The sequence below is a fragment of the Microcaecilia unicolor genome, chromosome 11 (genome assembly GCF_901765095.1).
Source record: "Microcaecilia unicolor chromosome 11, aMicUni1.1, whole genome shotgun sequence".
NCBI lineage: Eukaryota > Metazoa > Chordata > Amphibia > Gymnophiona > Siphonopidae > Microcaecilia > Microcaecilia unicolor.
In genome coordinates, this window is record NC_044041.1 from 42,807,551 (window position 1) to 43,384,266 (window position 576,716).

Sequence of the window (576,716 nt, forward strand, 5' to 3'; positions counted from 1 at the left end):
CCGTATAAGTCTGCCCAGCACTATCCCCGCCTCCCAACCACCAGCCCCGCCTCCCACCACCGGCTCTGGCACAGACCGTATAAGTCTGCCCAGCACTATCCCCGCCTCCCAACCACCAGCCCCGCTTCCCACCACCGGCTCTGGCACAGACCATATAAGTCTGCCCAGCACTATCCCTGCCTCCCAACCACCAGTCCCGCTTCCCACCACCGGCTCTGGCACAGACCGTATAAGTCTGCCCAGCACTATCCCCGCCTCCCAACCACCAGTCCCGCTTCCCACCACCGGCTCTGGCACAGACCATATAAGTCTGCCCAGCACTATCCCCGCCTCCCAACCACCAGTCCCGCTTCCCACCACCGGCTCTGGCACAGACCGTATAAGTCTGCCCAGCACTATCCCCGCCTCCCAACCACCAGTCCCGCTTCCCACCACCGGCTCTGGCACAGACCGTATAAGTCTGCCCAGCACTATCCCTGCCTCCCAACCACCAGCCCCGCCTCCCACCACCGGCTCTGGCACAGACCGTATAAGTCTGCCCAGCACTATCCCCGCCTCCCAACCACCAGCCCCGCCTCCCACCACCGGCTCTGGCACAGACCGTATAAGTCTGCCCAGCACTATCCCTGCCTCCCAACCACCAGCCCCGCCTCCCAATCTTGACTAAGCTCCTGAGGTTCAATTCCTTCTGCACAGGATTCCTTTATGCTTATCCCACGCATGTTTGAATTCCGTTACCATTTTCATTTCCACCACCTCTGATCTGCCTTTCCAAACGGAGCTGAGGCGCTGCCGATTGTAATGCAGGGGCCCCGGTGGCGGACGAAGCCGAGAGCAGGCAGGTGAGACCGGGGACTACAGCACCGGCGGCCTGACCCCCCTTGGAGGTCCTGGCCCGGGGAATTTTGTCCCCCCTGCCCCCCCCCCTCTCGGCGGCCCTAACTAGCAGCAGGTTTCCATCTATTGGGAACTAATTACCATTTAAAGGGAGGAAAGAGATGGACACTGGGGAGAGACCATAGGCATTCCTGTTAGTCTAAAGATTCTTTGAGAACTGGATCCTGACCTTTTAAAGTGAGATAAGGGTTTGTTTGTTTTTTTTACAGAGGATGTGTTTAACAAAAGGACTGAAATGTATCTTTTAAGGAAATGTAATTTTTTTATGTACTTCTTGCAAATATGCCAAACGAGTGACATATCCTAGATGATGTATTCTTGAAAAAACAGTTCTTTGTGCTTTGGGCTGAGAAACTCTCTATATAAGTGCCTGGTCTGAAAGGCAAAGGAGAATGCTGAAAGTCTCCGTCAGTTTGTCTCAACTTGCTGAGGCCTAGGCGTCCATTTTGCTGCAATTCACTTTTTGTTTATGTTCCCATATTACCCTGCTTTCATTTGCTGATACTAATTCCTATTGTACATAGTCTTGGATAAGAATAAAACTTTATTAACGTGAAAAGCTTCTTTTTTGTTGTTGTTTTTTTTGGTACTTATGAGGCAGCTGGTCACAAGAAATGCAGTTGGGGAATTTGTTTGGGTGAGCTATTGGGTTTTTGGTACCAAGGCCCAGCAACAACAAAACAGGTTCCCAAATAAACTCCGCCCAACCAAGGGATTTGACAAGAAACTTTGTTTTAGATATTTATTAAGTAGTAATAAGTAGAAACACTCGGTTATGCTTCTTTAAGTTGGAAACAATTATAAAAGTTTGATGATATTAAAGAAAAATGGTACAAGGTGTTAAATACTTTGCAATAAATTACAAAGGCAATAAGATGTTCACGTTTGCAATTAAAAAGTTGCCACAATTTCAATTTAACTTCTGTAATAACACAAAATATCCCAAATGTTTGCATTAAAGTTAGTTATTACTTTGTTCCCTCAGAACCTTAGCTATTGGAACTCAGAAACAAACAGCTTTCAAGGACCACAGCATCAGATAAGTACACAAAGCTATTCTTTCGCCTTAATGTAATTCCAATTCTATCTACTAGGAACCTGATTCTTTGTTCTCAAATATTCTTAAACTTCCTTTACAGGTTTCAGCGGATTCATACACACCCAGACTTCCCTCAGCTAAGTATTTTATGGTGTCTGTGTACTGCTAATTAGTATACTCAAATCTGAGATGATCTTATTGAAATAAAGTCATGTGCATACCAGTGGTGTAGCAAGGGGGGCTGCACCTGGGGCGGTTCGCCATTGCTCCCCCCCCCCCACCGGGTGCAGGACGATGACATCCCCCCCCCCGACCCAGTGCCTACCCTGAACTCCGTCTAAGCTCCTGCACCCTACCTTTAAAAATGCTCAGAAACTGAGGCGAGGCGCAGCGCCTCGCGCCTGCAAGTAAAAAAAGTATGGATGGATCGTCTCATCGTCGATCGGGCCTTCCCTCCCTCTGTCTGTCCCGCCCTTGCGGAAATAGGAAGTTGCGTCAGCGGAGGGCGGGACAGACAGAGCGAGGGAAGGCCCGATCGACGATGAGACGATCCATCCATATTTCTTTTACTTGCAGGCGCGAGGCGCTGCGCCTCGCCTCGGTTTCTGAGCTTTTTTAAAGGTGGGGTGCGGGAGCTTAGATGGAGTTCAGGGTAGGCACTGGGTCTGGGGGGGGTGTCATCGTGGTGCACCCGGGGGGGTGGACCTGGCAAGAAGCACCCCCCTTGAGCTGACACCTGGGGCGGACCGCCCCTCCCACCCCCCCCTTGCTACGCCAGTGGTGCATACAATGATATTACTGTTATATTCGCTACCATTGCAGCTGTTTTGATACCGTAGGCATCTCCGTATCCACATCTCCTCAGGTGTCAGTGTCAGCTCACTGGCTCAGGAACTTCAGGGTACCTACTATCCTGAGTCAAAAAAAAAAAAACTCAAAAAGGGAAAACCCTAACTCCCTGGCCTTAGTGCATACTTCCTAACCTCAGTCAGTATCTTCTTTGACAACAGAGCCCTGTGAACTAACTTAAATTAAATAAGTGAGGGAAATTCCTATCTAACTCTGCCAGTACCTACTCCCTTTTCTTGTTTTCTTTCTCCACCTATTCTATACCCATTACTTGAAGTGGCAGACATTTAAACTAAACTTCCTAGAAGCAGGCCCCTAGTTGAAAGCATTCGCAGTGGGAGGCTTTCTGCCAAGGGCATGTACTTAAAGCGATAAGCTGTCTCCTTCACAGGACAGGCACTTCGCTGGCAGACACTCCATTGCAGGCTTTGTTTGGGTGTGGGCGCTCGGTTCAGGCAGGGCTCTCTTCTTAGTGGTGCTTCTTCCTCTTCAGGACAGGCTTCTTCTTCACAGGGCAGGCACTCATGCTGGCAGACACTCAGACTGTGGTTCTTTCATGGGTTTGGTGCTCAAATCATTCAGCTCCCCCCCCAACACACACACTTTCACTTCCTAGCCCAGCCATAAAGGAAATGCTGCTCTTCTTAGCCCTGCTCCCAGTACAGCTTCCCAACACAGTCCTGCTCTCTGCACCTCTTCTCTCTTCCTCCCCAGTCCCCACACTGTCCAGGCTGGTCTTAGCTGTTGTTGCTTCTCTTCCCAGCCTGGGTCTCGCCTGAAGCCTTCCTTCTGGCTCTCCTCAGCTGTGTCCTCTTCCTGCCCAGGCTTATCTGCCATTAGACTCCCTCTTCTGGCCCAGGTTCACTTCCATCTTTCCTGCTTTCTTCTCTTGCTCTCTGCCCCTCCAGCACTGTCCAGCGCTTCTCTGCACTGCTGCACTTCCACGGGGCTCACCTTGGCTCAGGAGGGGTCTCTCACTCTCTTCCTAGGGAATGCAGCCTGCAGCTCTCCTACGGGAAAAGGTAAAAGTTGGATCCTTTCAGCAGTACCTTAAAACAAGAGTGCTGTTCTATATCAACTGCCGCTGCTACTTTCGGTATGATGCGAGCTCCTACACTGATGTGCTCTATTTTTCTCTGCTGGATCAGGGTAGATGCTGCCCTTCTGCTAGGAAAGAGTGATGGATCCGGGTGGATCCAGCTCTTTTGGAGAGATTGGGTGCTGGATCCAGCCCTTCTTGTGGGAATAAGAGCTGGATTCAGATGGATTCTGTCCGTTGGAGGGGGGGGGGGGGGGTAATGAGTGCTGGTTCTTGGTGGATCCAGTCCTTCTGGCAGAGCCGAGTGCTGGATCTAGTCCTTTTGGTGGTATTGGGTGGAGGATTAGGGTGGATCCAGTCCTTTTGGTAGGACAGAGTGCTGGATATGGGTAGATGCTGTTCAGGTGGAAATAGGTGCTGGATACAGGTGGATCCAGCCCTCTTGAAGCGGATACAGCCATTCAGAGGAGAATGAGTACTGGATCCAGGTGGATGGAGCCCTTCTGAGAGAAAAAAACTGTGCTGGAGCCAGGGGGATGCAGACCTTTGGGGGGGGGGGGGAATTAGTACTGGATCCAGGGGTATAGGGCCCTTCAAGGAGAGAATGAGTGCTGGATCCAGAAGAATGCAGCCATTCTAAACAGAATCATTGCTGGATCCAGAAGGATGCAGCCATTCTAAACAGAATCATTGCTGGATCCAGGAGGATGGAGCCCTTCTGAGAGAAAAAAACTGTGCTGGAGCCAGGGGGATGCAGACCTTTGGGGGGGGGGGGGGGAATTAGTACTGGATCCAGGGGTATAGGGCCCTTCAAGGAGAGAATGAGTGCTGGATCCAGAAGAATGCAGCCCTTCTAAACAGAATCATTGCTGGATCCAGAAGGATGCAGCCATTCTGAGAGAAAACAGTGCTGGATCTAGGTGGATCCAGCCCTTTTGAGGAGAATGTATGCTGGATGCAGCACTTTCAGAGGGTTAAAAGTATGAGTGCTGGAGTGGGAAGGATTCCTCCATTCTTTGGAGACGTACTGCTGCACGCTAAACGCAATAGCGATGCCTTTTTAAGGTGGTACTCTCAGGATCCAGGTTTTACTCAGACCCAGCTCCTGCTTTCCTCTCTCCTAATTCTCTTTCTCTGGGAGCCTGCCTGATGCTCTTCTTTGACCAAGATTGCCTGCCTGCCTGCCTGCCTCCCACCCCAAGCCAGCAACCTGAATAATGAGGTTCCATGTCCCTCTTCTTCCTCTTGGACCCCCCCCCCCCCCCCCCCCCCCCCCCAGGACTTCCCTGCTGCTGGCAACCACCCCCCTCCCTCTTGCCAGAGAGCAGAATGCAAGGTAAATTCTGTGTGTTTGTTTTTAATTTACGTTACCGACTTCAAGATTAGAAGCAAACTGTTGTCATTAATGTCAGTGGGTTCTTTCAAAAATAAAAAAGAGGGATTTTAAACACAAACTCAAGCAGATCTGTACAACATAAACAGATTCCCTGAGCAGATCTGTAAAACTGAAATCCAAGCCAACTGTCAGCAGCTCCCTCCAAGGTTTTGTTGCTCTGGTGTCAGCAGATGGTTGATGGAAAAGCAGTGCTGTTGCTAGGCCATAGAACATGGAACGACCACTAGCTCAGATAATGTGGTATGAGCACCCTCTGCTGCTTGAGGGGAGCAATGCAGTTTTCTGCTTTCTGAGGACAGGTCTGACTCCTCTGCCACAACGCCCTCTGTAGGATAGCAGCTGTAATACTGACTGCCTAAATTCCAGATCTGGAGGGATAGTCTTCAACAGCAGCTATCTAGGGTGCTAAATGCAGAAGTCAGCAGCACGGTCCCAAACCTAAACAAGAGCCTGATTACATTATAACCATGCTGTCTGTCTTTAGAGAAGTGTCCCCTTTGTACTGTTCTCTGGTTCTGCCTACAGGCCCAAATCTGACCCCAAGCCCCCTCCTTCACATAGGTGAACCAGTTCAAGGAAAAATTTCTGCCTGCAGTCTCATGCATGCCTTGATTTTTTTTCATAGATTACTGTAAGTTTCATTCAGTGGCACCCGAGACATAGCTGCAGGCTGGCCTGGACCCATCCATGTTTGCCTCAGGCCCACCCAACAGCCAGTTGCACCTTGCTGTAGGAACCCCACCAACTGTTGCTATCTAGAGTCTACCCTAATCCTCCTAAAGCATGGAGGTCAGTGGCTCAAAATGCTGCTGCTGCTGACTACTGCTATCACCTGTATGTTCCACTCCACTCATGAACTAATTCATACTCAGAACAGAACAATGTGCACAAATCTAGTGGCAGCTGTGCTTTAGGGGATCAGGGCCAGCTTGAGGATTTCTACAGACGGATGAGGTTGGAGATCCCTGCAAATTAACCCCTATTTACAAAGCCACACTAGCGTCTGCCAGTGCGCTAGTGCTGACACCAGCCCATTCACTTTGCCGGGGCTATGACGGCATTGCCGCGCAGCTTTGTAAACGGGGGGCGGGGGTGAGATTAAGGTAATTTTAATGTGGGGAGAAAGGTGAAAGAAGAAGGGGAGGAAGAGCAGTGGAGTGCCTAGTGACCACCCATGCCCACTGTAGTCCCCCCCAAAATGGTGTTCTGGGTACACCACTGCTCACCATAAGGGAGGCTCCTGTTGGCATGCTGTCAATCATTACAGCCACATTGGACATCTGAAGCAACATCAGTCCTGATATGAACCACATCTGAAGTTTAATTTAAATAAAGACAAAATGAATATTCCACAGGGTAAAGCTGGGGTATTGTGAGTTTGACCCAGCCATTGGAGACAACGCATTTAAGACCAGCCTTCAAAGCTATGGTCCTGTCAACGGGCATGTGAAGGAAGAAAGCGCTCAAAAGCTAATCCCACATTTTTTTTGTCTAATTAACATAAGAATTAGTCACCAGGTGATACTATCCATGTGAACTCCCACACCAGCCACCACACTAGTTTAAGATGACCGTAAAGACACATAGACAAGAAGCCCAATTTTGCTTAGATAGAAAAAAAAAGGGATGTCCAAAATGTGCAAAGTATTTTACCAAAGGTTTGCTGAATGCAGAGCCTTTTATGCTCTAGTTTGTTTATTTATTGCATTTGTACCCCACATTTTCACACCTATGCAGGCTCAATGTGGCTTACATAGTACCGTCAAAGGCGTTTGCCCAGTCGGTGGTTAACAAATACAAAGTTGTATAGTGAAGGTATAAGAGAAGGGTCAGAATGCAATGTGATTGTAGTTGTATTATATTGTAAGCCACATTGAGCCTGCAAATAGTTGGGGAAATGTGGGATATAAATGCAGCAAAATAAATAAAAGATGAAGATTGCATGATCTCCTGTTCGATCATAGTCGTGCCGTGTTGGTAAGTGAAGAGGGTTACGTGGGGTCGTTGGTTTTTAGTGATTTCCTGAAGTTCAAGTGGTCGTGGATTGTTTTCATAGCTTTTGGGAGCCCATTCCATAGTTATGCGCATATGTAGGAGAAGCCAGCTGCGTAAGTTGTTTTGTATTTCAGGCCTTTATATAAAGTCCACCATCAGCACGTAAAATACTCTGCTGGAAACTCTTGTTAACTTTGAGGAAAAGACTTCAGGCACTCGGTTCCAGCTGATTCTAATCTCATTCGAGCAGCTGACCGACTTGCTTAGCGTATATATTAAACTCTGTCGTGCAGTATATCCTCACTAGTCAGAAAAACCTCAATTGTGTTAACTGTATAGGGATCTTAAACCACTTTTATATCTATTTACTACGCTACATGCAAGGCACTACTAAAACAGTACAGATATTGGAAAATTATGATGCAACTTCACCCGGTTTTTCAAAACCAGCAGCTTAGAATAGCATATTCCCGAAGTCAGAATTTAATGGAAATTCTGCAGGACAAAATATCCAAACCCATAGTAGGAACCTCTCCAGGACATAAACCGTGCACAAAATGCATACTCTGCACGATGATGCTGGAGATTAAAACCTTCAGAAATCCTACAGACAGTAAAGAATATCTTTTACGATTCGATACAAATTGTGAATCCTCATATGTAGTGTATAACCTATAAATGTATTCACTCTGCTGCTCCCCAGTATCTCTCCACACTCGTCCTTCCCTACACCCCTTCCCGTGCACTCCACTCCATGGATAAATCCTTCTTATCTGTTCCCTTCTCCACTACTGCCAACTCCAGACTTCGCGCCTTCTGTCTCGCTGCACCCTACGCCTGGAATAAACTTCCTGAGCCCCTACGTCTTGCCCCATCCTTGACCACCTTTAAATCTAGACTGAAAGCCCACCTCTTTAACATTGCTTTTGACTCGTAACCACTTGTAACCACTCGCCTCCACCTACCCTCCTCTCTTCCTTCCCGTTCACATTAATTGATTTGATTTGCTTACTTTATTTATTTTTTGTCTATTAGATTGTAAGCTCTTTGAGCAGGGACTGTCTTTCTTCTATGTTTGTGCAGCGCTGCGTACGCCTTGTAGCGCTATAGAAATGCTAAATAGTAGTAGTAGTAGTAGTAATAGTGTGTCCCTGTTCTAAGTTGTAAGTAGGTAAGACAATAAGTTCCTTAAAAAACAGACTGAGTGACCACAATGTAAAATACTCCAAAATAGAAGCACCCTTGGTCACTCACAGTTTGGAAAAAGCACATAAATTTGAAGATTTTAAGTGTGTGGTGATTGATCATATCCCTAAATCAGTGAGAGGAGGTGATAGAGACCATTGTCTCACACAAAAAGAACAACGATGAATCTATAAAGTCATTAATACCTAACGGTTTAAATAATAGAGTTGAATGGAAAGCTTTCCTATAGGTTCTTGTCTAAATTGCAAATGGCCCAGCCTGCTGGTATTGATTAAAGGAGGTCCCTCGAATTAATATAGTCCCCTGATTGGCTAAGGTAAGCTAGAGAGACCTTTAAATTCCTACCACCATTTTGAAAAGTCTTTCCATATGGAAATCATTGGGTACTAAAAGGTAGGATAACAGCACGATAGATTGTTCCCGGAATTTTCAACTCTTGCATGAAACTATATATATATTCTTTATTACAGTTAGCTGTGAGTAGACGTGGAGTCCAGCTCCTTATGAAGCGTTGAGCGAAGCAGGAGCTCGTTGTTGGGCGTGGACGTACGGTATAGTCTTGGAATAGAACACAGCTAAGTACCAGTTTCTTAAAACTTTATTAAATAGATATAAAAGTGGTTTAAGATCCCTATACAGTTAACAAAATTGAATTTTTTCTGACTAATGAGGCTACTCGCTAGCGTATATACTGCACGACAGAGTTTAATATATACGCTAAGCAAGTCGGTCAGCAGCTCGAATGAGATTAGAATCAGCTGGAACCGAGTGTCTGAAGTCTTTTCCTCAAAGTTAACAAGAGTTTCCAGCAGAGTATTTTACTTGCCTATGGTGGACTTTATATATTACTAATAGTGGCAAGTACCAAGTAAGTACCAAGTATTTAGTTAAGTATAACATATTTCAGTCCTTTGCAATTTGGGTAGTGTAGGTTTAGGTAGGATCTTGACAATCTGACTTTGTTTCTTATTGGTAAGTCTATAAGGTCTGTCATGTATCCTGGGACTACGCCGTACATGATTTTGTGGACTAAGGTGCAGATTTTGAAGATGATCCGTTCTTTGATTGGGAGCCAATGCAACTTTTCTCGGAGGGGTTTGGCACTTTTGAAACGTGTTTTGCTGAATATCAGCCTGGCTGCTGTATTTTGGGCGGTCTGGAGTTTTTTTTACGAGTTGTTCTTTGTAGCCCGCATCGATTCTGTTGCAATAATCTGCATGGCTTAGGACCATTGATTGTATTAGGTATCGAAAATTTGCTCTTGGGAAGAAAGACTTTAATCGTTTGAGCTTCCACATTGAATAGAACATTTTCTTTGTTACAGAGTTTACTTGGCTCTCAAGGGTAAGGTTGCAATCGAGTGTGACATCAAGTATTTTCAAACTGTCCAAGGTAGGGATGGTAGGTCCTGGAGTATTTATGGTTGTGGGTTTGTATTTGTTATATGGAGAGGAGAGGATGAGGCAATGTGTTTTTTCGGTGTTCAGTTTCAGTTGGAATGAGTTTGCCCAGGAGTCCATGATGTTCAGACTATCGTTGATTTTGTTGGTTATTTCTGTCAGATCATGTCTGAAGGGGATGTAACATCATCTGCATAAATGAATGGGTTAAGGCCTCGGTTGGATAAGGACTGTGCCAGTGGAATCATCATCATGTTGAAGAGTATTGGTGATAATTGTGATCCTTGAGGTACTCCGCAGACTGATTTCCACAGTGGTGATACTGTATGTTTGACTTTGATTTTACTTGATAAGTTCTGGTGGTTAGAAAGCCTTTCCTTCAATCCCGAAGTGGCCTAGTATTCTTAATAGTATGTTGTGGTTTACCATGTCGAATGCGCTCGACATGTCGAACTGGAGGAGGAGTATGCTTTTGCCTGTGGCAATCTCCTGTTTGAATTTGGCCAGGAGGGTGACTAGGACAGTTTCGGTGCTATGGTGGGATCGGAATCCTGATTGTGAATTATGTAGTACTGAGAACTTGTCCAGGTATTCTGTAAGCTGTTTAGTCATGAAGCTCTCTGCCATTTTTACTACTAATGGGATAGACGCAACTGGGCAGTAATTGGTGATATCGTTTGTGCTTTTCTTGGCGTCTTTTGGTATTGGGGTGAGTAGGATGTTGCTGTGTTCCTCAGGGAACAGACCTTGTTGTAACATGAAGTTTAGATGGGATGTAAGGTCTGCTATGAAGCAGTCTGGGACAGACTTGAGTAGATGACTGGGACATGTATCCAGTTTGCAGTGGGTCTTGGCGAACCTGTGAGTCGCTTGTGTAACTGATTCGGCGATGAGGAGATTAAATGTTGTCCAAATGCGGTCAGCTGGGTATCCTTCAGAGGATGGGTCCAGATCGTTGAAGAAGATTTCGATGTCAGTATTGTGATGAGGAAGTTTATAGGCATGGTGCAAACATGTTTTTTTGGCAGTATGTACAGATATTAATATACAAACACATTTTTTCCCCAGAGACAGGGACGTGGTAGAACTAGAGAACATGAACTGAGGTTGCAGAGTTGTATTCTTAGGTGTAACATCAGGGAATACTTTCAGGGGGAAGGGAGGGGAAGGAGGTAGATGCCTGGCATTTTTTCCGGGGGAGGTGATGTGGCCTAAAACAGTGGCAGATTTTTTTTTTTTAAGTGGGATAAACAGAGAGGATCCTTAGAGAAAGGGGAGGGAATCAAAGCAAACCTTAAATGATCTTCATGGCATAGAGAGGTATACCCTGCACAGACCAACAGCTACAATCCTTCCTAAACTAAGGTATAGAAGAGTGTAACCTGCATGCATAACTCTACCCAATAAGGTGGTTAGACTTTTATACAACTCTTATATATTTCTTAAATACTTCTTAATATGTTTGTTTGTTAATATACTATCATGTTTTATCATTATCATGCTACCCAAAATCCTTCAGTTATAACTAAATGTATACTTTTTCATGTATTTCTGTTACTCATGATGTATTGTAAGCCACATTGAGCCTGCAAAGAGGTGGGAAAACGTGGGATACAAATGCAACAAATAAATAAATAAATATTGGTCTTTATCTGTCTTCATTTACTATGTAATAATTTTACAAAGAATTTTTTTTTTTTTAGGTGGCATCTCTCAGGGCTGTATCTGGGGTATTTATATGGGTTTTATCCGAATTTACCAAACTGCATTTCCAAGAGGAGACAGTTAAAGAACCTGAGTTACTACAACACTCAAAATATCTTTGCTTTGTGAGATGATTTTACAAACCAGACAGCTAAGCCCTACCGTCCCATTAATCACTCCTTCAAACTGCAGCTGGCCTCACAGCATGGGTAAATGCTGCTGGTGTACATGTATTTTTATTGCAAAATAAGAAATACACGTCAGGCCTCTACAAACCTTCCCCAAAACACATCCCCTTCAAATTGGGTGCCACAGGTATAGGGTTACCATATATATATTTTTGTTACATTTGTACCCCGAGCTTTCCCACTCATGGCAGGCTCAATGCGGCTTACATGGGGCAATGGAGGGTTAAGTGACTTGCCCAGAGTCATAAGGAGCTGCCTGTGCCTGAAGTGGGAATCGAACTCAGTTCCTCAGTTCCCCAGGACCAAAGTCCACCACCCTAAAATAAAGAAAAAATAAAAATGGTTGCTACTTTTGCTAAAGAAATATTTAATCTGAGCCTTTAGCTAATGAACCACACATCAAACTATCTACTGCTGTACTGTAACTCAGACACTATCTACTTTTCAAGAACTTCCAGATTGAACTTGACCAAGTCTGAGCCCGAGCGTACTTATCGGAAGAGCAAATCTCTCAACAAACTTTGCTGCACAAACAAAATTCATTTGACATATGCAACCAGCAGGCAAACAGCAATCAGCAATGCCCCTCTCTCTGTCTCTCTAGCACCCCCATGTGTCCAGACTAATACGTTTCTCTCAGTATGTGGGTAGGTGTGTTGGTCATAGGCACATTTATTTTATTTGTTACATTTGTATCCCACATTTTCCCACCTATTTGCAGGCTCAATGTGGCTTACATAGTACCGTGGAGGCGTTCGCCATCTCCAGGAGAGAAACAATACAAAGAGTTATTGCGGTCAAACAAGGTTCACATGTTATAGACACATTGTGGATTCGTAGAGAGGAAGAGTTATGCAATGTCTGTTTCAGGCTTTGGTTTTGTTGTGTTGCAAGATTTAGGCATTTAGGTTGGGTTGATGGGGTATGCCTTTTTGAACAAGTTGGTTTTTAGTGATTTCCGGAAGTTTAGGTGGTCGTACGTTGTTTTCATGGCTTTTGGTAGTGCGTTCTACAGTTGTGTGCTGATGTAGAGAAGCTGGATGCATAAGTTAATTTGTATTTGAGTCCTTTGCAGCTTGGGTAATAGAGACTTAGGTATGTTCGTGCTGATCTGATTGTGTTTCTTGATGGTAGGTCTGAGGTCTGTCATATAGCCCGGGGCTGCTCCGTAGATAATTTTATGGACCAGGGTGCAGATTTTGAAAGCAATGCAATTTTTGATTGGTAGCCAGTAGTTTTTCTCGGAGGGGTTTGGCGCTTTCGAATCGCGTTTTCCCAAATATAAGCCTGGCTGCTGAGTTTTGAGCGGTTTGAAGTTTCTTTATGAGTTGTTCTTTGCATCCCGCATATATTCCATTGCAATAGTCTGCATGGCTTAGTACCATTGATTGTATGAACTTGCGAAATGTTTCCCTCGGGAAGAATGGTTTCACACGTTTGAGTTTCCACATTGAGTGGAAATTTTCTTTGTTATAGAGTTAACTTGGCCCTCAAGTGTGAGGTTACGGTCGATAATAACGCCAAGGATTTTCAGGCTGTCTGAGATAGGGAGGGTGTAGGTGTAGTCTGGGGTGTTTATGTTTGTGAGCTTGTTCGTATTGTGTTGGGATGAGAGGATGAGACAGTGTGTTTTATCTGTACGTCAGGCTCAGTCTCTGGCTGTCTTCAAGTCTAGGCTTAAAGCCCACCTCTTTGCTACTGCTTTCGACTCCTAACCATGACTCTCTTACTCAGCACCCTCACTTATCACCCCTATCACTGCAATTTCCCCACCCCTAGCTGTCTGTTCGTCTGTCCAATTTAGATTGTAAGCTCTGTTGAGCAGGGACTGTCTTTTCATGTTAATTTGTACAGCGCTGCGTAAGTCTAGTAGCGCTATAGAAATGTTTAATAGTAGTAGTATTGAGTTTTAGTTGAAATTTGCCCATGAATCCATGATGTTTAGGCTGAGCTTGATTTCATTGGAGATTTGTCAGGTCATGTTTGTAAGGTATGTATATTGTGACGTAGTCTGCATAGATGAATGGGCTGAGGCCTTGGTTGGCTAAGGACTTGACTAGTGGTGTCATTAGATTGAAGAGGGTCGGTAATAGTGGTGATCCTTGAGATACTCCGCATTTGGCTTTCCATGGTGATTTTGATTTTTGAATTTGATTTCACTTGGTATGTGCTAGTGGTTAGGAAACCCTTGATCCAACTAAGTATGTTTCCACCAATGCCGAAGTGATCTAGGAGTCTTAGCAATATATTATGGTTTACCATGTCGAATGCACTAGACATGTCGAATTGAAGGAGAAAAATGCTTTTGCCTGTTGCTATTTCTTGCTTGAATTTGGCCAGGAGAGTTATGAGTACTGTTTCAGTGCTATGGAGGGGGCAAAATCCGGATTGTGATTCATGTAAGATTGAGAATTTGTTTGGTTACCATGCTTTCCAACAGTTTGACTGCCAGTGGGATAGATGCTACTGGGCGGTAATTGCTGAGTTCACTTGTCTTTTTCTTGGTATCTTTTGGAATCGGGGTGAGTAGGATGTTGCCATTTTCCTTAGGGAAGAGACCTTGTTGGAGCAAGTAGTTTAGGTGGGATGTGAGGTCTGCTATGAAGCGGTCGGGGGCGGATTTTATTAGGTAGCTGGGACATGTATCGAATGTGCAGTGGGTGTTAGAGAACTTTTAGATCGCATGGGTTACTGTTTTGGTGGTGAGGAGGGCGAAGTTTGACCAGATTCGGTCCACTGGGTATTCTCCAGGGGTTGGGTTCTGGCTGTTGATGAAGTTTTCAATATCAGTGTTGGCAAGGGGAAGTGTTTTGCGTAGATTTACAATTTTCCCGTTGAACTATTTAGCAAGTTTGTCTGCAGATGGGATGTCTGTGTTGGTTGAGGTGACCAAGGTGGTGTCTAGTAGTTTGTTTACGAGTTGGTATAGTTTCTTCGTGTCTTTGTAGTCTGGTCCTATTTTAGTTCTGTAATATGACCTTTTGGCCTGTCTTATTGCGTATTTGTATTTTCTTTGTGCTTGTTTCCAAGCGTTGAGGGTGTATTAGTCTTTTATTTTTTTCCATGCTCTTTCAAGTTTCCTGGATTGTGTTTTTAGTTTTTCAGTTCGTCGTTGAACCATGGTATCAAGATGTGTCTTCGTGTTTGTAAGGGTGCTATTAAATCTAGTATGTTTCTGCATCTTTTGTCCCAGTTAGAGGTAGTGTATGGAGTCAGTTTGTGTTGTCCATTCGCTATTATATATTTGTTGCCAGAATGTTTTCGAGTCTATTTGGCCTCTTGTGCTGTAGGTTTTGTGTTCTTGTGTACGGTGTGAGCCCTTCTTCCGCCAATTTAGTGAAAGGTTTAGTTTGTAGTGGTCGGTCCATGGTATTTCTGTCCATTTAGTATGTTATCATTAGGTTTTGGTCTGTGGGCAATTTATATGAGATGAGGTCAAGTGTGTGCCCTTTGATGTGGATTGCTTGCAAGTGTGGCCATTTAAGATCCCATAAGTGGAGGAATTCCTGGTTCTCATGCGTTGGCGGAGTTTGGGTCTTCTAGGTGGAGGCTGATGTCTCCAAGTAGCAGTATGTTAGAGTTGGTTGCACAAGTGTTAGAGATGAAGTCCATGAAATTTGACTGGCTTTCGTTCCAGTTGCCTGGTGGTCTGTAAAACAGGATACAATTCAGGTGATCAAGCAGGGATTTATTATGAATTCTGATTGAGGCAATTTCAAGTTGGGGTGTTATGGACACGGCAGTGGTTTCAGTTGTAAAGTGGTATCGGTAGATTAGTGCTATGCCTCCATCTCTCTTTTCCTTTCTGGTTCAATGAGTGATTTTGTATCCTGGAGGGCACAGGTCAAGGATTATGAGGTCCTTTTGATCATGGATCCAGGTTTCATTGATGAACATTAGATCAAGGTTTTCTGACGGGATCCAGTCACTGTTGTTGTTTTGTTTATGACAGATCTGGCGTTGATGTAACCCACTTGGATTTTTTGGTATGGGGCTTCTCTGTTTGGGGTAGTGTGGATTTTTGTTAGTTGTTGATTCTTTGTGTGTGTTTGGTTTGACCTGTTCTGTTGTCTGCATGTTGGTATTCTTCCTTTGTTATGGTTATTGTCAGTTTGTTGAGGTGAGGAGTATCTGGTCAGTCTTTGGTAATTGTGTAGTATGGGTATGATGTTATTTTCTGCGAGTGGGATGGATAGTGTTAGATGGATCTGTGATAAGGAATAGATAGCTAAGAGTATTTTGACGATGTTCATTTTGGATCAGTTTGCTTTGGCCGCTAGTAAGCCATGTTCGAATGGGAGGGGGGATAGTTCCGGGTGAGATTCGTTCTTTGAGTTGTCTCCGTCAGCTAATTGCTACCACTGTAGGGAGTCACATCAGAACACTCCTGAGTTTTTTCTTAGCTATGGTTTATTTTAGTGGGTAGACACATATAGTTTTACTCACAGTTAGATGTTCAAGAGTTGCCCTAGGGTGCAGAGGCTCCATGGTTCGGAGTGCTGTGTCATTGATTGGAGGTAGGTATCTGGACAGGTAGTGTAGTGCAGGCGGGTAATGTGCCTGCGGTTTGAGGTAGCTCATAGTTGTGTGGCTAGAGAGTGCAATATCACACCTGGGGGTGCAGAACGCATGGATTCCACAGATGCTAGCACTAAACCAGTGTCGGAGGGCAGTTTGCAGCCCCAGATCGCCATCACTCGTTTGTGCCGGGTTCCATTGGCCCAACTCTGGGCCACCTTCGCCGCTCCGCTGCTGTTGATCTCAACTGAAGATGTCTCCAAGAGAACATGTGGTAACCCTACACAGGTATATACACCTGTAACTTCTCTAGAATTTTGCACAGCTACTTGCATGTGTGAATGGTGCCTACTCTTTCTAAAATGACTAGAAAGTCACAGGAGTGACTATGGAGGAGACAAGCCAAGAGTTCAAGGCAGGGGCATAACCAGAATAGTTGGGGGGGGTCGGGGGCCTACGCATTTCCTCTGTTCTCCCCCAACCTTGCCAATCACATCATACCTTTTGCGGGCAAGGCTACCCAAGCGCCACCAAAGTGAATCTCTGCCAGCTCACCACCCCTGGTGCCTGAGCAAGGAAGTCTGTGGGGGCTGTAGGATGTTCCAGCCACCAACACTTCTGCACATGGCAGAAATGCCAGCACCAGCAGCATACCACCGACTTCCTGCTCCTCAGTCAGCATGGACAGGGGCTCAGGCTGCAAAGCTGTTTGGCTGATGGGGCTTGAGTGTCTCCAGCCATGCATTCACTGCCACAGTTTTGGAAGGGGCTTGAGCCCCAAGTCCACAGTAGGGGGGGGCCTATTCTTCCCCATCCCACCCCCGGCTACACTCCTAGTTCAGGGGGGCCTATTCTTACCCACCCCACCCCAGCTACACTCCTAGTTCAGGCTTTTGCACTCTGCAACATACACGCATTTAACGAGAAAAAAAAAACAACTCCAAGCCCTTTGTGTTGTTTTAGTACAAATTTATCAAGATCAATTTTTCAAACAGTTGAAAATCTTGTAGACATATAAAATTTCACATTTGGTATGAAATTACAACTCAGAAGAGGGAGGGAGGGAGAGATTAAGGGATTGAGGGGAGAAGAGAAAAGTTTTGCACAAACCCACGTTCAAGTGAAATGCATAGAAGTAGCCAGAGGAGTCCAGGCAGACTCTTTGCTCTTTCACAGTGGCTAGTACACGTTGCCTAAACTTCCATGCAGATCATCTATACCTCACCACATGCAAGCGGTTAAGTCAGTTCTGAACACTAGTATTGGAGTCAGTGCTAGTTATAAATGAATTAATACTTGAAAATAAATTTTCAGGAAGCAAAAATTTCACCATGCTGAAGGTACACAATATTATGTAAACCAAATGACAATTGGATCTAATATTATTGCTCCACCCTGTTCCCCCCGCCCCACGCTCGCTGTGGATCTGAAATAAGTTCTGCTGCTGGACAGCACCCAAACACTTATGAATGGCCTTGAGAAGTATCCAGTGGACACATGACAGAAGAAGGCCAGACCCCTGGTGGATCCATTGGAATACATGGAGAAAACATTTAATAAGTCTTCCAGAAACAGATGTGATTTGGACATACCACTTAAAAAGTGGGAGGGAGGAAGGAAAGTTTGAAAGAGTTGACTACCAGCAAAGACAGTGATAATTAAAGCTGTGCTAGGCATTATAAACATGCTTGGGGCAGATTCAATGTGCAATAGTAAGGTTAGGTGAAGAGATTCAGGTGAGAGAATTAATGGTTTAGGTTCAAGTGTATACTCAGTCATATGAAACATTACAGGGCCAAAGTGGAGAAAAAGTCAGCAAGCAGAAAGTTTAGAATTAACCTCTAAATATGAAACCAGAAACTGCATTCTTGCACTTTTATGTGAGTAGTGAGGTGTTCTTAGGTTTACTTACTCCCCCCCCCCTTTTACAAAGCCACACTAGCAGCTACCGGTGTGGTAATGCCGGGGTTAACATTACCATGCAGCTTTGTAAAAAAAAAAAAAGGGGGGGGGATTAATTTTCACTCAAAAATGCAAGGTTTAACATAAGAAATATATCTTCTAGGTTTAGGAGGTAATTCTTATCATGGCAATATGGCTGCTTTAGGTTGCCATGGTTACAATCCCACCAGCACTGGGGTAATCTACACCAGTGGTTTTCAACCTAGTCCTCAGGAACCACCTGGCCAGTTGAGTTTTCAGGATAGTCACAATGAATATGCATGAGAGATTTGTATACTGAGGCAACCGTGCATGCAAATCTCTTACATATTCATTGTGGATATCCCATAAATTTGGCTGGCCTGGGTTAAAAACCACTGATCTACACAGAATTGCATTTTGAACTCTTAACAGCAAAAGTATTGACTGCATTAAGCTTCCAAGGCTGTTGGGCATAACTGAATGGGAGTTAAAAGAGGCTGAGGTAACCTGCACGGCAATAAAAACACTGCTTCATTGGACTTCCAACAAAGCTATAATAACCTACATGGAGTGACCACAGGTAAAGCCGAACAGTGATTAGCCATTAATTATGGTGGCTGCGAGGATCATTACAAAATTTGATGATAAAAACATGAACGAGGGCAAGGGTGTTGGATTAAGTACAGCCTGAAAAAGAATTGAACGGGGACATGATGGTGCCTGGAATGGCCTGTCTGCAGAATTGGATGCTAGTACAGAAAGAGAAATCTGGGAATGTCTGGAAAGTGGCAGGAACAGGAATCAATGGTGAAATCCAATGCAAACTGGGGTGGAGGGAGCTGGCATTGGTTTACATATGAAACATATATGGTCACCTGAGTAGTGGTGAGACCCAGATAAGAATCTACCACTACCAACCATCCTCCTATGATGTTACTATCTCTCCTGTCCTGACCTTGCATTTCAAAAAGGAAGAGTAGCCTAGTGAATGAGTATCAAACTGAGTTCCCTGGGTTTCAGTTTGAAGTCTATCTTCAACTTCTCCCACTGCCACTCCACATCAGGTCCAGGTCACTTAACCTTCCATTGCCTGAGGTACAAGCAACTAAGTCCTAACTGTTCCTGAATGTTCCAAAGCTGAGGTCAAGACCAGGTACATTATCTAAAATCCAAATCCCATCCCTCCCTTCAGGCCAGCTCTGAACCTTTAATATTATGTAATATTGCAACCGGCCAATGTTGTTCTAACATCTGTCCTGGCCCACTCGAATCATGTCCAGCAGCTCAGGTTATTTATCATTACCTCTTGAAGTCATTTTTGTAAAATGTTTGGGATAAATTAAAAAGGATTTTTGGGTTCCAAGAATCTTTTTTTTTTACCAAAATATATAATATGGAAGTCCATTTGTATTTCATTTTTTCTTTTAGATGATAAAATTGTTTGATTTTTTTAGTATCCTTCACATTAAACTTAATACTATCACATTGGAAAGATAATTCTCAAGTTATGTTTGATCATATTTTTTGTATAGTAAAATCCAGTTCCACCAAAGATAAGTCTGCTACTTATTACTTGTCTGGTCCCAAAACTGGTCTTAAGAAATAGAAAACTTTAGACCTTTTTCTCTCTTCTAAGGCTTAGCCATATAGCATTGTCTTTAAAACTCAGCTTTGCCTATTTCGTTATATATTGTATTACAGTACCTGTTTCTTTTCTTCTGTTTTGAAAATACTTGTTGTATTTTTGTATTTAAAAAATTTAATACAAATACTTGAAAATAAAAATGTTTTTCAAAGCCTTCAGATCACCACCCTTTGTCCTCAATTTTCCTTTTCAATGGCAAGTTCCACTGTCATACTCTTCAGTAGATCTCAACCTCGTTACAAAAGGTCTTTCTCCCTACGCCGTTTCAAAAGGAAAAGTGGAACTTTTGGAATTTTTTTTTTGAAAGACAGGGGCTACACATTCTGTTCACTAGTGTACCTAAACACATTTGCACGTACTGTAGTGCTTTACTGTATTTTAACCTACAAATTTACATGTATGGCTGGAGCTTGATTAGTATATGTTGCATGTTAGATTTGTTCACTCATTGCTTCAGTAAAAAAAAAATATATATATATATTTTAAAAAAGCATTTTGCCTTGTGCACATCCCAAATGAAAATGTTAAGATCCTCCCATGAGGGGTCTTTCCTGGGATAAAGCTACGTGATACACTTTCAGATTGTGTTGTGCATTCAGTATGAAAGTTGGGAGGTTGCTAAACACAAGTCAAAGTCAGGTGTACATCTTTGGAAAAAAAAGCCTTTGATCGCTTTAAAGAAGACAGAAGATATTAAAACGGAAAAAAAAATGTTTTCCTTTAAAGCAGAAAGGGGGCTTGTGAAAGTTAAAATGTACATAATAGCCTGAAATGTAGAAACATACCAGTGTTGGAACTTGTACATTTTTGTCAGGTGTAGAGCATTTATGGAAAATATGTGCATAGTGACCCCATTTGCACGTAGTAAACTTTTGTATAACACTGGATTGCAAACAGTGCCCCGAACAGATACAACAGCTTTAGCTTTTCAAAAGCTTACTTACAAAAACAATGTACCTAAAGCTAGTTTTTTTTTTTCAGTGGCCCTGGGGGCTCACATTCAAGATGACCAAGATCAGCCTCAACATGAAGGCTTCTAGAAGGTTAAGTTACTAGTGTACTTGAAAAAGAATTCCTGCTATAGAACTGAAAATCCAGTAGCAGGATGCTGGTGCTGAGTGATCATTGTTTAACAGATCAGGTCTGTCTTTCACAATTGAACGGAAAAAATATGAACCAAAACAATGTTCAACACCTTCTCTTTCTCTATAGCGGTATTTTTCAAGCCAGTCCCTCAGGCCCCACCCAGCCAGTCAGGTTTTCAGGACAGCCACCATGAGGATGCAGGAGAGAAATTTGCAGGCATTGCCTTCCTTATATGCAAAGCTCTAGAATGCTGGGGTAGACAGCAGGGGTTCTTCAGTCACTTCTCAGGACACACAAAGCCCAGTCAGGTTTTCAGGATATCCACAATGGATACACACCAGATGTATCTGCATAGAATGAAGGCAATGCATCAACTTTCTCTCATGCATATTTATTGTAAGTATCCTGAAAACCCGACTGGCTGTGTCCCGAGGACTGGGTTGAGAGCCTGTACTCCATACCCCACAATTTGAAATTTGAAGCCCAATTTTCTACAGAACAAGAGATTGGAATGGAGACCTATTCAATTCCAGTGGTATTTTAGAAAATTATCTGCTGCAGTAGAGCCCTTTTCAAAATACCTGCAGGACTGCACATGTACAAAAAGACACATGCAATGGGAGAATCCATTTTACAAACATCCAAGTTGAAAAAATTAACACCATGGACACAGACGTTGCCACGTGGGAGGTGCCAGTGTGACAGGTGGAAGTGGCAATTTTCACAGCTTCCACCTGTATCGGCCCAATTTTAGAAACCCACACTTCTAAGTAAGGCCGATTCAACTGTAAGCGAGGGCACAATGTTAATGTGGTTTCATTTCAGAGGTAGACAAACAATCGAACGAAGGCAGTAGTTCCCAAACCTGATCCTGAAGGCACCCCAACCACTCAGGTTTTTAGGATAATGAATATTCATGAGGGAGAGTTGCATGCAATACCTCCACTGCATGCAAATTTCTCTCATGAATATTCACTGTGGATATCCTGAAAACCTGACTGGCTGGGGTGGCTCCAGGACCAGGTTTGGGAACCACTGAACTACGGAATCCCTGCATATGAGCATTTTAAAAACCGAACAGGTAGAACGTCAACCTTGAACTTTTTCCCCATAAACTACTTACTACTACTTATCATTTCTAAAGCGCTACTAGACGTACGCAGCGCTGTACACTTAAACATGAAGAGACAGTACCTGCTCGACAGAGCTTACAATCTAATTAGGACAGACAAACAGAACAAACAAGAGATAAGGGAATATTAAAGTGAGGATGATAAAATAAGGGTTATGAACAAGTGAATAAGGGTTAAGAGTTAAAAGCTGCATCAAAAAGGTAGGCTTTTAGCTTAGATTTGAAGACGACCAGAGATGGAGCTTGACATACCGGCTCAGGAAGTCTATTCCAGGCACATGGTGCAGCAAGATAAAAGGAATGGAGTCTGGAGTTAGCAGTGGAGGAGAAGGGTGCAGATAAGAGATTTACCCAGTGAATGGAGTTCCTGGGGAGGAATGTAGGGAGAGATGAGAGTGGCGAGATACTGAGGAGCTGCAGAGTGAATGCACTTATAAGTCAATAAGATGAGTTTGAACTGTATGCGGAAATGGATAGGAAGCCAGTGAAGTGACTTGAGGAGAGGGCTAATATGAGCATAACGACACTGGCGGAATATTAGTCGTGCAGCAGAATTTTGAACAGATTGAAGAGGAGAGAGATGGCTAAGTGGGAGACCTGTGAGAAGCAAGTTGCAATAGTCTAATCGAGAGGTGATGAGAGTGTGGATGACGGTTCTGGTAGTGTGCTCAGAAAGGAAAGGGTTTATTTTGCTGATATTATAGAGAAAGAAACCACAGGTTTTAGCAGTCTGCTGAATATGTGCAGAGAAGGAGAGGGAGGAGTCGAAGATGACCCCAAGGTTACAAGCTGATGTGACAGAAAGGATGAGATTGTTATCCACAGAAATAGAGAATGGGGGAGGAGGAGAGGTTGGTTTAGGGGGAAAGATGAGAAGCTCAGTCTTGGTCATGTTTAGTTTAATTTGGGGCTGAGACATCCAGGCAGCAATGTCAGACAGGCAGGCTGATACTTTGGCCTGGATTTCAGCTGTGAAATGGGGAACACATGTTGGTTTTAGTCCTGTGTACATCATTGAAAAGGTTATAGTTTCTTACTATAGAAGAATGACATTGGAATGAGATTACAGAATCTGTAATTGCCCTGTCCTTTATCCTCTTTATTCCCTTACCCTCCTTAATTGTTCTGTTTACCTGTCTTATCTAGATTGTAAGCTCTTTGAGCAGGGACTGTCTTTTGTGTATGGTGTACAGCACTGTGTATGCCTTGTAGCGCTATAGAAATGATATGTAGTAGTGATTTTAGTCCTGTCCAAAACACACCCCATTGAAATCTCTCTCTACGGCGATCTCCATGTGTAAATAGTGGCTTTTTGAAATCCATATTTGTATGCAATATACGTGTGTAAATTGTGAATAAGGACTTCTAAAATAGTTAAATCAGAAGGAATTGTGGCGGTTCTTTTCATGTTAATTTCTAAAACTTCCTTGGCTGATACTGGGTCAATTCAACCTAAATTTGAGAAAGTTCGAGTGCTCATAATATTGAGATGAAAACAGTGCCACCAGTGTCACAAAATATCATCTCAGCATTTTTAGTCATTGCACAAAAAGTAATGAAAGTCCATACAAATCCTTAAAACAAAAAACATTTTAAAAATAGGAGTTATAATAAAAGCATCCACATTAAAGAGTAAGGGAAAAAGCATTTTGGGCCCCGTTTACTAAGCCATGCTAGTGTTTCTGGCGCACACTACGCTACATAGGAATATATGGGTGTGTCTAGTGTATGCGAATTTTTAGCATGTGCTAAAAACGCTAGCGCACCTTAGTGAACAGGGTCCTTTAACTTTACTGGTGATCCAGTTGCTATTAATTTTCTTTAACCCACATCAGTTAGAAAAACTTCAAAAAACATAGTTAAAGCATCCTCTTAAAGAGTGAGTGAAAACAAAACACTTTTTTCTTGTTATTTTCTTTATGGACACTTTCAAAATACTTTTGGACAATGATTAAAAATGCTCAGATGCTACTCTGACACAGTGTTGCTGTTTTCATCTTAATATCAGCATGCAAAAAAAAAATTCTCAAAATTTTTAAAAGCTGGTAAAAATCATTAACCATATCCAACTCAAAATAAATCAATTCTGAACGCACCAACTACATAAGCCACTAAAGGAGAATTAGGCCAGCTAAAATTTTTACTGAAAATGTTATCAGCAGTAGGAAAACACACATTTGATTTCACTGGCTGAATTCATGTGCATCTGTACTAAAAAAAAACAAACAAGACAGCTGGCAAAATCTTTGGTCAATAGTAAGCAAAACTGGAAATGTTACGACTGGTGCCCTGGCAGCCAAATACCAGTGGAATTCGGAATTTGTTTCCACATTAAGCAGAATAAATAAATAAACTCTGGGAATAATGAAACTATCAAGTGAAGATCTATGACGGAGGCATTGGTACAGTAACATACCAGGTTCTAGACTGGACACAAGGGATCCCATGGTCATTTAATTAAACAAGCTGGTAAACACTGAAACCACAAAGTGCAAACGCACGCCTTCATTTATGCATGAACCCTACGTTTTTTTCTTCCTTTTGGCAAGTCGTATATTACTTAAGCATTTCATACTTAGCATTTGTATCATAGATTTGCGAGACACATTTATGCCAAATTTCAGTTACCATACAGTTTGCAGGTTTGTTTTATATTGACGATTTAGGGCCCATATACTAAGCTCTCCTCTCACCCCCTCCCCCCCCCCATAGACATCTTTGGTACACAGGCCCCAAGGCACACAAAATAGGGAATAGGAGATCTTATGTGCAAGCAACAGATGCAACCATGACCTTTCCGATACGTCTCCCCTTGCCCACCATCTTCAAAGAGAGTCAGTAACTTCAGACACATGATAGCATCCCTCGAAACTGCACTATGCACTAAACCAACATATTTGGCTGAATAGCATTGAAAAACAAAGGCCTACAGCTCTAAATGTTGCTTTGACCCATCAAAAACTGGGTCAGCTGAGTGCTGCATATGCAAATATGTCTAATGGTGTGTCACAGTAGCACCTGACAAATCCTTACTCTTATTCCTTAGTTATACAAGCGTTAAAATTATTTTTCACACCTTCTTAGCACACAGTTTTTGAAATGCTTGGTAGGAATGCTAGGTCCTCCATTCTCTTTTGAAGTCTTGTAGGTACAGAGTTCTATACTACCATCTCCTTGTTCATTATCTCCCCTTCTTTGGTGGTCCTTACATAGCTTAATTCCCTGAGCCTCCCTGGTTGTCTTGGAAACCTATGATGGGCTGTACCGATGAACTAATTGGGAAAATCAGAACATCAAGATTTAGGGAGTTCAACAATCGGTGATAAATTGGTCACAATCTTTGAGAAGTGGTGTTCTCTCCGAACACAGGAAGGATTTGTTCTGTGGCACGTTGCTTTTTTGGATGGTCTTGCAGCATCTCTGCATAATAAAAAAAAAAAATTGCAACAAGGTTATGGACAAACCTAAATAAAAAAAAAAATACAAACACTACATGAAACCTGATTGTTGTGTGCACACAACTGTGCATGTGTGTGTTTTTTTAAATATTAAATCTCCTTTTTCTACTGATTTTTATGCAATGTGCTCCGCAGTTATATTAATGTAGAATACATGCACAGTAAATCACTCCAAAAATTTAGTCAGTCTACATAACCCCGTCCTGAATTTAGTTGTGACAACATTCAAATCGATTCTTGAGAAAAGCTTCACAGATCCAGGGTCCAGCTTGCGTGGTCAGAGGATGTTGAATTTCCTAGCCAGTCACTGCTTTCAGCATCACCCAGTGTTCTTCTGGGGAGGGAAGGTCTTCATTTTTAGTTTTAACCCCATTTCGTCTAAAGTCTCAAGGCAACAGAAGCCAAGATACTGCAGCTAGAAGCTTTTTCTGTAAAGCGAATGCTACATACCTGTAGAAGGTATTCTCCGAGGACAGCAGGCTGATTGTTCTCACTGATGGGTGACGTCCACGGCAGCCCCTCCAATCGGAAACTTCACTAGCAAAGGCCTTTGCTAGCTCTCGCGCGCCCATGCGCACCCGCATGCGTGGCCATCTTCCCGCCCGAACCGGCTCGTGTTCGTCAGTCCCGTATGTAGCAAGACAAAGACAAGGGAAGACACAACTCCAAAGGGGAGGCGGGCGGGTTTGTGAGAACAATCAGCCTGCTGTCCTCAGAGAATACCTTCTACAGGTATGTAGTATTCACTTTCTCCGAGGACAAGCATGCTGCTTGTTCTCACTGATGGGGTATCCCTACCCCCAGGCTCACTCAAAACAACAAACGTGGTCAATTGGGCCTCGCAACGGCGAGGACATAACTGAGATTGACCTAACAACTTATCCAACTAACTGAGAGTGTAGCCTGGAACAGAATAAATCATGGGCCTAGGGGGGGTGGAGTTGGATTCTAAACCCCGAACAGATTCTGAAGCACTGACTGCACAACAGACTGTCGCGTCGGGTATCCTGCTGCAGGCAGTAATGAGATGTGAATGTGTGGACAGATGACCACGTCGCAGCTTTGCAGATCTCTTCAATAGTGGCTGACTTCAAGTGGGCCACTGACGCAGCCATGGCTCTGACATTGTGAGCCGTGACATGACCCTCAAGAGCCAGCCCAGCCTGGGCGTAAGTGAAGGAAATGCAATCTGCTAGCCAATTGGATATGGTGCATTTCCCCACAGCCACTCCCCTCCTGTTGGGATCAAAAGAAACAATTGGGCGGACTGTCTGTTGGGCTGTGTCCGCTCCAGATAGAAGGCCAATGCTCTTTTGCAGTCCAATGTGTGCAGCTGACGTTCAGCAGGGCAGGAATGAGGACGGGGAAAAAAATGTTGGCAAGACAATTGACTGGTTCAGATGGAACTCCGACACTACCTTCGGCAAGAACTTAGGGTGAGTGTGGAGGACTACTCTATTATGATGACATTTGGTGTAAGGGGCCTGGGCTACCAGGGCCTGAAGCTCACTGACTCTACGAGCTGAAGTAACTGCCACCAAGAAAATGACCTTCCAGGTCAAGTACTTCAGATGGTAGGAGTTCAGTGGCTCAAAAGGAGGTTTCATCAGCTGGGTGAGAACGACATTGAGATCCCATGACACTGTAGGAAGTTTGACGGGGGGGCTTTGACAAAAGCAAACCTCTCATAAAGTGAACAACTAAAGGCTGTCCTGAGATCGGCTTACCTTCCACACGGTAATGGTATGCACTGATTGCGCTAAGGTGAACCCTTACAGAGTTGGTCTTGAGACCAGACTCAGACAAGTGCAGAAGGTAGTCAAGCAGGGTCTGTGTAGGACAAGAGCGAGGATCTAAGAAGGCCTTGCTGTCACACCAGACGGCAAACCTCCTCCATAAAAAGAAGTAACTCCTCTTAGTGGAATCTTTTCTGGAAGCAAGCAAGACACGGGAGACACCCTCTGACAGACCCAAAGAGGCAAAGTCTACGCTCTCAACATCTAGGCCGTGAGAGCCAGAGACTGGAGGTTGGGATGCAGAAGCGCCCCTTCGTCCTGTGTGATGAGGGTCGGAAAACACTCCAATCTCCACGGTTCTTCGGAGGACAACTCCAGAAGAAGAGGGAACCAGATCTGACGCGGCCAAAAGGGAGCAATCAGAATCATGGTGCCCCGGTCTTGTTTGATTTTCAACAAAGTCTTCCCCACCAGAGGTATGGGAGGATAAGCATACAGGAGACCTTCCCCCCAATCCAGGAGGAAGGCTTCCGATGCCAGTCGACCGTGGGCCTGAAGTCTGGAACAGAACTGAGGGACCTTGTGGTTGGCTCGAGATGCGAAGAGATCTACCAAGGGGGTGCCCCACACTTGGAAGATCTGGCGCACTACTCCGGAATTAAGCGACCACTCATGAGGTTGCATAATCCTGCTCAACCTGTCGGCCAAACTGTTTACGCCTCCCAGATATGTGGCTTGGAGCCACATGCCGTAACGGCGAGCCCAGAGCCACATGCTGACGGCTTCCTGACACAGGGGGCGAGATCCGGTGCCCCCCTGCTTGTTGATGTAATACATGGCAACCTGGTTGTCTGTCTGAATTTGGATAATTTGGTGGGACAGCCGATCTCTGAAAGCCTTCAGAGCGTTCCAGACCGCTCATAACTCCAGGAGATTGATCTGTAGATCATGTTCCTGGAGGGACCAGCTTCCTTGGGTGTGTAGTCCATCGACATGAGCTCCCCACCCCAGGAGAGACGCATCCGTAGTCAGCACCTTTTGAGGCTGAGGAATTTGGAAGGGGCGTCCCAGAGTCAAATTGGCCCAAATCGTCCACCAGCAAAGGGATTTGAGAAAACTCGTGGACAGGTGGATCACGTCCTCTAGACCCCCAGCAGCCTGAAACCACTGGGAAGCTAGGGTCCATTGAGCAGATCGTATTTGAAGACGAGCCATGGGAGTCACATGGACTGTGGAGGCCATGTGGCCAAGCAATCTCAACATCTGCCGAGCTGTGATCTGCTGGGACGCTCGTACCCGGGAGACGAGGGACAGCAGATTGTTGGCCCTTGTCTCCGGGAGATAGGCACGAGCCGTCCGAGAATCCAGCAGAGCTCCTATGAATTCGAGTCTCTGTACTGGGAGAAGATGGGACTTTGGGTAATTTATCACAAACCCTAGTAGCTCCAGGAGTCGAATAGTCATCTGCATGGATTGTAGAGCACCTGCCTCGGAAGTGTTCTTCACCAGCCAATCGTCGAGATAAGGGAACACGTGCACTCCGAGCCTGCGAAGCGCTGCTGCTACCACAGCTAGGCACTTCGTGAACACTCTGGGCGCAGAGGCGAGCCCAAAGGGTAGCACATAGTACTGGAAGTGACGTGATCCCAGACGAAATCGAAGATACTGTCTGTGAGCTGGCAGTATCGGGATGTGTTTATAAGCCTCCTTTAAGTCCAGAGAGCATAGCCAATCGTTTTGCTGAATCATGGGAAGAAGGGTGCCCAGGGAAAGCATCCTGAACTTTTCCTTGACCAGATATTTGTTCAGGGCCCTTAGGTCTAGGATGGGACGCATCCCCCGTTTTCTTTTCCACAAAAAAATACCTGGAATAGAATCCCAGCCCTTCTTGCCCCGGTGGCACGGGCTCGACCGTATTGGCGCTGAGAAGGGCGGAGAGTTCCTCTGCAAGTACCTGCTTGTGCTGGAAGCTGAAGGACTGAGCTCCCGGTGGACAATTTGGAGGCATGGCGGCCAAATTGAGGGTGTATCCTTGCCGGACTATTTGGAGAACCCACTGGTCGGAGGTTATGAGAGGCCACCTTTGGTGAAAAACTTTCAACCTCCCCCCGACCGGCAGATCGTCCGGCACGGACACTTTGACCTCGGCTATGCTCTGCTGGAGCCAGTCAAAAGCTCGCCCCCTGCTTTTGCTGGGGAGCTGTGGGGCCTTGCTGAGGCGCACGCTGCTGACGAGAGCGCGCGCGCTGGGGCTTAGCCTGGGCCGCAGGCTGTCGGGAGGGAGGATTGTACCTACGCTTACCAGAAGAGTAGGGAACAGTCCTCCTTCCCCCTTAAAAACGTCTACCTGAAGAGGTAGATGCTGAAGGCTGCCGACGGGAGAATTTGTCGAAAGCGTTATCCTGCTGGTGGAGCTGTTCTACCACCTGTTCGACTTTTTCTCCAAAAATGTTGTCCGCTCGGCAAGGGGAGTCCGCAATCCGCTGCTGGATCCTATTCTCCAGGTCGGAGGCACGCAGCCATGAGAGTCTGCGCATCACCACACCTTGAGCAGCGGCCCTGGACGCAACATCAAAGGTATCATATACCCCTCTGGCCAGGAATTTTCTGCACGCCTTCAGCTGCCTGACCACCTCCTGAAATGGCTTGGCTTGCTCAGGAGGGAGCTTGTCCACCAAGTCCGCCAACTGTCGCACATTGTTCCGCATGTGGATGCTCTTGTAGAGCTGGTAGGACTGAATCTTGGCCACGAGCATAGAAGAATGGTAGGCCTTCCTCCCAAAGGAGTCTAAGGTTCTATCCTTGCCCGGGGGCGCCGAAGCATGCTCCCTAGAACTCTTAGCCTTCTTTAGGGCCAGATCCACCTCACCAGAGTCGTGAGGCAACTGAGTGCGCATCAGCTCTGGGTCCCCATGGATCCGGTACTGGGATTCAATCTTCTTGGGAATGTGGGGATTAGTTAGAGACTTGGTCCAGTTCGCCAGCAATGTCTTTTTTAGGACATGATGCATGGGTACTGTGGACGCTTCCTTAGGTGGAGAAGGATATTCCAAGAGCTCAAACATTTCAGCCCTGGGCTCATACTCCACAACCACCGGGAAGGGGATGGCCGTAGACATCTCCCGGACAAAGGCCGCGAAAGACAGACTCTCGGGAGGAGAAAGCTGCCTTTCAGGGGAGGGAGTGGGATCAGAAAGAAGGCCATCAGACTCCTCGTCAGAGAAATATCTGATGTCCTCCTCCTCCTCCCACGAGGCCTCACCATCGGTGTCAGACACAAGTTCATGAACCTGTGTCTGAAGCCGTGCCCGACTCGACTCCGTGGAAACACGGCCACGGTGAGAGCGCCGAGAGGTAGACTCCCTCACCAGCACCGGCGAAGCTCCCTCCACCGACGTCGTCGGGGAGTCTTCCTGGGAGGCGGCCGCAGCTGGTACCGCAAGCAGTACCGATGTCGGAGACCTCACCCCGGGCAAAGGGCCAGCCGGCGCCTTGCTCGACGGTACCGGTGGCGCAAGCACCCCCGGTACCGGAGAAGGGTGCAACAGCTCTCCCAGAATCTCTGGAAGAACGGCCCGGAGACTCTCGTGCAGAGCGGCTGTGGAGAAAGACTGGGAAGCCGATGCAGGCGTCGAGGTCAAAGTCTGTTCCGGGCGTGGAGGCAGTTCCGGCCTGTCCAAGGGGGAGCGCATCGACACCTCCTGAACAGAGGGTGAGCGGTCCTCCCGGTGCCGATGCCTACTGGGTGCCGACTCCCTCGGCGACCCAGAGCTCTCGGTACCGAGGCGGGAAGGAGACCGGTGTCGATGCTTCTTCGATTTCTTCAAACAAAGCATGTCACCGGAGCTTCCCGGTACCGACGAGGAGGACGTAGAATCCAACAGTCTCTTCCTCGGGGCCGAGGTCGAAGGAGGTCGGTCTCGGGGGGGCTGTACCGCAGGAGCCCTCAGGGCAAGAGGAGACCCACCCGAAGGCTCACCGCCACCAGCAGGGGAACGGACAGCCCTCACCTGCACTCCAATCGAAGAACCACCGTCCGACAACATCAGCAACAGCGGAGGTCCCGGTACCACCGACGTCGACGCAGCCTTCCGATGTCTCGGTACCGACGATGCAGAGGGTCAAAGCCTCGATGCCATCGATGCCGAGGTCGAAGACTTTGATGCTGTCGATGTCGATGCACTCGATACGTCCCGTGCTGTTGTCGACGAAGAGCCCGACAACAACACGGTGCCCAGCCCCCAGACACTGAAGACACGAAGCGTGCCTATCAGTGAGCGAGATTACCCGGGCACACTGGGTGCACTTTTTGAAGCCGCTGGGAGACTTCGATGACATGGGCGGAAAAATCACGCCGGCGAAATCAAAATCCGCGATGATGACGAAAGGCACCAAAAATAAGGGAGAGAAAACCCGTACCGAGGCCAAAAAAAGGCCGATCCCGAAAGCCGCTGGGGGAAAAACTGGACACACGGGAAGGGACAAGACCGAAAGGTCTCACTTTTTTTTTTTAGCAAAATCGCGAAGACGCGCGAGGGTCAACTTGAGGGGCACGAAACGGCGGCAAAACACGACCGTCCCGAGCGTGGACAAAAGAAGACTGACGAACATGAGCCAGTTCGGGCGGGAAGACGGCCACGCATGCGCGGTGCGCATGGGCGCGCGAGAGCTAGCAAAGGCCTTTGAAGTTTCCGATTGGAGGGGCTGCCGTGGACATCACCCATCAGTGAGAACAAGCAGCCTGCTTGTCCTCGGAGAAAAATATTTTACAGCCCGAGGCTAATGTTATAACCAAGGGCCTAGGTGTAGGTGGCAAGTACACCTAGTTCAAGCCTATTTTATAAAAGCTAGACACCTACACTAGTGTTTTTTTTTAAGTGGTTGAAAACATGCTTTCACTGAAGGCACAATCACTTAAGCCAGTCCTATGGTTGATGTAAATGATCACGACTCCATTTAGAAAGAGTATGCATAAATTAGAGCATTCTATTATCCATGCATGCGCTTGCTTGCACTGTTCATGGTCATCCCAACCCCCCCCCCCCCCCCCCCACCAATGTGCATCTCCACAATGAAAAGTACAATACAATCGAACTATACTAGCTGTTTTATGAGGCCATTTACACATATAAATGACAAATACCGACACCTTATAGAATTACCCCCCTAAATATGAACCCTAAAGCTGCATGCTTGCATTTTTAGCTGTGTCATGGAATGTGCTTAGAAATTCATTTAATTTTCACTCAACACAAGGTTTGATACTTCTAGGTTTAGGGGGTAAGCACACCTAGACTGTTAGGTGTCAGCGTTTATACCAGCCATAGAGTGGGGTGTAAGTGCATACAGCTCAATTCCAGAGATAAGTGCATAACATCATGCATAGCATTCCTGCCCAGGCTTCTCCTATACCGTCTTGCAGTTGCCAATCTGCAACCATAGCAGAAAAGGAAAAGTTTTCCTAAGAACATGCAGAGGTCAGAAGAATGCTGGATTTGCCAGAGCAATAAGTTGATAAGAGATAACGAAAGCTCTCATGAACACAGTGAAGAAATTTTGATACTACTCGGCTCCTAGGTTTCATTAAAAAAAAAAAAAAAAAGATGATTACTGGTGCTTTAGATTATAATAAATATTTTTCAGTAGGAAACACACTGCAACCAAAGCAAGAATTACTGTACCCAAAATTATCAGCTCAGGTTTTAAAGATTTCTTATTCTTTGCCATTCTAGCTTAGGGCTTATGGCAAACTCCATTGCCCCAAGTAAGCCGCATTGAGCCTGCCATGAGTGGGAAAGCGCGGGGTACAAATGTAACAAATAACAATAACAACAAACACCTCACAAGGTACATTAAATCAATAATAGTAAACAAATCTGAGATAAACCAGGAGGAGCTCCAGGATTATAGCCAGCAGACCAAAGTACCAAAACCATTAGGTGTATTGACATTGTGAGCACAATACCCAATAGCTTTCGGTTCTTGGCTACAAAGCACAAGATTAGCACCCATTAAAGAGTCTAGATAGAAGCTCTGCATGTTACATTCATAGCCCTGGGGCATCTGGAGCTGCTGTGACTAAGGGCAAGATGCACTAAAGACTCATTAAAGCCCTTTCCTTACCGATTCCCTTAGCGAATCGGTAAGGAATGGGCATGCATCAAGGAAAAGGAATGCAAATGAGCTGCTCGTTGTAGCTCACTTGCATTCTCTATTCCATCGTTAAACAGCTGGATAGTTGACCCTGTCGAGCATGCGCAGAGCAGCCAAGCGTTATGCTGGCTGCTCTGCGCATGCCAAATATGCCTCCCTGTGCCACCCAAAGACACCATGCTGCTCACCCCCTCCAATGCAGCTCGATCCAGGACAGTGCAGTTGAGGACGCCCATCCGAAAAACAAACGTCCATTTTGGCCCCCTAATAATAAAAACGTCTTTTTTTGGCAGTGCTTCAACCAGCTGAGAGACCTGGAAATCTCTGAGCCAATTACAGCGTGTTTAGCTTGGCTGAACACGTTGTGATTGGCTCAGGGACTTCCAGGTCTCAGCTGAGTGAAGCAGTGCCAAAAAAGACTTTTTTTTATTAAGGGGGCCAAAATGGACGTTTTTGGTTTTTTTTTGAATGGGGGCCCATTTTGGCCGCCTTCCCCCTTTGCAATAATAAAAACGTCTTTTTTGGCAGTGCTTCACTCAGCTGAGAGACCAGGAAGTCTCTGAGCCAATCACAGTGAGTTTAACTCGACCACTTTTAGCAAGGTAGTAAAATGGCAGCATTTGTATTTTGTTCCCAAAATGGCCGTGTGCTAATTTCCCTTATGCACATACATCAACCAAACTGCAGGTGAAGGGGGTAATTCTAAAAACACAGGCGCTACCATTTACATACGTACAGAGGAGGGATTTTGGTAGTTGTGTGTAAATTGCTGTTTTTATCTTCTTTTTTGGGAGGGGGCAAGAAATGGGAATGGAAGCGATAACCAGTTAGCGCGTGCACATTAGCATATGCTAACTGGTTAACATGGGGTTCACGCAGGAGCCCTTACTGCCTCGTCAACAGAATGTGGTAAGGGCTCCCGCAATCATTATTTTAAGTAGCTGCATACTAAACGGTAACATTAGCGCAGGGTCACAAATGGAACCACTAAAAATGGGCTTAGCACGTGGGAAATAACTACATAACGACCCCTTGAGGAAACTAGGCACATATGCATATACATATTTATATTATATTTTTTTTAATATAAAATGGGCACCTAGCTATAGAATTACCCTCTACATGCCCTGCTGGGTGCAAGACACTCCTGCCTAAAAATAGAAATGAATAGCAAAATGGCATGCAATAACAAAGAAAAGCTTACACAGATGCTTTATACTAACCAAAACTATATTAAGGGGTCCTTTTACAAAGCCACGGTAAAGAGTGACCTGCAGTAGCATGGGCGCATCTTTAGGTGCACGGATTTACAGCAGCTGGGACAGAGACCATTTTTTAATGGGGTCTTTTGGTTTTACCCCAGAAAAGTATTAAAAAAAACCTCTGAACACGTTTTGTTATTCTACATCCAACTCGTCACATAACAAAACGTGCTCAGAGGTTTTTTTTTTTTAAATACTTTTATGGGGTAAAACCAAAAACCTTTTTTTTCAGTTGTACCTGATGCAGCCTGAGGGCGAAACGTGGCCACGCCGGGTATTGTTTTAATAAACTTGTTACATTTATTATTTGCTAGTAAAAGAGGCCCATTTCGAACAGAAAGGAAACGGGCGCTAGCAAGGCTCCAGGGCCCCCTCCCCCCTCCTGTTTCCTCCTCCCCTCCCCCCCTCCTCTTCCCCTCCCATCTCAGGACCCCCCTCCCCCCTCTCTCTCATCTCAGGACCCCGCCCTCTATCCGTGCCCCCCTCTCCTCCGATTTCCACCGCCCAGTGCCTCCCTCCCTCTGTGTCTGTGGCCTGCGAGTGCAAGGAGGACGTGTGCCATTTAAAAAGTTTTACCTCCTGCTCGGCCGCCAACACTGAAGTGCAGCAACTACAGACGCTGCTTCAGACAGGCTGTGGTTTCAGCTGTTCCTCTGGTCCCGCTCTCATTTCCTGTTTGCGGAAACAGAGCGATTGCCTGTAGTTGGTCCCTTCTCCTTCTGACGTTGCGTTTCTTTCCCTGGCACTATACAGAGTTCCCTTGAGGGCGGGGCAGTGATCGGGAGTGCAATTACGAACCCTACGAACACTACACGGCTTGACTGCCCCGGAGTCAGCTTCAGAATGCGAATTATATTAGATTTTTATATATTTTTATCAGCCTGCTTTCATTGTTTGTATTTATCATTTTTTAATGGGCCAGGAAATGCCTGTATGGCCTGAGCCCTTACCGCAAAGCCACTGACTTAGCTTAAGAGCTCATATGTTACCCATGCAGTAACCATGCAACACACACCAATGTGGCTGCACTGCCGATTACCGCCGGAACACCCCTGGGTTAGAAAATAGAAAAATATATTTTCTACCACGGGATTTAGCATGCGCCAAACTCGAAATTACCAACCCCTCCCCGCAGCTTTGTAAAAGGGCCCTTAAGTGACAAAGTAAAATGAATAGCACCAAAAGAATTAGTGTAAACTAGAAACAGTATGATTCAGTTTGGCAGACTAGAACATTTAAGACTTCAGCGAGATTTTTAGTTAGAATATATTTCTAAAGAATTGAGTGCTTATAGAAAATTCTAGTTTTACCTTGTACCCACCTACAAACTGGCTTCTTGCAGCACTGTCCCATTGGATGCAGGAATCAGATTTTCTGAATGGGCTAGCATGGCCTCTTTATTGTCTTTGGGTTTTTTATTACTACTCCAAAATAAAAATCCTCTGCCCTAGAAGATAATCAGGCTAATTTATATCAGATGAAATTGTACTCCAAACACACACTTTACCTTACGAAGCTGCCATTAGGAAGGCTTCACTTCTTACCACTTAGAATTTGACATTTTCAATTTATCATCAATAGCAGCTCAGAATTGTAGAATTTACAGATTAAAATGCAGGTCCTAATCTATAGCACTTTAGCATTGATTATTTCGTGCCAGAGGCAGTTTTCCCATTTTTTAACAATAAGCCACACTTCAAATTGTTGATTTGCATGGTCTAGAACAGTGTTTCCCCAAATCCAGTCCTGGAATACCCCTTGCCAGTCAGGTTTTCAGGATATCCACAATACACATGAACTTGATTGGCATACACTGCCTCCATTATATGCAAATCGCTTTCACACATTCATTGTGGCTAGCCTAAAAAGCTGACTGGCAAGGGGTACTCCAGGACTGGACTTGGGAAACACTGGTCTAGAACGTTCTGCACATTCAATTCAATCAAGCAGCAATCTGTTATAAAATGTATCAATTTTCTTTTGCACGCAAGCGCTTGTGTCCAGGGCCGGTCTTAGCAAGTGTGGGGCCCTATGCAGACCAATTTGAGGGAGCCCATCCTAGCCCCACCCCACCCCCTGAGCTCCAGGGCGGCCACCCCTCCCTCCGGGCCATCCCCTCCGAACTCAAAGGCCCCCTCCCCCCCAGGGCCCCACAGCTCCAGGGCTCCCCCCTCCCTCCCTCCCAGCTCCAAGGCCCCCCACCCAGCTCCAAGGCCTGCCCCCCCCCCCCCCCCAATTTTAAGAGTTTACCTCGTCGACGTCGGGTTACAGCAGCCGGCAGGTAGCAGCAGCAGTGAAAAGCGTGCGAGCTGCTCGGTGCTTCGGGAGCCTTCCTTTCCCTCTCTCAGCTCTGGTCCCACTAACCTCGAGGGCGGGACCAGAGTTGAGAGAGGGAAAGGAAGGCTCCCGAAGCACCGAGCAGCTCACATGCTTTTCACTGCTGCTGCTACTTGCCGGCCGCTGTAACCCGACGTCGACGAGGTAAACTTTTAAAATTCAGAGGGAGGGGGAACTGGAGATCGGGCGGTCGGGGCGAGTTCAGGTGCGCTGCGCGAGGCCCTATGCGGTCGCCTCGCCCTAAGACCGGCCCTGCTTGTGTCAGTGCTCAAGGGTTTAGCCAGTCCAAGGTTCTGTGGGTTATGAATGACCCACTACAGACTGGAATCTCAAAGGCTCTATGTGTAGGAAGGGCATACAGAAAGCTCCACCGCTTCCTTCCACAGAACCGTACTTTATCTATGTGATCACAGCGCTTCTGCCCAAAGCAGATGAAATACAACATGACAGTCTGAAAAACAAAAATTCAAAACAGAAGTAGTGTTGCTAACAGTTTACTTAACATATTTTTTTTTTTTAGTTCTAAGGGGCCCTTTTACAAAGCGTCGGTAAGCCCAACACGGGATTACGCAAGCTAACCTGGAACTACTGCCAGTCCAATGCAGCAATCGGCGATAGTTCCACCTCGAGCGTGCGCCATTTCTGGTTAGCCATTTCTGGTTAGCGTGGTGCTAACCCAGTAGTAATTGGGCATCACCATGTGCTTCCTGGTTACTGCCAGGTTACCACAGGAACCTTTAACACCACCTCAATGGGTGTCGGTAAGTGCTCGACCCTGCATGGCCACGCGGTAAGAGCAATCTTACTGCACTGCCATTTTTAGGGGCTTTTTACCCTACCACTATCGCAGGGCACTTTTTCTCATAGCTTTGTACATGGGCCCCTAAAAGATTTTGAAGGTTTGCTGTTCTAATCAATATATGTAACTGAATAAAAATGAGACCCACTGTACCCACAAATGCCAAATCCAATGTCCTTTGGCTGGCTTCATCATTTGCACCATATTTTATAACAAAGCCTGTGTAATCCAACATGTATCACAATGTCCCCAAAGAAAACCTTTTAAAAATCTCACTTAAAAATGCAATTTCGAAAACAGATTGATCACAATACCCAGTTTAGGAGCATGATTACTAAAGCGTGGAGGTTTTTGCACTCAGCCCAAGATTCTAGATATGGCAAGTAAGTTGCGTGCACAAATTTGACAGTGCAGCCAAACTGTGGGTGAAACTCAGGCCAATCGGCGCTAATTGGCAAGCAATTATTGCCCCTAATTGGAATTTATGCATGCAACATTATTCTGTAAAGGGGTGCAAGTAAATTCTAATGCACAGATCTCAAAGGGGGTGTGGACACGGGAGGGGCATGGACGGGTCACAGGTGTTTCTAGAAACTACATGCACTCTTAATGCGCCCGAACCGAACCTAAGTGAGGCTCGGGCATTTACACTTGGCATAAATGGCCACGCCTAAATTTAGTTGCAGGTCCAGGCACTATGTGTATTCTATAAGCCATGCCCAACATTAGGCGTGGGTTTTAGAATAGTGCTAAGCGTGTTTTCTTCCATGCTGAATTTTCCAGCGCCATTTATAATCTATTCTTTAGTGCTGGTTAACAATTAACATTATCGTGCCTTAGGTGCAAAGGCTCTGCTGGAACTGTTGGGTGTGCATCCAGCATTCCCCTTGCAGTTTCCAAACAGACGTACGCTAACATGCTTAGCTTGCGCTACCTACCACACGCTAACATCACCTGTTCATATTACCCGACAAGCCCAAAAGTAACTTTTACAAGCTCGGGCCTTTTCTGAAATGACTCGGTTGACAGTTCTAGTTAACAATGATGGTTTCCTCGCTATAAACCATTTAGGGCACGTGTTACAACTGTGTAACCCTTACCCAATTAGAGCTGAAGTCCTATCATCCCATTCCACTAGGTCACTCTGATAATTCTGTAAACTTATAGGGGGCAATTCTATAAAGGGTTCTAAAAACTAGGCACCCAAAATTGGTTCGCTAGGATAGTATTCTGTAACGGCACCTAAGTACCGACATTCTGTTATAGAATCAAGCCTAAGTTGGCATTTGGGCATCAACAATGAGACACCAATACTTATACCATGTAAATGTTGGCATCTAGGTTTGGTACTTAAGTGTGACTTGCCCATATAGGCCCAACCCCTCTGCAATTGCATGGTAAAGCACTTTAGGTGCTAACTTATAGAATTGCGTCCAAGTGCATTCAGGTGTCTGTCATTTGGGCACCTAACTTATAGTGCACTATACAGAATTAGGAGGTTAGTGCTTTACCCTATTTACTAAACCATGTTTAACAAAACCTCATGTTAAATGCACATCGATTCATATTTGAGGGGTGTGAAACAGGGAGGAACTGCACCATGCACTTAATACAGAGGTTATCACAAGCTACTGTGCTATACCACGTTAACTGCAAACTGCAGTCCATGTTGCTGGCTATACCATTAATGTACATTAACTAGATATTTATTTCCATTAAGGAGATCATTCTCTCTGTGCTCAAGTCCTCCTCCACCTACAGTCCTGCCAGTGGGTGGCGCTGTTTCAGTAGCACATGTTCAATAGCAAGGGATAGGCAAGCTGTGCAGGACTCCAGGGAACCTGCTTGTCCTTAATGATTGAAAACACCACATTGATGCAATATATTTGTATCATTCGTCTCACTGGCAGCAATGCAGTTGGAGGATTCCCGCTCAGCTTAGAGGTGATGCCTTACATGTGAAGTGCCAAGAACACATGCAAATGACCAGAATACTTCTTATCTGCAAGTACATGCATAAATGCCAATATTCCAGTTACACACTGTTCTACACAATGGCACCTAAATGAGATGGTATGTAATTTGAAGGTGGGCAGAATCTGGGTGAGGCACACAGTTACATGCATAAATTATAGAATACTATAATGGATGTACTTTAAACAATCTAGGCACCAACATTTACACCCGCGTTATGGCTGGCGTACATGCTCATGCCTTATCGCATATGGGCACGTATACCCGGTTAAACTAGGCACCTTCTTTCCTTAAAGACCAGGCTCCAATTTGGCGTTCTTTCAGCACCTAATTCAAGTCACCCCTTTACAGACTTGCCCTTCAATGTACTGGGAATGTCCAATAGGTAATGCAGAGGTTTTGTGTTTGTATCTTGTTAACATGCAATAGATACAAAACCTTAGTACAACTTAGGAAATAGGCCATTAAAAGATGTATTGCATGTATCATTAGGTCTATGAAGCAGAAAAGTTGCATTCTGAAAAGCTGAACATGATCAGAAAAAAATCACTGTTTCAAAATAAGCAAACCAACAATTTAAAAAAAGTGTGGCTCCAAAGTTCCTGCACAGAATTTAAAATTAGTCATTTTATTTAAATATATTTGTATCATTCGTGTTTTAATTTTGAAAGAATCTTTATAAAATTCCCAATTACACATCACAGTCTAATCGATGAACCCCTGCAACAGGAAAACCACATTAGCATACCATATTCAGTTAATTTTTCTGTCTAGTCACAAGGTCAGAATTTATTGGACTTGGTAGATCTTTGGAGCTGCCTAGATTCCTTATGGCACCCTGCTCTCTGCACCTGCGAGTCTGACCAAAGTCAGACATTATCTTCCACTGCAGGTCGAAACGTTGTAATGTGTCATCTTCTCTACAAATTTTTTGGCATTTCATTTGACAGTCCCAAGGCCTACAGAGCTAAATAACTTTGGGAAATTTATATAGATACTAGTAAAAAAGGCCTGTTTCCTACACAAATGAAACGGGTGCTAGCAAGGTTTTCCTCAGAGTGTGCATGTTTGAGAGTGTGTGTGTGTGTGTGCGCGAGAGTGACTGTGTGAGAGAGAGTGAATGTGCAAGTATGTGTGTGTGACAGAGAAAGTGAGACTGGTTGCGAGTGTGTCTGTGAGAGAACAGTGAGTGAGAGAAAGAGAGAGAGAGAGAAAGTGTGTTTCACACAGATACAGTGTGTGTGAGAGTGTGTGTGAGACAGAGTGTGAGAGAGTATGTGTGCGATACACAGACTCTCTGAGCAGCCACCCATGTCCAGCGACCCTCCTCTTTCCCCTGCCCTCCCTCCAGCAACCCATGTCCAGCGACTCTCCTCTCTCCCCTGCTCCCCCTCCAGCCACCCATGTCCAGCGACCCTCCTCTCTGCCCTGCCCCCTCCTCTCTCTCCCCTGCCCCCCCTCCAGCCACCCGTGTCCAGCGACCCTCCTCTCTCCCCTGCCACCCCAGCCACCCATGTCCAGCGACTCTCCTCTCTTCCCTGCCCCCCCGCTCCAGCCATCCATGTCCAGCGACTCTCCTACCTCCCCTGCCTCCCCTCCTGCCAACCAGGTTGTCCAGCGAATGCTTCGAGGCAGGCAGGAAAGATCCCCAGTCTTGTCTGCCTGCCCGCTGCCGGCGCTGACCCTCCCCCGTTGCCGGATCGCTCTTCAAAATGGCCGCCGAGACTGCCAGCTGAAGAAAAGGTAGAAAAGGAGACGGTCAAAGCCAGAAAGATGCTTGGGTGCATAAGGAGAGGGTTTACCAACAGGAAAAATAGTGCCCTTGTATAAATCTCTCAAGAAGCCCCATTTGGAGTAGTGTGCGCAATTCTGGATACTGCACCTACGGAAGGATATAAACAGGATAGAGTCGGTCCAGAGGGCGGCTTCCAAACTGGTAAATGGTCTCAGTCATAAAACATATGGTGACAAGGCTCATGGACCGCAATATGTAATACACTGGAAGAGAGACAGGAGAAACGGGATACAATTGAGATGTTAAATATATCTCGGTGGCGTTAATGCACAGGAGGCGAGCCTTTTCAAAATGAAGGAAAACTCTGGAATGAGAAGGCATAAGATAAAAGTTAAGAGGAAATAGGCTTAGGAAAAATCTATGAAAATACTATGTCATGGAAAGGGTGGTGATGTGTGGAATGGCCTCCCTGTGGAGGTCGTGGAGACAAGGACTGTGTTGGAATTTAAGAAAGCGTGGGACAGGCCAATGGGATCCCTTAGGAAAAGGAGTTAGTGGTTACTGAGGAAGGTCAGACTGGAAGGGCCAAATAGCCACTTAGTTGCAGGCTCAATGTGGCTTATGCAGTACCGTAGAGGTAGGCTCCGGTTCAATAATACAATTTAGAATCATTTCCTTCCCATTTCTATGCTCGATATGGCCAATACTCTGGTTTATGGTTTGAACTTTCTTTACTGCCCATACTGATATGCACAACTAGGTGGTGTACAATTACTAAAATTTAATTAAGTAGAAAAGAACTACAATTTTTCAAACGGATACAAAACATACAGAGGTATAGAATTTAATCAAACATTCAAACCACAGGATAGAGAAAGGTATAAAAACCAAGCATCAAATCAATAACCGTTCTACAAGGGAACCACTGCCCAAAACGAGAAACCTTCACCCAACTCCTTGGTCAGTACCAAATTCCTAACCAAAGAGCCACGTGTTTAGCGCCAATTTAAATTCTTACATGAGAGATGCCATGGAGAGTCGTAGGCAAATTATTCCACATGAGCAGAGCCAGAAAATAAAAAGCCGATTTGTCTGTGGTGTACTCTTTCTACTTCCCCTCACCAATGCCAAATGTGGGGCCCACACGTGTGCCCAAATGAGACTACCACCAGGCTACTGCGCCCCCCCTGGCGGTAATTTCAGATTTGGCACACGCCCATAGCGCCTGGATGATTTATTTCCTCCCACGCGTGCCATTTCTGGTGGTAATCAGCAGTTGGCATGCGCTGACCGGTCACTGCACATGTAGCACGTGAGCCCTTACCACTATATCAATGGGTGGTGTTAAGGGCTCAGGCTGGTTTTAGACACGCGTTGGTTTCAGTTTTACTGCATTCTCTGTTCCCATCCCATTAAAAACAAACAAACGGGAAAAAAAAAAACCTTTTTTATAGACATGGTAAAAACTGGCCCAGCACAAGCCCAAAAGCACACGCCTACATTGTTGCAGGCCAATTTTTACCACGGCTTACTAAAAGGACCCCACAGTGCCCTATTTAAAAAGTTAGTGTTAAGATAAACCCAAAGAACAAAGTTGTGTTTTGTTTTTTTAAGTTCTCCCCCCAAAAAAACCAAAACATATTTTATGGGGTATTTTCCCTTTTGGAATTTAATTTAAAAAAAAAAAAAAAAAAAAAAAAAAAGACTGGCTGAAACTGAATACTGCAAAAACTGAGGATTCAGGAACGGAAAAACCAAGATAGTTGGGGAGGGGGCACCAGATTTGGATTGAGAGGGTATCAGAAGAGGTGAAAAAATAGGTGACAGATGAAGGGGAGTGAGTGGATAGGGAATATCAGCGATTCCCCAAATTACAGCAATTGCGCGTGCCCATTCTTAAAAGGAGAAACGTTTTAGACTGTAGTGCATACACGACTTATCACATAGCGCTTTGCTGTGTGAGATTATTCATCAAGATTATCGGTCTAAGTGCAGAATTATCAAATGGGCTCCCGCGGTAACCTGGCAGTAACTGGGCAGTGCACGGCGATGCTCGATTACCGCCGGGATAGCACCACACTCCAAAAAAAAAAAAATTTTCCCGGCACGCCAGAAACGGCATGCGCTCGAGCCAGAACTACCATCGGCAACCTCACTGGGCCGGCAGTAGTTCTGGGATAGCGTGCGGTAAGCTTACCTCTGCTTTGCAGAACAGCCCCTTAATGCAGAAGCACTGCTTGCCTCATATTTAGGAGATGCTGTGCTCCTGAATTACGTCCGTTATCCAGTTAGGGCCACATTCTATATAAGGTGCCTAAAAAAAAAAATCTGCACCGAGTGGTAAACATTTCTGCCTAATCATATTCTATAAGCAGCCCCTAGATTTAGAGCGGTATATAGAATGTGTTCAATATCCCAGCACCTAACACTACACGCCTCCATTTACACCAACGAAAATTTGGTGTTGTAAATCCATGAATGTAGATTTACCCGCACTGGGCCATATTCTATAACTACGCATGTAAATTTGGGAATGCCCACGGAACACCCATACCCCTCTTGAACTGCACGCATTAGAAATTAGGCACAGCTCATTACAGAATACGCTTAGCAAGCTGTGTGCGTAAATTCTAATTACCAATTAGTGCTCATTATTGCTTAAGTGCTGTCATCAATGTGGAAGCCAATTAAGTTACGCACGGTATTATAGAATACGCCTGATTGCGGCACAAATCTCTAGGACCACTATATAGAATCCAGGGTGAGAACACTGAATCAAACAAACCAACAACAAGAAAACCATGAAGCATGTACACAATACATCATAGAAGAATAAAGTACATGGCATAAGATGTGAGAATATCAATTAAGTGTGGATTTTAACATCAATAATGCAAAAAAAAAAAGTATGCTTCTAGAGTGGGTTTCAGGAATTTGTCTATGCACTAACACTCACAGTCCCCTCCCTCTCCTCCGCACTCCCCCCCCCCCCCCAAAAAAAAAAAAACTCTTAACATTTTTAGTATGAAGCCCTTCAGAAAAAGGGATGTTTAACAGTAAAACTGGGCAGCTTTGCTTGCAAATGGTATAGATAGAATGCACTATTAAGAGCGGACACTGTTGGACCCTGTTGCCAAAGCACTGCAGTCCCGCCACCAAGACCCTGACGCAGCTAAACGAAACGCTGGCCATCGTTGACTTGGGGCGAGGGAATTATACAGTGAAGCGCAGCGGTGAATTGAGTGCCGAGTTTGAAAGTTAAGTATCCTTTTAAACATCATTTATATATCCACAGTGTTTATCTGTTGGTTGGATGAGTGCATTAAAGACTTTTTAGTCACCACTTGGGACAGTGTTGAAAGGACTTGCTAGTTTGCACACAGTCCATGAAGTTTTTGGCCGATGATGAACAGAGGGTCCGTTTATGACCCGCTTCAGCTCTGTTTGATGTGATACGTCTAGGAGCTCTGTGAGGCCTTTTTTTCCTCTAATTAAATGTGTTCAAACAGTCATATTGTTGGATATTTGTCACATTTTCATTTTGTGGAGATACATTCTATCTTTGCTTGCAAATGGTACAGATGGACACCACAAACCAATAGCAGCTATTCATCTGCCCCCCAAGCCCCACCCACTCGCTAGAAGTTTCTCCTTTGGAAATATGATACTGTCAAAGCACAGATAAGCCAAGAACACACTGGTTAGTCTTCTGGCACTAAATAGTTCAGTCTTTGTGGGAGTCCTTCTGTGGGCACCAAGATCCCACCAGTCATCAATGTGGAGCAACAGATGGGCCAAATCTTCATTTGGGAGCTGTGCATGCTGCACCTGTGATTTTCTGGCCTCTGCTGGCCAACAGAACGGTAGCCAGGTTTGGGAATTGAACCTTTGTCTCCCCACACAGAACTGCCTTTCATGATCAGGCAAATTAACATTGATTTTATACAAATCAAATTCAAGACCCAGGCTCATGACTAAATACAAGAAGTTTCTCTGCAGTCTCCATAAAGTAGCAAGTGGTACAGTAAACCTTTTCCAACTTAAGTAAAGCTAGTGTCCTTCAAAAAGAAAACCTAGGGGATGATGGGATGAAAGGAAAGAGTGCACCAAAGAGGGCCCCAGAAAAAAAAAAAGTTCTTTGTAGCACCCTCCCAACTCCCCTTTGGGTTGTTATGTTTGCAGCCTCAGAGACTCAAAAGGATGTGGTGCACCTTCTGTTCCACAGGCTGACACCCAAGGTGGTTGCCCTTCTAGGCGAAAGCTAGTGACAACTCAGAGGACAGAAGTACCCAGTAATTGACTCCTGGCCACAACATTTAGGCACAGATTCACCATTTTAGCACATATCCTTCTGATAGAGCAGCTTTTAAACTAGAATGTAGGGGGGTGGAGGTGGAGAGAAGCAGCTGACAAGTCGCCCAGGAGTATCCTTGACGGATACTATTGAAGCAGGACATTCAGGGAATCCCAGTAGAGAGGTTTCAACACTGCTAAAAGAAAGCTAGGTGTGTTTAGAGAGAGCAGGATAAAGGGCGCACATTGTCTCCATCAACTTCTAAACAGCTTGTGGATACAAGGAAAAAACAATTTGAAGTGCAAGATGGGAGAGTTAGAGTATATAGCATTAAATGATGAGGTAGACATAATAGGCATCTCAGAGACTTGGTGGAAAGAAGACAATCAACAGGACACAAATTATATCGCAATGATAGCGAGGATCAAATTGGAGGGGGGGGGGGTTGCGCTACATGTTAAAGATTGAATTGAGTAAAATAAAATAAACATTCCACATGAAATGCAGCATGGAATCATTACGGATAAAAATTCCATATGTGAAGGGAAGGAGTATTCTTGTAGGGCTGTACCAACATCTGCCAGGACAGAACGAACAGACAGATGAAGAAATGTTTACATAAATTAGGAAAGCTGACAAATAGGGCCACAGTATAATAACGGGTGATTTCAATTACCCTAATATTGACTGGATAAGTGTTACATCAGGGAGCGCCAGAGAGACAAAACTTCTAGATGTAATAAATGACTGCTTCTCAGAGCAACTGGCTCAGAAACCGACAAGAGGGGGAGTCATTTTAGATCTAGTCCTTGGAGCGCAGTGCATAGTACGAGAGGTGGAAGTTATGGGGTCCCCTGGGAAACAGTGATCATAAGATGATCAAGTTTCAGCTACTAACTGGAATGAAGACACAAAGCAAATCTACTGTAGCTGCATTTAATTTTTGAAAGGGCAACTATAAAAATGAGGAAAATGGTTAAAAAGAAACTAAAAAAGCATTGACTGTAAAGATTAGGACACTAAATCAGACATGGGCCTTATTCAAAAATACCATCTTGGAAGACCAGACCAGATGCATTCCACATATTTACAAAAGTGAAAAGAAGAGAAAACGACAGCCAGCACGGTTAAAAGGTGAAGTGAAAGACTATTACATCCAAAAGAATGTCCTTCAAAAAAATGGAAAAAAGACCCAAATGAAGAAAATAAGCAGCAACATAAGCACTGGCAAAGTCAGATGCAAAGCACTGATAAAGAAAGCTAAAAGAATATGAAGAGAAACTTGCCACAGACGCTAAAACTCACAGTAACAACTTTTTCAGGTACATCAGAAGCAGAAAGCTTGCGAAGGAAGCCATGGGACCGTTGCAAAAGGGCACTCAGGCAGGACAAGGCCATAGCAAAGAAACTGAATGAATGAATTCTTTTCTTTGGTCTTTATGGAATAAGATGTAAGAGATCTGCAAAGTACGGAAAATGGTTTGAGGGTGATGTGAAGGAACTGAAAGAAATCTTGGTGAACCTGGAATACGTACTGAGCCAAATCAACAAAATTAAAAAAAAAAAAAAAAAAAAAAAAGAGTAGTAAATCACCTGGACTGGATGGTAACATCCAAGGGTACTCAAAGAACTCAAACATTAAACTGCTGATCATCTGTTAGTAATATGTAATCTGTTAAAATCATCCGTAGTACCTGAAGATTGTAGGGTGGCCAATGTGACGCCAATTAAAAAAAAAAAAAGGGGGGGGGTGATACGGGAAATTACAGGCCAGTAAGCCTGACGTCAGTGCCCAATAAAATAGTTTACTGGTCATTTGAATGGGCCAACTGAAGAAGTGATGTCAAGCTAGAATTAGTTAGGGGCTCCTTTACTAAGCTACGGGAAAGAGGGCCATACAGTAGCAGCTGAAGCAGTTTTTCCCCACATGCCAGGGCCCCTTTTACCGCAGCCAATAAATGCCCCCCCCCCCCCCCCTAAAACAAATGGCCACATGGTAAGAACTTACTGTGTGGTCATACGGCAGGAAGCATTTAAGGTGGCAGTAAGGGCTCCCACAGTAACCCAGTGGTAATCAGTCAGCGTGCCGGAAATGGCATGCGATCCAGCCATTACTACCACTGGCAGCCACGTTGGGCCGGCGGTAGTTCCGTTTTGGGCTTACCACCGCTTTGTAAAAGACCCCCTTAATGTCTCTTAACCCTCCATTGCCTCAATTACAAAACTTAGATGGTAAGCCCTCTGGAGACAGGAAAATGAATCTAACTCACCTTGCGCTAGAACTGAAAAGCCATGAGCTAAATACAAAATTCCTTTCCCTTCCTTTGGAAAATTATTGAATGCTACCTAGTGATGTCATGCACACTTTGCCATTCCATTTTAAGACGCCAACAGAATGAAGTCCCCCCCCCCTCAATATTCAGCTAGTGGCAGGCAGCACGGTTAGCTGCTAATGCTGGCACTGACCTAGCTATGCGATGATGGCCATTTGCAGTGACCAGCATTGAATATCCAGGGTTTTTTTGGCTGGCTTGAAGTTCTATATAAATATTCAGTGCTGGCTAGTTAAGTTAATAGAAAAGATAGGACTGATATTTAGGCAGTCCAATCTGCCCGCTAAACTTTGCTGGTCAACGCTTGAATATGCACTAACCCCCAGATTCTATATAGCGTGTTTAGCATTCCACGCCGAAATCCAAGTGTATTCTGTAACATGCATAATTTAATTGGCTTAACAAGCCAATCTGCATTAATAGCACTTAAGCAATAATGAGCACTAATTCGTGAATTTACACCCACAACTTCCTAATTGTATACTATAATGCACTGCGCCTAAATTGTAATGCACGCAGGCGGGGAAACAGGCGTTTCATGGGTGTTCCAAAACGTATGCACGTTATAGAATATGGCCCTCTGCACCTAAATCTTTGTGCCAGGATTTACGCCATGTTTTCACTGCTGTCCATGGAAGTGTGTTGTTTTAGGCACTAGATTATCAACTAAGCATATTCTATTTACCACGCCTAAATATAGGCACCGCTTATAGAATACGCTTAGGCAGAAACATTTTCCACATGGATTTTCCAGGCCCTAAGCGCTAATAATCAGTGAACATCAGGCCCAGAGTGTTTATCTTACAAAGAGAACAGGCATAACATACTCACCCCTGCTGCACTGATGTAAAGTGAAGGAGTGGCCTAGTGGTTAGGGTGGTGGACTTCGGTCCTGAGGAACTGAGTTTGATTCCCACTTCAGGCACAGGCAGCTCCTTGTGACTCTGGGCAAGTCACTTAACCCTCCATTGCCCCATGTAAGCCGCATTGAGCCTGCCATGAGTGGGAAAGTGCGTGGTACAAATGTAACAAAAAAATATAAAGTGCACGTGTACTTTTTACCAACAGTCTGTTGGGAGTGAGCACAGAAGGAAAACCAAAACCTAAACTCCTTTCACCATGAAAAAAATAAAATAAAGGATAAACCTTCCCAAGATGTCTTCATTGCTTCCCCCTCCTCCCCAGTATCTTACCCCACCTGTGGTCTCTTCATAGGGCAGATTAAAAACTGGTTAAAAGATAGAAAACCGATAGTAGGGTTAAATGGTCAGTATTCTCAATGGAAAAGGGTAGATTTATTTATTGCATTTATATCCCACATTTTCCCCACCTATTTGCAGGCTCAATGTGGCTTACAGAGTTTAATGGGGTTCCCCAGGGGTCTCTGCTGGGATCGCTGCTTTTTAACATTTATAAATGATCTAGAGCTGGGAGTTGATGCAGCCTTGCAAAAATTTGTGGAGAGGCTGGAGCATTTCTTTGCATGTTGAGATGCTGTGGCTTTGACGTGGTCAGTGTTGAGGCAAAAGTGGTCTAGCCAATCCTCAAGATATATTTGTTTAATTTATTAAAAAAAAAAATATATATATATATCCCACACTATCCTACCATTACACAATAAAATTATAAAACTAAAATAAGGCAAATGACATAATTCTGAAAGCAGGAATTCAGCAAGCGTTAAAGGCTGGTATAAATAAATACGCCTTTATAAGTGGGTTTTTTTTGTGGTTTTTTTTTAATTTATTTTATTATTTTCCAATGAAAACACAACAACTTAATCGCAATATCATTGTACAGAGATTAATTCTTAATCTGTGAACATGTTTCCAACTATTACCCCCCCCCCCCCCCCAGATACATAACCTCCCTCCTCCTCCCATCTAGTTAGTTTTGTGATATACTCTTTATTCATGTCCATGTGGCGCATTAGTCAGGAGTGTCTGGGACGACAGCCACTGTTCATAGGAATTCCACGCTTTATGATATTGTAGAATATGACCAGTGCGCAAGGCCTTTAGCTTCGACATCAGGTGAATATAGTCCAATCTCCGCAACACTGCCTGTAATTCCAGAAGTGCGGGTTGTTTCCAGGCCACAGCCAGCACCAATTTGCTGGCCATGAATAACTGTATAGCAAAGCGATGCGTGGAATTTGGTATTCCTGCTGGTTTAAAGGGGAGTAAGCAATGGTCCATTCTCATCGGGTAATCCGTTCCTGTAACTTCGCATAAAATTTTCAATGCTATTCTTGACCCACTACAATCTGGTTTTCGCCCTCTCCACTCAACCGAAACTGCGCTTACTAAAGTCTCCAATGACCTATTACTGGCTAAATCCAGAGGTCTCTATTTTATCCTCATTTTTCTTGATCTTTCCGCTGCTTTTGACACTGTCAATCACAGCATACTCCTCGATACCCTGTCCTCACTTGGATTCCAGGGCTCTGTCCTTTCCTGGTTCTCTTCCTACCTCTCCCTCCGCACCATCAGTGTTCACTCTGGTGGATCCTCTTCTACTGCTATCCCTCTGCCTGTCGGCGTACCTCAGGGTTCTGTTCTTTCCTGGTTCTCTTCCTATCTCTCCCTCCGCACCTTCAGTGTTCACTCTGGTGGATCCTCTTCTACTTCTATGCCTCTGCCTGTCGGCGTACCTCAGGGTTCTGTTCTTGGTCCCCTCCTCTTTTCTATCTACACTTCTTCCCTTGGTTCATTAATCTCATCCCATGGCTTTTCCTACCATCTCTATGCTGATGACTCCCAAATCTACCTTTCTACCCCTGATATCTCACCTTGCATCCAAACCAAAGTTTCAGCGTGCTTGTCTGACATTGCTGTCAGGATGTCTCAACGCCACCTGAAATTAAATATGACCAAACCGAGCTTCTCATTTTCCCCCCAAACCCACCTCCCCACACCCCCGTTTTCTATTTCTGTTGATGGCTCTCTCATTCTCCCTGTCTCCTCAGCTCGAAACCTTGGGGTCATCTTTGACTCTTCTCTCTCCTTCTCTGCTCATATCCAGCAGATCGCCAAGACCTTTCGTTTCTTTCTTTACAACATCCGTAAAATCCGCCCCTTTCTTTCCGAGCACTCTACCAAAACCCTCATCCACACCCTTGTCACCTCTCGTTTAGACTACTGCAATCTGCTTCTTGCTGGCCTCCCACTTAGTCACCTCTCCCCTCTTCAATCGGTTCAAAACTCTGCTGCCCGTCTCGTCTTCCGCTAGGGTCGCTTTACTCATACTACCCCTCTCCTCAAGTCGCTTCACTGGCTCCCTATCCGTTTTCACATCCTGTTCAAACTTCTTCTACTAACCTATAAATGTACTCACTCTGCTGCTCCCCAGTATCTCTCCACACTCATCCTTCCCTACACCCCTTTCCGTGCACTTCGCTCCATGGATAAATCCTTCTTATCTGTTCCCTTCTCCACTACTGCCAACTCCAGACTTCGCGCCTTCTGTCTCACTGCACCCTACACCTGGAATAAACTTCCTGAGCCCCTACATCTTGCCCCATCCTTGGCCACCTTTAAATCTAGACTGAAAGCCCACCTATTTAACATTGCTTTTGACTCGTAACCACTTGTAACCACTCGCCTCCACCTACCCTCCTCTCCTTCTTCCTGTACACATTAACTGATTTGATTTGCTTACTTTTTTTTTTTGTCTATTAGATTGTAAGCTCTTTGAGCAGGGACTGTCTTTCTTCTATGTTTGTGCAGCGCTGCGTACGCCTTGTAGCGCTATAGAAATGCTAAATAGTAGTAGTAGTAGTAGTAGTAACTAGTGAGGTAATTAAATTTGCTGATGACACAAAGTTGTTGACAGCAAAGATTTGACACTGCCCTCTAAAATGTATACTTTTCCTCCCCTCCCAAACGCTCTTCCTGGCAATGTGGCTGAGAGCATGCACACTGCACATTCACAAGCTTTCAGCCAACTTAAGAGTAGGAACTTTTCAGACAACAGATTCACGTAAGTCATGGTTTGCCCATTTAAATCACTTTGAAAATCATCTTTCGTGGGGGGATAAGTTTAAAACAGGACCCTTATGCTGGAAAGAGGCATCTATTTTAAGCCTATTAAAGGCAACATAGATGCCTATATACCTTTATAAAATAGAGCCCCCAACCCAGCTGCAGCTGTGGGCAAACCGTCATGCAAAAGTTTACACTGACTCTGAAGGTATGCTGTCCCTGCTCTTGTATTTTATGAAATCTCCACCCAAATCATGCCCCCAGAAACACCCATGCACCTGTAGAAAAGCAGCCATTTTCTTTTGGCTCCTCTACTTTACTTTACATGCACATACAGTTTTCAAAACAGCCTTTTCTGCATTTAAAACATGCTTTACATTGCAGAAAATATATATACATATATGACAAAACAGTGGGTTTTAAGCATGCAACTTGTATTATTTCTTGAAGTGTACTTCTCTTGTTTGGCCAGCAGGTGGTGATGTTTTATGTTTATAAAGCTGTTACAGAGAACTGACCTTTTCTTCATTAGTTAACATAGATGAGAGGTAACCTGCAGTGATGTGGTCAGCTATTTTTATTTATATTGTTTATTAGTTTCGTTTTAAACAAAGATAATCTTTGAAAGATACACCAATATTTAGATAAATTCTACATCAAAATAGAAAAGAAAATCAAACTTACATAATATAAAACATTGTTTTCCAACAGTCCACAATATTGGAGAAATTCTAAATTAGACCAAAGGAAGTTGGTTTAAACAGGAAAAATAAAAGAAGAAAAAGAACAGGAGGTTACCCCTTTATCAATCTAACCAGCTTCATATCTATCAGTCAGCCTTGTTGTTGTCTTGCATACTAAGAAAACGACGCAATTGTTCTGGTTCATAGAAAACATATCTATTATCCTTAAAGAAAAGTAGACATTTACAAGGGAATCTCAATTGGAAGGAAGCATTTATCTCCAAAGATCTCTGTTTCAGTTCCAGAAATTTCTTCCTCCTTTGCTGTGTCCATCTAGAAATGTCTGGAAAAATCAAAACCATGCTGCCCAAAAATTCAGGATGAATATTTTTAAAGTATAGCCTTAACAATGCCTCTTTATCTTGTAAAAATACAAAGGAAATGATTATGGTTGCTCGAGTTTTGATTTCCTCTTTGGACTGTTCCAAAAATCCTGTTAAATCCAGTCTCTCTAGAGCAGCATCTTGCTGTATTGGAACCTCTTGTAAAGTATTTTCTTGCGTTTTCTTTTTATCTCCAAGACAATATAACTTTGGTGATGGTGGAAGAGATTGTTCTGGATATTTAAAAATCTCTTTACGGAATTTATTAAACATATCTCTAGCAGAAATATATTGTGTTTGAGGAAAATTCTATAGACACAGATTTAAATTCCTTGTTAAGTTCTCCAAGTTTTCAATTTTTCGATGTATTATTAAGTGATCTCCTGCTATTTGAGATTGTTGTTTTTGTATTTTAACCAAATCAGACGCCAATGAATTTTGTTTAGTAGAAACAAGTTCAAGTTTTTCTTTAATATCTCTTACTTGCTTAGAATTATTCAATGAAACAGCAATAAAAGAAGCACAAACCTTGTGCAAGGCCTCAAGAGCTGACCATACAGATTCCAGTGATATTTCCTGGGGTGAAGCTATCAGATCTACTTCTACTGTATAAGGGACCCTTCCGCCGTTTTGAGCTTTCGTTTCTAGAAGTTTTCGCATCATCACAGTACAACAGATTTTTGACCATTTATACACTATTCGCCAGTATTTCTTATTCTGGATCATCATTAGCAGTCTACCTTAGTATTTAGACTCCTGATGCAGGCCCTTTGGCTGAAACACAACGGTTGTGTCGAGTCAAATATACGAGTCAAATATACTAATTAATAAAATTTGGTTTTAGCTTTACTGTGATCCAGTCTCTGGGACTCCTGGTTTTGTGCCCACCTTTTTGTTTGTTTTACAAAGTATCTGTGGGTCTTCTTTGAGTTCTCCATGCTTTGTGGATTCTCTATTTCCTGGGGTTTCACCAGGGACTGGATCGCCATGGCGCACAAAGAAGTTTCCTCCTCAAAATCAATGTTCCGGGTCCCCTTCGTTGCCGCCTCTCCCTCCGCCATTCCTGGCGAAACCTGATTCCCCTCCAGCAAGATGGAATCCTCTGCCACCTCCTCCGGCAAGGTCTGCCGCCCCTTCGAGTCGCCGTTTGCTTTGGCGCTTGGCACTACAGCCCCATCTGGCTGTGGAGGGGTAGCTGGTCATAGTGGTCTGAGCGAGAATTCGTTCTCCAGACCGGGGCTCTTCCTTGCCCTGGTAGCGGAAGCGCCCGTCGGGGTAGAACCCAAAAATGAGGAGATGGACATTTGTCCCAAAGAGGGGGGCACTAGCCTCGGGAGGGGAGGTCCCTTAGGCTTACCCTTCGTCTTTGGCATGCTTGTTCGTGGAGAAAAGGTAAAATTTTAAGTTCTTAAGATGAGCGTTCCTCTCCCACGTCCTGCTCAGTCGCCATCTTGGAATCTCTCCATGCTTTTTTTAAAATGTGTTCTGGGCTCTGATTAGCCCAGGAGCTTAGTTTCATCTAGAATGTACTGGCTTTTGCGCCAGTCTTAGCCAGAGAGAAAATAGAGATCTCTTTGCTGAGGCTCTGTAAAAAGTTATATTTGATAATTTGTGAGCAGCTACATGTCCTGATCTCCTCAGGTACTGTTTAGATAGTAAAGTTCTGGACTTTGCAAAAAAGGAGGTAAACGATACTCACAGCAAGTCAGTGATCCAGCTAAGATACTAGCATCAGAGATGGCTCAGTGGAGCTGAGGTTAAAACCCTGGAGGACTGCCAAAATCTGATGATCCTGGAGCAGTTTCTTCAGTGTTGTCATCCAGAGGTGAGGGGACATGTTCCAGATCACAAGCCCCATACTCCAGAGAAAATGGCCAAGTTGGCTGACATCTTTATGGCTAACCGTCCCTGGTTGGCAAAGAGAAGCTGTCCTTATCCACAGGAGCTGGGATCTAGGGGCAGCCAGGGCCCAAGTCAAATATCCCTGTAACCTCAAAGACTGTCGGCAAACCCTCCAGTGCTCCCCAAAAACCTAAAGACTTCAGGCATAAATGTCCTTGTTACCAGTATGGGCGTACAGGACATTTCAAATCAGATTGCTTAGATCCCAAGCCTGCACTAAAAGTCTTTCAGTTCCTGCACCAAAGACAGTGGCTTTTGCGGGTGGTTCCAGTACCACGAATGAGACCCACGCAGTTGCTGCAGCACAAAAAGATACTGGACATTCATCAAGTTAGGAAGCAGATGGGTTTCCACAACGCTACAGCACCCCAGTAACTGAATCAGATCCAGGTGGCTGGGCTTGTGGACACTGGCTCTAGCATGACTATTATGACCAGAGCTAGTGCTGGAAGATGTAATTCTTCCAGGGCACACTGCAGAGGCAGTGTTAGCCAATGGATCCACAGAGACTGTACCCATTGTTCGCGTATTCCTTGATTGGGGTACCAAGCCTGAATACAGAGAAGTAGGCATAATGAAAAACATGCCAGTACCAATGCTGTGTGGGACCGATATGGGTCCAATGAAGCGAATGCTACATACCTGTAGAAGGTATTCTCCGAGGACAGCAGGCTGATTGTTCTCACTGATGGGTGACGTCCACGGCAGCCCCTCCAATCGGAAACTTCACTAGCAAAGTCCTTTGCTAGTCCTCGCGCGCCCGCGCGCACCGCGCATGCGCGGCCGTCTTCCCGCCCGAAACTGGCTCGAGCCGGCCAGTCCAGTATGTAGCAAGACAATACACTTCAAGGGAAGACACAACTCCAAAGGGGAGGCGGGCGGGTTTGTGAGAACAATCAGCCTGCTGTCCTCGGAGAATACCTTCTACAGGTATGTAGCATTCGCTTTCTCCGAGGACAAGCAGGCTGCTTGATCTCACTGATGGGGTATCCCTAGCCCCCAGGCTCACTCAAAACAACAACCATGGTCAATTGGGCCTCGCAACGGCGAGGACATAACTGAGATTGACCTAAAAAATTTACCAACTAACTGAGAGTGCAGCCTGAAACAGAACAAACAGGGCCCTCGGGGGGTGGAGTTGGATCCTAAAGCCCAAACAGGTTCTGAAGAACTGACTGCCCGAACCGACTGTCGCGTCGGGTATCCTGCTGCAGGCAGTAATGAGATGTGAATGTGTGGACAGATGACCACGTCGCAGCTTTGCAAATTTCTTCAATGGAGGCTGACTTCAATTGGGCTACCGACGCAGCCATGGCTCTAACATTATGAGCCGTGACATGACCCTCAAGAGCCAGCCCCGCCTGGGCGTAAGTGAAGGAAATGCAATCTGCTAGCCAATTGGATATGGTGCGTTTTCCTACAGCCACTCCCCTCCTATTGGGATCAAAAGAAACAAACAATTGGGCGGACTGTCTGTGGGGCTGTGTCCGCTCCAGATAGAAGGCCAATGCTCTCTTGCAGTCCAATGTGTGCAGCTGACGCTCAGCAGGGCAGGAATGAGGACGGGGAAAGAATGTTGGCAAGACAATTGACTGGTTCAGATGGAACTCCGACACGACCTTTGGCAGAAACTTAGGGTGAGTGCGGAGGACTACTCTGTTGTGATGAAATTTGGTGTAAGGGGCCTGGGCTACCAGGGCCTGAAGCTCACTGACTCTACGAGCCGAAGTAACTGCCACCAAGAAAATGACCTTCCAGGTCAAGTACTTCGGATGGCAGGAATTCAGTGGCTCAAAAGGAGGTTTCATCAGCTGGGTGAGAACGACATTGAGATCCCATGACACTGTAGGAGGCTTGACAGGGGGCTTTGACAAAAGCAAACCTCTCATGAAGCGAACAACTAAAGGCTGTCCTGAGATCGGCTTACCTTCCACACGGTAATGGTATGCACTAATCGCACTAAGGTGAACCCTTACGGAGTTGGTCTTGAGACCAGACTCAGACAAGTGCAGAAGGTAATCAAGCAGGGTCTGTGTAGGACAAGAGCGAGGATCTAAGGCCTTGCTGTCACACCAGACGGCAAACCTCCTCCAATGGAAGAAGTAACTCCTCTTAGTGGAATCTTTCCTGGAAGCAAGCAAGATGCGGGAGACACCCTCTGACAGACCCAACGAGGCAAAGTCTACGCCCTCAACATCCAGGCCGTAAGAGCCAGCGACTGGAGGTTGGGATGCAGAAGCGCCCCTTCGTCCTGTGTAATGAGGGTCGGAAAACACTCCAATCTCCACGGTTCTTCGGAGGACAACTCCAGAAGAAGAGGGAACCAGATCTGACGCGGCCAAAAGGGAGCAATCAGAATCATGGTGCCTCGGTCTTGCTTGAGTTTCAACAAAGTCTTCCCCACCAGAGGGATGGGAGGATAAGCATACAGCAGGCCCTCCCCCCAATCCAGGAGGAAGGCATCCGATGCCAGTCTGCCGTGGGCCTGAAGCCTGGAACAGAACTGAGGGACTTTGTGGTTCACTCGAGATGCGAAGAGATCTACCAAGGGGGTGCCCCACGCTTGGAAGACCTGGCGCACCACTCGGGAGTTGAGCGACCACTCGTGAGGTTGCATAATCCTGCTCAATCTGTCGGCCAGACTGTTGTTTACGCCTGCCAGATATGTGGCTTGGAGCACCATGCCTTGACGGCGAGCCCAGAGCCACATGCTGACGGCTTCCTGACACAGGGGGCGAGATCCGGTGCCCCCCTGCTTGTTGACATAGTACATGGCAACCTGGTTGTCTGTCTGAATTTGGATAATTTGGTGGGACAGCCGATCTCTGAAAGCCTTCAGAGCGTTCCAGATCGCTCGTAACTCCAGAAGATTGATCTGCAGATCGCGTTCCTGGAGGGACCAGCTTCCTTGGGTGTGGAGCCCATCGACATGAGCTCCCCATCCCAGGAGGGACGCATCCGTGGTCAGCACTTTTTGTGGCTGAGGAATTTGGAAGGGACGTCCCAGAGTCAAATTGGAGCAAATCGTCCACCAATACAGGGAGTCGAGAAAACTCGTGGACAGGTGGATCACGTCCTCTAGACCTCCTGCAGCCTGATACCACTGAGAGGCCAGGGTCCATTGAGCAGATCTCATGTGAAGGCGGGCCATGGGAGTCACATGAACTGTGGAGGCCATGTGGCCCAGCAATCTCAACATCTGCCGAGCTGTGATCTGCTGGGACGCTCGCACCCGCGAGACGAGGGACAACAAGTTGTTGGCTCTCGTCTCTGGGAGATAGGCGCGAGCCGTCTGAGAATCCAGCAGAGCTCCTATGAATTTGAGTCTCTGCGCTGGGAGAAAGTGGGACTTTGGATAATTTATCACAAACCCCAGTAGTTCCAGTAGGCGAATAGTCATCCGCATGGACTGCAGGGCTCCTGCCTCTGATGTGTTCTTTACCAGCCAATCGTCGAGATATGGGAACACGTGCACCCCCAGCCTGCGGAGTGCCGCTGCTACCACAGCTAGGCACTTTGTGAACACCCTGGGCGCAGAGGCGAGCCCAAAGGGTAGCACACAGTACTGGAAGTGGCGTGTGCCCACCTGAAATCGCAGATACTGCCTGTGAGCTGGCAGTATCGGGATGTGTGTGTAGGCATCCTTCAAGTCCAGAGAGCATAGCCAATCGTTTTGCTGAATCATGGGGAGAAGGGTGCCCAGGGAAAGCATCCTGAACTTTTCTTTTTCGAGATATTTGTTCAGGGCCCTTAGGTCTAGGATGGGACGCATCCCCCCTGTTTTCTTTTCCACAAGGAAGTACCTGGAATAGAATCCCAGCCCTTCTTGCCCGGATGGCACGGGCTCGACCGCATTGGCGCTGAGAAGGGCGGAGAGTTCCTCTGCAAGTACCTTCTTGTGTTGGAAGCTGTAAGACTTGAGCTCCCGGTGGACAATTTGGAGGTTTTGATGTCAAATTGAGGGTGTATCCCTGCCGGACTATTTGCAGAACCCACTGATCGGAGGTTATGAGAGGCCACCTTTGGTGAAAAGCTTTCAACCTCCCTCCGACTGGCAGGTCGCCCGGCACGGACACTTGGATGTCGGCTATGCTCTGCTGGAGCCAGTCAAAAGCTCGCCCCTTGCTTTTGCTGGGGAGCCGCGGGGCCTTGCTGAGACGCACGCTGCTGACGAGAGCGAGCGCGCTGGGGCTTAGCCTGGGCCGCAGGCTGTCGGGAAGGAGGATTGTACCTACGCTTGCCAGAAGAGTAGGGAACAGTCTTCCTTCCCCCGAAAAATCGTCTACCTGTAGAGGTAGAGGCTGAAGGCTGCCGGCGGGCGAATTTGTCGAATGCGGTGTCCCGCTGGTGGAGAGACTCTACCACCTGTTCAACTTTTTCGCCAAAAATATTGTCCGCACGGCAAGGCGAGTCCGCAATCCGCTGCTGGAGTCTATTCTCCAGGTCGGCGGCACGCAGCCATGAGAGCCTGCGCATCACCACACCTTGAGCAGCGGCCCTGGACGCAACATCAAAAGTGTCATAAACTCCTCTGGCCAGGAATTTTCTGCACGCCTTCAGCTGCCTGACCACCTCCTGAAAAGGCTTGGCTTGCTCGGGGGGAAGAGCATCAACCAAGCCCGCCAACTGCCGCACATTGTTCCGCATGTGTATGCTCGTGTAGAGCTGGTAAGACTGGATCTTGGACACGAGCATAGAGGAATGGTAGGCCTTCCTCCCAAAGGAGTCTAAGGTTCTAGCGTCCTTGCCCGGGGGCGCCGAAGCATGTTCCCTAGAACTCTTAGCCTTCTTTAGGGCCAAATCCACAACTCCAGAGTCATGAGGCAACTGAGTGCACATCAGCTCTGGGTCCCCATGGATCCGGTACTGGGACTCGATCTTCTTGGGAATGTGGGGATTAGTTAAGGGTTTTGTCCAGTTCGCAAGCAATGTCTTTTTTAGGACATGGTGCAAGGGAACAGTGGACGCTTCCTTAGGTGGAGAAGGATAGTCCAGGAGCTCAAACATTTCAGCCCTGGGCTCGTCCTCCACAACCACCGGGAAGGGGATGGCCGTAGACATCTCCCGGACAAAGGAAGCGAAAGACAGGCTCTCAGGAGGAGAAAGCTGCCTTTCAGGAGAGGGAGTGGGATCAGACGGAAGACCCTCAGACTCCTCGTCAGAGAAATATCTGGGGTCTTCCTCTTCCTCCCACGAGGCCTCACCCTCGGTGTCAGACACAAGTTCCCGAACCTGTGTCTGCAACCTCGCCCTGCTCGACTCAGTGGAACCACGTCCACGACGGGGGCGTCGAGAGGAAGACTCCCTCGCCCGCATCGGCGAAGCTCCCTCCGCCGACGTAGTCGGGGAGCCCTCCTGGGAGGTGGCCGCGGTCGGCACCGCACGCGGTACCGACGTCGGGGACCTCAACCTGGGCGATGGGCCAGCCGGCGCCACGCTCGACGGTACCGGAGGCGCAAGCACCGCCGGTACCGGAGGGGTAGGGCGCAACAGCTCTCCCAGAATCTCTGGGAGAACGGCCCGGAGGCTCTCGTTCAGAGTGGCTGCAGAAAAAGGCTGAGAGGTCGATGCAGGCGTCGACGTCAGAACCTGTTCCGGGCGAGGAGGCTGTTCCGGGCTGTCCAGAGTGGAGCGCATCGACACCTCTTGAACAGAGGGTGAGCGGTCCTCTCGGTGCCGATGCCTGCTGGGTGCCGAATCCCTCGGCGACCCAGAGCTCTCGGTGCCGACACGGGGAGGAGACCGGTGTCGATGCTTCTTCGATTTCTTCCGAAGCATGTCACCGGAGCTCCCCGGCACCGACGAGGAGGACGTAGAATCCATCCGTCGCTTCCTCGGGGCCGAGACCGAAGAGGGTCGATCTCGGGGGGGCTGTACCGCAGGAGCCCTCAGGGTAGGAGGAGACCCACCCGAGGGCTCACCGCCACCAGCAGGGGAATGGACAGCCCTCACCTGCACTCCACTCGATGCACCACCATCCGACGACATCAGGAGACGAGGTCCCGGTACCACCGACGTCGATGCAGCTATCCGATGTCTCGGCGCCGATGCAGAGGCCCGATGCCTCGATGCACTCGATGCAAGGGCGGCCGAGGAAGATGGTCTGGACGCTGACGACGTCGATGCACTCGAAGATCCCGGTGCCGATGCCGACGAAGAGCCCGAGAACAACACGTTCCACTGGGCTAGTCTCGCTACCTGAGTCCGCCTTTGAAGCAGGGAACACAGACTGCAGTTCTGAGGGCGGTGCTCAGCCCCCAGACACTGAAGACACGACGAGTGTCGATCAGTGAGCGAGATAACCCGGGCGCACTGGGTGCACTTCTTGAAGCCGCTGGAAGGCTTCGATGTCATGGGCGGAAAAATCACGCCGGCGAAATCAAAAGCCGAAATGGCGAAAATTGAAGCACCAAAAATTTAGAGGGAGAAAAAATCTCGACCGAGGCCGAAAGAGGCCTACCCCGACGACGAAAGAAAACTTATCGGGGCAAAAAGCTGGAAGTACGGGGAGGATTGACACGAAACCCGGGGAGGGTTTCCGGAGCACTTCCCGCACTAGAAGAAAGCTTTTCCGAAGAAAAAACACGCTCAAAAAAACTTTGGACGCGCGAGGTCGACTCTCCGGGGCTCGACACGGCGAAAAAACGACCGTACCGAGTGCGGACAAAGAAGACTGGCCGGCTCGAGCCGGTTTCGGGCGGGAAGACGGCCGCGCATGCGCGGTGCGCGCGGGCGCGCGAGGACTAGCAAAGGACTTTGCTAGTGAAGTTTCCGATTGGAGGGGCTGCCGTGGACGTCACCCATCAGTGAGAACAAGCAGCCTGCTTGTCCTCGGAGAAATATAAGAACATAAAAGAGTAGCCATACTGGGTCAGACCAATGGTCCATCTAGCCCTGTATTCTGTTTTCCAAACAGTGGCCAAGCCAGGTCACAAGTACCTGGCAGAAACCCAAATTGTGGCAACACTTCATACGATAAATCCCAGGGCAAGCAGTTGCTTCCCATGTCTGTCTCAATAGCGGACTATGGACTTTTCCGCCAAGAATTTGTCCATACCTTTTTTAAACTCAGATACGCTAACTACTCACCACCTCCTCCGGCAAAGAATTCCAGAACTTAACTATTAATTTAGTGAAAAAATATTTCCTCCTATTTGTTTTAAAAGTATTTCCATGTAACTTCGAGTGTCCCCTAGTCTTTGTACTTTTGGACCGAGTTAAAAAAAAAATCAAAATTTACTTCTACTCATTCTACACCACTCAGGATTTTGTATACCTCAATCTTTATTTCCCCTCAGCCGTCTCTTTTCCAAGCTGAAGAGCCCTAACCTCTTTAGCCTTTCCTCACACGAGAGGAGTTCCATCCCCTTTATCATTACCCTTGATAACAGAGTCAGCATTTCTGCTATGGTGACCCGTACTCAGGCCCGGGCGACCCAAAAGCAGAAGCAGCAGAGATCACCTCTCCAATTCCAGATCCCGAGCCAGTCCAGGTGAAAACAGCTGACCAAGCAGGAGGAAACTCCCCAGTGCTTCCAGCAGCACCAGTTCCAGAGATGACCAGGGCTGTGAGTATGAACGGCCCAACTTAACTGACACACCTACCGATCAGACTGTTGAACCTGAATTTCTCAGTCACCAACACAGATCCTTCCTGTTGTGGATACTCATATAGGACAGAGACATGCTTTTCAGGAAACACAGCTCTCTGACCCTGACCTGGAAGCCCCAAGGCAGAGGGCTAGTCAACCATTCAGTGAGACTTAAGATCATATCCCTATGGAAAGGGGACTTGTACAGAGACTGATCCTGTTGATCCTAATAGGCCCTGGACAGCAGACAAGTAGCTTATAGTGCCCAGGGCATACAGAAAATGCCTCCTACACATTGCACATGATATTCCACTAGCAGGACATCAGGGGGCGGCACGCACTAGATTGATCCAGAACTTCTATTGGCCAGGAGTATCTCGAGCCGTAGCTATTACCGAACCTGTGATGCGTGCCAAAGAGAAGGTAAGACCCAAGATCACCCCTGAGCTCCCCTGAAACTACCCATCATCGGCGAGACATTTGACAGAATAGCTGTGGATATAGTGGGGCCTCTAGCTGTCCCTAGCCGGATGGGAAAAATATATATATTGACAGTGGTGGACTTTGCTACCTGATAGCCTGAAGTGGTAGCCTTATCCTCCACAGAAGCACAGAAAATTGCCACTGCCCTGCTATTTTCCCAGGTAGGATGTCCACGAGAAATACTCTCAGACCAAGGGACCAGTTTATGTCTGAGCTGATCGAAAATCTGTGGGCACACTGTGGAGTGAAATCTGTACGTACCACATCATATCACCCTGAAACGAATGGTGTTGGTGGAGAGATTTAATGGGACATTAAAGCATATGTTAAAGATTTTCATGGAGACCGGAGACTCAGACAGAAATACTTGCCCCACCTACCGCTTGTATACAGAGAAGTACCTCAGGAGTCTACAAGGTTCTCCCCATTTGAGCTGCTTTATGCCTGGAGGTTGAGAGGGCCCCTTGACCTAATAAGAGAACATTGGGAGGGGAAGTTTACATCTCTGACACCCCTGTAATTGAATATATAGTTAATATGCAGCAGAGATTAGAAGACCTTATGGGCTTTGTCAGAGATAACTTGCAGGCAAGCCCAGACTAAACAAAAGACCTAGTATGATAGTTTGAGGGCTAGCAGGTATTTGTTTTACTCCAGTACGTTAGAATAAACTTCAGGCTAATTGTACAGGGCCTTACAACGTCATAAGGCCAAACTATATTGTATCTATGGACTCAAGACAGAACGCAGCGTACCTTTCATGTAAATAGGTTAAAGGCCTATGTAAAAAAAAAAAAACACAACCATGGTACTAGGTGTGTAGCCCACCAGAAGCGTGTCAGGATAGTGAACCCATACCTGACCTCCTAGCAGAGACATTACCAAAAGGATCTATACAATGAATTCTAGTGGGACAGCCATTAACCCCCACCAAGAGACAGCAGTTAGAGGCAGTATTGCAAAAGTATGCTGATATGTTTTCTATTAAACCAGAATTACGCATTTGGCTAATCACAATGTAAACACTGGTGGCCATGACCCGCTGAAGCAGAGTATCTGTTGAATATCTGCTGAGGTGGAGAGGCAAATGAAGTAGGAGACTGATGAGATGCTAGCCCTGGGTGTTATAAAGAAGTCTCATAGTCCCTGGGCTTCTCCTTGTTCCCAAGAAAGATGGCACAACCCGCTTGTAGGAGACTGATTGTACTGTATCTGACACCTATCTGATGCCCCGGATGGACGAGTTACTAAACCACTTATCTGGGGTCCAGTACTTGACTACACCGGACCTTAGCCGAGGGTACTGGCAGATTCCCCTAACAGTTGCTGCTCAGGAGCAATCAGCATTTATTACCCCATTTGGTCTGTAAAAATTTACTGTGATGCCTTTCGGAATGAAAAATGCCCCTGGTACAATTCAGTCCTTGGTGAATCATACTACTACTACTTGACATTTGTTAGATGGACTCCAGGAACATGCTAGGGCTTATCTTGATTGCATTGCTGTAAACAGCCAGACTTGAGATGACCACTTGACCCATTTGAGTGGAGTACTGGACCGGATCAGGGAGGTACACCTGACTATCAAACCCAGCAAATGTCAGATGAGGATGACAGAAGTGCAGTATTTAGGGCACAGAGTGGGAGGTGGACAGCTGAAGCCTGAACCAGTTAAAGTGGAAGCTATACAAAATTGGCCCACTCCCCATAAAAAGCAAGTAATGGCCTTTCTTGGAACAGGGTATTACAGAAAATTTGTGCCGTGCTACAGCACTATAGCCAAGCCCCTGATTTGACAAAAAAAAAAAAAAAAAAAAAAGACTATCCCGAATCATTACCTGGTTGCCAGAATGTGAAGCGGCCTTCCAAAAATTAAAGACTGCATTAGCTACCTATCTAGTACTAGTTGCACCTGATTACCAGCAAATATTTGTGGTACAGACTGATGCTTTGGCATATTGGGGCTGTAGGTGTACAGCGCTGTGTATGCCTTGTAGCGCTATATAAATGATAAGTAGTAGTAGTAGTAGTAGTAGTCAAGTGAATAGCAGAGGGGAGGAGCACCCCATTGTGTATCTGAGTCACAAGCTCCTTGACAAAGGTAGCCTATGCCACTATTGAAAAAGTGTCTGGCCTTAGTGTCGGCCCTTAAGAAATTACAACCATATCTGTAAGGGGGAGACTTTACCATCATCACAGATCACAATTAATTGGTCTGGCTCAAGAGAGTCTCGGGAGAGAATGGGAAGCTACTCCAGTGGAGCTTGACCCTGCAGACGAACAACTTTACCACAAAGCACCGGAAAGGCAGTGAACATGGTAATGCTGATGGAATCTCCCGAAAGGAAGAGCCAGAACCGCCATGAAACTGGAATGTCGAGACCCGACCAGTGGTTTGTAGAGACCGCAAGCCAGGGTCTCTCTCTTAAGGAGGGAGGTGTAACAGTGGGTTTTAAGCCTGTAACTTGTATTAATTATTTCTTGAAGTGTATTTCTCTAGTTTGGCCAGCAGCTGATGCATGTTTATGTTTAAAACTATTACAGAGAACTGACCGTTTCTTCTTTAGTTAACATAGATAAGAGGTAACCTGCAGTGATGTGGCCAGCTATTTTGAAAACTTGTTCTGGGCTCTGATTAGCCTAGGAGCTCAATTTTATCTACAATGTACTGGCTTTTACTCCAGTCTTAGCCAGGGAGAGAAGAGGGAAGGATCTCTTAACCAAGGACCTGTGAAAAGTTATATTTGATAACTTGTGAGCAGCACTATGCCTTGATCTCCCCAGGTACTGTTTAGATAGTAAACTAATGTTTAGTTAGTGTTATAATTGATCCATATTTCAGTTATCTGTTACAGTTTGCACCTTTTCTGTTCATTGTTCTAATTTATTTTGCATGACAATAAACGTTATTACTTTATTGCCTCTGCTTGTCTGGACTAAGAATCCTGGTGGTTGTTTGTGTGTTGGGTCTGAGTGCTTTCTAAGAACTGTGAGACCACTGGGAGTGTGGTCCCCAGTAACCTAGAAGTTACTGGGTATAGTTTGAGAGCGGAAGACTCGCTCGAGGCAGCTGTGACCCAGTCAGTGGGAGGAGGGTGCTAATGTAGAGCTGCATGTGCGGGTGGCTAGGCGTTTCGTGACAACATATATAAAAAATAATGTTTGTGAAATATTTGTTACATTTGTAGCCCACATTTTCCCACCTATTTGTAGGTTCAATGTGGCTTACATGGTTCCGGAGAACTGATTACAGACTCCGGCGTTAACAAATACAAGGTGATAGTATGGTTAAATAGAGTTAGTGTGGTTCACCCACACTAGAGGATCGAGCAATGGAAGGTTTTGCATCACACTTTCTAATTAATATAAGTCCAAACCAAAGTGGTACTTTAAAAAAAAAAAAAAAGTAACCTTCCAGCCTCAAAAAAGCCCCCTTATCAGGGCTATTCTAGATAATGTAATAGATGGAAAATGTTTTAGCTTTGTATGGGGGGGGGGGGGGGGGGGGTACTGGGGGGAAAAGAAAACAACAGAACATATCATCTGTTGGAAGAGAAGCACAGCCGGGCCTGCTGGTACTGAAAAGGTGAAGTACGACAGGCTAGTAGGGTATAGTGAAAGTTTCTGATCCGAACAAGCAAGGACTCTTCTGTCGGTGTACATACTGTCCCATCCCCAAGCAAGGAATAGGATGTAGAGAAAAATGAACAGAAGTGAAAGGCAAAGTGCCATGCCACATTATCAGTACCCCAGTCTAAGAATGCTGCATTTGTGGCTCACTAAGTTTCATTTCTGGAATGTCAGTATTTTATGTTCAATTTTTCATAGTTGATTTTGTATTTTTCAAAGGCAAAGTTCAAAAGAAATAAAAAAAAAATGGATAAAAAGATCAGCCTTGAGGACATGTTCCAGTACTTGTCAACCTGTATCTTCTTCCTCCTGCCTCTGACCAATTTACCTCCTTTCCTTCCACCAGACTTGACTTTTCTAAAATTGGTATGCCAACATACATCAAGGCAAGAGCAAAAGGGAGTGATTATTCTGATGTCAGAAATTAAAAAAAAAAAAGAAAGCATGTTGATTTGTAAACATTGATTTGTAAACAGTTTATAGCCATGATCTACAGAAGTCCATCACAAGTTATGCAATCAATTATGAAGCAGAAAAAAAAATCCCACACACACAGGTTAGTGTACTATGCAACTAATGTATGTGTGTGGTCTTACCTTGTTGACTTCAATAATGACAGCTATCACGATAAAAAGGCCCCCTAAGCCAATGAAGATGTACTGAAGGTATTCAAGTAAGGCTGGAACCAGTATCACTAGGTTATAGTAGGTGGTTAAGAGAGGATCAGTAATGTATCCAGTCTGTACAGAAAGACAGCCACATGCATTATACTCCAAAAGTGACCACTCGATGCAAGGCTGATATTTCAATGAGCATCTACAGTAAAGCTTCATAATAAGGGACTTCTGGGGACTGAAAACAGTCTTTTATATCAGAGGTCCCTTATATCCAAAACTGTACATTAATGAACTTGTTCACTCAATCACAGCTCACAGCCTACTATTTCATCCTTGGTTTATTGTTAACAAAATGTACAGTATATGTCAGGGGCGTAGCCAGATGGTCAAATCTGGGTGGGCCTGAGCCCAAGGTGGGTGGGCATGGAATTCACATCCCCCCCCAATCCTCCTCTGGTTTGCTCCTCTCTCCATCCTTCCCTGCCCACAGACCCCAAATATTAAATACTTGAGCAGGCGGGGGATCCCCAAACCCTGCTTCCTGAAGATTTCCTCCTCCTCCTCGAGCAGCCAGCACTCTTCCAAATGGCAGCCGGCAGCACTTGCCTCAAACTGATTCTGCTACCAGGTTGTTGTGCATGCTCAGTGGTTATGCATGTGCGAAAAAGGAGCATGTGCAGAAGGGCCGGTCTCCAGGCAAATGCCGCTGGCTGACATTTGGAAGAGCGCTGGTGCCCAAGAAGAGAAAATCTTCAGCTGGCAAGGTTTGGGGATCCCCACCAGCCACAGCAAGAGTCTCACAATTTTGGGTGGGCCTGAGTCCAAAGGGGGTGGGCCCTTGCCCACCCAGGCCCACCTGTGGCTACGCCACTGGTATATGTATAGTAAATGCAAAGAAGTTTAACACATTTCAGTTAAAATAGTCCGACAGAGATGTTTAAGTCAGTCAGTTCACTCATAGCGCAACCACCGTTTCAGTCTCTTATATGCATGGTTCGATGAAGCCTTGGGAGTGTGTAACATGGCCTCTGAACTGAAATACATGGGATGTCCTATTCTCTCAGCCGGGACTAAAAATTTAGTCCACTATATCCAAGCGCATAGGAGCCGACTCTGTGGGTGCTTGAGCGCCCCCAATATTGAGAAAATTCATTCTATGTGTCCAAGGAAGGGTTATTTCCACTGGGTTTACCACCCCCAATAATTCTGAAAAGTCAATTCCTATGTCCAAGCGTCCCTTATAATGAAGTTCTACTGTATTTACCAGTGAATTAAACAACTGTGAAGTCCATTATGCATAAAAGGGCAGAACATGGGAAATGGCCGAGATGTTCGCATTTCCCAGTATTTCACAGACGCCTCTTCCGAACATGGAGCCTATTATAAAATACGTATAAGGACATTGGCAACACACGAGCATTCACTGGCACATTGAAATGGAACTCCAAAAATTATAACAGGGGAAAAATATGTAAAGAACATGTAACCCAACTAGATGAATAGAAAGTGCACCTTGCCCATGCTCTGTAAGACCCCACCCATATGTATGCCCACCTGCAAAACTATGCGCTATCAAAGATATAGGTATAATTACAAAACAGCACATAGCGCATACATTTGAAGCGGAGTGGTCTAATGGTTAGTGCGGCGGGCTTTGATCCTGGCAACCTGGGTTCAATTCCCACTTCAGCTTCTTGTGACCTTGGGCAAGTCACTGAGGGGCCCTTTTACTAAAGAACGCTCAAAAGTGGCCTGCACTGGTGTAGGTGCGTATTTTGGATTCACACTGGTCCATTTCCTCAGCGTGCCTGGAAAAATTTGATTTTTATTGTACCACAAAATAGACACGCACCAAAATGAAAACCAGCGTGTGTCCATTTTCGGCCTGAGACCTTAACGCTACCCACTGACTTAGCGGTAAGGTCTCACACGCTAACCAGGCGGTAAGTGTCTAGCGCGCGTGCCAACTGCCGATTACCACCGGGTAAGTGCCCCTCAGTAGAACCGTGTGTTTTAGGCGCATGTCAAAAATGGAATTACCACCTGGAACATGCGGTAGCGCCAATTTGATACATGTTGGATGCGAGTAGGCACCTACACGCCTTAGTAAAAGGGCTCCTTAACCCTCCATTGCCCCAGATACAAAAAAAAACGTAGATTGTCAGCCCTCTAGGGACAAAGAAAGTACCTACATATAATGTGTACAGCACTGCGCACATATGCCAGCTAAATGCTGGATACCTGGCTATGAACATAGCTATGAACACGGCTAATTATGCACATGATCAGTACACAAATGTTAGTACCTACTTTACAGAATTACCTCCACAGTGGCCTATAAATAAGTGGCACCAATTCACTAGCGAGGCCATGTCCAGAACTGTTATTGTGCACCAAATCCCTAAGCAGCAGATACAGCATTCAGCTGCCTGTTCCAAACATCTGTGGCCTCTCCTACATTCAACTTACCTCCACAAACCACAAGAGAGGAAACACAACTGGACTTATTCTTCCCGTTTGTCTAGAGGAAGGCAGAAAGAGGGGGGGGGGGGGGGGGAACCAAGATATTTTATAAAACAGACCCAAGTTTTACCCTGTATAACATGCACCCCAAATTTCTAGAAGGCAATAGAGTACAACACCAACTTTAGGAAGACAGCTTAGGGGCATAGTTAACATGGACTTACTGTTAAGATGGGTTATTTTACCACTAACTTGTGCTACTTTAGCACAGGATCCTTTTATGCAATGAGACCTAGTAACTAATAACTAGGGTTAACGGTAAAATAACCCATCTTAGTCTTATTTGGTCTCACTTTGAAGACTGTATTATAATAGTCAAAGTGATTCTGATCAATGTCCATCTAGCCTGGTACCCTGCTTCCGAGTACCTGGCAGAACCCCAAACAGTAGCATGATTCCCTGCTATTGATCCCAAGGATAAGTAGCGGCTTTCCCAATGTATCTTCATAGTAGGATTATGGACTTTTCTTCTGGGAGCATTTTTTTTTAAAAAATGCAGATGCATTAATTGCTGTTACTACATCTCCCAGCAACGAGTTCCAGAGCTTAAACCAGGGGTGTAGTCAGACAACAGAATTTGGGTGGGCACCAAGTATTCTCCCCTTCACCCACCACAAAAAAAAAAAAAAATCTCAGCTGGCGGGGAAAACACTTCTTTCCACCTTAGCAGTCTGCAGCAGGCATGCGCTGAAAACTGAGCATGCGCAGGTGCTGGTATCGTGAAGAATAGCGTTTTCTTTACCATCAGGGGGAAGTCTTCAGCTGGCGGAGCTTGGGATCCCCACCTGCTACCGCTAATACGTGTGCTACTGTTGGGTGGGCCTGATCCCTAATTGGATGGGCCCCGGCCCACCCAGGCCCACCTGTGGCTACGCCACTGGCTTAAACTATTCGCTGAGTAAAGAAATATTTTCTCTTATTTTAAAAGCATCACCATGCAACTTCATGGAATGTCCCCTAGTCTCTGTGCTATTTGAAAGAGTCAACAACTATTCTGAAATGATTTTGTGGGTGGAATCCAAAGTGATATTCAAAAGGACTTAACTGAAAAGTAACTGGACAAGTCCTTTGTTCTAAAATTTTGCTGCCACTAAAAGGATACAGCTGGGTATCCTGGCCTCTGTTATATGGATATTTTTATCCAGATATTTTGTCATGGTATAAAAACAGAGCTAAGTGGCTCATAGTTGCACATATAGGGCTAGATTCAATAAATGGCACCTTAAAAAAAAAATTGGCGCCAAAGACAACTCGCTTAAGCAGTATTCTATAAGCTATGTCTGAAGTTAGGTACGGTTTATAGCATAGCGCTTAAGCGCGGGAATCGCTGAAGTCTCACGTAAATTTGGGCGCATCCATTTGCATCAACAAAAATGTGGTACAAATGCCAGTGCTTAAATTTATGAGCAGAGACCCCTTGTAATTGAGCACGTAACTGGAATCCATACCCACTCTCCACCCCAAAATGCCCATCCACGCCCCCTTTTCTGGACGCACTTAAATTTTAGGTGTGGCTCACATGTTTAAATTTATGCGAGTACATCTTAATTGATTTCAATCAACACCAATTGCTTAAGCCAATTGCTAATTGGCTCATTACTCAATTAAGATGCCTGTGCCCAAATTTGCAAACATATCTTGAGGCGAATTTGAGATTTAGGGAGATAACTTCTGTAAAGAGCTTACACATATAAGAGAAGATATTTCTGCAGACCCTGCCAGTACCCCAATGTTGACTATACTTGGGGGTCTTTTACTAAGGGGTGGTAAGCCCAACGCGGGATTACTGCTTGCTAAACTGGAAATACCGCCGGGCTACCATAGCAGCCCGGCTGTAGTTCCCACCCCCAGCGAATGCCATTTCTGGTACTACAAAACTATTTTTATAGTGTTTACCCAGTGGTAAATCGGGTTGTGGCGTGCGCTGCCCAGTTACTGCTGAGTTAGTGAGGGACCCCTTATTGGCGGTAAGTGCTCCCCCCCCTCAAAATGGCCATGCGGCAAGTGCTTCACTTAAAAACAGCCTTTTACCCGCTACAGTAAAAGGAGGCCTCAGCACACATCAAAAATGTGTCAATGCCAGTGCCAGCCCCCTTTTGCCACAGCTTAGAAAAAAGGGTCCCTAAATCCCATGCTAGTTATGAGTGTTCCAGTTTAGCAACAAAAGTTTCTGAAAAATCCTTTTCCAAAACCTGTTAACTGTAGTATTGGGATTGTCTCATTTTTGAAGATTACCGATATAGGGATTTTTTCTGGCTTTGTTGAGCAGCTTCCTATTCCCTACCGACAACTGATAAATACAATTGAGTTAAATGTCATTAGAAATAGATTTTGTGTGGAAGGTTTTGTCTTCCTAAAAGGTGCCATGGGGAGCAAAATTGTGCCAGAGTGAATAATCAAACTGCTTTCATTGGTACAAACTCCAAATGTAGTTTTTACCTGAATGGTTTACTCCAATAAAAGCAAAATAGCCCCCATATAATTTTATTTTAATTACTGCAGCAGGATAAAAAAAAAAAAAAAAAAAAAAAGTTACCTGCAGAGGATTTGTACTCGTTTTCTCTGTGGGTACTTTCCGCAGGCAAGAACACACAGCTTTGCAAATCCAAGAATTGTGTACACTGCCACTTTCCCATGACATGCAACTAATTCAAAATGCATGTACTTATGCCCAAAAAGGATGGGAAAGCTCTGCAAGTAACATGGATTTTGCCTACAGAGCTGCCCCCACTGTATATAATTTTTTTTAATTTAATACATTCCAATGCCAAAGTTCTTATCTTATTTGAAACAAAATATAAGGCTGACAGGAGTGGGAAGGCAGTACGATATGTCTAGAAGTTTGTTGCATTTTCTTTTTTGGGGGGCTGCCAAATTTAGGGGCCATTTTACTGTGCTGAAATTTGGTTTTAACGTGTTCTAACGCAGGACTTTTTCCTGAACACTACACCCAGAGGGCTTTTTTTTTCAGGCTGCGCGCTCTTGTCAGTGTGCGAGACCTACAAAACATTAACACAATAAGCACTTAGGAGGCACTAAGGTGCTCCCACACTCACTCTGCATTTCTGTTTAGCATGCACTAATTATAATGCACTAGCTGAACACAGAAATGCCCCCTCTTAAAAAAAAATTTTTTTTGCACTTAGCACATGAAAACAGGCAAAATACTGCTAAATGCTTTAACATGTTTTGCAATAACAGGCTAAGAGCATAATACCCTTTAATAAAAAGGTCCCCTCAAAGCACATAAGTTTTTAATGCATGGAAATTGAGTGTATGCATGTTAATTTGCACGTTGATGTGTAGCAAAAAAAAATTGCAAAATCAATAAGGCTCCCAAATGAACTAAATATGCATCCCTAGAAGACAACTATTACTGTAATGAATAGAGGAGAATCACAGGAATCACTTTTTTCTAAAGAGGTTGTGGGGGGGGGGGGGGGTTCTCCTCAAATTGAATATCAGCCAAGTTCTATAAAACTTTAGTGGAAACCAAGAAAAAAAAAAAAAAAAAAGATGGCAGGTAGTTCTGAACATAAGAACCGCCATACTGGGTATGACCAATGGTCCATCAAGCCCAGTATCCTGCTTCCAGCAGTGACCAGTCCAGGTCACAGGTACCTGGCAGAAACCCAAAAGGTTGCAACATTCCAGAACCCCAAAAAGAGTAGCAAGATTCCGGAATCTCTAAGGAGTAGCAACATTCTATGCTATCAATTCCAGGGCAAGCAGTGGCTTCCTATGCCCGTCTCAATAGCAGACTATGGACTTTTCCTCCAGGAACTTGTTCAAACCTTAAGCCCAGATACGCTAACCACTGTTACCACGTCCTCCGGCAAACAGTTTCAGAGCTTAAATTCAGCGCTGCGTAACCCTGGTAGCGCTTTATAAATGTTAAGTAGTAGTAGAGCTAACTATTCTTCGAGTGAAAAAAAATATTTTCTCCTATTTGATTTAAAAGTATTTCCATGTAACTTCATTGAATATCCCCTAGTCTTTGTGCTTCCACACCAGAAGCAGCAAAAACCAAAGCTTGGGGGATAAAGAGTCAAAAAGGAAAGTGAGAATTTTCCCTGTGCCGTTAATTTAGGCAAATTAAAATTTGTGTACACATTCTCCAGTAGATTAGGAACATTTCAACATTACAAGAAACTACTCAAATAAAGAAAGCTAAACAATCCGATACTTACGCTATGCCACTAATTCCCTTTATGTACAAGTTCAATTGCAATTTGATAGAACAATTCATTGGAATACCTGTGAGCTGTATTAAAAAAAAAAAAAACACACACACAAAAAACACACACACAAAAAAAACACATTAGCTTCACATCTGATCTTTACATATGCCACCTAATTCTTACATAGACAGCTCAAAATTCCATGCACAAATTTGGACACATGCCAAAAGTGTAACACCAATTTAATTGCTTAATAAGCCAATTTATTGCCTATAATTGGGTTTTAGAACTAATTGGAATTTACATGTGCATCTTTATAATCGCTGTTCTATAAGGATGCACGCGTAAAGTTTTCCACGCAACTCTGAGAAATGGGTGTGGCCATGGAAGGGTCAAGGGCAGATCTAGTCTGTGCATGCAGTGTTATAGAATTCATGGGGATCCACATCTAATTTAGGTGTGGGGATTTATACCAGGGTTCAGTAGGTGCAAATCCTCAAACCCAAATTTGGGCGTGGATCTCAGCGCCAAGTGTTCTTCTACTATAAACAGTGCCCAACTTGGAGCGTCGTTTATAAACTAGTGCTTAGCACGTTTTGCACCCAATTTTAGGCGCCATTTACCGAATTGAGTCCACTGTGTAAAGATGTACTTTATTTAAATGGGGAAAGCTATAGGCCCTTTTTCTTTCAATCAATAGAAAGCAGAGGGATTCTAGTATCACAAAAATATTTGCAATTAACCAGGGATTTCCCCTTTTGGGGCAATTAGAAAGTATGTGAATTAAGCCCATTGGCTCTTTTTGGATACTGGTATCAACTCTACTGCTATTTTCTTTACTGACATGGTGAGTGGCGCGCTCCCCTCTGGCTGAGTGGATGAATAAGACTAAGGGAGTAAGGATGCTGTATTGATGTGGGAACCACTGCTCATGCCCAGTGAAAACTTCCAGATGTTTCTGGGCTTTGGAGAGTGATTGTCCATACTGAGACATAGGAGATGACATTACCTTGCTTTGCGGTTGTCATTATCCTGTGGTTGGAGAACAGGGTTACAGGACACCTCTGAAGATGGACACTTTTCCCTAGAGGCATCAGCTAATGTTGGAGCCAATGCTCCTGGGCAGATTCTTAAAGAATCCAGCTTAAGTACAAAACCATTCCCACCCCTGGTGGACCAGTGGTGTCCCCCCCTCCCCACACACACACACTTCCCACATCCTCCCCTGGTGGATTAGTGGTCCTCTTCCCCCCACGCACACTCCCCACACTCTAATCACGTGTAATGGTCACCACAGTTTGGACAATCCTGTCTGTCTACGATTGTGAGGTAGATGTTTAAATAACCATCCTTAAAAAATGACATGTTTTGGTACTATGAAAACTGAGAAAAATGTTTACACTCATCCAACATTTTGTTCATTTCTGATCTGAAGAAAGAAGGTATTGTTTTCTAACGTTAAGTAAAAAAAAAAAAAATGTATTCAGTTACTCCATTAAAAAAAGTATCTTATTCTCTTTTCTTTGTTTTATTTCTATTTATTACCTCTAAGAGTAGACTAACACGGCTACCATACCAATTTTTGAACTGTAAACCTGTAATAACAGGAAAGGCAGGATAGCAAATAAGTTAAAATTATAAGATATATAAAAACAGCACTCAATTCCAGGAGGAGGGGGTGAGGTTGGGGAAGGCACCACAATCCCCTCCCACTTTATTTCACAGATTGCTCCCTATCAATTATTCAACATACAATATGTGGCCATTTTGAAAGAAATCTGCCTCGTCTCTCAGAAGACAGAGAGCCCACTCCACCTGGCTCTTAAAGACACTAAAGACAGAAGTTATAACGTATGATGCAGAGGCAACAAGGAAATTGCAAGAGATGGGCACAATATTGCCTTTGTCAGTCTGTGAGCGCAGGAGCCCAAATGGCAAAGTAACCCCTGCCCTGGGCGTCCTTTTTCTCCAGCGACTTCCTTGTTAGGCACAAGTATGGTCATAAAACGATAGGATTTTATTACTGTGTACTTGTAGTTTAAAAATACTAACACGCAACACTAAAATAAAATTAATCTTTTCCTTTTCAGCATAGGTGCTCCTGTTAACATGAATGTTTAGCAGAAGCCATAAAGCAATTAAGTCATCGTGAATTGAAGGTAACTAAAATCAAAAGTGCAAAATAACCATGTGAAACCTTAGAAGTAATACAAGTCTATGGATTTTAGAGGGATTTAAACTCCCATCTTTTCAGTAGTAACTCAAGGGGAGTTACATACGGTATCCGGATGTCCTCAGAGGATTTTCAACTAGGTTTACCATACGTCCAGATTTCTCTGGACATGCTCTCCTTTTCAGGGGACTTTCGGGGGTCCAGATGTTTTCCAGCCAGCCCGTTGGTCCGGGTTTCTGGGCTGGCAGGATGGATATCTTGCCTTCTCCAACCCCCCCCCCCCCCCCCAACCCCAGCCTACCATAGTGCACCTTGGTGGTGTAGTGGCTCTTTGGGAAAGGAAAAAAAAAACTCCCCTCTTTTTTGCTTGCTGATGCTGACCTCCCCCCTACCGCCGCTTCTTCAAAATGGCGGCCGAAACTTCACAGAAGTATTGTGTGGCCACCGCTTGAGGTTTCGGCAGCCATTTTGAAGAAGCGGCGGTAGGGGGGAGGTCAGCAACAGCAGGCAGGAAAGAGAGGGATTCTTTCCTGCCCTGAAGAGGCCACTAGACCACCAGAGCTGCAAGGTAGGCCTTGGAAGGAAGGGAGAGAAGGAAGCAGCTGCTTGTGGATGGGAGGGGAGGGAAGGGAAGGGAAGGGAACGGGGGGGGGGGGGGGGGGGAATGCAGCACATGGCTAGACATGCTGCTAATAGATGTTTGCTTTTTTTTGGAAGCGTGCATCTTTTTTAATTTTGTGTTTAGACTACAGAAGAAAATGCATTTGTTACTTTTAGTAGTATTTTCACTGCTTATAGAATCTGGCTTTCTTGAGGGATCGAGGTGACTATGAGGGATTTTATTTTTTGTCTGCGCAAATACGGTAACCCTATTTACAAATATACTGTACCTGATACAATGAAGGGTGAAGTGACTTACCCACCTTCACAGGGAGTAGCAGTACAATTTGAACCCTGGCTTCCCTGGTGCCTCGGCTTGCTGTTCTAACCACTAGGCTACTCCTTCACTCACCCTTGTGCCTCATCAAACTGAAAAATAACTTATTTTATGGCTCACTTATGTACAGTATTTTCTTTTCAATTATCATGGTTAGTGTGTGTTCCTTTTTTTTAAAAGGCAATCGAGATAATTAAAAAAGCAAACAGAACCTTTCAATTGTAAGAAGTTTTGATGAGCACTTTATGGTACGTCCAAGCTAACGGAGAGGGCGCCATCTTGAGGCTGCCTTATGCTCTCACCACTCTAAAAGCAAGTTAAAGCGGCAAGATTTACTTATTCTCAGCTTCCTAGGGCCTGACTATTATAGGGTAGGGCATAACCAGCATATGTGATGTGGGTGAGATCTTGCCCATTAACTCACCTCACTTGTTAATACAGCATAACCACCGCAAAAGAGGTCCAAAAATTTCCACAAAAATCCAACACAGAAAAGAAACAGGTGGAAAAACAACTTCAAGGGATCAATCCAAGACAAGAGGTGAGATGCTCCAGAAAAACTTTATTAAGGACCCCTTTTTGGAAAAACAACTTCAAGGGATCAATCCAAGACAAGAGGTGAGATGCTCCAGAAAAACTTTATTAAGGTCCTTAATAAAGTTTTTCTGGAGCATCTCACCTCTTGTCTTGGATTGATCCCTTGAAGTTGTTTTTCAATACAGCATAACCAACATTCTAGAAATGACAGACAATTTTCATTTCTAAACCTGTTGGTCCTGCTCTTCTGTGCCTCAATTAGATTAAAAAAAAAAAAAGGGGGGGGGCATAGAATTAAGAATGTCCCAGGGCCATTCAAGCCATATCCGTTACTAAAGCAGACAAAACATGAAAGCCCTACAAAAAAACGGAAATTTCTGAAGACTTTAATGTTAGTGTGGGTCAGATCGTGGCTTAGAAATGATCTTGTCAGGGCCGTCCCAATCATTAGGTAATAAGCGGTTGCCTAGGGCAGCAGTTCCTTAGGGCAGCAAAACAATCAAGTTTGCGTGGCTGTCAGAACCTTAAGAGCCATCAACACATTTGACCTACCTTTTTGTAGGATGTGTGCACACGATTATCTTGATTTTTGTGTTTTTAACATATATTGGGGGAGGGGAGGCTAACAGTTAATTTGCCCTAGGCCAGGGGCGTAGCCACACTTCGGCGGGAGGGGGGTCCAGAGCCCGAGGTGAGGGGGCACATTTTGCCCCCCTCCCCTCCCCCCGGCACCACCGACCCCCTCCCCCACCATTGCCACCGACCTGCCCACCCACCTGTCATTGTCGACCCTGCCACCACCAACTTTGCCCCCCCCCCCCCGATGACCCGCTCAACTCCCCCCCTCCCACCACCAACCCGCCGTCGCCTACCTTTGCTGGCGGGGGACCCCAACCCCCCGCCAGCCAAGGTCCTTCTCGCAAAAGGCTTCCTTCCGTTGTTGTACGTGCAGGACATCAGACTCACAGAACGAAGTCTTGCAGATCAGCTGATCTGCAAGGCTTCGTTCTGCGAGTCTGACGTCCTGCACATTGTACATGCAGGACGTCAGAAACAGAAGGAAGGCTTTTGCGAGGAGGACCTCGGCTGGCGGGGGGTTGGGGTCCCCCGCCAGCAGAGGTAGGCGACGGCAGGTTGGCGTCGGGGGGGGGGGGGGTCGGGGTCCAGGGCCAAATCAACGGGGCCCAAGCCCCACGTAGCTACGCCACTGCCCCAGGCCCCAATGACAGGGAAACCCAAGCTTGTATAGTTACTAAAGTGATAAGATTTTTCAAGAACCCTGGGGGGAGGGAGGTCCCTGCTAGAGGGCAGGAGCAGTACATGTCCCTGGGTGGGAGGAGGCCCAGCCCAAGTGGAGTATAGAATGACAAGGGGAAAGGAGTTACACAGGGGATAAAAGGTTGGAATTATGCCCAGAAGAGGGTCTTTGGTTGCCCAAGGGTCCCGTGCCAAGAGACCAGGAGAAGAAAAGGAGCACGAGGAGTGTCATCACTGGCTATAAAAGAAGGTTGCGACTCCTGAAAGTCTGTGTGTGCTATAGGTGGGCAGAGGACAGATCCAGCCAGGGAGAGCTTGGTCCCGAGACCAGGGTGGATACGGAGAGGGGTCAGACATCAGAAGAGGGTCTGAACCCACAGAGTTTGAGTATGTACAGAAAATGAGAAGTAGCCAAGGGGAAGAACACCGCCCAAGGGCCAGGCATGAACAGGAGAACTGTATATATGCACATAATCCCTATTGGGAACTTGTCCCCTGGGGATGGAGCTAGCCCACAGTTTTTGGACTCTTGTCACCTTTGCTGTTGGGTTGTTTTATTTAGAAAGACCACAAAACAGTGTGAAAACTACAAAAGCACATCCCTAGTAATAAATGGTACAATCAATTAGTCGCTCTTTACCTCTCACTCCACCCCCCCCCCTCCATAATGATATTTGTGCAAGGGTTAAATCACATCATTGTGCCAGCCAGAGACAATGAAGCTTAATTAACTTATGGCTTTATTGCACTCTTATCTAACCTTTTATGGGAATATAATTTTATGGGACATTCTTGTACTATGGAGTTTGCTGTTTCAATAGTTGACACCCACCAGACAGGACTTAAAGATCAGGGTTTTCTAGCCCATTACAAACCATAAAATTGTACTGCTTTGTCACCCTCTCGTCTCTCACCGATCCACCCCCATCCTGTTAGACTATAACTGAAATGCTTTGATGTTTCACTTATATATACTGTCATCTACCAACATTTGCTTATTTTCGATCTGACAAAGAAGGGCAACCTTCGAAAACTAATCAAGAAATGTATTAAGTTATGTCCAATAAAAAAAGGTAACATCTTATTTTCTTTTCCATGTTTTATTTTGTTTTATTTCTATTAATAGTTAACAGTAGCTCGGATAGTCAAGTCGGATTATTTCATACAAAGCTTGGGCACCACATTAGCCATGAGAATACCAAAATGACTCTTACACCTAAAAACTAAGCTGGTCATTTTATCAAGCTTTTTGGTTCATCAAATTAGGTCATGTCTGACAGGCTGCATGGTGCATGCCAGCATATACTCAGGGGAGGCATATGAACAGAGCATAGGCAGACTCACACCTTCTGCACGTACTTTACATATACGAGTGGAGGAGTGGCCTAATGGTTAGTGTAACGGGTTGCAGACCTGGGGAACTGGGTTTGATTCCTGCTGCTGCCTGATGGTCGGCAGTGGGTTGAGTTGCTGGGGTACCAGGTTCAATTCCCTCTGCAGCTCTGTGTGACCCTGGACAAGTCAATTAAAGGCCCCTTTTATGAAGACATGGAAGGGCAACAGCAAGGGTATTGCGCACCAAATCATCACTACCGCCAGGGTAGCACGTGCACCCGGCAGTAATTGTGAGTTTGGTGCACACCAAATCCCACGGTAGAAAATATTTTTTTCTATTTTCTACCAAGGGGGCGTTCCCGGCAGTAATCGGCAGAGTGGCCACACTGGCGTACGCTGCATGGTACTTAACACTGTGTCCATAAGAGGATAAGACTTCTCAGAGGAGCCATTTACAAAACAGCAGCCCAGGACCCTAAAGGTGGTTAAAGCAGCACCAGTTAAGTCACATCCTCCCAGCCTCATTCACCTGTTTAACTCCGAATGAGCAGAGAGTTATGGTAGCCATACTAGCCCTCTTGGACTTGTAGCTGCATCAGGTTAGACTAACAAAAGGTTTATGTCCTATATCTCTGCCCAGCATTCAAGGATTATCCCCTTCCTTACCTGATGGATGTATTAAGTTAACCCAATGAAAAGGTGCCTTGTTAGTTGACCCTTCTTTCTACAAGTCTGAGTGAGAAATTTGGATACACTAAGCTGCAGTGGCCAGGGTAAAGGCTTTTACCAATAAAACCCTCATCTTGGTATAAATGACCCCCCCTCCCTCCAAAAAGCAGGTAATGAATGACATTTTAGCAGCCCCTGCTAACTGTACAAGCTGGCAAACCAGTCACTAATGTTATACAAAAAATTTGGGTTTTTTTTCAATTAAGCTGGCACTAATTTTTAGCCTGTTGGCTCAGACCTTCTCTTCCATATTCTGGACAATATCCAAAAAGTTCTGCAAAAAAACATTTCCCACAAACTATACCTCGGCCCTTACTGTTTCAGGATATCATGTATGTAAAGGATAAAGGGTCATGGATGTTGCAATCCATATATAAATATTCTCACCCTTTTAAGGATTTTTCGTGGACCTTCAAGAGGTGAGTGCTTTGAAGGAAATTTTTAATATGATGGAAAGATTGTACCCACGAAGAATCGTGGTGGTGGTCTGAATATTTTCCAAACTTTTAATACAGCGGAAAGTTATTAAAAATGCACCCATGAGGAATCATGGTGGTGGTCTGAATATTTTCCAAAGCACCCACCTTAGAGTGTGAGAATATTTATATGTTGGTTTTCATATCTATATTATATTTGGGACTGCATGTATGTAGCTATGCTCTTCCTCCGGATAACAGGTATCATAAGAGACCCTTCATAACATCCTAAGGCCATGAAAATGGCCAGACATTTATATACTCGTCTTCAGAAGCTTATATTGCAATGGGAACATCTATATAGGTGCCACCAACCTGCGGTTTTTAGCCCTAGAGATTAGAATAGCTACCTCTCTTGAAGTTTATATATAAAGAATAGATCAATTTATCCCACCCAAATTGTCTAAACTAACCAGATCAACATCTTCTACAAAAGGCTGGTCTTGTTCTGCTCCTGTTGGTCACCTGACGCATCAACTTTTTGAATGTTTCCATGTGTACACCTACTGAAATTTAATATGGGCAACAAGTCCCTTCTCTTTGCCTGTTGGTTTGGCATATGGTGTGATAATACTCACAATCTTCAACCCCTAAACTTGCACTCAAGGATCAATATCAAAAACCTTTTGATATAATGGTGGCTCTAGTCACTCATCTTATAGTATTTCACTGGAAAAATAATTTGCATTTGAACTTTTATGAATGGTGGAGTCATCTTTGTACTATTAGAAACTAAGAAGAATCTACAGCTTTTAAATTTTGTCAATTGCCTACTTTAAGAAGCATTGTGCTCCTTTTGATCATTACATCAAAACAGAATCTATTTATAATTAAATTGTCACATTTATCTGTATGTAACGCATTTGGTTTTTTTCCATTTGTTCTTTGTTGCTGTATATTATATTGGTTTAAACTTTCTTGAAAACTCAAAAATGATTATAGAGGAACACAGGTGGAGAAAGTCTACATATAAAAATGGTTCTAATCTCAAGTAAAGGAACAACTTACCGGATGGATATCAAGGAAGAGGGCATGCTGATCAGCATTTGGGCTTAATCCATCTATAGCATGCAAGAACACTGGGTCGGCGTTGTAAAAATGGGGGAAAGAAATAAAGAAGGGGGCATCTAGGAAAAAAAAAAAAAAAAAAAAAAGACAGCATGGGAAACAGATCCAAATGAAGACAAAACATTTGATTTAATTCAATCACATTTGGAAGAGCTCTATGAGCAGGTCATAGACATAACCAAGGATGCCACATTTAAGAGTTAAAAGACAAAAAGATATCCTACCCATCTATTAGGTTAATGGTCAGATTTTAGGATTATCAAGATCCCTTTCTCAAGGAATGCCAGCTATATTACCTTACAGGATCAGACAGAAGCAAGGGTAAAAGCCAGGGCTGGCATACCATTAGGCAAGACTAGGCGGTTGCTTACGGCAGCAGCTTCTTGGGTGCAGAAAGAAAGCAGCTGCAAAGTAAAACAATAGGTCCTGACAGTCACACCAACTCAGAACCAACAGCTCACACTTTGACCTGCAGTTTTATAGAATGCTTGTGTTATGATCATGATTGAGTTTAATTAATTTTAAAAAAATTCTTTTTTTTTTTTTGGGGGGGGGGGGGGGAGGGGAGATGTGTAAGGCTGAAAGTTCACCTATGGTTATGGTTTGATGTATATTCTGATTAAACCTATGGTACCCACCACCCTTGCACCAGTTCTGGTAAAATGTTAATATTTCAAATGATACAATCACGTCTTATAATGTAACAGGGGAAAAACAGGAAAAAAAATTTCAAAAGACTATAGAAGCCAGGAAAATTCTATTAACAGGTCATCCATTATTCTAGGTGATAAGACCAAGGCATGGAAATTGCAACATAAAAGGGACATTTTGACAGAAACAAAATTCCCAGAGGCGGACCTCAGCCAGTCCAACAACATTCCCTAAATTAGCTATGAGAGTTATGTTTCTGGTAAAATCTTGTCAAAAAGGTAACATTTAGGGAGCTTGTACTCAGAACTGCTGATACCAAAACCTCTGTAAATATAAACCACTTACAAAAGTTTGACCCATGATCATTAAGGCAAATATTTAGATGGGCTACATTATATTATCTTTACCCTCTTACTGGGATGGGGATTTCTTATAAGGCCAGTTCAAAATAGTCTCCCTTCACAAACGCTCTCTGGAAAAGGATTTAGGCACACCATTAAAACCAGCCAAACTACTCTTTGGCATCTAAACTCACTTTGCTTTGGGACTTCATATGACATACACACTGTTTCACTCTCAGAGGTATCTGTGCTTTGAAAGATGACATTGAAGCGGACTGATGAGGAGAGCTATTAATACCTTCTGCCCAAAATGAGTGCAGGGAAGGTAAAAAAATGCTTGCTACTAGGCAAGGCGCATGATGTTAACAGGACACCATCATTAAGTTTTCTGCATTGGTTTTTTTTTTCCCACACATTCAGGGGGTAATTTATCAAGGGATCCTTTTACTCTAAGCTGCTAGAATAGGGCCCTGCGGTAGCGGTGGGACCATTTTTCCTGCCTGCTGGGGCCCTTTTTACCGCAACGGGTTTAAAGATCCCCCCCCAAAAAAGGCCACATGGTAAGATAACCCTTACTGTGTGGCCATGCGGTCGGGAGCACTTACTGCCACCCATTGAAGTGGCAGTTAGGGCTCCCATGGTAACCAAACAGCTGCCATTAGCTGGTCCTACAAGCAAAGCCCTGATGCAGCTTTTCAGCAAAACGCTGGCCGCCATCGGTGGAACCATATCGTTTGCACTCTGAAGACTTCAAGAGAAGAGTTTTTAAAGCCTAAAAGTATACGTAGGCAAGAAGAAATGTGTTATTCTATTGGTGCAGATCTAGTTATAAACTGAACTATTGCAAGGGAGGTCTTTTTGCAGACGAGGTTAACTTACCTACCTTAAGTTAAGAGTTCTCTTAAAGAGATGCTCTGAGGCTTTTTTCCTCCCTTCATATTTTTGAATGATTATTAGTTTGGTTATTTCAATATTGATGGGAAGACCTTCCTGGTATTTGTCCCATTGGCTCTCCACTGCTGGTATTTACAGAAGTGTTGACATTTCCTATATTGTTACAAACAAATGCCCATCTCTACTAAAAGATATCTTTAAATGTCAGATGGCCTAATACTTGGACACATTTAATTTTACAACAGCTACTTTGCTGTCCTAACTTATCAGGACAGTTCTCCTGGTACTGGAGCTAAATAATCAACAGTACATGAATAACTCACATCAACCTCACCACCTGAGGGTGCACAGAACAGTCGTATGGCTGTCAACTCTGCCGGTCCCCTAACCCGAAACAGGAAGTAACGTCAGAGGAGACAGGGAACTGGCAGAGCCGATAGGCGTGAGACTGCTCCATGCACCGCCCTGCTGCCTGTACATGGAGCGGACCGCCCCCACTGTCCCGCCCTTGGTACGCTACTGGTGGTCAGTAGGGAAGGGAAAGGGAAATAGGACTTGATATACCACCTTTCTGTGTTTTTTTGCAACTACATTCAAAGCGGTTTATATATTATATTCAGGTACTATTTGTTCCAGAGGCAATGGAGGGTTAAGTGACTTGCCCAGAGTCACAAGGAGCTGCAGTGGGAATCGAACTCAGTTCCCCAGGATCAAAGTCCACTGCACTAACCACTAGGCTACTCCTCCACTCCAAAAGATTTCCCCTGACCCGAAACAGGAAGTAACGTCAGAGAAGGCAGGGAACTGGCAGAGCCGATAGGCACGAGACTGCTCCATGCACCCACTTGCTGCCTGCACACGGGGCGGACTGCCCCACTGCTCCATGCACCACCCTGCTGCCTGTACACGGGGCGGACCGCTCCCATTGTCCCGCCCTTGGTAAGCTACTGGCGGTCAGTAAAGATTTCCCCTGACCCGAAACAGGAAAGTAATGTCAGAGGAGGCAGGGAACTGGCAGAGCCGATAGGCGCAAGACTGCTCCGTGCTCTCCCCCTCGCTGCCTGCACATGGGGCAGTCCACACCCCCACTGCCCCGCCCTTGGTACGCTACTGGCGGTCAGTAAAGATTTCCCCTGACCCGAAACAGGAAAGTAATGTCAGAGGAGGCAGGGAGCCGGCAGGGCCGACAGCTGCGAGACTGCTCCGTGCTCTCCCCCTCGCTGCCTGCACATGGGGCAGTCCACACCCCCACTGCCCCACCCTTGGTATGCTTCTGGCAGTCAGTAAAGGATTTTCAGTGGCACAATGCTAACCCCAGAAAGCTGCACTTATCTGTGGTGAGAGCAATTCCTACTCAAATCAGGCCCTTAGTCTTTCCAGAACGTGTTAACTAAATCAGTGGTTCCCAAACCTGGTCCTGGAGGCACCCCAGCCAGCCAGGTTTTTATGATATCCACAATGGATATTCATGAGAGAGATTTACATACCAAAGAGGCAGTGCATGCAAATCTCATGAATATTCATTGTGGATATCCAGAAAACCTAACTAGCTGGGGTGCATCCAGGACCAGGTTTGGGAACCACTGTACTAAGCAGTTTGTGCATAGAAAAAGAAAATAGGAGAAAGCCTTTAGGATTTGGTGTCCTTCACAGTAAAATAGCAAATGACAACAGATACAGACTAAACCAACCCATCCAGTCTGCCCAGCAGGGTCTTGAGGGTTGCAAATGCCATCCCATGCAAGTTACCCCCTTTTCCCAAACATACAAGTTCACAGCTGATGGGAAAACTAGGCTAATAGTAATCTTTGTAAATAGTTAAAACTGCTGTATTTAAAAACAGAAGCTGTTGGGCCCATAATGTTCCATACATCCACTTAACAGAATGGTTATGTAAGAGCCTTACTGAAGCGACATGAGCTGACATTCTGAACTCCAGAGGCCAAGCAGGGACAAAACCCCTCGTTGGGAGGATAGACCGTGCCATTGGCAAACATCGTGCTGGGGGCCCTGAAGCGGTACGTTGGTATGCCTTCGTACATGCCGGACGTCTCATACACTAATGACATGGACCTACAGAGGCAAAGGAAAAGCAGAAGTTAAGACCAGAAAAAACAAGAATACTGTGTGCCAGCCCCTGCCCCCTGATAGTTAAGGAGGGTGTTTTCCCCAATGAAATGCATCTGAAATATCACAAAACACAATAACTATCACAGCAAAATGTAATGTATATATCAATTTCTTAAAAAAAAATAGATGTGAAGGACCTTCATATAAAACAGGAGTACTGCTACTGTTGAAATAGGACGAGACCCCTGCTGTAATCAACTTTGTCTTCAAAGTCAACTATAAGTGTTATGTTCTACTTTTTCAGTTTGTCATGTTATGTTATACATTTGGAGTTATAAGATATGGGTGGTCTCAGAAGGCTTTGAAATCTTATATCTTAAAGGAAGTGCTGGTTGATGATTTTCTTTAATTTGTTAGTGTGTATTTTGTATTTATTTTATATTTGTAAACCATCTTGAATGGCTTTTACCAAGAGGAGGGGTATAAAGTTTTTTTTAATTAAAAAAAAAAAATCTGGCAATACTTACCAGATGCAAGCCGCCCATTCATGAAGGTCATTCACATTCATTTAAGAATTTGATACATATTTTTTTATTTTGCTGTATTTTGAGTTATTGTTGGGTTTGTGTGATATTTCAGATTGTATAGCTTTGACCCACAGCTGTTATTCTGTTTATGGGAGCTTAGAACACTATTTAACATGGACTACAATGGTTTTAATGCAGGCTAAAACCATTTAGTGTTAATGCTTTGACATGCACTAACCATCTATAATGTATACCCCTTTGACCACTGAAGTTCCCCAGGATTTTACTTTATCTGTTCTTTTCAATTTATAACTGGCACTTCTGTGTCCTGACACACTGATGTGCATTGCAGAATCTACATAGATATTCAACTTTTCTTGCCAATCACTCTTTGACTTGATGGATACCCTGTTGAAAGTTGCAAGATGTTTAGCAGTGATAAAGGAATGAATAAAAGCTAATCATTTGGCTACCATTTGAATAAAACTGAGTTCATGATATCATGATACTAGGTAAAGCTAGAGCGAAAAGAGTTGGGGACACAGATTAAGGTTCAGGTGCGTTGTTCAGGGATATTTTGGAGCCACTGATATCTATGAAGACACAAGTTGTATGTTCTGCCTTCTATAAACTATGTTTATTGTAAAGGCTGCCAATGGGTGATTTGAGGGTTGGACTTCAGGCCCTGGTCATTACTAAGCTACATTACTGTAATTCATTGTACTTGGAACTGCTTCAGACTTCCCCACAAGCTTCACAGGTAGTCTAGGATGTTGTAGCATGGTTGCTTTGAAAGACATCTCCACATGAATTTTTGCACATACCAAGACAATAACGAATCTCACTCCTATGATATGGTCATAACAAGATGTCCCTATTACTCCACATCTCCCTGCCCTGTATTGGCTGCCTATGGCTTGGAGAAGCAGAAATAAACTTTTTAGCACTGATCCACTGTATTTTGAGTGGGGAAGACACCCTGATTTCTTAATACTTAATTCTTTCTTTCAGCAGAACAAGCACGCCTTTAAAACAGCCTTCTGCACTGAATTTGTTCGAACTAGAAAAGCTAAGCTGTGAAGAGAGCAGATTTGGGTAAGTTAATCAAAACAGAAAGGAAAGTGAATCAAGTAACTCTGACTGTATCAGTCTGGATGTTAATTGGTCTGCACACAAGCAAGCTTTCACCTAAGAAAAGCAATGTTTGGGACTGTTTAAGTGCACTAATTAGAAGAGCTGTTTTGTGAAAAAGCAGAAGTTTTTGTGGAAGTTTAAAACCAGGTTCAAGTGCTAGCATTCCTCACTGACCACATTCCAAAGAACAATTAAGTCAAGTGCCTTCCTATTGTCCTTCAAGTACCTCTCACTGATCAAGAGCAACCCCTCCCCTCTGGACCGACTTGTCAGTAATCAAAGACAGCCAGAGAGATCAGAAGGAGAAACTGTTTTTATATTGGCAAATCTATGAACATTTTAACACTTTAAGCAAGCATAAGAAAGATTAAGGGAAATTAGCTTAAAGTGCCTATTGCAGAACTGATCAGAAACTTTGAAGCTGGACATCAGAGTGAGAAGGAATCTTCCAACTCGAGTTTTGTGTCACATGTATGACACCTCCCTGCTAATTACCTTGAAGGAGCTCTGAATTTGGAATCTTCAAACCTGAGTTCTCAGTGTTGCATATGTGACACCTCCTTGCTAATTACTTTGAAAGTACTCTGAAATTCCCCCCTCCCCTCTGCCTCCAGCCAAAGCCAGAAATAGGAGCCCTGAAGATCCTCTGGGCAAGAAGGGTGGGAAGCAATTAGTTGCTAAGAGACAGATTAAGGAGGCCCCTGACTCAGAGCAACTGTCCCCCCTCTCATCTCCTCTGCTCATTAACTTATCACTGAAACCTGATCCAGTACTGATCTTAACAGCTGAAAGGCAAGCTGAAATAATAACACAAGACCCCACAACAATGAACAAAAGTCCTATCACGCATCCACTCATCAGAACACGGCCTTTTAGCAGTCCACAGTGAATAGAAACCAAAATGAATACCTTCAAACTACTCCTAATAATCTACTCCTCAACACTAACCACCCCTCTCGCAGAAAGTAACAGTATACGCATACTATACAATCAAAGATTGATCAAATACACCACACCTCATCAAACTGGCAACAACTTAAACAAAGGAAGAACACCATCATGCGGACAACCACCACAAAATCCAAAGAAGGGTCCAAACAAACTCACCTCAACAAAGAAACAACAACTAATAAAAGTCCACACAACACCAAATGCAGAAGACCCATTCCAAACAATCCAAGTGGGCTACATCAATGCCAGATCTGCTGTAAACAAAACAGCAATACTAACAGACTGGATCATGGCAGAAGACCTTGACCTACTCTTCATCACTGAAACCTGGATCCACGACCAAAAGGACCCCATAATCCTAGACCTGTGCCCTCCAGGAAACAAAATCACACACTGGACCAGAAAGGAAAAGAGAGCCGGAGGCATAGCACTAATCTATCGATCCCATTTTACCACTGAAACCGCTGCCGAGTCCATGACACCTCAACTTGAAATTGCCTCAATCAGAATCCACAACAAAACACTACGCTATCATTTGAATTGTGTGTCTTGTTTTACAGACCTCCAGGTAATTGGAATGAAGGCCAAACTAACTTCATGGACTTCATTTCAAACACATGTGTAACCAACCCCAATGTACTAGTACTAGGAGATAAACCTTCACTTAGAAGACCCAAACTAAATCAATGCACGGGAATGTAAGGAATTCCTCCACTTATGGGATCTCAAATGGCCACAAATGCAAGCAACCCACGCCAAAGGGTACACACTTGATCTCATCTCACACAAACTTTCAACAGACCAGAACTTACTAATAACAGATATAAAATGGTCAGAAATACCCTGGATGGATCACTACAAACTAAACTTATCCCTACACTGGCGGAAGAAGGGATTACACCAGCTACAAGAACACACATCCTACAGCACAAGAGGTCAAGTAGACACAAAAACATTCTGGCAACTGATATACAACAATGAATGGACAGCACAAACAGACTCCATATACTTCCTCATGGAATGGGATAAAAGATGCAAATGCATACTAGATGAAATAGCACCCTTACCTTGATACCATGGTTCAACGAACTGAAAAAGCTAAAAACACAATCCAGGAAACTCGAACAAAAGAAACACACACTCAACACATGGAAACAAATCACAAAGAAAGTACAAATACGCAATAAGACAGACCAAAAGATCATACTATAAAACTAAAATAGGGACAGATTACAAAGACACAAATAAATTATACCAACTCGTGAACAACTTGGTTGGTGTCACGAGACACCAACTTGGTCACTACAACGCATACAGACATCCCATCTGCAGATAAACTTGCTACGTATTTCAATGAAAAAATTTTAAACCTATGCAACACGCTACCTTCATGACAACACGGACATCGAAAACTTCCTTAATGAGCTGGACCCAACCACTGGAGAATACCCGGCAGACCGAACCTGGTTAAACTTCACCCTACTTACTGTCAATACAGTTACACAGGCGATCAGAAGGTTCTCCAACACTCACTGCAAACTAGATACCTGTCCCACCTACGTAATGAAATCTGCCCCTGACTGCTTCATAGAAGACCTCACATCCCACCTAAATTACATGCTTCAGCAAGGTCTCTTCCCTAAGGAAAATGGCAACATCCTACTCACCCCGATACCAAAAGACACCAAGAAAAAAAACCAAATTAAATCACTAACTACCGTCCAATAGCATCCATCCCATTGTTAGTCAAACTGATGGAAAGCATGGTAGCCAAACAACTTATAGATTATATAAACAAATTCTCAATATTACACAAATCAGTCAGGTTTTCACCCCCTCCACAGCACAGAAACAGTACTACTCACTCTTCTAGCCAAATTTAAGCAGGAAATAGCAATAGGCAAAAACATCCTCCTCCAATTCGGCATGTCTAGTGCATTCGACATGGTAAACCATCAAACATATAAACGGCGAGTGACCGTACTCACTCGCAAATGCGCAGTAGAGACTTCCCTCTCTGCCCCGCCCCCGCGTCAATACGTGATGACGGGGGCAGGACAGAGAGGGAAGTCTCTACTGGCATGCTGCAGACGTCGGAACCACTCCCCCTCCCCCGGAGTCGCCGCCGCCCCTCCATCTGGCCCGAGCACTGTGAATTTACATCACCACGCAGCAGCAGGCACATCAGCAAAGCTGCCGTCGGGCTTCCTTCTCTGCCTTTGTCCCGCCCTCGCCAACGTTACGTCACACGAGGGCGGGACACAGGCAGAGAAGGAAGCCCGCCCTGACGGCAGCTTTGCTGATGTGCCTGCTGCTACATGCTGATGTAAGTTTACAGTGCTGCTCGGGCCGGGTGGAGGGGCGGCGGTGGCGACTCCGGGGGAGGCACCGACCTCAGGGGGGGGGGGGGCTCGGAAACCCCCCCATTCCAAAAGTAGCCCGTTTTCACAGGCTCAACGGCTAGTAATATATAAGACTACTAGATAAGTTCAGGATCGGTGGAAACACTTAGCTGGATCAAGGGTTTCCTAACCACAAGAACATATCAAGTAAAATCAAACTCAAAACATATCATCACCATGGAAAGCAGACTGTGGAGTACCACAAGGATCACCGCTATCACCTATCCTCTTCAACCTAATGATGACCCCACTAGCCAAGTCCTTATCCAACCAAGACTTTAACCCTTTCATCTATGCAGACATGTCACAATATACATTCCTTACAAATCTAACCTGATAGATCACCAACAAAATCAAGATCAGCTTGAACATCATGGACTCTTGGGCTAATGCATTTCAACTAAAACTCAACAAAGAAAAAACACAGTCTCATCCTCTCATCCCAACACAGCGCGGACAACCCCACAATCATCAACGCCCCAGATTACACCCTCCCTATCTCAGACAGCCTGAAAATCCTCGGCATTACAATGGACCGCAACTTAACACTGGAGAGCCAAGCGACATCCATGACAAAGAAAATGTTCCACTCAATGTGGAAGCTCAAACGCATGAAGCAATTCTTTCCAAGGGAAACATTTCGCAACCTGGTACAATCAATGGTACTAAGCCATGTAGACTACTGCAATGGAATGTATGCAGGATGTAAAGAACAAACCTTAAAGAAACTTCAGACCACTCAAAACACGGCAGCTAGACTTATCTTCGGAAAAACGCAATTTGAAAGCGCAAAACCCCTCCGTGAAAAACTACACTGGCTCCCGATCAAAGAACGCATTGCTTTCAAAATCTGCACTCTAGTTCACAAAATCTACGGTGAAGCCCCGGGATACATGACAGACTTGATCGACCTACCAACTAGAAACACATCCGAATCAACACGAATGTACCTAAATCTGCACTACCCAAGCTGCAAAGGACTCAAGTACAAATCAACCTACGCATCCAGTTTTTCCTACATAAGTATACAACTGTGGAACGCATTACCAAAAGCCTTGAAAACTATGTACAATCACCTAAACTTCCGGAAAACACTAAAAACTAACCTGTTTAAAAAGGCATACCCTACCGATCCAACATAAATGCCTGATCTCTGCAACACAACAAAACTAAAGTACGTAATGGACATAACACAACTCTTCCATTATGCTATGCCACATAAATCTTACCACAACATCACTTTGTATTTGTTCACTCCGGAGTCTGCAAACGCCTCTCCGGTACTATGTAAGCCACATTGAGCCTACAAATAGGTGGGAAAATGTGGGATACAAATGTAACAAATAAATAAATAAATAAGGTTTGAAAATCTACAGGCTTATACAGTCATCAACAGAGCTCCTGTCAACTGCACATTCCATCAATTAGATGTCATCTGGCTGAGACACATGCCTGCACATTCTTGGTCGTGGATCCAGTGGAACACAACACATTATTGCAGAAAGAGAGCTGCATGGGAGCAAGCATAGCGGGATTCCCACAGGAATGGGCCCAGGTCCTGTGGTATCCTCGCAGAAGTGCTTTCCCTCCCCCCCCAAGCAGAGGGTGCCCGCCTGGCCCATACTTCAAAGAACCCTGGTCTAGTGGCTTCTTCAGGGCAGGAAAGATCCCCACTTTCCTGCCGTGGCACTGATACTCTCATCTCTGCCTTTTTAAAATGATTGCCGAGACTTCTGCTGCTGGATGTCTCAGCAGCCATTTTTTAAAAAGCAGAGACAGCGAAAGGATCAGCAGCAGCAGGCAGGAAAGAGTAGGGATCGTTCCTGCCTCAAAGCAGCCACTAGACCACCAGGGTGCCTTGAAGTTATGTGCCAGGAGGGCACTCAGGGCCGGAGGTGAGGTGGATGGATAGAGTCAGGATGATCAGTTGAAACTATTTAGGTGAGCGTTTCCCCTTCCTTACACAGCCCATCATTACTGTACACTCAAAACAAAGCAAGCAAACCTATGAGCTGCTGCATCCATGTTGTCGTTCTTTGTTGGTGGCATTTATTTAATCTCACATGTGTTCAAACATGCCAGGTTGTGCAGCATACAGCTGTACACAGAGGAAGCATAATAACGGAATAACTTTTCATAGGTAGAGTAATAATTTGTTATAAATTGTAATCAGTATGTCATTTGGAGGGGCTGGTTACAGGAACACCCTAGCACTGTTATACTTGTGCAGAGATTTTTTTTTTTCTTCTTCTGGTAAAGGACCACTAAAACAGACATGTTATGATAATCAGGTGGTCAATATTCAAAGCTTTTATCTATTTACTTATTTATGACATTTATATCCCACAGGGCCGAATGGCCATCCAGTCTGCTCATCTTCGGTAACCACCAAGTCCTTTTTCTAAGAGAGATGTGCCTGCCCCACACTTTCTTAAATTCTGACACAGTCAGTCTCCACAGCCTCCACCGAGAAGCCATTCCACATATGCACCACCCTCTCCATGAGAACAGTATTTTCTCAGATTCCTCCTAAGCCTATTTCCTCTTAACTTCATGCTATGCCCCATCATTCCAGAAGTTTCCTTCATTTGAAAAATGCTCAATGGCAAATAAAGATCTGAATGGTCCATCCAGCCTGCCCAACAGAACTCATTACCAAATCATGATTAAAATCAACGTGTGATATTATATGCTTGATCACAAGCCTCATTGGTGTTTCTGGGACATGGGACCGTAGAAGTCCGCCCAGCTCTATCCTTATATTCCACCTATTGGAGCCGCCATCAAGCTCATTCCAGCCTATCCTAACTTTAGCTGAATTCTATTTCTCCCCTTCTTTTCAAATATTATTCCAATTTACTTAATAGTTGTGAAATAGGAGGAGGCTCTTTCATGGAAGCACAAATTATAGTTATTCCTAAACCTGGAAGAGATCCATGTTTGGTCTCTAATAACAGACCTATCTCCCTTATTAATAATACTGATAGCAAGATTTATGCTAAAATCCTAGCTTCCTGTTGACCAATTTTATCTTATATTATTCACCATGACCCAAATGGTTTTATCCCCAAAAGACCTACCACAGACAATGGTAGACTTTTCTGCAACATACTCTCACTGAAAGTTACTTACCCAGTTAGAGGGCCAAAAATTGCAGCTAACCAGCTAAGTTTTCACTGTGCTCTAACTAATCCCCCAGACCACCCACAAACTAGCCAGTTTTGGCATAAGTGGTTGGATTGGAGAAGACTCAACACTATCCAGTTAAGTGCTGCTGACTTTCTCTGGATAGCCCTGCACAAGCCATTTAAAATGGCCAGTAGCCTCTCCTGGCCATTTAAATTGCTTTGAATATCAACTCCTATCTTACCTGCAAGCTTCAGGGCTATAGAACTCCACATTCGTGGAAGGTGTCATGAAGGGGGGCCACATCTCTCCAGCTGTCCCATTAATCATATTGCACTGTGTAGAATTCCAGAATTTAACCTGCAGCAAAAATAATGTCTGTAAAAACCCTCACAGAACCACAAAAGGTTTCATCACTGGACATGTCCAAATGCCCACCTTACCAGATGAATTGTGTTCTCTCCCTTTCTGCCTGGCTTGTGTACATCCCAATTGATTAGGCCATTGCCCTGGGAACGTAGTAGGACTCCTCTCTGCTAAAGTACTTCTCTATGACAAAGGGCACTTCACTTTGGAACAATCTGGTATCTATTACAACACCAAAATTGATGATTTACCATAAGCAACGTTCAGTAAGCAAGGGAGTGGCAATGTTGCCAACTACATTATAACCAGGTGTATTTCATGTAGAAATTCAGAATGTAACCTAGCCAGCTAGTGCAGAATTTCAGCGTTGCATGTTTCATAGCCAAATCTACAGCATGGTCTTTTCCTCCTCCCATCCCTCTTACCCTCTCCCATGGCCAGATCACTACCTACACACTCCCCCCACCCCCCCCCCCCCCCAAGTTTTTGTACTTTGTGGAGGAGTGGCCTAGTGGTTAGGGTGGTGGACTCTGGTCCTGGGGAACTGAGGAACTGAGTTCAATTCCCACTTCAGGCACAGGCAGCTCCTTGTGACTCTGAGCAAGTCACTTAACCCTCCATTGCCCCAGGTACAAATAAGTACCTGTATATAATATGTTATCCGCATTGAGCCTGCCATGAGCGGGAAAGTGCGTGGTACAAATGTAACAAAAAAATATATGTCCCACCCCCTCTGTCACCTGCTTCATGTCAGACACCGCTGTGGATCGCATTGCTGCTGCCCTCCCCTCTCTCCGCTGCCTCTGACTAGCTTGTCCTCTCAGCCTTCAAGCTCCTGCTGCAGCCCCTCACTTTCTCTTCTTGCTCCCCCTAGTTTTCTCCCCACTTTCATCAGCTGAACTCACAGCAGCGCAATGCTGAGCTTTATTTCTCCTGTCGTGCTATCAGATGCACCTTCTTCAGTTTCGGGCTACCACAATGCCAAATCACATATTTTGATTGGCAAGTTGCCTCTTCAGTGAACCGCCCCAAGCCCTCTTCCGGATTTTTAATCAACTTTCACTGGTTTCTACTATTGCTCCTACCTACAACGTCACTTTGCTTCCTTTGTCTGCCCTAGCTAATGTCCGGTCTACTAAAATTGCCCCCTTACACTCCTCCCTTCCACCTTTACCCCCCAACCCCTCCTTCCCTGGGGTCCCCCTCCTGCTCTTCCACCACCCACTGCCCCTCAGCCTCCTGTACCTTTAAAAACTTTCTTCCTTCTCTCTACTCAAGATCCTCCAGTCACTCAATCTTTCTCCCTCACTTGATTCTTGGCCTGTTCTGGATCTATCTGTGGTATATTAAATACATTGTGTGAATTTTCAGCCATGACCTGGCCAATTATGTTATAGGGATAGCTTTAAAATCAAAATTAATATTAGTTAAACACCCCGCCCTCCAAAACAGAATGATACCATTGGGAACATCCAAATAGCTATATTTAGTCACTAAGCACAGGAAACAACTTTCACAACCTCTGATATAACTGGACAGTGGCTCCTTAGTTGGCTCAACCATTTTGAAAATTGCTCCCTTTGTGTCACGAGATGTGGCATTAATGCTCATTAAGACTGTACAAGGCCACCAGACAAAAACACTGGACTGCTGCAGTCCCAGACACCAAAAGAGAACCTGGAAGAGACCTGTTTCCCACACAGATCATGCAAAAATGGATCATTATCAGTGGGACTATGACCTTTTAAGTGCTGTTTGTAATCTTAGATCTCTGTCCACAGATGTTATCTTGTCCCTGTGTGGAGTTAGCATGCAATTAGCCCATAGCTCAGATCTTCCTTTTCTCATAACCACTCCAAAGTCCAGACTCTTGACTATTCTTATCACTAATTTTCAAATACTAGAGAAATTTGCTGCTGTGAAACTGTGCTCAGTTTTCAATTACAGGAGAGCTGGAAAAGGACTAACATAAAGCATGTTTCGGAAAGGGCAAGAACAGCCAAACCAACTCAATCCTACCGATTGCTAAGGAGTTGGAATTTTTGGCTGCCAGCAAGGATAACCAACTCTTAACGGCTGCAATTCAGACCATATCACAATACACAAGCATATTTATCCATGCACCTGAGCGTGCAACCACAGGTGAGAAAAGCTTAAGGAGACAGGGAAAAGTCAGGTGCACATTGACAGGAACACAGTCAAAATTTGCTTCTGTTTTACTAGTCATTCAGGGCTCCACAAGCTAGAAAGGCATTAAACCTCAAAGACAACCTCTCTAAGGAAAAAAAATAAAAAATAAAAAAGAAGCTATTTCTAGCCAAGGAGTCTGACAAATAAGTATGCTTCCATTCTGAAGACCAGACATTAGCAGAAGGGATAAACAACTCCAAATTGCAAGACAGCAGCATCCTCACAAACTTGGGTGTGTCAGAGCTTGAATAGCTTGTCGCTTCCACTGTAATGATAGGTTTTAAGTCCAAGAAAGAAGAAACAGCCAGTGGGAGGAAGTCATGAAGGGCAAGCTCTGATCGCAATCTGCTTACTGCATATTGCACTCCTATAGGGTGCTGTGCCCTTCTGTACATTGGTAAACAGAAATTATTTGGGAGACAGATTCCCTTAGGAGTCTCTTGCTGCTGTTTAAATGGAAAAAAAAAAAAAAGAAAAACTTGTTTGCTTCTCCAAAAGATACCACCAGAGCCCATTTAACCCACAAAAGGCAAGTTGAAATTTATGGTTAGGGAATGGTGAATTCTGAGTATAGAATTCCACTGCCACAAAAGGCTTACTGTAAAGTTTCCAGAATATTCTCTATTTCCACACATAGTAACATACATAGGGGCTCATTTTCAAAAGAGAAAAATGCCCCGAAAGTCGAATAAATCTGCGTCCCCCCCCCCCCTCACAAAAGCATCCAAATTTGGTATTTTCAAAACCAATTTTTAGACTTTTTTTTTAATGAAGTCCATCAAAAGTACGTTCAAATCACAAGGGGGCATTTCAGGGGTGTGTTAAGGGTGGGGTCTAGGCGTTCCTAGGACTTGGATGTTTTTCTGCCATAACGGAACAAAAATCAAAAACATCCAGGGCTACAAGTTGGTTTAGACCTGTTTTATTAACAAATAAGCCACAAAGAAGTATGACCAGATCACTGGAGGGAATCAGGGATGACCTCCCCTTACTCCTCCAGTGGTCACTAACCCCCTCCCAACCCCCACCCCCACAAAACTGTGATTTAAACACATTACTTGCCAGCCTCAGAATCGGGTCCATTAGAGCAGCATGCAGGTCCCTGGAGTAGTCTAGTGGTGGGTGCAGTGCACTGCAGACAGGTGAACCCAGGCCCATACCTCCCCCTACCTGTTACACTTGTGGTGGAAACTGAGCCCTCCAAAACTCACCAGAAACCCACTGTACCCACATATAGATGCCCCCTTCTCCCATAAGGGCTACTGTAATGGAGTACAGTTAGGAGTAGTGTTTTTTTTTTTTGGGGGGGGGGAGGGTCAGCTGATTTGCCCTTGCCATTTGCAGGACAGGCTGTAGAAGTTCGCCCAGCACTGTCTTTGTTCTAAAAAATTTCTGAAGTTGTTGAAGCCCCTGAAAAGTTCCACTCCAGCCCATCTAAGTCTATTCAGCCATGATCAGGGCACAGACCATAGAAGTCTGCCCAGCTCTGGCCTTGTTTCCCAATTCTCGGTGTTGCTACCTAATCTCTGCTAAGCTTCTTTGGATCCATTCCTTCTAAACACAATTCCTTTGTGTTTATCCCACGCATTTTTAAATTCCATTACCATTTTTATCTCCATCACCTCCCACAGGAGGGCATTCCCGTTATCTACCACCCTTTCCGTGAAAAAAAAACCAAAAAACACTTCGACATTATTTCTGAGTTGACCCCTTTCAACCTCAGTTCATGTACTAGTTCCACTGCCTTCCCATTTCTGTTTTTGATACAGGTCATTCAAATATATGAAAAGTATTAATCCACAATCACCCGTTTCTCCTTTCCTCCAGGGTATACACGTTCAGGTCAGTAAGCCTCTCTAGCATGTCTTGCTACGCAAAGCCCGTACCATTTTCGTTGCTTTTCTTTGAACCGTTTCAGGTCTTTTTACATCCTCAGTAAGATACAGCCTCCAAAACTGAATGCTCCACATAAAACCTGCTACAGTGAAACAGGTTAAGTTGGTTATAAAGCCTTCTATTACTTATACCATCTCGGATCAGCATGGTTTCGTTCGATGGAAACCATTCGGCATCTGTGTATCAGTTCGAGTCTAATGAATGAAGGGGCCCCTTTTACTAAGATGCACTACAAAAGGACTTGGGATCTCTTACTGAAGCGCACTAGCATTTTTAGTGTGCGCTAATATTTAGGCTGTGCTAAACGTTAGCGACATTCACAGGAATATATGGACGTCACCAACGTTTAGCGCCTCCTAAATATTAGCGCGCACTCAAAAGGCTAGCGTGCCTTTAAAAGACCCCTTAGCGCGTACTAACATAGGAATTTCCTACAAACTAAACCAATTTCTAGCACATCCCTAAAATAGGGACTTTACTTGCAGTTGCTGCATGCTAATGATGGCACATGACCTGCAAATAAAAAAAATTAATTAATGTGGGAGCACTGACTGCCTCCCTTTTAAGGGGCACTAAGGGTTCCTATGTTAAGCCTGCATTATTCACACTTCTATGCCCCAAAAATAGCATATACCACATGGTAAGCGTACACAAAAAGGAGTTACCACAAGACTCCTTAGTGCGTCCTGTGGGAAGCCTTTTTTTTTGGTGCATTAAGCCTATGTTAAGGCTTAGCACACCTTAGTAAATGGGCCACAAAGTCTACGAGCATTTTCATAGAGGACAGAACTGCCTGTAATTTTTTTTTTCCCTAACATTACATTACCTTTCTGACTTATATCCTCCTAACACCTCACAGTTCTGAGCGGGGTCACAAGGGCAAGAGGTCAGGACAATCCCTGGGAATAACTTAAGTCCATCATCAAATACCATTAACCTAAAACTTCAAAGCTTCTTGTAAAATAAATCTCTTAAATAAACACGGTTTTAATCCTCCTAATACTGTTCGGGAATTGCATAAAATTTATCAAAACCCTTCCAAAGCCTTGCTGCTTAGAAAGCCAATGATTTCTCAAAAAACTGTTAAGATGCTTTTTTTTCCTTTAACTGAGAGAAAGAACTGTGGTTTTGCCTAGTCTAATTCTTGAAAGAGCCCCAAAACAAAAATGTGACAAAGTTATCTGGAACCAAGCCATGCAAAACTAAACAGAAACATGTTTAAAGATAAACCTAGCTTCTACTGGCAGCCTCTATTGGCAACCAATGTAATTTGACATAAAATGAGGATATACTCTCACACTTGGAAAGCCCAAAGATCAGACGAACCGCCGTATTCGGTGTGCAATCTTTTCAAAGGGTTCTTTGTACAAACAGAATATATCAAATTACAATAGTCAAGACAATATAAGAGCATGAGTTAAGCGCTCAAATTGGCATCTGTCATAAGTACATAAGTATTGCCATACTGGGACAGACCAAAAGCCCATCAAGCCCAGCATCCTGTTTCCAACAGTGGCCAATCCAGATCACAAATACCTGGCAAGATCCCAAAAAAAGTACAAAAACATTTTATGCTGCTTGATAGCGGGGATGGGACGACTTCCCTATGAAGAAAGACTAAGGAGGCTAGGGCTATTCAGCTTGGAGAAGAGACGGCTGAGGGGAGACATGATAGAGGTATATAAAATAATGAGTGGAGTGGAACAGGTGGATGTGAAGCGTCTGTTCACGCTTTCCAAAATACTAGGACTAGGGGGGCATGCGATTAAACTACAGTGTAGTAAATTTAAAACAAATCTGAGAAAATTTTTCTTCACCCAACGTGTAATTAAACTCTGGAATTTATTGCCGGAAAATGTGGTGAAGGCGGTTAGCTTAGCAGAGTTTAAAAAGGGGTTGGACGGTTTCCTAAAGGACAAGTCCATAAACCGCTACTAAACAGACTTGGAAAAATCCAAAATTCCAGGAATAACATGTATAGAATGTTTGTATGTTTGGGAAGCTTGCCAGGTGCCCTTGGCCTGGATTGGCCGCTGTCGTGGACAAGATGCTGGGCTCGATGGACCCTTGGTCTTTTCCCAGTATGGCATTACTTATGTACTTATGCTTATCCCAGAAATAAGCAGTGGATTTTCCCCAAGTCCATTTTAATAATGGTCTATGGACTTTTCCTTTAGGAAGCCGTCCAACTCTTTTTTAAACCCCGCTAAGCTAACCGCCTTTACCACATTCTCTGGCAACGAATTCCAGAGTTTAATTACATGTTGTCAAAGTATTTCCAAATAATTCTCATCATAAAAACGTTTTGACCTGCGCTTCCATTGAGACCATACTCTCAAACTGAACACCTAAAATTTTTATTATTTTAGAAATTAAGAATTAACAGTGATAGTATTCCTAAAACTATCTGTATCTGGTTTCACAAACTTGTGACAGCTCATCCACCTATCCAATAAACTCACACAAAGAAATTCTAGAAAGATCAATATCAGTAGTCTATGAAATGGGAATTAATACCAAAATATCATTGGCATAAATATAATTTTTTTTTGTTACATTTGTACCCCGCGCTTTCCCGCTCATGGCAGGCTCAAGCTCTGCTGAGCAGGGACTGTCTCTTCATGTTCAAGTGTACAGCGCTGCATAAGTCTAGTAGCGCTATAGAAATGATAAGTAGTAGTAGTATAATGAAGGGAACAATTATTCTCCAAAAGATAGCAGGAATGCATTAACACAGGGGAAAGTGGGGACCCCTGTGGTACTCTAAGGGATTACTCCACTATAGAGATAATCCACCATTCCATTTGACTCTATATGATCATTTAGTAAAAAAAAAAAAAAAAATTTCAAAACATAACCAGTTATACCCAACTCCTCCAAATTATGTAACAGTAGGGAATGGTCTACTAAATCAAAAGCAGATGATAAATCAAATTGAAGCAATAACGCACTTCTTCCTTCGCTCTGTAGTAACCTTACTTTGTCCAACAAAGAATTTACCACCATTTCTGTACTGTAATAGGCTCAAAAGCCTGAATGAGATGTAGAAAGAACATTATACTGATCCAAATAATGTGTCAATTGCATCTTAACAAATCCTAACAAGTTTACAAAAAAGCAAAATTGAAGTGACAAGCCTATAATTAGATACTAAAGATTTTGACTGCTTTAAGTTTTAAAATAGGGGTTACAATTATTTCCCCAGGCTTATCTGGAAACTTAACCTAATTGTAAATTAATCCAAGAGAATAATCCAACCTGAAACAATGTTGGCCCGCCATCTCCATCAAAAACACACAATAAAAATCGAAACATTTCTTAAATTTGGAGAAACATCTCCAAGTTTGATCAGCATGTATCCCCTCCGTCACGTGGTCCCTCTCCACAAAAATGGAGACAGGGAAGAAGTGGGAAACTACAGACTGGCAAGTCTCACGTCGGTGGTAGGAAAAATAATGGAGTCGCTGCTGAAAGAAAGATAGTTAACTTTCTAGAAGCCAATGGGTTACAGGACTCGAGACAACATGGGCTTTACCAAAGGAAAATCCTGCCAAACAAATCTTATTGACTTCTTTGACTGGGTGACCAAATAACTGGATGAAGGACGTGCACTAGATGTAATCTACTTGAATTTCAGCAAAGCCTTTGATACGGTCCCCCACTGAAGACTTGTGAATAAGCTGAGGTTAACTTAGGACCGAAAGTGGTGAACTGGATAGAAAACTGGTTGACCGACAGGTGGCAGCAGAGTGATAGTAAATGGAATCCGCTCGGAGTAAAAGGAAGGTGGGTAGTGGAGTTCCTCGGGGGGGGGGGGGTCGGTGCTGGGGCCCATTCTGTTTAATGTATTTGTGGGAGATGTTGCTGAAGGGTTGAAAGGAAAGGTTTGCCTTTTTGCAGATGACACGAAGATAGCCAATAGAGTGGATACCCTGGAGGAAGTAGAAACAATGAGAAGGTATCTCCTAACATTAGAAGAATGGTTGAGGGTCTGGCAGTTAAAATTTAATTATGAAAATCAAACCAAGCAGCACCACGACAGCAAAATAATAAATACCAACACTGTCACCAAAACAACAGATTACAAACCTTGGGGTGTTGTTGTCTGAGGATCTAAACGTGAAGAAACAATGCGACAAGGTGACGGCCATGGCCATTAGGATGCTAGGCTGCATAGAGGGGTTTAACCAGCAGAAGAAAGCAGGTTTTGATGCCCCTCTACAAGTTATTGGTGAAGCCCCACTTGGAGTACTGTGTTCAGTTTTGGAGGCCGTATCTTGCTAAAGATGTAAAAAGACTGGAAGCAGTGCAAAGAAAAGCTACAAAAATGGTATGGGATTAGAACTGAAAGCCGTATGAGGAGAGGCTTGCCAACCTGAACATGTATACCTTGGAGGAAAGGAGAAAGAAGAGTGATATGATACAGACGTTCAAATATTTGTTAATCTGCAAACGGACCTTTTTCGGATACGGGAAGGCGGTAGAACTAGAGGACGTGAACAGAGGTTGAAGGGGGGGGGGGGGCAGACTCAGGAGTAATGTATTTTTTCACAGAGAGGGTGGTGGATATGTGGAATGCCCTCCCGCAGGAGGTGGTGGAGATGAAAACAGTAATGGAATTCAAACATGTGTGGGATAAACACAAAGGAATGGTTTCATGGAATCAGCGGAGATTAGGTGGCAACGCCGGTAATTGGGAAGCGAAAACCGGTGCTAGGCAGACTTCTACGGTCTATGCCCTGATCGTGACTGAATAGATATGAATGGACTGGAGAGTAAATTTTAAGGGATTTCGATGTTAGCTTCAGAACTTAGTATAAGAACAGAGCTGGGCAGACTCTACGGTCGTGCCCTGAGAATGGCAAGGACAAATCAAACTTGGATATAAAGTATCACATACCATGTAAAATAAGTTTATCTTGTTGGGCAGACTGGATGGACCGTACAGGTTTTATCTGCCGTCATTTACTAAGTTACATAAAGATTAAATAATTCAACTGCATCTTTTGCAAATCTCGCTCTAAGCTTTACAATTCTCTCTTGAAAACTTAGCTAAATTGATTTACTAAAGGAAGATGTTCAATATTGCAAGTCTGATTAGCTGGTAATTTTATAAGAGAACTTACAATAGTAAATAACAGCTCCATATTCATATAATTTTTTCCAATTTCAAACTATCATATGCCTTTCTAGTTATTTTCAAAGCTTGCTTATATTTATGAACTTTTTCAGGACAAGCAGCTAAATAAAGGATGACCATTTTCGCTCCAATTTTCTACATTTTCATTTTAGTTCTAATGAATCAGAAGTGAACCATTTACCACTTTTCCTCGATTGCTTTCACTCTAAACATAAAGGAGCCAACTCATCTAATATTCAGACCATCTATTAATTTTTCTCTATACTACTTAACATTTCTAAAGCGCTACTAGGATTACGCAGCGCTGTACAGTTTAACAATGAAGGATAGTCCCTGCTCAAAGGAGCTTACAATCTAAAGGACGAAATGTCAAGTTGGGGCAGTCTAGATATCCTGGATGGAGGTATAATGGTTATGCGCCGAAGGCGACATTGAAGAGGTGAGCTTTGAGTAATGATTTGAAGATGAGCAGGGAGGGGGCTTGGCGTATAGGCTCAGGGAGTTTATTCCAAGCATAGGGTGAGGCGAGGCAGAAAGGGCGGAGCCTGGAGTTGGCGGTGGTGGAGAAGGGTACAGAGAGGAGGGATTTGTCCTGTGAGCGGAGGTTTCGGGTAGGAGTGTAAGGGGAGATGAGGGTAGAGAGGTAATGAGGGGCTGCAGATCGAGTGCATTTGTAGGTAAGTAGGAGAAGCTTGAACTGTATGCGGTACCTGTTTAATTCAGTGGCATAGCCAGACCGGACACTATGTAGATACTCCTACATAATTGCCTTAGAATGCACTCGATCAAGGATTTCTAATAAGCAGTCTGCCCAACAGCTGTCATGCATCAATATAACAGATATCAAATGGACAAACACCTTGGACCGATCACTACAAATTAAAGCTATCACTAAACTGGCAGAGGAAGGGATCATATCATACACAAGAACCCACAACTTACAGCATGAGAGGCCAAATAGACCCAAAAGCGTTCTGGCAACAGATATATGACAAAGATTGGTCAACACCAACGGACCCCATGCACTACCTGTCCGAATGGGACGAAAGATGCAGAAGCGTATTAGATGCCATAGCACCCTTAAAAACAAGAATTTCAAGAAAACAAACAATACCATGGTTCAACAACGAATTTTTAAAAAACTCAAAATGCAATCCAGGAAACTCGAATGAGCATGAAAAAAAACTGAAATATGAACAATCCCTCAATGCATGGAAGCAAATACAAAGAAAATACAAATATGCGACAAGACAGACCAAAAGATCCTACTACAAAACAAAAATAGGAACGGATTACAAAGACCTGAAGAAACTATTCCAACTCGTAAACAAACTACTAGACTACTCCAATCACCACAACCAACACAGACATAACATCCACATACAAATTTGCTAAATACTTCAAGGATAAAATAATAAAAATACGCAACACACTTCCTCAGCACAATACCGACATTGAAAACTTCATCAATGGCATGGACCCAACCTTTGGAGAATACCCAGCAGACCATACCTGGACAAAATTTGCTCTCCTCACCATTGAATCAGTCACATGCGACCCATAGGTTCTCCAATACCCAGTGCAAACTGGACATCTGCCCCAGCCACCTACTTAAATCTGCCCCCAACTGCTTCATAACGGACCTCGCATCCCATCTAATCTGCATGCTCCAAAAAGGTCTCTTCCCTGAGGAACACGCCAACATCCTACTCATCCCAATACCAAAAGACACCAAGAAAAAAAAAAAACAATCTCGCCAACTACCACCCAGTTGCATCCATCCCACTAGTAGTCAAACTGATGGAGAGCCTAGTGACCAAACAGCTCACTGAATACCTGAACAAGTTCTCATTACTACATGAATCACAATCAGGATTCCGCCCCCTCCACAGTACTGAAACTGTACTAGTTACTCTCCTGGCCATCAAGCAGGAAATAGCTACAGGTAAAAGCATTCTTCTCCTCCAATTTGATATGTGGAGCGCTTTCGATATGGTAAACCACAATATACTACTAAGACTCCTAGACCACTTCAGGATTAGTGGAAACACACTTAACTGGATCAAGGGTTTCCTAACCACCAGAACATACCAAGTAAAATCAAATTCAAATATATCACTGCTGTGGAACGCAGACTGCGGAGTACCTCAAGGATCACCACTATCACCAATACTCTTCCAACAATGATGATCCCACTGGCCAAAGCCTTATCCAACCAAGGCCTCAACCCATTCACTTATGCAGATGATGTCATAATCTACATTCCCTTCAAACACGATTTGACAAACCACCAACGAAATCAGGCTCAGCCTGAACACCATGGACTCATGGGCAAATTCATTCCAACTGAAATTGAACACTGAAAAAACACACTGCCTCATTCTATCTTCTCAAAACAATAAGTACAATCCCACAACCATAAACACCCCAGACCACACTCTCCCTATCTCACAGCCTAAAAATACTCTGCATCATAATCGACCATAACCTCACTCTTGAAAGCCAAGTAAACTCTACAACAAAGAAAATGTTCCATTCAATCTGGAAGCTTAAACGTCTAAAACCTTTCTTCCTGAGGGAAACATTTTGTAAACTAATACAACAAATGGTACTAAGCCGTGCAGACTACTGCAACGGAATCTACGCGGGATGCAAAGAACAACTCACAAAGAAACTCCAAACAGCCCAGAACACAGCAGCCAGGCTGATATGCGGTAAAACACAATTCGAAAGTGCGAAACCCCTCTGAGAAAAATTGCATTGACTCCCAATTAAAGAACTCATTACCTTCAAAATCTGCACCCTGATTCATAAAATTATCTACGGCGTAGTCCCAGGATACATGATAGACCTCATAGATCTGCCAAACAGAACCGGATCATCTCGAACTTACCTAAACCTCCACTACCCAAACTGCAAAAGACTCAAATACAAAGCAACCTATTCATCCAGCTTCCCCTATATAAAGTACACAACTATGGAACGCGCTGCCAAAAACAGTGAAAACAATCTATGACCATCTATCTAAACTTCAGGAAATCACTAAAAACCTACCTGTTCAATAGGGCATACCCTACTGACCCAACTTAGATGCCCAACACTCTGCAATCACAGCAAACCCAATGATCATATTGGACACTATTTAACCTTCCCTTTCCTGACCCCCCATTGTGTCTGGAACAAACGCACCTTTATTCGACCACAATCTCACCTATATTTGTTTCTCTATCGGTCTTGGCAAACGCCTTACGGTACTATGTAAGCCACATTGAGCCTGCAAATAGGTGGAAAAATGTGGGTAACAAATAAACCACATACATACTTCGAACCTATGCTGTAAACCTTACCACCACCAATTCTGAACACACAAATACCAACAGTAGTACCTTTAAAAAGGCAGCAGTGAATATACACAACAGCGTGTGTCCGATTAGAAAAGTCAGATAAATCAGACTAATTTAAATCCCCACACAAACCACATGCCAGAAGACTCTCACTTCAGTCCCATGCAGAACACAGATCAACCTCAATTACAGAATAAAGAACCAAAAATTTTAAGTTGTCATGTAACCCCAACATTAGCCCTGCCCTTCCCCTCCATCCCTCCCTGTAGCCCCATCATCCCTATCCTTGCCACCCTCCCATTTCTTCCTATAGCCTGGCATCAGCACTACCATTCCTTACACCCCCATCCCACATGATCCCTACCCTTCCCACTCATCCCCATCCATTCCTGTAGCCCAGCATTAGCCCCCCCTCCCCCACATCCATTCCTATAGCCTGGCATCAGCCCTACCCTTCCCACCCCCCCCCCCCAATCCCTGTAACTTGGCATCAGCCCTACCCTTCCCTTCCTTCCTACCCCCCCAATCTAACCCTATAGCTCAGAATCAGCCCTACCCTTCCTACCCCCCCCCCAATCTATCTGCACAGCCTTGCAATGGCCCCTTTCCTTCTCTACCTTATCCCCCCATCCATCCCCACAGCTTGGCATCAGCCTTTCCCTTCTCTACCCTACCTTCAAATCCCTGTAGCCCAGCAACAGCCCTTCCCTCTTCTCTACCCTACCCCTCTCCCTGTAGCCTAGTGTCAGCCCTGTCCTATCCCCTACCCATCTCCCCCCCTCCAAGGCATATGAGAATTAAATATAAATTTTTTTAAATGTCCTGGGCACTGCAGAGCCCCCCCCCCCCCCCCCCCAATTAAAATCTAAAAGCTTTTTTATTTTTTTTAGGAACCTGGGTATGGCAGAGACCATCCCCACCAACAAAAACATTTACAATCTTTTTTTTAAATTAGCCTGGGCACTCAGCCCAACCCCACCCAGAAACCCATCATTAAAATTTTTTGGTAGGTTCTAAAGGTATATTTAATGGATTTAAACATCTCGTTTCCCCCTAGGGAGTGAAGAGCCCACCGTCACTACACTCACTGTACATGTTAAAATATGTGTATATTTTACCTGGGCAGCTGGGCTTGATTTTCCCAAACTTGTGTGCATATGGTGGCGGATACAGACCCAGAGCACTGCAAACTATGCTCCGTGTACTGGCTCCTGTGCCTGTTTGGGGCCATAGGGGAAAGCTGAAGCCTGTCTGGGAGAGGCTCAACTGAAGGCCAATTCAGGCAGTGAGGGCCCAATAACGTCTTCTCTTGCAGCCAGCTACCACTGGAATAGTGGAGGAAACCTGGAGGCTTAGCCGCAGCACTGGTGCAGAATTTTTCTGTGCAGCACCAGACTTGCTCGCCATGAGGGCACGCAGGGCCGGTCTTAGCAAGTGCGGGGCCCTGTGCAGACCAATTTGGTGGGGCCCCATCCTAGCCCCGCCCCACCCTAGCTCCACCCCATTGATAAGATATTGTACTGGAACCTGAGAGACAGACGAAGGTAGCCATGGTGATTGTACTGCTGCTGTCCGAGGCAATCGCCTAAGTGATAGGGCTGGCCCCATTTTGAGGGGAGATGGTGTGAGGGGCATGCTGAGGCCATGGGATGAAATAGGGACCATAGAGAAAAGATACTAGACCACCAGGGGTGCAAGGGAATAGGACAGAAACGCCGGGAAACAGTGGACATGGAGAGGAAAAGAGAGATGGGTGATACTGGACATAGAGGAATAGGGAGAGATGCTGGAGGGAGGTGAAGAGGGGAGAGTCACTGGATGTGGAGAGTAGAAGGGAGATACCTGGGGAAGCAGTGGAGAAATTAAGTGACTAACAATAAGGGAAACACTGGGGAGGCAGGATGAGTGAGAGCGGAAGGATGAATGAAGTTTGGGGAGCACTGCAGCAAGAATGACTAAGGCTGTAATACAGGCTACTGGGGAGATGAGAGGCTTGGACATAAATATTGGGAAAGGATAACAGGATCTGGAGTGGGACAGCACTAAGAGAGGAAGATGGATGGGGATGTGTGGCAGCACTAGTGAGAGAATGAATGATACTGGGAGGATGGAGGGTGACTGAGGTGGAGTACAGGTGAGACTTGGGGTGAACCCTTAGGAAGCATGAGGCATATGGGACCACCTAGGGGAGGATGAGTAAGGCTCAGAAGGGAGAATTAATAAAATTAAGGTGCATTGAAGAAGGGAGGTAAAAGATGATTAAAAGGATATCTATGGGTAAAGGTGAGCAGGGACTGAAAAGGGGAAGAAGGGGACTACTGTGGCTCTGCTCACTGGTAGCAAGGGTCCCAGGCAGGCAAAACCTTTGACAAAATGGTGGACATACAGCTGAAACATTTCAAACCACCACCACAGAGACAGACAGTACTTTAATTTAAAAAGGTTCTTCCTATAGAAAAAAAGCTATCATCATACCTGGCTTGCTGCCTGCCTTAAGGATTGGCACAACTGTTGTAGGCAGCCCTGTCTGTTGCTTTGCTGGCAGCCCTGTCTGTTGCTTTGCTCGCTCGACTCCACCAAGTCTGCATGCGCTCTCGCTCGCACCACAGTCAGCGACGATGGCTCACCACCTCGGACCAGGCTCCAGCTTTTCCCGCTCAGTGACTCCCACCCTCGTGGAAACAGGAAATACCTCATCAGAAGGGAAGTGAAAAGCTGGAGCCTGGAGGTGAGCCGTCGTGCTGCAACTTGTCTGTCACCGTTGGGGGCGGGGCCGTCGCTGCCTGGCTCGCTGCAATGTTACTGTCGCCGGGGTCCGGGGACTCTGGCGCTGACGGCGGGCTCAGTGGGCCCAAGCCGGGGGTGGGCGGCCCGCCGGTGGTGGCGGGAGCGGAGCGGCTGAGCCGCGGGATCATCGTGAATGATGCGGTCATCGTCCGAGGCGAGCAGAGGTCGGAGCAGAAGCAGAGTTCAGGTGCGCTGCGCGGGGCCCCCTTAGGCGCGGGGCCCTATGCGGCCGCCTTGGTCGCCTCTGCCTAAGATCGGCCCTGAGGGCATGGAGTAATGAGAGCAAGAGCAGCAGAGAAAAGCACTGTGGAAGCAGCGGCACAGCTATAGAGTGGTCAACTTCCTGACCACGAGTATAGCCAAACCTCACAGTGGGAGGGGGCCAGAGCCCGAGGTGGGGTGGCACATATTAGTCTGCCGCCCCGCTGCTGCTCTCCCCTTGCCGCTCTTCCGCTGCCCACAGCAGCAAATACCTTGGCTGGCAGGGGTCCACAACCCGCCGCCGCCGCCGCATCCCCTGCCCTGTTCTCTCTTCCTCCTGATCTCTGTGGAGGACTTAATGAGGAAGAGAGAATGGGGCAGGGAATGCGGCGGCGGCACCCTAGACTGGCGCTGGACAAGGCTTCAGCTGGCGGGGGTTGGGGACCCCCACCAGCAAAACCAGAGGCTCAGATGAAATTGGGGGGGGGGGGGGGGGGGGCACAGGCACCCATGGCCCCATCTAGCTACGCCACTGTTCCTGACCCGGACCACAACCAAAAAAAAAGCACAAAACAATTAGGCAGGTTACCACAGGTAGGACTCAGCCTCTGGAGGACTAAACTCTGGAGAGCTGCTGTTTTCTGCCAGCTTTAGGCAAAATGTACATGGCTGCTGAGCCGGGGCAGAACCGACTGCACTACCAGTACAGCCTGACCAGCACCAAATGGAGGAGCAGGACAAATTGAGTGGGCCTGGGCCCTAGCTATGCCCCCGGTTTAAAATTACCATATCTAAAAATTTACCAACATCTATTCTTCCCCTAATGGAACAGTAGTAGACATGCTTAGAATAACCTTAAACTTACACCAGTTGATACTGAACAAAAATGATCTGACCACAAAGATCGTTCCCAGACAACATCCGATAAACTGATGTTAGAAGCAGAAATATTACCACTAAAAGAAATTAAAGCCAATTGGTGAACATGAGTTGTATTAGGAGTAGGTATAGTATAGTTTTAAAAAAAGGGGTCAATATTCAAAGTGATTTAGCCAAGTAAGAACTGCATAAATAGACCACATAAAAATCACTCCTATCCTTATGCAGTGCCTCATAACCGGCTAATTGCTGAATATGGTACTTAACTGGCTATGTGTTAAGACGGCTCTGGAAACTCGGAAATTTAATGCTGGTGCCCCAACACGGCCTGGCATTAAATTTATGGGTTTATGCTGGCAGCAGTCAGCAAAACGCTGATCACCACCGGCTGAACATCGAGCCCAGAAGCTTTGCTTTTCTCAGGAGAAAACAAAAAGGTACCAGCTCATATCAAAATAAGGAGTTTCCTGCTGTAGTGACTGTTTTCAAGATTGTACAGGAGCTTTATTATACTTGCTGTGAATACTAAGAATCCCACCAAGAGCGACTTCGCTTATCAGTACCTTTTTCTGTCCATTCCACGTATCTATCATTTGCACCTTCTTAAAGTCATCCACTCCAGTAAAGACTGTAAACATTCCTGAATTTGTGTTGTTAAACTGTAGGGAATAAAAGGCGTAAACGTAGTCACATTTTCAGCAGTGCTGCACATATAAAGGCAGATTTTAGGAAGAATGTACTAATCTGAATGGAGACAGTCAGGATGTGTCTACTTTCACTAGTATTTTAAAACAGAATTTGTTGATGTAGAATAGGTTGTAAAATATATCCAGGAATGAATGTATGCGCTGGTTTAAGTGCTGTGGGAGCATCATTTTAGAAGCATCAACATTTAAAATATCAACAGTGTTAACACAGTAACATACATGTCTATGTGCATGAGCGTAGGATGGGGTGGAGCATATTCATGTGTGTGTGTGTATATATATATTCAAATGATATGCTAATATGGAGGAAGGAAGGAAGGGAAAAAGAGCTGGCTTTTTTGGGGAATAACCATAATGAATATGTATGAGATATCAAGCCACCTCTTTCTCCCTCCCTTCCTTCCTTCCTCCTTACCCAGCACTCCCTCTTCCTCTCCAATAGTACTTCCCCACCCCCCCTTCCCATACCATACCAGTGTTGACCTTAGAAATGCATAGGCTCTATATGTAGATCCTTCAAGAGGTAGTGTGTCATGATTTAGGCTCTACACCCTTTCTGATGTTTTGGTGCCACCTCAGTAAGGCCAACACACAATCTCTCCACTGCAAAACTCTATACACAAACTTGTGTAAAAACACTCATATCCTTACTAAACCATAACAGCACTAATTCCAAGGACAGGACGAGCTACAACCTTATGTGTGAAAAGGCAGAACTGTAATTACACCAGGCTCTAAAACACCAATATACTACCTCGTGAAAAAAAAAAAAGCAAAACAAAAAGGGCTGCAAATACTACACACTAGCAGAATGCTGCACCTTGATCACACATGAAAAACACATGACAACAGACATGACACAAGGAACTAGAAATCAAAAAATATGAAGGCAAAATACTGAACTGGAAAGTTAACTAAAGAAGTCAGACTCAGCATGCAGCAATACCAGAAAAATTGAAACTTACATGCAAAATATCATAGATGCGCATTTCAAAAAGCTAACATATTCCAATTAATAAATTCTGAATAAAATACTTTCTACCTTTATTGTCTGATCATTTAGTTTTTCTATTCACTTTGGTCCCAGTGTCTTCTGTTTTATGCAGTGTCTTCTTTCCATTTGATATTTTTTCTCTCACCATGTCCCCCCCCATCCTCCTGTGTCCTTATCAACGTGTTCCAAACCAGCCCTTTCCAAACGTGTTCCAAACTCAGCAGTTTTCCCTCCATCCATATCCAGCATTTCTCCTCACTCCCCTCCATCCATGTGCATCTACTTCATCTGTCTTCCCTCCCCTCCATCCCTGTCCGGCATTTCTCCTCTCTCCCTTTCCCTCCATCTGTCACGATTGTGACTTTCTTGGTTTGTGCTCCTCTCGCCCTCTGGTGGCCAGAACCGGTAGCTGCCATAGACTTTCCAGACTCTTTTTAGTCCGGTCCAGATATTTTAGCCCTCCAGTCTTACTTGGAAGTTTGGCAGCTAGCCTCACCCTTAGCTGCCTTGAGATTGCTGCAGCTGAGCCTCAGCTGCTGATGGGCTTATTAGCCACCTGGAAACTTTCTGCTTGGCCTTTGCAAACGCCAAAGATCCAGGTTAGTGTTTGGTGCTGATAGGAGCACTTCTGCCTGCTTGTTTTAGCTTCCCTGCTTTACCCTTCTGGTGTTGATAGGAGCATTTCTGTCTTGCTGTGCTGTAGGAGCAACTTCTGCCTTGTCTTGTGTCTTACCTGTATGCCTTGTTCTCGTCTGGGTGCCTGTGGGCACTCCTGTTTTGAACCCTAACCCTGTTTCTGTCAAGCTTGTTCTGTATCCTATTCCCTGAGAATCCCGTATCCTCAGAAGTGCCAAACCCTGTATTAGTCAAGCTTGTTTAGTATCCTGTGTCCGGTGTGAGAATCCTGTTGGTCTAGTCTGTCTGCTAGCTAGGTCCAGTAAGTCCTGCCGGCCACCTGCACCTGGGGGCTCAACCCCTGGAGAATGGTGGTCAAGCGCAGGTGAAGACCGGTTGCTCTGTCCTGCTTATTCCCTGCCTGCTGCTGTAGTTCCAGTCCTGTGGTTCCAGTTCGATTGTTCCAGCTTTGCCTGTCTACAGCTTCTCCTGCCTTGCTTGTTTACCCAGTCCTGGTTGAGGGTCTTGCCTACTGCTGCCGCTTATTGGCAGCGGTCCAAGGGCTCACATGGTTCTAGTGTCTGAGAGCCTGAGACCGTGACACCATCCATGTGCATCTCCTTCCTTTGTCTTTCCTTCCCTCCATCCTTGTCCAACATTTCTCCTCTCTTCCCTGCCCTCCACTCCATCCATGTCCAGCATTTCTCCTCTCTTCCCTCCCCTCCATCCATGTGCATCTCCTCCCTGACTTCTCTCCCCTCCCGCCATTCATCCGTCCAGCAACTCTCCATTCTCCTCTGTCCTCTCCTCCATCCACCCATATCCAGCAAATGTCCTGTCCCCTGCCCCCTCCATTCATCCATCCATGTTCAGTAATTCTCCTCTCTCCCCTCCCCTGCCCTCCCCTCATCCATGTCCAGCAACTCTCCATTCTCCCCTGCCCTTTCCTCCATCCATATCCAGCAAATTTCCTCTCTCCCCTTTCCCCTCCATCCATCCATGTCCAGCAATTCTCCTCCATCCCCTGCTCTCCACTCCATGTCCAGCAACTCTCCATTCTCCCCTGCCTTCTCCTCCATCCATCTCCAGCAAATTTCCTCTCTCCCCTGTCCCCTCCATCAATCCCTGTTGTCCAGCAATTCTCCTCTCTCCCCTGCCCATCCTGTTTCTTTCCATCCCCTTCCCCATTCTATCCAGCGTCTCCTCCCCCTTCGCAGCATCTCCCATCTCTCTCAATAAATAACGACAACGTGGATGCAGCAGCTCACAGGTTTGCTTGCTGTGTTTTGAGTGAACGGCGACGGCTGCGCGGGGGAGTGGAAACAGAGATTTACCAAATGGCTTCCTTCCTTACAGTGGACTAGACTGGAGTGGAAGTGAGCCAGCCTCTCTAGTACCAAAGTTGCAGCGGCGAACGGGCGGGCGGTGGTAGTAAAAGCAGCAACCAGCCAGGCTCGACTCTGTCCTTCACTTCCCTGCCCTCTCTGCATCCCGCCTTCCTCTGATGTCATTTCCTTTCAGGTGGGCAGGACGCTGAGAGGGCAGGGAATTGAAGGACGGAGTCAAGCCTGCCTGCTTGCTGCTTTTACTACTGGAGTGGTGCCCCGCCCTCCAGTTCGCCACTGCGGGTAAGAAGACGAAGTCGTCGTCGTTTGGGGGGGGGCAATGCCCCCCCTTGCCCACCCCCAGTCTACGCCCATGTCTATTGGTATTTCGGTGTCAGCCATTTTAGAAACCTACTCAGCTATATTTCACCAAGTTGCCACAGCGCCCAACCAGTATTCCTTTCAGAAGAGAGTTGGGTTACAAAACACATGGGGGACTGAGGGTGTGCCTCTCCCTCCAGTGGTAGACCAAGAAGGGAGAGAGGAGCAGATGCCAGGTGGAGGGAGAGAAAGAGGATGATAGCAGGGGCAGAAGGAAATCTTGAAAAAAAACAAAAACAACACCACACACTTGTATATATGGGGACAGGGTGGGAGTGGGAACGGCCCACCCGAAATGGCAGATCTGGCTACACTCCTGGTCCTCAGTTTACCAGATCAGCATCTAGTAAATCAAGTTAAAGGAACATCCAAAATATTATCTGGATGAGTATAGGAATGCAATTTTCTATGCAGTAGGGCCAAAGCTTAGGAATACTCTTCCTTTAGAAGTAAGGTCTATGAAGAATATGCACAATTTATAAAAAAAAAAAAAAAAATTAGGTCATTTTATTTCAAAGGGCATTTGTAGCTCTTTAATTTAGGTTCTATATTAGAAATGTTATTTGTGACTGCTTCTGCATAGGATTGATGATGTATTTGTTGTGTATGTTTGTTTATGATTGTATTACATAACCTGCTCAGAACTGTAGATGACACTGGCTAGAAATCTTATAAATAAAAGCAGCTAGCTAGGTAGCACCACTGAATATTGGCAATGCCTGGACAACCCCTGGCTTCCGACTCCACCCCAGACCAACTCAGCACTAAATGGATTGTGACATGGCAGTCAGCAGATCTTCAGTGGCACTCTAGTTAACCCTGAACAAGTGATTTAACCAGCCAGGAGCCTTTCTGGCCAGTTAGATCGCTTTGAATAACGACCCGTGTGCAATTAGTGAGTGGGTGGATGGGGTCAACACCCTGCAAAGACAACCCAATTGACAATAATGACCATTTACAAAGCCAGAGAACTGGAGAATCAAGACTCCTGCTAAAACAATGACAAAAAAAAATAAAAATTAGCTCCCTCCAAATTTTGTCCAAAACAAACAAAAAAAAATACACCTTTCCACCATGCAGTACATATACTCCCACTCTGTAGCATTTTAGTACTTGGTATCACTATAAAATCATGCTTCTATGAATGGCTACTGCTCGGTGTACACTGGGCTTCAATTTTAGAGATTAGCATGTAATAGTTCTGAGGTAGGCAATTCCAGTCCTCGAGAGCCACAGGCAGGTCAGGTTTTCAGGATATCCACAATGAATATGCAGGAAACAGATTTGCATACCAAGGAGGCAGTGCTTGCAAATCTCTCTCCTGCATATTCATTGTGGATATCCTGAAAACCTGACCTACCTGCGGCTCTCGAGGACCGGAGTTGCCTACCCCTGTAATAATCAAACTTAAAATTTCACTTACTTCTGAGAATAACCCAAATTTCCCCTTAAAGGGGATCAAGTTCGGTACAGTCATTTGCAAGAAATCTAGAAATGGGCTATTATAACCCCACATCATCTCTTCCACCGTCCGATTCATAAATGCTCTCTCACTGAAGGTGGCAAGTGCCCCGCTAACGAGCCATTTCAGTGCAGTGTTGGAGTGCTCCATCATCATAGTTATAGTCTAATGGAAATAAAAACAGGATTTAGGATAAACCAGAATTACAGGTCACAAGCTGCCATCTTCTAGGCTCAAAAACACTAGAAATGTAAAAAAATATATATAAATTAAAAAAAAAAAAAAAGTTACATAAAAATTAAAACCAAAAATCATTCATTCACTTCTATGATGTAAAATCATTCCTGTTGGAAGTAGTGGAAACAAAACCCAAACAGTAGGCATTCAAGGGCATGGAATGAGGAGAGGATTATCACAAGGCCCAAAGACCGCTAGGCTGACATGACTGGCAGTTTGGATATTACCTTTAACATGTAAATGTCAAACCTGGCTCCTGAAATAATCTTATTCAAAGAGTAAATCTTATTCAAAGAATTATAGAGAAGTAACGGAGCTTCTCATGTGCATTTGGAAACAAAAAAATACTGCACAATTCATAAAAAGTTTGAGATTCTCAGAGTATTTGCTATTGTGAAGACTGAACGGCCAAGCCACTCTGTCCATCCACCGCTTATAAAGATAAAACCAGTGTGAAAAGTACATACCTCGATTGCATGGTGCATACATTTATTGTGAGCATGCATATGGGTGAAGCATATGTGAATTCACATAAAAATGAAGAAAAAAAAATTATGGGGTTCATATGTTCTTGATAAATGTAGGCATGCTTATACACACCACCTGTAGGGCTGGTGTACGTCATGCCTGACATGGCTTGTTTTTGTACCAAAAACTTACTAAGAATAGATTTGTTTTTAATTTTTATTATATATTATACAAACACAATAAAACAACTGAGTAACTAATTAACATATCATTGATCAGATGTCTCTGATCAACCAACAGCCCTTCCCAATCAGTCTCTGTATTGGCAACTGCTATGTTCAAAGTCCTTTTAAACTTTCTTCAATAACCGTGTTTCGCCATTGGCATCTTCAGGAGCCGTTAACTCGTACTTTCATATCATTTCGGTTATTCTATCAATTTCAATGAAAACATTATCGTAAGTGACAATACAGAGATCAAACAGTCTATACAAATACTAACTTTTTCTCAAACAATTCCTTTCAACACTTACATTTCATCAGTAGTTTCAATCTCAAAATTATGCCTAGTGCAGCACTTTTGGATTGGAACAAGCGGACCATCCGCCACTTCTGTTGACGACTATACTGCAAGGGAGTCCTTAAATATAAGGATTCCGCCTCTACGTCATTACTAGCTTCCAATGTTTCCCCTAATTAATCCATTACATCAGTTCAACCCATTCCACTTCCTTAAGGCCATAAGGGTGATAGAGCAACATATAATATTCACGTGGCAGACCTATTTATTTTTAGCATTTGTATCCCACATTTTCCCACCTATTTGCAGGCTCAATGTGGCTTACATAGATCTTTAAATGGTGAATACTAGTTCTGGAGAAGAGAAATACATAGTTAAGGTAGAGGATACAGAGTGAATTTGGTTACAGGAAGGAAAGTTTAACTTATAATAAGAATTGAAAGGTATTAGGTTAATTTAGTTCGTAAAAGATTAACTTGAACAATTAGGAACATTAAAACTACAAATCAAGATACTTTAGCAAAAAACAATTAAGGCTTAATGAATAATACATTTGCATAGGTACAATTGTTAATTGGCATTTAGGATGGATTATTGTTGTATGCTTTCTTAAATAAATAGGTTTTCAATAATATACGGAAATTCACTAAGTTGTGGGTTATTTTTATGGATTTTGGTAATTCATTCCAAATTTAAATGCATATGTAGGAGAAGCTAGATGCGTATGTTAGTTTATATTTCAATCCCTTACAGTTAGGATAGTGGAGATTCAGGAATCTCCACTATCTATTCTCAATAGTTGTTGCAAAAAGTTGCCTCCCCTACCCTTATCCAGTTGTAACAGTATCGAAAATCTTAAATCCTGCTCTGTGTGTTGCATCTCCATCCAATGTGACACCAGGGGGGCTTCTGCACGTTGCCTGCAAATATTACTAACATGCTCTCCAATTCTAAGTTTCACTTTCCTTCTACTTTGTCCCACATACCATTTCCTACATGGACACACTATTACATAAATTACTACCTCCGATAAACAATTTGTTACTTTCCTTGTATGGAACATTTTATGCATGTGTTGATTGTATATGGAATTGCATATTTACAATAACTACAAGTTGAACATGCTGTAAACCCACCCCCATGATTTACAGTTCTATCTAGTGTCTTCCTATTGACTGACGTCAATTCAGCCAAATTTCGACCGCTTCTGAATGCTATTTTAGGTTTTTCTTTAAAGGCCGTATGTACCTGTAAAATTTCCCAATATTTATATATAGCCTTACGAATTTCCATAGCATGAGGGCTTGTTTTGGGCCACTTATGCTAGTATTTAATTTTGGAATCATCTTTTTAATCATTTAAAAGACAACTCAAATCATGTATATATTTAAAGATGCATTTGGACATTAAGTACTCATGCTGCACTGACACAGTTGGGGGCGACTTGGACCTACATTGGACAGCTTTACTTCATTTTAAAAGGCAATGTAATTCATATATTCTGTTATATAATTTTAGTATTGTTAACTGCCATGAAAGCATTGCCATCAGTGGTATATCAAAATTAAACTTAGAAATTAATTGTACTTGTATAAAGAAAAAGTAGGCACCCTAGAGATTTTGTCATAAAATAAGCCCGTTTTACCACCTTGGACCAGGCACCTGGTTACAAAATAACTCATTATGTCCATGCTGCCATTGCTTTTTTTTTGGGGGGGGGGGGGGGTTTGTTTGTTTTTTAATCAGGACATCCGCCCTTTGGTTTGGTTTTTAAAAATCTGCCCTTCTCCAGTCCCGGTGGACTGGAGAAGGGCAGATGTGGTTCCTTTGCACAAGAGTGGAAGTAAGGAGTGGAGGAGTGGCCTAGTGGTTAGAGCACCGGTCTTGCAATCCAGAGGTGGCCAGTTCAAATCCCACTGCTGCTCCTTGTGATCTTGGGCAAGTCACTTAACCCTCCATTGCCTCAGGTACAAACCAAGATTGTGAGCCCTCCTGGGACAGAGAAATATCAAGTTTACCTAAATGCAACTCACCTTGAGCTACTACTGAAAAAGGTGTGAGCAAAATGGAAATAAAAAAGGAGGAGGTTGGGAATTACAAACCTGTCAGTCTGACCTCAGTGGTGAGTAAGCTAATGGAAACGCTTCTAAAGAGAAAGATTGTCAGATTTCTTTAACTACATGGAATACGGGACCCAAGGTAGCATGGCTTCACTAGTGGCAGGTCGTGTCAGACGAATCTGACTGTCTTCTTCGACTGGGAGACCAAACAGTTGGATGTGGGAGGGGCACTTGATGTGGTTTTGGATTTCAATAAAGCCTTTGACACGGTTCCGCACAGGCGACTTTTAAATAAATTGTGTGCCCTCGGAATGGGACAGAGTAACTGATTGGGTTAAAAATTGGTTGAATGGTAGGAGACAGGGTAGTGGTAAATGGCGCTTGCTCTGAAGAAAAGGATGCCGACAGTGGAGTACTGCAGGGATCAGTCCTAGGGCCGGCTCTTTTTAACGTCTTTGTGAGCAATATTGCAGAAGGGCTGTCAAGTAAGGTTTGCCTCTTTGCGGATGATACTAAACTCTGCAACAGGGTGGACATCCTGGAGGGTGTGAATGACATGAGGAAGGACCTAGCGAAGCTAGAGGAACGGACCGATATTTGGCAACTAAGGTTTAATCCCAAAAAATGCAGGGTCATGCACTTGGGTCACAAAAATCCAAGGGGGTGAAGTGCTTCAGTGTGCGAAGGAAGAGCGGGACTTGGGGGTGATTGTGTCTGATGACCTTAAAGCTTTCAAACAGGTAGAAAAAGCGATGGCCAAAGCCAGAAGGATGCTTGGGTGCATAAAGAGAGGCATGACCAGCAGGAAAAAGGAGGTGATAGTACCGTTGTATAAGTCTCTGGTGAGGCCCCATTTGGAGTACTGCGTGCAGTTCTGGAGACCGCACCTACGGAAAGATATAAACAGAGCTACCAGGTACTTCTTAGCCAAGATCAGGTGACCCTCAGGGGGAGGAATGCTGGCTTCGGCCTAACCCCTGGTAAGCCTTTTCTTGGTTGAGAGGTGCCCAGCTTTCCTTCTAATAAGTTCTGGGAGAAGAGGATATTTCTCTGGTAAGTGAACAAATTTTGCTTGTGCTTTCGGAACTTGAAGATTGGGGTTTAAAGGAGGAACTGTAAGTTAGTGATAGGCTGATATCCTTAATACTTTAGCAAGTTTTAAATTACGGAAAAACTCAAAAAACACTAAGATGGAGTCAGCAGTCCAGCAGCGAGAGGGGTGCTATCCAGTCTTTTGCATTGAGTGTCACATGTATGATTATCTCCCAATTGGTGAGGTGTCATATGTGTGTGCCCGATGCAAAGAGCTCCTAGCTCTCAGAGAACGTGTCCGTTCTCTTGAGGCTAGAGTAGCAGACTTGATGGAGCTGAGGGAGACAGAGAGGTACATAGAGGAGACCTACAGGGATGTTGTAGAGAAGTCCCACCTCCAGTCAGGTAGCCCCTGTGCTACCTTGGAGGAGGGAGGTCTCCTAGAAGGAGAGCATCACCCTGGTGAAGTAGGAAGTACTCCTGTAGCCAGGACCTGCCCACCAGGGGATGTACTATCCTTTCGCACCGAGGATATATCTCCAAATATTGCCCGGGAGGGAAAGGTTAGGACAGCTGTTGTACTTGGTGATTCGATCATTAGGCATATAGATAGCTGGGTGGCTGGTGGACGTGAGGATCGCCTGGTGACTTGCCTGCCTGGTGCGAAGGTGGCGGACCTCACGCGTCACCTAGATAGGATTTTATATAGTGCTGGGGAGGAGACGGCTGTCTTGGTACATGTGGGTACTAATGACATAGGAAAATGTGGGAGAGAGGTTCTGGAAGCAAAATTTAGGCTCTTAGGTAGAAAGCTGAAATCCAGATCCTCCAGGGTAGCATTTTCTGAAATGCTACCTGTGCCACGCGCAGGGCCCAAGAGACAGGCAGAGCTCCAGAGTCTCAATGCGTGGATGAGACGATGGTGCAGGGAGGAGGGCTTTAGATTTGTTAGGAACTGGGCAACATTCTGGGGAAGGGGGAGCCTATTCCGAAAGGATGGGCTCCATCTTAACCAGAGTGGGACCAGGCTGCTGGCATCGGCGTTTAAGAAGGAGATAGAGCAGCTTTTAAACTAGAAATGGGGGGAAGGCCGACAGTCGCTCAAAAGAGCATGGTTCGGGATAAGGTATCTTTCAAAGATATCACCATAACAGGGAAGATAGAGTATCCTGATAGTGAGGTTGCAAAAGAGATTGTAGTAGATCGGGTATCCTTAAATAACAATAAAAATCAGACAAAAGATTGCCAATTAATACTGTCAAGTACTAAGCATGATGTACTTAGGAACAACAAACATAGTTTGAAATGTCTATATGCGAATGCCAGGAGCCTAAGAAATAAGATGGGGGAGTTAGAATATATTGCACTAAATGAAAAATTAGATATAATAGGCATCTCTGAGACCTGGTGGAAGGAGGATAACCAGTGGGACACTGTCATACCGGGGTACAAATTATATCGTAGTGATAGGGTGAATCGGATTGGTGGAGGGGTAGCATTGTATATTAACGAGAGCCTTGAATCAAATAGATTGAAAATTCTGCAGGAAACAAAACACTCCTTGGAATCACTGTGGATTGAAATTCCATGTGCAAAGGGGAAAAGGATAGTGATAGGAGTGTACTACCGTCCGCCTGGCCAGGACGAACAGACGGATGCGGAAATGTTAAAGGAAATCAGGGACGCAAACAAACTGGGCAACACAATAATAATGGGGGATTTCAATTACCCGCATATAGACTGGGTTAATGTAACATCTGTACACGCAAGGGACATAAGATTCCTTGATGAAATCAAGGACAGCTTCATGGAACAGCTAGTTCAGGAGCCGACAAGAGAAGGAAAAATACTAGACTTAGTCCTTAGTGGTGCTCATGATCTAGTGCAGGGGGTAACGGTACGAGGGCCGCTTGATAACAGTGATCATAAAATGATCGGTTTTGATATTGGCATTGAAGGAAGTGAAACTAGGAAATCAAGTACGCTAGCGTTTAACTATAGAAAAGGTGATTACGACAAAATGAGAAAAATGGTGAAAAAAAGACTGAAAGGAGCAGCTCGCAGAGTAAAAAACTTGCGTCAGGCGTGGATGCTGTTTAAAAACACCATCCTGGAGGTTCAGGACAAATATATTCCACGTATTAGAAAAAAGGGAAAAAAGACTAAACGTCAGCCGGCTTGGCTAAACAGTAAGATAAAGGAAGTCATTAGAGCCAAAAGACAATCCTTCAGAAAGTGGAGAAGAGAACCAACTGAAAGTAACAGGATAGATCATAAGGAATGCCAAGCCAAATGCAAAGCGGAGATAAGGAGGGCAAAAAAGGACTTTGAGAAGAAATTAGCGTTGGAAGCAAAAATACATAGTAAAAATTTTTTTAGATACATTAAAAGCAGGAAACCGGCCAAAGAGTCGGTTGGGCCGCTGGACGAAAATGGTGTTAAAGGGGCGATCAGGGAGGACAAAGCCGTAGCGGAGAAATTAAATGAATTCTTTGCTTCGGTCTTCACCGAGGAGGATTTGGGGGGGACACCGGTGCCGGAAAGAATATTTGAAGCGGGGGAGTTGGAGAAACTAAACGAATTCTCTGTAACCTTGGAGGATGTAATGGGTCAGTTCAGCAAGCTGAAGAGTAGTAAATCACCGGGACCTGATGGTATTCATCCCAGAGTATTAATAGAACTAAAAAATGAACTTGCGGAGCTACTGTTAGAAATATGCAATCTGTCCCTAAAATCGAGTGTAGTACCGGAAGACTGGAGGGTAGCCAATGTTACTCCGATTTTTAAGAAGGGTTCCAGAGGAGATCCGGGAAATTATAGACCGGTGAGTCTGACGTCGGTGCCGGGCAAGATGGTGGAGGCTATTATTAAGAATAAAATTGCAGAGCATATACAAAAACATGGACTGATGAGACAAAGTCAGCACGGATTTAGTGAAGGGAAGTCTTGCCTCACCAATCTAATGCATTTTTTTGAGGGGGTAAGCAAACATGTGGACAATGGGGAGCCGGTTGATATTGTATATCTGGATTTTCAGAAGGCGTTTGACAAAGTGCCACACGAAAGACTCCTGAAGAAATTGCAGAGTCATGGAATCGGAGGTAGGGTATTATTATGGATTAAGAACTGGTTGAAAGATAGGAAGCAGAGAGTAGGATTGCGTGGCCAGTATTCTCAGTGGAGGAGGGTAGTTAGTGGGGTCCCGCTGGGGTCTGTGCTGGGTCCGTTGCTTTTTAATGTATTTATAAATGACCTAGAGATGGGAATAACTAGTGAGGTAATTAAATTCGCCGATGACACAAAATTATTCAGGGTCGTCAAGTCGCAGGAGGAATGTGAACGATTACAGGAGGACCTTGCGAGACTGGGAGATTGGGCGTGCAAGTGGCAGATGAAGTTCAATGTTGACAAGTGCAAAGTGATGCATGTGGGTAAGAGGAACCCGAATTATAGCTACGTCTTGCAAGGTTCCGCGTTAGGAGTTACGGATCAAGAAAGGGATCTGGGTGTCGTCGTCGATGATACGCTGAAACCTTCTGCTCAGTGTGCTGCTGCGGCTAGGAAAGCGAATAGAATGTTGGGTGTTATTAGGAAGGGTATGGAGTCCAGGTGTGCGGATGTTATAATGCCGTTGTATCGCTCCATGGTGCGACCGCACCTGGAGTATTGTGTTCAGTACTGGTCTCCGTATCTCAAAAAAGATATAGTAGAATTGGAAAAGGTACAGCGAAGGGCGACGAAAATGACAGTGGGGATGGGACGACTGTCCTATGAAGAGAGGCTGAGAAGGCTAGGGCTTTTTAGCTTGGAGAAGAGACGGCTGAGGGGAGATATGAAAGAAGTGTATAAAATAATGAGTGGAATGGATCGGGTGGATGTGAAGCGACTGTTCACGCTATCCAAAAATACTAGGACTAGAGGGCATGAGTTGAAGCTACAGTGTGGTAAATTTAAAACGAATCGGAGAAAATGTTTCTTCACCCAACGTGTAATTAGACTCTGGAATTCGTTGCCAGAGAACATGGTACGGGCGGTTAGCTTGACGGAGTTTAAAAAGGGGTTAGATAGATTCCTAAAGGACAAGTCCATAGACCGCTATTAAATGGACTTGGAAAAATTCCGCATTTTTAGGTATAACTTGTCTGGAATGTTTTTACGTTTGGGGAGCGTGCCAGGTGCCCTTGACCTGGATTGGCCACTGTCGGTGACAGGATGCTGGGCTAGATGGACCTTTGGTCTTTCCCAGTATGGCACTACTTATGTACTTATGTACTTAACAGGATGGAGTCGGTCTAGAAGGCGGCTACGAAATTAGTAAGCAGTCTTGAATGTAAAAATTATAGGGACAGGCTTATGAACCTCAACATGTATATGCTGGAAGAGAGGAGGGAGAGAGGAGACATGCTAGAAACGTTTAAATATCTCAAGGGCATTTATATACAGGAATAGAGCCTTTTCCAAATGGAAAGCTCTGGAATGAGGGGGCATATGACAAAGTTAAGAGGGAACAAGCTTAGGAGTAACCTAAGGAAGTATTATTTCACAGAAAGGGTGGTGGAGGCATGGAATCGAGGACTGTTCCAGAATTTAAAAAGGCATGGGATAAGCATGTGGGATCACTTAGGAACAGGTAGAATTGGGGGTTACAGAGGATGACAGACTGGATGGGTCATATGGCCTTTATCTGCCATCATGTTTCTATGTTTCTATTTATGTAAAAAGAGGACAGGTGAAAAACCTACATATACCAGTGAAATTCAGTATGAGAGCCAGTGGTATAACAGGTAAGCAGTTATGCAAACTTTCATCTCAATTTTTTTTAAATGGACAATAAATAGGTGAAGAGTGCCTCAGAGATTCTTACCAGGACTAAGAAGTTTGGTACAACAAGATAATCCTGTTGGGTTCCATTAGACAACTCCGGCACAAAATAGAGAGTGCGGTGCCCCAAGAACGAAACGGTGTTGTTATGATGGAAAGAAATGTTTGTTTTCTGCTTGTACTCCCTGTCAAAAAAAAAAAAAAGAAAAAAAAAAAAAAGATGAACACAGTTAACCTGAGGTTAGAGCATCTTAACTTGCACCCATTTGCCTAGTGTCTTCTGCAGTTCTGGTCACATATGATGCACATCTACAATGCTCCTCAGCTTGGAGGACCTACTACCAAGCGGCCACATTTTACTATGGGTAGTGCCATTATAAAAACTCATATGCACAACACTAAACACACTCCTCTAGCTCCCCGATATTAAAAAAAATAAATAAAATGTAGGGGTCAAATTCAACCTATTTAACCAGCCAGAAAAGCTCCTGGCTAGATGTTTCTTTGGGGCTAACCAGTCATACTCATGAGCAATTAACTGGATAATGCTGCTGAAAATGTCTGGTTAGCACCCAACTCAAAATCTGCTTTTTTTTTTTTTTTTGGGGGGGGGGGGGGGGATTCCGGGGACAAAATCGGCACTTAACCAGAAATGGTGAACATAAAAAAAAAACACAGGACTTTTAGTGTGGTTCTCACACATAGCTAGTTAAGTGCTGAATATTGCTGTTTTCACCAACTCCATAAACTCAGAAATTCATTGCTGAAGACTGGACATGTCCCTGCGCAGAATTTTCAAGGATAGTGCTGGTGGCAATCAGCAACTGATCACCACCAGCTGAATATCAGGCCCATTGATTTCAACTTTCTCCAGATGGTACTAGGGTTAAAACCCATGAGACAGAGCTCAAGTAGGTCATGCCAATCTTGGAGAAAATTACTTTGCCAAACCAACCTTATTTCTGACTGGGTGACCAGAGAACTAGATCGAGGGTAAGTTCTGGATGTGGTCCACTTAGATTTCAGCAAAGCCTCTAATATTGTTCCTCATAGGAAGCTCATTTACAATGTGAGCAGCCAAGATGTGAACTGCATTAAGAGCTGGACTGACAGGTGAAAGAGAATGGTGGTAAATGCAAGTAGTGGAATACAGAATTTCCAAAAAAGCTTTCCCTCTGTGTTGAGGAGAAAGGGAAGGGAGGGATAGGTCTAGGTTAGGCGAGAGACTTGACATAGGACTTTTATTTTGGAGGACGTGCTTACATATTTAGCTACTTTATAAACTGCCATTAGAAGGAAAAGATGCCGTTAGAAAAAAAGAAAAGATTTCCAAACACTCCTTTTCTATGGAAAATTCTCTGTTCCATGAACAGGTATCAAACTAAAAACAGTGACTAAACAGTTTGAAAAGAAAAGTCCAGAGGAAAACTTGAGGGTGGTAGATGTGGAGATCAAATGGTCAATGGTTTACTCAAAGAGTTGGCAGACATGGGAGAGGAAGTGACGTCACGCTAACAAATGGAGCGGTGAAAACGGAGCTCCCGTCCATCAGCTCTAAAATAGCAATTATATAGCGTTCCAATCCCCGGGGGAAAAGCAGAAAACGCCGCGTTCGGAAGGAGAAAGCACGCCGAACTGAAAGATGTCACAATCAAAAATTAAAACACCGGATTTGACTGTTTTTTCCTACCAGCAAAAAGCTAAAACCGATGGATCAGTGGCGGAAGAAGATGGCGCCCATGAGTTGATAATAGCACAGAAAGACCCAGAACCAACACGAGGCGAGCTTTCGATTACCAGAGCGGAAGCAGAGCCCGAGGTATGGGAAAAATTATGTACTTGGTTCCAAGAAATAAAAACAGAAATAAAGGAAATGCGCAAAGATTTTGCCCAATTGAGTACCGAACTAAGAGGCGAAATATCAGAACTGGGAAGCCGAATAATGGAGATTGAAAATGGCCAGGAAGAACAACTAGAAGTGAACAAGGCAGTTGAGCAGCAGCTAACAGAGCGAAAAACGGAAGCCCAGTATCTCATGGATAAAATTGAGGACTTAGAGAACTGGAGCAGACGCTCCAATATTTGAATCCGTGGGGTACCTGAATCGCCGGAATTTAATAACTGTGAAGAAATAGTGCAATCTATAGCAGCGCAAGTTTTGTCCACAGAGGACCAGCCTTATGATAAAACTACTATTCACCTCGAGCATGCGCATCGCGCATTGGGTGCCAGGAGACCAAACCAGCCAAAAGATATAGTGGCCTGCTTCACAGACTTCAAAATAAAAGAAGCAGTGATGAAGAAGGCGAGACTAGAGAGCCCCGTGCTATGGGAAAGCTACCCGATTGAGCTGTATCAAGATATCTCGGCCATAACCCTGAAGCGTCGGGGCGAGCTGTGTCCGCTAACAGCGCAACTTAGAGAGGAAGGAGTGCCTTATAAGTGGCAATATCCCTCTGCGCTAACCTTCTCTTGTGAAGGGAAACAGAGGAGAGTGGTATCGCTCGAGGATGCACAAGAGTATCTGAAACAAAGGGAGACAACGGATGACCCTCGACACAACACACAGGGAGAAGCAGCACGCGATAAGAAGCCCAGATGGCAAAGAGTATCGCAAGGCCGTGATCGCCTAAGGAGACAGATATCTGGGAAGCAACTAAACTCATCAAAAGGAAAATGAAAAAGAGCAACAGGGCGCCATGACAGAAGAATGAGCGGCTTAATAGACAAATGGTGAGCGAACCAAACCACAGGGGTGGAATTATGGAATAAGCTGAGAGACAAATGGGAGACGTCATTCCTCTCAGCAATAGACATGCCTAGAGAGGGCTTTGGGACATGTCTTTTTTGGCAATGGGGGGGGGGGGGGGAAGGAGGGATGGGTTGGGGTCATTATCTAAGTATCTGGTGGTTGCTGACTAGGATAGCATATAGGGGAGGCAAATATAGTGAATGTTCAATTGTATAACTTGGAATGTTAAGGGCCTTAATTCCTCGATAAAGCGCAAACGAATGTTTACCGAAATGTTAAGAATGAAAGGCGATGTAATTATGTTGCAGGAAACACATTTAAAACATTGTTATGAGAAATTGCTGGTCCATAGGAGATATCCCACAGTGATACATTCCACAAGTAGTCAAAACTACAAAAAGGGGGGTGTGCTCATGGCATTTATGGACACGCTACCCTGGGAAATTATCAAAACAGTAACGGATAAGACAGGCAGATTTCTTTTGGTGGTGGCCTCACTATATAACACACAGTATACATTTGTCACACTATACGCACCTAATGAAGGACAGGGTGAATTTCTGGAGGGAATTGAGCAAAAATTACAACAGCATGTCCAAGGTCAGCTATTGATGGGAGGAGATTTTAATCTGACAATAGATCCTATGATGGACAACTCCTCAGGGCAAGCGGCATATGCTAGGAAAGACAGAGATTATGAGCAGCTTTATGAAACGATGGGGCTTAATAGATCTATGGAGAGCAATGCACAGACAAGATAAAGATTTCACCTTGTACTCAGCAACACACAACTCCTATTCTAGGATAGATTTTTGGTTGGGGGATGGGGTAGTGGCCAAAGCAATGCAGCAGACACATATAGGAATACGCACATGGTCCGATCATGCCCTGGTCCTCTTAAGGATACGGATGGGGAGAGCAGATGGGGGACAAAGATATTGGCGTCTAGATGAGGCAATGCTAAACGACCCAGAGAATGTGGGGAGGATTGAACAATATATAAAAGAATATTTGGAATTTAATGATGTAGAAGATATCCACCCAGCGAACCTATGGGAGGGAATGAAGGTGAGAGGGCAGCTTATTGCCCTTAAGGCCCATCTGAAAAAACAAAAGAAGCTAAGGAGATTGAGCTGAGGGAACAGATTCAACAGGCAGAGAGAAAACATAAAGCTGACCCAGGAGATGGGGAGGCAATGACAGAGCTCCACAAAATTAGATTACAGTTAAATGAGTTACAGATGGCGGAGGTGGCCCACCAATTGCAAATGGTGCAACAAGAATATTATGAGATGGGTGATAAAGCAAGTAGACTATTAGCGAATAAGCTGAAAAAGCAGGTGTCTCATAATCAGATCCATAGTCTTATAACCCAGCAAGGCCAGACTGTAACACTGACAAGTGACATTCAAGCTACATTCCATGAATTCTATACGAATCTGTACAAATCTGAAGTCGAGGTAGCCCCTAATAATATAGAAGAATTTTTGCAGGGGATAGAGCTACCCCAGTTGACGCCAGGGGAAAGGGATAAACTATCGGCGCCTATAGGGTTAGAGGAGATTAAGGATGCGATCAAAGCCCTTCCGCAAGCTAAGGCCCCTGGGCCCGATGGGTTCCCCACTAAGATATATAAACTGTATGCTAATATTTTGGCACCACTCTTACTGCGGCTCTTTCAAACCTTTGATCAAGCGCAAGAATTGCCATACTCATGGAGAATGGCAGCGGTGACCCTGCTGCTTAAGCCAGGGACGGACCCGCAGCAGTGCGGGTCCTACAGGCCTATATCCCTCCTAAATGTAGATTATAAAATTTTCACAAAAATATTAGCAAATAGGATGCAAATAGTGTTACCCAAGCTAATTCATCCAGACCAGGTGGGTTTTATAACGGGGCGCCAGGCCTTTGACAATACTAGATGTTTGTTGCATGTACTCCAACAAATGAGAGACGAGCGAGCGCCAGCCGTAGTGCTAACAGTCGATGCAGAAAAAGCATTCGACCGAGTGGAATGGCCATTCTTATTCGCAATGCTACAAAGAGTCGAGGTAGGGGGCTGTTACCTGAAGTGGCTGCAATTGCTTTACCAGGCTCCATTGGCGGTGTTAAAAGTCAATGGATCTTATTCAGAACCTATTAAACTCCAAAGAGGTACCAGACAGGGCTGTGCAGTTTCACCACTATTGTTTGCCCTAACAATTGAACCACTGGCTTGTATTATAAGAGCAGATACAGGAATAAAAGGAGTAGTATGAGGAAAGAGGGAACATAAGCTAATGCTGTTTGCAGATGATGTACTGATGACATTGACAAACCCTGAACCATCGGTGCGGCGGGCTATAGAAATGATGACACAATATGGGGAAAGGTCGGGATTTAAGGTGAATATTAATAAGACAGAGCTACTTAATATCACAGTACCTGACCATGAGATAGAGCAAATGAGGGCGGCATTCCCGTTTGTGTGGGCCACAAAATCTATTAAGTATCTGGGGATACAGATCACTCCAAAAAGTAGAGGATCTATATGAGGCAAACTTCCCGATGAAAATAACAGAGCTAATAGCTGAACTTGATAGGTGGGAAGGTCTAAATATTTCGTGGAAGGGTCGCATTAGCGCCGTTAAAATGATGATGCTGCCTAAACTGTTATATTTGTTTATGGCGCTCCCTATTCCTATCCCTCGGAGTTTCTTTACACGCCTCAATAGAAAGATGTTTGCTTTTATATGGAGGAAAAGGCCCCCACGGGTGAGGCGTGCTATACTGTTCCAACCACAAGAGAGGGGTGGGATGGGAGTCCCCAACTTCTTTTTATATTATCAGGCGGCCCAATTAAGAATCCTTGCCGACTGGCATCCAGCAGTTAATAAAAAATGGTTACATTGGGAAAGGGCCTGGCTTGGGATGAGAGAGGTGGGGGATCTCCTGTGGATATCAAGTAAGGAACTGAGGAATATAGGACGAAGAATGCCCATTGGACTCAGGCACATTGTATCCACCTGGTACCAAATTAGGAAACAGTGGTTCCCGGAACGCACATACTTCCATCAGACAGGGATTTGCAGGGCGCCAGGTTTTCCATTAGGGGCTACTGAGATAACCTTCAAAAACTGGGCAAGGGCGGGGCTCCATAAGTTGGGCCAACCGTGGGATGCTGACAAGATAATAAGCTTTACAGAACTACAGGAAGAATATGGGTTGCAGGCTAGAGATCAGGTGTTTTACTGTTGTATACGTAACTACATGCAGACTAAGGTCCGAGAAGAGCTGGAATTGGGGGAAACATCTTTGGAATTAGCGCTGGGGGAAGGGGAAGTGTATCACGCATATATCTAGCACTACTCCAGCGCAAAGATCCCCAACAAACTTATATTAATAGATGGGAAGAAGTATTGCAGGGTACATTTTCAAGGGAGTGCTGGAAAAGGGGCTATCGCTATCTGTTTAAACCTTCTCTGGCCCAAAATGCAATTGAAATTGGTTTTAAAATTTACTACTGGTGGTACTATACACCAGACAGATTACAGCAAATATACCCAGAAACATCAGGAGACTGCTGGCGTCAATGTGGGGCCAGAGGCACGTTTATGAACATTTGGTGGGAGTGCCCCAAGATAATAGACTATTGGAAGAAAGTGACTACATTGATAACGACAGTTCTTCAATGCCCCTACCCCTGCATGCCGGCGCACTGCCTCCTTCACTTCAAACCGGCTTCAACGACAGGGCCTCAGCACAAGCTAGCCACGCAATATTTGGTGGCAGCCAAACTTGCTATAGCCAGAGACTGGAAAAACCCACAACCGCCTGAGATGAGGAGGGTCATGCAGCGTGTGGACTTCCTTTACCAGATGGCAAAGCTGACAGCTATGAGAAGAGGGCGAATAGGAGCCTTTAACAAAAGTACGGCAACCATATGAACACTTACATGAACAGACAATAGCACCACCATGATCCGGGGGGGGGGGGAGGGAATAATAGCAAAAGTTGACATAGAAGTTCAGCATTATGTTGTGAATGATAAGATGTAATTGAGAGCAATGTTTTGTATAACTGGAACTTAATAAAAAAAAAAAGTTAAAAAAAAAAAAAAAAAAAAAAAAAAGAGTTGGCAGACCAGGTGACACCATGACATTACTATGTAGTATGTTTAAAACAAGTTTTGTTTTAAGCTCGGTGCATAATTAGGCTCCAGAAAAGCAGGTCACACAGCTGGGTGTGCAAAAAGATCTGGACAAGTTCTTGGAGGAACAGCCCATAAACCACAAGGTAAACTTGGGAAAAACTACTGCTTATCTCTGGGAGGTAGAGCATAGAATCTTCCTATTTTGGGGGAGCCTGCCAGGTATATGTGACCTGGATTGGCCACCATCAGAAACATGCTACTTGGTTTGATGGACCTTGGGGCTGATCCAGTATAACAGGTCTTGTGTTCTTATGCCTAGAATAACCTACCAGCAGAGAGAGATGGAAGAAGCCAGTACCGACAAGTCAAGCATGCTCGGGACTGGGACAGATAGAAAGTGGTAGAAACAGGTTGAAAGGTTGCAGTATTGCACATGACTAACCCCTTCACTCCCTCCTGAATGCAAAAAGGAAGAGAAAAGAAAAAAGAAAAAAAAAAAAGAAAAACCAAGTTAGAGAAATAGAAGGCATAAACCACAACTCCCAGAGGCTAGCTGGGGATGATGGTAGCTAGGTATTACCCAGGAACCTAGTCAGTGCCATAGCGAGGGCTGCTGACACCCGGGGCGGGCCGCCGCTGCGCACCCTCCCCCCCCTCCGGAGCGCATTGTTACTTACTTTATAAGCGAGGGGCAGGCGGGAGGGCCGATCCGCCCCCGAGTCCACGTCACTGGGAGCTGCGTCGGCTCCATTGGTTCCTTGCTCTCTCTGCCCCGGAACAGGAAGTAACCTGTTCCGGGGCAAAGGGAGCAAGGAACCAGCGGAGACGACACCCCCCCAGCGGCGTGCACCCGGGGCGCACCGCCCCACTGCCCCCCCTTCCTAAGCCACTGAACCTAGTTGGTTGGATGTTTGGCAACAGCCTTACAAATTTTCATAGCGGTTTAAAATTACAGAGCTTTGTGCTAAAATAAGGAGGGACTGTGTTGTATTACTTAAAGGAAGTTGGACACTGATCTACTTAGATTTGCAAGAAAAACAGAAGACAATGAAAAATGACAGATACAGAGCAACATCTTACAAGTGGTCAACTTCCTACAGCCCAAATGGTCAGTACTTACCATCATCTACTACACTATATAACGGTGATTGACATATAATACTGTGACATGACAAGGCATGTATGAAAATTCAACAAATACTGTAAAATGGCAAATACCATAAAATGAAACGAACGGCCATCTGTGCCCCATAAATTGCAATTTTAAAAAGGAACCCTGCAAACCATGGGCACCACTGCATCTTTGAAGGAAGGTGATTAGCTGAAAAATTCATGTGAAGTCTGGAACTGGCTACATTAATAGGCCAGTAATTTAGTCTTGCCTTCCACTGTAGGGGAGGAGTGCAAAAGTCATCCAGAGACTTTAATATGCTGTATTCCACAAACTATGGATAGCTACATTAATGGTAGCCCTAGCTAAGTCTTGTACGAAATGTGCATCGAGAGGTAATGAATATCCCACAACTGTATCCTCATTTACAGAAACATTATTGGGTTAAACTCCATTTAAAGTTTTATTAAATGCCAACCAGGGTCTTTAAAAATATGCCATGCATTCGGCACAACTACCTGATCATACCACTAAATATTAATGGACAGCAAAAGGCATTTACCTGGATAAAGGCATTTACCTGGATAACATCCCCTTTTGTACACTGGTCTGCCTTCAGTCCCCGATTTCGTTAAGCAGAGTTAGTTCATTCATCCAAAGAAGATACAAAAAGGCTTTTACATTAAGATCAGCTGTATAGACCTCAGCTTTCTCAATCCTTTCCACATGAGGACAAAATGCATTGTATCTTCAAAAATTAACAATTACCCTTATGCTAACACAGAAAGCCCCCTTTTCAGACATTCGGTGGTCTGTCATAGTACAGCTCTGTTCCTCTTTTGTGGTATTCCACTGAAATCCTTGCTCTAGGAGCTTTTCCCTATCCCTTCTGCCTCAGGGAGCTGAAAGAGATACAGCTAAAATTACTAGCATGTGTTACTGAATGCCAATGCTGCTAATATGTAAAAAAACAAAAACAAAAAACCATGAATGGTGACAGCCAGCGCAAAAGCAGTAGCACATATTAGTAACTCTAGCTGACAGACCATATACCTCGCTAGCACAAGCCTTGGCAGTCAGTGAGAGGTCATGGCAGCCATTGTAGAAAGGCGCTAGGGGCTGGGATAAGTGGGCTTCACTCCTGCCTCCACTAGACTACCATGGACTTCAGGGAAGCACATATTGCATGGAGTTGTGTGGTGGTGGTGGGGGGAGGGGAGTTAGAGTGGCTGTGGTCTTGTGGGTTCTGGCCGATATCCAACTGGGCCTTCTTAACCGTCTTATGCAGGCCCTGGCTGTATTATCAGCTGGGACCTGCATAAGATCCAGTAGCCAGCAAAACTTAAAGGTTAGCACTAGATATTCAGTGGTGATGGTGGTCTGGCACTGAATATCTGGGGCTAATTTAGCTAGTGACTGTCAGCATTTAAAAACAATATTAGCTGGCGGCAGTCAGTGACCTGAAATTATACGAAAAGGGTGATTACAAAGCAGCAAAAAAAAAAAAAATTATTTAGGTGCAATTTTAGAGACACATAGCACCTACCATGTCTTTATATCTCTGGCATTAGGTGGGCCTACACCTGTCCTACAGCAGGTGTGTCTGTCCATCGTTTTTCGGTAAGCACATAGATTACATTATTTATAATCCATGTGGGTACTTGTGCACTCTTCCCAAACTGTCATGTAAAAACATATACGCTGTGAAGGAGGCCATTTCATGCGCACAACTTCTAAAAAAATTACCTCCAAAAAGAATGGAAAGCAATGTATTAAGCATGGTATCAGTAGGTAGGACAGTAATTGTTCATTTTACCTTCCCCAGGTTTAATTGTTTTGTATTTTCAGTCTAATCATCCATTATTTCTACAATGGAGCTACAGATTATATATTTATTTTTGAGTGAATACTCTTGGGCAAATAAATGCATTTCAACTAAAACTCAAAGAAAAAAAAAACACACAGTCTTATCCTCTCATCCCAACACAGTGCGGACAACCCCACAATTATCAACACCCCAGTACACCCTCCCTATCTCAGACAGCCTGAAAATCCTCAGCGTTACATTGGACCGCAACCTAACACTAGAGAGCCAAGTGACATCCACAACAAAGAAAATGTTCCACTCAGTGTGGAAACTTAAACGCATGAAACAATTCTTCCCGAGGGAAACATTTCGCAACCTGATACAATCAATGGTACTAAGCCATTTAGACTACTGCAATGGAATTTATGTGGGATGCAAAGAACAAACATTAAAGAAACTTCAGACCGCTCAAAACACAGCAGCTAAGACTTATCTTTGGAAAAACGCGATTTGAAAGCGCAAAACCTCCGTGAAAAACTACTCTGGCTCCCAATCAAAGAACACATTGCTTTCAAAATTTACACTCTGGTTCACAAAATTATCTACGGTGAAGCCCTGGGATACATGACAGACCTGATTGACCTACCAACTAGAAACACATCCGAACCAACACAAACATACCTAAATCTGCACTACCCAAGCTGCAAAGGACTCAAATACAAATCAACTTACGCATCCAGTTTCTCCTACATAAGCACACAACTGTGGAACGCATTACCAAAAGCTTTGAAAACTACATACGACCACCTAAACTTCCGGAACTAAACTAACCTGTTTAAAAAGGCATACCCTACCAATCCAACATAAATGCCTGATCTCTGCAACACAACAAAACTAAAGTATGTAATGGACATGACATAGCTCTTCTGTTGTACGATTCCCTAATGTGGCTGTGCCACATGAACTTTATCTTACCACAAATATCACTTTCTATTTGTTTACACCGGAGTCTGCAAACGCCTCTCCAGCACTATGTAAGCCACATTGAGCCTACAAATAGGTGGGAAAATGTGGAATACAAATGTAACAAACAAACAAATAAAATTATACCTGTAGACATAGGGACCCCGCTGGGCAAGCTTTGGTTTTCCTCCTGCCAGAATCGCCTTCTCATTCAATACCTCAAAAAGATAGACGGACATATAGAAAGGAACAGGAAGGTCTCTCCAAACCTCAAAAGTAAAGCCACCGTGGGGATCCAGCCGTACGTTCTGCAAGAAAAAAAAAAAACAAAACCTTCAGGCAGTCATGTCTTTCTATTGTGGGTTTTTCCATACAACGTTTTCACAGCTTTGACTAGTGCATTACAGCATCAATTATACAAACAGTTTAAGGCTATCTTCAGAACCGATTTATTTCCTTCTGGACAACAATGTTTGTAGATACTCCCAACATCAGACATCAGGGCTGGCAGTAACTCACTAAGGCCCAGATGATCAAAAGCCCTGCGCTGTTCCAAACAGCGCCCTAAAAATAGCGCCGGGACAGCGCAGGGCTTTTCTGCATCGATGATCAAAGATAATGCATGCAAATCTAAGCAGCGCTATTATCTTTGATTATCATGTTTAAAGTGCGGGAGAATTGTGCCGAATCCTCCCGCACTTGTTTGACAGGTCTGGGCTGTCAAAAGCCCAAACCTGTCAAACAGCCTGCCGAGGCCCGAACCCCCATAAATCGTGGTGGCCGCCTCCGGCCAAACGCTATCCCATCCTCCCTCCCACTCAGCGACGGGGGGGGGGGGCTGGAGGTTCGGTGGGTCTCCAGCCCCCCAAACCCCAAGAAATCGTTGTTGCCGCCACCCTGTTATCCATCGACGGAGGAGGGTGGGGGCTGGAGGTCTGGTGGACCTCCAGCCCACCCCAACTCCTCCCCTCCCCCAGCGTTCAGAATCCCTGGTGGTCCGTGGTCACCCACCCTCCCTGCCGGCCCCCCCCCCCCGGCTGGCCCCCCTACCTTTTGCTGGAGGAGGAACGCAGCCTGCCTGCCTCCCTCCTCTTCCTGTCGACGCCACTGCAAAATGGCGGCGCCCAGCCCCGCCTATTGCATCCTGGGATGCGCTGGGCGGGGCGCCGCCATTTTGCAGCGGCGTTAACAGGAAGAGGAGGGAGGCAGGCTGCATCCCTCCTCCAACAAAAGGTAAGGGGGCCAGCCGGGAGGGCCGGCAGGGAGGGTGGGTGACCACGGAACACCAGAAATTCTGAACGCTGGGGGGGGGGGGGAGGGGAGGAGTTGGGGTGAGCTGGAGGTCCACTGGACCTCCAGCCCCCACCCGTCGATGGATAACAGGATGCCGGGGGGGGGGCCGGCAGGGAGGGTGGGTGACCACGGACCACCAGGGATTCTGAACGCTGAGGGAGGGGAGGAGTTGGGATGGGCTGGAGGTCGACCGGACCTCCAGCCCCCACCCCCACCCCCACCCCCCTCCATCGATGGATAACAGGGTGGCGGCAACAACGATTTCTTGGGGTTTGGGGGGCTGGAGACCCATCGAACCTCCAGCCCCCCTCCCCCGTCGCTGAGTGGGAGGGAGGGTGGGATAGCGTTTGGCCGGAGGCGGCCACCATGATTTATGGGGGTTCGGGGGGGGGGGGCTGGAGACCCACCGGATCTCCAGCCCTCCCTGGGCATGGAGGGGGTCGGATCGTCGGGGGGACCGGAGGTCCACCGGACCTCCAGTCCCCTGTTTGCGTTTGCTTTGGGGGGGGAACGGGGGCCTGCCAGCATGCAACTACATGCTGGACAGGGCTCACCATTCCTCCCCAACGATCCCTAACGCCAGCTCAGAGCTGGCGGTGATTTTGCCGCGGCCAGCGACCCAATCTTTGGTGCGCTGGCCGCTGATCATTGGGGATGAATGCTGGAAGCCCTGTTTAGCATGCATTTGCATGCTACTTGCGCTAAGAGCCCTTGAGTGCGTTGTTTCAGGCGCTCGAGGGCTCTGATCATGGGTCAGCTGCAAACTCCGGCACTAGTATGGTGTTAACAGCCTCTAGCGCCGGAGTTTGCTTTTGATCATGAGGGCCTAAAGTACTATGCACTGCCAAGCAGAAAAGGCTAGCCCAAGGGTATCCAATACTCTATGCAAACGTTTAATCATTTGCTCCATTAAGAGTGGTTCAAGGCCCTATCCTTCTCCCCCCACCAAAAAAAAATACTACATCTCCCCTTCCTTGTTTCCATCATATCCAGCATCATCCATTTCCCCCCCCCCTCCCCCATAATCCAACGCCTCCACTTCCCTAGTTACCCTCATATTTAGCAACACCCATCCCCTTCCCTCCCCCTTGAAATCCCCACCCTATTTTCCTCTTCATTGTGTAGGGTCATGAGCACAGGCCTGCACTACAGGTCTGCCACGTCCTGCTCCTTCTAATGCAAACTTCCTGCCAAAGGGGACAAACATGCAGCGGGACTTGAATGCAGGCCTGTGTAGAAGTCCCTGCACTCTCCCTCATTCTACTGCCCTAGGTGAATATCTAAATCAACTAGTGGCACAGGGCTAGCCCTGGGGCCCCACTTTGGTCCCTATGTTGAACTTATTCCTTGGATCAGCTGCAGGTGAGGGGAAAGTGGTCATTGCATAAGGATGATACCTAGATGCTGGATTTAGGACCATGACCACAGGGTTCTGGAATGAGTCCTAGTGCATGTCCCCTGGAGGAGAACAGTTGCTGGGTAGCTACAAATGAAGGCTCAGACTCACTTATGGTAGCAGATTCCTGCTCAGATTCCAATTGAGTTTAAGTATATTACAAGCAGGAGGCAACAGCCTAACCCAATGAAAACTAAATCACTGAGGGGTCAATTCCATAAAGGGCATCAAATATTAGACACTCAGAGGCATATTTTCAAAGCACTTTGGGAGGCTAAGTTCCATAGGTTTCTATGGAACTTTGGGAGGCTAAGTGCTTTGAAAATGAGCTTGTCTGTGTACTAAGTGCTAATTTTTTAAGGCCATCTGGGTGCCCAGATTCCATTATAGAATAGCAACATAAGTCGGCATGTGCCAACATTTAGGCAAGCTCACTTTACCCCTATTGACATGGCATAAGTGCACACCCCTAACAGCATCCCTGGGCTTAAGGGAAAAGCATGTCATCCTGTCATGCTACAAGTGTGTGCTTTTCAGCTTGTAATTTAGGAATTACATATCTGTTGTCCACAGTGAAACGATGCAGTGAATTACTGGAAAGATTTAACAGTGTAATCTGTCCTCTCAGGAAAGAAGCTTGAGGGAATCCTGAAAGTATGTGTGGCTTATTTACTGGGTGCTTACACCAAGACCATCTGACTGTGCCTGGTCCAACATGAGAGATAAAACTGCCAAAACAAATGGAGAGGAACAACACAAAGTCCCTGACCACAGTACAATTACAGGGAGTTCTTTAAACTGTCAAAAAGGGATTTTTTTTTTAAGTGGTCATTTGCCAAAAGTAATTTCTGGAAAAAAAAATTACAAGGGCACCATTTCAGCAACATCTTTCATCCAAGCAGACCCTGGTTTTTCACATACAGAGAGCACACAAGCAGATGTTTGCAGAAGGACACAGCCTTGCTGTTTATCTCCGGACTTGCACAATGCAGGAGTGCTGCCCAAGGTAAACAACATGCTATCACGAATCTGTTTTACTGATCCAAGGTGACTGTCCAAAGGGCCAATGGCAGAGCGAGGACTGTAGAACCCAGGGCTCTCCAACTTCCATGACCACAAGGGTAGGGGAAGGGAGTGTCACATTCCTACAAACATTCCTAGGACAGGGACAAAAAAACAAACAAAAAAAAGCCTGCCTGCCCCCCACCCCCCCTTTCTCACTTACTTCTGGCTTTCTTTCTCTCTCAAACTTTCCATCTCCTTCCCTCATTCTTGGGGATTTTAACATTCATGCTAAGTGATCCCTCTGACTTATGCCTCTCATTCAGTGGCTTAGGAAGGGGGGGGCGGTGGGGCGGTCCGCCCCGGGTGTACGCCACTGGGGGGGGGGGGGTGTTGGCTCCGCTGGTTCCCTGCTCCCTCTGCCCCGGAACAGGTTACTTCCTGTTCCGGGGCAGAGAGAGCAAGGAACCAGCGGAGCCGACGCAGCTCCCAGCGACGTGCACTCGGGGGTGGATCGGCGCCCACCCCTTACTTCCTAATTCATGTAAGAATGCGCGCCGAGGGGGGGGCGCAGCGGCAACCCGCCCCGGGTGTCAGCCACCCTCGCTACGGCACTGCTCTCATTTTCTCACTTTAACACCTGTGCTCCACTACCCCTGCTCACCAGAATGGCCACCATCTTTTTTTGTCTCCTCAAAATGCTCACTCTCCAATTTCTGCACCTCAGTTCTTCCCATCTGACGATTTTTAACTTTCACACAATCACCCTCTCCACCAGTCATGTCCAATCTCCACCAATACATTCAAGAATCTTAAGGCTATTGATCCTTTGCACTCTTCGCCAGTGTTTCACCCTCTTCTCAACCACTGTTATCAAAGTCTGTCATTGAGGCTCTCTCGTTCTACAATATTTTCTCCTCTGCTTTGGATATTTTCGCTCCTCCCATTCCCCGTTTTGTAAGGCATACCAAACCCCAGCCTTAGCTGACCTCTAGAATCTGCAATCTATATTCCTGTGCCCGATCTGGCTAAAATCCCATGCAGACCTCATACATTTCAAATTCTTGCTGATCTCCTTCCAGTCTGCTCTCTCACTTGCAGAATAAGACTATTACATCCGTTTCACAAACTCTTGGCTCAAACCCTCAATTTCTCTGCCACACTGAACTCTCTACTCAAAAGTGCCTTCACCTCCAAGCCCCCCCCCTTCACTTTCTTCCCAGACTATGGCCAAGCACTTCCATGACAAGGTTCACGAGATTAATCTTGTCCTCAACCAAGTCACCTCCCCATCTCCTTCCTCAGTCCATTTTATTAACACTCTTTCAATCCATGCCACCTGTTCTTCCTTTCCTGAAGTCACTGAAGAGGAAACTGCACATTTTCTTTCCTTCTCCAAACCAACCACCTGTTCCTCTGATCCTAGTCCCACCCATCTACTCAACACTCTCTCCTACAGTCATCCCTTATATCTGTCATATCCTCCGTCAGCTTTCCACTGCAACCGTTCCTGATGCCTTCAAAACATGCCATAGTTATGTCACTTCTCAAAACAATTCTTCATTGGACCCTACCTGCCCTTCCAACTATTGCCCATCTCCTTCCTCCCTTTCTTATCCAAGCTACTTGAATGTGCTGTTCACCACTGTTGTCCGGACTTTCATCTTAAGCTATTCTTGATCCACTTTAATCTGGCTTTCACCCTCTACGTCCAACTGAAACAGCTCTTACTAAAACTCGAATGACCTGTTCCTGACCAGATCAACAGGTCTTTATTCAATTCTCATCTTTCTCAATATGCTGCTTTTGAGAATCGTCACCTACTCCTTGATATGCTGTCCTCACTTGGATTTCAGGGCTCTGTTTTTTCTTGGTTTTCTTCTCTCCCATTGCACTTTTAGAGTATGCTCTGGTGGATCCTCCTCTATCAGTTAGTGTACCTCAGGGCTCCGTCTTGGTACTTGTTATCTCCCTTGGTGCTCTGATCTGGTTTTCAGTATCACCATTATGCTGATGACTCCCAGATCTACTACTCCACACCAGAATTTCAGCAGGAAACCAGGTCTGCCCGTCTCACCACTATCTAAACATGGCCCAAGACTGAGCTTATTTTTCCCCTATTCTCTCTATGGATAGCTCATCCTCTGTGTGTCATCAGCTTGTAAACTTGGTGTCATCTTTGACTCTCTGCACAATCCAGACTACTAAAACATGTTTCTTTCTCTGTATCAACAAAATTTGTCAATTCTATTCTGAGCACACTATCAAAACTCTTATCAGGGCCGCCGAGTGGGGGGGGGGGGGGCAAAATTCCCCGGGCCTTGGACTCCAAGGAGGGCCCGGAGCCAGGGTCTCTTGCCCTCTCCTGCTCCCAGGCTGCCAGTGCTGCAGTCCCCCGTCTCCACCTGCCTACCCTCAGCTCCCTTCTATCTGCCACCCGGTCCTCTGCATTTAAAAAAAAAAATCTCAAAAATCGGCAGCACAGCGCCTTCTGTGTGAAAGCAAATCGCCTAGGGCGGGCCTTCCCTGTGTCCCCACTCTCGCGGAAATAAGAAGTTACATCAGAAGAGGGCAGGACACAGTGAGGGAAGGCCCGCCCGAGGTGATCTGCCGCTTTCACACAGAAGGCACTGCGCTGCCGAATTCAATTTTTTTTTTTTTAATGAAGTTGGTCGGATGGTAGACAGAAGAGAGCTGAGGGTAGGTAGGTGGAGACTGGGGACTGCGGCGCCGGCGGCCTGGGAATAGGAGGCGATAGCAGTAGGAGGGGAGGCGGGGGGGCGGCGATCCTTGGGGGGGCGGGGCTGGGGGCGGCCTTGCCCTGGGCCTGGCTCACTCTCTCGGCGGGCCTGACTCATATCACTTCATACTTAAGGAGTACTGCAGCTTGCTTCTCACAGGTTTCCCACTAAGCCATCTCTCTCCTTCAATCTGTTCAAAATTCTTCTGCATGACTTGTATTCCACCAGTGTCACTACGTTCATATTAGCCCCTCAAGTCACTTCATTGGCTCCCTATCCATTTCCACGTGGAGGGGCATAATCAAAAGGGACGTCCAAGTTTTGTTGAGGATGTCCTCGCAAAAAGTCCTGATGGAGGGGCGGGGAAACCCATATTATCGGAACAAGATGGACGTCCATCTTTTGTTTCGATAATACAGTCAGGGGCGTCCAAATCTTGAAATTTAGGTTGACCCTAGACTTGGTCGTTTCTGATTTTCAGCTACAATGGAAACCAAGGACGTCCACCTCAGAAATGACCAAATGCAAGCCCTTTGGTCGTGGGAGGAGCCAGCATTGGTAGTGCACTGGTCCCCCCGACATGCTAGAATACCAACCAGGCACCCTAGGGGGCACTGCAGTGGACTTCAGAAATTGCTCCCAGGTACATAGCTCCCTTGTGTGCTGAGACCCCCCAAAACCCACTACCCACCACTGTACACCACTACCATAGCCCTTATATGGGAAGGGGGCACCTACATAGCCCTTACAGGTGAAGGGGGCACCTAGATGTGGGTACAGTGGGTTTCTGGTAGGTTTTGGAGGGCTCGCCGTTTCCTCCACAAACGTAACTGGGGGGGGGGGGGGGATGGGGCAGGGTCCGCCTGTCTGAATTGCACTGCACCCACTTAAACTGCTCCATGGACCTGCATACTGCTGTGATAGAGCTGGGTATGACATCAGAGGCTGGGAGGCTGGCAAAAAATCATTTTGAAAGATATTTTTTTTTAGGGTGGGAGGTCATCCCCTGATTCTCTCCGGTGGTCATCTGGTCATTTCGGCCACCTTTTTGTGTCTTAGTCGTAAGAAAAATACGACCAGGTAAAGTCGTCTAAGTGCTCGGCAGGGACGCCTTTTTTTTTCCATTATGGGTAGAGGACATTCAAGTGTTAGGCACGCCCAAGTCCCACCTTCGCTATGCCTCCTTGAACTTCGGCCATCCCTGTGACGGAAAGCAGTTGGGGACATCCAAAAATCAGCTTTCGATTATACCGATTTGGACAACCCTGTGAGAAGGACGCCCACCTTCCGCTTTGTTTTGAAAGATGGGCGTCCTTCTCTTTCGAAAATGAGCCAAATAATATTGGCTTACAAGTGGATTCACTCTGCAGCTTCACAATACCTCTCCACTCTTCTCTCCTTACACTCAGTTTGTTGGGTAAATCTTATCTGTACACTTCTCCACTGCCAACTCCAGACTCTGTTCCTTTTATCTTGCTACACCATACACCTAGAATATAGACTTCCTGAATAAAGTTCAATCTCTGGCCGTATTCAAATCTAGGCTAAAAGCCCACCTTTTTAGAGGTTGCTTTTAAACTCCTTATTCACTTGTTCCATACCCATGTCTGTTTTATCATTCCCACCATAAGCAGTACTACTACTACTACTACTATTTAGCATTTCTATAGCGCTACAAGGCGTACGCAGCGCTGCACAAACATAGAAGAAAGACAGTCCCTGCTCAAAGAGCTTACAATCTAATAGACAAAAAATAAAGTAAGCAAATCAAATCAATTAATGTGTACAGGAAGGAGGAGAGGAAGGTATTTGTCCTGTTTGTCTTGATTATAGATTGTAAGCTCTGGTGAACAGGGACTAGAGACTTGCACGGGAACGGGGTTTGAGGGAATCCTGCGGGATTCCCGTGGGGACGGGAGCAGTTCCTGTGGGGTTCCTGTGGAGGTGTATGCTCCACTTGCGCAGCCTCTCACCTACCGAGTACCAAGTTCTTTTGAGTGCTGTCTCCTCCTCCTCCTTGCTTTAACAGCACCAATGTGCAAAGCCTCCATTAAGGAGGTGGTAGAGATACAAATGGTGGTGAAATTCAAAAAGGCATGGGATGAACACAGAGGATCTCTATTTAGAAAATGGAAGTTATAAAAAACCTAAACTTAAATGGCTGCATCTGTGTGGATGTGTCACATAACACTTACATGGTGACTTTGGCTGTGATGAACTAGGGCCGATACCAGGAGACCTGTACGGTCTGTGTCTCATAAATGGCAATCTGGTTTTGGATGGGCTGGAAAGGGTTTAGACAGCAACTTCAGTGGCTGGAACATGAGGACAGTTCTGGACAGACTTTTACGGTCTGTGTCCCCCAAATGAGGAGATGAATAGGCTGGAGTAGGCTTTGAGGGCAACTCCAGCAGTTGGAACATAAGGATAGGGCCAGGCGGACTTTTATGGTCTATGTCCCAGAAACACCACAGAAAGACCGTAATCAAGTATATATCATCACATTCATTGTTGATTTAATCATGAATTGATAATGATTGTGACTATTGGGCAGACTGGATGGACCAATCCGGTTTTTATCTGCTGTCATTTACTATTACTATTAATCCTCTCTGCTTCCAGGCTAATGCGCAGACCTCAGCTCTGACATAAGCATGAGCATCAGATGTCACCTGACCTACTGGCGCATGCATGTGGTGATCTCTTAGCACACAGTGCCAGTGAATCAGAGAAGTCTTATATGTGCGCACCAGAGTGTTCCAGCTTCCATTCCTTCCTTGCAGTGCTGTGGCTCAAACCCAGAGACAGAGAGCTGACAGGAATTTTTTTTAATGTACCATTAAATTCTTGTGGGTGAGGACAGGTTAAATTCTTGTGGGGACGGATAAGATTCCCCACGGGGACGGGTTGGATTTCTGTCCTCGTGCAACTCTCTAACAGGGACCTTCTCTTACATGTTTAGTGTAGGTCTAGTAGAGCAATAGAAATAAGTACTTGTAGTAGTAATTTAACCCCCCCACCCTTTCCTGTTCTTCCAACACAAGAACTCCTGTTTGTGCAGCAGGATTCTTTCTAAACACCACAGGAAAACCAATAAATACCAGTAAGTGTTAAATGCCTTTAAGGCTTTGTACAACAAATAACCTTTTTACTATCAGAATTGGCGATAGAAAGGGCTCAGACATTTGGAATGTAAACCTGAAACATCAATCAAACATATAAATGGCAAGAGGCGTACTCACTCGCAAATGCGCAGTAGAGACCCTCTCTGTCCCGCCCCGTGTCAATACGTGATGACGGGGGCGTGACAGAGAGGGAACCTGCGCACCTGCGAGTGAGGGAACCGCCGTTGCCACCGCCCCCCCCCCCCCCCCAGGGTTGCTGCTACCGCTCCCCCCACCCACCCGGAGTCGCCGCCGCCGCCACTCACCCTCCATCCGGCCCAGGTACCTGGCTTCACTATTCAAACCGCCAGAACACAGCACACAGCTCAGCTGCCGTTGGCCTTCCTTACCTGCCTGTGTCCCGCCCTCGCCGACGTTACATCACACGAGGGCAGAATACACGCAGAGAAGAAGGAAGGCCGACGGCAGCTCAGATGAGCTATGTGCTGCGTTCCGGCGGTTTGAATAGTGAAGCCAGGTACCCGGCCTGGGTGGAGGGGGCTTTCAACCCCCCCCCCCCCCTCCTTTACTAGCCCGTTTTTACGGGCTCAACGGCTAGTTCCTTTATAAGAGCAAAGAACTTTCTCAGTGCATCCTTACAGTAACTTGCCTTTGATGGGGAAGGATTAGAAGATTTGGATATTGACAAGAGTTTACACATTTATCCCTAATTCTACAATCTTGTATGCCCAAAGTTGTGCAAGTAATTTATAGAATTTGGTCAGTTGCGTACGCAACTTAATTTAATTGGCTGTTAAATGGCAATTATTGGTTTAAATTGGTGATAATTGACACTAAATGAGCAGTTGTGCACCCAACTGCCCTTAGTCACTATTCTAGAAGTTACACACACAATTTCTATCATGCCCAAATTTGGGGGGGGGGGCATGGGCGTGCCTAGTAGTTAAGCATGTATGTTATATAATACAAGTGGAACCAAGCCGCTTCATCAACAATGAAATGGGCCTTAAGAAGGCTCTCATGTAAGTATATTTTTCTCTCCCCCTGCCCTCCCCTCTATGTCCAGTAATTCTTCCCTCCCATCCCTCCATGTCCAGCGATTCTTCTCTTCCCTGCCCTCCCATCCATGTCCCGCAATTCTCTCCTCTCCATCGATTCTCCTTTGCCCTGCCCTCCCCTCGATGTCCCATGATTCTCTTCTCCCCTCTATGTCCAGCAATTTGTACTTGAACATTCTCTGGCTGGCTTCCGTTCGTAATATCCTGATGTCAGCTCGCCTCCAGCGTTCCCTTCCCTCTCACTGTTCCACCCTCCTCTGCCATCATCATTACGCGAGGGCAGTGAGAGGGAAGGGAACGCTGGAGGCTTGTTGAGGTCAGGAGATGTTACAAACCCAGCCAGCCAGCCAGAGAACGTTGGAGACAAATTATTTATATAGGACTAGGCAACTAACTACTAAGTGCCAACAATTAGGTGCGAGCGCTTACATCAGCCTTTGACATGGCTTAGTGCCCATGGCTAACGTTTGTCACAAGACTACGGACTCATGCTAGTCTATGAGAGTTCCGTACAGAACTGCTGTTATAGAATTTGAGCTTAGCATGCAACCTGGTGCCTACATTTTGGCGTTTTCTTCATTCTACCCCTTATCATGTGCACTAAGAGGACAATTCATAAAGGGTCACCTATTGGGAGCCTAGGCTATCAAGGAAGCTAGACACCAACTTTTCTCCACAAAACACTAGTGTTACAGGTATACATGCATTTATGTGTACAGGAGTGAGCACTTGTATTACTTACGTGAATAACTTATAATATTCTATATCACCCCAGTATAGGCTTGAATGTATGTAATCATGTGCTTCACCCACATGAGCATCTACCTGCAAAATACATGCTATCAAAAGCTTTATGTGCATATACAATCCAGGCACACACCATAATAGAATACCAGCATTTACATGCACATTTGCAATCTAAACCTACATGTGCCTTATATATATGAGGAGGTAATTCTATAGAGCCCTTATTCAGGGATTAGTGCTCATGTGGATTGAGGGCAATCCACTTTACAATATGGACAGCAACAGTATAACAGCTATGCATATAGCAAAGCCATTCTAACTCATTAGCTACTGCCCATATGGCTGAGTAAGTTTATCAATGCTATCTAGACAGTACCAGCTGCTGCCGCTATGCATGGCGAGTGGAGGAGTAGCAGCTTTCAGATTAGAGCACTGGACGCAACATCCAGGGGATCCCAGTTCAAATACCATTGTTGCACCCTGTGATCTTGGGCAAGTCACTTAACCCTCCATTACCTTAGGTACAAAATTAGATTGTGAGCCCTTCAGGGACAGGGAAATTAGCTCAAGGTGAGTTACATTCACACAAGGCACCACTGAAAGAAAAAAAAAAAAAAAAAAAAAGATTGAGAGCCCTTCAGGGACAGGGAAGTTAGGTCCTTACATTCAGCCAGGACCCATATAAGCTCCAGCAGCCAGTGCAGTATAGCCTGTTGGTACCCAGCCATGGCCTAAATGTCCAGGGCTAATCCTGCCTGCAACAGTCGGCATTTATAAAAACAAACCAACAGCAAACTGAATATCGACTAGCGCAATTTATTTCTCAATCTTGACAATTTTTTTTTTTTTTTAAGTCTAGAACATTCACTTTTGAATGAACCCTCTCAACATGTTATAATATTGAACCACACCATCCAGTGACTGCAATATCAAACACTCCAAATTTGTAATGCATTAAGTCTAGTATACATTGGCTTTTAAACACCATGGCTGATGATTCCAACACGCCGACTTAATATATTGACCTGGGAGATTTTTATGATCAAAATACATGCATCTGTCAGCAAAAACTATTCTGAAAATTTAACAAAATTAGACCAAATATGGCATGGGAGACTATCCAGTAACAAAAAACAAAAATTAAGAACCCAGAAAAACAAAGTGATAGGAGCTCAGTGAAATGTGGTCCATGTCACTGGCCAGGGAAGAAGGTGAAGCTGTGCGCTGGGCTTTAGGTATTTTCTGGAGAATTCTGTATAGTTGCTCAAAGTAATTGGCGATATCAATAAATTGCCATTAACAAGCAATTGGCAGCCATTAGAGATACACAAGGGTCTGCCGTACATAGGCATAGGCAAACTAGGCATGTACCTCAGGCCCCAACATTTTTTTTGGGGGGGGGGGCACCCTATAAGATGTGCTGAAGACTCGGGCATTACAGTGCCAACTGTCTGGGGGGGGGGGGGTTAGGATTCTACAAATTTGTAAATTTGGGCTCAATGTCTGAACAACAACTAAAGTTTTGGATATTTTTCAAAGTTTAGTCCCTCTGTAGCTCCGATCCTCCCCCCTTCCAATGGAAAACTCTGGTAGGATCCAGCTAATAGGAAGACTTCTAATCTCAAGGAGAGGCTGAGCTGCAAGGGCTGGGGTAGGTGGAGGCTGAGCCCTGCATAGGGTTTTGGAGAGCTGTTGAACCAGTATTGTGGGGGAACGGGATTGTTGAAACTGATGTAACCCGGGTCTCACTACCAACTCACAGTGACAGTTCCACCAATGCACCCACACTACCTATCCACACCCTTTCAGTTCCAATCCACATGTTGGTCAAGTTGGGAGTGGGTTATAAGGTCTGGAATTGCAATCCAAGAGTTTGGGAGATGCTCAAGCTGTCTATCCACAATAAGTACACTGTAGGCAACGGTCCATGCAAAACTCAAAACGTTTTATTCTTTTAACTTTGCAATGAGCAGTACTTCAAAAAGCTAGATCCAATGCTTCTGTTCCTCAGGGGAACTCCTGTACCACTTCTCCACTCTGTAATATTTACATGGATGTTTTATGCATTGGAGCAGACGCTGTGGGTGCTTGAGCACCCCCAATATTGAGAAAAGTCCTTGTATGTGTCCAGGGAGGGGTTATTTGCATTGGGCTTAGCGCCCCCAATAATTTTGAAATGTTGGCTCCTATGGTTTTAGGTATAAAATATGATATATATACACAATTCGCCTGTCCGTGGCTATCCTGCAGGGCAGTGCTATATTCAATGGCTGTTTCTCCCTCCTGTACAGCTCCATGAGCTCAGACCCTCCTTTGGTCCGACTCCTCTTTGGATTCATCCTGGTCTGGGAGTGAGCTCCCCCTGGCTCTGATCCAACTGCTCCCAGGCTGGGAATCTCTTCTGCCCACCCATAGTACACATCTCCCAGTTGCCACTTTCAGGAGCTGCAACCCTCCTTTGCAGCCAGTAATCACAACTCCTCACTTAGGATTCCCCCTTTCCTTCTCCTGGTCCCTTGACAAGGGACTATCAGGCAACCAAAGCCACCCCTAAAGGGTAAATATGCACCTATGTCCTCCAAACTCCTCCCCCCCCCCCCCCCCCCCCAATCACTTTTCAGTACTACGGCTTTATCTCTCTGCATTTTGTTTCAAAACTAGTCCCCATGAGCAGGGCTTCCTTCCACCCGGGAATCTCCCAGTCACTCTAGTGCCCTTATGATCAAAACGCCGGCACTAAATGGAACAGCACCTGAGTTTTACCGCTACAGCAGCGCCCTGACCTAACAGTATGCAAATGATATACACACTACTAGGCTTCATCATGAGAGAGCAAAGTAAGCGGTTGGTGCCAGGTGTATGTGTTCAAACGTTGTGCACTAAGTACAACTTTTGAACGCATGCCCAGGACATGGGGCTGTCAAGTGTCAGGCTGGGGTGACACTGACAGCCCTGGATCCCCATACCCCTACCCCCCAATTAGTAAGGCCCCAGGGGTCTGGTGGACCCCTGCACAAGAAAAAAAAAAAAAAAAAAAAAAGAAGCCTGGTGGTCCAGTGGGATCCCTGTCCTCACTCCTCCCGCCCTCACTGTAGGAGAAGTACATGCTAATGGTTCTTTCAGTGTGTGGCTGTCAGACCTACTATTTTGCCATGACTGCAGCTTCCCTGCTCCTCTCCAGAAGATGCAACCCTAAGCAACTGTGTGGTCTGCCTGATGGTTAAGCCAGCCCTGTTCTCATGCATCTTATGATTTTAAAACTCAAAATAGCAGCAGCAGCAGCTTTTAAGAAATAAAAAAAAAAATAAAACCTTATTTTCTGAAGAAAAAAAAAAAAAAAAATTACAAGTGGACGTTAACTATTTCCCTACCACAGGATCTACCTAATACAGGGCTTCCCAAACCTGAGCTAAGTTGAGTTTGCATTTTCAGGATGTCCATAGTGAATATGCATAAGTTTAAACTGATATACCGACACTGCAAACCTATTTTGTGCATAATTCATTGTGGATATCCTGAAAACCCTGAAGGCAAAAAGCCCAGTAGCATAGGCGGTCGGTGGACCAACTGTTTGGGGAGGCTAAAGGGGGCGGGGTTAGGGGTGGAGCTTAAATCCATAATTGTCTGATAACACAGAAAAAAATTAAAAAGTCACAATACCTTTTATTAAATTTAGATATTAGATATGTATCATATGTCAAAGAATAAAGTGGTTGCTCAAAGCATATACTAACCACAATCACTCAACTGCAAAACACTATGCACAACTTTGTTCAAAAACACACTCAAAACCTTACTGTACCATACAGTGGGGGAAATAAGTATTTGATCCCTTGCTGATTTTGTAAGTTTGCCCACTGACAAAGACATGAGCAGCCCATAATTGAAGGGTAGGTTATTGGTAACAGTGAGAGATAGCACATCACAAATTAAATCCGGAAAATCACATTGTGGAAAGTATATGAATTTATTTGCATTCTGCAGAGGGAAATAAGTATTTAATCCCTCTGGCAAACAAGACCTAATACTTGGTGGCAAAACCCTTGTTGGCAAGCACAGCGGTCAGACGTCTTCTGTAGTTGATGATGAGGTTTGCACACATGTCAGGAGGAATTTTGGTCCACTCCTCTTTGCAGATCATCTCTAAATCATTAAGAGTTCTGGGCTGTCGCTTGGCAACTTGCAGCTTCAGCTCCCTCCATAAGTTTTCAATGGGATTAAGGTCTGGTGACTGGCTAGGCCACTCCATGACCCTAATGTGCTTCTTCCTGAGCCACTCCTTTGTTGCCTTGGCTGTATGTTTTGGGTCATTGTCGTGCTGGAAGACCCAGCCACGACCCATTTTTAAGGCCCTGGCGGAGGGAAGGAGGTTGTCACTCAGAATTGTACGGTACATGGCCCCATCCATTCTCCCATTGATGCGGTGAAGTAGTCCTGTGCCCTTAGCAGAGAAACACCCCCAAAACATAACATTTCCACCTCCATGCTTGACAGTGGGGACGGTGTTCTTTGGGTCATAGGCAGCATTTCTCTTCCTCCAAACACGGCGAGTTGAGTTCATGCCAAAGAGCTCAATTTTTGTCTCATCTGACCACAGCACCTTCTCCCAATCACTCTCGGCATCATCCAGGTGTTCACTGGCAAACTTCAGACGGGCCGTCACATGTGCCTTCCGGAGCAGGGGGACCTTGCGGGCACTGCAGGATTGCAATCCGTTATGTCGTAATGTGTTACCAATGGTTTTCGTGGTGACAGTGGTCCCAGCTGCCTTGAGATCATTGACAAGTTCCCCCCTTGTAGTTGTAGGCTGATTTCTAACCTTCCTCATGATCAAGGATACCCCACGAGGTGAGATTTTGCGTGGAGCCCCAGATCTTTGTCGATTGACAGTCATTTTGTACTTCTTCCATTTTCTTACTATGGCACCAACAGTTGTCTCCTTCTCGCCCAGCGTCTTACTGATGGTTTTGTAGCCCATTCCAGCCTTGTGCAGGTGTATGATCTTGTCCCTGACATCCTTAGACAGCTCCTTGCTCTTGGCCATTTTGTAGAGGTTAGAGTCTGACTGATTCACTGAGTCTGTGGACAGGTGTCTTTCATACAGGTGACCATTGCCGACAGCTGTCTGTCATGCAGGTAACGAGTTGATTTGGAGCATCTACCTGGTCTGTAGGGGCCAGATCTCTTACTGGTTGGTGGGGGATCAAATACTTATTTCCCTCTGCAGAATGCAAATAAATTCATATACTTTCCACAATGTGATTTTCCGGATTTAATTTGTGATGTGCTATCTCTCACTGTTACCAATAACCTACCCTTCAATTATGGGCTGCTCATGTCTTTGTCAGTGGGCAAACTTACAAAATCAGCAAGGGATCAAATACTTATTTCCCCCACTGTAAATATTACACTGGGCAGAACCTAATACAGCAATATACCACCCATACAGAAAATGCAGTCAACAATATGAAACAAGGGATCATATCACCACAATTCTCATGTAGAGCCACAAAACACCCTAATTCATGTTTAATGTGAGATAAAATGCCATAAATAAGTAAATAAATATAAACTTTTAATGTTGAGCACCTGATTCTCAAAGTGGACATATTCCAAACACTATAATGAAAATAAAATGATCTTTTCTACCCTTGTTGTCTGGTGAGTTTTTCTGATCATGCTGGCCCAGTATGATTCTGCTGTTATCTGTCCTCAGATGTCAGTGCAAGTCTCTTTGGTATGAACTGCTCATATGCAGGTCAGGAAGTCATCCTCATTATATATCTCCCTGGCAACCCAGGACACCTCCAGCCAACCCTCCCCTGCTCTCCCAGCAGTAAGGTAAACAAATTAAACCATAAACCAATTTCTACAACTGGTTACACAAGGTTTTCACTGCAGCTCCTACTGTGGAGGATGGAGGTAAATCAACAATTTAACCCCCCCCCCCCCCCCAGAGCAGCGGGACTCCACAGCTGATCCATCCTGCTGCAGCAGGGGAGGCTTAGCCTCCCCAAGCCTCTTATACCGGGCACCTATGCCCAGTAGGCAAGGCTTTTTATTTTTGAGGGGGTACTGAGTACTGGCACCTTTTCTAGTGTCTGCTAAAATTGACCCATGGTTCCCAAGTTTTAATGACAGAGCTCAGGCTCTACACACCAATTCTACCTTGTCATAGATTCTGTGACTGGTTGCAGGGGGCCTGGCTATTGTGGGGTAGATCCCTCAGTGATCACCCCACCCCTGAAAGGTGACCTGTCATTTGAGTACCGCAACCTTTATCGCTAGAAAAAAATACACTGCCAGTAGGTACAGCAAAGTTTGGGGCCCTTTTACTAAGGCGCATTAGCATTTTTAACATGCCTACAGTTAGCACACACGCTGTGTAGGCACCTATAGGGATATTGCTAAGTGCATACGTGGTTAACGCACATTAAAAATGCTAAAAATGCCTTTAACGCAGCTTAGTAAACAGGGCCCTAAACCTTAGCGTGCACTACATGCTGTAGATCGTATATACATCCACGCGTCGACCAGCCACGCGTCGACCTTTCTCTACATCAGTGCACGTTTGTGGAATGGTTTACCCAACTCCGTAAAAGCTACCTCTGAACAACAGGCTTTTAGAATCTCCCTGAAGACCGCTTTATTCAGGACAGCTTACACTGCAGCTCCGCACTGCCTTAATGTTTTCTGACCCATTATGTTATGTGACCATACTACATTCCCTTACCTCCTTTCTCACTTCTCTCCCTCTATCCCCACCAACTACCTCGCCCTTAATGTGTCTCTGTCTATTACTAGATTGATGTGTCTTTTTATACTGCTGCAAGCCACATTGAGCCTGCCCGTGGGCGGGAAAATGTGGGTTATAAATGCCTAAATAAATAAATAAATATACCTATTGCCCATTAGCATGAGCTAAGATAAGAGCCTCTTATTTTTATGTGAGAGCCACCATAAAACAATGATACAGAATGTCCAGTTCTGTAAACGGAATCGTTTTACAGTTGTCAAAAAAAAAAAAATGAAGCCTGTTCCAAATGGCGGGTTCCAGCTCCTGAAACAATATGTCTAGGGCTTAGTTTCCTGCTAGAAAAGCCCGATTAGAACACACACACACACAAAATAACACATAAAAAATAAACGAACCACCACACAAAAAAGAGCCCTTACTTATCCATATATACATTTGCAAGTCTTTCTATACATACAAAAAATTAAAAAAAAAAAAAAAATCGTGGATCTGGTTATGTTTTTCCCCTCGCTGCATCCCAGGGCTTGGAGGTGGAGTTCTGACCTTTGTCCCCCTAGTTCAGGTCATACACTGTGGCTAGAGCCTACAGACCCCTGAGGCAGGCTAATCAGACCAAAACAATTCATGTCAGGTCTCTTGCAAAGACTTCAATAAAATATTTGCATTTAGTGTTGCAAGAACCCTTCTTTTGGTCTCCTCCACTGTTGCACATTTTGCTGTACTGTATCCATGGAGGATTGTTCTTTTGGTGAATGGTATCAGCTCATGTTTTTTGTTTTTTTTGTTACATTTGTACCCCGCGCTTTCCCACTCATGGCAGGCTCAATACGGCTTACATGGGGCAATGGAGGGTTAAGTGACTTGCCCAGAGTCACAAGGAGCTGCCTGTGCCTGAAGTGGGAATCGAACTCAGTTCCTCAGTTCCCCAGGACCAAAGTCCACCACCCTAACCACTAGGCCACTCCTCCACTCCTTTCACCCCCTCTGTGCCTGCATGAGAAGCAAATATGAAAAGTTTGTTTTGATGCAGGACCCCAAAGCTACCAGAGGGTCATATAAATGAAACATACAAAACTCACAAAACCACCTGACATGGAAAAAAGTGGACAGAAAAACCACAAAACTAGAAATCTGATTTCAAAATTAAAAAAAACAAACACAAACCAAAGACACATCCATACACCATTAACAAAATAATTAAAAAAAAAGTTATGGAACCAACCCATTTATGCCTCCGTTTGTACTGTAACTCAGTGTGATCTGGATTACATCCAGAGAAGCAAAATGCAGCCTCCCTTACTTTCAGGTGGGATATTTGGAATTCATACAATGCTTTCAAAATATCAAGTTCTCCAATATGGAAATGCATGGTTTGGTCCAACATCCAATTATAAAATTTCAGTGTAATGATTACATGTGACTTCAGTACAAATAGCAAATTACTAAAGTTTCATATTTACATGGTTTATAGTAGAAGCAAAGCCAGGTTGACGGCGCAAAAGAAAACTTCCGCCGGTGCACATTTTCAATGCAACACATTGAAAAAAAAAATAGGCGCCTGCAGAACTCAGTTTGGGGGAGCAGCTGCTCCCCTGGCGCCCCCCCCCCCCCCCCCCGGCTACGCCACTGGTTTATAGTGATAAGTGAGAAGCAGAGCACACAAGTAGATCCAGGGGTAGTGGCAGTCACAAGGTGCACTAGGATCCAAGGAGTCTGCAGCTACTGCTATACAAGACCGTACATCTCACCATGGACTTAAAAACGACACCACACTACATCTTGCAGTACCCAGTTTCTCTCTTCTCCCAGATGATTAGCAGCCACTAGGTTTCTATTTGATATGACATTTGAGCAAAACTGGTCATTACAGACAGGACAGAACAATCTACTGTTCTGAACTCCAACACCTTAATTATAGGTGGATGACCAGGGCCAAGTGACCATCTCATGTATGAAACCCAAGCTACGTAGTGGTGTACAGATATACAAATGAGAAGGGATAAGAAAAAAAGGAGGGCATCATTTTTTGTAAAGGAATCAAAGCGCCAATGGCTACAAGGAACGCTTCCTAACGAATGACTGGAAACCACCACCTATGTGCAATAGCCCACTTACCAGCTAAACACCCATCCTATAGTAAGTTGTATAAGCAATGTAGGCAGGAGGTATTGCAGTAGCACTACACAAGTATACTATAGGCTCCCATAACAAGTCAATGTGGTGGGGACAAGATATTTGGCCACATAAGTGAATCTCGTTATATCAGATCTATATTGTAATATTGGGGGGAGGAGGGTCCCGAAACCTTGACTGCATTATAGGATCCTGCATCATGTGGAATCCTGTTCTATGGGGTTTGAATGCTAAGCACTGTTGCCTTCATGAACTTTGGTCCCTATTCCCTCCCCTCCCCCCCCCCCCCCCCCCCCCCCCCCCCCCCCGTGGCTTACGATGAAGAAATGAGGGCAGTTGTTGGTAAGACAAAGATGCGTCTCCTGGGAAAGTTTATTTAGCCAAGGACTGTAGAAAAACTGCTTAGGTCGAGCAAAGTGCTCGAGAAGGAAGTACAGTATCTAGAAAAACCTCGTGACAGTTTTAAAAACAAAAACAAGATACTGTTAGTAGAAGATGAACTCAAATGATCTTAAAGATTTAAGAGGGAACCTTTGTTACACAGACTCTTCACTGCACAACAGGGCTTGAGGTTTTGACATGACGACATGTTTGGTTGTCAACTGCTTTGAATGTTTTCCATACGAGGAGGCATATAAAAGTATTTAAAGTTACATAGAGTAAAACACCATTACTGTCTGTAACTTATAGCTCAGGAAGTTTCATTTATGCTTACCTGATGGTTTTCTTTCCTTTACTCCTGCCAACTCAGTCTTAGGTCCCACCTGCCAGTAAAAGGAGACTGAGCAAAACTGCTTGCCTTTCTTATTATGCTGCTGCAGAGTCCATCAGTACCTTTGTATCACAGCTTTTTTTTTTTTTAAGCCTTCGCTCTTCCACCCTTAAGCAGCAGCTGCCCCACAGTGCTGGTCCCCACTGCTCCCATGGTTTTCCAGCCTACCACTGTTCTGCCTTATATTTAAGGTACTCTGCCTACGATGCCTCTGATCATCTCCAGTTAGCAAAACTTCCCCAGGTGGTTTTCTACATTGGTTTGGCAGAACACTAAATAATTAAATAAAACAACAAACATTCAGATAACCATACATTAACCTTCTTCTGCCAGTTCAACAGGTGGTACCAAAGCTTTCCTTAGACTGGTCAAGAACCCACAGTAGCTAAGCATCTGACCTGCCTTACATAAGTGGAGGAGTGGCCTAGTGGTTAGAGCACCAGTCTTGCAATCCAGAGGTGACCGGTTCAAATCCCACTGCTCCTCCTTGTGATCTTGGGCAAGTCACTTTACCCTCCATTGCCTCAGGTACAATGTGAGCCCTCCTGGGACAGAGAAATATCCAGAGTACCTGAATGTAACACCTTAAGCTACTACTGAAAAAGGTGTGAGCAAAATCTAAATAAATAAAATAAGGACCTGAACAGCAAAGAGAAAGCACCAAGAGCCTTCAAAATAGGGACACAAATCCTTTTAATATAGCTTGAACAATCTTGTTTTGCGGCCCGTCAGGGGTCAAAAGATTATTCTGGAACAATCCTGGTTGTAAGTATCCCATACAATATACACCAAGTTGAATGTTCTACTCCTCGCTGTCAAGCGCAAAATAGTCCAACAATCGTTCAAGTTATATTAAAAGGATATGTTCCTATTTTGAAGGCTCTTGGTGCTTTCTTTTTGCTGTTTTGGACTTTGGCTTGTACCCATAGGCCCGTATAAGAGGCTTGCAGTTGTGACCTTCCCCGCCTGCCTATCTGCCAAGACTAAACTCCCAACGAAATCTTCTGCTGCCGCCGCTTCTGTTGAGCAGCGGCAGGAAGAAGACCTACGCTGATCCGCTGCTTCTCTCCACAGCCAGCATAAGAACAAAAAGAAGCGCAGGGCCGCAGCAGCCTTCAGACATGCGCTGTCGGCTCTGCCGGTTCTCTGCCCCCTGACGTCAATTTCCCATTCCAGGGGCAGAGGACCGGCAGAGCCGACAGTGCATGCCTGAAGGCTGCTGCGGCCCTGCGCTTTTTTCTTATGTCAGCACTGCTGTAAAGAGGCCCGGAGGGAGAAAAGAGAACGTGGCTGGAAACGGTAGGAGGAGAGAGAGGGAGAGAAAGAGGGGCCATGGAAAAGAGCAGGGGAGAGCCAGCGAGAGATTGGAGAGAGAAAGAGGGGCCATGGAAAAGAGCAGGGGAGAGCCAGCGAGAGATTGGAGAGAGAAAGAGGGGCCATGGGAAAGGAGAGAGAGAGAGAGATAAGTGGAAAGATGGGGAGAGAAAGAAGGGACATGGGCAGGAGAGAGAGAGACGCTGCTCTGGGGGACACCCTAGCAGTCAGACTGAGAAATGCTGGATGAAAGGAGAGAGAAAGAGGAAAAATGCTGGAAGGAGGGGGGCAGAATGAGGGAAGACGCTGGTAGGGAGGGAAAGAGGAAAGACACTGGAAGGATGGGGTGAGAGAGGACATGCTGAATGGAAAAGGGTCGAGAGAGAGAACTGTCTAGAAGGAAGGGGAGATAGAGGGAGACAATGGACGGAAGGATTGGGAGAGGGTAATGGGTGGAAGGATGGAGAGAGAAAGAGGGATGACACTGGATGGAAGGGTAGGAGAGAAAGAGGGAAGGTGCTGGACATGGATGAAGGGGAGGAAGTATATGCACATGGATAGAGGGGAGTGAGGAGAAATGCTGGATATGGATAGAGGGGAACTGCTGAATTTAAGAGCTGGATCAGGACACTGAAGGAAAGGGACAGGGAAACAGATGGTAGGACGCATAAGGACACAGGAGGATGATGGACATGGTGAGAGAAAAAAATATTAAATGGAAAGACACTGGGACCAAAGCAAATAGAAAAACTAAATGATCAGACAACAAAGGTAGAAAAAAGTATTTTATTCAGAATTTATTAACTGGAATATGTCAGCTTTTAGAAATGTGCATCTGTGATATTTTGCATGCAAGTTTCAATTTTTCTAGTATTGCTGCATGCTGAGTCTGACTTCTTGAGGTAACTTTCCAGTTCAGTATTTTGCCTTCATATCTGTTGTCATGTGTGATCAAGGTGCAGTATTCTGCTAGCGTGTAGTATTTTCAGCCCTTTTTGGTTTTGTTTTGTTTTTGTTTCACTAGGTTATGTACTGGTGTTTTAGAGCCCGGTGTAATTACAGTGCTGCCTTTCCACGCATAAGGTTGTAGCTCGTCCTGTCCTTGGAATTAGTGCTGTTATGGTAAGGTTCTAAGTGTGTTTTTGCACAAGTTTTGTGTATAGTGTTTTGCAGTTGAGCAATTGTGGTTAGTATATGCTTTGAGCAACCACTTTATTCTTTGACGTATGATACATATCTAATATCTAAATTTAATAAAAGGTATTGTGACTTATTTTTACTTATTTTGTGTGTTGTCAGACAATTATGGATATAAGCTCTGCCCCTGGCTCCACCCCTAACCCCACCCCCTTTAGCCTCCCCAAACAGTTGGGCCACTGACCACCTATACTTGTACCCTCTTTGTGTTTGTTCTTACTAACGGCCTGGCCACTAGTACTTTCCAAATTAATTTGCTTGAGGAAGTCTGGAGGAGCAGACTAGCAGCTGTTCGAGCAGCAGGCCGAGAACCAGAAAAGCCAGCTTTCAAATCATACTGCTACTCCATGCGACTTTTGGGCAAGTCACTTAACCTTCCATTGCTTCAGGTATAAAAATAAGACTACGCCCTCCAAGGTCAGGGAAACACCTAGCACACCTATCTCACCTGAGCAAAATTCAACCAGAAGGGTTCAGAAACTATCCCATTCTTATAAATGCGGGCTCCAAAGAATGTCTGTCAGACCTCTAGGATGGGTAAATTTAGTAAGCAGGCTCCTCCTTTATGAAGAGGAATATCTGCCCTTAACAGTGAATCAAAGCTATCAGTGGAACCACCTAAGGCTTGTATATCCCTTAAATAGCAGAGGATGTATCCCACTTTCCATTTACTAAACAGTATGCATGGTTGTCCTAATTAAACTGCTCCAGTAGGAACATTATGGGCCAAATGGGATAAAAGGTTTACTTACCCTGGTTATGGGGAAAAGAATGCCTAGCATTGTTTGTTTGTTTGTTTTTAAACCATGAAATTAAGAGTATGAGGTAAAACCAGGGACAAGTTTAAAATTTGAGTACCCATAAGCCCTGGGCAGGGAGGATCCCTTCCCTCCAAAAAAGGATTTGAGGGTGTTTGCAGGTGGAGGTGGATGTAGAGATGGTCCCCTCACCTCTGGGTCTGCAGTGCTGGTTGTAGTAGCATGAAACTGGTGCACACTAGGAGACTTGCATGGGAACAGGGTTTGTGAGAACCCCATGGAACCTACCAGGTTCCCACGGGGCTGGAAGCAATTCTGCGGGATTCCCATGGAAGTGCTTTCTGCACTTGTACCAGCCTCTCACTTACTAAGTACCATGTTCTTTGAGTGCTGTCTCCTCCTCCTTGCTTTAACAGCACAGATGCAGAAGTCTCCATTAAGGAGGTGGTAGAGACACAAATGGTGACGGAATTCAAAGAGGCATTGGATGAACACAGAGGATCTCTAATTAGAAAATGTGGAAGTTATAAAAAACCTAAACTTAAATGGCTGCATGTGTCGAGTGATGCTTAGATGACGACTCCGGCTGTGATGAATTAGGGCCGATACGGGGCACGACTTGTTTGGCTGGACCATGAGGACAGTGCAGGACAGACTTACAAATAAATAGGCTGGAGTGGGTTTCGACGACAACTCCAGCAGCCGGGCAGACTTCAACGGTCTATGTCCCAGAAATGCCAAAGAAAGACCATGATCAAGTATATATGTTCACTGTTGATTTAATTATGAATTGGTAATGAGCATGACTATTGGGCAGACTGGACCGTTCAGGTTATCATCTGCTGTCACTATGTTACTATTAATACTTTCTGCTCCCAGGCTGATGTGCAGACCTCAGCTCTGACCTAGGCACGAACATCAGATATCAACTGACCTATTGGTGCATGCATGTGGCGACCTCTTAGCACACAGTGCCAGTGAATCAAAGACAAGTCTTACATGTGTGCACTAGTGTTCCAAGTTCTGTTCCTTCCTTGCCTGCAGAGAGAGACAGAGCCTACTGGAATTTAAGTACCATTAAATTCTTACAGGGAGGGGTGGGAATGGGTACGATTCCAATCACCGTGCAACTCTACCTTCTCGGGGGGGGGGGGGGGACTTCCTGTCTCCATGGAAACCCATGCAAAGGCACAGCCTTTGCAGACCTCAAGGATGCATGTGGACTCCACTGCCCTGTGCTCAACCCTCCTCTAGATTCTGTTACATCTACAGCAGTTGACAGTCTAGCAGCGGAAAGACTGTGGCAACAGTGGCAGTGCTCTGGTGGCTGGTAGATTCAGGACTGGAGGTGGTTATCCATATTCAAATCAAAACCTGGATTTAGGAACATACATGCAGCAGGAGGAAAGCAGATTTTAAAACATTTGTCTGCTTAACATATGGTGCAGAGGCATTAGTGAATTTCTGCAGCTCTAAGGTTTTGGGTAGACAGGCAGCAGAGTGAAGCACATAAGCTTACTACCAAAGCAACAAGAAAGCTGAAATGTCGAGACCAGCATTAAAGTTATAATCAGAGGTTTGGCTTCTGAGGTTTGCAGGCACTGGCTTCTGATAGGAGTTCAGCTTTGTAGTCATTTGGCAGGCGCCGATGTGTGGGACTTAAATAACAGAGTACACTGAGCCGGCACAGGCGTGGCGTAAGGCCAGACTGAGCCCAGTGTTAAAATGAAAAGCAGGCAAAACGCTTTAAATGAACTACACAGTTCAATTGTAGAAAATATTGTCAAGAAAAGATACAGAACCTGTTGTGTCCCTATCCTAAGGGTGTCCACTGTGTTACAAATCTTAGTATCATCCGCAAATAGGCAAACTTTACCTTCTAACCCTTCGGCAATGTCACTCACAAATATGTTAAACAGAATCGGCCCCAGCACCGATCCCTGAGGCACACCACTACTCACCTTTCCCTCCTCCGAGCGAACTCCATTCACCACCACCCTCTGGCGCCTGTCCGTCAACCAGTTCCTAATCCAGTTCACCACTTTGGGTCCTATCTTCAGCCCATCCAGTTTATTTAAGAGCCTCCTGTGGGGAACCGTGTCAAAAGCCTTGCTGAAATCTAAGTAGATTACGTCTATAGCACGTCCACAGTTCAATTCTCCGATCACCCAATCAAAGAATTCAATGAGATTCGTTTGGCACGATTTCCCTTTGGTAAAACCATGTTGTCTTGGATCTTGCAACTCATTTTCTTCCAGGAAATTCACTATCCTTTACTTCAGCATTGCTTCCATTACTTTTCCAATAATCGAAGTGAGGCTTACCGGCCTGTAGTTTCCAGCTTCTTCCCTATCACCACTTTTGTGAAGAGGGACCACCTCCGACGTTCTCCAATCCCTCAGAACCTCTCCCATTTCTAAGGATTTATTAAACAAATCTTTAAGAGGACCCGCCAGAACCTCTCTGAGCTCCCTCAATATCCTGGGGTGGATCCCATCCGGTCCCATGGCTTTGTCCACCTTTAGTTTTTCTAGTTGTTGATACACACTCTCTTCCATGGACGGTGCTATATCCACTCCATTCTCAAATGAACTTTTGCCAGTCCATCGTGGTCCTTCTCCCGGATTTTCTTCAGTAAAAACAGAACAAAAGTATCTATTTAGCAAATTTGCCTTTTCTTCATCATTATCTACATAGCGGTTTGCAGTATCTTTTAGTCTCACAATTCCCTTTTTAGTCATTCTCCTTTCACTAATATACCTGAAGAAATTTTTGTCACCCCTCCTTACCTTTCTAGCCATTTGTTCTTCCGCTTTCGCCAGACGTACCTCTCTCTTGGCTTGTTTCCTCCGGTATTCCCCCCCCCTGTTCCTCGTCTTGAGTTTTTTTGTATTTCTGGAATGCGAACTCTTTAGCCTTTATTTTCTCAGCCACTTGCTTGGAGAACCATAGCGGTTTCCTTTTTCTCTTGCTTTTATTTACTTTCCTTACATAAAGGTTTGTGGCCCTATTTATAGCTTCTTTCAGCCTGGACCACTGTCCTTCCACTTCTCGTACATCCTCCCAGCCCATCAGCTCCTTCCTTAGGTATTCCCCCATTTTACTAAAGTCAGCACGCTTAAAATCCAGGACTTTGAGTTTTGAGTGGCAACCCTCCTCTTCTGCCGTCATATCAAACCAAACCGTTTGATGGTCACTGCCGCCCAGGTGGGCACCCACTCGGACATTTGACATGCTATCCGCATTTGTGAGCAGCAGATCCAGCGTCGCCCCCTCCCTCGTGGGTTCCATGACCATTTGAGCAGAGCACTTTGGAAAGCATCCACAATCTCTCTACTTCTTTCCGATTCTGCAGATGGAACCTTCCAATCTACATCCGGCAGATTGAAATCTCCCAGCAACAGCACCTCTCTCTTCTTTCCCAGCTTTTAAATATCTGCGATCAGGTATTTATCTAATTCTTCCAATTGTGTTGGAGGTCTGTAGACAACACCCACGTGGACAGAGGTTCTATCATCTCTTTTTAAGGTGATCCATATCGCTTCTTCCTTACCCCAGGTCCCTGTCATTTCGGTTGCTGTGATATCATTTCTCACATATAGAGCTACTCCTCCACCTTTACGACCCTCTTTATCCTTCCTAAATAGATTATAGCCTGGTATGTTTGCATCCCATTCATGGGAACCATTGAGCCATGTCTCTGTGATTGCAACAACGTCTAAGTCTGCCTCCAACATCAGGGCTTGAAGGTCATAAACTTTGTTGCAAAGACTGCGAGCATTTGTGGTCATCACTTTCCATTTACATTTCCTGGTATGTGTTTCAACATTTGATATTTTGGTGTGTTTTCTGTCTTTGGGTCCCTCCATATCTTTTTGTTCCACCTTAATTTCTTTTGCTGTTTCTTCTGGCTCAGTTCTATGTTTAGGAACCTCACAGAGCTCTAATGGAGCAAAAGAATTCTGTAGGGGTAACACTTGTGAGGGTGTATGCCTCCGTGTCACATGACGAAGTCTGCCTGAGCCTACTGTGAAGGAAGAACATTCCAGCATTTAGGTGCTTGGAATGCAGATGTTGCACAATATTTCTTCTGTTTTAATAAGCTCACTGAAGGATTAAAAAAAACAGAATTAAAGAATTGATGGAACACAGCACCTAAATAAATCTCAATTTGTTGAATAAAAGCTTGGTGCTTGACCCTGGAAAACCCAAAACACAAAAGGTACATATTAAACAAGAATGAGCTTCCACAGGGAACCAGTGCAGTCTTTCAATAAGTGGCACTTTGCGAGGTGTAGGAACACTAAGATGTTTTGTAGCTAAGCGGAACTCCAGAGGGGGAACATATGGCTGAAGATATTGAGAAAGGATTGGGGGGGGGGGGGGGGGGCAATACTTATTTTTTATGAATCAGGACAATAATCTTCAGGGCTTTTTTTGAGGGGGTACTGAGTACCGGCACCGTTTCCATTGTCTGCTAAAATTGACCCATGGTTGCCAAGTTTTAATGAAAGAGCTCAAGCTCTACACACCAATTCTGCCTTGTCATAGGTTCTGTGACTGGTTGCAGGGGGCCTGGCTATTGTGGAGAGGGTCCTTCAGTGATTACCCCCACCCCTGAAGGGTGGCCTAGCATTTGAGTACCGGCACCTTTTTCACTAGAAAAAGTGCACTGATAATCTTACAGTGAATTTGTGCACGCACAGGCAGCCAAATGTTTCTGGAATAAGAGGAGGAATGACGATCATATTTGCGTCTACCCAAAATTAAAAATTTACCGCCGTATTCTGAACTAGGTGCAATGGGCATAACTCCCTTTGGTGAATAGTGTGTTGCAGTAATCAATGCTAGATATAATAAGCAAGCGTGTTAGGATGTGGAGTGCATCTGTTTCTAGAAATGGAAGAAGTGACCTTATTTGACAGAGACCAAAGAAAGACCTAGATAATCAGAGGATATGTGTACAGAGAAAGGCAAGTCTATCGGGAGGGGGGGGGGGAAGCAGAAATGCCATACCAGCTTGTGCTGACTCAAGTTTCCGCAAAAAAATGTGTTGCCAAGTTGAGCGCTGTGATGGCATCCGAGGGTGGGGGAGCAGGATAGCCAGTATAGGAGCAAACGTACTTTGTAGAGCACTGCAGTATTAGGGGCTTGATGTGGAGTAATGGAGTTTAACAGAATGAATGTATTTATATTGATGTGCTGCCTGTTTATAAAGTAGTACCGAGTGCGTAGTACCATGCCTTCTCCAATCAATAAAAGCTGAAGGGAAAAAAAAGGTATTTATAAATAATTGCTAATCCCCCACTTTTAAATGAACGTGGCTTTTGGAGTATTTGATAACCCAGTGGGCAAAGTTCTAATGGGGGGAGGGGAGATCTACAGACTTCAAAAGTCTCAGTGAGAAACGGCAAACCAGGTTGGTTGTCCTCAATCAACTCTTACCACTATCTTTTTACAAACAGACCTAGTTTATATTTAAACAAGGGCATGAACAATTAACATTCCTTTTCAGGGCCTGAAAATTAGCAATATTCTTAGTATTTAGCCATGTTGGCTATAGGCTATAGCTGGTCAATGCACTCGCATGTAGGGAAGGACTCTTCAAAATGGGGGTGTGCAGAATATTCCTTAACAATCCGACAGCACTGCAAAGATCCATTCTTTAAAAGGGGGGGGGGGGGGTGGAAGCTATTCTTAAGTTAGAACAAGCATCCAAAGCACAGTGAAGTTTCAAAAAAACTTAATGAATTTTTTGGCATCGTTAAATTAAATCCAGTGATAGAAATTCATTCCACTCCAGATACATCTCCCAGTATAGCCATATCCAACAAGGAGGTTCATGTAAAAACGCAACCTGTCCCAGAAGAGGTACCCACCTGGGCCCTCAACCTCATAATGTAGAGTCTGAAATCTCACAGGCTATTGTTTCTAGACAAGAAGTTTGAAATGAATGAATCAATAAAATCTGGAGTATTTATAAATAGTTGCTAATTTCCTCCCCTCACCCCCCCCCCCCCCCACTTTAAACAAAAGGTGGCTTGAGTATTTGATAACTCAGTGCTATGTTACTATGTTCTAACGGGGGAGGGGGGGGAATCTACAGATTTCAACCAAGTCTCAGTGAGAAATAAACCAGGTTGGTTGTCTTCAATCAACTCTTTACAACCCTTATCTTTTTACAAACTGACCTAGCATTTATACTTAAACAAGGGATAAGTACATAGTCCCGAGGGCATGAATAATTAACATTCCTTTTCAGGGTCTTCAATAGAAATCAAACAAAATAAAACATGGAAAAGAAAATAAGATGATACCTTTTTTATTGGACATAACTTAATACATTTCTTGATTAGCTTTCGAAGGTTGCCCTTCGTCAGATCGGAAATAAGCAAATGTGCTAGCTGACAGTGTATATACAGTGGGGGAAATAAGTATTTGATCCCTTGCTGATTTTGTAAGTTTGCCCACTGACAAAGACATGAGCAGCCCATAATTGAAGGGTAGGTTATTGGTAACAGTGAGAGATAGCACATCACAAATTAAATCCGGAAAATCACATTGTGGAAAGTATATGAATTTATTTGCATTCTGCAGAGGGAAATAAGTATTTAATCCCTCTGGCAAACAAGACCTAATACTTGGTGGCAAAACCCTTGTTGGCAAGCACAGCGGTCAGACGTCTTCTGTAGTTGATGATGAGGTTTGCACACATGTCAGGAGGAATTTTGGTCCACTCCTCTTTGCAGATCATCTCTAAATCATTAAGAGTTCTGGGCTGTCGCTTGGCAACTCGCAGCTTCAGCTCCCTCCATAAGTTTTCAATGGGATTAAGGTCTGGTGACTGGCTAGGCCACTCCATGACCCTAATGTGCTTCTTCCTGAGCCACTCCTTTGTTGCCTTGGCTGTATGTTTTGGGTCATTGTCGTGCTGGAAGACCCAGCCACGACCCATTTTTAAGGCCCTGGCGGAGGGAAGGAGGTTGTCACTCAGAATTGTACGGTACACGGCCCCATCCATTCTCCCATTGATGCGGTGAAGTAGTCCTGTGCCCTTAGCAGAGAAACACCCCCAAAACATAACATTTCCACCTCCATGCTTGACAGTGGGGACGGTGTTCTTTGGGTCATAGGCAGCATTTCTCTTCCTCCAAACACGGCGAGTTGAGTTCATGCCAAAGAGCTCAATTTTTGTCTCATCTGACCACAGCACCTTCTCCCAATCACTCTCGGCATCATCCAGGTGTTCACTGGCAAACTTCAGACGGGCCGTCACATGTGCCTTCCGGAGCAGGGGGACCTTGAGGGCACTGCAGGATTGCAATCCGTTATGTCGTAATGTGTTACCAATGGTTTTCGTGGTGACAGTGGTCCCAGCTGCATTGACAAGTTCCCCCCTTGTAGTTGTAGGCTGATTTCTAACCTTCCTCATGATCAAGGATACCCCACGAGGTGAGATTTTGCGTGGAGCCCCAGATCTTTGTCGATTGACAGTCATTTTGTACTTCTTCCATTTTCTTACTATGGCACCAACAGTTGTCTCCTTCTCGCCCAGCGTCTTACTGATGGTTTTGTAGCCCATTCCAGCCTTGTGCAGGTGTATGATCTTGTCCCTGACATCCTTAGACAGCTCCTTGCTCTTGGCCATTTTGTAGAGGTTAGAGTCTGACTGATTCACTGAGTCTGTGGACAGGTGTCTTTCATACAGGTGACCATTGCCGACAGCTGTCTGTCATGCAGGTAACGAGTTGATTTGGAGCATCTACCTGGTCTGTAGGGGCCAGATCTCTTACTGGTTGGTGGGGGATCAAATACTTATTTCCCTCTGCAGAATGCAAATAAATTCATATACTTTCCACAATGTGATTTTCCGGATTTAATTTGTGATGTGCTATCTCTCACTGTTACCAATAACCTACCCTTCAATTATGGGCTGCTCATGTCTTTGTCAGTGGGCAAACTTACAAAATCAGCAAGGGATCAAATACTTATTTCCACCACTGTACATACCATGTAAAATGAGTTTATGTATACTAAAGTTTGATTTGTCCCTGCCTTTCTCAGGGCACAGACCGTAAAAGTCTGCCCAGCACTGTTCCTGTAAGAAGCCCCTTAAAATTTCCCTGGGCTCGCTGATCTCATCACATGGTTTCCAGTACCATCTCTATGCTGATGACACCCAGCTTTACCTCTCCACTCCCGACATCACAGTCGAAACCCAGGCCAAAGTTTCGGCCTGCCTCTCAGACATCGCTGTCTGGATGTCCAACCAGCACCTGAAACTGAACATGGCAAAGACTGAACTCCTTTGTCTTTCCACCCAAACCCTCTTCTCCTCTTCCCCCACTTTCCGTCTGTTGACAATGCCCTCATCCTCCCCGTCTCTTCAGCCCGCAATCTCGGAGTCATCTTCGACTCCTCCCTCTCCTTATCTAAAACTACTTTGGATTATTGTAACTTGCTGTACTGAAACCTCCTTTACCTGACTGCACGTCCTTCAAAATACTGCAGCCAGATTACTTTTTCAAATTTATCGCATGGAAAATCTACTCCATTTTTAATTAAACTTCAATGGCTACCCATTCATGCTAGATGTTTTTAAAGAAAATTTCTACTATTTTTAGAATTATATGCGGTTCAGCACCGAGTTATATACCTTGTCTGTTACCTGTAGCAGGTGTTCTCCAAAGACAGCAGGCATATGGAGCCTGATGTAGACACTGCCAAGTGCTCTGTCACCTGTAAATACGGATGCCTTTCCGCCTGATGCTCGACCATGGAACCAGCAGTATAGTAATAAAGCTAAGAAGATAACTCCAAAGGGCAGCGGGAGGGATGTGAGAATATATGCCTGCTGTCCTCGGAGAACTCCTGCTGCTGGTTAAGTAACTTAGCATTCTTCAAGGACAAGCAGGCATAATTTTCACATGTGGGGCTCACTAGCTACCAGACTCACAACATAAATTATTACTTTCAAGCATGTGTGGGATAAACAAAGAAATCCTGTGCAGAAGGAATGGATCCTCAGAAGCTTAGCTGAGATTGGGAGGCGGGGCTGGTGTTTGGGTGGTGGGGCTAGTTCTGGGCCAGACTTCTACGGTCTGTGTCCTGAAAATGGGGCTAGTTCTGGGCAATTAGCAAAATTCGCCCATTCCTCTCTGAACAGACCACCCGAACACTCGTCCACTCGCTCGTTACCTCTCGTCTTGACTATTGAAACCTTCTTCTCGCTGGCCTCCCGCTTAGCCATCTATCCCCCCTTCAATCTGTCCAAAATTCCGCCGCACGTATTATCTACCGCGTGAACCGATACTCTCATATCACCCCTCTCCTCAAGTCGCTTCACTGGCTCCCAATCCGCTACCGTATACAGTTCAAGCTTCTCCTATTGACCTTCAAGTGCACTCAATCTGCAGCCCCCCATTACCTCTCTACCCTCCTCTCCCCGTATATTCCCACCCATAACCTCCGGTCTCAGGACAAATCACTCCTTTCCGTACCCTTCTCTACCACCGCTAACTCCAGACTCCGCCCCTTCTGCCTCGCATCACCTTATGCCTGGAACAGACTTCCAGAGCCCATACGCCATGCACCCTCCCTGCCTATCTTCAAGTCCTTACTCAAAGCCCATCTCTTCTCCCTTGCTTTTGGCGCCTAACCACCTTCCCCATTCATGTTACCCACACTGACTACAGAGTTTGTAACCTCTAGATTGTAAGCTACCTACACTGACTACATAAGTTGTAAGTTACCTACACTGACTACATAGTTTGTAACCTTTAGATTGTAAGCTCTCTTGAGAAGGGACTACCCTTCCCCATGTTAAACTTGTACAGCGCTGCGTAACCCTGGCAGCGCTATAGAAATGCTAAGTAGTAGTAGTAAAATTTACACTCCAGCCCCTCCATATCTATTCAAGCATGATCAGGGCACAGACTATAGAAGTCCGCCCTGCACCGATTTTATTCTCCAAATACTGGCGTCACCACCTAATCTCCGCTGGTTCCATGGAACCATTCCTTCTAAACAGGATTCCTTTGTGTTTATCCCATGCATGTTTGAATTCCATTACTGTTTTCATCTCCACCACCTCCCGCAGGAGGGCATTCCACATATCCACCACCCTCTCTGTGGGAAAAAAATACATTACTCCCGAGTCTGCCCCCCCCCCCCCCCCCCCCTTCAACCTCTTTTCACGTTCTCTAGTTCTATCGCCTTCCCATATTCGAAAAAGGTCCATTTGCAGATTAACACCTTGAACGTCTGTATCATATCACTCTTCTTTCTCCTTTCCTCTAAGGTATACATGTTCAGGTCAGCAAGTCTCTCCTCTTACGGTTTGCAACGCAAATCCCATACCATTCTCGCTTTTCTTTGCACCGCTTTCAGTCTTTTTACATCTTTAGCAAGATATGGCCTCCAAAACTGAACACAATACTCCAAGCAGGGCCTCACCAACGACTTATAGAGGGGCATCAACACTTCCTCTCTTCTGCAGTTTATACCCCTCTCTATGCAGCCTAGCATCCTTCTGCCCACGGCCGTCGCCTTGTTTCTTCACCTTCATATCCTCAGACACCAACACCCCAAGGTCTCTCTCCTGAGTCGAGCCTACTAATCTCTCCCTCCCCTCCTATTCGGTATCTCTTTTGGGTTTCTACACCCCAAATGCATCACTCTGCACTTCTTGGCTATATAGAGAAGAGACACACACAAACAATTGAACGATCCTCAGTTTTATTGTAGATTAAATGAAGACCCAACTTGCCAATATCAAATACATATAAAAACACTAATAGAACAAGCTACCACAGAAGGCACTATTTCCATTAAGGAAGCTCAGTATTTGATGATTCAATATCCAATTGTCCCACGCATTAGATTTGTTCCAAAAATACACAAAACATTATAGAAACCACCAAGTAGACCGACAGTAGCAAGTAATGGATCGATAAATGAACCACTATCCCAGTTTTTAGATTTCCATCTACAACCAGCAATGAAGAATATCCCTTCCTATGTCAGAGACTCATTACACATGCTCTCAATTTTGGATGAGTTGAATACAGACAATATACAGGTGACATTAGCAACAATGGACATCGTCTCATTGTACACCATGATCCCACAGCAAGAGGCATTAGGGCTAATTGATTGGCACCTACAATGGGCTGATATTTCCCATCTAAGTTAGCACTGCTGAATGCCATGGCAGAGCAAGTGATCCTACGTAACTATTTCCAATATGAAGATATATATTTTACCTTCAGACATGAGGAGTAGCAATGGGAGCAACAGTGCCCCCCACGATGGCCTGTTTATATATGGCCAGATATGAATGACAACATGTGTATAACTCACCATTCAAGAGGGATATAGTAAGTTGGAAAAGGTACATAGATGTGTTCCTAGTATGGAAGGGGGGACAGTGAGCATTTAACCCGATTTTGTGAGCATCTTAATAAATGTGACCCTAACATTAAATTTGAAACCAATATTGGGATCCATCAGGTAAATTTTCTGGATATTCAGATACGGTTTCATAATGGAAATTTTCATACTCAATCATACCAAAAACTGGCCAATTTCTTAGAGTATGAAGATTGTGTGATTCAAAAACAGGATTTTGTCCGGAGTGCGGAAGTGCTAAAAAATAGATTCAAGCAGAGAGGATATCACCATAAGTCCATCAAAAAAAAGCATACAAAAGGGCGAGTAATAGCCACAGACAATGGCTTTTGGAGCCTAAACATGACAACATCAAAGATAGAGGTGATCACTTGTGTACTGCCGTTTTCATCAAGAGTATCCAACATTAAAAGAATAATAAAGAAACATTGGCCAATATTGCACTTGCACGGTATCTACAATCTTTTGAATATCTTCTATCAGATCCTTACTAGCTTCTCCATTTGTGCTGGAGGTCTGTAACCCCCGTATGGAAACCGGTTCCCTCTAATCTTTCCAGGACGATCCATAAAGCTTCTTCCTTTCCCCAGGTGCCCCGCATTTCAGCCGCTCTGATATTGTCTCTCACATAGTGCCACTCCAACCTTTCGGCCCTCTCTATCCTTTCTAAAAAGATTATAGCCCAGTATAGTCAGATCCTATTCATGGGAATCATTGAACCACGTCTCTATAATAGCAACAATATCCATGTTTTCTTCAAACATTAGGGCTTGCAAGTCTTGAACATTTTTACCTAGACTACGAGCATTTGTGCTCATTGCTTTCCATCTGCAGTAACAAAGTGTCTCCAGTTGGAAGAAACACTGTAGAAAGGAAGCCTCGGGTTAGGCATACGTCTCAAATTATTCAAAAGACATTGAGGAGTTTGCTCAGATGATTCTAAATAAGTTTAGTGAAGTTAAAGGAAAGATCTGCCACAAGATAACACGTCTTGAATTTCCGATCCCTCTAGGATTCCAATTTACTTCCTGTGATGTCTATTTGCCCGCTATTCCAGATTTTGTGACAGTATTTTAACAAATCAATTTAAGTAAGACTGAAAAGGTTACAATAGTCCACATCACTGATTTTCCTGGACAATCTAGGCTACTGTGGAAAGATATTTGCAAAGAGTCTCCATATAACAGCCCCAATTTACATATAGTAGCATAGTAGGTGACAGCAGATAACGACCTGAAGAGGTCCATCCAGTCTGCCCAACAGTCAAATTCATTAACAATTCATGATTAAACCAACAATGAATGTGGTATAAAATATATACTTGTTATCAACATTTGCCATTTTGGGGATACAGACCATAGAAGTCCAGCAGACACTGGCCAATTACTGCGTTGCCTCCAGCTCATCCTGCTTTTTTTTGCAATATATGGGGCAAACCATTGAGGTCTGCCCTGCCCCAACCTTAAATTTCAATCTCAGACAAACTCCAGCTGTGAGGGAACATCAGGTGGGGATTTGCTCAGCTCTATTGGTATTATAGAAAAGGATCTGCCAGTGAAAAAGTCTTATCTAATATCTACAGGAGTGCTCCTGTATTTGCTGCACATGCAGCTGGAGCAGTCATTTTACGTGTCTTGAGAAAAAGATTTACAATATTGCTCAGCGAGCATTGAATTATGAAAATTTAACTAAATAAGGATAGCTCAAAGTGATTTAAATAGACCTCTGTGATGACTCATTCACATGAGCTCTCTCAACTCATGATTCACCAACATCGTCATCAGTCAGTATCCAAATCTTATTAAATTGCATTTCATTTACATAAGAATTGAAATTCCTCCTTAATACTTATCACTTCTATTTAAATTATTGCACTTCTCAATGAAAGCAGTTCCAGCTCTGCACACAGGACTCCTGCGCGGCATGGGCCATGTTTTGCAACTGCTGATTCAAAGGCTGGTCCTTAAATGCTGTATGGGCCTTGTGCATACTTCAAGATTATATATATAAAATGTTATTTAATAAAAAGGATTTGGATACTGGCCAATGACAATGTTGGTGAATTATGAGTTGAGATGGCTCATGTGAAAAGTCACCACTGAGGACTATTTAAGTCACTTCAAGCTATCAATTTTTTTTAAATACAGCACTGAGCAATATTGTATAACTGCTCCCACTGTAGTTATGACCTGATAAAGTTTGAAACAGAAAACACAACTAAACAGACTTGGCATCTTCTACATTGCAGAGGCATAGCCAGACATGGTATTTTGGGTGGGCATGGGCCCAAAGTGGGTGGGCACACGCTTTCCCCTCCCCTCTGTACCGTGACCCTCAACAAATAAAATAACTGAGCTGGAGAGGGATCTCCAAACCACCAGCTGGAAGAGTTGCTCCAGTGGCCAGAACACATCAATCCCCCAGTTGCTGCAGTCAGTAGCACTATTCACATGCTGCTGCACTGGCCTCTTCCCTCCTGCACATGCTCAGTTTTCACACATACACAAAAAACGAACCGAGCATGTGCAGCTGCAATGCATGCACAGTGCCACTGGATGCAGCAAGTAGGGGAATGACCTGTTCTTACCTCCGAAGGACCTCTTCCAGCTAGCAGGGCTTGGGGATCCCTGCCAGCCCTAAAGATGCCAGAATTTTGGGTGGGCCCGAGCCCCAAACTGGGTGAGAAAATGCCACCCGGGCCCACCCACAGCTATGCCACTGCTACATTGAGGTGTTGGCACTTACAGTACCTGCGGAAGTGGTAATTTCACAACTTCCAGGTAGAAGTGGCACCATTTCCACTTGCAGCTGCTCCATTTTTCAAAACTTACACAGGTTAACTGCTACCAAGTATGTAGCAAGGCTGCAATTTTATTTTGGAGGTGGAAACCTACACAGGATAAGAGGACTCCCTTAATCCCTCATGAAGCCCTGGCCACAATGAGCCTCTTAAGCTATGCATACCATTGAGCTGGTGTAAAACCTGACATGGAAAGCTTTCCCCATACACACGTATACTCCCTGTGTATATTAAGGAATTCCTGTGTAGATTGTAGTCCCTCCTTAACCATGCATTCCTGAATGGATGAATGGCCTAATGGCTAGTGTAGCATGTTGTGGACCTGGGGAACTGGTTTTGATTCCCGCTGTCTGAAGATCGGCAGTAGGTTGAGATCCTAGGAACCAGGTTCAATTACTGCTGGAGCTCCGTGTGACCCTTCACAAGTCACTTCACCCTCTGTTGCCCCAGGTACAAAAGCCCAATAGGGACAGACCCAGTACCTGTAAAGTGAAAACTGAACTGCTTAGATCTTAAGTGGTATATAATTATTCAAATGAATGGTGTCAACCTCCACATTTAAACAACTTTATGGAACAGGGGCCTTGGTACTCAGCCAGCATTAATTAGCATTTTGCTGATCATTACTGGATTTATCCCCAAATATTCAATGCCAGGCCATGTCCAGGCTCTATCACTGAACTTCCAGGTTTACTGAGCCAGCGAAAACATAGCCAGTTAAGTGTGATATTCAGCACTTCACCTGCTATGGTGACCACATAAGAGTCGGTCCTATTTATGCGATTAACATGACTGGAAAAGTGCTCAATCCACTAGAAGCCCCCCCCCCCCCCCCAAATAATTGGTTTCAAGCTGGACATTTTCAGCGATGTCATCTGGTTAAGTACCACTAAATGGAGTGGAGGAGTAGCTTAGCAGTTAGAGCACCGGTCTTGACATCCAACCAGAGCCACCAAGAGACTGGGCCGGAGCAAGGCCACCCCCGAGGTCGCCGCCCCGCAGTGAAATCATAGTGCCTCACCTGTCGCCTCGCTCAGTGACAAAGCACAGCAGCAGATCGGATTCGTCTCCGTTCAAGCCTTCCCTCCCTGTGTCCTGCCCTCGCGGATGTTATGTTAGACAAGGGCAGGACACAGAGAGGGAAGGCCCAAAGTGAGGTGAATCCGATCTGCCACTGCTGCGCTTTCAGTCACAGAGGTGACAGATGAGGCACTGTGATTTTAATGCGGGGGCGGGGGGCCCGGCGGCGTACGGTTGACAGAACTGAGGGCGGGTGAGATCTGGGACTGCGGCGCCAGCCCCCCCCCTTGGAGGCCCGGGCCCGTGGAATTGAATTTTGTCCCCCCTGCTGCTCCTTGTAATCTTGGGCAAGTCACTTAACTTCCCATTGCCTCAGGTACAAAAACTTACTGTGAGTCCTCCAGTACAGGGAAATACCCATTGTACCTGAATATAAAACTCAACTAACCCTGAACAAGCTACTTAACACCTACCATGTGCCTTTTCTGGCCGATTACACTGCTTTGAATATCAACCTGTCCATATTTACCTGTGTATGTGATAGACATGTAAAATACCATTATTTACATGTGGATGTGTTTAAAATAAAATTATGGCCATTATTTGTGATTAGCTGCCTTTATGAAGATTCACCAAGACAGCATATAACAGGTATCGCTTTAACATTTAAAAAAAAAGCCCACCTTAGAACCATGCTAATAGCAAAATAGTAAGGCATACAAAATAAGCTTAATGCAATTAATGGTGTAGACTTGAGAGAGGCAAAAAAAAGGTAGGAAATGGACCACGAGACTCCAGCAGTGAGGGAAACAAAACGATGCTTTAAAAAGGTTTTGATCAAACACTAGACACGGTGCCATGTTTTGGCCTGAGGCCTGCTTCAGGAGTCTTGAGATGAGTAGATTAAAAAAAAAAAAAAAAAAAAAAAAGTGTCCAATATTGTACCTTTTCAATCTTGTAACACAAAAGGTGGGTCTTAATATTGTACATTTTCAATCTTGTAACCAAGGCTCTTTTTTGCGGGGATACAGAGTACTGCCACATTTTCCATTGTCTGCTAAAATTGACCCATGGACCCAGTGGTGTGCCGGAGCCAGCTCACATGAGCAGGTTGTTAACATCTTGCGAGCCAGTTGTTCTGCAGGGTGAGCCGGCTCCAGTAAACGAGGTAAGCATGGCAGGAGGGCGCCACAAGCCATGCTTACCCCGTTTACCTCACCTCCACAGCTGCTGCCAGAAATTAACCCGTTCCCGCCCCTCAACGACGACTGACGGGGGAGGAGCCCGCTTGTCAGACATTGTCTCTCTCTCTGCTGGGTCTCATGAAAATGTTTGAGGGCACAGGGACAGCTTCAGAGTGTGTGTTATCCCTGGGCAAAACCTCTGCTGGGTTTTGATGGGGGCAGGGACAGTTTCAGAATGAGTGTGTTATCCCTGAGCGAGACAATGATAGTTGTGATCAGAAGAAAGCACGATCCCTTTAATTGTGGAGAACTTTAGCAAGAGGCATTTTTATTTTTAACTTGTTATGGCTTATACTGAGAGAAAACAGCTGAAGTCAGTCGTTATCGGAGGATCGTGAAGCTGTTTGCTCCGTAAACGAAAGCTTATGTTTTTCAGTGTCATATAGCTTGAATGCTGGGGGAGGGGTTAAATCTTTATTACCTCCAGCTCCATCCAGCCGCGTCATTGAAAGCCCTGCCCGTCTCTAGCCTTCCCTTCATGAGTTCATTCCCTCAGAGTCCTGCCTTCTGACGTCATTTCCTCTTTCCGCGAGGGCGGGACTCTGAAGGAATGAACTCAAAGGAAAATGCTAGAGACGAGCAGGGCTTTTAATAACGTGGCCACTTCGACAGAGGTAATCAGGGGAGAGAGGAGAATCGCTGGACATGGATGGATGGAGGGGAGGGAAGAGTGAGGAAGGAGATGAGGGGGAGGGAAGAGGAAAGAAAACGGCACATGGATGAAGAAAATAGGCAGAAGCTGGATCCACTGAACAGTCAAGTCTGCGGAGGACCCAGCTTTTACTTATGGATGTAGGGCAAGAAATGAAGGTGGAAAGTAAAGAAATAAACGAAAAGGAAGCCCTGGAAACGGAGTTAAGAGGACAGATAGCAGCAGAATTGGATACTGGGCCAGCATAATCAGAACAACAAAGTCATCAAACAACAAAGGTAGAAAAAATCATTTTATTTTCATTATAGTGTTTGGAATATGTCCACTTTGAGAATCAGGTGCTCAACATTAAAAGTTTATATTTACTTATTTATGGCATTTTATCCCACATTAAACATGAATTAGATTGGAACCTGGGATCATTTAATTTTTTTTTTCTGGAGTAATGAATTGCCGCCCCCCCCCCCCCCCCACACACACACACAGGCTCTCTTCCTGGCTATAGCCAGCTCTGCAATTTTTTATTTTTTTTGTGGGGGGGGGGGGGGGCGCAGAGGTGGACTGGGGAAAGAGCCTGTTAAACATTTACCTGCACACCACTGCATGGACCCCAAGTTTTAATGAAAGAGCTCTACACACCAATTCAGTCTCATCATAGAATCTGTGACTGGTTGCAGGGGGCCTGGCTATCATGGGGTGTGTCCCTCAGTGATCACTCCACTCTTGAAGGGTGGCCTAGCATTTAAGTACCAGCACCTTTTTACTAGTAAAAACACACTGCTTGCAACACAAAAGGTGGGTCTTAACAGGTCTAATGGTGTAGTAGTCATCAGTGACAGGAATGACCATCACTCGCTCCTGCTCCTTGCAAACTCCAAAACACTCTGAATGATGTGCGGATGAAACCAGGCATGGACACTTACCCTAGGAGTCCTATTGACTGACTTCAGTAGTGAAAATCACACTTGAGCTTATCGTCAAAGGATAAAATGCTAAATAAGGGTCTTGAAAAACACAGTGCAGATGAGACAACAGTCTCTGGAACCTGTGCTACCTGTGAATGCCCGCTGATAGCTAGACTTGGAGAGAAGCAAATTAAAACTGTAGTAAACAGAAGATTCATTTGTCCTTTTTCTTATGAACTGTCAGTAGAATACAAATGATACACACAATAGGAGGCATGAAAGAACATTCATTCATGTAATACAGATACGATATTCACAATGTCAGTACAATACAATGAAACAAATACAGTGGTGGAAATAAGTATTTGATCCCTTGCTGATTTTGTAAGTTTGCCCACTGACAAAGACATGAGCAGCCCATAATTGAAGGGTAGGTTATTGGTAACAGTGAGAGATAGCACATCACAAATTAAATCCGGAAAATCACATTGTGGAAAGTATATGAATTTATTTGCATTCTGCAGAGGGAAATAAGTATTTGATCCCCCACCAACCAGTAAGAGATCTGGCCCCTACAGACCAGGTAGATGCTCCAAATCAACTCGTTACCTGCATGACAGACAGCTGTCGGCAATGGTCACCTGTATGAAAGACACCTGTCCACAGACTCAGTGAATCAGTCAGACTCTAACCTCTACAAAATGGCCAAGAGCAAGGAGCTGTCTAAGGATGTCAGGGACAAGATCATACACCTGCACAAGGCTGGAATGGGCTACAAAACCATCAGTAAGACGCTGGGCGAGAAGGAGACAACTGTTGGTGCCATAGTAAGAAAATGGAAGAAGTACAAAATGACTGTCAATCGACAAAGATCTGGGGCTCCACGCAAAATCTCACCTCGTGGGGTATCCTTGATCATGAGGAAGGTTAGAAATCAGCCTACAACTACAAGGGGGGAACTTGTCAATGATCTCAAGGCAGCTGGGACCACTGTCACCACGAAAACCATTGGTAACACATTACGACATAACGGATTGCAATCCTGCAGTGCCCGCAAGGTCCCCCTGCTCCGGAAGGCACATGTGACGGCCCGTCTGAAGTTTGCCAGTGAACACCTGGATGATGCCGAGAGTGATTGGGAGAAGGTGCTGTGGTCAGATGAGACAAAAATTGAGCTCTTTGGCATGAACTCAACTCGCCGTGTTTGGAGGAAGAGAAATGCTGCCTATGACCCAAAGAACACCGTCCCCACTGTCAAGCATGGAGGTGGAAATGTTATGTTTTGGGGGTGTTTCTCTGCTAAGGGCACAGGACTACTTCACCGCATCAATGGGAGAATGGATGGGGCCATGTACCGTACAATTCTGAGTGACAACCTCCTTCCCTCCGCCAGGGCCTTAAAAATGGGTCGTGGCTGGGTCTTCCAGCACGACAATGACCCAAAACATACAGCCAAGGCAACAAAGGAGTGGCTCAGGAAGAAGCACATTAGGGTCATGGAGTGGCCTAGCCAGTCACCAGACCTTAATCCCATTGAAAACTTATGGAGGGAGCTGAAGCTGCGAGTTGCCAAGCAACAGCCCAGAACTCTTAATGATTTAGAGATGATCTGCAAAGAGGAGTGGACCAAAATTCCTCCTGACATGTGTGCAAACCTCATCATCAACTACAGAAGACGTCTGACCGCTGTGCTTGCCAACAAGGGTTTTGCCACCAAGTATTAGGTCTTGTTTGCCAGAGGGATTAAATACTTATTTCCCTCTGCAGAATGCAAATAAATTCATATACTTTCCACAATGTGATTTTCCGGATTTAATTTGTGATGTGCTATCTCTCACTGTTACCAATAACCTACCCTTCAATTATGGGCTGCTCATGTCTTTGTCAGTGGGCAAACTTACAAAATCAGCAAGGGATCAAATACTTATTTCCACCACTGTAGGTGGCCAAAGGAGCAAATGCTGCCGAGATCTTTAGGCAGACAAGATCGATAGGACAAAGTCACTGGGATATAAAGATGGGGTACTAAGACTGAAAGGCAACTTATACACAGTGGTGTAGCTATATGGGGCCATGGGGACCTGGGCCCCCCAAATTTCCTCTGGTTCTGCTGGCAGAGACCCCATCCCCACCAGCTGAAGACTTGTCCAGCGCTGCCATGTTGCCTGCCCTGTCTTCCCCTCACGTCCGGAATGCTCCTTTTAGTGAAACTGAGCATGCTAGTAGAACAAGCATGCACAGCAACTGAAAACAGGACAGGGCGCCAAGCAATCCGAGACCAGCATGGGACAAACGCTTTAGCTGGCAGGGGTTGGGGACCTCCACCAGCCAAGGTACCTTCACAGTGGCGGGGGGGGGGGGAGCAGTGGCGGCAGGGAGGCGAGCCAAAATGTGCGCCCCCCCACCCCTGGGGTAGACCAAGTTCAATGGGTACGAGCGATTGTACATGGCATCAATATAGAAATTGTGTCCAACAGAAGCAGCTCAGCTACAAACGTGAGGTAGATTTATTTATTGCATTTGTACCCCACACTGTCCCACCTTTTTGCAGGCTCAATGTGGCTTACAGAGTGTTGTAATGATATAGTCGTTACATGGTTTGAAATACAGTCGGTAATAAGCTGAAGGTAAAGAGGGTTTAGACGGCAGGTGTTAGGTAAGGTCATGTGAGAGGTGTGTTTTTTTTTTTAATGTACTTGGGTGGTTTAAGGAATGGTTTGTTTCGTTAAGGATGTTTCTTGTAGGCTTTATTGAAAAGATGTGTCTTCAAAGCTTTGCGAAAGCTAGTTAGATTATCCATGGTTTTCAAGTCCATGGGTAGTGCATTCTAAAACTGTGTACTTTTGTACTCAAAGGTAGTAGCATAGGCCTGCTTGTATTTCATTCCTTTACAGCTGGGGAAGTTCAGATTGAGGAATTTGCGGGCCGATCTTTTGGCGTTTCTGGGCGGTAAGTCCACTAGGTTTAACATATAAAGTGGGGCATCTGCGTGAATAATTTTGTGTACGGTCGTGCAGATCTTGAACTCAATTCATTCCTTGAACGGAAGCCAGTGCAGTTGCTCTCTTAGGGACTTCACACTTTCATATTTAGGTTTTCCAAAAATGAGTCTGGCTGCGGTGTTCTGGGCTATTTGGAGTTTAATGGTCTGTTCTTTGCAGCCTGCGTACAGAGCGTTACAATAGTCCAGGTGGCTTATCACTAGTGACTGTACTAGGGTGCGGAAGATGTTTCTTGGGAAAAAAAGTTTTATTTTTTTGAGTTTCCACATAGATTGGAACATTTTTTTAGTTGTATTCTTCACGTGGGTATCGAGTGTGAGGTTTCGGTCAATAGTAACTCCAAGAATTTTCAGATTTTCTGAGATGGGAAGTGTGCAGTAGGGTGTGGTTATAGTGATGTAATTGTTTGTGTTATATTGTGAAGTGAGAACTAGACATTGGGTTTTAACTGGAACGAGTCCGCCCAAGAGTGCAAGATTTGGAAGCTCTGGTTGATTTTGTTGGTTATTTCGTTTAAGTCACTTTTAAACGGGATAAAGATCGTAACGTCATCAGCATATATGTAGGGGTTTAGGTTTTGATCAGCTAGGAGTTTGGCTAATGGTATCATCATTAGGTTAAAGATGGTTGGTGAAAGGGGGGGGAATCCTTGAGGAACTCCACATTCCGGTATCTAAGGTAGTTATCTGTCAGTAGGATCTGGTGGTGAGGAATCCGTTGAACCATTTGAGAACTGGGCCTCCGATTCCGAAGTATTCTAGCAGGTGAAGTAATATTCCGTGATCCACCATGTCGAAAGCACTAGACATATCGAATTGTAGTACGAGTATGTTCTTACCGGTTGCGATTGTTTTTTTGAATGAATTCATTGCAGACACTAATACAGTTTCAGTACTATGATTTGATCGAAATCCTGATTGAGACTCATGTAGAATTGAGTGTTTGGTTAGGTATTTCGTGAGTTGTTTCGTCACTATGCCTTCCATCAATTTTGTTGTAAGTGGGATGGAGGCGACTGGTCGGTAGTTGGTTAGGTCCATTGTGCTTCTCTTAGCATCTTTTGGCAGCAGAGTAAGATTTATTATTTATTTATTGCATTTGTATCCCACCTTTTTGCAGGCTTAATGTGGCTTACAATACATCATGGGTACTGGAAGTAGAAATGAATATACATTAGGTTTACAGAGGGTTTGTGTTACATGGTGGTGAATTACATGATGGTGTTAAAGCAAAAGACATTATAAGACAGTACTAAAAGTTCAAAAGATTATACAATTACACATGTTGATCTTTGTGATATATCCCTTTTCTGTGGGGAAGAGACCATTTAGGAGTCTATGGTTTATTTGGTTCGTGAGGTCTTTTTTGAATTGTTTAGGTGCGGCTCTTATTAGGCTGGTAGGGCAAATGTCAAGTTTGCATTGAGATTTGGCATATTTTCTGAGCCATTGAGCGAGTTCATCTACTGAGATCAAGTCAAAGTTGGTCCATGATCGATCGGCTGGGTATTCCCCAGGTTTTGGGTCTAGACATTCAAGGATGTTTGTGTACTCAATAGTGTTATTTGGTATCATGCGTTGAAGCTTTTTGATTTTTTCATTGAAATAGTTTGCTAGGTTGGTTGCCGATGGGGTATCTATGCTGTTTGAGGTAACCCTTGTGGTGTTTAGGAGATTGTTTACAAGCGAAAAGAGTGTGTGTGTGTGTCCTTGTAATTTGGTCCTATTATAGTTTTGTAGTACGTTCTTTTGGTATGTCTGATGTTGTATTTGTATTTTCTTTGTAACTGTTTCCACTCTTTGTGTGTGTGTTCATCTTTTTTTTTTTGCTCCATGCTCTTTCTAGTCTTCTGACCTGTGTTTTTAGTTCTTTCAGTTCTTCGTTAAACCATGGGATTGAGCTTTTCCTGTGTGAGGTTCTAGTTTGGAGCGGTGCTATTTTGTCTAGAACTGTTCTGCATCTGACATCCCATTCTTGTAAAAATTGGGGCAATTCTCTGGTTGTTGCCCATTCGTCGGTATATATTTGTTGCCAGAATATTAGAGGGTCTATTTTGCCTCTTGTAGTATAGGTTCTCTCTTGTTTTTGTTGTGTCTTTTTTATTTTCCAGAGGAGGGAGGTGTTTGCCTTGTAGTGATCCGACCATGGTGTGACTGTCCATTTTGGTCATTGATTGTGAGGTTCACTTCTGATGAAAATTTGTGGGTTATGATGTCTAGCGTGTGCCCTTTTTTGTAGGTGGGTTGCATGTTAGGCCAATGGATCTCCCATAGATTGAGGAATTCCATGAGTTCGTGTACGTTATTTGTATTAGTATCTTCAAGATGAAGGTTGATGTCTCCTGCTATGAGAATATTCTGGGATGACAAACATTATTTAAAATAAAGTCTGTAAAGTGTATCTGTGCATCTTGCCAGTTAGCCGGGGGTCTATAAAATAGGATAATGTTTAGTTGATCATGCAGGTTAGGGTGGGTGATACTAACTGAGGCTCTCTCGAGTTGGGGGAGGATCAATTCAGCTGTTGTAACTGTGAAATGAGATTTATAAATTATAGCTATACCTCCGCCTCTTTCCTTCTCTTGTCCAGTGGGTGATTTTGTACCCTGGTGGACAAAGCTCCAGGATTATTGGGTCTTTAGAATCATGAATCCAAGTTTCGTTGATGAGAAGGAAGTCAAGGTGATCTTCCATTATCCAGTCAGTTATCGTTGTGGTTTTTTTGATTATTGATCTGGCGTTGGTGTACCCTATTTGTATTAATTGGTGTTGCTCCTTTCGGTTCGGGTTTGTGGTGATTTTTATCAGTTGTCTATTTTCTTGGTGTGCTGGTTTGGTGTCTTCTTTTTTTGGTGTCCATGAGCAATAGGTCTGTCGTGGTCTTTGTTTTTTTGGGAGGGCATTGTGTGTATGAGAGTGATGTGTGATTTGTAGGTTGTGAGGTTGTTGTTGTCTGTGTCTTGGGTTGTATATGCGTGTAGGAGTAGTGTGAGACAGTAGATAGGAGTATTTTGCTGAGGTTCATATCAGCATTTAAGACACTGCAGCGATTTCTAAAACAGCGGTATATAGAATATACAGTACAATATGCGCAGTGCAGCCGCGGCACGGTATCTACAACTGGGTCTCTATAAACAGTGCATTTAAAATATTGTAACAGAACTTAGTTCAAAGTAAAACGGTGTTTTCAAAGCAAAGCGGTATCTAGCGGTACGTGCATTTATGTCCCTTTGCCTTACACTTAAAACAAAGCGGCTCATTTGCCTTGTATTTAAACAGAGCAAAGAAAGGCAAAGCGTTTACATTTAAATTATTGCTGTGAGCAGTGCATGCAATATTAAGGTACATAAGTACATAAGTAATGCCATACTGGGAAAAGACCAAGGGTCCATCGAGCCCAGCATCCTGTCCACGACAGCGGCCAATCCAGGCCAAGGGCACCTGGCAAGCTTCCCAAACGTACAAACATTCTATACATGTTATTCCTGGAATTTTGGATTTTTCCAAGTCCGTTTAGTAGCGGTTTATGGACTTGTCCTTTAGGAAACCGTCCAACCCCTTTTTAAACTCTGCTAAGCTAACCGCCTTCACCACTTTCTCCGGCAACGAATTCCAGAGTTTAATTACATGTTGGGTGAAGAAAATTTTCTCCGATTTGTTTTAAATTTACTACACTGTAGTTTCATCGCATGCCCCCTAGTCCTAGTATTTTTGGAAAGCGTGAACAGAAGCTTCACATCCACCTGTTCCACTCCACTCATTATTTTATATACCTCTATCATGTCTCCCCTCAGCCGTCTCTTCTCCAAGCTGTATAGCCCTAGCCTCCTTAGTCTTTCTTCATAGGGAAGTCGTCCCATCCCCGCTATCATTTTAGTCGCCCTTCGCTGCACCTTTTCCAATTCTACTATATCTTTCTTGAGATACGGCGACCAGAATTGAACACAATACTCAAGGTGCAGTCGCACCATGGAGCGATACAACGGCATTATAACATCCTCACACCTGTTTTCCATACCTTTCCTAATAATACCCAACATTCTATTCGCTTTCTTAGCCGCCGCAGCAGCACACTGAGCAGAAGGTTTCAGTGTGTTATCGACGACGACACCCAGATCCCTTTCTTGGTCCGTAACTCCTAACGTGGAACCTTGCATGACGTAGCTATAATTCGGGTTCTTTTTTCCCACATGCATCACCTTGCACTTGCTCACATTAAACATCATCTGCCATTTAGCCGCCCAGTCTCCCAGTCTTGTAAGGTCCTCTTGTAATTTTTCACAATCCTGTCGTGAGTTAACGACTTTGAATAACTTTGTGTCATCAGCAAATTTAATTACCTCGCTAGTTACTCCCATCTCTAAATCATTTATAAATATATTAAAAAGCAGCGGTCCTAGCACGGACCCCTGAGGAACCCCACTAACTACCCTTCTCCATTGTGAATACTGCCCATTTAACCCCACTCTCTGTTTCCTATCCTTCAACCAGTTTTTAATCCACAATAGGACATTTCCTCCTATCCCATGACCCTCCAATTTCCTCTGTAGCCTTTCATGAGGTACCTTGTCAAACGCCTTTTGAAAATCCAGATACACAATATCAACCGACTCACCTTTGTCCACATGTTTGTTCACTCCTTCAAAGAATTGAAGTAAATTGGTCAGGCAAGATTTCCCCACACAAAAGCCATGCTGACTTGGTCTCAGTAATCCATGTCCTCGGATGTGCTCTGTAATTTTGTTTTTAATAGCCTCTACCATTTTGCCAGGCACCGACGTCAGACTCACCGGTCTATAATTTCCCGGATCTCCCCTGGAGCCTTTTTTAAAAATGGGCGTTACATTGGCCACCCTCCAATCTTCCGGTACCACGCTCGATTTTAAGGCTAAGTTGCATATCACTAGCAGTAGCTCCGCAAGCTCGTTTTTCAGTTCTATCAGTACTCTAGGATGAATACCATCCGGTCCAGGAGATTTGCTACTCTTCAGTTTGCCGAACTGCCCCATTACGTCCTCCAGGTTTACCGTGAAGTCAGTAAGTTTCTCCGACTCGTCCGCTTGAAATACCATTTCCGACACCGGTATCCCACCCAAATCTTCCTCGGTGAAGACCGAAGCAAAGAATTCATTCAGTCTCTCCGCTACATCTTTGTTTTCCTTGATCGCCCCTTTTACCCCTCGGTCATCCAGCGGCCCAACCGATTCTTTTGCCGGCTTCCTGCTTTTAATATACCGAAAAAAATTTTTACTATTTTTTTTGCCTCTAATGCTATCTTTTTTTCATACTCCCTCTTGGCCTTCTTAATCTGCGCCTTGCATTTGCCTTAAATTTAAACAGAGCAAAGAAAGGCAAAGCGTTTACATTTAAATTATTGCTGTGAGCAGTGCATGCAATATTAAGGTAGCTCATTTGCCTTAAATTTAGACAGAGCAAAGAAAAGCAAAGCGTTTAAATTTAAATTATTGCTGTAGGCAGTGCATGCAATTAAATTAAAGGCAGAGCAACTCTATCCAGTTCTTAGAGGGCGATGAAGCTTGCTCGGACCTGTATGACTCCCTTGTTCCGTTTCGCCCGTTCCTGGCTCTGTATCTCCTGCGTGTCTCCTCGATCGCCGCTTTCTTTACATCCTTGCTTCGGTCTGCACTGCTACCGTCAATTCTCTCACCTCCTAGGGCTTTCTCTAGGAATCCCACGCTTTTGTCCGCGTATTTCGTTATCCACACGTTTCCCGATTGCAGATTGCACTGCCTTGAAGCTGGACCTGGTCTGCAGTCTCGTCGCTCCCCAACCACGCACCACTGCTCGGTGCCGTGCGTCCGACCAAACAATCAGCTGCAGTGCCGATCCAACCTCGGCGATCCTCCCGCTTGTAGCTCTGTCATGAGCGCCGATCCTTCTACTGGAGTGGAGCGAGATCGCTGGGCCGATCCTTCTACCGGTAGGCCTGAGGCAGGGCTGATCGATAGAGTTGTGCCCGGGTAGCAGCCTCGTGGTAGGGCCTGACTCGCTCGCGATTCTCTGCGGTCTCCCGATAAGTCACCACCTCCGCTTTCGGTCTCCTCCTTCGGCGGTCCCCACTCCAGAGGAGATATTCCACCTCCTCATCCACGGTGGGGCCACCCGGATCGCGATTTCTGGTCGACCTTAGTGGGGGATAGCTAGAGCACTCACTAATGTTTATAATTTTTAATATATATGTATATTCTCCACCAGTTGCTGATTAAACAATAATCACAATTGCAATGAATTAAATATCTCTGTTGACATGCAGTGTCCTGCATTTCCAGATTTAAAGTTATGCACCCAGGACACAAAGACTATATTTTTAGCTTCAAAAAGGTTTATTAAGTTACAATATGATTAATGCAATCATATAAATAAGGTTAGAAATGAGAGATAGTTCTTTTAAGAGATCTTTACAGATAATCTGTACTTAAGTAAGGTAGCTGTAATCCGTTGGGTTGGTCGTGAGCCCTTGGGCCCTGGCCGAGGCCAGCAGGGCGCCGACCCAAGCCAAGGGGAGACCGACCCATCACCGCACACCTCAGCTACACAATACCCCCTAAGCTACCCCTCCCTACCATCCCTCAGGAAGAAGGGAAATAGGCATACAGGCGGGCCTCGCGGCCGAACCGGAACCCACGCACACAGAGCCACTCATGCGAGCCTCACGGCTGAACTGGAACCCAATCACACACAGGGAGGGGTGAAAGAACCCAGAGGGCCCCCCGGGCCCCAAGATGCCAGAGATGCGCTGAACACCAGCAATAGGGCAGAGGGGGAACAAAGGACCAGAGCAGGCCACGCCCACCCAAGGGACTAGCGCAGGACAGGGGAACTAACACAGCAACCCCCCACCAGGGTAGGAAGCCCCAGGCAGAAGCCAGAGGAACCAGACACAAAAGGAAGGCAGAAAGCCTTTGCCTCAAACCCACTGTAGACAGAGGCACACAGAACACAAAGGGTTAAGCTTATAGAGCCAGCAGAGAGAGAGTTCCATAAATCAACAAACAATCAGAGAGAAGGCTTCCCTTCCCCCAGAGGGAGCAGGGATAGAACAAACACACTGGCAGAGGCAGGAATACAATACACACAGTACACTGAGCCAGCAGGCCGGGACACTGGGAAGAGAAATCCTTAAAACAAAAGGAGAAGCTCTCACTCAGCCCGGAGCCCCAGGATTGCTCAGCCTCCCACTAAACAGAGCAGCTGACCCTGATTACAGAGCTAGGCACACACACACAGCAGCAGCTAACCCAGAGGGAAGGAAAAGAATATTCTAACAACACAGATCCCTGTCAGAACCTAGAGCATGTTCTGAGAGAAAACTATCAGGCTTTCCAGTTACCACTAAGCGTAAGTAACGGAAAAGCAGAGAAACTCTTCAGCTGCAGGCTAAAGTACTATCCCCTGACGCCAGCACAACCCCTGGCAGCCAATCAGAAGAGACGTCCCCCCTCCCCCTCAGCCAAACCAGCAGAATCATAACATTAGCAAATCTAGATCAAAAGTTATAACTTACAGATAGTAAGTATAGATAGACAGTATAGTGGCCATTTTAGAAGGGCTATTTGTGTTCAAGATGTGTACAGTTCCAATACAAATGCATGGGGGGGGGGGGGGGGCATGGTCTTGGGTGTGCCCAGCAGATACATACATGGTCTTGGGTGTGCCCAGCAGATACATATTTATTCTACATTTCAGAAGGGATAACTTTTCAGCCACTACACAACATCCTGATTTACATCTACTCTGATCCACAAAGCAAGTAATGACAAGGTGATAGTATGGGAAGGAGATTTTTTTTTGTTTTTTCCTTCGGTTTTTAAGACACTCAGCACCCCCAGGGACCTCAACCACTCCTAATCTCCATCCCCTCCTTCCGCTGCACCATTTCTTTCCAGAGCTGTTCTTCCCCCTTCTCCCTGTACCCCTAGGGCTTACCCAGAGGGTAGGATGGTGGTCTAGTGTAATGCTTCCCAAGTTGGTCCTGCAGTACCCCCCTTTGCCAGTCAGGTTGTCAAGATATCCACAATATATTTGAAAAGATTAAAAGTATTAAATCATGCAAACAATACTTATGTTAACTAATTCCTTAATGCTTGGAGCTTACAGAATCAAAGTGTACAAGAAGGATTTTTGAGACTGTTCTCAGGCCTGAGAAAGTCATGTTTACATTTTTGTAAACTGCCTACAGCAAGAAACAATAGGAGTCATAGCATAATAGCCATACTGGGTCAAATTCATAGCATAATATCCATACTGGGTCAAATTAATGGTCCATCTATCCCAGTATTCTGTTTTCCAAAACAGTGGCCAAGCCCTTAAACATGTCTGCTTCTAAAAATTCTGAAGAGGAAAGAAGATTTAGGGGAGAAAAAAAAAAAATTATATATTATGGTACCACATAGAAAAAGGACACCTTAGCTTTTTGTTTAAGGTGCACTGAAAAATGGTCTACGGTAGTACAGATGCATGTTTTAGGCATGCGCAGAATCATTTTTCAGCGCACCTACAAAAAAATGGCCTTTTATTATTTTTGCCGAAAATGGATGTGTGGCAAAATGAAAATTGCCACACGTCCATTTTAGGTCAGACCTTACTGCCAGCCATTGACCTAACGGTAAAGTCTCACGCAGTAACCGGGCGGTAATGAATTCCAAGATGGCCGACAGGTAAGGAGCTCCGATACTGAGCTCCCGAGGTCTAGAGTGTTTGTCTGCCTGGACCGCGCCGTCTCCGGTCGGGCTGGAGGGAGCCGGGGGCCGACCGGCTGCTGGGTGGGGGACCGCAGGTTCGTGGCGGCCAGGCTGGACTCTGCACTGCACGGCGGTGGGCCGGGTCTGGTCGCGGGGTCGGTCAGGGTTGATCACTGCGCGTCCCCAGCTGCCTCTCCGCCATGGTCTGATCCCTCCGGGCGACCCCCAGTACCGGGCGGACGGAGATCCGGCGCGTCTCAGAATGCTACCGCCGCACTCCCCGGCTGGAACGGCCCGAGCGCGGACTCACTGAACACGGATCGGGGGCGCACTGTTGTGGGAGGATTCTTTCACAACAAGGTTCAAAAGATAAACCTTGCTTTCTCTACCTCACCAGCTCTCCCTCCACTAGTCCGTTCCCCTCTCTCTCCTTCCCCTCATTCCCTTTCCTCCTTTCCTGAAGTTACTATTGAGGAAACTACACTTCTCCTTTCTTCCTCAAAATGTACCACCTGTTCCTCTGATCCCATTCCCACCCACCTTCTTAATGCCATCTCTCCTACTCTTATTCCTTTTATCTGTCACATTCTCAACCTCTCACTTTCCACTGCGACTGTCCCTGCTGCCTTTAAACATGCTGTGGTAACACCTCTCCTTAAGAAGCCTTCACTTGACCCTACTTGTCCCTCTAATTACCGACCCATCTCCCTCCTTCCTTTTCTCTCCAAATTACTTGAGCGTGCTGTTCACCGCCGCTGCCTTGATTTTCTCTCCTCACATGCTATTCTTGACCCGTTACAATCTGGTTTTCGCCCTCTCCACTCAACCGAAACTGCGCTTACTAAAGTCTCCAATGACCTATTACTGGCTAAATGCAGAGGTCAATATTCCATCCTCATTCTTCTTGATCTTTCCGCTGCTTTTGACACTGTCGATCACAGCATACTTCTCGATACGCTGTCCTCACTTGGATTCCAGGGCTCTGTCCTTTCCTGGTTCTCTTCCTACCTCTCCCTCCGCACCTTTAGTGTTCACTCTGGTGGATCCTCTTCTACTTCTATCCCTCTGCCTGTCGGCGTACCTCAGGGTTCTGTTCTTGGTCCCCTCCTCTTTTCTATCTACACTTCTTCCCTTGGTTCATTAATCTCATCCCATGGCTTTTCCTACCACCTCTATGCTGATGACTCCCAAATCTACCTTTCTACCCCTGATATCTCACCTTGCATCCAAACCAAAGTTTCAGCGTGCTTGTCTGACATTGCTGCCTGGATGTCTCAACGCCACCTGAAATTAAATATGACCAAAACCGAGCTTCTCATTTTCCCCCCCAAACCCACCTCCCCGCTCCCCCCGTTTTCTATTTCTGTTGATGGCTCTCTCATTCTCCCTGTCTCCTCAGCTCGAAACCTTGGGGTCATCTTTGACTCTTCTCTCTCCTTCTCTGCTCATATCCAGCAGACCGCCAAGACCTGTCGTTTCTTTCTTTACAACATCCGTAAAATCCGCCCCTTTCTTTCCGAGCACTCTACCAAAACCCTCATCCACACCCTTGTCACCTCTCGTTTAGACTACTGCAATCTGCTTCTTGCTGGCCTCCCACTTAGTCACCTCTCCCCTCTCCAGTCGGTTCAAAACTCTGCTGCCCGTCTCATCTTCCGCCAGGGTCGCTTTACTCATACTACCCCTCTCCTCAAGACCCTTCACTGGCTCCCTATCCGTTTTCGCATCCTGTTCAAACTTCTTCTACTAACCTATAAATGCATTCACTCTGCTGCTCCCCAGTATCTCTCCACACTCGTCCTTCCCTACACCCCTTCCCGTGCACTCCGCTCCATGGATAAATCCTTCTTATCTGTTCCCTTCTCCACTACTGCCAACTCCAGACTTCGCGCCTTCTGTCTCGCTGCACCCTACGCCTGGAATAAACTTCCTCAGCCCCTACGTCTTGCCCCATCCTTGGCCACCTTTAAATCTAGACTGAAAACCCACCTCTTTAACATTGCTTTTGACTCGTAACCACTCGCCTCCACCTACCCTCCTCTCTTCCTTCCCGTTCACATTAATTGATTTGATTTGCTTACTTTATTTATTTTTTTTGTCTATTAGATTGTAAGCTCTTTGAGCAGGGACTGTCTTTCTTCTATGTTTGTACAGCGCTGCGTATGCCTTGTAGCGCTATAGAAATGCTAAATAGTAGTAGTAGTAGTAGTAGTAGGATTGCCCGTGGGACCGGACCCGATCGAGGTGAGCCGTGATAGCACCTTCTGCGCCCACAGGCCGACTCCTGCGGTGTGGCGGATCACCTCTTCTGGCGGATCAACGTGGCGGATCGCCTTGTCTGACCGGACCCGACCACGTTGTGGTGTCATCCAGGGCCTGAGGGTCTGTCGTTGTGCCCTCCTAGCCTCGCAGCCCGTGTCTGTGCTGCAGTTCCTGTGTGCCCCAGATTGTCCCAGCCCTGCTGCTCGGCTGCTCAGATCCACCTGACCCATCCTGTTTCAGTGCGTTACAGTCCACCTGTGCCAGTCTGCTTGACCCAGCTTGCCCTAGCGTGTTCCAGCTTCTGCAGTCCATCGGCCCCAGCTTGTTCCAGCTTCTCCAGCTTGTTCCTGTCTGCCAATTCCAGCCTGTTCCTCCAGTCCAGTTCGCTGATCCGGCTTCTCCCTGCATGTTCCAGTCCACCGATCCGGCTTCTCCCTGCATGTTCCAGTACATCTGCTCCAGCGTGTACCAGCCCGCCTGATCCAACTCTCCAGCTTGTTCCTGTCAGCCAACTTCAGCCTGTTCCTGATCCAGCTTCTCCAGCTTGTTCCTGTCTGCCGATTCCAGCCTGTTCCTCCAGTCCAGTCCGCTGATCCGGCTTCTCCCTGCATGTTCCAGTCCGCTGATCCAGCTTCTCCCTGCATGTTCCACTCAACCGATCCAGCTTCTCCCTGTTTGCTCCAGTCCATCTGCTCTGATCCGGCTTCTCCAGCCCGCCTGATCCAGCTTCTCCAGCCAGTTGATCCAGCCTGTCCCATCCGCCTAATCAGTGCGCCTGCTCCAGCTTGTTCCTGCCTGCCTGCCAATCAAACCAACCTCCAAAGTGCTACAGCCTGCTCCAGTCCATTTACCTCAGCGTGTTCCAGCCCATCCGTTCCAGTTTACTTCAATCCGTCTGCTCCAGCTGACTCCAGTCCTGCTCCTGCCTGCCTCCCTCCCTGCTAACCCACCAACCTGCCTGCCTGCTTGCTAGCTTCTCAGCCATTGACATACTTGCCTGCCAACTTGTCAACCATTGACTTACCCGCTCTCCAGCATCAATTCCATCAACTCCAAGCCTCCAGCTTTTCAGCTCTTTCTAACTGCTTCACACCTCAGTCACTACACATACACCTGTTACATCTCAATCTCTACTTATGGCCCCTGTCCACATTCTCTTCCTTGCCCTGTCCCTTCCTAATCTTTTTCCCCTCCCCCCACCGCTGCCTACCGCTGGAACTCATTGCCCACCCATGTCCCCTACGGCAATACCCTACTCACCCCCTTCCCTCACCATCTCTCAACCTTCATCACCTCCTTCCTGCCATTAACCCATCACCGTTCCTCCTAAGTGCACCCCGTCTTCGTCGGCCGACCTCCCCCACCCTCCTCCGCACTCTCTTGCTATCCACAGGAAACATTAATCCTAATCCAGGTCCCCCTCACCTGTCCTCCTCCTATCCATGCAAACGATTCCGTGATGTCTCCAATCTCGTCTCTATCCCCCTCCTTCCCCCCTCTTCCCTAACCTTCTCTTGTGCCCTCTGGAATGCCCAGTCTGCAACAAACTGCCCTTCACCCACAATCTCTTCATCTCTCGTTCCCTTCAACTGCTCGCCCTAACTGAAACCTGGCTCTCCCCTGACGACTTGGCCTCAGTCGCAGCCCTTTGCCATGGAGGTTCTCTCTTCTCCCACACTCCCCGCTCAGTTGGCCGCGGTGGAGGTGTCGGGCTACTACTCTCGCCCTCCTGTAGTTTCCAACCCCTCCTCCTACTGCTTCTCATCCTTTGAAGCACACTCCATCCGGCTATTCTACCCATTGCCACTCAGAGTGGCAGTCATTTACCACCCCCCTAATAAATCCCTCTCTTCCTTCCTCACAGACTTCGATGCCTGGCTTTCCGTTTTTCTTGAACCCTCATCTCCGTCACTCATTCTCGGAGACTTTAACATACACGTTGATGACCAATCCGACCCCCACGCGTCTCAGTTCCTCACTCCAACATCCTCCTTCAACCTCCAGCTATGCTCCACCGCCTCGACTCACCGAGACGGCCATTGTCTTGACCTCGTCCTCTCCTCCTCCGGGTCCCCCTCCAATTTCCACACTTCAGCTCTTCCTATCTCGGATCATCACCTGATCACCTTCACACTTCTTCACCCCCCACCTCAGCCCCGTCCAACTCTAACCACTACCTCTAGGAATCTCCAGGCTATTGACCCTCCCACCTTATCCTCTTGTATCTCCAATCTCCTCCCCTCCATCTTGTCCTCCGAGTCTGTCGACAAGGCTGTCTCCGCATACAATGCCACTCCTCTGGACACCCTCGCTCCATCCACCTCCCGTCCCACAAAGCTTACTAATCCCCAGCCTTGGCTGACCCCTTACATCCACTACCTTCGTTCCTGCACCCGATCTGCCGAACGCCTCTGGAGGAAATCTCGCACCCATTCAGATTTCCTTCACTACAAATTCATGCTATCCTCCTTCCACTCCTCCCTATTCCTTGCCAAACAGGACTATTACACCCAACTGACCAATTCTCTCAGCTCCAACCCCCATCGTCTCTTCACCACCCTTAACTCCCTCCTCAAAGTGCCCTCCGCTCCTACTCCCCCCAATCACTGACCGATTACTTCCGTGACAAGGTGCAAAAGATCAACCTTGAGTTCACTACCAAACCATCTCCTCCTTTTCACCCTTCAACCCTCGACCAACCAACCCAGGCCTCTTTCTCCTCCTTTCCTGACATCACCAAGGAGGAAACCGCTCGCCTTCTTTCCTCCTCGAAAAGTACTACCTGTTCCTCTGATCCCATCCCCACCAACTTACTTAACACCATCTCTCATACTGTCACCCCCTCTATCTGTCATATCCTCAACCTCTCTCTTTCCACTGCAACTGTCCCTGACACCTTCAAGCACGCCGTAGTCACACCTCTCCTCAAAAAACCATCACTTGACCCTACCTGTCCCTCCAACTACCGCCCCATCTCTCTCCTACCCTTCCTCTCCAAAATACTTGAGCGTGCTGTTCACAGCTGCTGCCTTGATTTTCTCTCCTCTCATGCCATCCTCTATCCACTTCAATCCAGTTTTCGCCCTCTACACGACAGAAACAGCACTCTCTAAAGTCTGTAATGACCTGTTCCTTGCCAAATCCAGAGGCCACTACTCCATCCTCATCCTCCTCGATCTGCCGCTTTTGACACGGTCAATCATGACTTACTTCTTGCCACACTGTCCTCATTTGGGTTCCAGGGCTCTGTCCTCTCCTGGTTCTCCTCCTCTCTCCCACCGCACCTTCCTGGTTCTCCTCCTCCTCTCTCTCCCACCGCACCTTCAGAGTTCACTCTCATGGATCTTCCTCCACCCCAATCCCGCTGTTGGTGTTCCCCAGGGATCTGTCCTTGGACCCCTTCTCTTCTCAATCTACACCTCTTCCCTGGGCTCCCTCATCTCATAGCTTCCAGTACCATCTCTATGCAGACGACACCCAGCTGTATCTCTCCACACCAGACATCACCACGGAGACCCAGGCAAAGGTATCGGCCTGCTTAACCGACATTGCTACATGGATGTCCAACCGCCACCTGAAACTGAACATGTCCAAGACTGAGCTCATCGTCTTTCCACCAAAACCCACTTCCTCAGTTGATAAACACCCTCATCCTCCCCGTCTCATCTGCCCGCAACCTCGGAGTCATCTTCGACTCCTCCCTCTCCTTCTCGGCACACATCCAGCAGATAGCCAAGACCTGTCGCTTCTTCCTCTTCATCAGCAGCAAAATTCGCCTTTTCCTCTCTGAACACACCACCCGAACTCTCGTCCATGCTCTCATTACCTCTCGCCTTGACTACTGCAACTTACTCCTCACCGGACTCCCACTTAGCCATCTATCCCCCCTTCAATCTGTTCAGAACTCTGCTGCACGTCTTATATTCCGCCAGAACCGATATATCACCCCTCTTCTCAGGTCACTTCACTGGCTTCCAATCCGATACCGCATTCAGTTCAAGCTTCTTCTTACCTACAAATGTACTCAATCTGCTGCCCCTCACTACCTCTCTACCCTCATCTCCCCTTATGTTCCCACCCGAAACCGCCGTTCACAGGACAAATACCTCCTCTCAGTACCCTTCTCCACCACTGCCAACTCCAGGCTCCGCCCATTCTGCCTCGCCTCACCCTATGCCTGGAACAACCTTCCTGAGCCCTTACGTCAAGCCCCCTCCCTGCCCATCTTCAAGTCTCTGCTTAAAGCCCACCTCTTCAATGCTGCCTTCGGCACCTAACTCTTACCTTCAGGATATCCAGACTGCCCCAATTTGACTGCCCCTATCAAATTGACTACTCACTTGTCCTTTAGATTGTAAGCTCTTTGAGCAGGGCCTGTCCTTTTATGTTAAATTGTACAGCGCTGCGTAACCCTAGTAGCGCTTTAGAAATGTTAAGTAGTAGTAGTAGTAATGACCTACGTGTACCAAATGCCACTTGGCGCGCATAGCTGACGTGCCAGAAAACAAATATTTTTGGGGCGCACATAGACACACATCAAAAATGAAATTACCGCAAGGGCCACGCGGTAGCCGTGCAATAACGTTGGACGCGCATAGATGCTTACACGGCTTAGTAAAAGGGCCCCTCAGTGCCCATCACGCCAAAGAGAATCTAAGGTGATATACAGTGTCTTTCAAAGCAAGTGTTTTCCAGCTGATCCCTTGGCACATAGTGTGGTTGCAGCTTTCGTAGTATCATGTGTTACCCTTCTGATTTCTGCTCTGCTATTGTGATCTCTTGTCACCTGCCTGCCTACTGTTTTAGCTGTGTCATCTCTGCTCCAGCCATGCTGTATTACTTGGAAGGAATGCCAGTCCCACAAACAATCACTGTGTTCCCAACTCTGTCCCTTTTGTCAACAAATCGGGATGCACTTAATTAGACTTGTATAGATTGCAATGTATTGAAGTCATCCACCATTCACATCATGGTTGTGGGTTGTCCACTGGGGATTTTAGCATGATGCTTAAATGTTTTACTAACAGATTTAATGCACACTAAATAAGAAACCCATAGGAATATAATAGGCTTATTTAATGCACACTAAATCCATTAGCACACCTTAGTAAAAAAAAAGGACATTGGACTTGGTATTTGCAAAAAAAAAAAATATATATATATATATATATATATATATATACATACACACACACACACGTATCTGGTGACCATTCCTTTGTCTGGCCATTATTTGGTTAATTCATCTTTTTATGCAGAATTTTTATTTAAATCTAAGCAAGAGGACAATGTGTATGTGCTACAGGAAATGGTGTAGTTTGCCCAGTTCCTTTATTCAGTTTGAATATTTTTTGGATAATTTGCAAGTGATTCAATGAATTATTTGGAAGCTAACAAGAAAAATATTTTAATTGAGATTCATTTAATGCTGAAAGTATAATCTTTATGAAAAAAAAAAAAAAACCACAACATCTTAATACTAGTCTTTTGAACCAACAAATGACCAGTAATGTTCTCCAGTTCAATTTCCAGCTGTTGCTTTAGTGAACAGAATTTTTTTTTTTTAAACAGAAAGCAACCACCTTATTATAATACAGATCAGTGTTCTTTGGGTACGTTTAAACTGACAAGAACCAATATATTTGAGCTTGTATCCTGTATGATTAACAAGTCATTTTCTGAAAGAATAGTTATTGAAAACAGTCCCACATCCAACCTATCTTGATCAACCTTGTTCTCAAGAAAGCACTAGTTACATTGTCTAATATCTTTGCCCTTTCCGACCAAGATGATAGAGAAGCTGGTCTTAAACCAACTACAAGAACTTGTTGATGCTCACAGTTGGTTCCATCTACTTTACCTTCCAAAATGTGTATGTTGACAATTTATCTATTCCAATTTTTAGCACACAAAAGATTTAGAGTTTTGCTCAATTCCCCACTTGTTGGAAGCCTCAAATTTCAGCAAGGTAGGTTCTACAAACTGATATAGTCTACAGGTTTACTCAGTGCTTCTCAACCAGTGAGCTAGGGCATACTGGTGTGTCTTGGGAAAGTTCCTGTATGTTGCTGGTGACAACCAGGCTCCTGTCACATCTATTGTCATTTCAAATGAAAATATATCCCTAGTATACTTTCCCCATGGCATTTCCACCCCCACGAGGGAAAAACCTGATTTTTTTTTTAATCCATCATTAATAGTGCATATCAGGGTGTGTACTATCTGGAAAGTGTGGCCCTATGCAAAAAGCATGTCCTCTTTTGTAAATGTGCACTTTCTGAAAGAGCACTTAATATTGCTCCAATAATGAAAAGAAACTCAAAATAAAATTCCTGTAACAGAAAATAAATGAAAATTTTCAAGGACATAAAAGAGTACTCATACTGGGTCAGACTAATGGTCCATCTAGCACAATATCCTGTTTCCAACAGTGGCCAATCCAGGTCACAAGTACCTGGCAATATCATGGCAAATCTCCATGTAGAACCCCAAAGAGTAACAAGATTCCAGAATCCGAAGGAGTAGCAACATTCTATGCTACCAATCCCAGGGCAAGCAGTGGCTTCCCCATGTCTGTCTCAATAGCAGACTATGGACTTTTTCTATCCACTAACCAATTCCTAATCCACACCAGAACATTGCCTCCTATCCCATGACTCCAATTTTCTCAGAAGTCTCATGAGGAAAGCTTTCTAGGAACAAAAATTTAACAAAAAAAAACCAAACTTATATACCCGTGGTTTTCATAAAAACATCCATATTCAACTACAAATACAAAAACATTACTCAGCATCAAACAGCAGACTCATGTATAATTACCAAAACGCAGAAACAGTTATTTTCAAAAGTTTTTTTTTTGTTTTTTTTTTTTAACTGCTTAAGGTCAGAGCATCACCAAAGCTGGCCAGATTCCTTGTGGAATGAACTGAAAAGCTGAAGCTCTTGTATCATATCACAATTGAATTACTGCATCAACAGAAATACACATAATGGATTCTGATTTTCACATACATCTGGAATGGTATGTCTGCAGTGCTTGCTTCAAGTAAGACAGGGCAGAAGAAAACTCCTCCTGATGAACAATTGTCAGCACCTTAAAAGTGAATCCTTTGTGCCACTGGAAGCCAGTGTAGTTGCTTAAGAGCAGGAGTTACATGTGAAAGTTTAGATAAACTGTTCTCACAGCAGCATTCTGGACTATCTGCAATGCCTTAACTCCTGAAGCAGCCATACCAACATACAAGGCATTGCAGTAGTCCAGTCGCATCAATCATACTTTGAACCACAAAATGTAATCGTACAAAGTAAGCACATATTTTATCTAAAAATCATATGCAATTGTCTAAAGGCTGGCTGTCTGAACAATATTAGCAACCTGGGATGTCATTGTAAGCCTATAATCCAGCATCACCCCCAACAATTTCATCTATCTCCCAAACAGTCTCCGGCCACTCTCAATTCTTCCTGTCCCACATTCTTTGCCTCTGTTTTCACCATATTTAAAACTAAGCCACTCTTCCATCTACTGTTTCACTTCTACCATATATCTACTCAACTGCAAATTTAAACTCTCCCCTCTTCAGTATCAGAAAGAAAAATTGCACATTGGATAGTTAATCTCTAGGTGCTATATTGAACAACAGTGCTGACAGGGCTGATCCCTGTGGAACTCCACATTTAACCTGTACAGATGTTGAAACCTGCAATCCACTCCTCACTATCATTAACCTTCCCATCAAATATGAAGCAAACTGCTGCAATACTTGTCCTACAACGCCTCAATTCCAAATTAACAGAACTCGAATGCACCAGAAACATCCAGGGATACTAGACAACATGATGTCCATTTTTCGCTTTAAGTACTCTACAGTGGAAAATCAACAATGTCAAACACTATGAGAGTGCCTAAACAGAACTATGGAAAAACACCTCAGACAATGATTTATTTACAATCTAGCAAATACACTGTGCAACCTCTTGGGATAGCATACGCAGCACTCCAGTCTAACAAGGATCACACATGGACTGTGTCAGAGTAATTGAGTGAATTATTTAAATCTCCATATATCAACCCAATCAACAAACTTCACCTTCCTCTGTTCTACTCATGTGGCCATATTTACGTTTAAACAACAATGAGAAAATCTACAAATAAATCTGCATCTGGCCCCACAGCTGTTTCCTTGATCTTATAACCATGCATCAAGAAATGCACAGTTTGATATAACTCTTTAGGTCTATGCAACACTCCTACTAGAGAATGAAACGGGGATAAAATTTGTCCCCGTCCCATCCCCGCAGGTTCTGTTCTCATCTGCAGAAGCCTCGAACAATTATGATTTTGTATTTAAATCTTATTAAAGTATAAAAAGGAACAATATGCTGTGAAACTTGTGTATAAATTACAAATAGAAAACAATGAGCACCTATAATAACCCTCCACCCTTCCAACCCCAAGGAATCCTAATCCACTCTGTTAAATTGTCCAGGGGTACAAAATACAACCTGTTCTGTATGCCCTAGAGGGGAGATTTTTTTAAATCTGTGAACAAATAAGTAGTCATCAACAATCTCAGGATTCAATCTAGCTCTCCTGTCTTCCACAGTCCCTCCTGCAATAAAAGAGGTCTTAGAAGATTGCTATTCCATCCTGCTACCAGCACAAGAGGTGGTGAGTGTTTAGCAGTAACAGAAGAAAAAAACCTAGAAAGCAGACACTGGAGGTCCAAACAGTTTTAGTCACACAGAGCCATGGGCTCTGTCCCCATCCCCACGGTTATTGCGGGTCCCTGTCCCATTCTCTAGCTCCTACTGTCCTCTCTTGAAAATGATTTTTTACATCCTCACACAAATGCATATGTAAGATGTAAGAGATCCCCCAGAGGTCATATGTCAGCCTGTGGCTTTGTCTGGTTCCAAGTTCCTTTCCTTGGTCCCACATTCACTTCTTAGGGGCAGGAGGGTGTGTAGCACAACACAACACAAGTGTGGCTTGGCCAAAGGTATTTTATCTAGAAGTCGGCTTACAGCGCTTAGTGTAAAAAGATAATACAGCAGTGCTTCGGTGTGTCTCAGGGTCTGCCTCATGCCTTTCAGTGAATGAGTCCATATACATAAGTACATAAGTAATGCCATACTGGGAAGAGACCAAGGGTCCATCGAGCCCAGCATCCTGTCCACGACAGCGGCGGCCAAGGGCACCTGGCAAGCTTCCCAAACATACAAATATTCTATACACATTATTCCTGGAATTGTGGATTTTTCCCAAGTCCATTTAGTAGCGGTTTATGGACTTGTCCTTTAGGAAACCGTCTAACCCCTTTTTAAACTCTACAAGCTAACCACCTTCACCATATTCTCCAGCAACGAATTCCAGAGTTTAATTATGCGTTGGGTAAAAAAAATTTCTCTGATTTGTTTTAAAATTTACAACACTGTAGTTTCATCGCATGCCCCCTAGTCCTAGTATTTTTGGAAAGCGTGAACAGACGCTTCACATCCACCTGTTCCACTCCACTCATTATTTTTATATACCTCTATCATGTCTCGCCTCAGCCATCTCTTCTCCAAGCTGAAAAGCCCTAGCCGCCTTAGTCTCTTCATAGGGAAGTTGTCCCATCCCAGCTATCATTTTAGTCGCCCTTTGCTGCACCTTTTCCAATTCCACTATATCTTTCTTGAGATGCGGCGACCAGAATTGAACACAATACTCAAGGTGCGGTCGCACCATGGAGCGATATAACGGCATTATAACATCCTCACACCTGTTTTCCATACCTTTCCTAATACCCAACATTCTATTCGCTTTCCGAGCTGCAGCAGCACACTGAACAGAAAGTTTCAGTGTATTATAGACGACGACACCCAGATCCCTTTCTTGGTCCGTAACCCCTAATGTGGAACCTTGCATGACGTAGCTATAATTCGGGTTCTTTTTTCCCCCACATGCATCACCTTGCACTTGCTCACATTAAACGTCATCTGTCATCTAGCCGCCCAGTCTCGTAAGGTCCTTCTGTAATTTTTCACAATCTTGTCGCGAGTTAACAACTTTGAATAACTTTGTGTCATCAGCAAATTTAATTACCTCGCTAGTTACTCCCATCTCTAAATCATTTATAAATATATTAAAAAGCAGCGGTCCTAGCACAGACCCCTGAGGAACCCCACTAACTACCCTTCTCCATTGTGAATACTGCCCATTTAACCCCACTCTCTGTTTCCTATCCTTCAACCAGTTTTTAATCCACAATAGGACTTTTCCTCCTATCCCATGACCCTCCAATTTCCTCTGTAGCCTTTCATGAGGTACCTTGTCAAACGCCTTTTGAAAATCCAGATACACAATATCAACCGGCTCCCCTTTGTCCACATGTTTGTTTACTCCTTCAAAGAACTGAAGTAAATTGGTCAGGCAAGATTTCCCCACACAAAAGCCGTGCTGACTCTGATACAAGTTTGGAGGGGGTGTGCAGATGTGTGTGTAAGAATGTATACTTTTGTCTGTCCCTCTCAGGGGTTTTAAATATTGAATTCTTTTCCCACACACCCGGCTGTAATATAATTTGGTTTGCTGTGATACTAAGAGGGGCATAATCAAAAGGGATACCCAAGTTTTGCTGAGGATGTCCTCGCAAAACGTTCTGGTGGAGGGGCAGGGAAACCCGTATCATCAAAACAAGACAGATGTCGTCATCTTTCATTAATACGGTCGGGGACGCCTAAATCTTGACATTTAGGTCATACTTAGAGATGGTCGTCCCTAGATTTGGTAGCTTGTTTTTCAGCGATAATGGAAACTAAGGACGCCCATCTCAGAAACGACCAAATGCAAGCCCTTTGGTCATGGGAGGAGCCAGCATTCGTAGTGCACTAGTCCCCCTGACAACCAGGACACCAACCGGGCACCCTAGGGGGCACTGCAGTGGACTTCATAAATTACGCCCAGGTACATAGCTCCCTTACCTTGTGTGCTGAGACCCCCAAACCCCACTACCTACAACTGTACACCACTACCATAGCCCTTACAGGTGAAGGGGGCACCTAGATGTGGGTACAGTGGGTTTGTGGTGGGTTTTGGAGGGCTCACATTTACCACCACAATTGTAACAGGTGGGGGGATGGGCCTGGGTCCGCCTGCCTAAAGTGCACTGCACCCACTAAAACTGCTCCAGGGCCCTGCATACTGCTATGATGGACCAGATTATGACATTTGAGGCTGGCACAAAATATTTTTAAATATGTTTTTTTGAGGGTGGGAGGGGGTTAGTGACCACTGGGGGAATAAGGGGGAAGTGATCCCCAATTCTCTCCAGTGGTCATCTGGTCAGTTCAGGCACCTTTTTGTGCCTTGGTCAAAAGAAAAAAAAAAAAAAACAGGACCAGGTAAAGTTGTCCAAGTGCTTGTCAGGGACTCCCTTTTTTTTCCATTATGGGTTGAGGACGCACAAGTGTTAGGCACGCCCAAGTCCCGCCTTCGCTACGCCTCCAACATGTCCCCTGTGAATTTTGTTCATCCCCGTGACAGAAAGTTGGGGCCGCCCAAAATCGGCTTTTAATTATGCCGATTTGGGTGACCCTGTGAGGACGCCCATCTTCCAATGTGTGTTGAAAGACTTTCGAAAATGAGCATGCAAGAACTAGCACAGTGGTATATTTCTTTTGTTTTCCTGTGCAGATTCTGGTCTGTTTTATTGCTCAGAAGCACAGGTGTGGAGACATCCTGTCTTTCACTGACATTCCCCTAGGGATCAGAATATGAGGGGAGGAGGGAATGTCAGAGAGCTGCTCTGCCAGAGGTCTTGGGCTGAGACTGAGTAGGCCCTGAAGCCTCAGAACGACTCTTAAGGCCTTGTACAGCATTAAGGTAATGCTGACAGCATATATTCACACAACCGAATATGATAATCATCATAAACATCATAATCGTCAAAATCTTGAGTTTACCACTTACTCTGCCTGCTGCAACTCATGCCTCACCTTTAAAACCCCTGATGTTTTCCATGGACACAGATTATAATCAGTTCTCACTCTCTACTCGGGGCATCATCTAATACTTGCTCCAATGTATGCACCCACCATATCTTCCAAAGAATCAGAATCTGAAAACTGCGAGGACCAACCTGCACATTGAACTACCAACCTCCCTAACAATCTTGCCTCCAAAACAGGTGACAAAAAAAAAAACTAAATCCAAAAAACATTCCCTGCTGAATGAGTAGTTTCATGTACTATTTGGTACAATGTGCTTCCAATAAGACAGATGTTCTCAAAAGGGATATTAAAAACTACCTAATACAATTTTGTCACAATTGAAAGACCAGCTAAAAATTGCAATAAAAACTTTCAATAATCACTCCAGGTAGAAAATACACCAAAGCAAAAGGCAATTTGTTTTTTTTAATTTTACAATAATTTCAAGACACTTCTTGATTTAGTAAAGATGGTTTACAGGAAAAGAAAAGATTAAATAATTCTAAACATTTTCCATCTTATATTGAAAGATAACTTGTCAAACAATAGAAAAAGAAAGTTCAAAGCAATTATACTAATCCTTAAGAAAATATTTCCAAGTAATTCATCTATAGTCCACAATATGGGAGGCCTATCACAATATCCAGGAAATACTGAAGTGAAAATTTTTTTCCCACTTAAAGACTAGGGTTGGGGGGTGGGGGGAGATCCAGGAAATTCTAACTTTCTCACAGAGTAGATGTAACAATTAGTCTTGCTTGATCTGAAGGGTAAGGCGGCAATTTTAGAGTCCAAAAAAAAAAAAAAAAAGATTAAATTGTTTGGAATCAAAAAAAAAAAAAAAAAAATTTAACAGAATTCAGTTTTACTACGCATTTACACGGAAAATTTAACCAGAATAGTGCTCCCAATTGAGAAACCTTGGGGCATAATTTAAGAAATTCTTTACGCCTTCTCTAGGTTGTTTTAGAAACATCCGGAAACATTATTTTATAGTTCATAAAGAGCTGCTCTATGAAGGAAAAACTGCTTGAGGATCCAATCTGTCTGGTTGTAGGACAAAGGAAACTATTAAAGTCATTGATATTACACCTATATCATCATCTTCTAAAGTTTGTGTTAGATTAAAGTCCAAAGTATCAAATGGTATTTCAGTTCTTTGACCTTCCAACTGTTCCTTCTCTCTTTTTTTTTTTTTTTTTAATATGGCAATAAATAATACATTTTTGATATCTGAGGGTGTGCTTTCTCTGGTATTTTCAGAACTCAAATTTTTTTTTTACAGGTTATTGCTGGAGCTATCGAAACCTATTTTGGAAAATTTATCAATCTTAGTGTGTCAGAGCGCTGAGCGTTCTCCAAGGTTTCAATTTTGATCTGAAGGTATATATTTTCTTTGATTAAATTGGCTTGAACCTGTTGTAAGCTTTGTACTTCCTTCATATTGTTCTCCAAAAATTTGTCAGTTTTGTACTTTGTTTCTATTATTGGTATTTTATTCAATAAGGTTTGAGATTGGTCCACTAATAAACAAGTTTTTTGAGATAATGAAGTTTCTAGGTTCTTTAAGGCTTCCCAGATGGTTTCCAAAGTCTGGTTCTTCCCCCAATACAGACTTATACTAAATCTGCATGTGAAGTTTTCTCCAACAGCTCTGCTTCCTTCGTCAGCTGGTTCTCAGTCAAGACTTCTCCTTCCCTTAATTCCAGCACTTCATGTGCGGTTGCCCTCGATAGACTTCCATCTGGGTTAGGTCCCGTGCCGGGAGGTCCCTTCGCCTCTTGGGAACTAGGGGTTTCCTGGTCCCTCCTCGGCGCGTCTGCCAGCATGGGAGGAGCAGACCGCTGTTCAGGGCTTAGCGATGTTTCAATCTCTGGACGGGAGAGCAGCTCACCTCTCCCCACACTCTCCGTCAATAAAGTTCCTGAACCAGATGCCATTCCCGGACCGAAGAAACACTCCAGAGTACCAAGTGCTGGCAAAGCAGAGGCCGCGGGTCCGGTTCTCTGCCTTCCCCTTCTCTTAGGCATCATGCAAAGGAAAATAAACTATCAGAGGAAATATAAGGTACGTGGTTCGGAGCGTTTCTTCAACACTCCCTCCCCGTCACCATCTTGCCTCCCTCTCCAATATCATTCTTAAAAACACATTCCCCACATTCATTCACCTCAACACATACCAATTGTCATTTCAAACTTGCTTTAAAATAATAAATAAATAAAAATCACAACTCCCCCTCCACACTTCCTAGAACAAGCCCAATGCCATTTATATTCCACCGGACAACATTGTCTTACTACTATATCAGTATGCAGAAGCCACAATTCTGACAACACATCCAGCACATCATACATTAATACAGCCTTTTGTCTTCTAGATCTTCAAATAAGCAGTTTTCAACAATGAATCAGCAACCTCCTTCATATCTACAATAGGTATATTCTTTAAACAGTCACTCCTGGATAATCACACCTACGTGTTTTTAAAATGACAAATTCCCATATCTGCCCCTCCTCATATCACCTGAATCATTGTCATTACAATCTCATTTTAGCACAACACAAAAAAAAAAAAAAAAAAATCACTCAAAAGGAGCACTCCAAGGAGAACCTGCTCCTGTGTCGGTGCGACAAGAGGCTGCTGTCACTTCTCTGGCAAGTCATACCTCCGGCGGTGCCGCAGCACTTTTAAAAACACCACCACTACATCAACTGGCTCACCTTTATCTATGTCTTCAAAAGAAGGCAGCAAGTTGGTAAGGCAAGACTTTCCTTGGCTGAACCCATTTCGACTGTCCCATTAAACCATGTGTTATAATGCTGTTTCTTTCTCAAGCATTCTCACTATTCATGATGTATTGTAAGCCACATTGAGCCTGCAAAGATGTGGGAAAATGTGGGATACAAATGCAATAAAATAAAATAAATAAATAGTGGAACTTTGCCTGCACAGACAGGTTTACCGCTCTAATTTCCCAGATCACTCTGGAACCTTTTTTAAAAGTCAGCATCACATTGGCCACCCTTCAATCTTCAGATACTACAGACAATTTTAAAGACAGGTTACATATTACTAACAGCAGATCAGCAATTTCATGCTTGAGTTCTTTGAGTACCCTTGGATGTAAGCTATTCAGTCCAGGTGATTTACTACTTTAAATTTGTCAATTTGGCTCAGTACATCTTCCAGGTTCACCGAGATTTTTCAGTTCCGTATTACCCTTAAAAAAAAAAAAAAAAACATTTCCAGAACAGGAAGATTTCTTACATCTTCCATAAAGACCAAAGCAAAAAATTCATTCAGTTTCTCTGCTAAGGCCTTGTCCTTCCTGAGCGCCCCTTTTGCCTACTTCTTCGTGATCTAACGGTCCCACAGATTCCATCGCAGGCTTTCTGCTTCTGATGTACCTGAAAAAGGTGTTACTGAGTTTTAGCCTCTGTGGCAAGTTTCTCTTAATATTCTTTTATCGCCTTCTTGATTAATGCTTTGCATGTGACTTGCTAGTGCTTACATTGTTTCTTATAGTCTTCATTTGGGTCCTTTTTCTCCATTCTTTGAAGGGCAATCTTTTGGCTGTAATAGCCTCTAACTTCACCTTTTAACCATGCTGGCTGTCATTTTCTCTTCTTTCCACCTTTGCAAATATATGGAATGCATCTGGTCTGGGCTTCCAAAATAGTAACATCCACATCTGTTTTAGTGTCCTAACCTTAGCAGTCAATCCTTATAGCTTCTTTTATTATAGTCGCCCTTTCAAAAATTAAATGCAGCTATAGTAGATTTCCTTTGTGGATTCATCCCAGATAGTAGCTCAAACTTGATCATGTTGGGGTCCCCTGGGAAACAGTGATCCTAACACCGCCGCCACCTCTCGCACTAAGCCCTGCACGCCACCAAGGACCAAAGCCAAAATGGCTCCCTCTTGTCCATTCCTGGACCAGTTGCTCCAAGAAGCAGTTTAGTACATCTAGAAATTTTATTTCCCTGACACTCCATTGATACATAGATAAAGAAACCCAGTTACACACACCTATTATATACAGTGTGATCAAGAACAGCCCCAATTCCACTGCAGCCAGGCAAAAATGCAAGAGTTAGGGATGGGAACAGAAAGGACAAGAGGGGAAGGTTAGAGCAGAGGGTTCTTTGTCCTGCTGTACCAGCTCTAACCCCTCTTTTCCTTCCCCCAGGAAATAGTTGTTGCCAGCAATGACAGAAACACCTATAGGTCATGGTTTTAAAGTTCGATTTAAGGAAAGAGAAAGTTGAAAGGGGAATAAGAAGTAGGATGAAGGTGGCAGATTAAATATTAATGCTGTTTCTCTCTCATGTCCCTGAAGCCAGCTTTGCAACTTGGGCTGTTTGCAGCAAGTATGAAAGACCAGGAATGGGTTGGAGAAATGGAGGGTCCTGAAGACAATGTAAGTGGTGCATGAGAACCATGTTCGGAAGGGGGTTGGTTGTGTGAAAGTATGCGACACAAGCTCTCAAGAGACAGTAGGGTATAAGAGAGCAAGGAGGTATACAAGCTAGAGATGGGGTGGAGCACAGCTGGTGATGTGGGAGGTGTATTTTCAAAGCACTTAGACTTACAAAGGACCATAGTAACCTATGGAAAGTAAGTGCTTTGAAAATGAGCCCCAAATTGTCTCCAACATAGAACCAGAAGTGCGTGACAGGTAACATAGTAAATGACGGCAGAAAAAAAGACCTGCACGGTCCATCCAGTCTGCCCAACAAGATAAACTCATATGTGCTACTTTTTGTGTATACCTTACCTTGATTTGTGCCTGTCCTTTTCAGGGTGATATGCATGGCTGAAAGATGGAGCTAGCCATTAGGAGGCAGATATGTTTCACCCACACACACACACGGGACAGATAGGGGTCGAGTAAATGTGTGAAGTTAAAACAGCAATGGGAAAAGTTACCTGAGAGCAAGCAGGCTGGAGGCATAGGAGCCAGCTCTGTGTGCTTGAGCACCCCCAATACTTTATTTATTTATTGCATTTGTATCCCACATTTTCCCACCTTTTTGCAGGCTCAATGTGGCTTACAATATATCATGAGTGGTGGATATATATTAGAAAGTAGACATTTCGTGTTACAGAAGAATCTTGGGTAACATGATAAAGGTAGAACATGATAGTAACATAAGCAGATATTATAAGACAGTTCTGAAAATATGTGGAGGAGTGGTGTATGTTCACATTTGTTGATCTTTGTGGTATGCCTTATTAAAGAGATGGGTCTTCAAGTAGCTTGCGGAAGGAATTCACTCAAGGCGGTGTACAGTAAGAATAAATCAAACATGAGCAACAATTACAGTAGTAAAAAATATTCAAACAATACAAAGTATGGCTATGGGGCTCATTTTCAAAGCATTTAGCTTTCCAAAGTTCCATAGAAACCTATGGAAGTTTGGAAGGCTAAGTGCTTTGAAAATATGACTCGTAGTATACTACTTACAATGTCAACACAATATGTAATAGAACATTTTGACTGACAGTGTAGGGTATAAGCAAAGATAGGTAAGAGAAAGGAGTTAAGAAAGTAAGGTGACTAATTTACAAAAAGGTGCACATGAGGTCAGAAAGATGGTTAATATTGTCTCAACTAGGGTAGGAGTGGATAAATATGTCCTGCTACAGTATGTACAGCCCATATCACTCCTTCTGTGCGGGTGAGAAGTTAGGCCTTTAATGGAAGCAGTAACTGTTTGAAGAGCCAAGCTGTAACCTGCTTCCTGAAGTCTTGTGTTAAGCAGGGAGCCTTTCAGGGAGTGCATTCCAGAATGTGGGGGCTACTCTGAAGAAGGCTCGCTTGCAGGTATCGCATCATATAATTGTCTTTTGGAGAGGGTGTGGTCAGTCAGTCCTCGAGAAGTCCTTGGAGGTGTGTAGAGGATCAACCCATTCTTCAGGCACTGTGGGGGGGGGGGGGGGGGGAAGACTGAGCTGGGCCCAGGTCAATGCCGCCACCGGGTCCTCCCCCCAGGAATTGTCGTCTTCGTCACCGGGGGCCCCCCCCAGGATCCACCACCCCACCCTCCCTGATTGCTGCTGCCACCCGCCATAACTGTTAAGTACCTTGGCTGGCAGGGATCAAGGCCCCACCAGCAGAAGAGTTAGTCTTCCAGCGCTGCTCTTCCTTCTGCTGCTTTTTCTCTCAGGTCGCACATGCGTGGCCTGAGGGGAAAAGCAGTCACAGGGGAAGGCAATGAGGCAGACTGTGCAGAGCAGCCTGTTGTGCCCGTTCCTCCAGGTCCTCCCCAGCCTGCAAGGGGAGGGCCTGGCCGAATTCCCCCCTTGGTGAAAGAGATGAAGCTAAAAGTTGCAGGCAGCTGCTTTTTGTAATGGCAAATTGAGATATTTTGAAAAAGCATCTTGCCCATTTAAGGGCTGGCATAGTTTGTTGGCTTTTGGAGGAAATATAAGCAGTGGTAGCCTTGGTAATTCGAGTTTGAGGGTGGGGAATTAAATGGATTTAACTTTGTTTTAATTTGACATTATGTGCTTTTGACTATGTATGTTTGTTTGTTAGCAATATAGGAGACTATGAAACTTTAAGTCACTTATTTTGAAGGGGACAAAGGAACAGAAACAATACATACGGAGGCATATTTTCAAAGCACTTAGCCTTCCAAAGTTCCATAGGTTTCTATGGACCTTTGGAAGGCTAAGTGCTTTGAAAATATGCCTCAAAATATCATTCACACATCCTTATTGACCCTCAATGGTCTTGACTAATGAAAGTGGACAGTGGCAGTAATCACTGATCTTGCACTTCTAGTTGTGTTCTGTAGCTCGATCTTCCAGCAAACACCCCTTGGCTCCAAACTGCAGACGGAGGCCTCCCCACTCACTCTTAGGGGTCCCTTTTCTAAGCTGTGGTACAAGGTGACTTCAGCGCACCCTTATTTTGGTTGTTCCTGTGTGCCAAGGCCATTTTCATTGCAGCAGTAAGATAAGAGGCCATTACCAAAAATAAAAAAACGCTTGAGCACTGCCACCTATTTTGTAGGCGTTAAAGGCTCACATGCTAATCCTCCACAATCTGTTTCCACACAGTAATGTAGCTGTGCCGATTCACGCTGTCATACCCGCTCACCACCCCAGACATGTCCCTTCAACCAGCAGGCACAAGTTTGGAACTTAATCATCCCTTTTAAGCCGCAGTAAGCATGCGCTGGTGATTACCACAGCTTAGTAAAGAGGGTCCCTTAGTATTGTTGGTATGGATACTGCTACATCTGGCACACAGCAGCCGTCAAGTTTAGTGTGCTAAATATATGAATGAGAGAAGAAGGAAAAAAAAAAAAAAAAAAAAGAGAGAGAAGAGCCAAAGCTTTCTGAAAAGGTCCTGTTGACCTTATCAGCAGAACCTTGCAGTGGAGTTCAATGATGGTGAAAAGCATAGTTTCAGATTGTGTAATTAGGTATTCCTGCATAATGGTTGGCAGAAGCTCCCTACCATCATATTCTGTTACCACTGGTATCTGTTCTGTTGCCTTCCCCACAATGCCTCGAAGCCCACCTGCGATTTTAAAATTTCAATTTTAACACTTCAAGGAATCCATAAATTCTCACAATTCATGAGTCACCCTGATACATTGATATTTCTGGGTCTCTAGTTAGCAGTTATTCCAGTCTGTGACGTACTTCGGGCTAAGCACAGAGAACCTGAAGAGATACAGCCCTCCTTTGGTTCTTTCAATCATGGCCTCACTGTTTAAATTTAATTCTCCCAATTTTTTGTCTGTAGGTCGTCTAATTGTCAGCTCCAAGTAATAGGGACTGTGGTGTTTCTAAGGCACTGATTAAAGGACCCCAACACCCCTTAGGTCATTGAAAACCTAAATGCACAGAACTGTAAACTTTAAAAACCCCAGAAAGTATCAAGAAAAAAAAAAAAAACTCCAAAAAGCATTTAGAGTTAGTATAAGGAGAAATTAGACCTTACCTGCTAATTTGCTTTCCTTTAGTCCCTCTGGACCGGCCCAGATCCCTCCCTTTAGGTATTCTGTATCTTCAAGAGTTAAGTGATATTGTTTTCTTGGGAGCTATGTTGCTGGTTTCATTGTTTACATACTGAACTTTTTTTTTTTTTTTTTTAAACAATGAAACCAGCAACATAGCTCCCAAGAAAACAATATCACTTAACTCTTGAAGATGCAGAATACCTAAAGGGAGGGATCTGGGCCGGTCCAGAGGAACTAAAGGAAAGCAAATTAGCAGGTAAGGTCTAATTTCTCCTTCCGTAGCGTCCCTCCGGACCGGCCCAGAATGTGACTGATGGGAAGTAACAGAGCAGTAAAATTATGGGAGGGAACCTAGCAACCCTGCCGACAACACCTTTGCCCCAAAAACAACCTGCTGATGACTCAGGACGTCCAATTGATAGTGCTTAGAAAAGGAATGCAAAGACCACCAAGTTGCTGCCCTACAAATGTCCTAAGGAGATACCACACAATGTGCTGCCCAAGAAGCCACCTGACCTCTGGTAGAGTGGGTCTTAACTCCCTCCGGAATGGGTTTCCCGGAGAGAAGGTAAGCAGATACTATAAATTTCTTTAAACCACCTAGAAATAGAAGGCTTAGAAACCATGAACCCTTTGCGCGAACCTCTGAATAGAACAACCAATAGGACCGACTAAAATCTTCCATAGACTTTAAATGATTCAGAACACGTTTGACATCCAAACAACACTGTTCCTCTGTTCCAGAGAATGAACCTAGCACCAGCAATGCTACCGGTTTGGATACATGAAAACAAAGTTAACACCTTGGGTAGAAAAGAAGGAACAGGCTGCAAAACCACGCGATCAGAGCTGAACTCCAAGAATGGAGACAGACACGAAAAAGCTTGCAACTCCGAAATGCATCTAGCCGAGGCAATAGCCACTAAGAATACTGCCTTCAGAGTCAAGTCCTTTAAAGTACAGGAAGACAAAGGCTCAAAGGGAGGCTTGGTAAGGACCGAGCGCACCAAATTAAGATCCCAGCGAGGAAAAAAGTATTGAGATGGACGAAGGAGATTTGCTCCTCTCAAAAAATGGGGTACATCCGGGTGGATAGCCAGAGACTTACCTTGGACACGACCATGAAAGCGCCGCAATCTGCACCTTAAGAGAAATGCTGTGGTGGGAACTACCTTTGGAGGAACAATTGACAAAGGGATTACAATAAAGTATAATGATCTGACCTTATAGATTGCCGTGTGCTCTTTAGCAGTGGATTACAGCACACAGGTCAGCTAATGGGCCGAGGAACTCAAGAGTCTCCCGGCACAGGAGACTTTTCCAAGAGTCTCCCGGTGGTGGAGACCTTACAACATCCTTCAGAGCAGTACTGCCATCAACAGGAACTGTATTTCGCTTAGTAACTGTTCTGCTGAGACCACTGCATTTACAACTGGAGGGCGGAAAAGCTCCCTGTCTGAGTCTGGAACAGGATAAAGCCGAACCATAGATTTAGCCAGGCGAAAGGCAGAATCACAACCTCCCACTGTGCCTGAACGATGTCCCTAGTATCTTGATGCATCGGAAAAGTCTTACCTAGCCGACGAATACCCTTCACAATTAAATCAACTTTCCTGGGCTCCGCCACAGAAGCCTCCTGCTCCTCAAATTGTAAAGATCAAGGAAAAGTTCCTGTAGGTCATCTTTTATGAAAAATTCTCACTACTTGACCAGCAGACGACCTAGACCCAGAGCGAGCGAACTCGCTGGGTCATCCAGGTAGCTAGTGGCTGATCAACCGGCGACCTAGCGACGAGCGCCCTGACCGGACGGGTTCGGACAGCGCTGAAGTCAAGACCCCTGTTCGGAATTAGTTAACCTTCCTGAATCGGGGGACCTGACCCGACCTAGAGACAAACGCCAGGTCTGATCCTCTGGGCCGCGACCGACGGCGGGAAGAAAGCAAGCAAGCCGCAACTGACCTGACGGCTCCGAGCGCCTTGCAGAGAGGGACGCCGCTGAACGCAAAGCAACGGAGCTGCAAAACCCGACTCGCCGAACCACAACAGGACAGTAGAGCTTGACCACCGAACCCAGCAGGACCGCAGGACCTGACCCACCGAGCCCAGCGCCAGTGGCTAATCAACCGGCGCCTGAGGCCACGCAACGCCAAGGACTGGTCAAGACGCAGGAACGAGTCCGGAGGATCGCTGGGAGCAAGTCGAGCTCTCCTCTGACCAGACAACCGAGCCACTGGTCCCTGTGGCTGCCGTTCGTGACGCCAAAGCCGACCGTCGATAACCAAGATCGACTGAGAGGGCCAACCTGCCTGGAACAGAAGCTGCCTGCCGTAGCTGAACAGAGTAACAAAATACTGCATGCATGCAATGCTTTAGCATAATTTTAAAAATCCTCGCTCTACTCTGCTCTGCTTACTTAAACTGAAAGCAACTGTATCCTACGCCAATATAGCGCCTGCAACTGTTGCCATGCTTTAAATTATCTAACAGCGAACTGTTACTAAGGAAGCATGCATGCACTGCTTTAGCTTTTAGCTTTTACATAATTTAAATAATCCTCGCTTTACCCTGCTTTGCTCTGCTTACTTATAGCACCTTTTAACTGTTGCCATGCTTCAAATTAAATTGCTGCTAATATAAACGCAAATGCAAATACTACCTCATATGCCTGATAGTGAACTATTGTCAAGCATTCAGTGCAGGCTTGCCCAGTAATAATAAATTATTACCAAGCTCTAAATTACATTATTGCCTTACTTAAATACAAATATAAGCAACACTGCGCCTGCCTAGCACTGAACTGCTGCCAGCTCTAAATTAAATTAAATTGTTACTAAGCTTAATTGAAAATGTCAGCACTACCCGCTTGAATTGTAGCCAAGCTCAAATGCAATTGTAAACTTTGTATTGCTCAAATGTACACCAGATGCCTATTTGTCACAGCGCACAACACATAGAAATGAACACCAGCAATATACTCATAACCATCCAGTGTCTGATTATATTCTTACACCCAAACACAACCCACAACCTAGACAACAACAACCCCACTACTCACAATCCCCATAACACTCACACAGACACACAATGCACGCCCAAAACAATAACCACAACAACCCACTTACATATCACCAATCCTATGCACAACCTTTAAACAACCTACCAGATCAAAGACACAACAACCAACCAACTGGAATAAACCCCGGATATGTACATCACCGACAAAATAAGGAAAACAGTGACAACCACAAATCCAACCACCGAAGAAACAGACAGTTAATAAAAATAAACACATCTAACCCCACCTTGGAACCACATCACCCAATCCAACTAGGATACGTCAATGCAAGATCAGCAGTAAGCAACTCAGTAGACATACTAGATTGGATTACCACAGACAAACTAGACCTCTTATTTATCACAGAAACCTGGTTCCATAGTCCTACAGACCCCGCCATCCTACAAACATGCCCACCAGAATACAAAATCACGCACTGGACAAGAAACGGAGAAAAAAGAGGAGGCGGAATAGCTATAATATACAAACCTGAATTCACCATCACAATCACAGGTGAATCTACCTCACCACAACTCGAAATTGCATCGACAAGAATCAACCATCCAAGCTTAATAGGACACCTCAACACAATCCTATTCTACAGGCCACCAGGAAAATGGCAAGACACCCAAACACAACTCATGGATTTCATCTCGAATACCTGCGTATCAGCCTCAAACATCCTCATACTAGGTGACATCAACTTACACCTAGAAGATGACACCCTACCAAGCACACGAGAATTCAAAGAATTCCTACAACTCTGGGATCTGCAAACACCCAGCTTACAACCAACCCACGAAAAAGGACACACACTAGATATCATAACTAATAGACTCGAACCGGACTCAACTATCACACTCACCAATACAAGATGGACACCCACACTATGGTCAGACCACCATAAAGCGAACGTTACTCTTTACTGGCGAAAAACACAACTAAACACAATCAATAAACATGAGCGAACAACCTACACAACGAGAGGAAAAATAGACCCCACAACATTCTGGCAACAAATCTACCAGAGCGAATGGTCTACAAACGCTAACACCATCCAATTCCTCCAAGAATGGGACGATATAAGCACAACAACATTAGACAAAATTGCCCCTGCCCAAACCAGAACATCACACAGGAAAAATGCAAATCCATGGTTCACCGAAGAACTAAAAAAACTGAAATCACAAGTCAGGAGACTTGAACGAGCCTGGAATAAAAAGAGAGACGAACAAACACTAAATGACTGGAAACAACTTCGGAGAAAATACAAATACACTATCAAACAGACAAAAATACTACATTATAAAACATTAATAGGACCAAACTACAAAGACACACATAAACTCTTCAACCTCGTGAACAAACTGTTAGACACCACACCTGTTACAACCAATGGCAAAGATATACCAAGTGTTGACAACCTTGCAAAATACTTCAAGGAGAAAATTGTACTATTACGACACAAAATACCCGCCAGCCCTACAGAATACACCACTCTCCTAGACTGTCTAGACCCAGAAGAAGGAACACACCCAGCAGACAGAACCTGGACCGAATTTGAACTATTATCAGAAGACCTCATCTCCAAAACTCTCAAAAAAATATGCCAAATCCAACTGCAAACTAGACATATGTCCAAATAGCCTCATGAAATCTGCTCCTCAACAATTCATAATAAACCTAACTAGCCACATAAACTACATGCTACAAAACGGACTCTTCCCAGAAGAAAAAGGAAAAATCTTACTCACACCAATTCCTAAAGACACAAAGAAAAACACGAGCGAAATAACCAACTACAGGCCAATAGCATCCATACCACTAATAACCAAGATAACCGAAGGTGTGGTAACTAAACAACTCACAAGCTACCTAGACAAACATTCAATACTGCATGATGCCCAATCAGGATTCCGTTCGAATCACAGCACAGAAACAGTATTAGTCACCCTTATGACTAAATTCAAACAAATAATTGCAACTGGCAACAATATACTCCTCCTACAATTTGACATGTCAAGCGCCTTCGACATGGTTGACCATGGAATCCTACAACACATACTTGAATATTTTGGCATCGGAGGAAATGTCCTGAATTGGTTCAAGGGGTTCCTAACCCTGCGCTCATATCAAGTCACATCAAACTCAACCAAGTCCAAGGCATGGATACCGGAATGTGGAGTCCCACAAGGATCACCTCTATCGCCAACCATATTCAACCTAATGATGATCCCTCTAGCAAAACTCCTATCAAAACAAAACCTAAACCCATACATATACGCCGACGATGTGACAATATACATCCCATTCAAACAAGACACCAAAGAAATCTCCAACGAAATCAAAGTCTACATATCATGAACACATGGGCAGATGCATTCCGCCTGAAACTAAACGCAGAAAAGACCCAATGTCTGATACTCACCTCCCAATACAACACAACCGAATTCAACGTGATAAACACACCAAACCTAAAACTTCCAATCTCAGAAACGCTAAAAATCCTCGGTGTGACTATCGACCGCCACCTAACACTTGAAACTCACGCAAACAACATAACCAAGAAGATGTTCTTCAGCATGTGGAAATTGAAAAGGATAAGACCATTCTTCCCAAGATTCGTCTTCCGCAGCCTAGTGCAATCCCTCGTCCTCAGCCACTTGGATTACTGCAACTCATTATACGCAGGCTGCAAAGAGCAAATACTGAAGAAGCTTCAAACAGCCCAGAACACAGCAGCCAGGCTCATCCTCGGAAAACCTAAATATGAAAGGGCAAAACCACTGCGTGAGAAACTACATTGGCTTCCACTCAAGGACCGCGTTACTTTTAAAATTTGCACGTTAGTCCATAAGATTATTCACGGTGAAGCCCCAGCGTACATGACTGATTTAATAGACCTACCACCCAGAAACGCCAAAAGATTATCCCGAACTCACCTCAACCTTCACTACCCAACTTGCAAGGGATTGAAGTACAAGACGATGCACGCGTCAACCTTTTCCTACATGAGCACGAAGTCTTGGAATACACTACCGCGCAACCTAAGAACGATTAGCGAACAAGCCTCCTTCCGTAAACTACTGAAGACTCACCTGTTTGAACAAACTTACGGAAAGAGCCAAAACACTTAGAAACCACACTCACTGTTCACCAACTCAATACACATCCACTTCTGATCCCCCATCCCTCTATCCAGTCAATCATTCACTTACTCACGGAACAATGTACATTATATACCTAGGTTTCTAACAATGCCCTTTTTTTCCCATTGTCTCCTTCTAATGTTTCCATGTTGATGTCCCATTGTTATACTCCCATTGATATTCGAATGTCTCGCACAACTCTGTTCAATGTAATCCATAACCTAGTCGTATCAAATGTATTTCTATTATTCATGTCTTATTGTAAGCCACACTGAGCCCGCAAATAGGTGGGAAAATGTGGGATACAAATGCAATAAATAAATAAATAAATACTGAAGGGTCTTCCCCCGCAGGGAGACCCTCCTCTCCATTGTCAGACTGAATCAAAATCTTGAGGCAACTGATCTTCAGGAACAACTCCGGCTCTTCCAAAGGTGACATATCCTGCACATGTTCAGCAGCAAAATCCTCTTCTGCGTCCCAGGACTGCCTGAAACACTTCGCAGGCACAAAGTGCTCCTCCTGAGCCCTCATTAGAGGAGCTTCTCCAGGACCAGCCTTGTGTAACAAAAAGACTTGGTACATTTGTACCATGAATTCGGGAGGAAAACCTCCCTCTAACGCTGTAGGGACAGAAGCTGAATTTTGAGCCGGAAGAGAAACCAGCACTGCAGGTAGAGACACAGGATTCAGCGGGGGAGACAAGCTGACCCAACCAAGCCTGAATCAGACCCCCCAGCTTGTGGCGCTGACTTTTTAACAGTCCTTGCCATTTCCTCAGAGCCTGTTTCCACCGCAGTGCAAAAAACCTCCATGCAAAGCTCAAGCCGACACCCCGTCACTGATAGACAGAGCAGCAAAGGAGCTTTTCTGCCATTGCGCTTTTTTTTTTTTTTTTTATTTTTTTTTTTTTTTTTAAGTGAACCAAAATAATTCCCCAATAAACAGAGGTCAGCCGCAGCAAAGGAAGAACGGGAGCTGTCCTGCCCGCTTAAACTAAAAGGAGTTGAAAGGTAAAAACCAAAGTTTTTATTTTAAGCAGCTGTCTCTCCCTGCCTCTAAAGCTCTTCCGCTGAAGAGCTTGAGGAAGTTCTCTTTCTGTGCAGAGCTTTTTTTTTTTTTTTTTTTTTTTTAAACAAACAGCTCAATAGAATGCTAGGGGGGGGGGGGGGGGGCGCGTGTCAAGATGGCACCGTGAGCAGTGGTGTTAGAAGCGAGCTCCTGCCTACTAACTGCTGAAATTTGATTTAAATACCTGCTTTTGAGATATGCCGCATACTAAACGTAAGGGGACGATTCGGGGGGTTCCCCTTCACCCCGCGACGTCCACACCGGCAAGTGGAGGTTTGGAGCGCTTCTTCCCCGCATTGTCTCGAAGCGGAGTGGAGTCCTTAGCGGGAGGGACCGGTGAAGCAATCCCCCCGCAGGAAACAGAAACATCTCTCTCCCCGCCTTTCTCTACGACGCCTCCTTGCCCTGCAACTGCCTTGACCGGGACGGGGTTTCTCTCGGAACCCGGAAAGGGCGATTCCGAAGAGCTCAGAGGGGAGTCCAACTCTGTAAGGATATCTGCAGCTGCAGGAGAGACAGAGGTGAGCCTGGGTAAGATCTGGCTGAAGTTACTGGAAATAGAAAAAACCCTGAGACAATCTTCGGACGAGGTAAAGACTCTGAGTTTGAATGTGCAGGAAGTGAAAAACTCCTTAGATATGGTAAAACAAGACTTTTCTTCTAAGATTGATGCCTTACAGAGAGAGACAAAGCAAATTGATGAGTTTAAAATGGCTGTGATAAAAGATAATATGGAAATTAGAAGAAAATTGGAACAAGTAGAGAACTTTAATAGGAGATTAAATCTCCGAATATTGAATTTTCCTAGAATATTGGGAGTACCCCCAAAAGATACGTTCCAGAGATACTTAAAAGAAAACTTAAATTTTCCCCAAGAAGTATTTCCTCCTTTGAACAAGATTTATTACATACCAAGCACGATGAAAAAAGTTGGGACAGAGAATTCAATAGATGTCACAGCCATTTTGGAGCAAACAATTGAAGAACCATCTGAAAGGGGGACGTTGATAATTTCTTTTGTATTTCAACAGGATTTAAATGCAGTAATGCGTCTTTACTTTAAATCAACTAACCGTGTATTTGCTGGCCAGAAGATCTGGCTTTATCCGGATGTGACTAAGTTTACACAAGAAAAACGTAAAAAGTTTCTCTACGAGGTCAAAAGTTTTGGAATTAGGAGGTTCTTTCCTCCTGGCTTATCCCTGTAAATGTGTCATCAGGTTAAATCAAGTTAAATATATATATTATATGCCTGATCAGCTTCAGACCTTCCTAGACAATAAACAACGATAGAGTTGAGATATATATGGGACTGACGGAACCATATTAATTTTTATTTATATATTACGATTGTGTTATCTTCACTAATTCCTACCCCCCTATTATTGAGGTCTAAGGAAGCCAATTTGTCTTTATTAAGACGTTTTTCAATTATAATTTTCCTGTATTATTATTTAATGGCTGTATTACACTTTTGCAGTATGATAATTTCTGTAATAAGTATATAAAAATTAATAAAAATTATAAACAAAAAAAAAACAAAAAAAGAATGCTAGGGAGGACATGGGGGGAGGGACCTGGCCACCCGACTGACACCCCCGAGGCACTGAGAGACCCCCACGGGCCTCGGCCTCTAACAGGCTTTTCTTTTTTTACCGGATGCACAGAAAAAAGGGTAAACCACAGATTCAAAGCCAACCAAGAGAAATACAGCAGATTACTGGATCTTTCTCTAGCTGGCAAGGGCTCTTATTGGCTCTCTAGAGTCAGTTTTGTTTTTCTCACTCTCCACCTGCTGGAAGGCGTGCACAACAACCCATCAGTCAGATTCTGGGCCGGAGGGACGCTAAGGAATGAAGGTTTTTGGTTTTGTTTTGTTTTTAAAGCTGGTATTTAGTGCTTTCCAGATTCGCATTTTAATGCTATGGGTGGGGGTGGGGGTGGGGAGGATTTTATTTTGCTACACAACTGAAGTTGTTATATCTAAAAATAAAGAAATAACCCTTCATTCCTCTTTCAATGAAATCTAGCTTAAGAGCAATTGTTCCCCCCCCCCCCCCCGAGTGCTCAAAATAAAAGCAAACCTTTAAAAAAAATAAATTGATGTACTTAAATTGTAACACTAAGTGTATTTAGGAGGACAAAGGCATTCTATCTGAAGTATGACCCTATGACATTTGCACAAGTTTCACAACTATTGCAACAGTCTGTCATGATTGAAATGGGCTTTCTACCCAGATGCCTGGACTGACATAGTGCAGGCATCTGTTGTCAGGCAGCTCAGCTCATTTCTGAGTCATAAAATCAGAGTAGGTGTAACATTAAGGACAAAGGGGAAGGGTAGGGAAGGGGTGACTGACTTGATAATGGGTAGCATCTGTTGTCAGGCTGACCAGCTCAGCTCATTTCTGAGTCATAAATCAGAGTAGGTGTAACATTAAGGACAAAAGGGAAGGGAAGGGGTTACTATGACTTGATAATGGGTAACAAGTTAAAAATATATATATAGATTTTATAGGTATAAATAAACCACCATAATGGCACACTAAGACCCGAGTAATCAGAGTTTAACTTAAGCCCACTTCTTTAGATCTGTGTTCAGTTAAGAATTTTTTTTAATAGTTGTATTCTTGTATTAATATTAAATTATCTTGTAATGCAAGCTGCATTGAACCTGAGCTTTCTTGGGAAAATGCGGGGTAGAAGTGTCATAAATAAAACATCTAGACACCGACACTTCCATGCATCTCGCCATCTTCTCTGCATGTACTGAGCTGCTATTGTCAATATATACATTACCGTAATCTGCAGATAAAAGATGAAGTGCTACCTGTTTTAAAGGCGTGTTGTCTGCATGGAATCCCCAGACCTTGCAGAGTAAAAGTTTGAGGGACCCCTCACTGCCACAGTTATGAGTCTTACAGCATAAGTAGCACCACAGATTCTCATGCTTATATGGCTTTGCCAAATTGCACGCATGACTTTCCTGGCATGAGTGTGTGTTAGAGGACAACCAAACTGAGGTTTTGGGCTTCAGTAGAAACCATTTCTGTGGACAAAGCCAAATCCAAAACAGCCATCCCCCCCAATCTCGTGGCAGAAAGCAGGGCCCACCTCCCCCGACCACAAGCTCTGCCCTCCCACCACTCGTAGGCCCTTCCTTAGCAGCCCTGGTGGTCTAGTGGCAATCCTGTCACTCCTACCCATGCCAGCTCTCTGCAGTCAAAATGAACATGCCATGGGATGCTTCATGAGACTGCCACAGGAGATCATAGCAGCCATTTCAACTGTGACTCAGGAATGCTTCTGCCCTGACCACTAGATCTCCAGGGCTTGTAAAAAAGGTAGGTTCAGGAGGGCCATCAGGTTGTGGGGGTGGGGGGAGAGGAAAGAGTTTTGTTTCATCCAAAAAGTGGTATTTTCAGCCAAAACCAAAGCATGACCAACCCCCCCCCCCCCCCCCAAAAAAAAAAAAAAGCTCGGGTACAGACTCCAGGAAAATAGGACCTGCATGTCCATGTAAAGAGCACCGTGGAGGCGCATAATCGAACAGGGCGTCCTCGCAGGACGGCCCCCACAAAGGGGCAGGGAAACCCGTATTATGGAAACAAGATGGGCGTCCATCTTTCATTTCGATAATATGGTCAGGGATGCCCAAATCTCAACATTTAGGTCAACCTTAGAGATGGTTGTCCCTGGTTTTTGGCCATAATGGAAACGAGGACGCCCATCTCAAAAATGACCAAATCCAAGCCCTTTGGTCATGGGAGGAGCCAGAATTCATAGTGCACTGGTCCCCGACATGCCAGGACACCAACCAGGCACCCTAGGGGGCACTGCAGTGGATTTCACAAATTGCTCCCAGGTACATAGCACCCTTACCTTGGGTGCTGAGCCCCTCAAAACCCACTCCCCACAATGTACACCACTACCATAGCCCTAAGGGGTGAAGGGGGGCATCTACATGTGGGTACAGTGGGTTTCGGAGGGCTCACATTTACCACCACAAGTGTAACAAGTGTGGGGGGGGGGGGGGAGTTGGGCCTGGGTCCACCTGGCTGAAGTGCACTGCATCCACTAAAACTGCTCCATGGATCTGCATACTGCTGTCATGGAGCTAGGCATGACATTTGAGGCTGGCAAAAAATATTTTTAAAGTTTTTTCTTTTTTTAGGGTGGGAGGGGGTTGGTGACCACTGGAGGAGTAAGGGGAGGTCATCCCCTATTCCTTCGGTGGTCATCTGGTCAGTTCGGGCACCTTGTCACAGCTTGGTCACAAGACAAAAAGTGGACTAAGTTGGCCAAGTGCTCGTCAGGGCCACCCTTCTTTTTTCTATTATCGGCCAAGGACGCCCATCTCTTAATCATGCCCCAGTCCTGCCTTCGCTACAGTGCCAACACGCCCCCGTGAACTTTGGTAATCCCCGCGATGGAAAGCAGTTGAGGATGCCCAAAATCGGCTTTCGATTATGCTGATTTGGGCGACCTTTGAGAGGATGCCCATCTCCCGATTTATGTCAGAAGATGGGCAACCTTCTCTTTTGAAAATAAGCCTGTTAGTGAACCCTATCCTTCATTTCTGGGTTACAATACATATAAAGATAACAGACATACAAAATACAAATGAGATAGTATGGTGGGATGTTATCATTGAAACCTGATTAATAAAATATATTTATGCAAATGCTTGTTGGAATATGCCTTTAATATAATTTCCTAAAGGACGAAACAATGAAGTCACCTGCTTCAATTCTAATGGAAGTTAATTTCAAAGAACCGGACTGGCAATAGAAAATAAGCAAGCCCTTGTCTTCTTCCAAGTGGACCTCGCAGAATGAAAAGATATCCAGTAAACAATCCTTGAGACTTAAGTTCTACTTGGCTAGCAAATCTTCAAAAGAAGCAAATGCTAATGGGGTGCTGTTGGATACTTTAAACACTGTACCAAAATTTAAAAAAAAAAAAAAGCCCTTCCCTATTTTTATTTGGAGCTTGAGGAAAGGACATTTTAATGCAGAGAAGCACTTCTGCCCCAGCACTGTTAGTACCATTTTGAACCCAGCAGCAGAGAACGACTAGAGATCTTCTGTCTGAACCTCACTAGATCCCTGGTTTTTGGTAGGCTGGGAGAGTGGGGAAATGATAGTTATTGCCTGACCCCTTTAAGTAACAGCCAGCTCTGCATCTCTTACAACATATCCTGCAGTAACTAAATATTCAATATGCATTATGAACACATATTGCCAAAGACATTAATAACTACCCTCCCTAAATGAATCAAACTAGTGTGAGGTAATGAAACCTTTATATGTGTTCACAGGCTTCTGGACTGCGACTCTTCAGTCTTCTATTTCCAGAATGTTTGTCAACATTAAAGGCTTCAATTCAATCTGATTTCACCATCAACTACGAAGCAGACCTTGTTTGAAATATTTGTATGCATATCCCTGAATGTTGTACTACTACTACTAATTTCTATAGCGCTACTAGACGTACGCAGCGCTGTACACTTGAACATGAAGAGACAGTCCCTGCTCGACAGAGCTTACAATCTAATTAGGTCAAACAAGAGATAAGGGAATATTAAAGTGAGGATGATAAAATAAGGGTTCGGCGTTAAAAGCAGCATCAAAAAGGTGGGTTTTTACCTTAGATTTGAAGGCAGCCAGAGATGGAGCTTGACGTACCAGCTCAGGAAGTCTATTCCAGGCATATGGTGCAGAAAGATAAAAGGAACGGAGTCTGGAGTTAGCAGTGGAGGAGAAGGGTGTAGATAAGAGATTTACCCAGTGAACAGAGTTCCCGGGGAGGAATGTAGGGAGAGATGAGTGGAGAGGTACTGAGGAGCTGCAGAGTGAATGCACTTATAGGTCAATATGAGGAGTTTGAACTGTATGCGGAAACGGATAGGAAGTCAGTGAAGTGACTTGAGGAGAGGGCTAATATGAGCATAACGACTCTGGCGGAATATTAGTCGTGCAGCAGAATTTTGAACAGATTGAAGAGGAGAGAGATGGCTAAGTGGGAGACCTGTGAGAAGCAAGTTGCAATAGTCTAAGCGAGAGGTGATAAGAGCATGGATGAGGGTTCTGGTAGTGTGCTCAGAAAGGAAAGGGCAAATTTTGCTGAAAGAAACGACAGGTTTTAGCAGTCTGCTGAATATGTGCAGAGAAGGAGAGGGAGGAGTCAAAGATGACCCCAAGGTTACGAGCTGATGAGACAGGAAGGATGAGAGTGTTATCCACAGAAATGGAGGAGGAAGAGAGGTTGGTTTAGGGGGAAGATAAGCTCAGTCTTGGTCATGTTTAGTTTCAGATGGCTGAGACATCCAGTCAGCAATGTCAGACAGGCAGGCTGATACTTTGACCTGGATTACGACAGATTCTGGTGTAGAGAGGTAGATCTGGGAGTCATCAGCGTAAAGATCATACTGAAAACCATGGGATGAGATCAGAGTGCCAAGGGAAGAAGTATAGATGGTGAAAAGAAGAGGTCCCAGGACAGATCCCCGAGGTACACCAAGAAGTAGAGGAGGATCCACTGGAGTATACACCAAAGGTATGCTGGGAGAGATGAGGAGAACCAGGAAAGAACAGAGCCCTGAAATCTAAGTGAGGACAGCATATCAAGGAGTAGGCTGTGATCAACACAGTGTCAAAAGCAGTGGATAGATCGAGAAGGATGAGGATAGATTAGAGACTTCAATATTACCATTATAGGCACATTAAAGCTCAAGAACTTTGGAAGAGTGGGAAAAAAGGAGAATCCGACAATTTATTAAGACTGAACCAAAATAATATAAACAGGAAGTAAGTTTGCATTTGTATCCACTTCTATCTTTTTTCACACACACACCTTTCAAAGGCTATGTTACCATCTGACTGACTCATTGGTGTGACATTGAAATACATTATCCACCTCGCTGCTGGCTTTGCTCATGTGAATGGAGAAGCACCTGATTACATCATGCTGCCTATCTGCACAAAGCTAGATATTCAGTGGGACATCTGGACAATTTTAAAAACCAGAAATTTGAATATAACCATGCATCTCTAGCCTGTTAACTTCAGATCAGGTGTTTTTCCAACTGCCGATCTAACTAGGTAATTTTAGCTAGTTGACACTAAAGGTCAGCACTCCCCTGACTGGACAGGATAAAGAGAGAGTCTGGCATGTTCTGATTTTTATTTTTTTTCTAGTGATACAACACTTGATCATACTTAAAGTAATGAGGAAATCACACTTCACTAACTCCTCTTACTCTTACCTATCTATGGGGTCCTTTTACTAAGGTGCACTGAAAAATGGCCTGCGGTAGTGTAGACACTTGTTTTGGACATGCGTAGAATCATTTTTCAGCGCATCTGCAAAAAAAAAATGCCTTAACATTTTTGCTGAAAAATGGACGTGCGGCAAAATGAAAATTGCTGTGCATCCATTTTGGGTCCGAGACCTTACTGCCAGCCATTGACCTAGTGATAAAGTCTCATGCGGTAACGACCTATGCGCATCAAATGCCACTTGGTGCGCGCCCAGTACACACGTCCGAAAATACAAATTATTTTTTGGATGTATGCCAAAAATGAAATTACCGCAAGAGCCACACGGTAGCCGGGCAGAAACTATTTTGGCACACGTAGATGCTTACGCGGCTTAGTAAAAAGGCCCCTGTATGTTCCATCTTTGCTTACACCCGTCACTGTCAATTAAAATGTTCTATTACATATTGTGTTGACATTGTTAGTAAAACTATGCCATACTTTGTATTTGAATATTTTTACTGCTGTAATTGCCTATTGCTCATGTTTGATCTATTCTTACTGTACACCTCCTTGAGTGAATTCCTTCAAAAAGGCGGTAAAAAACCCTAATAAATTAAATTAAAATAATACATAACACTGATAGCTGAAATAGCCCTGGAGAAAACTACAGCCTTTGTAGATTGTGGGAATGGAGTATTGTCAGGGTCCAAAACATTCAGGCAAAAAGAAAGATTTTTGGTTTAGGTTAAAGAACTGTCAGCTTTGAAAATCCAAATGTGATGTCTCCATCTTAATATTTTGCACTGTGCAAGAAGAAATGCATTTTTGCCTACAGTACTGCATCTAGCTTCTTGGTGCTTGCAGTTCAGCATTTGCTCATTTCTCTTCCTAGTTTCTGGTTGTGCACGAGTGTGTGTACCTGCACTCTAGTGTTTGTATTGAGGGGGGGGGGAAGAGGGAGATTGAGACTACAAAAGAACTATTTAACCTGATCTGACTTTCCTCTCCTGCCCCCCCCCCCCCCCGAGTTTTACGGAACTTACTTTTTTTGCCACTTGTCCTTTTCTTTTGGGAGATTTCACCAAATAAAAGGATGGATTTATGTAATAAGCACAAAATCTATGAGTATTTCTGGAATTGAGGTACAGACTTGTTATTTTGGCAGACAATGGATTTAGGGCCATTACCTACTCCCACTGTGTCCCATCTTTCACTAGGATGGGACAGTGGTTCCAAAAAAATGTCACTCATGAGACCAGGTACACACCCACGTACTAAGAAGCCCTTTTATTAAGGTGCAGTAAAGTCTGGGCTTAATACATCTTAACATGGGACTTTCCTGTGGGTGAAGCCCAGATTTTTTTTTTTTTAATTTATATGTTATTCACTAACCCCTGAACACTATTAAGGTGTGGCACAGTTGTGCACACACCAGTGGCATTCCTAGGCTAGCTGACACCCGGGGCAGATCGCCGATGCACCCTCCCCGGGTGCAGCGCAGCCCCCCCCCGGTGCATTTTTACCTGCTTGGGGGGGGGGGGGGCGCGCGCCTGTTGGCTCCGAGTCCGCTCATTCCCTGCTGCTCCCTCTGCGCGGAACAGGTTACTTCCTGGTCCAGGGAGGGAACGAGTGGACTCAGCCAACAGGCGCGCAGCACCCCCCCCCCAGCGGCGTGCACCCGGCGCGTACTGCCCCCACCCCTTGGTACGCCACTAGCACACACCCACCTTGAGTAATGAGCAGTGACAGTTGACCGATAACCATTTTGGTACTAATTGGCAATAATTGGAATTTACACATGCATATAAATTCTAATGCACATAGTTGAAAAGGGGGCATAGGCATGGAAGGAGTATGGAGTGTCAGGAGCATTCCTCATCTCCTCTTTGGCTACATGAGCCCAGCATATAGATAGGGGCGGTACTGCAATCTTCACCCATCCAATTTTAAAATTACTATTAATCCTAGCTTAATTTAACCAAAATAATTTTAAGCTATATTTTCCTTATTCTTTACAATTCCCACGAGTGTAACATGATCTCTTGAATTAAAGATAAGTACTTAGCTTTTTAACTATAAGCAGCAGTACATAGTGAAGACCAACTGTAGGCATGTTCCCCTGCCCCATACTATAAACTGCACCTAACTTTAGGTTCAGCTTATAGAACAGCGCTTTTTGGCCATGCCTATTTTTTTTTTTTAGGCTAAACAGCATTAAAAAAAAAAAAAAAAAGCCAATTTAATGGCAAGGTACTACAGCAGATAAACCCAAGCCTCAAAAATCCCATCGGCAATACAGGCCATAAGCCAGAACAAAGCCTGGTCTCAGTCTAATCATATGACTGGTAAACAGAAGGCAGTGGGGAAAAACTCCACCTAATGTGGAGAAAAGTAAAATGCTTGGCTTCACATAATGTTGACAAGTGGTCCCAGGACCAAAAGTGTCATTTTTTATTAGATTTTTTTTTTTTTTTTTTTTTTAAACTAGTGCCAGGTTTAAATTTTGTAGGCTAGCAGTGACTGCAAGTGATTTGGCTATTTACCTTTTTTTTGGGGGGGGGGTGGGGGTGGGAGGGGCAGTCTTTCTTCATATTAGGTGGCGTTTTTTTTTTTTCATACTGTCTTGTTTACCAGTTGTATGATTAGGCCTATGATGAAAAGTAGGCTGTTTGAGACCAGGCTCAGTTCTGGCTTGTGGCCTGTATAGCCCGTGGACCTTTTCAGGCTTGTGTTTCTAATCTGCTATAGCCCTTTGCCATCCTGTCAAATTTTTTTTTTCCTGATGCTGTGCTTAGTTGATTAGTTTGATATTGTTCATTAAAAAGCCTATGGTTTTTTGTTTTTTTTTTAGATCCCATTACAGACTCTGGCCCTAAATGTCTGCATTAGCACATTACCTGCAAAACAAATTTTTAAAAAGGAGGCAGTAAGTGCTCCCACATTAGTTCTTATCCAGTTAGCACATACTAAATCAGTGTGTTAAATGGATGATATGGGAATATCCATTAAATGCCCATGACGCACCCCCCTCCCAAATACGAGTATTACATGCAGGTTAACGTATGCAAAAGTCTTATGGCATGTAATGCATTTCTGCAGTAGCCCGTTATTGTGTGGTAACTGCATTAAGGGCCCCCAAGTTTGCTATGTGGTATTCAACATGATTTTGTTTCTTAAATTCTTAAAATGTTACTCATATTTGCCCTTGATAGATCTAAAGTAGAGGGCAGAGGGGCAGAAGGACCTATTACTTTTCTACTTGTCTCACTCAGCCTTCCCCCTGGCCAACAAACAGTTACATAATAAAAATGTTACCAAAAATGGTCCTCTTGAGATGCATATAGCTCACATAGGAGTGGATAGTGCAGTGGCCTGAGAATCAGGAACCACGTTCGATTCCCACTGCAGCTCCTTGTGACAGTGGGCAAGTCACCTAACCCTTAGCTGCCCCTGGTATAAGTACCTGTATATTATATGCCAACCACTTTGCTAGTAACAATCCTATGACAGTACACAACTGCAGTCATGTTTGTAATTCCCCCCCCCCCCCCCCCGCATATGCTGGTTGGTTGAGTAGTGAAGGGGGTGGGTGAGGGAGAAGAGTGCCAGCATTGGTGGCTTCACACTGCCGACTGCCCTGGGAATAAGACATAAGGGGAGGAGGAGGTGCACCTCCAGAGAGGAATTCTTCAGTTGGCAGGGCCTACGAGATCCCAGCCAGCCAAGGTAGTGATTAAAGAAGTGCATGGATCATACCTACCCAATAACTGAGGTCTGGTTATGCTACTAAAAAAAAAAAAAAAAAGAAAAGGAGGCGTTAGCCGTGGGAATTCACAACACAAGTAGTTTTACCCACACTAGTAAGCACAAAAATACATGCCTTGTTAAGAGCACAACTGTGGAAGGGGCATTTTTTATACTTCTGTAGTTATTGAACAACAACAATAAACTAAAAAGTCTAGTGAGCTTGGTACCATCTGAAACACATTAAAACTAGCTGCTGCCTCCAGTCATTTGGGCCAATATGACAGTCACAAGCAGAGGAATGTGACTCCCCATAAAGTTCTTGCTATGCCTTAAAGACCTGTTTGTTCCTTTGTGTGTGTGTTTAAGTCATGGGAGGAAAATAAAGTATCATTTTCCCGTCTCAGCAGAAACGCAGAAAAAAAACACAATGTCTTGTAATCGCATCACAACAACACACAAAAAACTTCACCACAACCACACCATACTGTTCCCTTCCGATCTCACAAAACTTGAAGATCCTTGGAGTCACCATTGATCGAAACCTCACTCTTGACACCCACATGAAAAACACGACGAAAAAGATGCTCTACACCATGTGGAAACGAGTAAAACCTTTCTTCCCGAGATACATCTTCCGTACCCTAGTACAATCAATGGTAAGTCATCTGGATTACTGCAATGCACTGTACGCTGGGTGCAAAGAACAATCAAAAAACTCCAAACTGCCCAGAATACAGCCGCCAGACTCATATTTGGAAAACTAAATATGAAAGCGCAAAACCCCTAAGAGAAACTTCACTGGCTCCCACTTAAGGAACGCATTGCGTTCAAGATCTGCACGATTGTACACAAAATCATTCATGCAGACGCACCAATCTACATGCTAAACCTCGTGGACCTACCTCCCAGAAACGCCACAAGATCATCCCGCAAATTTCTCAACCTACACTACCCCAGCTGCAAAGGACTTAAATACAAGCTGGTGCATGACACTACCTTCTCTTACAAGAGCACGCAGTTATGGAATGCATTACCTACAGACCTGAAAGTAATCAAAGACAACTATCTTTCGAAAATCTCTGAAAACATTCCTCTTCAACAAGGCCTACAACGAGAACCTACAACCTCATTGAGTCACCTCAACAACCACCTCTATAAAATACCCTAACAACTCTCTTCCCTTCCTCAATCGCTCCACATTACTATCTATATCTAATATCCTGTTTTGACAAAGCTAACAAATTTATGTAAGCCATATTGAACCTGCAAATAGGTGGGGGAAATGTGGGATACAAATGCAAATAAAAAATAAATTGCATGAAAGATCAGGTGTACTACAAGGTTGTCAACTTCAGCCAAACCTTTAGACAGAAGAGAAATCCTGTGGTTTACATAGTAACGTAGATGAAGCAGACAGACTTGCATGGTTCATCCGTTCTGCCCAATAAGAAACTGCTGGCATATGATACAACACTCTTGTCTTTCATGCTATTTTCAGAACACAAACCGCAGTCTGCCCAGCACTGGGTAAAGTATGAGTTATAGCTGCAGACAGTGCAAGTGTCCCATTTTGAAGAAGATCTGCCTTTCCAAAGTGTTGAATCCATTGTTCAACACTCCTTTTCTTTTTCTCACTTAATATGATTAATGAAGATTAAGGTTATAAAGGGACTCATTTTCAAAGCACTTAGACTTACACAGTTCCATAGTAACCTATGGAACTGTGTAAGTCTAAGTGTTTTGAAAATATGCCTCAAAGTATATTAGGAAACCTTATGACTGGCTTCCTCTGGTTCCATTCTTGTTTGGTGTCAAAACCTACATATAAAAAAAAAAAAAAAAAAAAAGTTTATTTGCAACAGAAGGCCTGTCAGCTTTTGCTCAAGAATGATTAGGGTGGTGAAACACCTCAATGACTGCAGGACTGATTCATGGGAATGTACTGGCTGAAGAGGATCACTAGGAACACCTTGAAGATTAATTCCATCTGACAAAATGATGTCGGGGAATACACAGGCCGAGAGGCTTTGCAGACAAAAAAAAAAACAACCACTACTTCACTTATTATCTTACCAGACAAGACTAGAAAGAAGAGGGAAGGGAAAAAAAAAAAAAAAAAAGGCAGAGGCTCCAAAACCTAGACCACCACCTTTCCTTGGCATTTAACTTCATGTTTTATTGCATGTTACTTCATACATATGTTCTATACATTTATGCCACTCACCACTGTATTAAATCCAGAGTATGTTTCTCACCCTTCCCAATGGCAATAAACATTTCATGAAAGTGTATGTTGAACTCTCAAACAACCAAGACTCATAGACCAATGTAACACCACATATAGAATGTGGACATATGTCAGACCTCAAAATCTACACAAAGTTTTAGATTTTCTAAAACAGTAGACTCCAGAAGTCATGTTCAAAGAGACACTGGTAGTTAGGAGGAACAGGATTTCACAAAATTTTAGGTTTGTCTTTCCACTGAGCACACAAAATATTTTGTGCCCACTAAGCTTCAAAAGGACCAGCAGTGTAATTACTGCCAGATGGGGTAGATCCACGTTGGCAGAAACTGAGACGTCTTAATAGTTCTTGAATTCCATGCTACATTTTCGTACACCAAAACACAGTATCCCTTTCCAGTGAAGGCTTGTGGCCTGCTGGAGCACTGCTCGTATTCTCCCCATGGTTAAAATTGGGTTAGAGGTCATCTAAAACAAGCAACGAAACCAGAACCACCACCATCACCCTTGGATGTGGAAGTCTGCAGCCTCTGCTGGTATTCGTGAAAGTGCCAGAAAAACAACTGTGATACTCTTTATCCTCAAATATTGATGTCTAGGGCAGAAGTAAGATGTCTTAACACCATGGGCCTGCAAGATGCTCCTGTTCAGCTGTAGGTGCAGGTCTACTCATTTACCCAATTAGGCCTTCTATTCCTAGATGTTTAGAAATTGTAATTTTAGGTGTTCCAGCTAAATTAGGAAGCTTTGATGGTACATAGAACAGTGTTTTCATGTCACAGGTACTAACTGATTCCATCAGAAACTATACCCCAATTGTGACTTGAGTTGTTAGCACAGAAGAGGCCCACAAAATGAGCAGGGGATAATGGTGTTTTCTGGTGTTCGTCTAACACCTATTTTAATTTTAATTTTTTTTTGCATGGGGAGAGGGGGCGTTTACTATTGGTTAAAATCTAATAACTACAAATAAATCAAAATGCTAGAAAATAAAGTGCCTTTATTGGACTAATACATTTTTGATTAGTTTTCAAAAGTAACCCTTCAGATCAGAAATAAGCAAATGTTGACAAAAAGCATTCCAATGAAAGTCTCACAGGAAGAGGGAGGGGTGGGCTAGGTTAGGTGAGAAACAGGGAGAGATGGATGGCTGATAAGAGGGTGGCAAAGCAGTATAATTATGGTTTATAATGGGATAGAAAGACCAGGTCTTTATTAAGTCCTGTCTGGTGGGTGTCAAAATATTTCATCATTTTGACAAAGGTCTTGCGTTCCTAGATTGTCTTAATTTCCTTCTAGTATTCAACTGCAGAAGGACATGTTTATCCACTCCTACCTAAGATAATATTTAACCATCTCTCTGACCTCATGCACAACTTTCTTCAAGTCAGTCACCTTACTTTCTAACTCTTCCTACTTTCTTACCCATCTATGTTACAACTTTGCCTTACCCTTCACTACCAATTATAATGATCTATTACGTATTATGTTGACATTGTAAGTAGTATAGCATGCCAAACTTTGTATTGTTAGTTGAATAGTTTTACTGCTGTATCTGCCTATTGCTCATGTTTGATTTATTCTTACTGTACACTGCCTTGAGTGAATTCCTTCAAAAAAGGTGGCAAATAAAATCACTGATGCAGTGTTCTGGTTTTTGTAAAGTGCTGTCCCACACAGGTGGCATTGGCACTGGAATGTTTAATATTGTATCTATGTAAATTGAGCCTAGTCTCCAGCATCTGGCTTATTTCTCCAATATAGCACCCTTCACACCAAATGATATACACCACATTTGAGGATCAGCACATAAGTGATCCCCTTATGCTGAATGCTTTTTCCCATGCAACTGTGGGATCCTGTGATATGTGTTGGCACAGTTTGCAAAAGGTATATTGAAGGATGCCGCTCTTAGAGCTTGTATTGAAGGTTTGCTTTTCACCATTTTGTTTCAAATTAGGTAGCTGTCGGAAGGCCAACACTGGTGGGGCTGGGAATATGTCTTTCAGTAATCCATCCTCCTGGAATAGTAGCTGTAGATTTATGATGCTGAATTTTTCTAGCTCTGGATTGTGAAAGGGGGATTCTCTGTGGCTCTCTGTACTGCAGTAGCTTCTCTAAATTTATTTTAAGGGAAGAACCTAAAAATCAAAAGCCCTACCAGTTAAGCATCCAGTTGATCTGGGCCCACATTTTCCCTTAAGAGGGGGAATAAAACGGGGAGCTGCCTCAACTCCCTAAATCGGCATTTGCAAAAGAACTCCAATGCAATTTAGCAGTTTACGCTACTCCTGGAGGAGAAAAAAAAAAAAAAAAAAAAAAAAAAAGACAGGCCTTTATAGGTGGCAATACCTTTGCCCTGACTCTCTGTATGTGCATACAAGATAGGCCGCAGGGCCGCAGTGTTCTGGGCCATTTGAACTTTGATAAGAGATTTTCAGACCTGAGTAAACAGCATTGCAATAATCAAACTTGGACAACATTAAGGATTGTACTAAAGAACAAACTTTGGCAAGAAAAGCCTCAAGTCTTTTTAATCTCCATAGGGAATTAAAGATTGAACCACAGGTTTCTAATGATAATATTGATCGATAATTAGAGAATTAGGAACTTTTTTCTTCATCACTATTTAGCTTCTATTTGAAAGCAGAAGCCCAAGATTCCATCAAATCTAAGCCACATTTAAATTCTGGGCTAAACTTCATTTTAGATCTCCATAAATGGCAAGTATAACATCAGCATAAATAAAAGGCGTTAAACCCACACAAATCAAGAAGTCTACCTGGGAGGGCCGCCCCCCCCCCCCAATATGTTAAAATGGGAGAAAGCACGGAACCCTGGGGCACCCCGCATACAGAGAGCCAGAGCAAAGATAAATAAACTTGATAATGCCCAGACTTTAAGCCAGCAAACCATTGCAGGACTTCCATTGCAAATGCCAACTGATCTGTTAGGCCCAATAAAATATCATGGTCCACTGTATCAAAAACACTAGAGAAACTGTAGAATCAAGATTCTTGCCCTGACTTCGGTCTGTTCTGAAGTTGGTAGTCAGGGTGGTAAGGACTGTCTCTGTATTATGCAAGATAATATGAGCCGACTTGACACGAGGCCTTTCATAACCTATTGGTATGGAGGCCACAAACCTATACTTCACTCATGCTAGCCTTGGGGTTCTTAGGAATAGGTATGAGAATTATTTTTCCTTTGTCGATAGAGAATAAACCCTAAGACAGTACAAGAAAGATTATACAAAAGACAAAACGGTCATGTGCCTGCTTCATTAGACCTGCGTCAAGACAATGCAAAGAAGAGAACTTAAGAGATAGAATCAATGCTTAGAATGCTTGGCAGCGGAAAAAGATGACCAAACCCTATCTGCAGGCGAGCCTAGGGAAAAACCATAAGCAGAACTAAGATGGTCAGCAAAGGGTACACGTTAACTTCTAATCTTAATTTACTGTTCAAACTGGTCTGTGGATGGGATAGGTACATTGATCGTGGCTACTGAAGGGGTGTTGAGCATGGAATTAACTTAGCAGCTTCCTAATGCTTAGTTTGGGGCCATCTATATATTTTGCATAGTAAGCAATTTTGGCTTTCCTAATTGTGTGCTTGTACTCCTTGCATAGACTCCTACAGGTGGCCCAATTTTCCTCAGACACCTAACATTTTCATTTTGCCTCCAGAATTTCTTCTGTAAACCAAGGAGAAGGCCTCAGTTTCGTTCTCATGTGCAATTCTAACCAATGTTGCCCTGCTAACGTCATCCCAAAATTTAAAGAAATCAGACTAAGATAAAGATGAAGATGTAAGTGATGTATTAGACAGCAGTACTTCTAATACAGATGAATGAAGTACTCTTATACAAAAAAGTGTTTCGGAGATTCTCTTGATCAAAACCTGCAGACACCACCAATACTACAACCTGGCCTGATCTGAAGGAACTTATAGCAGACAGAAGAATCCACTTCCTGCTAGTGCATTAACACCTTTTTATACTCAGTCCTCTCCAAAATTTTAGTTTTACTAGAAGCAAAATGGATTGAATTGTAGAGCAACAAAGTTGAGATAAGAACAGTAATTGCATCCATAGTGGTTGTGGTACTTTAAAAAAAAAAAAAAAAAACCTTACCTGCAAAGAGGCATATCCGAGCGATCCAACTTAAATGCCTAAACCCCACAACACAACGAATCTAACACTCGAAATGGACATAACTTCTTTTCTATTCCATAATGTGTGTAACATGATCTCTACCATAATATCACTATGTACTTGTCATACCGGAACTGCGATTGCCAGCACGGTGCTATGTAAGCCACACTGAGCCTGCAAATAGGTGGGAAAATGTGGGATACAAATGCAATAAATAAAATTATATTAGGCAATAACTTGAGTAAATTATGTTCATCACTATACATAAGTATTAAAATATACTTTTTTCTTGGGTATTTATTTATTGCACTGGTAGTATCCCACATTTTCCCACCTCTTTGCAGGCTCAATGTGGCTTACAATACATCATGAATAGGGGAAATATAGAAGATATACATTTAGTATAGCAGAAGGATATTGGGTAACATGATAATGATAAAACATGATAACTACTAACAAGCAAATATTGTAAGGCAGACACTGGAAAATCCATGCAAGTAGTCAGTAACCAAATGGCCTGCTTTTCTTGTTCACACAGAGGGCCAGATGCACTAAACTTAAAGAGCCATTAGTAAACCATGGCATGCACAAAAGGCTTCTCTGAGCCATTTTCCGATCACGGTAGCAGCTAACGAAAACTGAATGCAGATGAGCAAATTAGTATTATAATGTGTAGAAATCGTATTGTAATGAGATGCACTACCGTTTTCCCGATTGCCAAAGAATGGAAAATCTAACGAGAGGTCTGTACCTCTTGTTGGGGCTGCGCGGGATTTATTCGCCTCAAAAAAATAAATAAATCGGGGGAAAAAAATGTCCAAGTGCTCGTCAGAGACGTCCTTCACTCAAAAACAAAACAAAAAAAAAAAAAAAAGCAACCAGCCGGAAACCTTTGCCTAGCCACGTCCAAGTGCAAGACGTTCCCCAGATTTTTTTGTGATGGGTGTCTTTCTACTGCCTATACTGACCACCTTCGGAGAGAATCAGGATGTCCAAATCAAAAAAACTATTTGGACGTGTTTCAATTATGCCCCTCCTCCAGATCTCTCAGCCAATCACAGCCCGTTTAGCTAGACTGGAGGAGGGGCATAATCGTAAGAAAAACACATCCAAGAAGGATGCCTATCAAAAAAATCTGCAGGGGAAAAAAAGTCCTGTCAGGGACATCCTTTTTTTTTTTTTTTTTTTTTTTTTTTTTGAGTGAGGCAGCCTGCGTCTGGTCCTGCACTGCTGTTCCAGCACGGGCAACTCGCGAGAGGGTCGGGTTCATCTCCTTTTTAGCCATGGCACCTTCCCCACCTCTTGGTGCACAGCTGGTCCCTCTCCCCCAGGCATAAGGGTGGAAGCTGGGTCACTACTTGTCTTGCCGGCTCAGGGAAAGAGGAGAGAGATCAGCTGTGAGGCACAGGGTTTGATTTTTTTTTTTAGTGAAGGATGTCCATAAAGGTCGTCCTTGGCATGCACAGAGCAGCCAGCAAAACTCTTGGCTGCTCTGCGCATGCTCGACTGGCGGACTGGCTTCCAAGGGAATAGAGAATGCAAGCTACAACGAGCAGCTCATTTGCATTCCCTTTCCTTGATGCATGGCCGTTCCCTACCGATTCGCTATGGAATCAGTAAGGGAAGGGCTCTTCCGAGGACCTTAGTGCATCTGCCCCTGAATGTGCTTCAGACTTGCATGCCAGGGAGGAATCTAATAAAAGACAAAGGGGACCTTTTACTAAAGGACACTAAAGTGTTTTGCAGCATTTTGCCTGTTAGCTAACATGCACCATGTTAAATATTTTTTTGGAAGGTGGTGTGTTGGGAGGAGAATTGAAGTGTTAACCAGCTAATGTTTTTGCACTAGTACATGCTAAGTGGCCAATGCCGAGCTAACATGGGAACAGAGAATCTGGCCCTAAAAAAAAAAAAAAAAAGTGTGTGGTAAAAATTTCTAAGCACATTCTATAAGTGGCGCCTAGATTTATATAGTATATAGAATATGCTTAGCTGATATCCCAACACCAACTATGCGCCTCAATTTATACCAGCAAACACATGGCATAAGTCCCTATGTGTAAATTTTGAAACACCCACGAAATGCCCATTTCCCCACCCCATAACCACACCTTTTGAACTGCACACATTCAAATTTAGGCACAGTTCATTACAAAATGCACTCGAGTAAATTCTATTGCCAATTAGTGCTCATTGCTCAACTGCTGTTACAGAAAATGCTTGGATTTCAACATGGAACGCTAGGCGCAATCCAGGAGTTATGAAGTGCTCATGTTACCTGTAAAAATAACATTAATAATGGTGCGAACATTAGCCCATGACCTGAAAAAACAAGTCTACATTGTGCTGCATTGAATCTGGGCTTAACACATTTAATGTCCTTTAGAAAGAGGATCCCAAAATAATCAATCTTGTATAAAGCATAATGAAGGCCTAATATGACCTACAAACACAACCAAAAACAAACTCCTCCTCCTTTTGGATTCCACTCAAGTGGGACAGGCTGAGCCACCTTTGGTTCACTCTACATATGCAGTGGGGGTAAAACCAGTGGCGTAGCGAGGGCGGCTGACACCCGGGGCGGGTCGCCGCTGCACCCCCCCCCCCGGAGTCCATTATTACCACTGGCGCTCCGCCCCGCCGAGTGCACGTCATCGCTGGGAGCTGCGTCGGCTCCGTTGGTTCCCTGCCCCAGAACAGGAAGTAACCTGTTCCGGGGCAGAGAGCATGTAACCAGCGGCGCCGACACCCCCCCAGCGGCACGCAACTGGGGTGGACCGCCCCACCCCTTCCTACGCCACTGGGTAAAACTAGCATTCATGTCATCTGTCATACTATATGGAAGGAGCTACATTTTATATTCTACTACTACTAAACATTTCTAGAGCGCTACTAGGGTTACGCAGCGCTGTACAAATTAACAATTAAGGACGGTCCCTGCTCGGAAGAGCTTACAATCTAAGGACGAAATGTCAAGTTGGGGTAGATAAGTTTTCCTGAGAAGAGGTGTAGTGATTAGGTGCCGAAGGCGACATTGAAGAGGTGGGCTTTGAGCATTGATTTGAAGATGGGTAGGGAGGGGGCACGGCGTATGGGCTCAGGGAGTTTGTTCCAGGCATGGGGTGAAGCGAGACAGAAGGGTTGGAGCCTGGAGTTGGAGGTGGTGGAGAAGGGTACTGAAAGGAGGGATTTGTCTTGAGAGCGGAGGTTACGGGTAGGGACGTAAGGGGAGATGAGGGTAGAGAGGTACGGAGGGGCCGCAGATCGAGTGCATTTGTAGGTGAGTAAGAGAAGCTTGAACTGTATGCGGTATCTGATTGGGAGCCAGTGAAGTGACTTGAGGAGAGGGGTGATACGAGTATATCGGTTAAGGCGGAAGATAAGACGTGCGGCAGAGTTCTGGATGGACTGAAGGGGGGATAGATGGCTACGTGGGAGGCCGGTCAGGAGTAGGTTGCAGTAGTCAAGGTGAGAGTTAATGAGAGAGTGGATGAGAGTTCGGGTGGTGTGCTCGGAGAGGAAGGGGCAAATTTTGCTAATGTTATAGAGGAAGAAACGACAGGTCTTGGCTATCTGCTGGATGTGCGCAGAAAAGGAGAGGGAGGAGTCGAAGATGACACCGAGGTTGCGGGCAGATGAGACGGGGACGATGAGGGTGTTATCAACTGAGATAGAGAGTGAAGGGAGAGGGGAAGTGGGTTTGGGTGAAAAAACAATAAAGTTCAGTCTTAGACATATTCAGTTTCAGGTGGCGGTTGGACATCCAGGCAGCAATGTCGGATAAGCAGGCCGAGACTTTGGCCTGGGTATCCGCAGTGATTTCTGGTGTGGAGAGATAAAGCTGGGTGTCGTCGGCATAAAGATGATAGTGGAAACCATGAGAAGAGATCAGGGAGCCTAAGGAAGAGGTGTAGATTGAAAAAAGAAGGGGCCCAAGGACAGATCCCTGAGGAACTCCAACAGAGAGCGGGATAGGGGAGGAGGACGAACCATGAGAGTGTACTCTGAAGGTACGATGGGAGAGATAAGAGGAGAACCAGGAGAGGACAGTGTGTCAAGAAGTAGGTTGTGATTGACAGTGTCAAAAGCTGCGGAGAGGTCGAGGATGAGGATGGAGTAGTGACCTTTGGATTTGGCGAGGAATAGGTCATTGCAGACTTTAGATAGTGCCGTTTCTGTTGAGTGTAGGGGGCGAAAGCCGGATTGAAGCAGATCGAGGATGGCATGAGAGGAGAGAAAATCAATACAGCGGCTGTGAACGGCGCGTTCAAGTATCTTGGAGAGGAAGGGTAGGAGGGAAATGGGGCGGTAGTTAGAGGGACAGTAGGGTCAAGTGATGGTTTTTTGAGGAGTGGAGTGACCACAGCATGCTTGAAGGTGTCCGAGACAGATGCAGTGGAGAGAGAGAGGTTAAGGATATGACAGATGGTGGGGGTGATGGTGTTGAGTAGGTTAGTGGGGATGGGGTCAGAGGAACAAGTGGTGGCTTTCGAGGAGGAGAGGAGATGGGTGATTTCCTCTTCGGTGATAGCAGGAAAGGAGGAGAAGGAGGCCTGGGTAGGTTGGATGAGAGAGTGAGATATAGGCTGAAGAGGAGGAGAGGGAGTAGTGGTGAATTAGAGGTTGATCTTCTGGACCTTGTCACGGAAGTAGTGGGCCAGAGATTGAGGAGAGAGTGAAGGGGGGTGGGAGCAGAGGGCACTTTGAGGAGGGAGTTGAGGGTGGCGAATAGACGAGGGTTAGAGCTGAGGGAATTGGTCAATTGGATATAACAGTCCTGCTTAGCGAGGAATAGGGAGGATTGGAAGGAGGATAGCACGAATTTGAAGTGAATGAAGTCAGTAAGGGTGCGAGATTTCCTCCAGAGGCGTTCAGCCGAACGGGCGCAGGAGTGAAGGTATCGGGTGCAAGGGGTCAGCCAGGGCTGGGGATTGGTACGTCTTGTGGGCCGGGAGGTGGACGGTGCAAGGGCGTCTAGAGCAGAGGAAAGAGTGGCATTGTAAGTGGAGACAGCTTTGTCAACAGATGTGGAGGACAAGATGGGAGGAGAACAGAGATAGTAGAGGATAAGGTGGAGGGGTCAACAGCCTGGAGATTTCTGGACGTAGTAGTTAGTGTTGGGCGAGATTGAGGGGGAGGGTGCTGAAGTGTGAATGTGATAAGGTGGTGGTCGGAGAGAGGAAGAGGTGAAACGCAGAAAGTGGAGGGTGTGCAAGTAGAAGAGAGGACGAGATCAAGACAGTGGCCAGATTTGTGAGTAGGGGTGGTGGGGCTCAGTTGGAGGTTGAAGGAGGAGGTAAGAGTGAGGAACTGAGAGACATATGAATCGGAAGGGTTATCAGTGTGGATGTTGAAGTCACCGAGAATGAGGGATGGGGATGAGGGCTCAAGAAAGTCGGAGAGCCAGGCATCGAAGTCGGTAAGGAAGGATGGGAGGGATTTATCAGGGGGACGGTAAATGACTGCAACTCTGAGTGGCAGTGGGTGGAATAGACGGATGGAGTGAACTTCAAAGGATGAGAAGCTGTGAGACTGAGGTATTCTGCAGGGATTTCTTTGGATGTACCTTCCTTTTGAAGGAATTCACTCTGTGTACAGTAAGAATAAGTCAAAAGCAATATAGCAGTAAAAATATTCAAACAATATTAAGTATTGCATAGTATACTACTTACAATGTAAGTACATAAAATGTTTTCATAGATAGCATAGGTATAAGCATAGATGGAACATAAGAGTAAGAGGAGTTAGGCGTTAGAAAATAAGGGGACTAGAAAAATTAGGACTAGGGGGAACATGCAATGAACCTACAAAGTAGTACATTTAAAATCAGAAAATATTTCTTCACTCAATGTATAATTAACTCTGGAATTCGCTGCCAGAGAATGTGTTAAAAGCAGTTAGATTAGCAGGGTTTGTGTTTGGATAACTTCCCAAAAGAAAAGTCCATAAGCCATTATCAAAATGGACTTGGGGAAAATCCACTGCTTATTAAGCAACATAAAATGTATTGTACTGTTTTGGAATCTTGCCAGGTACACGCTAAAAACAGGATGCCGAGTTTGATGGACCTTTGGCCTGTCCTAGCATGGAAAAGTGTGTTACATAAAGTTGACATGAGGTCAAGAGTTTATCTCAGCTAGGGTAGGAGTGGATAAACATGTGGGGTTGGTGTGTGTGTTTTACTCTAGAGAAGAATTCCAGTCAGACTGCACTTTGAAGAATTATGGCCTTCACAGATAAGCCCTTAGAAACAACTATCTGGATGTGAAGGGAAAGCAGGTCCCAAATTACTTTTATCAAATAGTCCAAGGATGTCAACTTTCCATACAATTATGGGCAAGTCAGTAACAAATGTCTAAAAATCAGTATCGGTAAAAGTGTTGAGTGACTGGGTCTCTGGTGGTGTGCGGAAAACACCAGAGAAGTAGAGGAAGAAACATAGATAATACACCTTTTTTTGTAGCATCATCAATTGAGTCCCAACATGGGTCAGTGTTTAAGCAGACTAGCGCCTGCTTCAGGGGTCACTTCAAACACTATGGCTATTGTGTATTGTACTTGGTGCAACACGCTGTATAACCAGCAAAAGAATGTGAAGACAAGTTCTTCAAAGAGTCTTATCCATAACTCTCTGCCTGAAGGTCTGTCATCCTCTACTTCTCTGGTGTTTTTCTTAGAGAGAGAGTTGGGTTTTTGTTGCTTCTTTGGATACTGGTGCAAACAGAGTCATGAAAGATCAGTCAGGAACTACACCTCAGTGGATAAGGGGGGGGGTGGGAGAGAACCTTACTAGCCGTCTCAAAGAATTTCAGGAATTGGTACTCCTGTGGCAAGTAGTTATGGGTGAGTCTGCTTCTTAAAATTTCCACAATTGCACAAAAAGCCTGGCTCCCCAGGGTTTTCTTTTTTTAAAGAAATTTACAATTTTAATACAAGAACAGATTTTGATACAGAAAAGATAAATGTTATTTCTGGGATAGTAATTAAGGAAAATATACACCTTTTATGAATCTTTAGTCCACAATAAGGGAGGCATCATATATCTGTGGATATATAAAGAATAACTTTACCAAAAGGAAATATATGGCTAAAAAGGAGATTCCAGGATTCCCCAGGGTTTATCAGCTGCAAGAAAAACAGCTTTCTATTCCCAGAATAAGTAATTATGCAAGTTTTGTACTTCATACAGCTCAAAAGGGAGGGTTTTACTGCTGCTGTGTTGACCCAGTCACCTCAGAGCATTTGAACTTGCAGGCTCTGAAAAGTAGTATCATGGGTAACTTGCCGACTGAAATAGATGAGACGATGGTGCAGGGAGGAGGGGTTTACTACTAATAATCATTTCTATAGCGCTACTAGACGTACGCAGCGCTGGACACTTGAACATGAAAGACAGTCCCTGCTCAGAGCTTACAATCTAATTAGGACAGACAAACAGGACAAACAAGAGATAAGGGAATATTAAAGTGAGGATGATAAAATAAGGGTTCTGAACAAGTGAATAAGGGTTAGGAGTTAAAAGCAGCATCAAAAAGGTGGGCTTTTAGCTTAGATTTGAAGACAGAGATGGAGCTTGAAGTACCGGCTCAGGAAGTCTATTCCAGGCATATGGTGCAGCAAGATAAAAGGAACAGAGTCTGGAGTTAGCAGTGGAGGAGAAGGGTGCAGATAAGAGATTTACCCAGTGAACGGAGTTCCCAGGGAGGAATGTAGGGAGAGACAAGAGTGGAGAGGTACTGAGGAGCTGCAGAGTGAATGCACTTATAGGTCAATAAGTGGAGTTTGAACTGTATGCGGAAACGGATAGGAAGCCAGTGAAGTGACTTGAGGAGAGAGCTGTTATGAGCCTAATGACACTGGCGGAATATTAGTTGTGCAGCAGAATTTTGAACAGATTGAAGAGGAGAGAGATGGCTAAGTGAGAGACCTGTGAGAAGCAAGTTGCAATAGTCTAAGCGAGAGGTGATAGTGTGGATGAGGGTTCTGGTAGTGTGCTCAGAAAGGAAAGGGTTTAGATTTGTTAGGAACTGGGCAACATTCTGGGGAAGGGGGAGCCTATTCCAAAAGGATGGGCTCCACCTTAACCAGGGTGGGATCAGGCTTCTGGCATCAGCATTTAAAAAGGAGCTAGAGAAGCTTTTAAACTTAAAATGGGAATGGGGTGGGGGGGGGGAGGCAGAGAGTCGCTCAAAAGCGCATGGTTCGGTATAAGGTATCTTTCAAAGATAATCACCAGGGAAGATAGGGTATCCTGATAGTGAGGTTGCAAAAGAGACCGTAGTAGATCAGGTGTCCTTAAATAAAAATCAGACAAAAGATTGCAAATTAATACTGTCAAGTACTGAGCATGATGTAAATAGGAACAACAGTTTGAAATGTCTATATGCGAATGCCAGGAGCCTAAGAATTAAGATGGGAGAGTTAGAATATATTGCACTAAATGAAAAAATAGGCATCTCTGAGACCTGGTGGAAGGAGGAAAACCAGTGGGGCACTGTCATACCGGGGTACAAATTATATCATAGTGATAGGGTGGATCGAATTGGTGGAGGGGTAGCATTGTATATTAACAAGAGCCTTGAATCAGATTGAAAATTCTGCAGGAAACAAAACACGTCTTGGAATCACTGTGGATTGAAATTCCATGTGTAAAGGGGAAAAGGATAGTGATAGGAGTGTACTACCATCCGCCTGGCCAGGATGAACAGACTGATGCAGAAATGTTAAAGGAAATTAGGGACACAAACTGGGCAACACAATATTAATGGGTGATTTCAATTACCCCGATATTGACTGGGTAAATGTAACATCGGGACACACTAGGGAGGTAAAATTCCTTGATGAAAATCAAGGACAGCATTATGGAGCAGCTGATATAGGAGCACACGAGAGAAGGAAAAATTCTAGACCTAGTCCTTAGTGAAGCGTACGATCTGGTGCGGGAAGTAATGGTGCTGGGGCCGCTTGATAACAGTGATCATAATACGATTGGATTTGATATTAGCTTTAGCGTTTAACTTTATAAAAGAAGGAGACTGATAAAATGAGAAGAACGGTGAAAAGAAAAAAACTTAGACAAGTGACTGCGAGGGTCAAAAATTTAAATCAGGCGTGGATGCTGTTCAAAAGCACCATCCTGGAAGCCCAGGCCAAAACACATTCCGCGTATTAAAAAAAAAAAAAAAAAAAAAAAAAAGAGACGGAAGACCAAATGACAGCAGGCGTGGTTAAAAAATGAGGTGAAGGAAGCTATTAGAGCTAAAAGAAAATCCTTCAGAAAATGGAAGGAACTGACAAAATAATAAGAAACAGCATAAGGAATGTCAAGTCAAATGCAAAGCGCTGATAAGGAAGGCTAAGAGGGACATTTCAAAAAAAAAAAAAAAAAAAAAAAAGACTTGCGTTGGAGGCAAACACAATTTTTTTAGATATATTAAAAGCAGCAAAAGAATCGGTTGGACCACTACATGACCAAGGAGTAAAAGGAGCAATCAGGGAAGACAAAGCCGTAGCAGAGAGATTAAATGTACCACCTGTTCCTCTGATCCCATTCCCACCCACCTTCTTAATGCCATCTCTCCTACTCTTATTCCTTTTATCTGTCACATTCTCAACCTCTCACTTTCCACTGCGACTGTCCCTGCTTCCTTTAAACATGCTGTGGTCACACCTCTCCTTAAGAAGCCTTCACTTGACCCTACTTGTCCCTCTAATTACCGACCCATCTCCCTCCTTCCTTTTCTCTCCAAATTACTTGAGCGTGCTGTTCACCGCCGCTGCCTTGATTTTCTCTCCTCACATGCTATTCTTGACCCATTACAATCTGGTTTTCGCCCTCTCCACTCAACTGAAACTGCGCTTACTAAAGTCTCCAATGACCTATTACTGGCTAAATCCAGAGGTCAATATTCCATCCTCATTCTTCTTGATCTTTCCGCTGCTTTTGACACTGTCGATCACAGCATACTTCTCGATACCCTGTCCTCACTTGGATTCCAGGGCTCTGTCCTTTCCTGGTTCTCTTCCTACCTCTCCCTCCGCACCTTTAGTGTTCACTCTGGTGGATCCTCTTCTACTTCTATCCCTCTGCCTGTCGGTGTACCTCAGGGTTCTGTTCTTGGTCCCCTCCTCTTTTCTATCTACACTTCTTCCCTTGGTTCATTAATCTCAACCCATGGCTTTTCCTACCACCTCTATGCTGATGACTCCCAAATCTACCTTTCTACCCCTGATATCTCACCTTGCATCCAAACCAAAGTTTCAGCGTGCTTGTCTGACATTGCTGCCTGGATGTCTCAACGCCACCTGAAATTAAATATGACCAAAACCGAGCTTCTCATTTTCCCCCCCAAACCCACCTCCCCGCTCCCCCCGTTTTCTATTTCTGTTGATGGCTCTCTCATTCTCCCTGTCTCCTCAGCTCGAAACCTTGGGGTCATCTTTGACTCTTCTCTCTCCTTCTCTGCTCATATCCAGCAGACCGCCAAGACCTGTCGTTTCTTTCTTTACAACATCCGTAAAATCCGCCCCTTTCTTTCCGAGCACTCTACCAAAACCCTCATCCACACCCTTGTCACCTCTCGTTTAGACTACTGCAATCTGCTTCTTGCTGGCCTCCCACTTAGTCACCTCTCCCCTCTCCAATCGGTTCAAAACTCTGCTGCCCGTCTCATCTTCCGCCAGGGTCGCTTTACTCATACTACCCCTCTCCTCAAGACCCTTCACTGGCTCCCTATCCGTTTTCGCATCCTGTTCAAACTTCTTCTACTAACCTATAAATGTATTCACTCTGCTGCTCCCCAGTATCTCTCCACACTCGTCCTTCCCTACACCCCTTCCCGTGCACTCCGCTCCATGGATAAATCCTTCTTATCTGTTCCCTTCTCCACTACTGCCAACTCCAGACTTCGCGCCTTCTATCTCGCTGCACCCTACGCCTGGAATAAACTTCCTGAGCCCCTACGTCTTGCCCCATCCTTGGCCACCTTTAAATCTAGACTGAAAACCCACCTCTTTAACATTGCTTTTGACTCGTAACCACTTGTAACCACTCGCCTCCACCTACCCTCCTCTCTTCCTTCCCGTTCACATTAATTGATTTGATTTGCTTACTTTATTTATTTTTTGTCTATTAGATTGTAAGCTCTTTGAGCAGGGACTGTCTTTCTTCTATGTTTGTACAGCGCTGCGTATGCCTTGTAGCGCTATAGAAATGCTAAATAGTAGTAGTAGTAGTAGTTAAATGAATTCTTTGCTTTGGTCTTCACCGAGGAAGATTTGGGAGTGATACCGGTGCCAGGAATGGTATTCGAAGCTGACAAGTCGGAGAAACTTAATGAATTCTCTGTAAACCCAGAGGATGTAATGGGGCAGTTCTACAAACTGAAGAGTAGCAAATCTCCTGGACTGGATGGTATTCATCCCAGAGTACTGACAGAACTGAAGAATGAGCTTGCAGAGCTATTGTTAGAAATATGTAATTTATCCTTAAAATAGAGTGTGGTACCGGAAGACTGGAGGGTGGCCAATGTAACGCCGATTTTTTAAAAAGGTTCCAGAGGAGAGCCAGGAAATTATATACCAGTGAGTGTCGTCGGTGCCGGGCAAAATGGTACAGACTTAACAAAATTACAGAGCATATTCAAAAGCATGGATTAAGTGAAGGGAAATCTTGCCTCACCAATCTACTATATTTCTTTGAAGGGGTGAACAAACATGTGGATAAAGGTAAGCCAGTTGATATTGTGTATCTGGATTTTCAGAAGGCGTTTGACAAAGTACCTCATGAAAGACTCCAGAAGAAACTGGAGAGTCATGGGATAGGAGGTAGTGTTCTACTGTGGATTAAAAACTGGTTAAAAGTTAGAAAACAGAGTCTGCCCCCCTTCAATCTCATTTCAAGTCCTCTAATTCTACTAGAGGACATGGGGAAGCTACTGCGTGTCCTGGGATTGGAAGCATGGAATGTTGCTACTCCTTGGAATTCCAGAATGTTGCTACTTGTGACCTAGATCGGTTCTCACTGTTGGGAACCGAATACTGGACTAAATGGACCAATGGTCCGGTTATTCTTATGTAACTTAAGCTAAAGTTACCAGTTAAGTGCTGCATTTCCACTGCTATACCATATCAATGAGTAGGTGTGACTAGAAGTAGGCATGCTAGTATTCTGTCGGGCTAGGTGGTGTCTGGCTACTACTTTTCACCCTTTTCCTTCGAAGTCCACTCCATCCGTCTATTTGCTCCTCTGCCTCTCCGAGTAGCAGTCATTTATTGACCCTCTGATAAATCCCTTTCTTCCTTTCTCCCTGACTTTCCTTCGTCTCCTTCCCTCATTCTTGGTGATTTTAAACATTCATGCTAATGATCCCTCTGACTCTTATGCTTCAGTTTCTTGCTTTAACATCCTCTTTCAATCTTCAACTGTGCTCCACTGCCCCCACTCACCAAAATAGCCACTGTCTTGATCTTATCCTCTTCTCAAACTGCTCACTCTCCAGTTTGTGCCTCAACTCTTCCCCTCTCTGTCCATCATCTGATAAGTTTCACACTTAAACACCCTCCTCCCCAGTCCCGTCCAATCTTAACCAATACATTTAGGAATCTTCAGGCTATTGACCCTTCTACTCTGTCCTCCAGTGTTTCAAATCTCTTCTCTACCACTAGGTTATCCAAGTCTGTCAATGAGGCCATCTCTTCCTATAATACTATTCTCTCCTCTGTTCTGGATACTCTCACTCCTCCCATTCCCCGTTCTGTAAAACGTACAAAAACCTCAGCCTTTGCTGACCTCTAGAATCTGCTACCTAAGTTCCTGTGCCCGCTCTGCCGAACGCCTTTGGCTGAAATCCTGTGCCTTTGCTGACTTCATACATTTCAAATTCTTGCTGACCTCCTTCCAGTCTGCCCTTTTACTTGCCAAACAGGACTATTACATCCAGTTGACAAATTTTCTTGGCTCAAACCCTCGTTGTCTCTTTGCCACACTGAACTCTCTCCTCAAAGTGCCTTCACCTCCAACCCCCCCCCCCCCTTCACTTTCCCCCCAGACTCTGGCTGAGTACTTTCATGATAAGGTTCACAAGAGTAAACTTGAATTCTCAAAAAGGTCACCTCCACCTCTCATTCCCTTAGTCTATTCTCTCAACCCTCCAACCCCTGCCTCCTTTTCTGAAACCACTGAAGAGGAAACTACACATCTTATTTCCTCCTCAAAACTAACTACCTGTTCCTCTGGTCCTATTCCCACCCGCCTACTTAAAACACTATGGGGCTCATTTTCAAACCACTTAGACTTACAAAGTTCCATAGGTTAATATGTAACTTTGTAAGTCTAAGTGCTTTGAAAATACACCTCTATCACTCCTACTGTCATCCCCTTTATCTGTCATATCCTCAATGTTTCACTGTCCACTGTGACCCTTCCTGATGCCTTCAAACATGCCGTAGTCACACCACTCCTTAAAAAAAAAAACCTTCATTGGACCCTACCTGTCCTTCCAACTATCGCCCCATCTCCCTCCTCCCTTTCCTATCCAAGATACTTGAACGTGCTGTTCACTGCCGTTGCCTTGACTTTTTCATCTCAAGCTATTCTTGATCCACTTCAATCTGGCTTTCGCCCCCTTCATTCAACTGAAACAGCACTTGCTAAAGTCTCCAATGATCTGTTCCTGGCCAGGTCCAAAGGTCTATTCTATCTGCTGCTTTTGACACTGTTGATCACAGCCTACTCCTTGATACATTGTCCTCACTTGGATTTCAGGGCTCTGTTCTTTCCTGGTTCTCCTCATCTCTCACAGCGTACCTTTGGTGTAGACTCTAGTGGATCCTCCTCTACTTCTATCCCACTGTCAGTTGGTGTACCTCAGGGATCTGTCCTGGGAGCTCTTTTCTCCATCTATACTTCTTCCCTTGGTATTCATCCCATGGTTTTCAGTATCATCTTTACGCTGATGACTCTCAGATCTACCTCTCCACAACCACAAATCTCAGCCAAAGCCCAGGCCAAAGTATCAGCCTGCCAGTCCGACATTGCTGACTGGATGTCTCAGTGCCATCTGAAACTAAACATGACCAAGACTGAGCTTATCATCTTTCCCCCTAAACCAACCTCTCCTCCTCCCCCATTTCTGTGGATAACACTCATCCTTCCTGTCTTCAGCAGCTTGTAACCTTGGGGTCATCTTTGACTCCTCCCTCTCCTCTGCACATATTCAGCAGACTGCTAAAACCTGTCGTTTCTTTATCACCAAAATTTGCCCTTTCCTTTCTGAGTACACTACCACAACCCTCATCCATGCTCTTAGCACCTCTCGCTTAGACTATTGCAACTTGCTTCTGACAGGTCTCCCACTGAGCCATCCCTCTCCTCTTCAATCTGTTCAAAATTCTGCCAGTGTCATTATGCTCATATTAGCCCTCTCAAATCACTTCACTGGCTTCCTATCCGTTTCCGCATACAGTTCAAACTCCTCATATTGACCTATAAGTGCATTCACTCTGCAGCTCCTCAGTACCTCTCCACTCATCTCTTCCTACACTCCCTCCTGGGAACTCCATTCACTGAGTAAATCTCTATCTGCACCCTTCTCCTTCACCGCTAACTCCAGACTCTGTTCCTTTTATCTTGCTGCACCATATGCCTGGAATAGACTTCCTGAGCCGGTATGTCAAGCTCCATCTCTGGCCGTCTTCAAATCTAAGCTAAAAGCTCACCTTTTTGATGCTGCTTTTAACTCCTAACCCTTATTCACTTGTTCAGAACCTTTATTTTATCATCCTCACTTTAATATTCCCTTATCTCTTATTTCTCCTGTTTGTCTGTCCTAATTAGATTGTAAGCTCTGTCGAGCAGGGACTGTCTCTTTATGTCTCAAGTGTACAGCGCTGCATATGTCTAGTAGCACTTTAGAAATGATTAGTAGTATTCTATATAAGCAATAATTCTATAATGGCATCTGGGTGCCAAGTGTGCTGTACCTAGGTGTCTAAACTTGACACTTTAGAATTGCTCCCCCTCCCCATGTCTAAAGCAGTGTTGAATTTACAGAGAACCAAGTATTCAGTAAAACACTAATATGTCAGAGATATTTTCAAAGCACTTAGAGACTTACCTATGGAATTTCGTAAGTGCTTTGAAAACAAGACCCATAGTATCATTCTGTAGTTGAATAAATAGGTATTAGCCTATTTCCCATACCACTATTTATAGGTGAAGGTGTTGTGTACTTTTAAACATACCACATTCATAGGATGCCAGAGTAGATGGGCAATGTCCTTTACTCACTTGGGGCGGAGTGGAGTTTCACAAATAATTTTCATCATTATGTTCAAGTTGGTGAAGGAGTAACCCAATAGTTAGTGTAGCGGGCTTTGATCATCCTGGGTTCTATTCCCACTGCAGTTCCTTGGGCAAGTCACTTAACCCTCCATTGCCCCAGGTACAAAAACACCTTATATTATGAGCCCTCTAGGGACAAAGTACCCATATATGTGTACAGTGCTGTGTACATCTAGTAGCACTATAGAAATGATTAGTAGCAGATGAACAGACTACAACACGCGTAGGGAAGAGTGCTAGTTGGCAGTATGTGAAATAAACCAGGACAGAGAGCACAGATTGTGCTATAGTCTGAGTTCTGCGAAGGGGTGAGCGTGCTGTCATATGATTTATACCAAGAGGAAATGAATTATTTCTTCTTTATGACTATTTTTAGCTGCTAAAAAAAGCAATTTTCTACATTTTCCAACCAAGTAATACACTTACACAGAAACGTTAGAGTAGAGGTCACAAGAATAAAGGGGGGGGAGGGGGAAGCTGAGTAAGGCTCAGGACTAATCCCCAGATTCTATATTCACAACTTTGTTGTTTTGGAAACCTTTACAGACCTGCTTTAATATGTTTTTTTTTTTTTAGGGGGTCCTTTTTACTAAGATGTGCTAATAGATTTAGCATATGCTAAATAAGATGCCTATTATACTCTTATGGGTATCACTTAGTGTACACTAAATGATTAGTGCACCTTAATTTAGATTGCATGCTGATACAAGTAGGATATTGGTAACAGAACAGAATATAGCTCACCCAGATATGCATATAAACTAGTCAGTGAAGGTGGGTGTTAACCAATTATTGGCATTAGGGTTAATTGGCACCAATTACAATGTGTGCGCACCTGCCTCTGCACCCAAAGTGTAGTGTGCATCCCCAAAGGGGGTGTGATCATGGGAGGGGCATTTTATAACCCTGCCTAAATATTTGCAATACCAGGTTTGCAAACCAGGAATCTGTACTAAATGCTATAAGGGTGCTCAGCCCAGAGTGTTCTTTATGGAGTAGCACTTGGCACAGACTTTTTCCTGGCACCTATTTAAGCATCATTTGTAGAATTCTCCCCTAAATTACAAGAGACAGAATCATTTGGCAATACTAACAAGGATTCACATCTAGCAGACAAAAAAAAAAAAAAAAAAAAAGTCGATAATTGTGAGGATACAAAGAAAACATTTGAGAACAGTATTTAGACATTTACAGGGGAATTTTAGAACAAAACCCCCTAACTGCAGCACACCTGACAATAGAAATTGCTTTAACTGAGTTATTCTACAAAATGTCAGGATAAGGCCAAACCTTAACAGATTGTCAGTTCTAAAAATACATTTGACAACCAGTCTGTCAGATACTAAAGCAAGTGTCAAGTGGAGTAGCGAGGGTGGGCTGCCACCGGGGCGGTTCGCCATTGCCCCCCCCCCACCGGGTGCAGCACAATGACATACCCCCCTCTCGGCGCATCGACACCCCCCCTCCTAGTGCCCACCCTCTTCCGTCCAACCAGCTCCCTACCTTTAAAAAAAATAACGGAATCTGAAGCGAGGCGCAGCGCCTCGCGCCTGCAGGTAAAAGAAATGTGCACCGTCTCATCGGGCCTTCCCTCGCTCTGTTTGTCCCGCCCTCCGCTGACACAACTTCCTATTTCCGCAAGGGCGGGACAGAGCGAGAGAAGGCCTGATGAGACGGTGTACATTTCTTTTACGTGCAGGCGCGAGGCGCTGCGCCTTGCTTCGGATTCAATATTTTTTTTAAAGGTAGGGAGCTGGTTGGATGGAGGAGGGTGGGCACTGGGGGGGGGGGTGTCGATGCGCCGAGGGGGGAGGAGCTGGCAGGGAGCACCCCCCCCCTTCTGAGCTGACACCCGGGGCGGACCACCCCTCCCCCCCCCTTGCTACGCCACTGGAGTAGCCTAATGGTTAATGCAGTGGCCTGGGAACTTTGATGCCCACTGCAGCTCCCTCTGGGCAAGTCACTTAACCCTCTATTACGCCATGTACAAAAACCAAGTACCTGTATATAATATGCAAAATGCTTTGATTATACGCGCAGAAAGGTGGTATATCCAATCCTATTCATTTTAAGCAAATGTCAAGTGGTTGAAGACACTAATCCCAATTTCAGTGCTTTCAGCATTATAGGTTATATCCCCTACTTCAGGTCAAGACCCCACCAACCTCTTTGGAGGAGTTGTAGTTGGCAAATAGGGAAGAGACGCAGATTTCCCCATGCCTCATGACATTGCCAAGATTTTTCACTTTAGAAGTCCCTTACTTTGAGAAATAATCCAAGATAAGTGAACTTGGGACACTGAACCCCCATTCTGTACAATTTACATTGGCTGCCAATAAAAGATAGCTTGAATGATATTCTATGTACAGTCATTCAAAACATTTTGTATGGTTTGGCCCCAATATACATGAACAACCCTCACATAATGCCTCTAAATCTAGAGAATCTTATCCTACATTTCAATCCATACTGCTTTTTCATATCAAGGCACTAAAATTTGAAACCCCTTACCTAAAACCATCAAATGTATCGATTTGTTATTCCAGGGTCTATTGAAAAAACTCACTTCAGTCTAGCCTTTAATGAAATAAAGCACACTTCTCAAATAAACCGATAGCATTAATTTTTACCTCATCCCACTGCTCAGTTAATCCTAGCCATTTTAACTTTTTCCTCCCATAATTTTAAACTATCTGTTCCCAACTCAATTTTTACTAGTCTAACATTATATGATGTATTTTACTTTATTTTGAACATGTTCATGATTGTTATGCAAGCCACACTGAATCAGAGTTCTACTCAGAATATAAGTGTCAGAAATAAATCTGGGGGGGGGGGGGGGGGGGGAGAAGGAAGTAGTGCTGGCTGCCTAGCGTCCAGTGTGGTAAAAGAGGATCAATTAATGCAGATTGAAGCAACTGGATTGACCTTGCAATAATCCATTCCCTGTTCTACTGCCACCTTCTTGCTTGAATATTTTCTGAGGCAAGAAGCCTTCTCTGGTGAGGTGATAGTTCTTCCTTGTTTACTCACTGGCAGTTATTCCCTTATAAATTCTTAACCTGTCCTAGATAATACGCTGTGTTCTGCTCAGTGTATGGTGGCGGCCAAAAAGCAAAACAGGATGGTAGGAATTAGGAAAGGGATAGTGAATAAGACCAAAAATACTATAATGTCTTGGTATCACTCCACGGTGCGACCTTGCCTTCAGTACCATGTTCAGTTGTGGTTGCTATATCAAACAAAAAAAAAATTAAAAGAGTCAAAGAGCAACCAAAATGATAAAGGAGATGGAACTCCTCATGAGGAAAGGCTAAAGAGGTTAGGGCTCTTCAGCTTGGAAAAGATGGATGAGGTCTATAAAACCCTGAATGGTGTAGAATGAATAGAAGTGAAAAATATATTATACTAGGAAAAAATGCCCGTTTCTGAGCGCAATGAAACGGGCACTAGCAAGGGGCCCCCTCCCTCCGAGCTACTTGCCTTGTTCGGGGTTGCCTCCGTGGCCGTGCCTGTGGCGTTTCCGTTTGGGCCCTCGAGTGTCATAGCTCCACCCTCAACGTCATGACATTTTGACGCGAGGGCGGTGCAGACACTCCAGGGCACACCGGATATCTCGGGCGCCTCAACTACGTAGTTTACCTACGTCAGAGGAGGGCGGGCCCAGGAAGAAAGAAGGGACGTCTGAGGAGGCCTTCTGACTTGCCGATCAGCTGTTCTTGCCTGTGCAGCAGAGGTGAGAGGCTGGACAATGTGCACGCACGGGAGGACGAAGCCGAAGCACCCCTCTAAGAAACCGTGCCACATCCGGATGAGCAGCTAAAGACACGCCTTCAACCTTGCCACGCAGGGAGGCCAATGCTGCCACTTGCACCCGCAGGGAATTATAGGCCAAGCCTTTTTGTACACCATCCTGCAAAAAGTCCAGAATCGGCGAGACAGGAGCCCGCAGGGGTGTGATCTCTGGAAGCACACCAGACTTCAAACTGGCGCCAAATCCTGGCATAAGCCAAGGAAGTAGAACGCTTGCGGGCTTGCAGGACAGTGGTAATTACTTTATTGGAATAGCTTCTGCCTCTCAATTGCGCCCTCTCAATCGCCAGGCCATAAGACCAAATCGGCCAGCGTCCTCCATGGTCACCAGACCCTGTGACAACAGGTTGGGAACCAGAGGTAACTTAAGGGGATCCTCTATGAGCACCTGTTGGAGGTCCGCATACCAAGGCCTCCTGGGCCAATCCAGGGCGACGAGAACCACTTCTCCTGGATGCAGCCGAATCCGCAGGAGCACTCGCCCTATCAAGGGCCACGGAGGGAACACATACAGTAGGCCCGGAGGCCAGGGTTGAGCCAAGGCATCCAACCCCGCCGCGCGAGGATCTCTCCGTCTGCTGAAGAAGCACGGGACTTTGGCATTGGTGCTTGTCGCCATTAGATCCATCACGGGCTTGCCCCATATCTGCAGGAATACTTCGTCTGCAAGCTCCCACTTCGCTGGATCGATCTGATGCCTGCTTAGATAATCGGCTTGCACGTTGCTCTGACCTGCAATGTGAGCTGCCGACAGAAACTATAGATGCAGCTCGGCCCAGTGGCAAATTTGTTCGGCCTGCGCGGCTAGAGCTCTGCACTGAGTGCCGCCTTGTCGATTTATGTAGGCCACTGCTGTCATGTTGTCCGACATCACTCTGACAGCCAATCCTTCCAGGGTCACTTGAAAGGCCAGAAGCGCCTGAAACACCGCTTTTAACTCTAGGCGGTTGATTGTCCACTCCGACTCCTCGGGTGTCCATAGACGCTGGACATGCTTCCCCTTGCAATGTGCGCCCCAGCCTTTCAGACTGGCATCTGTCACCACTAGGCACCAATCGGGGAGCACCAGTGGCATTCCTCACCGCAGCATGCTGTCTGAGAGCCACCACTCCATGCTGAGTCGGGCTGCAGGGAGCCAAGAGAGTCTGCATTGGTAATCCTGAGATACTGGAGACCATCTTTGGAGTAGAGCATACTGTAGAGGTCTCAGGTGCGCTCTCGCCCAGGGCACCAGTTCCATGGTGGCAGTCATTGATCCAAGCAACTGGACAATGTCCCAAGCTCGCGGGCGGGGCATCCTCAGGAGCAGACGGACCTGATTCTGAAGCTTGAACCTCCGTTGCTCGGGTAGGTACACATACCCCGAGGCTGTGTCAAACCTGGCCCCCAAATATTCTAGAGACTGCAAGGGGGTCAGGTGACTTTTGGCCAAATTGACGACCCAGTCCAGAGATTGAAGTACTGAGACCACTCTGGCTGTTAGATGCTGACTCTCTGCAGCAGAGTTTGCTTGAATGAGCCAGTTGTCCAGGTACGGGTGAACCCGAATACCCTATCGCCTTAGAAAGGCAGCTACTACCACCATAACCTTTGAAAAGGTGCGGGGAGCTGTGGCGAGGCCAAAAGGCAAGGCCCGGAACTGGAAATGCTTTCCCATCACCGCAAACCTCAGAAACTTCTGGTGCGGGGGCCAAATTGGAATGTGCAAGTAAGCTTGTTTCAGGTCCAGAGACGTGAGAAACTCTCCTGGCTGTACCGCCGCAATGACGGAGCGCAGGGTTTCCATGTGAAAATGCCGCACTCTCAGGGACTTGTTTAATTCTTTTAAGTCCAGAATACGGCGAAAAGACCCTCCTTTTCGCGGCACCACAAAGTAGATGGAGTAGCGGCCGCAGCTGTGTTCGGCGGGAGGTACCGGGGACACGGCCCCTATCTGAATCAGACCTTGCAAAGTCTCCTCTACCGCCGCCCGTTTGGCGGCAGAACCGCATCGGGACTCCACAAACACGTCTCTTACAAGGGCGTCGAATTCTATTCTGTAACCGTCTCTAATCAAGTCCAAGACCCACTGATCTGAGGAAATGTTGGCCCACTCCTCGGCAAAGAGGGAAAGACGTCCTCCGATGACAGGACTCGAGGAGAGGGCCGGCGCACCATCATTTAGAGGGTCGCCCCTGAACTCCAGGCCTTGAGCCAGTGGCTGTGGAACGTTTGTCCGAGCGAAAGGAGTTCCTCTGCTGAAAACAGGCACGAGAAGTGAACCCAGCAGAACACCCCGGGCGGTACCTTCGAGCTTCACGGAAGTGAGGTCTGTAAGAGGAGTGGACCGCCACACCCTTAGAGGAAGGCCGAGGCCTATCTTCGGGCAAGCGCTGGGGTTTAGCCTCACCCAGACCCTTCACAATTTTCTCCAACTCCTCACCAAACAGGAGAAGGCCTTGAAAGGGCAACTTCACCAACCTTTGCTTAGAGGCCATGTCCGCTGCCCAATGCCGTAGCCAAAGAAGACGGCGAGCCACCACTGCTACTGCCATGTGTTTAGCCAAAGCTCTGACAATATCATAAAGGGCGTCAGCAAGAAAGGACAAGGCCGACTCCATCTGCGGAGCCACATCTGAAAAGGGCTCCGCTCCATCACCGGGCTGTTCCACTGCCTGTTGCAACCAAGCCAGGCAGGCTCTAGCAGCATAACAACTGCATGCAGATGCCCAAACAGTGAGACCTACAATTTCAAATGACCATTTAAGCGCCGATTCCAGTCTACGGTCTTGAATATCCTTCAGGGCAACACCTCCTTCAACAGGGAGGGTAGCTCTCTGTCACAGCTGTGACTAGGGCATCCACTTTAGGCATAGCAAAGCGAGCCATATGCTCCTCAGAGGGTATAATTGCCCCATAGCCCTGGAAACTTTCAAAGGTCCCTCGGGGTCAGCCCATTGAGCCGAAATAAGCTCTTGGATGGAGTCATGCAAAGGAAAGGCTCGAGCAGGCTTTTTGGTACTAGCCATCCTAGGATTCACAGAGGAGGCTGTGCCACTGGCAGGGTCCTCAATAGAGAGCCTGCAGGGCATCAGAAATAAGCGCTGGCAGCTCATCACGGTGGAAAATCCTCACCGCGGAGGGATCGTCCAGATCCTGAGTCACTTCTGCACCAGACTGGCTCCTCAGACCATGAAGGCCTACCAGAGTCCTCCGAATCCTCGCAGCCCGACCACGGGGGGGGGAAAAAAAGGAGGTGCAGCACTCTCTGAAGGGGAATAAGCCCTTCTGCGCTTCATATTCTGCCAATTATCAGGGAATAACGCCTCAGAGGGCATACCCAGGCTAGAATCCACTGGGGGGGGGGCATTAGAAGAGGCCCGTGCCGGGCTTTGTGGGAGCGCTCTTTTAAGCATGTATGCTTTATGCATTAATAAGAAAATCAGGGGAGAAAAACTCACCCTGGGCACCCGGATCTCTGCCTGGGCTAGTAGCTCCCATATCAGCCTCACTCTGAGGCCTCCCCAGGTGGTAAATTCAAAATGGCACCCGCTGCTAGCTCAGAGCACGAAGAATCGTCGCTCGCCATGCTCGGGCTGGCTCTAACGTCTGTACAGCATGATTTACAGAGCCCCGCTGCTGATCTGCGCTTGCCACACTTGGAACAGCGCTTTACTGTCTCCGCAGCCATCGCCGAAAATGGCGGTAAAATTCAAAATGGTGGTTCGCACCAAAATCGTCCCGATCCCACCGCGGAGTCGGAAAACACTCTTACCTCCCTGGACCGAGTATCACAGCTCCGGTCCCACAGAAAAAGGCAAGGAAAAAACCTCTGATCCAGCATCTAAGCGCTTTTTTTTTTTTTTTTTTTAAACGCTGTGAGGAAAGCAGAGGTAAATAGAACTCCGGAGGCTCAGGTGAGTGGGAAAGGCAGGGAAAGGGCGAACCTATGTGCCTGCATCCACTGTTGGTGGGGAAGGACAGGGAAAGCTAAGCAATGTGTCCACATCCACGGAGGCATGGGTAAGGCAGGGAAAGGGTGAATCTATGTGCCTTTAAAGTGAAGCTGCTATAGCCTCCAACACCCCTGCTAACAACTGGCAAAAGCACAGGAGCAACCTCCAGGCAGATTTTAGATGGAGCTCGAAGAAGCTGCAGCCACTCTGCTAGGGGAGATACAGAATACTGAAGAGAGGCAGTGGAGCAAGCTGGTATGAGGCACTGAAAAAAGTGTGCTCTCTATCTCCCTCTGCTGGTTGATGGACACAACCCATCTGTAATGGCTGCATCTGCTTGATGACAAGGAAGCTGTATTTCGGTTCCGTTTTTTGGCACCATCAATTTCTGTGGGGACAAACTTTGGTTTAGTGCACCACTGATAAGTGAAAGGTTCGCTTATATGCAAGGTTTAAGATCGCTCCTCTGCAGGAAAGACTCCACAAGTGCATGCATGGAATATGGAAGCCGATTGGTGCGTGACAAAGGGGCGATAAATTTGAAATCTCAGTTAACTGCCACAGGCAGAATAAGCAAAAGAAGGTTGTTAGAGTGTACACTGGAGTCGTCGTCGCACAACTGCAAGACTTTCCACTGGCTGAACAAATAGAAGTTCTTAAAAAATTAAAAAACAATCTATTGCTAAAGAACATGGTGTCAATCCCAGTCAAATTTCATGTACAGTATCTTGAAGCAGAGAGACCAGCTTCTGGAAGACTGGCAAAACAATACAAATCCATACCGGAAACGTAAGCGGGCGGGAAAACCTGAGGATGTAGAAGATGCTCTTCAGTGGTTTTCTCAAGTCAGGAGCGCAGTTTCCTGTCAGTGGTCCACTGCTTATGGAGAAAGCTAATCAGCTAGCTGAAAGTCTTGGACTAACTGAATTCAAAGCCACTGTTGGATGGTTGGAAAGATGGAAGGAGAGGAACATAAAATTCAAGAAACAGCATGGTGAAAAACAAGACGCTGATGACTTTGGTGCTGACTTTGGGTTGTTTCAGTTCTTCCTACCATCTTGAACGGGTTTGCACCTCGTCACATTTTCAATGCTGATGAAAACGTGTCTCTACTGGCGAGCGATTCCTGATGGAACACTTGCATTCAAACAAGCCGAAACTACAGGAAGTAAAACGAAGGACCAACTGACGATCCTCCTTTGCTGCAATATGGATGGGAGTGAGAAGTTGGAACCACTAGCCCCGTTGCTTCAAGAATGTTAAAGCAACTTCATGTGTCATACGAGGCTAACGCAAATTCATGGATGACTGGGGAAGTTTGGAAGCAGTAGCTAAAGAAGTTAGACAGTAGAATGCAAGCACAAAGCATCAGATTTTGTTGCTTTGTGATAATTGTGCTGCATACAGTGATGATGCAGGCTGTCTTCCTGCCAAACACTACTCTCTGATCCAACCTATGGATCAGGGCATAATAGCCAATTTCAAACAACATTATCGGGCTCTTGTGCTACGCCATCGGATGAGCATTATGGATGACCAGACTGGCAAGGATAAACGTGCTGTTGAACTGGCTCGTAATCTATCACTGATGGATTCCCTACATATGCAGAAAGAAGCCTGGAATCACGTTACACAGGCAACCATTGTGAACTGCTACGACATAGTAACATAGTAGATGACGGCAGAAAAAGACCTGCACGGTCCATCCAGTCTGCCCAACAAGATAACTCATATTTGCTGCTTTTTGTGTATACCCTACTTTGATTTGTACCTATGCTCTTCAGGGCACAGACCGTATAAGTCTGCCCTGCATTATCCCTGCCTCCCAACCACCAGCCCCACCTCTCAACCACCGGCTCAGACCGTATAAGTCTGCCCAGCACTATCCTCTCCTCCCCAGCCCTGCCTCCCAACCCCGGCTCTGGCACAGACCGTACAAGTCTGTCCAGCACTATCCCCGCCTCCCAACCACCAGTCCCGCTTCCCACCACCGGCTCTGGCACAGACCGCATAAGTCTGCCCAGCCCTATCCCCGCCTCCCAACCTCCAGTCCCGCAAGCGGGCAAGCTTGGTTAGGGATGTGGAGAGGGACGAAACAGATGCAGCCGTTGCAAACACGTCAGATGAACAGGCTATTGACATCCCAGCCGGTGTTACTGAAGAGGAGTTTCATCACTACGTAGCTGTTATCTACAAACAGCTGACGACAGCACTGATGTCCAGATATGTGCCTACATGCAGGCAACGGCTGACTGCATGAGCAGCGAGGCACATGCAAAAGTGACAGGAGGAGGTTGTTGAATTTCGTCAGCAAGAGCGCTGGAGAGTCTCAACACCATGCAGGCCTATCTGACAGCAACTTTAGTGGCTGGAACATGAGCACAGTGTTGGACAGACTTGAGAAGATGAATAGGCTGGAGTGGGCTTTGAGGGCAACTCCAGCAGTTGGAACATAAGGCCAGGTGGACTTCCATGGTCTATGTCCCAGAAACACCACAGAAAGACCATAATCAAGTATATACCATTACATTCATTGTTGATTTAACCATGAATTGGTAATGATTATGTCTAATAAACCAGATCATGGTAACATACTTACTCCACTACCTAAAGACCACAAGAAACCGGCAAACGACACCACCAATTACCGCCCTGTTGCCTCCATACCTTTACTGGTTAAACTGACAAAGCATAGTGACTTTTCAAATCACTGAGTACATACAAAAGTTCTCTATCCTACATGAATCACAATCAGGCTTCCGCCAAGCCCATAGCACAGAAACTGTATTACTCACTTTACTATCCGAATTTAAGCAAAAAAAATAGCAGCCGGAAACATTCTCCTTTTACAATTCGATCTATCCAGCGCGTTTGACATGGTTGATCACAACATCCTAACAAAATTACTGGATAGACTCGGGATCGGTGGAAATATCAAATGGGTAAAGGGCTTTGTCACCTCAAGATCCTACCAAGTCAAATTAACAACTACACTTTCTCATCTCCTTAGTCCCCTGACTGTGGTGTGCCACAAGAATCCCCTCTCTCACCAATCCTCTTCAACCTTATGATGATCCCCCTAGCCCAAGTCTCTATTTAGACATGACCTCAACCCATTCATTTACACCGATGTCACCATATTCATTCCCTTCAAATCCAACCTATCAGAAATCTCCACTAAAATTAGTACGGGCATAAATACCATGACCTCCTGGGCCAACGCCTTCAAGATAAAGCTAAAGAAAACGCAATGCCTCATCATATCACCCCCCTATTCTACTCCACTTCCAGCTACTCTCACCACCCCCGAGGTCGCAATACCCATTTCTGACAACCTGAAAATTCTCAGAGTGACACTAGACAAAAATCCAACGCTAGAAAACCACGCAACAACCATCACAAAGAAAATATTCAGTATGATGTGGGTACTGAAACGCGTGAAACCCTACCTCCCCTCAAAATCCTTCCACAACTTGGTTCAGTCCACTATACTTACCCACGCTGACTACTGCAATAGTATCTTCATCGGCTGCAAAGCCCAAATCCTGAAGAAACTCCAAACTGCCCAGAATACGGCAGCTAGACTTATCTTTGGCAAATCATGCTTTGAGAGCGCAACACCTCTCCATGAAAAAACTACATTTGCTCCCAATTAAAGAACAAATAAACTTCAAAATTCATACAATGACCCACAAAATTATACACGGAGAAGCTCCAAGCTACATGAACAACTTGATCAACCTCCCAACCAGAAACATGTCTGAATCGTCGCGAACATACCTCAATCTACACTACCCCAAGTGCAAGTCCTTTTATGTATCCACCTTCTCCTTTGTAGGCAGCCAACTCTGGAACGTCTTCCTCGGTCTATTCACTCAAATCAATGACATACTTCCATTCAGGAAGTCACTGAAAACACACCTTTTCAAACAGGCCTACCCCAATGCTCCATCCTAATCACCTAAATGTAAGATAAAGCCATGGTCAAAGACTTTGCTCTCCCCGTTCACCCTATAAAACATCCCTCACCCCTTCCCCAGCACCCCTACCCACCCACTGTACTTCCACAGTTGTTCTGTCTCTACAACATGTCATTTATAAAATGCTATGTAAGCCACATTGAACCTGCCGAGTGGGAAAGTGCAGGGTATAAATGTAAAATAAATCAATCAAATATTGGGCAGACTGGCTGGACCATTTACGATGTTACTATTAATCCTCTCTGCTCACAGGCTGATGTGCAGACCTCAGCTCTGACACAGGCACAAGCATCTGATGTCACCCCGACCTACTGACGTGTGCATTTGGCGATCTCTTAGCACACAGTGCCAGTGAATCAGAGAAGTCTTACATGTGCACACCAGAGTGTTCCAACTTCCATTCCTTCCTTGCCTGCAGCGCTGCGGCTCAAACCCAGAGAGCAGACAGGAAATTATACTTAAAAAAAAAAAAAAATTAAGTTCTTGCGGGGACAGGTTAGATTCCCTACGGGGACAGATGGGGACAGGTTAGATTTCTGTCCCTGTGCAACTCTAGTACATACATCCTCAGGATGCTGGTTCCTTGCCACAGTAAATGAGCCTTGGAGAGATTGTGGGCTAAGCGCAATCATACTTTATCTAAATGGGAGGCTATTTGGGAGCCTTTTGTGAAACAACGTTCGTTTTAAGTTGTAGGAATGGATTGGGACGTAGGGTGGGTTTTTTTCCTCTCTCTCGGTATGGCGGTTGGTTGGGTTTTCCAAATAAAAATATATGTTAAAATTAGAAGTTCCTTTTTGGTGTATATGGGTATTATAAAGAGATTTTTAAGCAACTACTGATTATAACTTTTGTATTTCATTGCACATTTGTTCTTTGTAATCTCTTTTAAATTCAATACTTCTTAAAAATGAAGAAACTTAGCAGAAAATCAGGAATTTAAAAAAAAAAAAAAAAAAAAAGCCGATTAAGTCATGTACTCAACTACATCACCAACGCTCACTTGCCCTCCCTGCAATGCATAATCTCAATTTTGTTGTGTCAGATCATAGTGGCAGGAAAGAGGGACAACTTAATTTTGGGGAACAGTGGCTACAATACATTCAAAGTCATTTCTCACAATGGAGCAATAGCATTTACTTAATGCTACATTTTAGCGCTGCAAGTTCATCGCAGTTAACGCCGATTAATGCAGTAATCACTCATCACAATTTAAATCATTTGTAGCATTTGTATCCCACATTTTCCCACCAATTTGCAGGCTCAATGTGGCTTACATTTGCCGTAATGGCGGTTGCCATTTCCGGATAACGGAATTACTAGTGGTAATGTGCTAAGTTGCATACATACAGCATAACATATCTATCATGTGCATATACATGGTAAGGAAGAATAAATTATGGTAATACATGAAAGTTCCCGAGTAAGAATTTAAATTTAAAAAAAAAAAAAAAGAGATAATCATGTCACAGTGTGTTTCCTTTACTCCCAACCCCTGCCCCATGGCACAATCCAGCATCTAGCGCTCCCCCCCCTCCCATTGGTCTACCTTAAAAGGTGACCTTCTGTTGGTCCACAGTGCAGCATTGCATATATGCTGCCTGCAGCCTTTTCCTCCGACCCATCCCGCCCCGTGCAAAAACAGAAGTGGTGGGACAAATGAGAAAAAAAAAAAAAAAAAAACACGCACACACACTTTGAAGCAGGCTGCTGGTACCAGGGACCAAACAGAAGACTACATTTGAAAGTGGGAGGTGGGGTTGGTGCTGGGCAGGCTTATACGGTCTGTGCCCTGAAAAAAAAAAAGACAGGTACAAATCAAGGTAAGGTATACACAAAAAAAAACCTAGAGTGGAGGAGTGGCCTAGTGGTTAGGGTGGTGGACTCTGGTCCTGGGGAACTGAGTTCGATTCCCACTTCAGGCACAGGCAGCTCCTTGTGACTCTGGGCAAGTCACTTAACCCTCCATTGCCCCATGTAAGCCGCATTGAGCCTGCCATAAGTGGGAAAGCGCAGGGTACAAATGTAACAAAAAATAAAAAAAAATAAAATAAAAATCTAGTCGGGCAGACTGGGTGAACCGTGCAGGTCTCTTTATCTGCCGTCATCTACTATGTTACTATGAAATAGACTGGCAGGGGGGGGGGGGGGGGGGGGATTGAGCTGCAGCCTTCTAAAACAGAACTAGTGGAACCTATGGCAAGGCAGTGAACTCCAGCAGCCAGAAGAGCTTGGTGCTACTGACTCCAAAGAGACTCGAGCAAGCGTTGTGACCAAAATGCAGCCCTAATATGATACATCACTGAATACCACATACTATTAAAACCCAACAACCTGTGCCACAAAGACGACACTAGAACAAGGTGGTACACTCCCACCAACAGTATATCACCATGCAATTCATAGTGTTGACACATTCCAGGCTAATTGGTTCAATAACTAGGACACCACACTAAAAAAAAAAACACACACACACAAGTTCCTTCCACCCCCACCCATCATTTTGTCTGTAAAACAGGGTCCCAGATCACTTAAACCTAAGCAGCTTACAAACACATTACACATCTGTATTAAAATCAAACATTAAAACATAAAAAAATTGAGAAAAAAAAAAAAAATTGTCTGCTAATAGCAAAACCTGCTAATACACACCAATTACAGCTGTCCAGCTATCCTAATGCCAAAGCACATAAATGCCTAATAGTTATCCTAATCCCAAAGCACATGAATCAGTGGTGTAGCCACAGGTGGGCCTGGGTGGGCCAGTGCCCACCCAACAGTAGCACACATTTAGCAGTAGCTGATAGGGATCCCAAGCTCTAGCAGCTTAGGACATCCCCCTGATGGGAATGAAAACGCTACTCTCCACGATACTGGCACTTGCACATGCTCAGTTTCCAGTGCATGCTTGCTGCAGACTGCCAAGGTGGAAAGAAGCATCTTACCACCAGCTGAGATATTTTTTTGGTGGTGGTGGCAGGGGGAGGAGAGAAAACACTTGGTGCCCACCCACTTCTTGCCTAGGCCCACCCAAAATCTGTTGCCTGGCTACGCCCCTGACATAAATGCCTAACAGGTATGTCTTCACATAACATTTAAAGTCTAAAATCTGCCTGCAGGAGTCATCATAGCAGCTCATATGGCGCGAACGTCATTATCCGTTTGTATAAACTCGGTTCATCATTAAACTCAATGTAAAAGCCCAACTAAAGCACCCGTCCAGTTCTGGGCAGATTTAGAATTAGGCCCCTGGTGTTATTATTCAATTTTTAAACAGTATTTTGAGGGTTGTTTAGAGACCTACACAAGAACGGGGTTCACGGGAATCCTGTGGGGTTCCCATGGGGATGGAAAGCAGTTCCTGCACTTGTGCCAACCTCACACCTACCAAGTGTCAACTTCTTTGAGTGCTGTCTCCTCCTCGCCGCTTTAACAGAACAGATGCGGAAAGTCTCCATTAAGGAGGTGGTAGCGACACAAATGGTGACAAAATTGAAAAAGGCGTGGGATGAACACAGAGGATCTCTAATTAGAAAACGGATGTGTTGAGTGAGGCTTAAGATGGCAACTCCGGCTTTGACGAACTAGGACCAATACCAGACTTGTATGGTCTGTCTCATATATGGCAGTCTGGTTTAGGATGGGCTGGAAAGGGCTTAGACAGCAACTTTAGTGGCTGGAACTCGAAGACAGTGCGGGACAGACTTAGTGTCAGTGTCCCGCAAATGAAAAGATGAATAGGCTGGAGTGGTCTTTGAGGGCAACTCCAGCAGTTGGAACATAAGGATAGGGCAGGGCGGACTTCTATGGTCTACATCCCAGAAACAGAAAGACCATAGTACATATCGCATTAATTTTTGATTTAATCATGAAGTGATGAGTATGACTATTGGGTCCGTTCCTGTTTTTATTTATCTGCTGTCACTTAGTATCTACTATAATAAAACACACCCTGAACGTTCTGAGGACAAAGTTTCTGAACTCACAGCACAAGGGTTCGTAACTTCATAGTGGTGAAGCCATCCCACTATGACTCGGAGCCCCGCCCGCGCGTCAAATGTCATGATGCGAGTTCAGAACCTTAGCAAAAAGAACGTTCAGGGAGCGTTTAAAAATAGAAAAAAAAAGTCAAGGAAAAAAACAAACAAGCAGGGGGAGCAGTAGGTACTCCTCCCCCAAGATGTGCAACACCCACCCCCCCCCAAAGCCACACACGACAAACCGCAAAAAAAAAAAAACCCAGCCAACATATGCTGCAGGTGCAACAACCACCCCCGCGCCCCCCCCCCCCCCCAAGCCATCCACGAAAATCCTGCAAAAAAAATAAGCACCGCAACACAATCCACATGAAGCAAAACCCACCCCCACCCCTACCCACCGACGCGTAGCTTTGCCGCCGGGGAACCCGAAACCCCGCAAGAACACGTCCTGTCTTCAGACCGGCATGATCTTCAGCATTACTAGCCTCTGCAGGCAGGGCTTCTGTGCATCTGAAGTCATGCATGTGCACGACGTAAGACGCACATAACCCCGCCCTGCACAGCCTAGCAATGCAGAAGATCAAGTGGGACTCAGCAGAGCCCACAACGAAGGACTTCTGCTGGCGGGATTTTGGGTACCCCGCCAGCAAAACTAAGACACGGTAGGCTGGGATGGCGGTGGGAGGGGGGAGCAACGCGCGGCGGCGGGTGCATCACACGGAGGAAGCGGAGACGAAACACAACAACCCCAGAAAGCAGCCTCCGCTTCCTTCGAAATTCATCACACCACAATCACCCACCCAAAATGAAATAAACACACACACACACACACACTCTCACAACAGGCACCGCTCCATGAAACCCCAGCCCCCACTCCCCACACACAATCAATCACTCACCTGGCAGCGGTTCCAGAACCCACCACCCAAAAACGTACTCTCAATTGGCCACAGTTCCTCAACGCACCCCCCACAACACACACTCAATCACTCATCTGGCAGCGCTTCCTGAAACCCCTGCCCCCCCCCCACACACACTCATTTTGCAACAGTTCCTGAACCCCCCCCCCCCCTCAAACACACACACTCTCTCTCATCTGGCAGCGCTTCCTGAACCCCACCACACACACACTCTCTCATGTGGAAACGCACAATAAACACACCCTCACTCAACTGCCAGCGCTTCCATAACCAACCCCCAAACCCCTCTTCTTCCCTGCTGAAACCCCAAACACACACACCCCGACACCCCTACAACACACACACTAACTCCGGCAGTGCTTCCTGAACTCCCCCCCCCCCCCCCCAAACCACTCTCACATCTGGCAGCGCATCCTAAAACCCCGTACACACACTCACTCTCTCATCTGGCAGCGCTTCCTGAAACTCCTGCCCCACCCACACTCACTATCATTTGGCCCTGCTACCTCAAACCTCCCCCCCCCCCCACACACACACACACTCTCTCTCTTCTGCAAGTGCTTCATGAACCCACGCCACAAACACACACACACTCATCTGACAGTCACACAATCACTCACACACTCAGTCTCACAGAGCATCTCAGTATCACACACACACTGAATCTGTGTGAAACACACTCACAATCACACTGTCTCTCACATACGCACTTGCACACATCACATACGCACTTGCACACATCACATATACACTCGCACTTTCACTCTCTCACGCACACTCTCCCAAACATACACACGCCAAGGACAACCTTGCTAGCGCCCGTTTCATGTGCGTCAGAAACGGGCCTTTTTTACTAGTGTTACTATAATACTCATTGCTCCCAGGCTGATGTGCAGACCTCAGCTCTGACATAGGCACTAGCGTCACCTGACCTACTGGTGCATGCATGTGGCGACCTCTTAGCACACAGTGCCAGTGAATCAGAGACAACTCTTACACGTGTGCACCAGATTGTTCCAACTTCCGTTCCTTCCTTGTGAGCAGTGCTACGGCTCGAACCCAGAGAGATAGACTAATTTTTTTTTTTTTTTTTTTTAATGTACCATTAAATTCTTGCGGCACCGGGTGGGGACGGGTAAGATTTCTGTCCCCATGTAGCTCTAGGGTTGTTTTAACCAAGCTTAGCAACCGCTAAAGAAATTAGAGCATGCTAAATGCTAAGATGCCCATAGGTATAAAGCAGGCTTAGTATTTAGTGCTGGCTTAGCTTTAGTAAAAGGGCCACCTCAGTAACTACATACACAGATTTTAATCCTTAAGAGGAGTCTATAAAATCTTTTTGATTTAAGTATTATAAAACTTTTGTCTCCCATGAACCAAGGATTTATGAAAAAAATATTAATTGACCAATGCCTTTTGATAATCTAGAGTAATACCTTATCTTTAGATTTGTCCACATATCTATAGGATATGTGAAACAAACGCAGCAGATTGGTGTAGGAAACCCTGATCGCGTTTTCTGGCATTTGTGACTCATTGTATACTGTGGGGGCAATAACCACACCCTCCCCCCAGAGCAAAGTTCACAGGTAGTTTGTACTCGCAACAAGCAATTTTCAAAGTAGTACAAAGTTAAGTGCTTGAGGGTGCACAGAAACATCCCAATACACTTTGCCCCTTTTTCTGGCTGGTACAAGAAAGGACTAAAAGCATATGCACAGAACAGAGGGCCAGATGCACAAAGCTTACTTTGCTTGCCTTAGACTGCTAGAACCAGTCTAAAGCAAAGGTTAATAGCAATCAGGTAGCTAGTAATACACAAAGGGGTTTTCCCGCAGCTCTGAGTGCCATTAGCAGCCACTGAGAACCCCATGCAAATGCATTCTAATGAGCTCATTCATAGTCTAATATGTATACCCTGGGATGCACAGCTCGAGGGCAGTGTAAGTTAAGAAGAAAATTTTACAGCTGCTCTGGAGCTGTTGGAGAGGGAAGCACAGGTAGGCAGCTGGAAAAGTCCGTCTGCTTGTGCGTCCTAGCTCTCTCACCTCCCGACCCCTCCACGAGCTCTCCCCCCCCCCCCCTTAAAAAAAAAATTTTTTTCCCTTGGGGTCCAACTGACCCTGACACCCCCCTCTGAAAATTTTTTTTATTTCCCTGGTGGTCCAGTGTTCCATAACCCCAATTTTTTTAAACCATTTTCCTTGTTAGTCCAGTAAAATGCAACCCCTCCCCCACATGTGCACAAACCCACCCTGCCTTGCACCCCTCTATGCCAGATCTTTAGAAAGCACAGGCAAGAGAGCAGGAGCAACAGCTCCTCCCTTCTGCCTAGGGTCCACCTGGAACAAAATTGCAGTGCCCAGGCCCTGCCTTATGGTGCTTAGCCCTGCCCAGTGCATCCCAGAATGCACTGCGCAGGGCGCCATTTTGTTTCAAGCAGGTCCGAGGCAGGAGGAAGGAGCTGGTGCTCCCTGCCCTCTTGCTTCCACTTTCTTTTTTTTTTTTTTTAATATTTTTATTGAAGTTTTTACATATTGATCATAAATGCTGATAATCACAACTTAATCATACTTCCAGTACATAACCCCCCTCCCCCCCAACTTTCCCCTAGTGCGGTTGCTAACCGGTATAGGTTCATGATATGTCTTTACTCCATGATCAAATCATGGGGCTGTCATTAGTCTGGGGGCATCCAAGTCCACTCCATCCTTCAGCCTCCAGGTTGAATATTTGTCCCATTGTTTGTAGAATTGTGTAATCCTTCCTGTCTTTATTGCTGTTAGCTTAGTCATTTGATACACATAGTCCATTTTATGTACCAATTGCTTCCACTTTCTAAAGTTACATGGAGGGGTGTGAGTGTGTGCACGCATTTGGGGGGAGGGGTGGTCATGATCCACAGGACCACCAGGGAAAAACTGTAAAGAGATTGGGAGGGAATCAGAATCCACTGGACCACCAAGGAAATAAAGGTGGTGTGGGGTTGGGGGGGGGGGGGCGGTGCATAAAAGCTGTCAAATGCATTTGACAGCTCTGACTCGCAAACAGAGTGATGCACACAGCAGAGTCCATGCAGCTCATTTGCATGCAATCCCCTTTGTGCATCGCTGGCTGTTAGCAAATCACTACATTTTACTGCAAGTCCCATTCTGACAGGCCAATTCTCAACACCTACCACCAACAATTCTGTTAGCATGGGAACAGTAGAATATATAGCGTCTCATTGTCAAAGCACCATAGGTTTCTATGGTGCTTTGAAAGTGCTTTGAAAATGAGCCCCATCCTATCCTATATAATAAAAAGCACCTCCAACATTCTGAAGCTCACTCCGTAAAAGTGAAGCCTTGAAGCATTCATGCTCTCTGTAAGCCTGTATCCATCTCCTGAACTGATGTCACGTACTTCCGGGTTCGTCACAAACAGCTGTGACCAATCACTGGAAGTGAACTCTGCAGAGTTGCCAGGCAACGGGCCCCCTCCCACCAAATTTTAAAAGTCATCTTCAATCATCAAGTCAGGTTTACGTCGGCCAGCAGCAGCGGTAAAAAGGCATGCAGGCTCGGCCCTTCTCTCTCAGCTCTGGTCCCACCCTTGCGGGGACAGGAAATAAGGGCGGAACCAGAGCTGAGAGAGAGAAGGACCGAGCCTGCACGCCTTTTACCGCTGCTGACGGCCGCCGTAACCCCGACTTGGTAAGTAAAGATGACTTCTAAAATCAGTGGGAGGAGTGCTGGAACTGGAAGGGAGGGACTACCCTGGAACTCAGAGGGGGGGCCCATGGCACACACACACACACTCGCACTCTGAGGAAAACCTTGCTAGCGCCCGTTTCATTTGTGTCATAAACAGGCCTTTTTTTACTAGTAGTAACATAGTAAGTGATGGCACATAAAGACCTGAATGGCCTTAACCCATCACTGGCTTCCTGAAGAATTTCAAATTAATTACAGAAATCGCTCCGTTGACATTCAAGGCTTTTAGATTGGGTACTGTGTCTCATGTCTTACTATTCCCTACTCACCAGCAAGAGTCCTCTGTTCTTTAAATGGCCATTGTCTCGTCCTGCCAGGTCCTAAACTTGCCCAGCTAGAAACAAGCAGACACCATGCCTTCTTTTTCTCTCCCCATATTTGTAACTCTGCCCCTTTATGGCAAACCATATTAAAAACCAATGTAAACGTGAAAGCCTGGGCTTCTTAGACAAGCTTTTGGAGATCAGAATTAACCAGAAGCTGCTGCCAGTAGGTTAGGTAAACCAATGCTTGTTCTTAGCTGTTTACTTTATACTTTCCTTTGAAAACCTTATTCTTGGCTATGTGCTTTATACTTTCCTTTGCATGAACGTACTATGCTTTTCTTTGTGTGACTATATTTCTCCTCTGTGTGATTATAACTGGAGCTCCTTTCCTTTAAGTTTTAGTTATTACCAACCACAAGGAAAATTCACAACAATTATTCCCACGTATAAACTGCCACTACCACTTGACTAATACAATATTTCTTGATATTTAAATATACTACAACCACCTCATTGTGTGCATTTGATTTTACAATCTTTATTATGAAAACCACACTTAATAAAAACACTCTCTGCCCCACACTCTCACAGTAGTCTCTCCCTATTATACATTTCCCAAATTGCTCATCCCCAATACCATTCAACAAAACCAGCTGTAGCGCATCTCACAAATGTTCCTTATGTCCCACGCGATAACCCGTTTCAGCACTCACTGTCTCTGTTCTCCCAAATCGGAGATATCCCATATTAATAAACAGAACACTTCCTTCAGCTTACTTTCAAGTCCTTGTTGGTTTCTGGGAAGAACTCATTAGTCCAAAGAAGACAAAAAGAAAAACTGGAAATGCATGGCGTCTATTTCAGCCACCATATATTACTTCCGGTCCCATGACTTTTTTTCTGGCCAAGAAATATTGTATTAGTTAAGTTTTAGTTGTGTACACTGCTCTGCTCAGGCAGCTACAGCAGGCTAGCAGATCTAATAATGTTATAAGTTCATCCAGTCTGATCAATTCATGATTAAGCCAACAATGAAAGGGATTTCTATCAACGACAACTGGAGTTCCTTTCCTTTTTAGTTATGTACACCGCTCAGCTCAATAGGCTACAGTAAGCTAGCAGATCTAATAACATAAAAGTACAACAGTCACATTCATTATCAATTCATGATTAAACAATGAAAGGGATATAAAATAGCATATCTTAAAACTGTGCGGAATGCTCAGAGGGCTTTACCACAGGAAGCAACGTGCACCAGGGATGGCCACAAAGTGTTATTTTAATTGGACTACATTTAACGCATCATTTGCTATGCCTTCCCAATACTCAGAAAAAGCACACAAAAAAACCCTGTTAGTACCACTGGAAAAATAACTCCAGCTTGGAGCTAGCGGTTGGGGGGGGGGGGGGGGAGGTTTTGAGAGGATTTCTTTTGATTTCCAGTTTTAAATCTGCCGGTTTTGATTTCTTGAAGTGAAGAAAGCCTGTGCACACTTGTGTGCATGCGCCAAGCACCTCATACCTTCTTTCCCTTTGCTTCACTTTACAGTGCACCTATAATTTGAATATCATTTCTGTTGAGCATTGGAGAGCTAGCTTTCTATGTGGTATGGAGTGGGCGCTATTGGCTTTACTGCAGGATTTCTGTGACTCAGCCTGCAAGTGTGCACCATACTTCCCTGAGTATGAGCATGCCCACCCCTTGCTGCTTTTTAAGTATCAGTTGAAAGTCAGGAGACAGTTTTCAGACAGCCCAATTTACTTAAGGAAATTGCTATTTACTTATTTTTGAAGTGCTCATTATACAAGTCTGAAAAAAAAAAAAGCAGTCCTTTACATAGCTTTCAATAACAGTCACAGCTTAAGGTTATTTCAACGCTAGTGATAGAACAGAAATTACAACTAACCTATTCCTGAATACGAACTATTGGAGTGAGCGCTGGCACAGTTTTGAAGGGAAAATCTCCCACCCCATCCTCTTGTTGCCGGGGCATCTCGGTTTTAGATACTTTCCTTTTTATTACTGTACTTAAAATGCTTGATTTCTCTAGCTTTTGTTATTGGGGCGAAACCATCCCAATTTATTAATAACAGACAGGCAGCCTCCAGGATAAGTATAACCGAAAGCCACACCACGCCACTATCGCTCCAGACATTCTTTTATTACAGTAAACAGTAAATGATTTTGCTTAAAGGTTTAAACTCCAAAGTTATATCACTTTTATCGCTGTTGCAGTCACTTAAAGAGTCAGGGTTAAACATCAAACCAAAGACTTGTAAACGCAAATCACGAGGCGTATTTTCTTCCCCAGTGCAAGGAAAGTTATCATACACAGAGCATCTTCGTGCCCATCCTGCACCTCTTTCCACAATGCTTCCCAATTAAACCAGAGCAATTAATTAAGGGACTCTCCTCCTCCTCCTCCCCCCCCCCCCCCCCTCCTCTCTCTCTCTCTCTCTCTCTCTCTCTCTCTACAGACAGGTGTCTTACCTTTTCTATCTGACCAATGACAAGATCAGGTACCAAGAATACGAGCACGGTGCCCAAGCCTGCCAGCAGCAGCCCCAAAACGACTAGGATCAGGACCGTCCTGCGCTTCTTGGACATAGCCATCGGGCCAACCGCTTGTACTGTGAGCAGCAGTCTCGCCACATCCTAGCAGGCCCTCCGACCGGGCGTTTTATTTCCTTGGGAAGGGGCGGGTCACATGGAGGAGGAGGCTGGGTTCCCCCCGCGCTGGAACCGTGGTGCCTGGAGGGGGCGGAGTGTGGAAGAGGGGCGGGACGAAGACCGAATCTGGCTAGGGGAGGGTGGGACGGCGTGCCCCCCCCCCCCCAAATATTAACCCTTTAGTGTCCAATGTTACCATCAATCTGTTCCCACATGGCTTCTTACGGGAACATTGGACACTAAGCAAACTCCTTAAGTGTGTCCAGGGATGGGGTCATTTTTGTTGGATTTAACACCCACAATCATTTTGAAAAGTTGGCTCCTATGGATCTGTGGGACTATCCTAGGGAAAGGTGATAGGGGAGCCCGGGGAGGGCACCATTAAAGTTATTTTGTTACATTTGTACCCCGCACTTTCCCACTCATGGCAGGCTCAATGTGGCTTACATATTGTATACAGGTACTTATTTGTACCTGGGGCAATGGAGGGTTAAGTGACTTGCCCAGAGTCACAAGGAGCTGCCTGTGCCTGAAGTGGGAATCGAACTCAGTTCCTCAGTTCCCCAGGACCAAAGTCCACCACCCCAACCATGAAGAAGCAAAATGAGAAATATCACATCCTGCACTTTTTCCCATAGATACAGATACACACACACCCCAAATCATATGCAGGCACTCGTATCATAGCCTCCCATAAATTCCTCCCTCGCCTCATTACAAGGCAACAAAACAGCGGTTATTTTTACGACTTGCATGTTTTATTATTATATTGTGTTCCTTTTTTATCTTTGATTTTATTTTTATTACATTGTTAATCGCTTACACGTTTAATATTATTTGTGGTATATCAAATGTGATAAACCAGTAATTGAGATAAAACTGATAAAAGATTTTAAAGTGATATTTGGCAAGTGTAATACTGCATGATATGGGTATTACCAGGCTTACAATAATGGACTTTTCCAGAGGCCCTGGAGACGATGAAGGTCCCTACTAGAGAGTTGTCAGATGGAAAAAAAATTTCCCAGCCCAACCTGTGCCCCAAAATAGCCCAAGCTATTGCTTATCAATACAAAAAAACAAAAAAAAACATAATTAACCCCTGATTGTAAACTCTTTGAGCAGGGACTGTCTTTCTTCTATGTTTGTGCAGCGCTGCGTATGCCTTGTAGCGCTATAGAAATGCTAAATAGCAGTAGTAGTAGTATAAATCACATACCCCACTTTAGGTACCTGCAATTCTTAGACTGTAAAAAAAAAAAAAAAAAAAGGAAAGTTGTGAAAATAATACATTCCCATTCTACTAACCCTATAGTATACAAAACTTTCCAAAATTAAAGTTACCCCTCCAAACTTTTATAACCTTTATCTATTATTTGTAACCCCACTTTTGCTATATTTCCGCTGGATACCAGGTTCTGCGTCTGAACCATCAGCTGAGTATTGTCCTTTTTTGGCTTGTAAACAAATGAGGAACTCCCACTGCCCCGCCCCTACTGATTTATGCAAATTAGTCTCTACAAATACTCTGCACATCCCTTTTAATCTGGATAAGCACCTGATAGTTAACTTGACTGGGGGGGGGGGGGGAATAACAGATGAAGAAGAGAACAATGTTTCATGTATTACAAGAAATCTGCACTCCAGAAATCTGCACTCTCACCTGATCTTGTAGTTGAGCAGCGTGCGACCTTCTTCAGCTGGTTGACAATGATGGAGGTGAGCTGGGACATGGGCCTGCCCTCGAACTGCAACTTCACCTCGATATCGATGAACGGGTCCTTGAGGAAGGTGAAGGACCAGTGTGTGAAGGGCAGAGGGGCGAAGAGCAGGCGCAGGAAGCCCAGCATCCGCGACCGGCACACGATCAGGTAGGCTAACTTGCCAAAGACCAGCTCCATGTCAGTGGCCAGGTAGAAGCTGCCGTCGTACTCCACATCCACCTTGAAGGCACGCTCTTCGAGGACAGGGTGCAGCAGGCGGACGGAGCGTAAGATGGGCAGCATGTCACCCAGCGACATGTCACGCAGACTCAGTCTCTCAAGCAGGTGGTCGGCCGTATGCGTCTGCAGCAGCTCCTCCAGCTCCACCTTGATCTTCTTGGTGACCCAGCAGCAGACCATTGCCATGTCCCGCAGCTCGTGGAACAGGTATTGGAAGATGGTGTTCAGGAAGAGGCACATCTCGCTCTCCAGCCCCATTGGCTCCTGCCTCGGGTAGTCCAGCAGCACTGGCTCGGGCTGCACGGAGCAGGGCGAGCGGAAGGTGCACTCAGGTCTCTGCCAGTTCAATAGCAGGCACTGCAGCAGCAGGGTGAGAAGTGGCACGGTCAGCACACATAGCACGAGCAGTGCCATGACTGGGTGACTCCTGTCTTCTACCCGTGGCCCCCTCAAACATTGTCTGCCCAGACTGCTCTGAGTCTGAGTAACAAGACAACTGGGAAAAGCGGCATTTTTTATTGGACACCCAACCTGCACCCGCCTCCCTTGCCCTCCAATAGAAGGGCGGGCAGGAAACTTACCCAACCCACAGGTCCGCGGTAGTGAATCGCAGCAAACCTGCCCAATAAACTGCGACCCATGACTTTAAAATTTCCCACGGAAGGTGGCAAAACCCCGCCCAATTCCACAAGAAAACCGCAGATATGGCAACTCTGGGCTGCAGTGTGTGTTTGGGAGGCCTGCCCAGGGGACGGGTTGGCAGAGAAGATGCAGAGATAAAGTGAATCCCTGTAGAGAATGACAGCAGGGGTGGAGTTTGGAAAGTCATAAAAGAGTCTCAAGTGAGGTACCTGAGGTCTTTTGGTTGCCTGTACCCCCCTCCACCAGGACCTTTGGGAGCATTGGGGGATCCTGGAGTGGAAGAGATAAAGTCAGACTGAGTAAAGGACAGTTGCTGCCCTTTTAAGTGCCAACTGGAAAGGAGACTGAGCTTGGAGTGGATGAGGGGAGTCCAGCCTGGAAGCGGGACAAGGACAGGGGAAGCCTGTCCAAGGCCATAGTGTAGTCCTGCGAGGTGCACTGCTGGAAGAAGGACAGCCTAAAAGGGTCTGTGCCTGAAAGAATTGGATTTGATACCAGCAGTAGTAGAAACAGCCTTGGATTTATTCCTGACACAACAGGATTGTAAAGGACAAGAGTGGGTGTAAATATGTACAGCTGTGAACTACCTTGACAGGGAAGAAGTAGGGCCAAGATTACCACGAATCATCTTGAAAAGAACTGCGTATAAAAATGAAGTGTTGACTGCTGGTTGCAGAAGGTCCAGTAAAGTTCTGTTGCATTCTAAAAACAACGGGAGGACAGCGTGATTAAGGCGTCAGAAACAGCTGATCACAGCAGGAACTTCCTTGAACGAAGGCGCTACTCCGGTGCTGAACTAAAGAAGATTCTCTTTGGCTGCAGCAAACGAGGTATCTGATGTGGCGGTGGGGTGGGTGGCGACGGCGGCGGGGGAGGGTTGGTGGCTGGAGGGGGGTCCAATGTGGCGGCTGCGGCAGCGGCAGCTGGGGGGGGGCGACGGTGGAGGGTGGCTAAACAGTGCCCCCCCCCCCACCTCAGGCTCTGGCCCCCCCTCCCAGTGAGGTCTGGCTACGACCCTGGAGATAAGTAGCAGTACAAAGAACCCGGTAAACTCCCAACCACCTGGATCTCTATTGTGGACCCTTGACCCACTCCCCAGCTTGACTGCAGGTGACTTAGTGCTGTGAGTGCAGTGGGTGTGTGGTCCCCAGTGATATTATGAAAGGAAATGTACTTGTGGGCCTTGGTTGGACTCCGAGTTGGAACCAGAGCAGAGCTAGCAGGGTATAAGACCTGCATTACACAAGGTATTAGGTGCCCTAAGCCAACCTTCAGCCTGAGCTCCCCTCAATTAATCTCAAGGACCCTAGAACCCCTCCTTCGAGATTGTGATAACTGCACAATCTTGGTCATTTCAATGTCACCCCTCCCAAAACAACCCTGTAAAAATGCATAATTGGACCATACATTTTATATATTAAACTTTAGCTCGACCTGCTTACCGTGAGATTTTGCTGTTTACTATTATGATTGTGGATTGTTCCCCACTCAGGATTGTAGATGTGCAGGATATAAATGTTGTAAATAAATAAATATAGATACATAATAAGGACAATTTCCAAAAGCCATTTACCTGGACTGTTCTTTTGAGTCCGTGTGGCTGTTAGGACTATTGCTTTGCTTTGACTGCAGCTGCTGTCTGCTGCTTCTCCCCCCCCCCCCCCCCCCCCCCCAGCTCCTGCTCCTGCTCCTAGGTGACCGCCTAGTCTTGCCTAATAGAAGAGTCCTGGATGCATTATATGATTTCTCAGTTTAGAAAATAAATTATTAGAAAACAGGGGCTTACTTACAACAATCAGAAGGAATTTATAGGGTTTTTAGGGGGGTGATGAAGGAGTTGAGATTTTACGTTGTAAATCAGTTCAGCTGTCATAAGGGAAGTGATTTATATATTCAATTAAATATAGATAAATAAACCTTGAACACACAGCAAGCCCATCCCACTTTGACCTCTCACTCATCCCATGAGCAACTACAAGAGACAGACACCCCATAACATTGTCTATATTGTCTTTTCTACAGCAACCCAAGACTATTCCCCCATCATATAAAATAACAATAATACTACAACCCATCACATAATCCCAAATACCCACCCTCCCCACCCTGCAGATATAACAGAAGCCCTCCCTTCATCCTACAAATACCTCCCTGAAGAACCAAGTTTGCATTTGTGACCTGGCTTGGCCACTGTTTGGAAAACAGGATACTGGGCTAGATGGACCATTGATCTGACCCAGTATGGCTACTCTTCAGAGGCGTAGCTAGTGGGGGCACCAGGGGAGCAGCCACTCCCCCAAAAAGACTTCTGCCAGTGCCTATTTTTTTTTACACAAACTTGCATTTAAAACAGGTGCCGGCGGAAGACCCCTCTCCGCTTCTGCTACTCTTATGTTCTTATGTTCCCAATTTACACGCATGCATGGGAGTGAAAAGTTCATGAGTATGTGTATGAGTGGGGAAGGGTGAGAAAGTGCGGCCTCTGTTAAGTCATGTCAATCTAGGGAAGTGGGGTGCAGAAGAGGAAGTGATTGCACACACCCCTCCTACACTAATCTAACCCAAGGCCAGATTAACACGATCTTGGGCCCTTGGCAAACATCCATCCAGTCACATTCATTTTCCCTGCCATCTTCACCCTAAACCTATATTTTAATTCATCATCTTCCCCTCACTTTTCACCTCTCCAGAAGTAGCAGGGAAAATGCAGAGTCTTGCTGTGGACATGGCGGTAGCGATAGTGTGTGAGTCAGCATGGGAACTTAGCAGCGACATGCTTTGAATGGAGTGGCTTAATATTTATTTATTTATTTATGGCATTGTTATGATTCTGCCGGTTTGGCAGAGGGGGAGGGGGACGTCTCTTTTGATTGGCTGCCAGGGTTTGTGCTGACGTCAGTGGGTGTTATGATTCTGCCGGTTTGGCAGAGGGAGAGGGGGACGTCTCTTTTGATTGGCTGCCAGGGTTTGTGCTGACGTCAGTGGGTGTTATGATTCTGCCGGTTTGGCTGAGGGGGAGGGGGGGACGTCTCTTCTGATTGGCTGCCAGGGGTTGTGCTGACGTCAGGCGATAGTACTTTAGCCTGCAGCTGAAGAGCAGTGTTGCCAGGTGGGCGGTTTTACCGCCCAATTGGGCGGTTTTCTGCGACCCGCCGCGGGAAATTTTTGCCCACGGCGGGTTGCGGTTTTTTGGGCTGCTTTTTGGCTTCAGGGCGGTTTTTTGGGCGGCTTTTTCGGCCGCGGTGGGCGGGGTTAGTGACGTTTTTGGGCGGGGTTAGTGATGTGGGAGGCGGGGCCGATGACGTGGGAGGCGGGGCCGATGACAGGGGAGGCGGGGCCGATGACGGCGGGGGCGGGGGTTGATGACGGCGGGGGTGGGGGTGATGACGCGGGGGCGGGGGTGTCAGGGGCGGGGTTTGAGTTTGGGCGGGTTTTGGGCTGGATTTTGGGCTCCTTTGGGCGGGGAAAAAATTTTCAACCTGGCAACCTTGCTGAAGAGTTTCTCTGCTTTTGCGTTACTTACGCTTGGTGGTAACAGGAAAGCCTGATAGTTTTCTCTCAGAACGTGCTCTAGGTTCTGACAGGGGTCTGTGTTGTGTTAGAGTATTCTTTTCCTTCCCTCTGGGTTAGCTGCTGCTGTGTGTGTGTGCCTAGCTCTGTAATCAGGGTCAGCTGCTCGTTTGTTTAGTGGGGGCTGGGCATTGCTCAGCCTCCAGGGTTCTGGGCTGAGTGAAAGGGTTCTCCTTTGTTTGTTTGTTTTAGGATTTCTCTTCCCAGTGTCCCCGCCTGCTGGCTCAGTGAGTTTAACCCTTTGTGTACTGTGTGTATGGTGTTCCTGCCTCTGCCAGTGTGTTTATTCTATTGGCCCTGCTCCCTCTCGGGAAGGGAAGCCTTCTCTCTGACTGTTTGTTGGTTTATGGAACTCTCTCTCTGCTGGCTCTACAAGCTTAACCCTTTGTGTTCTGGTTGCCTGTCTACAGTGGGTTTGAGGCAAAGGCTTTCTGCCTTCCTTTTGTGTCTGGTTCCTCTGGCTTCTGCCTGGGGCTTCCTACCCTGGTGGTGGGGGGTTGCTGTGTTAGTTCCCCTGTCCTGCGCTAGTCCCCTGGGTGGGCGTGGCCACTCTGGTCCTTTGTTTCTCCCTCTGCCCTATTGCTGGTGTTCAGCACGTGTCTGGCATCTTGGGGCCCGGGGGGCCCTCTGGGTTCTTTCACCCCTCCCTGTGTGTGATTGGGTTCCAGTTCAGCCATGAGGCTCACATGAGTGGCTCTGTGTGCGTGGGTTCCGGTTCGGCCGCGAGGCCCGCCTGTATGCCTATTTCCCTTCTTCCTGAGGGACTGCGGGGAGGGGTAGCTTAGGGGTATTGGATAGCTGGGGTGTGTGGTGGTGGGTCGGTCTCCCCTTGGCCTCGGCCAGGGCCCAAGGGCTCACGACCAACCCAACGGATTATAGTGGGTAGTACTTAAGCCTGCATGTTGCTACTTACTTTGCTTTGGCGTTACATTCCCTGTGTGACTAAAGCCGTACAGTTCTCTGTCAGTATGTTGTTGTGTTCTGACTTTGATCTGAGTTTTCCTGTTCAGGGATTTCTTTCCTTTCCCTTCTGTTTGTGTTAGTTGGGGGGCAGTGTGTGCGTGTGTGTAGTAATCAGTTCTCTTGCCTCCAGCTGGGCTTCCCTTCACTGCCAGCAGTTCGCTGAGGGAAGCCAGCTGCTTGTTTGTCAGTGGGGGCTGGGGTTTGTTCAGCCTCACTTTCAGCTAGGCTGCTTGTCTGAGAGCATCCTCTCCAGTTGATTGTTTACTCTAAGGCAGTGGTGTACCAAGGGGGGGACGGTGGGGGCGGTCCGCCCCGGGTGCCAGTGGGTGGGGGGTGCTCCGCTCCCGCCGCCTCCCGTGGCCGTTCCCGCGGCGCCACACATTAAAAAAACCAGTGAAGCAGCGTCGCAGGCAGCGCCTCGTGCCCTACTTGTAAAAAAAAAAAAAATCAAATCTCCTTCTTTCTCCTCCTCGTCTTGACGTCGACTCGGGCCTTCCAATCAATTTGATTGGAAGGCCCGAGTTGACGTCAAGACGAGGAGAAGGAAGGAGATTTGATTTTTTTTTTTTTACAAGCAGGGCACGAGGCGCTGCCTGCGACGCTGCTTCGCCGGTTTTAACGGGACTGAGGTGGGGAAGGAGAGGGGCGAAAGGGACTCGGGTGGGGGTGTTCAGAGGGGAGAAGGGGACTGGGTGGGGGTCTCAGAGGGGAGAAGGGAAGGGGAGGGGAGAAGGGGACTGGGGTGGGGGTGTTCAGAGGGGAAAAGGGAAGGGGAGAAGGGGACTGGGGTGGGGGTCTCAGACGGGGGAAGGGGAGGGGAGAAGGGGACTGGGGTGGGGTGTTCAGAGGGGAGAAGGGGACTGGGGTGGGGATCTCAGACAGGGGAGGGGGAGGGGAGAAGGGGACTGGGGTGGGGATCTCAGAGGGGAGAAGGGGACTGGGGTGGGGATCTCAGAGGGGAGAAGGGGACTGGGGTGGGGATCTCAGAGGGGAGAAGGGAAGGGGAGGGGAGAAGGGGACTGGGGTGGGGTGTTCAGAGGAGAGAAGGGGACTGGGGTGGGGGTCTCAGACAGGGGAGGGGAGAAGGGGACTGTGGTGGGGGTCTCAAGAGAAGGGGAGGGGAGAAGGGGGCTGGGGTGTGGATCTCAGACAGGGGAGGGGAGAAGGGGACTGGGGTGGGGATCTCAGAGGGGAGAAGGGAAGGGGAGGGGAGGGGAGAAGGGGACTGGGGTGGGGGTGTTCAGAGGAGAGACTGGGGTGGGGGTCTCAGACAGGGGAGAAGGGGACTGTGGTGGGGGTCTCAAGAGAAGGGGAGGGGAGAAGGGGACTGGGGTGGGGGTGTTCAGAGGGGAGAAGGGGGCTGGAACTGGGGGCTGAAAAAAAGGGGCAGAGAGAGAGAGGGGACAGATCCTAGATGGAAGGGGGAGCGAGAGGGAGGGCAGACCCTGGATGGATGGGAGAGGGAGGGCAAATGGTGGATTGAAGGTGCAGAGAGAAAGGGCAGGCAGTGGATGGAAGGGACGGCAGAGAGGGCAGACACTGGATGGCAGAGAGAGAGAGAGAGAGTGAAGACAGATGCTGGATGGAAGGAAGACGGTGAAAAGAAGATGCGGAAAGCAGAAACCAGAGACAACAAACTGTAAATAAAATATATTTTTTTATTTTTTTTGCTTTAGGATAAAGTATTGTAGATGTGTTAAATGTTTATAATAGAACATGTAAATAAGGTAATCTTTTTATTGGACTAATTTTAATACATTTTGACTAACTTTCGGAGAACAAAACCCCCTTCCTCAGGATACTGTAACAGCACTATAGTGTACTGACCCGAGGACGGAGGTTTTGGCCTCTGAAAGCTAAATGTATTAGTCCAATAAAATGGTATTATTTTACTTTCTATATTTGTTTTACTTCTATTTGTTAATTTGTAAAGTGGTGATTGGTACTTGTTAGGTTTTTTTTTTCAAATTTACATCTGCTGTCTTTATATTTTGCACAGTACTAGGGGACAGTTTCTGTTTCTGTGGTGTTGCATTGTATGCAGAGTCTGGCATTGGGGGTTCAGTTTAATTTTTGTCTAAATAGAAAGTTTATGATTACTTATTCTATAGTGGATTAGGGTGTATCTGTGTTTGTGAAAAAGACATGGTTTTCAGTTGGCATTGACTGTGCAGGATCTACGATCTGTACTATTCTGTCTGGTTTCGTTTTACAATAGGTGAATTGATGTTCTAGTGCTCACTGTAGTGTTTAAGATGCTTTCCTTTTCCTTGTGTGACTCGTAGAAATGACTGCTTATGGTATGGTAGAATTGCTCTATAGGTCCTGAGTGTTTTGTATTCTCGGCATGCCTAGTACTGGATTTGGGGGGGGGGGGGGGGGGGGGGGGGGGGGGGGGTTAAAAAATGACCGGCCCCGGGTGTCAACTACCCTAGGTACGCCACTGCTCTAAGGATTTCTCTCCCCCCCCCCCTGTCTGCTGGCTCAGTGAGTTTAACCCTTTGTGTACTGTGTGTATTGTGTCCCTGCCTCTGACTGTGTGTTTGTTCAGTAGGGCCTGCTTCCCCTCGGGAGCTTTCTCTGATTGTTTACTCTAAGTATTTCTCTTCCCTGGGTCTGCTGGCTCAATGAGTTTAACCCTTTGTACTTTGTATACTGTGTCTCTGCCTCTGTCTTCTGTGGGATTGAGGCAAGGGCTTTCTGCCTCCCTTTTGTGTCTTGTACCTCTGGCTGGGGGCTATCTCACCCATTTTGGCTTGCTGTATTAGCTCCCCTGTCCTGTGCTAGTCCCCTGGGAGGGTGTGGCCCCGCTCTGGTTCTTTTGTTACTCCCTCTGCCCTATTGCTGGGGTTTAGCGCGTGTCTGGCATTTTGGGGTCCCGGGGGGGGGGCCCTCGGGGTTCTTTCACCCCTCCCTGTGTGTGACTGGGTTTCAGTTCAGCCGTGAGGCCCGCACGAGTGGCTCTGCATGCCTGGGTTCCGGTTCAGCCGCGAGGCCCGTCTGTATGCCTATTTCCCTTTCTTCCTGAGGTACTGCGGGGGAGGGTAGCTTAGGGGTATTGTGTAGCTGGGGTGTGTGGTGGTGGGTCGGTCTCCCCTTGGCCTGGGTCGGCGCTCTGCTGGCCTCGGCCAGGGCCCAAGGGCTCACGACCAACCCAACGGATTACAGGCATTTATATCCCACAATATTCCCGCCCGTGGGCAGGCTCAATGTGGCGTACAATAGTCTATTAAGCAAACAATACTTCAAAATATAGTATTCAAAGTCATAAGAGGGAAAGAGAAATAACATAGGAGGGAAAGGGAGAGAGGAGAAGGTGACAATTTGTCACTAAGATAGCCGTGGTTCAGAAGGATGTGGCGCCAGGCGGGCTCACGGCGTATGCTCTACCAAAAACTGGAGAGCTGCCATGTTACCCAGTTTCAGTTCCAGGAGGGAGATTTAGGGCAGTCCTGGATTTCTGGCACCTCTATCACAGTGCATTATGGGACCTGCAGCACTGATGTCAGTGAGTAGAATCAGAGAGTACAAATAACACGTTGAATGGGAGTGTAAGTCAGTGCTGCTAACCTAGCTTATTTCCTGCAATTTTGGGATTGTTATTTTTTTAAGATGTGGGGGGGGGGGGGGGGGTCCTGTTCTTAGGCTTGTTCTTTTTTCGTACTTGTATATACGGCCGATTGTCCACAATTGTTGCCATGATAACATTGCAAGAAGTGTGTCAGCCGGAGCTCAGTCCTGCCTTTTCCTGTCCTCTTTCATTTCTTCATTGGCTATGCAGAGTTAATCACACCATGTGCTGCCTTCTGACACCCAGGACATGCTTTAGAAGACATATTACAAAATTGGGCTTATTTTTAGAGACTGATATCGTTTGTTTGGTTTTTTTAAGCCAAATGTGCTTATTTTTCCACAACTACCTGGTAACACTGGTGTAAGTTCAAAAACAGGGTTGGCCAAACTGACAACTTGGTTCTGGAGCAGCAGGCTGAGAACCTTGAAGATGGGCGAGTCATTCTCATCTTCCATTGCGCCTGCTACAAACCAGAGCTGCTAAGGGCAGACTGCCTCAAAGAGTGAGCTTTAAGGGTGATATGTCTGAAGTATACATTTACAAAAGGTTTTATGTGTGAGAAAAGCTTCACAAATGGAAGGAACAAAAGAAAATGATATTTAGCTTTGTTAGATTTTTCTGATAGGAGATAGACAGAGTGGAGGAAATAGTAGGCCATTTTACAAAGAAATTTGCCCAGGTAACAGAATTGTTAGCTTGATAAATTCCCCAGGCTGAAAATTTCCCTGCGCTCCACTCCAGCCTATATTCATATGAGACTGTCCCTACCAGAGACTTAGAAATATGCATCCACTCTCACTATTCGGGTACATAAACACACAGTCTCTCTCTTCTGGTGCAGGGCAAAATGGTAGAGACTATTATAAAGAACAAAATGACAGAGCATATTCAAAAGCATAGATGAATGAGACAAAGCCAACATGGATTTAGTGAAGGAAAATCTTGCCTCACCAATCTATTAAAATTTATTGGAAGGGGGTGAACAAACGTGGATAAAGGTGAGCCGGTCAATATTGTGTATCTGAATTTTCAAAAGGCGTTTGACAAAGTACCTCATGAAAGACTCCAGAGAAAATTGGAGTGTCATGGGATAGGAGGTAGTGTTCTATTGTGGATTAAAAAATGGTTAAAAGATAGAAAACAGAGAGAAGGGTAGCTAGCGGGGTTCCCCAAGGGTCTGTGCTGGGATTGCTGCTTTTTTACATATTTACAAATGGTTTAGAGATGGAAGTAACTAGTGTGGTCATTAAATTTGCTGAAGACACAAAGTTATTCAAGGTTGTTAAATCGCAAGAGGATTGTGAAAAATTAGAAGAGGACCTTACAAGACTGGGCATCCAAATGACAGATGACATATTATGTAAGCAAGTGTAAAGTGATGCATGTGGGAAAGAGGAACCTGAACTATGGCTACGTAATAGAAGGTTCCACATTAGGAGTCAACGTCCCAGGAAAGGGATCTAGGCGTCATCGTTGATGAAACGTTGAAACCTTCTGCTCAGTGTGCGGCGGCGGCTAAGAAAGCAATAGAATGTTAGGTATAATTAGGAAAGGGATAGAAAACAAAAATGAGGATGTTATAATGCCTTTGTATCGCTCCATGGTGCAACTGCACCTTGAATATTGTGTGCAATTCTGGTCACCGCATCTCAAAAAAGATACAGTGGAATTAGAAAAGGAACAGAGAAGGGTGATGAAAATGATAAAGGGGATGAGACAACTTCTCTATGAGGAAAGGCTAAAGCAGCTAGGGCTCTTCAGCTTGGAGAAAAGACGGCTGAGCCTGCAAAAGGTGGGAAAATGTGGGGTACAAATGTAACAAATAAATATGATAGAGGTCTATAAAATAATGATTGGAGTGGAGCAGGTAGACGTGAATCGCTTGTTTATTCTTTCCAAAAATACTAGGACTAGGGGGCATGCAATGAAGCTACAAAGTAGTAAATGTAAAATGAATCGGAGAAAATATTTCTTCACTCAACATGTAATTAAACTCTGGAATTCGTTGCCAGAGAATGTTGTAAAAGCAGTTAGCTTAGGGAGGTTTTAAAAAGTTTTGGATAGCTTCCTAACAGAAAAGTCCATCCAGCTTATAATCGAAACTTTTCGCCGGCAATCTTCCGACACAAATCGGAAGATCGCAGGCGATTTCACAAAAGCGGCTAAAAGCGTATAATTGAAAGCTGGCTTTTTAACAGCATCGCCGCTTTCCTGTCGCCTCACCGGCGAAAGATCAAGGGGGGCGTGTTGCCGGCGAAGCAAAGGCGGGGCATGGGCAGGCATGGGCGTGGCTACCAGATGGCCGGCTTTCGGCAATAATGGAAAAAAAGAGCGGCATTAAGCAGTATTTGGCCAGGTTTATTTGGTCCTTTTATTTTCACGACTAAGTCTCAAAAAGGTGCCCCAACGACCAAATGCCTTGGATGTCGCCGGGTTGGAGATGGTCAGATGACCACCGGACGGAATGGGGGATGACCTCCCCTTACTCTTCCAGTGGTCACCAACCCCCTCCCATACTACAAAAGTTAAAATTAAAACCTTTTTTGCCAGCCTGTATGCCAGCCTCAAATCCTGTACCCACCTCCATGACAGCAGAATGTGTTGTATCGTCTGACAGCCTTTCCGTGGTTGCGATGAGCCTCTCGGGTGAGTGTGACACCTTTTCTGTTAGGTGCCCTGCAGAGTCACATCAGCAATGCATTGTGGTGGGTGTAGGGTACTGGGCTATACTCCCATGGTGCTTTTCCCCCCTGCTAACTGGGTCAGAGTGTGCCCTGTTTTGTTTCCGGTAGTCCATGAGGTAGTGGTCATTTTTGTAAGCCAGTTTTAGATCCCTTTCATGTGTTACCCACGTTAGAAAACGTTATTATCTTGAATGTCGCTGAAAGAGGGCATTGTACAGCATTCTGCCAGCTCGGACCTACTGCTAATCTCAGTATCAGGGAGACTCTTTGCCAGTGGGGCACAACCTCTGATCTGGAGTTAACTGTGAGTAAAGGTGCTTATTCAAATAAAGCACATTTTCAAAGACATTAGTCTTCAGGTGTCAACTGCTGTGCCAAGGTTATACAGCAGCAACAAGTCCTAGAGGCCTTAGTGTGTGCAGGTCCCTGGAGCACTTTTAGTGGGTGCACATTTGTGGGTAGGGGGTTTGAGGGGGGCTCAGCACCCACAGTAAGGGAGCTATGCATGTGGGAGCTGTTTCTGAAGTCCACCACACTGACCCCTAGAGTGCTCAGTTGGTGTCCTGGCATGTAAGTGCACTACAAATGCTGGCTCCTCCCACGACCAAATGCCTTGGATGTCGCCGGGTTGGAGATGGCCGAAATTTTTTTCCATTATCGCTGAAAAGCAAAACCGGCCATCTCAAACTGTACTGGCTGCGTTTATGCTATTCACTTTGTACCAAAATAAAGAAAAATATCATAGAATAAGTTTAAGGAATCAGAGAGTTAGAAGTGGTTTTTATTCTTACCAGCACAGCTTCAGATATCAGTTTGAAAGTCTTGAGAAAATATCACATGTACAGAATCTCAGTTAGAAAAATATCATCACATGTACAGAATCTCAGTTGGAAAAATATCACATGTACAGAATCTAATATCAATAGCTTAGGTAATAATAATAAGCAATCAGACTAATTTGATAAGGAACAGTTGTAAAGAGGACAAAGAAAATGAGAGAGAGAGAGATCAGCACATGTTATCTGGAAGTAAAGAGAGAGAGAGAAACAGAGAGATCACAGGTGTTTCCTGAGACCAGGCTTTCTTAGAGAGAGAGGGAGAGAGAGAGACAGAGATAAGTCACATCAGGGGCGTAGCTACGGGTGGGCCTGGGTGGGCCCAGGCCCATCCAATTTCAGCCCAGGCCCGCCCAGCGCCAGCTCCCATTGCCGGCCACTGCTGCTTTTCCTGATGAGCAGCAGGGCCGGCGCTACAAAAAGAATACAAAACACTGAGCGCCAACGCGTCGCTAAGGACGAGAAAGAGGGAAAATGGAAGGATGGGGAGAGAAAGAGGGAAAACAGATGGGAGGATGGCAGAGAAAGAGGGGAGATGGATGAAAGGATGCAGAGAGAAAGGGGAGAGACTGGAAGGATGTGGAGAGAGAAGGGACACTAAACAGAAAAGGGTAGAGAGATAGACACTGGTTAGAAGGAGGGAGAGAGACATTAGATGGAAGGATCAGGAGAGAGGGTAGATGGGTGGAAGGATGGGGAGAGAAAGAGGGAAGACGCTGGATGGAAGGGTAGAGAGAAAGAGGTGACACTGGATGGAAGGATGCAGAAAGAAAGAGGGGAGGCTATTGGAAGGATGGGGAGAGAGAGGGGAGACACTGGAAGGATGGGGAGAGAAAGAGGAGAGCTGCTGCATGGAAAGGGGGAGTAGTGAAAGATTGGAGAATAAGAGGAAGGGGCATGGGGAGAACAAGGGTGAGAAAAAGATGAAAAGCCATAAGTAGATGAAGGAAATTAAAGAATGGATAGTAAGAATGAATTAAATCTGGACACAGAGAGAGGCAGAAAAATATTGAAGAAAGCAAAGAAAAAGGAGAGAAAAATGACAAATGGCCAGGAAACCCTGGCAGAAGAGTTAAGCGAAAATGAAGGAAAGCAGAATCTAGAGACTGGGAGCAACACAATGAGAAAAAGTAAATGGCCATACAACAAAGGTAAAGAAAATAAAATGTATTGTATTGTTTTGGGATCTTGCCAGGTACTTGTAACCTGGATTGGCCACTGTGGGAAACAGGATGCTGGGCTTGATGGACCTTCAGTCTGTCCCAGTACAGCAATACTTATGTACTGCTCTATTATATAAATATATTTTAATTGTTATATACTGCCTGCAGGCCTGAAAGCTAAGTAGTGTATATTGGTACAGTAATCCTGTTTCTGTCCCTGGCAGTGGCGTAGCTACATGGGGCCAGGGGGGCCTGGGCCCCCGTAGATTTGGCCCTGGGCCCCTCCTGCTGATAACCCTCTCGACCCCCCCCCCCCCCCTCCCACCGCCAACCTGCTGTCACCATCACCTGCCTTTGCTGGCAGGGGACCCCCGCCAGCTGAGGTCCTCTTCTTCTCGCAAAAGGCTTCCTTCTGTTTCTGACATCCTGCACGTACGGGAAAGCAGAAACTCGCTTCTCACTTAGCCATCTCTCTCCTCTTCAATTGGTTCAAAATTCTGCTGCACGACTAATATTCCGCCAGTATCGTTATGCTCATATTAGCCCTCTCCTCAAGTCACTTCACTGGCTTCTTATCCGTTTCCGCATACAGTTCAAACTCCTCTTATTGACCTATAAGTGCATTCACTCTGCAGTTCCTCAGTACCTCTCCACTCTCATCTCTCCCTACATTCCTCCCCGGGAACTCCGTTCACTGGGTAAATCTCTCTTATCTGAACCCTTCTCTTCCACCGCTAACTCCAGACTCCGTTCCTTTTATCTTGCTGCACCTTATGCCTGGAATAGACTTCCTGAGCGGGTACGTCAAGCTCCATCTCTGGCCGTCTTCAAATCTAAGCTAAAAGCCCACCTTTTTGATGCTGCTTTTAACTCCTAACCCTTGTTCACTTGTTCAGAACACTTTTTTATCATCCTCACTTTAATATTCCCTTATCTCTTGTTTGTCCTGTTTGTCTGTCCTCATTAGATTGTAAGCTCTGTCGAGCAGAGACTGTCTTTTCATGTTCAAGTGTACAGCGCTGCGTACGTCTAGTAGCGCTATAGAAATGATAAGTAGTAGTAGTAAAAGAGAGACTGGGACTAATGCGACTTTAGAAACAATGCCTACACAACAAAGAAACATTTTATTTGGAGTTTACTAAGCTTTAGGAAATGCCTCTGTGCTCACTACAAGAAGAAGCATTTCTGTTTTTTTATTTATCCTGTTTTGCACTGCATACGGTCTTCTTGGGGATTCAATTGTTTTAATATTTCTGTTCTTAATTTATGGTCACTTAGTGGCATGTTTACTAAGCTGTGTTAGTGCGTTAACGCATGGCTCAATGCGCGTTAATTGCCAAAGCGTTAAATTCAGCACCTTCACACGTTGATTCACATGTTAATGCCTGGGAGGAGAAAGGGGCATTTTGTAGGTGTGTCTACGAGAGGGTGTTATCGCAGATGCGCGTAGTTGCATAACGTGCGTGTGAGGGCTTAGCGCCATGAATATAGGTGTTAAGGGATTTTTCTCCATTAACACGTCATATTTATTAACGCGCATCTAGTAACATAGTAGGTGACGGCAGAAAAAGACCTGTATGGTCCATCCAGTCTGCTCAACAAGATAAACTCATATGTGCTACTTTATATGTATACCTGACCTTGATTTGTATCTGCCATTTTCAGGGCACAGACCATAGAAGTCTGCCCAGCCCTAGCCACACCTCCCAACCACCGGTACTGCCACCCAATCTCCGCTAAGCTTCTGAGGATCCATTCCTTCTGAACAGGATTCCTTTATGTTTATCCCATGCATTTTTTTAATTCCGTTACCGTTTTCATCTCCACCACCTCCCGAGGGAGGGCATTCCAATTATCCACCACTCTCCGTGGAAAAATACTTCCTGAAAGCATCTGAAACGGAAATGGCCTGACGACTCAATATGCCTCCACCTACATACACCTTCAGCCTCTAAAGACACATTAACACCCACCATTTCATTCAGAACGGCACTCTATGTAGTTGAAGTATCAGCAGCAGTAGCATTTGGTGGGGTGTCAAAGGCTCAGGCCCCAGCACAGCTTCCACCACCCATTCCAGCACAGGGGATTCCAGCGCAACAGGAACAGCAGCAGCAGCCAGTGCAGAGGCAGCACCGGCCCCCAGGCCCACACATTTTCCCCGTCCGCACATTGCTGCGAGGGATGCGTGAGGACTGTGTGGTCGCCCTGTACCAGTTGAGCTCAGCAGCTATAATGGAGTTATATGAACACTTAAGGGCCGACCTAAATTCCATTACAGACAGGTCCCACCCGATACCTAGTCTGACTAAGCTGTTGAGCTTCTTACATTGCATGGCCTCCGGCAGTTTCCAACAATCCGTGGCCACAGTTGGTGGCATGGGCTGAGGCTGGCCCTCTGTCTCTCGCTGTATCCACCAGGTACTGCGTGCCATGCTGCGCTGGCTTAGGGACTAAGTTCATTTCACTAATATTAGGCAACAGTGGGCGGCACTGGGCTACCAGTTTCTGAACATCACAGGGCTACCGCATGTGATGGGAGCAATCGATTGCACACAAGTGACCCTCGTACCACCCAGTGAAAGGGAAGCAATATATAGTAACCATAAGCACTTTTATCCCCTAAGTGTGCAGATGGTGTGTGATGCAAATATGCAAATCCTGAATGCGGTAGCCAGGTTCCCAGGGTCCACCCACGATTCCTATATGTTGCATCACTCGGACCTGTTCCAGCAGGGCAGGTATGGCCATGGTTGGCTAATAGGTAAGTGGAATGAAGCTGTTTTTCAAACAAGTAGCCCTGCTATGATATACAGTGGGGGAAATAAGTATTTGATCCCTTGCTGATTTTGTAAGTTTGCCCACTGACAAAGACATGAGCAGCCCATAATTGAAGGGTAGGTTATTGGTAACAGTGAGAGATAGCACATCACAAATTAAATCCGGAAAATCACATTGTGGAAAGTATATGAATTTATTTGCATTCTGCAGAGGGAAATAAGTATTTAATCCCTCTGGCAAACAAGACCTAATACTTGGTGGCAAAACCCTTGTTGGCAAGCACAGCGGTCAGACGTCTTCTGTAGTTGATGATGAGGTTTGCACACATGTCAGGAGGAATTTTGGTCCACTCCTCTTTGCAGATCATCTCTAAATCATTAAGAGTTCTGGGCTGTCGCTTGGCAACTCGCATCTTCAGCTCCCTCCATAAGTTTTCAATGGGATTAAGGTCTGGTGACTGGCTAGGCCACTCCATGACCCTAATGTGCTTCTTCCTGAGCCACTCCTTTGTTGCCTTGGCTGTATGTTTTGGGTCATTGTCGTGCTGGAAGACCCAACCACGACCCATTTTTAAGGCCCTGGCGGAGGGAAGGAGGTTGTCACTCAGAATTGTACGGTACATGGCCCCATCCATTCTCCCATTGATGCGGTGAAGTAGTCCTGTGCCCTTAGCAGAGAAACACCCCCAAAACATAACATTTCCACCTCCATGCTTGACAGTGGGGACGGTGTTCTTTGGGTCATAGGCAGCATTTCTCTTCCTCCAAACACGGCGAGTTGAGTTCATGCCAAAGAGCTCAATTTTTGTCTCATCTGACCACAGCACCTTCTCCCAATCACTCTCGGCATCATCCAGGTGTTCACTGGCAAACTTCAGACGGGCCGTCACATGTGCCTTCCGGAGCAGGGGGACCTTGCGGGCACTGCAGGATTGCAATCCGTTATGTCGTAATGTGTTACCAATGGTTTTTGTGGTGACAGTGGTCCCAGCTGCCTTGAGATCATTGACAAGTTCCCCCCTTGTAGTTGTAGGCTGATTTCTAACCTTCCTCATGATCAAGGATACCCCACGAGGTGAGATTTTGCATGGAGCCCCAGATCTTTGTCGATTGACAGTCATTTTGTACTTCTTCCATTTTCTTACTATGGCACCAACAGTTGTCTCCTTCTCGCCCAGCGTCTTACTGATGGTTTTGTAGCCCATTCCAGCCTTGTGCAGGTGTATGATCTTGTCCCTGACATCCTTAGACAGCTCCTTGCTCTTGGCCATTTTGTAGAGGTTAGAGTCTGACTGATTCACTGAGTCTGTGGACAGGTGTCTTTCATACAGGTGACCATTGCCGACAGCTGTCTGTCATGCAGGTAACGAGTTGATTTGGAGCATCTACCTGGTCTGTAGGGGCCAGATCTCTTACTGGTTGGTGGGGGATCAAATACTTATTTCCCTCTGCAGAATGCAAATAAATTCATATACTTTCCACAATGTGATTTTCCGGATTTAATTTGTGATGTGCTATCTCTCACTGTTACCAATAACCTACCCTTCAATTATGGGCTGCTCATGTCTTTGTCAGTGGGCAAACTTACAAAATCAGCAAGGGATCAAATACTTATTTCCCCCACTGTATGTACTCAGTGTTGTATACCTGTCATTTTGTCACCAACATCATTGCGTTAGTGAAAGTGGGGCAACTCTCCTCAGTCTGTGTTTGGAATGCTGAGCTTAGAAGTTGCCCGTTCCAGAGAGGAGACTTTTTGGCAGGTCTAGATTTTAAACTTACATCTCAAAGCACTATGGTATCTGTAGTCCATGATTCTATCCATTGAAATCAGCACTGCATGACCTATAATGCACCATGATGAGGTTAGCAGAAATCCAAGTTGGGACAGAAGGTCTCTTTCCAGGAACAGCTAACTTGGCAGCACTGTAAATGCTGAGATGCTATCACAGCCAGGTGCTGTGTTTCACAAACATGGTCCCTGAGCCACCCCAGCCTGCAGGGTTTACAGGATATGCACAATTAATACTCATGTGAGAGAATTGCAGCCACTGCATCCACTCCACGCAAATCTCTCTCATGAATATTCATTGTGTATATACTGAAAACTTGACTGGCTGGGGCATCCAGGACTAAGTTGGCAACCGCTGATGTAATTGTCTGTCATACACCTCGCTGATCCTCTCCAGGTATTGTTCCTTGACTTTTTCCTCTGAGCTGCTGATAACACCTATTTGTTGGTATTGGGTAGATATAGTGGCCAGGGTGCCATAAATTCCCCAGCCTCTCTGGGAGCGCCTGGTTGCTGTAGAAATTAGGAGTGCCAGACACAGGTCACACTGGCGATCCACTCCTGGGAATATCCCACTGCATGCTGGGACCTGTAGTCTACCATTTGCTAGAGGATGCAATGTGGAAATGTGAACGCTCAGTCAATGTGTCCCAAACCTGGTCCTGGAGCCTCCACAGCCACTCGTGTTCAGGATATGCACAATAAATACTCATGGGAGAGAACTGCAGCCACTGCATCCACTCCATGCAAATCTCTGTCATGAATGTTCATAGTGTATATCCAGAAAACCTAACTGGCTGGGAGCCTCAAGGAGCAGGTGTGGGAAGCACGGCTCTAAGCCCCCACATGCAAGCTGTGAGATCCAGGACTGCATCCTCCCTGTTGTGTGAATCTTGAAGCCACTTGCCGAGCCTAATCTTGGTGCATGCCTTCAACGTAGCCTATTTTGCAATGGATCCGGCTTTGGGCACATTTGCTGCTATCTCTGACAATCCATCAAACACAATTGCTCTTTACAGCATGAGGGATAGTGCATGATATAGATCAGACACCATGAACCCAGTATATGGGCCACAACTAGCTAGTCAGCTGTGATTTTAATGGGGAGATTCTGGCAACTATGACTGGCTAGGTTTACCACCAGGAGCAGGTGTCCCAACCTCTAATATACACCCATGGACCTCCTGAGTACAGTGAGACAAGTGCTTTTGATGTCAATCACTATCATGTGTTCCACCAAGCTCTCCTTGGTTACCTTAATAGCTGACAAGCCTTTATTGTGGACAGGATGACGGCGGTGGAGATGGCAGCTAGGTGCTTGACATCTTCTCATCCAAAGGTATCTATGTGCAGCTATTGTGGCAGCATGTATCAGCCATGGGTGGGGAATACCCTCAAGTCCTCTATAGGACACTAACGGAGATGTATCTTTTGGGTCATGGTGTGGGAAAGCAGTGTATGACACCGTTTACGGTGTCTGTTCTCAACAGAGTATTGCCCATAGGTTATCGCTTCATTGCAGCAGGGCCGCCGAGAGACTGGGCCGGGCCCGGGACAAGGCCGCCCCTGGGCCCCCCCCCCCCCCCCGAGGTCACGGCTGCTCCACCCGCCACCGGGCCGGGCCCCTGCACTATATGTATATCCTTCAAGAGGTAGTGTGTCATGATTTAGGCTCTACACTTTTTCTGATGTTTTGGTGCTACCTCAGTAAGGTCAAAACACAATCTCTCCACTGCAAAACACTATACACAAACTTGTGCAAAAACCCACTCATAACCTTACCAAACCATAACAGCACTAATTCCAAGGACAGGACGAGCTACAACCTTATGCATGGAAAGGCAGCACTATAATTATACCGGGCTCTAAAACACCAGTACACAACCTAATGAAAAACAAAACAAAAAGGGCTGCAAATACTACACACTAGCAGAATACTGTACCTTATCACACATGAAAAACACATGGCAACAGATATGACACAAAGAACTAGAAATAAAAAAAATATGAAGGCAAAATACTGAACTAGAAAGTTACCTGAAGAAGTCAGACTCAGCATGCAGTAATACTAGAAAAATTGAAACTTACATGAAAAACATCACAGATACACATTTCCAAAAGCTGACATAAAAAATTCTGAATAAAATACTTTTTTCTACCTTTGTTGTCTGATCATAGTTTTTCTATTCGCTTTGGTCCCAGTGTCTTCTGTTTTATGCAGTGTCTTCTTTCCATTTGATATTTTTTTCTCTCACCATGTCCACCATCCTCCTGTGTCCTTATGCGTCCTGTCTACCATCTGTAGCCCTGTCCCTATCATTCCTCCAGTTTCAGCATCTGCCCTGAAAGTGTTCCAATCCAGCCCTTAAATTCAGCAATTTCCCCTACATCCATGAGCATTTCTCCTCACTCCCCTCCATCCATGTGCATGTACTTCCTGTCTTCCCTCCCCTCCATCTATGTCCAGCATTTCTCCTCTCTCCTTTTCCCTCCATCTGTGTGCATCTCCTTCCTTTGTCTTTCCTTCCCTTCATCCTTGTGCAACATTTCTTCTCTCTTCCCTGCCCTCCACTCCATCCATGTCCAGCATTTCTCATCTCTTCCCTCACCTCCATCCATGTGCATCTCCTTCCTGACTTCCCTCTCCTCCATCCACCCATATCCAGTAAATTTCCTCTCTCCCCTGCCCCTCCAATCATCCATCCATGTTCAGCAATTCTTCTCTCTCCCCTGCCAGGCATCCCCTCCTGTCCAGCAATTCTCCTCTCCCCCTGCCCTCCTATTCAGCAATCTCTTCTCTCTCCCCCATGCCTCTACCCTCTTATCCAGCGATCTCTTCTCTCCCCCCTGCCCTCCCCTCTTGTCCAGCAATCTCTTCTCTCTCCCCCTGCCCTGCCTTCCCCTCTTGTCCAGCAATCTCTTCTCTCCCCTCCTGTCCAGTGATATGTTCTTTCTCCCCCCTGCCCTCCCCTCCCTCCGAGATCCAAGGCCCCCCCTCCCTCTCTCTGAGATCCAAGCCCTCCCTCCCTCCAAGATCCAAGGCCCCCCTCCCTCCCTCCGAGATCCAAGGCCCCCCTCCCTCCCTCTGAGATCCAAGCCCTCCCTCCCTCAGAGATCCAAGGCCCCCCCTCCCTCCCTCTGAGATCCAAGCCCTCCCTTAGAGATCCAAGGCCCCCCTCCCTCCCTCAGAGATCCAAGCCCTCCCTCCCTCCCTCGGAGATCCAAGACCCCCTCCCTCAGAGATCCAAGGCCCCCCCTCCCTCCCTCTGAGATCCAAGCCCTCCCTCCCTCCGAGATCCAAGACCCCCCTCCCTCCCTCTGAGATCCAAGCCCTCCCTCCCTCAGAGATCCAAGGCCCCCCCTCCCTCCCTCTGAGATCCAAGCCCTCCCTTAGAGATCCAAGGCCCCCCTCCCTCCCTCAGAGATCCAAGCCCTCCCTCCCTCCCTCCCTCAGAGATCCAAGGCCCCCCCTCCCTCCCTCTGAGATCCATGCCCTCCCTTAGAGATCCAAGGCCCCCCTCCCGCCCTCCGAGATCCAAGGCCCCCCTCCTTCAGAGAACAAAGCCCCCACCCCTCCCTCCCTCCGTCCGAATGTCAAAAGCGATCTTCTTACCTCGTGGTTACAGTGCGAGCAGCACACAGTGAAAATCGTGCAGGCTCGCGCTTCAGCCTTCCTTTGTCTGTCTATCAGCTGAGGTCCCGCCCTTGCAGAAACAGGAAATGAGGGCGGGACCTCAGCTGATAGACAAAGGAAGGCTGAAGCGCGAGCCTGCACGATTTTCACCGCGTGCTGCTCGCGCCGTAACCACGAGGTCAGATAAGAACAAGACGATCGCTTTTGACATGATTCGGAATCGGATGGAGGGAGGGACAGAAGGTGGGCCCTGGAACTCGGGTGAAAGGGACGGACGACGGGTGGGCCCTGGAACTCGACGGATGATGGGCGGGCCCTGGAACTCGGAGGGGAGGGGCGGAGCTATGGGCATGCGGCGTCGGGCCCCCCTGGAGGCCCGGGCCCGGGGACTTTTGTCCCCCCTGTCCCCCCCTCTCGGCGGCCCTGCATTGCAGTGACCACTGGGGGAGTAGGGGGAGGTCATCCCCGATTCCCTCAGGTGGTCATCTGGTCATTTAGGGCACATTTTTGTGGCTTGGTCGTAAAAAAAAAAAAAAAGGACCAAGTAAAGTCAGCCAAGTGTTCGTCAGGGACGCCCTTCTTTTTTCCATTATCGGCCGAGGACACCCATGTGTTAAGCACACCCCAGTCCCGCCTTCGCTATGCTTCCGCCACCCCCCCCCCCCCCCCCCCCCCCCGTGAACTTTGGTCGTCCCCGTGATGGAAAGCAGTTGAGGGCGTCCAAAATCAGTTTTCGATTATGCCGATTTGGGTGACCCTGGGAGAAGGATGCCCATCTCCCGGTTTGTGTCGAAGGATGGGCGCCCTTCTCTTTTGAAAATAAGCCTGCTAGGCTCTCTGTGTGGGATGAATTGTCTTGAAGGTGACACCATTGAAAAGGTCCTAATAACAGCCCTTTTGGGATATGTGTGTGTGTGGTGTCTCATACATGAATTGAAACTAATAATCATTCCTCTACTGTCACAGGTGACACGGGATACGGTTGTCGCAGCTGGCTTCTCACTGCACTGCGTGAACCTGTGACACCAGCAGAGGTGGCATATGATGAGGCCTACAGAGCCACTCGTGGGGTTATCAAGCACACCTTTGGCGTGTTAAAAAGTCGCTTCAGGTGTCTGGATAGGACAGGTGACGCCTTATAATATGGCCCCGAGATCGTGCTGGCCTGCTGCATTCTGCACAATATTGCTGGCAGGCATCATATCCCAGTGGGAATTAATCCAGATCAACCACCCCCAATTCTCCATGTCGCCCTGCAGGTGTCTGAGCAAACACAGTGAGTGAAAGCAGTGGCATAGCAAGGGGGCGAGAGGGGCGGTCCGCCCCGGGTGTCAGCTCGGGGGGGGGGGTGCTCCCTGCCAGCTCCCCCCTCTCGGCGAATCAACACCCCCTCCCCCGACCAACTCCCGCACCCTACCTTTAAAAAGAATATCGGGAGGCGAGGCGCAGCGCCTCGCACCTGCCCTGCACGTAAAAGAAATGTGGACCTGAGGAAGTGACGTCACCGCTGGCAATGGCAGCCTAGCTTCTCAGCTCCTGCTCCTCGCAGCAATAAAAAGCTATAATTAGCAGCCATCAGCTGATTTGATAGCTCTCACGCACTTCCCGAAGACACTAATCATTAGCTGTCATGAGCAAAGCGCACTCGATGCGGAATAAAGACTCTGAGAAGCCGGCGGGCAGCGGGCCGAGTAAGACACCGAAGCGCCACGAGGCAATGGCGCAGGCTTCACCCTCAAATTCAGACTCAGCCTTATCGCTGGTGGAATCGCAGAAGCCTCCTGCTAAAAAGGGGGTTTCGGGCGAACTTAGGCAGATCCTCTCCGGTATCCAGGAGGATATCCAGAAATCCAAAGAAGAAATATTGGACCGGATGGAGGTACTGAGTTCGGATCTCCGCGAACTGGGGGGAAGAGTTGAGGATGCGGAATTGAAGCTGGAAGAGCACGCAGAAACTCTAACCTCTCACGACGCACAATTACAAGAACTGGATCAAAAAGCAAAAGACCTGGCCTACAAGCTAGACAATCTCGAGAATCAAGGCAGGAGGAATAATCTCCAGTTCCGCGGTGTTCCGGAGGGAGGGGAGACGGAGGACGTTTCACAAATAGTGCAAACATTATGTGCCATCTTGTTGGGGACTGAAGTGGCAGCAGAGGTGATAGAACTGGACAGAGCTCACAGAGCCCTGGGACAGCGACAAGAGAACAGAGCACGAGATGTAATTGTCCGGTTTCATAAATATGAAGTAAAAGAGCGACTACTTGCCTGCGCCCGGAAGAAACAGGATCTGGAATTCGGGGGGGGGGGGGGGGCTAAAATAACTGTGTTCCAAGACCTCTCGCAGTTCACCTTGCAACAACGACGTCTCCTGAAACCGGCTCTGGACGTGTTAATCAAGGAGCGGCTCACCTGTAGATGGGGCTTCCCTTTCTCGCTGAACTTTGCAATAAAGGGGGTCAGATACAGGGCCTGCTCCCTAACTGAAGCCTGGGCGTCCTTGCATGCGGCGGGCCTGGTGAGCTCAATGGCGCCCCCGAGCACACTGGCACCCGCTACTAAAGCTAAGCTACAAAAATGGCAGCGGATCCCTGAATCCTCCAAACGAAGCAAATCGAAACGGTGAGTTGCGGCCGAGGGGACCTGAACGGTGGTGTGGCAGCCTGGTCGGGGTCTGCAGGTCGAGTTCTTTGCCACCGTGGTGATCGGAGGGAAGATGGACAACTAGGGGGTAACAAGGGGACAATGTTTACTGAGTTTCTATGACTTGCTATCCTCTCAGTTTATTCTGATGTGTTCGGGTTAATGGGGGGGGGGGGGGGTTGTATATTTTTCTTACTGGATGGCTGGAGAGGAATTGGGACGGGGGGGGGGGATTCAGTATGTGGGGGTATGCTTTGAGTGTTGTGTGGGGAGTAATGTAGGGAGATGTGTGGGGAGATGGGATATGTAAGTTAGCTGTTGTGGGAAGGTTAAATAGGGCCTTTAGGGTTTGGTGGCAGTTTGGTGGTTGCTGGAGGGGGGGTGGGGGGGCCGGGACTGTCTGGAATACAGTGGGTTACTTTCTCTTTTCCCACTCCGGGGGTTTCTACCTTCAGGTTGGTGTTTGGATGTAGGAGCTAGGGGGATAGATAGGGGGGAAAGGCGTTGGGGTGGGGAGGGTGGGATCGGACTGGTACGTAGTAGGGGGAAAGGGGAGAAGATAAAGGTTATGGTGGCTCAGATGTATATGCGCTATTCAGTTTTATTTTTCAGATATGAGTACAGACCTTAAGATTCTATCTTATAATGTGAAAGGGTTGAATATGCCCCTAAAGAGGCAGAAACTATTCAAGGAGCTCCAGCAGTTAAAGGCTCATATAGTCCTGTTGCAGGAGACGCACCTCCGCCGACGGTTTGAAAAACTCCTCTCCCATCCTAATTATCCTAGGGCCTTCTTTGCCTCTTCGGCTGAGGGATCCAAAAAACGTGGGGTGGCGGTGTTGTTCCACAAGTCGGTATCAGCCCAAGTAGTGAAGATCAAACGGGACTTTGGTGGCCATTTTTTGTTTTTACATATAGTTATAGACCATGTGGATATAACTTTAGCTTCTATATATGCACCAAATGACCACCAAGGGGCCTTTTACACTAAAGTAAAGAACTTATTAGCCACATTTGCCCAGGGATCCATAGTATTGGGGGGGCGACTTTAATGGAGTCATGGATCCGGTCTTAGACCGGTCTGGGACTGCACAGCAAGGGGCAATTAGGGATGCTCTAGCTTTAGGTTCCCTGGCCTCCTCCCTGGGGACTTTAGATGTATGGAGATTAGAGCATGCACAGGTGAGAGACTACACATACTACTCTGCAGTGCACGCCTCGTACTCACGAATCGACTATATCTTTCTCGATGTAACCCTACTAGAGCGGGGACCAAGTGCAGGCATTGGTAGTGCGACCCTGTCTGATCACGCGCCGGTCTGGGTTACATTGGCCATCATAAAGGCGGAGATCAAAGATAAGAGATGGACGCTCAATGCCAATGTCTTGCAAGAAGGGGAGGTTGTGGAGGGCTGTAAGAAAGTGCTGAAAGAGTATCTGGAAATTAACAGGGAGTCAGGGCCACCCCTTAGCATAGTGTGGGATGCTATGAAGGCAGTGTCGAGAGGCTACTTCCTGCAACTGGCGAGCAAGCGGGCTAGAATCCGTAGAAATCAATTGACCCAATGCTTAGAAAGGATTAAGAGTTTAGAGGCTCAGCACAAGGCAGGTGGCTCATTGGTGATTTTGGAGGAATTGCGAGCCCAGCGACTTCAGCTGGACGCTATCTATTCAGAACACCTGAGCCAACTACTATCTAGATCGAAATTTCACTCGTATGAATTTACCAACAAAGCAGGATGCCTTTTGGCCCTGCAGCTGTGCAGACAGAGGGTGGAGAGGGCAATAACACATATCCGGGGGGGGGAGGGGGGATACACTGAATACTTCAGAGGCTATACGGAGGTGATTTGGCGAGTTCTATCAGGAGCTATATGCCCGAGAGAACAATCCTTCCGCAGACTCCATGGCAGAATATTTAGCGGAAACTGACTTAGCATCTTTAACACATCAGCAGCGTGCCACCCTAGATAAGCCAGTTACCCCAGTTGAAATTCAAAAAGCTATTCAGCATTTACCATCTTGTAAATCCCCAGGGTTGAATGGACTCCCTAATGAGTTCTACAAGAAATTCGCCCCTGAACTGGCCCCACTATTGGCTGACTTGTTTAACCAAATTGGGCGGGGGGAATCCTTACCAGCCTCCATGTTACAGGCCTGGATAGCAGTGCTACCTAAGCCGGATAAAGACCATGCGGAGTGTGGCTCCTACCGCCCTATATCTGTCCTGAACGCAGACATCAAAATATTAGCTAAAGTGTTGGCCAACAGACTAGCCCCTTTGCTTCCCGCGATCATTCATCCTGATCAGGTGGGATTTGTTTCCTACAGGAAATCAATGGATAATACGAGGCGAGTAGTTGACTTAATGTATTTGGCTAAAAAAATGCAAAGACCTATGTGTCTTCTCAGCTTAGACGCTGAGAAGGCCTTCGATAGGGCGCACTGGCCATTTATGTACAAGGTGATGGAGACTTTTGGGTTAGGACCACAGTTCTGCAGCTGGATCCAAGCATTTTATAACTCACCCAAAGCGTGTATCAGACTGAATGGTGGCAACTCTGACTTACTCACCTTGCACAGAGGCACCAGGCAGGGATGCCCGCTCTCTCCGTTGTTGTTTGCCATGGTCATGGAACCTTTTGCTTCTAGAGTCAGATCTAATCCAAGGATCACTGGCATTACAATAGCGGGGAGAGCGCATAAGTTTGCCCTCTTTGCAGATGATGTGCTATTGTTCGTCACTAATCCTTTGACCTCCTTCCCTGGGCTCCTAAGGGACATTGAACAATACTCAGCAGTTTCAGGGTTTAGGGTAAACATGTCAAAATCTGAAGCTCTCAATGTGACCCTCCCTGAAGAGACGGTGGGGGCCTTACAGTCTGCATACGACTTTCGGTGGGCTGGTGGGTTCATCTGCTACCTGGGGGTCAACATAACGGCTAAGCTCTCAGACCTTTTCCTGGCAAACTACAAGGGCCTGGGTTGGGCACTCACTGCGGATATGGATAGGTGGGGAAACGTTGAACTCTCCTGGTTTGGCCATATAGCCGCAGTCAAGATGAATGTACTGCCGCGTTTACTGTACTTGTTTCAGGCCCTTCCGATCCAGATGCCCCATAAATTTCTAGCTGCACTACAAGACCGTATAGTGTGTTTTATCTGGGCGGGTAAGCATCCACAGCTGGCTCGGGCCTTTTTGTATCAGGACAGGTATAGGGGAGGGCTCAGAGTCCCCAATCTGGCCTGGTATTACAGAGCAGTTCAGGCAAGGGCGGCTGTGGAGTGGTACCAGGATTACCCTGATCGGCAATGGGTGGACTTAGAACAATACACTTTAGGCGTAAGGCCGCTGCGGGCACTAATGTGGCTTCCAAGATTCCTTAGATCCTTAGAAGAGGGCCTTTGCCCTTCTGTCTACGTTACTCTGTCTCACTGGGACAGCCTTTTCCCACATGGTCGATGCATATTGTCCCGCCTATCTCCTATAGCATATAATCCATTGTTTTACCCAGGGATGGAAAGGGGCACATTCAGTAGATGGTATGAGGGAGGACTGCACACATGGGGGCAATTATTTGAGGGGAAGTCCCTTATGTCCTATCCAGAAGCCCGACAACAGTTCCCGATAGTTGGGACAGATGAATATGCTTATCTTCAATTATCTCATTTCCTTAAGACAGGAGCAATCCGGGAAGTGATGCACAGAGAGCAAACAGCCCTTGAGCAAATTTGTGAGGGACCGGCCAAGACTTGTGGGCTGATATCACGTTTACACCACCTTATTCATCAGCAAACACCTCGATACATACTTCATAGGAAAAGTTGGCAGAGGGAACTGGGTATAGACCTGGATGAAGCGGTGTGGGAGAGGATGGAGAGGGCGGCGGCGGCGGGGGTGTCGTCTCATGTACCCTTTAAAGAAAATGCTATTAAAGTTCTATTTAGGTGGTATATGACGTCTGAGCTCCTACAGCGCATTTACCCTGCTTTGTTGGGGATGTGTTGGAGAGGATGTGGTGGCAAGGGCTCCATGGGGCACATATGGTGGAACTGTAAGAAAATCAGGGCTTTTTGGAAAACGGTTCGTAGCAGACTGCAGGTGTGGTTGGGAGCTCAGATTCCGTGGCACCCCACTATCTTTTTATTCTTAACAAAAATGGTGGGGCTCTCATCCACACAGCAAGTTCTGTTGCGCTATGCCACATGTGCAGCTCGTATTGTCATAGCAGCTTGCTGGAAGCAGTCCACGATCCCATCGTTAAATCGGTGGCTTCGAAAATTGGGCTGCGTTTGTGAGATAGAAAAGCTCATGGCTGAGCGGCACAATCACACACACAGGTGGCACGTGATTTGGGACCCTTTTCTCCTTCATACTTAATTCTGATGAAGACTTGGATTGTGAGAGTGCTAGTCCGAATGGTGTGGGGGAAGGGGGTAGGGAGGGGGGGGGAGGGGGACTATAATATGTTTTTCAATGTAAAAGTTACACAAAGTTTGAAGTTCTGAAAGGCTTGTTCTATTCTCATTTCCCTGTCCTGGCACAGAGGCAACTCTGTGTCTGGGCTCGGGTCTAATGTGATCTTCGACATGTTCGGTGAGGTTCACCATGTTACTTATGACTTGTGTTACCATACATTGAACAACCATGTAAGGTTTATTCTAATTTCTTATGCTGGAAGAATGTATTATTTGTCAATAAAGACTTCATACAAATTAAAAAGAAAAGAAATGTGGACCGTCGGGTCTTCCCTTGCTCTATCTGTCCCGCCCTCCACTGACGCAACTTCCTATTTCCGCAAGGGCGGGACAGACAGAGCGAGAGAAGAGGCCCGATGGTCCACATTTCATTTACGTGCAGGGCAGGCGCGAGGCGCTGTGCCTCGCCTCCCGATATTCTTTTTGAAGGTAGGGTGCGGGAGCTGGTCGGGGGGGGAGGGGAGTGTCATCGTGCTGCACCCGGGGTGGGGGTGTAACGGCGAACCGCCCCGCCCTGGGTGGCAGTCCCCCCTGCTACGCCACTGAGTGGGAGACAGGTGCGGCAACAGGTCATCAAGGAATACTTTACATGTAAGTTTGAACAATCAGCATACAGTGTGTTCAGATGTGGAGAGTTTGGAAAAACCTTTGTGTTTAGATCTGTGTATTTAGGCCTCATCATTTGTTCTGCTGTGGAATGTGCTGTTCCTGTTTTACTCTGTGCACTCTTGCCAGGGATCCTTCTAACACCAGCAGATGAGCAATAGGAGAAATCCTTCACAATCTTTATCTCAAAGGGATACTGACTGTATGACTGTTAGCAACTGGGATGCCACACTCAATGGGCCATTTAGTAAATATGGTGGTTTTTTTCTGTGCTTGTCTATACAGCATTTTAGCATCACACCTATTCATTTGCCTGCCATGTCCCTGCATTTCCAGAAGGGGCTTGCAAAGATATATATTTGGGTGGAACATGGGTCCTGTACTTGTCAGTACCTAGCTTTTATTGAGTGCTGCAGCTGTGGCTTGCAAGTTAAACAGATTGCTATTGTCTATGTCTATGTTATTTTGTCACCCCTGGCACAGTTTGCTAAACTAGTCCTTGGACTCAACTCAGTCAGTTTGGGTATCAGGATATCTGCAAGAATGAATCATGACAGTAAAGTACAGGCAATGAAGGCAACACATGGAAATTGTTCTCATTTAATATGTAATGTGGATATCCTGCAAGCACATTTTGGACCACTCATGCTGTTGATCTGTTGTCTGTGTCGCCAGCACCTCAGTTGGGACACACAGTCAATTGGTGTGGGACACTAGGCGTGAGTGTCTGATTGTGTCATAGGTAGGGTTACCATATGTCCAGTTTTATCCGGACATGTCCTCTTGAGGACACTGCGGAGCATCTGGGTGGGTTTTGCCAGCCTGCGCGTTTGTCTGGGTTTGCTGATGAACAGGCAGGCGGGCCTCAGGGGAGTGTCCTATCTTCCCCTCCCCTTCTTTACCTTATCATCGTGCCCTGGTGGTCTAGTGGCCTGTTCGAGGCAGGAAAGAGCCCCCTCTTTCCAGCCCTACATGGCTGTAGACCTGTCTTGCTCCCGGCGCCGCTTCAAAATGGCTGCCAAGAATTCAAGTGGTGGCCTTGTGACACCCTCATCAATTTTTGTCCCAGGAGGTAGCTAATGGCCCTCTCCCCTACACTCCTCCCTCAACAGCATTTGTGTAGTCACTCTGATGCCATACTTATCAACACACCGTAGTCAAATTTGAGGCTCCTTTGTAAGATGGACATGGAATACATTTCCCCAACAACCCCCATCCCCTTACACAGTCTGGTGCAACATCGCCAGTTATATCAAGTCAATACCAAGGAAGACGTATGGGCTATGTGGCAGGTATGCATCTAGTTTCTAGGTATACATTCAACATGGCAAAGTATGAATGGCCTCACCTTCCAACTGCTGCTGCTCCAGGCCTGGTCAAGCAGCTCATTTTTTTTTTAAGTCTTCCAGCTGCCATTGGAAAAAAATAACAACATTATATTACTCTACATCCATCAAACATGTGTCACATATCCTCATGACCTAACTATCCCCCTTCATTTCTGACTTTACTGTTGTGGCTCCATGTTTGTCATCAATCTGCATCAAATGAACATACACCATTGGTTCCCACGCAGACATTTAATGTGACAGCTGGCAGCTCAACATGTATACCCTAGTAGAGCAATGGCTGCTACCACATATGTCAATGCTGTGCATGGTGGATGCAGTCATGACTGCCATACCAATGTTCTGTATCCAACAACATCATAGTGCTACAGTGCAGGATGGCATCAAGGGCCTGCTCCTGATCTTTGGACGTTTGTTAAGTCACAGCAACAATGTGTTAATCGTGGAGTAGCAGTGTTGGGGGAACTTTATGCCACTGTCATTGCTATTCTATTCTATCAATGCTACTGGCCAAAAGCTCCCCCAACACTGCTGCTCCACGACTACCACATTGCAGCTGTGACTGACAGCCTGGGATCACAGGCCTGCTGCAGTGCCAACACCCTGTGCAGGGCCAGCTGGCCAATGACAGATAAACCTGGTTTAGGCCTCAGTCTGTGACACCAGACGTATGCAGATATCTATCTCCCAGTGGGTTGGTGGTTCCTACAGTGCACCGGTTGGTTTCTTCCACTGCCACAACCATACTATTCCTCATATCACACATGCTAACTGTCACCCACTGTGGTGAGCGTTAGGGCCACAGAAAGCTTTCTGCACTTCAAGGAAACACTGTATTGATTTATGCTTTCTTTTATCCCACTGTTATGCGAAAACAAGCTTCGGTTCAAAGTGGCTTACAGTTTACAGTTAGGTGTAGCATCAGCTTCATGACCCAAGGCTATTCTGAGAGGGTCTCCTCTCTCATATGGCCATGTTTCATACTGTATGTGCAGCAGTACCAGCCCTGTTGAGCTTACCTGCAGCTCTTTGGTGTCAGTGTGAGTCGGGATTTTATCTGCAGCTCACACTGACACAAGTGATTTGCAGGTGCGCTTGACAGATCTGGTGCTGCATATGTGAAACGTAGCTGTATGAGAGAGCAGCCACATGAGCTAACTCTCACCTACAGTGGGTGACACCTAGCAGTCCCTTCTCTGAGCGCCATTGTGCACATGTAAGAAAAGGTCCAGAGTTGAGAAGACACTGTTACATCCCACTGTACATATCCCTGCAGCACGTGGCACTCCAACATTCAGATCTGTATTTGGGTCATAACACTGAGGCTGTGTCTGGGTGATGACAATAGACATGTGGGCTTGACATGGTAGAGCAGCCATAATACCGATCACCTACCAATGAGGGCTGCATACAAGAAAAACATTTTGAGGCTAAAAGGTAACTATTGTTGGTTGGATCTCTTCTGAAAGGATCCTGCCCCACCTCCAGTCATACTTCTCCTTATCATACATTTTGGAGGATTCAGGGAACAGGCTGTCCTCATGCTTGAACGGCAAACACAGAAGAAAGCGGACCTCCGCAATGGAAAAACCAAGAAAAGAACACAGCGAAGATGACAAGATGGATGACGCCAAACAAACTTCTACTGGACTCAGAAAAAAGTTCACAGCAAGAGTTTATTCTTAAAAAACTGGACTCGACACGAGTCGTGTTTCGGCCGTTCAGGCCTGCCTCAGGAGTCCCTGTATGGCAAAGTGCTATTGGTTCTCATAAGGTGAGTCTTGTGCAAACACTGGATTTCTCTATCAACACCTTAGGAAAATGGACAAAGAAAACTTCTGAGCTTCTTGATGAGAGTGTGAGCGTCACTGTTCTCGAAGCGTGACCACAAGGTCAGCAAGGAGATGGAGGTCCTGACTCCTGCAGAGAAAAACATGGCATCCTGCTGCTCCTCACAACCATGTTTGTGGTATAAAAAACAAAAGTGAAAGTGAAATCACAGCACAGCCCCAAGGAGCTGGTGTGGGAATTGAACCCACAATGCTGGTTTCAGCAAGAGACAGATTACCCATTAAGCCACTGTAGTATTACAAAGTTGGTCTTCCTGGAAGTATGTACCACTGATGAATGTTGTGCAGATAGTGGAGGGTCATGAGACTTGCAACAATGAATTGTAGAGCCATGTTCATTTACAAAACATCTCTTTGTGCGTTTCCAGAATTGGCTGTCAAAAAGCCAACATCAGCATCCACCAGCACACACAGATCACTGAGCTTCACATCATCACAGCAGGGGCGGAAGGAGTGAATACAGGGGTCCCTCTGGACCACTTTTGCCATGTGTGGTCCAGAGAGAAGGTCCAGGGGTCCACTGGATCACTGGAGCTGACACTGCAGCCCAGACTGACACAGACAGGCTGGGCTGCCTTGTCAGAGCAGGGGAGGCTCTCCCCTTAACCCTAATGCCAGCTCTGAGCTGGCATAGGGTTAAGGCCTTAGATGGACCTCTGATTGACAGCATAGCTCTCTGCTCATGAAGGTGGGAATACTGCAGAGCTCATTAAACTGTTATTTAAGGGGGTCCTTTTACAAAGGCACAGGAGAGCTAACGCGCAGGTTGGGTGTGCCAAATTGGCACTACATCCAGGCTAGCGCATGCGCCTGGTGGTAATTCCAAGTTTGGCACACACCGAATCCCACAGTAGAATAATTTTCTTTTTTCTACTACAGGGGGCATTCCCAGCGGTAATCGGCAGCTGACACACACTGCACTTAGCGCACGGGTAGTACATGAGCCCTTACCACTATATCAATGGGTGGCATTAAGGACTCAGGGCGTAAATAGACACTAGTTTTAATTTGGCCGCACGTTCATTTCCTGGCCATTAATTTAAAAAAACCTTTTTTTCCAGATGCAGTCATGAAATGGCCCAGCGCACGTCCAAAATACCCGCCCACACTACCGCAGGCCACTTTTTACTACGCCTTTGTAAAAGAACACCTGAGGGGTCACTGTTACTAAGCCATGGCCTTTGACTGTGCGAGCCTGTCTTTCGGGTACACGCCGGGCCAGTTTTAACCACATCTCAGAAAAAGGGCCTCTTTTTTTTTTTAATGGGACTGAAAATAGATGTGCGGCAAAATGAAAACCAGCATGCGTAGATTTTCGACCTGAGACCTTAACGCCACCCGTTGACTTAACAGTAAGGTGTCACGTGCTACCCGGGCGGTAAGCATGCAGTGCGACCCAACCTGCTGTTTACTGCTGGGTAAGCGACACATGGCAGAAAATAGAAAATATTTTCTACCATGTGTTTCTGGCATGCACCAAATTGAGGATAGCCAGGTGGTAGTGCCAATTTGCTGCATACTGGACTTGCCCAGGCCCATACGTGCATTTGTAAAAGGGCCCCTGAGCTCTGTAGTATTATTATTATTAAAATTTGTATAGCACTACCAGACGCACGCAGCGCTGAACACCTGACACAGAGAGACAGTCCCTGCTCAATAGAGCTTACAATCTAAAAATAACACAGACAAGACAATTAAGGGCGAGGGAAGTACTGGGTGAGAAGGAACAAGGGGGGAGGGCAAATGAGTAGTGGCTAGGGGCCAATAGCAGTGGTGAAAAGGTGGGTTTTCAGCATTGATTTGAAAACAGGTAGAGATGGAGCTAGACGTACAGGCTCAGAAAGTCTATTCCAGGCATAAGGTGCCGCGAGTGAAAAGGAACGTAGCCTGGAGTTAGCAGTGGAGGAGAAGGGGGACGACAAGAGAGATTTGTCCAGCGAGCGGAGTTCACGGGGAGGAATGTAGGGAGAGATGAGAGTGGAGAGGTAATGGGGGGCTGCAGAATGGATGCATTTAAAGGTCAGTACGAGAAGTTTGAATTGTATGCGGAAGCGGACAGGGAGCTAGTATTCACTGGCGCGCTTGTTGTTTGCGGCACTAGAGCCCTCTGATCATTCCACAACAGGTAAATGCAGGTGCTGGTGTGGCACTAGAGGTCTCTAATGCGCGCATTTACCTTTGATCATCTCTGTGACACAGCACTAGATCCCATCACACAGCATTCCCAGTACTACAGCAGTTGCTCAACAGGACTACTTTAATGCATGCGCTGAAACATGTCCGGGCATTGAGGCCATTCACACGCGCTACTGAGACACAGGCACTATTTAACGTGCCACTGTCAGTAACACGCCTCAACCGTGGTAGCGTGTACATGTGCTATTGCCGCCACATGTTAATGGTGGCCTGAATACGTGTACACATGTGCGCTTACACTATTTTCCTTAGCGCACCTTAGTAAACACGCCCCTTATTCTGTACGCAGTATTTTTGTTTTAATTTCTGCAAAATTCTGTACACTTTATATTACGTATTTAAGAAATTTAAAAGGCAATACGCTATAAAGTTATGTCAAAAATGTGCAACTTCCATTTTTTGTGTAGTATCCCCTCAAGAGTACTGCTAGTACACAAAATAAGCATGATCTTTGCAATCTATCTATCTTCACATCCCAATATTTTTATTTAAGTAACATCTACTAGCTTTCTGTTCTGGAAACATCCTGATGTAGGCCTCTATGTGAAGACAAGAAAACTTTCCTAATTTTAAATTATATTGGGGAATTGTTAAAGGTGCTGCTGTGCATGCTGGAATAATATTTTGTCTCTGTTTCACTGTAAGCTGTTAGATAGAATCTGATTTCAAGGCTGAAATCTGTTCAGATAAACAAATGTGGTTTTGACTTTAAAGTAATGTGATATCCGGGGTGGAACACATCCAGGTTGATGTTTTGCTACACTCTGCCCCTACTAGGGAATCAATGCACCCCTCGGCAGTAAATATATGCCCCCTAGTTCAATCCTGCTTACTGGGAAGAGATCCACCCTCCTTCTCACAGTCAGGAGTTTCCCCGGGAGATCTAGTCTCATTCCAGAGGTCAAAGCGCATTTGGGAGGATCAAGATCTCCTCCTTGCTGGAGTTGTTTCTGTAAACACAAGGGGGCAGTTGAAGCCCAGAGATAGGGACAGTCTGCTGCCTTCAGCAAATCTCAGCATAGACACTTCTGTTATAGCTAGGGTTACCCTATCTGCAGAGACAAAAAAAAAAAAGAGGACAGAAAAAAATAAAAATGGTTGCTACCTGTGCTAAAGAAATATTTAATTGTAGTTAATGAATACACATCAAACAGTGACTTACTTACATTACAGCAGTAGATATTCTACTTTTCAAGAACTTCTGGATTTCAGTTCAACTGAGTCTGAGCCTAAACGTACTTATCATAACAGTGCATATCCCTTTAGCTGGCTTCTGAGATACGTGTGAAACTCTTGGCATGACAAATGGAGGGGCATAATCGAAAGGGGCACCCAAGTTTTCCTGAGGACATCCTTCCAGGACTTCCCGGCGAAGGGGCGGTTATCAAAACAAGATGGGCGTCCATCTTTCGTTATGATAATATGGTCAGGGACGCCTAAATCTTGACATTTAGGTCATCCCTAGAGATGGTCATCCTTAGACTTGGTCATTTCTGATTTTCGGCAATAATGGAAACTAAGGACGCCCATCTCAGAAACAACCAATACAAGCCCTTTGGTCGTGGGAGGAGCCAGCATTCATAGTGCACTGGTCCCCCTGACATGCCAGGACACCAACCGGACGGCTCACATTTACCACCACAAGTGTAACAGGTGTGAGGGGGGGGATGGGCCTGGGTCCGCCTGCCTGAAGTGCAATGTATCCACTAAAACTGCTCCAGGGACCTGCATACTGCTGCGATGGACTTAAGTATGACATTTGAAGCTGACACAAAATAATTTTAAACTATTTTTTTAGGGTGGGAGGGGGTTAGTGACCACTGGGGAAGAAAGGGAAGGTCATCCCCGATTCCCTCCAGCAGTCATCTGGTCAGTTCGGGCACCTTTTTGTGGCTTGATTGTAACAAAAAAAGGACCAAGTAAAGTCGTCCAAGTGCTCGTCAGGGACGCCCTTTTTTTCCATTATGGGTCAAGGATGCCCATGTGTTAGGCACACCCAAGTCCCACCTCTGACACACCCCGGGAACTTTGGTCGTCCCCATGATGGAAAGCAGTTGGGGATGCCCAAAATCGGCTTTCGATTATGCCAATTTGGGCGACCCTGGGAGGACGCCCATCTTCCAATTTGTGTCGAAAGATGGGCGTCCTTCTCTTTCGAAAATAAGCCTGATGCTTAAAATCGTGCTGCATGAACAAAATTCCTTTGACAGATTCAACCAGCAGGGGTCTCACTTTCCCTGCAGCCCCCTCCTGTTCAAACTTCTTCTACTAACCTATAAATGTATTCACTCTGCTGCTCCCCAGTATCTCTCCACACTCGTCCTTCCCTACACCCCTTCCCGTGCACTCCGCTCCATGGATAAATCCTTCTTATCTGTTCCCTTCTCCACTACTGCCAACTCCAGACTTCATGCCTTCTGTCTCGCTGCACCCTACGCCTGGAATAAACTTCCTGAGCCCCTACGTCTTGCCCCATCCTTGGCCACCTTTAAATCTAGACTGAAAGCCCACCTCTTTAACATTGCTTTTGACTCGTAACCACTTGTAACCACTCGCCTCCACCTACCCTCCTCTCTTCCTTCCCGTTCACATTAATTGATTTGATTTGCTTACTTTATTTATTTTTTGTCTATTAGATTGTAAGCTCTTTGAGCAGGGACTGTCTTTCTTCTATGTTTGTGCAGCGCTGCGTATGCCTTGTAGCGCTATAGAAATGCTAAATAGTAGTAGTAGTAGTAGTAGTAGTAGTCCTCTCACTCCAGCACACCTCTCCATTCCCTGCCGCCTCTCTCCGCCCAGAAAGTCCAGCACACCTCTCCCTTCTCTGCAGCCCGCTCTTCCTAGACAGTTCAGCACACCATTCCTGCAGCCTCTCTCAGTTAATGTTTAGAGCCAATTCAAGTTTTGGTTTAATAGGTTAAATAATATTTTTAAATAATGTAGTGTAATGATTAAAACAAAAATAATGCTATGTTTTAACATAAACACTTAACATAGTAACATAGTAGATGACGGCAGAAAAAGACCTGCACGGTCCATCCAGTCTGCCCAACAAGACAAACATATGTGTATACCTTACCTTGATTTGTACCTGCCTTATTCAGGGCACAGAGCGTACAGGTCTGCCCAGCAGTACTTCCCGCCTCCCATCACCAGCTCTGGCACAGACCGTATAAGTCTGCCCTCCACTATCCTCGCCTCCCAACAGGGGTGTGCTGGTAAATTGTTAACAGGGGGCTCTCTCTCGCCAGCAAAGTAAAAGAGAATTCAGGAGGGGCCCAAGCCCACATTTTGGGATCCATTTGTTAAAGTAGCCACGGAGAACCGGCTCCCAAAATTCTTAAAAACTTAACGGCTCTCGAGATCCTGTGAGAGCCTGCTCCAGCACACCACTGCCTCCCAACCACTTTGTGTGGAATGGGTTCAACTGCATGGGTCTTCAGAAGGGTGCAAGTACCCACCTGTGCCGAGTGAGCTCCCGGTGGGCAAACCGGAGGCCCAGAGAGCCAACCGAAGGCCCATCCAAGACAGATCACCCGAAGAACCCATCGGTCAGAAGCCACAAGAGGCCACCCCTGGTGAAAAAACCTGAGCCTCCCCCCTGACCGGCAAGTTGTCCAGGACGGACACTTTTAATTTTATTGCATTTGTATCCCACATTTTCCCACCTCTTTGCGGCTATGCTCTGCTGGAGCCAGTCAAAAGCTCGTCCCTTGCTTTGACTGGGAAGAAGCAGGGGCCTTAAGCATGTGCTGTTGCTGGACGAATGCACTAGGGCTGAGTAGGCTGACGAGCCAAAGGAATATACCTATGCCTAGAATAGTACCACACCGTGGCTTGCCAAAACCCTCCTGGAGGTGGATGCAGAAGGCGCCTGGCTGGAGAGAGAAGATATAAGTGTGTTTCTTGATTTGGTCAGCGACCTCCTCAACCTTCTCTCCAAAAAGGTTATCACCCCCGGCAAGGGGCATCTGCCAACCTCTGCTGAATAGAATGTTCCAAGTCAGACACACAGAGCCACAAGAGCCTACGCATTCCTATACTGGCTTGGCTTGCTCTGGAGGAAGTGCATCGACCAAGTCTGACAGCTGTCTCACTGAGTTTCACAAGTAAACACTCATGAAGCGCTGGTAAGACAGAACACAGGAGATCAGCATTAAAACATTACATCTTCCTCCCAAAAGAATCCAGGGTTCTAACTTCTGTGTCTGGGGGCGCCGAGGCACAGTCACTAGTAATACTGGAACTTTTGAGAGCAGATTGTAATACCAAGGAATCATGAAGCAACTAAGGCCTTACAAACCCAGGTTCACTGTGGATCCGAAACTGGGTGTCAATCTTCTTGGGCATGACATGGACCGCCAGAGGAGATGCCCTGTTCCTGACGAGGACTTCCTTGAATACCTCATGGAGAGGTGCATTCACAACCTCCTAAGGAGGAAATGCATAGTACAGGACCTTGAGCATCTTGGCCCTGGGCTCATCCTCCACCTCTAAAGGAAATGGAATGGCATCAGCCATTTCCTTAACAAAGGATGAGCGTGAAAGGCTCTCCGACAGAGACAGTCTCAGCATGTGGAGAGGGTTAAGAGGGGATCCCATAAGACTCATCTGAGGAAAAGTATCTGGAATCTTCCTCTGACTCCCAGGAGAACTCCTCCTCAGTGTCAAAGAGTATCTCCCCTATGTGATGTCCGAGACCGAACCTGTCTCGATGCCAAGGAACCATGTCTACGGGAGCGGCATCGAGAAACCAGCTCCTGTCTTGACTTAAAGGTGTGCTAGTGTTTTTAGTGCCTGCTCAAAATTAGTATGCCCTAACCATGTAAACCCCACAGGAATATTATGGGCATCTACACAGCACAAGCTAAAAATACTAACATACCTCTAGCCCGGCTTAGTAAACAGGGCCCTTAATGTGCAGTAGGTATAATGTAATGTGGCAACTATTGGGGACATGCCCAGTTGTCCTTTTGTTGTTCCTGTGTTAAAATGTCCATTAGTACATAGTACTGTGGGCACACTTAGCACCTCCCAAGTGGACCCACATAACTGAACATATGCCAAGTTAGCATGCAGTATACACTACCTGGTCTGTTCACCATGCCCACTTTCTGCCCAGCCTGTTACCATCCGCAAACAAAAAAAATGCTCTTAAGATGCAAACTAACCATTGAAATAACACAAAACCACTTACTGTGCTTAAACAGTAGCCATTATTATGTGCTTTAGTAAAACAGGGCCCTAGTTTTTACCATTATTTTGTGTATTACCTATATAACTATCTTATTTTTTTGTTACATATGTACACATCTTTGGGAAATTCATTTGAGTTTAGTAGTGTCTAAATAAAACCAGCTTAGATTGGTTCTTGCTCACCCAGTGTAGGAATTTGTGCAGTAAAACTTAAATGTTCAAGCATTGTCTTAGTACAGACCAGAAGGCTTTCAGACAATGATATTCTTGAGATCAGGGGTTCCCAATTTTTCATGAGGGGTCATATAGAATCTAGTGTAATGTATATAATAAAGTCAATAAAATAAACTCACCACAGCATGACATTAAAGCCATTTACAAAGAACAGCAGCTAGACTCAATTTTTCATTACAATAAAAATATCTACAAAATAACATTTAACAAAAATAAATGCTTAACAAATTAAAACCTAAACAAATCAATAAATAAAAGTAATCCTAATAAAAATTTAATACATAACACCTCAAACAAACATGTCTATTTTCAAAGCTTTTCTGAAAGAACAGATAAGAAATATTGCACAATTCAGTTGTGTTCCACACACAAAAAATATTCAATATAACTGAACACCCAATGAGGGGTATTTTCGAAATGACGTCCAACTTTGGATGTTTTGCTAAAAACATTCAAAATTCAAATGGAGAATATAGCCATTTTCAAAACAGAAAAACGTCTATTTTTTTTTCCATTTACTCTGTTTATTCTTTTTGGTCCATTTTTGGGAAAAAAAAAGTGAAAAATGCACAAAATCAAGCCATTGGGAAGCAGGAGCCAGCTTTTGTAGTAGACTGGCTACACCGACATTGGAGAGCAATGGGGCACCCTAGGAGGCACTGCAGTGGACTTAAAATTAACGCACGCAGGAGAGGAAGTGACGTCACGAGATTAGATGGCTGCCTAAAACTCTTGCTCCTGCACTTCCCCGCTGAATAGAGCTATTTTCTGTGGTGCCCCATTACAAATCCAGTGCCAAATCGGGTGGACAAGGTTGGAATAGCCTGCTCCACATAATGAGCAAAATTACGACTTCGCAGACGCGGGAGGGAGAACGCCATTTGACAAGGCAGACGGCGAAAGGCCTGTCGCGCCATGCTTCCCCGGAGCTGCGGCACTCATCAGACTCTGACACTGCGTCTTCCCACGTGGATCGGCGAAGTTCGGCGCTTAAAAAGAAAAGTTACCCTAAAGATCTTGCGAAATGCCTTGAAGCAATACGCGAAGAAATTAAGGCATCCAGGGTGGAAATTCTGGAACACGTGGACTCCATCAGCATGGATCTACGGGAGCTGGGAGGCCGCGTGGTGACATTAGAAGAGAGAGCCGACGAACAAGCAGAGGCTAACGCGGCCATGGACGCACGCATCGGTCAACTGGCTGACCAGGCTGAGGAGCTACAATATAAGCTGGATGATTTAGAAAATAGAGGGCGCAGACACAATTTGAGATTTCGGGGAGTACCTGAAAATGGCGGCGGCGAAGATATTCCAACTGTCGTGCGAACTCTCTGCGAACACATCATGGGAGAGAGTTACACCCCTGGAGAGTTGGAGATAGATCGTGCACACAGGGCACTGGGTAAAACAATGGCAAACAGGCCTAGAGATATAATTGTGCGCTTTACATCCTTCACATTTAAGGAACGGGTCTGGCAGCGGGCTCGCCAGCTGGCCACGCTAGAATATAAAGAAGCGCGGATTACAGTGTTTCAAGACCTTTCATTGTACACGCTGGCTCAAAGGAGGGCAATGAAACCAGTCCTGGAGATCCTAAACAAGGAAAAAATTGCATATCGCTGGAGCTTCCCTTTTGCTGTATGTTTTGAATTAAAAGGCAAACAGCTCCGGCTTCGCCGGGTCTCTGAAGCATGGCAGATCTTACACGATGCAGGCCTGACCCTGACATCTGCGCTGCCAACAGAGATAGCGCCTTCCACGAAAGCTCGCTTGCAGAAGTGGAAGCGTGTGGGTCAGAAGACTCAGAAATAAAGGAACTGAATTGGTTTGTACACTGGTAAACTCTGTTATAAGTATTGATGTCAGCATAAGGGGATTTATCAAACTGTCTGGAAGTGGGAAAGTTTTCAAGTGGTATATGCTCCCATAAGGGGTGGGTGTGCCACAGATGAATAGCATCATGAGCTATAGATCTAAAGAGAGGGGAGCTGTGTTCTGTGAGGGAGGGGGAAGGGTGGCCTACCTGATCGGAGAGGTTTCTTTCTCTGATAACCCATTCGGTGCCTAAGGCACTGTCTGGTGGGGGGATGGAATTAGGTAGACCTGGTGGGAGTGGGGGAACTAGGAGGGCATTTAAGGGTTGGGAACTAGAAGGGAGGGTGGGGAAGGGGGGAGAACAATGGGAGGAGGGAGGGATGCGATTACGAAAGGGATCTTGGGGTAAGGTTATAGAAGGGGGGGACGGGGTGACTGAAAGGAACTTATGTATAGACTGTACTAAATGCTGGGTGACTGAAATGTTCTTACGCTTATATTGTGATGCAAACTGGAATGTAAAGCTGCTGTCGATATCAAACTTGCACGCTATTCACATCTTGAAAAATGTGTGCTGAATTAAAAATATTATCTTATAATGTTAAAGGTTTGAATATGCCCCAAAAGAGGCAGAAGCTCTATAAAGAGCTACAACAGTTGAAGCCACATGTGGTTCTCTTGCAGGAGACACACCTCCGAAGCAAGCATGAAAAACTTCTCTCCTGCTCGGGATACCCTGGGGTCTATTGTGCTTCATCTGAGGCCTCCAAGAAAAGAGGGGTGGCTGTAATGTTTCATTCAGCAGTAGCGGTAAAGGTGTTACGAATAAAGAAAGACCCGGGAGGGCGGTTTATATTCTTACACGTCCAAATAGATCAGGTTGACTTAACAATAGCGTCTGTATATGCCCCCAACAGTGGGCAGGCAGAGTTCTTTACTAGGGTGAAGAATTTGCTAGCCTTATTTGTGCAGGGCCCTTTAATAATGGGGGGTGATTTTAATGCAGTCCTTAACCCAGGTTTGGATAGAACGGGACCTATCAATACGGAAGGGAGAAGAGAGGCTCTAGCTCTGGAGTCATTGGCACATTCCCTAGGTACACTAGATTTATGGAGATTGACACATGTGGCGGACAGAGATTATACATATCACTCCCCAGTGCACAATTCTTATTCTCGTATTGACCATATATTTGTAGATGTCTCACTGGTAGAGCAAGGTCCAACAGCTAGAATAGGCAACATAACGATATCTGACCATGCACCTGTATGGGTCACCTTGCCGAATATAAAATTGGAAATAAAGGATAGGAGATGGACACTGAACACGAGCTTGTTGCTAGAACAGGAGGTGGAAGACGGCTATAGAAAGTTGTTGAAGGAATACTTAGAGTTCAACCTTAATTCAGGCCCATCCTTAGCTATTGTGTGGGATGCAATGAAGGCGGTCTCAAGGGGTTATTTTTTAAAACTAGCAAGCACACGCTCGCGGGCACGTAAACTCCAGATAGCGAGATGTATGGACCGGATACAGGTGCTGGAGGGCCAACACAAAGCTAATAAATCACCTCACATATTGACCCAACTGCGTGGAGAACGGATGAAGCTGGACTCCATCTATACAGAGCAACTTAACATGGGCCGAGAGAGGTTAAGGGCTGGAGTATACGAATTTGCCAACAAGGCTGGCCGGCTCCTGGCTATTAAATTAAAGAGGCAAAAAGTTGATCGTACAGTAAAGCAGATACGTGATGGCACAGGTTCCACAATATATAAATCAGACCTTATTCGTAAACGCTTTAGGGAATTTTATCAAACACTGTATACACAAGAGATCACACCCACCTCGGAATCTATCGATACATACCTGGCTGACAGTGAGATTTCAAGCCTAATTCTCCAGCACCGAGAATTGTTAGATAAACCCATTACTCCACTTGAGGTACAGGAGGCAATGCGTGGCCTGCCCTCCTGTAAGTCGCCTGGATTGGATGGGCTTCCGAATGAATTTTATAAGAAATTTGCAATAGAACTGGCCCCACTTCTCGCGGACCTGTTCAATCAGGTGGGAAGGGGGGGGAAGTTGCCCACCTCAATGATGGAGGCATGGATTGCGGTATTGCCTAAGCCAGATAAAGATCCGGTTGACTGTGGTTCTTATAGGCCTATTTCAATCTTGAACTCAGATGTTAAAATACTGGCTAAAGTGCTGACAAACAGACTGGCGCCACTGATGCCGACACTCATACATCCCGACCAGGTTGGGTTTGTGTCGCACCGTAAAGCCACAGATAACATCAGGCGTACCCTGGACCTTATATACCTAGCAAAAAATACTAAACGGCCTCTGTGTCTACTTAGCTTGGACGCAGAAAAAGCTTTCGATAGGGTCCATTGGCCCTTCATGTATAGAGTTCTGGAGGCCATGGGGTTTGGAGCCCAATTTAGGAAATGGATCCAGGCTCTATATGATTCTCCTCAAGCGTGTGTCCGGATCAATGGGAGTAATTCAGATCTGTTTGAACTCCAAAGGGGAACTAGGCAGGGATGCCCGTTGTCACCCCTTTTATTTGCAATGGTTATGGAGCCGTTTGCTTCAAAACTAAGGTCAGATCCGGGAGTGTATGGGGCCCGTATAGCGGATAGAACACATAAGGCAGCTCTTTTCGCGGATGATATTTTATTATATGTCACTCGTCCTGTGCCCACTTTCTCTAACCTTTTGTGTCTTATAGAGGAATATTCAGCAGTTTCTGGTTTCAAAGTCAATATGACAAAGTCGGAGGCTTTGAATGTTTCACTTCCAGAGGACATAGTAGAGACCTTGAAGGCACAACATCAGTTCCGGTGGGCTACAAAACACATTAAATACCTGGGGGTACATATTACTTCCAATCTATCTGAACTAACCGAGGCCAACTATAAAGGGCTGACCCGCACCATCAAGCTAGACCTAGAGCGTTGGGGAGATCAGGAGGTTTCGTGGTTCGGAAGGATAGCCATAGTTAAGATGAACGTGTTACCCCGTCTGTTATATCTATTTCAAGCGCTACCTGTAATGCTGCCCAGGCGACTCCTTGCATCCATGCAAGATTCTATTATGCGATTCGTCTGGGCGGGTAAACGTCCGCGTTTAGCGCGCCAGTTGCTCTACCAGGTTAGGAGAAAGGGAGGATTGGGTGTCCCAAATCTTCTATGGTATTACAGGGCCGCTCAGGGGAAAGCTGCGATTGAATGGCATCAGAATTACCCTGATAGACAATGGGTGCATATTGAACAACATTTCTTGGGGACGAGGCCCTTGGGATCGCTTATGTGGCTTCCTAAGCCTTTCAGAGTGCTGAGGGAGGGTATGTGTCCGTCCATATGTGTCACTCTTCACTATTGGGATAGCATGTTTCCAAAAGGGTGTTGTATACTAACACGTATGGCCCCTATAGCATTTAATCCCATGTTTTTACCTGGGAACGAAACGGGGGCTTTTCAGCGGTGGCATATGGAGGGCCTGAGCAATTGGGGTCAGATGTTTGAGGAGGATTCTCTGATCCTGTTTGAGACCCTGAAGATCAAGTACTCCATAGAGGATGGGGATGAATTTGCCTATTGTCAATTAGCCCATTTCCTTAAAACCGAGGCTGTACGTAAGGTCATAAAAAGGGAACGGCTGTGCCTAGAAGACATATGTGAGAAATTTGCCTTCTCACAGGGATTGATCAGTCGATTATATCACAGTATTGCTGCACAAGTATCTAGCTATACCCTACATAGGAAGAGTTGGGAGAAAGAGACTGGAATGGCCCTGGGGGAGACTGCGTGGGAGAGAATAGAGAGACATGTGGCCGGAGTGTATAGCCATGTCCCATTTAAAGAAAATGCAATGAAAGTATTATACAGATGGTACCTCACTCCGGATCGTCTTCAGCGCATATTTCCGGATTCTTCTGGGCTGTGCTGGAGGGGATGCGGACAAAGAGGGAATATGGGTCATGTGTGGTGGAGATGTGTAAAAGTTCGGGCATTTTGGAAGTCAGTTCATGCCCGGTTACAGCAGTGGGTGGGATGTTCAATTCCGTGGACTCCTGAGCTCTTTCTCTTCTCAGTAAAACCTCCAGGCCTAAAGAAGCCCCAACAAATCTTGGTGCAACAGGCTCTAGGGGCTGCTAGAGTCACCATAGCTTCCCACTGGAAACAGACAGGGGTCCCACCAATCAAAAAATGGCATAACAAATTGAGCTATGTGTGTGAGATGGAGAGGTTGATAGCTGTAAGAAAACGCCAGATGAATAAATGGCAATCGATATGGAAACATTTTTCTGATCACTATGCAAACTCTGTAGTGTGATGTTATAATGATAACAGCCTGTACGGTTATATCGCTAAATTAAATGGGAAGGAGGGAAGGGGGAAAGGGGGAAGGGGGGGGGGGCGGGTAGGACACAGGTGGGATAATTAGCAAATATTGAAAAGTTTAAGAAAAATTTCTGAAGTCTACTGAGGTTTGGATTTGAATGTTACAGTTGTATACGAAAAGTGTACTGGCTTTGCCTATGTTTATGTAAGATTTGTGGACAGGTGCATCATTTTTATTGTATCAAAGCAAATCTGTATTTTTGAAATGCATAATAAAGACTTCTTACAAATAAAAAAATAAAAAAAAAATTAACGCACGCAGGTACACATCTTACCATTGCTCCCTTGTCTGAGCCCCCCACAAAATCCACTACCCCCAACTATACATCACTACAATAGCCCTTATGGAAGAAGGGGGCACCTATATGTGGGTAGTGCATTTATGGTTTTGGAAGGCTCACAGTTTCCACCACAAGTGGAACAGGTAGGGGGAGGTATGGGCCTGGGTTCACCTGTCTGCAGTGCACTGCACCCACTAGACCACTCCAGGGACCTGCATGCTGATTAAATGGCCCAGAGTACAACATCTGAGGCTGGCATAAAGGCTAGTAAGTAATGTTTTAATCACATTTTGGCAGGGGGGGGGGTCAGTGACCAGTGGGGGAGTAAGGGGAGGTTATCCCTGATTCCCTCCAGTGGTCATTTAGGGCACTTTTTTTTATTCCTGGTTATAAAAACAGGTCTAGCTCAAAATGTCTTTAGTCCTGGGTGGTTTTGTTTTGTTCCAATATCCAAGTCTTAGGAACGCCCAGATCGTGCCCCCAACATGCCCCCCTTTTGATATGAACACACCTCTGATAAGACTTCATAGAAAAATGTCTAAAAAGGAGTTACAAAAATACCAATTTGGACAGTTTTGTAAGAAAACCATCCAAATGCAGATTTATGCCACTTTAAGATGTTTTGTCTTTTGAAGATGAGCCCCTATGTCACTTTAATACTACTCAAAGAAAGCAACTAACTACTTCTGCAACAAAAATTTCTCAACACCTACCCCTTCAGTTTATCAGAAAGATATACAGTAATGGCCGTATGGAGCCTTGAAAAACTGGCATAATTAAATTCTTACTGAAACTGGAAGCCAGGTTAATGCCATAAGAACTATTGCCTCCTCTAGTCCCCAGCATTAACCTTTTCTTCAAGCTTCTCCACATCCCCTATAATAGCCAAGTTTGGTTTTAGCAGTCAGTACCAAAAGTGACAACAGTAGTCTCCATCATCAGACTGCCAGTAGTTAAAAGTTGCCAAATGGAAAAAAGTCTCTCTCGCAGTAAACAAACAGGGGAAGCTTCTTGTGCCGCCTCTAGGACACTAAAGGTTCAACAAGACAGAAGGTAAAATTATGTATCATACCTGATAATTTTCTTTCCCTTAATCATAGCCGATCAATCCATAGACTGGTGGGTTGTGTCCATCTACCAGCAGGTGGAGATAGAGAGCAATCTTTTGCTGCCAGAAATTCCCCAGTATGTCGATATCAAAGCTCCAACCACAGGACTCAGCACTTAGAGAATTACACCCACAAAGGGACACTCTGCCCAGCTCACCACCGCCGAAGCGGGGGAGGGGAAATATTCCAGCGCACCGCCGCCGGGGCGGTGGGCGGGAAACCACACCCGCCAATGCGGGGGGGGGGGGGGGGGGAACTGGCTTATCCTGCTACCGCAACCGCGGGAGGAGCTGGCTTACCCTAACACCGCCGAAGCGGGAGGGATACAAAGCTACCCTACAGCCGCACGAAGCGGGAGGGAGCGTCAGCATAATTTAGTTATCAATCCAGCCACCGCTGAAACGGGGGGAGAGGAAGCAGCAGCTCACTGTAACACAAAATCTTCTCAACTTGAAGCAACTTCAATTGGAAGAACTTGAACACGAAGTCCTCGTGAACAGGAAATGAAGACTGAACTTGAACCTGAAATATAACCAGAACACAAACAATACAGATATCTGGGAGGGGCTATGGATTGATCGGCTATGATTAAGGGAAAGAAAATTATCAGGTATGATACAATTTTACCTTCCCTATCATCAAGCCGATCAATCCATAGACTGGTGGGATGTACCGAAGCAGTACTCACCCAGGGCGGGACATGGAAATCCCGGAATGCAACACTGAAGCCCCAAACTGGGCCTCGGCCCGAGCAGCCACATCCAAGCGGTAATGTAGTGAGAAGGTATGAGCCGACGACCAAGTAGCCGCTCTGCAAATCTCTTCCAAGGAGACAGATCTGGACTCCGCCATCGAGGCTGCTTGTGCTCTAGTAGAGTGCGCCTTCAGCTGAATAAGCGGAATCTTCCCCGCCGTCACATAAGCTGACGCGATCGTCTCCCTGACCCAACGTGCCACTGTAGGCTTAGATGCCTGCAGACCCTTACGGGGGCCTGTGAACAGCACGAACAGATGATCCAACTTCCGGAAATCATTGGTCACTTCCAAGTATCTGATGATGACCCGTCTAACATCCAGGTATTTGAGCGCAGGGTACTCCTCTGGGTAATCCTCCCTACAAAAGGGTAGGTAAAGCTGCTGATTCACATGGAATCGAGAAACAATCTTGGGCAGGAAGGAAGGCACTGGGCGAATCGATACTCCTGCCTCAGTGAATCGCAGGAATGGTTCTCTACGCGAGAGCGCCTGGAGCTCGGAAACTCTTCTGGCTGATGTGATAGCCACCCGGAAGACTGCTTTCAACGTCAGGTCCTTCAGCGATGCCCTTGGCAAGGGCTCGAAGGGCGGCTTCTGCAAGGACCGTAGTACCAGATTGAGATTCCATGTAGGCACTATCGAGTGCAGAGGGGGGCGCAGGTGATTAACTCCTTTGAGAAAACGTGCCACATCCGGCTGGGAAGCCAGGGAAGCCCCCTTCAGACGACCCCTGAAGCAAGCTAGAGCCACCACCTGGACTTTCAGCGAACTGAGCGACAGGCCTTTCTCCAGCCCCTCTTGCAGGAACGCCAACACTGAAGATATTGGAGTAGTGAAGGGCGATATAGAGCCTGCCTCGCACCACGACGCAAAGGTACACCAAACCCTGGCGTAAGTGGTGGAAGTAGAGCGCTTCCTCGCTCTCAGCATAGTGGCAATGACCTTGTCTGAGAAGCCCTTCTTCCTCAGCCGCTTCCGCTCAATAGCCAGGCCGTAAGACCAAAGGGGGAGGGATCCTCCATCACCACGGGACCCTGATGTAAGAGGCCCTGCTCCGCTGGCAGCCGCAGAGGGCCGCCCACCGAGAGTCTGACCAAGTCCGCATACCAGGGACGTCTGGGCCAATCTGGACCCACCATCATGGGCCAGGGCGGGAACACGTAGAGAAGCTCCTGTGCCGGCCAATGCTGGAGAAGAGCATCGACTCCCAGAGATCGAGGGTCCCGTCCTCTGCTGAAAAAACGCGGCACTTGGCAATTGGCCGAGGACGCCATCAGATCCAGGCTCGGCCGGCCCCAGCGCTTCGTGATGTCCAAGAACGCCCGAGCAGACAGTTGCCACTCTCCGGGATCCAAGGTATGGCGACTGAGAAAGTCCGCCTTGACATTCATGACTCCCGCAATGTGGGCCGCTGACAGCTGTTCCAGATTCGCTTCCGCCACAGGCATAGCTTCCTGGCCTCCTTGGCTAGCGGGGCGCTCCTGGTACCTCCCTGGCGATTGACATAGGCCACAGCCATGGCATTGTCCGACAGGACCCGTACAGGCCTCAGCACCAGTACCGGGAGAAACTCTAGAAGCGCCAACCAAATGGCTCGGAGCTCCAGGAGGTTGATGGACCATTTTGTCCCTGCAGGAGACCAGAGCCCCTGCGCTGTCCGCCCCAGGCAGTGGGCTCCCCAGCCCGTCAAGCAGGCATCCGTCGTGACGACAACCCACTCCGGGGTCGTAAGAGGCATTCCTGCGGACAGGTTGCCTGGCCTCAGCCACCAGCTCAGCGCCTTTCGCACCGCTGAATCCAAAGGAAGGCGTATGGCGTAATCCTCTGAGACTGGAGTCCACCGCCGCAGAAGAGAGTGCTGTAGTGGTCTCATATGAGCCCTGGCCCAGGGCACTACCTCCATCGTGGCCGTCATGGAGCCCAACAGTTGCACATAGTCCCAAGCCCGAAGAGTAGAGGAGGCTAGGAACTGGCCCACCTGGGTCTAAAGCTTGACACTCCGGTTGTCCGGCAGGAACACTCTGCCCACTTGGGTGTCAAATCGAACTCCCAGATACTCCAGAGACTGAGTCGGGCGCAGCTGGCTTTTCTCCCAGTTGATGATCCATCCCAGGGAGCTCAGAAGAGCAATGACCCTGTCTGTAGCTCTCCCGCACTCCACATAGGAAGGGGCTCGGATCAGCCAGTCGTCCAGATAGGGATGGACTTGCACTCCCTCCTTGCGGAGGAAGGCCGCGATGACCACCGCGGAGCCGTAGCCAACCCGAACGGGAGGGCTCTGAACTGGAAGTGTCGGCCTAGCACTGCAAAGCGCAGAAAGCGCTGATGAGGCGGCTGGATGGGAATATGTAGGTAAGCTTCCTTGATGTCCAGGGAGGCCAGGAATTCTCCCTTTTTCACCGCAGCTATTACGGAGCGGAGGGTCTCCATCCGGAAGTGCCGAACTTTCAAGGCCTGATTGACTCCTTTGAGGTCGAGAATAGGCCGAGCAAATCCTTCTTTCTTTGGCACTACAAAGTAAATGGAGTAGTGCCCCTTGCCAAGCTGATCTACTGGCACCGGGACCACCGCGCCCAGGCGGATCAGGTTGCTCAAAGTCTGCTGCACGGCAGCTGCTTTGACCTGAGACTTGCAAGGAGAGTTTACAAACCTGTCTCTTAGGGGTCGGCAGAACTCTAGCTTGTAGCCGTCTCTGATGACTTCCAGAACCCAAGCGTGGACCAAGTTACCCTGGTCCACTCGCCCAGAAACAAGGACAACCTTCCTCCTATCCGCACTGGGCCATGGACCAGGTCCCCGTCATTGGGTACGCGACCCTGGGGGCGGGCCGGAGGACAAACCTCCGGGACGGCGGTCCCTATGAAAGGAATGCTGCTTGGGGGAGAAGTTCCGTTTGAAGGAAGCGGAGACAGAGGAGGCCGACTTGCCCGGGCGATACCGACGGGCTTCCTGGAATCGGCCCTTAGAGGGCCCAGGACGGGCACTGCCGGCCCGAGCCCTGACCTCCGGCAACCTCTTGCCCTTGGACGTGCCGAGCTCCGTCACGATCTTGTCCAGTTTGTCCCCAAAGAGCAGCTTGCCTTTAAAAGGCAACTTGGCGAGATTTAGAGGCATGGTCAGCAGACCAGTGCTTAAGCCATAGCCACCGCCGCGCAGAGACTGTCTGAGCCATGCCCTTGGCCGAAGCTCTCAAAACATCATACAGCAGGTCTGCCAAGTAGGCCAAACCCGACTCCAGGGTCGGCCATTCCGCCCTCCAGGAAGGGTCCGAGGGGGAAGCCTGCTGCAAAACAGTCAGGCACGCCCTAGCCACGTAGGAGCCGCAAACCGAGGCTTGCAAACTCAGAGTGGCCGCCTCCATTCTCCTGTCTTGGCTGTCCTTCAGGGCAATGCCACCTTCCACCGGCAGCGCCGTTTTCTTAGTCACGGCAGTGATTAAGGAATCTACCGTGGGCCAGACAAAGGCTTCCCGTTCCCCCTCAGGAAAGGGGTACAGACGGGACATAGCCCTGACTACTTTCAGGCTCGCCTCAGGGGCATCCCATTGCGCTGAAATTAAGGTCTGCATGGCTTCATGAACGTGGAAGGTTCTAGGCGGGCGCTTCGTTCCCAGCATAATGGCGGAGCCAGTAGAGGCTGAGAGAGAGCTTTCCTCTGGAGAGGCAATCTTCAAAATGCTAATGGCCTGCACAAGCAGGTTGGGCAAATCCTCTGAGCGAAAAAGCCGCGCTGCAGAGGGGTCGTCCGCTCCATCCGAGCGAGGATCAGTCTCTTCCATCGATTCCGCTAAGGATCTCTGTGAGAACTCAGACACGCTGCCATCATCCACATCAGAGGAAACCGAGTCCCCCGAGGGTGGAAGATCCACCCGAGGGCGCTTAAGCATAGAGGCCTCATCACCCCGATCAGAGGGGTGGGCAGGGGCAGTATTCTGCATAAGAAAGGCTTGATGCAGCAGCAAAATGGACTCAGGGGAGAAACCCCCCAGTCTGTGCATTTCTGCAGCCTGTGCCGCGGCCCTAGAGGCACCCTCCATCTGCGCTCCCAGTAGCGGGGGAGAGGCGTGTTGCGCGTCCAAAATGGCATCCGGCACGAAACTCTGAGGATCCACGCGGGAAGAAGGGTGTTTTAATTTCGCCGACTTCTTACTGTCGCCCGATTCAAGGGCAACCAAGCTGTTAACGTCTCCCATCTTGAAGCCGACCGAGCCGCATGGCCAGTCACGACCAGGAGGGCAGCCAACGGGGGATGGGCGCCTAAGGTGGGAAAGGCCGCCGCGCCGGAGGAAAAATCGGTGAACTCTCCTGGTTCCAAAAGGGCGCCAAAAAAGGGCGACTCTACCTTTGATCCCCCCCCCCGCTTCCCTGCTAGGCGCACGAACGCGTTCCGGGGAGCATCTTTTCGCGCCCTTGCCATCTGCGGCCATAGCCACGTGGAGCCTGTTCGGGGAACTCCCTGCCCGCTACTAAAAGGTAAAAATTACCTGCTTCTTGCTCCGAGCAGCGACGACTTGTTCCAGTGAGCAGCTGCAAATGGACGTCCTTTTTGAACGTTAAAAAAATTTTTTTTTTTTTTAACGGAGCCAGCGGGAGGGGGGAGAAAAGGAGGGACCTGGCGCCACCAGGTTTGCACTTGCTCACGAAGAGCCCTCAACCCCAGGTACTCAACAAAACCTAAACAATTAGGCTTGGAGACCTAGCCAGAGCTGCTGCTGTGTGACCATACACCTGCTGAGATAGAGAACATACTGGGGAATTTCCGGCAGCACATGACCACATATAGGGAGGCAAAAGATTGCTCTCTATCTCCACCTGCTGGTAGATGGACACAAACCACTAGTCTTTGGATTGATTGGCTTGATGATAGGGAACCTTTTTTTCACTGTCACTCAGATCCAAAGTCCTTGCTCTTGCTCACAAGCTCAGCCCCATTTCTCTCCGGACAACTGAAGAAAGCTTTATTCCTGGGCAGTACTGGCTCACTTTCTCATGCACAAGGTAAAATTATGTATCATACCTGATAATTTTCTTTCCATTAATCATAGCTGATCAATCCATAGACTGGTGGGTTGTGTCCATCTACCAGCAGGTGGAGATAGAGAGCAATCCTTTTGCCTCCCTATATGTGGTCATGTGCTGCCGGAAACTCCTCAGTATGTCGATATCCAAGCTCCATCCGCAGGACTCAGCACTTAGAGAATTACACCCACAAAGGGACACTCTGCCCAGCTCACCACCGCCGAAACGGGGGAGGGGAATTAACCCAGCTCATCCCCACACAAGTGGGGGAGGGGAATCCGTCCAGCTCATCCCCGCGGAGCGGGGGAGGGACACCACCCCGCCGATGCGGGGGGATCTGGCTTATCCTGCAACCGCAACCGCAGGAGGAGCTGACTGACCCTAACACCGCCGAAGCGGGAGGGGTACAAAGCTGCCCTACAGCCGCACGAAGCGGGAGGGAGCGCCAGCAGAATTTATGTCTCAATCCAGCCCCGTAAAATGGAGGGGAGAGGAATGCAGCAGCTCACTGTAACACAAACTCGTCTCAACTCTTGAAGAATCCAATTGAAAAAACTTGAACACGAAGTCCTCCTGAACAGGAACTGAAGACTAAACTTGAATCTGAAATGCAACCAGAATATAAACAGTACAGATATCTGGGAGGGGCTATGGATTGATCAGCTATGATTAATGGAAAGAAAATTATCAAGTATGATACATAATTTTACCTTCCATATCATCATGCTGATCAATCCATAGACTGGTGGGATGTACCGAAGCAGTACTCACCCAGGGCGGGACATTGAAATCCCTGACCGCAACACTGAAGCTCCAAACCGGGCCTCCGCCCGAGCAGCCACAGTCAAGCGGTAATGCCTGGAGAAGGTATGGGCCGATGCCCAAGTTGCCGCCTTGCAAATCTCTTCCAAGGAGACGGACCCGGCCTCTGCCATCGAGGCCGCCTGAGCTCTAGTGGAGTGAGCCTTCAGCTGGATAGGCGGCACCTTCCCTGCGGCCACATAAGCCGCTGCAATGGCTTCCTTGACCCATCTTGCCACTGTAGGCTTAGCAGCCTGCAGACCCTTACGAGGACCTGCAAACAGGACAAACAGATGATCCGATTTCCGGAAATCATTGGTCACTTCCAAGTATCTGATGATGACTCGTCTCACATCCAGATATTTGAGAGCAGAGTATTCCTCTGGGTAGTCCTCCCTACGAAAGGAAGGGAGACAGAGCTGCTGATTCACATGGAAGCGAGAAACAATCTTGGGCAGGAAGGAAGGCACTGTGCGAATAGTCACTCCTGCCTCAGTGAACTGCAGAAAAGGCTCTCGACATGAGAGTGCCTGGAGCTCGGAAACTCTTCTGGCTGAAGTGATAGCCACCAAAAAGACTGCTTTCAATGTCAGGTCTTTCAGAGATGCCCTCGACAAGGGTTCAAAAGGCGGCTTCTGCAAGGCTCTTAGCACCAGGTTGAGATTCCACGCAGGCACCACTGAGTGCAGAGGAGGGCGCAGGTGATTAACTCCCTTGAGAAAACGTACCACATCTGGCTGCGAAGCCAGGGAAGCACCCTTCAGGCGGCCCCTGAAGCAAGCCAGAGCCGCTACCTGGACTTTAAGGGAACTGAGCGACAGGCCTTTCTCCAGACCTTCTTGCAGGAACGCCAGCAGTGAAGGGAGAAAGTGAGCCTGCTTCACACCACGCTGCAAAGGTACGCCAAACCCTGGCGTAAACAGTAGAAGTAGAGCGCGTCCTCACTCTCAGCATAGTGGCGATGACCTTGTCTGAGAAGCCCTTCTTCCTCAGACGCTGCCACTCAATAGCCAGGCCGTAAGACCAAAGGGGGAGGGATCCTCCATCACCACGGGACCCTGATGCAACAGGCCCTGTTCCACTGGCAGCCGCAGAGGGTCGTCCACTGATAGCCTTATCAAGTCCGCATACCAGGGACGTCTGGGCCAGTCCGGACCCACCAGGATTATTCGGCCCGGATGCTTTGCCACCCGGTCTAGTACCCTGCCCAACATGGGCCAGGGCGGGAACACATAGAGAAGCTCCTGTGTCGGCCACTGTTGGAGAAGAGCATCTACTCTCAGAGATCGAGGTTCCCGTCCTCTGCTGAAAAAGCGCGGCACTTGGCAACTGGCCGATGACGCCATCAGATCTAGGCTCGGCTGGCCCCAGCGCTTCGTGATGTCCAAGAACGCCTGAGTCGATAACTGCCACTCTCCGGGATCATAGGTATGGCGACTGAGAAAGTCCGCCTTGACATTCATGACTCCGGCAATGTGGGCCGCTGACAGCTGTTCCAGGTTCGCTTCCGCCCACTGGCATAGATTCATGGCCTCCTTGGCTAGAGGGGCGCTCTTGGTACCTCCCTGGCAGTTGACATAGGCCACAGCCGTGGCATTGTCCGACAGGACCCGTACTGGCTTCAGGAGGTTGATAGACCACTTTGCCTGTGCAGGAGACCAGAGCCCCTGCGCTGTCCTTCCCAAGCAGTGGGCTCCCCAGCCCGTCAAAGAGGCGTCCGTCGTGACGACAATCCACTCCGGGGTCACAAGAGGCATCCCTGCAGACAACTTGTCTGTCTTCAGCCACCAGCTCAGCGCCTTGCGCACTGCTGGGTCCAAGGGAAGGCGCACAGCATAATCCTCCGACACCGGAGTCCAGCGCTGCAGCAGAGAGTGTTGTAGTGGTCTCATATGAGCCCTGGCCCAGGGCACTACTTCCATCATGGCCGTCATAGAGCCCAACAGCTGCACATAGTCCCAAGCCCGAAGCGGAGAGGCTACTAGGAACTGGTCCACCTGAGCCTGAAGTTTGACAATCCGATTGTCCGGCAGGAACACTCTGCCCACTTGGGTGTCGAATCAAACTCCCAGATACTCCAGGGACTGAGTCGGGCGCAGCTGGCTTTTCTCCCAGTTGATGATCCACCCCAGGGAGCTCAAGAGAGCAATCACCCGGTCCACAGCTTTGCCGCACTCTGCATAAGAGGGGGCTCGGATCAACCAGTCGTCCAGATAAGGATGGACTTGTACTCCTTCCTTTCGCAGGAAGGCCGCGATGACCACCATTACTTTGGAGAAGGTCCGCGGAGCAGTAGCCAACCCGAACGGGAGGGCTCTGAACTGGAAGTGTCGGCCCAGGACTGCAAAACGCAGAAAGCGTTGATGAGGAGGCCAGATGGGAATATGCAAGTACGCTTCCTTGATGTCCAAGGATGCCAGGAACTCCCCTGCCTTCACTGCCGCTATAACAGAGCGGAGAGTCTCCATGCGAAAGTGCCGAACTTTCAAGGCCCGATTGACCCCTTTGAGGTCGAGGATAGGCCGTACAGAACCTCCTTTCTTTGGTACCACAAAGTAAATGGAGTAACGTCCCTTGCCAAGCTGATTTTCTGGCACCGGAATGACTGCACCCAGGCGGATCAGATTGTCCAATGTCTGCTGCACTGCCACAGCTTTGACCGGAGACTTGCAGGGAGAGAGTACAAACCCGTCTCTTAAGGGTCGGCAGAACTCTAGCTTGTAGCCATCTCTGATGACTTCCAGCACCCAAGCGTCTGAAGTTACCCTGGTCCACTCGCCCAGAAACGAGGACAGGCGTCCTCCAATCTGCACTGGGCCATGGACCAGGACCCCGTCATTGGGTACGAGACCCTGGGGGAGGACCGGAGGGCGCACCTCCGGGACGGCGGTCTCTGCGAAAGGAATGCTGCTTGGGGGAGAAGTTCCTCTTGAAGGAAGAGGGGGCAGAGGAGCCCGACTTGCCCGGGCGGTACCGACGGGCTTCCTGAAACCGTCCTCTGGAGATACCGGGGCGAGCACTGGCCTGAGCCCTGACCTCTGGTAACCTCTTGCCCTTAGACGTGCCGAGATCGGTCACAATTTTGTCCAGCTCGACCCCAAAGAGCAGCTTGCCTTTAAAAGGCATACTTAGCCAGGTGGGACAGAGGCGTGGTCCGCAGACCAATGTTTCAGCCAAAGCCACCGCCGCGCAGAGACTGTCTGAGCCATACCTTTAGCCAAGGCTCTCAAGACATCATACAGTAAGTCTGCCAAATAAGCCAAGCCCGATTCCAGGGCCGGCCAATCAGCCCTCAAGGAAGGATCCGAGGGGGCAAGCCCGCTGCACAATCGTCAGGCACGCCCTGGCCACGTAGGAGCCGCAAACTGAGGCCTGCAAACTTAAGGCAGCCGCCTCGAAGGACGACCTTAAGGCCGCCTCCAATCTTCTGTCTTGGGCGTCCTTTAGGGCTGTGCCACCTTCCACCGGCAACGCCGTTTTCTTAGTCACCGCAGTGATTAAAGAATCCACGGTAGGCCACAGAAAGGCCTCCCGTTCACTTTCAGGCAAAGGACAGAGGCGGGACATAGCCCTAGCCACTTTGAGGCTCGCTTCCGGGACATCCCATTGAGCTGAAATTAAGGTGTGCATGGCATCATGCACGTGGAAGGTTCTAGGCGGGCGCTTCGTCCCCAGCATAATGGCGGAGCCAACAGGGGCTGAGGGAGAGACGTCCTCTGGAGAGGAAATCTTCAAAATGCTCATGGCCTGCACTAACAGGTTGGGCAAATCCTCTGAGCGAAAGATCCGCGCTGCAGAGGGGTCATCCGCTCCATCCGAGCGGGAATCCGTCTCCTCCAAGGAATCCCCAAAGGACCGTTGGGAGAACTCAGATACGCTGCCCTCATCTACATCAGAGGAAACAGAGTCCTCTAAGGCCCGGGAATCCACCAGAGGGCGTTTACTTCCGGGGGCCTCAACCCCTTTATCGGACAAGGGAGAAGGGGCAGCGTTTTGCATAAGGAAGGCCTGATGCAGCAGCAAAATAAACTCGGGGGAGAAACCCCCCAGACTGTGCAATTCAGCAGCCTGGGCCACAGCCCTAGACGCACCCTCAACCGGCGCTCGCAAGAGCGGGGGAGAACCATGCTGCGCATCCAAGATGGCATCCGGCGCGACACTCCGCGAAGGAGCCGCGCGGGAAGAACGGCGCTTAACTTTAGCCGCTTTTTTGCCGTCGCCCAAATCAAGGGCGGCCATGGCATTAACGTCTCCCAGCTCAAGGGCGGCCCAAGAAGAAGCTGTCCGAGCAGAGTGGCCGGCCAAGATGGCGGAGGTGAGCAGCGGGGGATGGGCGTTTATGGCGGGAAAAACCGCCGCACCGGAGGAAGACCCGGGACACTGACCGGCCTCCGAACTGACACCCAACAAGGGCGAATCAGACTTTAAGACCCCCGCATCCCCGCTAGAAGCGCACACGCTGTCCGGGGTGCGATTCTTCGCGCCCTCGCCCTCCGACGCCATAGGCCACGTGGAGATCTATCGGGGAACCCCCTGCCCGCTATAAAAAGGTAAAAATTACCTGCTTCTCGCTCCGAGCTGTAACGACCTGGTGTCCCAGTGAGTAGCTGCAATAAACGTTTAAATAAACGTCGAAATAAACGCCTTTAAGGACGTCCAAAAATTTTTTGTTTTTTAACGGAGCCAGCGGGAGGGGGGAGAAAGGGAGGGACCTGGCGCCACCAGGTTTGCACTTGCTCAAGAAGAGCCCTCAACCCCAGGTACTCAACAAAACCTAAAAATTAGGCTTGGAGACCTAGCCAGAGCTGCTGCTGTGTGTGACCACCACCTGCTGAGATAGAGAACATACTGAGGAGTTTCCGGCAGCACATGACCACATATAGGGAGGCAAAAGGATTGCTCTCTATCTCCACCTGCTGGTAGATGGACACAACCCACCAGTCTATGGATTGATCAGCATGATGATATGGAAGAGCATGTTTATTAGCCATAGCCCACCAGCACTGGAGGAGCTAGTCGAATCCCAAGACAGACATCAGCCTCACTAGTGGAAAAAAAAAAAGCCTAGACACCCATACTTTAAACATGTACTCAAAACTCAGATATGGTTAACTGTGTTGTGCGCGTTGTTACTCATGTGTTGGTGAAAAAATGACTTGTATGTCCCTTTTACTATCTCTTCTACATAAGCCTCAACTACAGATGAAATTTCAAACATCTTTAGGAAACCTTATTTGTTCTGAAGATTATGTCACCATTTGAAGATGGAATTCTTCCCCCCCCCCCCCTCCATTCTCTTCTATGCCTTACCACACTAAATATAAAAGTAGGCAGAACATTTCTTTAAAACTTTTAACTCCCAATAGTAAACAAAAATTCATAGCCTCTACTCCTAAGCAGTGTACTGCCTATTTGACCATAGCTCTTAAAAGAGCCATACTTCAAGAACAGTTTTATTAGGCACATTCTTATAGAAGAGCATGTGTAACACCTTTCTTTAATTATTGTGTCAAACATGTTATTGGAGGAATGCTGAACACATTGATTTTTGCTATGTGACAGCAATTTCTATGAATTCACACTGCACAGCATAGGAAACCACTGGGTAGTAAGACGGCAACTGAGCAGAACAGAATGGAAGATAAGTACACAATGTATTAAAATACGATTATGAGAAAATACTATTAAGAAAATCACATTTAGTAGGCCACAGGAGACAAAACAAGAATGGAGAGCAGTAGAAAATTGGTCTATGTTGTACAGTTTCCAACAAGGTGGAAGACAAAAAGCTTAACATGGAACAGAGGTGGTTAAGAGACTACTCCACTATGGAAATCTAAGAGGCTGAAGGAAAATAAAGGGCCATTTCCTAAATACTTAACAAGAATGGTGCCTAGACTTTCCTCACTAGTGTCTAGAGACCAAGGTGGAATAGTAATACCCTGTACTAAATAATTCTCACTGGGGTGACACTAGCTGAACACCAATCATGAAGCTACACCTCTTTCCCCCACGAGTATTACTGGTAACATAATTCTTAACTGCACCCTCCCACTCCCAGGCAATGCCTAGTATCTGACAAAATGGTAAAAAAATTAGTGTGATAGTCTTTCCTCATCAGTGATGGAAGAAGTTGCCAAAACCAGTTCAGTTCTCATGTTAGCAGACAGGTTTTACTGCAGGGGAGGGGGCAGAATTGGTTATTGTGGCAAAAACCACTTGTCCCCAGAGCAGCATTTCCTTTTCATGCCTAAAAACTAAAGCCCACCTTTTTTATACTTTATCCAAAATACAGGCTGCCTTCATGAGACTGGGAAAGAGTAGTATTATTTAAAACCAGGTTTCCTTTGCAGCACAGCCAGCATGCCCCCCTTCAGAGTTTGAATCACATGTGCTCTGTAGCAGTACTAGACATGAATGCACAATTCAACGTATACATGCTGTGCTGCTGCAGCACTACTCACTACCATATTGAGAAAATGTCCAAATGCAGATTTATGCCACTTTCTGGATGTTTTTCTCTTTTTGAAAATGAACTTGAGTTCATTTTCAAAAAGAGAAAAACATCCAGAAAGTGGCATAAATCTGCAATTTTTTTTGTTACATTTGTACCCCACGCTTTCCCACTCATGGCAGGCTCAATGTGGCTTACATTTGGACTTTTTTTTTCACAAAAATGTCCAAAATTAGTATTTTCAAAACCAATTTTTAGAAGTTTTTCCATGAAATCCATCATAAGTGTGTTCAAATCACAAGGGGGTGTGTCAAAGGTGGGATCTGGGCATTCCGAACATTTTTCAGCCATAATGGAACAAAAACGTCCAGGACTAAAACGAAGACATTTTGAGCTTGACCTGTTTTTATAACGAATAAGGCACAAAAGGGTGCCCTAACTGACCACTGAAGGGAATCAGTGTGACCCCCTACCACCCCCCACAAATGTGATTACAAATATGATTTAGCAACCTCTTGTGACAGCTTCAGATGTTAGAGCCAGATCTATCAGAGCAGCATGCAGGTCCCTGGAGTAGTGTAGTGGTCAGTGCAGTGCACCATGGAGTGGGGGACTCTGGTCCCTATCTCCCTCTACCTGTCACATTTGTAGTGGAAACTGTGAGCCCTCCAAAAATCACCAGAAACCCACTGTACCCATATAGGTGCCCCCCCCTTCACCCATAAGGGCTATTATGTACACCTGTGGGCAGTGGGTTTTGGGTGGCTCAGCAGACAAGATAAGGGAGTAATGGGGAGATGTGTACCTGAGCGCACATTTTTGAAGTCCACTGCAGTACCCCATTTATCTTCTGGGATGTCTGGGAGACCAGTCTACTAAAAATGCTGGCTCCCTCCTACATCCCAATAGCTTGATTTTCTGTTTTTCACTTGGACATTTTTGTTTTGAAAATGAACCAAAAAAAAAAAATCTTCCAAAGTACAAAAACTTGTTAGAAACAGTATACTTTTCCCTTCGGAGCTCTTTAATGCTAACTATAAGGGTTTGGGATGGGACATAGCGGAGGATTTGGAACGTTGGGGGGACATGGCGTTTTCCTGGTTCGGACAGATAGCTATAGTTAAAATGAACGTACTAGCCCGGTTGCTGTACCTTTTTCAAGTGCTGTCCATGTTAACGCCCAGGCAATAGCTGGCAGCGCTACAGGATAAAATGCGGTTCATCGGGGCAGGTAAACGACCATGCTTAGTGCATACTCTCTTATATCAAGACAGAAGAAAAAGGGGAGGGGGGTTGGGAGTCCCAAACCTCATGTGGTATTATAGAGCAGCCCAAGGGAAGGTGGCGGTTGAGTGGTACCAGGATTACCCAGATAGGCAGTGGGTGCACTTGGAGCAATATTCAATAGGGCAAACTCCTCTGGGGGCAATTATGTGGACTCCAAAATCATTCAGGACCTTGGGAGTGGGAGAATGCCCGTCCATTAGCCTAACCCTCCACTACTGGGCTAGTCTTTTTTCAACAGAAAAAGTGTATACTCACTAGTTTATCACCAATAGCATACAACCCCCTCTTCCTGCTAGGACTTACAACAGGGGCATTTACTAGATGGTATGCCAATGGCTTGAGAACTTGGGGCCAAATGTTTGAGGCAGCACAATTGTCATTCCAGAGCTTGAAATTACATTACCCTGAAGTGGAGGGGGACTCATTTGCATACCTTCAATTGGCCCACTTCCTTAAGACAGATACAGTGAGGGGTCATACAGAGGGAGAGGTCCAGCTTGGAGGATATCTGTGAGAGGACTACCTCCACCCATGGGTTAATCAGCCAACTATATAAATGCGTCAGTGCACAATCTCCATGTTACTGCCTTCATAGGAAGAGCTGGAATGGGGAGCTAGGAGTGGCCCCGGTGGAGTGGGAAAGAATTGAAAAAAGCACAGGGGGAGTGTCTACTCATGTACCGTTAAAAGAGAATGCAGTAAAAGTACTGTTTCGCTGGTATCTTACACCAATCAGTCTCCAAAGAATATATCCATCTAGTTCAGGCTTTTGCTAGAGGGGATGCAGTCAAAAAGGAACAATGGGACATGTATGGTGGTCTTGTGGTAAAATCAAAGCGTTTTGGAAAACGGTCCACAGCAGATTGCAGAGATGGATTGGCACTACTTTTAGGTGGGCCCCAGAAATTTTTCTGTTCTCTGTCAAGGCAGTTGTGTTATCACCAATCCAACAGACCTTGGTGAGAATGTCAGCTGGAGTAGCTAGAGTAACCATAGCTTCTCACTGGAAACAGCGGGGCGTACCCTCTATCAAGCGATAGATTTCCAAATTGAAATACGTCTGTGAAATGGAAAGGCTTTTAGCAGAACGTAAGCATAGGTTGCATAACTGGCAGTCGGTGTGGGGCGCCTTTCAAGAGCTGCACCCATAGCAAGTTGAGAGGGACTTAGGACTCTGTGTTTGTACTTAGGTACAGCCTTATCTCCGGAGGGGGGGGGGGGAGGGGGGATTTCCTATGTGAAACTCTTAAAAAATCTTTGAAGTTTAATTTGACACTACTTCCTAATGTTACATTTATAGAACCTTGTATCTTGTAGGATGGAATGGTATCTCCATTGCAAAACATTGTATTGCTCAAATGGCATATAGGTTTATGAGTCATATTTTAAAGGAAAATAAAGACTTCTTGAAATTAAAAAAAAAACCAGTATACTTTTTTTTTGGAAAAATAATTTTTCAGATTTGACATTTTTGCAAAATGTTTAAAGTCAGACAGAGGTCCTATTGAAAATGTCCCTCCACATAACCAAAGACAGGATAACACAAATACTGAAGTAGCCCCTGCAGTGCAAAAGTGTGCCTTGCAGATGCTAGAAGCCACTAGAACCTGCATTTACCAGAGTACAATGTCAGAGGGCTCTAGCGTGGCAATCGCACATGCCAGGGAATGCCAGAGCTTAATGCACATTGGTATTCCCCCTCATGATCAGAGAGCAGAGGTCTGATGCTCCTGCCCTCTTATCACCTTTGGGTTAAGGCTCCCTCTCCCTCCTGCTCAGGCCAGGCTGGGCTATCTCTTACAGTACTGACCCCATTGAGGTCTGGTGGACCCCTGCACACAAATACACAAGACACCATGCTGGTCTACTGGGACCTCTCTCCTTCTGTCACCACACTTCCAGTGAGACCAAACCTGACCCCACCCCCCCAGCCAGCATGCCCTTGTGGGCTAATGACCAACCCTCTCCCCAGTACCTTCAAAGTTGAAGGGACAAACATTCCTGACCCCCTCAGCAGGCACCACCTCAAAATGGCAGCATCCTGGGAGGGGCTTAACATCCATACAAGAAGTTCCTCCCTTATATGGAAACCAAGCACAGCCCAGGATACACCATGTACGGCACTGCCATTTTGAGGTGGCACCCACTGAGGGGGAATGCTAGTCCCTCCTCTGAAGGTACTGGTGAGGGGCTTGGGTGACCCCCACAACAGGTCCCACTGGACTACCAGTGTTTTCAATATTTGTGTGCAGGGGTCCCATTGGACCACCAGATACCCAGGGCCTTACCAGTTGGGGGGGGGGGGGGGGGGTCCAAAGTCCAGCTGACAGCCCACATCATCAGCCTGCATTCAAAAGTTGTGTTTAATGCAAAACTCATGCACAAGGGAAACCGATAATGCGTATATCATTTGTGTACTATTAAATGTTGATCATGAGGCAGTTAGTTTAGGGCACTGCTGAACAGCACACAAGAGTTTTAATCAGGCCATGCATCCTCACTATGGTCAAGTAGCCCACCAACTCAGCTCTCTATTGACTTTTGTGGCTTATCAGCAGGCAGGTAGGGGGTAAAACATGGGGTTTAAATAAGGGATGGGAGCCCACACAAAATGTAGGTACTGGAAGTTTGCAAAGCTGATCACAGCAAAAGGATGAAGTATGCAGGGTAATGCAAGACAAAAAAAAAAAAAATCTGTAGCATCAAGTGAGGAAAGCTGTATTTACAAATAGTGAAAATACCATGCCCAGTAGCATTTGGGGAGGGGAAAGATAAATGGAGCACCATCTGTTATAGTTAAGACTACTTCTTGACTTTACACAATATAGCCCACACAATTTTTGATTATGCAGCCCCATTAATAAACACTGTTTAACCAAGTGGAGAACACACTTGCTTGTTGAGCTATAAACCAAGCAAAGATGACTGTACCAGAAAATACAAATGACTACACTGAGGGCATGGGCTTCAGAAATCTGGGGACAATTATCAAAAGTAGTTATATTGCCTCTTACCTGGATCACTTCTAGTATTAACATATGCATGTCTACAACTCATTGTATGTTCACAGTGCCATTTTTGTTTAGACCTCAAGTGTTCAAAGCTTTTATCATCAACTAGCAAGCACAAACTACTACTATACCCCCACTCAAGCGAAATCAGTTATGCTCTAAGAAAATATGGCCTGTGCAGCTCATTTCAGTACGAGTTTCCATCCAACCACCACATTTAATCATTAAAACTAAGGCAGTAAGCCTTAGGAAGTGTGAAATACTACATAAGCAACTAAGCAAACGGCTGGGAATGCAATAACTTTATTTAAACAGTGCAAAGAAACGTTACAATTAAATGCCAACTGGGCAGATTGTCATTCAATTACTCATTACTCCCCCTCTCAGGCGCAGGACCAAGTGCAAGGTGGATTCTTTCTGGATATTGTAGTCTGATAAGGTGCGACCATCTTCTAGCTGCTTGCCAGCAAAGATCAATCTCTGCTGATCAGGTGGAATTCCTTCTTTGTCTTGAATCTTGGCCTTCACATTCTCTATGGTGTCACTGGGCTCCACTTCCAATGTGATGGTCTTACCCGTTAGGGTTTTTACAAAGATCTGCATACCACCTCTCAGACGCAGGACCAAGTGCAAGGTGGACTCCTTCTGGATATTGTAGTCTGATAAGGTGCGACCATCTTCTAGCTGCTTGCCAGCAAAGATCAATCTCTGCTGATCAGGTGGAATACCTTCTTTGTCTTGAATCTTGGCCTTCACATTCTCTATGGTGTCACTGGGCTCCACTTCCAATGTGATGGTCTTACCCGTTAGGGTTTTTACAAAGATCTGCATACCACCTCTCAGACGCAGGACCAAGTGCAAGGTGGACTCCTTCTGGATATTGTAGTCTGATAAGGTGCGACCATCTTCTAGCTGCTTGCCAGCAAAGATCAATCTCTGCTGATCAGGTGGAATACCTTCTTTATCTTGAATCTTGGCCTTCACATTCTCTATGGTGTCACTGGGCTCTACTTCCAATGTGATGGTCTTACCCGTTAGGGTTTTTACAAAGATCTGCATACCACCTCTCAGACGAAGAACCAAGTGCAAGGTGGACTCCTTCTGGATATTGTAGTCTGATAAGGTGCGACCATCTTCTAGCTGCTTGCCAGCAAAGATCAATCTCTGCTGATCAGGTGGAATACCTTCTTTGTCTTGAATCTTGGCCTTCACATTCTCTATGGTGTCACTGGGTTCCACTTCCAGTGTGATGGTCTTACCAGTCAGGGTTTTTACAAAAATCTGCATACCACCTCTCAGACGCAGGACCAAGTGCAAGGTGGACTCTTTCTGGATATTGTAGTCTGATAAGGTGCGACCATCTTCTAGCTGCTTACCAGCAAAGATCAATCTCTGCTGATCAGGTGGAATGCCTTCTTTGTCTTGAATCTTGGCCTTCACATTCTCTATGGTGTCACTGGGCTCCACTTCCAGTGTGATAGTCTTACCAGTCAGGGTTTTTACAAAAATCTGCATACCACCTCTCAGGCGCAGGACCAAGTGCAAGGTGGACTCTTTCTGGATATTGTAGTCTGATAAGGTGCGACCATCTTCTAGCTGCTTGCCAGCAAAGATCAATCTCTGCTGATCAGGTGGAATACCTTCTTTATCTTGAATCTTGGCCTTCACATTCTCTATGGTGTCACTGGGTTCCACTTCCAGTGTGATGGTCTTACCCGTTAGGGTTTTTACAAAGATCTGCATACCACCTCTCAGACGCAGGACCAAGTGCAAGGTGGATTCTTTCTGGATATTGTAGTCTGATAAGGTGCGACCATCTTCTAGCTGCTTGCCAGCAAAGATCAACCTCTGCTGATCAGGTGGAATGCCTTCTTTGTCTTGAATCTTGGCCTTCACATTCTCTATGGTGTCACTGGGCTCCACTTCCAATGTGATGGTCTTACCCGTTAGGGTTTTTACAAAGATCTGCATACCACCTCTCAGACGAAGAACCAAGTGCAAGGTGGACTCCTTCTGGATATTATAGTCAGATAAGGTGCGACCATCTTCTAGCTGCTTACCAGCAAAGATCAATCTCTGCTGATCAGGTGGAATGCCTTCTTTGTCTTGAATCTTGGCCTTCACATTCTCTATGGTGTCACTGGGCTCCACTTCCAGTGTGATGGTCTTACCAGTTAGGGTTTTTACAAAGATCTGCATACCACCTCTCAGGCGCAGGACCAAGTGCAAGGTGGACTCTTTCTGGATATTGTAGTCTGATAAGGTGCGACCATCTTCTAGCTGCTTGCCAGCAAAAATCAATCTCTGCTGATCAGGTGGAATGCCTTCTTTATCTTGAATCTTGGCCTTCACATTCTCTATGGTGTCACTGGGCTCCACTTCCAACGTGATGGTCTTCCCAGTTAAAGTTTTCACAAAGATCTGCATGGTCTAAAAACAACACAAGGGTTTATTTTTTTCCTAAAGATTCCAGCAGAAAATAAAAAGCATTACACCTACCATTGTTCTCAGGCTTCCTTTAAAACATTCCCCTGTAACAATGGAGGCACCTTTGTGCCATATACCAACATGAACATATTACTACTACTAAAAATTCTGTTGCTACCCAATATACTAAGAACCCTAACATACCCACCAACCCAAATAATTGTTTTACAAAACGATATGAAGCATCCTCATTAAATCCATCGCAAGCACGGCTTCTAGGCTAGCCCTCCCTGCTAAACCAAACGCGCCTGCGTGGGTTAACCACACCAAAGTCCCGCCCCTCACTTGAAGCCACATCACCAGAGACGCGGGCGACGTAACTGAGAAAACAGCTGCCCCGCCCATACGCACAAACACCCTCAGCTCCCGCCCAAGCTAGAAGGAACAAATATAACTTCGCACCTCGCGGCCATATTTTAAGACTCGCGCACCCACTCAACAAGGGCAAATCCACCTTAACATAAGTGAACTACGGAAAAAAATAAATAAATCGTTCACTCCCCTCTCACCTTTACCATCCCCTCACAAACATCCTCAAAAAGTTAACGTATTTACCTCCTTTTAAAACTGAAAATCCCCCTACCTCACTGAACTTTAAGGTCTTCAGTCATTTTCACTGGGCAATAGTAAAAAACGTACATTACCTAAACATCAAGTTATTAACGAAGAATAATTTAAAAACACTCTTCTCAAATGCTAAAGAAAACGGACTTACGAAGTATGACCGGGTGCTCAGCAAATAACTGTCTCCACTCCTCAGCGTTAGCGCGTCAACGAACTATCTACGCCCCGAACAAAGAATGCCCCTTTTTATAGACTCCAGGGATCCATGCGCAATCACGCCCACCACGGACTATTTTAACTACAAAATGCGAAAACGTAGAGAGGACGGAGGGAGAGAAAAATTAAGGAGAGGAAGCTGTTTAAATGCAAACCCCCTTACATAGTCCATCTAGATGTGCAAACAATGCCGAGTTGCCAGGCTTGTGCCCTGGCTACTCCATGACGTAAACAACCGAAGTTGGCGGACGTGCACATCAGCTTCTCACCAGTGACTCAGTAGTACCACCTCATTTCCTCCCCCCCCCCCCCCCCTCGAGCTTCGGCGGATTGTAAACTGTGGAGCTCATCTTTCCCGCCCGGCGCAGCGGAACGGATTCGACAAGTAGCGGCTTTAATATTATTTTATTTTTATTCTAATATTCACAGTTATAGGGTTTTGTTGTTTGTTTGTTTGTTTGTTTGTTTGTTTGTTTTAGGGGGGACTCGGGAGGGGGCGCCACTGGAGTTAGCCGCATCAACAAAGACATTTAGAAACTGAAGGTTAAAAGGTAAAACCCGGTTCACAGCTGTCTCTGGAGAAGAAACGAAACTCTAAGAAGCAATACAAAATATGTAATTACAGAAAGATCGATTTATAAATACACGCATTCAACTATTTCTATACTAAACGAGCAGTAGGAATCCGCAAGCTGACCACCTTGTGCTGGAGTCCGTATCCAGATGATTATTTAGTTCTTAGGCGCGTTTTTGTTTGGTGATTAGACACGTTTGCTTTTGAACACAATAAATTCATACTCCTATGGATTGTTCCTATAATGGTTATCATTTTTAACTTCCCAAAATTGTTTCTGAGAAGCCCATATGGTGTATGTGTTACTATTTTGAGTTTCTAAATCTTATTTTGCACATTTCTACATTTGGAATATGCCATCTGTTTTACTATGCTAGGGGTGTTGGAAAGAGAGACGATTCCAAAATCTAAATGAAACCTGCTTCAAATCAAATAAATCTCCCTCAAACGTATTATTTTGTGTTCTTGCTAAAATGTGAGCCTACCCCACTTTTATTGTGCAGTATTGGGTGGATGTTGTACATTTGAACAGTGAGTTGAGGCGAGTGGGTAATTTTGTTACTGTGTAAATGATTCCTTTTGAATGTGTCAATTGTGAATCTCATGACTAACTCTAAAGTAATTAACGGGAAGAGGAGAAAAACACCCATCTGAAGTTTATAAGTATTTTCTGTAAAACCAGCACTATCTCTACAGGCACTCAAGGGGAGGGGAGTGCAAGAACCAGGCAGGCAAAGAGTTACACTGTCTATGCTCCACCCAGCTGCTTCTCTATCCTTCCTCCATCCTCTTCCCATAGGCTCCATAGGGCCAAACACGGAGGACAAGAGTGGAGTGGGTGCCCGATAACTCCCTTTGTCCGAGGATGACATATTTCCTGATACAAGTCCTCTGTACAGCACCCTTCCCCACAACAAGTAGCCTTGGGTTCTTCCCTCACCTCCTTTCTTCTGGTTAATGTGTGGATCCTCACATGACAGGAAGCCCAAAATTAAAGAAAGTCATTAATCAGAAGACGGCCTGTGACTAGTGCACATCCATAGGCCCTGCAATAGCCTCATCACCGTCAGTTGCATAGGCCCTCTGTTACTATGGAAACTTATGAAATGGGTAAGATTGCCATAGGGCATGTGAAGTTCACAATTCCTGTGCAGATTTTCCTTTTGTTGCTACCAAGAGCATGGTTTCACATGGATCACAGCTACTGTGATTCTTTGATTGCTGGGCCAGCACTGGTGGCAACATTGGATGATGGCAGTCACTGATGTTGTCAATGTGGAAATCTTGCCTAGGTGACTGCAAGCCCTGTCCAATTGCAGAGCAGCTTTAAAATTGCTCTGTGACATCACAATGTGCTCTGAACTCCCTGAGCTTTCACTATCACTCGTCTGTTTTCATGTAGGAAATAATCATAGGGTCTAGATGGCAGGGACATTAAGAGTACATGCAAAAATATTATGATTGGGTGGTCATTGACCTCTTTTCTGTGACACAAGTTTGATTGAAATTGGATGAAGAGTTCAAAAGTTATTAGAGATGAACAAGCCTACAGATAAACTTATAGGTCCAACTAGAAGGCAGGGTGACAAAAGGAAACAAGGGAATTCAGAAAGTCACCCCCAGAATAAGCTTGATGGCAGAGGGAAAGGTAATCTAAATACAGAAAACCACCTAAACTCTCTACGCAGATGGAAAGCAGTGAGCACAAATGCTCGTAGTCTAGGTAAAAAGGTTCAAGACTTGCAAGCCTTGATGTTTGAAGAAAACTTGGATATTGTTGCTATTACAGAGACGTGGTTCAATGATTCCCATGAATGGGATGTGACTATACCGGGCTATAATCTTTTTAGAAAGGATAGAGAGGGCCGAAGGGGTGGAGGAGTGGCGCTGTATGTGAGAGACAATATCAGAGCGGCTGAAATGCGGGGCACCTGGGGAAAGGAAGAAGCTTTATGGATCGTCCTGGAAAGAGAAGATGGAACCTGTATCCACACGGGGGTTATCTACAGACCTCCGCAACTAATAGAGAAGCTAGACAAGGATCTGATAGAGGATATTCAAAAGATTGGTATGAAGGGGAGTTGCTACTGTTGGGAGATTTCAACTTGTCTGATGTGGATTGGAACGTCCCTTCTGCGGAATCAGAAAGAAGTAGGGAGATTGTGGACACCTGACAAAGTGCCTTGCTCAGACAAATGGTGACGGAACCCACGAGGGAAGGGTCGATACTGGATCTAGTACTCACAAATGGAGGAAGTGTTTCTAATATCCGGGTGGGTGCCCACCTATGTAATAGTGATCATCACACCATATGGTTTGATATAAGGGCAAAGGCACAGTGTGGACGCACAAATCTAAAAGTACTGGATTTCAGACGTACTGATTTTGATAAAATTGGGGAATACCTGAAAAAGGAGCTGTTAAAGTGGGAAAGCGTAGGACATGTGGAACATCAGTGGTCAAAGCTGAAGGCTGCTATAACTATGGCGACTGATCTTTACACGAGGAAAGTAAACAAAACCAAGAGAAACAGGAAGCCTATATGGTTTTCCAACCAAGTAGCTGAAAAAATAAGAGCAAAAGAGGCTTTCTTCAAGCAATACAAAATGCAACGAGAGGATCATGGAAAAGATTATCAGATTAAACTTAAAGAAGCGAAGAGGGAAATACGGCTAGCGAAAACACGAGCAGAAGAAACAATGGCTAAAGATGTAAAGAGAGGTGACGACCTTTTTCAGATATATTGGTGAAAGGAGAAAAAATAGGAATGGAACTGCAAGACTGAAAGATAATGAGAATGGTTATGTGGAAAGTGAGGATAAAGTGAATGTGCTGAACAATTACTTCTCTTCGGTGTTCACGGAGGAAACTCCTGGTGAAGGACCATGGAATATTTGGGAATGGAGTGGATACTGTTCCATTTACGGAAGAAAGAGTTTATGAACAGCTGGAGAATCTGAAGGTGGACAAAGCTATGGGGCCAGATGGGATACACCCCAGGATACTAAGGGAGCTCAGGGAGGTCCTGGCGGGACCTCTTAAAGATTTATTTAATAGATCTTTAGAGACGGGAGAGGTTCCTTGAGATTGGAGATGAGCGGATGTGGTCCCTCTTCACAAAAATGGAGACAGGGAAGAAGTGGGAAACTACAGACCGGTAAGTCTCACATCGGTGGTAGGAAAAGTAATGGAGTCACTGCTGAAAGAAAGGATAGTTAACTTTCTAGAAGACAACGGATTACAGGACCTTAGGCAACATGGCTTTACCAAAGGAAAATCTTGCCAAAACAAATCTCATTGACTTCTTTGACTAGGTGACAAAATAAATGGATGAAGGACGTGCGCTAGATGTAATCTACTTGGATTTCAGCAAAGCCTTTGATACTGTCCCCCACAGAAGACTCGTGAATAAGCTGAAAGGGCTGAACTTAGGACCGAAAGTGGTGAACTGGATAGAAAACTGGTTGACCGACAGGTGGCAGAGGGTGGTGGTAAATGGAATCCGCTTGGAGGAAAGGATGGTGAGCAGTGGGGTTCCTCAGGGGTCGGTGCTGGGGACCATTTTGTTTAATATATTTGTGAGAGATATTGCTGAAGGGTTGGAAGGAAAGGTTTGCCTTTTTGCGGATGACACAAAGATAGCCAATAGAGTGGATGCCTGGAGGGAGTAGAAATGATGAGAAGGGATCTCCGAAAGTTAGAAGAATGGTCAAGGGTCTGGCAGTTGCATTTGGGGTATAGAAACCCAAAAGAGAGATACTGAATAGGAGAGGAGAGATTAGCAAGCTCGACTCAGGAGAGAGATCTTGGGGTGTTGGTGTCGGAGGATATGAAGGTGAATAAACAATGTGACAAGGCGACAGCCATGGCTAGAAAGGGAAATGGGACTTGATATACTGCCTTTCTGAGGTTTTTGCAACTATATTCAAAGTGGTTTACATATATGCAGGTACTTATTTTGTATCAGGGGCAATGGAGGGTTAAGTGACTTGCCCAGAGTCACAAGAAGCTGCAGTGGGAATTGAACTCAGTTCCCTAGGATTAAAGTCCACTGCACTAACCACTGCTAGAAGGATGCTAGGCTGCATAGAGAGGGGTATAACCAGCAGAAGAAAGGAGGTGTTGATGCCCCCTCTACAGGTCATTGGTGAGGCCCCACTTGGAGTATTGTATTCAGTTTTGGAGGCCATATCTGGCTAAAGATGTAAAAAGACTGGAAGCGGTGCAAAGAAAAGCTACGAATATGGGATTTGCATTGCAAACCGTATGAGGAGATAATTTCCGACCTGAACATGTATACCTTGGAGGAAAGGAGAAACAGGGGTGACATGATACAGACGTTCAAATATTTGAAAGGTATTAATCTGCATACAAACCTTTTCCGGAGACAGGAAGGTGGTAGAACTAGAGGACATGAATTGAGGTTGAAGGGGGGGGGGGCAGACTCAGGAGTAATGTCAGGAAGTATTTTTTTACGGAGAGGGTGGTGGATACATGGAATGCCCTCCCGCGGGAGGTGGTGGTGATGAAAACAGTAATGGAATTCAAACATGCGTAGGATAAACACAAAGGAATCCTGTTTAGAAGGAATGGATCTATGGAATCTTAGCGGACATTGGGTGGCGACGCCGGTATGGAATGCACTACCTACAGACCTGAAAACAATAGACGAAATAACTATCTTTCGCTAATCTCTGAAAACATATTTCTTTAACAAAGCCTACCATGAGAGAACCGACAACCTCACTAATCTACCTCAGCAGCCCACTCAGTTATGAAAGCCCACCTTATACATATACCCTTATCACTCTCTTCCCTCACTTAATCTCTGCACAACATCAACTGTATCTAATATCCTGTAATGACAATGTTAACAAAACTATGTAAGCCACATTGAGCCTGCAAATAGGTAGGAAAATGTGGGATACAAATGCAATAAATAATAATAATATTTGGAGAATAAAACCGGTGCAGGGTGGACTTCTACGGTCTGTGCCCTGAGAAAGGCAGGGACAAATCAAACTCTGATATACATATAAAGTATTACATACCATGTAAAATTAGTTTATCTTGTTGGGCAGACTGGATGGACCGTTTAGGTTTTTATCTGCCGTCATTTACTATGTTACAATTTCCTATAGGAAACTAGGATAATAAAAAATGGTGAGAAACTGATAGCTGCAAATTAAGTGTTATGGTGTCTTATTAGGGAAGACTTGAATCAAGCTGGAAGACCAAAGCAGCAGAAGCTGGGGGGGGGGGCAAGATCTGTTTTCAAATGGATTGCACTGTTCTGAGACAAAGGACTAAATGCAATGCTTTTTTAAATAACACTTCCCTGAATGAAATCTATATTGCTAGTTTTTGACTCTTCACAGATTATTATGGACAAGAGGCATGGAAACTTAAAGATAACAGTTAACTGGGCATACACAAACAATTTTGCCTTCTTTGCATTTATCTAAAGGCAACAGCTGCCTTCCCTCTGACTCAGATGCCAAAAGCTGCAAGAAAACTGGAACAAACTGGTTGCTCAGCAAAACTGCCCTGTTGGTTTGAGAGGAATAAGGTTATATTCACATGACTCATTATTCACGTGAACATTGTCCCAGGGCACAAATAACAAGCGTAATGCAACATTTGGAGTTTCTCAAAGAACATTGTGGGGAAACTTTATTTGTTATTTGCCCAAACTGCTAAAACTGACAAAGTAAAACTAAGTGGTGTACAGACTAACAACAATAGAAAGGAACTACACATTACTGCATAGGAAAGGACAGGCTCAAACATTTCAGCTACACTACAAAGGTAAGGGTAGAGGGAAAGGGTAGTGAAAATAAACACATAAAAAAAAACCAGAATGGAAATAAGGAAAGGGATAAGATGGGGTGGAGGAGGCACTGTCAACCTTTTGTTTCACCAGATAGCCTCAAAGGCTTGAACAAACAGCCATGTTTTTGTTTTGTTTTATTCAAGTTTAAACATTTTATTTAAGATATATCCACTACACACTAGTACACAGGCAGATTGACAACCACCGTACAATGGGTGGTGACGCCAGTATTTGGAGAATAAAACTGGTGCAGGGCGGACTTCTATGGTCTGTGCCCTGATACATGTAAGGTCATGTGCAGAGACTCATTGCAGGACTGCATTCAGAAATGCTAAGTTACCCAGGTAAAAAAAAATTTGAATGATACCATAATAGGCAGCATGGAAGAACGTTCATATAATATAGATATGATTCTCATGATGTCAGCACAATACAAATTAAACACCTTGATAGGCACACAGAACATTAAATAACATAGATATGATGGTAACAATGTATGTAGAATGCATTGAAATGGGCTGAATTGATTAAAATGTTTAATTGCAATTAATTGCGTGATCATCATTTTAAAATTGAGATTAATCACATGAGTTAAAAAAAAACACTGCCTGATCTGAGTTACATGGGAACATGCTGGACCTTGTGTGTGAGGGAGGGGGAGAGGACTGGAAACTAATGGGGGGGGGGGGGGACTATGAAGGAAGTTTGGAAGACTGAAAAGGAGGGGAGAGAAAAGATGCAGGCAGCACAAGGTCTGAGTCTATATATGGTGGTGGGGGCAGGAAAGGGAGGCACAGTCACAGGGTGTGACTGCATCTCTCTTCCCTTATCCCCCTCCCCCCAGACTGTGTGCTGCCTGCCTGCATGTCTCATATGTGAATCACAGATTAGGCAGGTAGTACTCAGTTTGGGGGGGGGGGGAACTGGGGGAAAGACAGATGTAGACACCCAGGCTGTGAGTGATTGCATCTGCCTTCCCCCCCCCCCCCCCAGACTTTGCTGCATGCCTGATCCGTGACTCAGATCAGGCATGCAGGCGGGCAGCACACAGTCTAAGGAGGGAGGGAGGACTGGCTTGGGGGGGGTGAAGACAGATGTAGTTACTCACATCTTGTGTGAGTGCAACTGTCTTCCCTCTTCTCCCCCCCCACCCCTCTCCACAGACTGCATGCCTGATCTGGTGTGTCCTTGAAAAGGATACTATTGAAACAGGACATTTAGGGAACCCCCAACAGAGAGGTTTCAACAATGGTGAAAGAAAGCCAGGTGTGTTTAAGGAGAGAGCAGGGTAAAGGATGCACATTATCCCCGTCAACATTTAAGCAGCTTGTAGATGCAAGGAAAAAAACACAATTTTAAGTGTCTGTATACAAATGCTAGAAGCCTAACCCCCCCTGTTTACAAAGCTGCGCTAGTGGCTGCCGGTATGCTAATGCCGACACAGCTCATTCACTTTGAATGGGCTGTGTTGGCATTGCCGCGTAGCTTTTTAAACAGGGGGTATAAAAAAAGGTCGGGAGCATTAGAGTATAGAGTACTAAATGATGAGGTAGATATAATAGGCATATCAGAGACCTGATGAAAGGAGGACAATCAATGGGACACTGTGGTAACAGGGTACAAATTATATCGCAATTATAGAATGGATTGAATTGGAGGGGGGGTTGCACTATATGCTAAAGAGGGAATTGAGTCCAACAAAATAAACATTCTACATGACAAAGATAGCAGTGTGGAATCATTATGGATAGAAATTCCAAGTGTGAAGGGAAGGAGTATGCTTGTAGGGCTGAACAGACAAATGAAGAAATGTTTACAAAAGTGAGGAAAACTGGCAAATTGGACAACAGTATAATAATGAGTGATTTCAATTACCCCTATACTCCACCTTGGGCAATTCTGTTGATAAAGGTGGTTAATAAATGCCATTAAATACATAAATAATACATTAGTGAGTGCTAGTGAGGTAAAATTCCTAGTCATAATAAATGACTGCTTCTTGAAGCAACTGGTCTAGGGGAACCATTTTAGATCTAGTCATTAATGGAATGCAGGGCATAGTACAAGAGGTAATGGTGTTGTATCCGCTGGGAAACAGAGATCATAACATGATCAAGTTTGGAGTGAATCCACAAAGGAAATTTACTGTAGCAGCATTTAATTTTCATAAGGGTGACTGATAAAATGAGGAAAATGGTTAAAAATAAACTAAAAGGGTCAGCTGCAAAAGTTAGAACTTTAAATCAGGCATGACCATTGTTTAAAAATGTCATATTGGAAGCCCAGACCACAGATGCATTCCACATATTTACAAAGGTGGAAAAATGAGAAAACGACAGCCATGGTTAAAAGGTGAAGTTGAAAAAGGCTATTAGAGCCAAAAGAACATCCTTCAAAGAATTGTGAAAGGACCCAAGTGAAGAAAAGAGGTAACATAAGCACTGGCGAGTTAGATACAGGATACTGAGCTAGATGGACCGTTGGTCTGGCCCAGTATGACTATTCTTATATTCTTATGTAATCTATTTATTGATATTTTATCTATTTTCAGCACTTGATATACCACAAGTGATTTCCTGAGGCAACCGTGCGGTTTACAATTTCTATTACAGGTACTTTGCACTGTTCCTTATTCTTTCCAGCCTTCCTGCTAGTATTTATGTATGTGTGGTTTGCATGTTGACGTCTGTGTTTGTATCTGTAAGAAGTGCTCACAGAGTAATGTCACATTACATTTTTGCTCATGAAGAAAAATGTTTGCGTACCTTAGAGAGAACATTGACTGGTGCTCAAAATGTGTGAGAGGAAAAGACTATGGGAACTGGGCCAAATGCATGTGTCACACATCTAATTCATGTGACTTGATATATATTGAAGAAACTTACAAGAAATCTTGAAAGTACCCATGGAGGCATCATCTCCCATGCCTGGTATTATTTATATTTAATCTGCAGGTCAAGTGGAGAGAGCAACAGCAGTGAGAGGAAGGTTGAGTTCTTCATGGGCAGCCTTGCTCTTGGAGAATTTGCAGAAGGTTGTGATGGCAAAAGTTGTGGTCCTCTCAGTTTTTTTGTTAGCGCCTGATTGGAACATTATATTATGTTCATACTTTTGACAGGGTAGATGTGAAGCGTCTTTACGGTTTCCAAAAATACTAGGACTAGGGGGCATGTGATGAAGCTACAATGTAGTAAATTTAAAATGAATTGGAGAACATTTTTCTTCACTCAACATGTAATTAATCTCTGGAATTCATTGCCAGAGAATGTGGTAAAGGCGGTTAGCTTAGCAGAGTTTAAAAAAGGTTTGGATACCTTCCTAAAGGAAAAGTCCATAGACCATTATTAAATGGATTTGGGGAAAATCCACTATTTCTGGGATAAGCAGTATAAAATATTTTGTACTTATTTGGGATCTTGCCAGGTATTTGTGACCTGGATTGGCCACTGTTGGAAACAGGATGCTGGACTTGATGGACCTTTGGTCTTTCCCAGTATGGCAATACAGTGCAATCCGCTTAAGTGCAAGGGTCTGGGACCAAAGAAATACATGCAGTTAACCGGAGCGTGCACTTAACCGTTGTGACCCAAAGAAGCTTGACATCTGATAAACATATGTACAGTACTGTTTATTATACGTACAGTATACAGTCTCCATTAACTGACATTAGGCTTACTTTAAGTAATCAGTCATAGTCCTCTGTACACTCTTGTGTCTGTGAGTCCCATAGACTAAGTCTGCCAGACGGTAAAAACTGTCATAGCACTGACATCCAGTGGCCTCCAGATAGACCCGCACGGTATTGAGACTCTCCAGCGCTCTTGCAAAAGTGACAAGAGGTTGTTGAATTTCGTCAGTATGTGCCTCACTGCTCATTTCATCATCAGCTGTTGCCTGCGAGTAGGCGCATATCTCGACATCAGTGCTGTCATCAGCTGTTTATAGATCGTAATCAACAACTAGGTAGTGATGAAACTCCTCTTCAGTAACACCGGCTGGGATGTCATCAGCGTCTTGTTTTTCACCATGCTGTTTCTTGAATTTTATGTTCCTCTCCTTCCATCTTTCCAACCATCCAACAGTGGCTTTGAATTCAGTTAGTCCAAGACATTCAGCTAGCTGATTAGCTTTCTCCATAAGCAGTGGACCACTGACAGGAAACTGTCTGCTCCTGATGAGAAAACCACCAAAGAAGAGCATCTTCTACCTCCTCAGCTTTTCCCGCCCGTTTTCGTTTCCTGTGTGGATTTGTATTGTTTTGCCAGTCTTCCAGAAGCTGGTCTTTCTGCTTCAAGGTATGTGAAATTTGACTGGGATTGACACCATATTCTTTAGCAATAGATGCTTGATTTTGTTTGTTTTCTAATTTTTAAAGAACTATTCGTTCAGCCAGTGTTAAAAGTCTTACAGTTGCGTGACGATGACGACTCCAGTGTACACTCTAACAACATTCTTTCGCTTATTCTGCCTGTGGCAGTTAACCAATGAGATTTCAAATTTACCGCCCCTTTGTCACGCGCCAATCGGCTTCCATATTCCGTGTGTGCGCTTATGCGGAGTCTTTCCTGCAGAGGAGCGGTCTTAAACCATGCATTAAAGCGAATCTTGCACTTATCAGTGGTACACTAAACCGAAGTTTGTCCCCATAGAAATTGATGGCACCAAAAATGGGACCGAAGTACATACAGCATGCAGTTAAACAGAGCATGCGCTTATCCGACGTGCACTTAAAGGGAGTGCACTGTACTTATGTACTTATGACACAAATGAGCTGTGTTTGAAGTCTCACACTTAAAATCAGCATTCAGATCAAGGATGGCAGACAAGAACACTGGCCATATGTTCAGCTTTCTTTTTTTTTCTTTCCTATCACTATGATTGGTATTGGAGGCAGGGTGGGAAGGGGGTACCAGTGGGAGGGCTAGGCGCATATTACCCCAGAAGTAGTTGATATACATTACTGCTCCTATAGTTTAGCTTTCTCTTTAATGTGTTTTGTTTGTGATTTTTGCTTCTGCTTGAATATATTGTCTCCTTTCCCTTTTGTGGACTAAATGTGAAAAATTGTTGTTTTGTGGTTAAGTTTACAAGGTATTGTCCCACATTTTTCTATTTTTCTCTCATTCAAGTTATTGTTTCATGAAGGTAAATTTTAAAAATATTTTAAAATAAACAATAAAATTGATAGTAAAGTTAAAAATATGCTGTTTTTACAGCTTTTGTTTGTTTGTTTGTTTGTTTAATTAAAACAATTGGCGATTTTCTGGTCCTGCCTGGGCTCCCTGGGGCAAAAATGTGTGGTTTAGTACCCCTGAGTTAGAGACCTTCCAGCTCTATCTTTATGTCATCTCTAATTGTGTTTTGAGGCACAGATCAAGCCTATAGTCAGATTCAAATGACTTCAGTATGCCTATCTTCCCTTGTGTGATTGTTATCTATATTTTATCATAATTAATAAATAATTAAATAAATAATTGAACCGAATCTAATGGTTTTTAACAAAACAAAAAACGGGGGGAAAAAAGTGGAGATGCCGGGGATTGAACCCGGGGCCTCATACATGCAAAGCATGCGCTCTACCACTGAGCTACATCCCCTACTGAAGTATTGTTTTCTCATTTTCTTATAGATGTGTACAAAATTCCTGACATCCGCTCGCTACTGTGATGTATTTTATATAGCTAAAATTCAATTATTTCTGCTCCTCAGCGAAAATGTTAAAATGACAGAGTGCGCGTGTGCCTTTACTTAAAACTAATATAGGCACAGGTTACACCTACACTTATTGGTAAGTTTGTTTTCAAAGAAGTCGAGTTTTTGATTGGCATAAGTCCAGCAAGGAAACAAAATAAAACAAATCGGGGGGGGGGAGGGGTTGTCTGCTAACGCGATGACAATTTTACTAGACAACCACAGATTTGCAGATTCTTTACGAAGAGAAATAAGTTAGTTTTGGCCAAGCATTTGATGCACTGTGCGTCTAGCTGCTTTTATTACCTACTTACTTCATGATAAACAACGCATTCCTTTATAGTTCAAAAGCTATTTAGCTTTGTTTAAAAAAAAAAAAAAAAGCAATTGATTATAAGCTTTTCAAATTAATTTAGTAGTAGGAGGAAAGAAAAACTAATGCCTCCCCGTCGGGGAATCGAACCCCGGTCTCCCGCGTGACAGGCGGGGATACTTACCACTATACTAACGAGGATTAGCTTGGTCGGTAGTTCTCAAATACTCCTCAAGTAGCAGCTCTGAGAACAAGATTCTAGTCTACATAATTATTATAGTAGAGTACGTGTAAAACGTCTGCACTGTGCCCTACACTTTGCCAATCTGCTATATAAGGGAACTGATTATAGTAAGCTGGGGAATTTTTTTTTTGCATTAGCTGAGGTTTTCTGCATTGGCCCTCTTTTGGTTTGCTGCAAAGTTCTGGTGGAAGGACACAATAAGGTCCATAAATATTATATTGTGCTTTTCCTTCTGACCCTGTACAACCATTAGGCAAAACTGCTTATCCCTAGCGTTCGGTAGAAAGGTATCTTGCTATATTTTGGGATTCTGATAGTTGTGATCTAGCTTTGTCAATGTTGGAAGCAACATACTGGGTTAGATGGATCTTTGGTCTAACGGTGGCAATGAGAAAATAAAAACAAAACAAATATAATTAAAAAAAAAAAAAAAAAAAGGACTGCCGAAACCCGGGATCGAACCAGGGACCTTTAGATCTTCAGTCTAACGCTCTCCCAACTGAGCTATTTCGGCTGTTGAAGGGTACGCTGATGCTACATTTAGTAATGCATATAAAGACGTTTTTCAATTAATTTGTTTGTACTCGATTTTACTGAAATGAGTAATAATCACAGTGCCACTTCCCACAGCAATAGGCTTTACTAAAAGTAAAATAATCTCAAATGAAAGTAAAGGGAAAGCAAAAGAATTAACAAGGACAGTTATCACTATTAAAGCACCAGAAGAAATGCAGAAGTATATTAGAGGGTTAAGTTTTTATTTTGCCACTCTGCTGTTAAAGATTTTTGAGCTCCTTTAAGATTCTGTTTTAAGCGTATGTTTGGGAATAACTTACAAACCACAAGACCCAACACAGTCGTGTTTCGGCCTAAAATGCCTTCCTCAGGAGTCTGACTTGTTTTCCCAAAATATGTTTGACTTCGACTGTCTTCCCATAACTCTTCTCAATATAACCCATAACCATATTGTAACCAATGTAATTCCATGACTCACAATGTATTGTAAGCCACACTGAACCCGCAAATAGGTGGGAAAATGTGGGATACAAATGCAATAAATAAAAATAAATAATAATTATGTAGGATGTTAACATATATCTCTGAGCCCAATTCCAAACGGAATGCTTTATAAAGTCTTGCTGTTAAAAACAAAATTGCGTGGCCTACTTGAGCTCGCTGTGATTCAAAATTGAAAAAGGTTAACGATATAACTGCCACTACTATTGGTTTGTACATTAGAATCAAACAATTAGGACAGTTAACAAAGCCAGCAACCAAGAAACCATAGTTGATAGAAAAAGTACATAAGTACTGCCACACTGAGACAGACCAAAGGTCCATCAAGCCCAGCATCCTGTTTTCCAACAGTGGCCAATCCAGGTCACAAATACCTGGCAAGATCCTGAAAAAGTTCAATTCATTTTATGCTGCTTATCTCGGAAATAGCAGTGAATTTTCCCCAAGTCAATTTAATAATGTTCTATGGACTTTTCCTTGGGACGGGAGGATCCCGCTGTATCCGTTTTTTACCTCTTGCCCTTTTCCTTTAGGAAGACGTCCAGGCCCCCCCTTTACCACATTCTCAAAAAAAATGTCCATTGAATACGTAATTCATGATGCTTTTAAGTAGAAAAAAGAAAAAGAAAAACAAAGAAAACAAATTTCAGTACCTTCTCTGTAGCATTTTGGGAAAAAAGTATTGACATACGAAATATAGGACAAAATATGTCAGAAATAATAGAAAAAATCATTGGCCTCCCCGTCGGGGAATCGAACCCCGGTCTCCCGCGTGACAGGCGGGGATACTTACCACTATACTAACGAGGACTAGCTGAAAGAGTGCTGAAAAGCAGTGCCCAAATATAATTGATGGGCGGCCCATGTACCTCTTAATAAAATAGACAAAGAGGCAATTTTCAAATCATTTACACTGATACATTTTTCGCCATCAGTCATTGTTTTGTATTTTTGTTTAAACTTTCTTGCTAGCCAAACCATATCCTGAATTCACACCATCCTGCCTTTAAGTCAGGATAACACGTCACTTAAAAAAAAAAAAAAAAATATATATATATGTGTATTTGGATTTTCAATTAATTGTTTTGTTTTTTTCATCTTAAAAAATTGAAGAAAAAGAACGTATACGTTCCCCATAGCGAGGTTTATGTACATCACTTCTAAACAACGTTTTCAAGTAGGGGATGTAGCTCAGTGGTAGAGCGCATGCTTTGCATGTATGAGGCCCCGGGTTCAATCCCCGGCATCTCCACTGTATTTATGTGGGTTTTTTTATATTTAACTTTTCTTTTTATTTGTAAACACCCTGCACATTTTCATTTCCTGATAGGATGGGCTGGAGTGTAAATTTTAAGAGGCTTCGACGTTAGCTTCACAACTTTAGTACAGGAACAGTGCTGGCCAGACTTTTACTGTCTATGTCCTGAGAAAGGCAGCGACAAATCAAACTCAGGTATACATATAAAGTATTACATTGCCGTCATTTACTATGTTAGACTGGTACTCGTGGCAGAGACCCCTATGCTTATGCAACTGTAGCTGTCACATAAGAGAACCCAAAAAGTTATTTTCCCCACAGATACTCCAATTCAGGAATTTAAAATATTTATAAGCAGTCTCATTGGCAAATAGATCTCATATAGTTATATGGTTTCATAATTCTACGAAGAGAAATCCCCTGGAGCAATGAGCTTAAATTACTAGTTCTTTTAATGGTGCAACAGTAGCTACAAGCAGGGCTGTGGCGACAGTGTGAAAAAACGTTCCAGCTCCCGCTTGAAAATAAAAATTCAGCATACCATTTTATACTTAGATATATTTGTTCTGGATCTAAAGTAGTGTTAAATATAAATTCCAGGAGAAAAAAATGTAAAGCCTACTAGATTCATCACTGAAGGTTTGTTATACCACCGGCTCCGAAGAAGTGGTTAAGACGCCCCGCCCCCCCTCCCCCTATGCCCATTTCCAAGTTGAATGAATCGCTCGCTCTCTCTCTTTCTCTCAAGAACATTCACTCCTTCCAAATGTTGCAGTTGGCTTGTGGAGGAACCCCTAAGTTCCAGACTATTATCAGTGGTGTCGTTTGTGTTTGAACAAGAACTTAATGCAGTAATGAAATGTTTTAGAAATGCACTCTTATTGTTGGGCAGAAATTATGGATGCCTCCTGATGTTAAAAAGTCTACTGGGCAGTAGCATAACCAGCCTTCAATTTTTGGCATGACCCACACATTTCCCCGCTTTGTACCTATTCCACTCCCCTCCCCTCCCCACAACAGTACAAATGAATACCTTGGCTGGCATTTACCTTGTTGGACAGACTGGATGGACCCTATAGGGATTTATCATCTACTGCTATGTTACTGGTGTCCAGGGTAGAAGAAAACAATTCCTATTATTAAGGGAGGAAGTTAAATCCATGGAGACTTCCTACTTGGTAGTTTATCAGTGTAAATGTATAGCTCCAGCGCTGGATGTAAAATACATATATATTTTCACACTGGAACATCTTAAATCTTTTGAGCACTTGAAGAAGATATTCTGGAACAACTTAATTAGGCTGATTAAATTATATTTGGAATTGTGGGGTTATTTAGGTAGGCCCGTTACCTATTTCTAAATGTTTCCCATTAAGAGCTTTTTATCTTTCTGTCCACTGCCCCTTGATATAGTGAACTAAAGAAGGAAAATTATTTGTAATATTTTTGTCCTGTTTTGGAAATCAACTTTTTTTTCCTTGATTTTCCTTTGATACTATGACATTGGATTGCCTGGAACAAGTGTAGACTCTTGTGAATCTTGTTAAAAAGGCAACCCCCCCCCCCCCCCAAAAAAAAAAAAAAAAAAAAAAACTAAACCCACCAGACCAGATTACAGGATTTTCCTCTTCAAGCTATGATTTGCTACCATAGCCAAACTGTGATCTGCAACTCTAAATCCAAAGCCCCTACAAATGCTTAAAATCAGAAGCAAGCTGATCACCTATTTCTCGATGTATTGAGGTCTATTTAGAAATGTTTCTGTTTGTGTATGAATATTATGGGCTAGATTCTATAGATCACATCTAAAAAAAACTGACACAAAAAAAATGCCTAGGTGTATTCTAAGTACGCCTAATATAGGCATATTTCATAGAATATTCCTAAATTTAGGTGCAGTTTATAAAATACACCTAACTCCCTTCTGCATGATTAAATTTAGTTGCGGGCAGTTACGCCAAGTAAAACTTGATGTAAATGCCAATGCCTAAATTAGGCAAGGACCAGGTGTATTCTATAACAACACACATAGATTTTAGAAACAGTCATTACCCGCCCATGGCCTTGCCCTTTTCAACTATGCACCTTAGAATTTACATGCATCACTTTGCAGAATATGCTTACAGCATAGAAATTCTAATTAATGCCAAGTGTCCTTAATTGCTTGTTAATTGGCAATCAGCACTGATTGGCTTGCTAGCTAATTGATTTGCACGTACAACCTAGGCTGCACTATATAGAATCTGGGGATATGCATGTATAATTTGATACTGTGTATGTAAAATCTGTAATCCACCTAGAACTTCATAATAGTGCAGAATATAAGTTTTTAAAATCAGTCAATCCATGTGACACTTTTAATGTCAGATAAATAGGTTAGAACAGATTAAAACAAGGCAAGAGACAAAACCAAGTAGCACTTCCCCATAAACACAGAAGTAATACCGTAGGAGAGCAACAGACTAATTAATCTCTCCCCCGCCCCCCCCCCAAAAAAGAAAAAAAAACACATGAGAGAGATTAGAGGTCTAATAAAAATGCAACTTCCAGAACTGAGCCAAAGATAGTGAGCAAAGCAGGAGCCCTCAAGTCCTGAGGGCCAATAGCACTGACAGCCTTTTTTTTCAGCAAATATACATTGTGTAGCAACAGGAAAAACTTGGGAGAGAAAGGGGACTGATGACCTCCCTCCCCCCCCCCCCCCCCCCAAGATACATCCCCAACGCAGAAGATAGTGGGGCTGGCAACTCAGCAGTAGTACTGGGGACCGAAACCACCAGCAGCAATGACTCTGCATCACATGGTAAAATGGTGTCTGCTTCAGTGTCAATACCATGAGGGAAAAGAGCCCGCACTTCATTCATGCGGGAACCATGTGTGGCTGTCCCAAATGCAGCCCCCTCATGCACGGGAGAACCAGCATATCTGCCCTGATAAAGCCCTGATGCTGCTTGCCACTCCCCACAGCAGAAGCACTGTTTAACAACCTCCACAGCTACCTGCTTCAAAACAAAAGTGAAACCAAGACCACAGCTGCAAAGAAAATTAAAGGCACACTCACTCCAGGAAGCCTTCTGAGCAGGGGCATAACCAGACCTCAGTGGGAGGGGGGGCCAGAGCCCGAGGTGGGGGGGCACTGTCTAGCTGACCTCCCCTCCCTGCCACTTTGGACCCCCCCGCAACCCCCCCCCCCCACCGCCGCATCAGGTACCTTGTTTGCTGGAGGGGGTCCCCAATCTCCGCCAGCCGAAGAGTCTTCTTCAGCGCCGGTCGATTCCAGTGCCTTCATTTTGTGATCATCTGTTTCTGACGCCTTACATCCTGCACCGTGCAAGTAGCCCCATGCAGGACGTAAGGCACCAGAAACAGATGATCACAAAACGAAGGCACCGGAGTTGACCGGCGCTGAAGAAGAGTCTTCGGCTGGCGGGGATTGGGGACCCCGCCAGCAAACAAGGTACCTGATGATGTGGCGGGGTGGGGCAGACGACAGTCAAATGTAGAGGGGGCCAGGGCGTAATCTGTGGGGGCCCATGCCCCCGTGGCCCCACGTAGCTACACCCCTGCTTCTGAGTCCTGCCTGCTGAGCTCCTCATGGCCAGGGGTACTCCACTACCAGCCTTATACTGGTGCTAATCCAGTATCTCTCCCACAGCCAAGCAGTGGGCTGAAAGCATGGACACAACCTAAGTCTACCCTTTCTGGAATCAGGCTGCATTTTTGTTAAACACTTTTCCCTTCAGTGAGGAAAGAGAATGGAGGAAGGGCTGGAGAGAGACCCGGTATCACCAAGTGTACCCCTAAAGCCAGCACCGCTCAGCCGTGCACCCGAAAGCTCTACTGAACTGAGAGACCCAGAACAGGAGCCAGCATCAGAGATAGAGAATACTGGCTGACCAAGGAGAATTCTGCCCTATAAGCTCAAGCACTGGAATGCCATCAGGGACAGGAGGCAGAGAGGAGGCAGGGGAGGGACCTGGCATCACCAGGTGTACCCCGCGCTGGCCAAGTATCACCACTACCCCCAAGCTCAACTAATCCCGTGGGCATAGGCTAGGAGCAAGTCTCAGTCCAAAGAGCAGCACAGAATATGTCCATCCACCTGCTGATAGAGAGAATACTGAAGTTAAGGTGGCTACACATGTCCACATAAAGAGAACTTCAGAGGTTTACTATATCTCCACTGCTGGTAGAGGGACATAACCCACTTGTCTCTGGACTGATCTGTGGGACACTATGGAACTAGGATCTGCGTAACGATCAAGGAAGAATGATTGGAGTCTTTGTGTACAGGACCTTGAGGGCTAAAAACCAGGCTAGATGATAATCAGCGAGAGTTAACAATCCAGGAATGACCGCTGACCGGTTAAACCCGTGTCTTGGTGGATAACTGGTAATTTTCAGTGGCATTTAACTGGTTATCACCACTGAAATTACTGGTTCGTGGCAAAAATAAGCTGGCGATGTTGGGGGGCATTAGCAGTTAAGTCCCAATATTCGGATCAATCAGCCAGGCTTAATCGGCAAATAAGACTGCCTAAATTGTAGTCCTCTCTTTGCCCATTAAGCCATGGCCGGTTAAGTCTGAATATTGACTTCACCAGTCATGTGGTAGCCAGTGTTGCAAGAACCGGATATTCAATACCAGTCACTGGAAACGGCCTGGAACTGAATATCAGGGTTGAACACTGGCAGCAGGTAGTCTGCCACAGATTGAACATTGGGGGGGGGGGGGGGGGGGGGTCTTAAGCCAATGGTGCCGTATTAGTAAAGGTGTAACATGATCAAATTTGCAAGCAAAGACAAATTCTTACTTTTGCATACATTTTATGTCAGATTTTTTAATTCCAGCATTGATGGTGCTACAATAATCCAAGCATGAATTAGGGTAAATTGAGTTGGTTTATCTGGATCATGTGAATTGCTGTTATACGGTCTGTGCCCTGAAAAAGTGAATGATACATACCTGTAGCAGGTGTTCTCCGAGGACAGCAGGCTGATTGTTCTCACGACTGGGGTGACGTCCGCGGCAGCCCCCACCAACCGGAAAAGGCTTCGCGGGACGGTCGGCACGCAGGGCACGCCCACCGCGCATGCGCGGGCCGTCTTCCCGCCCGTGCGCGACCGCTCCCGCCAGTTGAATGACAAGCAATAAAATATGAAACACAACTCCAAAGGGGAGGAGGGAGGGTAGGTGAGAACAATCAGCCTGCTGTCCTCGGAGAACACCTGCTACAGGTATGTATCATTCACTTTCTCCGAGGACAAGCAGGCTGCTTGTTCTCACGACTGGGGTATCCCTAGCTTTCAGGCTCACTCAAAACAAGAACCCAGGTCAATTGAACCTCGCAACGGCGAGGGTACAACAGAAATTGACCTACGAAGAACAACTAACTGAGAGTGCAGCCTGACCAGAATAAATTCGGGTCCTGGAGGGTGGAGTTGGATTTACACCCCAAACAGATTCTGCAGCACAGACTGCCCGAACCGACTGTCGCGTCGGGTATCCTGCTGGAGGCAGTAATGTGATGTGAATGTGTGGACAGATGACCACGTCGCAGCCTTGCAAATCTCTTCAATAGTGGCTGACTTCAAGTGGGCCACTGACGCTGCCATGGCTCTGACACTATGAGCCGTGACATGACCCTCAAGAGCCAGCTCAGCCTGGGCGTAAGTGAAGGAAATGCAATCTGCTAGCCAATTGGAGATGGTGCGTTTCCCGACAGCGACCCCTAGCCTGTTAGGGTCGAAAGAAACAAACAATTGGGCGGACTGTCTGTGGGGCTGTGTCCGCTCCAAGTAGAAGGCCAATGCTCTCTTGCAGTCCAATGTGTGCAACTGACGTTCAGCAGGGCGGGTATGCGGCCTGGGGAAGAATGTTGGCAAGACAATTGACTGGTTAAGATGGAACTCCGACACCACCTTCGGCAGGAACTTTGGGTGGGTGCGGAGCACTACTCTGTTGTGATGAAATTTGGTATACGGAGCATGAGCTACCAGGGCTTGAAGCTCACTGACCCTACGAGCTGAAGTAACTGCCACCAAGAAAATGACCTTCCAGGTCAAGTACTTCAGATGGCAGGAATTCAGTGGCTCAAAAGGAGGTTTCATCAGCTGGGTGAGGACGACGTTGAGATCCCATGACACTGTAGGAGGCTTGATAGGGGGCTTTGACAAAAGCAAGCCTCTCATGAATCGAACGACTAAAGGCTCTCCAGAGATGGCTTTACCTTCCACACGATAATGGTAAGCACTAATCGCACTAAGGTGATTCCTTACTGAGTTGGTCTTGAGGCCAGACTCTGATAAGTGCAGAAGGTATTCAAGCAGGTTCTGTGCAGGGCAAGAACGAGGTTCTAGGGCCTTGCTCTCACACCAAACGACAAACCTCTTCCACTTGAAAAAGTAACTCTTTTTAGTGGAATCCTTCCTAGAGGCAAGCAAGACCCGGGAGACACCCTCAGACAGACCCAACGCAGCGAAGTCTACGCCCTCAACATCCAGGCCGTGAGAGCCAGGGATTGAAGGTTGGGGTGCAGCAACGCTCCGTCGTTCTGCGAAATGAGAGTCGGAAAACACTCCAATCTCCACGGTTCTTCTGAGGACAACTCCAGAAGAAGAGGGAACCAGATCTGACGGGGCCAAAAGGGCGCTATCAGAATCATGGTGCCGCAGTCTTGCTTGAGCTTCAGTAAGGTCTTCCCCACCAAAGGTATGGGAGGATAAGCATACAGGAGGCCGGTCCCCCAATGAAGGAGAAAGGCATCTGACGCTAGCCTGCCGTGTGTCTGAAGTCTGGAACAGAACAGAGGCAGCTTGTGGTTGGTCTGAGAGGCGAAAAGATCCACCGAGGGGGTGCCCCACTCTCGGAAGATCTTGCGTACCACTCTGGAATGGAGCGACCACTCGTGCGGTTGCATGACTCTGCTCAGTCTGTCGGCCAGACTGTTGTTTACGCCTGCCAGGTACGTGGCTTGGAGGAGCATGCCAAACCGGCACGCCCAACGCCACATCCCGACGGCTTCCTGACACAGGGGGCGAGATCCGGTGCCCCCCTGCTTGTGAACGTAATACATTGCAACCTGATTGTCTGTCCGAATTTGGATAATTTGGTAGGACAGCCGATCTCTGAAAGCCTTCAGTGCGTTCCAGATCGCTCGGAGCTCCAGAAGGTTGATCTGCAGATCCTTTTCCTGGAGGGACCACAGACCCTGGGTGTGAAGCCCATCGACATGAGCTCCCCACCCCAGGCGAGATGCATCCGTCGTCAGCACTTTCGTGGGCTGCGGAATTTGGAATGGACGTCCCAGGGTCAAATTGGTCCGGATGGTCCACCAGAGCAGTGAAGTGCGGCAACTGGTGGAGAGGCGGATGACATCTTCTAGATTCCCGGTGGCTTGGAACCACTGGGAAGCTAGGGTCCATTGAGCAGATCTCATGTGAAGACGAGCCATGGGAGTCACATGAACTGTGGAGGCCATATGACCCAGAAGTCTCAACATCTGCCGAGCTGTGACCTGCTGAGACGCTCTGGTCTGCGAAGCGAGGGACAGGAGGTTGTTGGCCCTCGCTTCGGGAAGGAAGGCCTGAGCCGTCTGGGTATTCAGCAGAGCTCCTATGAATTCCAGAGACTGGGTGGGCTGGAGATGGGACTTTGGGTAATTTATCACAAACCCCAGCAGCTCCAGGAGTTGAATAGTGCACTGCATGGACCGGAGGGCTCCTGCCTCCGAGGTGTTCTTGACCAGCCAATCGTCGAGATATGGGAACACGTGCACTCCCAGCCTGCGTAGGTACGCCGCCACCACCACGAGGCACTTTGTAAACACTCGTGGAGCGGAGGCGAGCCCAAAGGGCAGCACACAGTACTGAAAGTGTCGTGCGCCCAGGCGGAATCTGAGATACTGTCTGTGAGCTGGCAGTATCGGGATGTGAGTATATGCATCCTTTAAATCCAGGGAACATAGCCAATCGGTTTTCTGAATCATTGGCAGAAGGGTGCCCAAGGAAAGCATCCTGAACTTTTCTTTGACCAGGAATTTGTTCAGGCCTCTCAGGTCTAGGATGGGACGCATCCCCCCTGTTTTCTTTTCCACAAGGAAGTACCTGGAATAGAATCCCTGCCCTTCCTGCCCGGGTGGTACGGGCTCGACCGCATTGGCGCTGAGAAGGGCGGAGAGTTCCTCTGCAAGTACCTGCTTGTGATGGGAGCTGAAGGATTGAGCTCCCGGAGGACAATTTGGAGGCAGGGAGGTCAAATTCAGGGCGTATCCGCACCGCACTATTTGGAGAACCCACTGGTCGGAGGTTATGAGAGGCCACCTTTGGTGAAAATATTTCAACCTCCCCCCGACCGGCAGATCGTCCGGTACGGACACTTTGAGGGCGGCTATGTTCCCGTGGATCCAGTCAAAAGCCCGTCCCTGGCTTTTGCTGTGGAGGCGCAGGGGGCTGCTTAGGCTCACGCTGTTGACGGGAACGAGCGCGCTGGGGCTGTCCCTGTGCCTGACGAGGCCTTCGGGCCGGCTGGTTGTACCTACGCTTTGCAAAAGAATAGGGTGCAGCCTGCCGGGCCCGGGAAAAACGTCCACCTGCTGAGGTGGATGCTGAAGGCGCCCGGTGGGAGAGCTTGTCGAGAGCGGTTTCCCGCTGATGCAGTTGGTCCACCATCTGCTCGACCTTCTCACCAAAAATGTTATCCCCCTGGCAAGGGACGTCGGCCAGTCTCTGCTGGGTGCGGTTGTCCAGGTCAGAGGCACGCAGCCATGAGAGCCTGCGCATCACTATACCTTGGGCCGCAGCACGAGATGCCACGTCACAGGTGTCATAGATACCCCTGGACAGGAACTTTCTGCACGCCTTCAGCTGCCTGACCACCTCCTGATAAGGCCTGGACTGCTCCGGCGGGAGCTTCTCGGCCAGGTCCGCCAGTTGTTGCACATAGGTCCGCATGTGGATGCTCATATAGAGCAGGTATGACTGGATGCGGGTCACGAGCATGGAGGATTGGTAGGCCTTCCTCCCAAACGAGTCCAGAGTGCGAGACTCCCGCCCCGGGGGCGCCGAGGCGGTATCCCTCGAACTCCGTGCCCTCTTGAGAGCAGAATCCACGACCGCCGAGTCATGGGGCAATTGGGGCCGCATTAACTCTGGGTCGGAGTGGATCCTGTATTGGGACTCTGCTTTCTTGGGAATGGTGGGGTTAGTTAACGGTCGCACCCAGTTCCGAAGCAGTGTCTCCTTGAGGACATTGTGCAGCGGCACCGTGGAGGACTCTCTAGGTGGCGATGGATAGTCGAGGACCTCGAGCATCTCGGCCCTCGGCTCTTCCACAGAGACCACGGGGAAGGGAATGCTGATAGACATATCCCGCACAAAGGAGGCAAAGGAGAGGCTCTCGGGGGGTGAGAGCTTCCTCTCCGGTGAAGGCGTGGGGTCCGAGGGAAGGCCCGTAGACTCCTCTGAGGAGAAATATCTAGGGTCCTCCTCTTCCCCCCACGAGTCCTCATCCTCGGTATCGGACATAAGCTCATGTAGCTGAGTCCTGAACCGGGCCCGGCTCGACGTCGAGGCACCGAGGTCTCAGTGTCGTCGAGCGGTGGACTCCCGCGCCGGCGGGGACGGAGCTCCCTCCATCGACGTTGACTCCACCTGCGTGGCGGTCGAGACCGGCGCCGCAAGCGGCGGCGGTGTCGACGGCCCCGGCGCCGGGCTAGAGCTCACCGGCGCCACAGACATCGGCGCCGAGGGCGCAAGCACCCCCGGCGCCGGCACAGCCTGGCGCATCAGCCCTTCCAGGATCCCCGGAAGGATGGCTCTGAGGCACTCGTCCAGGCCCGCTGCCGGGAAAGGCGGTGGGGCCGGTAGGGGTGTCGGTGCCAGAAGCTGATGGGGGCCAGGAGACGGCACCGAGGTGCCGGAACCCTGACGCGTCGGTACCTCCACGACCGACGGGAACCTCTCCTCTCGACGATGACGCTTCGGCGCCGCCTCCTCTCCGATGTCCGGATGCACCGAGGGCAACCGGTGACGACGCTTCTTGTCTTTCTTCCGATGCGCGTCACCGGTGCCGGGAGGTATGGAGGAGGAGGAGGACGATCCCCCTCGGTCCCGGGGAGCCGGGTCAGACAGGGTTCGGTCCCGAGGGCCACGGGCTGAGGGAGTGACCGGGGCCGACTGCCCACGCGGCCGCTCACCTCTACCCTCGCCAGCGGACCGGCGGGCCGACGGGACCTGTTCTCCTGGGGTCGATGCCATCGGTGCCGATGTCTCGGGCATCGATACCGGTACCGAAGGGCCGGGCGTCGATACCGATGCCGTCGAGGTCGACGTCGAGGGGCCGGCGCAAGTTCCAAAAAGACGGTCCCGCAGAACTTGCCTCGCAACCTGAGTCCGTTTCCGGAGACTGAGACACAGGGAACACGACTTGATATTGTGCTCCGGCCCGAGGCACTGGAGGCACCAAGCGTGGGTGTCGGTCTGCGAGATCGGCCGGCCGCAGCGACCACACTTTTTAAATCCACTCGGGACCCTTGAGGACATCGACGGAAAAATCGCGTCGGCGAAGTCAAAGTCGTCAATGGTGGCTGAAATCACACCACGAAAAGTAAAACGACCGTGCGGCCACTAGGCCGCAACGCGGCGTCCCCACTGGAAGCGAGGGAAAAAGGGAACGCGTGCTCCACACGCGCAGGGTTTCTTTTTTTTTTTTTTTTTTAAAAAGAAACCGGACGGTAACTAACAAAGTGAAACAAAGAAAAAGCACGATCCGCGTAAACGCGATCGAAATCCGGCGGCTGAAACAGAGAGAGCGGCGAGGCACGACTCTCTCCAGACGCGGAAAAAAAGGAACTGGCGGGAGCGGTCGCGCACGGGCGGGAAGACGGCCGCGCATGCGCGGTGGGCGTGCCCTGCGTGCCGACCGTCCCGCGAAGCCTTTTCCGGTTGGTGGGGGCTGCCGCGGACGTCACCCCAGTCGTGAGAACAAGCAGCCTGCTTGTCCTCGGAGAATGGCAGATACAAATCAAGGTAAGGCATAGGCGCCGACTCTGTGGGTGCTCAAGCACCCCCAATAATTGAGGCAGTGGCGTGGCATAAAGAGCCTGTCCCTCCCGCTCCCTGCCCTACAAACCGCTGTCCTTCAATGTTCCGGGCCGCCGGCAGTGCCAGTGCAGTAAGCACACTGCCTTCGGCGGCCCGGAAGCTTTCCCTCTGTTACAATTTCCTGTCCCGCATAGGCGGGATGCTGCAATCAGAGGGAGAGCTTCCGGAGCCGCCGAAGGCAGTGTGCTTACTGCACTGACACTGCCGGCAGCCCGGAGCATTGAAGAAGCGAGCCAGAGAGGTACAGGGAAGCAAGCCAGCCCAGAACAGAGCCAGATGATGTAAAAAACCTGAAGGTAACTACTTTTCCCTCTCCTCCGCGCTGCTGTCAGTTCTAGGTTTGTTTACTTTTCCCTCTCCTCCGTGCTGCTGTCGGTCTAAGTTGTTTTCAGCCAAAAAACACTTGTTTATTTAAAGTAAGCTTCAGCACTCTGAAAGAAGAAAGGAGGTATACTTCTTTGAAGTATTTCACAAGAAGAAGATACTGTCGGAGAGAAGCCTGACTTTAGTGAGAGGACTAAAATAGTGGATCAGGGGCCCTTGAGGGAAGTACAATAGATCGCTTGACAGAACACTATATTAAGGCTCTTAATATTGCTCCTTACAGATTACTAAAGAAGGTGGGTGGTACGAAGTAGAACAAGGTTGTACATTAATCTTTGTACATTACCATTGTATCTGACATCCTGGAATGACTATGTCTTACCAAAACTATGTAAGCCACATTGAGCCTGCAAATAGGTGGGAAAATGTGGGATACAAATGCAATAAATAATAACTAGATGATCTGAATGGCAGGATGCAGAAAATGGTAGTACATGATGACAAAATGACCAGTAGTCCAGGGCTAGCTTTAAGGTAGGGTGGACAGAGGTTGTCTCTGGAGCCCTAGGTGCATGTGTGCTTAGCTTGCTGTATGCTTCTAGAGGGGGGCAGGGGAGACGGTGTGCCACTTACCCCAGATGCTCAGAATATCCTGGTATAGGAAATTAAACCAAAACTGTGACAATTTAAGCGTGTTAAGACACTGTGTTATGAGAAGAGCAGATAGAGATACCAAGAGGAAGACAAAATAGAGATGTGTGATGGTTTGCTTAGCTCGGTAGAACTTTAGAGTGTATAAGAATAAATGTAAGCTAGTGCACAGTATGTAATATCCATAGAGCTGATTCTGTGGGTTCTGTAGGTGCTTGAGCGCACCCAATATTATATTGAACATTTTTTATTGAATGACACACACCAAAAAAAGAAATAGTAATTCATCCAGTTTCATCATACACTAAAATGCCAACAACATAACATACACAGTGTAAACAGAACGGGAAAGTCCGTCATCTACTTTTTAAATATTGTCCTCCCTTCCCCCCCAACCCACCCTCCCTCTCCCCCCCCCCCCCCCTCTAAATATGAATCAACCTTTCTATAATTACTATGCGGAGATGACACATCTGACAGCATGGATATACAAATCTTCGTATAAATGTATTACTCAGTAAACTAAAAGAATACAGAGCATCAACAAACTTTTTATATTGACAATCTATATCATAGCTATGAGATCTCATAAAATGCCACACCTCACAATTGAGTACAAGAATTGTAAAAACCGCAAACTTTTATAGATGCCTCTCCCCCCTCCCTCTTTACCATGCAGCTCATCCACCCGAACATGGTGCCTGACACATAGAATGCATCTCAGGTTTTCAATTTTATTCTATTCAACCATGCCTATTAACCCAAATTATTCAATACCTGACTCCGAGCTCGTGGGGATATTTTATGCAGGTACGCCCCCCAGATTTTTATAAATCGTTGACGCCTCTTTGGTGTATTACGGGCGTCCTGCATTTCCCATAACATGAGCTCATGGAGCCTGTTTCTCCAATACCAATATGAGGGTTCTCTATCCGTTGTCCAACAATTTAGAATACATTTTTTCCCCAGGATACATAATTTGCTAAGAAACATCTTTTCTTCTACCGTTCCTTTGTTCCATGTCGAAATGGAGCTTAGTATCACCCTCTCAAAGGACAGGTCTACCTGATATCCCAGAACCCATCCCAAGAGCCTAGAGAGAGCGAACCAGAACCCCCGTACCTTTTTGCATTGCCACAAACCGTGGCTAAACGATGCATTGGCTTCTGCACACTTAGGACACTTGCTTGTTTCCACCACTCCTGCATACCATGCTTGTTTTACTGAGAAATATGCCCTGTGTATGGTGCGGAAATGGCATTCCTGCAACTCAGCACTATGTACCACCCTTATCCCTCCCCGGAGCGCCCCTAATATCCTCACCTCTGTTATGCGGTCTTCCACCTCCCGGCTCCATCTTTCAGCAACTATCTTAACATCTCTTTCTGGTTGCTTCCCCTCCAATCCCTTGTGAAACCATGACACCGAAATTTGTCCTGTTGCATCCCCAGCCAAGAATTCCCTAATATCCTTCCCAAAACCTGGTAGAAGACTTGCGGTGGGGAGCTCATGTATGTAATGTGAAAGTTGAAGATAAGCTAATTTTGCTAGCATTCCCTCTGCATAGTGCCTCTTAAACTCTGAGTAAGCCATAACTGTCCCATCCTCTTGTAGAAAGTTTTCCAAAAGTGTCACACCCTGCTTCCCCAGGTCTCGAAAAAATTTACTTTCTCTCCCAGGTGAGAATTCTGCGTTGCCCGTGACTGGCAGTAACACACTACTCTCTGAACTGTGTTTCCAAAGTTTTGTTATCTCTCTCCACAAGTATCTTAATGGCTGTAAAAGTAAGCTATGCTTAACTTGTTGTGGCAAAGTTCCAAATTTTGCATGTAGTAAGTAATTGAGGTGCCAGGGGCTAAAGTGCACGCATTCTAGTTGTACATCTGTGTAAGTGTTCGTTCCCATGACCCAGTCTCTTAAATGCCGTAAAAGGCATGCTTGATTGTATGTATGCATGTTAGGTATCCCTAACCCCCCATCTGCCTGGGCCCCCCTAAGATACTCCCATTTGAGTTTTGATTTCCGTCCGGCCCAACAAAATCGGGCCACCTGTCTCTGGTGAGCCCGGAGATCTTTTTTCCATATCCGTATTGGTAATACCTGCAATACATATAGCCATTTCGGGAATACCAACATGCGGTATAGATGGATCCGGCCCAATAGTGTCAGTGGTAAAGAACTCCACCTGTTTAACTGCTCCCTCGTTTCTTGCAGTAATTGCGGGATATTGGAAACATATATCTGAGCCGGATCTAATGTTAGCTGAATACCTAAGTATCGGAATGATCCCGTTGCCCACCGTAATGGGAACTGTTCCCAGTCTGCCTTCCTAATGTCTGGGCTTACTAAGGCCTCTGATTTTATCAGATTTAAGTGGAATCCGGAGAAGTCCCCATATTCCCTTATGCTTTCCATTAGGTGCCCCATAGTGTTCCTGGGATTTGTTATTAACACCAGCAAATCATCTGCGAATGCTGCTATTTTAAATTCCCGGTCTTGTATCTGTACTCCCTTTATATCTGTGTTGTTACTTATCTCCCTTATCAGCGGGTCAAGTGTTAAAACAAAGAGTAATGGTGAAAGAGGACATCCCTGGCGTGTGCCTCGGCCAATGGGGAACCCATCTGAGGCAAGACCATTAACAAGGATTCTCGCTCTAGAATCGGTGTACAGAGTCCTAATCGCCTGCAACAAAAACCCATTCATGCCATATGCTTTAAGTGTTGCCCATAGAAATCCCCAATCCACCTGATCGAAAGCCTTTTCAGCATCAAAGCTAATTAACATAGTTGACTTTTTTTCCCTCTGTGTTCTCTCCAGCGCTAAAAGTATTCTCCTCATATTTTTTGCTATTCTCCTGCCCTGGACAAATCCCGCTTGTGGCTCTTCTATCAAAGAGGGGAGATATCTGGCCAGTCTATTAGCTAGCAGTTTGGCCAAAAATTTGGCCTCTGAGTTTAAAAGTGAAATTGGTCTGTATGACTCCGGGTGATGAGCTGTTTTGCCTGGTTTAAGCAGTACTGTTATATAGGCCTGATTCATGTGAAGTGGCAGAGATCCCCGCTGGACAGTTAAATTAAACACCTCGGTCAGCACCGGGCCGATTTCGTTCTGCATTAATTTATAAAACTCATTCCTCATTCCATCAGGACCCGGTGCCTTCCCTAAAGGACTTTGCTTAATCACCCACATAACCTCATCTACAGTAATGTCTGCATTCAACACCCTTAACTCCTCAGCCTCCATTTGAGGCAACTCCATACTAGCCAGATATGTCTCACTAGGCCTGACCAGATCCTCTTGTGGTTTATATAGCTGCTCAAAAAAATCCTTAAACACTCCCGAAATTTCACTATCTTTGTGTACTAATGTTCCGTACTGGTCTCTTAATGTAAGTATCTTTTGATAACCTATTTTCCTACCCATGACCTTCGCTAAGAAACCCCCTCCCTTGTTTGCAAACCTATAAAGCTTGTATTTATAATACGCCTGGGATTTCCTGATGGTGCGGTGCAACAACTCATTGAGGCTCTGTTGGGCCTCTAGTAATTGTACTCTAAGACTCTGAGTATGTCCCGCACTGTACTGACGTCGTAATTTGGTCACTCTCCTTTCTAGTCTAAGAATTTCTTGTCTCCTCATTTTCCGCTTAAAGCTTGTATAAGCTATAATCTCCCCTCTAAGCACTGCTTTAGCTGTCTCCCAGTAAAGCACCAGGTCCGTCTTATGAATCTCATTATTGATGCTGAAGTCTTTCCAACATTTAGTCAAGTGGGGTAAGAATTGTCCATCCCTATAAAGCCAAGTTGGGAATCTCCATATATAGTCCTCTCTCATCCCTCCGTCTAGTTCTAACTTCACCATTACCCATGCATGATCTGAGACCACTATTGGTCCAATTTTCGCTGTGGCCATTTGTGCAAATATATCTCCTGTTACTAATATATAATCGATACGGGACAGGGTACCATGGGCCCTCGATAAGTGGGTGTAGTCCCTTTCTAGAGGGTTCAAAGTTCTCCACACATCTACTAGCGCAAAAGCTTCCTCCAGTGTTGCTATTCCTTTCCCAGGCCTAGCTCTCCCTCTCCCAATAGAACCGGACCTGTCTAATGCCGGGTCTGCTACTTCATTAAAGTCTCCCCCCATTATAATCGGGATTCCTACTAACCCTTGCAGTGCACTAGTGAGTTGTGTGTAAAATCGCTGATCAAACGTGTTGGGTGCATATATGTTACAAAGCAAGACTGGTTGTCTGTCCAATACTACAGATGCCAGCACATATCTGCCCCCAGCATCCCCCACCACCTTGTTGACTTTCACATGTATACCTTTTCGGACTAGTGTGATCACTCCTCCTTTCCCTCCTACTGCCGGGGATTCGAAACTTTCTCCCACCCACCATCGCTTCAATTTAGCATGCTCTGTACTTGTTAAATGTGTCTCCTGCAAAAATGCAATGGATGCTTTTTGATCATTAAGGATTTTCAGGATCTTCTGTCTCTTGATAGGCGAATGGATGCCCCCTACATTCCAAGTAACGACTTGTAATGGAGTCATGTAATCTCTGCTTGTCTGCTAATACTTTCCTGCATTCTTCCTACAATCTCTCCAGAGAGGTGTCCCAGCCACCACCCCTCCAGCTCCTCTTTCCTATCTATTGGTACTCTTTCACCACGCCATGTGTCTTTCATATCATCACTACATTTACACAAACATTTTGTTCTCTTCCCAAACCGTGTCCCTCCCTCCCACCCCACCCCCCAATCTCTCTCCATCCCTGCCCTTACCCCCCTCCCCCCTCTTCCCCTCTTGTCACTCTTCCAGGCCCCCTCCGTGCCCTTGACTTCTCTCGCCTATTGAAGCCCCTAATTTGTCTATGAACCATCTTATTCCTAAATCCTCGCCCCTGAAAACGATCAACTTGTTTATAGGTCAGGGACTCATTTGACTTCGTGCCCCAACGGTTGCTGGGACCCCCTGAAACTTTCCCCATATCAACTGTAACTTTTAAACATCAAGAACCTTAAATCCACAATTTGGACTTTCAATACATCTCAAACCATTTACCAGATACCATATCACTCAGGTCCAATCCCTTGTCTTCTCTCACCAAAGGGGAAACTCCCCTAGATTCTTTCTCCTCTCACACTCTTCTTCAAAGTCATGTGTCCGGTTCTTTCATGTCCACGTCTAGGAATTGTTGAGCTTCTTGAACAGTTTGAAAGGATCTCCACTGGTTTCCATGCTGAATCTTTAAGATAGCTGGATAAAGTAGCATAAACCTGGTGTTTTTGGTGACCAGCGTGGAACATATGGGATGAAAACGACGTCTTTGTTCCTGTACTCCTGCCGAGTAGTCCTGGAAAATCTTTATTGGGGATCCCTCATATTGAAGGGAATCACGTTTCAGCCTGAATCCTCGTAATATTTCTTCTTTATGTAGGTAATTTAGCACTTTGATGATGACAATTCGTGGCCGCTGTAGATTTGGCTGCCAACGCCCCAGCCTATGGGCTCGCTCAATACATAGCTCCCCTCTGCTATCTGAGAGGGTTAGTTCTTTTTTCAACCACTGTTCTAGTAATTGTCCAAGTAGTTTCTCTGGAATCTTTTCAGGGAGGCCCACAATTCTCAAGTTGCATCTCCGTGCCCTATTTTCCATGTCTTCTATTTTTTCTTGTTGCAATTTAAGCTGAGCCCTTAACCTGGCAATCTCCTGTGTGTTCTGGGAGCTGGAATCCTCCACTGCTGATATCCGAGCCTCCGCTTCTCCAACTCTTTTCTCCGTTTCAGCCCCTGAAGATTCTAAGTTTTTTAATTGTCCGGCTAGCAAGTCAAATCGTGGGCTTAGAGCTGCGCTTACTGCTGCTGTTATTTGCGCTAATTGTTTGTCAGTGAATTCTCCTTCAGCTGTACCTTTCAAGTCCGCCATTTTGTGGCTAAGCTTAAGAGGTGAAGGCCTCTCTTTATCAAATTTTGTACCTCTACGAGTGGTCCCCGATGGCATGGGTTTCAAGTATTGCTCCATACATTCAGTAGCTCCGCTTTCAGGCCCTCTCCCAGCACTGTGTCAAACAGCCCAGCCGCCAATGGATAACTGGCCTCTGCCCGGTCCTCGTGTATGCGCGGGACCCCAGGTACCGTTAAATGTTTGTACCAGATCTTCTACCCGTCGCCTTTGAGTTATCATCTCTAGGTACCGGGCAAGTATGGGCGATATTATAATTCCACACGGCTAGAATTTCCTCCCCCAACCCGAGGGTATATCTCCAGCTGCGCAATGGCGGTCACTGAACTTGCTTGTTTGCCACTCCTCCAGCTCCTTTAGTTCACTGTTCCATATTAGTTGCCAGTACTGGCCTGCCAGCTCCTTGCACTGATCCCAATAAATTGTACTCACTTTCACTGTCCTGCAGTGGGATCAGTCCTTCCTCCTTCCGTTAGGACTCCCGTCTCTCTCGTTTATCGCCGGGGGTATGTTTTTATGAGCTACGGGCTGCCTCTGCCGCCGCCATCTTGGGGCCACCCGCACGCGTTTCAATTCTCGTTTTTTATATTAGCGACAGCGCCAACAGTGCTGTTTGCGTGTTGTCTCCGGTCCCTGTTGCCCTCCTCACTCATGGGATCGTTCAGGAGCGGGTTCGACGATGTTAAAGTCGGGGCTTCATTCGGGCGGAACGGAGCTCACAGCGCAGCGTCCATCTCGCTGCTCAGCTCCACCCGATGGTCGCGCACCCAATATTTAAAAAATACCTTGTATGTATCCAGGGAAGGGTTATTTCCACTGGGCTTAGCACCCCCAATAATTTTGAAAAGTTGGCTCCTATGAGGTAAGGTATACACAAAAAGTAGCACATATGAGTTTATCTTGTTGGGCAGACTGGATGGACCATACAGGTCTTTTTCTGCCGTCATCTACTATGTTTTTTTTTTTCTAAAGCACTACAGATTATGAGCAAAACTCCCATATCAACCCCTCTCCCATAATTTTATTAACAAAGCATATGCAACCAGAAAACTGGGTTGTAACTACAAACAGCACACACAACCTATAACACAGAAAACAAATCATGAAAGCTGACATCATGAAGCAATGACCCATATTCCCACACCCCGAGCAGCGCCACTCAAATCCAACCAGAACAGGCCTGCAGTCCAACACATGGTCCAAATATGGTGAGAGGAAAGGCAAACCAGAGTAAAAAAACAATACAAAACACTTTAAAAAAATGTTTTTTTTATTTAACTTGAATACAAGTCCAACCACTCATAGAAAATGCATTTTACATATTTACACTGTATATGTTTTACACAAACTGTAGACATTTGTGAAAGCTTCACAACTTTCATCATTGTAGGAAAGGCCAAATGAATCATTTTTACAACTGTACAAAACATGAAAAGTTAAATCGCTGCGTTTGATTACAACCAAATCAAAAACATAAAAAATCCCTAAAGATGATCGATCAAAGCAAGTTAATACAAAAGAGAAACTGCAGATAAGAAGGGAAGACCAATTGACATTTTATAAAACAAGAAACAGAAAATTACTAAATCTGGAAATGTTCATAGTTTTGAAGGCTTTCAAAGAACAAATCTGGAAGTTAATTACTAGAACTTTTTGAGTTTTGGAATTTGTGAAACTAAAGTCTTCCACAACACACAAAAACATTATGAAGCCACTTCAATCCTTCGACTATACATCATTTGCAGAGAGGAACTTTCCAAGCTATAAAAAGTTTGAATCTGTCTCCAACATGTGTGGTCTATGAAGGCAGCTACTTACTTGCCTATGAACTAATCCACATATCAGTTCACTGTTATCTTGTTTACATATGCAGTTCTTAAATGCAAGAACTATGCTAGTGGCTATTGATATAGCTGCAGCTGCCCTGCCAAGAGAGTTTCCTCTCTAGGTTAAAGGGATATTGAGCTAGTATAAGGACTTCAGTTCCCTAACAGAATTTCACCTTGGATAATTAAAAATAGACAAGTGCAAGAGCGAGAATAAGAAGAGACAAAGAAACAACAAGGCAAAGTCTAAAAAGAAGGGAAAAACCTAACAGCCAAAATCTCATGAAAAAAATATTATGGTGGATGGAAACATCTTCAGTGATCATGGATGGCTTTACCAGGAGGGTGGGCAGGGCATAGGAGTTCCTCATAATTAATGTTAAGGTGACAGTATATTACGCACAGAGCATCCACACTCTCCTGAGAATGTTTCATATAGTGAATAATGACTAACGCTGCGTACGACTGGTAGCGCTATAGAAGTGATTTATAGTAGTAGTAATGTAGTCCAAAGGCATATTTTAGGAATATTACCTAACGTTATAGGTAAAAATTACTGTCCATAAACTGAAGGAAAAACTTCTGAACATTATTTCAGAATCTATATATATAAAACTCACCCTCAATGTTCTGAAGACAGTGACGTCAGTGAAGCCAAGCCCTGACTTCCCTCAAAAAGGTTCGAAGGTTTGTGGTGGTGAAGCCACCAAAATCGCTCCGGACCCCGCCCTCGAGGGCGGAGCAAGGGCAGAACAACGAAGGGGTTGGCAGGGAGGGAGGCAGGGAGGCGGGGGGGTGGGAAATCGCTACGGGCCCTGCCCTCACGTCAAACGTCATGACGTTGAGGACACAGCAATGCCACAACAACGAAGGGGTTGGCGGGGGGGGGGGGGGTGTTGCCGACGAAAACCTTGCTAGCGCCCGTTTCATTTGCTCAGAAACGGGCCTCTTTTACTAGTAAAATATAAATTCTGGGAGAAAACAAAAATATAGCAATATGTAAACGTAGACAGGTGGGCAGAATAGAACACAGCTGGGTCATCAATTCAGTTTTAGGCATATGTAGTTTTCATTAGTTAAGTCTGGTGCATTTTAATATACACGACTTGTTTAAAAAGTTCAAAATGTCTCCTGTTCTTCAGATTCTCCTTAGAGATTCCAGAGAGGGATATGTTGAAAGAATGAGTAATCCCAGTGCTTCAGGATTTGATAGGGGGCCAGTTTCTGGCTACCTCTTCATGCATGGCTTCAGGAATCCACTGGCAAAAAGGCAACAACAGGTCTGAAAAAAGATCATCATCATAATTATTGTTACGCATGTTTCACTTCCTAGTTCCACTACTGGGCAAACTAAAGATTCTCTACCGGCTCAAGGCTGGAAGAAACCTCCTCAGACACAGCATTTTCTGTACCCCCCACCCCCAGGACAAATATGTGAGGTCACTTTTCACCAACACTCTAGCCTCGGCACATTATGGGATCCTTTTACTAAGGTGTGGTAAAAGGGGGTCTGCGCTAGCATCAGCGAATGTTCTTGACGAACGCTGAGGCCCCCCTTTTACCGCAGAGGATAAAAGAATGTCTTTTTCTCTTTGGAAAAGAAATGGCCGTGTGGTAAGTGAACCATTTGCCATGTAGCCACTGAGGTGGCGGTAAGGTCTCCCACACTAACCTGGCGCTATAAAAATAGAAAATATTTTTGTAGCACAGCAAATGGCACGCGCTGGGAGAGGGAACTACCGCTGGGTTGCTGAGTAGTTCTGGATTGGTGCATGGCAAGCCTGTTGCCGCCCACCAACCCTTTAGTAAAAGGGCCTCGATATGTACAACACACAAACTCCTGGATTCTATACAGAGCACCCAAAGTTGGACACGGAGCCTAGATGTGCGCATAAACTAAACAGTGCTAATTATTGGCATTAAGTAGGATTAATTGGCACTAATTTAGATTTACATGCACATCTGCCTATGCTCTATTCTGTAATGCTGCATGCCCAAATTAACATAAGATAACAATGGTATTTGTATACTGTTATAGCTATGAAGTTCTAAGCAGTTCACAATTTTCATTAAGAAACCAGGACAATCTCCCAGGAATTACAAAATAAGCTAAATATCAATCTATATAATTATTTAGAACAAACTTCTGGAAAAGGTAAGTTTTGAGGAATCTTAAAAATGAAACATAGGAGTCAGATTGTGTAAAGCATACGGAGAATTCTTGCCAAAATTTGGGGGCCTGATATACCAAGAATAATTAGCAGAAGGAAAGCTAAAAGAAGAATTATTAATGGTTCTTCGAGACTGGGCAAAAATGTGAACTGAAAATTATCCAACATATAATTTGGAACAGCTCCATCTAAGCGAACTTAAACAGGACCCTGTTCTCTACTAGTAGCCAATGTAGTTTTACAAAGTAATCCGAGACCTTATTTTCTCAAAGATGAAGAAATAGCAGCACAGTTATGGATCAAGGGATGCTGTTAAAGGTGAAGGCCAACCAAACTAACAGACATGACTGTAGTTAGAATGCTATGTGCACGGGAGTTCAGGAAAAAGAACATAAGGTAATAGATAAAGTGAAAAGGCTTTGTGCTGAAGGAAAGGATAGTGAATTTCCTGGAAGAAAATGAGTTGCAAGATCCAAGACAACATGGTTTTACCAAAGGGAAATCGTGCCAAACAAATCTCATTGAATTCTTTGATTGGGTGATTGGAGAATTGAACCGTGGACGTGCTATAGACGTAATCTACTTAGATTTCAGCAAGGCTTTTGACACGGTTCCCCACAGGAGGCTCTTAAATAAACTGGATGGGCTGAAGATAGGACCCGAAGTGGTGAACTGGATTAGGAACTGGCTGATGGACAGACGCCAGAGGGTGGTGGTAAATGGAATTCGCTCGCAGGAGGGAAAGGTGAGTAGTGGAGTGCCTCAGGGATCAGTGCTGGGGCCGATTCTGTTCAATATATTTGTGAGTAACATTACCGAAGAGTTAGAAGGTAAAGTTTGCCTATTTGCGGATGATACTAAGATCTGTAACAGAGTGGACACCCGGGAGGGAGTGGAAAACATGAAAAAGGATCTACGGAAGCTAGAAGAATGGTCTAAGGTTTGGCAATTAAAAGTCAATGCGAAGAAATGCAAAGTGATGCACTTAGGGAGTAGAAATCCACGAGAGACGTATGTGTTAGGCGGTGAGAGTCTGATAGGTACCGATGGGGAGAGGGATCTTGGGGTGATAGTATCTGAGGATCTGAAGGCAACGAAACAGTGTGACAAGGCGGTGGCCATAAGTAGAAGGTTGCTGGGCTGTATAGAGAGGGAGTGACCAGCAGAAAAAAAGAGGTTTTAATGCCCCTGTATAAGTCGTTGTATTGTGTTCAATTCTGGAGGCTGTATCTTGCGAAGGATGTAAAAAGAATTGAAGCAGTGCAAAGAAAAGCTACGAGAATGGTATGGGATTTGCATTACAAAACGTATGAGACTTGCGGACCTGAACATGTATACCCTGGAGGAAAGGAGAAACAGGGGTGATATGATACAGACGTTCAAATATCTGAAAGGTATTAATCCGCAAACGAATCTTTTCCCGAGATGGGAAGGCGGTAGAACTAGAAGGCATGATATGAGATTGAAGGGGGGCAGACTCAAGAAAAATGTCAGGAAGTATTTTTTCACGGAGAGAGTGGTGGATGCTTGGAATGCTCTCCCATGGAAGGTGGTGGAGAGGAAAACGGTAACGGAATTCAAACATGCGTGGGATAAACATAAAGGAATCCTGTTCCGAGGGAATGGATCCCGAGATTGGGTAGCAGAGCCGGTGGTGGGAGGCGGGGCAGACTTATACGTTCTGTGCCAGAGCAGATGGTTGGGAGGCAGGGATAGTGCTCGGCAGACTTCTATGGTCTGTGCCCTGAAAATGACAGATACAAATCAAGGTAAGGTATACACAAAAAGTAGCACATATGAGTTTATCTTGTTGGGCAGACTGGATGGACCGTGCAGGTCTTTTTCTGCCATCATCTACTATGTTACTATGTGTAGAAACAGTATATAAGTAGCAGCATGATTAGTAAATGTTTGAGACAGTCTCAGCCAATACTTTTGTATAAGCAGAACTGTACTCCTATGAGAAAATTTATTTTAAATTCTGTATGCTCTATTGGTAAGTTAATAAATTGCTTTTCTCATACGTGGCCTGGTCTTTTAAAATTCCAATCTTTTCCAGGAATATGTATGATTATTGGGATGGTGGTAAAAAGACCTACATCTTAATTCTGTATTCTGTATTGTCTGAAGCTTTCTTAACTTATGCTTTGCACTTCCAAAAAGATCAGATTACAATAATCTAACTTCGACAATATCAGTGATTGAACTAGAAACCTAAATTTATCTATTAAAAAACACATATCACTCATCTCAATTTTCTAAACAAGAAAAATGAGCTTTTAACTAAAGCATTAACATATGGATCAAGGGAAAGAGTACAATCCACAAACCCCTAAAATTTTAATTACAGAAAAAACAGTGTATTTTGTTTGCTTTGTAAAGCAGGGGGTTTAGTATTCTCTGTATTTAACTTAAGTGTCTTGTGTAATCCAAAAAAGAGGGGTCATGGGAGGGGCATGGGCTTGTCAGGGGGCGTTCCAAATATACAGAATGCCGGGGTTGCTCACTGTTACTTGCGCGGCAGGATTTACCCCAGGTTTCAGCAGGCGTAAGGCCTTGCATCCAAAGCAGGGTGCAGGAATCCATGCTAAACGTTATTCTATAAAAAGCGGTCAGCCCACAGCACTCTATAGAATAATACTTGACGTGGATTTTTCTTGGGGCCTATAGTTTTGAGTGCCATTTAAAGCATTCCCTCCCAAAACACAAAGGCCCTGGGATCAAAATCAGGATCCATCACTTACTACTGTAGTGGTCCCAAAGTCAACCTATATTTTACATCCAGTTATAAAAGTCCCAGGAGTTTTGGCACTTGGGAAAAAAAATTGAACAAATTAAACGTCTGGTATTAGGGCAAAGAGCGGCATTAGCAGAAGTATCCTTTGAACATCATTATAATCTTTCCAGAAATGAAGACAATCTTGGAGAGAAAAAGGAAAGTTAAACTTGCATTTTGGATTCTTCTTCCAGACAGCCAGCAAGGCAGCATGGTTATCAACATTTTCAGAAACAAGGGCCTTCAGCAATGCCTCTGTCCTGGGCTGGAGCCTGCAGAGGAAAAGGACATAAGGCATGGAAAATGGTACTCAAGTCTCAAGGCTGAGAAGCTCTATTATTCAGAGATCTGGAGAAAGAGTGCTATATAGCTATTGCCTATGCCATGCTAGCTCTAGAAGGAAGTGTGATTGAATGATCCCCTCTAGTTACTGCGCCTGATGCAGCCTTATATAGGTGAAACATGGCTATGTGAGATGCTTCTGTTAGGGGCAGGAGGGGAAGAGGAAGTCGGCCAGCCGGAGCCGCTACCTGGAAGCAGTTGACCAAATAACCAGGAGCAAATCAATCGGAACCAGAGGCTGAAAAGTGTGCAACACTTTTCACACATGTGAAAAGATGATGTTAGGGGATGGCAAACAGGACAATTGCCCTGGGCCCCCATATTACAAGCAGCTTCTAAGCCTACCTCATGCTGAAGGAGGCACAGGCTGAAGGCCAACTGTAGGGCTCCCTCCCCAGTTTCTGCCCTGGGCCCCTGAATGTCTAACACCAGCCCTGAGTGTGTCCATCCACCTGCTGGAGATAGAGAACACAAAACAGAGCTGAGACACATCTCTCTTGGAATCCAGTCCAGCTCCTCATGATTTTCTATCTCCACCTGCTGGTTGATGGACACAACTATCCCCACAGGTTCTGGGATAGTGGGAAGCTATGTAATGGAAATGGTTTTTTTTCAGAGGAGACTGTAGCCCTGCCCGTTACAAGTGATTCTCAATGGGGTGTTTTTCTCTAAAATTGTCACAGGCTTCCTTTGGAATAGATTTGAAACATAGACATTATTCTGTGGACCCTGTGGGAGACCTAGCACACAGCTTAGTGTGGGTACTGTGTAAAAAAAAAAAAAAAAAAAAGTTTCTGCAAGAAGTTTGATGCCCAGTGCTGAAACAGGTCCAGAGCACATGAAAACTTTGAGCACAGACTCAGGTAGAATTAGTGCACCACATATTTAAGCTTAATGCTAATGAAAATATTAGCTGTTAAACTCAGATACAAAAAGTGTGCAGAAGACCTAAAAGGCTCAGTGCATGTTTTTTTAAATGCTGGGATTTTTACATGTGGTCCGAGAAGTAAAAAAACAATAGCTCATTCTTCTGTGGCCAACATTACTGTTTCTTTTCTTTTGGGTAAGCATGAAGGTTCCTCACATTTGTTTCTTGTCTTGGAGAAGGGGGTGTGTCAAAAAATGGCAGGGGTGTGTGCTGTATTGCCAAAATGCAGGGTCTGGTTTTGGGGTGGGGGGGAGGGGAAGGAATATCATAGCTGTGTAATGAAGGATAAAATGTTTGACTGCAGAAATTTAAATATCAGCCCAAAACATGCAGAATAGCATGCGCATAATCTATGCACATGCAACTCCAGAAACTAATATACATTTTTTTTGTGCACAATATTTATTTTACTTACTTTGACCAAGTCTTCAGCATTGTTACAGGACTGGACAGAAGAATGTTTGTATATGAGCGCAATAGTTTGATAACCTACATAACAGAAAAGGAAAGTTATTAAATACCAGTTTTCAACTAAGAAAACACACAGTATAAAGTTGGGGACATTAATTTTAGTGGTAGGGTGGGTGGGGTAAATTTGTGGAGGAGTGGCCTAGTGGTTAGAGCGCTGCTCCTTGTGATCTTGGGCAAGTCACTTAACCCTCCATTGCCTCAGGTACAAACTTAGATTGTGAGCCCTCCTGGGACAGAGAAATATCCAGAGTACCTGAATGTAACTCACCTTGAGCTACTACTGAAAAAGGTGTGAGCAAAAATCCAAATAATAAAATAAATATGTTAAGAGACTACTCTTGCTTTAGGTATGTGTCCTAGCATCATGCCAAAGAGTCATAGTGTGAAGTGTTTATTGTCTAGCAAGACGTATTGCATTGTGATTTTTGTGTTTTATTCAGCTCTTGATTGTATTTGTGTTCTTAAATTTAATAAAACAAATTATTCCCCCCCCCCCAAAAAAAAAAAAAAAGAAAACACACAGTATAAAGCTTGTTCACAAACCTCACCTTTCCTTCTAGCAAAAACTTTGCAAAATATTTGTAGTGATCAAGTCCTTCTGGATAATCTACTTTTACCACAGGAAGCTGCCAGCCTACCCGATCTGCAAGGCAGAGACAATGTTAGATGAAATTAAAGGGCAAGAGGAGATAAATGGAGACTCCTATTCAGCTCTTGGCTTAAATTATTGCCTGATTGGATGCGAGGGATCTTTGGAAGATTAAAGGACCTGTGGTAGTGGAGGAGGTAAAGGAAACAAAAGGCCTCCATTTCTCCAATATCAAAACAAATCAGACCAAAAGCAGGAAGCAAGTTAACATATGAAAATTAAATCACTTTTCAAATTTGTAAGATATGCATCTCTCCACTTCCCAAGCCCAATGTCAGACATTTTTCAACTTGGAATAGTTTTTATGGAATGATGCCGATATTTGTTTGAGTGACATCAAACTGTGAAGCAGAATGAATGTCTTTGCAGGATGCTGCCCTTGTAAAGAACTGATGTGCTTTCTAATACATGTTTTGACAGGTATAAGTATCTAGAAACTAAAAACAAGTGTCAAGTATTACTGCCCCATCAGTTCTATCCAACAAAAATCCAAGAGATGTGCATTAGAGGTGAAGTGGAAAATGAAGAACCTTTGCTCAATGAACTTACAAAAGGTGCTTTCTCTGTGGCACCGCACTCTGCCAGATTCAGGGCAATAGGAAGGTGGAGGGGTTTCCAGCGGACTGCCGAAGTGACAGTATTGGGGAAGGAGGACAGGGATCCACTCTGGTTCCACTGCTGAAACGCCTAGTGAGACAAGATGAGTAGCATGAAAGCATATTTTTGTGCAAAGAACCTACTGAAAGTCTTTTCAGTGTTTATCTGAAGGGGGGGAAAAAACCCCAAGCAATTCTGACCTTTCATGTACATTTTTGAAGTTTCAATAATTTCCTGGTAGACCACAAAGTCTGGAAGCTGTCTGAAGAGGACAGAATTTGGGTGGATGAAGACGGGATCGTCCAGCAGGGGTGTCTACAAATATACGAACAACTAGTGAAAAACCAAGTGGAAGGACAATTCAGCATCTGCATTTCTGGACTGTTGTGGTTGGAAAATCATTTTTCTTTTTTTTTTAACTTTGAATTTTTATTGAAATAACATCTCAAACATAACAACGAGCCATTGGCTCCAGCACATGACAATGCAACAATTTAATTTTTATTTTAACATTATGCTTATAGGAAAGTCACTTTTCAACAAATTAATGGAATGAAGAGTGCTCTCACATACAAGAAAATAAAACAAAAACAAACAAACAAAAAAAAAAAACAGTACCTAAAACCACTGCCACTAAAAGAAAAGGAAGTGAGACATCAAGTGCTCACAAAACAATTCAAAAACATAATATTAAAAGATACATTCATTATCAGGGAAATTCTACAGTAACAGCCTATTCTATAAAGGAACTTAGGCGCTTGTTTTCCTTTATAGAAAAGTAGTCCATTTGGATACATACACGTATAACATTCAGGCATGAGCAATTATGCCATCCATAGAGCTGGTGTATTAGAGCCTTAGCACTGCAGACACCTGAATAACTTACAATAGTCTATAAACTACACGCATAAATGTGAGCCCTGCCTATGTATTGTGCTGTGTAAGTTAAGTGGGCATTTTCAGATAGTGCTTAAGTTTCAAGTTTATTTGGTGTTTAGTATACTGGCAAATCAGAGAACTTGAGGCAGTTTACAAATTACAGTTAGAAATATGTTTGAAGCATAATAAAAAGCAAAGAAGGAAAACATAACAAAATCAAATCATAAAACACAATTACAATTCTAAGTTATAATTAAAATAAACAAAATTGCGGTTAGCCGTTGAACAGGATAGCGTACTACGAACAATTAAGTAACATAGTGGGGAAAGGTTAATTGCTCATTGGGAAGCTGCTTGTTGCTATGTACCCGATAACACTGTGAGAAGAAAATGGAGAGGGGGTGGGGTGGGGGTATTTACGGTTAAAGACAGTAAAGTTTGAGAATGGTTGTACATTCATTTTGTACTGTTGGGTTGATATTGGCTGTTAGCATTGGGATGAACGAGATTGGGTAATCTGTGGGGTTCTCAATAAATGTTCTGAAGTAAATGAGAGGGAGGGTCGGGTGAAAATTCTCAAAAATAATCATTATCTTATTCGTACTCAGATGGATGTTAACTACGTATTGGTATATTGAATGTGATGATTGTTGATTCATCAATAAAAATTGTTGGAAATAAAATAAACAAAATTATCCTTACAGGGGTGGGAATGATAGCAGAGAGAGTGCTGCGGCAGTATCCCAGAGGCCGCGGAGGCAAAGGGAGATGTTTCCATCAAGCAAAAGTATCACAAAACAGAAATGTCTTCAAATTCTTCTTAAAATTTTCCTGACATGTAGAATGCACTGGTACTTATTTGCAAGTGTGTACACACAAGCACAAAAACTACCATTTATATATGTAAATGTTAGCACCTATATTATAAAATTGCCCCTTGTAGGTACATCTATAAAATTCAAGTGTTGTCGCAGCATATTTTTTTAACAATACAAATTTTCTGAAGCTTTAATTTAGGGTTCATACCTTTTCTTTTTCAAATTTGTAATGAAGGACAAAACATAAGTACATGCTGGGTCAGAGCAATGGTTCATCGAGCCCAGCATCCTGTCTCTGACAGTAGCCAGTTAGGGACGATCCGAAAAGAGGGAATCCAAAGCACAATAAAGCAGCAGAGGTAAAAAGAGCACAATGAACCTCTAGAGTTAGGAAACATGAGGGACCCGACACAGGCCGTGTTTCGTCAAATGCCTGTGTCAGGGGTCACAAGTGTAACAGAAAGGACATCAAGTGCTACTTCAATAGCAAAAGAGCAATACAGGTCCAAACTGAAACTTGAACAATAAATCAAAACTTGGTCATCTATACTTTGGATACTCCAAGCCTTTTTTTAAAACCTAGCCCATCAACTCTGACAGCATCCTCTGACCAAACATTCCACAGCTTAACTGCTGATGGCAAGAAAACTTTTTCAAATTTGTTTAAAAAACAGGCTGATAGGTTTCATGGGATGTATTCTAGAATTGTTTTTAAATAAAGGATTATTGGAATTTACTGTATATATTTATAACTCGGCCACATTCAAAAATAAATCATGCAAAACATTCAGATTTCACCCTCCAATAGAAACTACAAGAGTATAATACGAGATTTACCTTGTATGCATTTCTCCACTTTTCATCTAGAAGTTCTTCTGGCTGTATCCTCTTGGCAATATGGTCACCTAAACCTGCCATTACAATCTGCCTTAGGAATGTGACCTGGGACTCCGTGGGAGGCACCATCTTTGAGTCTGCTGATATATCGACATCCGAGCAGAGCAAATTCACTTTAAAATAACAGTAAATAAATAAATTAAAAGCAACAACTACCCCAACATCACCGCTTCCAGAACAATCCTGCACAAAATGGACATCATACTTCATTTGCATATGTTTACATGACAAGGACAATTTCCAAAAGGTACATGAGCTATTTAAAAACTGTCCACCCTTCCTGTGGGTAAAAGTACATGCTGACAGTTGTGTGTGTGGCTGTCAGAACCTATTGCTTGCCTTGAATATGGGTGCTCCTTGCTATCTCCATAAGCTGCCCCTCTTGAACTTGCCAAATGGTTAAGCCAGTCCTGCTTAGACTCTGTACTGGAATGAGAGCAGCAGCTTGTGCAAGTCGAGGGAACTGCTAATAAAGCACATCTGAATTTGATTTGCATGAAAGGCAGTAAATCAATTCATTACCAGTTGTTGTCAGCTGCCCTCGTAAGCGTCGGATTTCCACCATGGCTTTGTATCGCAAACCGTTGTCTTCGCAGAATTTGTAAGTGAATCCTGCGTACTCACAGGCACCCACAGCCCCTGGGGACAAAAGGTTTGCCCATGTAGTTTACTTACATTTCAGAATAACTCAAAAGGTTTAGTGGAAAGATGCAGTCAACATTCACTGCTATGCTAAAACTCAAATAGGCAAAAAGTGCTAAGTTTTCATTATCTAATCGGCACCTGTTACAAAATGGCCACAAAGCTATCACAGATTGAGAATCCCAATCTCCTTTTCTTTTAATGTTAAATTTTATTTCAGTTCCCCTGGGATGCACAGCACTCCAAATCTATGCTTAAGCATTCTAAGCTAGTCAACTTTTGGGCATTTAGGAATGAAGTGATTTTGAATTTTTTGGCCAATATTGGGTCGTCATAGGGAATGACTTTTCCAACTGTTGCACCTCTAATGTGTTAAAATCTGAAAATACATATAGCCTAGAGGAAAGAAGGGACAGGGGAGATATGATACAGATGTTTAATTACTTGAAAGGTACTAATATAGAAACAAATCTTTTACACCTTAAATGTCTGCATGTGTGTGGGTGTGTGGATGTGTATGTGACGCTTGGATGGTGACTCCGGCTGTGAGGAACTAAGGCAGAGACTTTGTAGGTCTGTGTTCTGTATATGGCAATCCAGTTTAGGATGGGTTGGAAAAGCCTTCAACAGCAACTTCAGCAGCCAGAACCGAGGACAGTGCTGGGCAAATTTTTTTTTTTTTAATTAAATCTGTTTATTGGCATGGCATTAGACATGCAAGAGTACGAAAACCACAAACTTATTACAAAACTTGAGCAGACACATTTCTGTTATGGAAGAACTGCCAAACTTACATATTTAAATTTTTACTCCCCGCCCGCCCCCCCCCCCCCCCCCCACCCCGATCCCCTTTGCTACTGGGCAAATTTTTATGGTCTGGCACCTGCAAATGACAAGACGGATTTGGATAGGCTGGAATGGGCTTTGATGGCAACTCCAGTAGTTGGAACATAAGGACTGAGCCAGGCGGACTTCTACGGTTTATGACCCAGAAACACCAAAGAAAGATCATGATCAAGTATATAATATCACGTTCATGACTGAATTAATCATAAATTACTACTACTACTACTTGACATTTCTAAAGCGCTACTAGGGTTACGCAGCGCTGTACAATTTAACATAGAAGGACAGTCCCTGCTCAAAGGAGCTTACAATCTAAAGGACAAATGTACAGTCATGATAATGAGTGTGACCGCTGGGCAGACTGGATGGACCGTTCAGGACTTTATCTACCATCACTTACTATACATACCTAGCAACACCATGAGATCTCCGAGCTTCTGAGAGGATCCCTGTCCTGCCCAGATCCTCTGCATCTGTGCAACACGTGCCTTCTTCCCTTTCAGTTTCATCTTTTCTTCCTCACTAACAGCTGGTCTGGAGACAAAAGCAATCTTTACCAAACAATAACCACAGAAGGCAATTAACCCTGCCAGCAACACCAAAAAAACACCTCAATACAAGTAATTTCTACAAGAAAGTGCTGGAGATAAAACCTTCATATGATGGACTGCTGTTTTTCACACAGATTTCTACTGCCAATTCTCACCCAGTGCTGAGCCTGGATATTCAATGCCGGGCCGTTTCCCGTGACCAGCATTGAATATCCAGGTTTATTTTTGGCCAGCTCAAACTTAACCAGCCAAACTGATATTCAGCACTGGCTGGTTGAGTTTTAAATGGCCAAAAGATAGGCCTGATATTCATGCGGTCAAATAAGGCCGCCAAACTTGCGCTGAAAACCAAACAATATAACTGGCTATTGGCAAATTTTCAGCAGGTCATGGCTGGCCATGTCCTGCTGAATATTTGCGGATAGCCAGTTATGGGGCATTTAACCAGCCAGGTACCGATCCCGGCCAGTTAAATGTTTTGAATATCGGGGGGGGGGAGGGGGGGACTTCAATACAAGCTGCAATCCAGTAAAAATTCACCGTTAAATATTTGGTCCCTACTGCCCTCCCCAGACCAACCCCAGAACCGTTTCCCTCTTTCTTGTGCAGCTCTGCTCATGGTATTCTCTCCTACCATCCCATTACCTTCCTTGTACACAGTTTTCAAAGACTATTGTTTATATTTATATTATTAACATTTAGACAGATTAAATATAGGCAAAGACTTTGCCCACAGTGTAATGGCTGTATACCACAATGGTACCAAATGTGGTTCACACGGTGCAATTCTTCCATCTGGTTAGAGCGGTCGTCACAGGGCCGTGCCTAGGGTCTCTGGCGCCCCCCCGCAGACTATCAGTTGGCACCCCCCCCCCCCCCCCCCCCGTGAAAATGATCGCTCACCACTTGCCACACTGACAGGAATTGTCAGCAATATTCTTAGAAACAGATTGCTATACATTGCAAAATAAGATAGCAGATGTAAAATCTCAAAGTGGACATATTCCAAACACTAAAATGAAAATAAAATGATTTTTTTCTACCTTTGTTGTCTGGTGACTTTCTTTTTCTGATCATGCTGGCCCAGTATCTGATTCTGCTGCTATCTGTCCTCTTAACTCCGTTTCCAGGGCTTCCGTTCCATTTATTTCTTTCCTTTCCTCCTTTCTGGTCCTCAGCTTCTGCCTATTTTCTTCATCCATGTGCAGTTTTTCTCCTCTCTTCCTTTTCCCTCATTTCATCTCCTTCATCTTTCTTCCCTCCCCTCTATGTCCAGCAATTTCTCCTCTCTCCCTGAGCCCTGCCCTCCCAATCCATGCCCATCCATGCTCCTCTGTCCCCTGCCCCCTCCATTCATCCTTTTCCAGCAATTCCCCTCTCTCCCTGAGCCCTGCCCTCCCAATTCATGCTCCTCTGTCCCCTGCCCCCTCCATTCATCCCTTTCCAGCAATTCCCCTCTCTCCCTGAGCCCTGCCCTCCCAATCCATGCCCATCCATGCTCCTCTGTCCCCTGCCCCCTCCATTCATCCCTTTCCAGCAATTCCCCTCTCTCCCTGAGCCCTGCCATCCCAATCCATGCCCATCCATGCTCCTCTGTCCCCTACCCCCTCCATTCATCCCTTTCCAGCAATTCCCCTCTCTCCCTGAGCCCTGCCCTCCCAATCCATGCCCATCCATGCTCCTCTGTCCCCTCCATTAATCCCTTTCCAGCAATTCCCCTCTCTCCCTGAGCCCTGCCCTCCCAATCCATGCCCATCCATGCTCCTCTGTCCCCTGCCCTCTCCATTCATCCTTTTCCAGCAATTTCCCTGTCTCCCTTCCATGACCGCCCCCCCCCTCGCATCCATGCTCTCGTCTCTCCCCTGCCCTCCCGCTCCCATTGTTCAATTCAACTGCCCGCCCTCTTCTCTCCCCCCAACATCCCTTTTCTTTTTTTTTTCTTTTTAAATTTACCTCCGTAGCGGTTCCGGCAGCGTCAGTGAAGGAGGCGGCACTCCCGACGTCGCTAGCCTTCCCTTCGCTGTGTTCCGCCTTCTTCTGACGTCATTTCCTTGACGTCAGAAGAAGGCGGAACACAGCGAAGGGAAGGCTAGCGACGTCGGGAGCGCCACCTCCTGCTGCCGGAACCGCTACGGAGGTACATTTAAAAAGGAAAAGAAAAGAAAAGGGATGTTGGGGGGAGGGCGAGTGAGGTGAGCATGGTGCGGCGGCGCCCCCCTGCCATGCTTACCTCGCTTACCATGTTGGCACGGCCCTGGGTCCTCATTCCAAAATCCTTCTTTCCCCACCTCCCCCAGGTTCTTCTGTCAGGCTGGCTGGGGTTGCAGCAGAGTGAGCACAGGCTGAATTTCAATCCAGTCAGCTCCTGTACTTCCCAATCAGGCTTCAATGACTCTATAACTGAGCCTGCTCAAGAGACCTTTTTTTTTTTCTAAGCTTTGGAATTCCATGAGTACCGAAATTCAGGAAATATTACCCATGATCGCAGGGAGAAATGATATAAGGAGGCATATTTTCAAAGCACTTAGCCTTCCAAAGTTCCATAGAAACCTATGGAACTTTGGAAGGCTAAGTGCTTTGAAAATATGACTCAAGGTAATCCAGGCAAAACATCAGCCTTAATACTTTTTTCTATTTACCATCATTTGTAATGCTTTTCCTTCACACATCTCTCCAGCAGCAAATTCATTCTTTCCCAATGGAATCCAATTCCAAAGTGAAGGTTTGATAAATAAATTGGTTGTAGCACTGTCTTACCTGTCAAACTCCTCGAACAACTCCCGCACGGTCATGGCGGACACTATGGTAATGATGTAGGGCAAACAGCCTTGTTGCCCACTCAGTGCAAGCATTTTAGCAAATCGTGGTGAAACAGGGAACAAGGCCATGGTTCTGCCCAGTGAGCTAATGGGGCAGCTCAGCTTTGCCCTCTCCAGTTCTTTGAGCCTAATAGAGAAAACAGGTTGCAAGCTTAGCTATAAACCTCAAAGACCCTGAACATCAAGTTCCCTCCCATTAACCCTACATATTTACAGCAGTACAATCAAACTTGCTGAAATGATTCTGAACCGATAAAATGTTAGAAGGACTTTTATCCATCTCAAAGTTAAGAAAATACAACAAGGAATATAAGACTCCCTTTTACAAAGCTACACTAGCGGATGTCGGTGCGGTAATGCCGACATGGCCTATTCACTTTGAATGGGCTGTGTTGCACTGTTGTACGGCTTTGTAAAAGGGGGCTTAAGTTTGTTTCTGAAATCAGGATTTTAGGGATTCTTTTTGAAGACACTATCATTTAATGCTTATTCTAATTTGCTTGTCAAAACAGCCTTCTTACTCTTGAGGACATTACATTGGATACGCAAATATTTCAGCGAGAATTCCTTTCAACTTTTGGTTCAAAAGTCTTTTGCTTTCACAAATGGATTACTATAATCTGATTTTTATTGCCTGTCCTAAATTTATTTTGAAAAAGCTAAGAACAATCCAGAATACAGAAGATTGATTTTTTCCCTAGCTGCTACTGATCACGTTTCACCATATTTAATTCATTTACATTGGCTTCCTTTCAAAAGCAGAGTTCTGTTTAAATTCTACTGCATCTTGTTTAGAGTTCAGCATGGTTTGGCTCCTTTATATATGCACAATTTATTTTGTTTATCTCAAAATACGAATTATTCTTTGCGTAACATTCATTATTTCAATTTTCCCACTATTAAGGGTAAGAAATCTAAACAATTAACAAATTCATCTTTTGCATACCAAGCAGCAAAAGTATGGAAAGAAATTCCTACTCAGATTAGATGTATTCCTAATTATAAACAATTTAGGAAACAATTGAAAACTTTTTTACTTAAAAAGGTCTTATAACCTCTAACTGGGTCTTTGCTTGTATTTATATTAGTATCATCATGTTTCTGCTTTTGATTAGATTTAGATATTTTAATATTGTAATTCCTGAAAAACTGTTTCAGGTTTTTTTTTTTTAATGTGATCCGCATTGAACTTCTTGGAGGTATATGTGGAATATAAGAATCACTATTATGCTATGCCTATCTGTAGTCGGTCTATAGTTAGGAATTAATAAAGAAACCCACCGTCCAGACTTAGGAGGCTCTTGCAAAGCTCCTAAAGATATCAATAACTCCTCAGCAGCTATCAATGCATCTGGTGTGGGTGGTGTTGGGAACGGGAAGTTGATGACCTGGAAATAAAAAGATACCACATTATCCCTGCACACACATTTACATCCATGTATCCTTCAGTATGTAAGGCTACAGATTCTGGGGGCTGACTTGTTGGTAGTAGCAGTGATGGGCTCAGAAAATGAAAGTTCACAAACAGGGACCCCAGCATTTGGATGCATCTGGGGTACGGGAACAAGATTGGTGTAGGCAGGGAGAGGATGAAGGCTGACATATTATGAAGCTTTTGTCTTGCCACCCCTACCACCTCCTAAACTCAATCTAAGCCAGGACTTGACAAATCTGGGTCACCAGGGTGCCTAGAAATTGTACTCTGGTTACCGAGATTTCATACCCCCCCCCCCCCCCCCCCCCCGAATGCTTTTTCTTATTTTGCAGAGCTGCCTTACAAAATTGTTTCCCAGATTTGCACCATGACTCAGCTTTTTATAAACTTGGGCCACGCAGCGCAGGGCATTTGGAATGTCTCACTGTTTCAAGTCTTGTGGGGAAGGGTGAGAGAAAGACTGGTAGGGACCCAGGCCATGGTGATCTGTGAAGAGGCAATTGCCTATTGCCTCACCTATCAAGGCAGTGCAGTCACACAGCTGACAGCCTGCTAGATTCTGCCACTGATTTCTAGAGGCACCTTAAGGAACTGATTTACTAAAGTTCCTTTGCACACAGACACAGTATAGGAAGAGAGTAAATCAGTTTCTAAAAGAGCTACTGCTGATCTGAGAAGGGATTCCTGCTCTCTTCCCCTTCCCCCCCCCCAAAAAAAACTTCACTGCAGACAGCAGCTGCTGGCTACTAAGTTTTTGGGCTGGCACCTAGATTTAATAAAAATCTGTCAAGGCCTGGTCTAAGCAATCATAAATCCCACAGCTAAGAGTATAAAGACATATATTCTATCAGAACACACTGAAGTGTATCCTTTAGTCAGCTAATAGGCAGTGTTGCAGAGCAACACCAGAAAGGGCCTTCCCTGGCACCACGTTTCTTTTCTTTCTTAGTGTATATATAACTTCACATTAGCCCACGGAGCTTGCACCACCACCTAACCTTCTCAATGTTTAATGCTTTCATTTGAAGCACTAGGTCTTCCACAGGGCGCCTTGTGATCTCAGGAGGAGAGAAGGTCTCAAAATCACTGAACACTGCAGACGAATACAGCCTGTGGAAAGAAAACAATTGAATTTGGTGACTGTTAAAACTTCAACATCAGGTGAAAAGTTTCCATTAGTATGAGACAGCGACTAACCTGTAACAGTGTCCGGGCTCTGTACGACCTGCCCGCCCTGCTCTCTGATTGGCTGATGCCTGGGAAGTCCAAGTGACTTTGAATGAAGACACCCCTGTCACTTTGTCATAAAACCGCTTCTTAACTTTCCCGCAATCCACCACGTACTTGATCCCTGGGATGGTGAGAGATGTTTCTGCAACGTTGGTTGCTACAACGCACAGCCTTGTTCCATTAGGAGGGGGTCTGAACACCTAAAGCAATGAAACAGACCAATTGATATTAAAACATACATAACACAAAATTTAAGGGCAACAGTCAGTAATCTTGTGAGAATTCTATGCAATTAAAAAAAAAAACCTCAATTACATTCTGCATACAATTTTTTATCTTTAAAATTTTGAGTTAAATTTGCACTCTCAGGCCTGACACTCTCCCAAATTTCTCCTTCCTCAGGTTTATCCCTCCCCAGCTAAATCCACATAAATAAATGTATCCACAGAAATGGCTTAGAAACTCCCTAATCCATTATTTGTCCATCTTGAATGGATTGTAAGCTCTATTGAGCAGGGACTGTTTTATGTGTTTTGTGTACAGTGCTGTGTATGTCTAGTACAACCAGAAAAATAAGTAGCAGTAAACTTACATCTCCGTGCATGCTGAGGTCTGGTCAATATTCAAAGCAATTTAACCAGGCAGGAAAGGCTCCTACCTGGTTAAATTGCTTGTGCAGAGCGATTTAACCAGAGTGTGCCGCTGAATATCAGCACTGTCAAACTCATAGCTGGAAATTTTGTGGACGGTCCAGGGGGCAGAGTCGACACTTATGCGGTTAAATGCCGATATTCAGCACTTAAACACAGAAGTTAACTGGACAAATCCGGACCGCATAAAACAGTCCTATCATTGTCCAGTTTCACTTATGTGGTTGTGTTGAATATCACACTTAACCAGATAAGCGATAGTCGGACACAGATTCCCAGTTATGCAATGCCAGTGGCTGGACATGGCCCAGCATTGAATATCCTGGCATAGCGCCACCAGTGGCCAAAAGCACTGATCGCCACTGGCAAAATATTTACCCTTGTCTGTCCTGCTGGAGAAGATACACAGTAAGTAAAGGCACGTGATTGAGAGAACGCCATTATAAAGCTTTTTCCACTTGTAAAGCTTGTTTTACATACACAGAAGGGCAGATGTGGATGCTTGGAATGAGTGTGGCTGCATTTCTACAACCTGTGTGTAGTGTTCCCAGGGGCGTAGTTTTTATGTGTTACTGTGGCTAGTTCTGGGATGATATTTTTTAAAGAAGCATCTGAGCCCCCTTACTGTCATCAACAAACGGGTGCCTTTTTAGACTTGTCGCATAGCTGTACTCCTCTAAAAATGACCTCCAATAGTAAACATCATTCAAGGGATTCTGAGCTGCACTTGGAACTGAGATAGGGACTTTACATCATTATAACACGATGCCATATTTACACACCATTTGAGTAGGTAGTATTGTCACAGACATGCAGAAGTGGCAGAAAAGTAACTAAGAGCTTTCTGTAGGGGTGTGCATACGTGGCACAGCATGTAAATGCAAAGGGGCGTAGGTGGAGTGCCACTTACATATCACAGTAAGTTATGCATGCCCTTGCTGTATTTGGGTGCCTAAAAAGGTGAGGCGTGCCAATACTGGGTTACCTTAGCATTCTATAATGAAATCTGGCTGCCCAGATGTGGTTATAGGGTAGGGCTTTCACCATGCAGCATTGGGGCACTTCAAAGGAAACATCCACTTATATAATGATTCCCTAGGTGTTAATGTATATCACAAGCCACAGAAACTGGTACCTTTGCTTGCTTGTCTGGTGCTAGCAAGGAATAGAGAGGGAGAACGAAGAGTGGTAGGGACGAGTCGGACATCTCACCTGCAAAGGAGATCAGCAGTGGGGTCTTAACATAAAGATGGCAGCTATGAAAAAGAAACATTACATTGGGTACGAACTGCTTGCAAAATAATCTCAACTTCCCCCTCAAAAATATAAATAATCGCAAGTGGATCTCATTACAAGTTTGACCGTGTAAATGTAGAGCATCTAAGACAGACATGCTATCATCAGTTTTGCAGAAGAAAAAGGTCAGACTCACAGAAACAGAAGCCTGTGCGGCCGCACTGCTGATCTGCAAGGACAGGCTTCTACATGGAATGTTGCTAGTGGAACAGCAACATTCCATGTAGAATCTCAAATAGTAGCAACATTCCATGTAGAATCTCAAATAGGGAAAGGGAAATGGGACTTGATAGACTGCCTTTCTGAGATTTTTGCAACTACATTCAAAGCGGTTTACATATATTCAGGTACTTATATTGTACCAGGGGCAATGGAGGGTTAATTGACTTGCCCAGAGTCGCAAGGAGCTGCAGTGGGAATCGAACTCAGTTCCCCAGGTTCAAAGTCCACTGCAGTAACCACTAGGCTAATCCTCCATGATACAAGTGGTCACGCTCTCTGGTAGGCAGCTGGGATATATCCTTGGCATTATGGATTGAAATAATTGGAACCGACATTTGCATAAGGAACAAGCTGACATCAAACTTACGAGTGACTAACTCATTCCTTTATCGAGTACCTGTGGAAGATCGAAGGTTTTGTTATCTAAACGGAGAATTGTATTAGAAACTACTATAACAACGTATTAGGCAGAACGTTGGAGCTGCAAAGTACGAAGCACCCATGTGGAAAGCTGGGATAAGACTTTTAAAAGAATACTAGTACAAACTCTAATACTGCTGTAATAAGTAATAATGTAGTCTATCACAAGTAAAAGTTAGATGACTATTTGTATGTAATATCGGTAATTATCAACAAGAAAATAAGAAAGGCTGTTAGACAGGTATTACGAGTGAATGAGTGAGTAGGTAGTATCATTATCATTATTGTTTTTAAATATTTTATGAGTTTAGTATAATAGCACATTTTTCTAATAAAGAGATTTGTTATAATAAACTGGAGCGAGTTTGTAATTAATTATTAGAAATAATTGGGCCAAGTGATCTATTTCTGCCATCATCTACTATATTACTACATCTAGCTATAGATAAATTGCTATCTCTCTAAATATATACTCATATAGGCACAAACATATGCTATAAGAGCTGCGACAATATCAAATGACAAATAATTTTAATTAAATTCAGAACCTTCTTCAAGCACACCGTCTCCTAAATTTAGATCATCATCATCAGAGGCAAAGGCTTCCTCTCCATCACCAATCCCAGCATCACGGTCCTCATCTCCTTCATCCACAGGCATGACTGAGTAATTATCCAGGTTAATTCTGGGCAAGACCTTTAAAAATATAGTATGCATATTAGGATTCTTGTCCATCTTAAAATCTCCTTTTATACTGACAAAGAAGGGGTCGATTCCTGTGAATCTACTGTCGGAAAATCTCTTATGTCTTTGTGTTACCAGAGGGTAATTGTATAGTCATTTTTATGCATGTAAATGGCCTGTTATAAAATGTTGACCGATTTAGTTTCAACAGTTTTTATTGATGATTCACCAAAGGGATCAACACATTCAACAGACAACAAAAGACAAAGAATGGTAACATATCCCTCTGCACACGAAAGAGATAATGGTGGTATCATCTCAGAATTTTTAATGTTTCCTCCCTCCCCCAACTCAAACCCCTTCCCGCCCTCTCACTTTGTAATTAATATTAGCTCAAGTCATCATGGAAGTGCATAAACAATAACCCCAAAGGTCAATATACAGGGTAATTATACATGCCCTGTATCCTATTGTAACCGAAACAGTAAGTAAGCTAATAAAACCCCTCCAAGCGAGAGACCTGGACTGTTATAGCCTCTCACGACCTATATATCAGCATTCCCAAACAGTATTATCTAAATATGCCCCTTACAAGACAAGACATCCAACAAACAAACCATACCCATGAGAGGTACAGAAGAGAATCCCCAAACCTCCCCCCCCCCCCCCCAAAAAAAAAAAAAAACTAGTTCATTAATTCAGAAGGGAATTCAAAACAAAGCTTCGAGCTCTAGGGGACAGAGACTGTATATATGGCTCCCAAGCAGCGAGGAACAATCGATGCCTCCGAGAAGATAACCCAATCATTCGGTGTTCTAATAACATGAGTTCATGTAATTTATTATCCGATGTCAATAGTCAGGTGGTGACTCTCCCTTCCACATGCAGAGAATAACCCTTTTCCCTAACAGGCTTTACGTACTAATAGAAGTGCACCCCCACCGTTCAAAGCAGTGCGCCCAAAGGGGAAGGCATTATTCAGGTCCTCAACAGCCCCCCCCCCCCAAATTTAAACAGGGACCCCCCCCAAAAAACGGAACTTTCGGGCATTCCCATAGAGAATGAAAAAAAGAGCTCACCCCATATTTGCATTTAGAGCAAAGAGGCTCCTCCACCCCTCCCATTCTAAAGATTTGGGCCTTGGTCAGATATGCTCTATGTAGGATTTTGTATTGGCATTCGTGAAGATCCGCATTTATGGACAGTGTAGGAATACGGGCAGTTAACTTATTAAAATCTATCATTAGGGCCGGACGTCTCAGATCTCGTGCCCAGCGGGCCGTGATATGCACTTTATCCTTACTTATGGCCAGCCTTGTTAGCACCCTATACTGGCCTGAAACCGAGAGCCGTTCACCCAAGACCGAACTAAACAGATCTCGAATGCATCTACCATGACCTGCTCCCAATGCCTCACCACGCAGCCCAGAGATATAGAGGGGCATAATCGAACGCCTATCTCCATGGGCGTCTATGTCCAAAAACGGGTACGTGAAGAGGCGGGACAGACCGTATTTTTGAAAAAATGGACGTTTTTCAGCTGGGCGTTTGTTTTTTTTTTAGCGATAATGGAAACTAAAAACGCCCAGCTCAAAAACGTCCTAATCTGAGCCATTTGGTCGTGGGAGGGGACACGATTCGTGTAGTACACTCGCCCCCCTGACATGCCAGGACACCAACTGGGCACCCTAGAGGTCAGTGCAGTGGACTTCAGACAACGCTCCCACATGCATAGCTCCCTTACCACGGGTGCTGAGCACCCAACCCCCCTCCCCCAAAACCGACTACCCACAAATGTACAACACTACCATAGCTCTTAGGGGTGAAGGGGGCACCTACATGTGGGTACAGTGGGTTTTGGAGGCCTCCCATTTACCACCACAAGTGTTATGGGTGGGGGGGGATGGGCCTGGGTCCACCTGGCTGAAGTGCACTGCGGTACCCACTAAAAGTGCTCCAGGGACCTGCATACATGCAGGCCTCTAGGACTTGTTGCTGCTATATAACATTGGCACACCAGTTGACACCTGAAGATTAATCTCTCCGAAAACGTCCTTTACTGGAATAAGCACGCTTACTCACAGTTAACTGCAGATCAGAGGTTGTGCCACACCTGCAATGAGTCTCCCTGGTACTGAGATTAGCAGTAGGTCCGAGCTGGCAGAATGGTGTACAATGCCCTCTTTCAGCCACATTCAAGGGAAGAACTAAGTTCTGTAACGTGGCTAACACGTGAAAGGGATCTAAAACTGGCTTACAAAAATGGCCACTACCTGATGGACTACCGGAAACAAAACAGGGCACACTCTGACCCAGTAAGCAGGGGGAAAAGCACCATGGGAGTAGAGCCTACCAACTACCAACATCGTGAGCATTTGCCACAAGCTAGTGGAATCACAGAGCCCAATACCCTACACCCACCACAATGCATTGCTGATGTGACTCTGCAGTGCGCATAACAGAAAAGGTGTCACACTCACCCGAGAGCCACATCAGAACCAGGGAAAGGCTGTCACAGGATAGAACACATTCTGCTGTCATGGAGGTGGGTACGGCATTTGAAGCTGGCATAGAGGCTGGAAAAAAAGTTTTTAAAGTGGGTTTTTTTTTGGTGGGAGGGGGTTAGTGACCACTGGGGGAGTCCGAGGAGGTCATCCCCAATTTCCTCCAGTGGTCATCTGGTCAGTTGGGGCACTTTTTTGGGACTTGTTCGTGAAAAAAAAGGGTCCAAAAAAAGTGACCCAAAATCGCGGTAAACATGCCTTTTTTTTTTTTCAATCATCAGCTACAGACGCCCATCTCTCCTTGGCCGATAACCACGCCCCAGTTCCGCCTTCACCACGCCTGACACGCCCCCGTCAACTTTACCCGTTTCTGCGATGGATTGCAGTTGGAAACGCCCAAAATCGGCTTTCGATTATACCGATTTGGGCGCCCACAGGAGAAAGACGCCCATCTCCCGATTTGGGTCGCAATATAGGCGTTTTTCTCTTTCGATTATAAGCAGGATAATGTGCCAGCTGATTGTACGAAATATGTTGCTAAGGTCGACACCAACCCCCATTGCCCCCAGATTCAACAGGGTCCCTCCTGCAGTTAAAATATGTTCCAATCTCGTTATACCCATGCTTGCCCATCTCCGAAATATCTGATTCTCTGAGCCCGGGGAGAACGCTAGATTGCCCTGCAAAGGCAATAAATCAGAGACCTCCGAGTCTACTCCCCAGCATCTAGTCAAATCCTTCCAAAGCTCCCGCAATGGCCGCAACAAAACGCTATTCTGGAAACAGGCTGGAATAGTCAGCCTCGGGGCTTGCAACAAAAAATACAGGTGACACGAACTAAAATAATCCTCCTCCAACTGCCTGGGAGTAAAATTCTCTCTCTGGAGGAGCAAGTCCCCCAAGTGACGTAATAAACATGCCTGGTTATATCTCCATAGGTACAGGATGCCCAAACCACCCTCCTTCCAGGACCCCTACATAAGCTGTATTGCCAGTTTTAATTTCTTACCACCCCAGATAAATGTACGAAGATGTTTATGTAACATTTGCAAAGCCCTATGTAGGATACGAAGGGGGAGCATCTGCATTACATATAGCCACTTCGGAAACTCCACTATACGAAACAAGTGAATTCTGCCATGCAAGGTGAGGGGCAAAGATCTCCATTTATGTAGATGTTCCATGGTCCATTCTAACAAACTAGCCTGGTATAGAGACATTGTTTTCATTCCAATCTTTATTCCCAGGTATGTAAAGGCTTTGCGAGCCCAACAGAAAGGGAAGTCCTCCCCCCATTCACGTCTCAACTGCTCTGTAGAGGCGAGAGCTAGCGTCTTTGAAAATTTCAATTTAAACCCAGAAAAATCCCCAAATTCCTGAAATAACTCCAAAAGCGCCGTTAAAGATCTCCGCGGGTGTGTAAGGTGTACAAGTAAATCGTCCGCAAACGCTGAGATCAGGAACGTAGATTTCCCAATTGAAACTCCTGAAATCTCTGGGTGGGAACTAATATCCCTAAGAAGTGGATCTAGTATTAACACAAATAACAAAGGGGATAATGGGCACTCCTGCCTCGTACCCCTTCGAATGGGGAATGCCTCGGACCTCTCTCCATTTACATGTTGACCGATTTAAATACAAAAACTGGATGGTGTTCACTCAAAAATACAGGTTAAGTAATGCTAAACCAACACAGTGAATAATGAAATTCTTCAGAAAATTCTATTATATAGGAGGAAAAGACCTCATCAAACTGTGGTAACATTTAAATAGACATCATAAACTACTTTTTTGTGTGTTCACTGCATCTAGGTATATCTCCAGTGCTCCCATGCCTTTGGAGATCACCATTGTGCAGCATAAAATAACTGAGGACAGGACCTGGAAAGGGTATGATCCAGGAACAGAGACACACAAGTCATAAACCAACTGGTTTTCTTAAGAATTTCATTATTCACTGTATTGGTTTAGGATTACTTGACCGATTTAAAAGAACACATGATGAGATGATGGCATGTACTCTGCCAGCATACGTATACAGGAGTGGAGTAGATATGAACTTCTGTGCCTGCAACATCTGCGTGATTTCTGCTGCTTGACCTAGTATTTTATAAAGACAGGTGCAGACACAAAACACCTAGAACCCACCTGGGGCCAACCCTGCAGACACCTAAAGGGTCTGTCCCAGCACTGCTCAGGCCAGCCTGCACCTGTGCACGTGCTCTACACTGGCACACCCTCCCCACTGCACTGGGTTTCTCTTGCCTCTGGGCGAGTCTCACACCCGCAAGTTATTTCCCTGGTGGTTTCTAAGGACACTGGGGCCACAATCCCAGGGGTCCCACAGTTCCTAGAAAACATTCACAGACCAAAAAGACAAACCCACCAGAATTCTTAGTTCAGGACAACAGAGCTAATAAACTAATAGGTTTATTATCAGAAAAGTGGAAAAAACAGGTGTAAATAGCAAACAACAGGTAAATGAATAGGTATCAACATTAAAACTAATTAGACAGCGAAGATACTTAACCTGCAGCAGGTGCTCTCCGAGGACAGCAAGCTTTATATTCTCACAAGTTGGTGATGCCGACCCGCATCACCCAATCTGGAATTTACCAGAGTTAAACGAGAGCTTTGTAGAGCGCGAGACACACTCCACCTCATATGTGTGAGTGCTTTCCCGCACGCCACAAGAATGCGGTCTCCTCAGATTAATAATACTACAGCAAAAATATAGTAAAAATAACAAAGGAAACAACTTCAAGGGGAGGTGGAAGGGATTGTGAGAATATAAAGCCTGCTACCCTTGGAGAACACCTGCTACAGGTAAGTACCTTCGTTTTCTCCGAGGACAAGCAGGCTTATAATTCTCACAAGTGGGGAATCCCTAGCAACTAGGCTCACCAAAAACAACAAACATTGGTCAACTGGGCCTCGCAATGGCGAGGACATCTGTTATAATAATGCTAAAATTTATTAGAGTTAATAAATGGTTACAATAAAAATTCTTTGATTCCCAGTGTTACAGAAAATTGAATTCTTATTTATATCAGTCTAAATTTCAGTGTAAGAAAAATAAAATCTCTCTCTGGTGTTTCTGTGTATTTCCCTGGAAGCTTAACAAAATCTGACTGCCACAAGATGTGCTTGTCAGATTACTGAAGCTTAATTTTGTCCAATTACATAATGCCTTATATTTTCTCTCCTAATTATCTGGTATTCTTCAACTCTGACCTCTAAGGTCACCTTCACATAATTCTGCTTCTCTGGTATTTTTTCCCAATTATCCATCATTTGCCCTTTGCCACCTCCCTCCTTTGAATACTCATTACTCATACTTGTCCTTCACTGAGAGTGTCTCTGTATTAATTCAGAGTCTGTTTGAAACAAACAGAGGTTTTAAAAAGTTTATGGCCCATTATTTTAGGCCAAGCAAACTGGTCTGTTAACTTGTTCCTGAGAAAGCCAAGAAGACAGGCTATAGCTATAGATCATAGATAAGGGAATAAGTTATATATACAAAGCTGGCTGATCTGCAAAATACTAAACAACATAGCAAATTTCTTCAATGGAGGGTCATCTCAAGTGGGCTACTCACTCGGCAATGGCTCTCATTATGAGCCATGACATGACCCTCCAAGGCCAGCCCAGCATGAGCATAAGTGAAGAAAATGTAATCTGCCAGCCAATTAGAAATGATGCATTTCCCAACGGCGACCCCATCCTGTTGGGATCGAAAGAAACAAAAAGCTGAACGGACTGTCTGTAGGGCCTTGTCCGCTCCATGTAATAGGCTAATGCTCTCTTACAAGCCAAGGTGTGCAAGCTGTTTTTGCCAGGATGGGCATGAGGTTGGGGAAAGAATGTTGGTAAGATAATCGACTGGTTCAGATGGGACTCCAACAAAATTTTGGTAGGAACTTAGGATGTGTGAGGAGGACTACTCTGTTGTGATGAAACTTAGTATAAGGTGCATCCACCATTAAGGCCTAAAGCTCACTGACCCTACGAGCTGAAGTAACAGCCACCAAGAAAATGACCTTCCAGGCCAAGTACTTCAGATGGCAGGAATTCAGTGGCTCGAAAAGAGCTTTCTTCAGCTGTATGAGAACAATGTTGAGATTCCATGACACTGGTGGAGGTTTGACACGGGACTCTGACAAAAGCAAACCTCTCATAAAGCGAACTAGAGTCTGTCCAGAGATGGGCTTACCTTCTACACGTTGATGATAAGCACTAACTGCACTAAGGAAAACCCTTATGGAGTTGGTCTTGAGACCAGACTCTGATTAAGTGTAGAAGGTATTCAAGCAGGGTCTGTGTAGGGCAAGCAAGGGGATCTAGGGCCTTGCTCTCACACCGGATGGCAAACCTCCTCCATTTAAAAGAACAGCACCTCTTAGTGGAATCTTTCCTGGAAGACAGCAAGACCCAGGAGACACCCTCCAAAAGACCCAAGGAAGTGAATTCCAGGCTCTCAACATCCAAGCGGTTCTTCGGAGGATAACCCCAGAAGTAGAGGGAACCATATTTGCCGCGGCCAGTACGGCGCAATCAGAATCATGGCTCCTCAGTCTTGCTTGAGTTTCAATAAAGTCTTTCCCACTAAAGGTATGGGAGGACACGCATACAGAATACCTGTCCCCCCCCAACTGAGGAGGAAGGCATTTGACACTAGTCTGTCGTAGGCCTGAAGCCTGGAACAGAACTTAGGGACCTTGTGGTTGAGCTGAGTGGCAAAAATATCCAAGGGGTTGCCACACACTTGGAAGGCCTTGAGGGCACTGCCCATATTGACAGACCACTCATGCGGTTGAATTATTCTGCTCAGTCTGTCGGTCAGGGTGTTTTTGCCTGCCAGATAAGTGGCTCAAAGGAACGTGCCATATTGGCGAGCCCAATGCCACATCCAGATGGCCTCCTGACACATAGGGCATGATCCGGTACCCCCTTACTTGTTGGTGTAATACATTGCAACTTGATTGTCTGTTTGGATGAGAACAATTTGGTGAGACAGCCGATCTCTGAAAGCCTTTAGAGTGTTCAAGATCGCCCGGAGTTCTAGGAGACTGATCTGAAGATTCGTCTCCTGGAGGACAAAGCTTCTTAAGTGTGAAGCCCATCTACATGAGCTCCCCATCCCAGGAGAGATGTATTCGTCATAAGCACTTTTTGTGGCTGAGGAATTTGAAATGGAAGTCCCAGAGTTAAAACTGTATCGAATGGTAAACCACTGAATAGAGCATACAAGCTCTGGGGATACTTGGATGACATCTTCTAGACTCCCTATGGCTTGATACCACTCAGAAGTTGGGGTCCATTGAACTGATCTCATGTGAAGACGTGTCATGGGTGTAACGTACACTGTGAAAGCCATTTGGCCCAACAATCTCAACATCTGCCAAGCCATGACCTGCTGATACAAACCTTGGAAGTGAGTGCGATCAGATTGTCCATTCTTGTCTCCAGGAGGTAGGCCTGAACCATATGCATATCGAGCAGGGCTCCTATGAACTCTAATCGCTACATGAACCCTAGTAGCTCGAGCACCCGCATAGTCATCCACATGGACTACTGAGCACCCTCTTCCGAGGTGCTCTTCATCAGCCAATTGTTACGAGAACACAAGGACTCCCAGTCTGGGTAGCGATGCTGCAACTACCGCTAGACATTTGGTGAAGACCCTGGGAGCTGACGCAAAGCCAAAAGGCAACACGCGGCACTGAAAGTGATGTGTTCCCAGTCAAAATCGAAGATACTTCCAGTGTGCTGGAATTATCGGGATGCGAGTATATGCATCCTTTAAGTCCAGAGAGCATAGCCAATCATTTTTCTGAATCATTGGCAGAAGGGCACCCAGGGACACCATCCTGAATTTTCCTCAAGACAAGAAATTTGTTCAGGGCCCTTAGGTCTAGGTTGGGACACATCTCCCCTATTTTCTTTTGCCCAAGAAGTCCCTGGAATAGAATCCTCGCCCTTCCTCCCCTGGTGGTACGGACTCGACCACATGGGTTTTCAGAAGGGCTGAGAGATCCTCTGCAAGTACCTGCCTGTGCTCAGAGCTGAACAAATGAGCTCTCGGTAGGCAATTTAGAAGCTTGAGATACCAATTGAGGGACTGTCTCTTGATATCTATTTGAAGAATCTACCAGTCGGAGGTTATAAGTCAGCAGGAGAGAGAAGAGATGGTATCAGTGTGTTTTTTAATTTGGTCTGTGACCTCCTCAACCCTCTCTCCAAAAAGGTTATCTCCCCAGCATGGAACATTTGCCAACCTCTGCTGAACAGAATGTTCCAAGTCAGAAACAGTGCCCCTGGCCCAGAACTTTTGACACACCTTCTGCTGCTTGACCAACTGGCAAACTGCTCCGGAGGAAGCATCTCAGTCAAGTCGGACAACTTGCCCACCAAGTTTTGCAAATGGACACTCGTGAAGAGCTGGTATGATTGCATTCGGGAAATAAGCATTGAAGCCTGGTACATCTTCCTCCCAAAAGAATCCAGGGTTCTAGCTTCTCTGCCTAGGGGTGCCGAGGCACAGTCCCTGGAACTCGTGGCCCTTTTGAGAGTGGATTCCACCACCATGGAAATTGTGAAGCATCTCAGGCCTATCAAAACCAGACACACTGTGGAACTGATACTGGGTATCAATCTTCTTGGGCATGACAGGGACCAACAGAGGGGACTCCCACTTCCTGATGAGGATTTCCTTGAGTACCCTGTGGACAGGGGCCGTCACAGCCTCCTTAGGAGATGTGTAGTCCAGAACCTCGAGCATCTTGGCCCTGGGCTCATCCTCCACATCCAAAGGAAATGGAATGGCATCAGCCATTTCCTTAACAAAAGATGGAAATGAAAGGTTCTCCGGAGAAGACTTTCTCCTTTCAGGTGGAGGAGAGGGTTCAGAAAGAATTCCATAGGACTCATCTGAGCTCATCCGAGGAAAATTACCTAGGATCTTCCTCTGAATCCCATGAGCACTCCTCTTCAGTGTCAAACAATACCTCCTAATGGGAGTGTTGAGACCGAATCTGGCTCTAAGTGAAGTAATCATGTCCTTGAGAAGTCAGTTCCTGTCTCGACTCCAGTGAAGCTTCCTCCATGGACGTCGAGGGAGTGCTGGCATGCAGCATAGGTGTCAGAGGCCACAGTGCAGGCTGAGGGCCAACCGGGGCCTCAACGGGAGGCAGGGTAGGTGCAAGCTCCTCAGCTAAATTAAACGAAGCAATGGTGCCTGAAAAAGGGGCAAAGAAACAAAAAAAGAAAGGGAAAGTTCCCGGCCCAAGTCAAGACCTAAAAAGGCTCAATGATAACCAAAAATAAAAAAATTAAAACAGGGCAAAAACACTAACAATTTAATGGAAAAATAAAAGGACGGAAGTTCCACAACAGGAACACAATAAAAGATGAAAAACGACAAAAAAATAGCCAAAAGGCACAAAAAAAAAAAAAAAAAGCTCTCTAGGATCGAGAAATGTAATGAGACAGTAAAAAACACTCCCTCTCTTCATGTGGTAGAAAAAGAACTAAGGAGACAGCATGCTTGTGGTGGGTAGGAAGGGACTAGGGCATGTGCTGTGCTCCACAAGGCTCTTGTTTAACTCTGGTAAATTCCAGACCAGGCGACATGGGTTGGCGTCACCCACTTGTGAAAATTATAAGCCTTGGAGAAACTTTACTACTACCCGACTACTCCTGGGAGTTCAGGAAAATAACTACTCGCAGGTTTTGAACAGGGTCTCAGTGCAGAGATCTTTCTCTCCACAATCCCTCTCTGAGACTGTGAGAATTTTATTTAGCACATTGTGGCTGGCTTTTGTATTTCAGGCCAATCAGAGCCCAGGGCATTAACTTTGAAGGTATCTGACCAATAGCACTGCAGTTTACTTTCCCTCAGGGCTTCCTCTCCTCCTTAGGGAAGGAAAGCTAAGAAATAAACACTCTGCTACTGCTAAAATGCAGAGGTCAGACACCTCCTGCTGGCCAAACAAGAAAAATGCACTGAGGGAAAAAAACAGGTGTCATAAAATAATGGATCACAGATAGAAGTCCCTTGTTTTGCCACAGGTGTCTACTTATAAAGTTATCCTCTTAAGGGCAGATTTGTTTGGGACAAAAGCCTGCAAGTCAGATTGCTAGTGCAAATTTGAACATTTTTCCATTTTTTGCTCAAAGACAAGAATAGCCAATTTTTAAAAGTTGTTTGACTGATTAACTGTACTATTATGCACTAATGTATTAACCCTGAATTCTCTCACTGCCCTGTTATACACTTACTGTGGCTTTCCTTGCTTTGGAGTTTTTAAACTTTTTCATGTCATCAGTTGAGTCTTCCTTTTCTAAAAAAAAACAAACAAAAAAAACCAGAAAGCACACACTTAAGAAGCGCAACATCTCAGAACACATTAACCAGCTGACGGCTCAGAAAAAGGTATAGTGAATGTCACATGGAGATTTCAATAAGAAGTGAGTAAACAACTAGGTCACTCTCTCTAAACTCCAGGGAAAACTTTCTTATTTTCCAAGTGACCCTGTTAGCACTATAAAATGCAAACTTTTGTATTAAGTAATAGCATGTTCATTCGGCAAAAATAAAGTTTCATAATCTAATCCTGATCTAGCTACAGGTGAGATTAACAAGTGGAGCTGGATGCTACTTCCCCTTTGGATTTTGTTAGATAAACTAATATCAAAGCTATTAAAGCTGTGATTCATGAGCACTTGCAGGGTGAAATCCATCAGAACAGAAAGAAAGAAAAAGAATGAATGAATGAATGATGGAGGTAAGCAAGAAACCTCAGGGGCTATTTTACCTTCAGATTTGTGTTTATGATGGTAAGGAAATGCTTTCCTTAATCTTCTGCAGAGTGAATGCACTTCAGCTTGACCAGTCAGAAACACCAAGATGCCTCCTGCAGGAAGAGAATGTCATTGTGCTTAAGTGTTACTCAGATTTTCAGCTGGTGCAACACACACATGAGGTTCTAAGGGGTCATGCAACACTACAACAGTCCAATATTCCTCTGCAAAGAAAATTTTGCTTAGAGCTGCTTTAAATAATGGGCTAAGAAAACAATTCTTTTGGTTAATTCATACTTTTTATATTACTTAAAATAGAGCCCTTACACTAGATAGGGCAATAACTTTACAGTGGATGCAGGGGCGACCCAAGACAATCTGCTGCCAGAGGCGAGCAATAAGCTGCCGCCATGACTCCTCTGCCACGGTCTGACATCTCCCCCCTACATTCCCCAACCGAATTCCCAAATTTACCTTTTAATTTTTTTGTTTTTCAAAAGGCGACGGCAGCAGTAATTCCCATAGGCTGCCCTATTGCTGGTCCTGGCCCCTTCTCTACTGTGGCCTGCCTCCGAGGAAACAGGAGGTTACGTCAGAGAGGCGGGCTGAGTAGAGAGAAGGGGCCAGGACCGGCGGCAGGGCAAAACCAAGAAAATAAAAGATAAATTCAGGGAAGTGGGTTGAGGAAGAAAGGAAGGGGGGGATGTCGTAGCCTAAGAAGAGTGCCGCCTGAGGCCCTCACTTCAGTTGGCCTAATGGTAGGTTGCCACTGAGTGAATGACAAGTACAACATTGACTATTAGCAAATCCAAAGTTAAACAGTGTCATCCCCATGCAGCAATGTCAAACTCAGGATTCCTTAACTGCCAAATTTCACTCTTAAAAGAAAGGAAAAGACAAGAGTTCTGCAGTGCTATTTTCCAAAATATAACCCCCCCCAACCCCCCCCCCCCAAAAAAAAAAACTATTTACCATTTAGGGAAGGGTCTCATGGAAGATTTAGGAATGCATTTTCAGAATGATGAATCAGGGACTGTGCATTTAAGAGAAAACATGAATAGTTATGTGCAGGGAACTTACCTGTAGGCAACATGTGATGGATTTTGCAGACCTTGCGGAAGCATTCTCCCGCATAGTCATCGAGGGGGGTTCTTTTGTTGAAATGGACTGTAACGGGAAACTGTCTTGCTTCTACCTACATAAGGGAAACCACATTTCAAGCAAAACAGAACTCTAAACCTCGGCATCACTGACTAGATCACTGTCAGGCAATAGCTGGTTCAACGATTCTTTATTTTCTGAAGCAGAGAGCTCCAGGCCTTCTTCTCTGTCACTCACTCCAAGAGGGCAATGCTATAACTGAGCACCTGGAGGAGCCTATTCTATAAAGAAACACAGGCCAATTTCCCTAAATCCATGCCTAAACTCACGCTCAAAAGTACTGGTATGTTAGTGCCCAACTGCCACAGATATAGAATACTACAAGTTATGCACATTAGTTTGAGTCCCACCCAACTCCATCCATGTGCACTCTCTCCTTACTATTAAGTTATGTGTATATTTACAGAACAGCAATTAGGTGTTATTTTGGCAGTTATGGATGTAAATTCCATTATTCTAAAAATCTATGTGCGTAAATGCCATTATTCCAAAGATTTATACATGTATGTGCATGCCTATGTGCGTAAATGCCATTATTCCAAAGATTTACACTCATAAGGAGTGCATAAATTTTAGCACCTATGTTTTAGAATTACCCCCAAATGACTAAAAAAAAAAAACCTAGAGGGGTATAATTAAAGCATGTTTCAACTGAACAGTTGCTGAATGGCAAACGGCCCCATCAAAATTAAAAGGATTTTTTGCATATTTGAAATATGCTCAAAAAACAAATATCGTAAAATGTGTTCTTTTTTAAAAGGTCTTGTGCATTTACATAGTTGCTAAAAACATAACAAATCAGTTTTTAACTAGAAGTGGTAGCAACTGGGGTTTTCATAGGTCCTAAAAGTACCTTTACAACAGGAGGTGGCACAGGAAACAATCTCTTGTTTTGCGTGAAGTCTTCAACTCTGAGCGTAGCAGACATAACGATCATCTTTAGAGGCTGCCCTTTCTGCACAAAGCAAACATTTCATCAACTTAGAAGGGCAATTTGGAATTAAACGCCCTTTCTTGGTCTGAAACTTAGGGGCCCCTTTTACTAAGATGCATTAAGAAATGGGCATAACATACTTTAATGTGGGACTCACTTACTTCTAGTGAGTCCCTCAAACAGGGCTTTTTTCTTTTTGCAAATCCTGCACTAATTTTTCTATTAGAGCACGAGACCTGCAAAAATAGTAATGCAGGAGCACTTACTACCTCCTATTTAGGAGGCACTAATTTCTCCAGTGTTAGCATTATCCAGTGAACATACTAGCTGGATAACGCTTCCACGTCCATTCCTCATCCATGACACCCTGAAAAAAATATTTAGCATATGCTGCCAGGCAAATTACAGCAAAGTGCTTTAACACATTTTATGGTAAGCCTTTTTTCTCCCCGTTAGCGTGCGGTTTAGTAAAAGGACACCTTAGAGATAAGCATGACTTTCCCCAAGTATGAACAACAAAGAATGGAGCTACTTTTTGGGATCCTGCCATGCACTTGTGACAAGGACTGACCATGTCGGAGACAGGATGCTGGGCCTGGTAGGCCCTTGTTGTGACCCTATATGGAATGTCTTATGTTACCAGGAATAAAGCGAAGATACTTACCTGTAGCAGTTATTCTCAGAGGACAGCAGGCTATATACTCTATACTCTCACATGTGGGTAACGTGGTCCAAGTTGCTCAGTCTGGAAGTTTGTATGAAGCTTTTAGAGCTCTTTGGATCATGAATCACGCTCCACTGAACATGCGCGAGTGCCTTCCCAACAGTACAATACTAACATACTACGAAGAAGAAACAACTCCAAAGGGAGGTGGGAGGGTATGTGAGAATATATAACCTGCTGTTCTCGGAGAATACAGGTAAGTATCTTTGCTTTCTCCAAGGGCAAGCAGGCTAATATTCTCACAGGTGGCGGAACCCTTAGCTACTAGGATCACTGGAAATAACAACCAATGACAACCAATGACAAATTGCACCTCGTAATAACAAGGTTAGAAAATAGATTAACCTGAGACCACATGTAAATCATCGAAAATGCAGCCTGGGACAGAATAAAAATGAGCATAGGTGGGTGGAGTTGGATTCTAGAACCCAAACTAATTCTGCATTACTATGTACCCAAACCAACTGTCATATCGGACATGCTGCTTAAGGCATGTTACATAAAGAAGGAATAAGATGTGAATGTGTGGAATGAAGAACACGTAGCAGCCTAGCAAATTTCCCCAATGGAGGCTAACGACACAGCCATGGCTCTGACATTGTGAGTCTGGACTGGACCCTCTTGTGCAGCCCAGCTTAGGCATAAGAAAAAGAAAAATATCTGGTAGCCAATTAGATATTATGTGTTGCTCAATGGTGCCCTCCATCGTGTTGGGATGAAAGGAAACAAAATGTTGGGAATACTGCCTGGGGTGCTAAGACCACTTCAAGCAAAAGGCCAATGCTCGCTTGTACGTCAAGTTGTGCAGTACACGTTCACTATGGGCATGAGACTGTGGGAAGGACATAAGCAAGACAATCAACTGATATAGACAAAACCCCCACACAACCTTAGGCAGGAACTCAGAGTGCATGCAGATAACTACTCTATTGGTTTTTTTTGTAAATATTTTTATTAGTACATGGATGCAGTTACAGACTTTATGAACAGTAACAATGCCAAGCAAAACACGTCCTTACAACTTTTACCAACAGTCTACTGACCTCCATGTTTTATTTTTAACTTTCATTGCTTCCCTCCCCCACCCAGTATCCCTCCCCCTACCTTCCCCCCTCCCCCCCCTCCCCCCTGTTCCCCTCTCCCTCCCTCCTCCCCCTCCCTGCTTCTTCCTGCTTGGACAGCACACCATCTAAATAAACAGGTTCTTATTCAGGCACCGTAAGTAAGGTGCATGTTCTCCTCCATAACTCTCGATACTGGCGAGCACCCATGGAAATCACGGATTTATATCTCAAAGATACCCAATTAGCCATCTCCATCATACTATTCTTCCAGGCTGCCAGTACCGAGGGCTCTCTATGCACCCACTGCTTCAACACACATCTTTTAAGCAGGATCATGGCTAGCAATATAAATTTACACTGTGAGGCTCTGAGTCCCTGCTCCTTAAGAGCTTGTCCACAGCCCATTAACGTAATGGAATAATGCCACTCCACCGATTTCTGCAAGATCTCCTCCAGGAAGTCTATCGCCCCAGACCACAGCTCTTGCAAAGTTGGGCATTCCATGAAAGAGTGCAGAAAAGTGCCTACCGCTCCCCCACACTTGTCACACTTGTCACTGTCCCACATTCCCAGGGATTTCCCCCTTGCTTTAGTGATATGCACCCTATAAAGAACTCTGTACTGCGTATCTTGCAAGGCTGCATTCGGAGTAATTCTCCGCAAGCCCTGAAAGATTGCACTCAGTCGTTCCACCGATACCTCTTCTACAACATCCTTACTCCATGCTGCTGCTAGCGATGTCAAATGAGGTGCCCGCAATTGTTCCCTAATCATTTGACACCAGCCCGTCAACCTGTTGTGAGGCGGGGTCATTTGTAAAAAAGTATAATCGAGTTTTGTGAATCTCACTGTCGTCCCGCTCCAGCGCTCCACACTCAGTATATAATCTCTTGCCTGTAGGTATGCGAAGAACTGAGAGCCAGGGATCCGCAACTCACTGCTCACCACTGCAAACGTGGGAAAGGCCTCCTCCCCCTCCCTTCGGAATTGGCCTATGAACCTGCAGCCTTTTTCTTTCCACTTACCAAAGACTGACACCCCCACCCCTGCTGGGAATGCCATATTTCCCACCAACGGCAAAAACGGGCTAGCCCCTGCGGTAATTCCCGCTTGCCCTCTCCACCATCTCCATGCCATTTGAAGAGCTGCTACATAGGGGTTGTCCACTTTCTTTCTTGCCCCCGACACTGCCCAGGACTCTAAAACCGTAAAGGGATCATTTGGCCTGCACCAGCTCTCCCAGAAACCCGAGGGAGCAAAAAATCCCTGCTCCGTGATCAATTCGTGGATCCACCTCATTAACGCAGCAACATTATAAATTCGCAAATCTGGGAGTCGGAGTCCTCCCTGCCCATGGTTCCTAATCATCTTTGCGAATGCTATCCTTGGGCATTTGGCGTGCCAAATAAAGGTGCTCACTACGCTTTTGTACAAACGCTCCTCCGAGGATTTCACCCACAGAGGGAGCATCTGCAGCGGGTAAAGTATCTTAGGCAACAATACCATCTTGACCAGCGCTATCCTCCCTAGAAAGTTCACTGGCAGATCTTTCCACTTCTGACATATGTGTTTTACTTCCGCTAGTCGGTCCAGCACATTTTTTTTGTATACCCAAGCCGGATTTGCACTAATATAGATCCCCAAGTATTTAATACCCTCTGTAGCCCAGCGTAGTGGAAAGGAGATTGAGGTCCTACTCGCACAGGGGTCACTCACCGGCAATGCTTCGGACTTGTCAAAGTTTATGCTAAGACCCGAAAATACCCCAAATGCCTGAATAATTGCCATAGCCATCGGCAATGTACGGGTTGCCTCATCCAGCAAAAGCAGCATATCATCTGCAAATAGATTATGTATGTATTCCTCTCCACCCACTTTCAATCCCTTCATCGTGGCCTCCTGTCGCAACTTTGCAGCCAGGGGTTCCAAAGTAAGGAGAAATAGTAGCGGTGAGAGGGGGCAGCCCTGCCTAGTCCCCCCCCCCCAAAATAAAAGTATCTGTCAAGGAATCATTGACAAGGAGCTGCGCCGTCGGGTTACTGTATAGCGCTCGTACCCAACCCAGAAAATCTCCATTAATACCAAAGCGTTCCAGAATCCAAAACAAATAGGACCAGACCACCTTGTCAAAAGCCTTTTCTGCGTCAAGGCTTGCCACTATAGCATCTCCCGCTCTGCCATTTCCCTCCAACAGTATTCGGCTCACTTTCACAATATTGGCTGATGCAAACCTCCCCTTAACAAAGCCCACTTGGTCCGGGTGAACCAGGTCAGGGACCACCCCCCCCCCAGTCTGTCTGACAATACCGCTGCCAGAATCTTTATGTCCTGGTTTAGCAGCGATATAGGCCTATAAGAACCCACTAATTCTTCATCTTTCCCTGGTTTAGGGATCAACACAATATGTGCATGATTTAATACCGTCCCCATCTCACCCTTTTCCTTGGTCTCTTCACACATAGCTACAAAAGGTGCCACCATTACATCTTGCAAGATTTTATAATACTCCGCTCCTAGCCCGTCCGGGCCCGGTGCCTTGGCCAGCTTAAGACGCTTGACCACTTGTTGCACTTCCTTTCCTTGGATGGGCGCGTTCAACCCCCTCCGCTGTTCCTCTGAAATCCGGGGCAACCCTATCCCTTCAAAGAATTCCAAGCATTTTTCCTCTGAAAACTCTCCTGCCTGATATAGGTGTGAGTAATATTGAACAAATTCTTTTTTAATGTCAGACAACTGGGTTTTAACCTCCCCTTCCCTGTTTCGTATTTTAGTTATAAATCTTTTTGCCGTTTTTTGCTTCACTAAAGACGCTAGTAATTTGCCCGTCTTATTGCCCCATTGATGTAATTTGTATTTATATAACTTGATATTATAGAGTGCACTTTCCTCCAATAAATCCTGCACCTCCTTTCTAGATTCCATGTATGCCTTCCTATTGATATCAGAAGGGTGCCCAACAAACATTCGTCGGGTATCTCTCAATTTTATGGTAAGGGCCCTTATTTTTTCCCCTCGCTTTTTATTCAGGGAGGTCGTATACGAAATAATCTTCCCTCGCAGTACTGCCTTTGAGGCCTCCCAGAACACTCGTGGGGTCACATCTTGCGCATCATTTTCTATCATATAATCTATCCAACTCTTTCTCAGATAAGTATGGAAGTCCCTGCTTTGGTATAGTGCCGGGTTCATACGCCACCGGTCGGCCCCGTCCCGCCCTCCCTCATGCCACACCATCCACACCGGCGAGTGGTCAGATACCTCTGGCTCCCCAATTCCCGACTGTTGCACCCTTAAGGCCATCGTGTAAGGCACTAACAGGTAGTCTAGGCGAGAGTGTGTCCCATGTGGATGCGAGAAAAAAGTAAAATCCACCTCACTAAGATGCTGATGTCGCCATATATCCACTAAATCTAACTCTTTCATCAAAAAATTGACCCCTTTGTCTTTCTGGCCTTTGCCCACCCTTCTTGGGGGCTTACAATCTATGGAAGGATCGCTGGTAATATTAAAGTCCCCCCCTATTATTAATTGATATTGATCAAATGTTACCAGTTTAGCAGTCAGCAACGTAAAAAAGCTGTGAGTATACATTGGGTGCATATACACTACACACCCCCACCCTTCTGCCCTGCATTTCTCCTGCTATTATAACAAACCTCCCTTCAGGGTCTTGATACATTCTGTGCAGGTTAAAGCTAATGGTTTTCTTAAGTAGTATGGCTACCCCTCTTTGCCTCCCATTGTAGGATGCAAAGAATACATCTCCTACCCAGTCCCTTTTCAGCTTTAAGTGTTCCAGCTTGCTTAAGTGGGTCTCTTGCAGCAGAGCTATATCAGCCTTCTGCCTCCTGAGTGCCTGTAATATTTTTGTACGCTTTATTGGAGAGTGCACTCCATCAACGTTCATTGTCACAATCTTTAAACTAGCCATACAAATTCAGCTTATCGTCTCCACTTGCGCAAAACTCATTTACTGAGTCCGAGGGCCTCCCAGCTAAGCCCCCGGACCACTCATCCACTCCTGCATCTCCTCTTGTTCTGCAGTGCCCATGCATTATCTCTCCAAGCTGGCAACCCTTATCAACTGTTCCCGTGCTGTCCCATTGGTTGTTCACAGAACCCTGCGCTTCACTCTCTCCCTGTCCCCTCTGTTCCCGCTTCTCAAATCTTCCCTCCCCCCTCCCTTCCCTTCCCACCCTTTCCCGTTTCTTATCCCATTTTACCTGCTTCCTAGTAAAACCCATTCTGTCCTCTCCACTCTCTTTCAGGCCACAACACACTCACCCCTCTTGTACACCACCAACTCTCCCGGCCTCCCCTGCCCCTCTTCTTTCCCCCCCCCCCCCCCCCCCGACTCCCAAACATGTTTAAAGTTTCAACATGCATCAACGAACATATGGCAATCTATAACAAAACCTGCCATCAACTCTTAATACCAGGAGGTGTCCAGCAATGAGCTCTTTCAGATATGCAGTTCTGGTGGCTGTCACGATTCCACTTAAGGGCTTGGAGTGGCTGCTACCTCGATCATCATGGGTTCCGCTTTCGCTGACTGCCACTTCTACTAGGGTGATTCTGCTCCCTTTTGGTGGTCAGCAGGGCATGTCCCCCACTCCCGCCGCTCTCAAAACCTCTTCGCCAGCCACCTCCCTGTCCTCCTGTAACAAATCTCAATCTCCTGTCAGCAGTCTCATTATACCACGCCATTTCACATTCATGGCGCGTCGCACCTCCTGCTTCATTTCAAATTGGTCACAAACGTTTCAACTGCGGCTGATTCAGTAAAAAACAAAGTCTTATTCTCGTGCAGCACTCTAACTTTCGCAGGGTATAATAAGGAGAAGCGGACTCCCTTCTCATACAGTCTTTTGCAGTGCCGGCCCATGATTCTCCGCTGCTCAGAGACTATCGCTGAATAATCCTGGAAAAGCATTATTTTTACACCATTATATTCTAGTCCTGGCTTGCGTCGGTGTGCCTGCAAAATAGCCTCCTTGTCTGCATAATTCAACAGCTTTGCCAGTACTTGTCGGGGCCTGTTCTCTCCCGGTCGCTCTGCCCCCACTCTGTGCACTCGTTCCACGTGCAGCGTGTTCCCGCTCGCGTCCAGGCCCAGTTGTGCAGGGAGCCATTTTCCTACAAAGTCCCGGAGCTCTGATGCTTTAACTGTTTCAGGGAGACCCACAATCCTGAGATTATTTCTCCTGCTACGATTCTCTAAATCATCCGCTTTCTGTTCTAGTTGCTCGCATTTGCGCTCCAGTGCCGCTACCCTGCTATTCACTCCTGCCGCTGTATCCTCACACTGGGAGACCCGATCTTCCACATGTTGTAAACGAGCACCCTGGCGTTCTAGCGTCTCCCTAATCTGGTCTACTGACGCTTGTAACTTCGAGAGTTTCTCCTCCAACACCACCGATATCTGCTGTGCCAGGTCTCTAACCAGTTCAGGCGGCAACGGGCTTGCCATCGGCACTTCGGAGATCGCCGCCATTTTCTGTTGTTCAGCGCCAACACTTTTTTTCCTTCGCGGGACCTTGGCGGGCATGCCCTGCCAACTCTCGAGTTTCAATCAGTCTCAATCTTTCCGGCGCTCTCCTCTCACTAGTGCGTTTCTGCCTGTTCCTTCTGGGAGTCGGTACGGGGGAAAATCCTGGGTTTTATCGCTGTTTTTCCTGCGAGCAGGTCGGAGCCGATGTTTCAGGCGTCCACTCAGCTACCCGCCATCACGTGACCTCCAACTACTCTATTGTGATGAAATTTCAGAACCACCACAGGTAATGAAGCTCACTGACCCTGCAAGCCAAAGAATAGTCGCCAAAAACAAGACCATCCAGGTTAAGCACGTCAAGGGATAGGAAAACAAGCCACTCAAAAACAGTGCTGATCAATTGGGGAGGATGATATTGAGGTCCCATAACACAGTCAGAGGTGTAACTGGGGCTGTGACAAAAGCAAGCCTCAAGGTTGTCAAGAGATGGGGAGTATCCCCTACGTGAAGATGAGAAGAACTAAGTATACTGAAGTGAACCTTCTGCAACAAACTGTCTCTCACCCACGATCTCTTTATCTCTCGCTCCCTTCAACTGCTCACCCTAACCGAAACCTGGATCTCCCCGGAAGACTCTGCCTCAGTTGCAGCCCTCTGCCATGGAGGCTCTCTCTTCTCCCACACGCCCCGCCCAGTTGGCCGCGGCGGAGGCGTTGGGCTACTACTCTCACCCTCCTGTAGTTTCCAACCCCTCCACCTACCGCAGTCTCACTGCTTCTCATCCTTTGGAGCCCATTCCATCCGGCTATTCTACCCACTACCACTCAGAGTGGCAGTCATTTACCGCCCCCCTAATAAATCCTTCCCTTCCTTCCTCACCGACTTTGATGCTTGGCTCTCCGTCTTTCTTGAGCCTTCATCTCCGTCCCTCATTCTCGGAGACTTTAACGTACACGCTGATGACCTATCCGACCCCCACGCTTCTAAGTTCCTCACCCTAACATCCTCCTTCAACCTCCAGCTGTGGTCCACCACCCCTACTCACCGTGACGGCCATTGTCTTGACCTCGTCCTCTCCTCCTCCGGCTCACCCTCCAATTTCCACGCCTCAGCTCTTCCTCTCTCCGATCATCACCTGATCACATTCACACTTCTTCACCACCCCCCCCCCCACCCCGTCCAACTTTAACCACCACCTCCAGGAACCTCCAGGCTATTGACCCCTCCACCTTATCATCTACTATCTCTAATCTCCTCCCCTCCATCACGTCCTCCGAAACTGTCGACAAAGCGGTCTCCACTTACAATACCGCTCTCTCCTCTGCTTTGGACACCCTCGCACCATCCATCTCCCGTCCCACAAAGCGCACCAATCCCCAGCCCTGGCTGACTCCTTGCATCCGTTACCTTCGCTCCTGCACCCGATCCGCTGAGCGCCTCTGGAGGAAATCTCGTACCCTTTCAGACTTCCTCCACTACAAATTCATGCTATCCTCCTTCCTCTCCTCCCTATTCCATGCAAAACAGGACTATTACACCCAATTGACCAATTCTCTCAGCTCCAACCCTCGTCGTCTCTTCACCACCCATAACTCCCTCCTAAAAGTGCCCCCCGCTCCTACTCCCCCTTCTCTCTCTCCTCAATCACTGGCCGACTACTTCCGCGACAAAGTGCAAAAGATCAACCTTGAGTTCACGACCAAGCCACCACCTCCTCTTCACCCTTTAACCCTCTCCCTCAACCAACCTACCCAGGCCTCTTTCTCCTCCTTTCTTGAGATCACCGAGGATGAAACTTCCCGCTTTCTTTCCTCCTCGAAATGCACCACCTGTTCCTCTGAGCCCATCCCCACCAACCTACTCAACACCATCTCCCATATTGTCACCCCCTCCATCTGTCGCATCCTTAACCTCTCTCTCTCCACTGCAACTGTCCCTGACACCTTCAAGCACGCCGTTGTCACACCTCTCCTCAAAAAACCTTCACTTGACCCTACCTGCCCCTCCAACTACCGCCCCATCTCTCTTTTACCCTTCCTCTCCAAAATACTTGAGCGCGCCGTTCACAGCCGCTGCCTTGATTTTCTCTCCTCTCATGCCATCCTCGATCCACTTCAATCCGGTTTTCGCCCTCTGCACTCGACAGAAACGGAACTCTCTAAAGTTTGCAATGACCTGCTCCTGGCCAAATCCAGAGGTCACTACTCCATTCTCATCCTCCTCGATCTTTCCGCCGCGTTTGACACTGTCAATCATGATTTACTTCTTGCCACGCTGTCCTCTTTTGGGTTCCAAGGCTCTGTCTTCTCCTGGTTCTCCTCTTATCTCTCCCACCGCACCTTCAGGGTACACTCCCATGGATCTTCCTCCACTCCCATCCCACTATCTGTTGGGAGTTCCCCAGGGATCTGTCCTTGGACCCCTTCTTTTCTCAATCTACACCTCTTCCCTGGGCTCGCTGATCTCGTCTCATGGTTTTCAATATCATCTTTATGCTAATGACACCCAGCTATACTTCTCCACACCTGACATCACCGCGGAGACCCAGGCCAAGGTATCGGCCTGTTTATCCGACATTGCGGCATGGATGTCCAACCGTCACCTTAAACTGAACATGTCCAAGACCGAGCTCCTCGTCTTTCCTCCAAAACCCACTTCTCCTCTTCCTCCACTCTCTATCTCAGTTGATAACACCCTCATCCTCCCCGTCCCATCTGCCCGCAACTTCGGAGTCATCTTCAACATATCCAACAGACTGCCAAGACCTGTCGCTTCTTCCTCTTCAACATCAGCAAAATTCGCCCTTTCCTCTCTGAGCACACCACCAGAACTCTCGTCCACGCTCTCATTACCTCTCGCCTTGATTACTGCAACTTACTCCTCACCGGCCTCCCACTCAGCCATCTATCCCCCCTTCAATCTGTTCAGAACACTGCCGCACGTCTTATATTCCGCCAGAACCGATATACTCATATCACCCCTCTCCTCAAATCACTTCATTGGCTTCCGATCAGATATCGCATACAATTCAAGCTCCTTCTCCTTACCTACAAATGCACTCAGTCTGCGGCTCCTCACTACCTCTCCACCCTCATCTCCCCCTATGTTCCCGCCCGTAACCTCCGCTCACAGGACAAAGCCCTTCTCTCAGTACCCTTCTCCACCACTGCCAACTCCAGGCTCCGCTCATTCTGCCTTGCCTCACCCTATGCCTGGAACAATCTTTCTTTACCCATACGCCATGCCCCCTCCCTACCCATCTTCAAATCTCTGCTTAAAACTCACCTCTTCAAAGCTGCCTTCGGCGCCTAACTGCTTGAGAAATATAGAATGCCCCAATCTATCCACCCTATCAGATTAACTGTTCACTTGTCCTCTAGATTGTTCTCTTGTCTTTTAGATTGTAAGCGCTTTAGAAATGTTAATAGTAGTAGTAGTAACCTCACACAGTTAGGTTTCAGACCGAACTCAGGAAGATGTAGAAGGTATGGAATCAGGGCCTGTGCACGGCAAGAAAGGGGATCTAGGGACTCTCTCCCACCCGTACACTAGGTAGCATACCGCCACCACTAGAAAGAGGAACACCTCTCAGTGAAAGCTTTTCTGAAAGCCAGTAAGACAGTGGCGACACCCACAGGAAGACACAAGGAAGGTAATGTGGACCCCTGAACATCCAGGTCGTGAGAGCTAGAGAGAGAGTGGAGGAGGGGATGTACAAGAGACCCCTCGTTCTGCGTGTTGAGGGTTGTAGAAAACTCCAAATTCCATGGTTCTCGGAAGCAGAATGTCAGCAGAAGAGGAAGCCAGATCTGCCGGGGTCAATAAGGAGCAATGAGAATCCTGTCCCGCAATCCTGTCTGTGCGGCAGTAGAATCTGCCCTGAGAGGATACAAATACAGAAGACCTTTCCCCAAGGAAAGAGGAAGGGAACTGAAAGTAGTCTGTTGCGGGCCTGGAGCCTGCAAAAGAACTGAAGGACAGCATGATTGACTTGAGCTGCCAAGAGATCCATCGAAGGGGTGTCCCACAGTTGGAAGATCTCGCAGGCAATTCCCATACTGAGAGGCCACTCGTGTGGGTGCATGACCTTGAACAGTCTGGTGACCAGGATGCTGGATGTGTCTGCCAGATGAGTGGCTCTGAGGAGCAATCCCGAACGGACTACCCCCCTGCTACATCTGGATGGCTCCCTGACAGAGGGTGCGATCTGGTGCCCCCCCTGCGTGTTGGGGTACTACATTGCTATCTGATTGTGTGAATGAGCACAAAGTGGCTGTACAGCCTATCACTGAAATCTTTTAAAGCATTCCAGATCGCTCGGAGTTCCAGAAGGGAATAGGGAGAGCTGTCTCTTGGGCTGACCAAGCACCTTGAGTGTGAAGCCCATCTAAAGCAGCTTCCCACCCTAGGTGGGATGCAGCCACCGTCAGCACTCTGCGTGGTTGAGGAATTTGAAAAGGAAGTCCCAGAGTCCAAGTGGACCATAGACTTCACCAAAGCAGAGAGTAAACGAGCTGTGGGAACAGGCGGACGATATCGTCCAGGGTCCCCATTAAGACACCACTACGAAGTTAGGGTCCACTGGGAGTTCCCATGTGAAAACAAGGCATGGACGGTGGAGGCCATGTGATCAAACAACTTCCATATCCGCCGGGGTGTGACCTGCTGATGAGCTTGAACCTGAGTAGCAAGAATGACAAGAGTGTCTGCCCTCAGTATGAGAGGAAATGCCTGAGCTCAATGAGTATCCAGCAGGATTCCAATCATCTCCAAATAGAGACGGTAAGCAGACGGGACTGAGGGTATTGTAAAAGAAACCACATTAGGTCCAAAACCCTTAAAGTTTTGCACATGGCATTCACCAGTCTCCGCCGAACCTACAAGTTCAGAGATGCACAGCCACACTGTGGGCACAGATCCTGGAAGCCACAGCAAAAGTGTCTCACGCACCCCTGGCCAAGAACGTGCGACATGTCCTCTGGAGGTTAACCAACCAGCAAAGCAACTCGATCTGCTCTGTTGGGAGAGAGAGTGTTAACACATACCAGGTCCTGTAAGAATACGTTTGTGGTGGCATATTTTCTGCCTAAATGAATCCAGGGGTCTAGAGTTCTTGCCTGGAGATGCCGAAGCATAATTCCTAGAATTCCTGGCTCTTCTGAGCATGGATTCAACCACTATGGAGTGATGAGGCAACTGAGGCCTATAAAAGCCAAAGGAACTCCGGATCTAATGCATGGAGGAAATTCCTATGAAAATGAGCGGAGCTGACAGAGGGGACTCCCAATTCCTCACAAGAACATCAGGGAAGAGTGGTGGAGCAGGATTGTTACAACCCCTCTAGGAGGAGACTCATAGTCCAGGACCTCGAAGAGCTGAGCCATAGGCTGACGCTCCACCTCGAAAAGAATTGGAATGGCATGCATCAAGTCCTCGACAAAAGAAGAGAAGGAAAGGCGTCCTCCGTTCCTGTGGAAAGGAGTGATCAGATGGTATTCCATAGGACTCCTCCTATGAGAAGTACCAAGGATCGCCATCCGACTCCCATGTGCTAGGAACTCAGCATGAGAGGGCTGAGACCGAGTCTGTATTGAGCGAGAGGACTGGGCTTCAGCCTCGACTCCCTGAACCGAGATCAACCAACATGGGCGGCAGTCGATACTGGTGCCCCACTTGACACCAGCACTGGAGATCTCACTGAAGGCTGAGGGCCGTGCAGGGCTGAGTCACGGGGCATGGCAAGCGCAAGCATCCTCAGCACCAAATGCACTCTGAATAAAGCCCAGCCAGGAGCTCGGGGAGCAAGGCCCAGATGTGCTCGTAGAGGTGCGACATCAGGAAAGTCGAAGGTGCTGATCTAGAAACAAGCTGCTAAAGATGCGGAGTGCCTCACCGCAGGCTGAGGCCCATGGGGGGGCTGATTGCAAGAGCATGGCAGGCACAAGCACCCTCGAGGCCGAAGAAAGACAGCAGCTCAGGGAGCAAGGTCCAGAGACCCATGCAGCAGCACCTGCTAGATGGAGGTCCTTCCGGCGTCAACTCCCTTTGAGGACTGCATGCCTCGGAGCTCCCAGCACCATGCTTCAAAGGAGATAGATACCGATACTGCTTCCAATGCCGGGCTTCCATGATCCTCAGTGCCGAATCCTCATGTATCTCTAGGTTGGTGCCGACATTGGGTGGTGCTGGGGGGGCTCGCAGAGCAGCAGACCCCGAGGAAGGTGCTGATGCACTTGTAGATGCTGAAACCACAGATATTGATGCCAATGTTTTGAACTTGGCTCAAAAAAATAAAAGTCCCATTGAGCTGTTCTAGCAAACTGTGTTCTGGCTTGCTCTACAGACACACAAAACAGATCAGACCACAAACACGGAAAACAGGAAAAAAAAAAAAAAAAAAAAGGTGGTCTTGAAAGAAACGGTCCAACTGTATCAGAAGCAGCGCTGAAGTGACTGGGAACTTTCAAAGGAAAAGCGAAAGACTATGGTACCCCAAAAAGGATGAAGTACCAGAGAAAAAATAAGGGAAAGACCTGACCAGGGCTCAGGCCTAAGTGTGGCCTGCTGAATGCGGTAAATAAAGGAAAAAAAAATCGAATGGGAAGAAAGTGAACCCGAATGAGGCACAGAATTGAAGAAAAAATAAATAAATTGCAAAAGAAGCTCTGTTGAACTGAACTGGTAAATTACCCCATCATGGAAAAAAGGCAACTGTAGATTGTAGCTACTGAAGTTTTATATCTTAGTTTGAACGTATATATAAGGGTGCTCAAAGCTGGTCCTTAAGGGCTAAATATGGAGTTTACTTTCCTAGATAGCTAAAATATATAAATTAGAACAAAGGTTTACAGATTTATCCTAACAGGGTTGGCATCTAATTACATTTTGTTCTTGAGGCAAGTTAATCTAATTCTAGTTTTACCCAATTGTATGCTTGACTTTGTAGTTTTGATTTTTCCATTAATTTCTCTAAAGAAGGGGTTCTCAAGCGTCCTCTCCTCAACACGGAAAAAAAAAAAAAGAAAGAAACTATTGGTCCCATGCTCTCACGGCGGGTGGAAAAGCACCTCTTCCCTGGGCTCCCTGATCTCATCTCATGGCTTCCAATATCATCTTTATGCTGACGACACCCAGCTTTATCTCTCCACACCAGACATCACTGCGGAAACCCAGGCCAGAGTATCGGCCTGCTTATCCGACATTGCTGCCTGGATGTCCAACCACCACCTGAAACTGAACATGGCCAAGACCAAGCTTATTTGTCTTCCCACCCAAACCCACTTCTCTTCTCCCTCCACTCTCAAGTTGATGGCACTCTCATCGTCCCCGTCTCATCTGCCCGCAACCTCGGAGTCATCTTCGACTCCTCCCTCTCCTTCTCTGCGTATATCCAGCAGATAACCAAGACCTGTCGCTTCTTCCTCTATAACATTAGCAAAATTCGCCCTTTCCTCTCTGAGCACACCACCCGAACTCTCATCCACTCTTTCATTACCTCTCGCCTTGACTACTGCAACCTACTCCTCACTGGCCTCCCACTTAGCCATCTATCCCCCCTTCAGTCTGTTCAGAACTCTGCTGCACATCTTATCTTCCGCCTGGACCCATATGCTCATATCACACCTCTCCTTAAGTCACTTCACTGGCTCCCGATCAGGTACCGCATACAGTTCAAGCTTCTCCTACTAACCTATAAATGCACTCGATCTGCAGCCCCTCCTTACCTCTCTACCCTCATCTCCCCTTATGTTCCCACCTGTAACCTCCGCTCTCAAGACAAATCCCTCCTTTCAGTACCCTTCTCCACCACCGCCAACTCCAGGCTCCGCCCTTTCTGCCTCGCCTCACCCCATGCCTGGAATAAACTCCCTGAACCCATACGCCAGGCCCCCTCCCTGCCCATCTTCAAATCCTTGCTCAAAGCCCAACTCTTCAAGGTCACCTTTGGCACCTAACCACTATACCTCTATTCAGGAAATCTAGACTGCCCAACTTGACCGTCCTTTAGATTGTAAGCTCCTTCGAGCAGGGACTGTCCTTCTTTGTTAAACTGTACAGCGCTGCGTAACCCTAGTAGCACTCTAGAAATGTTAAGTAGTAGTAGTATGTGCAGTAGAGCTTGACTTGTGCCCCAAAGAGTTCTCTAAAAGCTTGATACAAGCTACGGACCGGGCAATGCAGACCGCATTACCCACGTGAGAATATTAGCTTGCTTATCCTCGGAGAATCACTCCTGTACATGAAACCAAACAGCAACCCTATACAGGGGCTGTGATTTAAAGTGGGAAGCTGATAGGAGGGAGATTTTGATTTAGCTCATGCCTTTTACTACTATACTTTCTATAGAACTACTAGGCATAGGCAGCACTGTACACATTATATGCAGGTACTCTCTCTGTTCCTAAAGGGCTCACAATCTAAGCCTTTGTACCTGGGGTAATGGAGAGTTAAGTGACTTGTCCAAGATCACAAGGAGCAGCAGTGATACCTGAACTCTGGTTTCCCTGATTCTCAGTCCGCAACTTTAACCTTTAGGCTTCTGCTCCCCACCATCTGGGCTGATAAATATAATGGTTCTTTAAGAATTTTGAAAGTCTGATGTTTTAAGGTTGTCAATATTTCACAGGAACATCGGTACAGTAGACAACAGAAAATAAAAGACCGACTGGCCATTCCAGTCTGTCCAGTTATTCTTGTCCATATAGTTAAGTATACATCTTAACTGCTTAACTATAGCAGCTTGTAGGATAGTGCTCCTTCCTACGGGACACCAATTTCTAGAGTATGCAGACTCTGCTCACCTTCTTACGGAGAGGCACAATGCGAGACAAGAGGCCAATCAGGATGTCTGTGTAGACACTTCTCTCATGGGCTTCGTCAATAATAACCACTTTGTACTTCAGCAGCAAGAAATCCTGAAAACACAATGCAAGCAGATCACATATGATTACTTTTTTCAGCTGGTTATTTTATTTTGGAACAGGAGAAGACAAAAGAAAAACTGACCTTTTGAATTTCCTTCAGAAGCACACCGTCAGTCATAAACTTAATTTTTGTTTCATCTGTAATGTTGCCCTCATATCGAATTTGATATGAAACCACCCTGAGTGAAAAAGCAAGGATATGGAGAAATTAGGTCTTACTTGATAAATTTTCTTCCGATTAGTCCGTCTCACTAATCCAGGACCTTTGAGATAGTAGTGTCCCATCAACCAGCAGGTGGAGATCGAGAACTGAAAACTAAGCTGAGACATCTCTCTCTTGGCATCCAGTCCAGCACCTCAGTAGTTACGCAGACAAGCAGTAAGAAGAACCTCAGAATAAATGCAACAACCTTAAACAATTCGCTAACCTAACACTAACCAGATGAGCAAACATGTGTGGACCTCTCTCATCTTTGGACAACTTGAAGAGAACAAGAGATATGCAGGAAGCACCATGCAAGGTGACAGTCATTATCTGATCCATTACTAAACATCTCAGAAATCTCAAGCAGACTTCTAGAATAGTGGGAAGGACTAATGGAAAGAAAATCAGGTAAGACCTAATTTCTTCCATTACATAGCTTCCCACTATTTCAGAACCTATGGGATATTCAAAAGCAATCACTAGAGTGGTTGCATTGGCATACTGGGGGCGAGGAAGTGGCCCCGGGTACAGGTCAAAAGGGGGTGCTGCCATGGGTGCTCCCCCCCAGATGTGTGGTGCTGGTTCTGCTGCCTGCTGTCATAGGTGTCCTGTCCCCCTCCCTCCGACTGGTGAGATATCATGTATCGCTCTCTCTCCTATCTCCACCCCTGCTCTGCAGGCCTTTAAACTTCCAGACCTCTGGCAGTGTGTGCCAGCGATGTAAGTGCTGCCTTCAACCAGCCCCAGAAGCTTTCTCTGTACGTCCTGCCTACATGGGAAGCTGTACAGAGAAGGCTTCTGGGGCAAGCCAAAGGCAGCACTTACATCGCTGATTCTGCCGGCGGGTCTGGAAGCTTGAAGGCCTGCACAGCAGGGCGTGGGTGGAGAGGGGTGGGGGAGTGATGACAGCCAGACTATAGGGAAAGGGAAACGGGGGTAGAGAGAGGAGAAAGATTGCGATGCCAGACCGAAGGGGAAGAGGTGGTGGAGAGGCAGAGAAAAGGGAGAGCGATGCCAGACCGAAGGGGAAAGGAGGGTGGAGAGAGGAGGGAAAGTGATGCCAGACCACAGGGGAAGGGGAAAACGGGGTGGAGAGAGGAGGGAAAGCGATGCCAGACCAAAGGAGGAGGAGGAAGCGAGAGCAAGAATGAAGGGGGGGAGGTGGGACATGAGGGAGGGGAGACTGGGAAAAAGCTAGATCTGGGGAAGGGGAGAATGAGATGGAGTACTATGGGGCAGAGGAGAGAAGAGGGAGAGATACTGGCTCTGGGGTGGGAATGCATGAGAGAGGGAGAAAGAAGGGCGAGGAACAGGGATACAAGGGGGAGATATGGACAGGAAAGATAGGGAGCCTGAGGGAATGACGGTGGACATGAAGACAGAAAAAAGTAAAATAGACAGGAGATACTGGAAAGCAGAAGATGGAAATGGATGGGGAAGGGGATAAGAGAGAAAGATGGAGAGAGGGGGAGATGCTGGAATGCATCATGTAAAAAGGAGAGGGGGGCACAGGCTGGAAGGAAGGGAAATAAAGGGCAGATGCTGGATGGAAGTGAGAGAGAGAGCGAGAGAGCAGACGTTGGATGGAAGAGAGACAGTGACAAGGAAAGCAGAAACCAGAGACAACAAAGGCAGAAAAAAAGGGTGTTTTTTTTTTTTTTGCGTTAGGATAAAGTAGTATTGTAGTTGTGGGGATAGACAGAAAATTAAAATAAGGTGATCTTTTTATTGGACTAATTTTAATACATTTTGACTAACTTTCAGAGACCAAAACCCCCATCCTCAGGTCAGGACAGGGTACTGTAATAGCAGTATACTGTACTTTGAGGAAGGAGGTTTTGGCCTCTGAAAGCTAATTGAAAAATATATTAGTCCAATAACATGCAATCATGTTTTGTTTTGTTACATTTGTACCCCGCGCTTTCCCACTCATGGCAGGCTCAATGCGGCTTACATTCTTTTGTTTTGTTTGTTAATTTGTAAAATGGTGTTTGGTATTTTGTCCGTTTTTTTTTCAAATTTACATCTGCTATCTTTATATTTTGCACAGTACTAGGGGACAAGCATCACTGTTTCTGTGGTGTTGCATTGTATGCAGAATCTGGCTGTGAAGAAACAGTGTATTTTAAGTCTGTAAAATGTGTTGAATATTTTCCTGCCTTAATTATGTCCTGAAGTGTATTTCCCCTATTTGGCCAGCAGGTGGTATTTCTTTTCTGTAAAGCTGTTACAGGGAATTGAATGTTCTTTTCTTTAGTTTAACACAAGCAGGAAGCAAGCAGCAGTATATTTTTGAAATCTTGTTGCCTGGGCTCTGATTGGCTCAGGAGCTCATTTCCTTTAGAGTGTACTGGTTTTGCCTCCAGTCTTAGCAAGAAAGAAAAGAGAGCAGGAGCTTTTTGCTAAAGCTCTGTGATCAGTTATATTTGATAATCTGTGAACAGCATACTTCCTGATCTTCCCAGGTATTTTTTAGAAAGTAAACAAATGTTTAGTTAGTGTTATAATTCATCCATATTTCAGTTACCTGTTATTGTTTGCTAATTGCACATTTTTTGTTCAATATATTTTTTAAGCCAATAAACAATTGTGGTGGTTTGTGTGTTGGGTCTGTGACTGCTTTCTTGGAACTGTGGGACCACTGAGTGTGGCCTCCAGCAACCTAGAAATCACTGCGGATAATTTGAGAGTGGGAGACTTGCCCAGAGGCAGTTACGACCCAGTCGGTGGAAGGACGGTGCTAGTGTAGAGCACAAACAAGTGCAGGCGGACCTGAGCTGTGCTGGGGATAGACTCTCTAAGTAGCCATGGGGTAACCCCAGACGGGTGGCTAGGCATTTCGTGACACTGGCTTATTGGGGGTTAAGTTTAATTTTTGTTTACATATTTCTATTTTTAGTTTGTGATTACTTATTCTATACTGGTTGAGGGTGTATCTGTGTTTGTGAAAAAGACATGGGTTTCTGTTGGTAGGATCATCTAATCTGGCTTGTTTAGTTTTACAATGGGTGTATTGATGTTCTAGTGCTCACTATAATGCAGCCCTCCAAGTGATTGTGAGTCAAACTTTAGTCGGACTTACCAATGTTGGCTGCTCTCCACAAATCTTACCCCAGACGAGAAAGGCTCAGGACTGATAACTCTGTCCCAGCAAACTGTTTTCTTATTTTTATTTTTTTTCAAAGGTGGTTGTGCTGGAAAAGGAAAGCTCCCCTGGAAATAGGGGAGAAGTAAAGAAGTCAATTCGCAGGGCACCAGAGACAGGGATCTGAAGACCTCCAGATATGACTCAAGCCACCCACAAAACTCAACTGGGGACCAGTTGACCAACTGGATCAGGAGCAAAGTACTCAGAATCAGAAGCTGAAAAGTGTCCATCCATCTGCTGGAGATAGAAAATACTGAGGAGCTAGACTGGATGCCAAGAGAGATATGTCTCAACTCAGTTTTCAGTTCTCTATCTCCACCTGCTGGTTGATGGACACAACTATCCCACAAGTTTTGGAATTGTGGGAAGCTACGTAATGGAAATAGCATTTATACTAGTACTATGCATTTGTCAGACTGTAGTAATTCCACAGATTTAGACTTGATGCCTCCCAGTGTGGGTTAATTCAAACAAATGTCAAAGATTTGCATTGACACATGTTGCTTGCTATAATTAAACACACATTTGGATTCCCTTCTAGCTTTGTGCTGAGGGAAGCACTGATGCAAAGAATTAAAGAAGGGAGAATTTTTCAACACTGTCGAGATAAACATGTCTACTATTTGAATATTCAGGGAATCATTTTATAAAGCAATTTCCACATGTAAAGCATGTTTTACACATGGAAAACTGCTGCATTAAAATTGTGCAACCAAATGAGTATACAAGCATGAATACTGATAAGTTCAAACGTAGGTCTTTCTAAGGGTGTAGTTTGGTTAGATCGGGGCGGAGTTGAGATGCACAGTATATAAGCATATGAACACCTTCTTCAGAGCAGAGGTGAATGTGTGCGAAAGAATCCATGTGCTATTGGGGGTCACTGTGTGTGTGATTTATGTCATAGAGGCACCTAAGTTGTTTGTATAAACCAGGCATTGTTTTGGGATGTTTTACATGAAAGGCTGATTTTATAACAGAACACCTAAGGAGAGGCAGCAATTCCAGAGGTTACAGGAGTACATTACAAACCAAGTAAGCACTTGATACTCAAGTGCTGAAACTCACTCAACAGCTGGACAAGGCCCTGTCTGCAGCTCAGTTATTTCAAAATGGAATTCTTGCATGTTGTCTTCTGGCTTTACTTGCTGGACTTCCCCCCCCCCCCCCCCCCAATGCGTTGCCTATTTTGCTTGAGTTGGAGTAGTAGTTACCCAGATAAAATCACCTGAAAATTACGCTTATTAGACTCCACAGCCTAGAGAGAAAAACAAATCTGCACGAACACAAGCTTGAAGGCTCTAGGCACTAACCCATTTACTTAAGCAGTCTGCTATTTTTCAGGGTCCAGTTTGGTTAAGCAATTGTCTAATTTTGGCAGCATCTGGGATACAATGGGCAAAAGAAATATACACAGAAACCGTGTTTTTGAACAGTGCAGACCAAGTTGAGTTTTACGCTTTGCTTGTCTTCTATTGACCACCTTCCTGTGTTTGCACAGGTATTGAGAAGAGTCACAGATTGCTTCTTACCCGTGGGACAAGTTCATTTCCTTAGCTACTCGCTGTGACATGGTTACTGCAGCTACACGTCGAGGCTCCGTGATTCCAATAATGCCACCGTCACTACCAGGAACACAAGTGAAATAAAAAGCATACACACAAACATGTTAAATAATGCAAACAACAACATAAATCCCTTCTCTGTGCATGGTATAGATTGTGGGTGCCTCTGGATCTCTTACAGAAAAAAAAACAATGAGGCCAATATCTAAAAGGAAGTTTACATTTCTTGGAGGCAGGTTAACATATAACTTCCCTATCTACATATTTTCTTCTCTTGTTTATTATTAACAATTTTATACATATACAATTAAATACAAAAAAACAATACCATAATATAAACAAACATAAAACCTTCAAGGCAAAAAAAAAAAAAAACACCAGAAAAACAGAAAAAAAACAAACAAAAAAACTGGTTATATAGTCCACTGTCACAGGAAGTTATGTGTATTTTCAAATAATATACAAATAGCATAGGGCTGAAAATCTCTTTAACTGGCCTGACACCGTCTGTACGGTTAAGGCATGAAGGGAGGGCAGAGAGAGGTGGGAAACAGCAACCTGCCTCCCAGTGCTGCACTCAACTGTCCTGTCCCACCTGTTTCCCAGAGCTGCAGCAAAGCCAGACACCGGGTGAGACTGCTGTCTTTGTTTTAATCTCTCCTGTCTCTCAAAGAAAGGCACTCAAGGTACCCCTCCCAGACACAGCATGTTCCAAAGGAGGGCAGGGGGAGGGTCTCGGGACTCTTGAGTTTACACCCCCGGGGTGCAGGGACCAAGCAGGCCGAGTCCCCTTGCCACAAAGGCAGTGTTTCTCTCTTCCTTCTTTTTTTTTTTTTTTTAACAGCTGTCCCAAGGATCCTGTTCTCTCTGTCTGAGCTGTTATTTAGCTATTTTTTTTCTTTAAGGGCCAAAACGGTGCATCCCCAACAAAAAGGAGCAGGGATGCATAGAAACCACCTATCTCTGCTGGGAGACTGAGTTGCACAACTCCTTACACAACATCATTAGTCAGTAGTTGTCAGTCTCCCTCTGCTGGTAGGAGTATATTTACCCACTCGTTGGGAATGGTCTGGAGTAGACGATTAGGAAACAAATTTTATCCATATAGCGGTGATATTTAATCACTATATAGATAAGCTATATGTTTAAGTTTAGGCTTCCTGAAAAGTAGGCCTAAACTAAATGAATAGCAGCAGTGAGAGTCACTGCATTACATGTATAGTCAGAATCACTATGGGCATAATTCTATTAACAGGGCCTATGACAGGTGCATATTCTACAAAAGTAGGTGCTCACTTTCCTTTATAGCAGCAGAGATACCAAGTTACCTAGCTCCAGGCTAGAGATGTTTGGGCACTTCTGGATTTCTAACCACCCCAACCCAGTGCATCATGGGATTTGCAGCACAGATTTCAATGGGAAGGATCAGGCACTGCAAATCCCACACTGCTTTGGAATGTAAGTTCAAAAACAGGACTGTTCAAAACTCTCCAGCCTGGAACTGGGTAACTTGGGTCTTGAAATCTCAGGCAACTCACTGAAACTTTCTGGACAGAATGAAGACAGTTACTGAAACAGTTACTGGTAGTATAATTGTGTACTACTGTAATTTTAGTGACATGTTAGCAGTTAGTGGCTAACAATTCACGACATATATAGATGTCAGGAGTATAGGGATGTGGGACCAAAAAAAGGTTAAGAACCCCTGCTTTTTAGAATACTAGTAAAAAAGGCCCGTTTCTGACACAAATGAAACGGGCACTAGCAAGGTTTTCCTCGGCTCCCCTGCAGCCACCCATGTCCAGCGACCCTCCTCTCCCCCCTGCAGCCACCCATGTCCAGCGACCCTCCTCTCTCCCCTGCCCCCCCTCCAGCCACCCATGTCCAGCGACCCCCTGCCCCCCTGCAGCCACCCATGTCCAGCGACCCTCCTCTGGACATGGATCAGCTGTGAGGCATATTTTTTTTCCCTCCGGGTTCTGAAGTTGACATCATAATGGCTACGGTGATGTCAGCCTGATCTACGGAGCCTAGCAGACCATCTCGGAATGAGCCACGGACCCAGGCAGCAAGTCAATGTTGGAGGTGAGAACTATTATATAGGATTAGCATAACCAGCTATACAAGCCCAGATGTGTTAAGTGAAACCACATAAGCAGACAGAGCTGGAATAAGTGTGTGTACCTAAGTGCCAGAGATACAGATGTAACATAGTATTCTATAAGCTACATGTGTACTTTGCACGCCACTCATGCTCCGTCCACCTGCAAACTATTCACTATGTAAGATATACACATTACAGAATAGTGCTTAGGTGTATATCCAGCATGTGTATGTTGGTACTGCAAACATTTTTGCACATATATGCAATGGACAGAACTCCTAAACCATACGTACCGAGGTCACTATGGGCAATCTAACACATATACTGAGCTAGGGAATTATTTTAAGAAGTCAACATAATTTTGGAGAACTCGCGTGAAAATTCGATGGGATAATCTGGAACTACTACGGCTATACACACACTCTGGTGAAAATCCACTGCTTATTTCTAGGATGCGCAGCATAAAATGTATTGTACTTTTCTGGGATCTTGCCAGGTACAATGTGACCTGGATTGGCCACTTTAAGAAACAAGATGCTGGGCTTGATGGACCTTCAGTCTGTCCCAGTATGGCAATATCTAACTGTTCTCACGCTAGTATATATAAAAAGAAGGGGAAAAAAAAAAAGAGCTGCAAGCACAAAGTGGATTCAGAAAGTTCATTCAAAAACTTGGAACTCTACCTGCAGTATCCAGCTTCATACAGGAACTGTGGCACCTGTGTAGTTTTCCCACTTCCGGTCTCTCCGCACAGCACAACAACCGAATTCTCTTTGACAGCTTCCATAATCACCTGTTCTTCTGCAAGGATTGGGAGTTTCAACCGTGCTTCCTAGCATGGGTGAGAGAAAAAATATATTTATTTATGAATGAATGAATGACATTTGTATCCCACATTATCCTGAAAACAAGTTCAAGTTCAATGTGGCTTACAGTTTAGTTTAAAAATACAGAGTTTGAATTTCAACAATAGTGAAGTAGTATAATGAAGTGGCTGAGAGTAACAGATTAGCAAATAAACTACAAATAGTGTAAATATAGATTCGCAATACAAAAATGAGACAAGATTATCAACTGGTTATTGTTATATTAACTAATGTAATGAATTTTGGAATGTATATATCTAATATAATAATTTGCTCCTCCAACGTTCCAATGTGTCTCACTGGGATCGTAACCATCTCCTGACATCACTGGCCTACTGGCCTGATGTCAGGAGATGGTTACGAACGCAGTGAGACACATTGGAACGTTGGAGGAACACCTTCAGCCCTTCCTCCACAAGCACCACCATCTCCACCCAGGACCGCTGACAGACTGGGCTGGGCCCCCGCCCCTGCTGCCCTCGCTGCCACCCCCCCCCCAGGTCGCTGCCGCCACTCACCCCTCCAGGGTGCCACCGCTCCTCCCCCCCCCCCCCCCACCGAGGTCACCGCCGCTCCCCCCCTCCGTCCGACGTCAGCTGCCGTTTCCGGCCACTGCTGCTTCTCCTGTTGAGCAGCAGCGGCCGGTACAAAAACAAAAATATAAGTTATGCACGCCCTTACCACATTTAGGCATACTCAGTTATGCCAGCTCAATGACTGGTGTAACAGCAGGCACCTAAATATAAGATGTGTCAATACCAGGTTACACTAGTTTTCTATAACAGAATCTGGGCACAGAATAGGCACTCCCTGTAAGGCATCAGGGCATCTACAAGGAGGTGCCACTTATAAAAACCGACACCGAGGTGTTTGTGTTTAAATTTAATGGAGGATATAGTGAATTGTTTTCTTCCTTAAATCGGGGGACACAGCAAGGCTGTCCCCTCTTTATTAAGCAAATTAGAGATATACAAAGAAAAAAACAAACAAACCCAAACATCATCATATAAACTAGATAATCTTCAAATGGAACTAGAGTTTACCCACCCTCTTTTCACCCAAGTAATACCCCCCTCTCTATCCAACAGAAAATAGTCAAGAACCTTTCTTGTAATCTGTCTCATAATTAGAGAACCTAGATGGTATGTCCAAACAGTTAAGCAAAACACAGCGAAGGTGACACCAAAAAAATGGAGCTAGATGATGTGTAAATCATGCAAAGATTTTATTCAAACATCCAATAGACTCGACACAAATCCCGTTTTGGCCACAACGGCCTGCCTCAGGAATCTCTAAACGGTAACAAAAAATATATAAATTAAGCAAAAAAAGAATAAAAAAAAAAAAAAAAAAAACAATAAAAATACCAAATCAAAACGTGACACAGTTATAGACCGGATATCTTAAAAATACAATACAGGAATACATAAATAATGAATTCAAGATACCTTCAATGTGGATGTGTGCAACACTCTAGCTCTCATATAACGCCAGATTTCAATGCACCTAAAGAATGAAGTATCTTATTTTTTATTTATTAATTTCCTGATGCAAAGATAACCTAAAGTTTGATGACAGCACGTTTTTAAGTTACTCTATGTTCTTTTAGCTTCTTTGAACATGCTCTTTTTTTTTTTTTAAATGTTTTGTACCTTTTCCTCTATTTTATATGTTTTTAAAGTGTCGCAAATTCCTCAATTGAATTCATTATTTATGTATTTCTCTATTGTATTTTTTAGATATCCGCTCTATAACTGTCACATTTTGATTTAGTATTTTTATTGTTATTTATATTTTTGGTTACCCTTTAGAGACTCCTGAGGCAGGCCATTGTGGCCGAAAAGCGTTTGTCGAGTTTATTGGATGTTTGAATAAAATCTTTGCATGATTTACACATCATCTAGCTCCATTTTTTTTTTTGTTTTGTGTCAACTTCACTGTGTTTGCTTGTTTTTTTTTACTGTACGAGGGACTTTGTTCTGTTTTTTGTCGATGTCCAAACAGTTCTCATACAACATTAGGCTGCACGGCTCTCATCTGTTAAAGTTCCCAGGTAATCTCGCCCTTACACTTTGCCTTCAGCAAGGAACCCTTTGAAAGGATACAATAAAACCCAGAAATAGAGGGAATGAGAGTGCAGGGAAGGTACTATAAGAGTTCCCCCCTTTGCAGATGATGTTCTGCTCGCCTTAGAAGACCCAGAGAAATCCTTGATGGGACTGTGAAGGGAGTTTGGTAGAGTCTCTGGATTTAAAGTTAACGAGACTAAAACTGAAATTCTAACTATTAACGTCCCCAAGTCAGTTGTTAAAATGTTTGAGACAGCTCCATGCGTTAAATTGCACACACACTAGCTAGGAGTCCAAATAGCAGCTGACAGATCAAGGCTACATGGATTTAACTATGGACCCCTCTTAAACAGCACTTTTAAGGAACTGGATAGTAGGAAGGGGCTCTCCATTTTGAAGTTGGTGAGAATTCAAGTGATTTAAATGATGGTCATTCGTACATTTTTATATTTATTTTCAGCTCTCCCACTTTTAATCCCAAAACAATGCTTTAAGAAGCTAAGTATGAAAGCATTTCATTACAATTGGAACAGCTGTCCGCCTCGGGTAGGGAGGACCATTCTTTGGAACTCTAAGGTGGAAGGCACCGGGGTAGGGGGGGGACCTTTTAGAGATACTACCAAGCTGCCCAGTTAAGAGCAGTTTACTGTGGAGAGTGGGGAAGACAACACAACAGGTAACATTAAAACAGGGTCTATAGGGAGGCTGAGAGCTCTGGATGTTACCCCGGGTACCCAACTAAGATCTTTAGGTTAATCCACTTACAAGATTGAACATGATAATCTGAAGCAAATCAGGAAGAGATCTGAGAGCAGGAAATATTTTCAGATGACACCTATCAATGAGTTGCAGGAATTTTCCCCAGGAAGGATGGATCCTGATTTAAATGGTGGCTCCACACCTCAATACCTAACTGTACCTACATTTAAAATATAAACTGCTTTGATTGTGCTACAGAAAGGTGGTATATCAAGAATCTTGTAAACACAAACATATTTAAATTCCAGGAAGCCTGACCTGGGTTTCAGAAGTTCTAAGCACTGGGATGAAGATTGCAGGTTCAGAAGATGATTTCAGAGACGTTTCTTTCTCAGTTTTAGGAATAGTTACAAGAGGTGCTGCTCTCTCACTCTGTAATGGGCTCGGCACGCACTCCTCCTGCTTGTCAAAGCGTGAACCATCTGGATTATTCTTCTCCTGGTTTCCTCCTTCACCTTTGTCCAAGCTGTTTGAAGTTAGCGAGGAATCAGATTCCTCTCCGGCCTCCTCTGAGGTCTCCGAGCACTGTCTGCGCCGTTTGTTAACGCCACTAATGCTGCTAACCTTCCCTCGCCATGAGGGCCCAGGCTCCTCTACAGTCCTATAAAGAACAAATGGCTACAGTGATTTTGTTTCTTGGATAACGGATTCAAATTTATCTTTTGTATTCTTAAAACCATGCTGAAGACACAGTTTTCAGGAGTACAGCATAGGCAAACTTATTTAGAACACAGCTAATTAAGGTCTCAAAAGACAGTCCTTAAACAGTGGTTTCTCCAAGTTAAAAAAATTAAAAGAACATTTTACCGTTTGTCCTGGTACAAGCGCTCACCGGTTCCCAGTTTGGAAGTGGTATACAGGAGTTTCAGCTCTTCCTCAGAAGCCTGAACCTCACTTAATTTACTTAGGATTTCTGCTCGCTATAGAAGAAAAAGAAGAAAAGGCATACATGAAAGCAAACTCTCTTATAAACAATGTGAATAAAATAAAGGACACGCTTTGAAAACTCCAGACAAGGTTACAAACTTCAGAGAACTGATTTATTTAAAGTTGTAGGAGACACAGTCACAGTGTAACTCCAAATGTCACAAGAAAATGACCAAATACTCTCCTGGGTTGCAGAAGTAGAATCAGTGACAAATTAGGAACTAGTCCCCGTTTCATTATTTTCAGCTTCAAGAAGGAAAAGATAAAAACAGAGAAATGCTGGCAGATCATCCTATGTGCACAGTGATAAACATATTTGTAAATAAGCTACTGAACCCTTATCAGCAAGATTAAACTTCCCTCCACCCCCCCCCCCCAATGCCCTTTCAGAGAAGTGACTGCATAAGCAGCACTTGTCACCGATTCGGTGCCACAGACAAAACCAAGACCTACCTGAATCTTTTTTTCTTTTTGCTCCAAGACCTTTTGTAAAACTTTTTTCTGTTTTTTGCTGAGGGGTTTTTTCCCTGGTCTGGTGCTCTCAATTTTTCTTCTCTGTGGCTTTTTGGCTGGCAGAACCAGGGCATTGCTTTTATCCACTCCCTTTGGGATCTCCTCATCTGCAAAGATTGAATATTTATTTGGTCATTATTACCTAAATAATAAATTGCTTGATTTGCTGTTAGTAATGTGGCTGATCTGAGAAGCACCTTTCTTACACTTTTGAGGGGTTAATCATTTACTCACCACCATGGGGAGGAGAACACCGTTACACTATAATAGAGTTTCTCCAGAAAGGAACAGTTTACTATGTTTTCATATATCATGCATCTTACTGCTGAATTAGTTGCTAGTTTGTGCCTATATTAAGCTCTAGTGGGCTAATGATCAGAAGCAAACGCAAACGCTAGAGGCTGTTAGCGCCATACTAGCACCTGCGTTTGCTACTGCCCCACGATCAGAGCCCCTGAGCGCGTGAAAATAACATGCTCGCAGGCTCTGAACGCAACTAGCAGGCAAATGCATGCAAAACAGGGCTAATCCTATTCATCCCCAATGATCAGCGACTAGCGCACCAAAGACTTGCTCGCTGGCTGCTGCAAACCCTATGCCAGCTTGGAGCTGGCGTTAGGGTTTGCAAACCATTGAGAAGAATGGTGAGCCCTGTCCAGCACGCATTTGCATGTTAGTAGGCCCCCATTCCCCACAAAGCAGCAGCCCCCTCCCCCGCGGGAACCCTGACCCGCCCCCAGCAACAGGGGGTTAGACCTCCGGTCCCCCCAACCGAGGTTCAGGGGGGGCTGGAGATCTGGTGGGTCTCCAGTTCCCCCTAACCCCTCCCCCCAACATCCTTCAGATGTCCCTGGTAGCCCAGTGGGCCACGGGTCAATCCCTCCTCCACCTGGTTGTCTACCGGCCCTTCCCCACCCCCTACCTTAAGTTGGAGGAGGGAGGTGGCCTCCCTCCTCTTCCATCGGCGCTGCCTGCAAAATGGCGGTGCCCAGTCATGCCCAGTGCAACCTGGGATGCGCTGGGCGGGGCTTCACACCATATAAGGGAGAATTCCAAAAGCTTTTAAAAACCATCTCTAATAGGAGTACCATCAAGCCCTAGAGATAAGAAAGTAGGCCTTTGTGTGCCTAAATAGCTTAACCCATAAGCCTAGTTGAGTGGGGGGGGGAAGGGGGAGAACACACCTGGACTATCAGAATACAAGTTTAGGCGAATAGCTAGAGAGAAGGAAGAAAGTAGAGGGTGGGAGAATTCAGACAAAAAGGGGAGGGGGGAGGAAGGGAGGAAATGTTGAAATGAATTACTTGGATGTTACATTTTCTGATTATTTACAATGTTTAGGTTTTGGATTTATAGTGAAAAGTACATGGAATATGTCAGATGTTAACCTGATGCGGAATCAATAAAAAACATCTCTATTCTGGAAATTTTTTATCTTGTTATCTTTAGGAGATATTCCTTGTAATTCCTAAGGATTTGAGTAATTTTTTTTTTTTGTAATCTGGAAATTTCTATCTTGTTATGTGATACTACTTTGTAATTCCTCAGGATTTGTCTGAGATGCTCTTTCTTTTTATAAACCGCATAGAACTTGGTGGTTACTGCAGACTATAAGAATAAATTGTACTGTACTGTATTGTATAAAGTAGGTAAGGATCAGCAATATAAAAGATCAGTCTGTCAGTCAGATAAACTTTAGAATGAATAGATTTAGAGATAAGTTGGAGAGCTCCTAGACATAGTAACATGAAATATGATTCATGTTAGAGTTTACTCTTTCCATTAGTCATTCCCACTATTCCAGAACCTGTGGTATCAATCAGCAGGAGGAGAAAGAGAACAGAAAACTGAGCTGAGACATCTCTCTCTTGGCATCCAGTCCAGCTCCTCAATATATACGTAGATAAGCAGTAAGGAGAAACTCAGAACATACACAACCACCTTAAACAACTCGCTAACCTAACATTAACCAGACGAGCAAACGTGTGCACCTCTTTCATCTCTGGCCAAGTTGTAGAGCACAAGAGAAATGCAGGAAGTACCAGTCAAGGTGACAGTTATTTGACCCATTACTTCGCACTGACTAAACATCTCAAACCTCTCCTTATAGTACGTAGCTTTCCACTATTCCAGAACCTGTGGGATGTTCAAAAGCAATCCCTGGAGTGGGTGGCATCCTGGCGCTGCTGCCCTGAGGACCGAAGCCCCGAAACTGGCTTCCGAGCACTCTGTAATATCCACCTTATAGTGCTTGGCAAAGATATGCAGCATCAACCACATCGCCACCTTGCAAATATCCGCTGGAGACAATAAGGTACCGTCCGCTCAGGATGTCGCTCGATGCCTCGTAGAATAAGCTTGCAAGGGCCTGAGGAGCCTACTTCTCTGCAAGCAAAATAAGTTGATGCAATAGTCTCCTTCAGCCATCTAGCAACTGTGGGTTTAGAATCCATGAGGCCAAGACTCTTTTTACTAAAAAGCAAAAACAGTCTGTCCGGTTTGCAAAACTCATTCATGATTTCCAGATATCTAAGGTCGACTCTACACTTCAAGGAAGAACACTGAGCCTCCTGATCCTCTCTGAAAAAGGACGGAAGTTCCACAGATTGGTTGAGATGAAATGCCAATATCACTTTAGGAGGAAAGGAAGGAATCATGGGTAGGGAGAGCTCTGCCTCCAAAAAGCGGAAAATGGGATCCCGACAAGAGAGACTGAAGATCCGAAATCCTATGTGCCGACGCAACAACCACCAAGAACACAGTCTTTAGTATAAGATTTTTCAAGGAGGCCTTCTAGAGTGACTCAAAAGGTGAAATTAGGCCTTACCTGCTAATTTTCTTTCCTCTAGACCCTCCAGACCGGTCAAGACGGTAAAATTATGTATAATCATACCTGATAATTTTCTTTCCATTAATCATAGCTGATCAATCCATAGACTGGTGGGTTGTGTCCATCTACCAGCAGGTGGAGATAGAGAGCAAACTTTTGCCTCCCTATATGTGGTCATGTGCTGCCGGAAACTCCTCAGTATGTCGATATCAAAGCTCCATCCGCAGGACTCAGCACTTAGAGAATTACACCCACGAAGGGACACTCTGCCCAGCTCACCACCGCCGAAACGGGGGAGGAGAATTAACCCAGCTCATCCCCACACAAGTGGGGGAGGGGAATCCGTCCAGCTCATCCCCGCGGAGCGGGGGAGGGACACCACACCCGCCGATGCGGGGGGATCTGGCTTATCCTGCAACCGCAACCGCGGGAGGAGCTGACTGACCCTAACACCGCCGAAGCGGGAGGGGTACAAAGCTGCCCTACAGCCGCACGAAGCGGGAGGGAGTGCCGGCAGAATTTATGTCTCAATCCAGCCCCGTAAAACGGAGGGGAGAGGAATGCAGCAGCTCACTGTAACACAAACTCGTCTCAACTCTTGAAGAATCCAAGTGAAAGAAGAACTTGAACACGAAGTCCTCCTGAAGTAACTGAAGGCTAAACTTGAACCTAAAATTCAACCAGAATATAAACAGTACAGATATCTGGGAGGGGCTATGGATTGATCAGCTATGATTAATGGAAAGAAAATTATCAGGTATGATTATACATAATTTTACCTTCCATATCATCAAGCTGATCAATCCATAGACTGGTGGGATGTACCGAAGCAGTACTCACCCAGGGCGGGACATAGAAATCCCTGACCTCAACACTGAAGCTCCAAACCGGGCCTCCGCCCGTGCAGCCACAGTCAAACGGTAATGCTTGGAGAATGTATGAGCCGAAGCCCCCGTTGCCGCCTTGCATATCTCTTCCAAGGAGACGGATCCGGCCTCTGCCATCGAGGCCGCCTGAGCTCTCGTGGAGTGAGCCTTCAGCTGGATAGGCGGCACCTTCCCCGCGGCCACATAAGCCGCTGCAATGGCTTCCTTGACCCATCTTGCCACTGTAGGCTTAGCAGCCTGCAGACCCTTACGAGGACCTGCAAACAGGACAAACAGATGATCCGATTTCCGGAAATCATTGGTCACTTCCAAGTATCTGATGATGACTCGTCTCACATCCAGATATTCAAGAGCGGAGTACTCCTCTGGGTAGTCCTCCCTACGAAAGGAAGGGAGACAGAGCTGCTGATTCACCTGGAAGCGAGAAACAATCTTGGGCAGGAAGGAAGGCACTGTGCGAATAGTCACTCCTGCCTCAGTGAACTGCAGAAAAGGCTCTCGACATGAGAGCGCCTGGAGCTCGGAAACTCTTCTGGCTGAAGTGATAGCCACCAAAAAGACTGCTTTCAACGTCAGGTCTTTCAGAGATGCCCTCGACAAGGGTTCAAAAGGCGGCTTCTGCAATGCTCTTAGCACCAGGTTGAGATTCCACGCAGGCACCACTGAGTGCAGAGGAGGGCGCAGGTGATTAACTCCCTTGAGAAAGCGCACCACATCTGGCTGCGAAGCCAGGGAAGCACCCTTCAGGCGGCCCCTGAAGCAAGCCAGAGCCGCTACCTGGACTTTAAGGGAACTGAGCGACAGGCCTTTCTCCAGACCTTCTTGCAGGAACGCCAACACTGAAGAAATTGGAGCAGTGAAGGGAGAAAGTGAGCCTGCTTCACACCATGCTGCAAAGATACACCAAACCCTGGCGTAAGCAGTAGAAGTAGAGCGCTTCCTCGCTCTCAGCATAGTGGCGATGACCTTGTCTGAGAAGCCCTTCTTCCTCAGACGCTGCCGCTCAATAGCCAGGCCGTAAGACCAAAGGGAGAGGGATCCTCCATCACCACGGGACCCTGATGTAACAGGCCCTGCTCCACTGACAGCCGCAGAGGATCGTCGACTGAGAGCCTGATCAAGTCCGCATACCAGGGACGTCTGGGCCAATCCGGACCCACCAGGATTACCCTGCCGGGATGCTTTGCCACCCGGTCTAGCACCCTGCCCAACATGGGCCAGGGCAGGAACACATAGAGGAGCTCTTGTGTCGGCCACTGTTGGAGAAGAGCATCTACTCCCAGGGATCGAGGGTCCCGTCCTCTGCTGAAAAAGCGCGGCACTTGGCAATTGGCCGATGACGCCATCAGATCTAGGCTCGGCTGGCCCCAGCGCTTCGTGATGTCCAAGAACGCCTGAGCAGATAGTTGCCACTCTCCGGACTCCAAGGCATGGCGACTGAGAAAGTCCGCCTTGACATTCATGACTCCGGCAATGTGGGCCGCTGAAAGCTGCTCCAGGTTCGCTTCCGCCCACTGGCAAAGACTCATAGCCTCCTTGGCTAGAGGGGCGCTCTTGGTACCTCCCTGGCGGTTGATATAGGCCACAGCCGTGGCATTGTCCGACAGGACCCGTACAGGCTACAACACCAGTACCGGGATGAACTCCAATAACACCAACCGAATGGCTCTGAGTTCCAGGAGGTTGATAGACCACTTGCCTCTGCAGGAGACTAGAGCCCCTGCGCTGTCCTTCCCAAGCAGTGGGCTCCCCAGCCCATCAAAGAGGCGTCTGTCGTGACGACAATCCACTCCGGGGTCACCAGAGGCAATCCTGCAGACAACTTGTCTGTCTGCGTCCACCAGCTCAGCGCCTTGCGCACTGCTGGGTCCACGGGAAGGCGCACAGCATAATCCTCCGACATCGGAGTCCAGCGCAGCAGCAGAGATAGCTGTAGTGGTCTCTTATGAGCCCTGGCCCAGGGCACTACTTCCATCGTGGCCGTCATAGAGCCCAACAGCTGCACGTAGTCCCAAGCCCGAATAGGAGAGGCTACTAGGAACTAGTCCACCTGAGCCTGAAGCTTGACAATCCGATTGTCTGGCAGGAACACTCTGCCCACTTGGGTGTCGAATCGAACTCCCAGATACTCCAGGGACTGAGTCGGGCGCAGCTGGCTCTTCTTCCAGTTGATGATCCATCCCAGGGAGCTCACAAGAGCAACTACCCGGTCCATAGCTTTGCCGCACTCTGCATAAGAGGGGGCTCGGATCAACCAGTCGTCCAGATAAGGATGGACTTGTACTCCTTCCTTTAGCAGGAAGGCCGCTATGACCCCCATTACTTTGGAAAAGGTCCGCGGAGCAGTAGCCAACCCGAAAGGGAGGGCTCTGAACTGGAAGTGTCGTCTCAGGACTGTAAAACGCAGAAAGCGTTGGAGAGGAGGCCAGATGGGAATATGCAGGTACGCTTCCTTGATGTCCAAGGAAGCCAAGAACTCTCCTGCCTTCACTGCCGCTATAACAGAGCGGAGAGTCTCCATGCGAAAGTGCCTCACTTTCCAGGCCCGATTGACCCCTTTGAGGGCGAGGATAGGCCGGACAGAACCTCCTTTCTTTGGAACCACAAAGTAAATGGAGTAACGTCCCTTGCCAATCTGATTTTTTGGCACCGGAACGACCGCACCCAGGCGGATCAGGTTGTCCAGGTCTGCTGCACTGCCACAGCTTGACCGGAGACTTGCAGGGAGAGAGTACAAACCCGTCTCTTAAGGGTTGGCAGAACTCTAGCTTGTAGCCGTCTCTGATGACTTCCAGCACCCACGCGTCTGAAGTTATAGTGGTCCACTCGCCCAGAAACGAGGACAGCCGTCCTCCAATCTGCACTGGGGCGTGGACCAAGGCCCCGTCATTGGGTACGAGACCCTGGGGGAGGACCGGAGGGAGCACCTCCGGGACGGCGGTCTCTGCGAAAGGAATGCTGCTTGGGGGAGAAATTCCTCTTGAAGGAAGAGGGGGCAGAGGAACCCGACTTGCCCGGGCGGTACCGACGGGCTTCCAGCAACCGTCCTCTGGAGGTACCGGGACGAGTACTAGCCCGAGCTCTGACCTCTGGTAATTTCTTGCCCTTAGACGTGCCGAGATCGGTCACGATTTTGTCCAGCTCGACCCCAAAGAGCAGCTTGCCTTTAAAGGCAATCTAGCCAGGCGGGATTTAGAGGCGTGGTCAGCAGACCAATGTTTCAGCCAAAGCCACCGCCGCGCAGAGACTGTCTGAGCCATGCCTTTAGCTGAGGCTCTCAAGACATCATACAGCAAGTCTGCCAAATAGGCTAAGCCCGATTCCAGGGCCGGCCAATCAGCCCTCAAGGAAAGATCCGAGGGGGAAGCCCGCTGCACCATAGTCAGGCACGCCCTGGCCACATAGGAGCCGCAAACTGAGGCCTGCAAACTTAAAGCAGCTGCCTCAAAGGACGACCTTAAGGCCGCCTCCAATCTTCTGTCTTGGGCGTCCTTTAGGGCCGTGCCACCTTCCACCGGCAACGCCGTTTTCTTAGTCACCGCAGTGATTAAAGAATCCACGGTAGGCCACAGATAGGCCTCACGTTCACTCACAGCCAAAGGATAGAGGCGGGACATAGCCCTAGCCACTTTAAGGCTCGTTTCCGGGACATCCCATTGAGCCGCATGGCTCATGCACGTGGAAGGATCTAGGCGGGCGCTTCGTCCCCAGCATAATGGCAGAGCCAACAGGGGCTGAGGGAGAGACGTCCTCCGGAGAGGAAATCTTCAAAGTGTCCATGGCCTGTAACAACAGGTTGGGCAAATCCTCTGGGCTAAAAAGCCGCGCTGCAGAGGGGTCATCCGCTCCATCCGAGCGGGGATCTATCTCCTCCAAGGAATCCGCAAAGGACCGTTGGGAGACCTCAGACACGCTGCCCTCATCTACATCGGAGGAGACAAAGTCCTCCAAGGCCTGGAAATCAACCCGAGGGCGTTTACCTCTGGGAACCTCAACCTCTTTATCAGAAGAGGGAGCAGGGGCAGCGTTTTGCATGAGGAAAGCCTGATGCAGCAGCAAAACAAACTCGGGGGAGAAACCCCCCAGACTGTGCACTTCCGCAGCCTGGGCAACAGCCCTAGACGCACTCTCAACCGGCGCTCGCAATAGCGGGGGAGAGACATGCTGCGCATCCAAAATGGCGTCCGGCGCGAAACTCCGCGAAGGAGCCGCGCGGGAAGAACGGCGCTTAACTTTAGCCGCTTTGTGCCGTCGCCCAAATTAAGGGCGTTCATGGCATTAATGTCTCCAACCTCAAGGGCGGCCCACGAAGAAGCCGTCCGAGCCGCGTGGCCGGCCAAGATGGCGGAGGCGAGGAGCGGGGGATGGGCGTTTATGGCGGGAAAAAACCGCCACGCCGGAGGAACGACCGGGACATTCATCGGTCACTAAACTGTCACCCATCAAGGGCGAATCAGGTTGTAAAACCCCCGCATCCCCTCTAGAAGCGCTCCAGCGATCCGGGGAGCGACCCTTTGCGCCCTCGCCCTCCGACGCCATATGCCACGAGGAGAAGAATCGGGGAACCCCCTGCCCGCTATAAAAAGGTAAAATTACCTGCTTGCCGCTCCGAGCTGTAACGAACTGGTGTCCCAGTGAGTAGCTGCAATGAACGTTTAAAGAAACGTCGAATTAAACGCCTTTAAAGACGTTTAAAATTTTTTTTTTTTTTTTAAACGGAGCCAGCGGGAGGGGGGAGAAAAGGAGGGACCTGGCACCACCAGGTTTGCACTTGCTCAAAAGAGCCCTCAACCCCAGGCCTCAACAAAACCTAAGGATTAGGCTTGGAGACCTAGCCAGAGCTGCTGCTGTGTGTGACCACCACCTGCTGAGATAGAGAACATACTGGGGAGTTTCCGGCAGCACATGACCACATATAGGGAGGCAAAAGTTTGCTCTCTATCTCCACCTGCTGGTAGATGGACACAACCCACCAGTCTATGGATTGATCAGCTTGATGATATGGAAGCTTGGGTTACGCATGCCTACCAGCAGAGGGAGACTAAGAACACTAACTTCAAACTGTGTACATATAACCTGTGCCTAGCCATCTATCTCCAGTATACGCTTAGCAAAGCAGAAAACAAACAAACAAAAACCAAACCCCTGGAACAGTAACTCTGAAACTAGAACAACCCCTGTACCTGGAAAACCAACAGTTAAACACCAACAGTGTGCTTAAACAGATGAAACGTCCAGGCGTCCCACTCTGTAGAATATTAGAGTCAAAGAAACCTCTCCGACCATACTGAACATGAAATGAACAGTCATAGCAGAACACGGCTCAAAATACTTCTGATAAGAGACAGGGCGGGTTCTTGACCGGGCTGGAGAGTCTAGAGGAAAGAAAATTAGCAGGTAAGGCCTAATTTCACCTTCCTCAGCAACCCTCCAGACCGGTCAAGACGCTTGGGAAGTACCAAAGCAGTAGGAAAAATTAAGGGTGGGACCCACGCAAAGCAGAAGACAACACAGCCGCTCCAAACCGAGCATCCTCTTTCGCCTGAACATCAATTCTATAATGCTTCACAAAAGAATGAATGGTCGACCATGCCGCCGCCTTACAAATGTCTTGCGGAGGAATAAAACTACTTTATTTGAGCCCTGCTGCTGCTACAAGGTATTTGGCACTCAAGGCTGCAGGATTAACACTGCAGCCGAGGCACAACGCTGCCCAAAAAGGGAGAGCCAGTCAGGGGGAGGGACCCGGCCACCTGGGTGTGACACCCCAGTGGGGACAATGGCAGGCCCCACCGGACCTACCAACCCCTTGCACACCACAGAATTCCAGGCACAGGGATTAAACACTGCTCCCAAGGAAAACTGAAACTTAAGCTAATCTCTCAACAAGGAATCTAAATCCTACCAGACCGGACAAGCTGCACAGGCTGCATGTCTACCCTCTGCTGAGACTGAGAAAATACTGGAGATAGATGGCTAGGCACAGGTTATATGTACACAGTTTGAAGTTAGTGTTCTCAGTCTCCCTCTGCTGGTAGGCATGCATAACCCAAGCGTCTTGACCGGTCTGGAGGGTTGCTGAGGAAACAGAGGCTTCTGAAGAGACCGAAGGTCTAAATTAAGATTCCGCACTGGATAAGGCGTAAGAAAGGGAGACCGCAAGTGGCCTAATCCCTGCAAAAATTGAATGATGTCCAGTGAGCCGCAAGAGACATCTTCTGTAGTCGGCCCCTGAAACAGGCCAAAGCCGCAACCTGAACTTTTAGAGAACCCAATGCCAATCATTTCTGAAGATCTGTCTGGAGCAACGCTAGGATGTGTGCAATCCGAGCAAGTCTGCACTCAGAATACCAGCCCTCGAACGTCCTCCACACCCTTGCACATGCCATGGATGAAGAAGATTTCTGCGCCTGAAGCAAGGTACATAAGTACACAAATATTGCCATACAGGGACAGACCAAAGGTCCATCAAGCCCAGCATCCTGTTTCCAACAGTGGCCAAACCAGGTCACAAATACCTCACAAGATCCCCAAAAGTACAAAACATTTTATACTGCTTATCCTAGAAATAGTGGATTTTCCCCAAGTCCAATTAAATAATGATCTATGGACTTTTCCTTTAGGAAGCCGTCCAAATCTTTTTAAAATTCTGCTAAGCTAACTGCCTTTACCACATTCTCTGGCAACAAATTCCAGAGTTTAATTACACGTTGAGTGAAGAAACATTTACTCTGAATCGTTTTAAATTTACTACTTTGTAGCTTCATCGCATGCCCCCTAGTCCTAGTATTTTTGGAAAGGGTAAACAGACGCTTCACGTCTACCCGTTCAACTCCATTCATTATTTTATAGACCTGTACCATATCTCCCCTCAGCCGCCTTTTCTCCAAGCTGAAGAGCCCTAGCCACTTTAGCCTTTCCTCATAGGGAATATATTTGGTCTGGGCTTCCAGGATGGTGTTTTTGAACAGCATCCACGCCTGATGTAAATTTTTGACCCTTGCAGCTGCTCCTCTAAGTTTTTTTTACCGTTCTTCTCATTTTATCATAGTCTCCTTTTTTAAAGTTAAATGCTAACGTATTTTATTTCCTATGTATTCTTACTTCAAAGCTAATATCAAATCCGATATTATGATCACTGTAATCAAGCGGCCCCAGCACCATTACATCCAGCACCAGATCATGCACTCCACTAAGGACTAGGTCTAGAATTTTTCCTTCTCTCATCGGCTCCTGTACCAGTTGCTCTATAAAGCAGTCCTTGATTTCGTCAAGGAATTTTACCTCTCTAGCATGCCTTGATGTTACATTTACCCAGTCAATATCAGGGTAAATGAAGTCACCCATTATTATTGTGTTACCCAGTTTGTTTGCGTCCCTAATTTCCTTTAACATTTCTGCATCCATCTGCTCATCCTGGCCAGACGGACGGTAGTACACTCCTATCACTACTACTACAAATCATTTCTACAGCACTATCCTTTTCCCCTTTACACATGGAATTTCAATTCATAGTGATTCCAAGATGTGTTTTGTTTCCTGCAGAATTTTCAATCTATTTCAGTCAAGGCTCTCCTTAACATACAATGCTAACCCTCCACCAATTCGAACCACCCTATCACTATGATATAATTTGTACCCTGGTATGACACTGTCCCACTGGTTATCCTTCTTCCACCAGGTCTCAGAGATGCCTATTATATCTAATTTTTCATTTAGTGCAATATATTCTAACTCTCCCATCTTATTTCTTAGGCTCCTGGCATTTGCATATAGACATTTCAAACTATGTTTGTTGTTCCTATTTACATCATGCTCAGTAATTGACACTATTAATTTGCAATCTTTTATCTGATTTTTATTTTAGGACACCTGACCTACTATGGTTTCTTTTACAACCTCACTATCGGGATACCCTATCTTCCCTGTTTTGGTGATATCTTTGAACGATACCTTATCCCAAACCATGCGCTTTTGAGCGACTGTCAGCCTTCCCCCAGTTTCTAGTTTAAAAGCTGCTCTATCTCCTTTTCAAATGCCGATGCCAGCAGCCTGGTCCCACCCTGGTTAAAGTGGAGCCCATCCTTTCGGAATAGGCTCCCCCTTCCCCAGAATGTTGCCCAGTTCCTAACAAATCTAAACCCCTCCTCCCTGCACCATCGTCTCATCCACGCATTGAGACTTCGGAGCTCTGCCTGTCTCTTGGGCTCTGCGTGTGGATCGGGTAGCACTTCAGAAAATGCTACCCTAGAGGATCTGGACTTGAGCTTTCTACCTAGGAGACTACATTTGGCTTCCAGAACCTCTCTCCCACATTTTCCTATGTCATTGGTACCCACATGTACCAAGACAGCCGGCTCCTCCTCAGCACTATCTAAAATCCTATCTAGGTGGAAGTGGTGCAAAGAAAAGCTACAAAAATGGTATGGGATTTGCGTTGCAAACCATACGAGGAGAGACTTGCCGACCTGAACATGTATACCTTGGAAGAAAGGAGAAACAGGAGTGACATGATACAGACGGTCAAATATTTTAAAGGTATTAATCTGCAAATTAACCTTTTCCTGAGACAGGAAGGTGGTAGAACTAGAGGACATGAATTGAGGTTGAAGGGGGGCAGACTCAGGAGTAATGTCAGGAAGAATTTTTTTCGGAGAGGATGGTAGATACGTGGAATACCCTCCCACGGGAGGTGGTGGAGATGAAAACGGTAATGGAATTCAAACATGCGTGGGATAAACACAAAGAAATCCTGTTTAGAAGGAATGGACCTATGGAATCTTAGCGGAGATTGGGTGGTGACGCCGGTATTTGGAGAATAAAACCAGTGCAGGGCGGATTTCTACTGTCTGTGCCCTGATCGTGACTGAATAGAGTGTACATTTCAAGGGGCTTCGACTTTAGCTTCAGAACTTTTAGTAAAGGAACAGTGCTGGGCAGACTTTTATGGTCTGTGCCCTGAGAAAGGCAGGGACAAATCAAACTCAGGTATACGTATAAAGTATTATATACCATGTAAAATGAGTTTATCTTGTTGGGTTCAGGTCTTTATTTGCCATCATTTACTATGTTAGGTGACGCGTGAGGTCTGCCACCTTCGCACCAGGCAGGCAAGTCACTGACTGAACCAGAATATCTTTTTTTGTCTCAACTGAGCCCTTTCAATGGCCAAGCAGTATGACCAAAGGGGCATGGATCCTCCATGAGCACTGGACCTTGCTTCAGTAGGCTATGTATCTGCAGAAGATGAAGAGGATCCCCCGTCCAACAGTCAAACCATGTCTGCATTGTAGAAATTATTTACAGCATACCATGGCCTCAGCGGCCAATCCGGAGGTACGAGAATTATCTGACCCCGGTGAAGTGCGATCCCTTTCAAAATGTGGCCTACCAAACATTTAATCCAAACGCTAGAAAAAATCATAGGGAAACCATATGATTTTAAGGCAGAGACATGTCTACTACATTTTCAACCAGCAAACATCCCCATGGAAACATACCGGCTGGCATCGATGTGGCTAGTCGCAGGAAAAATTACATTGGCATCGGCATGGAAGCAGCCCACGATGCCACCAGTAATAAAGGTGACACACAAGATGGACTATCTTTATCAAATGTCTAAAATGACAGCGATAAAGTCAGGACGGATCACGCAATTTTATAAACAATGGGACAAATATTCGACATGGAGACGGACAGCGGGTGTGGATTTAGACACGCCAAAAATAATAGTAACTCCTTGATATCGAACTGGGCCCAAACAACAATATGTGGACATTATGGTCATTATCAATAACATAAGCAGGGGGGGAGGGAAGGGATGGAGGTTGGAACATGTAAGAAGGTGAACTAGATGTTGTTATGAGCATTTGTACTTTATTTGTTGAAAACTTAATAAAAATACTTTAAAAAAAAAAACAAAATGTGGCCTACCATGGGCCAAAGAGGGAATACCTACAGTAAACATATATCCGGCCAGGGCTGCAGTAGGGCATTGATCCCCATCGAGCCTGGTTCTCTCCAACGGCTGAAGAACTTGGTGGCAAAAAGGAAAGCCAAAATGCCCATCAAGTCCATAAGTAGAGAACTCCATTGGTTCACTATCAGCTAGATAGTGAACCAATATGGCTAGATATATGGCTAGATAGTTCCCCTTCTCCCAGGTCCTGGGTGTGCCTGCTGAGAAGTCTGCCTCCACATTCAAGGACCCAGCAATGTGAGCTGCCGACAGGCAGAGAAGATTTGTCTCCATCCAACTCATGAGGGAGGCAGTCTCCACCGTCACTGGATGGCTGCAGGTCCCACCGTGCTTGGTGATTTAAGCCACCACCATCACATTGTTGGAGAAAACGCAGACTAGGGCCCCCACCAGAAAGGGAGCAATGTCACATAAGGCATTCCACACTGCCCTGAGCTCCAAGCAATTTACTGACAACAGAGACTCCTGTTTCATCCAGGTGCCCGATGGAACTTATAATGAGCTCCCCAACCAGACTTGCTGGCATACGTTATCATTACCTCCCATTGTGTTATCAGAAAGGCAACTCCGACGGTCAAATTCCTGAACAACAACCACCACTGTACACTCTGTCTGGCAACCAGCATGCAAGATAGATGAATGCTATGCTTCTGCAACACTGGAAACCAGTGGCTAAGAACAGACTCCTATAACGGCCACATATGAGCCCTTGACCACGGCACCACTTCCATCGCCGCCGTCACGGACCACAGAACTTGGATGTAGTCCCAGACTCTGGGCCTGCCTCGACTGAGAAGACGAATCTGTTAAACCAGCTTCGACCTCCTGCATTCCATGAGGAAGACCCTCTCCCTTGCTGTGTCAAATAGAACACCCAGATACTCCAGTGTCTGCACTTAACTGCCTCCATGGGACTCGCCATTCACCTCGACTGTCACAAGCGAAGCACAACACGGCCCAAAGCGGTGAGTCAGGATCCCTTCCCTACATCAAGTAGAACTTGCAGCCCTCCAAGAGATTCTGAATCAAAATTAGTCGTACTTACCACTGCCGGCTGCTCCCCCCAAGCCCACAGTCTTCACAAGTACATAAGTACATAAGTAATGCCATACTGGGAAAAGACCAAGGGTCCATCGAGCCCAGCATCTTGTCCACGACAGCGGCCAATCCAGGCCAAGGGCACCTGGCAAGCTTCCCAAACGTACAAACATTCTATACATGTTATTCCTGGGATTTTGGATTTTTCCAAGTCTGTTTAGTAGCGGTTTATGGACTTGTCCTTTAGGAAACCGTCCAACCCCTTTTTAAACTCTGCTAAGCTAACCGCCTTCACCACATTTTCCGGCAATGAATTCCAGAGTTTAATTACACGTTGGGTGAAGAAAATTTTTCTCCGATTTGTTTTAAATTTACTACACTGTAGTTTAATCGCATGCCCCCTAGTCCTAGTATTTTTGGAAAGCGTGAACAGACGCTTCACATTCACCTGTTCCACTCCACTCATTATTTTATATACCTCTATCATGTCTCCCCTCAGCCGTCTCTTCTCCAAGCTGAATAGCCCTAGCCTCCTTAGTCTTTCTTCATAGGGAAGTCTTACCGCAGATGAAAAAGGTACAGGACTGATAGCAAATATCTTTCCTTCTCCTTTTTTTTTTTTTTTTTAAGTTGTTGTGCTGGAAAAGGAGAGCTCCACAGGAAACGGGGGAGAGATGAAGTGAGGAAAGAAGTAAATTCACAAGGCACCAGAGACAGGAATCTGAAGATCTCCAGATAAGACTCTGCAGACTCAAGCCACCCGCAAAGCTCAACTGGAGACCAGCTGACCAACTGGACCAGAAGTAAATCACTCAGAATCAGAGGTTGAAAGAGTGTCCATCCACCTGCTGGAGATAGAAAATACTGAGGAGCTGGCCTGGATGCCAAGGAAGATATGTTTCAGCTCAGTTTTCTGTTCTCTATCTCCACCTACTGGTTGATGGACACAACTATCCCACAGATACTGGTATAGCAGGACGCCACGTAAAGGGAATCCACGTTTATACCTATTCTAAAGAGAGTATTAAATGCAAATTGTAAAAATCATAGAAATGGGCTTGATCTGTTATCACAGTATTATTAACTGTGGTTTAGCCTTTTACTGTGGAAAAATAAACAGATTGATTTTTCACTACATTATAGACATGCATGGAAATATTATGCTTTTGTATTTACAAACACAGAAGTTACAACATGCATAACTGATTCTGGAAATACACATCACCTTTCAGCTCAATCTGAACTTGATCAGCAATTTCTTCAGACTTTTGCTCGGTCATCTGAACTTGTTGCCTTGCTTTCCAGTTGTGCCTTTTCCGCAGCTTACCCATGTTTTCCGTCTTGCACAGCTGTAGAACAGAATGCTTGATTTGTAAAGATCTGCAAGAAGGAGAAAAATAAGAGCAACACTTATCTTCCAGACTCTATGCTCACTCATCAATTACGACCATAAAATATACACAGTCAGCTATTCTAAATCTGTGCTTTGCAAAACCATATCAGAACTACAATAATCTACAGCACAAGATAGAGAAATATTTATAGGAATGAACAGGATGGGAGGGGCTTATTTACTAGTTTAACATTTAATATTTGCAGTTGCTATGGTATAATCCTTGCTGATGCTTGTTATTGATTATACATGTTTATTTTGTACTATTTGGTACTTATTAATAAAATAATTAAAACAAGGAATACATCTGTGATTTCCTTCATCAATCTACATATGTTAACAAACAGTGCAAGGTAATTATACAAATCAATACTTGAAAACTGAACAAGGGAGAAACTGAGCAAGTGTGAACAAGCTATCATATGCAGGCCAAAAGCAGCCCATCTTATCTGTTTGTTCCTATCCCACTCATCATTAAACTAACCGACTTCCCAGCTTGCCAGTGCTGGAACTCTATAGCTACCCTGGTGACGTCAAAGGCCCAATAGCAACTGAGTTTTGGCATATCAAGCAGCCGATATTTTGGATCTTCAGTGATGTCACTAGGGCAGCCACAGAACTAGGGCACTGTGTTCCTGCATTTTGCCACCAACTCAGCTATTCTGGGACCCTCACTGCTGCTCATGACATTGTAAGTAGCTGCAAAAAGAAAATAATACTTCTTCAGGATTTAACTCTTATTCTGCATGGTGAGGAAAATGTGAGTTTAATTGCAAAGCCTACTGTTTACGTTAAACTATTTTTTATTGACCAAACCAATAAAGTACAACAAAACAACAAGAAACAGCTGTTATTCAATATTTTCACCCCTGAATCTTTCCCTCCCCTTTACCTGTCAAAACAATCCAGACACTGAAGGGCCTGGACTCTTATAGCCCTCCAGAACACCTCAAACATAATACATTCCAATATATCCCTCCAACCCCCCCACCCAAACGGACCACAATGCCTACTGTTAATATTGCATCTCTAGTCTAAGCTGCATAGTAAAACTAGAGCTGTACCGAATAGAATATTTTGCTATTCGGCCAAATACAAATAATGAAAAATATTTAGCCTAATACAAATAATGGGCATTGAGCTTTAACATAACAAATAATGAAAGAAGCAACATGAAATCAGAGACCAAGAGCCCTGTTTACAAAGCTGCACTAAGAGCGTGCTAACGTTTTTTGCGTGTGCTAATGATTAGCACGCACTAAACACTAAGTCACCCATAGGAACTATGCCACGGTAGCGTTTCTAGCACATGCTGTTTAGCAAGTGGTAGATGCTAGAGATGCCCATATGGGCATCTCTAGCATTTAGTGATCGCTAAAAACACTACCGTGGCTGAGTAAAAAAACAACAACACATAAATCAACTCTAGCCCTACCTTGGCAGCTGTCCTCCTGGTTCCACCCCTCCTGTTATCACTTCCTCTTTGGACAGGACTATGGAGCTTAAGGTAGTTCTGACTTGTGAGGGAGTATTCTTAAGGGCAGCATCCTATAGACTCCCTCATACTTGCTTTTACTTCTAATTTTTTTTTTTAATCAAAGGTCACTTCTTTTAATGTAGTTTGATACCATCACTACTTGAAAAATAACAAAACACAGCCATTTGTTCCTTTATTATGGATTACCAGAGATTTTTCTTTCTTTCTGAAGTGGGGATATCTCTGCGAGAGCTCTGAGAAACAGGGGAGCGCTCAACACTCTCCGGTTCTGGTGCACTCTACTTTTGTGCACAGTATTAAAATAATAAAAGAAAAAAATGTCAGCATACTCTTTCCTCAACATCTTGGTACAGTATTTATTAAAGTATGTTTCTCCGGCAGTGGCTAGTCTCTTGTGCAATTATTTTGTAGTTCAATACCACTGATAAATCTGCTAAGGGGGCACTGTCAGGGCTGGTGAAGATAGGACATAAGGAGTTTCCTGTGGCCCAGACCATATGAACTAATTTTTAAAATTATTGGGAGTGCTATACCCAACTGAAATTTCCTCTCCCTTGATACAAATCAAGGAATTTGTTCAATATTAGGGGTGTTCAAGAACCCACAGAGATGGCTTCTACGGCCCAGACTTAATAACTTCTTTTAAACCTTCCTTTGAATATCTATTACCTATCAACAGAAATATAAAAAAAAAATGGGTCGGCATGAGTTTACTAGGAATGATTCGAATTACTCACCCTGGATGCCAGCTCCAGAAGTAACTTACATGAAACCCACAGCCCCCTCTACTACCCGCATGGCTACAGTAGCGACGTCATCATCCAAGGTCCGACTGAAACGTCCACTATTTCTGACATCGAGATTTAGATGATGACGTCATCAGGGCAGGCAATCTAACCCAAAGAGGTTGAAGAAAACAGGAGACGGGGTGTTTCCATCTAGTCCATTATACCGGCTGAAGCCAGTAGGCGGAGCTTGCCGGCGGCAGTAGGCGCAGCTTTAGTTCACCCAAAAAATAGCAAACGCTATTTACAAAATAGCAAAACATTATTAAAAATAAATGCGTGTTCCATCTGTAAAAAGTGTAAAGCTGTTCCAGTTGGACAGGCAGTGCCTTAAATCTTAGCCATAAGGTGGATGACAAAAGAGGTTTTTTTTCTTTTACTTATTTGACAACTTTTTAATTTATTTTTTAAAGCATCCTCTATCTATATCATGAAATAAAATTGAATATCACTAAAACAGCTTAAAAAATATTATACCTGATAGAAACAGCAGTTATAACCTCTATATTTTGTGCTCATTTTTCTACACTGTTCTGTACAATACAGATGGCGAGATTTCAGTGAGCATATATCATACCCTATTTCTTGATCGGTTCATCATAACTGTTGTTGTAATCTGACTAGGAAAGCCTGGTTTGCATGTTTTATGGGCAACTAGTTTTATGTCAAAATGCAGATCTCTTTTGTTTAAATATAACTAAAAGGGCTATAAGCCCCTAATGCAGTCCATTGGTTTTCTTATATTTTGTTCATGTGATAACTTACATTGTGCCAAAACTGAAAACTCTTATCTCTTCTATCTGGTCAATAATAAAAGGCGCTCATTGTGAACACTACCCACCCTAAAAGGTTGTTTTCTGGCTGTACATGAGGAATTGTGATAGTGAATAAATAAGTGTATGTTTGTGACCCTAGTCGTGCATCCAAAGGTTAAGTACATAAGTATTGCCATACTGGGAAAGACCAAAGGTCCATCATGCCCAGCATCCTGTTTCCAACAGTGGCCAATCCAGGTCACAAATACCTGACACCTAGATCCCTTTCTTGGTCCGTGACTCCTAATGTGGAACCTTGCATGACATAGCTATAATTCGGGTTCCTCTTTCCAACATGCATCACTTTGCACTTGCTCACATTAAACGTCATCAGCCATTTAGATGCCCAGTCTCGTAAGGTCCTCTTGTAATTTTTCACAATCCTCCCGCAATTTAATGACTTTGAATAACTTTGTGTCATCAGCAAATTTAATTACCTCACTAGTTACTCACATCTCTAGGTCATTTATAAATATGTTAAAAAGCAGCGGTCCCAGCACAGATCCCTGGGGAACCCCACTATCTACACTTCTCCACTGAGAATACTGACCATTTAACCCCACTCTCTATTTTCTATCTTTTAACCAGTTTTTAATTCACAATAGGACATTTCCTCCTATCCCATGACTCTCCAATTTCCTCTGGAGTCTTTTATGAGGTACTTTGTCAAATACCTTCTGAAAATCCAGATACACAATATCAACCGGCTCACCTTTATCCACATGTTTGTTCACCCCTTCAAAGACATTTAATAGATTGGTGAGGCACAATTTCCCTTCACTAAATCCATGTTGGCTTTCAGGCTTATTTTCGAAAGTGATCGCCGGGCATCTTCCGACATAAATCGGGAGATGGCCGGTGATCTCTCAAAAGCGGCAAAATCTGTATAATCGAAAGGTGTGTTTTTGACAGCATCGCTGCTTTCCCATCGCCGAGCCGGCGAAAGTTCAAGGGGGTGTGTCGGCGGCGTAGCGAAGGTGGGACATAGGTGGCCATAGGCGTGGCTACCAGATGGCCAGCTTTCGCGGATAATGGGAAAAAAAAGCGGCATTAAGCAGTATTTCGCTGGGTTTACTTGGTCCTTTTATTTTCACGACCAAGCCTCAAAAAGGTGCCCCAACTCACCAGATGACCACCGGAGGAAATGGGGAATGACCTCCCCATACTCCCCCAGTGGTCATCAACCCCCTCCCACACTACAAACATAAAAATAAAAACCTTTTTTGCCAACCTGTATGCCAGCCTCAAATGTCATACCCAGCTCCCTGACAGCAGTATGCAAGTCCCTGGAGCAGTTTCTAATGGGTGCAGTGCACTTCAGGCAGGCAGACCCAGGCCCATGCCCCCTCCCACCTGTTACACTTGTGGTGGTAAGTGTTGAGCCCTCCAAACCCCCCCAAAACCCACTGTACCCACATGTAGGTGCCCCCTTCACCCATAAGAACTATGGTAGTGGTGTAAAGTTGTGGGGAGTGGGTTTTGGGGGGATTTGGGGGGCTCAGCACCCAAGGTAAGGGAGCTATGCACCTGGGAGGTATTTGTATATTTTTAAAAAATTTTTAGAAGTGCCCCCTAGGGTGCCCGGTTGCTGTCCTGGCATGTCAGGGGGACCAGTGCACTACAAATGCTGGCTCCTCCCATGACCAAATGCCTTGGATTTCACCCGGTTTGAGATCACCAGCATTTTTTTCCATTATCGCTGAAAAACAAAACCAGCCATCTCAAACCCGGCACACTCTGGCATTTGGCCGGGCTAAACCATATTATCGAAAAAAAAGATGGCCGGCCATCTTTTTCGATAATACGTTTCCAGCCAGCTGTTGCAACACCGCCAAAATAGATCGGCGACGTTCGATTATGCCCCTCCACGTCTCATTAAGCCATGCTTTTGAATATGTTCTGTAATTTTGTTCTTTATAATAGTCTCTACCATTTTGCCCGGCACCAATGTCAGACTCACCAGTCTATAATTTCCCGGATCTCCTCTGGAACCTTTTACAAAAATCGGTGTTACATTGGCCACCCTCCAATCTTCCGGTACCACGATCCATTTTAAGGATAAATTACATATTACTAACAATAACTCCGCAAGTTCATTTTTCATTTCTATCAGTACTCTGGGATGAATACCATCCGGTCCAGGAGATTTGCTACTCTTCAGTTTGTAGAACTGCCCTATTACATACATCCTCTAGGTTTACAGAGAATTCATTAAGTTTCTCCGACTCATCTGCTTCGAATACCATTTCTGGCACCGGTATCCCACCCAAATATTCAACGGTGAAGACCGAAGCAAATAATTCATTTAATCTCTATGCTACGGCTTTGTCTTCCCTGATCGCCCCTTTTACCCCTCAGTCATCTAGTGGTCCAACTGATTCTTTTGCCGGCTTCCTGCTTTTAATATACCTTAAAAAAATGTTACTATGTGTTTTTGCCTCCAACGCAATCTTTTTTTTTTTCAAAGTCCCTCTTAGCCTTCCTTATCAGCGCTTTGCATTTGACTTGACATTCCTTATGCTGTTTCTTATTATTTTCAGTCGGTTCCTTCTTCCATTTTCTGAAGGATTTTCTTTTAGCTCTAATAGCTTTCTTCACCTCACTTTTTAACCATGCCGGCTGTCATTTGGTCTTCCGTCCTCCTTTTTTAATACGCGGAATATATTTGGCCTGGGCTTCCAGGATGGTGTTTTTAAACAGCATCCACGCCTGATGTAAATTCTTGCAGCTGCTCCTCTAAGTTTTCTTTTACCGTTCTTCTCATTTTATCATAGTCTCCTTTTTTAAAGTTAAATACTAATGTATTTGATTTCCTATGTATACTTACTTCAAAGCTAATATCAAATCCGATCATATTATGATCACTGTTATCAAGCGGCCCCAGCACCATTACCTCCCACGTCAGATCATGTGCTCCACTAAGGACTAGGTCTAAAATTTTTCCTTCTTTCATCAGCTCCTGTACCAGCTGCTCCATAAAGCAGTCCTTGATTTCATCAAGGAATTTTACCTCCCTAGCATGCCCTGATGTTACATTTACCCAGTCAATATCGGGGTAATTGAAATCATCCATTATTATTGCATTGCCCAGTTTGTTTGCGTCCCTAATTTCCTTTAACATTTCTGCATCCGTGTGTTCATCCTGGCCAGGCGGACGGTAGTACACTCCTATCACTATCCTTTTCCCCTTTACACATGGAATTTCAATCCATAGTGATTCCAAGAAGTGTTTTGTTTCCTGCAGAATTTTCAATCTATTTGATTCAAGGCCCTGGTTAATATATAATGCTACTCCTCCACCAATTCGATCCACCCTGTCACTACAATATAATTTGTACCCCGGTATGACACTGTCCCACTGGTTATCCTTCTTCCACCAGGTCTCAGAGATGCCTATTATATCTAATTTTTCATTTAGTGCAATATATTCTAACTCTCTCATCTTATTTCTTAGGCTCCTGGCATTCACATATAGACATTTCAAACTATGTTTGTTGTTCCTATTTACATCATGCTCAGTACTTGACAGCATTAATATGCAATCTTTTGTCTGTTTTTGATTTTTATTTGACACCTGACCTGATCTACTACGGTCTCTTTTGCATCCTCACTAACAGGATACCCTATCTTCCCTGTTTTGGTGATATCTTTGAAATAAACCTTATCCCGAAGCATGTGCTTTTGAGCGACTGTCAGCCTTCCCCCAGTTTCTAGTTTAAAAGCTGCTCTATCTCCTTTTTAAATGCCAATGCCAGCAGCCTGGTCCCACCTTGGTTGAGCCCAATCCTTTCTGAATAGGCTCCCCCTTCTCTAGAATGTTGCCCAGTTCCTAACAAATGTAAACCCATCCTCCCTGCACCATTGTCTCATCCACGCATTGAGACTCCGGAGCTCTGCCTGTCTCTTGGGCTCTGAGTGTGGAACGGGCTACCCTAGAGGTTCTGGATTTGAGCTTTCTACCTAAGAGTCTAATTTGGCTTCTAGAACCTCTCTCCCACATTTTTCTATGTCATCGGTACCCACATGTACCAAGACAGCCGACTCCTCCCCAGCACTATCTAAAATCCTATCTAGGTGACGCGTGAGGTCTGCCTTTCAAGGTAGTCAGTTAATTATTTAACGTATTATTTTCAATGTGGTAATACTAGGGCCCAGCTAAGGAACAGGTTATTTTGAGTTAGTCTTCACTGGACCAAACTTGCTTTCATTGTGCCCTCACCATCCAGCTGGATAGACAGTGTCTTAAAAGGTGGAGGATAAAGGATTTTTTTTTGTTACATTTATATCCCACATTATCCCAAGCAAACTCAGGTTCAATGTGGCTTATATTGGAAAATACAGTGAGACAGAATAATAGAATTCAGTTATATAATGGGAGCAAGTACATGGATATGTCTGAAATATTTAATAAAGATGAGATTACCATATATACCCATGAGCATTTAAAAGTCTGTCCTTTAATGATGCCGCGTGTTCATAAATCTTAGCCATTAGTACAGACAGTTATTCAAATATTATTAGGGTTAACATATGGCTCCAGAAAAAGGAGGACAGATTGAGCCAGTCTGGGTTTTACTTGCATTGCTTTCAATGGAAGCAAAACTTGGACTGGATCAATGTGTCCTCTTTTTTTCTGGAGCCATATGGTAACCCTAAATATTATCACATGAATACACCAGAACAGGCTTCCATACACACATTGCAAAAGTAAACAACAACTCCAGATAGCAGAAGTACAGATCAGCAGGACCCAATGCTGCCCAAAATCAAGTAAAGTAACCCCCCCCCCCCCACAAACAACAACACAGTTTGTACCTAATTGTTCAGTCACCCTTAGAATTCACCTTTGGGTTTAAAAAGCAAAACTATGTGCATGTAAGGATTGGATAAATGAGTTAAAACAAAGCTTACAGAAAATGCTCTTAATATGTAATACTTGGTAGCAATAATGAAACTGTGATGGAATATTCACTTATCAAGCAGCCTGAGCCAATAGATTTATTTTCCCATTGAACATGATTAGCTTTGTATGAACTTGGCAGCTAACAGTCAGTGTGCTAAACTGGACAATGTTGGCACATTTAGACTGCCTCTGTACAGAGCTGCTGCATGAAGTAAGCCCCTACCTCATTATTCAATACATATTTGTGAAACAGTAGTAATAACAAAAAAGTAAGTGCATTTTTATAATATACCACTGCATTCCACAAAACAAAAAGTAGCAAGTTCCCATATGCCATCTTTTTCATTTGATGTAAACACAGGAAAAAAAAAAAGAAGTTAAATGATCCCATTTTCAACCTAAGATATTTTTTTAATTGTACTTATAAATAGTAAGTCTGATTGTTAAGCACCTGATTTTCATAACATGATGTCTGTTCTGGTGGCCATTTACTAAGTGAAAACATCTCTATACGAATACAGGGAGTCCCTATAACCATCGCCTTCAAATGTCACAATGATTTAAAATGTAGAACAAATTAGTATTCCAACCGATGAATCCAATACTTCCTCCGTGTACATCCGTATGCTGAACAAGCCAGCATGTTTGAAAATATAAGTGAGATTAAATAAAAATGCTACCGACAATAAAGAACAACAACGAGGATGCAGCAGCGCATAGGTTTGCTTGATTTGTTTTGAGTGTACTAGATGACGGCTCCGCAGGGATGGGGGATACACAGATCGACCTAATTGGCTTCAACTTTTTCTCCTATTTTCTTCAACCTCATTGATCTAACGTCTTTGGCAGGCTGAGGCAAGTGGCAACGGGAGGCGAAACCTAGCCTATTCGCTGACCACCAGGAGAAAGAGGAGGGGCGACGTCTACTACGAAAGCCCCTTGATCTGTAACCGAACTATGCTGCCGCACTTACTTCCCTGTGACCGGCAGGGGGCGGAACAGCGCAGTGTAGAGCGCGAGGTGGGCTCACGTCACGCGGCGCTGTTGCTGCTTTTGCCTTGTAGCGCGCGGGGTAACCACCATGTACGGCGTCCGGCTTTTGCTGCTGCTCACTTTGCTCTTGGGTGGTTTGCTGTGCGCTCGGGGGGCCAGGAGTCGCAACACCGAGAGGCCCAACACTTTCCGTCGGGCGGCCAGCGGGGTGTATCAGGCGATGAGCGGCGTCCTGGGCGAGGAGAACGTTCGGGCATTGCAGAAGGTGAGAAGGAGGAGGCCCGCGCAACCTCTCGGGTAAACCCGCTGCCAGCGGCCCGGGGGTGAAGAGGCAACCGTCCGGTCCGGGAGATGGCTCTGCTTTTTTTTGCGAGTGTATTTGTGTGCTCGCTTTTCAAGAGCGTTTCCTTGGCCGATGTATGTACCATTGCAAGAGACCGAGCTGGACTACAGGTTTCCCGCCTTCGACACGGAAATGAGGTTGGGGTGGGAGGTTGTTATTAATGCAATATTATTGCTGCTACTGCTAAATGTAGTGTTTTTGCTTGGTGCTCTCTGTGCTTACTTAATTTTGATCGGTGAAACAATCCTAGAATTGTAAGGATGACTGGCTAGATTGTATGTGTGTTTCTTGCCTGTTAGCAAATTAGATTTCCTTTCCACTTCTTATTACGGTTTTTGCAACCTGCTTTGACCTGTTCTAGCAGAATAAGGTGGTTTAGCAAACGTGAATAAACAATACATAGGATGTGTTGCAGAAACAGCAAATTGGTATGTAATCGGCACTTCTAACAGCAGCATCACTATCGCTTGATAAAAATATAAATGTCTAGGAATAGAAACCAGCCCTGATTAATATCAACACCTCAAGTACAGGTGCTCAGATTGTCGTTTTACTGTTAAGATGGTGATCCGGCCTGCGGCAAAGGGTAGAGTCCTCGTAATGTAGGTAGGATGCCGGACTACCGACTTCTTAGTATCTAACTGGCCTGGAATATTCAATTGATAACTTGTATCGGCTTTGGTGTTTGCCTTGTTAGCTGGAGGTAGTTTGTGTAGGTTTGTGAGCTTTGACTTCTGAGAGGCAAGTGTTTATTTCATGTTGAGTTCAAATGGTATCGGCTTTGAGCTTTCTGAATCTTGTTGTATTATTGTCATTATGAATGATGTTTGCGCTTTGTAATAATAGTAGCTCCTATGGTGTACCTGTCTGCTTGTGTTAAAACTTTGTGCAAAAGACCGATGCTCCAAGGTAAAAATAAATATTTCTATGATCTTCTTGCTGAGACTAAGTTATTAAATCTAGATTTTGTTTTGGAAGTGTTGGTGTTGTAACACCATTTTATATACATTTTAAAATTGGTTGATGTTTTGCGATAAGTTTTTGGTTCACATTACATAGTGCAACATTTAAGCTTTTGTGCTGTTATAACATGGTTTATTTTTACATGCAGATATGGATTTTTAGAAGGCATTTGGCAAAATTCCCTAAGAGATGTGCCTCAAATTAAAAACATTGGAATAGGGGGGTAGTGTCCCATCATGGATTTATAACTGGTTAAAAGACAGGACATAGGGCTAATGGTCAGTTTTCCAAATGGGGAAAAAAAAGGTCAAGTACCACAAGAGCCTGTGCTGTTTAACATATTCATAAATTATCTGGAGAAAGGAGCAACAAGTTGGGTAATAATTTGCAGTGTTCAGAGTCAGTAAGGTAGTAAATGTTGGCAGATAAAGACCTGTGCTGTCCATCCAAGCCTACCCAACAGCGTGGCCAGAGTTGAATCTGGCACCCTGTACAGGTTCAATTTCTTCATGATTAAACACTGGTATACTTAATCTCTAAGTCTCCCTCCTAGTTCTGGGGCACAGACCATAGAAGGCTGTCTGGTACTGGTCCGACTTCCCAACTACTGCTGTTGCTGTCAAAATCCACTCCAGCCTTGATTCTGATTTGTCTTTGCCATTTACAGGACCCAGATCGTAGAACTCTGCCCAGCATTGGTCTTCCCAACCTCTGAAGCTGCTGTCAAAGCTCACTCCAGCTACGAGGTCATTTAAGTTTTGCTTTAATTGGATTCCATCTTTTTTCTACGTAGAGATCCTCTGGCCCTGATGCTCAAAAGTAAACGTGGGCGCTAGAGGCCATTAGTGCCATATTGGCTCCCGCATTTACCTGCACAGAATGTTCAGAGGCCAAGAGCGCGGGAACAAACGAGTGTGCAGACGAACCACACAAGTAGCATGCTAATGTAGTCAAGCTTATGTTAATGAGGTCGCTTTTATTCCTCCTCAATGCTCAGAAAAGAACGCCCAAAACAAAATGCCTTATCGCTGCAAAAATTAACACCAGGTTGGAGCAGCCGTTGGGGTGTTGAAAGAGAGGATTTCTTATGATTCTACAAAATCTGCCGCTTTTAATTGCTTTTGTAAGCAGAAGGAAGCTCATGCAAGCTCTTAAGTGCTGATTGTGAGAAACAGCAGACCCGAGCGAAAAAGCATATGGCATCTGTTTCCTGTGTCTAAATTTAAAGCATCTGTGCTAAAAGGGAAAACAACATTTTAACGCTTATATTTAGGCTGCAGAAAACAGATGCCAATGTGTGCTTCACGTTCGGGTTTTACTAGGTGCCGAGCTTACCATGGAACTCTTCTGCACATGCGCCAAGCACAGTTTTCCCACCGAACTCCCTAATGCTCAAAGCTATGAGCGTGCCTATACTTGCATCTCATTTGGCGTTCTGCGTTCTTCCGGTGGTATTTTTACAGCGCTATTCGGAACAACGCCGGAGCATCAGGGCCTCTTTCTTTATCCCATGCGTTCTTAAATTCTGTCGCCATTTTTGTCTTCTCAACTTCCGCCGGGAGGGCATTCCAGGCATCCACCACCCTTTGTGGAAAAGTATTTCCTGATGTTGCTACTAAGTCTCCCACTCTGCAACCTCAACTCATGACCTCTAGTTCTACCGCTTCTCCGTCTCTGAAAAAGATTAGCTTGCGTATTAATATGTTTTAAGTATTTAAATGTCTATATCATGTTCCTCCTTTCCTCTAGGTTGTACATAATTTGTGTCTTTGAGTCTCATCGTACGTCTTTTTTTGGCATGAGTGCCATATCTGGGGGGGGGGGGGGGGGTTGCCTTTCTGCACTTTTCTCGGAGTCATTCTCTGTTTTTTTTTTTTTCATAGAGGATCTTGGGAGACTGATCATCTAAATGGCAGATGAAATTTACTGTGGCAAGTAGAAAGTGAAAAATAATCGTAATAATGCTGGGGCTCCATCCTTAAGTTACCACCCAATAAACAGATCTTCACTGTGGATAATTGTTTTTTTTGGCATCCAAGACTCAAAATTCCAAATAGAATGTTTAGATTATTCAAAATGGAATGGAGAAAAGAACTGCAAATATATTATGCTCTGTATAGGTTTGTAGTGTGACTGCACTTTGTGTATTGTATGCAGTTCTGGTCACTCCCATCTCAAAAAGAATATCGTGGAACTAAGGGGATGGATCCACCTCATTTATGAAAAACAGACTAAACAGATTGGCTTTTCAGCTTGGGAATGAGACAGCTGAGATGGGATATGAGAAGCTTATTAAAATCATGGATGGGATCAACTGAAGCAGTTACAGGGCATTTATTTAACCTATCAAACTCTAAAACAAGGGGGTGCACCATGAATCTAATAACCAGCATATTGAAGTTTTTTTTTTGTTCCCCCCCCCACCCATATAGGCCCCGATGCTCAGAAGTCCGGATCTGTTGTAAACGACACCTGAAAAAGGAACTCCTTAATGCTCAACGCTAATAACATGCAAAATTTAGGCGCATTAGCATTAGGGACTTGGGAGGATTGTGCCTGGGCATGCGCTCAAGAGCTTGTGTTAAACACAGCTCTTGAGTGCATGCCCAGAAAGCACTAGCCCTGGTGGTCCAGTGCACCCCAGACCCCCCTCCCCCAGTAGTTGAGACCCTGATGGTCCAGTGGGACCCCAGACCCCCCACCCCAATAGCTAAGGCCCTGGTGGTCCAGTGGGACCCCTGGCAAAGATACCCCTCCCCCAAAGACAACCCCTGGTGGCCCCCCAAACCCCTTGCACCTTTTGGAGGAGGAGGGAGGGAGTCTTACTCCCTCCTCTTGGGCGTGTCATCAAAATGGCGGCACACAGCCCTGCCCAGTGCATCCTGGTATGCAGGGGGTGGGGCCTGACAACCATATAAGGGGAGGAGGGGATCTGGGTTCCCACTGGACCACCAGGGCCTTGGCTGTGGGGGGGGGGGGGGTCTGAGGGTCCAGTGGGACCACCAGGGTAAGACAGAGCTGTACTAGAGAGATGATCCCCTCCCCCTGCTTGGCCCAAGTTGGCGTAGGGTTTGCCATGGGAGCAGTGCCCTTGTTTGGTGCACTTTCCCCTGAGCATTGGGAAGACTACTTGATGACCTCTTTAGTATGCATTCGGCTATAGCAGATGCGGGTTCTAGTCCGTCGCTAATAGCCTGTAATGCCCGCATTTTTTTTTTTTTCAGCCTTGGGGCCATAGTGCACAATTAAGTTACAGAATGTATTGTCAAGGACATGGTCTAGGTGACTAACACCGTGGGTTTCAAGAGAGGTTTAGACAAGTTCTTAAAAGAAAATGTTTATTTTGTATACAAACTAACTAGGTAAACCAATGAAAGGCATTGCATACCCCTGAAATGTGCTAAGTGAAGTTTGATCTAGTTTTTGAGGTCTGCCAGGCATTTGTGACCCAGACTACCCACTGTCAAAGACGGAATACTGGACTCGATAGACCTTGGTTTGATTTAGCATGTCTTAGCTTTGTTATAAACGTGTGTTACCATTGCCAGTAGTTACAGCTTTCTCTTGCAAACAAATATTCTCCATTTTTTTTTTACTATTTTCTAGTAATTTGTTTATTCGTAGCTGTGGTAGTCAACAAGTCCTTCCATTAATTATATATGTCTTTATTAACTGGAAAATACTTTTTACATAGCGTTTAAATACCTCAAAGTGCTCTCTATACTCCCACAAATATCTTAAGCAATCCATTTGCAAAACAGGCACACCTTGCAAACACTAAAAGTGGAAAACAATCTTCAAATGCTGATAACTAATATTTATAAATATACGGAGGAAAAGACCTCAGATGTGTGCTGTGCCTAATCTTCTTTCATCAGGGCACTGTGTAGATAATAAATCATCATTGGTCAAAAAAACCTTTGAAACTTTCCCTCTAACAACTTTTAACTCTTTATTTTTAATTGAATAAATGCAGGCAAAAAGGCACACTTGTGAAGCTGCCATTTTGGGTACACATTTCCCCTGAAGAAGAAGTTATAGGTGAAACGGGACCCAGCTGGGTTTAAAGATTTGTGCTTTCTTGCCTGCATTTATTCAATGAAAAATAAAAGTTAAAATTGTTAGAGGGAAGTTTTTCAAGTTTTTTTTTTTTTTTACCAATAATGATTTATTGATGTGCACAGTGCCTTGATGAAAGAAGATTAGGCACAGCAGACTTTTGAGGTCTTTTCCTCTGTATATTTTAACATTTTAGTTATCAGCATTTGAAAATTGTTTTCCGCTCTATGCAAGTGAAACATTTAAATATTTCAAACTCCTCAATCCCGAGTGTAGTTCATTAGCTCTGATGCAGCTGCGTTTTTCCAATGAATGGATATGTGTATGAGGGGTAGATATTGATATAAGCCTGCCCTACCCATCCCACCCCAGTTCTTCTGTGAAAGAAGACAACATTAATAAATTTCGTCTGTCTGCAGTGTCCCCTTGATAATGTTTGAAATAAAGCTGCATTTGAGCTGATAAACTGCGTTCAGAATTGAGATTTTATTTTTAAGTTTGTTTTTCATCACTCTCCACACACCGTATTTTTGAGCATGTTTTGTGGCATTAATGGGCTCAAACTTCATGCTTATATACTACTGTTCCCCCCCACCACCACCAAAAAAACCCCAGTGGTACTGAAAGGTGTTTAAATACATTAGTACAACATAATTATAAATGCAACCCACTGAAATCATATTGAGACTGTTTATTCTGGGTTTTGCTTTTGTAAGTATACAGATACCGCATTCAATTCAAGCTTCTCCTTCTTACCTACAAATGCACTCAGTCTGCTGCCCCTCACTATCTTTCTGCCCTCATCTCCCCTTACGTTCCTGCCCATTAACCTCCGTTCACAGGATAAATCCCTCCTCTCAGTACCCTTCTCCACCACCGCCAACTCCAGGCTCCGCTCATTCTGCCTCACCTCACCCTATGCTTGGAACAACCTTCCTGAGCCCTTACGCCAAGCCCCCTCCCTGCCCGTCTTCAAGTCTTTGCTTAAAGCCCACCTCTTCAATGCTGCGTTCGGCACCTAACCCTTACCGTTTAGTGAATCCAGACTGCCCCAATTTGACTGCCCCTATTGGACCGACCATTCACTTGTCTATTAGATTGTAAGCTCTTTGAGCAGGGACTGTCTCTCTTTGTTAAATTGTACAGCGCTGCGTAACCCTAGTAGCGCTCTAGAAATGTTAAGTAGAAGTAGTAGTAAGTATCTTCATTGTAGCCTGTTTTATTTCTGACTAGTGCTAATACCCTTGTGATTGCAGTAGAGCACTTGCACAGCTATTACATCATAAAGCTGACATTCTCAAGAATATAATTTGTTGCAAGATTTTAGATGGCCTAGAACTCGAGAGAGATAGGAAACTTTGTAACAGTTTTTAACTGGTGCAATTTTTTTTTCCACACTTTGAACGACTTTGAAGGAAAACGGTGAGAAGATGACTAGTAAAGGAGGAAGAGAATGTGTGTTCAGTGCACCCTTGCCGAACTCCGGACATAAAAATTACTGTATTAACAGTGCTTCACAGCCCTCTCCTGGACTCCAGGTCAGGTCTTCAGGATTAACGATATGAATATGCATGAAAGATGTGAATACAAGAGGCTTCTATTACATACAGATTTATCTGGTGCATATTTATTGTGGTTGTCCTGAAAATCTGACTGGCTAGGCGTGCCTCCAGGAGAGGGTTGAGATGAACTGCCCTAGCAACACAGTATATGTGCTAGTTATGATTCATAGACTGAATTTTTAACTGGCCTTGTAAAAGCATGGTGGTAATACTCGATTGCTTATCTTTTACCATGCTCATTTTTAGGCTTTTAACATTTTTTTAAATTGATGACTCCTCATGAGGAACACAAGCAAGTATCTCAGTACAGAAGAAACCGAATAGCAATATACATGTAGGAGAAACAGAATAATAGTCGGTCATCAAACATATTGGCTATTAACACCCCCACCCACACCCCCAAAACAATGTGTTGATGCCAAGTTCCCATTATGACATACCAATACAGAATAACAAGAGAAATACCCGAACAAAACCTTACCACTCTCATTTTTAAATTTGTTTCAACAATTTTTATTGATGAAATAACAGAATTAACAGTCAACAATCTCAGTATATATCCACATGTCATTTTTAAATTTAATTAAAAAAAAATCTTTTAGTGGGTTACTAATCTCAGTTGGTTAGGGTTCAGACAGTTTGTGTTGGGGTGGGTGGCAAGACATTGGGCAGCAAGGTGTTGGGGGGTGGGTGGCATTGGGGTTGGGTGGCAAAGTGTCAGGCCCTCTAGTCAGTGTTGGTTTGCCAGTCTCCATAAAAGTCAAGGCACAGTACTCAATTCATGGCTCAGTCCTTTGATCATAGCCAGAAAGGCTTATTGAGGACACCTGATTCGTGTTATAATGGTGAAGGATTATAGCATGCATTATCCTGTTCCTCCTAGTATATTTAGAACCTAAATTGGTAGGAAATCCAGTTAAATTTATAACTAGTTAGAGGCTGAGCAAATTTCTGCTTCTGTGCCGAATCAAGGCCAAAATCTGGATTTGGCCATTCTTCGGTTTTGGCCAAAGATATGTGCATTTTCGGCTGATTTGGAAGCTCTCTGCCCGTGTGACCACGCTGTGCTGCCGCAAGCCCACCCCCTTTCCCCTGGGTCACCTCCGCCTGGCAAAAAAAATCCATCCCCTTGGGCCGCCCACCAACTCTGCTCTTCGGGCCTACCATGGAGATTTGATAACAGGAGATGGCATAATGTAACAAGGCTGAAGCTAGTCTCCACACAAGGAGGTTTTAATTCTCCCCAATGCAGCTGCTGCCATCTTGGTACACCCAGAACAATGAAATTGATAGGGTGACAGGCTCCACCCCACATAATGGGCCAGATAAGCACATGCCGTCACCTGTTATCAAATCTCCTTGGGGCCTACCTTTTGAAAAGCCCTGGCTGTCTGTTGGCTTCTTCGGGGCAGGAGTGATCCTGAGTTGCACCTGCCCCTGCCGGCTCTGTAGGTAAAATGGCTGCTGCAGGAGGTCAGCTGCCATTTTGAGATTGGAACCGGCTTGGGCAGGAGTGACTGGGGATTGCGCCTGCCCGTGCTTCCAATCTCAGAATGGCCGTTGACCTCCCGCAGAAATCTCTGCAACCATTTTGACTACAGAGCTGGTGGGGGCAAGAGTGACTCAGGGTCATTCTTGCCCCAAAGAGGCCACTAGACTACCAGGGTTTTTCAGAGGTACACCTGGGGTAGGACTACAGTTGGGAGGGGGAGTGGAGTTGTTGGGTGGCCTGGGGGGATGTTTTTTTTTTTTTTTTTTGGGGGGGGGGGGCAGTTTCAGTTTTGGTTCATCCAAAACCAAGTGGTGAATTTTGGCAGCAGATTCGGTTTCGGCTGGAACCAAAAGCCCCAGTTTTGATTGTCCTCTATAACTAGCTTACCCTTACTCTTTACTGTGCCTCTCACATATAATATTTTGAATTATGACCACAAATGCAAAATTGTGTATTTTTTTCTCTCTGAAAATGTTTTGAAAATATTTTTACACACCCTCTTATTATTATTATTATTATTATTTTTTTTTTTTTAACAGTACTTCTCCAGGTTAACAGAGAGGTTTGTGTATGGTGTGGATCTGTTGGTAGATACGCTGTGGAGAGTCTGGACTGACCTGCTTGATGTTCTCGGAATTGATGGTGAGTTGTGGGAAAGTTTTTTGTTTGTTTTTTTGTTTATTTGGATTTAGCTCACACCCTTTTCAGTAGTAGCTCAAGATAAGTTACACTCAAGTAGACCTGATATTTTGCTGCCCAGGAGGGCTTACTACCTAAAAGGGTAATTCTGTAATTGGGACAGGCAATGACATGTGCCGTGTGTATATACAAGGTGCTTTAATTGGCGCTTAAACACATGTGCACCACATGCTATCCTATAAGAGCATGCAAGTGCTATACCACATAATTGCAAGGGAGCAGACACTTGGATGAAGCATGGGCTTGTCTCTTATTTATTTGCACACCTTATAGAATACTAGAAATTTGGCACATTTAGGTGTGCTAACCCATAGACCTGGTATGTGGTCGTGCCTAAATGTAGACACATCTGCCACCAGTGCTCAGCAGAGCCGTTCAGACACTTAGGGTCCTTTTACGAAGCTGCAGCAAAAGGAGACCTGCACTTTTAAATCTGGGCTTAGTGCGTGGTAAAAATCCTGCATTACAATGCATTGAGCCCAGATTCTGGTGTACTTTACTAAAAGGGCCTTAAGATTGTAAGTTTTTTTTTTTTTTTTTAATTAATAGATCTTTGCCATGACTACATTTTTGTGTGTGGCTTCTCCTAAGAACCTATATTTTATATGTAATTTGCAAAGTTATATTGAAACAGTTTTTGTTCTGATATTAATAGTGGAGTGTGTTTTTGACCAATGATCATATAACAGCCTGGACAGTGCGGTGTCATAGGGCTGGAATGCACTGATTTCCTGAGGTGTTTTTTTTTTTGTTTTGTTTTTCCACTGCTAAGATAAAGTTAATATACATTGATGAAATTTTATTGGTTCTGGGTGTTAAGCCACCAATGACATTAATTTGATAATTTTTGAATTTGCAACAGATTTTGGGCCCTGTTTGCTAAGTTGTGCTGTAGGTGCGCTAGCGCTTTTAGCTCGTGCTAATGCTGTAGACACCCATATATTCGTGTGGGCGTCTCTGGCATTAGCATGCGCTAATTTTTAGCAAGTGCTAAAAACGCTAGCACACCTTAGTAAACAGGGCTCTTTGTTTTGTGAGTTTGTGTGATGTTTTTTTTTCTATGGTCATCCAATATATTTTTGGTTGAGTGCATACAAGGTCTCTTATTAGCTTTGCATAAAATAATTTCCCCTACCTTTCCTAGCATGCTGTAAGACCATGCTCGACTGCCCTGAGTAAAATGCATTCTTGCAGAGTAAAGTGTAGTAACTGTCAGAACAAAATGGAAGTCTAGCATTGGTGGACAGGTGGCCGTATTTCCCATATTGCATTAAAACAGCACTTGGGGAACTGTGGCTACCTGCCTTGTGGCCTCTAGCAAATCACATTTACCCATGGTGCTGTAGGTTTTCATTCCCAGAAATATCTTTCTTCAGGTTTTGTTGATGGCCCTCTACATGTATAGAAATACTAGAGAGCCAAGTCATTCTTTAGTGCATGTAGGTCTAATCTTATATATGTCTTTTTATTTTCAGCTTCCAACTTGACTCATTATTTCAGCCCTGCTGCTGTTGCTAATAACCCAACCCGGGCTCTTCTGCTGGTTGGGGCTGTGTTGGTGGCCTACTGGTTTGTCTCTCTTTTCCTTGGATTCTTCTTCTATCTCTTGCATGTTCTCTTTGGTCGCTTCTTCTGGGTCGTGCGAGTGCTTCTGTTTGCACTGTCTTGCGTGTATATCCTACAGAAATATGAAGGGGAGCCGGAGCATGCTGTGTTGCCTCTCTGCTGTGTGGTAGCGGTTTACTTCATGACTGGGCCTGTGGGGTTCTACTGGAGAAGGAACAGCAGCGGCCTGGAGGAGAAGATTGACCACTTAGACAGCCAAATCAGGCTCCTCAACATCCGTCTTACCAGAGTCATAGAGAGTCTAGACAGAGCCAGTGACTAGTAGTAGAATCAGTAGAACCAGCTCACTATAGAAAGATTGGGAGGGGGGGAGGGGAACACCATCTTACTAAAACTTGCAAAGCAACAACCTGTGAAATTGTAAAAATGTGCAACAATAATATAATGTAATTTTGACTATTAAAATGTTTTAAATAAATGATGGTAGTTTAGCTTACATGTACCGCTGTTGGTCTTGTAAACAGAGATATTAATTGTTTGACAACTTTATCCATTTGAGTCTAAAAACAATTTTCTATCGAGCATTTTAAACATCTTATGTACATATTTTGATAACTGTGATTGAATGATCTGTGTCAACTTATTGAGAGCATAAAGCAAAGATTTTGAGAACACTAAACTGGAATTCAGAACAGTTTATGATCCAAGTGAATATAGGTGTGCGACCCAATTGGGGGGGGGGGGGGGGGGTCATAGATAGATGTGCTTTGAAGAAGGCTTGAAGGTGCTGGGATCAGTCACTGGTGTTCAGCAGAGCACTCATTACCTGCGTGTTCTCATCATCGGCAGGCACTGCAGTACACCTGACTGCCACCAGCATCTTCATGGTTCACCAGTTCTTTGTGTTCTCTAACTTAGTGTTTCCCAAGTCCGGTCCTGAAGCACCCCTTGCCAGTCAGGTTTTCAGGATATCCACAATGAATATGCATGAAAATGATTTGCATATAATGGAGGCAGTGTATGCAGATCAAGTTCATGCATATTCATTGTGGAAATCCTGAAAACCTGACTGGCAAAGGGTACTCCAGGACTGGACTTGGGGAAACACTGCTCGAACATATCCTTCCACTGGCTGGACTTACACTTATCTCCATATAAATGCAAGAATATCTTTTGTTCTTTGTATGGGAATTTCCCTTAATTTAAAAGAAGCACATGCTACTAAATCCTCCTACAAGTCACCTGATTGTAGTAGGGTTTTTTTTTTCTTTTTCCTTTAATAACATTACTGTGTGTATCATAGTTTGGCCAAGGCAGACCATCTAGACTGGACTCCCTTTTGCTATGTTTGTAAACAACTGAGCTGGAAGTTAACATAAGCAGATTCATTGATGCCTTCCATCTCTCATTCTAGTTTTTATTTTTCTCCATGAGAATTAAGGGGTAGCATTATATCCAGTTAATGCTCAGATAAGTTATCTGAGTATCTTTAACTGAATACTTGATTATCTCAGCACTAGTGAATACAGTGACTTAAAGTAGTTGTAGCTGAGATAAGAGGGTAAAATTTGGACATTGGCTGAGTATCGGTGCTATCCAGTCAACTTTGAACCCTGCCCATGGAATGTCTATGGAGCTTCCTTTTATATTCAGATTAGTTTTGGCTGGACATCTAAGTGTCTGGCCAAAACATTATCTAGTTGCTGGCTAAGTATTGAAAGCAAAGATTTATCTGGTTAACTCAATGTTAAATGAAAAAGTCCTGAATAATGAGCCCTGATTTGGAAAATGCTGCTGCCTTTGTCGTTCCTCTTGTTATGCCTCTTAAATTGGGGAGTTGTTGGTGTCAGTTGTCCTTGAAGCACCCTGTAGGTGTCGCGCTAATTCCTGTAAAGTACAGTTAAATGACTGGATGCTTTCCCAGTTCTTTGGTTGCTAAAAGTTCCAATTTCTTTGTTATTAATATAGATATATTAACAAAAATTGGCATTTAGCCCAACTTAGAGGCCCTTTTACAGAGTGGCGGTAAGTCCAACGCGGACTTACCGCTGGCTCTTCTGGGACTATTGCCGGCCCAACGAGGCCGCCGGCGGTAGTCCCACCCCAAAACGTGTGCCATTACTGCCGGGTTAGCGCAGGAGTCCTTATCGCCACGTCAATGGGTGGCGGTAAGGGCTGCATGCTAGTGTAGGGCCCTTTTTCCCTCAGCTTGGTAAAAGGACCCCCGTAAATTGGAAGAAAGCACTGCAGGGTATACTGTACTGTATTCTTCAACCACCCTAAAAGTGTTGATATCCAGTTTCCTGTTGATGTTGCATCTTGCTTAGAACTCAAGGCGTGCTCATCCCTTGCATCACATCTCCTGTTTCCTATTATTCCTTACACACAAGACAGCTTTAAAATAAACTTGGGAGCTTTGATAGTCTTTAAAGCTGATAAACATCTCTAAGAACAAAAATCATGAGTCATTAACATTTTTAGAGGAAACAGTATATTCTAAAATTTAAATCAATACTTTGAGCGCACTGCTTATTCTTTTTTGCTTTAATGTCCTTCTGAAGCTTAATAAATCTTGTGGCAATTTGTGGGACTGAGATATGAACAAGTCCAGTGGGAGGGATTAGGTTTATATTAACTGTTCTGTGACTAGGAAAGCACTAGGACAAAATTCCGCCTTGATGTCAGGTGGTGCCTGGGTGGGGGGGGGGGGGGGTGCAAACCTTCAGCTGCTCCCATTTATAAATCTTTATGGTTTTAAAGCTTTCTTAGGGCTGGTAAGCTGCATTTTGGGAAATTCAGTGTACAAGAAGAAAAAGGGATTCTTTTCTGCCACTGGCTTATTTCATTCAAGTGCTTTTAGTGTATAGCTCATTGTGTACAGTGTCTACTGAATATTTGGTCCTGAAGAGAATCTTCTGGGAGCAGGTAGGGTCATCGCTGGCCGTGAGACTTTGCAGTGAATGATTTAATGCTTGTTCGCATTCTTTGCTCTATGTATTTTGAAAATTAACTCCACTGCAACACTGGTTGTTTTAGTGTAGTTTTGTAGTATGCACTGAGAGAAGGTAATCTCAGGGAAGATAAGCAAAGAAATCATGCAAGTAATGTGTATTTAAGAGTCAGGTAGCAACTTCTCTGGATTGATGATGCATGTCATTAATGTGCCATATTAAGATTGTGGGTTTTCTTGTTTGTTTTCGGTTCAGTTCTTCATAGGTAGACATACCACAGAGGGTGTTAGTTAAATTTTTGCAAAAAAAAAAAAAAAAAAAAATTAATTCTAAAAGTTTTCTTTGGATGCTTTTATTCTGTTTTGTAGTTTTTTTTTTAATTTGTATGTGGAAGCAGCTCTAACAGTTCCTATGTTTTTGAAACTCGTACCATGATTTATAAGTTTTGACAGCGGGCTGAGGATGTCTGTGGTTCTCGATCCGTTATTTGCGTAATAGTTCCAGCCTTGCTGGCTTCCACATCTTGATTTATCCCAGTTTTTGATGATGAGGATGCAGCAGAGCCTCGTTCCTTTGCTTCTGTATGTCCCAAGAACCTACTGAGATTGTGTAGAACTGGTTTGTGGCCCATGGGAGTGCATCCTTAGCAATTGGATTTGATTGCGCATGCAAAGATGTTGGCGTTAGACTTGAGGAGGCTGGGGGGTGGATGTTAGAACATAGGATCCTAGACAAAGTATTTCAGAAGTATTATCCCAAGTCCTTGGTGCTGTAAACCATAATTACTTAGCAGTGGGCAATTAGGTTTGGTGCCATGGTTTGTCCCCTGAATATGAAGGAAAAGTTTTGTATGTATAAGTTTCCAGCTATGTTTACAATTCTTAATGGAAACACTTTGGGGTTATAAACCTCCCCCCTCTCCCCAAAAGGTTCATAGCGATGAAAATGAGTTGCTGGTAGGTAACTACTGAACAGTGCCTTAATGCACTGTTCATTTAACACAGCCATGCATTATTTTTACTCCACTTTTCCACCTACCATCTGTCTTGAAACTTTTTATTTCCCCTTCCCCCTCAAATATGGCAAGTTCGTTTCAGAGAAAAGTGTTTTTTTTTATATATATTTTCAATAGAATAGATTTTTCTTGCAATATATTTTGTGTATCTTTGAATAACTGTGGGTCTGACAACATAGGCAGAGAAAACCAATCCTTTTAAAATCAGTATTATATTGTACATCATCACACTGGACTGTGCAGTTTTTGTCTATTTTTGTGTAAATAATAAAATCTGTATTTTTCCATCTGAAAATATATAACTGCCCATTGCACATGTTTGTAGTTCAGGAGACCTCCTTCAGGTAATGATAGTTGAATAGCACCCAGGTTTAGGCTTGTTACAGGGCATTTTTTAACCCTATGAAGGGTGTATATGCACATCCATCCATGCTACTGTGTCTGGCATCTCTGTCCAGCTGGGAAGGATTTACTGGGTCCCACTGCTGTGAATGTTGTCTTTAACCAGTGTATATCACTGATATGCACCTTTTTACCATTAAGTACAAACTGTGTTTCCTTTAGGGGCCCTTTTACTAAGGCATGGCAGGCGTACCACGTGCTAAAAGAGCACTATCGTGGGACATGCTGTTGTGTCCCACAGTACCGGTGGGAGATGCATGCCTATGGGCAGAGAGTACCCCTGGGTCCGACTGAACAAAACTTTGAAAAGATAAGTTAATTAATAAATATTCTTTAAAAAAAAAATCTAAAAAATTAGAGTAATGTCTTAATAGTGAACCTATGAAGAGGTTGATAGTTTCTGATATTGCCACATAAAACCTGCAAGGGTGGTGGGCGGTGAGCATCACTGAGGTCACTTTAAAAACCCTGTAAGAATTTCGATATATGTGGAGGTAGTGAATAGAAAACTGAAACAAGGAAGTGGTTTATATCTGTCTAAAGTAATGTTCAATGAGTTTTGACTAGATACCATGAAGCTTTAGATGATATATTGATTTGGATCTAGTTTAAATATCATAAATTTTGCCATTAATTGAAGTATTGCGCTAATCAGGTAGCATGGGTGCATTACCACGTGCTACCTGATTAGCATGGGGGCCCATACCACCTCCTAAATGGGTTGCAGTAATAGCTACGCGCTAATGGGGAAATTAGTGCGTCTCCGTTTTACCACTGCAGTGCATAGAAGAAAACTCATGTGTTGACAACAGCACCAGCCACGTTTTGGCACGGTTTGATTAAAGGGCCCATGGCGTTTTTTACTTTTGTACTATATACTGCACTGTAGCTCCTTTAACTAGAATGATTCATTATTGATACTTAATGTAGTCACTGTTTTTAAAGAGCTGTTTGGGGAAATGGGGCTTAAAAGCTGAGTGTGAAAGGAGGGCTTAATGGAAAAAAAGAAACGAGTTGGAAATGGTTGCATACTTACTTTCTGTGCAAAACCTAGTCCTGTTGGTTGGATTCAGTTATTTGCCCATGAATTGCATTTGTAAAGAAATACGAATAAAGGTTTAACGCCAGTATTTCAAATCTTCTGATTTGCTAAGAGTGTGCAGTATGTACTACACATTGCTGTTCGGTTTATGTAATGCCTTCACCCCAGCGTCCATGGCAAGGGTTCACCCCCCCCCCCCCCCCCCCGCCCCAACTTTCTTCAGTATGCAGCTATCCTCATCTGGTTTCTTTTTATGTTAAAAGCTGAAAGTGAAAGGCATAGGCCATATTTTCTCAAATTACTTATTAAAACAGTGATTGGGCTGTTGCCACAATTTGTTTCATCCCAAATTAATAGGAAAAAGCAGGTGGTGGTTTTTCTTTAAACTAGGTAATGGTTGGTTGGGTTTTTTTTCCCCATATGTTCCTGACACACTTTTTCTATGAGAAACTGGGAAATGAAGGTTCAGGTCACTTGGGAGACTTTGGCAGCCATTGAATGTATTCTGCCAGTATTAAGATCAAGGGGGGGGGGGGGGGGGGTGCAGGAAGAAACTTGTGCTATTATATTTCTTGCAAATTTTTAGTGTAAAATATAAGACCTGCCAAATTTGTTTTTCAATTTGACACAATCAAAGCTTATATACGGCAAATAATGTATGTTATCTAGTTTATGTAGCAAGACCATGTTTGAATGTCGACCTTAAACTGAGCAAAAAGAAAAAAAAAATTAATTATTCTACACATGAGAATAATGAAAGATGAAATATGTTAACTAACCTGTCGGTATTTTTAAATAATCTTTTGTTAGGTTGAAGAGTTACGGGGTAATAGAGATCAGACTTTGAAGGGAATCATGTCAAAATTTGGAAAGCTTGTGACTTTTTTTTTTTTTTTTTAATCTTCACTGGCTGTGTAAAGATAACAGAAGTAGTTGGAAAGAGGTTGTCTTGAGTAATTGTATTATTGTATATTAAAACCTTATCTAGTATTATTACTTAGAATGTTTGTTGTAGTGACAGTGAAACTTGAACATTTGAAGTTCAGTTGCTCAGTGTAGTTTTTTTTTTACACATTCCATTAATCTATATGTGGCAGCTAGTATAACTATGGACCATAAAACTTTAGGTGGTTGTTTTTTTAAGAATGTAAAGTTTATCTTAATATGTCATTTCAGGATATATTGTACATTTTTGATAGACACATTAAAAACTGTGACTTGTGTTTTTATTTACATTTTCTTTCTGTGACTTTCATTTTTTAGGCAACCAATACTGTTTTCTGTTGTAATGCTAGTTAAATTAGTGATACTGCACTGTAATTTTCTGTATATCAGACTTGGGTCCACTTTGATTTGTACAAATGGTGATTTGTGTATATGGTGTAATTGGAAGGTTGTGATGTACATTCTGTATACTTTACAGATTACCCTTCAAGAAATGCTAGGTCAAACTGCTGTATTTTTTTTGTAACATAAAGTCTAAGTTGCTCTTAACTGCCATATGTATTGTATTCTTTATTTATTACCTGACAAAAAGATCAGATGTCTTAATAAACATTTGTAGGCAGATAAAGACTAAATAATACTACAAAAAATAAAGCTGTAAGAATTGACAAGTTGTTGTCTGTTGTGTGGTGTATGAGGGGCATTTTTTACATATCTAAATCCAATTTTGGATATTCCCCAAAAAAAGTCCCAAAATCCAGTAGTGAACGTGGCCAATTTCAAACCAGAAAAGGTCCAACTTTTTGTTTTTGAAAATGGCCATTTGCTAGATGTTTTTGTGCTCAGTGTTTATATCTTTTAGGAGCATTTTCAGAAAAGAAAAAAAAAAATCTAAGGGGAAAAAATGCACAAAAATAAGCCATTGGGATGTTTAGGAGCGGGTCAGCATTCTTAAATTGGCCACACAGACATCCCAGTGGAGCAGTGGGGCACCAAGGTTGCCAGATGGGAAACATTTTCCCAGCCCAAAATCAGCCCTAAACCCGCCCAGAAAATGCCCAAAGTCAAACCCGGCCTCCCACGTCACCAACCCTGCCCCCTGATGTCATCAACCCCGCCCCTGAAAAGCTTCTATTGGACCACATCGGACCAATAGAAGCCCCGGGAAAGCTATTGGACCAATAGAAGCCCCGGAAAAAAAGTGCACAGTGGCCACAGGGAAAAAAGCCCAAACCCGCAGCTGCCGAAAATTTTCCACAGCTGCTCGCAGAAAACCCGCAACCCTGACAACAATGTGGGGCACTGCAGTGGACTTACACATAAAAGGTCCCAGGTACACATCACTGTTGGCACCTTACATTTATGGTGAGCCCTCCAAAACCACCAAAAACCTACTGTATAAATATGTGTGTGTATGTATATATATGTATATAATGTTACACCTGCAGGCATAAGGGCTATTGTACTAGTGTAAAGTAGGTTTTTGGTGGATGTTAAAGGGCTCACACTTTCCACCACAAATGTACCAGTTAGTGGGATATGGGCCTGGGTTCACTTCTCTGCACCGACCACTAAACTATTCCAGGGACCTGCTTGCTGCTGTAATAAGACTGGCTATAACATCTGGAGCTGTCATGGAAGCTGGTATGTTCTGTTTCTTTTACATCTTTGAGGGGGTGGGAGGGAGTCAGTGACCACTGAGGAGTAAAGGGGAGGTTATGTCTTATTCCCTCCAGTGGTCATTTAGTTGTGATTGAAATAGGTCTAGCCAAAAAGTCTTAATTTTTACCCTAGACATTTTCAGTTCGGTTTTTGCAGAAAAAGTCTTATCTTTTTTTTTTCCACCCATGTCCTGCCTAAAACATGCCCCCTTGAAAAGGACAAATTGTGGTACAAAATGGCTAAAATTGGGGTGTAAAAGATTGCAACTTGGATGTTTGAGAGGAAATGGCCTGCCACCTTATGAATTTTTTTTTTCTTTTCAAAATAAGCCCCTATGTATAACTACATGTAAATAAATTCCTTCTTAGAAATACTTTGGATATGTCTACTAAAGGGTGTTAAGCCTACAGCATGATTAGTGCATGCAAAAATGCTCAAAATGCATTAAAGCACTTTACAGTAAGGTGTTTGCATACTTGAGCACATGGTATTCCTTTATTTATAGATTTTAATTTTACATTCACATAACATAAATGTATGGCAATGTGAGCACTAATTATAATATAAGCAATTTAAGAAACAGAAACTTTCTTATTCAACTTTGTCCACAAATTGTGATCCAGATACTAGGAAAATAGATAAAAAGAAAAAGGTAAAATGTAAAATAAAACTCATCTTAATCAATGGAGCAGAAGGAGCTGCTAATACTCGCAGCCAAGATATAGCCTTTAACTAATGGGTGCAACCAAGGAAAGCTCTCTTTCTCCCTCCTTATTGGTAACAAGTTCCTGTAGTTTTAGGGTTAAAAACCCCCCCATAATTGATTGAATTTAGAGATACAATACATCTACTAAGAAATTTTAACAAGAATACACCACCTAAGTTGAAAACTGTTGGTTTTAAGACCAGGAATTCTCTCCTTTTTTTGTGTGTGTCCCTGGCTAAATTGGAGAATATTTGAATTTTTGATCCCAGAAAAAGCATTAATATGGCGAAAATAAGAGCAAAATATATTGTTTCTGTCTGGCTCTAGAGCAAAAGTCACCAGAAGAGTAGTCCGTTCTGATATAACTTCTAAAGAACTTTCTAAGAATTCAGTCAAATTTAAATCAGGCTGGGGTTGATCTGTTGGTACTCTTGCAATGCCCATTATATACTGGGCTCTATAGGCAGACAGCCTTCAGCTGGAATGCCCAGTACTTCACCAAAGTATTTTTTTAACATCTCCAATGCTGGAATAAGTGGTGATTTAGGAAAATTTAAGAATCTTAGATTATTCCTTCTAGTCTGATTTTCCAAATATTCCTTTACAACTGTTGATGCAAAGTTCTGAAGACTTCACATTCTAGTGATTCAGTCTTATTTACTTGAGCTTCAGTCTTACCAGACAGTCGTTGATAAGTTTGTTTTAATTCCAAAAGCTCTCCCCTAAAGGAGTTGGATATCTGCTGAAGGGAGGAGTTCAAACGTTGAATTGCATCCCACAGCACTTCCCTTTTTACCAAAGCTGGTCTTATTGACCCTCCGTACCAGTGGCGTTCCTAGGGGGGCTGACACCCGGGGTGGATCGCCGATGCGCCCTGCCCCCCCGGGTGCAGCGCCCCCCTGGAACAGCGTAATGCACCCCCCCCCGGTGAAAGAACCCCCCCCCCGGGTGCACGCCGCTGGGGGAGGGGGGCGGGTGCCGCGCGCCTGCCGGGTCTTCGTTTTCATGCTCCCTCTGCCCCGGAACAGGAAGTAACCTGTTCCAGGGCAAAGGGAGCATGAAAACGAAGAGCTGACAGGCGCGTGGCACCTCCCCAGTGGTGTGCACCCGGGGCAGACCGCCCCCACCGCCCCCCCTTGGTACGCCACTGCTCGGTACCCTCTGGAAGCAGTATCCTGTGTAAACGAAGAGAGAGACTGGTTAGCCTGTCTGTCTTCTGATGTTATAACACCTGGGGACGATGTGGTGGCTGGCCCTCGGGCAGCAAATGAAGCTTGTCCCTGCTCGGGTGCCTCAGCATAACATAGTAACATAGTAGATGACGGCAGAAAAAGACCTGCACGGTCCATCCAGTCTGCCCAACAAGATAAACTCATATGTGCTACTTTTTGTGTATACCTTACCTTGATTTGTATCTGTCATTTTCAGGGCACAGACCATATAAGTCTGTCCAGCACTATCCCTGCCTCCCAACCACCGGCTCTGGCACAGACCGTATAAGTCTGCCCAGCAATATCCTCACCTCCCAACCACCAGCCCCGCCTCCCACCACCAGCTCAGCTAAGCTTCTGAGGATCCATTCCCTCGGAACAGGATTCCTTTATGTTTATCCCACGCATGTTTGAATTCCGTTACCGTTTTCCTCTCCACCACCTCCTGCAGGAGAGCATTCCAAGCATTCACCACTCTCTCCGTGAAAAAATACTTCCTGACATTTTTCTTGAGTCTGCCCCCCTTCAATCTCGTATCGTGCCCTCTAGTTCTACCGCCTTCCCATCTCCGGAAAAGGTTTGTTTACGGATTAATACCTGCCATCTCAAAACTGCTTCCAGGTCGCGGAGGGGCTGTGTTCGAGGGAGGGCTGAATGTAACTCTCAATGCTAGGGTCTGCGTCTGCAGCTGTGGATCCCCTTGAAGCGTGTGTCAGTGCTCCCGGCGCTCGAACTCCAAAGTTCTCAAGAGTAGCCTGGCGTGTGGTAGGGATTACAACCTGGCTCGAGGAGGTAGGAGTGTTAGTTTTCCCTTTCCTCTTCCCCATTATCACCACGGGGAGAGCCAAACGCTTGGTTTTCTCACGGGGCCTCAGGAGGTGGACCCTTGGTCTTTTCCCAGTGTGGCATTACTTATGTACTTATGTACATGTGATCCAAGATGGCGCCTGGAGCAGATGTGTGCTTTAACAAGATACAAATAACTATCCTTTTCAGCCTGCATTCAATGAGAAACAAGCAAATGCCAAAGCTTGCAGGTGATGAAGTTTCTGAGGAAATAGATAATAGAAATATTAATTTTTAGTAGTATATCAGTCTTGCTATGTATGTTACTCTTTCTGTGCATGTTTTGATTATAATCCATCAAGGATTAGTTGGAATACAAATCTTTTAATAAAATAAAATAAACGAAAACTATGTATCGGGTGCTTTAAAAAGCTGCACCACGTATAATTCAGCAAAAGATTCCACAGACCTGGAATTGGCATAATGTTCTGCAGCCCCAGAAAACATTCTGTGCCATTATATAAAGCTGCTGAAAATGGTTGATGGTACAGAATAATAACAGGGGCTGATGAATGTAGTAATGTTGCATGATCTGTTCCTTGTGCGCATTGTGGTATCTGCTTGACACAAAGTCCCTGCAAACTGTGCCTGAACAGGTTGTAAGACAATGGAGGCGTATTTTCAAAGCACTTAGTCTTTCAAAGTTACATGGTAACTAACCTATGGAACTTTGTAAGTCTACGTGCTTTGAAAATCAGCCCCAATGGGTCTAATCTTCAGGAGTTTTCTGGGTAGGTGCAGGTCCTACCTGGGTAAGCCCTGATGACTGGGCCGTACCCAGATTTTGAGTAGAACGTACCTGGAAACTACTGCTGAAAATCCAGGCAAAGCACCTCGGCACTATCTGCCCAGTGCTGAAGCAATCTGGGGCAGGAGCAGACTGACAGTGGTTGCCCCCCCCCCCCAGCCACTGTACTGCCACCCTCTCCCCAGTTCTAGTGGCTTCTTTGGGGGCAGGAAAGAACCCCACTCTTTCCTGCCCACTATTGGTACTGTACCTGGCCTGTGCCGCTGTGTTTTTCAAAATGGTTACCAAGACTTACTGTGGTAGTCTCATGGGTCTCGGCAGCCATTTTTAACAGAGGCCACTAGACCACCAGGCTCTTCAAGGTAGGACTGGGGAGGGCCAACTGACTGCCTCCCCCCCCCCCCCCCCACACCTACATCAAGCTGTTTGCTGCTTTTGCAAGAAGCTCATTTGCATGTGATTTGCTTTGAGAATCCTTCTGTATTCTAAATTGGTAAATGTTACTGAGGTGGAAATATAGAAAGATTCTTTACGGGGACCTTTGTGCATCTGGGCCTATATAAAGTAAAAGGAAACCATTACCATGATTTGTGCATGTGCACACTAGTAGGAAAAGAAGTGTTCACTGTGCACTCTTGACAACTTTTGCCTGGAAAGGGAAAAAAGTCCAGAAAAAACATTGAAAATTTTGTGACTGTTCGTCCCTAGTTTGCAATGACACAACCAATGTTGTTAAGGGGTTCTTTTACTAAGCCGCATAGGCACCTATGCACTCCCAATGTGAGCCAATTCGGAAGTACTGCCCAGCTACCGCGTGGTCCGGGTGGTAATTCCATTTTTTGTGTGCGCCCACTATGTGTGTCAGAAAATATAGTTTATTTTCCGTCATGTGGCACTAACCAGGTGGTAATCGTCATTGTACACGTGTTGACAATTATCACCCAGTTAATGTGTGAGACCTTCCCGCTAAGTGAATGGGTGGCGGTAAGGTCTCAGGCCCAAAATGGATGCGCTCCAATTTTCATTTTGCTGCACGTCCATTTTTGGCCAAAAACAGGGCTTTTTTTTGCAGGTGTGCTGAAAAAGGACCTGAGTGCGTCAGATACACGTGTGCACACCAGTGCAGGCCACTTTTCGGCACATCTTAGTAAGAGAACCCCTAAATTAAAATGAGCAGGAAAAAATGACATTTTGTGTTTGCTGGTAACTATTTGTGACCTGCTGAACGGAAAGGTAGTAAAAGTGGGGTATGTGACTTATTTATACCACAAGCTAGAAGGATATCAATTGCATAATCCTACAAAAATTTCAGCCTCAGGTATGGACTAATTCCATCTTTAAAAATGAGAAATGTTTATCAATAAAAGGGTAATTTACCCTAGAAATCACATACCCCACTTTAGGAACTTGCAGTTTTTAGGCTGTAGAACATGAAAAACATCAACATTATGAAAACTTGCGTAGTCCCATTCTACTGACCCTATAGTACACATAACTTTCAAAAATAATAGTTGCCCCTCCAAATTTTTATAGCCTTTATTTCTGTTATTTGTAACCCCACTTTTGGTATATTTTTGCTCAGTGGGTCACATTTTGCAAATGTGCCATGCCCTCTTGTGCATACTATTTGCAATGACAGTGCACTCTTAAGGACATTGCCCCTGAAATGAAAATGAATGCTGCAGACATGAAACAACATTTTTTGGCCTGCCTATCCTTAGTCCTTGCAGTGACTGTCCTCATCAGCCAGGGACCACAGTAGGGCTCCTCTTTAACCTCTACAATTGAGAGCCCTATATTTGGCCACTAGGTGTCATCAGTACATAATGGTTGGGGGCCTGGGACATGCAAGACCTTATCCTGGAATTGAACCCAGGCTTCTCTGTCTGGCAGTACAACCTGGATAGTTGGCTTACTTGGAGGTCCACGTGGGCAGAACCAGAGGCTGAAGACCTTGGTTTAGTAGACACTAGTGCTTCTCAGACTGGTGAAGACTAGAAATAAAGATTAATAACTTAAAATAAATTTAAATTATATAAGGTGATGCTTTTTTTTTTGTTGGATTAACTTCATAGATATATATTTTTTACTAGCTTTTGGTAACTAAAACCCTCGTCAGATCATGATCGGCAAATTCTAAGTGGTTGCTACAGAGGCATTACTCACTGCCCACGGAGTCTTAGGAGGGCGAGGAAGACTGAGGCATCACTCAAGACTTGAACATTTAAGGCCAACCAATAGATACACTTGTATGAATTTCACATGAAAGGTGCAACTTGTGTCCAGCATACTTTTTTTTGTGTCAGTTACCCTTCAAAACTATGTATTTGAAGGGCACCTTATAAATTAGATGGCCATGACATTTAAAGACTTTTCGCTTTCTAGTATTGCAAAGCTACTATAAATATCCTTTTTTTATCTTCTAAAGATACAGCTTTATGGTTCATTCACTGTGTACGCCGTAATTCAGGAAGAGAGCGGCATTTCAGTGTGCTTGCCATTGAAGCATTGAGTTCTAGCCAAAGTGTGGCACGGCACGTCCCTCCAATCCCCATGTGAGGCTGCATCTTCTCCAGATACTGCTGAGTGACATCCTTCTCTGTGATTGGGCACGCCTCCATCAATGCCGCCAGCTCATTGGTTTGCTGCTTTAGACGTCCACCTGGCCCGAGTTCTTTAATTGGACTGTTTCCCTGGCAGCTTGCTTATTGCTGGGCCGCCCTGCTGAGATCTGGGATGATGTGGAGCCAGCACCGACCCGGCCAATCAAGGGCAGCCCGAGGGTGGTGTGCTGCTGTGTTAAAAATATCCATCCGCCAGCTCCCTGCTAGAGGAAACTTTATCCAGGCAGGTAACGTCAACAAGTGAGACTCAGGGCTGCTGCTATGTCCCTTGCAAACACAATTATTAATTTTCCCCTTTAGGCTTTGCTCACTGCATTTCTGTGTCTGGCAGGTCAGTTTTAACTCTGGTGAACACTGGGGAAGCGCTACATATTAACCCTCCCCCCCCCCCCCCCCCCCCACAAATGTAATATGAACAGCAGTATGTTGGTATTTATCTTTATTATGTCCTATTAATGTGGGGATTTAAAAATAGCCCCTGACTCCAGCAAGCACCTTTGCTTTTTCCATGGCTTCTAAACGGCCCAGCACCTGTTTAACTACTCCTGCCTTTGTTTTGGGTGCTCTGGATACGGCAGGAGAGGAGGATGGGTAAATCTGGGCTAATGATGCCATCTCTTCTCAAATGTTGGTCTATGGACTGAGGGGAGGTGGAGAAGGAGGGAGAGGGGGAGAGAGAAAGCGAGAGTGATTTAATTAAAGAATTACAATCACCCCCCCCCCCCCAAATCATACATCATACTTTTAAAGATTAAACTCTGATACCCATATATCTATCTATCTATATATATATATACATACATATAGATATATGAAAAAGCCCTTATAATGGGCACTATCCAGGTATAGATGGAAGTGTAGAGAAAAGAGAATCATGGCAATGGCTGCAAAATGGATTATTAAAAAGAATTAAGGCTGTAATTTCTATAGCACAAGAACAGGCCATATAAACAGGCAGCTCCTTGTGACTCTGGGCAAGTCACTTAACCCTCCATTGCCCCATGTAAGCCGCATTGAGCCTGCCATGAGTGGGAAAGCGCGGGGTACAAATGTAACAAAAAAAAAGAAAAATAATGAAGATGCTAAATGCCAGCTATGAAAAAAGATGAACCAATGGATCATGTAATTAGTAGTTGTAGTAAAATTGCTCAAACTGAATCCAGGAAACGTCATAACAATGCTGCCTGAATAATACCCTGGCACTTAAGCAAAAAATACGGCTTTCAAGTGTGTACAAGATTATATGGGCCTTTAACATTCAGATGGGCCATAATTTGGAATAGAAAACAGCGACTATAACAATATTAGAAGAAAGGTTTGTAGGATTCATAGAGACAATGAATGGCAAGAGAAAGATTTTTATAAAGTCATAAAATACAGGAATCTACAAATTGAAACTGAAAGACTATAGAAGAAAAAAAAAGTCAAAAGTAGTATGGATTATAGGGGCCTTAGGAGATGTACCAACTACACTGAAAAAAACCCCACTTAAGGCCCGATATTCAAAGGGGTTTAACAGGCTGGAGATGCTCCTGAACTGGCCAGCCATCAATATTGAATGGCACTTAACTAAGTAGTGGTGCTCAATATTGGCTCTAACCAGCAGGGCCGTGCTGATGCAGTAAGCGCCAGCCACTGCCGTCCGTCTGCTCACTTGCAAAATCTTTCACCTGAACTTGTGATTCTCCTATTTCCACTGCCCTCCCCTTTTCATGCAAAGGAGCAGTATTAATTGAGGCAGGCACACTCTTCAAGTTACATGAGAATACAACCAGATTGCTATTTATGCTTCAGTTTGGGGCTAGCTCCTCAGTCAGGGTGAGTTTCAGAGCTTGAAACAGCATTCAAATTAAAGAGAACCTGAAATTTTAAAAGTGCTAAAAATAAGTTTTAAAAGTATTTGCCTTAAATCTAATTGCAGAATTCAGGTGCTGGAAGTCTGTACTTGGTTGTCATATGCTCAGATTTGTTTAAATCATATGCAAATTAGTCCGGTGTTTTTCACTAAACATTCCCATGAGTGTCTGTATGTTAATCTGCATTCAAATAGAGCTCTCTGATTGGATGATCAGCTTCTGTTAAGAAATCTGCCCCGGAAGTGAACAGAGTGAGAGCTGTCCTTTGCCAAGAGAGACATCCAGCTGTGACTTCCTGTGTTTGTTGACTGAAGTTATAAAAGAGTGCCTGATTGTGGTAAATGAGAAAATATAAGTGAAAAGAGATTGGTGGCGATTGAAGTTTCTCTAGTGAGAAAAGGATCTGAATATTTCAGGATTACTTGAAGTTTATGAAGAATAGAAAAGGCTGAATTTCAGTTTAAGAGTGTTTAAATCCTATAAGCTATATAAAGGCTAGGTAGATTTAAGTGACTGTAAGCAAGGAAACCTTAAATATTTGATCTGAGATAGTTGATCAGAGATAAATGTTTGATCTGAATTATATCCTTTGGTGCAAAGGAGATTAGAATGCAACAGAGTATTTCTTTCTGTTTACCAGTACAGTCAAATAATTCTATTCCACTTAAATAATTTTTTGTTATATATATGAGGGAGTAGTATCTGGATTTATTGTAAATCAAATTGATTCTATTCACAGGAATTCATATTCACCTTCATGCATTCATCCGATATTATCTTTTAAGGATTAAGTTTTATTTTATGTTCACTCTGTCTCTTGTGAGCTGAGCACAGTTAGTTTCCTCGGCTGGCACGACTACATATTAGAGGTATTTTGATACTGTGTGAAGTTTTACCACAGACGGGTGACATATATAAAACATTCTCCTTGGATAGGATGTGATATGTGAAAATACATTTTGCTTTAATGAAATTGCTAAACTTTAGAGTCAGAGACATATCAATGAGGGATACATACAGTGCTATTTTTTCCTGAGGTCCGGCTTACTTGCCTGCTCCCTTCTGTTCCTGCTCTGCTGGACGGGGGGGGGGGGGGGGGCGCCAACCGATAGTCTGCAGGGGGGCACCAGAGACCCTAGGCACGGCCCTGCTAACCAGCCAATTGTAAGCCAGATAGCCAAGGGGTGGTTCAAGGGTGGAGACTGGGGAGAACCGGTACCTAACCAGTTAATGGTGATATTCAGTCTGCTAACCACTTAAGTAAGTGGATAAGGTTAGGCCAGCAAAAAGGATGTTCTAACCATCGACCAAGCTAACCAGGCAACTGTGTGAATATCAGCTGGTGCCCAGTTAACTTCTAGATGACTGTAGATACCCGGATAATCAATCCTGGAGTCAGGTATGGCCTGTCATTCAATATCCAGGGTTAATTCTGCCTGCAGCAGTCAGCAGCTTAAAAACCACTGACTATCACAGGTTGAATATTACCCCTTTAGAATTGCTTAAAATCAAAGGGATGATGCCCTGCCAGTTGCAAAAGGTAGCTTTATTCAGAACTGCATTCACATTTAGATACTACCTCTACAATTCCTAAGTCCTTGGGTTGGGCTCAAATTGCCAGTGCATAAAACCAAAGATTGAGAAAAGTAACTCAAAACTTTGATAGAACACCTATCTATCTATACAGAGAATGTGTCCATCTCTGGGAAAAGGTGACTAAAGTAGCAGATACAAAATGTTGAAAACGGCATATTTTTTTATGTCGTGGGTCCATAAGCAGTCAGAAAAAGTTACAAGTTTGAACTTTTGCTACTTAATGTATTTCACATAAAAGAATGGGGTTTGAACTGTTGTATTACAATTTTTTTTTTCTCCAACAGAATTCATTAAAGCTTGATTTTTTTGTTGTTGTTTCTGGTGACTTTAGTCACCTTGTCTCAGAGATAGTCACATATATATAGCATAGATAGATATACCCCCATTATGAATGCAATCTCCAAAAAGCACCCTAAAGTTCTGTGGATAAAACTATGTACTAGTTATTCTCTGAGTTTTGACTGTCAGAATCTATTGGTTTGCTTAGACTTCAGCTACTGTTTGTCACATCCCAGTAGCTGCTGCCCTAGGCAACTACCCTGTCTGTCTAATGGTTAAGCTTGGCCCAGGGACAAATCAAACTCAGGTATATATATATATATAAAGTGTTACATACTATGTAAAATGAATTTATCTTGTTGGGCAGACTGCATAGACCGTTCAGGTCTTTATCTGCTGTCATTTACTATGTTAGACAGGCTCCCCCAACAAACTTTGGACCCATAGGCACGTCCCAAATGTGACTATGCCTTAAATCTGCCCTGCCATTTAAGAACCACCGAAGACAGTGTCTTTTATAAGTTTGTGTCTGCAGATCAAATAATACTTAGGAGTATTAGGGCCAGCCTGCCACTAGGGTGGCAGAATTTGGGAGCAGTGGTGCAGCTTTGGTGTGGCAGGAGAACAACATCTCATATCTCCTTTTCTACCTACATCTCATGTTCAGCATTTCCCTCTTTTTCTCTTCCCTCTCTGCTGGGCCTATGCGACCACTCTACCTCCTCTTGGGCTTCAAGCACCAAGGGGAATTAGCACAGTTCAGGGCCTTTAAGAGCAGGCCCATACTCGAGCGCTGCCTACTTCCAACCCCGTCTGACATTGGGGGAGGGGGGGGGGGGGTCATGCAACAGTGCTTGAATTCAGGCGTGTTGAAAAACTCTGTGCTGCACTGAATCCATTTCCAGCTTCAGGCCCAGGTGGTGGCAGACTCATCAGGGGGAAGGGAAAAAGAGGGAGATGCTGGACCAGGTAGGTTATGAAAGGGGAGATGCTGGACCCCCTTTCATAAGGGGGTAGGGGAGGAGATACTGAACTGAGGGGGAAAGGAGATAATAGTAAAGGGATGATGACATGCTGGATGCCTTGGAAGGTTTAGGGGAGGGAATGGGGGCTGCTGGCTCCTGGGGGGGTGGGGGGGAGAGGATAAGGAAGGGGAAGTGCTGGACTTTCGCAATGGCAAAAATCCTCAATTCATGTCTGCTAGTTTTACCACCTTCCTATCTCTGGAAAAGGTTTGTTTGCAGATTAATACCTTTCAAATATTTGAATGTCTGTATCATATCACCCCTGTTGTTTTTTTTTTTTTTGTTACATTTGTACCCTGTGCTTTCCCACTCTTGGCAGGCTCAATGTGGCTTACATGGGGCAATGGAGGGTTAAGTGACTTGCCTAGAGTCACAAGGAGCTGCCTGTGCCTGAAGTGGGAATTGAACTCAGTTCCTCAGGACCAAAGTCCACCACCCTAACCACTAGGCCACTCCTCCTTTCCTCCTGGGTATAAATGTTCAGGTCATCAAGTCTCTCCTCGTACGTCTTGTTAGGCAAACCCCATACCATTTTCATTGCTTTTCTTTGAACCACTTCAAATCTTTTTACATCCTTAACTAGATATGGCCTTCAACATTGAACACAATACTCCAAGTGAGGCCTCACCAATGACTTGCAACACCTCCTTTTTTCTGCTATGGAGCCACGTTAACTCTGCATTAGCCAGTTAGTGCAGAGTGAGTGTAATGCTTCCATGCCCACTCTCTGCCCGTGCCATACCCCTGAGGCGAAAAAATGAAAAATGCAGTAACAGGCAGTTTAACTTGTGGAAACAGGCAAACTGCAAAACTCCTTAATGTCACATGGCTGTGTCCACAAATTAACGGAGTGTTAAGGGTGTAGCACCCTTTAGTAAAAGTGCTCCTAAGTTTGTACCTGAGGCAATTGAGATTTAAATGACTTGCCCAAGATCACAAGGAGCAGCAGTGGATTTGAACCTGGCTTTCCTGGTTGTCAGCGTGGTGCTTTAACCAATAGACTACTCCTAGGGTTCAAAGTACTTTACAGTAACAAAACATCACCTTATACATATTAAAAAAAAAAAACACCACAGCAAACAGACTCACTGAACAACAAGGTTGAACACCTAAACTAGAGAAACATCCCTCAGGTTATGTATTCAACGTCTCAAAAGCTATTTCATTTGCTGATACTGGTAATGTGAATGTTTATGTAATATGAGTAATTTATAAAGGTTGGCCTGCCTTTCCAAGTAATGAGGGAGGTAGCTTGGAATATATTTAGAATTCAGAGATAACAGGTCTCTGCCCAAGAGACTTAAGGCTAAGTGGTTCCTGAGGCTAGGGGAGATGAAATGACTTGACTTGCAAAGGTCAGACAAAACATCCGTGGGGCCAGAATAAATGACCTGCCACCCCACACCCATTGGGCACAGAAACCATTTACATGCCAGAAAACCATAAGGATTAAAGCTTCCACCCTGGGCCTCGTTCTTGTGCCTTTTTTTTTTGTTTTGTTTGTTTAATAGATTACTTCTGGGGTGGTTCTATATAATATGACAAGATCCCAGCCTGACAGGTATGATTCTCAGAACAGCCTGCTAGATTTTGCCTGCTCAGCCAGCCACAGAGTGTCTAGAAGATCACTGATATGGTAGCACTACCACGGATTAGCAGCAGGACATCTGTAAAGCTGCGCATGTATGTTCCGCTCAGGAATTCCAGATGCTCCAAGGGGGGAGCTGGTCTTATCTTCTCTGAGGGTGGGGGGTGGCTGATACCTCTTTGGTCAGATGAGGTGGGGCGAGACCAGATGCCCTGCAGGATCTATATAACAGTCCGGCAGCATATTGAATCGGACCAGGACACAAAAGACGGAAAGCAGTGATCGGCCATTGCTAAGCAAGCCTGCTTATTGCTTTCTCATCCCCAGCAGCGTGTGCGTTCCTCATTCCCCCCCCACCCCCCACCAAGGGCGCCAAGAGCAACTCTGGAAGTGGCACTCTTTTTCCTCGGGGAGGGATCCTGACGAGTTGCTTCCTTAGGGTGGGGCTTAGAGTGTGGTCGATCTTCAACAGCGGGAGGGAGCAGCAGCGGCGGCGGCGAGTGGGAGAGGCCAGGTCAGCTTGCTCTGTATGTTCCGTTGTTCGGGAGCCACATCTTTCTATCCACAAGCATGTCTAAGGATCCCGAGGCCATCATGGAGTCCAAGGTGCTCTGGTATCCAGATTCCAAGAGAAACACACAGATGGACAGATTCAGGGCTACCGTGAACTGCAGCTTTGGGTTGAACTTGGGTGAGTTGGGGTTCAGTGGGGGAATAGAAGTTGCTGATGATCGTGGGCCAGTGAGGGCTGCATGGGGAGCATGAGAGGTGAGGATGGGCAAAGTGGGAGCCAGGGCTGCAGGAGTGGAGATTGAGTGAGGAGAGTTGGAGATTGGTTTGCTGTTAATGTCAAGGAAGTGAGTGGGGAAGGCTGGGGCGCTGGTACTGTTAAGGAGACCAGTGAAGAGGACTGCAGATTGGTGAGCTGGTACTGTCAAGGAAGTGAGAGGAGATGGGGGGGGGGGGGAGGTGGCCTGTGTGGCCGCTGGGGTGGGGAGGGAGGAGGTGGCTGCCATTGGAGGGGGCTGAGGAGGTGGCTAGGGCTGGGGGTACATCTTAGGGTGGGTGTTGTGGGAGTAGTCTTTTGGGCAGGATGTGGCTGTTGGGGGGGAGGGGGGCAAGGGTTATGGGGCCTGCCATTGGTGGGGACTGAGGGGACAGCTGAGGGCCCAGGCAGGAGGGTGGATGTCTGGTGCCCTGCCCTGCCAAAGGAGCTCTTGCTGGGGTATTGTACTTGCAGACTGAGCAATTGATGGATGTGAGCCAGTCTGATAAGAATAATGGCTTTAACCAGATTTAGCTTGTCAGGTCTTTTTTTGTCAACTGAGTAAAGTTTTCTCATTGAAATCATGCTTCCAATACTGTAACAAGAGTCCTAACTTTTATGGACATAAGCCCTCTTCAGGTAAAGTAGGGGTACAGATCATTGAAAATTTCAGCTGAAAAGTGTTAATATTTTATATTTATTTAGCACTGTCAGGGTGTATAATAGTATCTAAAATAAACAGATCAAATATTTATAGTCCAAATCTTAAAATAAAGGGATGAATGACTACTTCAGATGATTTGTGCTCTCTATCAGTCCCAGTAAGGGATGATGAGCCACTGAAATAACTTTATCATTTTTGTTGCCTTTATCTGTACCTTTTCTAATTCCACTATCTCGTTTGAGATTTGGTGACCAGAATAGCACACTATTCGAGGAGCTTTTCAATGCTGCTTCCCTATTCCATGTTAAAGGCTGACCTTAAGCTTACTTATGGCCCCCTAATACCAGGGTCAAATGCAGAACTTGTGTGTTAGGGCTCTGCATTAAACAGGGTTTCCAAATTCACATGTAAAATAAAAAATATATTGTATCCCAGTGCAGTAAGGAAATTCAATGCAAATGGACTGTGCAAAAAAATGTTGCACTAATGGCCAGGAGTATGCTAGATGCATGTGGATATGGGTCTGGAGTACCAGAGATAGAATTGGCACAGCAGAAAATTGTATCGGGACCCGGAGCTGCAAGCACATACATTTGTGCATGTCCTGGAATGCTGCTCTGCACATATATAGGTTGATATTTAGTTCGTGGATGGTAAGCCACTTCAGCATATGGGCTGAACTTAACTCTATATGAATATCTGGGTATGACCACCTACTCAGCAATTAACCAGGCTGATATTCAGGCTGGTTAGTTGCTTCCTGAAAGTAGGACAGCTGTCTTGCTGTTCCTAATTTTATGTGGTTAATTAGGTGGTCAGTGGACTGAAAATTGCTGCTAGTTGGCTAAGTTTCTTTGGTGCCCTAATTCCACTCCAAGACTATGCTGGTTTCGGCATAGGCAGAGGGGATATTCGGTGTCATTTATTATTTATATATTTTGCTCACACCTTTTTCAGTAGTAGCTCCAGGTGAGTTACATTCAGGTACTCTGGATATTTCTCTGTCCCAGGAGGGCTCACAATCTAAGCTTGTATCTGAGGCAATGGAGGGTTAAGTGACTTGCCCAAGATCACAAGGAGCAGCAGTAGGATTTGAACCGGCCACCTCTGGATTGCAGCAGTCGGCATTGTTCTAAACCCTGGCCACCATGAGATTAGTATAGATTATTCAGTGCTAGGCTGTACCTGAATATTGTCGCTAAATGTCCAGATATTCAGCAGCCACCGGCACTTGTCCGGTAGTGGCGATACTCAGACTGGTACCCAGATAACTACCAGGATAAAGATAGGAGAGTCTTTCTACTGTTTTACTGTATCTCAGTGGCATATTCACAGGTGGGCCTGGGTGGGCCCTTAGGATTCAGGCCCACCCAACGGTAGCACATGTTTAGCGGTAGCTGGTGGGGATCCCAAGCTCTGCCAGCTGAAGACTTTCCCCTGATGATAATGAAAATGCTGCTCTCCACAATACTGGCACCTGCACATGCTCAGTTTTCAGTGCATGCCTGCTGCAGACTACCAAGGTGGAGAGAAGCATTTTCCCACCAGCTGAGATATGTTTTTGGTAGGGGGGGGGGAGAACATTTGGTGCCCACCCACTTGCCTAGGCCCACCCAAAATCAGCTGTCTGGCTACGCCCTTGCTGTATCTGGGTAGTTTGCCTGGTTAGCAGACTGAAAATTGGCACTAAATAGCAAACTCTTGCTCCACCAAGACTCCAGCCCTGGGCTGCCCAGGCACTGCCTGTATTTTCAGCAGAATTATCTGGAGAAGTAGTGCTGACAGTATAGGTGATAACATTTCACAATGATTGAGGATGCCAAAGCACAACACAAATTAGCCCCCCCCGATATAATGAAGAAGATTGCTCAATACTGGGGAGTGCTTGGCACCCACAGAGCTGGTCCTATGGTTCAAAGTCCAAGTATGACCAGGTCAGTGGGAGTTTTCCAAAATCCCTTCCCCTCCTTCCATTGGTGGCCTTTCTAAACATGTGCGCAAAATAAGTTAAAATTTGGTACAGTAACTAGATCATTGCTCCAGAGGGCTTACAATCTAAGTTGGCATCTGAGCCAGTGTGGACCAAAATGACTTGTTCAAGGTCACAATTACATCAGTGACAGAAGCAAGATTGGTGCCCTGGCTTCCCTGGTTCTCAGCTTGCTATGCTAACAGCTTGACTATTCCTCTGAAAAACTAGAGCATTTCCTCCATGTTAAATCTGTTGCCAATGTCTGCATCGCGCAGAAAGTGGATTTGGTGCCATGATTTTCAGATCATTTTTAGGCATACACTCTAACCATTTTAGATAACATGATATATGTAACTAATCTTTTCTTCTTTGCAGCTCACCCCCAAATTGTGAAGAATAGGGTGGTGCTGTAACTGTATATTCCTTGTGTCTCCAGAAGTTCAAACACCCACCCACGTGCATATTTTGTAAACTCTTCATGTATTGTGGGTTCACTGGTTTCTCTTGTAATCGTTACAATATAGAAGATATCATCGTTGGCTGCCATTAAGACATGTTGTTTTACTGTTGACCCCAGTTATTAGTAACTAGGTCTTATTGCATAAAATGGGATCTGTGCTAGAATAGCATGAGTTAGTGGATAAAATGACACCACAGTAGCACACATTGATAACTTCCCTCCTTAGAGCTCCCTCCTTTAGAGTTGTCTCTGGTAACCAGAGCTGATATTGTGATGTCATAATGCCTCATTCCACCAATGCCTAAGAGCCAACCTCATTAGTGATGTCACAATAGTTTGATTGCCCTATACTTGGCCCACTTTCATTATATACAGCAGTGATTTAAGGGGCCCTTTTGTAAAGCGTCAGTAAGCCCAGTGCTTCTTACCGTACACTAAATCGGAACTGCCGCCAGCCCAATGTAGTTGCCAGTGGCACTTCTGGCTTGAGTGTGCGCCATTTCCGGTGTGTCATTTTTTTTCTCCCCCTAGCATGGCACTAACCTAGCAGTAATCGGGCATCACTGTGTGCTGCTCGGTTACCGCAGGAGCCCTTACCACCGCCACATGGCCTTTAACCTGCTGCGGTAAAAAGGGCCCTGGCGCATGGGAAAAACAGCCTTCCACTACCGCAGGGCTCTTTTTCCCTCAGCTTAGTAAAAGGACCTCTTAATTTCTAGAGACATTTTCTTTTATTAAGGAGTGGGTGGGAAGTTATCAATATCCGTTACTGTTAGGATATGTTTTACTGTTGGCCTAGTTATTATTAACTAGGTCTCTTTGCATAAAATGTGACCTGTGCTAAAAAAGCACAAATTAGTGGTAAAATAGCATATCTTGGAAATAGGGAGCTATCTAATACCAGGCACCAAAAATGTCTGACTCGGAATCAAGTCTCTTGAATAGCAGGCGTCCAAATATCTGACTCAAGGTTGAACCACTCACATGGTCAGATTATTTGTCAGAGGAAAGGCCTCGAGAAGCCCCCAGCATAAATCTAAGCTCCCGAGTCAGACATTTTTGATGCCTGGTATTAGATATCTCCCTATTTCCTAGATACTGGCCACAAGAAGGGAGATTACCTCTTTAATACATTTATAGTTCTGTACCTATTCAAAAATAACATATCTTAACAGTAGTCCATATTGATAACTATGCCCCTAAGTCAGTGGTTCCTAAACCTGTCCTGGGGGCTCCCCGGCTACTCAGGTTTTCAGGATATCCACAATGAATATTAATGAGATCAGTGGTGTAGTGGGGGCGGTCTGCCCCGGGTGTCAACGAGTGGGGGGGTGCTCTGCTGGTGAGTCCCTACCAGCTCCATCCACCCAGCAGCTGTGTGGTGCGGTGGCTCGTGTCTGCGCTGCTGTAAGAGAAGAAAATTGCCTCGTCGGCCCTTCCCTCACTCTCTGTCCTGCCCTCGAGGAAATAGGACGTTGCATCAGAGGGCGGGACACAGTAAGGGAAGGGCCGCCGAGGTGAGTTTCTTCTTTTACAGCATTGCAGAGTCGCGCGAGGTGCCGGGTGGACGGAGCTGGTAGACAGGTGGGGACTGGGTTCGGGGGGGGGGGGAGGGGGTGCTGCCGTGTTGCCCTGCAGCTGGGGGGGGGTGCGGGTGGCAGTGAACCACAGAACGCCACTGAATGAGATAGATTCACTGCAGAGGAGGCAGTGCATGCAAATCTCTCATATGGATATCCTGAAAATGTGATTAGCTGGAGAGCCACCAAGACAGGTTTGGGAACTACCGTCCCAAATCATAAGTTTGGGTTAGAGTTACATTTTTATTCCTTTTTGTTCATGGCCGGCCTTCATTTTAAGGCATCTAGGCTGTCTACTTAATCTGACATAGCTGGGCAGGCCACTAAATATACAGTATATAATCCCCTGCTTGCTTCTAGTGGAGCTTGTACCTTTGGAAACCTGGCTTTAGACACTCCATTACTCTCTGGAAGAAATTCAGCAGTTTCAGTTTGGTGCATCGAGAACATATTTCCTGTCATAAATAATTGCAGTAGACGTCCCCCGACTTGTAAAACAAGTTCCTTCAGTTCCAGTGGAAATAAAGGTCAACTGTCTATGTATTTATTTATAACGTGCTACCTTTTTTATTGGACTAAAAATGTACTTCTTGACTAGATTTTGGGAGCTCTTTTCCCCTGAACCTGATATGAAGGGAGAATGGCTATTCAATGCTAGTTAAGAGATGTATTAAATCAGTTTAAAACAAGGTATCTGCTTATATGAACTTACACCATTGGTTTCCAAACCTGTCCTGGGGGAATCCCAACCAGTCAAGTTTTCTGGATATCCACACTGAATATGCATGAGAGAAAGTTGCATTCAGTGGAATCAGTGCATGCAAACCAATTTCATGAATATTCATTGAAGATGTCCAGAAAACCTGACTGGGTGGGATTCCCCCAGGACTGGTTTGGGAACCACTGGCTTGCAAATGTGTTTTTTTTGTTTTTGTTTTTGTTGTTGTTGGGGTGGGGGAGGTAAGCCATGATTTTTGACCTAGTCCTTAGGTCACACCCAGCCAGTCAGATTTTCAGAAGATCCCACAATTAATATGCATATGAGAGATTTGCATCCAATAGGTAGAGTGCATTCACATTTCTCTCATGTATATATTTTTGTGGGTATCCTGAAAACCTGACTGGCTAGGTGTACCCTGAGACTGGGGTGATAGCTCCTGGCTAGCCTGACTGTCTGAATGTGCCCTGAGACTGGAGTGAAAGCTCAGCTTACCTGAATAATTTTTGGTTATACATTTAAATGGATTAACACAAAAACTACACTACTTTGGGTTAGAATTATTAAAAGGCGCTAATGTGAATTAGTGGGCATCAGAGCCGGTCAAACTCGGTAAGCGGGGTAAGCACTGCGGTGCTGCGCCGCCCTTGGGGGGTTTAAATCTTTAATTTACCTCCGTCCCAGCGGCCGCGTAATTTGAAAGCCCTGCCCGTATCTAGCCTTCCCTCCCTTCGTGAGTTCGTTCCCTCAGAGTCCCGCCCTCGAGGAAATGACGTCAGAAGGCGGGACTCTGCGGAACAAACTCACGAAGGGAGGGAAGGCTAGAGACGGGCAGGGCTTTCAAATGACGCGGCCACTGGGACGGAGGTAAATTTAAAAAAACTTAAACCACGCAGGGTGGCAAGAAGAAAAAGGGGGATGTTGGGGGGAGAAGAGGGCGGGCAGGTGGCCATAAATGGGAGGGGGATTGGGGCGAAGGAGAATTGCTGGGCAGGGTGGGAGAAGAGAGAAAGGAGATGCTGGGGGGGACGCCAACTCATAGTCTGCAAGGGGGCACCAGAGACCCTAGGACTGGCCCTGGTGGGCATTATTTACTTCAGGTTCCGCACACACTAATGTGTTTTGGTAAAATTTCCTTTGTACTTTCAGAAAAGTGTGCTCACTGAGTTCTGCTTTGCTGGTGACCAATGTAGTTGGACAATAGCCTCCACTTCGTTCTGTTATCAGAAAGTGAATCTTAATGGTTATCTACTGAGCTGAAGATTTTGGTGCCACTTCCATTAGTTTGGACAAATTCTTCTGCCCTGTATAAATTAGTTTGGAGCAGTGGTTCCCAAACTTGGTCCTGGAGACATCTCAGTCGGTCAGGTTTTCAGGGTATCCACAATGAATATTCGTGAGAGAGATTTTCATGCACTTTCACCACTGCATGCAAATCGCTCTCATGAATATTCATTGTGGATATCTTGAAAACCTGACTGGCTGGGGTTCCTCCAAGACCGGATTTAGGAACCACTGGTTTGGAGGGATATACTGTAGTTAGCGTATTCTAACTGGGTTCGATTCCTATTGCAGCTTCTTGTGACACTGGGCAATTCATTTAATCCTCCATTGCCCCAGGTGCAAAATAAGCACCTGTATGGAATATGTAAACTGCTTTGATGTAACCACAGAAAAGTGATATATCAAATCCTATCTCCTTTTTCTTTCCCTTTTGAAGCAGAGCTTTGAAATCTGTTTTTATATCATTCTATTTGTTGCCTTTTTTTGAGTTCTTATTTTAAACCCCCAAGCATAAAGACAATTAACGATCTGCATATTACGAGAATTCTGTCTGAATGTTTTAGAGAAATCCTTTGCCGTTTAATGGGGTTGTAAAAAGGGTTAACTTTAGTTACAAAGTTTTGTTTTTGAGTTTTGAATGGAAAAATGTTGATGGTGGGTGTTTTTTCTTTTATGTTTTTAGCTAATTATAATGATCTATACAAATGGTCTGTGGAGTTCTACCCGGAATTCTGGGCTGAGTTTTGGAAGTTCAGCAGCTTAGTATACTCGCGCCTCTATGATGAGGTGAGTCCACTTTTAATTTCCATGAATTCCATAATTGATGTAAATATGGATTGCCAATGAGAGCATCAGAGGAAATTAATGATACACTTATTTTCGAAAGAGAAGGACGCCCATCTTTCGACACAAATCGGAAGATGGGCGTCCTTCTCCCAGGGTTGCCCAAATCGGCATAATCGAAAGCCGATTTTGGGCATCCCCAACTGCTTTCCATCGCGGGGACGACCAAAGTTCCCGGGTGCGTGTCTGAAGTGTAGCGAAGGCGGGACTGGGACGTGCTTAACACATCGGCGTCCTTGGCTGATAATGGAAAAAAGAAGGGCGTCCCTGATGAACACTTGGCCGACTTTACTTGGTCCATTTTTTCTTGCGACCAAGCCTCAAAAAGATGCCCAAACTGACCAGATGACCACTGGAGGGTATCGGGGATGACCTCCCTTTACGCACTCAGTGGTCACTAACCCCTTCCCACCCTAAAAAAATCTTTAAAAATATTTTTTGCCAGCCTCTATACCAGCCTCAAATGTCATATCCAGCTCCCTGACAGCAGTATGCAGGTCCCTGGAGCAGTTTTAGTGGGTACTGCAGTGCACTTCAGGCAGGCGGACCCAGGCGCATAACCCCCCCCCCCTGCCTGTTACACTTGTGGTGGTCAATGTGAGCCCTTCAAAACCCACCACAAACCCACTGTACCCACATGTAGGTGCTCCCCTTCACCCCTTAGGGCTATGGTAGTGATGTACAGTTGTGGGGAGTGGGTTATGTGGGGCTCAGCACCCAAGGTAAGGCAGCTATGCACCTGGGAGCAATTTCTGAAGTCCACTGCAGTGCCCCCTAGGGTGCCCAGTTGGTGTCCTGGCATGTGAGAGGGACCAGTGCACTACGAATGCTGGCTCCTCATACGACCAAAGGGCTTGGATTTGGTCGTTTCTGAGATGGGCGTCCTCTGTTTCCATTATCACCGAAAACCGGGGACGACCATCTCTAAGGTCGACCTAAATGTTGTTTGGACATCCCCGACCGTATTATCGTAACGAAAGATGGGACGCCCATCTTGTTTCCATAATACGGGTTTCCCCGTCCCTTCGCCGGGACGTCCTTCGAGGATGTCCTCAGGAAAACTTGAGCACCCCGTTCGATTATGCCCCTCTTAGTGACAGTTGGAGGACTGTCCATCTTTGACATGTGTTGTCTCGGAGCATGACTCTTCTCTCTCAAATGGTAATATATTTCTATTGTTGTGATCCAAAATATACTGCTTAAATTAAAAATGAATTAACACATTTTTCTTGCTTTTTTTTAAATTATTTTTTAAAATCAGTTTATATTTCCTGCCATGTCAACTATTCATATGAAGGCAAATTCTATAATCTAGGTACCTTCATTTATGCATTTTACATAGGTAAATGGCTAAGGGCTCTGTCACAAAATGCCTTGCCACCTGCCTGGGGTTACCCTATGACCACTTAGTCTATCCCCAGCACATCTTAGGTCTGTCTGCCCCTTCTACTTGTGCTCTACACTAGCACCCTTCTCCCACAGACTGGGTCACAACCGACTCTGGGTGAGTCTCCTGCTCTCCAGTTATCCTTAGTGATTTCTAAGTTACTGGAGCCACACTCCCAGTGGTCCTACAGTTCCCAGAAAGCACTCGGACCCAACACATACACCCAGTGGTGTGCTGGAGCGGGCTCTCATGGGCTCGCGAGAGCCGTTTGTTAAGTGTTTAAGAACTTTGGGAGCCGGTTGTTAAAGTAGGCCTCCCCATGGCTACTTTAACAACTGACTCCCAAAATGTGGGCTTGGGCCCCCTCCTGAATTCTCTTTTACTTTGCTGGCAGTGATGCTGGCCCCACCAGCCAAGTAAATAGACTGCTGCTGCTCCCTGCTCCTTGTTTCTGACTCTGATCATCAGGCTGGGACTTTTCATGCAAGCGCAAGAAGGTTCCATCATATTGCTCAGAGCCAGAAACAAGCAGCAGAGAATAGTGGCAGTTCATTTATTGGCTGGTGGGGCTCGGCAAAGGTATGCCTAGCGTGCCCGCACAAGGGAGAAGAGAGAGAGGCATGTATTCCCACACCCCACCCCCAAAATTTCAGGGCCGGCTATGCCCAGAGAGAGAGCCCGTTGTTAAAAATTTACCAGCACACCCCTGCATACACCACCAGGATTTTTTATCAGTCCAGACAAACAGGGCAAACAAATTGTTTATTCTCTTAAAAAATATTGAACAGTGGAACAAAATTAGTGCAATTGGCAAACAATAACAAGTAACTGAAATATGGATCAATTATAACACTAACTAAACACTTGCATATTTCCTAGAAAGTACTTGGGGAGGACATATATCTGTTCACAGAGCTTCAGCAAAGAGATTTCTCTCTCCTTCTCCCGGGCTGAAACTGAAGCAACAGCCAGCATCTGCTGGGTAATTTCAAACTCCAGGCCAATCGGAGCCCAGAACAGACAAGTTTCAAATAAAAACTGGTTACATTACTACAGGAACTTCATATTATCTGTGTGCCAACTAAAGAGAAGTCAGTCCTCTGTAACAGCTTTAAGCATAAACATGCACCATTTGCTGGCCAAACAGGAGAAATAGACTTCAGACATATTTAAGACAGGAAAATATCCAATACATTTTACAGGCCTAAAACATACTGTTTCTTCACAGGCCCCTTTTACCAAGGAGCAGTAAAAAGGGCCCTGCAGTAGTGTTGAGTGTGACTTTGCCATGCGCTGAGGCCCCTTTTACCACAGTGGGTAAAAAGGGGGGGGGGGGGAAGGAAATGGCTGTGCGGCAAGTGCACATTGGTTGTGTGGCCATTTCCAAGGAGACCTTACCATCACCTATTTAAGAGGCAGTAGGGCTTCTGTGCTAACCTGGCGGTAACTGTGCAGCACACAGTTCTGCCTGATTATCGCTGGGTATGATCCGGTGCAAAAAAAATTCCATCATCCTGGAAATGGTGCATGGTGGGGGCGGCACTACCGCCAGCTACTGCTGTGGGTCTGTGGTAGTTTCTGATTTGTGTGCACCAGTGCCGTGGTAGCTCTACCATAGTGTTGTAAAAGGGCCCCTCAATACTGGCACTTATGTGTATAAATGTACACGTGCCAGCAGGGTACTAAGTACTGTTCTACAATACCGCTTAACTTACCTAGTGCACTGGCGAGGCTCCTGGTTACATGCATAACTTCAAGCAGGGGCGTAGCTATGTGGGGGCCTGGGCCCCCGTATATTTGGCCCTGGACCCCCCTACCGACGACCCTCTCGACCCCCCCCCCCTGGCCACCAACCCGTCAACCCACCGTCGCCTACATTTGCTGGCGGGGACCCCAACCCCCGCCAGCCGAGGTCCTCTTCTTCCTTCGTTCTGTTTCTGAAACTCAGAAACAGAATGAAGGAAGAAGAGGACCTCGGCTGGTGGGGGTTGGGGTCCCCCGCCAGCAAAGGTAGGCGATGGCGGGGGAGGGTTGGTGGCGGGAGGGGGGTCGAGAGGGTCGTCGGAGGGGGGGGGGGCTAAAATGTGCCCCCTCACCTCGGGCTCTGGACCCCCTCCCGCCAAAGTCTGGCTACGCCCCTGACTTAAAGCATTCTGTGATCACATGCCTCCATGCTGCCCTTAGGCACCCACACTTATGGCAGCTCTGTGGCTAGCGTAAGTCCAGGTGCATAAATATTTGGTGTGCCAATACCAGGTAATGCTAGTATTCTGTAGCAGATCCTGGGTGCCCAGGTTCCATTATACAGGGTGAGGCAAAAAAAAAAAAAAAAGTAACCCTCTCTTTGTTTTGTTGCTGTTTTTCTTTGCCACTAGGTTAATCGCTGGTGTTAAGGTCGCAGACCCAAAATGGACGCGCAGCAATTTTGATTTTGCTGCATGTCCATTTTTGGCAAAAATAAAAATAGGACTTTTTTTACAGGCACACTGAAAAATGGATCAGCGCGCGTCCAGAACCCACGCCTACACTACCGCAGGCCATTTTTCAGCGCACCTTAGTAAAAAGACTCCTCAACCGTACATTGCTCCAGGTACAAATAATACTTAGATTGTGGGACAGAAAGTATTGTATGTAAACCACTTTGTCTATGTGTAGGCTCATCAAATACATTCAATAAATAAAATAATTTTGAACATGGTGATGTTACAGATAGATTTCTTAGCATGACTACCCAGCAATTTTTGCACACTTAAAAAAAAAAAAAAAAAGTATTTGCACTGTAAAACTACCGTTATTTGGAAAGAAAATCCAAAACAAAAAAACTGGAGTACCTCCTCACTGTTAATGATGTCACAGTGACATAAGCGTTTGTCTGGGCCTATCACTACCTCCACCCAAAGCCACAAACAGTAGCTGAACTCAAGGAAGCGCTGCACATGAATTGGGACTGATCAACAAGTCTGTTAAGAACTTCCCAAAGTGACTGAAGGCCTGTATTAAAGATGGGGGTGGACACTCCTGAGCGTTCAGTGACTGCAAAATCGTTTCAGTGACTTTATTTTACTATGTTTTAGCTTGAACTTTTTCAATGTGCAAAAATCGCTAGGTAGTGGAGGAGTGGCCTAGTGGTTAGGGTGGTGGACTTTGGTCCTGGGGAACTGAGGAAGTGAGTTTGATTCCCTGCACAGGCAGCTCCTTGTGACTCTGGGTAAGTCACTTAACCCTCCATTGCTCCATGTAAGCCGCATTGAGCCTGCCATGAGTGGGAAAGCGCGGGGTACAAATGTAACAAAAATAAAATAGATACTATTGGAGATTCTACATGGAATGTTGCTACTATTGGAGATTCTACATGGAATGTTGCTATTCCACTAGCAACATTCCATGTAGAAGGCTGTGCAGGTTTCTGTTTCTGTGAGTCTGACGTCGTGCAGGACGTCAGACTCACAGAAGCAGAAGCCTGCGCGGCCACATTGGTGATCCATGTAGAATCTCAAATAGTAGCAACAGTGGAGGAGTGGCCTAGTGGTTAGGGTGGTGGGCTTTGGTCCTGGGGAACTGAGGAAGTGAGTTTGATTCCCTGCACAGGCAGCTCCTTGTGACTCTGGGTAAGTCACTTAACCCTCCATTGCTCCATGTAAGCTGCATTGAGCCTGACATGAGTGGGAAAGCGCAGGGTACAAACGTAACAAAAATAAAATAGATACTATTGGAGATTCTACATGGAATGTTGCTATTCCACTAGCAACATTCCATGTAGAAGGCTGTGCAGGCTTCTGTTTCTGTGAGTCTGACGTCCTGCACGTACGTGCAGGACGTCAGACTCACAGAAGCAGAAGCCTGCGCGGCCACATTGGTGATCCATGTAGAATCTCAAATAGTAGCAACAGTGGAGGAGTGGCCTAGTGGTTAGGGTGGTGGACTTTGGTCCTGGGGAACTGAGGAAGTGAGTTTGATTCCCTGCACAGGCAGCTCCTTGTGACTCTGGGTAAGTCACTTAACCCTCCATTGCTCCATGTAAGCTGCATTGAGCCTGACATGAGTGGGAAAGTGCGGGGTACAAATGTAACAAAACAAAAACATCAACATGGCTTAAGATTAATGTTGTTTAATAGTAATACAGTATGGTGACTACGTACATTTTTCTGGTTGAAATTCAAAGTGGTTGCCGAGAAAACAGCAAAAAACTCTGTGGCGTTACTTTTTTTTTTCCTTCCCTGAAGAATAGACTCCTACTGCATATCCTTGGGTGCCTAAATGGAGGTACCTGGTTATAGAATTGCACCCTAAATCAGATTGCTATCAGATACTTTAGTTTGGCCATGCGCGCTAGGATGTTTTTGCCGTGTATCTACTGTGGGCTTCCACGTACTCACTAGAGAAGCTGCCTTAAAAACAAATGATTGCAGTTACTTCCTGTATGTTTTTTTTTCTTAATGTCCTTTCAGTTTAGACATGTGCACAGTACCCACTTCCTGTTTGGATGCTGAGGCTTCTGAACTTAAAGGTTTTTCACTTCACTCTAGTGGCACACAGGCCACATTAACTTGGAATGACACCTAATTTGGTAGGGGATAACATATGAGCTGGGGACTCAGCTGTCTCACTTCTGTGCAGGATACAGGGGAAGCATATACAGTCCTCTGAGTATTTTTACGAACAGCCGAAGGCGACTACAGTGTAGCGTTCCTTTCACAGCAGCCAGTTGGGTGTCGCTGTTCCTGTTGTACATCTCCTGCAAAAGAAGGGTAGAGAAGTTCGCTGCTGTCTCTCTTGGTGCTTCTTCATGTCGTGGGCTCTGGTTCTTGAGAGCCACAAGCTAGTCTGGTTTTTCAAGATATCTGTAGTTTAATATGCATGACATAGATTTGAATCCACTGTCTGTCTTAGATAAGTCTCATATATAGTAATTGCTTTGGGACTGTTGAGAAGCATCGCTGCTCACACTACTTTAGGCCTTTGTGTCAATATTACTTTTGTTGGGGCACATACTGTATTACAAATATAGGACTATTGGGTGCTTTTATGGCTACACTATGGGATTCTATTTTATTTTATTCTGGTGCTTATGTTCCACTTGTATCTACTCGGGAATCAAAGGGGGTAACATGGTGAATTAGCTGCCTTGGTATTTACTTTATAAGAAAAGATCATAGATCAAAGTTAAAGTTCACTAATTAAAATCATAAAATTTACTAAAGTCTTTAAATCTTTATGAAATTTGAAAATAATTAGACCTAATTTGCAAAGGTACCATATTCCAAATTTTGCTAGACAGATAACAAAACGAGCTTAATGAAATTTCTTCAGTTTAATGTTCTTAACCGATGGAAATTCCAGTTTAAGTAAAGAATTAAAATGAGAGCTATGTCTCGTAGAAGGGAAAGTTAATAATTCAGTAAGAAAGAATGAACAATTTTTTCCCACAGTAATTGTATACACCCAACATGCCACCTTAAAATCCACCCTAGCTTCAACAGGACTGGAAAAGTCATCATGAACCATGTTTAACTGTGTGCCTAGGTTCCTAAAATTCATAAAAGCTAAACATAAAATAAAGGAAAATGACCAAAATGATGTGGATGTGTGTCGTGAAATGCCTAGCCACCTGCTTGGGGTTACCCTGCAGCCACTTAGAGGGTCTATCCCCAGCACAGTTCAGGTTCACCTGCACCTGTTGCTTGTGCTCAACACTTGAACCCTCCTCCCACTGACTGGGTCACAACTGCCTCTGGGCGAAATTCCCGCTCTCCAATTATCCCCAGTGATTTCCAGATTACTGGGGCCACAGTCCCAGAAAGCACTCAAGACCCAACACACAAACCACCAGGATTCTTTATCAGTCCAGACAGCAGAACAAACAAACAATTTTGTTTATTCTCATAAAAAATATTGAACACTGAATAGAAAATGTGCAATCAGCAAACAATAACAGGTAACTGAAATATGGATCAATTATAACAGTAACTAAACTGTTTACTTCCTAGAAAGTACCTGGGGAGATCAGGACATATAGTTTTTTTTCTCTCTCTTTCTCTCTAGAACAACAACAACTTTTTTTTTTTTTTTTTTTTTTTTTTTGGGGGGGGGGGGGGAAGCTGGTTACATCCATACAAGGCACATTTTCTGTGTTAACTAAAGAAGGAATCATTCACTTATCTTTAATACCTTTAAGCATAAACATGATGCTGGCCATACCAGAGAAATACACTTCAGAATTAATTTAGGCAGTTTACAGTTCAGTCACAATGTGTATATAATATAAAACTGAAGATCAAAATCTAGAAAAAAGGGATTCTGCTTTAGGACGTTATTGGGCTGTGGGAGGAGGGTAGCTGTTCTCCATTAAGGGGTCTTGTAAGGGTTGGTGATTGATGGATGGTGGATTGCAAGGCTCTGACCTTATTTTTATTTTATTTAGCAAAATTTTATAACTTGCCAAATCACCATGGGATATTATGGGTTATTTGGTAAGTGTGTTGGTGGTCCACTTCTGGGCATTTTTAATGTGTGACTTACGTTATGTACATTCATTTGCTGCTAATTTGACTGTAAACTCTGCTTTCAGCAGAGGAGACAGTTCAGAACACGAGTGGAAAAAGTTGTGGCTGGTGCCTGTGTAAATTTCCACCCCTGAAATGAATCTTGTTGAATAATTGTCTTACATATTCTAACTCTTCCCCCCACCCCCCCAAAAAAAAAAAAAAAGAACTTCTGGGTTGTTACTATTCACTGTGCCCCTTGGTAGAATCTTGACCACTGCCCCAAAGCAGGATGCAAGGAGATGAGTTATGCTTTTCTTTTGGAATTGAAAAAAGAAAACAATAACTTCTTATTTTATGGATACCTGATATTCCTCCTCCAGGTAGTAGACAGGTCAAAGGAAATCGCTGATGTCCCTGAGTGGTTTAAAGGGAGTCGGATGAACTATGCACAAAACCTTCTGAAACACAAGGAGAATGATAAAGTTGCTCTTTATGCTGCAAGTAAGTATCTTGTAATACTTATTGGAACCTAGTCTGAAAAGTAACTTTTTTTCTATAGATATGTTGTCATTTGTTCATTTTAACAAAGTACAAACAAAAGATTTTACATAGAGAGACCTGGAGTTGCTGGCATCTTTCTTTGCCTCGTGTATTATGTGTGAAAAATCAGTAGAAACCATGTATAACTGAGTACAACCAGCAAACATAACAGCCATAATTCTCTCCCTCTGTTATATGCAGACCCTTTAACTGTAAGGCCAGCCATCAGTGCCTACTGAATACTGTATATGACTCATCTCTCAAAGAGTTGTATTGAACAGAACCCAAAAGTTAATCCTAACTATAACCTTAAACATTGCCACCCAGGCATCTGGTCATTTACAAAGGTAATACCAGAAGTGGTGCCTCCTTTTTAGGTGCTCCAGTGTTGTGTGGTAAGAGCCTATTGTGTAATGGCATCTGGGTACCCTCCACTCACCCCAGCTGTAGACCTCGCATAAGTGCGGGCAGCCAGTTTAGCAATGGGTGTGTGTAACATAGTGTATTCTGGAAGTTGGGTTTGTAAGTGGCAGCCTCTCCCGTGCTCTGCCTATGTGAACACAGTCACTTACCACCACTCAAGACTGGCTCAAGAGACTGTGGTACCCTGAGCCAACTTTTGCATTGGCGCCACCACTACCAATCCAGTATCCCTCCTTCCACTCTTCCCCCGTCCAGTGATCCAGTATCTCCTCCTCTCAACTTCCTCTCCTTCCCCTCCTCCACTGATGATAAAAGGGTGTCAAAATCTCGGTTCAGCATTTCTCCTTCTCTTTTTCTTTCCCTTCTATCCTGTGGATACTGAACTGAAGGCAGAGGGAGGGAGAGGTGCCCTTTATCAGTGGCGCCCTGGGCCAGAGCTTCACCTGGTCCATAGGTTGAGCCGTCCCTGCCATCCCCCTGAATAGAATAATGCTTGGGTGTTTTGCTGCCAATTAGGTTCATAAGTGTACATTTACCCATGAACACAGTATTCTGTACACTTTTATGTGCTTAAGAGGGGCATTTTCGAAAGAAACGTCCAAGTTCTGATTTGGACGTCCTTGCAAAACGGTGAAATCCAGGGGCGGGGGAACCCGTATTTTTGAAACAAGATGGACGTCCATCTTTCGTTTCGAAAATACCGTCAGAGACGTCCAAATCCTTAAATTTGAACGTCCCTAGACATGGACGTTTCTGACTTTCGTCGATTTTCGACACCAAAGACGTCCATGTCAAAAACATCCTAATGCAAGCCATTTGGAAGTGGGAGAAGCCAGCATTTGTAGTGCACTGGTCCCCCTGACATGCCAGGACACCAACCGGACACCCTAGAGGGCACTGCAGTGGACTTCATAAAATGCTCCCAGGTACATAGCTCCCTTACCTTGCGTGCTGAGCCCTCCAACCCCCCCCCCCCCCAAAACCCACTACCCACAACTGTACACCACTACCATAGCCCTTACGGATGAAGGGGGTACCTATATATGGGTACAGTGGATTTGTGGTGGGTTTTGGAGAACTTGCTGTTTCCGCCACAAATGTAACAGGTGGGGGGGGGAAATGGGCCTGGGTCCGCCTGTCTGAAGTGTACTGCAGTACCCACTAAAACTGCTCCTGGGACCTTCATGCGCGGTCATGGACCTGAGGCTGGCACGACCTATTTTTAAAGATGTTTTTTGAGGGTGGGAGGGGTTTAATGAACACTGGGGGAGTAACGGGAGGTCATCCCCAATTCCCTCTGGTGGTCATCTGGTTATTTTGGGCACCTTTTTTGTGTCTTATTTGTAATAAAAACATGTCTGGGTGAAAACTTCCAAGTGTTCGTCAGGGACGTCCTTGTTTTTTTCGATTGTGGGTCAAAGACGTCCAAGTGTTAGGCACGCCCAAGTCCCGCCTTCGCTACACCTCCGACACGCCCCCTTGAACTTTGGACGTCCTTGCGATGGACTGCAGTTGGAGACGTCCAAAATCGGGTTTCGATTATACCAATTTGGACGTCTCTGGGAGAAGGATGTCCATCTTCCGTTTTATGTAGAAAGATGGACGTCTTTCTCTTTCGAAAATGAGCCCATAAGTGGCATATAAATTTGGGTTCCCTGTTATTACTGAATTACCCTTTATATGTCCCTACTTTTTCCCAGATCTATATACCTCTTGCATAGCAGAGGGTCAAAGCACGAACTACAGAGGCACAAAAAGAACGGCACCAAGGGCCTTCAAGGTTGGGATAAACACAAATCCTTTATTCATCGACTCGACATGGGCTGTGTTTTGGTGCTAAACGCCCGTGTCAGAGGGTCTCTATAAAACAGTAACACAGATTTAAATTAAATAATTGTACATAAGGAATATCCTTATATAGTAACTGCAATTATTCTGCCATCAAAACCTTACAGTTGAAACAGGTACATAGCTCCATACATGCAAATTGATTACATGGTGTAAACAAAAATGAATACAAAATGTACAGAAACTTGCAAAGATTTATAAAAAGACGTCATCCTCTAGTGTAAATGCAAAGTGAACCATAACTGAAAGCAGACATAAAGCAAATTGAGCAATATACATTGATTGCAAAAAGAGGAAAAAGTGAAAGAAATTGCCTCTTGCCAATTCCATTTCTCAAGTTACTCCCAAATACATGCTGTCTATTCACCAATCTCCCTTTGATCTCTGCCATAAACTTCCATACTGTGAGCCTCCCATATTCTTTGCATCCGTGTTTCAGTGCTGGGTGGAAATACTTCCGGTAGACAGCTCTGCGCCACATGGCTGCCACCAAAAGATGCCCAGTCAGCTGCTTTTTCCCATTTTTCATGACCTCCAGAATAGCGGCATTCAAGAGCATAAACTGTAGATCTAGGCTCCAATGCACTTGTAATTATTTACATAACTACATAAGTATTGCCATACTGGGACAGACCGAAGGTCCATCAAGCCCAGCATCGTGTTGTCATCAGTGGCCAATCCAGGTTATAAGTACCTGGCAAGATCCCAAAACATACAATACATTTTATGCTGCTTATCCCAGAAAAAAGCAGTGGATTTTCTCAAGTCCATTTTAATAATGGTTTATGGTTTATAGACTTTTCTTTTAGGAAACTATCCAAACCTTTTTTAAGCCCTGCTAAACTAACTGCTTTTTACCACATTCTGTGGCAACCTGCTTCCAAAGCATCTCTATAATTGGGCAATCCCACTAACCCCTGGATTCTATATAGTGCGACTTAAGTTGCATGTGCAAATCTCCTGATTTATATGTAAAATTAATAAGCCAATCAGTGCTGATTGCTGATTAACAAGCAATTGATACTAATTGGCTTTATTTAGAATTTACACGCTCAGTTGTTTTAAACGTATTCTGTAACATGATGTACGTAAATTCTAAGTCGCATAGTTGAAAAGGGGGTGTGGAATTTAGTCACCTTGAGTTTAGTTACGCAGATGGGCGCTTGGCGTATTCTATAATCCATGGAAATTTAGGCTTATTCTATAAAATAAATTTAGATATACTTTTTTTTTTTTTTCAGCACAGATTTTTCAGGCGCCATATATAGAAACTGGCCCTAAATGTGTAATACTGGTCTCTTTGGGGGTCGATATTCAAAGCAATTTAAATGGTTAGAAAAAGCTCCTGGCTGTTGTTTGGGATTAACTGGGAACTTTCAGCGGCACTTACCGGATGGTGCAGTTTGAAAATGCCCAGTTAGCACCTAAGCCGAAACTAACTACTTTGTGGGTGTTCTGGGAGCAGACACAGCACTTAGCTAGTTAAATGCCAATATTCAGCCCTTAATTGGCTAAGATAACCACATAAACGCATTACCAAAAGTCGTGAAAACAACTTATGATCACCTAAACTAACCTGTTCAAAAAGGCGTACCCTACCGACCCAACTTAAATGCCTGTACCCTGCAACACAACGAAACCAAAGATAGTAATGGACATATAATAACTCTTCCTCTCTTCGATTCCCTAATGTGTCTGTACACACGAACCTTATTCTACCACAACATTACTGTATTTCTTCATACCGGAATTGGCGAACGCCTTTACGGTACTATGTAAGCCACATTGAGCCTGCAACTAGGTGGGAAAATGTGAGATACAAATGTAACAAATAAATAAATAGGACTAAGCTTTATGCAGTTCATTGTAGCCAGTTAAGTGCTGCCGGCCGTGTATGCCCAGACATTGTCTAGCTTTGAATATCCAGGAATAAAGCTGGTGGCAGACAGCTAAAGGCTGACCCACTGCCAACTGAATATCAACCCCTTTATTTATTTATTTATTGCATTTGTATCCCACATTTTCCCACCTCTTTGCGGGCTCAGGGTGGCTTACAATATGATATGAATAATGGAAATACAATATGTTACAACTTGGTTATGGATTACATTGTGCAGAGTTATGCGAGACAATCGAAGTATCGTTAAGAATGTAACAATGGGACATAGACATTGAAACATTGGAAGGAGACAATGGGAAGCTTAAAGGGCAGAATTAAGACACAAAGACATATGGTGTACATCTTTCTGTGAGTAAATGTATGAGTGATGTGAGATTACGGGGGATGAGAGATCAGAAGTGGATATATGGTGCATTGAAGATTAGTGAGTGTGGACTCTATGTGTTTTGGCTCTTTCCGTAAATTTTTTCGAAAAGATGGGTCTTCAATAATTTGCGGAAGGAAGCTTGTTCGTGAATTGTTCTTAGGTTGCGCGGCAGTGTATTCCAAAGCTGCGTGCTCATGTAGGAAAAGGTTGACGCGTATAGAGTCTTGTATTTCAAGCCCTTGCAATTAGGGAAGTGGAGGTTGAGGTATGTTCGGGATGATCTTTTAGCGTTTCTGGGTGGCAGGTCTATCAACTCGGACATGTAGGCTGTATACGTGTTCCTAAAGTTTTCTCGGTTAATTTATTTATAAATTGCCTTTGTAAAAACTTTTTATTGAGTAAAACATCATCATTGAAGCATAAAGTATAGTAAAAGAAAATAATTCTGCTCTTAAGTATCTGGATGTTCCGGTTGATGTTAGAATGGCCATTCTATGTAAGAATTATGGTATTCTTAATGTATTTTTGAAACCTATTTTGCAGACATTTTTATGTATGCAACTTGCAGTGTGCCCAAATCACAAGGGGGCGTGTTGGGGTGGGAGTAGGGTGGGCTTATGGCAGTGGTTTCCAAACCTGGTTCTTAAAGCACCCCAGCCAATCAGGTTTCCAGTATATCCACAATATTCATGAGAGAGATTTGCATGCAAGTAGAGGCAGTGTGTACAAATCTCATGAATATTCATTGTGGTATCCTGAATACCCTCCACTGCATGCAAATCTACCTCCTGAGTATTCATTGTGGATATACTGAAAACCTGTCTGGCTATTTGAGTTGGGAATGTTTAGAGAGGGATTGCTAGTGACAGGGCTGGGAGACGAGATGCACTGAGAGCTGGGGAGGAAAAGACCTGAGAAGGGATGGGCTGGATTATATTGTGTTTTGGCATCTCCTGGTATTTCAGGAATCCTAGAATAATAGTTTGTTTAGTTGGTAAATGCATTTAAGTGAGGAAAATAATGCTGAAAGATATATGCATTTTTTGTTTGTTTTTCGTGAATAAGAACTAACATTTTTTATATGACTGGTGTGTTTTGGTGGACTAAACAGATCATGATTAAATTATTATTTAGTGGCAGCTATAGATTTACACATTCTTATGCTTTTCTGCTCCAGGTGAAGGTAAAGAGGAGATTACCAAAGTGACTTTTGCAGAGCTAAGACAGGATGTGGCCTTGTTTGCTGCAGCCATGAGAAGAATGGGAGTGACAGCAGGAGATCGAGTTGTTGGTGAGTAAACGCCACAAAAAACGTGGCACGATCCCATAAGGCAAACTTGATTTGTAACAAGCATTCAGGGAAGCCTGGGATAGATCGAGACTGCTGCACAATACAGGTTCCTTCCCCGTGCCTCTGTTTTCAGTTTTGTATTTGCCGTGATGCGCGCGACACTTACAACCCTAACTAACTTATGAAGCAGACTGGATGGGTTATGTTGGTCTTTATCTGCCACCATCATCCTCTATGTGGCTATGGAGGTTCTAGGTGGCCCCTTTAACGGGAAGGGAGATGAGACTGTTCCTAGCAGAAACTCGCCACCTGTTTTGTACCATAATTAAAACTGAAGATGGTCCTGAGATGTATTGCTAAATTTTATTTGTAACCACTTTAGTAAAGTTTCTTATGAGTGTCTCAGACTATACAGAACAGTGGAATAGCTATGGGGGAATTGGGGGCCCAGGCCTCCCAACCCTGATGGCCAGTCAAGTGGCTGCCCTCCCACTCCCTGCACCGCTGTCCTCCAATTTTCTGGGTCACTCACAGCATCAGTTAGGTAAACACGCTGCCTTTGGTGGCTCGTAAGCTTTCCCTCTGCTACAATTTCGCTGCAACAGAGGGAGAGTTTCTGGGGCTGTCGAAGACGGTGTGTTTACCTCTCTGATGCTGCCGGCAGCCTAGAAAATTGAAGGGCAGTGGTGCATGGAGCTGGAACAGGAGATGTCAAAGAAGCCCATTAGGATGGTCTCCCTTTCTGTCTGCTCCCTGCAGCTGTCTGTCATCCCCGTTCATCCAAAACAAAGCAAGGAAACCTATGAGCTGCTTTATCCACATTGTCCTTTGTTGTTGTTAACGTTTTTATTTGATCTCGCTTATATTTTCAAACTAGTAAAAAAGGCCCGTTTCTGTTTGAAAGGAAACGGGCGCTAGCAAGGTTTTCCTCTGTGTATGTTTGAGAGCGTGTATGTGAGAGTGACTGTGTGAGAGAGGCTTCTGTTTCTGCTGCTGTGCATTCCCCGTGTTGTGCTGATTCGCTGCTCCCTGTATCGTGGCTCCGCCCCTCTTCCTTCTACTGGCCAATCTGGTGTGGGTTGTGTGACGTCACTATTATCTACTCCAACTCCAGACCACCTCCAAGGGATCCACGGTTCCAGGCAACCTCAGAATGTTGGAGATGAGAATTATTATATAGGATGTGCTGGCTTTGCAACATGTGGGTGTACACAGGGGAAGTATTGAGTAATTAGTTCTGAATTGTAAATCGTTGTGTCATTTGGAGGGCTGGTTATAGGGATGGCTTGTATTCGTGCAGAGATGTTTTCACCTGCTAAAAGGGCCACCAAAATGGTCATATTATGAGAATCAGCTGCTTAGCAATCAGACTTACTATTTATAAGTATAATTAGGTTGAGACCTGGGAGCATTTGCAGAATTTAGTGTTACTTTACAAAGTAATTTTGGCAGACAATCTAGTCTGCTCCTTCACAAGGAGAAGGAAGTGCAAGGAACACTGTCAGGAACTCCAGGGACTTGAACTGGTTCATGTCGGCTTTAGAAAGTAGAGAAAGCAGTTGAACCAGAAGAAAGGACAAAAAGACTTTTTATTAGTACAGCTTAATGAGGTATTTTATAAAGTAAAGTTGAGGGATATGTGCCATTGCAGTAATTATTTTCCAGGATACTATGATGTGTGTTGAGATGTTGACCAAGTCTACTATAATGGTAAAGTTTAAGTTATGGGATAATTCAACGTCATTGAAAAACTAGTGGAACCCAGCCCGTTTCCTCAACAATGAAAGGGGCCCTAGAAAGGCTCTCTTGTAAGCGATTTTTTTTTGTCTCTCCCCTGGCCTCTCATCCCCTCCCCTCCATGTCCAGCAATTCTCCTCTTCCCTGCCCTCCTGTCCGTGTCCCGCGATTCTCTTCTCTCCTGTCCTTTCCTCCCACCCCATCCCATCCATGTCCATCGACTGCTGTGCCCTGCCCTCGATCTGCCGCGATTCTCTCTTGTTTTGTACCTCATCGTATTCTGGCTGGCCTGGCTGGCTTCCCTTCCATTGGTAACATCCTGATGTCAGCTCGCCTCCAGCATTCCCTTCCCTCTCACTGTTCCGCCCTCTGACGTCATTACGTTTTGACACGAGAGCGGGGCAGTGAGGGGGAATGGAACGCTGGAGGCTGGCTGACGTCATGAGATGTTATGAACCTAGGCAGCCAGACAGCGATGGAACATTCATCATTGTATGTGAGGACTTAAGCCTGCTGAAACTTGGTGTAAATGCTGGTGCACAACCCATGGTAGCTGGGCGTGTAAATGACCCCTATTCCAGTGGTTTCCAAACCTGGTCCTTTTACAAATGTTTTTGTGTTTACCCCCGGATTCTCTAAATGTTGCCCAAATTTCAGTGCGGATCCCAGATCTGCACGCAAATTAATGAACCATTGTTATTGACGTTAATTGGAACTAATTATGCATGCATCTGTTTATACACTATTCTAGAACACTGCGCATTTAAACTGTCTCATGCACAACTCAAAAGGGGGCATGGCCAGTGGAGGGTTGGGGTGATCCCAAAATTTAGGAGCAGTGTTATAGCATAGTGTAGTGGTTCGCAAACCTGGTCCTTGGAGGCACCCCTGCCGGTCATTATATTTTTCAGGATATCCACAATGAATATTCAAGAGAGAGATTTGCACACAGTGGAGGCAGTGCATGCAAATCGGTCACATGGATATTCATTGTAGATATCCTGAAAACCTGAATGGCTGGGGTGCCTCCAGGACGAGGTTTGGGAACCACTGCCCTGTTCTATAACACTACTTCAAAGTTTTGGGATCACCCTGACCCTCCCCTGGCTATGCCCCTTTTGAGTTGTGCATGAGACAGTGTTATAGAATATTGCATAGATAGATGCATTCATAAATCCTAATTAGTTCCAATTAACATCAATAATTGATTAATGGTTCATTAATTTGTGTGCGGATCTAGGATCTATGCTGAAATTTGGGCAACATTTTAGAGAATCCGGGGGTTAATACACGGTATTTTGTGTTTATGAATGCAAACACACAAAAAAACCATATCTAAAATAGATGAGTGTAATGAGAATCCAGCAAGTTAACTCCTTTCCTATGTTTATCTAGTTAACGTTTGGGTGTCAGAACCACTCAAAACCAAAATATCTTGCCTTACTAAGCCATTCCTGCAAACCTCCTCAACAAGTTTGCATCACATCAGATCATGATTCCTGACTAGAGGCTGATTAAATTTTGGCTTTGGCACAGAAACGGACCCGAAAATCAGATTCAAATTTTGTCCAGAAATGCCTCTGTAGTTTTGTTGGAAACTGTAACCCCAGCCCATTCCCACTCGCTCCCCCCTCCCCCCCCTTAGGCCTTCCTCAGGCTTCCCTACTAAAAGTCCTGGTGCCCCTTTAGGGCAGGACCATCCCAAGATAATGGGCAGGAAAGAGTGGGATTCTTTCCTGCCCCCCCCCCCCCCCCAAGAAGCTACTAGGCCACAAGGACCCTTCAAGATAGGACTGGGGAGGGCCCACATGCTCAGGGGGTGAGGGCTATAGTGTGCGGGAGGGGGGCAGCGGTGGGGCAGAAGGCAGTGGCCGGGGGAGCCCCAATTACCTTTACTGCCCAGGGCCCTGACCACTTTCAGTCTGCCCCTGAGCTGCAAATATCGGCCGTGGATTTAGTTTGTCGGCCTCTATTCTGACTCTTTCCTTCTGTGGTTTTTCTTGTTGGTCACTCTGGAAGCGGCCTGTGTATCATTTTTTTCTTTTAAAGGAACACCTGATCATTACCTGGCAAGCAGAACCTGTACTGAGGACTCCTTCAGGACATCTGCCCTTGTTTGCATTAGCAATATTTAGAATTTGCAGAGAGAAATTGAACATTTCCCTAATAAGATACATTTGTCATCTGCATTGTATTTTGTGAGGCTGCTTTTGGGCTGTAAGTCTGCCATAGTCTTCTGATGTTGGACGAGGGTGGGTGGCATATTTGGAATCCAGGGCAGCTGCTGTCCTTGTGTAGAGGACACGGGGGCGGGGGTGCTTCTTTTCTTGTCTCCTCAGTCTGGCCTTTTTGGACCAACTCCTCTGCCATGAACAGTTGGCTCCTGGTAGATCGTGCTGATAACCAGGGCTCTGTAAACGTGTCCAGTTATCTATGATTAAATATAGCAGCACTTTCTTGGCTCTTCAGCAAGTGAAATGTTTTTCCTTTGTCAAATTAGAGGACAATATTGCTTGTTGTGTTTTCAGGGAGGTATTAACATATCGACCTGCCTGCCTTACAGAAGAACTTTCACCATCAAATAAAGTTGGAGTGGTGTAAATGGGAGAAAGTAGGATTTTAAACATTCCTGCCCACTGCAAAGTCAGAATGGCAGCAGTCATCAGACTGTCGCAGGTCGGGTCCACCATTTTGAAATGGAAACTGCAGGAGCAGCAAGAGATTGCTCCTGCCCATGCCGGTTCTACTCTCAAAGTGGTGGTCCTGACCTCCTGTTACAGTCCCGTGAGGCTGCTATGGGAAATGGCAGTCGCCATTTTTGAGTACCCAACGAGCAGGGGCAAGAGTGACTCGGGATTGTTCCTGTTCGGAAGAGGCCACTAGACCTGGGGAGGGCAGAGTTAGGGGTGGACTGAGAGGATGAGTTTTCTTTTGGGGGGGGGGGGGGGGGGGGGCTGGCCCGGGCTTGTGGCGGTGATGGCACAAACCGGTCGTGAAGGCAAGGAGTGTTGGTTTTGTCCAAAACCCGAATCTGGATTTTGGGCCACTTTCTGTGCCAAATTTGAAACTGAAGCTTACAGCCTTACTGACTGAATTTTGGTTTAAGTAATTTTTGCTCTTAACTTTAGGTGCGAGCATTTACGCCTGCCTGCCAAAAGGCTGATGTAAATGCTTGCACCTAACTGCTGTAAGGCACGGAAATGGATGTATTCTCTCAGTGGCGTGGCAAAGGCGGGGCGGTGGGGGCGGCCCGCCCCGGGTGCACGCTGCTGGAGGGTGCAGAGAGCAGCCGCGCTCGGCTCCGCTGGTTCCCTGCTCCCTCTGTCCCGGAACATGTTACTCCCTCCAGCAGCCAAGAATGCATCCGGGGGGGGGGGGGGCTTGATGCGCCAGGAGGGGGTATCATGCTGCACCCTGGGGGGATGGACGCCACTGCACCCGGGGGGGGGGGGGGGGGAGTGAGCAGCGACAATCCGTCCCGGGTGGCGGCCGACCTAGGATCGCCACTGTATTCTCTAAATGTGCTTAAATCCTGGGAATGCCTATGATCTGCCCATGCCCCTCCCTTGGCCACGCCCCCTTTGGAGTTGTGCACAAGGTTGATTAGGGGTGCAGAGCTGATAATGCACAGAGCCAGTAATTAGTGCCAAGTAACACTTGTTAAGGCCAATTATTGATAATTACCAATTTAGCCAGTTACTTTACATGTGTATCTGTGATCCACGCACAAAACTGCATGCCAAACTTTGAGTGACCTATACAGAATTTGGGAGCATATGTGTTTGTAGCATAGGAATTTAAAATATTTTACAGTAATGCCATTTATACCACAGAAAGGGACTCTCCTATAAGCAGGGTTGATGGGGGAATCTAATTTTGTGTTTAGAAATATAAGGATCAGCGCCAAGAAGCTGAGTCAAAATGTGGTTTGTACGCATAGCTCGAATGTGTCCTGCAGGAGCCTGGAATACATGATTTTAATTGCATGACCTCTGATAGGGGAAGTGGATTCTGAAACCCAGCTTTCCAAGAACATTGTAGCTTTAACTCTTTAGTGCCTGCTGTTCATGGTTTCCAAATAGTTTAACATGCTTGGGCAGGATCAGCAGTTGTTTTGGGGGCTGTGGCTGTATTTGAATATCCCTCTGTGACAGCAGCATACCATGAAAGCCAGGGAAAGATGCAAGAGATCTCAGTCAGATATCTGTGACCAAAGTGACGGATTTATGTGTTGCCTCAGTCACTGGGTCTTTCGTGACCAGCTGACGGGAGATTTCATGTTGCACATTTTGGAACAAGGTGCAGGGTGAACTTTGTCAACAAGGACCTCTTCTTGTGTCCTTCTTTAAAGACCTGATTTATAGGAATTAAGGAAGAAATGGAGTCATCTGACAACTATAGGCGCTGACCAGTAGCAGGAGAGTTTTAATAATACATGATGATATCGCAATGTAGTCTAACCTCTCTGAAATTGTTCGTGGAGGAAAGATATATAAAAAGGGATTCTGAGTGCCAGAGAACAAGAATACATGGAAAGTTGAGCCGGCAATTATGGGGTGTTCTGTGAAGAGCAATTTGAATGGAATTGGATGCAGGCAGATATGCATGGTATTCTTACAAGGCCACCTCCCCTCCTGATTCTTGTTTGTTTTGTATGCCAAATCTGGAACACTGCCAGCAGTGGCTCAGAGCAGTTTTCTGTTTTCATCTGTTAGATGGGCATGAGTGCAGCAGTGGCGTAGCCACAGGTGTGCTTGGGTGGGCCAGGGCCCACCCATTTAGGGTTCAGGCCCACCCAACAGTAGCACATGTTTAGCAGTAGCTGGTGGGGATCCCAAGCTCTGCCAGCTGAAGACTTCCCCCTGATGGTAATGAAAACGCTACTCTCCATGATACAAGCCTCTGCACATGCTCAGTTTTCAGCACATGCCTGCTGCAGACTGCCAAGGAGGAAAGAAGTGTTTTCCCGCCAGCTGAGATATTTTTTTGGTGGGGGAGGGGGAGAACACTTGGTGCCCATCCACTTCTTGCCTAGGCCCACCCAAAATCTGTTGTCTGGCTACACCCCTGGAGTGCAGGGGTGTACTCGCTTACAGCATTTGTTGGTCTGTATACTTGAGTGAGGTAATTGAGATTTTCTCTTGGGGGCTGGAGGCTGGAAACTTTAAATGGTGGGAGGAAAAGTAGATTGTGCAAATTGAGCAGTTGGTCACCAAAGATGGGTCATTTGCTTTCATTCTAAGAGCTGAAACAATAATTTGGCCTAGGGGATAAGGAAGCCTATAAGGTGTGGAGAAAATTTAAAATTGTTTTATCTGAGCTCCTGTGGTGGACTATTTATGTGGTGGCTCTGGGCCCCCAGGGGTTGTGCTTGCTTCCGGGGGGGGGAAGGGGGGGGAAGAGCAGTGGCAGGGTTAGGCTGACATGAGGAGAGGGGAGAGGCAGGAGCCCTGTCTGAAGCAAGGATTGTATTTTTAGGGTGTTTCACAGCTGCTGTAGCTGGTGCCTCTGTCTTACTCCAATTATCCCAGAAGTGATACTCATGCATGTGAGTGATTTAGATACTGGGCAATGGGGGCTGGAGAAAGGAAGCTGTCAACCCCAATTCTGGAGAAGCGAGGCAGCAGTTTCTGGTCAGCGCTGAGAAGGGCTAGCTCAGGGGAGTAGTTTTATTTGACAGCAGCCAGCCAGTGTTTGAGCCACAGCTGCCAATGTCAGAGGGCTGGCTTGTCGCACATGTGCAGAAGTTCACACACATGCGTGGACTGAATGTGGTGCTGTGCTCTGAAAACACTCTGGTCTGGTTTTAAAGAAGCGGTCCAGCTCTGGAGTTCTGCTGGCTGCACCCCGTGTTTGATTCCAGGGGTGACAATGAAGGCACAGTTTGGTGCAGGTGTGTGCCTGCACACTGGAGAAAACAAGTGGGCATGAGACTCTGGAGATAATCATGCTGGCATGAGAAGGATGTGAAGGGAGCTTGAGTCAATGCTAGCCCTGCCATGAGGGAAGAGGTCCAGTGTTTATTGGCTAATCAGCTGTCTCCAGCTCAGCACAGGTTTGCTTTGGGTTGTAAACGGAAATTGATTGAGAGAGCTTGTGAATGACTGAGGGGGGTCTTTTTTACTAAAGATTATCTTGAGTTTTCTGCAGCAGGGTCCATTTAATTCCTATGGGCCCTGCTGCAGATAACTCGAGCTAAGCTTTAGTAAAAGGCCCCCTGAATGTCTGTGTGAAAGTTCGGGAAACCAGAAAATTGAATTGCACTAAAGTTTAATATGAGTGATTGACGAATAACTTGATATAGTGGATGATTTGTTGTAGTAAAAACTGTGGATGTAAATGCCAGTTTCCTCAATGGTGATGGTGCTGTGAGTCTTTGACAGCTTTTGTTGAATGAATTAAAGTGAGAGAGAAGTACAGAGGAGACAAGCTGTGATTTAAATGAAGTAAATTTGTGCAATTGTGTGAACTTTTAGAAGACTAAGGGCAAGATGCACTAAACTTTAACGACCCTTTTACAACCCTTTTAACGAACAAGTTTTAAACCGTGACATGCATTAAAGGCCTTCTTCCGAGGATGGTAGCAGCTAACAAAAACGGAATGCAGATGAGCAAATTGTGTAGAAACCCCCCCCCCCCCCCGCCCGAGGTTGCCGCTGCTCCCCGCTTCCCCCTGCAGCATAAAAATCCAAACTTTAGCAGCCCCGGCCCCCCTCCCTTCCTCTCTCTCTTTCTCCCACAGCTCCGCCTCCCGCCATCCTTCGCCCCCGTGTCCCGCCCCCCCTCCGCCTTACCAGGCCCGCGCAGCGCCTCTCACCTCTGTGTGAAGGCGCTGCACGGGCAAGAAGAACATCTGATCGCCGCCGAGTCTTCAGGACGTCTCTCCTTTCCTGACCTGGGCCCGCCCTCGTCTGACGTAAGTAATAATAAAGAAAGACCATGATCAAGTATGTAATACCATGTTCATTGTTATTTAATCTAGAATTGAGAATGAATATGACTGTTGGGCAGGTTTAGGGTTACCATATGTCCGGATTTACCCGGACATGTCCTCTTTTTGAGGTCAAGTCCGGGCAACTGGGCGGGTTTTGCCAATCTGCCCGTTTGTCCGGATTTCTGGACAAACGGGCAGATTGCTAGCCTCCCCTCCCCTTACTTACTACTGCCCTGGTGGTCTAGTGACACCGAGACCCTGAAGCAGCTGTGCGAAACGCTGGCCACTGTCGGCTCGGCACATGAATAAAAGAGAGTGGAGCACAGCACGCAACGCTGTCTTGAAGCACCTACTGAAAAGATAAGTAGTGGTGCTCATTTAATTTGTGTGAATGTATAATAATTTCCATGAGACTATTCTAACCAGCAGGAATTGTAGTACATCATAAGGTTTTTTTTGGCCAGTGATGAAGGCAGGGTCTGTTGACCCGTATTAGCGTCAACAGATTAATTCAGGATCTGGAAGCTCTTTGAGGCCTTTTTTTCCTGCTGTACAACACCCTGCACTAGATGCAGGTTGATCAGTGTCATTTCGCGGCAGCAGATTTTTTTGTAGTAGTTACGTATATTCTAGGCGGTCTGCACCCGAACATCATATAGTGTAGTTTTCAGTCTTATTCACATCCCTTTCCTAATAATTCCTAGCATCCAGTTTGCTTTTTTGGCCACCGCCACTGCACATTGAGCAGAAGATTTCAGCGTATTATCTAAGACGACACCTAGATCTTTTTCTTGGTTGCTGACCCCGAAGGTGGACCGTAACATCGGGTAACTGTGGGGTCCTTTTGCTAAGGTTCACCGACTGATTTAGCATGTGCTAATTAGCATGCGCTAAATAACATTCCCATAGGAATATAACGGGCATCTTATCATTTAGCACACGGTAATCATTAATGCACACTAAATCCGTTATTGCACCTTAGTAAAAGAACCTCTGTGTTGTTTATTGTCTGAAAATTGTCCCTCTCAAAATAGCTGCATAGAGAGAGACTGTCCCTGGGGGTGTTCAGGGAAAGAAAGTAAGGTCTGCACGTTCTGGGGTAAAGACTCGGTTGACAGAGGTCAGTGCTCTTGTTTTTTTTGCTTCCACTGGCTTTATGCCAGGTTTATTCAATACCAGGCCATGCCCAGTATCCGAGCATGTACGGCTGGCCAGCTCTTGACCGGTTAAATGCTGATATTCAGCTTTAACCAGTTAAGTTAAACCAGCTAAAAATAGAGCTATTTTTTTTTGTGTTTGGTCCTATTTGGCCAGTTAAACTTAGTCAGTTAAGTCCAAATATTGGCACTTAACCGGTTAAATGCTGACTCCACCCTGACTCTGTTCCCAGACCACCCTCTGATGACTTAGGTGGTTAGTGCTGACGGGGGCGGCCCGACCATTAGGCCACCTGAGGCAGGGGCCTCAGGTTCAGGAGCGGTATCTCCCCCTTCGTGTCGTTTCACCTCATCACAGTGACGTTCCAAACCTGGAAGTGATTCCCATACACTGCCCTGCCACTGTCACCCGCCTCTTCCTTTTACTGCAGCTGCCTCTTTGATGTAACTTCCTGTTTCGTCAGAGTCTCGGGCAGCCGCAGTAAAGGGAAATTGGACTTGATATACCGCCTTTCTGAGGTTTTTGCAACTACATTCAAAGCGGTTTACATCTATACAGGTACTTATTTTGTACCGGGGGGGCAATGGAGGGTTAAGTGACTTGCCCAGAGTCACAAGGAGTTGCAGTGGGAATTGAACTCAGTTCCCCGGGTTCAAAGGCCACTGCACTAACCACTAGGCTACTCCTCCACTCCAGATAGGGTTCTGTTGTTTATAGCAGGGATAGGGTAAAGGAAATCATGCTTAATCTGTGTACTATATTTGAAAATAGTTGATCTGCAGTTAAAAATAGAATAAAGTACTATGTCAGCTTCAGTGCAGCAGTGCTGTGTTAGGAACTCTCAGCCCACCATCTGAAAGATATTCAGAGACATTCTGTCAAGCTTCAGGGTGAATGATCCCTTTGAAACTGACTGTTCAGAACTGGGCTGGAGGACATTTGCCTGCCAGAGGACTGCCCCCACTGCAAGATCACAGGGCCTTGGCTTTAGCTGCCTGCTCTGTGGAGGGACAGCAGGGGCAAGGCATGGAGCTTAACAGGCCTCAGCCCACTCTCTGTCACTTCTGCGGCATAATTAAAGCCTTTCATCCAGATGAGGTTCTGACTCATATTGTTCAGTAAACAGTCTGAGGAATGGTGAAACCTTATTCAACCCCTTGTTCCTCCCCAAAAAGCAAACAAAACCGTTCATAACGCTTCATGAAAGAAATGGTGCAATATACTAAGACGTAGGAAAAGCAGATTACAGTGTCCCTTCCTGTCACCATTTTTATCTCCAGAATCAAACTCCCTTTATAATAATTTATTGAAGTCTGTAGGTTATAAGACTTTTTGAAAGTATGGACAAAGTTAGGTACTGAATTGGAGTGGAGGAGTAGCCTAGTGGTTAGAGCAGCAGGCCGTGACCTAGCGAGACCAAGGTTCAGATCCCAATGATAACTCCGTGTGACCTTTTGTCAAAGTCACTTAATCCTCCATTGCTTCAGGTACAAACTTGGGTAGATTTTCAGCCAGCTGCTGTGAGTCTTATTTTTTAAATGCCACCATGTCTGGACACCTGCACTGAATATCGGTTTTTATGCAGTTAAGTGCAATATTCAGCACTTAGGTGGTTAAGTGACACCACACAAAATATGTGTGAGGTTATGCAGTCTGATATGGCCACTTATTGGTGCCGATTCCATCCCTGGACCACTCGCAGAATAGCTGGTCTGTGCTGATATTCAGGGGCACTAACCCATAAGTGCTGCTGAATATTAGTGGATAACCTGAATTTAACTTGCCTTGCCTTGCCTTGAACCCGAATTATAGCTACGTCTTGCAAGGTTCCGCGTTAGGAGTTACGGATCAAGAAAGGGATCTGGGTGTCGTCGTCGATGATACGCTGAAACCTTCTGCTCAGTGTGCTGCTGCGGCTAGGAAAGCGAATAGAATGTTGGGTGTTATTAGGAAGGGTATGGAGTCCAGGTGTGCGGATGTTATAATGCCGTTGTATCGCTCCATGGTGCGACCGCACCTGGAGTATTGTGTTCAGTACTGGTCTCCGTATCTCAAAAAAGATATAGTAGAATTGGAAAAGGTACAGCGAAGGGCGACGAAAATGATAGTGGGGATGGGACGACTTTCCTATGAAGAGAGGCTGAGAAGGCTAGGGCTTTTCAGCTTGGAGAAGAGACGGCTGAGGGGAGATATGATAGAAGTGTATAAAATAATGAGTGGAATGGATCGGGTGGATGTGAAGCGACTGTTCACGCTATCCAAAAATACTAGGACTAGAGGGCATGAGTTGAAGCTACAGTGTGGTAAATTTAAAACGAATCGGAGAAAATTTTTCTTCACCCAACGTGTAATTAGACTCTGGAATTCATTGCCGGAGAACGTGGTACGGGCGGTTAGCTTGACGGAGTTTAAAAAGGGGTTAGATAGATTCCTAAAGGACAAGTCCATAGACCGCTATTAAATGGACTGGAAAAATTCCTCATTTTTAGGTATAACTTGTCTGGAATGTTTTTACGTTTGGGGAGCGTGCCAGGTGCCCTTGACCTGGATTGGCCACTGTCGGTGACAGGATGCTGGGCTAGATGGACCTTTGGTCTTTCCCAGTATGGCACTACTTATGTACTTATGTACTTATGTAATTGCCACTGGAAAGTTCTGGAAATACTTGGCCTAACCCCAATCGTCTGCCTATGCAGAAATCAATATTAGTTTTTCAACCTAGACTTCAAAAAAGAGGAGGTGTCAGGTGGAAATGCATAAAGACCTTCCCGCAGGCTCTGGCTCGTATCCTTACAGCTGGTTACTTATTCATGTGCTTATAATGGATCTGAAATCTATAATCGCCACTTTTGTTGACACTGTCCTTGCAGTTTCAAAATTGCTCCATGCTTGTGGGGGATAAGGGTAACAACTTTTTCAGTTTGTAAAATAACTTTCATAAAAATACCCCATCAATTACGCATGGTGTCAAGAAGGTATGGTGGGGGTGGGGGTGGGGAGATAGTTTCCCTCGGATTCTATATATGGTGCTCAAAATTGTACATGCAGTTTTATTTAGGTAAGCGTAAGGTTGACTCTTTCTGTGTGTAAAATAGTTTTCATAAAAATACCCTATAGATTACGCATGGTGTCAAGAAGGTATGCAAGGACGGGGGAGGGGGGACGACACAATTTCCCCTGGATTCTATATATGATGCTGAAAATAGCACGTGCAAATTTAGGTATGTGTTCAAGTTAATTGAGTAATGTGCCAATAATTGGGTGCCAACAATTAGCATTAATTGTCAACAATTTGGATTTATGTGCATATACTGAAGTGCGCATAAATCTTTTAGCATGCAACTGAAAAAAGGGGGTGTGGTCATGGGAGGAATATGTTGCAGGTCAGATGCGTTCATTAAAGATACGCGCATTATTAAAGCATTTGGGGGGATTCGTGCCTAATTTACAGATGAGGATTAACACCAGGTTTCAATTGGTGTAAATCCTGGGCGCAGATCCTGGTGTGACATGCTCTTCTGTAAATGGCACTCAGAGCTTAGCGCTCTTTTTTCAGCGTCCAAATTTGGGTGCCATTTACAGAATCTATTCCTTTATGCTCATAATTTATAAAATTTGTGTCCTTTATGTCTTAGTTAGGCATAAAAGTCTGCTGTTTCAATCCAGAACTCCAAAAAAGTAGAGGAAGACAAGTGTAAGGAGAATAAATAGTCTTTAATCCAAAGCACCATACAAAGACCCAACCTGGTCCGTGTTTCAGCGGAGACACCACATGTGCCAGGGGTCTAACAGAGTTGCTGTACAAAAAAAATCAAATAAATATACAATAAATAATCAACTAAGCAAATGTACTGCAATTAAAAACAGTGGGAAAAAAACCCCCAAAATTCTTAAATGGACCATAAACCGTAAGTATTTTTATGCAAAAATAAAACAAGAAATATAAAACATATAGAAGGAGATTTGTATATATGGCACTTAAAATAAAATTGGCGCTGAAAGCTCTGCCGACTAAGCATCTAATATAATAATTTGTACCGTCAGCGTTCCATGGCTGGTTGGTTGGCTGTCTGGGTTCGTAACATCTTGACGTCAGCAAGCCTCCAGCGTTCCATTCTCTCTCACTGTCCTGACCTCCTGTAAAGACGAAATGACGTCAGAGGGCGGAACAGTGAGAGGGAAGGGAACGGTGGAGGCGAGCTGACGTCAGGATGTTATGAATGCAAGCAAGACAAGTGAAGGCAACTGAACGCTGGACGGAGGGGAGGGGAGGGCAGGGCAGAGGAGAATCGACATGGATGGGAGGAGAGGAGAGAATCGTGGGACACGGATGGGAGGGCAGGGCAGAGGAGAATCGCTGGACATGGAGGGGATGGGAGGTGAGGGGAGAATCGCGGGACATGGAGGGGAGGCAAGGGCAGAGGACAATCGCTGGACATGGAGGGCAGGTCAGGGCAGAGGAGAATTGATTTGACATGGATGGGAGGAGAGGAGAGAATCGCAGGACATGGATGGGAGGGCAGGGTATAGGAGAATCGCTGGACATAGAGGGGATGGGAGGAGAGGAGAGAATCACGGGACATGGAGTAGAGGACAATCACTGGACATGGAGGGGAGGCCAGAATCCAGGGATATGGAGGGGAGGACAGGGCAGAGGAGAATCGCTGGACATGGAGGAGAGGCCAGAATCGTGGGACACCGAGGGGAGGGCAGTGCAGAGGGGAATTGCTGGACATGAGGGGAGGGCAGGGCAGTGCAGAGGGGAATTGCTGGACATGGAGGGGAGGCCAGAATCACGGGACACCGAGGGGAGGGCAGTGCAGAGGGGAATCGCTGTACATGGAGGGGAGGCCAGAATCCTGGGATATGGATGGGAGGGCAGGGCAGAGGAGGATCGCTGGAAATGGAGGGGAGGTCAGAATCGCGGGACATGGAGGGGACGGCAGGGCACAGGAGAATCACTGCACATGGAGGGGAGGTCAGAATCGCGGGATACGGAGGGGAGGGGAGGGCAGGGGAGAGAGGAGAAATCGCTTTGACGAGAGCCTTAAAAACATAATCACCATTACAAGATAGCCTTGCTAGCGCCCGTTTCATTTTTTTTGAGAAACTGGCCTTTTTTTACTAGTAGTCCATAATGGCGCCTAGGTTTTGGTTTGATTATAGAATACGCTTAGTTGATATCTCAGCGCTTTTGGAGCGTCGGCGTGCACAGGAGGAGCAAGAAGAAGAACGGCAGCGAATGCGGCTTTGCCGGAGACCGGCACTGAAGAAGGCTTCAGTTGGCGGGGGTTGGGGACCCCCGCCAGCCAAACCAGGGGCCCGGATGAAACTTGCAGGGGCCCAGGCCCCATGGCCCCCCATAGCTACGACCCTGGTTATTGGAGTCTTGTTTTTTTTTTTTTTTTTCCCCCCATACGTAATAGTAAGACTGCCAGAGTCCATATGTATAAGCATAATTGTTTGCAGAATAAGTGACTTCCTTATATCACTTGGTCTAGTACCATACATGAAGTCTGTCCTCATAGAGGTGGGTTTTATTTCTCATGGACATTATTCAGTTCATTAATATACATCACCATAATTTTACCACATATAGGTGTTTTTCACCTTACTTTACTTTCTGAATTGGATTTTCCTTTCTAAGGTTTTGTGCTTGTTTTATATACATATATGCCTCTACTTCAGGAAGCAGGTGAAAGTTTGGCTCTTCAACCAAGCCTTTAATGCAGTGGCGTAGCTACGTGGGGCCTGAGGGGGCCGGGGCCCCCGCAGATTCACCCCAGGACCCCCCTTCCGGCGAACCCGCCCCCGCCGCCGCCTACCTTTACTTTTGCTGGCGGGGGATCCCACTCCCTGCCAGCCGACGTCTTCTCATTCCTTCCTGCTCTTCAATTTGTTTGCTGACGTCGTGCAGGACGTCAGACTCAGAGAACAGTTCTGTTCTCTGAGTCTGACGTCCTGCACGTACAACGTGCAGGACGTCAGCAAACAAATTGAAGAGCAGGAAGGAGTGAGAAGACATCGGCTGGCGGGGAGTGGGATCCCCCGCCAGCAAAAGTAAAGGTAGGCGGCGGCGGCGGGTTCGCGGCGGGAGGGGGGGCGGCAATGTCGGCGGTGGGGGGGGCGGCGCCGGGGGGAGGGCTAAAATGTGCCCCCTCCCCGGGCTCTGGCCCCCTCCCCCACGGAAGGCTGGCTACGCCCCTGCTTTAATGGAAGAAGTAACTAACTTGTTAGTCTCATTCACACACAAGGATTGACTCAGGCTGCACATACTGCAGCGGGACATGTTTATTCACTCCTACCCTAGATATTTGACCATCTTTCTGACCTCATGTGCAACTTTCTTCAAATCAATCACCTTACTTTCTAATTCTTCCTACTTTCTTACTCATCTATATGTTTACAACTTTGCTGTCAGGTCTCTCAGGGAAATGTGAGCCCTTGGGCCGCTGTCACGGAGGTGGCAGCAGCAGGCAAAACCACCCAACAGGAGACAGGCAACCCTAAGACGGGCTGAAGAAGACAGGACTGGAGGGCTGGAGCTGAAGAGGAAAACAACAAGGAATCCAGGAACAACGTCCTACAGCAGGGTTCAGGCTTGAGAAGCAGGATACAGGATACTCAATACAGGCTTCTCCCACAGGATTCAGGAAACTGGCACAGCTTGACTGGATCCGGGTACACCGAAACACTAGGCAGGCAGGGTGTCCATGGAAGCTTAGCTTGGCAGGAAAGAGGACACAGGAGCTACATACAAGCTAAGCTCAAGGGAATGGGAATGACAGATACGCTTGCCAGAGGAAGGGTTAGACTGGAGCTACAGTAGCTAACAGATAGAAAGGAGAGAAATGGCTGCAGCAACAGCCACTAACCAACCTCAGACAGGGAGCAAAGCCACTGAACAGGGTTAACAGGCTAGAAGCCCACAGAGAATAATATACACAGAAAGGCTGAAAGCCTACAGGTCAGAGAGATACACCCAGAAAGGCTAGAAGCCCACAGAAAGCCTGGAAACCCCCAGGCCGCAGTAATACACCCAGAAGGCCTGGATAAAAGGGATATACACAGATAGACTGGAGGCCCTCAGAGCAATAACCACAGAAGGGCTGAAAGCCCACAGAGCAATAATACCCTGAGCAGGAAAGCAAGAAGCCCACAGGTAAGTAGACTAGCAAAGCAGAAGGGCTGGAAGCCCACAAGTAAAGACAAGGAAAGCTAACTGTGCAAACAGCACACTAACCTCGGGACCTAAGGCACTGCGGAGGCATTGGCAATGCAAAGGCACTGAAGACTAGAACACCAGTTCCTTAAGAAGGCCCTGACAGATGAGGTCACCCCTTCAGGCCACAGGCAAGGAGCATACATAAACCCAGAGAGACCTAACCCCCACAGGTGTAGTCTATTGAGGTAATTAGTGTCAGGCTGGAAGCAGCCAGCCCACCCAGCCTGAGACAGAGCTGCCTCAGGAACAGCCCACTGAAGTACAGAGAGGCCCAATACACACAAGTGTAGAGAAGTGAAGCCATTAGAGCAGCCAGCCCACAGAGACAGAGATAGAGCTAACTCAGGAACAGTATACTGAAGCACAGAGAGGTTAAACCCACACAGGTGCAGTATACTGAGGCAATCAGCGCCATGCTGGAAGTGGCCAGCACCCAGAGACAGAAACAGCGCCAACTCAGAAGTAGAGAGAAACCAGCACAGACACTGATTCCCAGAAATAGGGTAAGTCTTAGGGTGGTCACGACCACAGACGTGACATTTGCCTTATCCTTTACTACCAGTTGTAATGTTCTATTACGTATTGTGTTGTCATTGCAAGTAGTATACCATGCCATACTTTGTATTGTTGTTCAAATATTTTTACTGCTCTAATTGCCTCCTGCTCATGTTTGATCTATTTTTACTGTACACCGCCTTGAGTGAATTCCTTCAAAAAGGTGGTAAATAAATCCTAATAAATAAATATTTTTTAACACTTTTTTCTTAGCACTGTTTTGTGATAAGTATTGGATGTTATTGTCACTAAAGCTATGCATTTTGACATTGAGGCATATTTTCAAAGCACTTTGGGAGGCTAAGTTCCATAGGTTTCTATGGAACTTTGGGAGGCTAAGTGCTTTGAAAATGAGCCCCATTGTATGTCTTATATTTCATATAATATTTTTGCATAAGTTTGCTTATGGTGTATGGCCCATTTAAGGCTTTTAAAAAAAAATCCTTTTTCCTTTGATATTTTTAATTGTAGTACATTTACTTAGTTGATTGATTATTGTATATTTGATTTTGTAGAGCGACTTTTAGACCCCCCCCCCCCCACCAAAAAACGGGCCCGTGTTGGGTCCTTTGTATGGTGCTTTGGATTAAAGACACACGTGGAGTCTTGTGTCGTCCTCTACCTCTTTGGATCTCTGATCTGCGTAGAGATTTTTTCCTGTTTCTCATCGATACACTTGCTGCTTCAATCCAGCTATAATTTCTCCCAGTTGGCCTCTGGTACTAGAACTAGATTTCTTCTTACCCTCTTAACCTGGGGGAGATGTGTACCCACTTGCCATGTGAACTTTTGGAAATAGGGGTACATTATTTTTTTTTCCTCTGGTTGCATCTCATTGCATTTTTTATTTATTTATTTTTTATTACATTTGTACCCCCGCACTTTCCTACTCATGGCAGACTCAATGCGGCTTACATGGGGCAACGGAGGGTTAAGTGACAAGGAGCTGCCTGTGCCTGAAGTGGGAATCGAACTCAGTTCTTCAGGACCAAAGTCCATCACCCTAACCACCACTCCTCCACTGTTGCTACTATGTGGCCGCGCAGGCTTCTGCTTCTGTGAGTCTGACGTCCTGCACGTACGTGCAGGACGTCAGACTCACAGAAACAGAAGCCTGCGCAGCCTTCTACATGAATCTCCAATAGTATCTATTTTATTTTTGTTACATTTGTACCCTGCGCTTTCCCACTCATGGCAGGCTCAATGCGGCTTACATGGGGCAACAGAGGGTTAAGTGACTTGCCCAGAGTCACAAGGAGCTGCCTGTGCCTGAAGTGGGAATTGAACTCAGTTCCTCAGGACCAAAGTCCACCACCCTAACCACTAGGCCACTCCTAGGTTCTTTGCTGAAAGACCTTGCCTGACCTGATCAGTGGTCAAAGAACCAATTCTGCTGGTCAGGAGGGGAAGAGACTTTGTAGTCTGTTAATGCTGTTTATTTAAACAAATGATCAGGCAGTACTTCAGATATACGGAGCTGTGCTCTCATTATATCTCAAGATATGCTGCTTCCGTTTCATGGCTAATTTTAAACTATATCATATATACCGTAGTATTACTTGAAGGGAGCATAATTGTTCGTAGTACTTGCAGGTGTTGAGAAAACGCTGTGCAAAACTGTGACGGCCTTGATAAAGAAATATCCCCAAATGTGTCACATTTCTCTTGAAAGACTCGTTTACATTGTTACTGTGCTTTTAGCATCGTTCTGGCAAACATTGTCACCTTGTGGCTGGTGCTGGTATTGCAGCCTCTTAGTTTCTGGCTGTCTCGAACATTCATGCACGTGTAGAATCGGGTGCAACATAAAATGAAGCTGAGGTTATGGGCCACGTTAAACTGTGGCATTGTATCACTATTGGACTGCCTCAGAGGCAGGGGCATTGGTAATGTAGGATCATAAGCCATTATTAAAATGGACGGGAAAATCCACTGGGACTTTCTGGGATAAGCAGCTTAAAATGTATTGTACTGTTTTGAGATCTTGCCAGGTACTTGTGACCTGGATTGGCCACTGTTGAAACAGGATACTGGGCTTGATGGACCTTCGATCTGTCCCAGTATGGCAACACTTTGTGGGCTACATTGCTAAGAAGACAGGTCACACTGGTTGCAGCAATACTGATGTTAACAGAGGCATGCTGTATCGAGGGTACTGTCAGTAGGTAGTGGTGGTGAGTAGATGATGCCATGGCATAGAGGTAGCTTGACATGGCAGTAGCCATGGTGAGGCAATGGGATTAGGTCCCACTGATCTTCAGAGGCAGTATGGGGGTCACAACTGGTGAGCTGTGGGGACAGAGGCAGATGTCCTGGGAACGGTACAGGCTACAGCTCCTGGTCTCTACATCTAAGCAATGCTAAGAGTTCTTAGACCAACTTATTTTCACACAATCAAAGTTAAACAGAATTACTTCTAGTCAACAATACAGACCCCGAGTGCACTGGTTGGTGAAGACAGAGATTAAAAGCAATCTTTAAAATTCACTTCCATGACAAGGGGGTACACATGATTGGAGTCATCAGAGGGGTGTAGGGATTAGAAGGGGAGTCAGCGATAGCTGGGTAAGTGTAAAGAGGGGATCAGCTGGGGTGATTTGGTGTCGAAGGGGAGAGAGTTGAAAGGGATAAGCTATCAGAGGGTTTGGGGGACAAGGTGTGAGAGAATCAAGTCTGTATAAAGTTAAGTCCAGAGTGAGCCTAGTTTATAGAACAATAGCACAGTGTGTGATTGGCAGTTAACATGTTTAAATGCTAGGTGTTATTCTATAAATGGTGCACCTGTCGGGGGGGGGGGGGGGGGTGTACTGCTATGGATTTACAGCCTGTCTCACTGACACAGACTACTCAATAATTACCGTGGATGCTTTTGGATTTGTATTAGATAAATGAAACCTTTATTAGAGGTGCTAAATTCTACAATGATTAAGGTATATACAATGATTAGCTATATACACACAATGATTAGAAACAATCATAAACAATCATTACATCACTGGTCTCTACATCTAATCAATGCTAAGAGTTCTTAGACCAGGAAAAGAAGCAATAATACACTATACATACAATCATCACTGGTCCTTACATCATCCAGGCTCTTATCAGCTGGGGGGGGGGGGGGGGGCCCGTTACAGCGAAAGCCAGGAGCTTTTTAGACCAGGAACAGATCCTCTGTGCAGTACGTACATTACTCACAGATGAGCTCCCGATTTCACTGAAAGAAGCTCCCCTTTTTGTTAGGCTCAGAACTCATGTTCAGAGCTAGGGAAAATTACAGAATGCTTATCTGTTTAGGTAAACAAGCCATACTGTGGGAATGTGGTCACATGCTCTCCAAGTCCAGGTGGCCAAGCTGAACCTGGAAAACAAAGTGCCATCCTCCCCTTCACATACCAAATTAATTAGAGCAGTGTCTTATCTTCTGCATTCCAACTTATTTTCACACAATCAAAGTTAAACAGAATTACTTCTAATCAACAATACAGACCCCGAGTTCACTGGTCGGTCAAGACAGAGATGAAAAACAATCTTTAAAATTCATTTCCATTATAGGGGGGGTACACATGATTGGAGTATGGGTATGTCGCCAACAGACACTTGCAGCTTATAGAATCCTATCAGTTGTGCGTGTTGCGTGGCGCACTTATTATGCCCACCATTGACCAGTTGTAAGTAAGTGCACCTAACTTTTGGTGTGCCAATCCGGCTTTATACTAGTATTCTCTAATGCAGCCATTCCCAACCCAATCTTTGGGGCACATCTAGTTCCACCAGGTTTTCAGGATATCTACAACGAATATACATGAGAAAGATTTGCATGCACTGCCATCTCATGTATATTCATTGTGGATATCCTGAAAACCTGATAGGACGAAGTGTGCTCCAAGGGCTGGGTTGGCAGTGGCTGCTCTAATGGCTTACCTGTGTTCTTAAGTTATTACAGAGTTGGCAATGTGTGCCCCTTTTGTGGGACCTAAAATGAGGCAAAAACAAATGGGGGGGGGGGAAGACCAATACAATTCCAGCACAACAGCATACCAGTTTAATTACCAACAATGAAAGCAAAATAGGACTTAATGAATAATGTTTGCAGACGTTTCTACTGTGCTGTTTTTTTTTGATGGTATACCCTTGTGCTGGAATTTTATTGGTCTTCCCCCCCCCCCCCCCCGTTTTTTCTTTTTATTTTCTTGGTTGGTGTGCTTGTGCTTTTTTTTTTTTTTTCTTTTAATACTTAAACTGAGGCACTAAATTATACTATTGCTGCCTTAGGCCCTGGAGCTCAAAACTCCAGTGCTGTATGGAACAGCGCCAGAAAATAACACCAGAACAGCACTGTAAAAAAAACTTCCTAATGCTCAATGCTAATAGTATGGAAATAATCTGAATTAGGAAGTTAAGGTGGGGGAGGGGGAAGGTTGTGCCTGGCACATGCGCTGAAGACCTCTCTTGCCAGTCGCTGGCCTTGCTTGTCTGGTTTTCCTCTTTCAAGTGCTGCAGAGGTTCGTACAAGGGAATAATGAGAAGCTCAACATTATTTGATTAAAAAAAACCCCCTAGACTTAAGAAAAAAAAAGCTGTTTGCATCCTCTTAATTGGGCATCCAGGGGGGGGAGGGAATGGGGTGTGTGGCCAGGTGGAAGTTGATGTTTCACCGCCTCTTCAGACGCCTTACCGCCAGCTCTGAGCTGGTGTAAGGTTTGCAGCAGTACAGGCGCCCTTATTCCGGGCATTCTACGAGCATCAGAGGGAATAGATCATTGCCGAGCTCGTTGTTTTCTGTGGGTGCTAGTCTGGCGCCAGTGGCCTCCAGTGCCTGCGTTTGCTTCCGAACATCAGGGCACTACTGTGTGTGTGAGAGAGTATTATCTCCAATGGTGTGTATGTTTGAGAGGATACCGTGGATGGGCAGTGAGAGAGTACCTGGGAGGGAGAGAAAGTGTTCAAAGGCAGGACTGTTAGTAATGTTGGATGGATTAGTGGTAGAGCCCTAGCTGAGGAAATGGGGGATGTGACGGGGAGCAGGAAAGACCCCCCCCCCCCTTGTTAGCACCCATGGGAGTGTGCCCAAATTTTGGCATGCAAATCTAGGTATTCTAGGTAGAATTTGGGGGTCTGTGTGTACAGAAATATTGTTGAATTAAAAATATTTGTTTTATACACGGATGCTTTACTGGATTTCAGCTAATATCCCAACAGTCAGAACCAAGAGCAAGAGGGAATAGAACCACAAGGGAGCATGCTGGAAACTTCTTTCTGACCAAAGGGTGTATCAGTCAAGGGAGACAACATGAAATTTAGATAGACTGTATATACTGGAGTATATTTACCATATTTGCCCTAAGAAAAAAAGAGGACATATGCCTACTCTGCCCCCTTCACTTTGACCCACTTCCCCCAAAAAAGCCAGATTCCCTCTCTTCCCCCCCCCCCCATGTAGATCCCCTCCCCAATTTTCCAGCCTCCCTCCATTCACATGACTCCATTCACTACCCCTCTCCTCCTTTACCTTAATGTGGTGCCCTGGTGGTCTATTGACCTCTTTGAGGCAGGAGAGAGTCCCCTCTTTCCCGCCCAGCTCGTCTGCAGACTGTCTCCGGGTGCTGATTCAAAATGGCTGCCGAGAGTTCAAGCAGTGACCTTGCAAGACTTCTGCGGAAGTTTCACAAGGCTGCTGCTTGAACTCTCAGCAAGACAGTCTGCAGACGCACCGGTTAGGAAAGAGGGGGCTCTTTCCTGCCCCGAAGAGGTCACTAGAACACCTGGGCACGACACAAAGGTAAAGGAGGGGAGGGGCGGATAGGACGCCTGTCCGTCCGCCAGCCTGCCTGTTCGTCTGCAAATCTGGAGAAACGGTCAGCCTGACAAAACCTGCCTGGTTTCCTGGCTGTGTCCTCAAAAACCGGATGTATGGTAACCCTGTACCAGAGCAGGGCAGAAAGAAGGGAAGATGGTTAGAGAGACAGGCAGGAACATACCCAAGAAGGACTGGACTTCTGAACTGAAAGAGTTTGCTGACGGTGTTTTCCAAGGCCTATGCTGAATAGAGTTCAGCTGGTTGGAAGAGGCGAGGGCCTCAGCGTTAGCATTTTGGCTGTGAGAGAGCTGGGACTTGGGGGGGGGGGGGGGGTTCACAAGAAAGGTACAAAACGTGCAAAGGATTTCAAGACCTGGAGTGCCCAACTTGAATGGCACTCAGGATATCTTAAGCTCCTGTTTCTAGTGCTGATTTGCAAGAATATCCAACATAGAAGTAGAAAGTTGTTTGCATGCCACACTCATAAATTGTTCTCCCTTGTAACATGATACCATTTGGCAGTCTTTCCATGGTGGTAAATACTGATGCTCAGATCTATCTCAGCCTGTTGCAATAGAAGTTAACAGAATAATGAAACAGTGTCCTGAACATTAAAGAAGGTGTGCTAGCAGAGCAAAGTGTGGGATTTGCAAAATCAGGTTATCGCTTCCTATCTGCCTCTGGTCGTCATTGGCTGCTGGGGTATGATCAAATTGGAGATGAGAGCCTTCCATCTGGGTTAGGAAGCTGCAGGTGGGGCATGGGGGAGGGACAGGCTTTGTGGCCTTAGACAAGATCACTGGTTGAAGCGAATGAGAGGAATGTTTTTCAGTACTTTGGGATAAAAATGGTGCACACAGCATTTCTACTCCAGATCTGAGGGGGAGCAGCTTTAGCTGGAGTTTCATGCCCATGTATTAAGGGGTAATTCTGGAACTGGATGTCTCCATTTAGGTGCCCCAAGGCCCTGCGATAGGAACCTTTTCTATATTTATCATGTTTGTATCCCACATTATCTAAAAATCTAAGCAGGTTACAGTGAAACATTCAGAATAGTAAAATTTTAACAAATTAACTTAAAAAAAAAAAAAAAACCTTACAAAAACAATCAAAGTAAAAAAGAACAAAACCGAAAAAAAAAAATGTCAAGGTGCCTAGATTCTATTTATAGTATACTAGTATAATCAGGTATTGGTGTACTTAACGTGCAGGTGCCCACATTTATGACATACGTGCAGGGACCTGTGCAACCTACAGTATTCTGTACATTATCCACATAAGTGGGAGTCCCATCTTAAGTCCCACCCATGCTTTGCCTCCTCACAAATACCCGCTACCCCCTGGATTCTATAAATGGTGCCCAAATTTGGGTGCGATCCTGAGATCCATGCACAAATAAATCACGGCTCATTCACTATCAATAATTGGTTGTTAACCATCATGCTTATGGCCGTGTGCGATTCTATAAAGATCTGTACCCAAATCGTCTTGTATGCGACCCAAAAGGGGGCGTCGCTATGAGAGGGGAATGGGCGGGTTAGGGTTCTTCCAAAGAATCAGCCAGAAGGTACTTAACTCTTCACTTCCCAAGTTGTAAAAGCCTGAAGTATAAATCAACATACGCATCAAGTTTCTCTTACGTATACACACAGCTCTGGAATTCTCTACCAAAACGCTGAAATGTATGAACAATCTAGAATTCCGAAAAAAAACCTAAAAACTCATCTGTTCAAGCAGGCATACCCTACAGTATCTGACATAAACACCGAATAATGAAATATGGCATTTTAATCAGGAAACGGAGAGTTTTCAACCCTGATGCATGATCACACCCTAATATTTTGTCGAATCACCCCAACCTATTTACCGATACTTCTTTACTGTACTTGTCACCGTAATAGTACCCCTATACTCTATTTGTTCACACCAGAGTCTGTAACCACCTCTCCGGAACTATGTAAGCCACTTTGAGCCTACTAATAAGTGGGAAAAGGTGGGATACAAACAAGTGTAACAAACAAATAAAATAAATTATATGCATTGTGTTAGAAGTGGGGGGGCTATACACCCAAGTTGTGCACCAGGGTTTACACCAAGTCCTCACACCCAAAGAAGGTCAACGGAATATGCAACTGCTACTCTTCTCTAGAGAGTGCTCAGCCCGGAGTGCTCTTTATAGCAGTAGCGTAGCTACGTGGGGCCACGGGGGTCTGGGCCCCCTTAGATTTGGCCCTGGACCCCCCTGCCGACGACTCTCTCGACCCCCCCCCTCCGCCGCCAACCTGCCATCGCCTACCTTTGCTGGCGGGGGACCCCAACCCCCGCCAGCTGAGGTCCTCTTCTTCCGGTGCAAGGCTTCGTTCTGTTTCTGAGTCTGACAGGAGGGGGTGTCGAGAGGGTCATCGGCAGGGGGGTGTCAAAGTTGGTGGTGGTGGTTGGCAATGGCTTGGGGGGGGGGGGTCAGCAGCACCGGGGGGGGGGGGGCTAAAATGTGCCTCCTCACCTCAGGCTCTGGATCCCCCTCTCGCTGAAGTCTGGCTACGCCCCTGCTTTATAGCGTAGTGCTAAGCGCAAATTTTTTTCCCAGGGCCTACTTTTTCAGCTCCATTTACTGACTCCAGCCCCTATGTAAGTTAAACGGGTATTTACAGAGTAGCGGTTCCTTAGGCAGAATATTGTAATTTGTGTGTGTTAACACGATTTCTAATGCCAGTGCTTGGCTTACAGAATTTCTCTTTGTGTTTGTGTGAGTCTGCACTGCTGTTCAGCCCATAAATATTATTGCTATGGTCATATTTACATTTCTGCATTTGAGCGCTTTACTCATTTCACAGCTGTGCCACCTCCCTCTTAAATCTACGTTCAGCAGCGTGATCATGTCAGCTGCACTTCCCTCTGCCGTTTTTAAAATGGTTTCTGCCCTTTAGCAAAACAAGAAAGTTGCAAGTCCTTCGCGCACACGAAAGGAAAGACAGCAGTGACATCCTCACCAACGCTAGCTGCAGAAAAACAAGCTAACTTTTCACCCCTTCTCAGACCACGTGGGAAAGCCACCAGCGTTAGAAAACTGTGTGCCTTAGGACTTCTGCACACATCTTTTCATCTTGTAGAGTTAATATGGGGGAAAAAAGAGAGGGTCCAAAATACACCAGTCAAAGCAGAGCAGAAAGCACTTTGCACGGCTACTTTGTGGGTAAAAAAATCCGCAATTAAAAAGCCGAGCATCTGAGGTCTTTTCCTCCTATAACTACTGGACTTAAAGAAGTAATCAAGGTATAGCTTGCAATCATTCACATTTAGAATATTCTTCTCAGCAAGTTTAATTGCCTTGTAATAAATAGTTCAACTATAATTTAAATATGTACGCCAAACTTTATACAGTGACACAAAAAAGCCCTGGACCGTACAGATGAGCTTTCTAGAGCTGTTGGACAGCTTGGCTGTGGCTCAAAAGAGTGCATTGATCCCTGCCTCTTGGCAGCAGTGCCTTGTGCCACGGTGCACACAGGACACGTATACAAAACCTGAGACCAGTGAGGCCTGCAGGAGCCAATGATATAACTGGGCTCCTGCAGCAGCTGAGTGACTCCGCCCAAGTTGAGTACCTTCCAGTGCCTTGAGGAAGCTGGGAGGGGACCAGTCTTTGAAATTGCTGCAGGTCCTGGCTGCAAGTGTGGAGCAACGGTAGAGGCTGAACAGAACAAAAAGAGAAGAAAGACATTCTTGATGCACATCATTCCCACTGTGGTGGAATATGCCTAGACAAGTATTTTAACGTGCTCACCATTGGAGTGCATGCTGGATCTGCTCTTTAATTTCTTCTGGTACCTCTCTCTGTTTTCTGAGGTGTGAAATCCAGGTGTGCACCTTTATTAGTGCTGGGCAGACTTCTACAATCTGTGCCCTGATCGTAACTGAATAGATATGGATGGGCTGGAGTGTAAATTTTAAGGGGCTTCGATGTTTGCTTCAGAACTTTTAGTACAGGAACAGTGCTGGGCAGACTTTTACGGTCTGTGCCCTGAGAAAGGCAAGGACAAATCAAACTCGGGTATACATATAAAGTATCACATACCATGTAAAATGAGTTTATTTTGTTGGGCAGACTGGATGGACTGTTCAGGTCTTTATCTGCCGTCATTTACTATGTAGGTATACATCTGAAGAACTAATACTTGTGATACTGCCCCTAGTGCTTGCAGGTCTATTGGTGGTACACGCAGGCCTGCAAACTTCCTTTCACAGGGAAGTTTTCCTTTGAAACGTGAGTGGCTTGCACACCTTGGCTGCTTAACTTCATACCAGTATTGAATCAGATGGAACGTAGGCACAGCGACTCGAAAGTGCAATTAATATGTGTGATTTTTTTTTGTCCTTTTGAACTAAAATGCAATAGTGGGGAGGGGGGAAGTATACATGATTTTCAGCCACACTCATTCCCTTGCATAAAATCTTTCCAATACTATCTTGAACATATTTAAAAACAGCAATTAGTCTTGCGCTAACACAGTGCTGGCATTCTGTGGTACATACATATTCCGTTTTTTTGTTTATACACATAAAACCCTTCCAGGAACATTCACTGTGGTCTGTTATAACAGCAAACATTGCCCAGTTCACAGAACAAACAACTTTCACATTCAGCAGGCCGAAATGCTAAGGGAGAGTATCGCTGGCCTCTCTCCCATCCTCGGGGCTCCATTTTCAGATGTTTTGCTGAAGACCCAGAATTAGTGATAAGAAATGGCTTTTCAGTGGGCAGCACATTCTCTCTCAACACCCCCCCCCCCCCCCCCCCGACTGTGTTTGGAGTCTCCTTGGCTGGTGTCCTAGCTGGAGGCGGGTAAGGCAAGAAGCAATCTGGTATAGACTTCAAAAGCCTTTGTGGCCAATACATATAATCTTTATTGATCAGGGCTTTTTATGCCCTCTCCCCTTTCTCCCTCCGATATAGCAATGAGCTCAATTACAGATCTCCGGAAGTAAATCAATTGGGCCAGTGTTCAAAGGGCTTATACATTGAGGAGGTAGGTTTGCATGTATGTAGTTATGTGTGTGTGTGTATAAATGACCTTATAAAACAACCAACCAAATAAATACTGACCAGTGTAAAAGTATCCCCAGTGACATGACGGTGTATACTTTGCCGAAAGGTGTGTACAGAGCTGGAGGTTAGCGGAGTGTGGGCAGAGTCTGCAAGTAGGCATGTAAATCGTAACATACATGGATTTACGTGTTGCATTTTATCTAGGTGTGGACATTTATACCTGCTTGAGAGAAGGTGTACATGTCGATATGATTTCTGCAGCTTACACTAGTGCAGTGGTAATGATGAGTGCAGCAGCCTGAGACCCTGGGTTCAATTCCCACTGCAGCTCCTTGTGACCTTGGGCAAGTCGCTTAACCCTCCATTGCCCCAGGTACAAAACTTAGATTTTGAGCCCACTGGGGGCAGAGAAAGTACTCGATGATAGTGTGTGTTTATTTATTTTAAAAATTTCTAACCCTCGCTTAAACCTAAGTAGCCTACATCGTAAAACATACATAAAATAAAACTGAAAACAACCACCCACAGTTCTCCAGTTAAAACATTAAACAATAAAAAAAAAAAAGAAGTAAACCACTTTGGTTGCACCACAAAAAACTGGTATATCAGAACCATGACCCTTTATTATGTAATGAAACATATTCACTTATTCCCTTAATTCTATTAACTCGTGTGCACAACTTTACACTTGGTGCACAAAGTTGCACACACAAGTTTTTTTTTTTATATAGAATAGTGTCAGTTATGTGCAGAACCTGATTAACAACCAATTATTGGCTATAATTGCTGTCACTTGGTGCTAATGGGCATAAATAAGCAGTTACATACTCAACGGCTCTATGAGCCAGATGCACAAAACTTTCTGTGCCATCAACATGCAATTTTGACCAGTTCTAGACAGTTTAGCGAGCTTGATATTCAGCGAGAAATGCACAAAGGGGCTCTCTGCATGCTTTTCAGCGTTCACGGTAGCAGACTGTGGGAATCATATGCAAATATAACGAGCTAAATCCTATTTAAGCACAGCTATTTCTGAGTGATGCACAGAATACAGCTCGTACCTTGTATGAGGAAATTTTAACGGGAGGTCAGGAGCTGTTGTACCGTAATGGTGGCTTCTTGGCGGAGCAGTCTGCCGTGAGTATTTCCATTGTGGGTGTTTCGAAAGGCAGAGCATCTAACACAAGTGGTTTCTTTTTAAATGAAGAGAGCACACATTATTCACCGATGTGGATAAGCCATTCTTGAAAATTAAAAAGTGAAAGTAACCAAAGCCAGGCAGCCATGAACGATATTCTCTCCTAAAGTTGTCTTGGAACAAACAAGCACATAGTATGGGGGTGGGGGTGGGGGAGGGGAAGCTACAATATGTAAACTGCTTTGATTGTAACCACAGAAAGGCAGTATATCAAGTCCCAGCTAGAGAGCTGCATGGGGACAGAAATTTTACCTGTCCCTGCCCATCCCCACTGGAATCTAATCCGTCTCTGCCCATCCTTCAAGTAATCTCCTCCATCCCCACCTGTCCTTTGTACTAAAATAACCTGACGTGGTAAAATAACCCAACTTAACAGTAGCCCTTGTAGATAACTTCCCCTGTCAGTGCTGTCAACCATATCCATTTGTTTTGAGTGCTATTATAATTGCTAAGGTAGCTTAGAAGCACAAGGAAAGGATAGGTAGGCTAACCTGGCACTACACATCCTTGGGGACCCTGCAAGACCTGGAGGGGATCCTTTGCAGTTATCTAGTCCCATCCCCTTTCCCTTTCTAAATGTTCTGGCACTGTCAGGATGGAGAGAGACCATTCTACTTGTATATGTAATGGTGATATTCAGCCATTTGTCCATATATCTGGGTAGTTTAAACTTACGCCAGCAAAAGACTGTCCTAAATTATTCTTCTCAATTGTATTTATTTAGATTTTGCTCACACCTTTTTTCAGTAGTAGCGCAAGGTGAATTACATTCAGGTACTCTGGATATTTCTCTGTCCCAGGAGGGCTCACAATCTAAGTTTGTACCTGAGGCAATGGAGGGCTAAGTGACTTGCCCAAGATCACAAGGAGCAGCAGCGGGATTTGAAGCAGCCACCTCTGGATTGCAAGACCGGTGCTCTAACCACTAGGCCGCTCCTCCACTGCTGTATAGTAGTTGGTATTGAGGGTACTCTGTGTATATTCAGTGCCACCGCTTGTCCATATAGTGGTGCTAAATTTAAGAAAAGACACTCGCCACCCATTTAAATGGTAACATAGTAGATGATAGCAGATAAAAACCTGAATGGTCCATCCAGTCTGCCCAATTCATGATTAAACCAACAATGAATGTGATATAAAATATTTGATCCTGATCTTTCTGTGGTATTTCTGGGACATAGAAATACTTTACGTTCCAATCCTTGGAGCTACTGTCATAATCATTCCAGCATATCTGAATCCATCTTGCCATTTACAGGACACAGACTGTAAGAGTCCTCCCAGCACTGTCCTTGCTCTCCAACCATTGGCTTGGATGCGAGTATTGATTCCAATTAAATTATAAACCATGAAATCTCAATCTGTCTGATTTTTCCCTATCAAGTTAGTTTATATATAGGGATGGATTTGCCTTTGGCGTGAAGAGGAGTGGGGTAGAGGTGGGTCCCCTCAGAAGTTGCAGTCTTGGGAATAGGAAGGTGGTCCACTCCAGATGTGCACTCAGGATATCTTAAGCTCCTGTTTCTAGTGCTGGGCAAGGGCATGCTCTTCCGAATGGGAAATGTAGCCCTGTTTCCATGTGTGTAAGAATGCCCGCTGGACTCGGGGAGCTGATGTAGCTTTTCTGCAGACCTTGTAAGATTAACGTGTGTAACAGAGAGGGTTAAACCTAGTAAACGACAACAGAAAAAAGACCTGTATGGTCCATCCAGTCTGCCAAAAAAAGGAGGTTGCTGAGATATCAGCCGTTTTTAGGGGGTTTGCTAAAGGAAGTGCAGAGAGAGTAAATGCTTCTGTCCCCACCCCCACACACATGCACACTTTTTTTTGTCCTTCCCAAAGCATAAGTATATTAAGACCCCCTCCCCCCTCTCCAGAGGATGAGGTAACATAAAGGAACAAAAAGTTACAAGCAGATCTGTCTCTCTGACAAAACATTTATTTCTGGCGTCTGCTTCATGCATTTTATTTTTTATTTCAGGTTACCTTCCAAACGGTGTTCATGCGGTGGAGGCCATGTTGGCAGCTGCAAGCATCGGTGCTATTTGGAGTTCCACTTCTCCGGACTTTGGTGTTAACGTAAGGAAGCTCTGTGTGTGTGTGTGTGTGAGTGCGTGTTCATATATATTTTTATTGCCTTTACATGAGCAGTGTACAGCCTTGGTCCTTGAGGGCTACCCAGTCCAGTTCTCAGGATTTCCAGACCAGGCAGCGCATGCAAACAGTCCTTGTGCATATTGTAAAAGTCCTGGAAACTTGACTAGGTTGTGATTCTCGAGGACAGAAGTGGTGTACCATTGCTTTATATGAATTTTTTGGTCAGTCAGATTATTAGCAGTACATTGGGACTTTAGAAAACTGCCTTATTCCCCTTCCCCCATTACTTTATTGTAAATGAGTTAATAGAAAGAGAAAGTGAGGCCGGTCCTGGAAGTGCAATTTAGCTTGAGCTGTTTTTAACTAGAGCCAGCCATGTTCTTCCTGTGCTCTTCTGTAGCCCCTCAAAGTTAGACTTCTGGAATTCAGTCCTGCTTTGTAAGGAGCTGCAAGGAGGATCTTGGTAAAGAGCCATTAGAAAGAGGGCAGTCCAACTAGACAGAAATGTGTTTATTACTGACAGGTGTCCTTGCCACCCAAGGCTGTATAAAGCATGTAGCTGTTTACCCTGGAGCTGAGAGCATTCCTTCCAGGACTGACAATTTCTTGGCAGTGCTTCAATGTGGTTTTCATTTTGAATAGACTAAATGGGGCTTTGCTTTCCTGTGTTGTGAGTAAAGACGAGAAAACAGCCCCCCCCAATCCCTATGGGCCCGATTTTCGGCGCTATTTAACCGGCCAGGAACGGCTTCTGGCCAGTTAAATAGCAGTTTGCCGGCTAGCCGCTAGTATTCAGCACGATATAGCCAGTTATCTCCGCTGAATATTAACACTTAGCGGTGACTTAGCTGGTTAAGCGTGAATATTCAGCACTAACTGGCTAAGTTTAGCGGTTAAGATAATTTCTAAGGGCCAGATTCTATATATGTTGCCTAAAAAATATGCATGGTAAACATTTCCACCTAAGCGTATTCTATAAGCAATGCCTAGATTTAGGCGCGGTATATAGAATACGCATAGTTGATTTCCTTAGCGACTACAGCAGATGAATCCAGAGATGTGTGGGCTGTCCATCTACCAGCAGGTGGAGGTAGAGAGCACTGAACTGAAGTGGTACATGGGATGTCATGCTCTTAGCCCAGTCAGTATTGTCTAACTTCAGCAGGTGGATGGACAATGTCCCTCATGCTCCTGGATACATTGTTGCTGGCTCCTGTTCTGTTCTCAGTTCAGTGTAGCCTGGGGTGTGCGGCTGTTCAGTGATGACTTTGGGGGTATACCTGGTCCCCCCAGGTCCCTTCCCCACCCTCCCTCCTTCTCTTGCCTTTTTTCCTTCTCCTCCATGTGAAAATAAATAAATTAGTGTAAAAAAAAAATCCTGGGCAGGAGATAGCTGTTCTCCACCCGTGGCCAGCAGATATCCTTTGCGTATTTCCCCCCGGCCCATGATAGGACGGATTCTCCATCGCGTTTGGTTTCAGCCAGGACGAGTGATTCTGGTGGCTCCGGATTGGCCCTGTCACCCCTGGTATTCAGACCTGGTCTGCTTGCAAGTGGATGACCCTCTTCCTCTGCCAGATCTTTTGGGCTGGCGGTTCAGGGACTGATTCAAATGGAAGATCCCTTCCGCTTTGCTCTTATGGCTTGGCTCTTGAGCGGACACAGCTGAAAAAGGACTATTCTTTATAGGTTATTGCTACTCCTCTTCAGGCAAAAAAGTGGTCTACTCTTCTGCTTATGCCTGGGTGTGGTGAATCTTTGAATCTTGGTGTGCGGATTGAGCGTCACTTCCGCAGATTTTGACCTTCCTGCAAGATGCTGTCATGCTTGCTCTTGCATATAATTCTCCTACGGGTCCAGGTTGCAGCATTGGCGTGTTATCGAGGCTGTCTTCTATATTCTTCATTGGCGACGCATCTGGATGTGGTGCGTTTTATGAAATGAGTGAATAGGCTTAAGCCTCTGGTTCGGAATGGAATCTCAATCTGGTTTTGCAGGCCCTTCAGAAAGTGCCTTTCTCTGTTCATTGCTTCGGTGTGCCAGGTTTCCGAACTCCAGGCATTGTCATATCGGGAACTCTTTCTCCATTTTTCCTTGGAGGGGGTTACAATGCTTACCATTCCTTCCTTTCTGTCTAAAGTGGTCATGTCTTTTCATCTCGATCAGCCATTATTGTTGCCAGCCTTTAGGAAGGAGGCTTACTCTAGAGAATTTGCTTCCTTGCATCTTCTGGATGTTCGCAGGGTCCTTCTGCTTTATCTGGAGGTCACTAATGTATTTTGATGGTCGAACCACCTGTTTGTTCTTCTGCAGGGTCCCCACAAGGGAGAGGCGGCATTGAAGGCCACTATTGCCCGCTAGGTCAAGGACGCTATTGCGTCAGTTTACTTGTTGGAAGATAAACATGTGCCAGAGCATTTTAGAGCACATTCTACGAGAGCACTTGTGTCCTTTTGGGCGGAGGCCCGGATGCTTTCATTATCAGATATTTTCAGAGCGGCGACATGGTCATCGCTCCACACTTTTTCCATGCATTATCATTTGAATGTTGCAGTGAGCTTCGATGCGGTCTTTGGAGTGGCAGTGCTTTCTTCAGAGTTTCCAATTTCCACCCTGCTTAAGTTATGCTTTTCTACATCCCACATGTGTCTGGATTTATCTGCTGCTGTCGCTAAGAAATGAGAAATTGCCTTACCTGATAATTTTCTTTCCTTTTAGACACAGCTGATGAATCCAGAGGCCCACCTTGTCATTTGGAAACTGCACAGTTTTCTGTTCTGGGGTTCTTGTTGGTTGTTTGTGTTGCCTTTACTTAGATGTTCTACAATCAACTTTCATCTCGTGGGGGAGGAGAAGGTTTTTTGTCTCTTCTTGGATTTTCTTCTGCTTTTTTGCTCGAATACTGACTGGGCTAGGAGCATGACGTCCCATAAGTACATATAAGTACATAAGTATTGCCATACTGGGAAAGACCAAAGGTCCATTGAGCCCAGCATCCTGTTTCCAACAGTGGCCAATCCAGGTTTTGCATACCTGGCAAGATCCCCAAAATGTACAAAACATTTTATACTGCTTATCCCAGAAATAGTGGATTTTCCCCATTTAATAACAGTCTATGGACTTTTCCTTTAGGAAGCCGTCCAAACCTTTTTAAAACTCCGCTAAGCTAACCGCCTTTACCACATTCTCTGGCAACGAATTCCAGAGTTTAATTACACGTTGAGCGAAGAAACATTTTCTCCGATTCGTTTTAAATTTACTACCTTGTAGCTTCATCGCATGCCCCCTAGTCCTAGTATTTTTGGAAAGCGTGAACAGACACTTCACATCTACCTGTTCAACTCCACTCATTATTTTATAGACCTCTATCATATCTCCCCTCATCCGCCTTTTCTCCAAGCTGAAGAGCCCTAGCCGCTTTAGCCTTTCCTCATAGGAAGTCGTCCCATCCCCCTTATCATTTTCGTCGCCCTTCTCTGCACCTTTTCTAATTCCACTATATCTTTTTGGAGATGCGGCGACCAGAATTGTACCACTTCAGTCAGTTCGGTGCTATCTCCACCTGCTGGTAGAATGACACAACCTACGTGTCTCTGGATTCACCTACTGCGTCTAAAGAAAGGAAAATTATCAGGTAAGACATAATTTCTCGATCCCAGCGCTTAAAACTATGCGTGTCCATTTACACCCAAAAAATGTGGCATAAATCCCTGCATGTAGATTTATGCGGACTGGGTCATATGCTATAACTACAGGTGTAAATTTTGTTATGCCCACGAAATGCCCATTCCCTGCCCACAGCCACGCCCTTTTTGAGCTGCTTTAGATGCAGTTCATTACAGAATCCGCTTCGTGAGTTATGTGTGTAAATTCTAATTATTGCCCATTAGTGCTCATTCTTGCTTGTTAAGAGCTGTTAAATAGGCTGATTGGCTTGTTAAGCCAGTTAAGTTTCGCGCGTTGTTATAGAATATGCCTGGAATTCGGGGTGTTCTTAGGTTCTAGCATGAAATTGGAATTTTCAAAACAGGAAGCCAGTTGTGTTCAGATTTTAGCCATCCCAAAGAGAAGCGTTTTTTGCCTTGCTTAATGTAAACATATGTATTGGCATTCTTTTCTGGTCATAGAAGACTTGGAGTAAGGTGACAGCATGGGTTTGGTTTCACTGGTACTGGAGCGATACCTCTTAATGCTCTCTCATATCCTAATGAGCAGCAGCGGTATCGTGATGCAGGAAGTCCTTGTTGCATGACTGCAGAAGAGTGTGCTTTGACCAACGTTAAATAGCAGTTTCTTGCTGGCTTGGCCTCCTTGGTACGTGGAATTGTATATCTGGATATTGGTGGAAATGAAAACGGTAACAGAGTTCAAGCACGCGTGGGATAAACATAAAGGAATCCTGTTCAGAAGGAATGGATCCTAAGGAGCTTAGCCGAGATTGGGTGGCAGAGCCGGAGGCGGGGATAATGCTGGGCTGACTTATACAGTCTGTGCCAGAACCGGTGGTGGGAAGCGGGGATAGTGCTGGGCAGACTTATACGGTCTGTGCCCTGAAAATGACAGATACAAATCAAGGTAAGGCATACACAAAAAGTAGCACATATGAGTTTATCTTGTTGGGCAGACTGGATGGACCATACAGGTCTTTTTCTGCCGTCATCTACTATGTTACTATGATTAGTGGTGCTGAAAGGTCCGAGAGGAAAGCCCAGAAGATCCTGGGAGTGGGCAAAGTGTGACTAGCTTGATGAAAAACTGAATTCCCAGCAGGTTTTGAAGCCTTTTATTCAAACAGCATAAGATTACCCCAAAAATCATAGGCACATGTTCTTTCAGTGGCGTAGGAAGGGGGAGGCGGTGGGGCGGTCCACCCCGGGTGCACGCCGCTGGGGGGGTGTCGGCTCCGCTGGTTCCCTGCTCTCTCTGCCCCGGCAGAGAGAGCAGGGAACCAGCGGAGCCGACGCAGCTCCCAGCGATGACGTGCACTCGGGGCGGAGCGGCCCTCCCACCTGTCCCCTTTCCTACGCCAGTGGTAAGAATGCGCTCCGGGGGGGGGGGGGGGGAGGGGGGGTGCACCGGGGGGGGGGGGGGGGGGGGGGGAAGTGCGCAGCGGCGACCCGCCCTGTGTGTCAGCTGCCCTCGCTACGGCACTGTGTTCTTTCCAGTAATCCTAAGTGCTTTTGTCAGAGGTGACCAGAGACCTGGATAATCACAAACAGTTTCACCCAGTGGTGTGCTGGCGCTGGCTTGCACCGGCTCACGAGAGCCGGTTATTAATTTTTGTGACATTTGGCGAGCCGGTTGTTGAGACATGGTGAGCCAGTTTGCCTCTCCTGCCCCCGAGCCGCAGGGTCCCAGCACATACCTAAAGGCAGCCACCCTGGTGATCTAGTGGATTCTTCGGGGCAGGAAAAATCCCCAGTCTTTCCTGCCTGCTGCTGGCACTGACCCTCCCGCTGCCACATAATTTTTAAAATGGCTCCTGAGACTTACAAGGTCAGCCTCGCAAGATACCAGCGGAAGTCTCACCAGACATTTTTAAAGAGCGATGCGGTAGCAGAGAGTCAGCGCCGGCAGCGGGCAGGAAAGACTGGGGATCTTTACTGCCCCAAAGAGTCCACTAGACCACCAGGGTGGCTGCCTTCAGGTATGAGCTGGGACCCTGTGGCTCAGGGGAGTGGGGAAGAGGCCTGGAGTAGGAGGCCTTAGGGAGGATACTGTCAAAAAAAAGAAAAGTATTTTCAAACATGTCGGCTTGTGCATACAGATGTGCACAGAGGAAGTATAATAAGGGAATAACTTTTCACCAGGGGAGCGGGGAGGAGGTCTGGAATAGGTGGGGTGGGGACAGTGGCCCGTCGGGAGGATACTGTAAGCAAACAAAAAAAAAAAGTATTTTCAAACGTGTCGGCTTGTGCATACGGATGTACACAGAAGAAATATAATAAGGGAATAACTTTTCAAAGGTAGAGTAGTAATTTGTTATAAATCATAATCGGTGTGCCATTTGGAGGGGCTGGTTATAGGGACACCTAACCCTGCTATTGGTGCAGAGATTTTTTTGTTCTCCTGGTAAAAGGCTTCTAAAACTGAGCACCTGATTCTCATAACATGATGTCTAAGTTCAGAGTTCTATTTACTTATTTATGGCATTTTATCCCACATTAAACGTGAATTAGATTGGAACCTTGGAGCGTTTTAAATTTTGTTTTTGTTTTCTTGGAGAGAGTAATGCATTGCCCCCCCCCCACCCCCCCCAGGCTCTCTCCCAGGCTATAACCAACTCTCCAATTTTTTTTTTTTTTTTTTGGGGGGGACGCATAGGTAGACCGGGGAGAGAGCCTGTTGTTAAAAATTTACCAGCACACCACTGGTTTCACCTATCACCATTTCTAGGTAATGGTTATGTTCCCCTCCCACCCCCTTTTTTTTTTTTTTTTCATCTTTCTGCTCTGGAAGTGGTAAAAGCATCATTTTTCATTTATTTGTTTTATGTACCCCATATTATCCAAATCATGTTTGGTTCAATGCAGTTTAACATCATAACATTAAGCATTAGAACAATAAACATTGTACAATATAACGTAACAATAAGCAGTGAAACCATAACACTTAGGCTTGGGTTAGCATTGTAGCATTAGTTGACATTGGAGAAGATATGGGCGATTTTGTGTCGAGAATGGCTAGTGGGACAGGTCAAAATAGACATTTTCGGACTGTGGGTAGGGCCTGGTGAGCTCCCATAATGACGAGGGTGTTTGTAGCAAGCGATAGAAAATTGGTGTGGTGTGACTTGGTATTATGGTTTAAAGGAGAATGAGGTACCCGGCTACACTTAAAGCTTTTCGGGATGGCCGTTGGACAGCTTATACCTCTCCAGATGATGTTACTGAATGACTCGATGCACTAGAGCCAGTGTGATTTACTTTATTTTATTGACTGAGGGGTAGGTGCACTAAAAAAATCGTTAAAGCCCTTCCCTTACCGATTCCATAGCGAATTGGTAAGAAACGGGCATGCATCAAGGAAATCGCATGCAAATGAGCTGGTCGTTGCTAGCTCATTTGCATGGGATTTCCTTCCAGGCCAGCCGAGCGTGCGCAGAGCATCCAAGCATTATGCTGGCTGCTCTGTGCATGCCAAGGATGTCCTTTATGGACGTCCTTCACTCAAAAAAAAAAAAAAAAAAAAAAAAAAAAAAGTCGTCCCCATAATCGTTGCATACTTTCACATGCCAAGGACGTCCTTCACTTGTCAGCAGCCTGAAACCTCAGAAGAGAAAGTGCTGAAAAGAGCCCCAGTTAATTTAAGTGCTGCTGCTCTTCGCTTATGTAACATTTCCATTGTTTACTGCTTTGCATGTTAAAGGCAGGCTTACATCAGGCAATTAGGAAGGACTCTCTGAACAAAAAAAAAGACGTTCCTATTTTTCTTACCTGCCTGAACTGACCACAACCACAGTTCTCTCAACAGTCCCCTCCAAGGTTGTTTTCAGCTTGTGCCCCCCCCCCCCCCCCCACAGGATCGAGACGTGCGAGGACGGCCAAATCAAAACGTTTTGAACGTCCCTCCCTCCAGGTCTCTCTCAGCCAATCACGCGCTGTGATTGGCTGAGAGAGACCTGGAGGGAGGGTCGTTCAAAATGTTTTGATTTGGCCGTCCTCGCACGTCTCGATCCTGTGTGTGTGTGTGGGGGGGGGGGGGGGGGACGCAAGCTAAAAACAACCTTGGAGGGGACTGTTGAGAGAACTGAGGTTGTGGTCAGTTCAGGCAGGTAAGAAAAACACGTCCAAGAAGGACGCCCATCACAAAAGCTGCAGGAAGACTTCCAGCTCGTGTTAGGCACTTGGACATCCCTGACGAGCACTTGGATGGTTTTTTTTTTTCCTCGCAGCAGCCCCAACGAGAGGTTCAGACCTCCCGTTAGGTTTTCCACGGTAAGGGGATTGGAAAACGGTAGTGCATCGCATACACATTATAATACTAATTTGCTCATCTGCATTCTGTTTTCGTTGGCTTCTACCGTGACAGGAAAATGCCCTTTTGTGCATGTCCTGGTTCACTACTTGCACGTTAAACTGGCTAGAACCAGTTTAAAAACCACGTTGCTGGCTCGTTAAGTTTAGTGCATCTAGCCCTACGACTGTGTGTTGTTTGGAAAAATGACGAACGTTGGACTTCCTAGCCCTTGCCGGCCCTTTGGGGTGGTGAGCCAAGCTGCAGTTGCTTTCTTCATAGTTCGTGTAGTTGATCTATTTGTTACCATATCTCATCAGGGGTGTGAGAGGGGAATGTTTAGTCTGATTTGTATGTGTGGTAGACTTAATCTCTGTCAAAATCTATTGATGAATATATACTTGACCACTTGGTGTGACCTTTTTTCCCCCGCAAATGATGTTGCAGGGTGTTTAAAATCTCTCCCTCCCCCAGTCCATATTGTGTATGTTTTGAATCTCAGCCAGGAGGTAGAGAAGGGATCATTCTTTGCTCATAGCTCATACCCTCCACCAGGATCGCGGCCCACAATGAGAATTTTTAAAGTGATCCTAGAAAAGGGATTTCAGCTTACAAGCATCTGCCAGCCCTGTACCAGTGAAAAGCAGTAGGATGCTTAAGGAATTTTTTTGTTGTTTTTGTTACATTTGTACCCCGCGCTTTCCCACTCATGGCAGGCTCAATGCGGCTTACATGGGGCAATGGAGGGTTAAGTGACTTGCCCAGAGTCACAAGGAGCTGCCTGTGCCTGAAGTGGGAATCGAACTCAGTTCCTCAGGACCAAAGTCCACCACCCTAACCACCACTCCTCCACTGTTGCTACTATGTGGCCGCGCAGGCTTCTGCTTCTGTGAGTCTGACGTCCTGCACGTACGTCCAGGACGTCAGACTCACAGAAACAGAAGCCTGCGCAGCCTTCTACATGGAATGTTGCTAGCAACATTCCATGTAGAATCTCCAATAGTAGCAACATTCCATGTAGAATCTCCAATAGTATCTATTTTATTTTTGTTACATTTGTACCCCGCGCTTTCTCATGGCAGGCTCAATGCGGCTTACATGGGGCAATGGAGGGTTAAGTGACTTGCCCAGAGTCACAAGGAGCTGCCTGTGCCTGAAGTGGGAATCCAACTCAGTTCCTCAGTTCCCCAGGACCAAAGTCCACCACCCTAACCACTAGGCCACTCCTCCACTGTTGCTACTATTTGAGATTCTTCTACATGGATCACCAATGTGGCCGCGCAGGCTTCTGCTTCTGTGAGTCTGACGTCCTGCACGTACGTGCAGGACGTCAGACTCACAGAAACAGAAGCCTGCGCAGCCTTCTACATGGAATGTTGCTAGCAATGCGGCTTACATGGGGCAATGGAGGGTTAAATGACTTGCCCAGAGTCACAAGGAGCTGCCTGTGCCTGAAGTGGGAATTGAACTCAGTTCCTCAGTTCCCCAGGACCAAAGTCCACCACCCTAACCACTAGGCCACTCCTCCAGGAATTACATCTATATTTTAAGGGTAATACGTTTGGCTAGTTTTAAGGGGTGAATGTATTCAAACTTTTGTATGATCTAGTTTTTGTACTTCTTTTTTTCTAATCCGCTCTGTATGTTTGTTTTTTTTTTTTTTTTAAAGCTGTCGTAGCATGCTATAAATGCATGCAATGAATGAAATTATTTAAATTAAATTAGGTAGAGTGGGGTGAAGTTGCAGGTTCTGTACTTCAGTAGTTCAGGTAAGAGATTGACAACATGAGCCTGGCAGGGTTTGATCTGCCATCAATTTTCTGGATTTTTGTAAACCTGGAGATAATTCCTGTGTCGAGCTGAGCTTGTCTGGTGTTGGTTTACATTCCGTTTCTTTTCCAAGCATCAGAAGGCAAGGGTTGCCTTTTGTATGTCTAAGGTAATTACCGCAGGAAAAAATGCACTTCTGACAGGTGCTCTGCTGTTTTCAGAGCGATTGCCTTTTGCCGTGAAAATGTGTTTCCCTGGAGAGTTCATGGAGTAATGCCCCTTTCACAGGTGTTTTAGAAAGCAATGCATGCTCTGGACGTGTCCTGGGAGCCACTTAGGAGCAAAGAGAAAAGGCCAAGCTTGGTGGGAAATTACTGTGCAATGAAGCCAGTAATCAGTAAACAACAGAGAATGAAAACCAACCGAGCAGTGAAACAGGACCAAGGTCTGTGGCTTGATATTTTGGATAGGAAGAGGGGGGAGGACATCTTGGCAATAGGAAAATTGTGACCTTAACCACCAGTAATTTGACAATCACTTGCACGATTTTAGCTTTTTAAAAAATGTATTCCTGCTATTCAGCTTTTCTTGTCTGTTTGCACCTGGTGTGTTCTGTCTCTGAACAGTTTAATAATCACATTAAAAGTTAGAACTGCTTTTATGGAGTGGAGGAGTAGCCTAGTGGTTAGTGTAGTGGACTTTGATCCTGGGGAACGGAGTTCAATTCCCACTGCAGTTCCTTGTGACTCTGTGCAAGTCACTTAACCCTCCATTGCCCCTGGTACAAAATAAGTACCTGAATATATGTAGACCACTTTGAATGTAGTTGCAAAAACCTCAGGCGGTATATCAAGTCCCATTTCCCTTTCCCTTTTATGAAACTCGTTGGAGGTTATTTGCTTATATGGCTAGTGTGAAGTTCTCAGAGGAGTCACTAGAGGGTAGCAGATCTCTGCTCACCTTCATATGCAGAGATTTGAAGTTCTGTGGGATCAGCACTGCCAGGTGTAATGCAAATACTTAAACTGGCTTCAAGCTGAACTGGATTTGCTGGCCGGTTTTGTTTTTCTCAAATGGCCCTGGCTTTACCTCAGTTGCGTGAACCTCTAGTGCCACTTGTTTCTTAAGAAATCTGGTCTACAAGTTCATTTCTTTTAAGTAGGAGGTTTAACTCTCTTGCTTGGCTAAGATTGTAACATAGTTGTGTCTCCAGTGGCGTACCAAGGGGGGGGGGGCGGTGGGTGCGGTCCGCCCTGTGTGCACGCTGCTGGGGGGGGGGTGCCACGCGCCTGCCTGCTACGTTCGTTCTGTGCTCCCTTTGCCCCGGAACAGGTTACTTCCTGTTCCGGGGCAGAGGGAGCATGGAAACGAACGAAGCGGACAGGCGCGCTCCAGTGGCGTGCACTCGGGGGGGGGGGGGGTCCTTCGCTGGGTGGGGTGTCCTTTCACTGGGGGGGGGGGGGGGGGTCGTGCTGCACCCGGGGGGCGGGGCGCATCGGCGATCCGCCCCGGGTGTCAGCCCCCCTAGGAACGCCACTGTGTGTCTCCATTGGGGCTGGGCAGCAGGATACAGGTTCTCAATCTCTTCAGCTTTGCTGGGATTTTAGCTGTCTATTAAACCTGAGGGGGGGGGGAATGGAACCGATTGAAATGCTTAGTTCCAAAACTTAATGAGAAGCTATTCTCTGTATAAATGAATGTTTTTATTTTCAAGATTTTAAATGAACATAATTCTTTTTTTTATCACTGACTATCATATACCTTACGAATAAAGGCCTTTTAGTGCAAATTTCACATATTTCGCATTTCACCTTTATTTGATTGCAAATAATGAAATATATCTAAGTGGTTTACATAAACAAATTACAAGGAAGAAAGTAGGGGAGCGGACACACGGTGTGTGGCGGCAGCTAAAAAGCAAATAAGATGCTAGGAATTATTAGGACAGGGATGCAAAATAAGACCAGGAAAACTAGAATGCCTCTGTATCGCTCCATGGTGCGACCTCACCTTGAGTATTGTGTTCAGTTGTGGTCGCCGTATCACAAAAAAGACATAGAGGCATATTTTCAAAGCACTTTGGGAGGCTAAGTTCCATAGGTTTCTATGGAACTTTGGGAGGCTAAGTGCTTTGAAAATGAGCCCGATAGTGGAATTAGAAAAGGTTCAAAGAAGGGCAACCAAAATGATAAAGGGGATGGAACTGCTCCCGTATGAGGAAAGGCTCTTTAGCTTGGAAAAGACGGCTGAGGGGGGATATGATTGAGGTCTACAAAATCCTGAGTGGAGTGGAATGGGTGGAAGTGAATCTGTTTTTCTGTCATTCAAAAAGTACAAAGACCAGGGGACACTCAATGAAATTGTGTGGAAATGTTTTTTCACTCAAAGAATAGTTAAGCTCTGGAACTCTTTGCCAGAGGATGTGGTAATTTGCAGTTAGTGTATCTGGGTTTAAAAAAGGTTTGGACAAGTTCCTGGAGGAAAAGCCATAGCCTGCTATTTAGATGGACATGGGGGAAGCCACTGCTTGCCCTGGGATTGGTAACATGGAATGTTGCTACTCCTTGGGATTCCGGAATCTTGCTACTCTTTGGGGTTCTAGAATGTTGCTACTAATTGGGTTTCTGCCAGGTACTTGTGACCTGGATTGGCCACTGCGGGAGGCAGGATACTGGGCTGGATGGACCATTGGTCTGACCCAGTATGGCTGTTAAGGTTGATTAGGTACAATATAGCCATTAAATGAAGAAAATATAATTTTAAAGCAGCACATTAGAAAACATAAAACAAGAAAATAAGGCCCATTGGGAAGGGAGTGCAAAGAAAAGACATGTTGTAAGTCTGCATTGATGACTATTGTAGTAGTGAGGAATTAAATCAGGTAGGGGAAAATGCTCATAAAAAGTAAGGAGTTTTAAGTAGAGATTTAATTTTACACATCTTCTGACTATCTATAGTGGCAGTCTGTTTCTGATGTAAACTTGTTTTTGAAAAATAAAGTACTTAATAGGTTTTGGAATTGAAGCTCGTTAATTGTTGTGTGAAGTTGAAAGGACTGAAGCAGTCAGCACTACGGTTCTGGGGACAGCTCCAGACCACAGGTCAGGGTGTTTGTTTCACTTTGCAACACTTTCGTATTCTGATAGATACAAATCACTTGACTGAAATTCAATCACATGACCGCTGGTACAGTTTTGAGCCATCTGAGGCACTGTTGAGTCCATTCTGCCATTGGACATTAAGATCTGTATATTAAATGTCTGTCCCAGCTTTCTTCCTGAGTGATCCACATTTGGGAATTTGGCAGCCCTGGAAAGTGATGCTCTGGTTGGAAATTGAAGGAAACAAAAAAGAAAAAAGTGGAAAAACACAACTTCAAGAGATCAATCCGAGACAAGGGGTGAGATGCTCCAGGAAAACTTTATTAGGGACCCTACACGGTCCGTGTTTCGGCTTTTAAAAAAGCCTTCATCAGGGGTCTTTATTTCTTTCTTAATGTTCTCTGCCCTTTTCCTCGTGTTAGCAAGATCAGTAATACATGTCTTGCATCAGTACTGGACTCTTCAACATTCTTGTCTAAGTATAAAACTTAGTCACCAACTATGTGGCAAACTTTACGCAGCCTGGGCACATAACAGGATACGCTCTGTACCTGTTACCCTCGAGCTACGACTGAAAAGGTGTAACCTACTTTCCTGGTATGTGAAGTCAAGGAAAGGAACACAATCCTGCTGACTAATGCCAAGGTCAGCAACTAATTCCCAGCCTGGTGCGGCCTGACGTCACAATGCCTGCTTCCCGTTCCAACTAGGCTTTCGTGTGACTCTGACCCCTCCCTTTCACGGCAGGAGAGAACGCTGAGCACAGGTCTATGACCGAGGCTCAAGGCTGCGGGTGGTCAGTATGGTGTAGGGTCCCTAATAAAGTTTTCCTGGAGCATCTCACCCCTTGTCTCGGATTGATCTCTTGAAGTTGTGTTTTTCCACTTTTTTTCTTTTTTGTTGAACTTTTGTGGAAATTTCGAACCCCCTTTTTGTTTCTGCGGTTGTTGGAAATTGAAGGAACCATTGAAACATTTTCTCAGAACATGCATTTTAGCAGCATTTTTGTTTCTCCTGGTTTTAGGGCACCAAAGAACGGCATGTCTGTTATCTATTTGTATTTGAAAATATAACACTGGTGGAAGAGTAGCTAAGGGAAACCACTTTAAACTCTGTTAGGTCACATGGGCTTGACACTTTTCATTCTAAACAACAAAAAAAAGTGTCCTCCTGACCACAAATCACACAGTGTGTTAAAAGAAAGAGAAGTAGGGGGTAGACCAAATGTGTATCCAAACAGCAGGTTTATTCTCACATAGAAAAAATTCTATCAAAAGACAACGCAATCATGCTTTTCGGCACTAACCGCGCCTGCCTCAGGATTCAATGTCGGTTCTCTCTGTGTAAACAATATAAATAGAATATGTTTATTGAATTGTTGTCACTTTTTTACTTCTTTATTAGATGCTTTATTAGTCGATTTTCAAGGCCCATTTATTTATTATCAGTGGCTGCTATGTCATATCATGTATATCTGTATTTATTAGTGACCCTATAGTTGGCCGTGTTGTCATATTCTTTTGATATCATTATTTATCATTTTTTGTTATGTAAGATATATATTTTTTTATATATATATATACTTTTTAGAGATATGTGCGACTTTTATACTTGGAATATATGTTTCTCATATCCTTATTTGCACAATACTATAGTATATATGTTTTTTATTATTGTTTTTTTTTTTTAATTATTGTTAATATTTTATGATTCAGAAATTATACAAAATATTTATATTCTTTACACAGAGATAATTGACATTGACTCCTGAGGCAGGCGCGGTTAGTACTGAAACGCAGGAGTGCGTCAAGTCTTTTGATTAGAATTTTTTTTCTATGTGAGATTAAACCTGCTGTTTGGATACACATTTAGTCTACCCCCTACCCTACTTATCTTCTTTTTACTCTTTTCATTCTAAAATACAGAACAGCTGTTGATTTTCAGCTCTGGTATATATGTTTCTCCAGACAGAACTAAGTTGTAGTTTAAGAAACTGAATTCAAGCTTAAAAATACTTTTATCTCCTTCAAATCCACATTCTTATTATGAAAGGTTCTCCTCTTCTCCTCCCACACCAGCATCCATGTGGAGGATTGCTTGAAAGATGGTCCGCCTAGCCCCTGCCACGGAAGTGGATTAGGACTTGATTAAATGATTCAAATGATTGTATTTCCATTCTTCTGTAGGGGGTCCTGGACCGATTTTCCCAGATCCAGCCAAAACTGATCTTCTCGGTAGAAGCTGTGGTGTACAATGGTAAAAAACATAATCACATGGAAAAGCTGCAGAGTGTTGTCAAAGGTATTTATTTCATAGCAATGAACCTTCTGGTATCGTTACAAACAAAATTAAAATACAGGATTACCTTGTTAGCTCAACACAAGTACAGGTTGTTAAAAGCTGGTGTTTTTTAGGCCCCTTGTACCCTTCCCAGATTAGCACATACCTGCCATCCACAATTTGGGAGGATAAAAGAAACCAAGGCTACGTGCAGAAAGTCAATTGTTTATTTATTTACTAAGTACAGATACAATTGATAGTTTCTCATGAGAGATCAGTACAGTTACCTAAAGAGATGTTCACTGTCTGCATCTCTGAAATACTATTCTGATTCAGATGCTTATATCGTTTGTTTCAGACAATGATTTACATGACTTTTTCTGCAAATCATCCTTCTCATAGATTATTATCTGGTTCTCACCATCTGCTTTCCTAATCCTGTTTAAACCACATTCTCCCTTTTTGTTTACACTAGTTTCTTTTCCAAGCCTGCTTGCCTGTAAGGGTATCATAATAGACCATAAATTCCAGATATCATAAATTCCAGAGTCCTGCAGGCTCGTCAATCTCTGATAGATTCCAGAGTCATACAGACTTATCAATCTCTGGCCTTTTGACCCATTCCATAGTGCATGACTGTGCTCATAATTCTACACTGGATAGAAATGAAACCTTTTTATTAGATTCCATGTTCAACAATCCGAGATTGCTCTGAAGTGACTTCTTCAGATGGTGTAGTATCAGTGGAATTCCTTGTACAGGGGAGAAGGTCTGTATCTGGTGAGGTGCAGTAAGGAAGCACAGCTCCTCCACTGGAAAACGTGTAAGCGCCATGGGGTCTATATTCACAATGATTTAACTGGGTAGGAAAGATTCCTGCCTGGTTGAATTGCACTGGCCATTCTAACTGGTTAATATTCAGCAGCTCTATCCAGGTCATAGTAGCACTGACCGCTGTGGCACTATCTGGTTAGAGACGGAGTTGGGATGGACTGGAATTTACTCAGGTACTATAGATGTTCAATACTGGTGCCTGGGTAGCTAACCGGGTATGTTGGATGACATATAATGCTTTCCTAACTAAGCCCAGTTAGCTATCTGAGTACACGCATTCAGTGCTGATACCTGGCTAGATGCTCACTGAATATATTGACCTAATTCAGCCTGCAGCAGTCACGGGGCTGGTTAAAGTTGTATGTTTGCCAGCAGGCTTAATTGTGGCCTGCGAAAATAGCAGGAGAGCTGCCAGATCAATTTATGTTTGTTCAGACTTGATGAATCGCCTTTTTTAGCAAATTAATTAATTAAAAACACAAGTTAAAGGAAAAGAAATCCAAAAAATATATAGGAAAGAAACGGACACGCCAGGAGTAATTAAAGTAGAGCAACATAACTACTGCTACTGTATAGTCCTCAGGCTCACAAAACTGCAAATGCAGAAACACATTAAACAATTGAAAAAAGATGGGGTTTTAAGGCTACCTTAAGGGTTGTTCTTTCTTTATTTTAAACACTTCTAGCCCGCCTTTTTACTAAGTGGTTTCCATAAAAACATACATATGAAAAGTAAGGCCGCAAGTTAATCGCAGTTAACTATGCGATTAATGCATTAATCACTAATGGAGATAATCGCATCCGCAGCATCTCCTGTCTTCTCCAAACATCTGTTCTGCTCTCTTCCACTCCCGACCCTTGTCCTCGGCATGATCCAGTATCTTTCCTTCCAACCAGGATTCAGTATCACCTCCCACACATCAACCTACTTTAAAAATGATCTTCTGTTGGTCCCCAGCATCGTCAGTGGTGCACATATGCTGCCTGCAGTCTGCTCCAAAATTTTCCCTCTGGCCTGTTCTGCCTCCTCTGATATCGCTTCCTGTTTTTGTATGGGCAGGATGGATCAGAGGGAAAGCTTCTGACTTGGCTGCAGGCAGCCATTGCCAGGAGGCAGAAGAGATGCTGGGAATGGAGGGAGCATAGATAAAGGGACCCAGAGGGGTGATTGTGGATACAAGGGGAAGCTTAGCGACACAGAGGGGGATGCTGGATAGGGTAAGGTTGGAACGCAGAGAAGAGATACTGAACATGGTGGGAGAATAGGGACTGGAACCCAGAGGGAAGACATTGTGCAGGATGGATAAGGATGAAGAGGGATAATGGACATAGAGAGAGAGAGTAGAAATGCAAAAGGACAGGAGACCCTGATGAGAGTTAAGAAAAGGAAAAAAAAAACCCAAAACCAACAAAATCAGGAGCCACTGGGACCAACACAATGCTCAGACAACAAAGGTAGAAAAAAAAGTATATTTTGTTCCTGAATTTATTAATTGTAATATCAGCTTTGGGAAATATTTATCTCCGACATCTTGGATTTCAATTTCTATTATAACAGTTTTTTTTATATAGGTGTGGAATGTGTTTGTTTTTTGCAGGATTTGTTTGATGGAGCTCTGAAAGGGTTCTACCCCTCCCCCCACCCCATGTCTCTTGGGAGAGATGGTATTATAGAAGGCCCATCTCGGTTTTTCTGCCCAGGGCCCATTCAGATCTAGCTATGCCATTAAACAGTAACAAAGGTTGTAAGCTGCCAGGGGATGAGCATGTTACTTTGAATTGTCTGTTTAAAACTGGAGATAATGATTTGAGACCTGCATTCTGTAGTGTTACCCAGTGGCTGATGCACATTCTGGGTTCTGTTTTCATGGGCGAGATGTTGCAGAAAGTCACCACTTGAATCACTGGTCTGCATTGTTCATGGTCTGTCACTAGAAATGGGTGATATTTTTGAACTGCTTGACTTTTTCCCTTTCTTCAAGGGCTGCCGGATTTAAAGAAAGTGGTGGTGATCCCGTACATTAATCCAAGAGAAACAATAGATATTTCCAAAATTCAGAACAGGTAAGCTTTTGTGTTCAGCTCTCCTAGCTTCCCTTCACTTCGTGAGAGTGTAACTGGCTTTATGAAATGCATTTCCTCATTTTCTGAATGCCCTGACCACCTCGGTTCTCACTTCTTTACTTTTGAGGTTTTCACATGTTGCTTTGCTTTAGTTGCCTGGGATACATTATCTTTTGTCATAAAAAAAGGGATACTTTTGCAGGCCATTTGATAATGTCAGTGTGTGATACGTGCAAAACATTAGGGGTCCTTTTTACTAAGCGGCAGTAAGCCCAATGCAGGTTTACTGCTCGCTAGACAGGAAGTACCGCTGGGTTACCGCAGCAGCTCGAAGGTACTTCCCACCCCTAGCGTGCCATCAATTCCGGCGCTACAATAATGTATTTATTTTTGTAGTGCCGGAGTGTATCCGGCAGTAATCAGGCAGTGCCTCAGGCTGCCCAGTTACTGCCAGGTTAACGCGGGAGCCCTTACAGCCACCTCAAGGGCTCCCCCTCCCCGCCCCCGAAATGGCCACGTGGCAAGTGCTTTACTCGCCGCATGGCCATTTCCTGCAGTAAATCAAGACTTCCCTTTTACCAGCTGCAGTAAAAGGGGGCATCTGTGCGCGTGTAAAACACGCATTGATGCCAGTGCCGGCCCCCTTTTGCCGCAGCTTGGTAAAAGGGGCCCTTAATGGGGGAGCACTTGTTGCCTCCTATTTAGGAGGTGCAAAATGCTGCACATTTACCCTGCATTATTCTATTAGTGCACGCTAGCTGGATAATCTCAGACAGCTTGAAAATCCTCTGCGTTACAGTGGACTGCAACTTAACACTAGAGAGCCAAGTGACATCCTCAACAAAGAAAATGTTCCACTCAATGTGGAAACTCAAACGCGTGAAGCAATTCTTCCCGAGGGGAACATTTCGCAACCTGATACAATCAATGGTACTAAGCCATTTAGACTACTGCAATGGAATTTATGTGGGATGCAAAGAACAAAACTTAAGGAAACTTCAGACCGCTCAAAACACGGCAGCTAGGCTTATCTTTGGAAAAACGCGATTTGAAAGTGCAAAACCCCTTCGCGAAAAACTACACTGGCTCCCAATCAAAGAACGCATTGCTTTCAAAATCTGCATTCTGGTTCACAAAATTATCTACTGTGAAGCTCTGGGATACATGACAGACTTGATCGACCTACCAACTAGAAACACATCCGAATCAACACAAACTTACCTAAACCTGCACTACCCAAGCTGCAAAGGACTCAAATACAAATCAGCTTGCGCGTCCAGTTTTTCCTACATAAGCACACAACTGTGGAACGCATTACCAAAAGCCTTGAAACTATGAACGACAACCTAAACTTCCGGAAAACACTAAAATCTAACCTGTTTAAAAAGGCATACCCTACCGATCCAACATAAATGCCTGATCTCTGCAACACAACAAAACTAAAGAACGTAATGGACATAACACAACTCTTCCATTGTACGATTCCCTAGTGTGGCTGTGCCACATGAACTTTATCTTACCACAACATCACTTTGTATTTCTTCACACCGGAGTCTGCAAACGTCTCTCTGGGACTATGTAAGCCACATTGAGCCTACAAATAGGTGGGAAAATGTGGGATATAAATGTAACAAATAATAATAATAATGAGGAAATGCGCTCTCTCCACCCATGAAACGCCCCCTCCTAAAAATATTTTTCTAAAATAGGTAACAACTAGGACACTATGCACTAAACAGGTCAAATACTGCAAAACACTTTTTTTTTTTTTTTTTTTTTTTTAAAATGAATTTTTGGCATGAGCTAACAATGTATTGAGGGCTTAATACTCAGATATTCAGTGCCAGGGCTGCGCATGCCGCAGTTTGAATATCTGGAGTTAGTTCAGCCCATGGCTGGAAGCAGTAGCGTAGCCAGGTTGAGGGCGCGGGGAGAGCGGAGATCGGACTGCTGACGGCACCGGTGCATATTTTAAAACGCGACAGATTGCTTGAAAAATGGGAGCTGTCGGAAGTCTGTTTGGGGGAGCGGCCGCTCCCCTGGCAACCACCTAGCCACGCCTCTGGCTGGGAGTGGGCTGAATATTACCCCTCTTTTGCTTTTAAATTCTTGTCAATTCCTTTGTCATCTGAGCACTTGAAACAATTTGAAAGGCAAGCATTTTGGACTTGGACCTTGGATTTAGCACACACCTTTTTCCTTAATAGCTCACATTCCGGTACAGTAGGTATTTCCCTGCTCCAGAGTTTTTACAGTCTAAGTTTGTGCTTGAGACAATGGAGAGTTAAGTGACTTATCCAAAATCACAAGGAGCTGCAGTGGGACTTGATCCCTGTCCTCCTTGGTTCTTACCCACTTTGTGAGATTCAAGGGGGATTGTGGGGCCAGCATAATTTGGAAAAGGCGCTGTGTTCCCGCTAGAGTTATCGTCTTTATGTTGGTAATTAAAGTGAAATTATAAGAGGTACTGATCGCAAATTTAGATTTGATTGCTCATTTTTATTATCATCATCTTTATGCTGGTAATTAAAATGAAATTATGAGAGGTGCTGATCACAGATTTAGATTTGATTGCTTGCCTTTCCAAATGGGACTTCAGGGCAAAGTACAAATTGTTCCAGAAGTCTTATGACCGTTGGGCCCATTTTCTCTCTTTATGGGGTAATTTTGATAATGGACGTGTGAGTAAAGGCTTTTTATAAAATCACCTCAAGGTAAGCATGGTGACCAGAAGGCACGTTATTATATGTAACCCACATTCAGACATGTTTTTTGGTAGAGTTTGGGAGAAGTGTCGTTTATAAAGTACATGGTTTCGGTTTAGTCATGATGTGTGCTGCTTTGGCCTCTATGTATATTTTTAAGCTAGAAATCGGTGCCTACTTAGCCTTCTCACAGTGGTGTAGCCAGACATGCTATAAGAAGTCTGGAGGAGATTCCCTGGAAGTGGAGAGAGAAGGATCCCTCTAAAAACCAAGAAGATACCTTTCTAGACAGTTTGACTGTGAGTCATTTGTTTTACCATTGTTTTACGCCAAAGGTCTATAGACCCTTGAGGCAGGCTTTTGTGGCCGAAACACGATTTGTTTCGAGTCATTTTATTGATTTAAATAAAGACCTTGTTTGGGAAACACCATTTGTGAGAGGACCTTTTTTTTGGATCCACTGTTTGTACGTTTGACTTCCGTTTCTCCTGTGGAGAGATCACCTTCTGTGGGTGTATGCTATAAGAATAGCCATACTGGGTCAGACCAGTGTTCATCTAGCCCAATTTCTTGCTTCCAGTAATGGCCAATCAGGTCAGAAGTACCTGGCAGAAACCTAGTTAGTAGCTTCGTTCCATGCTGTTAATCCCAGGGCAAACAGTGACTTCCCCCATGTCCAACTCAATAACAGAGTATGGATTTTTCCTCAAGGAACTTGTCCAAACCTTTTAAACCCG

General features: G+C 45.2%; 5 protein-coding genes, 1 long non-coding RNA gene and 5 other non-coding genes across 12 annotated transcripts in view; 3 read left to right on the forward strand and 8 right to left on the reverse strand.

Annotated features, from left to right (window-relative positions):
• Window positions 1-24,507: 24,507 nt before the first annotated feature.
• Window positions 24,508-276,469, reverse strand: SCARB1 (scavenger receptor class B member 1). Of its 2 annotated transcripts, XM_030218830.1 has the most exons (13): window positions 276,284-276,468; window positions 137,020-137,180; window positions 126,151-126,292; window positions 116,932-117,135; window positions 112,050-112,145; window positions 94,928-95,043; window positions 86,380-86,546; window positions 82,528-82,646; window positions 74,085-74,158; window positions 69,841-69,892; window positions 67,351-67,494; window positions 35,948-36,073; window positions 25,350-25,437 (listed from the first exon to the last, which is right to left on the reverse strand). In XM_030218830.1, exons 1-12 carry the CDS (start codon window positions 276,404-276,406, stop codon window positions 35,948-35,950), a joined length of 1,524 nt encoding a protein of 507 aa, XP_030074690.1. In that variant the 5' UTR covers window positions 276,407-276,468; the 3' UTR covers window positions 25,350-25,437. The 2 variants fall into 2 exon arrangements, with proteins under 2 accessions (XP_030074691.1, XP_030074690.1); XM_030218831.1 differs by lacking the exon at window positions 35,948-36,073 and having other exon boundaries at window positions 24,508-25,437; window positions 276,284-276,469.
• Window positions 276,470-343,822: 67,353 nt separating this feature from the next.
• UBC (ubiquitin C) lies at window positions 343,823-346,856 on the reverse strand. The gene is made up of 2 exons (XM_030220144.1): window positions 346,740-346,856; window positions 343,823-345,967 (listed from the first exon to the last, which is right to left on the reverse strand). The coding sequence occupies exon 2, from the start codon at window positions 345,962-345,964 to the stop codon at window positions 343,898-343,900; it is 2,067 nt and encodes a 688-aa protein (XP_030076004.1). The 5' UTR covers window positions 345,965-345,967; window positions 346,740-346,856; the 3' UTR covers window positions 343,823-343,897.
• Window positions 346,857-358,736: 11,880 nt separating this feature from the next.
• On the reverse strand, window positions 358,737-358,808 carry TRNAA-UGC. Its single transcript has one exon. It is a non-coding gene; the product is annotated as a tRNA-Ala (tRNA).
• Window positions 358,809-359,344: 536 nt separating this feature from the next.
• TRNAD-GUC lies at window positions 359,345-359,416 on the reverse strand. The gene has a single exon. It is a non-coding gene; the product is annotated as a tRNA-Asp (tRNA).
• Window positions 359,417-359,900: 484 nt separating this feature from the next.
• TRNAF-GAA lies at window positions 359,901-359,973 on the reverse strand. The gene has a single exon. It is a non-coding gene; the product is annotated as a tRNA-Phe (tRNA).
• A 1,241-nt stretch (window positions 359,974-361,214) lies between these two features.
• Window positions 361,215-361,286, reverse strand: TRNAD-GUC. Its single transcript has one exon. It is a non-coding gene; the product is annotated as a tRNA-Asp (tRNA).
• Window positions 361,287-361,656: 370 nt separating this feature from the next.
• Window positions 361,657-361,728, forward strand: TRNAA-UGC. Its single transcript has one exon. It is a non-coding gene; the product is annotated as a tRNA-Ala (tRNA).
• A 20,780-nt stretch (window positions 361,729-382,508) lies between these two features.
• DHX37 (DEAH-box helicase 37) lies at window positions 382,509-463,141 on the reverse strand. Its single transcript, XM_030219453.1, has 28 exons — window positions 463,055-463,141; window positions 460,652-460,806; window positions 444,633-444,799; window positions 444,060-444,172; window positions 443,511-443,853; window positions 440,242-440,390; window positions 437,422-437,514; window positions 432,619-432,715; window positions 432,414-432,527; window positions 416,253-416,354; window positions 415,319-415,433; window positions 414,253-414,351; window positions 413,717-413,778; window positions 402,797-402,944; window positions 401,446-401,522; window positions 399,628-399,860; window positions 399,429-399,540; window positions 398,277-398,383; window positions 396,934-397,122; window positions 394,035-394,159; window positions 392,660-392,776; window positions 392,078-392,250; window positions 389,744-389,858; window positions 389,496-389,633; window positions 388,846-388,940; window positions 388,242-388,315; window positions 386,731-386,828; window positions 382,509-382,891 (listed from the first exon to the last, which is right to left on the reverse strand). Exons 2-28 carry the CDS (start codon window positions 460,755-460,757, stop codon window positions 382,809-382,811), a joined length of 3,444 nt encoding a protein of 1,147 aa, XP_030075313.1. The 5' UTR covers window positions 460,758-460,806; window positions 463,055-463,141; the 3' UTR covers window positions 382,509-382,808.
• A 452-nt stretch (window positions 463,142-463,593) lies between these two features.
• Window positions 463,594-485,154, reverse strand: LOC115479738. Its single transcript, XR_003943744.1, has 3 exons — window positions 484,885-485,154; window positions 468,116-468,118; window positions 463,594-463,604 (listed from the first exon to the last, which is right to left on the reverse strand). It is a non-coding gene; the product is annotated as an uncharacterized LOC115479738 (long non-coding RNA).
• BRI3BP (BRI3 binding protein) lies at window positions 469,806-481,479 on the forward strand. Its single transcript, XM_030217899.1, has 3 exons — window positions 469,806-470,078; window positions 478,772-478,874; window positions 480,407-481,479. Exons 1-3 carry the CDS (start codon window positions 469,902-469,904, stop codon window positions 480,817-480,819), a joined length of 693 nt encoding a protein of 230 aa, XP_030073759.1. The 5' UTR covers window positions 469,806-469,901; the 3' UTR covers window positions 480,820-481,479.
• Window positions 485,155-501,262: 16,108 nt separating the features above from the next.
• Window positions 501,263-576,716, forward strand: part of AACS (acetoacetyl-CoA synthetase) — a 138,314-nt gene continuing 62,860 nt past the window's right edge. The window contains exons 1-7 of the mRNA XM_030219363.1: window positions 501,263-501,684; window positions 509,120-509,223; window positions 517,533-517,653; window positions 523,408-523,521; window positions 555,154-555,251; window positions 570,283-570,397; window positions 573,193-573,274. Of these exons, the coding sequence (XP_030075223.1) occupies window positions 501,564-501,684; window positions 509,120-509,223; window positions 517,533-517,653; window positions 523,408-523,521; window positions 555,154-555,251; window positions 570,283-570,397; window positions 573,193-573,274 (755 nt within the window). The 5' untranslated portion in view covers window positions 501,263-501,563. The remainder of the gene's footprint in view (window positions 501,685-509,119; window positions 509,224-517,532; window positions 517,654-523,407; window positions 523,522-555,153; window positions 555,252-570,282; window positions 570,398-573,192; window positions 573,275-576,716) is intronic.

What these genes read in the sequence shown, in the direction of transcription:
- SCARB1 (XM_030218830.1), bottom strand. Translation starts at nt 276,406, where the DNA reads ATGGCTATGTCCAAGAAGCGCAGGACGGTCCTGATCCTAGTCGTTTTG. An exon ending in TCATTGGTCAGATAGAAAAG is followed by an intron (nt 137,181 to 276,283) that starts GTAAGACACCTG and finishes TTTTTCTTGCAG; the next exon opens with AACGTACGGCTGGATCCCCA. An exon ending in CTCTCTTGTGGTTTGTGGAG is followed by an intron (nt 67,495 to 69,840) that starts GTAAGTTGAATG and finishes CTTTCTGTACAG; the next exon opens with ACTGGATACATTACTGATCC.
- UBC (XM_030220144.1), bottom strand. Translation starts at nt 345,964, where the DNA reads ATGCAGATCTTTGTGAAAACTTTAACTGGGAAGACCATCACGTTGGAA.
- DHX37 (XM_030219453.1), bottom strand. Translation starts at nt 460,757, where the DNA reads ATGGGTAAGCTGCGGAAAAGGCACAACTGGAAAGCAAGGCAACAAGTT. An exon ending in CGCTTGTACCAGGACAAACG is followed by an intron (nt 443,854 to 444,059) that starts GTAAAATGTTCT and finishes TGTTCTTTATAG; the next exon opens with GACTGTAGAGGAGCCTGGGC. An exon ending in TGCCACCTCCTGTTGTAAAG is followed by an intron (nt 415,434 to 416,252) that starts GTACTTTTAGGA and finishes TCCCTTATGTAG; the next exon opens with GTAGAAGCAAGACAGTTTCC.
- BRI3BP (XM_030217899.1), top strand. Translation starts at nt 469,902, where the DNA reads ATGTACGGCGTCCGGCTTTTGCTGCTGCTCACTTTGCTCTTGGGTGGT. An exon ending in ACGTTCGGGCATTGCAGAAG is followed by an intron (nt 470,079 to 478,771) that starts GTGAGAAGGAGG and finishes TTTTTTTAACAG; the next exon opens with TACTTCTCCAGGTTAACAGA. An exon ending in TGATGTTCTCGGAATTGATG is followed by an intron (nt 478,875 to 480,406) that starts GTGAGTTGTGGG and finishes TTTTATTTTCAG; the next exon opens with CTTCCAACTTGACTCATTAT.